The sequence below is a fragment of the Balaenoptera ricei genome, chromosome 11, assembly GCF_028023285.1.
Source record: "Balaenoptera ricei isolate mBalRic1 chromosome 11, mBalRic1.hap2, whole genome shotgun sequence".
Taxonomy (NCBI): Eukaryota; Metazoa; Chordata; class Mammalia; order Artiodactyla; family Balaenopteridae; genus Balaenoptera; species Balaenoptera ricei.
In genome coordinates, this window is record NC_082649.1 from 8,622,511 (window position 1) to 9,148,982 (window position 526,472).

General features: G+C 42.0%; 3 protein-coding genes, 1 non-coding gene and 1 pseudogene across 5 annotated transcripts; 3 read left to right on the plus strand and 2 right to left on the minus strand.

The window, feature by feature from the left end:
* Positions 1-21,086: 21,086 nt before the first annotated feature.
* On the plus strand, positions 21,087-40,594 carry SMIM13 (small integral membrane protein 13). The gene is made up of 2 exons (XM_059940645.1): positions 21,087-21,216; positions 36,346-40,594. Exons 1-2 carry the CDS (start codon positions 21,141-21,143, stop codon positions 36,531-36,533), a joined length of 264 nt encoding a protein of 87 aa, XP_059796628.1. The 5' UTR covers positions 21,087-21,140; the 3' UTR covers positions 36,534-40,594.
* A 35,939-nt stretch (positions 40,595-76,533) lies between these two features.
* NEDD9 (neural precursor cell expressed, developmentally down-regulated 9) lies at positions 76,534-369,328 on the minus strand. Of its 2 annotated transcripts, XM_059937922.1 has the most exons (13): positions 368,999-369,328; positions 317,316-317,421; positions 280,788-280,838; positions 276,114-276,243; positions 259,452-259,806; positions 215,916-216,030; positions 191,982-192,169; positions 103,756-104,202; positions 85,100-85,201; positions 84,513-84,614; positions 82,475-83,716; positions 81,030-81,119; positions 76,534-78,835 (listed from the first exon to the last, which is right to left on the minus strand). In XM_059937922.1, exons 7-13 carry the CDS (start codon positions 191,991-191,993, stop codon positions 78,326-78,328), a joined length of 2,505 nt encoding a protein of 834 aa, XP_059793905.1. In that variant the 5' UTR covers positions 191,994-192,169; positions 215,916-216,030; positions 259,452-259,806; positions 276,114-276,243; positions 280,788-280,838; positions 317,316-317,421; positions 368,999-369,328; the 3' UTR covers positions 76,534-78,325. The 2 variants fall into 2 exon arrangements, with proteins under 2 accessions (XP_059793905.1, XP_059793904.1); XM_059937921.1 differs by lacking the exons at positions 191,982-192,169; positions 215,916-216,030; positions 259,452-259,806; ... (2 more) ...; positions 317,316-317,421; positions 368,999-369,328 and adding an exon at positions 122,848-123,015.
* Positions 309,009-347,951, plus strand: LOC132374260 (52 kDa repressor of the inhibitor of the protein kinase-like; annotated as a pseudogene).
* Positions 369,329-369,496: 168 nt separating the features above from the next.
* Positions 369,497-401,423, plus strand: TMEM170B (transmembrane protein 170B). The gene is made up of 3 exons (XM_059940646.1): positions 369,497-370,163; positions 388,421-388,591; positions 399,480-401,423. Exons 1-3 carry the CDS (start codon positions 369,845-369,847, stop codon positions 399,608-399,610), a joined length of 621 nt encoding a protein of 206 aa, XP_059796629.1. The 5' UTR covers positions 369,497-369,844; the 3' UTR covers positions 399,611-401,423.
* Positions 401,424-425,383: 23,960 nt separating this feature from the next.
* On the minus strand, positions 425,384-425,491 carry LOC132375465 (U6 spliceosomal RNA). Its single transcript, XR_009506015.1, has one exon. It is a non-coding gene; the product is annotated as a U6 spliceosomal RNA (small nuclear RNA).
* Positions 425,492-526,472: the final 100,981 nt, after the last annotated feature.

Here is a 526,472-nt window from a genome sequence, read left to right on the forward strand (position 1 = left end):
AAATACCCGCTATCAGGCAGTCTTGATTAAGGCTATGAAAGATCCAGTCATTGTACTTCGGATGGAATAAATAAGGGTTTTGATTTTTGGACGCTTGTTTGTTTTGCTACTGACCAATGTTTATCATTATTCACGCCCACCTGCTCCCCCAGTTGCTGTGAGCGCTGCTTCAGGTAGCCGAGTGTGTTTCAGGACTCACTCTAGCCTGGAGAGCTTTGCTGACTTGCTGAGAGTCACACCCCCTCTCTTGCCCAGGTTATGCCCATGTCCAGTGAGTGGTCACGTGTGACTAGAAAGGCCCAGTTCCCTCGACCTAATTCAGGATGACTCTGAAGGGCTATCCCACCCCCAGAGCCCCTATAGGACCCAATGAGTCCTTTCCCTATGGCCTCATCCTGCTTCCTTCCCTCCCTCACAGATGTCGATCCCAAGAGCTCTCCCAGAAAATTTTCTCCATCTTCTGCTTCCCAAGGGGAAACTGACCCATGACAAATATATTCAGGTAGCTGAATATTTATGGAAAACTAATTTCAAATGAATGGAATTGCCGTGCACCCACTACCCAGCTTCAGTTATCAACTAACAGCCAATTTCGTTTCACCTAAACCCTCATTTGCTTCCTCCAGTCCCACACTAGCTTATTTTGAAGCAAATCCCAGAAATAGTAAATTATAATCTGTGAATGTATCTCTAAAAGATGACTCTTCTTTTTAAAAACTGTAACTGCAATACCATTGTCACATTTTAAAAAATTAACAGTAATTCCTTAATACCAACAAAGCCAGTATTCAGTTAGTGGACATCAGTAACTATATAAGGTCCCCTAAATTGTAACTGATTGATACATCTTTGAATTTTCTTTTGGTCTATAGGTTCTCTTTCTAGCCCTCATCAGTTTTTTTTTTTTAAATATATATTTTAAAATTTATTTATTTATTATTTTTGGCTGCGTTGGGTCTTCGTTGCTGTGTGCGGGCTTTCTCTAGTTGTGGCGAGCGGGGACTACTCTTCGTTGCAGTGCAAGGGCTTCTCATTGCGGTGGCTTCTCTTGCTGTGGAGCATGGGCTCTAGGAGTGAGGGCTTCAGCAGTTGTGGCACATGGGCTCAGTAGTTTTGGCTCACGAGCTCTAGAGCACAAGCTCAGAAGTTGTGGTGCACAGGCTTAGTTGCTCCGCGACATGTGGCATCTTCCTGGACCAGGGCTTGAACCCGTGTGCCCTGCATTGGCAAGCAGATTCTTAATCACTGTGCCACCAGGGAAGCCCCCTCATCTGTTTTTAAACAGTATACTTTTTGACGTTTAGGATTACCATGCTTGGAGTCACAAGAGCTTGTGGTCACGCTTATGATACTAACAATGGCTGCCTTTTACGGCCTTTTTATGAGCCAGGCACTGTGGCAAGTGCTTTGCATGTATTATCTCATTTAATCCTTACAGCAATCTGCCAAGTTAGGTATTATCAGCCCCAATTTATCAGCCCCTCAGAGGGAAAGCTGAGGGTTAGAGAGATGAAGTAATTTGCCTGGGGACGCACAGTTAATAAGAAACAGCTGAGATCCCAAACCACATTATTCTGATTCCAAAGTCCATGTTCTTAACCTCTAGGCTATATTGCCTGGGGTTTTAAATGCAGTAGGAGAAACTAATGCCACTCTGAGTGTGGGCTTTATTATTCTTGGATTTCTTAGGTTGACAAAGGAAACTGACCATCATAAAATGTCCATGTAGTTGATCTAAACCAACAGACATGTATTGAGTACCTTCCGTGTGCACAGAACTGGAGCTGGGTGGAATCAACAGATCAACAACATTTGATCCCTGCCTTCCAAATGCTCCCAATCCAGAGGCTGGTGTGAAGGGAGGAAGACAGATACACAGGTAGACGCAACGCAAAGGGGACCGTGGTGTGTGTTCTCAGAGAGCTACCGATGAAAAGTAATGCGGAACAGAGAAGAAGAATTCTAAATTGAAAAAGCTTTTGGAGTTGGGGCTTCCCTGGTGGCGCAGTGGTTGAGAGTCTGCCTGCCAATCCAGGGGACACGGGTTCGAGTCCTGGTCTGGGAAGATCCCACATGCCGCGGAGCAACTAGGCCCGTGAGCCACAGTTACTGAGCCTGCGCGTCTGGAGCCTGTGCTCCGCAACAAGAGAGGCCGCGATAGTGAGAGGCCCGCGCACCGCGATGAAGAGTGGCCCCCGCTTGCCACAACTAGAGAAAGCCCTCGCACAGAAACGAAGACCCAACACAGCCATAAATAAATAAATAAATAAATAAAATAAACCCCCCAAAAAAGTAAAAAAAAAAAGCTTTTGGAGAGCATGGGAGCTGTAAGGCTCTTGAATGGAGAGTAGGATATTAGGTTTAGGATAAAGTTTCGGTGCATGGGGAGTGAAGATGACGAGCATTACAATGTAATACCACATCTTGATGACGTTTATTTGGGGCTGCTCTTTCCCCCTGTTGATTTTATGGAAATACACAAAGCGTCCCTCCAGCTTCTCTACAACTCAGCACCTTGCACTACAGGTGGATGGGAACTAACTCCAGGCAGGATCCAGGTTGAGGTGGCAATAGTAGGGGTGTATTGACCATCCATATTAACTGCCGACGATCTCTTTGCTGGTCCCTTTAAAAAAGCCCAGATTGGGCTTCCCTGGTGGCGCAGTGGTTAAGAATCTGCCTGCCAACGCAGGGGACACGGGTTCAAGCCCTGGTCCGGGAAGATCCCACATGCCACGGAGCAGCTAAGCCCGTGCGCCACAACTACTGAGCCTGCGCTCTAGAGCCCGCGAGCCACAACTACTGAGCCCATGTGCCACAACTACTGAAGCCCTCGCACCTAGAGCCCGTGCTCCGCAACGAGAGAAGCCACCGCAATGAGAAGCCTGCGCACCGCAACGAAGAGTAGCCCCCGCTCGCCTCAACTAGAGAAAGCCTGCGTGCAGCAACAAAGACCCAATGCAGCCAAAAATAAATAAATAAATAAATAAATTTATTTAAAAAAAAAAAAAAAAGCCCAGATTGTCTTTGGATTACTAGTGGCCATGGTCCCTGTGACCCTTGCTGCCACTTACCTCATCAGCCTGCTTCTGACCTAAAGCATCCTTGGGCTTTGTTGAGGTCAGGCAACTTGCCAGCTCAACGTTGGCAGGAGAGCCTCAGTGCCCGAGATAACCAGCTTTGGGCCTCTCTGATTACAACCTGATTACAACCCTGGATTGTTCTTGGTGAGGTATGACAGCTATCACTGCCAGAGGCGGTCAGACCCTGTGCTTAGTGGCAGATCCACCTGAGATTCCTTTTAGGTCTGTTCCATTAAGAAAGGAAGCTCTTCTTTCCAGGTTTTGGAAGGACTACTTCATTTTACATCTTTATTAGAGAAATCTGTTTCTCTGGCTTGACGAGGTTAAGCAAAAACGGATTGCTGAGCACCAAATTTTTCATTTCTATTTTGACAAGGCAACATGGAGGAAATTACCCTTGTATTTGATTTAATATTAAAAATTTCACATTTTAAAAACTTTGGTTCTTAAGACCTCCTATGCCCATATTCCACAAGACTAGCCCTTTTTACGAATATTTTCTATAAGAACCTGACAGCCAAGACTGAATAGGCAAATCTATTATTCAAGTAAACAAACTTTTGCTAAGCTTCACTTAGCAGGTGCCGAATTTATATTTTAGCGCCCTCTGCTGGAGAAATTTCATGCATTTCTGATAAATACAGGTGATTCCGGCCGATGTGATCTTTTTGACTCGTGCTTTTCAAATATAGGTTCTGGAGGATGTATTATTTATAGTCTGTACTAAAAGAAGTTTCTCCTTTAAACAAATGCCTCTGACTAACTAGCTACCAGTGGTATTTGTCCCCTGCAAATCCCATAGGGGGAAAAATATAAATGTACATGGAGTCATTAATGTGTATATAATTTACACATTCACAATGTAAAAATACACTTTGTGAAAATCAGAAATTTGTAATATTTAATTTTTGTCATTTAAATTACAATGTGTCTTGGTGCGGTCCTCTTTGGGTTGATCTTGTTTGGATCTCTTGGACCCAGTCTCACAGGATGGGAGGTTTAGACTAGATCCGTAGATATCAAAGTTTTTGTTTGAAATTCACAGTAAGAAATATAGTTTCAGTTACGATCCTGTCCATAAATAAAATTTTCATAAATAAGACAATACCTTTACTCTGTGAAATGTACTCTAATATTTCTTTTTCTATTGCAATCCATCTAGAAAAAAATGCTTTTCACAATTCATGAATTCATGGTGACCTGAAGCTAGAAAAATCTGAACTCAAGGACCCTTTCAGCTTTTTTTCTGTCTTTTAATTTTTCATCGCTATTCATCAACAAAATGTCATGAGATTATGTTGCACTTAGGTTTCTACAGCATGCATTTGTCTTTCTTACTGTGTGAGATGGACTATTAGAAGGTGGGATTCATGGTAGGCTGGATGGCAGAAGTGACCTGCTGCATCTTCCAGAACAATTTATATTATAGGTCACAGTTACTATTTTTTTTTAACATCTTTATTGGAGTATAATTGCTTTACAATGTTGTGTTAGTTTCTGCTGTATAACAAGGTGAATCAGCTGTATGTATACATATATCCCCATATCTCCTCCCTCTTGTGTCTCCCTTCCACTCTCCCTATCCCATCCCTCTAGGTGGTCACAGCACCGAGCTGATCTCCCTGTGCTATGCAGCTGCTTCCCACTAGCTATCTATTTTACATTTGGTAGTGTATATATGTCAATGTTACTCTCTCACTTCGTCCCAGCTTACCCTTCCCCCTCCCCGTGTCCTCAAGTCCATTCTCTACGTCTGTGTCTTTATTCCTGTCCTGCCCCTAGGTTCATCAGAAACTTTTTTTTTTTTTTAGATTCCATATATATGTGTTAGCATACAGTATTTGTTTTTCTCTTTCTGACCTACTTCACTCTGTATGACAGACTCTAGGTCCATCCACTTCACTACAAATAACTCAATTTCTGTTCTTTTTATGGCTGAGTAATATTCCATTGTATATATGTACCACATCTTTACCTATTCATCTGTCGATGGACATTTAGGTTGGTTCCATGTCCTGGCTATTGTAAATAGTGCTGCAATGAACATTATGGTACATGACTCTTTTTGAATTATGGTTTTCTCAGGGTATATGCCCAGTAGTGGGATTGCTGGGTCATATGATAGTTCTATTTTTAATTTTTTAAGGAACCTCCATACTGTTCTCCATAGTGGCTGTATCAATTTACACTCCTACCACCAGTGCAAGAGGGTTCCCTTTTCTCCACACCCTCTCCAGCATTTATTGTTTCTAGATTTTTTGATGATGGCCATTCTGACTGGTGTGAGGTGATACCTCATTGTAGTTTTTCTTTTTTTTTTTTTTAAATAGCATTTGTTTTTTCTTTTTTAAAATACAGTAGGACTGGAGTGTGGAGGACACAACTTTTTTTAAATTAATTAATTAATTAGTTTTTATTTTTGGCTGTATTGGGTCTTTGTTGCTGCTCACTGCCTTTCTCTAGTTGAGGGAAGTGGGGGCTACTCTTCGTTGTGGTGCACTGGCTTCTCATTGTTGTGGCTTCTCTTGTTGCAGAGCACGGGCTCTAGAGCGCGGGCTCAGTAGTTGTGGTGCACGGGCTTAGTTGCTCCGCGGCACATGGGATCTTCCCAGGCCAGGGATTGAACCCATGTCCCCTGCATTGGCAGGTGGATTCTTAACAACTGCGCCAGCAGGGAAGCCCCCTCATTGTAGTTTTGATTTTCATTTCTCTAATGATTAGTGATGTTGAGAATCCTTTCATGTGTTTGTTGGCAATCTGTATATCTTCTTTGGAGAAATGTCTATTTAGGTCTTCTGCCCATTTTTGGATTGGGTTGTTTGTTTTTTTGATATGGAGCTGTCCAGTTTTCCCAGCGTCGCTTATTGAAGAGTCTGTCTTTTCTCCATTATATATTCTTGCCTCCTTTATCAAAGATAAGGTGACCATAGGTGTGTGGGTTTATCTCTGGGCTTTCTATCCTGTTCCATTGACCTATATTCTGTTTTTATGCCAGTACCATACTGTCTTGATTACTGTAGCTTTGTAGTGTAGTCTGAAGTCAGGGAGCCTGATTCCTCCAGCTCCATTTTTCTTTCTCAAGATTGCTTTGGCTATTCAGGGTCTTTTGTGTTTCCATACAAATTGTGAAATTTTTTGTTCTAGTTCTGTGAAAAATGTCATTGGTAGTTTGATAGGAATCGCATTGAATCTGTAGATTGCTTTGGGTAGTATAGTCATTTTCACAGTGTTGATTCTTCCAGTCCAAAAACATGGTATATCTCTCCATCTGTTGGTATCATCTTTAATTTCTTTCATCAGTGTCTTATAGTTTTCTGCATACAGGTCTTTTGTCTTCTTAGGTAGGTCTATTCCTAGGTATATTATTCTTTTTGTTGCATTGGTAAATGGGAGTGTTTCCTTAATTTCTCTTTCAGATTTTTCATCCTTAGTGTATAGGAATGCAAGAGATTTCTGTGCATTAATTTTGTATCCTGCTACTCTACCAAATTCATTGATTAGCTCTAGTAGTTTTCTGGTAGCATCTTTAGGATTCTCTATGTATAGTATCATGTCATCTGCAAACAGTGACAGCTTTACTTCTTCTTTTCCGATTTGGATTCCTTTTATTTCTTTTTCGTCTCTGATTGCTGTGGCTACAACTTCCAAAACTATGTTGAATAATAGTGGTGAGAGTGGACAATCTTGTCTTGTTCCTGATCTTAGAGGAAATGGTTTCAGTTTTTCACCATTGAAAACGATGTTGGCTGTGGGTTTGTCATATATGGCCTTTATTATGTTGAGGTAGGTTCCCTCTATGCCTACTTTCTGGAGAGTTTTTATCATAAATCGGTGTAGAATTTTGTCAAAAGCTTTTTCTGCATCTATTGATATGATCATATGGTTTTTCTCCTTCAATTTGTTAATATGGTGCATCACATTGGTTGATTTGTATATCTTGAAGAATCCTTGCATTCCTGGGATAAACCCCACTTGATCATGGTGTATGATCCTTTTAATGTGCTGTTGGATTCTTTTTGCTAGTATTTTATTGAGGATTTTTGCATCAATGTTCATCAGAGATATTGGCCTGTAGTTTTTTTTGTGTGACATCTTTGTCTGGTTTTGGTATCAGGGTGATGGTGGCCTCACAGAATGAGTTTGGGAGTGTTCCTCCCTCTGCTATATTTTGGAAGAGTTTGAGAAGGATAGGTGTTAGCTCTTCTCTAAATGTTTGATAGAATTCGCCTGTGAAGACTGGGCTTTTGTTTGTTGGAAGATTTTTAATCACAGTTTCAATTTCAGTGCTTGTGATCGGTCTGTTTATATTTTCTATTTCTTCCTGCTTCAGTCTCAGAAGGTTGTGCTTTTCTAAGAATTTGTCCATTTCTTCCAGGTTGTCCATTTTGTTGTCATATAGTTGCTTGTAGTAATCTCTCATGATCCTTTGTATTTCTGCACTGTCAGTTGTTACTTCTCCTTTTTCATTTCTAATTCTGTTGATTTGAGTCTTCTCCCTTTTTTTCTTGATGAGTCTGGCTAATGGTTTATCAATTTTGTTTATCTTCTCAAAGAACCAGCTTTTAGTTTTATTGGTCTTTGCTATTGTTTCCTTCATTTAGGTTTCATTTATTTCTGATCTGATCTTTATGATTTCTTTCCTTCTGCTAACTTTGGGTTTTTTTTTGTTCTTCTTTCTCTAATTGCTTTAGGTGTAAGGTTAGGTTGTTTATTTGAGATTTTTCTTGTGTCTTGAGGTAGGATTGTATTGCTATAAACTTCCCTCTTAGAACTGCTTTTGCTGCATCCCATAGGTTTTGGGTTGTCGTGTTTTCATTGTCATTTGTTTCTAGGTATTTTTTGATTTCCTCTTTGAGTTCTTCAGTGATCTCTTGGTTATTTAGTAGCATATTGTTTAGCCTCCATGTGTTTGTAATTTTTACAGTTTTTTTCCTGTAATTGATAGCTAGTCTCATAGTGTTGTGGAAAAGATACTTGATACGATGTCAATTTTCTTAAATTTACCAAGGCTTGATTTGTGACCCAAGATATGGTCTATCCTGGAGAATGTTCCATGAGCACTTGAGAAGAAAGTGTATTCTGTTGTTTTTGGGTGGAATGTCCTATAAATATCAATTAAGTCCATCTTGTTTAATGTGTCATTTAAAGCTTGTGTTTCCTTATTTATTTTCATTTTGGATGATCTGCCCATTGGTGAAAGTGGGGTGTTAAAGTCCCCTACTATTATTGTGTGACTGTCAATTTCCCCTTTTATGGCTGTTAGCATTTGCCTTATGTATTGAGGTGCTCCTATGGTGGGTGCATAAATATTTCCAATTGTTATATCTTCTTCTTGGATTGATTCCATGATCATTAGGTAGTGTCCTTCTTTGTCTCTTGTAATAGTCTTTATTTCAAAGTCTATTTCTTCTGCTATGAGGATTGCTACTCCAGCTTTCTTTTGATTTCCATTTGCATGGAATATCTTTTTCCATCCCCTCACTTTCAGTCTGTATGTGTCCCTAGGTCTGAAGTGGGTCTCTTGTAGACAGCATATATAGGGGTCTTGTTTTTGTATCCATTCAGCCAGTCTACGTCTTTTGGTTGGAGCATTTAATCCATTTACATTTAAGGTAATTATCGATATGTATGTTCCTGTTACCATTTTCTTAATTGTTCTGGATTTGTGTTTGTAGGTCTTTTCCTTCTCTTGTGTTTCCTGCCTAGAGAAGTTCCTTTAGCATTTGTTGTAGAGCTGGTTTGGTGGTGCTGAATTCTCTTAGATTTTGCTTCTCTGTAAAGGTTTTAATTTCTGTGTTGAATCTGAATGAGATCCTTGCTGGGTAGAGTAATCTTGGTTGTAGGTTTTTCCCTTTCATCACTTTAAATATGTCCTGCCACTCCCTTCTGGCTTGCAGAGTTTCTGCTGAAAAATCAGCTGTTAACCTTATGGAGATTCCCTTGTATGTTATTGCTTTTCCCTTGCTGCTTTTAGTATTTTTTTCTTTGTATTTAATTTTTGATACTTTGATTAATATGTGTCTCAGCGTGTTTCTCTTTGGGTTTATCCTGTATTGTACTCTCTGTGCGTGTTTCTCTTTGGGTTTATCCTGTATTGTACTCTCTGTGCTTCCTGGACTTGATTGACTATTTCCTTTCCCATGTTAGGGACGTTTTTGACTATAATCTCTTCAAATGTTTTCTCAGACCCTTTCTTTTTCTCTCCTTCTTCTGGGACTCCTATAATTTGAATGTTAATGTGTTTAATGTTGTCCCAGAGAGAACAAACGTATGGACACCAAGGGGGGAAAGTGGTGGGGGGTGGGGTGGTGGGATGAATTGGAAGATTGGGATTGACATATATACACTAATATGTGTAAAATGGGTAACTAATAAGAACCTGCTGTATAAAAAAATAAATAAAATAAAATTCAAAAAAACAAAAAAAACAACAAAAAAACAACAATGAATCAACAAGGTAAAACAGAACCCCGATCTAAGAGAGGAAAAAAAAAAAAAAAAAAAAAAGCCTTGGCTATGGGAGTGGAGTTTAGGCGGGGGTGGAACTTATGGAGGGATGGGGTTTAGGGTGGTGTGGGGCCTAGGCGGGGTGCCGTTCAAGCGTGGTGGGGGGGGGGCTTAGGCTTAGGACCTAAGCAGAAGGGGAAAGGCAGCAGGTGGAAAGGAGGGCCTGGAGTGTGGAGTTCCGGAGTTTGGAGGTAAGGCCTGCGAGGGTGTGTGGGTGGGGTTTAGGCCCAGTTGGAGGGGGTCTCAGAGGGGGTCTCCGAGGGTAGAGGAGGGGCCCTGGGTGGGGGTGTAGGGGCGGGGCTTGGGCTCTGCGCGGCAGGAGGGGGGCTCCGAGGGCAGAGGATTAGGCCCGGGAGCCCAACAGGCTCTCTGGTGCCCAAGTGGCCAGGGAGAGCACTGGCCGTGCTCCTTTCTGTTCCTCTGCCCCCCAAAGTTCTCCCCCCATCACTGCTGGACCCCTAACCGGGGTGGGTCCTGCTGCTGTAGGAACTCCTCCCCTCCCCCAGCCGCCCCTCAGGGGTGCTGGTCCCAGAGGTCCGGCCTTTACTTTTGCTCCCCCTTCCCTCCCTCCCACTCCCTGAGGACCCGCCCGGCTGGAGGGGGCCTCGGTGGGCAGAGGATCAGGCCCGGGATCTCAGCAGGTTCCCGGGGGCCCAAGTGGGCAGGGGAAACCTGGCCACGCTCCCTTTTGATCCTCTGCCCTCCCAGTGGTTCCCCAATTTCCCCCTTCGGGTGTGGGATCCCTTCTCCTCCCCCAGCCGCCCCTCAGGGGCGCCAGCCCCATCCCGCCTCCACTTCTCCTCCCCCGTCACTCCCCCCATGCCCCACGTCCTACCCGGTAACTGGATGTCCTCCCATCCCCTTAGGTGTCTGTGGTCCCCCACTGGTGCCTGGTAGCTGCCCAACAGTGAGGAGAGGTGAATTCTGCATCCTCCTAGTACGCCATCTTGACTCTGCCCCCCTAAGTTACTTTATTTTTCTCCCAATCTACTACATAACTGCATGATTTATTCTTAGAATTTTATGGAGGCAAGTGGAAGTATTTTTTTCCCCTGTAAGCACTTAACTCTCACTTAAAAAGCCAGCATAAGCGTAGTGGTTAAGAGCGTGGACTTGGGGCTGACTGTCTGGGCCTGCATCCTGGTTCTCCCATTACTAGCTATGTAACTTTGGTCTGGTTACTTAACCTCTTGTGCCTCAGCTTCCTCATTTATAAAATGGGAATAATAATAGTTCCTACCTAATAGAACTGAGGTGAAGATTAAATGAGTTAATACAGTAGACAAGCACAACAGGAGTGTTACTAGCTACTGTTAGCCAGACTTCAACTAAGTGACAGTGTAACATTTGAGCCTAACTTTACATTTTCGTGATAATGTAGAAAGGTACTGTATTGATAAGTACTTTTAAAACAGTGGCTTTAAAGTAGTGGCTTGAGCTACAATATTAAGTCCAATAAAAGTGTTTTTAGTAATCCCCAAATGCATTTTGCCGTAGTCCTGATTCAGATAGACCTGCAATAACTTATTCAACTGATTTAACATCCTAAAACTATACCAGGGGGAAAAAATTCTAACAGAAATTAAAATTTTGTACTAGAATATAAAGATCCAGCAAAATACCACATTTCTCTAGAAATGTAAGAATCAGGGCTTTATTGTTCAAACTGAAGGATGTAGACTTCATTCTGTGTATCATCAAGGAAAGCATGACATGATTTAGGAATTTCTTTTCTCTTAGAGAATTTTTCCCCCCTCTCTGATATTACCCAGTTTTTTGGTAGGCAGAAGAAATAAGATAGGTTGGGCTGTTAAAGGAAAGAAACATGATATCTGTTATGGACTAAATGATTGTGTTCCATATGTTGAAACCCTATCTCCCAGTATGATGGTATTAGGAGATGGGCCCTTTGGAAGGTAATTAGGTCATGAGGGTAGAGCTCTCATCAGTGGGATTAGTGGCCTTGTAAAAGGGACCCCAGAGAGCTCTCTTTCTTTTTCTGCTATGTGAGGACAAAACAAGAGGGTGAACCAGGAAGTGTTTCTTCACCAGACACTGAATCTATTGGTGCCTTGATCTTGGACTTCCCCGCCTCCAGAACTGTGGGAAATAAATGTTTGTTGTTTAAGCCACTCAGTCTACTGTGTTTTTGTTATAGCAGCCCAAATGAACTAAGACCACATCCATTATAAATGTTCAACCTTTTAAATTGTGAAAATAATAGTATAGCTATCTTTTACAGTTCTAAACTGTTTAGCCTTTCTTTAAAAAAAAAAAACTAGCTAATTAGCCTAAACAGCTACAACATAAACTTTTATACATATGGTCTAAAAGCAAATATTCTATCTGTCATGGGAATAATTAGACCAAGAAATGAAATGAGTATCAGCCATGTGTGCCTTCTTGCTCATGACAAGCTGTTGCTATCTGGGTAGATAAAAATCTATTGCTATAGTTAGCTGTTTAATTTGCCATAGGGAAACTGGCGTGTATTCAGTGCCTAACTGTAATTGAACTAAACCACTTCTAAGACTTACACCATATTTATGTGGGTTTCCATGAGGTCAGAATGAGAACAGAGGACAGTGTATTTGGAACACAGATATTTTTCCAGGGCCTTCACTGGCTACCCAGTGCTTAAGACTCCGCGCTTCCACTGCAGGGGTTGTGGGTTTGATCCTTGGTTGGGGAACTAAGACTTTGCATGCTGCCGGGCACGGCCAAAGAAAAAGATATTTTTCCAAATAAGGTCCAAAAGGAACAGTTGAATTCTTTCTTTTCCCTGGCTTCTCACATAAAGCTGGTTAGTCACAAAGCTTGCCCTTCTTAGTGACGTCTCTTGAACCCCTCCTCTCCTATCCATCCATCTGTCCTCCCCATGCCCTTGCCTATGGACTTCATTTGCCCACGTCTGTATCCCCGCAGCCTCCTCTAGGTGGCCTTGAGACTCGTAAGTGAAGCAAAACTTCTCCTCTGCTCTCTTAGGTCTCTGGCTGGGCCTAAGAATTAAATGGACGTAAGACAGATGAACAGGAGAAAAAGCATACAAATCTTATTTAGTGATTTTTACATGTACATGGGAGCCTTCACAAGAGTAACAGAGACCCAAAGAAGCAGTTAAGGTCCAAGCTTATACACTAGGTTGGACAAAGAGTAGTGAATTGTGAATACGTGACAAGACAAAGGGGTTTGAACTAGGGCAGTTAATCGTAGAGAAGTGGCTGGGAAGATAGGGGTTATTCTGACCAAGTTTTTTTTGCACGGATTTCTCTCGGCCATGACTTCCTGTCTCCAGTGATGAGAAGGCGTTTTTCCTCTGGTGCAGGGAGGGCACCTATCACAGGACAATTTTATTTCCTGCTTTCAGGAAGAAAAAGGAAGGTCAAAGTCACCTTTTTACATGTGCTGTTTCTCAAATGCCTTTAACTCAAAATATCAATATGCCAATGTGGCAACTTTTGGGGTGATGCAGTCAGAACCCCTATAAGACCTAAGGTTTTTCCAGCAGATCTTCAACTCCACTGCTAGGCCTAACTTTTTTTTTTCAAAGTCTGTTCTTTTTTTTCAAGCCCAGTCTTTTTTTTTTTTTTTCCATTAATTTATGCATTTGGAAGCAATTACTGAGAGACTAACATGTAAGTATCTACATGCAGGGAACACAAATGTCAAGGCTTTTGCCTTGAAAAAAAACAATTTAGTGGGAGAGAAAAAATTGAGAGAGTACTGAATGATGAATACATAATCAATGTGAATACATGATCTAGGTATACCATCATAGAGAGGTTGATAAATCACCCCTGTGCAATAAAGATGTCACAGAAGCAATACATTCAAGCAGTTTTAAATAATGAGTTTGTCAGGAAGACAATTTTTCAACAAATGTGCATCACACTCAAAATCAGAAAAAAAGAGATAAAGAGTCATTATTTCAAGATCAAGCCCAATCTTTTAAAAATACTTTTCTGATCTCGTCATCCTCTCTTCTTAGACGTTCCTCAATCCTTCAGCTTTCACTTTCCCAAATTTGCAGATGGCTACTTGAGTCCTGACTGCTCTCGTGAACAACTTCCAGCCACCCAGCAAGATCTTCCTGCTGAACATCTTTATACAGGTGTCCAACCATCATCATCCAAATCCAGCAAGGCAGACATTACCTTATTCCCCAAGTCAAAAATTTCTGTCCAGGGCCCTGACTTTCATTCAGTCACTTAGGCTAATGATTTGGACGTTGTCATTGGTTCTTTCCACGTCCTCCTCAGCACAGACAACTCGTGTGTCTGTGTCCATCATGCTCTCCCTCCTGCCCTTCCTTTGTCACACCCTAGGTTCCTTTCTTGTGGCTTTTGGCCCAGATGAGTGGAATATGTGATCTGATACACTGAGAACACAAAAAGACAATATGAGAAAGCATATATGTTTATTTTAAAAGGCAAAAGTGTAAACTTTCGTAATATTCACTGGGATCCTCATTTGGTCCTTATGTTATGTGATCACGTATCAAATAGAATAATAGGAAATATCCTGAGGCCATAGTCGGAGCCCCACTTTCCGAGTATCTCTATGCATTGCTCTTTCCTTGCTATGACTTGTTTTTGATGGGCTTCATTTTGTAAAAACAAGACTTTAAAATAATAGGCCATCATTACAATGGCCAGGCATACCTTTTGTACCACACATAAGTTTTCTGGTTTTCTCTTGGCAAAGATTGTAAAGACAAGTTATGTATTTTTTTTTTTTTTCTCGTAAATGATGATGTCACAGTTTGGGTCCCTGGGAAGAAAATTCTGAGACACAGCCTGCAGGACGATTAGGAGTGCAAGCCTCTGGTTTCCACAAGAGTAGAAGGAAGGGGGAGAAGGAAGCAGGTCTGAGCACAGGGCGAAGCTGAGCTGCATTGCAAGCAGAAGACCCCTCGGCTGGAATAGTCCTTCTGAGTTGTCCTGAGTTGGGCTCAGACAGCCAGATCTTTATGTTCCTGTGTGGGTCATTCCCTTGGATGGGGGTCGCCCCAGGCAATCCCTGAAGTGCCACCAGCACTTCCTACAGCCGAAGCCACTGTCCCACATCCGGGGAGGATGCTTATGGGTGGTGGATCACAGTGTCCACCTAGAGGACAACTATACAAAGTTTGCTGGACTTTTCTGCAGCAAAATGATGGAGTCACTGTCATGTAGTACGTAGCAGACAGTTTGGAAAAATAGCCACATTTAATCTGTTTCCTCAAAATAAATGTCTTAACAATAAACAAGAAAGTTGTTGCTTTTAAAAGAGACATCTTATAGAGAGAATATTTTGAAAACATGTCCACTGTTATACAACTTAATTGTCCAAAACTACACAATTCTGTCTCCTATCTGCACACAAACTTGGAACCAGAATTATTTCACTTGTTTAAAAATTTCCCACACAAAGAGTTCCTATGGATTTTTAACCTATTCATAAAAATAACAAAAATGCAACATCTTCCAATTAGTGTTCAAGAAAACTAACATCAAAAAGATGGTATTAATAATTCACTAGATGAAGATCAACACCAATCTTTGGATAGTAAGTGGATGGGATTAAAAAATGTGTATCACAACTCAGTCAGTTGGAGATGCTCTGCTTTCATTTGGATCTCAGATTTTTTGAAGCATCTTTTACAATTATGACAAACATTAAAATTAATTATGGGACTTCCTTAGTGGTCCAGTGGTTAAGACTCCGTGCTTCCACTGCAGGGGGCGTGGGTTCAATCCCTGGTCAGGGAACCAAGATCCTGCATGCCATGAGGCACGGCCCCAAAAAATAAAGTAAAATTAATTATTGAGATAAACCAAACAGACTGTGGGGCTGCTGACTCTCAAAGTGTTCATCATTTTTAAAAGGTTTTTTTTTTTTAAATAATGAAGACTATTCGGTAATTACTATGGGTTGAATTGTGTCCCATGAAAAGTTGAAATCCTCATCTCCAGTACCTCAACACGAAGTTATCTGGAAATAGGGTCGTTGCAGATATAATTAGTTAAATTAATGACTGGTATCCTTATGAGAAGAGAAGGCAGAGATAGGATTTATGCTGCCACATAAATAAAAGCTGGAAGAGAATCCTCCCCTTGAAGCTTCAGAGGAGCCATGGCCCTGCCAACATTTTGACTTTGCATTTCTGACCGCCACGACTGTCAGAGAATGTATTTCAGTCATTTCAAGCTACCCAGTTTGTGATACTTCATTATAGCAGCTGTAGAAAGCTAAAGTGTTGTTAAAACTTTTTTCCTACCGTTAAAAATAAAATTTTAGGGGCTTCCCTGGTGGCGCAGTGGTTGAGAATCTGCCTGCCAATGCAGGGGACACGGGTTCGAGCCCTGGTCTGGGAAGATCCCACATGCCGCGGAGCAACTAGGCCCGTGAGCCACAATTACTGAGCCTGCGTGTCTGGAGCCTGTGCTCCGCAACAAGAGAGGCAGCGATAATGAGAGGCCCGCGCACCGCGATGAAGAGTGGCCCCCACTTGCCACAACTAGAGAAAGCCCTCACACAGAAACGAAGACCCAACACAGCCATAAATAAATAAATAAATAAATAAATAAATAAATCCAAAGTTTAAAAAAATAAAATAAAATAAAATTGTAAAAACTCAAATATTTTATTTCATCTCTATCTCATTTTTGTAGGCGAACAAATATGTATTAAAGGTGTGTGCTCAATTTTATTTTTAAAACTAAGAATGGCAAGCAATAAAAAATGTTTGCGTATGTGCTGGAAATTGTGTTTGAAAAGTTATTTGTAGAAATAATTTGAGGCCTTGGACGTTGAGTTTCTTAATTTGTTTCTGCCAGGCCTCAGGGCTGTAGTAATCCAGGATTCCCCTAATCCAATTTCAGGATTTGCGCTTTTTCTGGGTCAGCAAGATCAGACAAAGCTGACCTAGCCTGCAGGTTTATTTTTCATTCCCTCCCTCTCCTGTGATGCAAACTTTTGGTGTGTCAGCCCCATGTGCCTGGTTGTCTCCCAGGGTCCTGAGCCAGAAGCCCCCAGAGCTTGGGAGGCACTTCTCGGCCTGCTGGCCAAGGTGGGCGGTTTTGGTCAACGGGTCCCTAACATAAAGACTGGAGTTCTTAAAGCATTCTGGGAAGGTGGTTACACAGACTTCCCCATTTCAGGAAATAGCACTGCCATTCACCTAGAAGCTCAGGTTACAAACCTGGGAGTCATTTTTTGATTTCTTTTCCTTACCTGTCCCCATGGCTAATCCATTGGCTCACCTGATGATTTTTCTTCCAAAACATATCCCAAATCTCTCCACTTCTCACTTACTGCATTGTTCCCTTAAGATCATTAACTACTGAAACCTATTCAAGGGCAAGCATTGCAGCCAGGCTTAGATCACCAAATGGCTTAGACCAAAAATGGCTTCTCTTATGTCAAGAAAGCTATGCCTGGTTTTGTTTCTCTAGGGACTTACATTAGGTGATTCAGAATGTGCATCTAGGGTTGAGAAACACTACCAAGGCTTAAAGGAACAGGAAAATTTGTTTGCTCCCTGTGGCTTTTGTAAGAACAAAAGAATGCAGAAACACAGGACTGTTATCAGGCAAGAGAAGTAACAATAGCAAAGATAATAAATCAGTTGTAAACTCCCAGTTCTGTTACAATGGTAAAGGTTAGCCTGAAACACTTTCTTGAGCTGTTTTGAAGAATTTAAACCCCCTCTGGTGCTCAACCACAGATCAACTGGAGCCTAAGGGAGGATGAGGTTGACCTTTTCTGACCCTTGTGACTTCAGTCAACTAAAGCTTGAACTCTGTTGACCTTCCAAGCCCTTCGTGAATATGCATGTGACCTTAGTTTAAAACTTCCCCAATTTTGCTATTCCGGGAGACACTGCTTTGGGAAAGACCCCCAGTGCTCTCCTTTCTTGCTGCAAGTAATAAATCCTTCCTTCTCCTGCTCTTTGGCTTAGTTGTGTCTTTTGGCTCAATACCCACCACGAGGTGACTCCAGTTTTCGGGTAACAGCTTCTGAACTAGCTGCTCCCATTACCTGGTACACTCTTCCTCTAGATCTTTCCATGGCTGGATCCTTCTTGTCATTATTCAGGTCTCAGACTAAATGTCACTTTCTCAGGTAGGCTTTTCCTGATCCCCCCCCCCCCCAATCTAAAATGACACCTCTATCGGACTTCCCTGGTGGCACAGTGGTTAAGAATCCGCCTGCGAATGCAGGGGACACAGGTTCGAGCACTGGTCCGGGAAGATCCCACATGCTGCAGAGCAACTAAGCCCGTGTGCCACAACTACTGAGCCTGCGCTCTACAGCCTGCGAGCCACAACTACTGAGCCCATGTGCCACAACTACTGAAGCCCACGCACCTAGAGTCTGTGCTCCGCAACAAGAGAAGCCACTGCAATGAGAAGCCCGCGCACCGCAACGAAGAGTAGCCCCCGCTCGCCACAACTAGAGAAAGCCGGCTGCAGCAATGAAGACCCAACGCAGCCAAAATAAACAAACAAACAAACAAATAAATAAAATAACACCCCTATCTATATCACATTGTCCTGCTTGTTTTCATTATAGAAATTAGCAGTTTATGAGGTTTCCCTATTTAAGCTTATTGTATCTTCCAACTCTAACATAAACACCTTGAGTGTAAACACCTTTGTCGTACTCACTGCTGTATCCTCAGCACTTAGAACAGTGCATGGCGTATTCAATATTTGTGAATGAAAGAAGATACAAAGGTTTAAGATAAACTCTTCCAGTTCTCTGTTCTTTTCAACTGTTTAACTGGATTTTAATAAAATGTGCTTATTTATGCAATAGAATTGAACTATCTCTGAAAAAAGCGTCAATGGATTTTTTTGTAAATGTATCATAATAGCACGAGATTCATTCTCTCTTCATAGGAACCCTGAATTAAACCTTCTGCAAAGTCATTATCCCTTAATGTATTTTGATATACAGTATTTGTTCATAATACTGCTGCTTAGGGAATACAGCTCACAGAATGGAGCAGCTGGGTATGGCCAGGGTCTATTTATTAAATCAAGGCATTGCTGCTCAGATTTTGTTTGCTTGTTTTTGGAGACATAGTGTTACCCCCAAAATGTTATTTGAGCCAAATTTCAGGATTATAACCCAGGAAGAGCATCTCTGCACAATTATAGAAGTTTTTTGAGACAGAGGGCTGTACATTAAGTGACGTATTATTGACAAGTTTACACAATCCAGATCTGAGCGGCATCGTGGTGGGTCATGTGACCCCTTACAAGATCAAGAAGGAGTTGTCTTGATGCAAGGAGAATGTTGCTCTTCATGGTTGAGTAGGCATTTCTGCCAATGGGGAAGGTCGGGCATGATGCAGATACACAGCGCACAGTAGTGGGAGGAGAGAAGGTCAAAGAGCAGAGAAAAACTTTTGTTTAAATTTTTCCTGTCTTGCCATAAAACATTTTTTTTTTTTTTGCCATATCGAGTGGCAGGCGGGATCCTAGTTCCCCGACCAGGGATCGAACCCGTGCCCCCTGCAGCGGGGGCACGCAGTCCTAACCACTGGACTGCCAGTAAAGTCCCAATAAAATATGAATTTTATTTCACACTGGGTTGGCCTCTTGGTGGGTACTGAGCCAAAAGACACAACCAAGCCAAAGAGCGGGAGAAGGAAGGATTTATTACTTGCAGCAAGGAAGGAGATCACTGGGGATCTTTCCCAAAGCAGTGTCTTCCTGAACAGCAAAACTGGGGAAGTTTTTAGCTAAGGGTACATGCATATTCATGAAGGGGCTTGGGAGGTCAACAGAGTCCAGGCTTAAGTTGACTTAAGTCACAAGGGTCAGAAGAGGTCAACCTCATCCTCCCTTAGGCTCCAGTTGATCTAGTGGTTGAGCACCCGAGGGCGTTTAAATTCTTCAAAACAGCTCAAGAAAGTGCTTCAGGCTAATCTTTACCATTGTTAACACAACTGGGAGTTTACACCTGATTTATTATCTTTGCTATTGTTACTTCTCTTGCCTGGTAAGTCTTTTGTTCTTTTGTTCCCTTAAGATTGTGACTGTTCTAGGGCAGGCAAGCATTGCGGCCAGGCTTGCATCACAAAATGGCTCAGGCCAAAAATGGCTTCTTACATTCTCTTTCTCTGAAGACGCTTTACCTTACCTGCTTACGAGAGGACAGGGGAAAGGAATCAGTAGAAGAATGGAAAGGTACGGCAGGGAGCCACAGACTCACAGGAAAACATGAAGGCTAGAGCTGGTTCCTTCTAAAAGTGGGATACACGGTTATCCTCTTTTCTTCGGGGGACACCTCTTTAACGAATGAGTGTAATCTGGCGGAATTGAGGAGTTTTAATTTCAGAGTGCTTGAGATTACGACATCGTCCTGTTTCGCAGGGGTTTGTTCAAGCCAGTGCGGCGAAATCTTCACTTGTGGGTCATCTGCCACTTGGTCTCAAGGAAGCAGCTGAATTAAATTCGTAACTTAGGCGAATTAAGGGCAAAGATGATGTCCTTAAGTCCCTCGCGGGCCATTTCCGAAATACATTAGCTATGAAAACACAGAACAACATCTATTACACGGGAAATAGGGAGATTCCGTGCCTCTGGCCCCTTTCTTTGGCAGGGACGTTGGTATTTCCTCAAAAGTCCCAAGTATCCAACCTCCACCCCCAGCAATAGGGCTAGGTTCACAGGCAACCAGTTTTTGAGGCAGCTGCCTCCCCTTTCTTTCCTCTTCGTGCTTCGTCGGTCACGGCTTTAAACAAAACGACTGTGCGTTTGAAATCACTCTGGCGCTTTGGCACAGCGCAGGAGGGGCAGCCAAGGGCACGGGTTCCGAGAACAGCAGTCAGTAGACAGAGATTCTGGCTTGAGAAAAACCAAAGGAACAGGGGTGAGAGGGAGGGAGAAGCAAAGCAGCTGAATGGGAGGTGCATTCTGGGAGTTGTAGTCCCCTTGGGGGCGGCCTCCTCAAGGCTCCACCGGGCTCTGCACTTCATCTCCCAGCAGCCCCCGCGACGCAGGGGCGGCGAGCGGTGGGGGCGCTGGGTGATGAGCTGCCGCAGGGGGAGAGGGCCTGGGGCGGGTAAGCGCCGCAGACGTCGCGGGGAGACGTTATCTGCTGTCCGTGGGGGCCGAGGGACCCTCGGGCGGGCGACGACGAGGGCCGGGTGGCCGCCACGCGTTCCAGTGCTCGCCCTCTGTCCCCTCCACGGGCGCGCGGCGTCCGCCATGGAAGCACATCCGGCTGCCGCCGGGGTCTCCGGGCGCCGCGTCCCCGGTTCCCCGGAGCGATGAGGCGGTAGGGGCGCCCCGCGTTCCGCCTCCCGCCCGCGCTCCTTCGGCCGGACCGACAAGGACTGTGGGTCGGCCGGCCGGCCGCGGTGCCGCCCCCGCGCCGCCCCGCCCCGCCTCGCCTCCTGGGGGCGCTGCCGGGCGTCCGCGGCTCATGCCGCCCCGGCGCCCTGCCGCGCCCGGCGCCGGCCGCTGAAGCCCCGGCCGCGCCGCCCGCCCGTCCGCCGGCCCGCCCGCGCCCACCGCCCAGCCGCCCGGAGCCGGCCGCCCTCCTGCCCCCAAGATGTGGCACAGCGTCGGGCTGACCCTGCTAGTGTTCGTGGCCACGCTGCTGATCGTGCTGCTGCTGATGGTGTGCGGTGAGTGCGGCGTCGCGCGGGGCAGTTAACACTCCGCGGTACGCACGCCGGCTCGATCGTCTGGTCGACTGGCTTGTTTTGTCTGGTTTAAAAGAAAAAAAGAAGGCCTGGGTGGGCAAGTGTCTTCAAATCATCTGTTTTTCACTTACCTCTCGGGAGTGAGCCCTGATCCACGACAGGCCCGCTGTCATCCAGGAGAGGGAAGAACAGCATCCAGGGCTGGGCATCTTGACTCGGGGTTAAAGCAGGTATTGCTTCACCGGCAGCGTCTTGATTGCCGTTCTTACCGCAGTCTGCTCAGATTTTAACCTTGGCCTGTATCCGAAGGTGAAGTGATTGATTACTCCTTTTTCTTTTTTGACACGTTCTGACTCTGATGACAAAGCGAGGTTTCATTACCTTCGTTTAACCAGGGGTAGGGACAGAGTTGGGTTTGAAGCACGCGTGAAATTTTTTGTTTACTTGGAGTTCAGGCTTAAACTAAATTCCGAGCAGAAATGTTGAGACGCGGCAGGACTTAGAAACACCGGCTATATTAAACTTCCAGGGTCAGGTAACCTAACTCTTAGGTCTGTAATAATGGTGCTGTTTTGTCTGGTGTGATTTTTTTTTTTTTCCTTCATGGAATGAGAGGACGTGAAACTTTTTTCTCAAGGTAATATTAGCGCAATTGTAGATTTTTTCTTTTTAACGCACAGTAACTGATAACCACAGCTCTCTTAGCCAAGTGGCTGAGCAGTTGTGAAAATTTGGGAATTGTTTAGAACCAGATGTCAGTGAGTATTTTTTGATAATTACGCTATTGAAGTAGGGGTTCAGGTTGATGCAGTAATTGGTCAGTATTCAAAATACTATAGGGCTTATTCATTGCATGATTAATGTACTAAATGCTCAGTATCAGCCATGTTTGGAGACACTCGTGCATATACATGTATAGACTTATATATTTGTATTTATACACTAGTATGTATATTTTTAATTTTCTTGCTTTTACTAAGGCACTGGAGTTAAAGCTTCTAACTTACAACCTTTCTTTTCTGATGATAAAACAATTGGAAAGCCTTTCTCAGTTTCCTGCTTGTGATGTCAGGATTTGGGGCTAATTGTATGTGTTTAAGATCCTTGAAGTAAGGAAAACCAGATCTATGTGATTTGTTTGGATGTGAGGAAGTAGGTAAGCATATGCTTTCTTTTCTGATTTGAAGATGCAAGCTACCTGGAGATAGGAATGTAACATGTAAACCATGTAACAACACCTTAGATAGAATATTTGCCAAACTTGCCTTTGGGGCCTCAAAATTCCTAATTGCTGCATACATTAGACTTGCTCTCTCCACTCCCAATAGGTATTTGACTTAAAGTTTACTCATTTTTCTAAAAGTACCCTGCCTTTGGTTTCTGAAAACATTATGGAATGAGAGGTGACCTGTGGTAAGTAAAAGAATGCCTTATTTTGATTGGAATGGTCAAGACTAATAGCTCTAAGAAGTAATCCAAGCACTTTTTTGTTGGGAGAGTGAATGATGTGGTAGCTTCATGTTTTGATTAGGAGGGGCCTGGGGCTTAGGAAGAGGAGGGAAGGATCCCACCAGATTTGAGAGAGAAACTAGGGTGTTGTATTAGTGTGCTAGGCCTGCCGTAACAATGTACTACAGACGTGAAACAGCAGAAATTTATTTCCTTGTAGCCTGGAGGCTAGAAGTTCAAGATCCTCGTGTCAGCAGGGTTGATTTCCTCTGAGGCTTCTCTCCTTGGCTTATAGATGGCGGTCTTCTCCCTGTGTCTTCACGGGGACTTTCATCTGTGTGTGTCCATGTCCTAATCTTATGTAATAAGGACACCAGTCATATTGGATTAGGGCCCCACCCTTATAAATTCATTTAACCTTAAATAACCTTTTAAAGGCCTTGTCTCCAAATATAGTCACATTGGGGATTAAAAATTGATGACACGGGTCTGCCCCAAGAAACTCATAACCTAGTTTATTTTAGAACTCTGACTGACTCTTTCACACAGTGAATTATGATTTTCAAATTTCAGGTTCCTTAGGGAGGTCTACCTTCTCCTGTCTCTGTTGATTGTACTTTCTTGCCTCTCATTCATTCTAAAAATATTTTCCACTCCCACTGTTCACTGAAACTGCCCTTGTCAAGATTCATAACAAATGGCCTCCGTATTACCAAGTCCATGGTCCCTTATGAGTTGTAACTGTATTGATACGTAACCTCTCATACTCATTCTATACAGGTGAGCATTCCTTCCATGAAGCGTTTCTCTTGGCTTTTGTACACTATACTTTCATGGTGTTCTTCCTACCATAGTGGTTAATTGTTTATCTTTTCCTGGCTTCTCATCCCCTAGAATTTAACTTTTTTTGATCATAATCTATGATAGGAAATAAATTTTCATTATTCCCAGTACATTCATAAGTATATACAGATAAATTACATATATCAATTAGTTATATCCACATCTATCTACCCATCATCTTTCTTGTTTCTGAAATAAAAATTTTACAGACTAGTACTTGCCATTACTCCATGAGATGCATGCTATTTTCTATTGTATTTTTATGTTACATTACGTTATAATACAAATATATAGTATTTCTATTTTTGCCTTCCTTCTGTTCTCTTACTCATCTTACCCAGTTCTAAAGATTTAAATAGTAACTATAACTGATGACTAAAATTAAATCTACAGCTCTTATTCCTCTCCTGCACCCCAGGTTCGTGCATCAAACTTTTATTCTCGATATCTCCACTTGAGGATATAACAACCATCTCAAACTAAACACATCTAAAACAGAACTTTTGATTTCTACCACCTGTTTCTCCCTCCCTGCTCACATGTTGTCAGCAGCCAAGGACTTGGGTGTCATCCTTGGTTTTGCCCTTTCCTTTCCTTATAAATATCAACTCCATCTGGAAGTCGTGTCAGTTTTGTCTCTTTTTTTCTTCTAGTTTTACTGAGATGTAATTGACATACAGCACTGTATAAATTTAAGGTGTATAACATAATAATTTGATTTATATACATCATGAAATGATTATCATAGTAAGTTTAGTGAACATCCATCATCTCATATAGATACAAAATTAAAGAAATAGAAAAAAAAATTTTTTTTTCCAGTGATGAGAACTCTCGGGACTTACTTTCTTAACAACTTTCACATAGAACACACAGCAGTGTTACTTATATTTATCTTGTTGTACATTACATCCCTAGTACTTACTTTTCTTATAACTGGACGTTTGTACCGTCATCCAATCCCACCCCTCCTCTATCAACCACAAATCTGATCTCATTTTCTGAGTTTGTTTGTTTTTAAGTATAATTGACCTACCACACTGTTAGTTCCTGTTATGGGACATAGTGGTTTGATATTTCTATACATTTCAAAGTGATTACCGTGAAAGTCTAGTTATGTCTGTCACCATACAAAGATATTACGTAAATATTTTTTAATAGATTTATTTTTGTTTATAGTTTTTTTATAGATTTTTATTTATTTATTTATTATTTTTGGCTGTGTTGGGTCTTCGTTGCATGCGGGCTTTCTCTAGTTGCGGCGAGCGAGGGCTACTCTTCTTTGTGGTGCACGGGCTTCTCATCACAGTGGCTTCTCTCGTTGCGGAGCACGGGCTCTAGGTGCACGGGCTTCAGTAGTTGTGGCACATGGGCTCAGTAGTTGTGGCTCACGGGCTCTAGAGCACAGGCTCAGTAGTTGTGGCGCACGGGCTTAGTTGCTCCGTGGCATGTGGTATCTTCCCAGACCAGGGCTCAAACCTGTGTCCCCTGCATTGGCAGGTGGATTCTTAACCACTGTGCCACCAGGGAAGCCCTATTTCATAAATCTTGATGTTATTCCCCACCCTGTACATGTCATACCTGTGACTCATTTATTTTGCAAATGAAGTTTGTACCTCTTAATCTCCCTTACATATTCCCTACCCTTCCCTCCCCCCCACCTCCTCCCCTATGGCAACCACCTGTTTATTTTCTGTATCTATGACTCTGTTTCTGTTTAGTTATGTTTGTTCATTTGTTTTGTTTTTTAAATTCCATGTGTAAGTGAAATCATGGAGTATTTTTCTTTCTCTTTCTGACTTACTGCACTTGCACAATACCCTCTAGATCCATCCAGGGTGTCGCAAATGGCAAGATTTCTCTTTTTTATGGCTGAGTAACATTCCATTGTGTACATACACTTCATTGTCTTTATCCATTTCCATTTGCGTGGAATACCTTTTTCCATCTCCTCAGTCTATGTTTGTCAGTTTTGTCTGTGATGGTTTGAATCGGCAGATGTGGAACACATGGGTACGGAGGGCTGACTGTATTTTATGTGTTTGTTTCTCCCAGTTAGGGCGTAAGCTCAGTGAAGGCAGGGACCTTCTTTGGCTTGTTCACTGCTCTATTCCTGGATCCTAGAGAGTAGAAGCATGTAGAAGGCCTTCATATATTTGAAGAAGAAATGAAGACAGATTCCTCAATATAAATTATTAAATTTCTATTACAAATACAGTCTTAAATGTGGTACAAACCAAGGTTGTCTCAAGGTGGATAACCCTTGTATTACTCAATAAAATACATTTAATGAACTGTTATGTTCAGGTGCTGTGATGGAGGTCATGAGTGTCCAAAAATTAATAAAGCATAATCCCTAGTATACTTTCTTAAATGTTTGGTAGAATTAATTTAGGCCAGGACTTTTGGGGAAAGCTTTTAACTGCAAATTCAGTATCTTTCATTTGGGCTAATATTGGGCTATTCCAGTTACTTGTGTCTTCTTGAGTGAGCTTTTGTAGTAGTTTGTGTCTTTCAAGCACTATGTCTATTTAATCTGAATTAATGTTCTCTCATTATCATTTAATATCTGTAGGATCTGTGGTGATGTCTTCTCTTTCATTCTTGATATTGTTTGTGTTCTTTTCTCTTGTTTATCAGTCTGGCTAGAGGTTTATAAATTTTATTGATCTTCTCAAAGAATCTGGTTTTTAGTTTTATTGATTTTTTTATTTCTTTACTTGTCCATATTTTAGTTCATTGGTTTATGCTTATATCTTTAGTTTCTTCTACTTATTTTGATTTTAGTTTGCACTTCTTCTAGTTTCTTATGGTGGAAGCTTAGATTATTGATTTTAGACCCCTCTTATTAAAAAAAATAGCTATTTAATGATATAAATTTCTTTCCAGGTATTACTTTTGATTTTTTTAAAAAAACTTTATTTGGTTCAAAATATTTTTTAGTTTCACTTGTGATTTCTCCTTTGAACCATGACTTATTTAGGACATTTTCCCCCCGTATATCATTTTATCATTTTCTAGTTTAATTTTGTTATGGTGAGAAAAGTGTATCAAGTTTAGGAAGGTTTACACTTAATGAGATGAAGTAATGGTCTGTTTTTGTGGATGTTCTGCCTATACTTGAAAAGAATGTTTATTCTGCTGTTATTGAGTGGAATGTTCTGTACATGTCAGGTCAACTTGGTTGATAACATTGTTCAATATCAATGTTGTCAATAACATTGTTCAGCAGTTCTTTTTATCAGCTACTCTGTTACATAGTAGAAATCTTAAGAGCTCTGAAATGGATCAGTTGGTGAAAGTCATTAACCCCTTAAATTTATGGTACTTTTGGTGTGTCTTGGGGGTTGGGGTTGGAGGATGGAAGTTGAATGGTTTGTTTGGAATACATTCTCTGTGCCAGATACTCTTCTAAGACATAGAGGACATAGTGGAAACCATAGATAAACCATAAATTTTCTTTCCTTAAGAAACTCATGTCTTGGGGGGATGACAGTTAGTTATTAATAATGACAGTGAAGGATGGAAGTGAGCATGAGATGCTAAAGCAGTCACCCAAGAGAGTACTATACTGAAGAGATAGTATAGTAGAAAGACGTAAGAATTATGTGTTCACGTTGCTTAAAAATCTCAGAGGCAGTGGTAGTAACCTCTTGTCTGTGGAGTTTGCCCTGGAGAGGAAGAGACTGGAGCCTAAGAGATTGTAACAATGGATAACATTTGATGAGTGTTTATTATATGCGGGCATTCTTTTTAGAATGTTACACACATTAATTCTTTTTATTACCGCATTGACTCTGAAAGTGGGTGCTGTTGTCTCTATTTTATAGATGAGGAAACTGAGGCACATAGAGGTTAACTTGCCCAAATTTCTTTTTTTTTTTTTTTTTTTTAATTTTTTTTTTTTTTAACTTTTGGGTTTTATTTATTTATTTATTTATTTATTTATTTATTTATGGCTGTGTTGGGTCTTCGTTTCTGTGCGAGGGCTTTCTCTAGTTGCGGCAAGCGGGGGCCACTCTTCATCGCGGTGCGCAGGCCTCTCATTATCGCGGCCTCTCTTGTTGCGGAGCACAGGCTCCAGACGCGCAGGCTCAGTAATTGTGGCTCACGGGCCCAGTTGCTCCGCGGCATGTGGGATCTTCCCAGACCAGGGCTCGAACCCGTGTCCCCTGCATTGGCAGGCAGATTCCCAACCACTGCGCCACCAGGGAAGCCCAACTTGCCCAAATTTCAACTGAGCTGTTGAGTTAGGATTCATGGCCAAGCAGTGTGGCTCCAGCGTGCCTCTGAGTTATAAGAAGTTGTGGTGGTAATCCAGTTGACAGATAATAAGGATTTGATGTAGGATAGAGAATGGCACTGGGAATATAATGAAGGAAACAGATAGGAGAGGGTTTATTAAGGTAGAATCTATAGCACTGAAGTAAAGCAGGGTAGGGCTGAAATACGCTCTTTCCCACCTGAGAGATGGGGAAAGGATACAATACCCATTACAGAAATGTGAAAATCAGAAGAAGGAGCTGTTGGATGAATATACTTTTTAAAGATGTCTTCAAGCCAGTGAGGTAGAGATTCCTTCCTGGGGTTTAAGAAAGGTAGAAAGTATGGATGAAAAATTTGGTCATCCTCTGTAATAGGGGTAATATTTGGATCTATGGGAGTGTTGTGATCACCAGAAGGAGAGGAAAATAAAAAGAGGAGAGGTTTTAAAGGGAACTTTAAATCTGTCTTCCATTTCCTGGGTAACAGGGTTTTGGGCGTGGAGGTATTTTGGTTCCACCGTTGTGTTGGGTCAGTGATGGTTTCTCCGGGGGCTTGTCTGCTGGGGCCGCCCAGTGTGTCTTTACAGAAGGATGTGCAGTAGAGGGAGCTTGGTGAGAAGGGTCGGGGAGTATGGTTCTGTTTTCACTTTGCCTGTGTCTTGGCCTTGGACATATTACCTTAGCAGCGAACCTTAGCTGCTTTCTGTGTAAACGGAAAATAAGGTTATAGGATTGAAAGTGGAAAAGAGCTTTATACAAATCAAGATCAGTATTAAGCCAGTCAGTTAACCACTTAGATATCATCATGAAGGTGGGATTAACTCCATGGAAAGAGTGATTCCACAAAGCTAAGAATTTTTTGTTCTACTGCACCTGGGCTTTTTGAACTCAAAAGATCTTGGGTAGGAAATCATATTCTCATTCCCTAATTAGTGTTTTGTGTTTTAGCCATACTTTCACTATGAAAATATGAGAAATTTGATACACTTATTGAATTCATTGCTGTTTTGCCGAGCTAGCCCTTTTCAATGGTTATGAGTCACTTTGAGCCTTTGATTTCTTATCTAGAAAATGGGGATAATGATTCCTAGTCTCACTAATTCAGAGGGCTAATGAGAGGATTAAATGAGATGTCGAATGTAAAGCACTTCATGAACTGAGAACTCTGTGATTACTCCTGTCCCCTGGGTTTGTGGTGTGTTGACAGTGATGGTCCATCGTTCAAGTTCATCTGCCATTGCTACCCTTCTGCTGCCAGCACATTTATCTTGCATAGAAAAACAATATACAGTGTGTTTCATGAGCTCCATCCTGTGAACTAATGCTTAGTTACTGGGACACACAAGTTGAGTGCTTATTTGCTTATCCCAGGACACACACCCTTTGTTGCCAGCCAGTTTTTCTGACTCACAGACTTGCCTTTTAAACTATGAAAAACTGCAATACTTGTTTTAATAATTAGTGTAAGTTTTTGACTAAGTACATATAATTGTGGACAGTCCTTCTCCCTGCCCCCTCCACCCCCTCCTTTCTGCTATTCCTCTGTCCCTCCCTCCCATTTTTCTCTTACAATCTCAGGACAAGGTACAAGACCCATGCTCCACAGAATAAGAGTAGGTAAGGAGTTTCTGGTGTCTGCATATCAGGTTTGGGTGGGAGGAATTGTAGGAGCTGTACTTTTATAGGCGGTCCTGTAGGCATGCAAGGTACAAGGGGTAAGTCCCTTTCAGTAAAAGGTAACCTGGGTGATAGTGGTTGTTCTTCCTCCTGTCCTGCTCTTCCCCAAAGATGCAAGCACCACCTGGGAGAAGTTAGTCACTAGGGCCCAGAGTCCAAATTAGGCTGGCCTATTCTTATGGTAAGTCAGAGTTATAAATCTGAACTGGTGGTTCTTTCCCTTGTGTCTGTGGTGCCTTTCCCCCTCCCAATACACACTTGTACACACATGTTCCTCTCTTATTTATTTGATGCTGTCTTACAACCAATAACATGTAGCTAGAGGATGATGCTTCATTTTGCATTATGTAACATTCCATGTGTTTTCTCAATCACTCATGGTGTACTAGAGAATGAACTCTGAATACATACATTGTTATTTATATTAAACTATTCGGTTAACCAGACACAGTTCAATACTACTTGGAGCAAAGATAGAATCATTCTTTATGTCCAACTTCTGACCTTCCATTGCATCATTCCTCACACATCCATTGTCCTCCTGCAGCATGGCCCACTCATCAGCAAAGCCTGGGCAGTGTCTTTATAGCTCCCCCTTACATATTCCCGTTGTCCCACTAGTAAACACGAATGAGCTTTTGTTGCCTTTTCTCAAGTGGGATCTTCTCAGATAGGCAGTCTGGTCAGGTGTTGATCCATCTCTTCCCTGCTCTTCCATTGCTTATCCTTTTCTCCTTTTCCTTGGCCACTTGCCGTAACTGATCTGCAGCAGCACTCATGTTTCTTCTTTACTTCATTTCTCTTTTCCAAACCTACATGTGCATCAGAATCATCTAGAGAGCTTAAAAAAGATGAGTAAGCACAACGCTGGAGATTGATTTGGAGTATGTGGGGTGAGTCGTTGGGAATCTGCAGCTTCTCACAGCTCCCTAGCAGAGCATAATGAGGAGCCAGTTGGAGTGATTCTCCTGGGAATGGCTGCAATGTGGTGATCACATATCTTTAACTAGGGTCATTCCATTGGACAATACATGCTGTTGAAATTGCTTTACATTTACATGTGTTCTTTTCCCTAAAAGGGAGAACGTGACTTCCAACCTCATCAGATCCTACCTCACTTCCACCCCAAGTAGTTCCTCTGCTCGAGGGGTTGAAGACCCCTTGCGTCGCGGACGTTCATCAGAGGTCAGATTGTGTTAAGGTTTTAAAGAAATCGAAGCAGGTCCCAAGCAGATCAAAGGTTTTGTTTAGCCTTCATCCAACAAAAGAATTGCCTGCCCAGCTCAGGGATGGTTTTTAGGGGGTGATCCTGAAGTAAAGACCATCCTCCGGGACCCTGTTGCCTAATAAATGTAGAGCGGACATCTTTATAGGAGCTCCTTCCCCGAGTTGTCCTGTCCGTTCCCTTCCAGCCTTGGAAATCACCCGCAGCTCTCAGGGCTAGGCCGCGCAGCCCTGTTCACAATACCTACCCAGGTAACGCACACTGGTCTTGGGCCTGACAGTTGACCCAAGCTGGGTCAGAGATTCTAGGCTGTTTTTTGAGGATAGCCAAGAAATCATAGAAAGCTGGGAAAAAGCAGCCATGTTCAAGGGAAGCCTAGAAGGACATGAGGCAAGGGTGTAGAGAAAACAGATAATGCTGGAGGATGACCTCAGTTCATGAGCGCCTTCCCCTAGATCTAGTCCCTCTACGTCCCTCTCACGGGCTCTATAAGCTGATAACAAATTCCCCCTTTTTTGGTTAAGCTTAGTTTTAGGACTTTTGTTACTTGAATTAAAAGCTGCTTTATTAAAATAACAGGAGGTGAACTATGTATTTATATGACTTTCGACTTTGTATTTTAAGATCAGTGCAAGTAAAATACTGTAGATGAATAATAGGGGTGAGGCCCTATTAATCACCTGCAGGGAATGTGACATACCAGATGTAAGTGGAAGGACAGTTTATGTTGAATAACAATTTGGCCTTGAAACGATACGTGCAAAACATTTCCTCACAGTACCTTTCCCAAAGTTAAAAAAAAAGTTAGCTATTTTTATTTTCATGTCTAATTAACGTAGCCGGTGACTATTAGCAGCTTTATCTGGCACTGCAGTACCTCTCTTAGTTTCTTCTTCGCTAAGTCACACTTTTCCTGGTATATACCTATTGGGGTTTTAATAATGGTTCTTTTTCCAAAATAAATGTCACATGTAGTTATTTTTCCGTTCACACTGCCTGGCGTTTTTAGTATCATCGTTTCTTCAGAGGATTAACACTCTTTGATGAGCGGTCTGTTGGGGAAGCTTGAGATCTTACCAGTTCCAAGTACCGTGAGATGGACATCCCCTCCCCCGTACCCTCCAACCATCTTCCCACGATTACAGCTGTGTAAGAACTTAGTCATTTTACTCGGGGAATAGCTTGTTGAACATCCCTGAATTTAGCGAATACCACTGCAGTTCTTACCACCACTACAATTTCCCTCTTAACTTTGCTCTCCCACCCTGTCATTACAGTAGCCATTGTGAACAACCCGGCACAGCGGATGTGTGTTGTTTTTGGCTGCTCAGCTAATGAGCTCCATATCTGTGTCGGGGGGAATTCTCTACCTCACGATTTTTTGTGGGAAGCAGTGTCACTACCCACAGGCTCCTCCACCCCCAGCCTTCACACACCTTACACGCAGGCACAATAGGGACAAATAAGCTTCTTTTCAAGTTTGCTTATCTGCAGATTTGGGGGTGGCAATGGAAGAGGTGTGAAGTCTGGTGGTTGAGCTGGTGCGGCGGGGAGGGAGCGGTGAGTGTGGGGCTGGTGGCTGTAACTTGCTGCTCCAGACTCTGGCGTCTCTCTGATTGGCTACCACATTCTGAATTTTGACTTCAGATTGAGTCCCCTGCATTGTTCGATCACTGGCAGTGATTTAAAAGAAAATCTTTTTTTGGGTTTGTTTTATTAAAACTGAGAAAGACAGAGTTCGTGATCTAACTGAATGCTCTTATTTATATCTCCCCAAACTGACTGTTGAAGCAGTCTTCAGTTCCTTATTTTGTCGATTTCTGTGCTGGGAGACTTTACTTTCTCTTAACCACCCCAAGGGCAAGAGTATTTTATGGTGGGAACCCCACTGGTGACAGCCCTTCACCATAGTCTCTTTTCAGTCGGAAGAGTTCCAGTAACCTCCCTTTACTTTTCTAAATTTATGGTCATTTTATACCTAGTAGCCGCTGTTGGTATCTTTGATCTTTATGAGGTCAAGACTATCATCATCTTTGAGCTTGCTTATAATTTCCCTGATGGTAAATGCACGTGCATTATCTTTATTTAGCACAGTACCTTGGGAAAAAGAGGTTTTTTTAACTTTTAGGTTGGGTTCTCAAAACTAACCTAAGAGGAGTTTTCCTTAGTATCTTTAAAATCAACTGGACTTATTAATTTAGGCCAATTAATGGTATTGGGGTATTTAAAACATAAACGTCTACAGAGTAGTTACGATTTACTTAGTTTCTGACTTGTTTTTCTCCTGATTTTTCTGATTAGCAAAACCATGTATGTCCACTCTGGAAAACTTTTGATATGTACAGAGAAATATTATTAAAAAATGTAGGTCCCCACATTGACCTACAGATTTAATACAATCCCTATAAAAATTCTTGCTGCCTTTTTTTTTTTTTTTTCAGAAATTGACAAGATAATTCTAAAATGCACATGGAAATGCAAGGGACTTTAGCCAAAACAGTCTTGAAAAGAACAAAGTTGGTAAACTTACACTCTTGATTTTAAAACAATACAAAGCTACTGTAATCAAGATAATGTGGTATGGCATAAGGATAGACAGATCAATGGAATAGAAATAAACTAACATTTATGATCATTTGATTTTTGACCAAGACAATTTAATGGAGGGAAGAACCGTCTTTTCAACAAATAGTTCTGGAACAGCTTGGTATCCACATGCAAAAGGATTAATTTGGATCTCTCTCTCACACCAAAGTTAACTAAAATCAATCAAAGACCTAGTGTAAGAGCTAAAACTAAAACTCTTAGAAGCGTGCATAGGCATAAATCTTCATAATTTTGGGTTAGTCTCCAGTTCCCTAGATACGACACCAAAAGCACAAGCAACCAAAGAAAACAAGATAAATTGGATTTCCTCAAAGAATAAATGATAAATTAGGCTCCATCACAATTAAAAACTATTGTACTTCAAAGAATATTATCAAGACAGTGAGAAGACAGAACGGGGAAAAAAATGTTTTGGAGATCATATATCTGATAAGCGCCTGGTATCAAGAATATATAAAGAACTCTTACAACTTAATAAAGAGACAAACAACCTGATTAAAAAGTAGGCAGAGGAATTTAATAAACATTTCTCCAAAGAAGATTTACAAATCGCCAATAAAAAGAAAATGATGTTTAACATATTTAGTCATTAGGGAAATGCCATAATAAAAGCCACAATGATAAACCGCTTCACACCCACTAGGATGACTATAATAAAAAAGGCGGACAATAAAAAGTCTTGGTGAGGATGTAGAAAAATTGAGAACCTCTTACAATGCTGATGGGAGTGTAAAATGGCACAGCTGCTTTGGACAAGACTAGCAATTTCACAAATGGTTAAGCATAAGTTACCATATGACGCAGCAATTCTACCCCTAGGTATAGTGGACCATTGAACAACACGGGTTTGAACTGCGTGGGTCCACTTAACATGCAGATTTCTTTCAATAAATACACACTGCAGTCCCCTACATGATATGAGGTTGAATCCTTGGATGTGGAACCGTGGATATGGAGGGCGGATCGTAAAGTTTCTGGTGGATTTTCAACTGTGGGGAGGGTATAACCCCTGTCTTGTTCGAGCGTCAGTTGTATACCCAAGAGAAATGAAAACACGTCAGTGCAAAAACTTGTGCAGTTGGTCATTGCAGCCAAAAAGTGGAAACTGCCCGGGTCTGTTAATTGGTAAATGGTTAAAACTAAATGTGATGTGTCTTTACAATGGAATATTATTCAACAATAAAAAGGAATAATGTGATACATGCAACAACATGTTTGATGAACCTTGAAAATATACGCTTAGTGTAAGAAGCCAGGCACACGAGACCACATACTGTGATTCCTGCTGTATGCCATGCGCAGAATACACAAATCCACAGACAGAAGAGTACATTAATGGTTCCCAGGGGCTGGGGAGGGAGGAACTGGGGAAGGGACTGCTGCTAATGAGTGTGGGGTTTCTTTGGGTGTCGATGAAAATGTTTTGGAGTTTGATAATGGTGATGGTGGCACAACCTTGTTAATATGCTAAAAACCATTGAATTGGACATTTTAAAATGGTGAATTTTATGATAGGTGAATTGTATGTCAATAAAAAAAGGTAATTAGTCAACAGCAAAGGAGAAGTCACCTCAGATCCCACTGCCCGGGGACAGCCACAGCTCCTGTCGATTGAGTAGTTTACCAAATGTGGACTCAGTGCCAGGCACCTAAGCCCTTTATTTATTTATTCCTCACAGTGGCTTTATCAGTCTTCTGTCAGGCCTGAGCCTCCTGACCCCTCCAGAGCTCTTTCCTCTACCTCGCTGCTGTGCCTATTTTTAGAAAGAATTTTGAGTGAACAGAGAGCTTGCTAATTAGGAGTATCGTTAAAATACTATTTTATAGAGTTAGGTGCTTTCCTCACACAGTTGACTAAAATATATTTGTGGTGTGGTTCATTTAGCACTCAGCACTCAAGCTTAAAGGAAAGCAAAAACCTGAGAAAAGGGTTAAATCTCTGAAGTTAGTTTTTTAGTACCAAGGATTTTATGTTCATCTTTCCCCCCAGAGATTATAAGAAAGAAACAAGTAAAATTAGAAACTTCCTTAAGTGGCCATTCATCTCGGCCTTTGTAATGCTGGGGTAGAAAAGCTGGTTGGATTTTGTTTCCATAAATGCTAGTCATCAGAATATGCTATGGTCCGTTGCTTTTCTATGAAACTAGAGAGTTTTAAAGTAGAAGGCATCGAGAAAACATGCTAGCATGGAAAACTGTTAGCAGTGGTTAGTTTTGTTTATGAAATACTCTTTAACATTTAACATAGAGCAACTAGTCATGGGTTCAGGAGTTTCAGCTCCTGTGTTCTCCTTTATTGACTGTTTGTTCTGTATTAGTGGACGTCTAAAAGTTAAAACTCCTTGCAAAAACAAGCAAAACTTGGTTAGTAATTTTTTTTTTTTTAGGAGAGTTATTCAGACTTTTTAATGGCTTTGACATGAAAACACTGTATTTTTTAAAATCTTGAATTTAAGATACTGGTGCTCTGGCTTTTCATCTTTCATTGTGTAATTAAAGAAAATTTATTAATTTTCTGTGAAAGTTTATTATTTCTAGAAACTTACTGAATAGTTTGGTCCTAAGAAGTTTTTACGAAAGTGCAGGTGATTTAGTAAATCCTGCCATTTACTGTCTTGCTTTCTGATTGAAGCAAACTTGTGTTTAGTAAATAATGGCATTGAGGTGTGAACGTCCAGGTAAATAGCGAGGGGTATTCTTTCTTCCCCAGAAAAATGCTCTCAAAAACTTGAGTTTAGTACAATAAACACTCTACTTAGATATCATAATCTCATTATAAATTTGATGTAGATGGACCAAGCTTGGATTCTCAATTCCGTAAGGCAGAAACTGTTTTTGCCATTCTGTAGAATCCCAGAGTTTATATTTATGCCATGTCCATAGTAAATGCTTGATAAATGTTTGTTATATAAATTGTAATCACATATACATTTAAATTACACATACTGTTTCGTGACACACACACCCCACACATAATTAACTGAAATGTTCCCAACTGATAATACTGTGTGTCATAATTTCTCTTAATGTTTTTCTCTCTCTTTAGGTTGGTATTTTGTTTGGCATCTTTTTTTATCAAAATTCAAGTTTCTTCGGGAACTGGTGGGAGACACAGGATCTCAGGAGGGAGATCATGAACCTTCAGGGTCTGAAACAGAGGAAGACGCTTCATCATCTCCACACAGGATCAGATCTGCTCGCCAGAGGAGGGCACCTGTTGATGAAGGCCACTGACCTGAGCCGTGGTCCCCTGATAGCGAATGACGAAGGACACTGGGAGTCTCTCTCTGTAATGACTTGGCTTTGCAATCTGCTAGAAGATTGAAGAACATTCATTCTTGGATCTTAAATCCAATTCAAAAAAAGATTTACATGTAAGCCATATGAAAATAAAGGGAATTACAACCAAATCGGACCATTGCAGATTTCATCGTAAAGATAATTTTTGCTTATATACTTCTACATATATACTTATTCTTTGACTCTTGGGCTTATTTTCTTGCACTGGTGTTAATCTGGTAAATATTACAGGCTTGAAAAACCATATTTTATTAATATTAGTTCTATGTTGTACTTTTTTTCCCTCCACATTATACCTTGTCTGAAATTGGGATGCATTTTACGATTACTGTCAACCAGGCAATAGTCATGATGCAATTATCCTCGCCTGTGCCTGTGTGGACTTAAGGTTTGTCCTGTTGTTGGTATCAAATGTGTCAGGTTTAATTGGCTTTTAAAAATGTCTTCAAAAAGATTACACTATAATTCAGCATTGAAACGAAAAGTTATCGTGTATGCAGAAAAGCATGGAAACAGAGCAGCAGGGCGTACGTTCGATATTAGCGAAGCAAATATCCGTCGCTGGAGGAATGACCGAAATTCCATATTTTCTTGTAAAGCAACAACAAAATGCTTTACGGGACCTAAGAAAGGAAGATACCCACAAGTAGACGAAGCTGTGCTACATTTTGTCTGTGAGACAAGTGCAAAAGGACTGCCTGTCACACACCAGGTGATGCAGCTGAAGGCAGGAGAAATTGCCAAAACCCTTGGAATAGACGAAACAAAATTCAAAGCAACAAGAGGCTGGTGTGATCGATTCATGTATTGAGCAGGACTGTCGTTAAGGCGTCAAACATCGTTTTGTCCAGAGCTTCCTCCTGATATTAAACCGCAGGCAGTGCTGGAGTGCTGTTTTAAGAGATGCTGCATTGCCGGCGCTCTTGATGATGCCAAGGGTGCTGTGGTCTGGGAGAATGCAGACACCGATGGCTGTGATTTGAGTGATTCAGAGGAGTTAGACTCAGACTATGAAGTTATAGTCATAACTTAACCAACTTATTTCATCATACACTTTCTTTACGTATGCACAAGATTGACGCGATAAAGATCTGTTTAACTCTAAAAGCTGTTTGAGTAAATTTAAAAAGTAGACGTTCTACAGGATACAGAAGCATTGTGTCATAGTTTAATTGCCTATGTGTTTTCTTAGAGATACATGTGGTGCGTCTTACAATTGATGGCATCTTAGGTTAGGAAAAAAAATAGTCTGTAAATTTATTTTTCTTTCTAGGATAGCAATTATTTATTGGGGACCTTAATTCTGACTCTTAGAATGTTGTTAAAATAGTTATCCTCTATGAGATACATTTTGGAGCGCCCTATTCAAGATTTTAGAGTAGTAACTTGGGAATCTAGGCCCTATCCTCTACTTTAGGAAGAGTAGGATTAGTTACTCCTTTTGTATGGGAGGACTTCATGCTCAAGGCATGTGTTGTGGAGAAAATACTTCTTCACAAACAGCAATTCGGTGACAAGACCTCAGAGGTACTGGGTATTGAGGAAAAAATAGAGAGTGGGTGAAAATGCCTGCTTTACTGTAAAATGATTCTTGCCAGGTTCCCATGTTTGTCTTCACTGAACTTTGGACTGCGTGTTTCCTGGGGAAGAGAGATATGGATTAAAGAACCTTCCCGCGTTGCCTGCTTTATACAAGAATGAAGTGCGAAGCCAAGTTATTTTATTAATCCAAGTTCTTTTTACGTTTTAAACCTTTGTTTCTCAAGAACTAGTCATTACAGAATATCACCTCTATTTTATGATGGTGTGTGATTTTGTTTGATACCTCATACTTCATGCTGATAGTTCTGTTTGTTTATTAACAGTTCATCTGCTCTGCCCTAAGGCGATGAACACCTCTGCTGTCATTGTAGCCCTTTGGATGTACTAAAAGGGAATTTACAGAGTATAACTTTACTTTTAAATATTTGCTAAGGAGAGGTCCCCAGCAGCTGAGAGTGGGGCAGTCTTTGTCTTTATTTCCTTAGTGGATGCGATTTTCTATTTTTATGTGACTATATTGATTAACAAAAACAGTGACACAAGTTTCAAGCATTAATTTTAATGCTTCATACTAGCTAAATATCACATTAAAATACTCATCAGTTAGAAAGAACTTTAATGCTTCTTGGTGCTGGGAGGATATTTGAATTAGGTCTTTTGCAGTCTGATATTTGGAGCTGTGGATTCCGCTTTGTAGTGGGTACCTTAGGTTTAGGTGATAGTTGCTGACACACTAAGTAGCTGGTAAGCTTCCTCTTGTGTCAGTATTAAGAATGATGGCTGATATAACCCCTAAAATCTGCAAGGGTCATCCACAAATTAATCCCTGAAAGATGTACATGTTGGTATTATTTATTAATATTTATGCTTTTATGGGTGTCTTTTTAAAATAGAATTGTATGAAATGTTCTGCTTAACTTGCTTGGGAAATATAACCAAAGCATATTAATAGCTCACACTCTACCATGTTTTAACTCTTAGGAAAGTGAAATCACTGCTGCCAATATGAGAATTCTACAAACGAATTCCTTTGTTTAAAACGTTTTTTCCCCCTGCACTCCTCTTCCCCCAGTACACTCACCATAGTACATGTTTCTAAGGCCACTGAGAGAGGCAGGAGAAATAGTTGTTAACACAGAATTATTTGTGTGATATAGTGTTTTTGTTCTTTTTCCTGTTTCAGTGCTTTTGTAGCTGAACTTACAGAACTCATCGTAAGTGCATTTTCAGTTTCTTAGTAGGAGACGGAGTAGCCTGTGGTCAGTTTTAAAGTTTAGAGGGTCCTGAGCATTAAAAACACAAGTGTTAGTCTTGTTTGAATTCTCACGGACAGTGATGGTGAGCAAGGACGTCATTGTTTGAGGATTAATTCTAAAATGAGGATTCTGGTGGGTGCTTTTCCTTCCCAACCAACCATTTCCAAATCTTTTTCTTCTTTTGCTTCTGAAACTTTGTGAAAATTGCCTGTATCAAATTTATTGGTAGCATGGCTCTGATTTCAAGGCCAAAAAACGCTAAGTATTTGTGTGACACTGTTAAATAATATTTTTAATATTTACATAAAGCTAAAAATAGAATTCATCCAGTGGATTTTTGTAGTGATGTTTTCATGGTGGAAACATAAATGCGTCGTTTTGTGGTGGATAGCCAATTTATAGACATGCTGACCTATTTCTTCAGATGTTATCAGATTTAAAAACAACTTCGAACTGTTATTTTGCTGAAAGTTGGGAATATGTTAAGTAACGGATTCACAAAATAGGGCATTTTAAACCAAACTCTGTTGCAAGGTTTGAAAGTAGTGCATTTTTACTTTTAAGAGCAACAGTTTTTGAAATTATTTTAAGTCAACAATGCAGTATTTTTTAAAGTCAGTTTTTCTTAAAAGGTATGTTTTAATGTAACATGTAACCAGTGTAACTTTAGCTTTTGACTGGTAAACTTCAAGTGCTTTTATATTTCAGGTTGACTTTAAAAAGCCAATGAGCAGTACTCAGAGGTTATGGATTCTTAAGCAATTAATGAAATAATATTTTGTTATGGAGTCTAGAATTAAAGCACCTTGTATTGTCTGCTTTTAAAGTATTCTATAGTTTTTAACTTAAAGCATAAAGAGTAACATTTTATCTTATATTAATTTAAAAAGTTACATTTTCCATTTGTTAATATACATGTGTCGCCTGTTTTATGACCAGTGTTTACCCCTCTAAGTCAGTTCTATGCATAACCATTCACCAAATACTGCTGCTCTGGTTTCTTAGACGAAACATTCTGTGCTATGCTATGATGTATTGTCATCTTGCTGCTTGACAGATAGGTTTATAAGGAATTAGAACTGTGTGTGTTAATAGTACCTTTGTATAACGAGATGTAAAATTAGAGATGAGGATTCTGTGTAAACGATTATTCACTGTTTTAAAACTGGTCAACACTATAAAGCTTCTGTGGTTTGTGTGATGCTTCACTTTACACAGAATAAATTAAAATGAAAACAAAAGTTGTGTTTGTTTCATTGATAAAGAATAAGAAGTGTGAAGGGTACCTTGGACATGAGGGATTGGAAACCAGCCATTTTTACCAGTGGTTCCCCCTTCACCTCATTTGTCAAACTCTAAACATCTGTAAGAATTAAGACAACATCTCAGTAGTATTCCTAGTGCCATGAAAGTAATTGACTTGGAACCTAAGGGCACATAGCATTAGAGCTAATTTACACTTCATGTTTAGCCTTTTTTCTTCTCATGCTTTATCCAGTACCTTCAAGATTGTTTTGCAAATCTGTTTACCATAGGTCATGTCTCACATTTTGTTAGTATTAACCACCAGGAAGACTGAGTGAGGGAACGGACCAAAGCCAAGTGAAAAGATGGAGGGATGCCTTGGAACCCATTTGCAATAGGAAACCATGAATTTCAGTGGCTGAGTGCCAAGTCCTGATTTTTCTTCAGCAGTGCTCGGCTGCCAAGAATGTAGAATGGAAAAAGTGGACTGTGTCAGGGTCAGGCTTTGTCAGGTAGGAGTGTCCAAAGGGCACAGTCACTTGAGATTGCTGGAGACTGGCTGTGGGGTTTGCGCTGGGTTGCAAGAGAAGTCGGATCAGTAAGGCACTGATAAATGGGGCTAACGGGAAGGGATAGAGATTGAAGATAATAAAATGCATGTGACATATGTATATAGTGGATAGAATAGGAAGTTCGGGGTGGAGACTAGGATTTTAGAGGTGAAGCAACCATAGCAAAGGGGAATCTGAGAACGTGACACGTTCTAGAGTGTCATGCGGGCTGTCAGCGTGGCCACTCATAGTTCTGCATCATGGCTGGAGTTGGGATGGAGAAGATGACCATGACCTGGGGACCAGGTCAGGGACTTGGAAGACTGATCTTAAGGTCTGGGATGTCAGGTGGCCCTTAAAAGGAGGAAGGAGTTTCCTGAAAATGAAAGAGGAGCTGTGAGAACGCTTTCTCTTCATGCTGGCCCCCGGCAACTCTCCAAGCCAGGACATGATTGTTACATTACAATTAAGTACTTTGGTTATAAAAATGATGCTGTTTATGGAGAACTTTGCTGGGGCTGGGGGAGGAGAAAGGAGTTGAGGACAACAAAAGCTTCTCTAAGAATCTTAGGGAGGAGTAGGAGTTTTCCAGGGTTCTGGACAGGAGAAAGGGCAGGTGCCAAGTCAGAGTTGAGGGAAGATGCCTTGTTTGGAGAACCGTAGATAGTTGATTATTCCTGGAATGGAGAGTGATTATGGGGTGCAACGTTTTGAAACTGGAGAAGTAGGAAAGATCTAGGTCATCAAAGACCTTGTATGCAATGTCAATGGCTTTGTTTAACGTACTAAGTGGCTGTTCTTGCAGGCACCTGGACAAAGTACAGATGGCTTAGGAAGCTCATGCTGACTGCACCGAGGAGGTCTCCTTTGGAGACACAATGGAAACAGGGTGATAGAAAGCTAGCGGCAGGCTTGAAAGGAGTGACGGCCATGGGAAGTTTGAGGACATGAAGAATCCACAGGGCTTGAGACTGGGTTGTGAAGGCAAGTGACAGAGAAGTGAAGGATGATTTCAACATTTGAGATGGACAACGTTGAGGGATGTGTATAGAAGTAGGCTTGAGGTTGGTCAAAGGGACATGGAAGATGAGAGTCCAGTTTGGGGCATACATATTTGTATTTGAGGTGCTTACAGGCCACTGGGTGGACAGAAATACTAAACAGTTGTGAAAATGGTAGGAGGGCCATCAGTGATCATCAGCGTGTGAATGCAGTTGAAGCTGTTGGCAAACATAGGATCTGCCAGGGAAGAAGCCAGAATAAGAAGAGACCCAAGGAATGGCCCCTAAGGAGCATCAATATTTCAGAGGCTGGTAAAAGAAAAAGAGGCCACTAAGGACATTGAGAAAGACTGCTAAGAACCAGGAACATACCTGGAAGGCAGTGTGCTTGAGGCCAATGAAGAAAGAACTAGGCAGAAAGAGCAAGTGTTAAATTGATATATATTAAAGAATGATGCCGCTCAGATCTGATTATTAAGAAATTGGGGCAACCTAGTTCCGGCAGAAGTCCGTGCAAAAGAAGATGTGAAATTTCTGCAAGGTGACAGCGGGGACAAATGGAATAGATATTGGCGGGAGTCAGTTGGACAGGGTTTGGTGATTGATTAGCTATGGGAGGTGAAGGGCAAGGATGAATCATTGGTGGAGGGCTGATGGAGGGCATGGGTGGAGCATGTTTGAGGGGATACGTCCAGGTGCATGGAAGACCAATGGAAATGGCCACCCTGAGGATACAGGTCAGAACTGAGTTCCTACCCAGATGCTGTAACTTGATAGTTGGCAATTTATTTAACCTCTCTGTTGCCTGGTCTGCTGAGTGAGAATGAGAACGTGCAGGGCTGTTGTAAGGAGTAAATTTTTAGAAATACCTGTTAAGCACGCTTCTTCTTAAAAAAAAAATTTTTTTTTAAATAAATTTATTTTTGGCTGCATTGGGTCTTCGTTGCTGCGTTCGGGCTTTCTCTAGTTGGGGCAAGCGTGGGCTACTCTTCATTGCGGTGCGCGGGCCTCTCATTGCGATGGCTTCTCTTGTTGCGGAGCACCGGCTCTAGGCGTGCAGGCTTTGGTAGTTGTGGCTCGTCGGCTCAGTAGTTGTGGCTTGCAGGCTCTAGAGTGCAGGCTCAGTCATTGTGGCGCATGGGCTTAGTTGCTCCACGGCATGTGGGATCTTCCTGGACCAGGGCTCGAACCTGTGTCCTCTGCATTGGCAGGCGGACTCTTAACCACTGCGCCACCAGGGAAGTCCCACACTTCTTACTATATCGTAAGCAACCCGTAACTTCACTCCCACCCCACTTTCCTTACTTCTTACCTTTGTAACCGAGGCAGCCTCCTAATGACGGCTTGGTCCAGGAGTTGGTTTCGCTTCACCGAGAAGAGTTGAGATGGGGAGTCACAAAAACACATACATTCATCCTACAGTATTTTGAGGTAAGGCCTAGGCTTTGTCTCACTGAATATAGATCCATTAGAGTTCAATCTCGTTTTCTTTGCAAAAGCCAGACTTATAATTCGGCGATCTCCAGTTTTGTTCTCTTAAAACCGGAACGAGAACGGAGTCTTGCAGAGCAAAGATTTTTACTGTAGTGTTTTTCTGTCTTTGACAGTTGCCTTGCTTGTCCCTAGATGGACAGGATTTTTTGCATCTTGTCTTTATCAAAATTTTCCAAAACATTCAACTAAGTTTTCACAGAAACAGCAACCCTTTACTCACACTCATATTTAGTTGTGACATTTCATTATGTAATTACGATATCAGAGACAACTGATGTAAGCAGGTTTGGGAACCATTTGGGTTAAAAAGAAGTCATCTGGTGAGAAAAATATGTGAGCATACAAGATACTAATCCTCTGTTCTTGATTATGTACCCCACCCAGGCGGGGGCTGTGCATCTCATGTCACAGAGCAAATTGAAGCCTCAGCCCGGAATCTCCTTACCCTTCCACAGAGCCTTCATATCTGTCTATATCTCTTCCGACCCTCTCCTTCCCTCCTACATTAGAGGACAGACCCCTCTGCTATCTGAAACGAATTTCTCCTCCTGTGCTTTGGATCTGTTCCACCTTTTCAGCAAGTTAACACTGTCAGTTCTTTCTTCTATACACTCAATTGCTCTCTGTCATCTGGATCGCTCTCTCCAACATCTAAACATATTCAATAAACATATTCTATCTTGAAAGAAGGAAAGGTCCCACCTACTCTGTCCCCTCAGCTGCCAGTGGCCCCTGCCTTGCCACGTCACACCAGACTTCTCTGAGTAGGTGTCTCCGTGACCCTGACGCAAAATCTGAAGGACATTTTCCAGCCCTCAGCTTTGCCTGACTTCCCAACAGCATTCGTGTGGTTGCTCATCTCTTCCTTGTTCCTTGAAACTTTCTTCTCCTTTGGCTTTAATGATACTAAATTCTGGCTTTACTGGTTTTAATACTTCCTCTCATTTCAGGCTTATCCTGCAGTGAAATGCCAGAGTTCCTCGGGGCTAGGTTCTCACCCCCTTTTCCTTCCTGTCTCCAGGAAGACAGGAAGCTGCCACTTCTTGACCAGTGGAGCCACATTCCCGTCTCTTGAGCCAGTGATCTTCCCAGTATCCGCTCTTGGTTGTCTTAAACACTGGTCTCACCCAGCATCTGCAGCCGCTTCTGATACTGGGGTCATACCAGCCTCCCTGTCGACCGTTGTAAAGTTGACAAACTAGGTGTCACTGTTGACCTTTCTTTTTTTTCTTTGTTTTTGTTTTTGTTTGTTTCTTTTACTTTTCGGCTGTGCCCTGTGGCATGTGGATCTTAGTTCCCCCATCAGGGATCAAACCCTCGCCCCCTGCATTGGAAGCACGGAGTCATAGCCACTGGACCACCAGGGAAGTCCCTCTTGACCTGTCTTTCGGGTCCCTTATTTAACACATCAAGTCTGGTTGACTTTACTTCTGAAATAGCTCTTGGAACCTTCTCTACTCTCCTCCATTTTCCTATTACCCCCTGTAGGCAATGAAGTGTAGTAGTCATGAGGGTGGCCTCTGGAATTGCGACCTCTGCGTGCCTCATTTTTCATCTGTAAAATGGGTGTAGTAGTAGTACCTATCTCATAGGGCTTCTGTAAGGATTGCATAAGTGAACACACACAAACATGTAGAATAGCGCCCCGTCCCCACCGCTCTGATGCCCACCTGGATCCTGCGACAGTGGCTGTCTCAAATCCACAACAGCCCCTCTCCAGCCTTCTCTCCTCCTTGTCGCCAGAGTGATCTTTCTGAAACTCAAATATGGCCCTGTCGGCTCCTTGCTTATATCGTGGGAATGGCTTCCCACTGTCCTAGAGAAAAGGTGGAAAATCCTCAACACGCCCAGGACACGCTGCAGGGTTTCATTCACCAGCTTGTCAGGCACCTTCTCCCACCACTGGCCTCCCCACCACCTACACTTACAGCAGGTGAGCCTCCTCTCAGCTACACAGATACTCGGAGATCACCAGCACCCCTGTCCCTGGGTCCCTGGGTCCCTGCACTGGCTCCTCCCCCCCCCGCCCCCCTTTCTCCTAGTCATTTGTCAGATTTCAGCTCAAAGTCACTTTCTCAGGGAAGCGTCTTTGAACACTACCTGACCCCTTTCCAGGCAGTTCCTTTGTTACATAGACTGGTCCTCCTCTCCTCCAGACAAGAGTTAAACACTTCTTGGTGCATTTATTTGATTAAGTGCCATCATCCCCTCTGTTGAATTAATCAATATATATATATATATATATAAGGTAGAACTTACATCAAAATGACATTGTAACCCGCAAGCTGCATATATTCAATCTTTTAGTCAGAATCTGAGTCTAATCTGAGAGGCTTAATTCTGCCTTATCAGCATCTCCTGACAATGGTTACCCTTTTCTTTAATCAACAAACACAAAAATGTATGTTAATGAGATGCTTATTTTGCAAGCCCCTGATTCTTTCTGTTATTCTGTGTCCATTACTCTTCCATCCCTTCTGAAAAGGTCCAAATAGCCTGTCAAACAGCAGCTTTTAACCACAAGATGGCGACAGACTTCAAGAATTAGCCAGTGAGTCTAGTTGCTCTTCCTCTCAGGGGTGTGTTCCTTTAAAAGGATGTTGACGGGTTTGGTAATTATATGGCACCCTGTTTTGCATCATAAGTATTTAACCTAATCCTCTTTACTTAAAGCAGTTAAGTGAGCGTATAAATCATTGATCAAACTGGAAGGGGATGGGGGATTATTCATCACTGGGCCAGGACAGATATAAACCAGGACTGTTCGGCCACCCAGGACATCTTTCCACTCCATCTAAAGCTGAGGCGGGCCAGACGACAATATTTACAGTCCCTCTGATGAGGGCTTGTAGTCAGAGAAACAGGAGCACTCGCAAACAGCATCTGAACTCCACCTCCCAGTGTGTGACTCTAAAAGCTAGTCAGTTTCATGAGCGGCAGATGAAAAGATGGTTGGTCCAAAGGCCCACGTGTTTACCTGTGGGAGCAGGACCCCTACCTTGGGTGAGATGCCATGGAAGCATAAGGCTCTGTGTCGCTAGAAAGTGCCTTTGATTTGCAAAGTCCTTTTTCATATATTGCCTTCCTAAGCTTTGTGAGAGTGAGAAGGGCAAGGAAAACGTTATCTTTGCTTTACAGGTAAAGAAATTGAGGTTTAAGGAGGTAAAGCAGCTTGGCCATGGACATGATAGTGCCAAATCGTGGACCCCCCGCCTTGTTGCTTAGAGAAGGGAAACAATTTCTTTTTTGCTTAAAGCATCCAAATCACCTTACATCATTCAGCACAAAGGGAAATAAGTACATGTTCAAATACAAACACAAGGTGCAGCCCTGACTTATATGAGCATATGTGGTGGGATAAACTAATGGAGAAAGGGTTAGCCGGCCTCTGTGTCCTGTAGCGCTGGCCCTGCCTCACCCCAGGAGGGGCTCAGCAAGTTGGGCTCACTGGGGTTCTGATTGTCCAATAGGGAGAAGGACTTGCAACAGGTTGGGAGGGAGGGGACATTTGGGGAAAGTGAGCCAGTGACCCGCGGGGCATGCAGCTGGATTCCCAAGGACTGAAAGCAGAGCCCTCATCCTGTTCTTACACAGCCCTGGGAGGTGGCAGGCCCCTGATGGGGGTGACCTGCGGTACTGGGGATCTGAAGGCTGAGCTCTGGCTTTGCAAAGTGCAGCCAGGTTTTCTGTGCGCACAGTGGGCCCGGGGAGCGATGCTGGGAGTGGATCTCACGGGGCTGAATGGTGAGCATCTCGAAGGCAGCCCTGATGGACTGAAGAGCAAAGACTTTCGCTCAGGTCCCTGGGTTGTGGAGGACCCTTTGGGAGAGAGAGAGGGAGACAGGTTGGCCTGCAGTGACTAAGACTGAACGTCTCACCAACCGTGGTGGAGAGGCTCAGAGTCACTGCTCATTTGGTTTAGGCAAAACAATGCAAAGCAAAACACGCAGCAAGTCTTACGCTGGGTGTTGTCAAGTTATTCCACGCTCGCTAATGATGACATCTAAAAGCAAGCTCTTAGAGCTCCTCCCCAGACCAAAAACAGAAACACAGGAAGAAACCCAAGGCCTTGGCCTTTCTCGCCCTCTTCCTCCCCATCTCGTATCTTGGGTCCACTGGGGGAGCTGAGCTCCGGGCTCTGTACTGCTGCAAATGCGCATCACCTTGCCTGGTCGCCTCCTCTTGCCTTTAATTCCCCCTCAGGAGCCACGTGTCTCCCCGCCCCACCCCACTGGCCCCCAGCAGAGCACTTCGGGTTATCTGGTGATCTGTCCTCCTAAGTCAGTGCACGCAGAGTCACTGGGGTGCTAAATGCAGACTTGGGGCCCTTCCTTATTTCAGTCGACTTGACTCAGAATCTCAGGCAGGTCAGAACTAAGAATCTGTGTTTTTAACGTGTCCCCCCAGGTGATTATGATCCTTTTTGTTTAACCCCCCAGTACTGGGTTGAACAGTGTCCCTCCAAAATTCGTGTCCACCTGGAACCTGTAAATAAAGCCTTCTTTGGAAATAGGCTCCTTGCAGGTTAAAGCGAGGTCATTCTGGATTAGGTTGGGCCCTAATCCAGTGACTGGTGTCCTTGTAAGAAGGGGAGATTCAGACACACGGAGACACAGAGGCAGGCCGGTGACGGTTGAGGCAGGGGTTGGAGGGATGTGTGTACAAGCCGAGGAGTGCCAAGGATTGTCGGCCACAGCCAGAGGCCAGGAGAGAGGCCGATTCTCCCTCGGAGCCTCCAAAAAGGGATCTCTGTCTTGCAGCCTCCAGACCATGAGAGAACAGCTACGTTTCTGCTGTTTTCAGCCTCTGAGTGTGTGGAACCTTGTTCCTGCAGCCCGAGGAAACAAATAACCCCCATCCCCTTTTTTCTACCTTCTATTGTCTTAAGTTATTTTTATTTCCTCCTTTCTCTCTGCAGGAAGTTATACTTCCTATTCAAATAATTTTCCTGTTATGGTGCACATATGTACATTTTTTTTTTAGCGGTCCAGTGGATGCATAGAGGACCAAATTCCTTGTTTCCTTCTTGCGCCTGTGTGCAGAAATTTCTGGTCCCCACTTCATAAACGAGACTCAGAGATTCTCGCCTGGGCTTGGTTCCAATTCCTCTGCCCCCTGGAACCGGGAGGCCGTGTCTCCTGTGCGGGTGAGACTTTCCAACTCCAGGCCCTAGGGCCCTTGCCAGGGCCCCATCTTTTTAGTGGGCCACCATACCCAGTGCTGCCACAGCTCACTTACTGCTCTAGCTTTGATTTCTATCTTTGTTCTTGGCCCCTGGTCATCTCCCATTCTTTCTTTTTCAGTTGGATTATGAAATACTGCATTAAAAAAAACTATTACATCCAACTCTTCCGTATGTTTGCAGTAGATAGGAAGGCCTGTGTGCATCACCTTAGTCTGTTGTGTTTCCGGAAGAGATTTCTCATAATCGATATGTAGTTTCGAATATTGGAAACCACATATACAGCACCTTGGGCCCAGCATGAAATGGGTCCACCTCTCCATCGCTCCCGAGATCCCCTACAGTTGTCACCTTCAGGTGCTGTTTTAGCCCTGCCAATTCCCATTAAATGTCAGATCCTGTTCCAAATATATTAGTCAACCTCCTGCCCAGGTACTCAAAATCTGGGTAGTTGCTTTTTAAGCTCTAACAAAAGTAGTTGGTTCGAATTCTTAAGTACCGTTGTTAAACCCATGAGGCATGCTTTTGAATGGCCATGCAAGAAATTGGATTGAGAAAGCTGGGGACAGAGTCCCAAAGAAGTGTGTGGTTCAGTGAAGAGATCTCACATCATGGTGTGTTTGGTGGGACGATAAAGGAGTACCAAGCATTTCCTGTAAGTCAGAAAGGTAGAAGCGGCTTTTGCTTTTTTTTTTTTTTTTTTTTTTGGTTTTTTCTTTTGTTTGTTTATTTTTTTGCTTGTTGTGTATGTGAGGAGAGTGACTCCCCCGGAAAAATGTGCATAAGCAGCAGATAAGTATCAAGGAATAGCTTAGTGTTTTCTCAGAAGAGAATAACATCTGCTGTGCCATAAGTTAAGGCTAGGAGAGCTTAGACGATACATAAATCGGGTAAAATGTAAGGCGTGACTATAAAGTTATGCTCCTTGGGGGGTCATGTTATGGAAATTGTATTATTTTTATTACTTTTTAGTCACAAAAAGTTTATGTTCTTGGGCTTCCCTGGTGGCGCAGTGGTTAAGAATCCGCCTGCCAATGCAGGGGACACGGGTTCGAGCCCTGGTCCGGGAAGATCCCACATGCTGCAGAGCAACTAAGCCCGTGAGCCACAACTACTGAGCCTGTGCTCTAGAGCCCGTGAGCCACAACTACTGAGCCCACGTGCCACAGCTACTGAAGTCCGTGCGCCTAGAGCCCGTGCTCTGCAACTAGGGAAGCCACCGCAATGAGAAGCCCACACACCGCAATGAAGAGTAGCCCCCGCTCGCCACAACTAGGGAAAGCCCGCGCACAGCAATGAAGACCCAACACAGCCAAAGATAAATAAATAAAATAATAAATAAATTTATTTTAAAAAAGTCTATGTTCTTATCTCTTTGTGGAGAAGTACCTGTTTCTAAATGGTAGTTCAGACACATCTGGAAATCTTTCACACACTGAAAAATGTGACTTCAAAAATCTGTTTCCTCTCTTTTTCCTCTTTATTGCTTTTAAAACTTATTTTTAATTTGTTGGCATCAAGTAGGAGTGCTGCTTTTGGTAACAGAAGATGAGGGGATTCAGACCAACCGTCTTGCTAAAGATAAAGCTAAAGTAAAGCTAGAGAAAACATAAAATGCAGTTTAAAAATCATCAAAGAATTAACAAGGTAGAAGAAATTATCAACCAACATCTGGAAGAAGACAGAACTCAAGAAAGTGAGCCTAGTATTGGGGGCTACTCTTGGTCTAGAGCAAGATATGTCATCAAACTATTTCTATAAATAATTTTTCAAATACAAAAGTCTAGGGAATTCCCTGGTAGTCCAGTGGTTAGGACTCCACGCCTCCACTGCAGGGGACCTGGGTTCGATCCCTGGTCGGGGAACTAGGATCCCACAAGCCATGCAGTGCAGCTGAAAAAGTAAAAAAAAAAAAAAAAAAAAAAAAGTTTACCATACACAGAAAAATAGCATGGAAACACTTTTTTTTTAAACCTAATAAAATGTGTGTGTGTGTGTGTGTGTGTGTGTGTGTATCTGTCCAAAAGTCAGCTTCTTATTTGACTGTCAGATGTCAAACACCTTTAGGGAGTCAAGTCAAGAGGAAGAAAAGGATGCCTGCTACCTCTACAATGATTTAACATTGCACTGGAATGTTAGCTAATGCAATTAAGCAAGAGAAAACAATTAGACTTGTAAGAACTGGAAAGGAAGAGGCAAACTCTTTGTTTATAATTGCATATCTGGAAAAAACAGAAGAATCAATGGAAAAGTACTACAAACCATGAGATAATAAAGTAGCAGGACATAAAATTAGCATAGTAAAATTACTAGCCTTTGTAAAAATAAATTATAAGCCATTTGAAGATATAAGGGAAGGGAAGACCCTGTATACAATAACAAAATTTTAAATACCTAGACAGAAACCTAGTATGTGCAAAAATAATAGGAAAACTGCAAAACACTCACGAAAGAGATAAAAATAGCTTTGAACAAACTGAAAAAAACCCCACCCTAATATTGAATAGGAAAACTTAACATCATAAAGATGTTATTTCTCTCTAAATTAGTTTTATAAATTTAATGCAATCTCAATAAAAATTTCCTCAGGTTTTTTTCTGGAAGTAGACAAGTTGATTATAAAGTTTATATGGAAGAATAAACAACTGAGAATAGCCAGGAAATATTTGAAAAGAATACTTAATGCATGGCTAATCCTATTAGAGTTAGTAAAACATTTAACATCCTCTAAATTAAAGCAATGAGGTATTGGCTCAGGAAAAGACTTATAAACAAATGGATCAGAATAGAATGTCCAGGAAAATTTAGTATATGACAAAAGAGGCACTGAAATCAGAGGGGAAAATTAACTTTAAACAGTGTTGGGCACAATGGATAGCTATGAAGAAAAAGGAAGAAATTGGATCTTTTTCTCACAATGTATTCCAGGAGAAATTATAAATGTATTAGAGATCTAAATGAAAATTAAACACAAACAGAAAAACATACAATACTAGAAGAAAACATGGGTAAATCTTATATTTATAACCCCAAAGTGGGAATTTCTAACTAATTTTAAAAATCTAGACAAAGAAATTTGACAACATTGCCAACAACAAAATAAGTAAAGTCACAAGATAATTACAAATTGGGAAGAATTTTGCAACTTGTATCACAAAGTACTCACATAATTAATGTAATAAGGATTTCCTAAAAATTGAAAAAGAAAATATCCACAACCTGATTTTTTAAAAAATAAGCAAAGGTATGAATAGAGAGTTCACAGAAAAGGTATACTGATAGCCCTCACTCACAATAAGAGCAATGCATGTCAAAACTACTGAGATTCCATCTCTCATCAATCAGATTGAAAAAAGAAACTCCAAGTCTGACAATGTAAATTTTGGCAAGACTATGTGAAAATAGGCACTTTTATACACTGCAGGTGGGACCCCAAAATGGTACGATTTCTATGAAGTGAAATTGGCAATATCTAGCAAAATTGCATATGCATTTACTCTTTGATCCAGCAATCGTACTTCTAGGATTCTATCTCAACTATTCAATTGCAAATGTATGAAGACATATGCAGAAGGCTATTCACCATGACCTTATTTGTTATAGCAAAAGTCTGGAACAACCCAAATGTCTCTTAGTAGGGAGTCAGTTAAATAAGCTATAGTACATCCATGAAGGGAAGTACTATGAAGTTGTAAAAAGAAATAAGGAGACAGCTCCCACTTCCTGTGATGGAGTATTTAGTAGAAAACTGCTGCTTCCACTGAGAACAACTGAAAAAGATGGATACAATTAAAATTGATCTGTTTGAAGTTTTCAGAGAGCCACTGCAACAGCCTGAGTTGAAGGGTCAAGATACCAGAGAGAGGACTTCCTTGGCAGTCCAGTGGTTAGGGCTCTGCGATTCCACTGCAGGGAGCATGGGTTCGATCCCTGGTGGGGGAACTAAGATCCCTCATGCCGCGCGGTGCGGCCAGAGAGAAGGGAAGCTCACTGTAGTGAGCCCAACATTCTGAAAGCTGCTTTTCTCCTCTTGGCGTCTGGTGACTCTCAGCATTGACAAAGAGGATGAGACACTCATAGAAGCAGAAAAGTATCACAGCTCTCGGCAGGCTTATAGGTCGGAGGAAATAAAACTTGGTCTGTGGGGCTCCCAGATCAGCCAGGATTCCAGAAGCCAAGGTTCCAGAAAAAAAAGAGGTACAGAGAAGTGAGCCTGACAGTTGATGGTTTTCTCTTTGAAGTACTTGGTGAATCTTAGTCATATAAAATGAAAGGCTAAGAAGCCAAGAAAAGCAGCTGGAAAATAGAGTGGAATTTTTGGCAGTCTTACGTTATTGTGGAGATGAAAACTGGAAATCAGGAACTGACCAGGAGTCTGCCCTCTGTAAATGCTGTAGGCTTTCAGTTGGGATCTTTAAGAGCGGGTGCATTAGGGTCGATCAAGCCTCACTACAACTCAACCTTGAATCACCTGAGTCCTTGATTGGATTAAGACAAACTGCCCCTACTCTAGCTGCCTGCTGGACCATAGAGTGAATCCTCTCTGGAGGAAAATAACTTCATCCAGATCCCTCTTTCAGGCACAGGGATGAGCATCCCATCCAAAATTACTAGGATCCAAGAAAGAGAGCCAAGGGAAAAAAGCATAATAGAAATATACTCACAGGTGTCCCAGATTATTGCAGTTATCAGACACAGATTTAAAAATAATTGTAATTAATATGATCAAGAAAATAAATGAAAAAAAAATGAACACTTCAGTAGAGAACTGGAATCAATAATGTCAAAAAGCAAATAGAAATTCTAGAACTGAAGAAGATATAGTAATCAAAATTTGAACTAAAAGATGGGGTTTAACAGCAGATTGGACACAGCTGAAGAGAGGACTGGTGAGCTGGAGAGGGGGCAGTAGAAAATATCCTGACGGAAGCACAAAGAACAGGAAGGATGGAAAATACAGAAAAGTGTCAGAGACGTGTGACATGGTCTATCATGAAACATTCTAGCAAACGTAATTGGGGTTCAAGAAGGGAAGAAGAGAAGATGTAGCAGAAGCAATATTTGAAGAGATAATAACCAATAATTTTCCAAAAGGGATAAAAAAATCCAAGTCACAGAATCAAAAATTACTAAGAACCCCAAGCAGGATAAAGACAACAAATACTACACTTTGGTACATCATCATCAAATCAAGAGAGAAAAATCATAACAGCAAGTAGAGAAAAAAGATGCATTACTTTCAAAGGAGCAACAATAATACTAAAAGCTACCTTCTCAGCAGAAATGATGGAAATCAAGCGATGAAATGACAGCTTTAAAAGGCTGAAAGGAGATAACAGACGTTTAGAATTCTATACCCAGTGAAAATATCCTTCTAAAGTGGAGGCAAAATAAAGATATTTCCAGAAAAAAACCCCAGAGGTTATAGATCACATATGTTGCAAGTAAACTTCTATTAGGAGAAATATTAAATGGCGTTTTCATGTTTTGCCTCATGATTGTGGTAGATTCTCTTAATGCACTGAGGTATGTTATTCTTTTAATCTACTAATATCCTGTTTAGACTCTTTACATCTGTTTCATTAGGTTAGACTATAATTCTGTTTTCTTTTTTTTTTCTTTTGTTTTGGTATCAAGATTATGCAATCCTTGTAAGATAAATTAGAAACTCTTCATCTGAAAAAAACCACATTCACAGAAGTATAGACAAGATGAAAAGGCAGAGGGCTATGTACCAGATGAAGGAACAAGATAAAACCCCAGAAAAACAACTAAATGAAGTGGAGATACGCAACCTTCCAGAAAAAGAATTCAGAATAATGATAATGAAGATGATCCAGGACCTCGGAAAAAGAATGGAGGCAAAGATCGAGAAGATGCAAGAAATGTTTAACAAAGACCTAGGAGAATTAAAGAACAAACAAACAGAGATGAACAATACAATAACTGAAATGAAAACTACACTAGAAGGAATCAATAGCATAATAACTGAGGCAGAAGAACGGATAAGTGACCTGGAAGACAGGATGGTGGAATTCACTGCTGCGGAACAGAATAAAGAAAAAAGAATGAAAAGAAATGAAGACAGCCTAAGAGACCTCTGGGACAACATTAAACACAACAACATTCGCATTATAGGGGTCCCAGAAGGAGAAGAGAGAGAGAAAGGACCAGAGAAAATATTTGAAGAGATTATAGTTGAAAACTTCCTTAACATGGGAAAGGAAATAGCCACCCAAGTCCAGGAAGCACAGAGAGTCCCATACAGGATAAACCCAAGGAGAAACACTCTGAGATACATAGTAATCAAATTGGCAAAAATTAAAGACAAAGAAAAATTATTGAAAGCAGCAAGGGGAAAACAACAAATAACATACAAGGGAACTCCCATAAGGTTAACAGCTGATTTCTCAGCAGAAACTCTACAAGTCAGAAGGGAGTGGCATGATATACTTAAAGTGATGAAAGGGAAGAACCTACAACCAAGATTACTCTACCCAACAAGGATCTCATTCAGATTTGATGGAGAAATCAAAAGCTTTACAGACAAGCAAAAGCTAAGAGAATTCAGCACCACCAAACCAGCTCTACAACAAATGCTAAAGGAACTTCTCTAAGTGGGAAACACAAGAGAAGAAAAGGACCTACAAAAACAAACCCAAAACAATTTTAAAAATGGTACTAGGAACATACATATCGATAATTACCTTAAACGTGAATGGATTAAATGCTCCAACCAAAAGACACAGGCTTGCTGAATGGATACAAAAACAAGACCCATATATATTCTGTCTACAAGAGACACACTTCAAACCTAGGGACACATTCAGACTGAAAGTGAGGGGATGGAAAAAGATATTCCATGCAAATGGAAATCAAAAGAAAGCTGGAGTAGCAATACTCACATCAGATAAAATAGACTTTAAAATAAAGAATGTTACAAGAGACAGGGAAGGACACTACACAATGATCAAGGGATCAATCCAAGAAGAAGATATAACAATTATAAATCTATATGCATAGACTGTATCCAACATAGGAGCGCCTCAATACATAAGGCAACTGCTAACAGCTATAAAAGAGGAAATCGACAGTAACACAATCATAGTGGAGGACTTTAACACCTCACTTACACCAATGGACAGATCACCCAAAATGAAAATAAATAAGGAAACAGAAGCTTTAAATGACACAATAGACCAGATAGATTTAATTGATATTTATAGGACATTCCATCCAAAAACAGCAGATTACACTTTCTTCTCAAGTGCGCATGGAACATTCTCCAGGATAGATCACATCTTGGGTCACAAATCAAGCCTCAGTAAATTTAAGAAAATTGAAATCATATCAAGCATCTTTCCTGACTACAACGCTATCAGATTAGAAATGAATTACAGGGAAAAAAACATAAAAAACACAAACACATGGAGGCTAAACAATACATTACTAAATAACCAAGAGATCACTGAAGAAATCAAAGAGGAAATCAAAAAATACCTAGAGACAAATAACAACAAAAACACGATGATCCAAAACCTATGGGATGTGGCAAAAGCAGTTTTAAGAGTGAAGTTTATAGCAATACAAGCCTACCTCAAGAAACAAGAAAAATCTCAAATAAACAATCTAACCTGACACCTAAAGGAACTAGAGAAAGAAGAACAAACAAAACCCAAAGTTAACAGAAGGAAAGAAATCATAAAGATCAGAGCAGATATAATGAAATAGAAACAAAGAAAACAATAGCAAAGATCAATAAAACTAAAAGCTGGTTCTTTGAGAAGATAAACAAAATTGATAAACCATTAGCCAGACTCATCAAGAAAAAGAGGGAGAGGACTCAAATCAATAAAATTAGAAATGAAAAGGAGATGTTACAACAGACACCGCAGAAATACAAAGCATCCCAAGACACTACTACAAGCAACTCTGTGCCAATAAAATGGACAACCTGGAAGAAATGGACAAATTCTTAGAAAGGTATAACCTTCCAAGACTGAACCAGGAAGAAATAGAAAATATGAACAGACCAATCACAAGTAATGAAATTGAAACTGTGATTAAAAATCTTCCAACAAACAAAAGTCCAGGACCAGATGGCTTCACAGGTGAAGTCTATCAAACATTTAGAGAAGAGCTAACACACATCCTTCTCAAACTCTTCCAAAAAACTGCAGAGGAAGGAACACTCCCAAACTCATTCTATGAGGCCACCATCACCCTGATATCAAAACCAGACAAAGATACTACAGAAAAAGAAAATTACAGACCAATATCACTGATGAATATAGATGCAAAAATCCTCAACAAAATACTAGCAAACAGAATCCAACAACACATTAAAAGGATCATACACCATGATCAAGTGGGATTTATCCCAGGGATGCAAGGATTGTTCAATATACACAAATCAATCAATGTGATACACCATATTAACAAATTGAAGAATAAAAACCATATGATCATCTCAGTAGATGCAGAAAAAGCTTTTGACAAAATTCAACACCCATTTATGATAAAAACTCTCCAGAAAGTGGGCATCGAGGGAACCTACCTCAACATAATAAAGGCCATATACGACAAACCCACAGCAAACATCATTCTCAATGGTGAAAAACCGGAAGCATTTCCTCTAAGATCAGGAACAAGACAAGGATGTCCACTCTCACCACTACTATTCAACATAGTTTTGGAAGTCCTAGCCACAGCAATCAGAGAAGAAAAAGAAATAAAAGGAATACAAATTGGAAAAGAAGAAGTAAAACTGTCACTGTTTGCAGATGACATGATACTATACATAGAGAATCCTAAAGATGCCACCAGAAAACTACTAGATCTAATCAATGAATCTGGTAAAGCTGCAGGATACAAAATTAATGCACAGAAATCTCTTGCATTCCTATACACTAATGATGAAAAATCTGAAAGAGAAATTAAGGAAACACTCCCATTTACCACTGTAACAAAAAGAATAAAATACCTAGGAATAAACCTACCTAGGGAGACAAAAGACCTGTATGCAGAAAACTATAAGACACTGATGAAAGAAATTAAAGATGATACCAACAGATGGAGAGATATACCATGTTCTTGGACTGGAAGAATCAACATTGTGAAAATGACTATACTACCCAAAGCAATCTACAGATTCAATGCAATCCCTATCAAATTACCAATGGCATTTTTTACAGAACTAGAACAAAAAATCTTAAAATTTGTATGGAGACACAAAAGACCCCGAATAGCCAAAGCAGTCTTGAGGGAATAAAACAGAGCTGGAGGAATCAGACTCCCTGACTTCAGACTACACTATAAAGCTACATTAATCAAGACAATATGGTACTGGCACAAAAACAGAAACATAGATCAATGGAACAAGATAGAAGCCCAGAGATAAACCCACGCACCTATGGTTAACTAATCTATGACAAAGGAGGCAAGGATATACAATGGAGAAAAGACAGTCTCTTCAATAAGTGGTGCTGGGAAAACTGGACAGCTACATATAAAAGAATGAAATTAGAACACTCCCTAACACCATACACAAAAATAAACTCAAAATGGATTAGAGACCTAAATGTAAGACTGGACACTATAAAACTCTTAGAGGAAAACATAGGAAGAACACTCTATGACATAAACCACAGCAAGATCTTTTCTGATCCACCTCCTAGAGTAATGGAAATAAAAACAATAATAAACAAATGGGACCTAATGAAACTTCAAAGCTTATGCACAGCAAAGGAAACCATAAACAAGACGAAAAGACAACCCTCAGAATGGGAGAAAATATTTGCAAATGAATCAGCAGACAAAGGATTAATCTCCAAAATATATAAACAGCTCATGCAGCTCAATATTAAAAAAACAAACAACCCAATCCAAAAATGGGAAGAAAACCTAAATAGACATTTCTCCGAAGAAGACATACAGATGGCCAAGAAGCACATGAAAAGCTGCTCAACATCACTAATTATTAGAGAAATGCAAATCAAAACTCCAATGAGTTATTACCTCACACCAGTTAGAATGGGCATCATCAGAAAATCTACAAACAACAAGTGCTGGAGAGGGTGTGGAGAAAAGGGAACCCTCTTGCACTGTTGGTGGGAATGTAAATTGATACAGCCACTATGGAGAACAGTATGGAAGTTCCTTAAAAAACTAAAAATTGAACTACCATATGACCCAGCAATCCCACTACTGGGCATATACCCAGAGAAAACCATAATTCAAAAAGACACATTCACCCCAATGTTCATTGCAGCACTATTTACAATAGCCAGGTCATGGAAGCAACCTAAATGCCCATCTAGAGACGAATGGATAAAGAAGATGTGGTACATACATACAATGGAATATTACTCAGCCATAGAAAGGAACGAAACTGGGTCATTTGTTGAGATGTGGATGGATCTAGAGACTGTCATACAGAGTGAAGTAAGTCAGAAGGAGAAAAACAAATATCATATAATAATGCATATATGTGGAACCTAGAAAAATGGTACAGATGAACAGGTTTGCAGGGCAGAAATAGAGACACAGATGTAGAGAACAAACATATGGACACCAAGGGGGGAAAGCGGTGGGAGGGTGGGGATGGTGGTGTGATGAATTGGGCGATTGGGATTGACATGTATACACTGATGTGTATAAAATGGATGACTAATAAGAACCTGCTGTATAAAAAAATAAATAAAATTAAATTAAAAAATTTTAAAAAAAAGAAACTCTTCATCTTTCTCTGCATTCTGGAGTAGTTTAACTCACGTAAGGATTATTTATATCTTCCTTGATAGGACTCTTTAAAATCCATCTGAATCTCGTGTCATATTTTGGGGGTAGTTCTTTGTAACTTTTTCAGTTTTTCCCCTAATGATTATTTCCCATGCAGGTTTCTACGTCTTCCTGATTTTACTGTGATGATTTAAACTTTCTAGGAACTGTCCTCTTCATCCAGGTTTTCAAACACATTAACAGAATTGTATATAGTAGTCTTTATTCTGTAATAATTTCTCTTTTCATTTCTTATGTTACAGATTCATGTATTTTTTTTTCTTTTCTTTCCTGCACACAGCTGCCAGGGATTTACTTTTTTTGTTGGACTTTTAAAAGCAAAAATCTTGATTTTACTGATTAATTCTACTTTTTGTTTGTTTTCTAATTTATTACTTTTTGCTTTTATCTGTACTGAGGCTTTTTTTGCACTTCATTTTGATTTATTTTGTTTTTTTTTTTAATTTTTGAGTGAAAATTAGTTTGTTTAGTTTAGTTCCTTAGTTTCCAATATTTTTTTGATGTTCTTTATTTAAATGTGAATTTGTAGATAGATGCCTTCTCAAGAGAATTGAAAGCATTATTTCCAAATTCCAACTATGGTACTGTATGAATTGTGATCTCTTATTTAAGGAATCAATCTGAGAGATTTCACATGAAGATATGAAGTTAGATATACAAGTGAGAAAAGAAGATTGTAGTTAGTCTTGTAAATTAAAAAGATATCTCTCTATGAAGACATTAAGAAATGTGAATGACCGTATTTCTCTTCTTGTATTCCTACTTGAACCAAGGATAATCCAAATTCCCATTTCCTAAAGCTGCTATTCAAAAAAGGAACACTGTTTTTGTTCCTTTTTGAACAAGGAACATCTTTCCTTTAAAAATGTCACCCTACTTACCCAAAATCTTTATTATTAATATTATTTGACAGGTCTCATTCCTTTTTGACCACCCATTTCTCCAAGTTCAACCAACTCTGTTTAGAAACATTTAAAATTTTTTATAATGTGGAAAAGTGATTAATTTTAATTGAAGAGAGCCTGTTCAGAATTTCCGAAATGAAATTTGAGCTTACACAAAGAAAGCCTCAGACAGAAAGGGTAATTTTTCATACACTACTGAAAACGGGATACAGAATGGATGTCTGTGACCTTAGCGTTTGTGGTTCCTGCCATGGAACTGAACGGCCATTCTTTGTTGTTCTGTGACTCAGCCCTCATGCATGAAGACTTGTATAAAACAGAGGCACACAGCAGGGCAATTCTTCACCAGTTTAAATTGTTTATAGTTTCTTTGTACCTATAATTCACAATTTAAACATCCCTCTAAGTGCATTTGTTTATATGTTACTTGAGCTTAACACTGGAGCTTTGAGAAGTTCCTACATACTGTTTCGCTGTGAAATGTCTACTTAGCATGGAAGAGAAGGCGGTGAGGGGATGGAGAGTATGACCTTATGCCCTGTGAACATGACCAAGGAACCCAGAATGCCCGTGAGAATCTGGGGAAAGAAACGATTCCTCGAAACGCTAAATGAAGACTGTGAAGCAGGGGCTTCAGTGCTGGGAGGCTGCACAGGAGGACAGAGCCTGGGTTTAGGAGTTGGACAGAGGCCCGAGGTAATTCCTGGGTGATGAAGAAGAATTAGGCCAGTGAAGAAACGTGGTGATTGTGTGCCAGGCAGGAGAGGCAGCGTGAGAAAGTTGGGAAGGTGTGAGTTGGCTGGTGTGTGCAGAGGGGCTTCACGAGTGGCGGAAGCAAGTGTGGGCAGGATGCAGGTGCTGAGGCTCCCGTCAAGGAGGGCCTTGAATGCCGCCAAGAGGGGCATTGGAGCGCCCCCTAGGGTGGCATAATCACACTGGAATTGGATGGAGAATGGGTGGGAAAGAGCCAGATGAGCAGTTAGAAGGCCCTTGCAGTGATCTCGCTGATACTATGGTAACTGGCATTAAGGAACTAGCCATGGGAGTAATGAAAATTGAACAGATTTGTGATATTAGAGGCAAAATTCGATTAGTGTCTCAGTCGCTGGTTGGACATGGGGCCTGGAGGAATAGAATGACTGTTGATACCTGGTAGCAGAAGTGTTCCATCCGACGATAGCCAGGAGGCTGTCTGGCTGTCCACCGATGGATGACTGGATAAACAAAACATGGTATATGCCTACAACGGAGTATTATTCAGCCTTTAAAAAGAAACATAGCCTGTCGTGTGTGACAACACGGATGAACCTTGGGGACATTATGCTAAGTGAAAAAAACCAGTCACAAAAGGACTAGTATGTGTGATTCCACTTATGTGAGTTATCTAAAGTGGGCAAATGAATAGAAACAGGAAGTAGAGTGGGGGTGGCCAGGGGCTGCGAGGTGGGGGAAATGGGGAGCCATTGTTTAATGGGTGTCGAATCTCAGAAAGAGGAGGCGAAAAGGTTCCGGAGAGCTGTGACACAACAGTGCGGACATGTTTCACACTACTGAACTGAACAGTTAGAAATGGTTAAGACTGTAAATTTTATGTTACGTGTTTTTTTAAAGCCACAATTAAAAAGAAAGACATACTATAAGCAATAAGATGTTTAGTTTGATTTACAATTTTAAAACAAAGGTGTCCCTTCTGCAGAAGGGACGAGCTGAGCAGGCTTGTCCCGCACTTTCCTCTCGCCCTGCTCACCTCCGCTGGTCCTGGGGCCCCCAGCCGGGTGTCTGCTGTACCGACACCCGGTAACGGATGTTGGCCGTGACGTGAGGATTTGATTTTTCCTGTTGCCCCCGCCCTCCCCAGCGCTGACTCACGGGGAGGGCTTCGGGTTTTGCTCTCACCAACCTCTGGTTGGTAAATCACGCAAGGGGCTGATTCCTCGAGCTCATAATGTTTAGCAGAAGGCCACCTGTAGGATTTCTTTACACACCACCACATGTTAGTAAGGGTTGAGGAAAGCTTAGCGGTCCACTGGGCCCTTTATAACTACTTTTTAAGATGAGCAGATCAGGGTAAGAGGAAAATTAGGTGAGAAACATGAGAAAGCCCAGAGTAAAGCATGCTGCCCTGAGATGCATGTCGTGAGGTCTGAGGCGAGTAGAAGTGAGTCTCGCCTTTGACCCTGAAGGTCCTGGGATCATAGCAGTGAGAGGAACCCTGATGGTGGCAAAGTCTGCGAGATCCTTAAGACCCGTTCAGTACCTGCTTGGTGGCTTATGGCTATTCCAGGTACTACTTTTGCCTCTGAGGTCTCAACAGTGGATGAGACAGAAAGGATTTCTTTTCGCCCAGGATCACAGTTTAGGTGGAAGTAGCAGAATAAAAAAAGCGGAAAGTATAAAAGCTATTAATCAGGATTCTGCGAAGATTAAGAGAAGTGAACGTGCTAGGAGATGGCTGGGAGGTGACCCTAGACTGGGAGGTTAAAGCTGCTGAGTCTGGGTGACAATGGAGAGCCTGATCCTGACCATCTGGGAGGGGGGCCTCAGGGCACAGGGGCAGCTGGGCAGCTGGTGCAAAGGAATGACTTCGGCTTATTCGAGAAACAGAAGGGAGGCCTCTGTGGTTGGAACGTGAGGGGTCAGGGCGAGCACGGTCTGAGCTGAGGTCGGAGGTCAGCAGTGATCACGACGGGCTTGGCAAGTCCAGGTTGGAGTCAAAGGGCAGAGAGGAGGGCTGGAGGGCGCTGGGCAGGCGGGTACCAGGATGTGATTCGTGTTTTTAAAAGGTTGTCTTCTGTGTGGTCGCTGCACAGTAGCTGAGCCAGTGTGGAAACGGGGAGCCAGTTCAGAGAGAGACGACTGTAGCTTGGATGAGGTTGATGGGACCCGGTGAGACCCCGTGGTGAGAAGAGAAGGGGACAGGGACCAAGCCCCGGGTCCTCCAACAACCAGAATAGCCGTACGGGGAAGCTCAGCTTTTCTAGATCTGAGACAAAAGAGACATTCTCAGGGTGTCTTCGTGCAGGGGCGCTCGTGGAACATAGACTACTCCCTGAGGGCATTGCTACTGTCCCATCTCCTCCTACCCGCCTGTGCAGCTGGTGTGTTGGGTGCAGACCCGGCCCCTCTTCAGTGATGCAGCAGCTGAGGGGTCTCAAGCACTCACGTGGCTGATGCAAACCCCCAGGAAGGGTCAAGACAGGGACATGGAGCAAATTAATTTGAAGGAAGTCAAGTGGGTGATTCTGCTGAAGATGAAGAGGAATCCAGCGCTCGTGGATGAATGAAAACCTGGTGTGAGTGACAGGGCTTGTCACTGAGGCAGATTAGATTCCAGTTTGATGGGCAGATGATCAATGAAATAGATGCACTTGCACAGTTGGAAATAAAGGATGAAAATACAGACGATGTGCTACTTCACCCCGGAGCTCATAGGCAGGAAAACGTGCCAAGAAAAGTACAGTTTGATTCTGCACATCCTGACTTGTATTTACTGTTTTTCTCTGCTCTGTCATTCCCCTCTCCCTTTCTTTTGTTGTGCATAAAGTAACTGGCATATGTTAAATGTTATCTATTATACTATTATTATTACTTTTTACTAAATGGTCAGTGATATATTCTATTGACATCAAAAGGAAATAGAGTGGAAAAAAGACTTTCTGTAAGAAGACCCACTAGCAGTATACTCATTCAACTTTTATTTTTCTATGTCATTAAGTTATTTTGCTCTCATTGCCTGACAAACAATAACAACGACAAAATCCTTTGCCTACTTTATTTGATTGGAGAATTTCAGCATATTTTATTTATCATTGTAAAACAAAGGACAATTTTATAATTTTTTTACAATCATCATTACATGTAGGGCAGTCTGTTTTTAAGTTGGAATAAATTTCTCTAAAGGAAATGAATCCTAAATAGATTTCCTTTCAAGTCAATGTCTTGTTATTTAATGAACTTCTTGTTTAAAAGAATAATATAAAAAAGTCCATCACTGCTTCAACAGAGCAGTGAGGCTGTTTCTTGTAGCATGGCCATCGGGGCAGGGCTGTGCGTTATCAAGTCAGAGGCTAATAGTACTTCTGTGTGAGATATGAGGGGCCTGTGTGTTCTAGGAGCACGTGGAATGACTTGATGGGGATACAGTTTAGCACAGCTGGAGGTATTGCTGGGGTAACCCAAGGTGAATATGCATTACTTCACCAAAGTAAATATTCATTACTGCCCCCAGGCTGCTGCCACCTGACCTGCTGGGTCAGAGGCACTGCCACCCCCTGGATGCTATAGGTGGTCATTTTCCTGGAACCTCTGGGACCAACCAGGTGGCCTCCTGAGAAGCCTGCAGCCCTGGGATGGTTGGAGATGGCGCTCCCTCGCGCCCTGCGGACATGAGGGCCCTCCTGGCAAGAGTCTTCAGGATCTTTGCAAATAAGTCTCTGAGTTGCCCCAACCCTGCTGTCTTCCAGGAAAAATTATAGCAGAGGCTCCAAATGGGAGAATTTTCCCTTTCCTTCTGCAGGGTTTTGGTGTGTAATAAGACATTCTCCTATGAAGGCTGAACAAGTCATGGCTGTGAGAAGACAGTTTCTGATTTTCTAATTACGTTGCATCCTAAAACAAGACTGGGCCATCCGGGATATTATCATATGTTCCCCCCTTATTTCTTGGAAACTCAATATAATATTCAAATGTATGTTCAGACAAGTAATGAGTACTTATTTTTCTGTGTTTAAGTCAACATCTGATTTATAGTATATTCCGCTGCTTTTACAAAAGCAGTTACACAAGTTACTTAAGCCTTCCCACATTTCTAACCCTGCTCGATGAAGCATACTTGTCTGGTTGGTAACCCAACAATGAACACATAGGTCATGCTAAATCTATGAAAACATTGACATATTAATTGAGTCAGTCCGTGGATCCCAAGAGAGAATTTTTAGGCTTGGAGAAAATTGTTTCGTGTATTTGTTGTGTTTTTAATTTCAGAATTGTAGCAGTTTATTTACCAAAGAGTCGTATGGTGCCGACTTTGTGCCAGGACGTGTTCTAAGTGCGTTACAAACATTCATTTGTGATATTAAGTCTTGTGAAGAGCCTACGACACAGCTGCTATCATTAGACCCATTTTATTGATGGGGAAATCAAGGCTTGCAGAGAGTAATAGCTCAAGACCACACAGCTAAGAGGCAGTGATGAGATTTAAACCCAAGTTACCTCAATAATAACTGAGGCCAAGCTTTTATAGGTAAGATTGAAGTGTTATTGTTGTTGTTTTTAAAAACTTTTTATTTGAAAATAATTCCAAATTTACAGAAAAGTTCTAAGAAGGAGGATAGCACATTTTACTGAGAATCACTTGCTATTGAGACGTTTAAAATTCTTTTTGTGAAACACAGTGCCTACATTGTGGCCCTTTACCCTAGAATACATCAATGCCTGTCTGCTAGGAATGAGAATATTCTCTTACAGAACCAGAGTACTGATCAACCTTGGTCAGTTTAGCATGGATTTGGTACTTCTATTTAAGGTACTGTCTGTGTTTCAGTGTCGACAATTAACCCAACAATAATGTCCTCGATTCTTTCCTCCAGGATGGGGTCTGGGCCAGTAGTGCCACGTATTCCACCAGTTATTGGACACTTGCAATCCTGCCCTTTGGAGAGATTTCAGTGTTTATTATCTTTAAGGATCCTGCAAAGTCCTTTTGTTTCAAAGGGCTCCTCCAATGTGGGATTAGTGGGGGGTATCTGGGGAGTTAGATTCATTCATTTGGTCAGTTAGTCAGTCAACAAACCTGAATTTAGCTCCTCGTGTGAACCAGGCCATGAGATGGAGAAGATGAACTCAAGAGGCCCTAAGGTCTGAAACGTACAATAGAACGGGGAGATGTGCAGGCAAAGAAGTCGTAGTACTGCTGCGTGTTTGTAGAGCACTTAGGAATTATTTTATTCCACCAGTTATTGCCTCCCTTAATCTGAAGATCTTTCACAGTCTTCCTTTGTCTTGTGTAACACTGACAGTTTTGCAGAGTAGGTTTCCTCCGCCTTTAAAAACTAGGACAGGCTGTCTCCATTTTGTGCTTGCTGCCGTTTCGTCGTGGTCAGGTGAGGAACTCAGTGTTACCTCCGTGATGTGACAGCCGGCTCAGGGTCTCCCTCCTGGAGAAGGTACCCCATCCATCTGCCCCTCACTGGTGGTGTTGACTGTGACCACCCCACTCCATCAAGGGGCTGTCTGATTTCTCCACCGCATAACTACTATTTTTCCCTTGCAGCTAACGTGCAGTCTGTGAGGAGATTCAGATGTTTCTCTGCCACTAGGAAGCCCCAGTCACAAGGCGGAAGGCAGTTCTTCCCTCCCATGGGATTTGCGATCCATCCACCTGTAACTGGAGACTCTGCCCGCCTCTGATTGTGAGGCTTGCAGGTGTCACAGGGTGATCTGTGAGGGCTGAGGCTCTCAGGTAGAGCACAGGGCTTGGATGTTTCCAGGCACTGATGACTCAACTTGCATCTGTGAAATGATAAAGTGGCCGGCGTGCCTCCTGAAAGAAACAGGAATGGGTTCTAACCCTTAAAGCTACATTTAAGGGTCAAATATATTAATAAGTGTCTGAGACCAGATTTCAGGAAAGGGCTTTAGTTCCCTGAGGGGAAACTGACAGTAGGAGAAATGGACATCCAGTCGGGGTTCATACCCAAGCCTGGGAGAAGTTGCAATGAAAGATAGATTTGGGGTGTGAGAAATAGCCAATAGAAGAACTTGCCCAGCCAGCCCCCCGGCAGTGGGCTTCTGTAGGAGAGAACTGGCTACAAGCCCAGTAGGACTGGCCCTGTCCATCTTACTGGGGAACATCTTGACCTCACAGAAGGAGAAGCAGAATCTATGCTTTGGTACACACCCCATAAGCATCCAAGCTCTTACATGCTCAAAATATTTCACATGAACCCGTGTAATATTAGAGACAGTGGCTAAAAAGAGAGGACAGGGAATAATTTAAGTAGAAAGGATTAGATGAAGAGAAAATTTAGAACCCAGATAGTCAAGCCTTAGGTTACTGGCTACTGCGTTTGTCTTTGACCTTCTTGGTAGTAAAGGCAAAAAGGAAAACATCAGTTAGTTACAAAAAATCTCATTTCCATGAGAAAAACGTGTCTGTTACTCAGGAGAAACAGAACACTCCCCAATGCTTAAATGTGAATACATCTGCCTGTAATTTGCTTACTGGTAATAAAGCTTTTCTTCCATTTAGCCTTTTGTTGATTTTCTCTGTAATTGATTTTTACTTGTAGGTGCCATAGTTGAAAGGTCCATAAATGCTGGGATGTGCTAAAGATCTGAGTATCAGGATGGGGAAGTAACAAAAATGTTGAGCCGTCTTGAGAGAGCACATGGGGTGAGGTAACATCGCAGTTATCCAAAACCATGGGTTCGCAATCCAGGGACTGAGGGTTTGGTTAGGTCTGGTGACACCAGCTTTGCAAGGGAGTGCACTGGAGCTGGGCCCAAGTGGAACTATGAAACGCAGTCTCCAACCTCAGGAACTTGCAACGGAGAAATCACAGACATCCAACGGCAACAAAAAAAGGCACTAAAGTAAGTGATGGGAAAGTACTTATATAATGTGAAACAATACAACAGTAACTTATGGACACTTGCAATCCTGCCCTTTGGAGGGATTTCAGTGTTTATTATCTTTAAGGATCCTGCAAAGTCCTTTTGTTTCAAAGGGCTCCTCCAATGTGGGATTAGTGGGGGGTATCTGGGGAGTTAGGTTCATTCATTTGGTCAGTTAGTCAGTCAACAAACCTGAATTGAGCTCCTCGTGTGAACCAGGCCATGAGATGGAGAAGATGAACTCAAGAGACCCTAAGGTCTGAAACGTACAATAGAACGGGGAGATGTGCAGACAAAGAAGTCGTAGTACTGCTGCGTGTTTGTAGAGCACTTAGGAATTATTTTAAAAGCTTACGTTCACAACACTGAGCAACGTTGGCTTAGTATCCCCATTTCACAGGCAGGTTGGTGGCGGAATCTGGCAGAAAAACCGAATTGTCCTCCTAGGGTTTTTGTTTCCCCACTGGCCCACAAGGGGGTGATGTGTGAGGCCATCCGAGGGGTCCCAAGTGAACTCGCTTTAGATCCGCAAAATGCTGGACACTTAAAAGCTTCAAAACCATCCTAGGTGGTGCCCAGATTAAGACGTTGTTACCTGGAGTGACGGCGTGCTGGCCATTTGCCCCTGCGGGGAAATAAAGGACTCTTGGAGGGCCCCTTCCAAAAAGGGCAGCGGCCTGGGACCCTCACGAGTCCACTCCTTTTGGGTAACTTTTCTCTAGAAAACTTTCCTGTGCACAGCAGGCCCCGACAGGCCCTCTTCTTAATGATCCTTGCACTCCTTTTGTTTTCTTGTTTATCGATTTTCCTTTTGCAAACAAGATAGGGGTACCCATTATTCAACGATAACCTTCTTTCGTCAAATCTTAGGCCTTTTCCAGTGTTGACTGGATGTCTAGACAGATAGGTAGGAATAATTGCCCAAGGGCAAGGGCAACCTTAGCTACATTGTCCATTTACATTTTTACATCCTCGTAAAAATACACCTGCACACTCCTTTGTCTTGGTGTTTCGAACTCGGGCAAGACCCAGGAATATGCAGCTTCTCCTACAGATGTCTAAAATGTCCCCTTCACAACCATCCTCCTTAGAGAATTCAACTTCTTTAATAGGGATTTAGGTCACAAAGGGCCCAGGCAGTTCTGAAAAACCCCCGTTATGCTCTCTGGGTCATAAAGGAGACTCATAAATGGCTTTTGGATGAAACGCTGGGGAGGGCTGCGTGGTGTCTGGTGTCTGATGGTGTCCTGACCGATGGGCTGGCCAGAGAAAATTATGGGTATGTTTTCATTTAACATCGTTTCTTGCTGACTCTTGTCTCCCTGGAAAATTGTCTGTGAGGAGACAAAATAAGGTGCCCTTTCTGTTTACTCAGTGTTCTTAATTATAGTTGTTGGGAGATGCCTTAGATCATGTTGTGAGAGCTACGGGTTCTTCCTCTGCAGCTCTCCCCCACCCCCCTGCCCCCGCTGCAGAGGAATTTGTTTTAGAGGCCAGGGTAATAGTCAACACTGAGATAAAAGTCAGTGCTCGGTGTCTTCAGTTGCCCCTTTTTAGAGCTTTCTCCCCTGCACGTTGGCCTCTACTCATTAAAACACTTTCAAGGTTGTTTTTCTTTCTTTTTTTTTTCAGCCGCAAAATAAATCTGTGCCTACTTGTTCGGGAACTGGGAAGAAGTAAGGTGAGCTTAACGTAGCCCTCCTCCCGGTACAGTTTGGGGTTTCTTGGCTGGCGTTGCTCCTTTGTTCTTGTCCTTTACGAAGCCCCGCATCCAGTGCCTGGCGGGGATGGTGCAGTAAGTGTGTAGTTCACACAGGCTGGTTCCATGGAGATGTCGAGACCTTGGTGCTTCCTTGGCGTCACAATGGATCCACATCCATCGAGATGCCCGCACCAGGAACCCTCAGCCCGGCTCCGTCTCCATCAGACGCCACGTCCAATTCTTTACCGATCATGTTGACTCCCCTCCTGCGCACCTGGGGTCTGTCCACTTCGGCATCCACTCCTCTTCCTGAATTCAGGCTACCTTTGCCCTGTCTCCCAGGACCGACAAACGAGTTTCCAAACTGAGCTGTTAGGATCTACAAGGCTCCTCCTCACTTTCCACAATTCAGAGTGCTGCTTTCAGAACAAAGTAGGTATTTGTCTGTATCATTATTGGCCACTTTTCAGGAAGCTTTCCCATGTATTAAGCACCTCTTAATCTGTCTCTGACTGGATTTCTCTTCCCATCTGTATGTATTTTATTTTTCTTTCACTTTTTTGTTTTCCATCTGAAAAGTACTTTTACCGTATTTTTAAACTCCTTATATAAGATTGACCTTCACAAAGCATTTCTACAAAAAAACCAAAAAAACCAAAAAAACTCATCCAAAGGAGTTGATTATCTGGGGGAAGTTCATCCAAATGAATCATTGATTTACTTTCTCCTTTTTTATTCTGGGACATTCAGATGATGAGAAACGGATTGAGGAAACAATGAAGTGTGTTTGTGTGTTTCTCTAGGTGCCGTGTGTAAGTTCAGGGCTATGGGTGGCAGAAGTCAAGATGCTGCCTCTTAGCCTGCTGGTTCTAAAGCGCTATCATCGGGGGAGGTCTTGACTTTGACGAGTAGGGGCGAGACCGACACTGACTCTGCGAGTCTTGTTAGCAGGCCTCGGCCTTTTGAGAGGGGAGGAAAACAAAGACGAACTATCTGAATGTCCTCGACCAGGTTTTCATAAGTGTTAAGAGAGAAAGCAGATCTTAGGGTCAAAAAAGTTTTGGGAAACAGTAGACAAGACAGGTTTCTCTATTGCGAGATTCCATCAAGGCTTTACTCTACTCCCGTGTATTACCACGTACTCTGCGGTATTTTCCAAAATGACGACAGCATATCCGCCAACAATTTATTTCTCAAAATATCTTGAGAACCTGGACTATCAAAGAGCCTAAAATATTGCTTTAGAATATGCATCTCTTGAAGCTGATGTTTGTTCCACTGACACTTTTTTTTTAATTGAATTTTTATTTTATATTGGAGTACAGTTGATTTACAATGTTATGTTCGTTTCGGGCGTGCAGCAAAGTGATTCAGTTATGCACACACATATATCCACTCTTTCAGATTCTTTTCCCGTATGGGTCATTACAGAGTACTGAGTAGAGTCTTTCTCGACTCTTTGCCTCTCCCCACCCCTCTTGCTGCCCCTAGTCTCCCCTCCTCTCTCCATTCTCCTCCTTCCATCCGTCCATAGTCTTCATTGTCTTTCTCATCTCTTTTGTCTCCTCTTGACCCCTTCTCCTGCTACTTCTCCTTTCTCTTGTGTGAAAGGATGTGGTATCCGCCTATGCTGAGCTCAGCAGTTCTCTGGAGGTGCCCCGCGCAAAGCCCCTGTCCCTGTGCGCTGGAGCCCCAGGCGGTCCCGCAGGCCCCCTGCCCACCTCTGCCCTGCTCCTTCCCGAAGGCCAGCCTCAGCCAGGCTCCCCGCCCTTGGTGTGTGCTTTCTACCCAGCCTAGATCACTTTGATTTTTCTCTCTCGCTGTACTCCTAAGTCTTTTCCTGAAGCTTTCAGTTGGGCATGTGTCCATCACCTGACTTGAGTTGTTTAAGAGGCATGTTTACTTTTGGTCCCAAACGAAGAAAAGCAGAGAGCAGGGCTGCCCCTTCTTTCCTGCCCTTTGGTGCACAGCACGATGCTGAGGAGAGGCGCAGGCTGTGAGGCTGGTGGCACCTCGGGCTGGGGCAGCTGCTGCTTATTGACGGACGGGACGGATTTGCCAACTCTGTCCAGCCAAGCAGGAAACTTTCAATGAATAAACGAATCCTTGTTTTTCATGTCCTCTGGTGAAGAGCAACATTTCTTTTGTCATAATTCCTCAAACACTATGAAGAATGTAGATGTGGTTTATGGGGAAACATCTGAAGCCCAGATCAACTTTTACTGACTAGGGGAGGAGAAAACCGTGTTTGTCTCTCGGGTGGGTCATGACCTAGCCCAGGATGGACTCTTGAGAAAGCTGAACTTTCTGATTGGATCTTTCTCTATGGGCCCTCAAGGGTTTCTGTGAGTTGGTGGATGATAATAACTGATTTGAAAAAATGTCAATATTATTAATATCAATATTAATATTGATTTGAAAACAATGGAACATTAGAGTTGGGAAATATTTTTACGTCTTTTAAAAATCAACTTTATTGAGGTATGACTCACATACAATACAATGCGCCCACTTTAAGTGTATATTATGCAGATATTTGCATTCACACAATTACCTTAGGAATCTAGATATAGACATAGTTCCAAAACAGTGGCCACTCACCACATGTGGCTATTTAAATTAAAATTAACTAAAATTAAAAACAGTTCCTCAGTTGTACTCATCACATTTCAAAAGCTTAATAGCCACATGTGATTATTGTCTACTGTATCGGACAGTGAAAATCACAAATACACACACACACACACACACACACACACGACACTGATATAAAACATACATATCACACTGAGATAAAACATATCCATCACACCCAAAAGTTCCTTTGTGTTCTTTTCCAGATAATTCCTAACTCCCAATCCTGATTTCAGTAAATCACTGATTTGATTTGTTACTACACATTAGATTTGTGTTTTCTAGAGCTTCATATATATATACTCTTTATTTACCTGGCTTCTTCTCAGCATAATGTTTGTAAGGTTGATCCATTCATGCTGTTACATATGTAACTAGTTCCCTCCTTTTTAGTGCTGAACAGTATTCCACTGTATGAAGAGACCACAATTTATTTATCCACTCACCTGCTGATGCCATTTGGGACTATGCTAAATAAAGCAGTTAGTTTTGTAGACATATATTTTATTAAAAAAAATTTTTTTAATTGAAGTATAGTTGATTTACAATGTTGTGTTAGTTTCAGGTGTACAGCAAAGCGATTCAGTTATATATATATATATATTCTTTTTCAGATTCTTTTCAGGTTATTACAAGATATTGAATATAGCTCCCTGTGCTATGCAGTAGGTCCTTGTTGTTAATGGACATACATTTTCATTTCTCTTGCCTAAACACCTTTGGAATTGCTGGGTTATATGCTAAGTGTATACTTAACTTTATAAGAAATTGCCAAACTGTCTTCCAAAATGGTTGTACCATTTTACATTCCTACCAGCAATGTAGGGGAGTTCTAGAGAACTCCAATTATTACCAATTATTGCCATTTTTTGTTTACTTGTTCTATTAAGTACTGAGAGATAGTATCTAAATCTCCACCTGTAATTACAGATTTTCCGTTTCTCCTTTCAGTTCTATCAGTTTTTGCTTCATAATATTTTGAACCTTGTGACTAGGTACATTCGAATTTAAGAATGTTTTGTCTTCTTTATGAACTGACCCTTTCACGACGACGTGCCCCTCTTTGTCCAAGTTCTGAATTCTACTTTGTCAGCTGATATAGTCACTCCAGCTTTTCTTTTTAAAAATTAGAATGTGCGTGGTATATTTCTCTCTCTTTGCTTTTAACTTATCTATTTTTACTTAAATTGGGCATCTTTTAAATAGCATATAATTTAATCTTGCTTTTAAAAAAAAATCCAGTCTGAGAATCTCTGACTTTTAATTGTCCTGTTCAGACCATTTACATAAAAAAATAATAATCGACAAAGAATAAACTGTATGCATTTCAAGTGTACAATTTGATGAGTTTTGACATGCATATACCTGTGAAGCCATCACCACGATCAAGAAAATGGGCATTTTCATCATTCCCCAAAGTTTTCCTGAGCTACTTGGTAATGTACTCCTCCCCCCACTCCTCTTCCCTGGCAACCACTGATCTGCTTTCTGTCACTGTGGTTTGCATTTTCTAGAATTCTGTATAAATGGAACATACTATATGTCCTCTTTTTTGTCTAGCTTCTTGTACACATCATGATTTTGAGGTTCATTCATGTTGTTTTTTGTTTCACTTTTTTTTTCCCTTTTTGTTTCTGGATAGTATTCCATTGTGTGAACATGTAACAGTGGTTATTCATTCACATAGACATTTGGGTTGTTTCTAGCTTTTGGCTCTTACAAATAGAGCTGCTATAAACATTCTTATACAAGTCTTATATGGACATATGCTTTTATTTCTCTTGGGTAAATACCTAGGAGATGAATTCCTAGGTCCTATGGTAGGCATACATTTAATTTCTTTTTTAAAACTGCCAACCTATTTTCCAAAGTGTTTGTACTGTTTTGCATTCTCCCCAGCAGTGTATGAGAGCTCTGTTTGCTCCCCTTTCTCATCAACAGTTGGTATGGCTTATCTTTTTAACTTTAATGATTCTTTTTTTTTTTAAAGAATCAATTTTATTTATTTATTTATTTATTTTGGTTGCATCGGGTCTTCGTTGCTGCACATGGGCCCTCTGTAGTTGTGGCAAGTGGGGCCCACTCTTTGTTGCGGTGCACAGGGTTCTCCTTACGGTGGCCTCTCTTGTTGCGGAGCACAGGCTCCAGATGCGCAGGCTCAGTAGTTAGTTGTGGCTCACGGGCCCAGCCGCTCCAAGGCATGTGGGATCCTCCCGGACCAGGGATCGAACCCGTGTCTCCTGCATTGGCAGGCGGATTCTTAACCACTGCGCCACTAGGGAAGTCCCAACTTTAATGATTCTGTTTGGTGGGTTTGTATTTCATTTACTTGTGGTCTATTCACATGTTTTTTTAAAAAAATTTTTACCTGTTCCTTTTTATTTTATTTTTTTTAAATTTTATATATTTTTTGCCTGTGTTGGTTCTTCGTTGCTGCATGTGGGCTTTCTCTAGTTGTGGTGAGCGGGGGCTACTCTTCGTTGCAGTGTGCAGGCTTCTCATTGTGGTGGCTTCTCTTCTTGCGGGGCACTGGCTCTAGGCGCATGGGCTTCAGTAGCTGCGGTGCGTGGGCTCAGTAGTTGTGGCTCACGGGCTCAGTAGTTGTGTCTCGCAGGCTCTAGAGCGCAGGCTCAGTAGTTGTGGTGCACGGGCTTAGCTGTTCCACGGCATGTGGGATCTTCCCGGACCAGGGATTGAACCCATGATCCCTGCATTAGCAGGTGGACTCTTATCCACTGCACCACTAGGGAAGTCCCCTCACATGTTTTCTTTTGTGAGGTTTCTGTTCAAAATTTTTGCCCAGTTAAAAAATTTAGTTATTGTGACTTCCCTGGTGGCACAGTGGTTAAGAATCCGTCTGCCAATGCAGGGGACACGGGTTTGAGCCCTGGTCTGGGAAGATCCCACATGCTGCGGAGCAACTAAGCCCATGCACCACAACTACTGAGCCTGTGCGCCTAGAGCCCGTGCTCCGCAACAAGAGAAGCCACTGCAATGAGAAGCCCACGCAGCAACGAAGGCCCAACACAGGCAAAAATAAATAAATAAATTTATATTTAAAAAAATTTAGTTATTTGTCTCGTTATTCTGATACATGTCCTTGGCTGAGGTATGTGGTACAAATATTTTCTCCTGGTTTGTTGGCTAACTTCTTGTTTTCTTAGTGGTCTTCTTAGAAAAGTTTTAAATTTTGATGAAGCCCAATTTATCAATTTTTTTTATTATTTATGCTTTTTTGTTCTACCTAAGGAACCCTTGTCTTCCTAAGATCACAAAGATTTTTCTCCTGTTTTCTTCTAGAAGTATGAGAGTTTTAAGTTTCACGTTTAGGGCTATGATCCATGTGAGTTAATTTTTCTGTAAGATGTAAGGTAAATATTCATTTTTTTTCCATGGAGAGATCTAGTTGTTCTAGTGCCATTTTTTCAAAAGACTTTCCATTTCCCAAGAAGTGCCTTGACACTTTCTTTGAAAATGTATATAGATGTGGGAAAAAGGTATATGCAAGGTATATTCAGATACTTTATCTGTAACTCTCAGTAGGATACCAGAGTGAAAGAGTGGGCCAAGCATTAAAAATAATTTATGTGGTTACGAATCTCTTATTTTCATCAAATATAGTTTTCTTTTAAATATTTCTTGATGTCCATTCCAGAATGAATCGAGCAGTTACCTTTGATTCTAAAACCATGTGAATAGTAACATCCATATTATGATAGCAGAAATCATTCCACCCATCATTTAAATATATAGGCTTTCTGGTGAAGAGCAGCTTTGTTCCAGATATTTGGGTTTGGTAATGTTCACAAATTCCAGAATTTTCTTTAAATGATGCAAAATGACATGATGCAACATGAAAAACTAGCACTCAATTTTACTCAAAAATCCAGATCTATAATATTGATAAAATCACCATAATTTAACTTTCTATATTAGGAGTGCCAAAATAAGCTAATATTTAATTTTGAGACAAGGAAAGAAATAGAGAAAAAGAAAACCCAATACCTATGAAAACAGACATCTAAAATTTTAATGATTTAAAAATAGCCTGTATATACAATGTGGGAAAGAGAGTAATACAGATTGAACATTTTGGTTTGGAAAACGTGAAATGTCACCACTTTGCTCAAGTCTGTCATCTCCTAAGAAACGCACATTATACAATGAAATCTACAAGGACACTTTTCAACCTCTTCTTCGTTGATTTTCAGCAACCTGCTTCTTCCTTCGCACACTCTTTCTTGTAACAATACAGCTTCTTCTGGCAGAGCAGAACGTCAAGAACTACAAGAGCGGTGGTTCTGAAAAGCACCTTCTAGGGTAAGTTTCACTGATTATTTTGTATCCCACTTAGATCATGCATCCTTCTCTCCTAAATCCTTTCCTGTTCCAATGATTTGGTTGTTTAAAACAAGGAAGCTCAATTAAGTCAAGGCATATATTGCAAACCAAAACATTTTCCAATCGGCTGGAATAGCGTCATTGAATAAAAACTGGACTGATAAACCGTAATTTGCTTCTTGACTTGGTAATACGTGACTACATTTACCCCCCGGGTAAGAAGTGTGATGAAGCTGACGGCTTGTGGTGTGTTTGTGCTGTGCCAACCCCAGCAGGGATGAGAGGACAGACTATGGAATGGACGGCTGCTGTGCCGAGCTGGGAGACGGTGGTGGGCGGTGTGCACAGGGTCAATGGCCAGACAGAGCTGAAACGCCTAGATGGGCTCCATACAGCTGCTCTGAGTGCCGGCTCTGCATGTGCGTGTTTTAGGGAGGGTACAGGATCAAGCATCGGATTCTCTTACAGTGGGATGTGGCCTGGTGGCTCTAATGTTTAGGTGATCAAGGAACTGGCCAGTTTCCCTCAGGTAATGGGGTAGTAGCACCTAAGGGAATGTTGAGAGTCAGAAAGGCCCCTACTTACAACTGGCAGATGAGACCATCCTTCCTTTTGTGGATGATCATAGTCTGATGTGTCTTTATGAATTCCTGCTGCAAATAATATATTTTTTGCAAATCTAAAAACATCCTTTGGAAAATCGCATGGCCAAGTCACTCATAAATGCCAATAATCAAAAAGCCCTGCAGAAACACATCCTCTCCGTGCTGAAACACCCCTAAGTGGGGACATGGCCCCTAAGTACACGTGTCACTCTTCCAGCACCTAACATGTCAGAGTTTGGATTAACATATACTTTCTGAAACTTTCTCTCTAAGAGGGCTTTTTCAACCAGAAGTGAGGCATCTTGCGATAACATGCCCAAGACAGCCAGTTTTGGAAGGGGTTTCAAAAACAAAAACAAGGCATAGCGTGCCTCCTTATTGGAAGGTGCACACCTGCAAATACCCTATGCTTCCCAGACTTGGGAGTGACAGACTCAGCATAATCGCTAGTATATGTAGAGCAATATTACAACCAGCTGGTATGTTTTCTAAAAAAACAAATGCAGCATTAGGAGGTGCTTACTAAGGTGCTTCTTAATTCATGGTTTTCAATGGAATGTATCAGACAAACATCTACGAACGAACATGAACACAGAGTCATACACACACACACGGACAGGATTCTGTACAGTTTACGTCTTAGATGCTCAGGTGTGTACACAAGAACCACGCAGGAAAAAAAAAGTTCCCCTAGAGTTCCCTGAATTTCTGAATGTCGTCTAACCCATCAAATGTTAAAATATTTCATTTTCATATAAAATATCTACAAAAATAGATAAGATTTACAAAAACCAGAGAGTATTTCCAGTTTTCCTCAGTAATCCAAGTCGGTCCCTCTTTTGCTGGTCTTCTTCTCAGAATGTCGCCATCTCCAGCAGAGAGCGCTTGAAGAGCTGCGCGTTCCTGGACAGGTCCGTCACCTGGTGGACCATCTCCTGCAGCGCGGAGGTGCTGGGGTAATGGAGCGCGGCCGTCTTGGTCGCCAGAACTATAGTCTTGAGCTGCTCGCAGAGCTGGTTGCTGGAGTTCATCACTTTGTTGCGAACGTCCTGGGCGGCCACCTGCCTTGTCAGCGTGTCTCCGATGAACACCAGTTTGTGGGCACTGAGGATGACGAACTTGCTGTGCGCCACGAAGATCCGCGGGGGCTGGGCCGAGCTGAGGCAGCTGAAGAGAGCGTCGATGGCGTTGAGGAGGGAGATGTAATGGGTCTCGCACTGGTCGTAGTAGAAGCACAGCAGCTGCCTGTCCTGAGCGCCCACGCCGCTGCTGGTGCTTGGGAGGCTCTGGGAGGGCTTCCACTTGGAGATGTCGTTCTCCACGGGCTTTGTGATTTCTTGTTCCAGCAACTGGAACTGACTCAGCTGCAGGGAAGGAAAAAGCCGAGTTTGTTAAGGATGAGGCGGTGTGCCGAAATGGAAATTAACCAGGGCTTGCAGTTAAAACGCGGGGATCTTCATCCCAGTGTGAGGTGCTTATTAGATGCCAAGACTCGTCCAGTTGCCTGGCTTTCCTAAGTTGTGAAATGTAGAGGCTGACAAAGAGGATCCCTAAGGAATCCTCCAGCTCTGACTCCTGTGATGGGACACGATTGGTCTTTTCTGTCCTAAGGCTGGAAGGCAGCATAGGGTTTAAACCCAGCTCTGTTACCTACACCTTTACGAAGGTTAAATGAGTTAATATTTGCAAAGTGCTTAGAATAGTGTTTGGTATAATGGAGACTAGGTAAATGTTTATTAAATGTTGAGTGGTGGTCAGGGAAAAGCAAACGTAGGGATCTCTTTGTCAAGTCAGTCACTGACAGTTTGCTCCTTCTGGGGGAAAGCCTTGACTTTGTCCCTTCAAGGCACTTAGATAAATGACAATTCATGACCCTTTTCTATTTCTCCTACTCTTTCTGTCCAGATTTATAAACGTTATTATCCAGCACTACAGGGTAGACCACTGCATATAAATACACGTGCACTGTGGAGGAGAACTTCTCTAAGGGAATCTGAACGCAGGCTGTGCATCGTAACACTTAGACCCCCAGAGCGGTCGAAAGGAAGGGGCCTCACACAAGGTCAGACTGTGTTAGCTTTCTCCCTTCTCTCCTCACTGCCCCCAGCTGGTGTATTATTTGAACTGCAATGATAAGAATTTCCAGCTATTGCACCAAGTGTCAGGAGAGGCTCTCTTTTACAGGCAAGGACTATCTATCTGTGACCGGAGTTTAGGACTCAGTCTTCTGCCCTGAAATAGGGCTGAGTCTGAGCAGGGTCAACCTCACGCAGCTTCTCCCCTGAGAAGTGCACAGCGAGCTTTCCTTTTCTGTAGACCCTGTTTTCTTCTTAGGAATTACTATGATTTCAACAAGTTCCCCAAAGCCCTGCAGTCTTACTTGGCCAAATGCCAAAGCAAACATAAACAGATACAGGGCGATGCTTCAAGATATTCAGCTTATGCTTTTCCAAGTATGTTCATAAATATATCATCTCATTAGGTCGGAGGGGAGAGGGACTTTCTCATTTTATAGAGAAATAATCGAAGTTCAGGGAGGTTAAGTGACTTGCCTGAGGTCATATGATTGGTTGGCCAGAAAGCACAGATCAGAACTCTGGTTTCCTGAGTTCAGTGCGCCATTTCATGTCCCTACACGCCATTTCAGTTCATCCTAAAAGGCCTATAAATCCTCGATCCATTTCTCGTTATTTTTGTGCCCTTGTATTAGCAATACCCATTATTATTTGCCCCACTCATGCCCAACTTTTGAATGAAACTGCCTTGCCCAAAGCCCTTAGTAAACGGACTTGGATATATTTTGAAAACACTGGATCCTGCCCTCCTCCCCTTAGATTGGACCAAGAACAGCCAAGCCATAGGCTTGGGTAATAGGGGAGAGATAGAGATAGAGATGATAGAGACAGAGAGACAGAGGGGAGATAGATAGATAGACAGATAATGGCCCAGACTCTTTTTTAAGGAATTTGATAAACCACAGAAGGGACTGACTATTAGCGAGGAAGCTGAGATGAAAAACTATATATAGGAAAGGCTCTGAGTGTCCAGCTGTGGGTTCAGTAAAGTTACAGGGGAGCCAAATGAGTAGATAATCAGAGGAAACTGCCAGAAAATAGAGGCCAAGGAAGTCAATTTAGAGAGACACAAAGTTAGTATAAGAAGGAGAGGAAATTGACAGTCCTAGTTCTTTAAGACATGGCGAAATCTTCATTTTCTGTTCTTGAATTCCCCTATTATGGCTTTACTATAAAACACGTTTGCTGGGGCCAGCTTGAGAGGGTCTTGCTCCTTGAGACCAACCGCCTTAACCCAATAGTCTTAATAGGTTAGATGTACAGGCTTAGCCTGGAAAAACTGCTATTTGGACCAGGTACACCCAGCTAGATTACTAAGGCCACAGACCTTCTCTTTGTTCTTATACCCTATTATGTGCCTTGGAGCTTGTTTATGCCAAAGTGTACTGGGAGGATCAAAACCATGACCTTCTGAAGTTATACTTTCCTTACTAAGTGGGAAATCTTTTCAATACCAAGTAGTTTTTGTTCTGATTGAACGTACCTGATGATGTTCCAGCTGCATCTTGTTCTGTTTGATGATATTTTCTTTTTCCAGGAGCTCCTTCTGTTGCCTCTCAAACTCCTCCTTACCCTATTATTTTTCAACATAAAGAAAACATGATGTCACCACTATGATTCACTTATGCTAACAATTTCATTGACAAACACATAAATACTCTTCCATTTTCCACTGCCTTGGCAATTTCCCGCATGCCCAGTTAGGCCCTGTGAACCCCAGGCAGGGGTTCTCGGCCAGACTTCCAGAGTCACTGTGTAGATGAGAAATGAAAACTAAAACCCATTTGCATGTGGGGTGCCATGCTGTCCGCTCCACTTCACCATTTTTGGAGGGCTAACCATGGTCCCCTTCAAACCTCCTTAAGCGGTACTTTTTCTCAGGGCTCTTTTCTAATAGATTATATGCAAACCCATTAACCTCTTAACGTGGGTCTAAACATGGCCCACACTGTATTTCTAGTTTCTTTCAATCATCTACAGCTCTACACCAAATTAGCATTTCCCAAGAGGCAGAGTTGGACAACCAGCCAGGTAGATGTTTAATGCCTCGGTCTGCTCTCTCCCCATACTTTTCTTCAGCACAAGGTGTGGCTCTGCTCTCCCCTCCCCAGTTGTACGCAAAGGAACTGTGTGTAATAATCCTCAGGATGCTTCGCGGCTGTCAGTCAAATGAAAAGAATGGCAGAATAAGATAGTAAAGCAAATTCTAAATAATGGATCTTGTAGGATGTTTTAATCCCCCGAAGGGTAGGGGCAAGCTGTCAGGATCCCGAGTCAACCTGGTGGACTTTCCACCTGTAGGACGCAGACTGTGATGGCCCGATTTCCATACGCCGTTAAGTTCTAGGTCAATTGGCAAATGCCCAGGGCTCTTCAAGCTAAGCCTATGGTGGGGTTAAGTTTCTCTGTGAGTAATTCTACACACATACACATACACAGGATAGAGCTGAAGGGACCTTAGAAATTAAGAGGTTTTCAAATCTTTTTCCTTAACCGTGAAACACCCCTCGCCCTACTTTTTTTTTCAAATAAAGTATCGTGCAGAACCATATCATGAAATGCAAACAGAAGTGGAGCTGGTATGTTTATTTGCGGGCCCACTAACCTACTTGGGGGGTCTCCTCCTGCTTGCCTGAGGCATATCCATCAGATCTAATCCAAGCCTGTGCTTCATTCATTTTGCAAATGAGGCAATGAGATGAGGTTACATAAGTTGGTGACACAGTGTCACGGAAAAGTCTAGAGGACTCAGGACTCTCAGGCCAGTATTCTTCCTACCGGACAACATTGCCTCCAATCTGTGAACCATTCATCATGTCTGAACATTAATCTTGGTCTCCGCTCTGGTAGTCTAGCTACCAGCCTTACAGGCATGAGCCCCAGGCCCCTGCGTGTGAATGTAGGTGCCTTAGGAGTCCGGTTCTTTACCTGGAGGTGGACGTAGTCGTAATCATCCATCCAGCTCCGTTCAGAGCCGTCACTGCTACTACAGTCAGGGGGCTGGTCCTTGCCCAGGCTTGGGGGCAGCGGCTTGTTGAGGGCTGGAGCCTTGTGGTCCCCGGGATGCAGCAGCTGTACCTGGGAGCCGGCGTGTGGGCACTCAGCGGAGTTCGTGGTGCTCTCAGGCCCGCCCTTCCCATGCGAGCTGCCAGGGCCCGGCTTGAAGAGGGCCTCCGCGTTGGTGTTGATGGTCGTGGTCAGCTGCTTGGCATCGTCTGGCACCGTCTTTGCCACCATCACGAACCGGTCCAGGTCATCCCATTTGTTCTGGGGCTTGTTGACGGCCAGCACGTTCAGGGACCAGCTGCACTCGTTTAAGTCGTGGCTGGTCTGGCTCAGGATCTGGTGGGAGTCCTCCAGCCGCTGGAGCTCCCGCCTCACCTTGTGGTGGAGCAGCGGCTCCGGCAGGCAGGAGGCGTTGGCCGCGGCGCCCCTGGCGAAGCGCAGGTAGTCCCTCAGGGCCAGCTCCACGCTGTCGACGGCGGCGCGCACCTCGTTGACGTGCCGCTCCATGTACCCGTAGCCCCGCCAGTCGGTGGTGACCAGCGCCCTCAGGCCCGAGACGCCCGTCTCCAGGGCCTGCTGCAGCCGGTGGAGCCTCTCGATGGCCGTGTCTGGGTCCAGGAAGAGCCTTTTGTCCTGGGCCGGCGAGGCGGACAGCGCAGAGTCCTTGGAGGTGGTGGAGGACGTGGACATGGTGCTCCGGGTGCTGCCGGTGCTGGAGAAGGACAGCCGGTTGATGCCGTCCACCACGTCCGCGGGGCCTTTGGCGTCCGGCGGGCTGTGCAGCGGCACGTCGTAAACCCCGTCCCTTTCCTCGAGGTTTGCTTTCTCGCTGGTTTCTGCTGGCGGTGCCAGAAACTGGACCCCCCGGGGGACATCGTAGGCGTCGTTCTGGGAGCCCCCGGGCTGGCCCAGCTGCGGGGCCGGGTGGCTCAGGGAAACGCTCTGGTGCCTCCGCGGCGCCAGCTCCGCTGCCCCTGCAGCGTCGCCGTTACATTTAGCGTGAAGATCCTTCCCCAGGGGCTTGGTGCCGGCTGGGGGGATGTCATAAACGCCCTCGGGTCTGCCGTCGGGCCGGCCGGCGTGTCTCATGGGAGAGGGGAAGTCGTACTCCTTCTCCCTAAGCCCGGCCTCATCTCTGCAGGCAGAGGGTGGAATGGCGTATCCCTGAAAAGCAAGTGGAGAGCGAAGCTGTTACTTGCTCAGTTGGCTCATGTGACGGTGCGGAAGCTGAGCGGTACATCAGGATGAGGGCCAGGTGCTGCCTCCCCCTCGCTCGCCGTCCACCCCTCAGTGTCTCCCAAGGCCCGGCCCTGCCCTCACCTCCCCCGCCCTTTGACAAGTGCATCCTTCCCTGGCCTCCACGCCGCCTTGCGTGGACCCCTCCTGCCTGCGCTGCTCTCCTGGGCTCGCACTGCTGACCACCTCCTGGGTCTCCTTCCTCAGTGCTGCAGGCCGGGAGGGCAGATGATGCCTTAACAGCCCGGGCCAGGCGTCGGGAGGCCTAGGGTCTCTCCCGGACCTGTCAGCTGTGTGCTGCCCAGTAAGCTGCTTCAATGTTCTGAGACACAGTTCCCTCATCTGTAGAATCAGGATAACTGTACTTCCTGGGCAGAATGAGTCCAATGCGTTAACCCATATATATACGGCCTGAGTAAGCTGTGACACCCTATATAAACGTGAGCTATATGGGATACAGGGGTTGCTTGCCAAATGGAATTGATTACCTTCTTATTGGCTCTCCTTACTGACTCCCCATTTTTTTAGTGGGGGCCCCTAAATATGGAATTCCTAGAATTATCTTTATTGCCGTTTCTTCCTCCCTCCCCCCTTCTCTTCCCTCCCTGTACTCTTACAAAGGCTAGCTTCTCCTCTTTGGTTTGTTTATCCCAGTACACACACACACACACACACACACACACACACACACACGTTTTTTGCTGCTCTGTAGTAGCTCACTTACCCCTTTGGTAGGAGGGATGTCATAGACCCCTTGAGGTTTTATCTCTCCCACTGGAACTGAGAACACAGGGCCTTTCACAGATGACGGTGGGATGTCGTACACCTGAAGAGAAACACCCCACCAGAGTTACCCAGCACGGAAATGTCTTATGCTTGTCATTTTTTATGTACTAAGCTTTTAATGACGGATTTATTTACCAGGTTGTGTGTTCCCTTGCCCTTCGGCTGAATTCTATGTAATAAAGTGTTGATGGAATTTTTCTTCTTCAATTTTGTATTCTTTGACTTAGATTGAATATAAAAATGATCTTAGGTGAACTGTCTACACTGTACTTTAAATTGTAGCTTCAATTTTACGCTGCCTGATAAACTGATAAGCAATAAAAGCTTTGTTAGATCAAAGCCTCGATTTCCTAATAAAGCAAATCCAGAAAACATAACTTAAATAACATTGGCTAAAATGGCCCCTGGATAGACAACCTAAATAAAGCGTCACAGGACATGTACATATTTTGTGAACTTCCCTTTCCTCTGTAGCCCTGAAGGAAAGCTGCCCTCTCCCCCAGTGACCACATTTCTGGTACGCACCCCGTGAGCGGTCTGGGAAGGAGGAACATCGTAGACGTCCTTTTGGTATCTGGATGGGTACTCGTACACGTAGCCATGGCCTGTCCTCATCGGCGTGATCACCTGTGGCAGGAAGACACAGGGGTAAAATTCCAAGCCGAGTCCTGAGGGCACCTCCCAGCCTCCTGATGAGACACTCCACCCTCATCTTTCACCCGACTAAAAAGAAAGAAAGAAAGAAAAAAACAAAACACACACACACAAAGAAAGAGGGAAGAGACAAAAGGAAGGAGACACCAGGCCGGTAAACTTTTAAATCCCTCTTGAATCCCAGCGAAGAACCATCCCCTGAAATATCTCTGTCCCCATTCCTCATGGTAACAAAATCACCTCAAAGTTAGTCAGATAAAGTCTCCATTCCCAAAAGGTACTTGAAAGGAGAATCATGTTTGAATTATGAAAGTCCTAGATCAACCCTTTGGAGCATCAAAAGCACAGCATTTTTTTTTTTTTTTTTTTTAATTTTTTTTTTAAAATTTTTATTTATTTGTTTATTTATTTATGGCTTGTGTTGGGTCTTCGTTTCTGTGCGAGGACTTTCTCTAGTTGTGGCGAGCGGGGGCCACTCTTCATCGCGGTGCGCGGGCCTCTCACTATCGCGGCCTCTCTTGTTGCGGAGCACAGGCTCCAGACGCGCGGGCTCAGTAATTGTGGCTCACGGGCCCAGCTGCTCCGCGGCATGTGGGATCTTCCCAGACCAGGGCTCGAACCCGTGTCCCCTGCATCGGCAGGCAGACTCTCAACCACTGCGCCACCAGGGAAGCCCCAAAAGCACAGCATTAAAAAAAAAAAAAAAAGGCTCTGAAACTATTTGTAAATAGAGTTCAGCCACTTAAAATTCCTCTCATACCTTCCCCAGGAAGCCTCTTCATCTGACGTTATTATGATTATGACTAAAATTCCATAGGCCACTAGAGTACTTTTATGAAGCTAAGGCTCACACAGCGCTGCCCTTAGAAGCCTCCAGGAGCTTTCATTTTAACGAATGAAACACATGAAATACTGAGTCTGGGAGCCGACCAGGAAGAGAGTTGAGGTCTAATCATTTTCCCATTTCCACCGGGGAAGCAAACATCCAGACGGTACCTACGTCCAAGTGATGTCAAAAGTAAAGTACACTCATCGCAGCTCGAGCATCTGGAACCAATGTCAATGACACAAATCTCACCCGACAGGCTCGCATTTTCATATCTACACACTTCATTCTGTCCTAAGCACAGGTAGAGAAACGACTGGAATTTAAACTCCTCTGAAAATATATTTAATCCCCCCAAAGCTTCTAAATGACTAGGGTCTTGTTTCTGCCTAACCCCTGTCCCCCGAATGCTAACAGCACCCACCTAAGTATTGCTCATGACATTTGCGAGAACAGACACTGCAAATTAGGAAGAGTTTGTTGTTCCCTAAGAAACCATCATCTTTTATCCTTTCTCTAATGTGAAAACTCTGGCGTCAGGCTGCCTGCAAAACTATGCGAAAAATGCTCATATCCATCTTACCCCGAAATGGGTGGAACTCAGCCAAATGCACAATGCCCTTCTCCCTGGGGGCTCTAAATGCCCGGGATCAATTTGCTTTTAAATCCCTGGTGCTTGTAGCTGATTATGTCTTGCAATGAAGGTAAAAGAGATTAGCATGCAGCCACCATCCCATCCAATCTCTCCACTGCCTCTGTTTTCAAAAAGGAATCTCTTGCTTTAAGGTTTGTTGGCATGCAACATACAGAACCACTTTACAAAGTGGCTACTGTACTGTGCAGAGCAAATCTTCCTTTTTAAAGCAGGATGCTCTTCGCTCAAGAAAGATACACCGTGTTCCCAATGCCCTTATATAATTTTTTTCTTCACTCACTATTGTCCAGGAGAGAAATGAAGTTATCTTCTCTTGGTCTATCTCATCAGCTCCTCTATTTATAGCTCTCTGTTTTGGCTGTTTAATAGAACCTGCTCACAGTGCCGCTTTTGTTCAGTCTACAAGTTTCTAAGAGTGGATTCTATCCAAGGTTGCCAAGTTAGTAATAACGCTAATGGAAAACCAAGGCTGGTAATGCTGAAGGCCAGCAGACGGGTTTCATCTTTAGTTTAAAAAAGGGAGCGGGGCTGGGAGATAGATGGGGTGGTGCTAGTATCTGAAAATAGTGCTTGGTGACATGTAAACGTAAGGGACAACCTCAGGAAGGCGGGTCGCCAGTGAGGCTCTGCCTTGCCTTTGCAGATCGTCCCTGGCAGGGAGCATTAATGCTTCCCAGTATTTAAGGTCTCACTTCCTGACAAATGTCACAGAACCCCCCGCGTGCTCTCTCCTTCTCATTTAGAGGATGCCTGTGGTCATCTGGTTTTTTAAAAACTTTGCATTCCAAACCAGTCATTTTCCTTGTTTATGCATTAAAAGAAACAGATGGTGAAAAACCACAGGGGGAAAAAGCCAACAAAATACAACCTTCCCCGATGCCAGCATCCTGATGTTACTATCCAATTCCCACCGGTCCACGAATGTCATGGAAATGGGACCGGGGTTGTGCGTTTGGTCAGACACAGGCAGGGCACAGAGTGAGCCCCTTTGTGACGCCTGAGAGAACAAGGAGCTGGACGTCCTCTACTTTTGGACCTTCTCCTCCTCACCCCATGGCTTGGGTCACTTTCATGCCAATTGTGTGTTCTCTCCTCAGAGGAAAGTGCTGACTGTTCTGTACCTTACAAAGTATCCAGTTTTGTGGTTCATAAGGCCTTTTCTTCCTGCTTGACATAGTACACAAAAACCTTTCTACTTTCCCAGGATTACTGAACCTCAGCCTATGAGGAACACCAAGGTCTAGCTAAGGGGATTGTACATTTGGGAAGAAATCTCCTGGGCATTTGCACAGCAAGGCACTGATGTAATTGCTACACAAAGGGCATCTTAAAAACTAATTTTCTCAATGAAATCAAGTCACGTTTTTCATTTCCTTTTTCCCTCCATTTGTTTTTCTTTCCTGCATTCCTTTCATTCTGCGTATTTATTTATAGTTATAAGGGCTTAGCCTTAGGAATTACCAAACTGACCTCTTAGTTCTTCAGCGTCGCCACAAAGGGGGCTGAGCCGTGGACTCCCCAGGGCTCTATGACCGACTACTCTCCCGGCTCCCCTGCGGAGGATTTGCATTTTCCAAATATGGATTTTCTGTCCAGATGAGGAATCCGACCTTCCTTGGATGTTAGTATACTGTTCTTGTCAACTAATGGAAAAGTCTGAAGGTGGACACTTTGAGAAGAGCTATGAAGCAGAGAAGGGCAGACTAGAGACGTTTAGAAAGGGAAGAGTCCATGGAATACATCTCAGAGGCCGAACCCCAGCAGGGGAGGATCTAAAGCCTGGAGATTGGGGTCACGTTAGCTCTCTACTAATTCCACTTGTAGAAAAAAACAAGCAAACATACATGACTTACCCCAGCCCACACTCTGATTCACACCATTTTGAGCCTCAGATTCTGGGCAGCACGAGCTTTTTAGAAATGTTATTAAGACTTCCGCGTCTCATAATTTTGAGAGCCGAGCATGCTGATATTTGAAAGGGGAGTCTGTGTCCGGGGTAGCAGCGAGGGCTAGGGAACATTGAAAACCACCAGGTGTGAGAGTCAGTGGGCTGGAACAGAGCCCTGAGGTCTGTCATTCGTGTCTCCACATTCAGTTGGCTTGAGTTCGCACCTGTAGCAGAGCCAGGGCTTTATGCTTAGATGCCTGTGGGCTGAGCAGGCTGGGTGAAGGGAGAGATAAGCCGGGATCCTGTGTTGGGGACACAGAATTCATACTCTTTTGAAAGGTGGCAGCCAGTCCTCAGCTCCAGCCAACCACCATCCTGAAAAAATACTCCCTGTGTTGCCAGGTCTTTCCAATTTTCATGAGAAGTCGAGGGGGGGGGTCCTTAAAAAACTAAAAATAGAATTACCATATGACCCAGCAATCCCACTACTGGGCACATACCCAGAGAAAACCATAATTCAAAAAGACACATGCACCCCAGTGTTCATTGCAGCACTATTTACAATAGCCAGGTCATGGAAGCAACCTAAATGCCCATCGACAGACGAATGGATAAAGAAGATGTGGCACATATATATACAATGGAATATTACTCAGCCATAAAAAGGAACGAAATTGGGTCATTTGGAGAGATGTGGATGGATCTAGAGACTGTCATACAGAGTGAAGTAAGTCAGAAAGAGAAAAACAAATATCGTATATTAATGCATATATGTGGAACCTAGAAAAATGGTACAGATGAACTGGTTTGCAGGGCAGAAATAGAGACACGGATGTAGAGAAGAAACGTATGGACACCAAGGGGGAAATTTGGAGCGGGGGTGGGGTGGTAGTGGGATGAATTGGGAGATTGGGATTGACATATATACACTAATACGTATAAAATAGATAGCTAATAAGAACCTGCTGTGTAAAAAATAAATAAAATTTAAATGATAAAAAAAAAAGAAATCTGGATTTTTATGTGATACCTGATTTTGGAAATTGGCTCAAATATTTCAAACAGCATCTTGGCCAAATGACACGTCTCTGGCCCCCAGGGTGCCCGGTCCTTGCTTTCATCTGTGTATTTCTTCCTTCCTCCTCAGTCCGAGGGCAGGACCTGAAAGCTCTTCACCAGTTCTGTGCTTTGGCAAGACTGAACCACTCCATTTTTCATAGATGCCCTGCGTGCCACACCTCTGCGTCTTCACTCACAGTGTCTTTGTCTAAGATGCTCATCTTTCTTTCCTCGTGTGCAAACTTCATTCAATTTTCAGGGCCAACCTGAGTGCCTCTCTCCCACAAAGCCTTTCTCAGACAGATACAATATCTCCGTCCTTGGAACCTTCTGCGTGTGCATATACATCTCTAACACTGCTTAACCCTTGAGGTTTCACTGTTTCAGACCATCTCTTCTCTTCTCTTAGCATTGTGGAGACAGAGACCATTTCTCCTCCATTTGTATATAAACAGCAGGGCCTAGCACAGTGCCTTGAATATAGTAGATCTTGGATAAGCGTATTGACGGAATATATTAATGAACTAAAGGAAAACTCAAGGCTTTTCTTAAGCAAACTGGTGTGGATCTGGAGAGGACACTAAACAGGTCTGCCTATAGAGGATGAGGTTGGTTTCCAGGTAAGTCAGCTCTAGGATGAGTGGGAACCATGGGATAAGGGGCATGTCTGATCAGCCATGCATGGTAGTGCTGGGCAAGTGGGGTGGCCAAGAAAGCAGGGTGAATGTTAGGTAAAGTTGAGAAATCAGACACCATGGAAGAATTATCACCTGCACCACTATTTGGTGCAAACCATGGTTGGATGGCGGCCAAGAAGGGCCACTAGATGGTTTCCTTTTTCCCAATCTAGAGCTTGCATGTGACCCAAACACCTGCATTCTTCTCAGCCACAAGCCAGAAACATATGGGGGAGTTTTACAAAAAGAACTGAAAACTAACTCTGCTTTATACCTTAACATCAGAAAAAAAATACAATAGAAAGGAACAGGAGTCATGCTTTCTCTAGTTCTGAAAATATGTGACAGGCCTGTGTTGCATGAAGTCTTCTACCAAAGGCCAAGGCCACATTGGGTCTTTGGCTCATTGAAAGGATTAGGTCTGATGAGGGGAGTGATTGAGAACGTAAGCTGGACCCAGGCAGAGCTGGATCTAGATCCTGGCTCTACCACTTAGTAGCTGTGACGACATGACCAAGCTATTTCCTGGCCTGTTTCCTCATTAGTAAAACAGAAGTAATAATAGTTAGAGGCTATTAGGAGTATTAAATGAGATCAAGTACATAAAGTACCTGGCAAAGCATAAACCCGTAATCCTCAGCTATTTTTATCATAATTGTTACCTAGGTTAAGCAGATTTTACTTTTGGGCTTAAACTGTGGACTAGGTAATTCAGATCAATCACCCTAATGAAGACAGCTTTAAAAAAGTGAGGAGAATATATGAAAAAGCTTCTTGATAACATCAAAAGTTAAAAGATAGTAAAGAATTACCAGGTCAAAACTGAAAAGTGGAGAAGGAATTCATAGAGGGAAGCCCAAATTTTGAGGCTGCTTTTTCTCTGGGGGCATTTGCTGATCTAAAACAGGTCTGAGGGGCTACATTGTGTTTTTTCAGCTTCTATGGGGGAAGGGAAACATTGGACTCTAGGGCTCACCAAGGTTGGGGTCCTGATAACCATCCTGCAGTTTGGGTTGGGACCCTAAGGGCTGCATGCGAAAGTAAGGAGTAGCTGGAAGTGAACCTACCCTTGTACAGGCTGAAGCTAGGTTTTAAGTCATCAGGCTTGGCAAGAACATCTCAAAGCCTGAAATTAGATTTATGTGTGCCTGTGAGGCTGGCAGAGGAAGTAAAATCCTCTCTGGATTTTTACTCTCTCGGAACAGCTTTATAGGCCTTGTATTATGTCTACAAATATTTTTAAAAAACCACAATGTCCAACACACAATCAAAGATAACTAGGAATTCAGGAGACAAGACAACAGAAACAAGAACAAAACAGCCAATTCCTGCTTCCTTCCAAACAGGATGAGGATGGTTCTGTCTTGGTGATCACAGATCTCAGGGCTGTTTGCTTTCAAAATGTTTCATGATTAAACCGTAGGAGAATACAAAATTTAATCATTCCTAGATTTAAGTCATGTAAAAAGAAATCTTCACAAACGTACACAGTGTTCCCAGTGAGGTCTACGAGGCAATGGGAATTTCAAATTAAAGTGGTACATGACAAGACACTTTTGCCCTTGGTGATCATCAGTGTATTTACTTGGGTTACTATTTTACTCTGGTCATATCAGTGTTGCCATTGTCACAGTTATCACCATAACAGCACAAGACACACCAGTGGAAAACCCCAGGAGAAAACGTGCTTTATAATCTGAGAGATAAAGATATTTATCCAAGAGAAAGACAGCAAAGTCCCAAACCCAAGAGACTTTATTGAATTTCTCCTCTGCATTTCTTTTCAGTGGAAGAGCACATGCTGGGTTTGTCAAGAGGCTCTCACCAAGAAGTAGGACGCATACCCATGAGGAATGTCTAGAAGCAAAACACTTTCTATAAAGACAACTTCTGTTCACACGGTATCACTTGTACCAAGGTCTCAGCAAGTCTACTTGGGGGCGCTGCTTCCCTTGGGCATCTAGTTTGTCTCCTTAAAGCTGAGCTGGTGGGAGCCTGGGATGGGGCATAGCAGAAACAGAGGCCCCGTGGTTAGGAGAGCTTCAGCAAGATGCTGCCCGTTCAGGGGTGCGCTGGGGGAAGTGGGAAGGGAGCAGGCTGTGCCATTCATGAAGGCAGATCCTCCTTGACCACCCACGGACCCTGTGAAAGCCGATTAATAGGGTCTCAGGTCCCGCCATGTTCTGTGCTCCCTCGCACCAGCCCTACTGCTCACATACTTATCACAAATTCTCATTTCTCTCCTCCAACACTCGCCCGTGTTTTGACTCTTTCCCTCCTTCCATGCTATCAGCAACTCGAAAGAAGAACAAAACAGTAAAAAGGATGCAGAAAAATCCTCCTGTTTGACTGAAAGAATTGGGTAGAGTGGATGAGACCAAGACGGGAAGGGGAGAAGCCCGGGGAACTTCAGCAGCATTGGTCCTGTTCTAGTGTATTATTATCATTCATAGTTCTACACTGGATGTATGTACGTATCAAAAAAAAATTCAAAATCGTAAAAATAGAATTTTTTATAATTTTAACAAAATTTTAAAAAGTAATAAGAAATCCCACTTGGAGGGGTAGGGAGGAATCTTTTGTCACTCTTTTCAGTTTCTGTATCCCATGATTTAATTGTGTGCAAGTCTCTACAATCCAAAGCAACATTAGGAATGGTGTGAATTACACAATCCTTTGCTTCTGATATCTAGGTAATGCCTCGATAATGGCCCAGTGGAGTTTACCCATGAATCCGGCAGAGCAGGAATGTGTGTAACCAGCTCCTGGTGTTCTGCCCTAAGGCCTACTCAAGAACTGGGCAACCCAGGTGGTGCTCAGGAAATGTAATGGGTAATTGTTGAGAAGTTAAAAAGTGCCACTGTGCCATAATGATTACAGTACAGATTTATAACCTCGCCATTAACAGCACCTAAGATCATCTGAATTCAAAAGTAGGCCTCACTGATTAGCAGCCATCTTTTGCATTTTTCTAGACATAATGTGGAAAGTAAAATTACATTGCTTCCTGTCTTTCTTTAATTCCTTGACACCCAGTTTTATTTATACTATCTCTGGGACCTGTACATTAACAAGAGTATTTTGATTTCTAAAACTGCCTGTTGGAAAGGACTTATTTCACTTAAATGCCCTTAAAAAGCATTAACAGAGCCACCACAGTATTTATTCGATCTTATAAGAACCTCTTTGTCTTAAAGCCCATGAACTGTGTGACCCTTTCCCTTTAAAGAAAACCCTAGGAAAAGAAACATCAGAATTATCAGCGACTGCTCATTAGAACTTGGATCCCATTTCCAGAAACTGCAAAGTTATCGAGGTTTGTCTGTTTCAAATCCAAGATTACTTGTTGCTTTTCTCTGACTGGATTTATTAATTCTCTATAAATTCTTTCTGCCGCACTTGGGTGTAGCAGTGAGCCCATTTATTTACTTGTTATAGCAACAATGTAACAAAAACTGAGCCCGGCCTTAAAAATACACCCTCATGGGCCCCGAGCACAGTTAACCCTTCCTACTGCTTCTCTCGTGCTCATCAAGATTTCTTCCCCTGTATTTTGGGAGGTGATTTACTTTCCTTCAAAGACATTTTGATGTCTGATTTTATGCTAGAATGTAGCCTTTTGCTAGCCACGTCTAAATCACTGCCAGGCTCTTTTTTCAAATGAGGAAAAAGTCACAGCTGAAAGCTCAGAGGTGGAATGGCGCTCCTGGGTCACTTTCCTTTGACACAGCGTTTGGACGGCAAACCACTCCATACAAACAGTGCCCCGATTGTCAGGCCTCCAGCATGCCTCCCCTGCTGCTTTCAGGAAGCTCTTTGTGTAGCAAGTGCTAAAGCAATATTTAGTTATGGAGTGACCAAGCGCCAAAGAGCAGCTAGAAGCGTTTAAACATGAAAGAACATGATGGGAAATGACTTCTGGATTCTGCAAGTGTTTGAGGTGTTTCTCTGGACGAAGCTGAATACAGCCCGGGACAGAGGTGGGCACAGCACAGCCATTTTTTTATATCTCATGGACCGAAATGTTCTTTGAGTGAAAACTATAAAAGGCACGAGCATTTTGGTTCTTTTTTTGTCCAAATAAATTCAACAAACCACTAAGCACTAAATCTAGATTTTTGAATTGGGTTTTACAGAGGTGCCCACAGACAGCCTTAAAGGGATGCGATTATGGAAAGAGGAAAGGGATGAGAATTTCTGCACCCAGATGCCTATGGGTATCGTCTCCTCCTAAATAGGTACAGGAAAGACGCTGTGACTTAACTGGGAGAAACGACATGATGGAGGATGGAGCAAATAGCTCACACGGCAGAACTTGGTGCCAGCTCTGAATGGCGCTGACCCAAGGCTGCGGCAGGGCTGTCGCTTAAAGAGGCATCAGACCCATCAAGGGTCTCACCCAAGCCGAGAGGGTGAAACAGAGGAAAATGGGCAGAAAACGAGTTCCAGGATGACACACTGTCTTAGCTCTTGGTAACAAAGCAGGGAGGAGAGTTTTTTTTTTTTTTTTTTTTTTTTTTTTTTTAATTATTTATTTATTTTATTTTTTTTGGCTGTGTTGGGTCTTCGTTTCTGTGCGAGGGCTTTCTCTAGTTGCGGCAAGCGGGGGCCACTCTTCATCGCGGTGCGCGTGTCTCTCACTGTCGCGGCCTCTCTTGTTGCGGAGCACAGGCTCCAGACGCGCAGGCTCAGTAGTTGGGGCTCATGGGCCTAGTTGCTCCGCGGCATGTGGGATCTTCCCGGACCAGGGCTCGAACCCGTGTCCCCTGCATTGGCAGGCAGATTCTCAACCACTGCGCCACCACGGAAGCCCGGGAGGAGAGTTTTTAACGAGGCGCTCCCCGGAAGGGTTCTCATGTATGGGACCAAGTCCGCGAACTCTGCGGCCCCCCGCTCAGCACCCCTGACCCCCCTCTCCCGTGCTCCTGCCTGCTCCTTGCTTTCTAAGACATGGTTCTATCCTCTAAAGGAGACTGCGGTTTCCAGATAGAAAGGTGGACAGGACCCTAAAGGAAGGTAAAAGAAGGATATGCCAAAACGTAGGGGTCAACTGAAATTTACATCAACGCCTGAGTGTCTTTTCTTCTTTCTTAAGAATCTTGAGGCCAAGTCGTTTTACTAAACTTTTCAAGTGACTCTGGGAAAGAATCAGATAAGGATGTCTGGGTCATAAAATTTTAGCCAAGATCATTAAGCGATAATCCAACCCTACTCTCCATTTCACAGTTGAGGGGACTAAAGTTTCAGAGGTTATTCAGCTCGATGACCACAGGGGTGTGAAGGAGCACCTCGGTTAGTGGGGTCCAGCAGCCCATCAGGGCCCCCCCTTCCAGTGCCATGTTGGCTACACAGTGTTTATAGGCTACACAGTGAGACAGATTAACTTCACAAATAAATACTCCTAAAGAAAGTTACTTCCTTATTTGAGAGGCAAAACTTGAAATCTGGGTATCTTATGCTTTGGGGGTGTCCCTTTCACACTGGCAAGCCAGTTCTGGGAGATTTGACTGTATCTGGTTAAATGAAGCTATTCACTTGGAGCAATGTGAAGTCATTTGAAAAGACGGTGTTTCCAATGGCAGAGAAAGCCACCGTAGCAGTACGTTGGTACCACGGTCTTCACAGCACCTCGATGACCCGTTCAGGCCTTCTGAGGGTCAGCCTGCCCTGGAGCAAGTGACTGCAGCCGGGTGGCGGGCATCTCCTTGGTCGTTAGCTCAGACTCCCTCAGCATTGAGGCTATGCTCTGGATCTGAGGTGGGAGCCTTTGGCAGTGCCTTTCATTCTTTCTGACCAACAGGATGCTTTTTAGCATGCAGGGTTCTGGTGAGCTGGAATTGCTCATGAAGTGTTTAAATATGCCCTCTTATTTTAGGGCTTGGCAACATCAACCATTAGCTGGGATGTAAAAGTCATTAGTTTCAGAGTCAGACAGACGTGGGCTCAAATATCAATCCTGCCTCTTCCTAGAGGTATGTCCCTCAGCAAGTTCACTTCTCAGACCTCAGATTCCTCCCCTGTAAAGTGGAGGCTGTGACGAACACCTTATGAGACTGTTGGGAGGATTAGATGAGATTATGCACGTAACGCCCCTAACGTGCAACCAAGCTCAAAGGCACCTGCAAGTCACCCCACTTTAGCTCTAAAACGATTCTTAAAAGAAGTGAGTAGCTTAATAACATGCTGAAACATGAAAACGCATAACTATTCTGAGAAATAACTGGTTTAAGCACACCATGCTTTAAGAAAAGCAAGTATTGGGCTTCCCTGGTGGCGCAGTGGTTAAGAATCCACCTGCTAATGCAGGGGACACGAGTTTGAGCCCTGGTCCGGGAAGATCCCACATGCCACGGAGCAACTAAGCCCATGTGCCACAGCTACTGAGCTTGCGCTCTAGAGCCCATGAGCCACAACTACTGAGCCCACATGCCTAGAGCCCATGCTCCGCAACAAGAGAAGCCACTGCAATGAGAAGCCCGCGCACTGCAACGAAGAGTAGACCCCGCTCACCACAACTAGAGAGAGCCCACGCGCAGCAACGAAGACCCAACGCAGCGAAAAATAAATAAATAAAATAAATAAATTTAAAATGGATTTCTATTTATAAAAAAAAAAAAAAGAAAAGCAAGTATTATAAAAATTATTCAAATAAATCAGATGTGATTATGGCCTTGCTAAGGGATTTGTTTTGGCTTCAAAAATTGATCTACTGTGGGGTCCCTTTAAAGATGGGACTCCTTGGTGCTCTTCACACGTTGCTGGAATCACAGCTTTGAAGGGAGACATACACGTCCCGAGTGAGTCACACCTGTGCCCCTTAGACAGGAGCAGGGTGCCTCTCTGGATGGGAACCTGGACAAAGAGGCTCACGGCACAGCTATTTAAGAAGGCGCCCAGCTCTGCATTTTGCACAAGGGACTCAGACAAGTCTGCTTCTAAAAATGCGTTCAACCAATAGTAAGTCTCAGTTTTACAGTCAAATCACCAAAATTCCGTATTCTTTTCTCTCCCTCACAAATAGAGCATTATCTACTGAGCCAGCCAACATACTATGTATGATGCTGACCTAGTCTCTCTGATAAGCACAGTCACTTAGCATGAAATCATTCAGGGAGGAAGGAAGATTACCTCTGTTCGCTTCGTTTTGAGCTTGTAAGAAGTTACTAAATCGCTCCTAGAAATACGCATTATCTATGAGCTTTATAAGCAATTGCCACCAAGTTTGAAGGCCTTGGCATTGACCAAACAAAAAAGACCTTTGTTCATTTCTAAGGAGGTGTTATGGTTTGCTCATTCCACTGGCCTGGGTGACTTAACTGGGAAGAGATACTTTTCCTTTTTAAAGTGAGGTCATAGAGCCCTTGAAATGCTCAAGGACCTCGAATTTTGTGTATTTAAATTTTATCTTGACTCTTGAGGGTGGAGATTTTAGGAGAACATTCACTTCTCTGCATACACTAAAGAGCCATGGTACTGAGGAAAAAAATTCATTTAAATCAGGATTATCTTTATATAGGAATGCATAATTCTGGAACAGGGTCATATTTTATTGAGTTTATAAGTGAAGAAACTGGAGGTACCCTCTGCCCTGTCAAACTCTGATTCTCCGCAGTATTTTTGAGGGTGTGTGTGTATGATTTTGTGTGTGTGTGTGTGTGTGTGTGTGTGTAGGAAGGGAACAAAGGAATGTGAGGTGAAGTCAGAGTTTATCTTCTCTGGGAGCTTTCATTTCCTCTTAATCTATTTTTACTTGTTGGTAGACAAATCATACTGCTAATATATAGCAGTTGGTTTGCTGGTATATGAGTGTTGTTCTGGGCAACCAGATTTCACAATGCTTCACATCCCAATAAAGGAAGTCCTCAGTTCCCTAACCAATGGCTTTGGGTGTGTGTGTGCCTGCGTGTGTGTGTAATTTATGATGACTCAGTGTCTAAGAAGGCACAAACATTGTAGCATAAACTATTTATGGTTCTTATATTACCTTTCAAGGAATGGGCCTGGAAGACCTGGTTAAAATCTTTGAATCATTTCCTGCCAATATTTGGCTATGTCTCACCTTGGAAGGTAGGAAATGGTCTTTAAAGATGATGTCATGGGGTTTAGATAAATCTTACTGTTACTTGAGTTTACTGAGTGCTACCCCCGAAGCAGTACTTGCCCAGTCCATCATACACACTATAAATGTGGGCCATTGAAGTTTTAATGAGCCTGTGAGCTCCCTTGAGATTAAGTGAAATTACAACATATTTTGGGACCACAGAGGCAGGAGAAACTGTTGGGGTGCAGAGAAAGCTTCACAGAGGAGATGAACATTGAAATGGGTTTTAAAGTATGAATAGGAGTTCACAGGTAGCACAGATGAGGAAAGGCAGTAGATACATAATAGCATAGGTAAAGGAAGCACTGTTCCTCAGTGGGAAAAGTGTGGTTCTCCTTTTTAGATGACTATAGACGTGTTAACTAATCTTGTTGTCTAAATTTGGCAAAATGCATAAAAGTTAGGCCCTCAGAAATGTTGAACGTGACATCATGCTTTGGATGCTCATTTGTTGTGAACAGAGAGTTAACATTTCAGAAAACAGATGGTGACACTCTCCAAGACCCTTCTGGGGGAAAATGACCATGTAAAATCTGACATATGTCATAACAGACTAATGAGCTGGACACGGGATTTGACTCGTGTGTGATGGTGAAGGGGTGATAAGATCAGAACCACTTTTCAGCTTATTTAAAGGTCAACTCAAATTAAATGCTTCGTTTCTCGCTTCCGCCTGTGCGTTCACTCGTTGGCTGTTATCTGTGTGCTGATGGTTTGCTCTGAGCTTGGCCTATAGCAGTAAAGAGACAGCCATGGCCTCTGCCTGCCTGAATGGAATTCATAATTTAGCCCCAAACTGATCTTCAGAAGGACGCAAAGCAAATCTAATTCCGCCAGTTAGAATAAAAGCGACAAGTCCAAAGAATAATCGGAGAAACACACATAATTCCCTGTGAAGATCAGGCACAAAATGGATGAAGTCAGGGGGCAGGTTTTGATCTTTGAAGTAGAGAAATTAAGCTCTTTCAGACCTTTGTAGGCCTTATGCTTTTGAAGTTTGGGTCTAAATCGTCCCCTCCAAACCACAGTCCCATATTAACTACAATTTTGCCTTTAAAAAATCGAGGACACTTCTTAAAAATATAATTCAGCTTTTCAAATTATTGGACTATGAGTAACTCATTTAATTTAGAAATGCCTGTGAGTTCTTGGCAATCACAGGCATATTTAGAAGTCTTTGCAAAGTGAGAAAAATCTAACCTACAAATTGTTTTCACATGTAATGAAATAGTTATGACATCTAAATGTAACAATTAATGAGGTTGACATCGTGTTGTTTCCGGCACGTTTGTCTAAACGTTTATTAATTTCTATTTTGCACTTTTTGTGTTTCATATTTCGGAGCCAAGACTTTTTATTCAGTGCTCCAATGTTCTCGTAGACCTCCGGCATTCTGCCCACAATGCCTAATGGATAAAACGGCCCTGCACACAAAACCCAGAGTGAAAAAGACCAATGAAATTAAGTCAAGGTGTCAGTGTATATGGTTTCCAGATAACTTTGAGAGTTCTTTCCACCCTGTACAAAATTTCTGGAGAACCAAAGAGAGAGCCACACACTCAAAGAGAACAGCATATATGCTAGCAATAAAGTAGTTGCCTATTCAGTGCAGCGTATGAAACACAAACAGGGCTGATCAGTTCCAAATAAACTCTGAGAAAGGAAAGAAAAACAAAGCAAGGGGCACTAATTTTTTTAAGCCCCTGCTTTGCAAAACTCTGTGCCAGGTCCTTTCTATACAGTGTTTCATTGAATTCTCACAGCAACCCTAGGAGATAGCTATGATTATTCCCATTTGACAGATGAGGAAACTGAAGTCTAAAGAAGTTCAGTTACTTGCCAAGGGATTAACAGCTACCAAAGAAACAGAACCAGGAGTCGACCTCACCCCAGAGCCCAGGCTCTTTTCACAATCCTCATGCTGTCTTCTTGTTTCAGGAAAGGGTGGAGATTATATGATTTTCTTTCTCTCTCTAACCACTGATTTAATAAGTGATGAATCTCATTTTACGTGGATGGGATGCAAGAAGGTGGGTGGGGGCTGGAGTTTCCCAGACAGCAAAGTTGGAGTGATACAAGGCAGAATTCACTGTCTTTTTTCCCCCTATGTGATTCATTAGTAGAAAAAACTGTGGTGGATAAAACTTCTGAAGCCCACAGTCTGTAGCAACATCAAGGGAATCTTTAACTGTGGAAAGTCCCGAATCACAGATTGGAACATATCCAACCCCCTTCATGGCCCTGTAACAATGCTTCTCAAAGTGCAGTGCTGGACCATCTCCCCCAGAACCATCCCAGGAGCTTACTAAAATGCAGATTCCCCGGCCCTGGGGCTAGAATCTGGGGGAGGCCTGGGAATCTGCATCTCAACTCACCTTCTCTAGCTCTCTGGGTGATTCTTATGTTCCCTAAAATTTTAGAACCACACTTTAGTGATTCAGAACAAGATTCTACCGCCTCCTCTTTCTCTCCTTTAATAATAGCTTTTAAGGACTATGACGTAAGCTACCAGGAATGTCCAGTTCTGGGTTCACCATCATTTTACAGATGGGAAATTAAAAGAGAAAAATGGGTATGGGGCTATTTAGTAAGTCAGCAAAACTACTACAATGAGAACTCAAAAAAAACCCTGCCGGATCCCCCCTGTACTGAGATTAACCCTTGGAGCCTTGGCTTAAGTCATTAGTATGATTCTCACCCATTGAGAAGGTCTTGAGTCAGAAACCTCACAGAGGGAGACGTTGATGGAAGTTTTTAAAGCAGCTGTTTTTACTCAGAAGGTTAAAATCACCTGTCAGCAGCCAAGCCATCTCCACTACAAAGGAAGGAAGGAAGGAAGGAGGGAAGAAAGAAAGGGGGAGAGAGAAAGAAAGCAAAAAAGGGTGTGGGAGAGAGAGAGAAAGGAAGGAAAGAAGGAAGAGAGGGAGAGGAAAGGAAAGAAGAGGGCACGCCCACTCCCATGGGGCATGAGCCAATGGTCCAGTGGACAGGATAGAGGCGGCAGCCTGAGACCCAGGGGCACTGAGATGACTCAGGGTGAGGTCAGGTGTCCTAGAGAACACGGTGTTTGGCAGGGAAGAGCCAGGACCGTCCCCTCCTGCCTCACCACGTTACCACCTTAGACCCCGACGGCTCGAACCTCAGCACTTGGGGCGCTGCCTACCCCTGAGCTCTGGTCAAGCCTCCCCCAGGTCTGTGGCATCCCCTGGAAGGGCTGGCAGAGCGCCCTTCTGGAAGCTGGCTTCCCCCTACAGGAACCACCTACCTCTTGCTAAACATAAAACCTTCCACTGATTTTAGAATTAAAAACAAAAACAAAAACACTGAGTTCAAGTGCCCAGTGGTAACCCCGGCACTCCAACCTCCATCCAAGGGAAGGTGTGTCAAACTCTCTCCCCTCTAAATGGATCAAGGGTCCAGGAACAAACCTGCAGTACAGTTATAGCAAATGACATGGGAAGAAGTCCGAAGTTTTAGACTTTTCAGACTTGGAACTAAAAAGGTAGAGTCTAAAAAGAAAAACATGTCACCTTCCTGCCAAAATAAACTGTGATGAAAGCTCAGACCCCACCACCTTTCAGCCAAGCACTTCCTGTGCTGGCCTCCCCTGTCTGCCTCACACCAGCTCCGATGAGGGAGGGCTATTTTTAAGATGCACACAACCAGGGCTAAGAATGAGAGAAGTTATTTATTTATAGTCACACCTTTCAACTGTTCTTTTTCGCTCTGGAGATAGAGGCCTGGTTTGACTCTCCCTTTGAATCTAAAATCCCTGGGGTAAGAAGGACTTTGAAAGGTCACGGGCGCAGTCTATGACCCCCAGACAGGGATCACTGTTCCAGGCAATACAAGTCGGAAAACTGTTAACTTCTTGAGGAATCCCTCCTAATGTTTATACACTCAGCTTATGTAACACCTGTGCTCTTGAGCAGTGTTTTGTAAAACACAGGTTTTGTATAAAAGGTGATTTGAAAATACATTCGTGGCTTTGTTATTTAAGGAATCCGACAGTAACTCACCTCCTCCTTTTTTTTTTTTCCAACAGAGGATTCCATTATCACGCAAATAGATATTCCATAATCTACTTGGGACTGTAAATTCAAACTCTGTATTAGGTTTTCGCAAGGCAGGGCACATGTATACGTCATGTTCTAAGCATCAACAAGCTCTTTCTGGCGTCCAACTGTATCTTTCCTCTTGTGATTCAGGGATCTTTTCTTACTCTGTTAAATTAGCCCCTTCTTAATAGCAAACCTCACTGGACCCATTGTAGGCCCTTGGAATTTGCCAGCAAACTGAAGAGAAAAGCCCTCCCTTGCAATGCTTCCAAGAGCATCACCTTTGTGTTGGCTATTACCCTCCACAAGTTCACTGGTATCATTTTCTTCACAGCACAATTCCCCACCTGACATTCAGTGTCTGCTTATGTCTCCTTACTACAGCCTAAGTATCATGGAGGCTAGATTCACTCTTGAAGTCATCACTGTATCACAAGCATTGAAAATATACTAGATGCTTGAAATTAAATCGGTTTTCTACTTATCTCAAATTGTTATGGCATGTGGAATTATATAGAGTGCTGAAGAGGGCCTTCCTTTTTTTTTTTTTTTGACATGATGCCTTCCTAAATACCCTAGCCCCACTATATTCACCCACGACCTCAGGTATTATTATAGGAATGACTCGAAGGACAAGAGGATGGCTCTTTTCTAAATTCACTAGTCTATGTGTTTTAAATGAGTCACCCTTGAAGCTGACAACTCTCCAGAACAAGTTGGTTGGCATGACCCACTCCCACCTTCCTTGCTGCCTCTGCTTCTGGTGGGTTCTTTGTGCAGCCAGGCCAGTGGGGTCATGATTCAGCTTTTGGTGAAAGGAGAGTCCTTGCTGCCTCATTGTGCTTGTGCAAAATGTGGTGCCTTGTACCACTCAAGGGAGAAAGAGAAAAGACTGGAAACTGAGTGCAGAGTCCAGGTCTAGAAGCAGGTCTATCAGAAATTTGGAGACAAACACTTGATGATGCACTATGGCCTGGCATGGCTCGGGAACCCATAATGGCGACGGATCAACATTACCTGGCACAGGGTGGGCGTTTTGCTGACCAATGAATGGAAAAATAATACCCAAGCTAGGGTACTTAGATATTCTTACTTCTTGGAAGATATACTTACTTCTCTGATGTACTTCTTGGAAGCTCCAAGTTCTTATTTTAGGAGCGCGAACACACACACACACACACACACACACACACACACACACACGCTTTGAGTACAGTGGAAAAAATTAAGAAAGAACAAAAATCCAGTCTGTTGTTCACTCACCTTTTTACTTAAGTGGGGACCATTAGCCCCCGCCATGCCTCTCTGCACTGATGGTGGGACTTGATACACATCTTGTTCCTGGGCACCGTGGCCAGTGGGTACCTGGTAAATTCCCTGATTTTGGTAGGAAGGTGGCACTTGGTAGATGGTGTCTCGAGGGGCGCCCTGGGGGTTTGGCATTTGATAGAGCTTCTGTTGGCCAAAGGGCTGGTGCATCAGTCCAGAAGTCGGCGGGTCCTGACTGGAGGAGGTCTCCTGCACGGGGCCAATCAGAAGCTTCACCCGGTTGCCTGGGACAATGCCTTGCCGACCGTGTAAGGAGCAGAGCCACCACCCTTCCAGTCCTCCTGTGTTCTGCTCTATGACAGTCAGGATGTCTCCCTTGCGAAAGGCCAGCTCCTCAGCACACTCTGGGACATTGTCGTATAAGGCCCTTGCCATAAGATTCTAGGAAGGAAAGAACAGAGGGAACTCACATTAGAATAGTAGCTCAGTCCCTTTAACACCTAAAGCCCATGCTCTTATGGAGAGGCACACTTCCTGGAGAGAAGAGAAGAATCTGAACAATAGCCTGTAAGGAGAAAAACAGATGGTGCAGACAGAAGACAGATCCATACATACTGTGTCTGCCACCAATGACATCAGACCGCCTCCCTGGAAAAGCTCAGAACGCCGCGGAGAGCTTTCTTCCAGCAGTACATGCTGTGCCCAGGGAGTTACGAGTAGCATGGCTAAGGGTTAGAGAACGGTTCATTCTACAAAACATTCCTCTTTCTTTCTTAAACCCAGTCGAAGGAATAAAAAATTCCAAGATATTCAGATGCACTACAACAGACATCTCTTATTTTGGTAATATATTGGAGGTAAAACGAGTCAAAGAAAATCCCCAATAACAAACAGCACAAATGGCATTGATATTCAGTGTTAAAATGGAAACAGAGGTACACTGATCTCTGCCTTGGCAGGGCTTAAAAATTCTTATTCTCAGTTGATCAAGAGGTCCTTGGATACGGGGAGAATCTACAAGCAAGTGATCTTTCCATGATAATCAAGCACGGAATGTAGTGTGATGGTAGTCTACATCTCCAGATTTGATCGTGGGGAGCTACAAAGAAGTTACCCCGCGTAGGTAGATAGATACGTAATCTCTTCCTCTTTGGTCTTTTATTCCTACCTTTCCTGAGGGCCCCTCCTCACCCTGCCACTTTATTTCCTACTTCTTGAATCTCACCATTCACATCGGAAAGGCTCTGCTTTCCCCTTTCATGGGCCCCAAACACTTTCTCTCTTTGTGTGAAGGCCTGTCTGGCACTTTCAGTACTAAGCAGACAGCCAAAGTAGGCATTCAGCAGAGAGCGGGCAGGCAGTACATGCTGACATTCTTGGAAGCCTTTCAAAGGCTCCAAAGATTTCATTTCTTGGCATCAGTCACGTTTCGCAGCACGATGGCAGCCATCACCCCATGCCTGCTCCTTCCCGGCACACAGAGGAGTTGGGGAATGTTGTAAATTCATAGCAAGCCGTCCGAAAACTCAAAGTGATCTCTCTAGTGCCTCGCTAGAAAGTTGGGGCACACTAGGTGTCACTGTGATGATGGTCACTTGTGGGAGAAAAGACCGCTGACTGGACGCAGTGTGCTGTGACTCCACATTCGTGGCACTCGGGGCTGTTGTTGTTTGGACTTCTGCCCCCTGTTTTCTTCTCTGAAAATGTGCATTCGATCTTTCAGCTTCATGCTTTTCATTCCTTTATCACTGACATCCGTTAATCATCTCCCCCTGTACTCCGCCCCGTAACCGCAGGGCTCGCACGGTGGGCTGGTTCTCTGCTGTGCAGGCGCTGTGCCATGGGAGGGTCTGCTCCCAGTCAGCAGCTGGGGGGGGGCTCCTACTTTTACTGTTAGCCACAGTCCTCTTAGTGAGTGAGGAAAGGAGATAAAGCCCTAGAGCTCAGCGCCCAGGAAGCCTGGTGATGCTCCTTAAGAATAAGGTTGACGTCCTTGTTCTTGACAGTTTTCTGATCCAGGAAGTCTATGATGTGGACAGGTGAGCAGTAACAGAAGCTAAAGGGATACTGAGGGCCTCATGTTCCAGGTGAACGTATTACTTAGTATCTATATTCTAGGAAGCTTTGTGTTCCTTCTAACAATTAAGAGTCCACATACTGAAAGATAAAACCATACAGCACTGTATCCTGGTTTGAGGAACCAGTTAAGGATGTGTCCTAATCCTAAAATCCCTTGTTTCTCTTCTTCCATCGTTTGGGTGTTCCGTTATTGAAAGAAAAGTCATCGAGTTGAAGAAGACAAGATGCTGGTCCTTTGTACCTAAATGATCAGAAGGAAATTACTCCACCCAAGTTGTACTGTGATGATAGAGCAGGAGGAGAGCTGACGGCTCTGGTCTCCATCCCTTTCTCTGGGGCCCATTCAACAACTGGGAATGGCTGGTAAGGAGGCCCTGAGGTGAAATCAGAAGTGATGGGGGTGGGACCAGTCCTGTGGGAGCCGAGGGTGGAGAGCTGTGCGATTATATTGGCTACCAAGAAGGGAAAGATAAGAAACAGAAAACAGTAGAAGATGAAGGACCACAGACCTCATCAGCATACATGAGCTCCAGGCATTCGGAGCTGGGTCACATCCACGGAGCTCCATCAAGCACTGAAGTAGAGCCCCAGACCATGCCCAACTCGAGGCAGATAGAAATCCCTGTACGAAGGCTGTTCTGGATGTTCTTTATCTCCTGTCCCAGTGACCTTCCCACCACCAGCTAAGCAGCACACTGTTTCTAGACAGGCCTCCAGAGCTGCTTCTCCAGGAAAACCTGGAGAGCCTCTTGTGGAGGCACAAGATGATCACAAGGTGATTTCTGACTAGCTGTCCTCCCCACCACTCCCAGAGATTGGGATTCAGAGAGCTTGGCATGGCTGCTAGTGGAAGCACCCGGTGCCAGCTTGACACCTCACATGCTGAGAGTTATTCTCAGCCTCGGGTGAATGGGAATAAGTTATTTAATATCTGTGCCAGCTACAGGGGGCCAATGTCTACAGCCAGCCACTCTCCCACACAGGAGGTTACGGATCCTGAGACCTTCAGAGAACACCTGGGCCTGACCTCCCTGTTTTACAGATGAGGAAACAGATCTGGGGTGGGGGGCGGTTTATCATCTGCCCAAGGCCACACCGGTGGAGTCAGAGATGGGAAGAGAACTGTGGTCTCTTGGCTCAGTTCTCTTTCCAGAACTCTAAGCCACCTTAGCTCTGCTACACAATGTCCTCCTAACTGGGCTCCGTTCCATTTTACAGTAAAGCTCTGAAGGTGACAATTCTTTTTGTCATGTCTATGGAATAAATCAGTTCCTGGGGTTTGGGGTCCTGGCTGTGTGACGTGGGCAGGTTACTTCTCCCTTGGCACCTTAACTTCCTCATCTGTAAAATGAGAATGAGGAAAGCATACCTATGCCATGGGTTTGCACTGAGGATTCAGGGAGTTAATTCAAGTCAAGTACTTTAACATCGCGGGAGACTTGGGAAGATATGACTATTTATTTAATGTGCTGATGGCGCTTTGATCTTAAGCTCCCTAGCAGATTACCTCCACAGTTCTCAGTCAAAGGTTGGTCCTATTCTAATGTTGTTATTATACATATTTTTATACACATCTGATATTTCTCTTGCTCACAATTACACTTGAGGGGAACTGTATCTTGAAGCAGTACTTCTCTGAATTGATAATGAGTTCTGGTCACTGCAACCTCTGGTTGAGTATTTGCCTATAAACAACAATAAGGAAACTATTGGTTGCATTCAAGAGACATTGAGACAAAATAATAATAATAATAATAATAAATTACTAATGTAATTAATAATATTATTATATATTATATTAATATAACCAGCAATTATATTAATATAATTATATAATAATATAAGTATTATTATATAATTATATTATTTTTAATGATATATCATTATATTAATATCATCACAATATTATTAATATTATATCATTATAACATTATTAATATATTATTATTATTATTACTGGACAAATTATGGATAAATCTCATTAGATTCCAGAAGAGTACAATCCATCAGAAAGTACGGAATAACACGGGTAAAGAGCTTGGCTTTTGAAAATACTTGGTGTGTTGAGGCAAGAGCTTAGTAAGGAGCTAACAGCAAAATTAACTTCAACCAGAACACAAACCGTCTCATTCAGAAGTGCACAGGCAGATGAAGAGTTAATTTCTCTGGCTAGGACTAGGTGGAGGGACCCTTTCCTTCAGGGCAGAGTTGTGATTCCTTAAGGCCACAAAGTCAGAAGGTGATTATCTGAACATCTTACGAAAACCCAGGAGAGGCAGTTTGTCTATTCAAGACCTACTCCTTCTCCCACCCTCCCTGGGATATTTATCTCCAGGGCAGGAAAGGTCAACACAGAAACACGTCAAGGAAAGATAAGAGAGCTATGTAATTCTATATCCAGCTGGATGGTGAGCCTCCAGAGGCTGGCAGTTAGAAATGCAGCTAGAGCTTGGCAAAGCACCAAAACAGTTGGGTCATAGAACTTGAAAGCCAGAGGCACTTCAAACAATTACAGTTCAACTCGTTCACTTTACAAATGAGAAAAATGAGGCCCAAGAAGTTAATGATTTGCCAAGTCAGCTGGCTAGAAGGTCACAGAGCTAAGAACACGGGGCTCTTGTCTCCAGCTCCAGAATTAGGACGGTACTGAATAAAGTCAGAGGCATGTGCTACAAAAGCTGTGGTTCTAATTAGGATGGGAAATCTGCATTTAGAGTCGCAAATCCTATTTGAGGGATCCTAATTGTAGCAGCCTCTAGCATTGACCCCACCCCGATCTTTGAGAAGAAACTGTCCTCGGCTTCCATGATTCCACGTCCGGTCCTCCCTCTTCCCTTGTTCTCATGACCGCTCATCTTCCTCCTCCTTCACAGACTAATTTCTTTTCCTGTCCCTTTAGTGGTCACGTTCCAAAGGGATCTCTCGTCTCTCTGAGTTTGCTCTCTACAGGACATCTCATCCATGCCGATGGCATTTAACACGCAGGTAACACTCAGATCCACAGCTCCAGCCTCGATATTTCCTCTGCTCTCCAGTCCCATATTTCCAGTTGTCTAATGAGTATCATCTTCACCTCTCACTCAACAAGTGCAAAACCCTTTTCTCCTGATCTCTCTCAGTTAACAGCACGCATAAGGCCGCCCAAGATCAGAGCCTCAGAGGTTTGCTGAGTCACTTCACAACCTGAACCTCGGTCAGCTGGGACCTGGCTTTTCTTCCTCACGGCCACTCCTCGCTCAGGTCCTCAGCAACTTTTTTTGGGGGGTCGGGGGGAAGGTATGACAATTGCTACCCAACTGGTTTTCCTGCGTTCAGCCTCTTCCCACCTCCAAACTCATCTTCCACATCACCAGAAGAGTTCTCTTCCCAAAATCTATCTCATTGTTTTCCTTTCTAGTTCTCTGTGATAGTATTTCTTATAGTACAACTTGTACCGTCCCATTCAAGACTGGGAACTCCTTAAGTTCAGGGAAGCTGTTCTTTCTTTGGCATTTTCAGAACCAGTGTGTGAAACAAAATATACACTCATTAAGTGTTTGCTAAATTGAAATGGATTCTGGACTCTGATTTCCTGGTTCTCTACAGAGAGGGTGAAATGGTTTTCTAGAGATGTCAGCAAGATATTCGGTTGAAATTTTCAAATGGACATGGGAAGATCAACTAACAGAACCAGAAAGATAAATGGCATGTCCAAGTCACCTAAGCCTCACGGCCAGAGAACGTGGGAGACGGCGAGCAGGAAAGGGCCCGTCCCTCCCTGTTAAAACAGGATGATGACGTAGATGGGGAGCTGCATCTAGTGCCACAACCACTGAGCAAACAGGAAGGCCAAGAGGAGCCAGCCATCCCCGTCTGATTAAATACAATGGTCTCTGTAAGAGCCTTTTCTCCCTTTCGTGTAGCAACCTACATCTGGCGATAGATGACCGAGCACCATTCATGCTTTGCCAGAACGTTTGGGTTCTGCAGTTCCTGGTTCCCAGGCTATGCCCAAGGACTGGGAAGAAAATGCTGTGCAGTATTACAGCAAGTAAAGAGAGCTCCAGGTCACATGATCGTTTCCACACCACCCTGCTCTTCCCTGCCCTTTTTTTTTCCCCCCACTACTATCAAAATGTCAAGAAAGCTTATTACTCCTATTGCCAGGGAAACTATCTGCTATTCCAAATACAGAGAGGTGTGTGACATAATTTCCATGACCATTCATGCTGCTGTTTGAAGAAAAATGAGACACAATGTCTGGTGTGTCACCCCCCCCCTCCCCCACCGGACTGATAGCATCATCAATGGCCCAGCTTCCTCTTATTATTTTACTTCATTCTATATTTATCATGCAGGAACTCCTGCCAAGCCTCAGGGCTGCCACATTCTCAACAATGTGGCTTTCCTGTACCCAACCCCCCAAACTTTAGCCCTGGACTCTGGCAGGGACACACACGGACACACACACAGTAAAGAAGGAAATGGCCATTGTCAAGAAAATCGGTCCCAAAGGAAGTGGCTGAGGGATGAGCGTCAGCAGGGTCAGTCTCAGGACACACTGGGGAAGAGAAAGAAATGAGCCTGTGTTTTTACATTTGTCTGCCGACAAAAATCAGCTTAGGTCTTTTCCATTATAGTTTATTACAAGATCTTGAATATAGTGTCTTGTAATAAACTATAATGGAAAAGAATCAAAAAAAAAGAATATAGATATATACATATATATATGTATGACCGAATCACTTTGCTGTACGTCTGAAACTAACACAATATTGCAAATCAAATCTACTTCAATTAAAACAAAATCAGCTTCCGTCTGAGGGCCATCCAACCCCTTTGGCTTCCTCCTACCCTCATCTTTAGGATACAGGGGGATGCGGGATTTCCCCAGAGAAGGACACAGCCATAGTCAGAAAACACGGATATCTACAAGTGTCTGGATTTTGATTCTTGGAATACTTGGTTTACACTGGATATCTGGAATGGTGAATTTTTTTAAGAGTTGAATCCTCTGGAGATTGTTAAGTAGTAGACACTAGGCTTTTAGGTTTAGGAGTTAGAAGATATGATGCAGAGCACATCCAAGTTTTTTCTCAGCAATATTTGTCCATTGCAATCTGACACACTTTTCATTATGTGATCTGAACCAGCCACAGAAAGGCAGTGTGACATCCTGTGAGGTTCCCAGGCATACTTCCTGACCCCTGGGGAGGTGTGTCCAACACGTGCCACCAAAGGGCCCTTTAGCACCTGGACCACATTTCAGCCAATGATTTTCATTTTCTGGAAAGTGCTTCTAAACCCCTATGGTGGTTAGAAAGCTTACATGAGTATCTTGGACTCTGTCTAAATATTCATGTCATTTACTTTGCCCCAAGTCCTCACATCCTCTAAGATGGTCCAGCTTTGTGAACATTAGCCATGGCATCCTCTTTATGTGCGTGTACACACGTATGTGTGACCTCACAGCCAACTTCTATTGCTTCTTGGCCGTTTGCGGAGGATGGATTTGATTGCTAATAGTATGTGAGAAAAATAAATTAGTTTTTCCTCACAACTCTGATGATCATAAATAATACATATGTCTTTAAGAAATCAATTCTCCACTCTTCTGTGGTCTTTGGGGTTTTCTTGAGTAACTCCTGAGGGTCTGAAAGAAGGTGGGAGAACACCTAGGTTTCTGTGGATACTTAGAACCAGAAGTCACCCATGGTTTGACCAGACCGACTAGGCTAGAATATTACACTACGAAGGGATCCCAGGGATCACTCTCACCCAGTCTTCTTGTTCTACAGCCCAGAGGGTCTCTTATTACATCAGCAGCAGAGCCAGAACTAGCATCTGGTTCCCTTCTTAATCTAGGATTTTTTTCCACTGAACTAGGGTATGCTTCCTGAGAACCTTCTCCATCTTAGAATTTAGTAATGCTGCTATTAAGCCCCAGAATTTATAAGCATTTGTCCCAGGTTGCCTGGTTTTGATAGATTTAAGCATAGTGTATTGGCAAAGGATCAAAAACACGGGGCAGGCACAAACGCTTTTCAGGGTCTGTCCCTAGATAAATCTGACAGGCGCCATATAATGATGAAGGCCTGACACCCACTCACCCAAAAGATAGGTTTATTAATGGTAAAACAACCATCTGGATTTCAGCCAACATTACAGTATTAGCATCAAATCACTTCTATTTGCCTGTCTAGACAAATCCCTCTAACATCCAGGTACTTGGGGAAGTGAAATGAGAATTAAGTTATAAAGGAGTAGGAGACTCTAGCTCACAAATATTACAGTATATTCCAAAAACTGTATTATTTCTCAATAGTCAAAACACACAAGTTCTAACATCTAATAAAGTATCTGAAAGAAGGGAAAGATCTTCCTATTTTTACATTCCCATGTATCTTATCTTTCTACATCAAGGTATGCAACCCCCAAGGTATGAAGTTATATCTAAACCCACGAATGCCAATATGTACACATACTAGCAACCCTCATCTGCCTCCCAGCCAGAACCCAGCTGATGTAACTTGGACGTCACCCCTCACTGGAACTCTTTTAGATGACCCCTCAACTAGGTTCGGTGCCTGATTGCTATTATCCTACTTAACTTGTGAGGTCCTCAAAGAGTTTTAAAAAATGGATTCGCACACTTGGCTGAGAGGGTGTGTACAATCATATACTGTCAGCACTGCAGTTGCAGAGTTGCCTCAAGAAAGAATTTTTAATATTTATTTATTTATTTGGTTGCGCCGGGTCTTAGTTGCAGCATGCGAACTCTTAGCTGTGGCATGCATGTGGGATCTAGTTCCCTGACCAGGGATCGAACCCAGGCCCCCTGCATTGGGAGCATGGAGTCCTATCCACTGCACCACCAGGGAAGTCCCAAGAAAGAATTTTTAGAAGCTGCAGCTTCTCAGCTAGAAGAGAGAGGAAAGATGGCAGAAGCAAATGGAGGAGAAGAAAACCTCAAAATGAAACTGATGAAATTGTTTAGTGGCTGGGGATACAGACAAGCTCCTACAGGTACATATGCTACAGCAGTTTATGAGAATAAAAGAGTTTTCTTCAAGGCCCATTATTAATGGAACATGCATTTAGAACTGGGCCCTGAAGAAAGCTATTTTATATATTTATATATTTTATATAAAATAGGAGGACTATTAGGAAAATAAAGCCAAAGGAAGACTTCAGAGAATTCAGGTTGCCTTCGCGATGGTCTGATGGTTTACATGTGACCTAGTGAGACACTATGCTTCTTAGTATTTTGTGGTATTCACTTGAACAAATTCGCGCTAAGCGTAGAAGAGGAAGCTTCCTTTTGGTTAGGAACTGTTAACATTAAGTCCAACCTCGGTCATGATAAAATTATGGCAAGTAGCTTTATGATTGTATTTTTGTGCTTCTATTACATAAAACCAGTAAGGTAATTATTTTTAAGCAGAAGGAAGTAGGGGAGATTATACCAGTGATTCTTCACTAGGGGGGATTTTGTCCCCCCAGGTGATATTTGGCAATGTTCAGAGACATTTATGGTTGTCACACTGTGTGTGTGTGTGTTACTGGCATCTAGTGGGTAGAGGCCAGGGACGCTGCTAAACATCCTGCAATGCAAGGGACAGTCCCCACTACCAAGAATTATCCAGTCCTAGATGTCAATAGTGCTGAGGTGGAGAAACCCCGGATAGAGGGATGGACATGACACTGTTAAATTAATAGAGTCTAATCTTGGTCCTCATCTTGTAAGACTAATGACAATGAAAGCACTGCCTTTTACGCCTCTGTTTCCCCATTTGCAAAATGGGGAAGAAAGGGTCTCTGTAAAATCAAAGCACAGTTATGATTACTGCGCTATTATGAGCTCATGAAGTTGTGTCTTAAGAACTGTACTCCTCCCCCTCAAAAAAAAAAAAATTCCTCCGGGGAAAGAAAACAAACCAGAAATGATCTCATCATGATTACACCTGCCACACCAAAAAACAGACACAGTTCAGAGAAACTAAATTCTTTCCCTCCAGCAATGAAGTAAGCTGCATCTGTAATTAAGATCTTAATAAGGGAGGTAGGAGGCTTGATACAGATGCTGCAGGCTGTGAGGCACGGAGCTATCCTGCCAGGTTTCAACAAGAGCAATTGAAACACAATCCCCCGTCGCTGCCTAGCGCCCTCAGGTGTTCTCTGCACAGTCCGTATTTCAAAATGGGCTTTCCTTCATTGCTAAAGATTCCTACTCCTGCAAGGAGAAAGAAAAGGACTGCCTCATTATTTACAAGCAAATGTCGTGTGGTAAATATTTTTTACAGGTAAATATGAAAAATTTGCCGGAATCCACTTTAAAAAAGCCTCTTAGATAATTTCCTGACAAGAAGCTGAAAACAAGTTAGATAAAAGGCTGGCATAAGGCAAAAGGGATAATGCCTTTGACGGCTGATTGATCTCTGAAGCAGCTCGTGTTGACTGTCTAGAACGACCATGTGTTCCTAAACTTTCCAAGACGGTCCCCGTTTCAAATATCCTTCCCATTGTCAGACCATCTGTCCCATTTTTGGGTCTGTGAAACATGGATACATACCTACAGAAATGATATATATTTTAAACTAAAAATAAAAGGTAGGCATCCAAGTACATATCTTGCTAATGGATCTGCCTTGGCTGAATTTAGGATTTGGGAGAAAAAAAGGTAAGTACTGATAAGAATCTTAGGTTTAGTCAATGGACTGTTCTCTCATTGACAAGACGATCTTCATAAGGAAACGAGATCTATTCCAAGGGCATCCTGGCCTCTGTGAGACTGTCGAGCAGTCCAGCTTCACGGTGAATGCCATTGGGCTGACTGTGTTCCCATCACCCCCTTCCTTTACCCTCCCCCCCATTTAAGGGGATGCTCATGGAACTTAGCTCTGAGTGGAAAAGATTGGAGAATCAGAGAATAACATGGAAGTTCTAACCCAGAGGAGCACTCAAGGGAAAAAAGACTTCAAAATTTTGCTCTACCAATGCTGTTGTGATGGCTCTGCAGCACTTGCTGGTCCATTCAAGCCATTTCCTGCTAACTCTAAGTCATACCCTGGATGATTAATGACGACAAACAAAAAACAGTAACAACAAACTCATGGACAGATCACTGACATGTCCTGTTAGAAGGCTGGAGTGTCTACAAGTCCACTTTCCTGACTTCCCAGTGGCTGGCGTTGCTTGTTATGGTTACTGGGGGCTGGGGTTGGAATCCCAGCTCAGTCTTTCAGTAGAGCACAGAGCCTGGGGACAGAGAAGGCTGAGTCCTGAGTCAGCCCCATCTTCTGTGGGAGTGAGGTGCTAAATTAAGGGCAACAAACTGACTACCACAAATCAATGAGATTAAGGCTAATTCATACAAGAGACAGCATAACTAACATAAATTAGGAAAAATATTAATGACATATCATACTGTCTAAATAAATATTGCTTTAATTAAATAGAAAGATCTGGTTCAAATCATAACCATTTATGCCTTTTGGTGGTTGCAACTTTCTACTGAGTTTCACAAATAACACCCTCCCACACACACCCCCGCCCAGCCCACACACAAAGAGTAAAGAAAGGAATTAAATTCAAAATGAGCTATCAAACGTTTTTGTGCAGTGCTTGCACTTTACATATTCATGGTTGATCAGTCTTTATTTCTGGTAATCATAAACATCAACATTCCACATAAGGAACATTTTTGGTAACATCTTATAACTATTACCTTGACATATTAGAACTACCAGGAGGAATTCTCGTTTGCAACATACACACCAAGATCTGCAAAGAAATAAGATGCCTCCATATGAATGACAGCCTTTGAATAAGGCTCATGCACCACCTACCTAAATACCATTTAGCACAATTAATGTGCTAAACTAATTGGGGAAGAGATTGAGGGAAACGGACTAGCCTTTTTCTTTTTAAAAGAATAAACCTGTATCTAGTAGTCCATGATGAGGCCCAAGTATATGTATTTGAAAACATTCCACTGGCAATTTCATTATCTCCATGATCAGCTGTCCCACCCTCCATCTCAACCATGAAAAATCACGGTCACACACCATCACTACTCGTATTTTCTGGAGTGCCTGTTCCATCTTCCTCAAAGCACATGCCTCAATTCACCTAGATCACATTGTCTACCTTCTGAATCACTCTTTCCAGTGGAGGGTGGAAAAGGTCACCAATAAGGCATTTATCTTAAAATGAAGATTCCTCAGGAAGACAGTCTTTTGCAGCTAAGCTGTAATGTTCCCCAGGCCTGCGGAGTCCTCATTAACTAGTAAGAATTCCCTCAGGGGGATGATTGGAATGTTCAAAGTAAATAAGACGGAGGGGGTGTTGCTGACAAAGTATAAACAGGGTTTTTTTTGTGTTTTTTTCGTCCCTTTTCCATGCCCATACTCTTTGCAGTCATCCATTGCCTAGGTAACTGGTAGCTATTCTCTTCATTTTAAGTTGGAAATAGAGGATTTCTTCCCAGTGGCCCCGTTTTGTTTATCTTGGCAAGGAGCCTTGGTAATTAAGTCTATATGTTACTGCAGAGTAATTCCATGGTCCCAGGGGCTGGGATTTCAAACCAATTTGTTTAAGTTTCTTTCTAACCCTAAAATGATCTAAAAATATATCACCAACACCTCTTACTTTACATCTCCATCACTCTTAACTGATGGCAGTAGGCTAGGGATATGGTTTCCCTGAGCCCCACTCACCTCCTGGGCATGTCACCTTTGATTTTTTACAGTCATGACTTTCTCTTTCCCTGGGTACTATTTTTGTTGTGGATAAACAATTGCAGCAAAGGTTTCCTCTTACATTTTTATGTATATAATGCTTCTGCACCTATGTATCTGAGTATATATATTATATGTATCTTATGGTGCATCATATAATACCTGCCATTTAAAAATGCCTATTATGTACTAGAAACAGATGATTTTCATATATTATATCCTTACAACTATCTGATGAGACAGGTACTATTACTGCCATTTTATAAATGAGGAAATGGAGACCTGAAGTAGCTTGCCTAAAATTATACTGTTAGGAAGTAACAAAAGTGGGATTTGAAACAAAATCCACTATGCCATACAGCGAGACTCTTTTAACGGCTATTTGTGTAAGTATTATAGGTAATTCAACATTCAATTCAATGTTTGTTGAGTACCTACTGTGAGCAAGGTCCTATAATTTCAGGAATATCAAATCTTATTAATAACAATGAAGATGCCAAGTCATTAAAATATTAGCAAGTGGGGACAGAGGTGTACTGGTAAATCCCTATGTCTTCCATCTGCATTTCTGCAAGACATCTCCAGGCCCATGGAATATTCAATAATACTCGATTATCTTAACCTAGTGACTGGGGTTTTGACATAATCCTGTCACCAAGTCTTGAGTCCACACTATCCTTTCAACATCTATTGGGCACCTACTTATATAAGGAGAGCTGGGGCCGACTAGCATTGTCTACTTCCATTATGCAGGAGCCATGGTAAATACCTTACCATGGAAAATGTCTTGCTTAGGCTTTAGAACAATCCTATGAGGCAGTTATTATCCCTATTTTACAGATAAGAAAACTGAGGCTCAGAGAGCTTAACTTGCCCAAGGTTACAGAGCATCAAGTCACAGGAAACAGAAATGCCTTTCCCCAAACCTCATATTCTATCTTGTCTCTACTGCAAGAACACAGAAGACCAAGTCCCTACCTCCGCCTCCCACCCCCAAGGCCACAACAGATCCTGGATCATACTTTTTATTCAAGGAACTCGTCTGTCAATCTGCTTCTACATACAAATAGAGGGTGAGTCTCTCGTATTCAGTGGGGCTTACCTAAAACTGGACAGCCCCAGTGGGCAACCTATGTGAGTTCCAAATATCATTTAGATAGTGATTTGATTGAAAGAGGTTAATGAGTAAGGTAGTGCTAACAGAGTGGGGCAGAGGTGAGAAACAGAAAGCCTATTGTAGGGATTATAGGACAGTCAGGGAGACAAAGGTTTAGGCTTCTGATTCTTTTATACTGTGGATGGATGAGGAGGCTTGACTCGTGGGAAGTGACAGACGAACCAAGTCACGTAGGCACAAAGAGACAGGGGCAAATGAACGGGAGCAGCAAGGGACCAAGATTTCCCATAGCAGAGTCCAAAGAGAGGAGGGAGGTAGGGGGTACAGAATGTGCTTTAAGTGTGTCACGTCTGTGTAGGTGGGGAGGCAAGCCCTACAGAAGTCGGTATTAGAGAAGCATAAAGAATGCTTGAATGAAAAAAATGAGAGATGATGAGGTCATAAGGGCATGAAAGGGGACGGAATTGGCAAAGAGGCTTGAAAAGTGGAGAGGAAGTTTTTTTAGAAGTGGGGGGCACAGAGTAGAAGCCACTGATGAATTCTCAGAAGAGGACTGATGTATATTCCAGCAAGGAAAAGATGCTGAAGGAATCTTCGTTACTGTGCAACCTGCTAGATCGGTGTTCTCAGAACATCTTCAGCTCTACAAAGACTCTGATCTCTGTATAGGTAAATCGTTTAGCTCTGAAAATGGGTTTGCTCAGTTAAGAAATAAATACGTAACCAAATAATTTTTTCAAAGCATCTTTTGGTGCTTTTAAATGCATAGATCTCACATAAGATTTAAAAAGGAGGCAGGGGGCAGGAGTCCCTCATTTGGAGGGTGTGCAACACATCATTTAGAAGAGAATAAAAAATTTAAAACCAAAATGTTGAAGCCAGGAAAGAATCAGAAATTATATAGATTATAAATGACCATGCTGACTAAATCAAAGACACTCGATCACATGTTCTCAAGCCACCTTGAGAAAATAAAAGTATTTTCCAAGCCCCCTAGAAAGCTTTTCATAGTACACACTTTCTGGTTTCCCTAACCTACTTTACCATGTTCATTCACGACGCACGAATCTGAATTTCAGAATGCAGTTTTCTTACTTGTGTTCTAAGCTCTACCTGCTCTAACGTTCAATTGGAACATTCATGAATGAGTTTGCTGAATGGCAGACTAGATAAGTAATTTAGCATTTTAATGTAGGCACACAGGGTACAGAAATTTGGCCTAGCCACAGAAGCTGCTCAGCTATTAGAGATCAAACAGGCGGGGCCCGTGGGGCACTGACCAGGCCTGGGCCTGCACAAAGTGGGTGGGGCCTCGGGCCTCTGCTCAAACACAGCTGTGCACCCACCCTCCAATTACCCTCCTGGCAGACAGCAGCGATAACCCACCCCCAGACCCTCAGGAGGGAAGCCTTCCCCGAGCAAGCCACGGCCACCGAGGCATAGCCCCCAACCCCAGTAGCCAGAACATGCTGTGTATGTTCCGAGGAGCTTGGGGAAAATTCTTGATAAATGAAGTCCCCCGCAATTTACTGTCAGAGAACCTCAGACGGAATCCTTTAAAAAGAAATGGAACTTTACGTGCATATGAGAGTGACTGCACCCTTTCTGTGAACAAATAGAAATACATACAGTGCAATCAAAATAGACTAGATATATGGGCTTCCCTGGTGGCGCAGTGGTTGAGAGTCTGCCTGCTAAGGCAGGGGACACGGGTTCGAGCCTTGGTCTGGGAAGATCCCACATGCCGCAGAGCAACTAGGCCCGTGAGCTACAACTACTGAGCCTGCGCGTCTGGAGCCTGTGTTCCGCAACAAGAGAGGCCGCGATAGTGAGAGGCCCGCGCACCGCGATGAAGAGTGGCCCCCGCTTACTGCAACTAGAGAAAGACCTCGCACAGAAACGAAGACCCAACACAGCCAAAAATAAAAATAAATAAATAAATAGATAATATCCTTTAAAAAAAAAAAAAATAGACTAGATATAGGCTAACCAAAAAAAAATTCACCAGAGTAATAGCTTGCATTCCACAGTGCTCAAGATTACCGTAAGTATAAGCTGGCTGAGCTGGAGCTGCGTGTAAAAGCTCAAAATGAGTGGAGGCTTGGTTGTTCTCTAGTTATGGTCCCTGAAGTAGCCAAACCAGATAATCTGGTTAAAAAAAAAAAATCTTAGGGACTTCCCTGGTGGCTCAGTGGTTAAGAATCTGCCTGCCAATGCAGGGGACACGGGTTCGAGCCCTGGTCCGGGAAGATCCCACATGCCCGTGGAGCAACTAAGCCCGTGAGCCACAACTACTGAGCCTGTGCTCTAGAGCCCGTGCGCCACAACTACTGTAGCCTGTGTGCCTAGAGCCCGTGCTCAGCAACAAGAGAAGCCACTGCAATGAGAAGCCCGCGCACCGTAACGAAGAGTAGCCCCCACCTCGTCGCAACTAGAGAAAGCCTGAGCACAGCAACAATGACCCAACGCAGCCAAAAATAATAAATAAATAAATTTATATAAAAAAAATCTTAAGAGTGGCTGGATTATAAATCTCCCAGTGAGCATTTTTAAGTCTGACTGTGCTAAATTTATAGTGTTTAGAGCAATATAGTGTCTAAAAGGTAATTCCTGACTCCAGGATTTTATAATCTAATAATTATCTGGTTTTACTACCTAAGTGGCTCGAATTAAACAACACTACCAAACATGCATTTCACTTTGCTTTGTAGAGTTACTGTCTTAAAAAACAAAAAAAAAGAATCTATTCTGCAGGAGTACTTTTTTTTGAGTTCTTATGATTTATTCAATAAGCACAAAAGGTCTTTTATATAATTGTTACCTTGATGTGCAGGAATACTCTAGATGACATAGAGTCTTAAACTTCCTGGGAGAAGAAAACACCAGTCACACAGCACATTTTAGGGAGGTCACAGAGAGTTCTTTCTTTAACAGTGGTTTAAAGTCACAAGTTCTGGAGCCAGATCACCTTGGTTCAAATCCCAGCTCCGCCACTTTTTAGCTGTGTGGCTTTGGATAAATTACTTAGCCTCTCTTTGCCACAATTTCCACATTTGAAAATGAGTATAAAGTATTAACACCACCTCATGGTGTTAATTGGAGATTTAAATATGGAATCCTGTATTGTCGTGGTGAGTCTTAAGAACTGTTATTTATCACTCTTCTACCTTTGTGCCACCTCCTCTACTTAAAATTACAAAATCCTCTCCTGAAATAAAGTCCATTATTAACTTGAGAGAAAATAGGCTTTATAAGAAAGGGAAAGTAGATTGCTTCAGCTATTGGTTCCTTTTATAGTCACCACAAGGTGTCAATCTGTCATTTGGTTAGTTGGGGAAGTCAGTAGTTTTGATGGTGAAGATGTGCACAAGCTAATAAAAATCATACATTTACAACACTTGGCAGGGTGTTTGACACTGGTAAGACCCGGCAGAGAGGCAGGTTTTCCCATGAATGGCAACCACAGTTCACAGCGTCAGCTGCCATGATGTTTTCTTTCCACAAAAGTAAAACTAAACATGATGAGGTCACTGAATAAAAGTGACTTTAGACTTTGTCACTTTTGTCACTCTCCAGATTGCAGCACTCAACGTTAAAAACAGCCATTTATACTTTCCAATAATAAATGTAGGAACGTATTTTCTCTTTTTTTCCCCTTCAAGCTGGTTTTTATGAAACTAAAGGCATTCACAATAGGCAGAAGAGGGGCAAAGATTCACTGAAGGCTAAGTAATATCTGGTGATAGGACATTATGATATCCTATCACTGTTCTAAATAAGGGAACTGTGGAAATACAGGTGAACCATTTCAAGAAAGAGAGCTTTCCTGCCAGGTAGAAGGATTTGTTTCTGGGTGCATCCTAAAGTCAAAAATATTAAGAATCTTCAGGATTATCCATTCCCCTGATCTCTCCTATTGAGGTAGAAAATGGAAAGCTGATAGTACAGTGATAACTGATACCTCTGCCTTCAGAGAGTTCTAACCTTTCCAAGGAGAACTATAACTCATGCATCACAATAGAGACTTTCAACAGTTAGATTTAGAGCTACTGAACAAGATTTATAGCTTTTGAATAACAGGTTTATCACTGAGGTTAGCCAGTGGCTATTAGCCAGAACTGAGTATTTACAACCTCACATTAAAAAAGGATGAGCCAGAACTTAGGTAATTTGGAAAGAAAGCAAAGTAGCTCTCAGCTAGCACAATCTTGAAGGTCAGACAGGTAATTCAAATTGCCAATCCCAAAGCATAACCACCTTGCCTAAACGCGTTTTAATAACAGCATGTTTGTTTAAACGCACTGGGACTGTATCTATTCTAAAACACATGTATTCATCCTCCAAGCAAAATTCATATCCAATCCCTTGCAGTCTGCTCTGAATAGGGCCTCTGGAAGCTGCTTGCCTGGTTAGATGGGGGCAACTTAGACAAAAGGGGATATTCTAAATAAGTTATAATCCTTTTGCCGAGAATAAACACACAAAGGTGCGAAATGCATGGGAAAATATGCTGCTGAGTGTCTGACACTACTATGAGTTTCAGGGACAATAAGCTCGCTGGAGCCTTCAGACCCTCAGTCCATTCAAACGCCAATGAAAGTGTTTTCAAGAAATGGCAAGTACTCATTGGTTCTGAATCCAATGTCATTTATGGATGTCAAAATTCTCCATCATCAGCTGTATTAAGGGTACCTGGGGCTTTGAACTTCTCCCACTAAAAGTACATATGGCAAACTGCTTCCCGAAGCAAACGCTTTAAAGCAAAGGCTGAAAACTGCTTGAAGAGCCAGGCTGAGAGGCTCAGCAGTTCTGATTCCTCTCTTACTACGTCTCCCGGGACAGTGGCGGCCAGGCCCGGGCGCGGAGTGCTGAGCTAAGGCGCGCTCCGCTCGGAGTCAGACACCCTCTGATCTACAGTGGCCACTGCAGCTCCGCCAGACTTCCAGGGGAGGTGGACCGGGTGTGCTGTGAGCTCCCGGCGTGGGTCTTAGAGGCTGGATCTCTGCCTGCCTGCTTGTATGCCAACCCCAGTGACTGAGACCCATCTCAGAACAGAACACAATCGGGCACAGTAGGGGTCCCTGCAGAGGAGCTGTCCTGCAGAGGACACACACACACACACACACACACACACACACACACGGAAACCTTCTGTAAAAGGCACTCTCTTACCTTATACTTCATCTCGGCAGCGGTGAATTGAGGCGTTTTCCTACACTAGTTAGACTGCATTAAGCACTGGCGTGTCCGCCCCTCCATCGAGCGCTGGGCTAAATGAAAGTGAGAACGGCCCGGCTGCAGCCAGTTGTCAGCGCAGCGCGGAGCTCCGGCACCGCTACGCCCGCCGAGCCTCTGAGCTCACTGTTGTGATTGAGGCAGGCCGAGCACGGAGCTCATTTGCATACCGCCCCGCCATTGGCTAGTGGGCCAAGGTAATACGGACGCTCCGCCCACCCTTAACTCCTGAAAACTGACAAAGAACTTGTAATGTGATCATTTCTTTTTACATTGTCAGAAAGGGTGGAAAATAAAGTCAGGAACCTTCCCGAACCTTACTCCACCCCCACCCCCAAAACCCCTGGAAAAGGAGATAAATTCTTTTTAAGCTTAACCCAAATTTTAAAGAAATGGAATTCAGAAAGCAGTCTGACAGTCGCGCTTCCTGTGACCTAGCAACTCCTTCATAAACCCATTTCATTTCAAAGCCGTTCACCTCACAATCTCTACATGAAACAAACTCGGGGAACAAAAGGTTTTCTGTCTCCGGGCCCCTTTTTACTAACTACCCCTGCTGATATCTCTCTCTCTTTCTCTCCTCCCTCCCCTCCCCTTTCTTGCGGCTGTTTGCTTTTTTTGTTCTTTTCAATGTTCAAAGTACTTGCAATGTCAGTCTGCAAGGAGCCAGAATACAATTCTCCCTCAGTGAAAAGGAACTTGGTAGCTCAGGCACCAGGGGTTCCCTGGCCGGCTTCTCACGAGGGCCTCACAGAGTTGAGTGTCAGCCACATTCAGAGACCTTCTCTGGTTTTGCTGAGGATAAAGGTTAGCTGTGACCTCTTAGATGGGGCTGGCCAGTGCACGCCCTATACATCATCACTGTTCACCAAGTACTGTGTTCTTTGATGGCTGGCATTTCTAGCTCCAGCTTTGAACACTGCAGTTTTTCCTTCTGACCTCTCTCTTGAAGATGACCCATTAACCCACCAACACTTATTATCCAGGGAACAAAAAATGCCCACTGTTTGACGAGCCTAATTTAAAAAACTCAGTCTTTTCCCAGTGAAGCACAGAACATTTGGTTCAACTTCATGCTTTCTATAGAGAGAGAGGATCACCCCGGAGAGAACAGAAATGGTCACCTTCAGCAACTCTTCTGAGGGATGGAGCAGTGAAGGGAAAATTCCGTTTCATGGGACCTCAGGATTGAGACTCGGTGAGTGCAGACAATAGCTGTCCCCGAATGGGAAGGACTCCTACCAGACTACACGACTTGGATGGAAAAATCAGCCTTTTTCTCCTGACTGGGTTGGGTCAGAATCAGTATGATTTTTTTTTCCTTCCCAATTCCCAATGGATTAAAATTCTACTTTTATGGGGCTTCCCTGGTGGCGCAGTGGTTAAGAATCCACCTGCCAATGCAGAGGACACGGGTTCGAGCCCTGGTCTGGGAAGATCCCACATGCCGCGGAGCAACGCAGCCCGTGCGCCACAACTACTGAGCCTGCGCTCTAGAGCCCGTGAGCCACAACTACTGAAGCCCACGCACCTAGAGCCCGTGCTCCGCAACAAGAGAAGCCACGGCAATGAGAAGCCCGCGCACAGCAACGAAGACCCAATGCAGCCAAAAATATTTTAAAAAAAGCAAAACAAAAAATAAATAAATTTATTTAAAAAAAATTCTACTTTTATGATCTAAGCAAAAAGAACAGGAGAGCAACTGTCCTACAAAAGTGGTTTCCGGGTACAGGGCTCAGAGTTTAGATCACAGTTTAATGTGGCACCTATTCCCTGGACAGGACCCTGCCGCCCCGACCAAGGTGGTCATAGTGAGGTTGACACAAGGTTTGGGACCTCCACTCTACCTCTTTCCCTCATTTAGCCTTAGAGTGAAAATGAGCCTGAGTGATTTTGCAAGGTCCTTCTGAATACACGTTAAGCATGCGACATATTACACTGCAAGGATCTTCCTAAGGGTCCCACAGACTTATGTGAGAGTCTAGCTGGCAGGAAATTGTTTTTGGTGTCTGCCTGGATAAGTCAAAGGCCTTCTCATCTGTAAGATGAGTCTTGTGGCCTCCAGGAGATCTAGATAACATTCCTTTGGCTTCCTAAGCAGTAAAGCTGAATCCGCCTTCTGTTTTGTTTGATGAGTACCACTGAATAGTGAACAATAGCTCACCCCTTTTTAATGCTTTCAAAGAGTTTCCCAAAGCATATGCTAGGGCTTTTTCTTTCTCTAGGTAAAAGCTTAATTCACACCACGTGGCTCTCCTACTTTCCTGTTTCTGTCCTGTACAGAATATACCTGAAAACCTACCTGAAGTTTATTTCAAGGTGGTTTGGGTCGTTGTAATTGTTAGTAATATAGAGAAAAGCATGAGGGTGTTGGAGTCAGGTAAACGTGTGTTAGAATCTCAACAAATTTCTAACTTCCTAATTTTGGTGTCCTGAAGTGTAAAATAGACAATAATATCAACCTGCTAGCGTTATAATGAGGATTAAATGAGCTAATGTGGATAGAAGTTAATAGTATTTGGCACATAGTAAGACCTTAGTAAATGATGGCTTATTAGTATTATTACATTATTATTATTTTAATATTAAATTTATTATACATTATTTTATTACTATATCATATAACATTAACATCCTATATCATTATAATATTGTTATATGATATAAATTAATTTTAAATTATCATGTTAATCATAACTATTATCACTATTAGACTATTATTGATATTATAAGTGTGGTGGGCATTCAGAAAAAGATGGAGGAATCCCCCCATCTCTGTGCCATCCTCTCACCGGGCAGCTTTCTAATTTAACAAATATCAATTCAGAACCAACCACGTGCCACGGCTGTTCTAGGTAGGGAGAATACAACAACAGCCCAGTTAAAGGTCTTACCCTCACAAAGCTTACAGTCTAGTAGGAGTGGAGGACAATAATTAAAGGAATATATAGTACAGTTTTGGTGTGGTAGATGCTATGAAGAAAAATTAAGCAGGAAAAATTGCTAGAGGAAAACAGACCAAGGTGGGTGAGGAGAGTCTTATTTTAGAGCGAGTGGTCATGTAAGCCCCTCTAAGGAGGTAATATTGAAGCAGGAATCTGAACAACATGAGGGAACCACTCAAAGATCTGGGGAAAGAACGTTCCAGACAGAGGAAGTGACCCATGGGAAGGGCCCGAGATACAAGTGAGCTTGGTGTATTTAAGAACAGGATGCCCAGAGAGGGGTACCCAGGGGAGGGAGGGAGAGAGGGGTACCCAGGGGACGGAGGGAGAGAGGGGTACCCAGGGGACGGAGGGAGAGAGGGAGGTGGCAGCCATTTGGATTTGCTCCTGAGTGTGACAGGAAGTCATGGGAACGTTTTGAGCAGGGAATGATATGATCTATTTCTCTGTTTTTACCCTTGGTTTGTTTAAACACTCAGGGACAGTAGACTACTAGTTAAAAAATATTGAGCTCTTTCTTAATGAAGCTGACATAATGCTGATAGCTGTTACTGTATTAGTGTCATCTGCTGTGTTTCCTTCAGAACCCTTTGGGGAAACACAAATGCTCTCCATGAATACAGAAGCAGCATCCCCCCCCCCCCGCCCCATCTATCACCTGACCTTCCGGATGAAAAGATACTGTTTAAACTGTGCTATATAAACACCGTCGATTGGTTTATGTAGCCACCCTAATGCTCCCATGGGTGGCCTCATAAAACGGGTCAGGACCCCAGGGCTCGGACACTAGCCTGTGCTCAGCAGCACTCTCTCGGCCTCCCCAGACGCCCGTGCAGGCCGGAGGAAGGGAAATGGCACAGAGGCCATCCAAACCATTTTCCAGCTGCCACTGGGCACTGGTGTGGATACAGCAAAAAATCAGAGAGGATGCTAGAGGGAAGAGATTCTTCCATCCACAACTTAGGAGGAGCCCATGTGGCCGCTCGCTGAGAGTGAAGGGGAAAGTCAGAGCCTGCGAGGGTAGGAAGCAACCTTGGGAATCATCCAGTCCAGCCCCTGGTAGAGAGGACGGAGCTGCTGCTCTGGGGGTGCCCTGCCCAGGGGCCACCAGGTTAGATCCTAACCACAGACAGTGCTTTAGGTCAGTCCTCTGTATCTCCTGTCTGATTTATTCCAGCCATTCCTTTTAGTTACCCTGCTTGAAATCTCTCCTTGTTCTGGTCTATGTTCCACATTGCTACCTGCTTAGTTTCTGGAATACAGAGCTGATCACGTTACTACTATGTTTAAAGACCTCCAGGAACACTCCAATGCCTTAAAAACAGGATCCACATGCTTTGGGCTGGACTATAATCGGATCCCACCCTCGCTTTCTGGCCTCATCTCACCTCCCCTCACAGCAACCCACATCCCACACTGTAGCCACACATTGGGGCGCGGTGGAGGGGCGAACTCACTGAATCCAAGACGCTTGTACAGTCCTGACTTTGCACGGACGGGTCCTTCTGCCCAGAATGTCCTCCTTTCACTCTTCTGTTATCAAGCCCAGTGCCAACACTCACTCTTTTGTGCTTCCTTGTCTACACCCCCAACCCTGCCCACCTCGTCTTTTCAGAACGAATCCCTCCTTCCCTGTACTATGCCCCTATTGTACTTGGACCAGGGCCCTAGCATAAGGCTCACCACATTGTATCATGATGATTTGTTGATGTCTGTTTCCCCAGCCTCCAGGTGAGCTGGTATCTTGTTCAACTCTGTGTGCCCTGCAGGCTTATACCTTATAGAAGCTTAAATGCTTTCTGAATGAATGAGTAAGAGGACCCGCGCATCTTCAAAGGACTTGTGTAATCTTGAGGTTCTGTCGGTTGCTTAGGAAGGCAGTGGGGAAACTCGTGGTTGAGGGCGGGAGTGCTGTTTACATTTATTAGACCTGGAGCTAGGATGGACCTCTTCAGAACCAGCTCAAGGCCTGTTGCCAGTCCTGGCTCTTGGACACAGGTCAGTCAGATAACTACGGCTTGTGGGCCGCCTGTTTTTACATGACCTACGAGCTAAGAATAGCTTTTACATTTTTAAATGGTTGGAACAAAATCTAAAGAAGGATAATATTTCATGAGATGTCTATAAATAAAGTTTTATTGGAACAGGCGCACCCATTCATTTACACGTTGTCTGTGAGCTGCACCAGCAGACTTGAGCAGCTGCGACAGAGGTGGTTAAACACTGAAAAGCCGAAAAAATGTATTATCTGGTCCTCCATGGAACAAGTTTGCTGACTCATGCTCCAAAAGAGTGCAAGATATATCCATCCCTGAGTTCAGATAAGTATAGATTCTGCCACATCCACAGAGAAACACCATAGAAATACCCACTCTAGAGCCATGTTTTACCATTTTTAGTTCGATACCAATTTCAAAAAAAAAATCTTCATTATAACAAAGTTATTGCAAAAAAATAATCCGAGGCAGCAACTTTTCAATTCTACAGGTCTCCAGAAACGTCCCCAAACAAAGATGAGCCATGGAGAGTTTTCTCCTTCAGTCCACTGGCTCATTCAGGTACCAGGCCCTGTGCTGGGCCGTCACAAACATCATTTCTCTTAATATATTCATCTAACAAGCCTAACGAGGCGGGTCGTAGTGCTCTCGTTTTACACGTCACAAAACTGAGACTCGGAGAGGTTTCCACAAGTTGCACAAAGGTCCCGGCCAGGGCGTGGCAGGTCTGGCATGTGAACCCAGGCTTTCTGGCTCCCGGGTCTGTGTGCTACATGGCTGCCAGGCTTCCTCTGGGTGCCTTCATTATCTGAGCCCCCATCTGTCAGTTCGATAAATTAGCATCTCTACCCTAGTGGGACTAAGCCTACCTGAGGAACACGTATGGCTCTGGAGTCGTGACTAAGGCTAATAGTGCGCGCGCACACACACACACATCTTACTCACTCATACTTTCAAGCCTGTGTGTGTGTGTGTGTGTGTGTGTGTGTGCGTGTGGTCCCTCTTGCCTAGACTGCCTTCCTTTCATCTTCTGCTTACCTAAATCTCGTTTTCCCCCCAGTTTGCGCCGCATCTCCTGCGTGGATCCTTTTCTAGAAAATCTCTCCATTGTTGATTCCTCCACTGCCCACCCCCGCACCCCGTGTGTCTTTCATCACCTATGGCCTAGGTCAGGGCTTCCCAAATCTGAGCTCCTTTAAAAACCAGTTGTGGATGCTTCGGCTTCTCCCCTTTAAGTTGGATTCCGCAGGCCTTGGAATCTACACATGAGAAAAGATCCTCATAGGATTCTGCATACAGCGTTTTGTGTGTGGTATATCATTTAGTGCTTGGTTATTGCCTTGTACGGTTTCACCCGTGAGGGTGCCTCCCCCAGAGTGAGATTTAAAGCAACTTGTAGGAGAGGATCCTGTCTTTCCTTCTGTCATATCCCCTTCTGCACCTGTGTAGGTAACCGCCTCACATCTATGTCTTCTCAAAGCCTTCTGCCTTGTCCACACGCCCAGCCTTCATCGATGTCAATATGAAAGAAATAAGCCACTTTTCAGCAGGCAGGGGAAGAACACCTCTCACTCTAGGCAATCGCCCTCGTGTATCTGTTGAGCGGGTCGAGCTCTTGGAATGAATGAAAGTCTGTTATTAGAGAGACGCTCAGAACAGTCTCCAGGCTTCTTCATGTGTGTGGGGTGGAGCTTTCATTCACTTTCCCTCCACTCCTATTTTGGCACAAGAGACCTCATGAAGGCCACCCAAAGCCCACCCATCTTCCCCGCTTTTCACAGCAGTGTCCTAGGAAGAATATCTGTTTTCTGAAAGAGTTGTTAAAAGCACTGTTTTAACGTTAAGTTTCTGCAGATGGAGGGTGGTGTTTACTAAAAAGGCTGTTGACTCATGATCCTTGAATTACTTCTGCTTTGGTTCCTCCCTGACTTATTTCTTGTTTTCGCTGAATGACGAGCCACCTGGGGTGAGGTGGGGCTCTAAAGAGATTAGCAGTGGTTCCTCCAGACCTCTCTTCACCCTCACACATGACATGTGGATTCCCACACTGTGAAGCCTTTACAAGGTCTGACTGCCCCTTTTCACTCAGTCACGTTTGTACGTGTGTCACTGTCACCATCCTTTTAAAAGTCCACCACCCTCTCCCCCTTCCCACTGCCCTCTGCCATCCATCCCAGACTCTACGAGGTGGCTTTTAATTTTATCAAGGGTGAAGTGCTAACGTTGAGTGTCTTAGGGCCCTCTGAGTCCTTGGTAAACCATGCAAGAATACATGTAATACCGTGTCACTAACATGCTACAAAGACTCCTGTAAATGGGGCGATTGTTGGCAATACCTTGACTTGATTTTTGAAAAACTTGTGCAGCTGTAAAGTTTCTGATGATATATATATACACCTACATACTACTGATATTATAACTTTAGAATACTTAATTACTACCTTTCCCCCCCACAAAGGACTTAAAAAACGTAACCGATTAAATTATATGTCGAGTAAATCCACTCAAATCTAGTGAAATATGACAAGCATTTGTGAGGCGCCATCTTAGCATTTAGTGTTTTCTTTACATGAAGGATTTGGGGACGTTAACTTAGGGGTGAAATAATAAGAAAAGTTAGAAACACGTAATAAAGATTTATGTTTATTCATCATCATAAATGTGCAAAGGCTTAGACTGCTACTATTTATATGTAACCAGCTGGGCAAAGGAATGAAGTTCAGTAGAACAGAAGGAGTTTTTAACAGTAAAATTGTGCAGGCTGCTGGCAAACGCTCCCTCCTGTTTTCTCCACCCTGAGGTGTTCTATTGTTGCACACTTTAGTTTGTCCAAATAAACAATTTGTTATATGAAACTGTCATGGAAATCTCTTCTGCTGGTAGAAAGTTGGACTGTGGGTTTTTACAAAGGTCAAGGTGATCTGCCAAGACCAACTAAGCAGGAGCGCCGTGACTGGACGGAAGACGGGCTCCACTCTTCTGAAGGCAGGGTCCAGCACAGTGATGTTGCTACACGATACGTATTAAATAAGCAGTGACAAAGGCGCCATGGTTTCCTTCTTGGTAACTTCTGTTCTTCCTTTGTGTATTCTTAAATTTGAAAAGTCTTCCTGACCCCTCCTCGCATACGTAGCACATCACCCTCTAGACGTGAGATCACGGCGCGTTACGCTAGAGCTTTGCCATCCCCTTCGCACTCTCCACTCTTTGCTACCATCTAGGTGGAATGAGCAGAGACATTTATGGACTGCGTGCCCTAAATTCCCGGATGGGGCTAGATGTTCTGTTTCCAATCCGCTCCTGAGCTTTACCATTCTCCAGACACACGGGCCGCTAAAAGTCACCCTCCCCATCTGGCATCCAGCGTGACTCCAGGGTGGAGGTGGGTGGGGAAGAAAAGGGGGGGCGGTGTTTCAAACCCCCAATAGTCACTTAACTGGAGGCACAGGGTAAACCATTTCTTTAGGGTTTGGAGATGCATTTTCCCGCCTGGGGCCCAACGAGAGCCCGCTGACCCAGTCCTTCAAGAGCCCCTGCCTTCTGTCCCCCACCGCCCTCATCAGTGAATGTCCAGCAGGCCCTGTCCCAGGGCATCCGGCCCGGCTGAGCAGCCCAGGCGGCCGCCAGCTGGCGCTGATGAGGGAGTCGAAGGAATCTGAGTAATGCAGGGCCTGGGGTCGGAGTGGGGAGGGCAAGACGGTAGGAATGTGATGTGGGAACGCAGCACACCCGGCGCTGCTGAATCCAAGCTTTTGAAGAGTTTGATTCATTTTAGAAAGCAAACAAAGCACTCCAGCTATCAGCAATCTTTTATTTTGTCTGCCGGAGGAATGCCTTTCCAGCGTGGGCCGGAGACTGGGCGGCTGTGGAGACACCAGCGTCCACCCTTGGCTTGCCGAGCGCGTGTGGACGGCGCATTCCTTCCTGCCCACTGAAGCTGGGAAATAAAGAGCAGCTCTCTCCTCTGTAAGGAGAGCCGAAGAGGAGCCCAGCTAACGAGCAAGCACAGGACTTAAAGGCTCACTCACACACAGCACTGAGGTTTACAGATGTTAAGTATGAGTTCCCTTAATTTGCTTAAGTCCTGGCACCCTGTGATTTAGACCAGAAGATGTAGACAAGGGTGGGGAGGCTTTCTTGAACTTTGATGCCTGCGGTTCTCATGACTCATGCTGTAACCAGCCTGTGGAGCTTCTGGTCATAGGAAGGGTCGAGGGTCGGGAGAAGCAGCAAGGCCACGGTCCTCCTGTGCCTAGAAGGTGGAGGCTACGTGCTCCTCACCTTTAGATTTTCCCATCTCAGACTCGCTCTCTATCTTCTAAAGCCAACCCCTGTGCGGTCAGCTCACCAGGAAAAAAAATCTTCCCTCCTTACCCGACAGCTCTGTGCTTTTTAGCGTCTCCTCTCAAACCCACCCCGGGACTTAGCTCCCCACCTCTCCCTTCTCCCATTCCCACCCCTGATATTTCCCATCCTGCTCTCTAAAAGAACGTTTCGGCCTTCCTCATCCTAAACACAGATCCACGGTTCTTTGTTCAAAAACCTGGAGGCCAGACGAGTTGTGGAATTCAGAATATTTCAGCCTTTAGAAACAGATTTCGTGTCTATATGGCATGCTACAAAACTCCCAGTGGGACCTGGGCCAGCATCCCGCACGCAGACTCATTCAGATTTCAGCAGATGTGTGCATATTCATACCACGGTGGGTAAATGAAGACTATGCATCACCTTGGGCCAATCCAGTCAGGTTTTGCTGCCAAATGAGTCATGAAAGAACTCTAGATTTTTATGCTTTGTAATCGTGGGTGGACGAGCCTGGACCACTACCACACTCTCCAGTTCCTCAGGACTCCCCTCTGACAGCTCTCCTTCCCCCAGCACCACACCAAGCGCTCTGCTCTCTCTTTTCCTTGCCACCATCTGCCAGCGAGCTGCCCAGTCCTGGCCGGCCCCTCCTCTGCCGTCCTCTCCAGCCACCTCCATCCCGGGCAGCGCAGCCCAAGCTCTCCACTGTAAAGGACCAGCGTTTTCCATTCCCGAGCCATCACGCACCACTTAAAAATACATTACTAGGGGCTTCCCTGGTGGCGCAGTGGTTGAGAATCTGCCTGCCAATGCAGGGGACACGGGTTCGAGCCCTGGTCTGGGAAGATCCCACATGCCGCGGAGCAACTGGGCCCCTGAGCCACAACTACTGAGCCTGTGCGTCTGGAGCCTGTGCTCCGCCACAAGAGAGGCCGCGATAGTGAGAGGCCCGCGCACCGCGATGAAGAGTGGCCCCCGCTTGCCGCAACTAGAGAATGCCCTCGCATAGAAACGAAGACCCAACACAGCCAAAAATAAATTAAAAAAAATAAAAAATAAAAAAAAGAATACCGCTAGAGGCTTCTATGCCCCTAGTAAAAAAAAAAAAACAACAACAAAAAAACAAACATTACTAGGAAAATGCATTGAAAAAGACTTAGGAAATACAAGCCTTGCTTGTTGTTGTTATTATTGAATTCATCTGGTATAAAATGACCCCTAATTGCTGTCAGACTGCAAAGTGCTCACTCTCAGTTTCACTCCCGCTGTGGGCCTGGGCAGCGTGCAGCCCGGGGCGGGTCTGCAGATGGCGTTTTGAGGAGCGCGGCTTGAGATCCTCGTCTTCCTTTGCCCAAGTTGGGGGCTTTCCTCGGTCCTTTGCATCCCCTTGCTCACGACATTCTCCCCCACCCCCTGTCCTGAAACGGCCTCCTCCTTCGGCTTCCACAGCGGTGGGCTCTTCTTACTCCTCAGCCTCTCTCACCGATAGGTGCAGTTGGCCCCCCTGCCCTCGGTATTCGCGGGTTCCGAATCCACGATTCAACCACCCGCAGATGGTGTAGTATTTTCTGTCCAGTGCTGGTTGAATCCACAGATGCAGAGCCCATGGATGGAGCATCCTCAGATTCTGGTATCCGTGGGAGGGTCCTGCTGAGGATCCCGAGGGACCACTGCGTTTTAGTCTTCTTTTCAGGCTGGCTTTCCCCAGGGTTGCATCCTTAGCCCTTTTTCTTCTGCATTTTCTCCTTTATCTATCTTATCCTCTCCAATGACTTCTACTCTCGTTTCTGTGTTGATGACAATCACATCCCCTGATCTGTGCTCTGCGTTCCAAACCCTCATTTCCTCCTGCACCCAAATATTCCAAAGGCTTCTCATCAACTCCTCATATTCACAGATTGTGACGGTTCATTTTATGTGTCAACCTGGCTAGGCCACAGTACCCAGTTATTTGGTCAAATACTAGTCTCGACTTGCTGTGCAGATATTTTTTAGATGAGAATAACATTTAAATCTGTAGACTCTGAGTAAAGCAGATAAGCCTCCATCATGTGGGTGGGTCTATCTAATCAGTTAAAGGCCTTAAGAGAAAAAAGACTAACGCCCCTCTAGGGAGAAGGAATTCTGCTCCAGATGGCCTTTAGACTGAGCTGCACCATCACCTCTTCTCTGGGTCTACAGCCTGCCAGCCTGCCCTGCAGATTTTGGACTCATCAGCCTCCACAATTACGTGAGCCAATTCCTTAAATCAGTCTCTCTCTGGGCATACACACACACACACACTCACACACACATCCTATTGGCCTGTTGGTTCTGTTTCTTTGGAGAAACATGACTAATTGGCATATGAACTTCCCATTGAAACTGTGGCTACTTCTAACTATTCTATTTCTATTTATGATGCCACCATTGTCCCAGGTGCCTGGAATCAAAAGTTCAAATTGATCTTTTGTTTCTTTTTCCCTCCTCTTCCCACATCCAATCAGCCATGTCAGTATTTATGGCATAAATACCCTACTTTCCATTCATCCATGAATGGAGATCCCTAACCACCAGACAGGCCTGGTTTGTCATAGAATGTATCCCCACATTGTCCACAGTGATTGGTCCAAGAAATTGGCATGTGACCCAGAGAGAGTGACTCTGAGATCTTCTTTGGGATTTTTTTTTTAAGTGACAATTTTTTTTTAATATCTTTATTGGAGTATAATTGCTTTACATTGTTGTGTTAGTTGCTGCTGTATAACAAAGTGAATCAGCTATATGTATACATACATCCCCATATCCCCTCCCTCTTGTGTCTCCCTCCCACCCTCCCTATCCCACCCCTCTAGGTGGTCACAAGGCACCGAGCTGATCTCCCTGTGCTATGTGGCTGCTTCCCACTAGCCATCCATTTTACATTTGGTAGTGTATATATGTCCATGACACTCTCTCACTTTGTCTCAGCTTACCCTTCCCCCTCCCCATGTCCTCAAGTGCATTCTCTACGTCTGCATCTTTATTCCTGTCCTGCCCCTACGTTCTTCAGAACTTTATTTTTTTTCTTAGATTCCATATATATGTGTTAGCATACGGTATTTGTTTTTCTCTTTCTGACTTACTTCACTCTGTATGACAGACTCTAGTTCCATCCACCTCACTACAAATAACTCAATTTCGTTTCTTTTTATGGCTGAGTAATATTCCATTGTATGTATGTGCCACATCTTCTGTATCCATTCATCTGTTGATGGACACTTAGGTTGCTTCCAGGTCCTGGCTATTGTAAACGGTGTTGCAATGAACATTGTGGTACATGACTCTTTTTGAATTATGGTTTTCTCAGGGTATATGCCCAGTAGTGGGATTGCTGGGTCGTATGGTAATTCTATTTTTCATTTTTTAAGGAAACTCCATACTGTTCTCCATAGTGGCTGTATTAATTTACATTCCCACCAACAGTGCAAGAGTGTTCCCTTTTCTCCACACCCTCTCCAGCATTTATTGTTTGTAGATTTTTGGATGATGGCCATTCTGACTGGTGTGAGGTGATACCTCCTTGTAGTTTTGATTTTCATTTCTCTAAAGATTAGTGATGTTGAGCATCCTTTCATGTGTTTGTTGGCAATCTGTATATCTTCTTTGGAGAAATGTCTATTTAGGTCTTCTGCCCATTTTTGGACTGGGTTGTTTATTTTTTTGATATTGAGCTGCATGAGCTGCTTATATATTTTGGAGATTAATCCTCTGTTAGTTGCTTCATTTGCAAATATTTTCTCCCATTCTGAGGGTTGTCTTTTCATCTTGCTTACAGTTTGCTTTGCTGTGCAAAAGCTTTTAAGTTTCATTAGGTCCCATTTGTTTATTTTTGTTTTTATTTCCATTTCTCTAGGAGGTGGGTCAAAAGGATCTTGCTGTGATTTATGTCATAGAGTGTTCTGCCTATGTTTTCCTCGAAGATTTTTATACTGTCTGGCCTTACATTTAGGTCTTTAATCCATTTTAAGTTTATTTTTGTGTATGGTGTTAGGGAGTGTTCTAATTTCATTCCTTTACAGGTAGCTGTCCAGTTTTCCCAGCACTGCTTATTGAAGAGTCTGTCTTTTCTCCATTGTATATTCTTGCCTCCTTTATCAAAGATAAGGTGACCATATGTGTGTGAGTTTATCTCTGGGCTTTCTATCCTGTTCCATTGATCTATATTTCTGTTTTTGTGCCAGTACTATACTGTCTTGATTACTGTAGCTTTGTAGTATAGTTTGAAGTCAGGGAGCCTGATTCCTCCAGCTCCGTTTTTCTTTCACAAGATTGCTTTGGCTATTTGGGGCCTTTTGTGTTTCCATACAAATTGTGAAATTTCTTGTTCTAGTCCTGTGAAAAATGCCACTGGTAGTTTGATAGGGATTGCATTGAATCTGTAGATTGCTTTGGGTAGTATGGTCATTTTCACAATGTTGATTCTTCCAATCCAAGAACATGGTATATCTCTCCATCTGTTTGTATCATCTTTAATTTCTTTCATCAGTGTCTTATAGTTTTCTGCATACAGGTCTTTTGTCTCCTTAGGAAGGTTTATTCCTAGGTATTTTATTCTTTTTGTTGCAATGGTAAATGTGAGTGCTTCCTTAATTTGTCTTTCAGATTTTTCATCCTTAGTGTATAGGAATGCAAGAGATTTCTGTGCATTAATTTTGTATCCTGCTATTTAACCAAATTCATTGATTAGTTCTAGTAGTTTTCTGGTAGCATCTTTAGGATTCTCTACATATAGTATCATGTCATCTGCAAACAGTGACAGTTTTACTTCTTCTTTTCCGATTTGGATTCCTTTTATTTCTTTTTCGTCTCTGATTGCTGTGGCTACAACTTCCAAAACTATGTTGAATAATAGTGGTGAGAGTGGACAACCTTGTCTTGTTCCTGATCTTAGTGGAAATGGTTTCAGTTTTTCACCATTGAGAACGATGTTGGCTGTGGGTTTGTCATATATGGCCTTTATTATGTTGAGGTAGGTTCCCTCTATGCCTACTTTCTGGAGAGTTTTTATCATAAATCGGTGTAGAATTTTGTCAAAAGCTTTTTCTGCATCTATTGATATGATCATATGGTTTTTCTCCTTCAATTTGTTAATATGGTGTATCATGTTGATTGATTTGCATATATTGAAGAATCCTTGCATTCCTGGGATAAACCCCACTTGATCATCGTGTATGATCCTTTTAATGTGCTGCTGGATTCTGTTTGCTAGTATTTCGTTGAGGATTTTTGCATCTATGTTCATCAGTGATATTGGCCTGTAGTTTTCTTTCTTTGTGACATCCTTGTCTGGTTTTGGTATCAGGGTGATGGTGGCCTCGTAGAATGAGTTTGGGAGTGTTCCCCCTTCTGCTATATTTTGGCAGAGTTTGAGAAGGATAGGTGTTAACTCTTTCTAAATGTTTGATAGAATTCGCCTGTGAAGCCATCTGGTCCTGTGCTTTTGTTTGTTGGAAGATTTTTAATCACAGTTTCAATTTCTGTGCTTGTGATTGGTCTGTTTATATTTTCTATTTCTTCCTGGTTCAGTCTCGGAAGGTTGTGCTTTTCTAAGAATTTGTCCATTTCTTCCAGGTTGTCCATTTTATTGGCATATAGTTGCTTGTAGTAATCTCTCATGATCCTTTGTATTTCTGCACTGTCAGTTGTTACTTCTCCTTTTTCATTTCTAATTCTGTTGATTTGAGTCTTCTCCCTTTTTTTCTTGATGAGTCTGGCTAATGGTTTATCAACTTTGTTTATCTTCTCAAAGAACCAGCTTTTAGTTTTATTGATCTTTGTTATCGTTTCCTTCATTTCTTTTTCATTTATTTCTGATCTGATCTTTATGATTTCTTTCCTTCTGCTAACTTTGGGGTTTTTTTGTTTTTCTTTCTCTAATTGCTTCAGGTTGTTTATTTGAGATTTTTCTTGTTTCTTGAGGTAATATTGTATTACTATAAACTTCCCTGTTAGAACTGCTTTTGCTGTATCCCATAGCTTTTGGGCCATCATGTTTTCATTGTCATTTGTTTCTAGGTATTTTTTGATTTCCTCTTTGATTTCTTCAGTGATCGTTTGGTTATTTAGTAGCATATTGTTTAGCCTCCATGTGTTTGTATTTTTTAAAGTTTTTTTCATGTAATTGATATCTAGTCTCATAGCGTTGTGGTCGGAAAAGATATTTGATACGATTTCAATTTTCTTAAATTTACCAAGGCTTGATTTGTGACCCAAGATATGATCTATCCTGGAGAACGTACCATGAGCACTTGAGAAGAAAGTGTTTTCTGTTGTTTTTGGATGGAATGTCCTATAAATATCAATTAAGTCCATCTTGTTTAATGTATCATTTAAAGCTTGTGTTTCCTTATTTATTTTCATTTTGGTTGATCTGTCCATTGGTGAAAGTGGGGTGTTAAAGTCCCCTACTCTTATTGTGTTACTGTCGATTTCCCCTTTTATGGCTGTTAGCATTTGCCTTATGTATTGAGGTACTCCTCTGTTGGGTGCATAAATATTTACAACTGTTAAATCTTCTTCTTGGATTGATCCCTTGATCATTATGTAGTGTCCTTCTTTGTCTCTTGTAATAGTCTTTATTTCAAAGTCTATTTTGTCCGATATGAGAATTCCTACTCCAGCTTTCTTTTGATTTCCATTTGCATGGAATATCTTTTTCCATCCCCTCATTTTCAGTCTGTATGTGTCCCTAGGTCTGAAGTGGGTCTCTTGTAGACAGCACATATAGGGGTCTTGTTTTTGTATCCTTTCAGCCAGTCTGTGTCTTTTGGTTGGAGCATTTAATCCATTTACATTTCAGGTAATTATTGATATGTATGTTCCTGTTACCATTTTCTTATTGTTCTGGATTTGTGTTTGTAGGTCTTTTCCTTCTCTTGTGTTTCCTGCCTAGAGAAGTTCCTTTAGCATTTGTTGTAAAGCGGGTTTGGTGGTGCTAAATTCTCTTAGCTTTTGCTTGTCTGTAAAGGTTTTAATTTCTCTGTTGAATCTGAATGAGATCCTTGCTGGGTAGAGTAATCTTGGATGTAGGTTTTTCCCTTTCATCACTTTAAATATGTCATGCCACTCACTTCTGGCTGGCAGAGTTTCTGCTGAAAGATCACCTGTTAACCTTATGGGGATTCCCTTGTATGTTATTTGTTGCTTTTCCCTTGCTGCTTTTAATAGTTTTTTTAAAAAATAAATTTATTTATTTATTTATTTTTGGCTGCGTTGCGTCTTCACTGCTGTGCATGGGCTTTCTCTAGTTGCGGTGAGCAGGGGCTACTCTTCCTTGCGGTGTGCAGGCTTCTCATTGAGGTGGCTTCTCTTGTTGTGGAGCACGGACTCTAGGCATGCAGGCTTCACTAGTTGTGGCAGGCGGGCTCAGTAGTTGTGGTTCGCGAGCTCTAGAGTGCAGGCTCAGTAGTTGTGGTGCATGGGCTCAGTTGCTCCGCGGCATGTGGGATCCTCCTGGACCAGGGCTCGAACCCATGTTCCCTGCATTGGCAGGCGGATTGTTAACTACTGCGCCACCAGGGAAGTCCCTGTATTTAATTTTTGATAGTTTGATTAATATGTGTCTTGGCATGTTTCTCCTTGGATTTATCCTGTATGGGACTCTCTGCACTTCCTGGACTTGACTATTTCCTTTCCCATGTTAGGGAAGTTTTCAACTATAATGTCTTCAAATATTTTCTCAGTCCCTTTCTTTTTCTCTTCTTCTTCTGGGACCCTTATAATTCGAATGTTCGTGCATTTAATGTTGTCCCAGAAGTCTCTGAGACAGTCCTCAATTCTTTTCATTCTTTTTTGTTTATTCTGCTCTGTGGTAGTTATTTACACTATTTTATCTTCCAGGTCACTTATCTGTTCTTCTGCCTCAGTTATCCTGCTATTGATTCCTTCTAGAGAATTTTTAATTTCATTTACTGTGTTGTTCATCATTGTTTGTTTGCTCTTTAGTTCTTCTAGGTCCTTGTTACACGTTTCTTGTATTTTCTCCATTCTATTTCCAAGATTTTGGATCATCTTTACTATCATTACTCTGAATTCTTTTTCAGGTAGGCTGCCTATTTCCTCTTCATTTGTTTGGTCTGGTGGGTTTTTACCTTGCTCCTTCATCTGCTGCATATTTCTCTGTCTTCTCATTTTGCTTAACTTACTGTGTTTGGGGTCTCCTTTTCGCAGGCTGCAGGTTCGTAGTTCCCATTGTTTTTGGTGTCTGCCTCCAGTGGGTAAGGTTGGTTCAGTGGCTTGTGTAGGCTTCCTGGTGGAGGGGACTGGTGCCTGTGTTCTGGTGGATGAGGCTGGATCTTGTCTTTCTGGTGGGCAGGACCGCGTCCGATGGTGTGTTTTGGGGTGTCTGTGAACTTAGTATGATTTTAGGCAACCTCTCTGCTAATGGGTGGGGTTGTGTTCCTGTCTTGCTAGTTGTTTGGCATAGGGTGTCCAGCACTCGAGCTTGCTGGTCGTTCAGTGGAGCTGGGTCTTAGCATTGAGATGGAGATCTCTGGGAGAGCTTTCACCGATTGATATTACATGGGGCCAGGAGGTCTCTGGTGGTCCAATGTCCTGAACTCGGTTCTCCCACCTCAGAGGCTCAGGTCTGACACCCGGCCAGAGCACGGAGACACTGTCAGCCACATGGCTGGAGTGCCTTCAGAGTTGGAGAAGCTGGCCTGCAGTGGCTGTCTTTCTTCGCTGCACATTAGAATCACCTACTTCTTCCTTGTTTTGCCCCAAAGGCAGTGTTCCACAGAGAACAACAGTAGCCTTGAAAATAGTCACAGCTCTGAGATGGTTTCTTTTTTTCCTTTGTGCTTAGTTGGGTTTCACTTGCTCACAGTGGGCTACATGTGGAGGCTTTGCACCCGGCTCTTCTGACCAGAGTTCCTAGTGCGGAATCTTCTTTGAGATTTTATAAATGAAACTTGGGAAAGAGAGGACACTTCTTTCCTTGGATAATAAATGCAAATGTCTGCATGACAGCGAACATCTCTTCCTCATTGTAGAGAGTGTCCACAGCAAGAGAGAATGAGTCCACACACAAAAGAAGCAAAGATATTTGGAGTGGAGGAATGGCGACAACTCTGATCCTGTTGTGTGTGTCTCTGGATCCAGCCATGCCTGAACTGTGATCTTAACCCAATTTCTAAAGCAATAAGCACACTTTTCTGCTTAACCTAGTGGGGTTGAGCTTCTTTCACTTGCAACCACAGTGTCCTGACTAAGCCTCTGCCAAAAAGTACTCTCCTAAAGGGCATGGACTATACCTTATTCATCTGTATCCCCTGTGGTACCACATTTAGGATCTTCTCAGTCTATGTGTTGCACTGAATTCCCAGCTTGTCCTTAAGCTACCAGCTACCTTGTGAAATTGTGTGTGAATGAGAGGAGAGAGAGAAATGAAAGGAAGGAGCATTATTCCTTGGCTCCTATGAAGGCAGAAATAAAATGGAGACTTATGTATTAGGAAAATTCCATTTGGGAATTTGGTGACCCAAATGAGAAGCAGATCTACCCTTTTATTTTAAATTCGTTGATTTAGATACACAGATTTAACAGTGAAAGGAAAAGCAAGGCATAGTTTTACTGCTAAGTGCAGGGTTGCAGTGTTTTGTCTACCTGGAGATCCGTATAAATATTTATATTACATTTCCTTTGCCAATTAACTTGTACTCGTTAATCACTGCTGAGATCTCATTCATCCCTCCACCAATACTTAACTAATTGCCCAACAGAATGCCAGGCACCATGGGAATTACAAAGATGTATAACACCCAGATGCTGCTCTTACTTCTTAAATACCTATTACGGTAGCAGCCAAAGGGACTTCATGAAGATAAACTTGTGTAGAAAAAAAAAAGCATGCCGTAAAGTTACGTAAGTTTCTATTTTAAAATCATCTGGTTCTAATTTACTAAATTTAATACTTTAGCATCAATGCCAAAGTGCTACGTTTGATTTATGGAAATACTTTAGCACATTTTCTATCACACGCTTGTACAATATATTTACTGCTCTTTTGTTATGGTTAGAAAGATTATGGACCTTAAAAAAAGCCCTCTTTACGAGCTTGCTGATATTTTATTATAAAATGCCATTAGATGGAATAAGAAGTCTAGTAAACAATAATATTCACTTAGGAGCATTCCACATGGTTTAGCTTTTGGGGTATATATATATAAATTTAACAGAGAGGTCCATCTGGAAAATGGATGTTTAAAAACTTTCACTTTAGGCCAAACCACTTCTTTCATGGCAGACAAGTACTTGGGGACGGGATGGGGGAGAGATATTTAAATAGCAGTCATACTACACTGCTAACAAAATAATAATAACGTTAATACCAAAGGATAAAAGGATGCCAGAGACGCAGACTTCCATCACCCCAAAGAGGGAACTTGCAAAATATTTCAGTGAAATGGAATATAAGAATATGGCCATCTGTACCTCTGTATGGCTTTCCAGGCCCTGAGCTCGACCAGCTTACCTGGCATGGTAGTTTGGCGACTACCCCACGGCATTTTACAGAAAAATCAAGGTCTCGAACCAACCTCTTCACTGAAACCTCCCAGACGTGCTGTGGTTTAGCCAATGAAGTCTGCCCTGAATTTTCAAAGTGGTATTTAAGCCCGTGCATACTCATTTTGCTCCTGCCTTACCCCGGTTTTGCTCGGCTTACAAAGCATGAGAGGTTTTTCACTACACACCCACATAAAATAAGATGGCTGCCTAGGAATTCCCCCTGTGCCTGGCAGCACTGTGCTTGCTTCAGACAAAGAAACCTCATTTCCCTCAGACTTTAGACAACTCTTACAACGAACAACTGCAAAGGCCAGGCCAGTCAAAATGTTTTCATCCCAACAGGCCATCTTCACGTCAGGTTAGAGGACCTCGGATGCAGGTGTTCAAAAGCATCTGAAAGAGTTTTCATCCCAACAGGCCATCTTCACGTCGGGTTAGAGGACCTCGGATGCAGGTGTTCAAAAGCATCTGAAAGAGTTTTCATCCCAACAGGTCATCTTCACGTCAGGTTAGAGGACCTCGGATGCAGGTGTTCAAAAGCATCTGAAAGAGTTTTCATCCCAACAGGCCATCTTCACGTCAGGTTAGAGGACCTCGGATGCAGGTGTTCAAAAGCATCTGAAAGAGTTTTCATCCCAACAGGTCATCTTCACGTCAGGTTAGAGGACCTCGGATGCAGGTGTTCAAAGGCATCTGAAAGAGTTTTCATCCCAACAGGTCATCTTCACGTCAGGTTAGAGGACCTCGGATGCAGGTATTCAAAAGCATCTGAAAGAGTTTTCATCCCAACAGGCCATCTTCACGTCGGGTTAGAGGACCTCGGATGCAGGTATTCAAAAGCATCTGAAAGAGTTTTCATCCCAACAGGCCATCTTCACGTCAGGTTAGAGGACCTCGGATGCAGGTGTTCGAAGGCATCTGAAAGACTGATAAGTGACTGCCTGGGTGCAGGGCCCCAGACGCCGACATCTGGGGTCCTCCCACGTCAAGACAAGGCTGAATTAGTATCAGAGTAGACGCGTCTACTCTGCCCTGTCCTGCCAGGATTTGCTCTCCCAACTCCTCTGCCCTGGAGGCCAGCCTTCCTATCTCCCCTTGAAAACACCGTAATAAGAAATGAAATTAAAAAGACAACAACAGCAAAGTCATGACAACACCATGAGCTCTTACTCCTTCTGGGTTCTTCTTTGGAATGTCTCTTATTTCACCTCTTCAAGTTCATCCATTCCTCCCTCATCCTCAGCTTAAGTCTCACCTTCTCCTTGAAACGTACTCCAGTCTCTATGGATGAGTCCTTTTTCTGAATTCGTGCTATGCTCACTGTCTGTGCCACCTCATCTAACACGGGCGTCCTGGCACCGTTGCGTTTGACTTGTGATCTCTAATGGTGGTGGGAGTGCCTCTCGTTTGCGTAACAGTTGGTCTTGGAAGTAGGCATCCCTTATCTGACTCAGGCAATTTATTGAGATGCAATTCACATACATGCAATGCACCATTTTAGTGTGTGCTATTCAGTGGTTTTTAGTAGAGTCACAGAATTGTACCACCATCGTCACTAGTTCACTCCAGAACATTTCCGTCACCCTGAAAAGAAACCCCATGCCCATCAGCAGTCATTCTCCAACTCTCCTCCCCCACCCCTCCCCCCAAATCCCTGGCAACTATAACCCCCATTCTAATTTCTGTCTAGCAATAACAATTTATAACTGACTTCATGCATGTCTTTCTAGTGAAATTCCAAAGGCTAATACAAACATGAGATTGGCTATGACATTTTTTGTATGCATCTAAAAGGATGGCGTCAGTTGTATGAACACAAGGATACATTTAGTACTTGTGAGAGAATGTAGAGTGATAACAACCAAAAAATGGTATTTCAATATAGAAAGGAAAAGCAGAAGTTAGGGAGTGTTAGAGAGTGAAGTCTTTAGAGAGAGAGGAGAAATAAGTTCTCCCAGAGACATGGAGATTATTCTCTTTGTAATTTACCACAAAGAGGTCTTATCACATGCAAGATACAGCTATGCGTATCATCTGATCTCCATAACAACCAGTCAGGTAGGGGTTAGGAATCCTATACCAGAGGTGAGGAACCTGATGCCCAGAGAGGTGAACGCCTTGCCCAGGGTCACACAGCAAGCGTTTAACCGAGGCTCATCAGGCTTCAAATCTCATGCTCTTAGTAACTTTGTTATTCCCTTTCAACATCGTGCTTACATAGATCCTCAAACTGGTGCCAGAAAAGTACCCTGATGAAGAAATTGCTGTTCTATGGAAAACAGGCAGAATACAGAGATAGGTATTACAAACACTCTCCCAGTCTGGACAGGAAAGGGTCTGGGCTGCTCTGTTAGGCTTCAGGGCTACTTGAGGGCTTCATAAAGTCTGCAGAGATTCAAGTTTCTCCTGTCTTGTGCTTTGCTATCTTCAGTACAAGGTCCAGGGCTGCTCATTCCAGCCAGCAGGAAGAGGGGGTGAAAAAAATGTGCCTTTTCCCTGAAAGGTGCCCATGGACCCTCTGCTCTCATTCCATCAGCCAGACTTGGTCACACGGCCACAGTCAGCTGCAAGGAAACGTAGTCTCTATTCTGGGTGGTCATTCCATGACTAGGGAAGGGGAGAATGGGCATCAGAGGATGACAGCGTCAGCCATGCGTACCTACAAGGTAAACAGCGTAACTGTGTATAGTAGGTGCTCGAAATGGCTGAATGTATACACCTCAGGCTTTGTCTGCTTGTCAGGCTAGCTCTCTGCTCACGGCAGATACTCAGACTGGGTCGGCAGGTTATACACTGCATTTCCCTCCCCCTGCCCAGAGGTTACGCTCTGTCTGCTGGCCTGGGCTTCCTCCCAGCCTCTGCCGCTGGTCTGCCCTCCTGGGGCACGATGAGGTAGGTGTAGAGGTCCTGGTGAAGGGGCTCCGAGAGGCTCCTGCCAGGACCAGGTCTTTCCCAGCCTTCCCCAACCCACAGAGGTGCCCGGGTCCCGAGCCCTCCCTGTTCCCGACACTCCACGGGGAGAGGTGTGCAAATGGATGGGTATGGCCAAAGCAGAGCCAGACCACCGCCCAGCTTGTGTTTCAGAGAGGACAGGAGGGAGGGAAAACTGGGACCAGGAGGGGAGAGAGCCCCCGCTGCTCTTTCTCCCAACTGGCCATTGTCCCTAGAGGTCAAAGACGGTGTAAAGTCATAAAATTTGTGAAATGCTGGCTCTGGATGAGTTAGAGCCCCGTGACAAGCATAGTAGCCAAAGCCTAAATTTAATCTGACACACCATGAAAATGAGACCATTGTACACTAGCCATGCTGGAATCCCCACATGTCACCCTCCACGGGCTTCCTCCTCAGCGTGGCTTCCCAACATCGCTCCTTTTCCTCAGCATCACAGATGGGAAGGGAAAGCATCCCTTGGTGTCCTTAACCACCGAAGAGCAGAGAGGCTGCTTGGTGCCCAGAATCACATTCTGAATCTACCGGGGAGGTTTTAGCTGACAGTCCTGTGACCCTCCCCACGTGCTTCACCCAGCAGAGGGATCCTTCCTCCCCAGATCCCAGAGGGACCTGTTAGCTGAGTCCAGCGACCCGTCTTTCAGCTTGACTACCATTGTTTCCTTGGGATAAAGGATTTGGGGAATGTACTGTGACTTCAGCTCTGAGATTCCAGAACTGGGCACAGCAACCCCGTCCCATTCCTCTGAGCACTGAGGTTCCTTTAAACTTCACCCTCCTGCCCAGTTTCAAAGTTCTCATTTGCAAATCAATTTAACAAGGCCCCAGGCGGAACCCCCTGGTTAACACCATTAAAATGGTTCTTCTGACTAGACGGAGGGGGTGGGGGGAATAAACCACACACCTGCAAATTCCTTACTACCTTTCACTGTAATCTTTAACCGCGGGTCAGTGTACCATATTTTAATTTCTCTAGGCACTGTGCCTGGATTTTCCACCTGTGGAGATGTCTCCAGAATTTCACTCCTATGAGGAGACATACGGAAACGATGGAGTATGGGATAAGTGGCCTTTTAATTTGGGTTTTCAAGAAATATAACCTACAATGGAAAGAATACATGCAATCCTATAAAAAATAAAGCCCTATAAAAACTGGTTGCCTATTATTTCATTCTCTTGATCTTAAGTATCTCAACATGGAAACATTAATTCAAATTGAACTAATATAGTTAGCCCCATTCTAACATTTCAGGCAAGATAAAGGTTTTGGGGAACAAAAAAGACGTTTTGCTGTGGTGGCTGTGGTTTTGTTTAAGTCACCTTTCTGGGTCTCTTGTCCTTTATTAACAGGGCACCTATGATAGGGACGTCTCAGAGGGTTTGGTGTTAACCAGGTGGGTATATTGGAGTCTCGGCAGTTAAGTAAGGAGCTCAATCCATACTGCAGAGGAAAATAACAGCCTTCCTTGTGGAGAAGTTACGTCCAGGAGCATCGTCAGTTCTCATGGCTCTGTCTCTCCCCTCCAAGGTGGGCAGGACCCATGTTAGGGCCCCAGTTTTGGAAGGAGAAGGCTGAGGCCTGCCCATTTTCTGTGGCAGTGATTTGCCCAGGCAGCAGAGCCAGTTCAGCCTGACTCCAGGCTTCCCGGTTCGAATCCAGGTCCCTCCCACTGACGGGTTTCTTTCCAGTGACCCATGAAAGTCTCAGTGACAGACACTCAACCACTTTGGGGATTTGGGAACAGTTACAAGGGGAAAACAAAGCAAAACTGGGAATAGGCAAGGTTTAACTGAAGAATACAGTTCTTTTCTCTGTGGATCAATTCCAGGGTATGTTTGCCATGGGCTCTGCTGCTTGACACCTCAGCCTGAGTTTGTGTGTGTGTGTGTGAGTCTGTGTGTGTGTGTTGGGGGGTGAAGGGCAGAATTCTCCCCTTACCTCCTGCTTAGACTTCACATAAATACCTCCCCACAGACTCGTGTGCTTCTGCTCTGCCCACGGTTTGAGGTTATGTTATTTGACCCGTGTCAGTCACAGGCTGTATTTTGCTCTCCCCATGTGAACCATGTGAATTAGAGCCTAATCTTCAGTCCTGGGTGTTGTAGCTCTACCCCTGCTAGATCTTCATTTCAAGTCTGTCCTTGGACTCTCAGCTGTGGCAGTGGAAGCCTCTCCAGAAACAACTGGTATTCTCATTTTCTACCAGCCTGAGCGTGTCATGAACTTTTTGGCCCACTGGCAGCTGAAAATACAGATGAATGCAAAAATCAAAAAAGGGTTTTGGAGCCTCTAAGAAGGTGCCAATCAAGTGAAGGAGTAGTAGGTTCCCACTGAAATATCCAAACCAGCTCTCGTGTCCCTACCTTGTGCTAACTCATTTATCTCTGCTTGCTTTGAGTGCCTCCGCAAATCTGTGCTAATATAGCTTTCTGTGGGTCCGACGGGGCTCTTCCTTTCCTTTAAAGAGAGCAAAACAAATTAACACATGCACACAGACACCCCCCACTCCCCAACCCCTCCGTATACACACACACACACAGATACACACTAAAACATGATTCATGGAGACTGACGTTAAAGACCCTGGAAGTTATGGCTGACCTTTTCCCAGGCTTCCTGAAAGCATCCCCTTCCATGGTCAAAGAAACATTACAGAGATCAGAAAGGAGCCGCTAGGAAATCGACATCTTTGTTCCATGTCACTTCCACTGTTTGGTTTATAGAGCCTTTTCCACAGGCAAAGCATCACTATCTTAATATGCAAAGTCAGAAATGGTGACTATTGGAGAGAAACTCATTCCTAGCCTGGTGTAGTTCTATTTTCCCAGAAAAAGCTCTGTCTCTCAAATACATGGTTTGTTTTTGTGTGTAAATTGATTTTGCATCCTATGGTCAACATAGCCTTTTTTAAAAAAAGAAATAAAAGTTAGAACAGAGAGAGATGATAGGAATGCATTCCCCCTGCTCCATTTCAACACAGAAATCGTTCTTTTGGAAAACTGGGCTTGAGCAGATGTTTTTGACGCTTCCTGATGGTTGCCTAGGAATAAAACATTATCTTCTGAGGAAATTGTAGGGACACAAGACTGTTTGTCTTAATAATCTAAGATTCTTGCAAACAGCTGAGTCCCAAGGAGGTCAGGACATATTCTTGCAAAAACCTCTAGACAAGGATCCGATTATGGTCAAAAGAAAATGCATAGACTTTAGTCCTAATAGGTTCTCAAGGCAAAGTCCTATGTTGGTTTTGCAACTTTCACATGTGCACATGGTCCCTTAACTCAAAAAAACTTGTCAAATCAAAATGAGTTTTAATTCTTGTTAATAATAATAAAAAAGTCTTGCCTTGAAGGATTGTACGGGAGGAAAAGATATAATGAAATCAAACAAAGCCTCCCCGGTTGTGGGCATCTGGCCACCTCCATCGAGGTTACAGGGAGCAAATGTACTGTAGCAGTCAGTATTTCTGAAGGGAAAATTTGATCAGAGTCTCTGTCTCATTCTTCACTTTTATTTCCTCCTCCTTGAAAAGTCATATGTCTCCAGGAAAATTGCAGGAAATGTACGCTTTTGCTTCTCCCTGTACAACCCTATGCCCTAGGACAAACTCACATTTGATTGTGAATTAAATCCTGAACTTTCAGGTTAACTTATTTAAAATATTCAAAATTGATTGCTGCTTTTCTATTTTTTTTTAACGTATAATTTTATGTACGGGAAACTACGGTATTATTTTGGAATTTAACTCTAAATCTGTGAGAATGTTATAAAAACTATCAAGAAAGTCCATTCCTTCTTCCCGAACATAATAGGCAGCAAGACAAGTATGCATTAACTTAACGGCACGTATGACTGCAACATCACCCTAAGGACTGTAAACAGATGATAAAATAGATCCAGCACCCGCCCTTTAAGACAGTGATGATTCAGTCAGTGATATGACAGCCTTAGAGACAAACCAGTAAACACTGAGACGGAATTACATTCATGTGATCATTTTGTATTGGCATTCCTGTGTGTGTGTGTGTGTGTGTGTGTGTGTGTGTGTGTGTGTCCACACGCATATTGTTATTTGGAACTACCAGTTAATATCACAGCATCTCCAGCCATATGGTAAAAGCATGTGGTTAAGACTGTTAGAGAAAATACAGGATAAGTTCCATTTGAATTTCAGATAAACAATGAATAACTTTTTAGTATAAGTATATCCCATGAAATATTGGGGACATATTTCTGCAAGAAAATATTTGTTTCTCTGAAATTCGAATTAAGCTGGGAGTCCTGTATTTTTATTTGCTAAACCTGATAACCTTACATGCAGAGAAATAGTGTTACTGCCCTGACAGCCATCTGGAACAAGAGGAGAAATCCCAAAGATGACAGTAACTTACTGTTAATTAGAAGATGTTCACAATATACCTAGTTTCTCACCCTCTGCGAAGAAAGCACTTCTTCCCATCTGCATTCTGTATCATCTCTTAGAAGCTCAAGTGGGTAGAATGTCACTGGTATTAGTGTTATCTGAGAGTGGCTACTTGAGATTATCCCTATCACCGGAGCTTTAACGAGTGGCATTTCAGTTCAACAAATATTTATTAAGCACATACAACTTTGCAGAACAGTAATGTAGGCTGAGTCTCTTTTCTCCAGGAGTTCAGAATTCAAAGGGGGATACTAACATGTCTACAATGGATGTTAATTAAACCGTATATTTGATAATTAAATATATATTTTACATATTTAATTTAATAAGAATTAAATTGAAAGATACAAATAAAGAGCTACAGGATCACAGAGAGGGACAAATAAATTTTGTGAGCGCTGGGAGATGAGAGAATTTCACAGAGGAAAGAGTGGGTGAACTGGGCTTGGCAGGAAAGGAAAACTCTCAGTGGGGAGAGTCAAGCCAACAGCTTCCCATGCTAAAAGGATGGAAACACTAAAGAGATGGAAATAAGAATGTGTGTTCAGAGAGAGTATTCTACCCAGGAGGGAACGATTCTTTTGCTTGCTTGTTCAGTAGGTGCTTATTGAACATCTATGCACACATCAATGTATAATGGCAATTGAGTAAAGAGCAATGAAGATGAGGCACATGGTGCCATGACCTAGTGAGGGAGGTGGGACAAGGCCTTTGTGATGGAGGCAGTGATTGAGTTGAGCCCTCAAGGGAGAATAGAATTAACCAGGCGACAAGGGGTGATGAGGGCCTGGGAGGAGGAGGACATAAGGCAGATGAAACAGTATGTGAAAAGGCCCTGTGGCAGAAGTAAACAGGAAGCCTTTAAAGAACTGAAAGAAAGCCAGTGTGTTTGGAGCACAGAGAACATGGTGGGATATTATGTTTGAGAGGCAGGATGCAGTTGGATCCATGCCAGGCCTTTTGGGATCTGTTAAGGAATTCCATCTTAATCTCCAGAGCACTATAGAGCCATTCTATGTGTTTAAGTAGGAGTATAACATAATTCGCTTTGAGTTTGAAAGAATCACTGACTACACTGGTGAGAAGAGATTGGAGGGGAACCGGATAGCTGTGAGGAGACCAGTCAGGACGCGACTTCAGTAATTTGGGCAGGAATTGAAGGGACACCTGTATTCTCCATCTTCTCTGATGATTTTTTTGCTACATTTTCAGAGGGATCTGGGAAGAGCACCACTAGGCCTCTAATCAGCATATCACAGAGCATCTGGGTCCTGATGGCCCAGCAAAGTGAGAAGAATTTCACATGTCACTATGTGTGGTTATTGCTAAAGTGTAGTAAGGCGTGTGGTCTCATACCTGTTCAGCAGAGTGCTAAGGGGATATTTTAGGCCTCAGATGGGTAGTGGAATGCAGGCAGACTGACAAGCCTACTGGCCTTGGCAGTTGGGAACCTCCTTTCCTGTGCCAGGCACCTGACAAGGCAGAGCCCCAACTGTTCGAGCAGAGGTCTTCCTGTGGCATCTTCAGGGAACTAACATTTTTCTTCTTCCATTGGTTCCTTTCCTGCCAGGTGTACCGGGGGCAGGAGGGCAGAAAGGTTCTATGACTCTTGGCAAACTCTAGACCCTCTCCAGCCCACTCTAAAACCACAGGGGCACCTCTGCTCTTAAGAGTTGGCTGTACTCACCAAACAATGGCCAAGAAGGGTTGGTGGCATCTCTTTCATAGTATTCTCTTTTTTTTTAAAAAAATTATTAGCACCTTTAATTATTATTTATTTATTTATTTGGCTGTGTTGGGTCTTCGTTTCTGTGCGAGGGCTTTCTCTAGTTGCGGCGAGCGGGGGCCACTCTTAATCGCGGTGCGCGGACCTCTCACTATCGCGGCCTCTCTTGTTGCGGAGCACAGGCTCCAGACGCGCAGGCTCAGTAGTTGTGGCTCACGGGCCCAGCCGCTCCGCGGCATGTGGGATCCTCCCAGACCAGGGCTCGAACCCGTGTCCCCTGCATCAGCAGGCAGATTCTCAACCACTGCGCCACCAGGGAAGCCCCATAGTATTCTCTTATACTTAATTTCTATATTATATATATATACGTGTTACAAACTCTGTGGATTCAAAAGGACCTTTGCAGGAGCCTTTTAGGATCGGCAAGTATGAGCTGATTTGGGTGAAGCTGTACGTTGTGCACACTCAGAGCAGTCTCCACGTGGATGGCACATTTCCTGACTGGTCCACGTTCATGCACCTTCCAACTTTTCCGCAGGCCGAACCTCCCTTTGAGTAGCAGTCATCAACTTCTGAGTACGTTGGACACATGCTCATGAATGCCAGGAAACAAGGCAAAATTTCTAAGTATAATGGGTCATGTTGGTTCTCAGGACCTGGGAAAATGCAAAGGATGGCCCCTGGACTCCTGGTTCTAGACCAATCCTCTTCTGAGGGGCCATAAGCCACATGGATCTTAATAGACCCTTCAAATGAGGCAGCCCGGAGTGTTTCACCGTTGCCACAGTCGACATGCTGGGCGGGACAGCCCTCTGTTTTGAGGCTGTTCTGTGTACTGCGGAATGTTGAGCAGCGTCCGTGGCCTCTATACACTGGATGCCGGAAGCACCCTCTCTCTCCAGTTTTTTTTTTTTTTTTTTTTAATTAATTAATTAATTTATTTATTTATTTGGCTGTGTTGGGTCTTCGTTTCTGTGTGAGGGCTTTCTCTAGTTGTGGCAAGCGGGGGCCACTCTTCATCGCGGTGCGCGGGCCTCTCACTATCGCGGCCTCTCTTGTTACGGAGCACAGGCTCCAGACGCGCAGGCTCAGTAGTTGTGGCTCACGGGCCTAGTTGCTCCGCGGCATGTGGGATCTTCCCAGACCAGGGCTCGAACCCGTGTCCCCTGCATTAGCAGGCGGACTCTCAACCACTGCACCACCAGGGAAGCCCTTTTTTTTTTTTTTTTTTAAACTCCGAACGCTTTTATTCTTTTCCTTCCATCTTCTTTGGTTATAGAATTTTTATTTGCCATGGTGTATAAAATTTACATTTTGTTTTAAAGTTTTACAAAAGCTTAACATGGAATCCCTTATTTGTTAAATAGCTTTGTTGGTCACCAGACATACTCTTGCTTATTTTTCCTTTTTATTTTTATATATTATTTTTTCTTTCTTATTCATTTCTTCCTTGCCTGGAAACCATTTTTAGAAGAATGTTTGTTGATTTGAAAATATTGTCTTTACATTCCAGTGTCATATTTGCAGTTTAATTATTTCCTGGATCATACTTTTCTTCCCCTGAAGACATTACAGGCATGATTTTAATGTCACTTAGAGAAGCCTATGTTGTGCAGAAGCCTCTGGTCAGCCTGACTGTTTAGATGACAAAGGATTATTTCTTTTCCTTTGTCCTCCAGGATTTTAATTAGGATAGAGCTTGCTGTTGACAATAATTCTGTCAACTTATCCATAGACATCATACAACTTTTCAGTATTTTGAAGCACTTTTTTTTCTGGAAGGTTTTAAAAAATTATACGTTTGTATAGTTTTCTTTTTCCATTTTCTCATTCTCTTCATCGGAAACACTAATTAAGAAATATTGACAAATACCCCCGAGGGGGCAGAATGGCCCTTAGTTGAGAACCCCTGGTAGAGTCTACCCTCCTCATTTATCTAATGGGAAAACTAGGACCTGGAGAGGGAAGGATGCCTCCTGAGGGCCCACGATTCCACGGGGACAACGTGGAACTAGCCCTTGGGTCTCTGGACTCCTAGTCTGGGTCTGTCTCCCAAACAGACCATTTTTCTGAACTTTGCTTTGTTTCTGTCGCTGCCCCCACTCTAGACACTGCTCCTTCCCCTTCTTTTCTGTTCTAATTTCTCCTTTTATTGGGTCCTCTTGCTCCTGAGGTCTGCCTAGAAGCACGAGGAGATGTGCAAAGTCAAATTCCAAGCTAACAGACGAGCTGGTCTCAGGCAAAACTCTAAACAGGATGAGAACTGAGGCTTTTCATTTCTGCCTTCCCCAGCCCGCAGGGCTCCAGGCACAACGTAGATGCTTCGTGTGTGTGTGTGTGTGTGTGTGTGTGTGTGTGTGTGTGTGTGTTTTAACTGAGGAGCATGAAGGTTATCTTTTTTATTCCTTGTCTCCTGTTCCAGTGATTAGTCTCTTGCTCATAGACAAGTGTCCTATGTCCATCTGCTGCTTTAAAAACAGAATCTTACAGCCTTCATTCACACCAAGATATGAATAACTGATAACAACCACAAATGATAAGTTTCTGCAGAGTTGGCATAACCTGAAGGAGGCAAAGTGCAGACGCAAGAGGCTCTGTTGCAACTATGTAACTGGTGACACTTCTGTAGCACCTAAGTAGGGACCTCTTTCTAAATGAATCATCTAAAACCAAAGTCCAAAGTGAGTGCGGACGAACTCAGATTTCATCCCAGCATCTTGTAGCATACACAATTTCCTGGCATAAGTACATGTTTACAAGACTTGGACCTTTCAGCTATGGAATGCTCTGAGACTTGTATGTGCCCACCAGGGAGGCTCAGGGGCTTAGTCCGGCCCCCACTGCTTGCGTATCAGCATTTTCCTCGCAGGAGAACAGTGTGAGAGCTGGGGCCCAGCACCCAGATGCGTTCTGTAGTAAAAGGTGTGAATGCTCTTCTCTGAACTTGGCTTACTTAATGATCTAACATGATTGCTATCAAGAATGTGAAGGGAAGTGGTTTTGTGGGTTTTAATGCATTTTTTACATTTAACTTTTGGGTCACTCACTTTTTGGTCTGAAGCCACTTTTTTGCTATCTGACCTGCTTTGAAAGCCAGTTTGCCATCTGTGCCCTTCACCTGGAATCTGGACTGGAGTTTGCAGGTTCTGAACCACCCGAAGCCACGCAAGTGGTGACAGCCCCTGGGTGACCGTGCCCACACTTCCCTCCTAGAGTGAGGTCATTACACCCTCCGAAGGGGTGATGTCGCTCCAGGTGGAAGGGCACAAAATCATAAGCTGTTCAGGGCTGGTTGTGTCTCTAAGCAAAGTAAAGCTGGTAAGCGTCTGGGGGAAAGGTTATTTATTACTTCATAGGTCTCTGGCGTTGCAGATGCTATTCTGTCGTAAGAGGAGCTGCCATGTGAAACCAGAAAACACACATATCATGTCTCTCTGTTGGCGCTTGGTGCTGCTGTTTTTCTTGGGGGTCCAGGGAGTCTCTTCGTGCAGGATTGCGGGGGACTTGGAAACATGACCCAGCTCTGGGCAGTTCACGTGATGGACCCGGACGTGGCTTCCAGGTCCGGAGGGAAACATGCTTGGCCTTTGTGCTACACGAAGTGGGAGTCCCAGCCTCTCCTCACCCGGTGACCCCAGGCCAGCTGAGAAGGCTTATGAAATAAGACCCTCTGGTGGGATGAGGACTCCTCCCATCGCCTTTACTCTGATAGCCTTGCAGGGAGGGCTGTGTCTGCCAGTGAAGGTATTCCTGGAAAGCACTCCCCACCTGGAACCTGGTTATTCAGAGCATTTTCCAGTTAACCTAAGCTTAAAGACCTTCCACCTCCAAAGGCCAACTTGAAAGAGGGGCAGAAATGGTGAATCCCAAGTTTTTTAAGAGGCAAATCATTGTTTAGATTTCTATAAATTAAGCATGTGATCATATCCTTGGAAAGAGCAGGGCCCTAAGAAAACTTGATGTAAAAGGCAGATTTTGAAGATGAGTATTAGTCCTCTCTCCCCAAACCAGCCTTACAAAGGGGTGCCTCCACGAACAATTTTATGAGTATGTATAAACATCCAATCTTAGAGCTCTCGGCATGTGTTATTATTAGCAAAACTGACTGCTTGTACAATGGAATTCTGTTTGTATCCTCTTATTCTAAGCCAAAAAGTGACACCCTGCAAAAATAATACACAGACATGAGTGGTCTGAAACGTACTCCTTCTCCATCCCTGGAGTTAGAAAAACAAGTCAGATCTTTAGAATATTGTTTTAAGATAGACTGACCAAATATGAATGTCAGTAATAGCCACTTTTACATCTAGGATAAAGACATTTAGAGCCACACGAATAAGATCAGAACTATGAGAGATCAGGTGAGATGGCTGACTGAATGGTACGGTGGCAGGAGTTCAGTGGTTGCCTTTTAAAGCAAACACACACACACACACACACACATCATATTTATCTTGATTTTCATCAGCTTAGTTGGTTTTCAGTTCATTCATTCAACATATACAGAGCCCTTTTTATTTGCCATGTGTCATATAAGGCATTAGGAATCTATAGATAAATATGTCACAGTCATTGCCCTCAGGGAGCAGTTAAACTGTATCCTGTCATTTATAAACTGTACCTAGTTTATAATTTTAATTTTCCTAATTAGAAACGGAGACATACTACCTGGCAAGTATGACTACTTTTATGGGAACAACCGGAGACATGATATGAACACAGGTGATGGAAAATCCAGGATATATGGTGGTTGTTGATAACTTCTGCCATGTTTTTACCTCATTTTCTCTGCTTCCCCTTATTCTTGCTCCACCAAAACCCCAAATGGGTGAAATCTGGGCGGTGAAATCTCACACCGGCCCGGTGGCGAAGCTTGCAGACCACCACATGGTCATTGTTGGGATCTGTTAGATTCTTGTCTTACCCTGAGGATGTCAACTTTGGAACTGATCTTCTTGGAAGAAACCTCCTTCTTAATCACCTCCCAAATTCCTCAACTTCATCTGACTTTGAAGCATTATCTTTTTAAAGAAATAGACAAATCAAAAGCCTCAAGTGTTCTGGAATATTCCCCAATGTGGAAGTTTGGTGCTGAACATGTGTCCAGACTAGATTTGCAAAGGGCTGTGGTTTTACTGAAGGCTTTTGTCTTGCAGCCCCCTGGACCAGGTTCTCTTTGCTGTGAGTTGCTAGTGCAGAAGCTCCGGCTTTCAGATGGCCAGAAAAGGAAATTAGCAAGTAAGTTGCAAAAAGAAAGCACCAAAGAAGCTTTGCTTTAAAGATTTACTTTTTTCTGCACTTTGAAAAATTCTGGCGGCTATCTTGGTGACAGGTTTGTGGCAACATTCTTCTGGCCTAGGCAAATGTTTGCTCTTTTTTTTCCCTCCCAGACTGTGCAATCAAGAGCATATGGGTCTTGAGTCCCTCCCTGCCCTAAGGTGGAAACATGCCACCTGACCTTCTGAGTGTAGAAGAAGGAACACATAGACTTTGTTCACTTCCCGGATTCGCTGCTTGAAGCAAGTTTAGGAATTTATGTGTGGTTGGAATGGGGATTTGATGATTCTGGAACCTGCATACCACTCCACATTTCCAATTTGGCTTCAATTGTTATCCCAGGATAGGGTTCTTAGAGAAAAGCATTTCCATCCACAGAGCCCAGAAAACTGAAATAGAAAACTCTGAGTTAAACATAATATAGATTTGCTAAAAGACTAAAATAAGTGAAAGCCCAGCAAATACATGGAAAATATGTTTGTGGAGGCGCAGGGAGGAGGGATGTTCCTGGATTTCAGATAGGTTTGGTTTTGTAAATCATGGCACCTGCTTTATGTAAAGGTCACAAATAAAATCAGGTGACATTGCAACATACAGAATCCTACATTAAAGTGTAAACTCTGGGCCACATTCTCACCTAAGAAAATTAGATCGAAATAAGTTATTCCATTTTTTTCATAGCATTTCTATGAAATCTAGGATAGCCAATGTTTTAACAGAAGATCTAAAGGAAATGAACAATAAGTCTGTGGCTAATTGTTAATTCTCATGATTTCATGATATGCATGGCAATTGCATTTTTGGTTTTGTTTGAGTCCATTTCAAAGCTATTAAGCATATGTTCCAGGTTGGGTATGTATTCCAGGTAAACCATTGTTTAAATATTTAAAATCATTTAAATCAAATAACCAGGCAGGATTTTGTAGCTTTTTTGCGGGGAGCAGGGGTCGGGGGAGGGGGTGGGTTGCGATTCTGATTAAATGTAAAACAGTTCAAAGAAGTTCAAGAGTCTGGTCGGCACGATTAATAGTCTGCAGTAGATATTAGAAATCCAGACAGACTAAAGGCAAAATGCCTTCCCCTTGTAGACAGACTGTATTCTAACCTCCAAGGACTCTGCTTATTTAGTCACTCTCTCAATTCATCTGCCTTTGCCAGCCCAGGCTTCATTGGATTAGAGAGTAGTGGAAAAACCCCCTCCCAGGAGTAATTGTATCAAATTCCCCACGTGGTTAATCTGTCTGGCACACGGATGGCCCTCTTGAGCTGTAGAGAGCACACGGCAGGGAGAGCCGTCTTGGGCTGGCAGTGCTTGCGCTTGGAAAGTGAAAGCAAGCTGTTATTTTCTCCTCGTCAACCCACATTCCTGGCCTTCGACAGCATGAGGTCATCGTTTGGTTGGAATGGAAGAGTGTGTGTTAAGGTCACACATGGAAAGGTGTCATTTTTGTCTGGGACACTTACACAGGGAGCTTGTAACCTCTTGGGGATGGAGCCCCATTGTTTTCACAGGAAGGAAGTTCATTAGTCCTAAGCAAAATTTTAATTCATGGTTCGATAAGCCTATATCTTTGCAAACCAAAGTGAAGATGGAGGACAGTCTATTTCCCTCACAGTAATCCCTGTAGAGCATCTCTTAGTCCTCCTGGGTTCAGGTTCAGACTTCCCCACTTACTAGCTGTATGATGTGTGCAAATTCCTTACCTCCTCTATGTCTCAGTTTCCTTGTTTTTAAAACAGGGACACTAATAGTACCTTTCTCCTAGGGTCGTTGTAAAGATGGAACAAGATCACTTCTGTAAACAACTTAAAGCAGCGCCATGTACATGGGAAGCACTCTGTTAACTATTATTATGGTTAAATTCTATATCCTGATGTTTCACTTATTTTGCTATTCCCTCATGCATCCTTTTTTCCTGAGCCCTGGAGCACGTTAATAGAATTCTTAAGACATCATCTTTATCAGCAAATGTTTAAGAGGCTTTTTGACACAATCTAAAAAGATAACTATTCATACAGTCTGGACTTTCCATGTGCTAAGATTAAAAATGCAGTCCAAATGCAGCAGGGAGAGAGTAGGTGATAGTGAACTGAGTGACACTTGAAGAAGCTGGAGATTTACCTGTCTTGAAAGATAGATAAGTACTTAATACCAGAATGTCGCCGTGGAATCACGGGATGATTAGTCTTTGGTTATTTCATATGTACCATTTTGGAATGAATGGGAATATTAAGAGTATATAAGAAGACCTCTTTGGTACCCACTAGGGTACTAGAAGAACTAAAATAACAAGGTGTGCCCAAAGGGCAGAACTCAACTGCAGATCTTAAGTGGGAAAATTAAGCAGAAAGAAGACTGGAGGAGAGAGAAACGGTGGCTTATTCAGGGAAAGGGGAGGGAGCGATGGCTCTGTGCATTCTAGATCCAATGGGAAGAGAGAGGGAAGAAGGGAAAGAGGAGCCACCAGAGTTCCCTTCACGTGGAAGGCGGGCAGTGGGAGAGGAGGGAGGGTCTGCTCCTGTCCTTGTGAGAGAGGAAGAGGTGGCTCTGAGCACAGCACAGGGTGGGGAGGCCAGAAGAGACTTGCCCAGAGCTAGCAGTCCACCATCTCTGCTTTCTGAAGGGCAGCAATGGCCTTCAGGTGACTGGAGCAGGCCAAGGTGTGGCCTCAGTAAGTGACGTCCTGGAGAGGAGGAACCAGGGAGCCCTGTGGAGCCACAGCGTCCAGTATCCAGTGGGCTCAGAGGTCACCGCAGTGGGAACTGGCCGTCGACTCCAGCAACGATCCTGGAGTGGCATCTGTGAAGCTTGAGGGCAAGAAACGGTCACTCAAGAATTGAATCTCGGGGCTTCCCTGGTGGCGCAGTGGTTGAGAATCCACCTGCCAATGCAGGGGACACAGGTTCGAGCCCTGGTCTGGGAAGATCCCACATGCCGCGGAGCAACTGGGCCCGTGAGCCACAATTACTGAGCCTGCGCGTCTGGAGCCTGTGGTCCGCAACAAGAGAGGCCGCGATAGTGAGAGGCCCGCACACCGCGATGAAGAGTGGCCCCTGCTTGCCACAACTAGAGAAAGCCCTCACACAGAAACAAAGACACAACACAGCCATAAATAAATTAATTAATTAATTAAAAAAAAAAAAGAATTGAATCTCCAGCCAAGTTGTCTTTGGAGTATGAAAGTGGCAGACAGCTGTCATCAAGGATTCAAAAGCTCAAGAAATACAGCCTCGATGGGTCCTTTTTGCAAATAAGAACTGTCTTGAAAACCAATCCAGCCATAAAGAAGATGTGATATATATATACACAATGGAATATTACTCAGCCATAAAAAAGAATGAAATAATGCCGTTTTCAGCAATATGGATGGACCTAGAGATTATCACAGTTGTAGAGAACAGACTTATGGTTGCCAAGGAGGAGGAGGTGTGGAGGAGGGGAGGATTGGGAGTTTGGGACGAGCAGGTGCAAACTATTATACATATAGGATGGATAAACAACAGGTCCTACTGTATAGCACAGGGAACTATGTTTAATATCCTGTGATAAACTGTAATGGAAAAGAATATGAAAAATAATATATATATTTATAACGGAATCATTTTGCTGTACAGCAGAAATAAACACATTATAAATCAACTATATTTCAATAAAGAAAACAATCCAGCCAATTAAAAAAAATGAGTCAAAATAAAGAATTCAGGAACTGAGAGGCTGTGGATTCATTTAAAATGGAACTGAGACCAAAGAACTGTAGGAAGTATGGCTGAGGAAGAGAACTTAAAGGTCACATGTAAATATAACAAATCAAATTGGGGATGGGAGGAACAGGGGTAGGAGAAAAATATAAGTTAGCTAACTTCCTCATCTTTCCTGTTAGAGAGTCAGTACATACCATTTAATGTTGAAAGAGAAGTTTAAAAATAACAATGACTTCAGCTCTTAAAATCTTGCATAAACATTTTCTTAATTTAGGGAGACCTTTTAAGAACCCATCTCTCTAGCAGTTGAAGAAACATTTATTTGAAAATCGTCAGTTTCTTCAGTTTTCAGTTTCTTTCTCATCTGAAAATTAAATATAATTCTTTTAATTTAAAACTGCACGAGTATAAACTCATTTTTGTAAATTTCAATATGGAATCGTGGGATAATTAACCCTGGACTATTTTGTAGAACTTCTATATAGATTCAGGCTTTACACCTGTCTGTGTTCACGGAGAGTATTCTGGAAGAACATGCACAAAATATCAGTAATGGTTATTTCTGCATGGTGAGATTTTAGGTGATTTTTAAATGTTGTTTTTCAAAATTTTCTCTATCACTTGAATTTTTCGAGCGTATTTGCTGGGGTTTAACTTATTTTATTCGTTCAACAAATCTGCACTTAGAGTTTTCAATTTTAGTTCTCCAGGATGTGTGGATGGAAACACGTTTCTCTAAGAGCTCCATCCTGGGAAAACAATTGAATCGATTCATGTATTGTCCTTGTGATCCAGAAATATTGGTAGGAAAGCTGTATAAACTAAAGCTGGTCATCTTTCTACAGAACAAGAGGCAATTCTTTTACAGGGCTTGGGAGTGAGGAGTTGGGGGAGAGGTGTCATGGGTACAGAGGGAATGTGTTTATTAAATAGTGGCCTAAACCAGTGGTTCTCAACTGGGGGTGATTTTGCAACCCCTGCTCCCCTGCCCCCTCCCCCCCAGGGAACATTTGGCCATGTCTGGGGACATTTTTGATTTTCACAACTGGGGTGGGCAAGTGCTACTGGCGTCTAGTGGGTAGGGTCTAAGGATGTTGCTAAACATATGAAATGCAGAGGACAGCACCCACACCAAAGAACTACCTGGCCCGAAATGTTAATAGTGCCACGGCTGAGAAACCCTGCCCTAAAGTCTTGGAAAAGAAACCATTGTAGAGACAATTAATTCGCTCACCAGAGTGAGCCCGGAGGCAGAGGAGCCTATTTTGGAGATGAAAGCTCCCTAAGAAGCTGAGTTTATTCTTTCTGGACACAAGGGTTTTTAGCCAAATACGTTTATTAAAAACAAGTTTTCGGTTTTGTGTTGGTCTCTAATTAGTCTTCGACTACAGTATTGATTCATTTGTCACTGACAGATGAAAAACTGCCATTGGAATCAGTGGTCTAAGTCTAACCGAGGGCAGATGTAGTTTGCAGTAGTGCTTTGACTGAGCTGGTCTCTGGTCTCAGTGCTTCAAGCCCAGCCAGGCTATCTGAAGTCTCTGTGAAACCGGGTGATGGTCCGGATCAGCCGCATTAAGCAGGAAGTTAATGCAGGAACACTGGACCCGTCTTGGTGTATAAGCATGTAGGGAACAAACTACCCTCCCCTCACTCACCATAAGGACCATCCATCACTGTGAATCAGGAGCAAAGCATCAACAGATGGGAGCGGAGATGGCTTCAGCGGAGTAGAGATTTTGCTGTCAGCCCAACAGCTTTTACAGCACGCATATGCCAAAGAGAATCTGCACATGCTGGAATTACCTGTCTGGCTTATGATTATAAACGGCCCTCATATGAAAATGTCAGCATCTCTGGCTGCTGCTTTCAGCAGCTCTTTCTGAAGTCAGTATTCCTTGATGTCAATTATTTTATTTCAGGCACAGTCATTTCTCTGGCAGCACTTCCTGCAAATGTGTCTTTTCAAGAAAACTCAACCTGGAAATGGCTTGTGACATGCCATCTGACTTTATCATGCCAAGAACAAATGACTCTTGGGCTTATTAGATGCCACATGAACTGATGAGCTGAATTCTTGGTCTGAAGTTTTGATGAGGTCAGACGTCTCTACAAAATAAAGAGCTACCACTTCCTTGGTTGCAGGGGTGTAGTTTCCAAATATCTTTTTATAATGCCTTAAGACTTGTACTTTGACTTGGCTCTAATGTATATATCTTAAGAGATGTAGAATTGGCTTTACGGTAGTAGAGAATCTTTTGGTACTGGAGAGCAAGGTAGGCATCCAGGGCCGTTAGAGGCTTTGGCTTTCAGCTAAATACGCTGATTGCTGCATATATTATTAATTTATAGCCGAGATCCTAGGCGGAAGGGGGCAGTGTAGATGTAGCACTAATGAGATAGTATGAAAAGAAAAAACAAAGCTATTATCATGTCTATTGAGATAAGGATCTTATCTGGGGGAGAAGAGTCGACTTTCTTCAATTTTCCGTAAACTCATTATATTTGAATATTATATCTAAGGCTTATAATAAGGTTTATTTCTAAGCATATTCCATAAAAATAGATTGAATTTAAGTAGAGAAACGTAAAAAGGGAAGCAACTGACCTCTGAGGCCTCTCCCAACAATGCCTTTGTCCACAGCAGTCGGGCCTTAGCAAGTCTAAGGTGGGAATTTTGCATACAATTTTTAGGAACAAGTTATATTACATGTGCGAGAATCTTAGAGCTTTCTTGGATCTAAAATAAAGCCCCATCTCCCTGCAAGTTTCCCCCTTACTTGGAAAGTTTTAAAACCACGAGGATAGTGTTCTCCAGTCATATTTCAGAGAAGAAACTTAAGACAAATCCTTAGGGCTCAGTGTATGCCCCTTGCCCATACGTGGACTTGGACACATTCTTTTTTTTTTTTTTGGCTTGCGGGATCTTAGTTTCCCAACCAGGGATGGAACCCCATGCCCCCTGCAGTGTAAGTGCAGAGTCTTAACCACGGGACTGCCAGGGAAGTCCCTGGACACATTCTTCGGCTCCCTTTCTCTAGACCCCATGTGGTCTACCAGCCTTTTTGCAAACAAGCCTTTCCCCATGCACTTTGCAATGTAATTGAAAATTATTGCAAAATGATACTTCCTTGACAGGGACCTATGTATTTCCTAAATCTCCCTTAGCACACATTTACAAAGCACCTCAAAGATGACTATTCCTGGTCATGGATAAATCTGGGCATTTTGTGTTGATTTTCACTAGATTTTCTAAGGGATCAACGTCCTGATTTTATCCTTGATTTGGATTCATTTATCATCATCCTCTATGGCCTTGACTAGCTCTCAAAGAAATGTTAGTTTAACATTAAAGGTATAAAGCATTTGTAATATTTGGAACCTTAGGTATTTTGTATTAGCAACAATAAAGACTTCTGTTACCATTAACATATTACATTTAAATAGCACTGTGTTGTTTATGAATCATTTCCACAGGCAAGCCATTTTGTTATCTGATTTTGTAACAGGTACAAGGAAATCAGGAGAGGAGGTATGACAATCCTCTCATTTCCTCCATCAGCCCTGGTGTGTGTACCAGGCAAACGCACCTGCCCTGGGATCAGCCAGTCGCACCCTCACCCCCATTTTAGCTCCTTTCCCTGGCAGCTGGGGAGAAAGGCAATCTTACACGGCATTTTCGAACAATTCTTGTGAGTCTCGGGAGAACACAGAAATAAGCATACTTCGAAGTATTCTATACATTGAGCTTACAATTTAACTCTCAAGTGGAAATCTTATTTTTTCAATTTTCCAGTTACTCTAAGGCACCTTTCAGGAGCTCCCACATACTCAAGACATGAGCCAATATGTCAATTTACTAATGTACTATGTCCTTCTCAGTGACTTGTCTACTGTTTGGGACACCCCCTTTACAGAGCAGGGCATGTGAGCGGCAGAATCAGGTATCAGGAATATGTACAGAATTAGGGAAAATGAACTGAGGTTTGGAGAGATACTTGGCCTAAACCTTTGAAAAATGTGATGAAAACCTCCTGAGCTGACAATATATCCGCGTCCAATGTCCCCTTCTGGTTATTACTTGGCTTTCTCTGTAAGTTTTCAGGTAGGGATCACACGAAATGCCAGCATTCTGTTTCTTATGAGAATAATTTCAAAAAGTGAACCAACCGAGTGGCTCCAGATTAGGACAGAGCTTCCCGTACGACCTGAGAACTGGGAGGGAATCACGCCCACACGATTGCTTGGTCTGGTCCACGGTATTTTGAATAGATTAGGCATTCTAGAGGATTCCCTAAGCACATCTGCATTTTGGTTGATGTCACCCCTGGACACAGATAAGAGCAAGTTTCTGGGATTCCAAAGCAGAGCACGAACTTCTAGAATATAACTATTTGGGCTGGCCAAAAAGTTCGTTCGGGGTTTTCCGTACCGTCTTATGGAAAAACCCAAACGAACTTTTTGGCCGACCCAATACCTTCTAGAAGTACCAACCTGTGGGGTGCTGCCTAGCCTGGGCTCCACCTGACTTTCCCACCTATTCTTTCTCATCTGATTTCTATAGGTTATACATCAATTTCTTACCCATTAGATTAATCTGTAAATTCCCAGAGAGTCTGATTAGTTCCGGGACAAAGAGAATATTTATTTATGTGTTTATTTACTTATTTATTTATTTTGGCTTCTAGGAGCAAATCCTGGAATGCAGTGTTATCTGGGAACAGGAGGCAAGTGGCTTAGTTGCCTGGCTATTCTCTCCTTTTTAGCAGCTCTATTTCCTCGACCTCTAACTGAAACGCAGCAAATGGAAAAAACAAAAGGACGTATTTTCTGGGAAATTCATAACAATAGAAGTGTTGCTATTTTGTTTGCTGTAACATGGTAGAAAATGAAAATAGATCTTCAATTAATTTACATCGAGTTATTCTCTGATTTATAAACTATAAGGTAGCGATTTTAATATTGGACGTCTATCAATCAAGGTTAACAATAAAACCACTATACTTGTAAAAGGCATTCACTTTCTAACACAAGAGGAATAAAAGAGCAGATATAGGAAATAAAATAAGACTAAGTTAAAGTTGTTGGCTTTTAATGATAATAAAGAATTTTCCAGTGTTTGGAAAAAAGGGACTAAATTTATTTTTATTTTCATTTCATCTTAGTTCCTTAACCTAGTTTCAGAGATAGTTAAATCTGCTTGAAATTAGGAAGAGAAATTTTACTCGTTTATAAGAAAGTTCAGCGAAGTTGAAAGTTGAAATTAGAATTTGTGAACTTAAAGAAAAGGCTCAAATTCCCGAGATTCCTTATCATGCAAAAGTGCTGTTCTCTTCTAGTTTTAGATTATCTAATGTAAGCCCAAGGGTCTGAATTTAACTGTAGTCAGTGACTCTAACCCGTTCACTACAAACTGGGTATCTGGTGAAGGTTTTGGGCTGGGGGAGGGCTGGTGATAGCAGCATAGGCCTCTGGAACCTCTGCCCCCATGGTTCTGTCCTGTTCTCTGTTTGATTAGGTCATGGGGCATTCTCGCTGCTGGGAACTACTTGAACAATTAGTTTCTGACGTTCTCTCATGTCTTAGGCTATTTAGTAAGCCGGTGAGACCTTTGGGAAGAAGATTGAGAGAATGGTAGCTGTCCCACTTGTTTTGGTTTGTTTTTATTCCCAGGGGTACATATATTATGATGACAAAATGGATCACTTATTATTGGTTTGTGCTGGGCTAAATACTGAGGTGGTGCTCACGACAAATAACTGGACTCTTCCCTCAAGGATCTTCCTGAGAATAATCTCTTTACTTCCTCCGGTGCAAGCCTACAGTAAGCCATAAAAAGTAAACAAACACTCCCTATCGATAAACAAAGAGAAAATACTCCCCTGATATAAGAGGTGTGCCATAAGGCTCCTTCTAGCCTTCTGTCAACTTCAATTAACAAGCAAAGCTACAGTGTTCATTACCCTGAGGTTACTACATAGTAGGTAGTTATTAGCTGCTCTTAAGGGAAGCTATAATTACAGCATCGTCAAATGCAGGGTATGTGCTGTCTCCCCGCCCCCTCCCCCCCAACTTTTAATGTGCCAGGGATGCCAACATATCTTCACACTGTTCTAATTTAAAAAGTCTCCAAAAAAAAAGTCTCCAGTGGTCTCCAGCCCCCGGCATTTCCTACCCTCCCAGGAATAATAGCAACACTTATCTACCTAAAATAAACAAGCAGACACTTTCTGGACAGCCGGAGACCTTGAATGGTCTCGGCCACAGCTTATCAGCCTCCAGTGACGCAGCCGCAAAGCCAGGAAAGTCTTGAGCACTTAACGTTACCCTGAACAGCAACATCCCTAGCAATGTCACGTCTGCGTTCACGAGCTGAAACTCCAGGAGGCTAAGTGGCTACAGATATATATTAGTGTGACTCATTTATTCACTAGCTGAGTGCCTACCATGGTGATTGGTTTTAGGAACACAAAGATGAAAAGAACATTGCTCCTGCCTCCGAAGGGTTTTCAGTCTAGCTGGACAGACAAACCCAAAGAGATAGTTAGGAATCCAAAGGGGGGAATCAATGAAAGAGAATTGCTTGAGGATTTCAGGGTAGGCTTCTAGGAGAAGGTAACACCTTAGCTGAGTATTGGGGGAAAAAAAGAGGAATTAGCTGACAGAAGGGAATTGGAGGTGGGTGGGGCATGGGAGAGAGAGTTCCAAGCCAAGGTGATGGTAGAAGCCAAGAGAAGCTGCTGAGAAACAGCAATTGATTAGTGCTCGCGGTTGACACATTCCTAGGACTTTAGAATCCTTTGCTGATGTGTTTTCCCTGCTTTTGAGTCTTCGGCAGGGCAGAAAGCCCTGCTCGGGCAGTGTGGGCTTGTCCCGGGTTGCAGCGTGATTTGGCTGCAGAGCTGAATCTGGATCTTAACAGTTAGCAGGTGCAATCTGAGCTCTTGGGAGACACCAGCGCCCCAAGAGAAGGGCCGATAGGTGCATTCCAAGCAGTTAAAATATTGCACCTGCAAAAAAAGGGGCCCAGTGTAGAGAGGGGGTAAATACACCCTGGAATTGTAAGAAGTAAAGGTAGAACATCATCTGCTTTATTTTTAGTCCTGTTTTATGTCCACCCTTACTCCTTCTGTGTTTGGAAGGAAAAACGCAGAGTCATGACACTTTGACACCAATTACATTACAACTGAATCTGGAGCTTCATTCATCAGGGAAGTTGTAGGTCATCTGTTCTGATGTTTTAATTCTCCCTCTGTCTTCCTTCCCTCCTCCCCAACCTCACTGAGCCGTTTTCTCCAGCTGTCATTGGTAAGGAAATAGTAAACATGCACATAGTTTAAGTATGACAATACTATACAGAGCTGCATCTGTACCGCTGCTGTGTAAACCAGGCTCGTGTATCGTAAAACCACAACGAGCAACAAGACGCATCCCTTCCCTTAAAGCATATTTCTGTCTGGTTCTTGTATTGAGACATTTCCCCAAGCTCATCTTAGGTGGTCCCACTGCAGAAGATAGCTGTCGTATCAAAGGACAGCCCAGTGAAGACCTGGCAAACCAGAGCAGGACGTGCTCCCCCTCTGCTTCCTCCACTGGCCCTGAGCCTGGGGACTCAGTTTCCCCTCCTCTACCGAAGCTGAAGACATGGCATCCCCATGTCTCACGGATCGCTCCTCATGCGAAGATAAGAAATCTAGTCACTCTTTCCATCCTCACTGGTCACAATCTGTGGCTCCTCCCACCTGCCCAAGCCCCGTGGAAGGAAGCAGGGACTGATGCGATATGTCCTTTTAACATTCAGCACTTCCCAAAAGCTATGATTGTTTTTTCAATAAAAGGAAACAAAGCGATCACCTCCTACTTTTCAGGTTTCTTGCTACAAGTACAATTGACAGCAGGTTGACCTAGATGTGTCTTCTTGGCTTGCAATGTGTTAAATTAAGGTAGGATGTGTGAGCACCAGGTAAAAAAATGGAGAATACCACTGTCTGATGGATTTTCTTCGAGATCATGAACTGGGAAGATTCCATTTTTCACCAGTGGCAGAAGGTATGTTTCCTTCCTCTTTCCCTAACCACAGCCTGGATCCTTGCCTCCCCCTTGCACAGGCCTTGGCTTCCACAGACCCTGGAGGTATGTGATCTAGGTGTAGAGCTCTAGGAATGAGGCCTTGGGGGGGGGTGTTCTCCAAGTTAAGGAAAGAAAAGCCATGCTTGGGAACTGCAGTTGAAAGCACCATTTCTTTCCTTCTGGCCTTATCCTAGTCCCACTTCATTGCACATTCTGCACTGCGCAGAGGAGAGCATTGTTGATCCGCACAGATACTGGATTGTTGTGCTTCTTATCTGGTCTTCATAACTGTCTGCTTGATTTTCATTTCTCTTCCCTCCCGGTTTGATTAATCACTTCTCTCTTGACCCTGAAACCTTTGGTGTGTCCAAAGTGAATGGATCTGCCACACAGCTTTGTGCGGGGGTGTGAAAGATATCCCTGTTGCTTAATTGTTGCCTAATTTAACTCAGTCAAGGAAGTGGTTTCTTCAGGGTAGGCAAGGTGAAGGCTTGTTGAAAGGGGTGTCTGAGATTATGGTGTTGTGAATTAAACAGCCATATGATTACCTATTTACCTTTCCTTACAGGAGTGTATATTTTATAATAGCTATGTTCATTTTTTAAAATTATAAATTTATTTATTTATTTATTTTTGGCTGCGTTGGGTCTTTGTTGCTGCACACAGGCTTTCCTTAGTTGCGGCGAGCGGGGGCTACTCTTCATTATGGTGCACGGTCTTCTCATTGCGGTGGCTTCTCTTTGTTGAGGAGCACGGGCTCTAGGTGCGCAGCCTTCAGTAGTTGTGGTACGCGGGCTCAGTAGCTGTGGTGCACGGGCTTAGTTGCTCCACAGCATGTGGGATCTTCCCGGACCAGGGATCGAACCCGTGTTCCCTGCATTGGCCGGCGGATTCTTAACCACTACACCACCAGGGAAGTCCCAATAGCTATGTTCTTGAAAATGGGTATTGATGTTGAAATTTTAAAAAATTATTATAAGTACTAGTGCAGAGGTATTATTTAAGACTCTGGTGAAATGAAAAAGTACTTAATAAATGAATAATCCTTCTCTAATTTGGTTTCCATAAAAAAGAGTACACCAAAGGTTGAATTGAATTTGCTTAAAGCGAGGGCAAGCGGCATCGTGCCACGTGTCACACAGAGCCACCGAGGCTGAGGCATGCATACCCATCTCTGTCTGCCCACTTGAACTGCCTTTGACGCGGTGCCCGTCAGCCATCAACTCGCTGCTCCTTTCCTGCTGGCAAATTCCATTCTGCCAGTGACTCAGTATGACGTCATTGTTATCAAGGAATTGATCCCACAGCTGGAGGCAGGACTGACATCCGTAACCTGTAGAGCACCTGTTAAGCAGTTCTCAGCACGTTCAATGGGTGGTTGTTCCCTGGAAAATGACTCTGTCCGTCTGGACCAGCTGACCTCCATGGATGTGATTCCTGCACTCAAGGGCTCTGACCACTTGTTCTGGGTCTGTTCCTTCCTCAGTAGCATTTCCCCAAATTGAGCCAAGAGAAGAGGCTGCCTGCATTAGTGGTTAATGACACTTCCTCCCTGTGTAATAATGTCATTCAGCCACAAGCTCCAGTTAAATCGCAGAACACTACGGGGCTTATGGTCCTTAATAATTTTCTTGAAATGTTTTCAAACCAAATCTAAATGTCCTTTTGAGACCACATTCTTCAACTCTTTCTATGTCAAACCTGAGAACTAGGTTAGAATTTGAATTATTACTTGTTAGGAGCCTTTCGAATGTACCTTAGTTTTACACATAATCTGGTCTTCAAGTTTTATGGGAGTAATGATAGAATGATAATCATGATAATCGTGGTATCAGGGACTAAGTAATCTGGTCCTTGTCTAGGCTGCCCAATCATCATGGAGCGTCTTTGCCATGTGTCTGAAGGGGGATGAAGGTCTTGCCCCTAAGATCTTTTCCCAGCCCAGGAAGAGACTCCCCAGTCCCCAGTCACTGGCTCAGTTAACCCCTCGGTGCAAATGGGGCTACGGCTGGTGCCACACTCTGGGCCTCTTTGCCAGGGAAGGTTATGGACACCTCCTCCCTTTCCCACAATTACTCCTAAACCTATTCCTGCTCTCCAGGAGCTTGAATGCCTATGTTTTCCCATTTTCCATTAGTCAGTTATTTGATCAATTCATTCATCCACCACTCCCTGGCCTGCTGGACACAAAGCACACAAAGTATTCCATGTTGGGAAGGCCAAGCTGAATAAGACCCACTGCATGTTCCCCAAGAGCTCACGGTGCAGGGAGAAGGCCACCACGCGCATGGCGAGCAAGCACAGCATCTTGTGAGAGGTGCTGTGATAAAAATGCAGACAGAGCATCAAAACAAACGGAGCAGGGACTTCCCTGGTGGCGCAGTGGTTAAGAATCCACCTGCCAATGCAGGGGACACGGGTTCGATCCCTGGTCCGGGAAGATCCCACATACCACGGAGCAACTAAGCCTGTGCGCCACAACTGCTGAAGCCCGCGCACCTAGAGCCTGTGCTCTGCAACAAGAGAAGCCACCACAATGAGAAGTCCGTGCACCACAACAAAGACCCAATGCAGCCAAAAATAAATAAATAAATAAATAAATTTATGAAAAAAAAACAAACAAACAGAGCAGATGTCACCATGACAAGTTCATCATTTACTTCTAATAACGTTCATCACTATGACCCGAAAGCTGAGACATTCTTCAAAATCACTCATATTACTCAGTATTGGACCTTGTCTTTTCTAGTGACACAGGTGGACAAATGAGGGGTAGTGCTCTTGGAGATATTGGCTTTGCTAAAATAGAGCCCACCTTGAAAAAAAATGAGAACTGAAGATATAAAATGCATACTTCAACTTAAACAGGGAGTTATCTTTGGATAATTTCTACTTTAAAGTATTCTTGTCGTGACATCATCTTAAGACAAGTCTTCAGATACTGATGGATACTGATCTTGAGTAAATTCGTGGATGTGACATGAATTCAAAATTTCAATCAATAAACTAGATTTGGAAATGGGAGACATCTTTCAGCCACTGAAATCATGCATATAAAAACAGAGATGGATTAAGAAGTATAGTGAAAATCCCACCTATACCATTTGAAATGGAAATTACCTGGGTAGAAAACCAACCTTGAGTAAGGGAAATGCTTACATTACAGATTTTTAAAATGCAATTCAATCACTATTATTTACATACTATTTAATTGGCATTCATCCTATGCTAGCCTGCATTATTAGTAGTGTGTGTGTGCGTGTGTGTGTGTGTGTGTGTGTGTGTGTGCTGTATCCTCCCTCCTTATCTAAAATGTAAGCTCCTTAAGGGTCAGGATCTATTGAATCCCTAGGGCCTATGTGTCTATAAGTGCTGCTATTTCTGCTATTAATGTTTCTGGCTCACTCTGACCCCGAATCAGCAGTCAAAATCCTGCCAACTCAAATCTCACCAGGCCTCTCTTAACTTCAATCCAGCTCTTTCTTGGGGCATTGGCACCACCCCTGTGATGCTTTTGCTTACGGGCACCTCTGTCCTGGGAGAGGGACAGGAGGGGTTTCATCTTCTCTCTTTATTCAGAAGAGCCCAGTAGTCACATTTGCCAGGCTCCCGAGGGGGAACAGAGCCAAACAGTGGCTGTTATGATAGCACAGTGTGTATGTGATGGAAAGCATGAGTCCAAAGGAATTTGGAATGAACATAATGGAGTAATGAGGATGAATAGTTCAATTAAATCTGGTCAAGGAATATCTAGTTATAGGATCTGGAGAAAACATGATGATGGAAATGAGGACAGGGTCATGGCAGGGTCTCCAGTGCAACCGAGCCTGTGTATCAGCACAGAATCTGAACGTTCCAGATGCACCCAGGCGTGAATCTACAAGTTAATCATTTTCATTTGCAATATGGGGCAGTGGCAAAACATGGAGAGGAACCTGTCACACTGCGTAGATGTCTACGGGGAAAGCCACCCTGAGGCCTCTGCCTAGAAGCCGCTGGCAGATAGGGGCTTCTGCTTCTATTTAAGCAGCTCAGTACTCGTAGGTAGTGAGACTCCAAGGGCTGATTTGTAGGTCAAATGTAAACACATTGGAGAATGGCTACTTAAGTAGAACGTGGGCGGTTGGAAGACTGGAGTCTTTATTGGACAAAAGGTCAACATTCATGAGTGAGAAGAAAGAGGTGGTGTTTGGGGTGGGGAAGAGATGGAGGAAGACATTCCAAAGTATGCTGCCAGTCAGGCTCAGGAATGTGTTTCAATGTGTAGCAAACGGAGGGAGCCAGGAGCTCTGTTTTCTGAAGCACAGGTGCAGGGGATGGGAAACAGACCAGGGTGAGCAAGTGGGAAAAGGGCTCAGACAGGAGCAGGAGCTAGTCCGTAGGGAGGAGGGGCTCTGCTCTGAGCCCTGAAACACCCAAAGAGCTTAGGATACTTTTTAGAAATTGGACTTCTGCCCACAGCCATGTGTAGCCATCTCAGTTTGGCACGGAAGGTCTGTGGTGATGGCACCTTTCTCCCTGAATGAGTGTGGTTTGAGGGGCAATTCTCTGTCTGATTCTACAGTGGATGCCATGTCAAGTTCATCCACGCTAGGGCAACAGGGACTTTCTCTGGTGACTTTGCAGCTCAGGTAATAATTCATAACAGATACGTGTGCTGGTTTTTCTCCGTTTGCCTCCTTACCCACTCAGATTCATTCTCCCCTCTTTTCTGCTCAGCTCTGTGCCCTGGGAGGGTGACGCCTGAGGGCTGCTTCCCCTCTGCCCCCTGGCTTCTCCCTGGGTTCAGAGGTTGGAAGGAGAGAGAGGTCATGGCATTTCTTCCGTGCTCCGTCCCTGCTTCTGTGTCTCCTCTTTGACAGTTGCCATGTCTCTCTACAGCCTCAGCTTCCACTGGATTCTGTTAACGCTACTGCTGCCCTTCCCCTTCCAGCCTAGGCTAGTTACAACTTCCCACCGCGGCCAGTCTCTGGATGCCATGGCACCCCAGGTTTGCTCCCTTAACCCTGCCCACATCTCCATCTCAACTCCTTGACCATCTGAAGTGTTTAAAATTTGTTTCTTGCCAAACCCTGAACTGATAACACTAACTTTGTTGAGTGTTATTATGTGCCAGGCTCTATTCTCAGTCCTCTGTGTGCACTGACCCACTTAATCCTTAAACTTTATTGATGAGGCCGAGGCACAGAAAGGTTAAGACATTTGCCCAAGGTCACACAGTAAGTGGCAGAGTCAACTTTGAACCCAGGTATTTGAACTCTAGACTCTGAGTACTTAACCACTGAATCATCCTACCTTTCTCTAGCTTGAGTCACTTCCCTGGAGCACAGCTAAAAACGAGAAAGTGAGACCCAAAGACCTCTAAAATACATGCCCCAAAGGTTCACTTACTAAAGCTTATTCATAGGCAGATGTCTCAGATCACAATTCACTCTCGTTTGATGCCTAATTATGACAGGATAAGCTATCAAATTTCCCATCGCAGTGGTTCTTAGCTTTGGTTGTACAACAGAATCATCTGGGGAGTTTTCATCTATCCCTATGCCCAGGCCATGCCCGAGACTAATGCTTTCACAACTCTGGAGGTGGAACCCAGGCTGGAAAATTTCTTAAGCTCCCAGGAGATTTCAGAATGCTGCCCAAATCTGAGCATCTGAGAACTGTCCTAACCCACAGCAGCAGTTACTGGAAGGCAGGGGTGATGAGTGAACAGGCCTGGTGATATAAGTAAAGGGTAACAGCTGGCAGCTATCCGAATGGAGGGTGAAGAGGAGCCATGGAGAGTCTGCCCAAGAACCAAAGAAATAAATAAAAAATAAAGCACGATCTGGGTTCATTTAGTGCCTGGGAAAACTGCTCCGAAGTCTGAAGACATTTTATTTTTTTCTTATTACTACATTATAGTAATTGTCCCGAGTCACTTTAAAAGGTAGAATTATTGTCAATATACTTTGTTTCTTGAAGCAAAGGACATGTATACCTTTTAGAAAACTCTTTACCCCCAAAGATTACATCAGTAACGTTATTCTTAAATAAGGTAGAGTCAGGTACCTGGAAGATACAGTTACAATACAATGTTTCTGATTGATCTATAGATGCCAGATAAAGGAGGAATTGCTGTTTGACAGCAAATGTTTATCAAAATACACGTGCTGACCTTTAGCAGAAGCTAAGCTCACCTGCTCTTGCTTCATGGTCACAGTGGACATTTTTATATTTTTCAGTCTGCGCATGGGTGCTAGGCCTTTGTAAAAACAGAGGGTGCTGCCAGCGGCTGGTCCTCTTGGAAATGGTCGGCACGAGGAAAACGCAGGCTTCGTGTATCTGAATGTCGGATGCGGTCTCCTAGTTGTTATTGTTGCTTGTTCCTTTTGGACTGGGGTTGGAATATTCCAACAATCTGTTCCTGGCGGCAGACCAAACAACTTTTATTCCTTTCTTATGTTTCTTGTGGCTGGTCTTCTTGTTTACATGCTTGCCTGCACAAAGCTAACGTGGGATGTGATGACGGTTTGCACGCTGCCCCGCGGCTGGCGCTGGTCCACTCACCGCACCCCCTCCCCACCCACCAGGAGCTCAGAAGCAGGGGCGCTGACCGAGGGGAAACTCAACAATGGCCATTCCAACGCAAGCAAGGGCCCCTCTTCTCCTTTCACCCGCCTCACCCCTGCTCCTCTACTCCCACTAATGCCTCTCCCCCCTCCCTGCTCTCACAGGGCCCTAGTGCTCTTTTTTTATTATGGTTTTATTATGGTTTTTTTATTATGGTTTTTTTATTATGGTTTTTTCATGGTTATTTCACCATGAAAATAAAGCTTCAGCCCAGGTACTCTGGGGGAACTTCAGGGTGTGGCTCCTGGGGACCGTCTTACAGTGACAGTCTTGCACAGACAGTTCCTGCTGAGTGTCTCATCCTCGGCACTGGTGACACTTGGGGTCGCATCGTCTCGTGGGGGACTGTCCTGTGTGTTGTAGGACGTTTCGCAGCATCCCTGGCCTCTACCCACTAGGTGCCAGTAGCAGCCCTTCCCCCAGGTCGCGACAATGAAAGATGTCTCTGGACATTGCCTGGGGGGCAATATCACCCCTGGTTGAGAACCACAGATGTAGACCCTGACTTTCAACTTCCACTGGATGCTGGGGTCAAGGACTAAGCTAAAGTCTCAGTGACTTTCGTGCCAGCACTTGGCTGTGAGATGGGTGGGCTGCTGTCCTCTAACTAAAGCATCGTCATGGAGACAAAGAGTTAGACCTGTTTTGTACGGACCCCCAGGTTGATGGGGAACTTTCCAGCAGTCAGAGTTGTCCCAAGGTGAAATGAGTGGCTTCAGAGTGGCTGGTCTTCCCTTACAGGGCAGGCCAGATATCCTCTCTTCGCCCTTCCAGAACCGTCTCCACACTTCTCTCCCCGTCTCTGTGGCCCAGACTCTCACCTGTAGGGACTCCGTGGATGGGCTTCCTTGCCCTCCGGCTTCTAGCTGGAGGGAGGGAGGAGGTGAGGTCAGGGTGTTGATTCCCTGTCTTCCCTCATCCTGCAAGGTTGCTACGGGCTGGCTGGGCCCCCGACAAAGGTTGAGCTCCAGTTGGGTGGCCGCCCTTCAGTGCGCTTGGCCTCTTCCCAGGGAGGCCTCAGGTACCAGCCCTGGTGGCCGTACCACCCTGTGGTTTTGCTCTGCCCAGCCCTCTCTCGTAGCTGGCTCTGGCATCAAATCCTCTGAGTTCCTGTTAAATTAGGATAATTTGGATATATCATATATTTCTAGCTGGGACCTTGTCTAATACGCAAAGTCGTGGCGACTTTATATTGAGGATACACAGACCTTCAAGGCCTCTTCTGATCCCCGGATCTATGATGCTATGGTAGGCAAAGGTGAGTGTTTCAATAGTTGCTTGAACGGTACTCCGAGGAGAAAAATCTCTTCAGCTTGGCTGAGAGATAACGCATATTTATTCATAAATATTTGTGTCATCGCTGTGGAGGAAAGACGGGCATGTTGGGAACGCCAAGCACTTGCGTTGCAGATGGTATCAGTCATCGGACAAAGAACCCCTCTTACAAGCCCTTCTTTCTCACAGAATTCTGTTTTCACCCTCAGAGTAGCCATGTCCTTCAAGAGACTCTGGGCTGTTCCTCAGCCCCAAGATGTGAATATTGATTTATTTCATTCTTCCTGCTAAGATGAGCTTAGGCACAAGTGTGTGACGCGTTCTGCATTAGCTGGAAAGGGAGTTCATCAGAGGGGTTGCTAGTAAAATTTCCTCACTCATAAAAGAAGAGACACAATAAAAGGCTCTTCCCTTTACCCCACCTCTGGACACTGTGAGGGCTGTGATATCCAGAGCTGCAGCAACCCTCTTGCTACCATAAGGAAAGTGGAGCCCAAAGATGAAGGGATCTTGGGCCTTGATGCCATCTTTGAGTCAATGAATTGACCAAACTTAGAACTACTCTTCTTCCAGAGTTATATCATGTGACATAATAAATGTTCTGATTGTTCAAGCTACTTTTACGTGAGATTTCTGGTACTTGGCCAGCAGCCCAAAGTACCCTAATACACTGTTCCAGCTGTTCATCTCATTTAATCCAGTAATGAACCGTAGAGATTAAAAATGTCATCTTAAGCCTCTCAGCAGCTTTTGCTCACTCCCTCCTTGAAAATCTTTTAAAATCGGGCTTCCGTGTTACTGTGCTCTCCAGCTTTTTCCTCTGCCCCATTGGCTATCCCATTTCACTCTTTTTCTAGATTCTCCTCTTCTTTTTGGGACTCTTCTCTTTTCCAGCAATAGTCACCATGTGGGTTCCCTCACCCGGTGCCATAAATTTCATTACCAGGCAGACGCCGATGGCCCCACAAGTAAATCTCTAGCCCTGATTGCTCCCCTGCTGCCCAGCCTTGTATATCCAGCCACCTACTTGACCGGCCCCTTGGCCATCTAATGGGCAACCACAACTTCACGCGTCCGAAACAAAATCTTGGGGTGCCCCCTCAAAACATCTTCTTCTCCAGGTTTCTATATCTCAGTAAATGGCATCCTCTTTTTGCACAGGCCAAAGTATCGAAATCATCCTATATTCCTTTCTTATTCCACAACATGCAACCCACACCCTACACCTGTTTAACAAATGTTCCAAACATTCATTTCTTACCTCTTCTCACCACTGCTAGTCTAAGCCACAGAGCTCTCTGTCCTGCACCATGGAAACAGCTCCTTCTGGCTCCTCCTGCTTCTCTGGCCACCCTACAGTCTGCACTCGGCACATCAGCCCCAGTGATTTTTCTAGAATAAGTCAGATCTTGTTATTCCCCTGCTCAAACCCCCCGTGATTTCCCATCTCACTCCGAATACACTCAAAAGTCACTATGCTGGCCTATGATGCCCCATATGATTTGGCCCCTAGACCCCCCTCCAACTATCTCTTTACTGCAACCATATGGGACTCTTTTATTTTCCTTGAACACGTTTTCTTTTCCTCGAGCCCATGTCTACCTTATGACCTTTGCGTTGACCACTCCCCATGTCTGGGATGTTCTTCTACCAGCTAGCCCCATGTCACATAACTCACTAAATTTTTTATTAAAGTATAGTTGATTTACAATATTATATTAGTTTCAGGTGTACAACATAGTGATTCAAAATTTTTATAGATTATACTCATTTAAAGTTATTACGAAATATTGGCTCTGTTCCCCGTGCTGTACAAGATATCCTTGTAGCTTATTTATTTTATACATAGTAACTTGTGCCTCTGAATCCCCTACTCCTATCTTGCCCCTCTCCGCTTCCCTCTTCCCATTTGCAACCACTAGTTTTTTCTCTATAACTGACACCACTCACTTTCTTCAGGTCTCGACTGGACTGCCACTGCCTCAGAAAGAACTTTAACACTCTACCAAAACTTAACACTTTAAAACTTTAGAACTTAACTTTAACACTCTGCCAGAACTTTAACACTCTTTAACTTTAACACTCTACCAAACTAGCATGTCTTTTCATTTTCCATTTCTTTACCCTGCTTTATTTTTATGCTTATAATGTCCCACTCCTTGACAGTCAATTACGTATGTGTTTGCTTATTATCTGTCTCTCTGACTTGAATATAAGCTCTGTGGGAGCAGGAATTTTGTTTTGTTCGCTGCTACATCTCCACTTTAAACAACACCTGGCTGTGTAAGATTTGCTGAATGAATGAATGGCTCAAATCCATTATCCCTTTATTGTATAGCAGAGAGCTTAAGTGGAATCTTAGGTTACAGAGAGAGGGAAAAAGGCAGCTAGGATTAGGACCCAAACCTTTACTCTTCTGGTCCAGGGCTCTTTCTGTTACTTTATACTGTCACATACCTGAATAAGTTAATGATTATTTTTCCTTCAAAGGTAATTTGTGATTTTATAGGGAACAAAGTCATCAAGCACAGAAATGGGTTTCCAATTGGGCAGTTTGTGTCAGCAAGCCAGGAGGGAGATTATGTGTGTGTGTGTGTGTGTGTGTGTGTGTGTGTGTGTGCGCGCATGCGCGTGTGCGCGTGTGCAGTGGTGGAGGGTAGGAGTGCTGGGTGACAATAGGTGCAAAAAGTCTCCCTGGACTTGGATATCATATCACACCTCAAAACCAGTCTAGTATGTAACCTGGACCCTTCTTTACCCTATAGCAAGTAGATGCGTCTTCATGAAGGAGTTAGCTTTCTAAGGATTTTAAAAACAATGAGAGAAAAAGAAATGCAACATCCAGATCGTAGAATGGGGGGTCTGTGTTCAGTATCAGGGTCAGGTCTTTTAAGAATAAACCTCCTTCCAGAAAACAGTTCAGTCTGCGATATTCAAATCAGAAGGGAGGCATACCTGAAGGTGTTAACCAAGTAGCCTAGTTTAGCTGTATAAGCTAATAATAAAATCTACCCTTTATCGGGTGCTTACTATGTTTCAGATGCTGTTTAAGTGCTATTAATGATAAAATCAACACCCATTGCTAACATTTATTTGTGGCTTACTACATGACAAGAATATATAATTTTAAGTGTTTAACAAGCTCATTTGACCCTCATGAGAACACTTATAAGGAAGGTGCTAGTATTTTCTGCATTTTGCTGATCAGAAAACTGAGTTCTAGATGGATCGTGAATTTCCTAAGATCGTTCAGCTGTAAGTGAGGGATTTGAACCCAGGCAGTTTGATCCATAGCCTGTGCTATATTAAACTGCATACTTGTGCCCTCTCATTTAATGATCACAATTCTAGGAAATAGGTACTATCATCCCCTCTTTACAGTCCCTGCGTTGAATTGCCATAAACCGATACAGGGGCTTAAGCCTCTGGTGCTTTTAAGTTAGTCTTGAAGATATTGGTCATCCTTCCTTATGGTTTGTGATTGAGAAATGCTCACAGTTCTCTGCACACTGAAAACTACAAAACATTGCTGAGAAAATTAAGGAAGACCTAAAGAAGTGGAGAGATATGAGGTCTTCATGGATCAAAACATTCATTATTGGTAAGATGTGAACGCTCCCTAAATTGTTTATAGACTCAGCACCATCTCAGTCAAAAGCTCAGTGGGTTTTTTTTTGTAGAAATTGACAAACTGATTCTAAAGCTCATATGGAAATACAAAGGGCCTAGAATAACAAAAACAAAATAAAACAAACAAAATTTTAAAAACAAAACAAAAAAATGATAAAAGAGGAACAAAGTTGGAGGACTTATGCTACTTGATGTCAAGGCTTATAAGGTACACTATTCAAGCTTCAAGATAGACCAATAGATCAATGGAACAAATACATATATAGGCAACTGATTTTTGATAAAGGTGCAAAGAAAATTTAGTGGGGAAACATGGTCTTTCCAACAAATGGTGTTGGTACAATTAGATATCCACATAAAAAAATGAACTTCAATCTATACCTTCCATCATATAAATATTAACTCAAAATGGATCAGAGAGACATGTAAAGCCAAAAACTATAAAACTTCTGGAAGAAAATGTAGGAGAAAATGTTTGTGACCTTGGGTTACGTAAAGATTTCTTAGACACCACACCAAAAGCACAATCCAATAAAGAACAAATGAATAAATAAGACTTCATCAAAATTAAAAATGTCTGCTCTTCCAAAGACAATGTTAACAGAATGAAAAGACAAGCCAAAGCCTGGAAGAAAATGTTCACAATACAGATATCTGACAAAACAATTACATCTAGAATTGATAAGAAACCCTAAAAACTCAATAATAAGAAAACAACCTGTTAAAAATTGACAAAATATATGAACAGACATTTTATTAAAGAAGACATATAGATGACAAATAAGCACATGAAAAGATGTTGAACATCATTAGTCATTAGGGAAATGCTAAGTAAAACCGTGGTAAGATACCACTACACATCTATTTGAATGGCTAAAATTAAAAGAAAAATATGACCATACCAAATGTTGGCAAGTGTTGTAGGAACTGGAATCCTCATATACTGCTGATGGGACTGTAAAATGGTACAACCACTTTGGAATCCAGTTTGTCAGTTTCTTAGAAAGTTAAGCATAGACTTACCATATGACCTATTCATTCCTTCCTAGGTATTTATTTAACCAAAAGAGAAGAAAACACATACTTATGCAAAGATTTTAATTTTGCTGAGTAAAGGGAGCCAGAAAAAAGGGTATGCTTCATTTATATAAATTTCTAGGAATTGCAAACTAATGTGCAATGGCAGATAGGAGATCAATGGTTTTCTGGGATGGGAGTAGGAAGGGGCAGAAGGTGGGATTATAAAGAAGCATGAGGAAATTGGGGGAGGGGTGATGGATATGTTCATTATCTTGGTTGTAGTGATGGTTTTACAGCTGTACGTGTAGGTCAACATTATCAAAACTTACAGTTTAACTATGTGTAGTTTATTGTATGCCAATTATACTTCAATAAAGCTATTTAGAAAAACCAAGGAGTTAACATCTGTGGAGATAGCTTTATACGTGTGTGACAAGCTGGCATGAGGTCACAGAGTATACAAACCCTTCTCCCTAGACACACAGGAAGACAGACAGGCAGACAGACAGAAACACGTACACACACTAATAAAACACCTGTAGAGACTAGGGATAATGCTCTTGAGTTTTCAGGCCATATTCTTTATCCCCTGCATCTCTGCCCTTTATGTACTGTCCTATATATCCCAGAGGTTCGGTAGTAGAGCCTTTTGACTTTATTTTCACTTCAACAGGTTTGTGTGAAATCTAAAGCCTCGAGTGCACAAGATTTCAGACAGAGTTGTGGGGTGGAGAATGGAGAAGGACCTACTGTATAGCAGTAGGGAGAAGGGACAGGGGTTAGATGCTAACCCACCAGCCAGCAGGTGAGAGGTGCCACTTAACCTTTCAGCTTCTGGAAGCTGAAATTTGTAATGAGCTGTCACTCTATTTATCACCTAACAGTTACTGCGATTGGATAAGGTGTGAAAAAACCTGGAGAACATTACCTGTCAATGACCTTAGTATCTTTGATGAAGCTGTCTCTGGTGGGGTCCCAGATGTAATTGAAAGTCAGCACGTAGCCTGTTAAAATGGTTTAGGTTCTTTCCATCCCTCCATTCTGTGGACTGTTTCTGGCTTACAATATGGCAATTGTTTTGTCAGATCACTAAAGACAGTCATATTATTAGAACATCTTGATCTTGACTTTATCTATGTTTCAGTCAAAATTGCACGAGGCTGGTTCAGCTGCAGTTCCAGAAGCGTGTAGAGTGAACCTGAGCTGTTGCTGGGTAACAGTACTGCCTGCCCAGGTGCACCCATCAGGTGATGTTTACCTTGACGTATATACCATGGTCTAAGGTCAGTTAGGTTCATAAAACTGATTTTGTTGGCATGCTCAAGGTGGAACTGGCTCACAGCATCAGCTATAGTTAGAGTGATTTAAAATAAAAAATACAACTGGCAAGTAGACTAGAAAGTTTTGAGGCAGCTCTGTAGGCTCAGGTAGACTCACTACATGAGGAGCCAAATTATGACAAGGTTGCTTGGTGCCCACAGAATCATAAAAAAAAGGCTCTTAATTGGTCTTAGAATGTTACCGTCAATGGTTTGAGGCACTTTTGCCCACAATAGGGATGGTTTCATCAAGAGAACCATAATGCTTTGGTCAACACCGCCAAGACTGTGTCTTCCCTAGATGCTTCACGTTGATGGGCTCTGCCATCCAGAGGGCTTCTGTGACACTCTGATTCTTTTTACTGCTTCCTTGGCTAACCAACTCCTGTTTACATAGCCTTCATCCAAACAGGCAAGATGCAGCCAATTAGTTTTCTACTCACTAACTTAAAATCACGTGCACATCCTGCCCATTACTGTACCCCGGGATCTGTGGGGCTGAAGTTTGAGATGCTCCCATACACTTCTATTTTATATATAGCTGGATAGTTTCTTGGCTTATTTCCACAGCTGGCTAATTATATCCTTCCTGTTTTTGCCAGTTTGTATGCATTTTATCCGTGCATTTTACTAGTTTCACTCTGAAAGCGACCTTACTTCCAGGTTCCTTAAAGACACCTAACTAGCCTGCCTCCACCTTTCCTGCTCCCCATACTGACCACTGATTTGAGTTCAAGTTTTGCCAACAAACCTAATCCCCTCACTGTCTTAATAAGATGGCCATGATATTTCCCCAACTCACAAGAATAATTTTTTTTAAAGAAGGGGAGCAGTGAGCATGGAAAATAGAGAATGAGGGACTTCCCTGGTGGCTCAGTGATTAAGAATCCGCCTGCCAATGCCGGGCACATGGGTTCGAGCCCTGGTCCGGGAACATCCCACATGCTGCAGAGAAACTAACCCCGTGTGCCACAACTGCTGAGCCCGTGTGCTGCAACTATTGAAGCCCACATGCCTAGTGGCTGTGCTCTGCAACAAGAGAAGCCACTGCAATGAGAAGCCCATGCACCGCAACGAGGAGTAGCCCCCGCTCGCCACAACTAGAGAAAGCCCACGCACAGCAAAGGAGACCCAATGCAGCCAAAAAAAAAGAAAATAGAGAATGAGGTAGAAAGATTGTAAAATAAAGGCACATGTAATTAAATTTTGTACTATTTTTAGTATCTGATCTGTAAACCTGGAAATGTGATTGTATTTTGGCTAAATAAATATAATTGGCACTGGCATAAATCTAATTCCTATTATTATTGTTACTTGATTTTATGTGATAATGTTTAGAGTAAATCAGCACCATAATTTCCAGCCAAGTGGCAGCTATTATTTTTATTTCTTTTCCCTCCCTTGCTGTTATGGTGGTGGAGGGGAGACCTCAGAATGTTAAATAGTTTGACTAAGATTCTTAGAGAAACTAAGAGAACTAATGTGCAGCCTTTAACTACTCAATGTCAGATCTCCAGATGAGAATGTTAAAATTCAGGCAAAAAAATCCAGATATAGAACCTGTGTGAAGGTAAAGTCAGAATTTTAAACAGTTATATAAATAACTGAGTGTTCCATAGACATGCAGGTGGTCAGAGGTGCGGCCAAAGTTTACCCAGATTTCCACATGGGAGTTCTTTCCACGAGTGAAGCACTGCTCTCCAGACAACTTTCAGAACCTGACAAGGAGACCAACCTTCCCTGGGCCCACTCTCTCATTCTTTTCCAGGTATTTTTTGGAAGGCTCTGTGTCTTCTCATGTTCGATTTCAACTGAAAGGAGGACATCAAGGCATCTTTTCCGTGAGACAATGTGATGGTTGTAAACCAGGCTGGCACCATCCGGAATTTCTCTTCCTATAAACTCCGTCTCCACCCTTTAAGTTCTCTTGACAGAATCAAGCACAAAACACAAGCCCTAATAGGTGACTTTGGCCTCCGAATAAAGCATTACATGGTATTCTGCTTCTATTTTTCTTGACTTTCCGCAAAGTAATTTAATATCCCTAAGGAGCCAAGAGGCATTTCCTGTAATTAGGGTTTGCTACTGGCACTTGCTGCCTGAAACAGTCATCTGTCCAGCTCTCAGACTGAGGGGACTGTGCTGGAATTGTGGGTTCAGGGCAGGGTGGTCATAGTCTTCCTCACCCTGGAGTCCTGGATAGAAGGTTCTAGAAACGATGCTCCAGCTGTATCTTGAGATTTTATGAGCCCTTTTATACATTAATTGGAAGCAACAGGAATGGGTAGGAGGCCTCTTGGCCAGCACTGAACTGAGCTGTCACTGATTAGCTGTGTGTAGCTTATGTTCTCTGGGTCTTTGTTGCCTCAACTAAAAAAAAACTTGAAAGGATTGAAAGCAAGGGGCATTTAAGGACTCTCTGAGGCAAACACTACTATCATCTTTGCACTTCTTAGTTCTCAGCCTTCTTTGGGCCAGTAGCATGCTGGTAGAAGCAATTTACTCCACTTTCCTGGTCTGCTCCCTAAAAGGTCCCACACCCTCTCTCTTCTTATCTATGCTGCTGGAAGGGAGAGACCCTGAGATGTGGGGGCCACATGGTGGAAAACCCAGATTCCCAGAGGAGAGCTGCCCAAGAAAGCCACAGACTATCACAGGAGTGAGGGCTGAACTGTATTGTGCTAAACCACTGAAATTATAGGGATTACTTGTTACGGCAGCTCGCTGCAACACTACGCTGACTAGTGTTTTCTTCCAGCTCTGTTGTGTCTGAGGAATGGCAAGTATAGGACAGAGGCAGAAAGAGATGTGAACACAGGAAGGAAGCACTAGATGTAAACCTACTGTTTGCTTGGATGTCATTCTCAAGGATGCTTCTCTCAAAGAGCCAGTGAAAAGACAGAGAGGGCTGTGGATAATACTTAAAGCATAGGGGATGCATGGTTCTTTATGGTGTAACGGCGACTCTGTGTGTGTTACAAGGCCCTGGTCAAACCCGGAGAAATATTTTTAAAAAGAGAATAAAGGACAATTGTGAGAAAATGATGACAGAAACCTCCTTCGTCAATAAGAGAACTCAGAATAGGTCTAAGGACAAAAAGCTCACTGATTCCCACACTCGTGATGTTTGTGTGGAGATGGCGAATATAGAGTCACCTCAGACTTCTTAGTGATTGTGATATTTTTGTTGTGCTCTTCTAGAATTTTTTTTTTTTTTTTTTGTCATATGGAAAGTGATTAGGTCTGGGTGGCTGCTGATCATTTGGGGAAAACAGACTGTTCTTTCCATGTTCTTTTTTTTTTTTTTTTTTAAAGATTTATTTATTGATTGATTGATTGATTGCTATGTTGGGTCTTCGTTTCTGTGCTAGGGCTTTCTCTAGTTGTGGCAAGCGGGGGCCACTCTTCATCGCGGTGCACGGGCCTCTCACTATCGCGGCCTCTCTTGTTGCGGAGCACGGGCTCCAGATGCGCAGGCTCAGTAGTTGTGGCTCATGGGCCTAGTTGCTCCGCGGCATGTGGGATCTTCCCAGACCAGGGCTCGAACCCGTGTCCCCTGCATTGGCAGGCAGATTCTCAACCACTGCGCCACGAGGGAAGCCCCTCTTTCCATGTTCTTAGTTTAATATCTTTTCAGAATGGATCCCCACAGATAGCGTTTTCATCTTGATTTATTTTTACTGAGCGAAAGTACCATTTTCAAGAAACCCCCAAAGCTTCATATTTTCGAATAAATGGGGCCTCTCTGTGGGAAAAGAAAGCCACAGAAGACAGTGGGAAACCACGTGGCCCCGTGTTAAATCAGGGGAAACGTCTGGTAGGGATAAGAAAGCTGGTCCAAGCTCAGGGGTCACTTTCTGTGTTCCGGCTCCTGTTTACTTTCTGGACCTAAGTCAGGTGTCTCTTTGACAGTGTAATTTCTGCAGTGCCTCTGGGCTTTGCGATCCATAATCAAACACAGTAAACCTTCAGCAATCCCATCCAGGGGAGCTCAATTTGACTTGATTTAGATGAGAAAGTTAAATCTCTGTCCAGACATGCTTCTTTGCAGGCACAGCGACTCTTACACCTGCAGGACACTTCATCTTGGAATATGCTTCCCATTTCCCAGACAAGCTCAGGGGATCTGCGTCCCCCAATAAAATTCCTGTCTGCACTAAATTGCCTTATAGTAGAAATTTATACCTCAATAAAATTACATCTTGAAAAGGAGAATTGGTTTGATTGTATAACTGACATAATTTATGCATGTTTTAGTTTTGGAATAGACTTGGTATTTATGCAAGGGGGAGAGGTCTTTGTGATGTGATGTGTATTTCCACATCGACAGAACTGGTGACAGTCAGGACAGCGGGAAGAAGTATCCTCAGGCACCTTTAGATCACACCAGAATTTGAGAAACACCCTCCTTCAAGTTAGGAGATCAAACCTCTCTTCCTGACTTGTAATCAGTTACCACCCACTGACTATCTGCTGAAAGAAAGGGAAGGGAGCAAATGCTTTTTGGATGACTTCTTTGTATGAAACATTATGCTACATGCTCTAAGTATATATGTTTTATTTAAGTCTTTCAACAGTCTAACAAAGTTGGCAGTATTATCCTCATTTTGCAGAGGAGAAATCGGAGGTTGAGAGAGGGTAAGAAATGTTAGTAAATAGTGGGGCAGAGATTTGAACCCAGATCTTTCTGTCTCCAAACAGCATCCATCCTTTTCCCACTAAGCCACTCGCTCACTCACCATCCTGCTCGGCTTCCTCTATGTGTCCAGAACTGGGCTCAATGTTTTAGGGTTCAGAATAGGTCACCTTTCAACCTACTGAGAGACATACTGAGAAATTTCTTAAGAAGATGATGGTAAATTCTCCCATGCACTTAGGGAACTTCTGTTCACGTGTGTGGCTGTGGACACTGCAGTGCCCTGACCAGGAGCCCCACTTGAGACCGAGCAATCATCCCGTCAACGTCTGAAGACTCGGCCACTGGCAGCTCTCAACCGAGCCCTCCTGAGATTGTCCTCAGCCGAAGACAGCCTCTCAGGCAGGTCATGCCTCCTCCCTGGGGCAGCCCACGTCCTGTAACTAGTCTCCACCCCCTTGCCTTGGTTCCGGACAACTCCGAAGGGCCACCCCAGAGGGTCTGTGTGATCAGCTGGGTCCTCTACTGTGACGGCACTGCGGTCCAGCTCTCCCGCTGCCTAATCCTGCTTCCTTTGCCGCTCGTATGTGTTCCTGAGAGTGCTTCCCGTAACCCCCTGCACACCAGTCTCCATCTTTCCAGAGTTTGCTTCTCTGGGAACTCGACCTGCGAGGTTGTCAAATCAAATTTGCCCTGTGGATAAATAATGCTTATGCTTAGTCAGTTAACGGGCTCATGGCCCCCTCCAAATTCATAGGTTGAAGTCCCAACTCCCCATATCTCAGAATGTGACTGTGTCTGGAGATAAGGTCTTTAAAGGGGTGATTCAGGTTAAATGAGGTCGTTAGAGTGGATGCTACTCCAATAAGACTGGTGTGCTTATAAGAAGAGATCAGGACACAGGCACACACAGAGGGGAGACCGTGTGAGGACACGGCGAGAAGACAGCCAACTACCAGCCAAGGAGCGAGGCCTGAGAAGAAACCACACCTGCTGACAGCTTGACCCTGGACTTTCTGCCTTCAGAACGGTGAGAACATACAGTTCTGTTGCATCCCCTGGGCTGCAGAACTCTGTAACGGCAGCCCCAGCAGACTGATAAAGGCAGATTTCGAGGCACTTCTTCATTTCAGTCCCTATTCTTCCATCTTTACTCTTAAGGAACACCCAGAAGTCTGAACAGGTTAAACGGTCTTTTAGATGCAAGGAGGTAAGGTAATAAGTCTCAGTAGACAGTTTTCATAGTCTCGAAAATATGTCAAAATATCATATTTTAAAAGAGGTGCAAAAGGAGTATGTGAACTACCCCATCTCGCTGCACTTTCTGTTTTAGGACAGTCATCACAAGCCTATAGGTCCTCTGTCTGACACCTATGTTGGGCCTGGAGTGAACTTATATTTCATGGGAAAAGGATGCCATCTTCAAGTTCCGTCAGTCAGCACTTTTCTGGCCCTCTGTGAAGCAAGAGGTCAGCGTGGCTTTTCTTCTTTAGGTACACCCTAACAGACCATGTCCAACTGCCAGCTTCCTGCCTTCGTACAGAGGGGAAGAGTAAGAAACGCCAAAGAAAAAGCTTTGTAGTTTAAGACATTTTTCTTTCAGTTTTTCCGAGCCAGCCTTTGTATCTTCCCCAGCAGTGCGTCGGGGAACGTTTAACTACCAGCTTTCTAAAAATGAAACAAAAAGAAGCTGCAGATTCCTGTGGTGTAAACACCCCCATTATGGCTGGCATCAGGCTACCGAGGTGGGAGTGCACAGTGGGTCTGCGGGCCGGACCAGCTGCCTTCACACGTGCCGATTCCCGCTGTGCGGCAGAAGAAGGTCGTCCGCTGGCGACCCTCAGCTGGCCCTCCACGTGGCCCTCCAGGTGGGGCCTGTGCTCTCCACTTTCTCCTCAGGGCTTGACATTTTCACGGTTACCTCAGGGCTTGCTGTTATTTGCGGAGCTTTTTGGTAAGGGGCTTTCTTTTAAGAGTATCTATGAACGTAGCACAGGTTTCCCCAGACGATGTTTCTGGCCATGCATGCACTCACGGTGTCTCCACTGCTTCTCCTAGAACCAGAAAACCGCAGCCCGAGGGGGCTCAGGAGCACAGCCACGTCAGCCTAAGTTCGACTCTTAAAGGCCCATTCTCTCTCCAGGCCTTTCCTTACACTCTGCTTCTCCCATCTTCCCCCTCTAGTGGTTTCCTTTAAGCTGCAGAGACTTCTTTTTCTTCTGTGCTCTGGAACTCCAGGTCTCATTGGGGGGTTTGGTATGTGCCAAACACAACTCTTAAGCTATTTACATACTTCATCACCAAAACATCCCCTCAAGGTAGGTGCTATTCTCACTCCCATTTTATAGATGAAGAAACTGAGGCACAGAGAGGTAAAGTAACCTGTTCAAGGTCCTACTACTGTCAGTGGCAGGGCTGGGATTCAAATCTGGCAGGATGGCTTCACGGCCATATGTTTAACCAGCACACTGCCCTGCAAAGAGCAGTAGGCATGTAGCCTTAGGAAGCACTGACAACAGGGAATAAATGCTCCTTTTTAATAGGAGACGCTAGCAATTGCCAAATAGTTACATTCTACGTAGTCTAGTATAAAGTTACATGTAAGTGTGTGTGTGAATGTTTGTGTGTGTGTATGGAATATTTAAATAAAGTTCAATAATGAGGGAAAAACTACCCAGAAGAGATGGAATTAATGATCTTAAAGGACCCTTGGACTCTGAACATAGATAATTCCAAAGCAAATTGAGGATTCCAGGTGGTAGGACTGTTCAGTTTTCAGGTTTAGGGCACCAAAAGTTGAGAAGCAACATGTATTTGAAATACCACGGAGCTAATATTCACTGCAGGGACTCAAATGAAATGAAATACTGGCTTGCTTTAGAGAATGCTATCTCCCCTCCCTCTCTCTCCCTCTCTCTCTCCCTCTTCCTTCCTCCCTCCCTCCCTCCCTCCTTCCTTCCTTCCTTCCCTCCCTCTCTCCCTCCCTCCTTCCTTCCTTTCCTTCCTTCCATCCTTCCTCCCTCCCTCCCTCCCTCTTTCCTTCCTTCCCTCCTTCCTTCCTTCTTTCCTTCCTCTGCTTTTGTCTCAGTTTAGTAAAACTGGCTGAGTAGGTATAAAAAAATGAGAAGAGGTGATTTTTGTTTCACTCTTCATTAAGAAGTTCACACTGGGGCTTCCCTGGTGGCGCAGTGGTTGAGAGTCTGCCTGCCAATGCAGGGGACACGGGCTCGAGCCCTGGTCTGGGAGGATCCCACATGCCGCGGAGTAACTAAGCCCGTGAGCCATAACTACTGAGTCTGCGCATCTGGAGCCTGTGCTCCGCAACAAGAGAGGCCGCGATAGTGAGAGACCCGCGCACCGCGATGAAGAGTGGCCCCCGCTTGCCACAACTAGAGAAAGCCCTCGCACAGAAACGAAGACCCAACACAGCCAAAAATAAATAAATAAATAAATAAATTTATTAAAAAAAAAAAAAAAAAAAAAAGAAGTTCACACTGAATGACTTGAGGAATCACAAATAAATGTAATCTGCTCCAGTTTGAATTCATACTTTGGTTTGGTTGAAGCCTCAAAATGTCCAATTCTGTGACAGATTTTTGTCATAGAATCCGAAGACTAGGAGGAGTTTTTAAGGGATCATTACTTTAAAACACTACAGTGATATGACAATCTTACTGGTTTTTAAAGGCTTCCAGGAAAGTCCTTTTATTACTTACCAAAATGTTTTAAGAAAACACTTGTCATTTTGCTTAACTTACAGCCTTTCTCTGTAAATGAAATAGGGCCCTGTTTGGATTGACGCGGCTGCCTGGTGCTTCCTGATTTATGTTGATGGTTAGTTCTCCACGTGACACACACAACGGATTACTGATCTCAACACATAAGGGAATTAACTTTCTTTCTGTCGAGCACAAGTTACTTTATGTGCACTTTCTCATTTCATCCTCAAGACAATCCTCCTATCACCATTTTATAAATTTGAAAACAGAGATTCAAAAGCCTCCAGTAAGTGGCTCACATTCACATAGGAGTGAGGCTAAAGCCAGTTCTGACCCCAAGGGCACCGCGCGAGGCCCCGCCGCCCGTCTCCAATAAAAGTCAATTAATAGGTGCAATTACACATCACTTCTCCTACTTAGCTTCCATAAAACCTTTAGGAAGCCTTGGTCCGATAGGAGAGTTGACTCTTTTAACCCTAACCTCCACCCCAGGCCAAGGTGGTTTTCTTGGGGAATGGCTGAGCGGAAAAGGAATGGTTCAGAGATGACTGGCAGACAGAGAAAGGAGGCACCAGAGAACTGGCTAATCGGTAACCTAGGTGATCAGTTTCTGGAGGTTCAGAACTGTAACCTCCAGACTTGGGCACTAGTTACACTAGGTGGAATATTCTACCTCTTTCCCACAAGACTGCTTCCCCTGAGATTTCTGAATGGAAGAGGATTTCCTGTGGGCATCAGCATGCCCGTGTAAAAAGATACCCATGTAACAGAGCAAAATCTGGTGGCCTAAAATCAACCTTTCAATTTCAAGTGTTAGTGGCAGTCCTGGGTGGGAAAGGAATGCCATTTGTGTTACTGTTTCAAAGGAATTTGTCCCAGTTGAGTTGGACGAAAGAGACGCACACGAAATGCCTGGTTTTTTCATCGCTACTCACCCTTGCCCACATTTTCCCAGGTGCTTCTGTCTGTTAAGCCAAGGAATGTTGGAGCTCTGGGTCTTGAAAAGGACAATTCCAGTGTTGTAGTCGGCTGACCAGGTTCTTCGTTCTCATAACTCTGCTTAAAGAATACACGATGTTCTCAGGCCAGTGTATGACATTAAGGAATTCACAGCTTCCTGAGCCTGAAAAGAGAAGTTAAAAACAGTGGGTAGGGACTTCCCTCGTGGTGCAGTGGTTAAGAATCCACCTGCCAATGCAGGGGACACGAGTTTGAACCCTGGTCCAGGGAGATCCCACATGCCGCGGAGCAACTAAGCCCGTGCGCCACAACTACTGAGCTCGCGTGCCACAACTACTGAAGCCCACGTGCCTAGAGCCTATGCTCCGCAACAAGAGAAGCCACCACAATGAGAAGCCCGCGCACTGCAGAGCAGCCTCCGCTCGCCGCAACTGGAGAAAGCCCACGCGCAGCAATGAAGACCCAACGCAGACAAAACAAAACAAAAACAACAAAAAAAACAGTGGGTAAACTCTGGCAGAGGCTGAGATGCTTTTCATCACTTAAGGGTGGCATCATAGCAGCTGGAAAAGCCAAATCTATATTAATGGAATCCATCAGTTATTCATGCAGTTGAGGATAACATTTATGGAGCTCATACTATGCATTAGCTGGAACTTTGAAGATGCATAAAGTATGGTCCCGTCCTCAAGGAGCCCACAGTCTAGGAAGGCAAACCAAACAGTACAGTCCTGTAAAACGTTACAGCAACTCTGGTAGAATACTAAGTGGGTCTGGTGAAGGCATGAAGGAGGGAGAAGGTAAACTTTGGGTGGAGTCTTAAGTGATGGGTAGATGTTTGTCAGGTGTTTGTTTCTTACTGGGGCAAAATGGTAGAAATGAGTGATCTTTCATTGTCTGTAATCTACAACTTTAGTCCTGTTATTGATTTAACTTGTTTTTCTACCTCACTGCCTCATCATCCTCTTTTAAACTAATCTAATATGTTGCTACTTTGATAATCTTGAAGCCACCAAATGTGCCCGGCTCCACTTCTCAGCAGCAGTTTGTGAAGGTCCCTGGAGCCATATGCTTTTCTTGTTTCCCCAAAATGAGGAAAACTTGTACTTTGGCAATGTGGCCTTTAAACAGCTTACATGCAAAGCCCAGAAATTAGATTTTTTGGGAAAAAAAAATTGCCTGGGCTTTTGGTTGGTTAGTACTGGCCAGTTTTTCACTTCCCCTTCATCATCTCTCAGCCATAAGGTTCAGTTTTGGGGGGAGGTGTGTGTGTATCTTTATGGACCGTAGTTGAAATATATATTCTTAGAGAAACCCTGATACTTAAACCATGTGGGGCACTTGGAAATCTTTTTGAGAATCAGAAATCTGAATCTTTGTAAAAGGAAAATGTTTTTCCTATCAAGAATGAAAAAAATAAAAGCTAAATGAATGTTTTAAAATGTGGAGCTGAAAAATAAGGGTTGCGTCTAGGACATAGTAGAAGCTCGGCAAACTGTGTAATGAACCCATCCAGCTGCCTTGATGGAGAGAAGTCTTCCTAGCACTGCTTTCCAAACAGAGGATAATTGGGAGTTGGTCTTCTTTCACTTCTGCTAGGATAGGAACAGCCTTCTATAATTTCGGTTTGATAAACACAGTATCTGTAATCTTGTTTAAGAGGGAGGAAAAGGAATTTCCCTCGGAGGCACTTGCAGTGGTTAGGCAGGAGGACACGGGCCCAGGACTCATCGTTCTGCCTGAATCTGTCCGTGTCACTCAAGGATCTCGGTCTGGACAGTGGAGAGAACCAGCAGTGAGAGTTATTGTGTTTCCAGCATCTGTCCATTTCCCCCTTAGGGCTTCACACCTTGAGGCATTTTAACGGCCCAAGGTGTCTGAGCTTAAATGCAAACACTCTGAGCTGATTTGTCTGTGGGGATCCCATAAACTGCAGCACCAGCAATAGAACATATAGAGATTTCATTAATTCTTTATTGTGAAATATAACACACGTACAGAAAGCTGTATAAAACAAATGTAGAGCTTAATAAATTATTGTAAATGTAAACCCCCCCCAGGTCAAGATGTAGAATACTGCCGGGACCCCAGAAGTTTTCCAGTGCCTTTCCTAATACAACCCTCTTTTTCCTTTAAAAGTGGTACTGCCCTTCAGAACTCTAATGGAAAACTGATGAATTCATAAAAGTGCTAACAAAAGATCAAGATGAAAAAAAAAATTAATTACATGGGACTGAGTGAACTGATGAGGATGAGTATAATTTTTGTGACTTTCTGTTTGAATAATAAAAAAAAATCCCACAAGGACTCAAGGGCAAAAAATATACAAATCAATTTTCACTGCAAAGTAAAGGAGCTGTTACAGTGGAGGATTACTGGACTGAATGTCAATATTATGACATAGTATGAGTGTGTTGCATGTTTGGTAATTGCAATCACTGTTGCTTTTGTTGTGGTCATCCATTTACAATGCTTGGTGTCAGTTTATTGATCTCTTGTAAAAATAAAATACAGTGTGTGTGTGTGTGTGTGAAAAAAAAAAAAAAAAGAATATGCCTGCCAATGCAGGGGACACGGGTTCGAGCTCGAGCCCTGGTCCGGGAAGATCCCACATGCCACGGAGCAACTAAGCCCGTGCACCACAACTACTGAGCCGGCGCTCTAGAGCCTGCGAGTCACAACTACTGAAGCCTGTGTGCCACAACTACTGAAGTCCATGCACCTAGAGCCCGTGCTCCGCAACAAGAGAAGCCACCACAATGAGAAGCCCGCGCACCGCAAAGAAGAGTAGCCCCTGCTCACCTCAACTAGAGAAAGCCCGCGTGTAGCAACGAAGACCCAACGCAGCCAAAAATAAAAAAATAAATACATTTATTAAAAAAAAAAAAAAAGAAGTGGTACTGCCCTAAGCCGCACACAGGGGCTCTCTGCTGGGCCTGTGCTTTGGGGCTTCAGCTCTCCTCCAGCCATGCCCCTTTCCAACGGGACAGGGGCGTCTGTGAGGCCAAGAGGCCATGTCCACTTGGAACCCATGTCTCCCTTTCCAGACAAGGCAGCAAGCACGGGGGCATTGGAATTCCCTGTCCAAATGATTCCAGGCCCACTCCCAGGTCTTCTCGGGGCTCTTCCTCAGTTCCACCTTCCTGACGGGTGGCCCAGGGGCAGATATTTGTAGGATGCTGTGGATGAAAGTTAGGCAGTACACATACTTGAGCACAAGGTCCTTGAGGTATGGGATGGAGCAGGGGTGGGAGGAGAAGGCGGATGGCCCGAGGGTCTGGGGGCTGGCTCTTCTTGTGTCACGCGTTCCAGCAAGAAGCTTTAAGCCATCCAAGAATTCTCAGGTCCAACCTGGTCTTGCAGGTTGCAATGAAGATACATTTGTCAAGGTAGGAGGTTAGAACAGCTGTTATTTAATAGCTTATTAGTTTAATTTACAACTTTTAAATACTAAGGGCTATGGTATGCAGTTCTCCATTTAAGCCCCACAGATGTTAGCGGTAAGCCTGTCTAGAGGCAGCTATCCTGACTATGATGGTAATCCCTCCTTGCTTTTCTTTATACTTTACCCACTGAAGTCTGCATTCCTATGTATTAGTCACTCTTCCCTGTTTTTGAACTCTGAATAGACAGATCATACAGTATGTATTTATGTTGGCTTCTTCCACTTGACATTATGTTAGTGAAATTCATCAACGCTGTTGCCTATAGCTGTAGCTTGCCAATTTCATTGCTGTATAGTGTTCTATTGTATGGATATCCTTCCATTTTAATGCTGATGGACAACTGAGTTGTCTCCGGTATTAGACCATTATGAACAATTCATGCTATGCAGATCTTTATCTATTTCTGTTGTTCATATACCTAGGAATGGAACTGTTGGATGATGGATATGCATATCTTCAATTTTAATGGAAAATACCAAAATTTCTAAAGTGGTTGCACCAATTTATAGTCTTAGCAGCAGGGTATGAGAGTTTCCATTGCTCCTGACAAAGTTTGGTACTGGTTTTTAGTTTTAATCATTCTGTACTAGGAGCATTTTTAGTATGCCACTAAAAAGTTTCTTTCCCCCCTCCCCCCCAGTTATTTCGTACTGGAAGATACTAAAGTGATTCTAGTAACTTGGAGTTCTGAGTTGACTGCTAATAATGTCAGTAGATGTATATTAAGAGAAGATCTGTGGCCTTGGAAGATTCACAGTCATAAGATCCAAATAAACAGGGTTGGCTCATGTAGCATTAAAAATAACACAGAGATTAGCAAACTGATGTAGGGTTGAACCGACACACCAGATATGCAGCTGGTGTCGATCTCATCCTTTCATAGGGATATGTGTGTCCCCAGAGCGTGCTCTGACCCTTGTGGCTAGGTACAAATTGCTGAATTACCCAGCTTGGGCCAGTCAGGACCACCTTAGAGGAGGAAGATCAGCTGAGGAGCCCATTGGCCGCAGCTCACTAGCATGCCACATCTGGCAGCATCTGTCCCTCTGGGAGGCAGCAATGACCGTGTGCTCTGGTCAACAGCAAGCAAGGGGCATGTGTAAGGCTCGTCTGCAGAAACAGGCACAGCCTGCTCACTGCCCACTTCCTTCTCTACCTACCTGGGCCCCTGAGCTTCCTCACTTCACCCTCCTCTTGCTAACATCCTCAGCCTCCTTGCCCCTCTGTCCTTTTAATGTACCCTCCTGGGCAAAGCCCAGCTCTGGATCAACTCAACTGTTTACTTTCTCTACATCAGTCTCCCAGCTGTTGAGCATTGCTGGAAAAACCTCACACCCTGCAGATGGTGCCACTATAAACTTTGGTCACCAACACCATCTGGACCCTTGTTACGGTCACGCAGCCCTTCTCTGTTCCCCTGGTCAGCTCACCTCTCATTCTTCCATTTTTCTGATACAGCGATAACAGACCCTCTTCTGTAACGATGTATTGGGTGCCTACTCAAGACAAAGCTTGCTATCGTCCACTATACACAGGGCTATTTCAAACCTTCTCCACCCTCCTCAAGTCTCTGGTTCTATTTCCTGTCCATCTACTGAGCCCCAACCCCAAACTCCACTGTCAGCCTCAATAGGCAGGCTCTCCTGCTTCACGAAGAAAGCGGGGCCATTTGAAGCAACTCCCTTGACTTCCCTCCTCCATATTTGTATATCATTTTGCATCCAAACTCATCCCTTTCTCCTTCCCACCTCCTTGTGATAATACAGGAAGTGTCTCCCCTCCTACTTAAGCTAATCCCTCTACCTGGCCTCGGGGCCATCCTCTCTTATCTTCCCAGGGACATCTCTCTATGCACCCGTTCTCTCCCCTGACTTCTTCCCAGCAATGGTCAAGTATGCTCACGTCTCTCCCTTAAGGACCTGGTATCAGGGACTTCCTTGGCTTGACAAAGATCTTCATCCAGACGAGGCAGGAGGCAGTGCTATGGACTGAATTGTGTCCCCTCACCCCTGCCCCGACTCCCCAGTTCATATGTTGAAGTCCTCAAGCCCAGAATCTCAGAATGTGACCTTGTTGGAAAACAGGGTTGGTGCAGATGTAATTCATTAAAATGAGGTCATACTCTCTTTGGATCTCAGTGTCCCCATTTGGGACATGAGGGGTAGTTGGATAGTACTTTTTGTGGAGTGCAGTTCCAAAATCTGTGGGAACAGAGGTGGTGGGATGGGAGAGGGAGTTTAGGAGAGAGGGCTCTGAGCTCTCCATCTCTCCTTTGACCAAAGCAGGTCCAGTTTTAACTGTTTTATGTCTGGGAACTTTTGGTAATATTTGGCTTAAAAAGTGTTTCATGGTTTAAAAAATAAAATTAAAAAATTCAAATCTACTGGCTTAGGTGATATCTCAGATCCTTTCCAACTGCAATAGCCTATGATTACAAGGTTTTACAAGTTAACACATATGGGTTTGATGAACACATAGCACAGATTTTTCTCAAAAAAAGCCTGATTTAATAAAATTTATTTCTTTTCAGTAAAGGAAATTTGTTAAAGAACTTATGAAAGCAATTTAATTTTTAAGCCTTTTAAAGACCTTCATATAGAACAGTCGTAAATTAGAAAAGCAATCTTTTTTTGGACCAGATGTTGGGATTTGGGGTTTAGAAATATGCCTGCTGTCCACATGGAGCTATTAGACCCATGTGCAAGCAAGCACTTGTACACAAATAGGACCTTCAGATGATGAGCTCTTGAGAAGAATAACTGTGTCTGTTCCATCTTTGTTGCCCCAGGACCCAGCTCAGTATCTGGTACACAGTAGGTGCTTAATAAAAGTTTGTTGAATGAGAACATATGATGAAGTAGACTCTTTCCCTGGAGCTCGGTGAGAACTCTCGGTGGTAGGAAAGAAAAAGAACTTCTTTCTAAAGGAAGGGGAGGGTGGAGTGGAATCCAGAAGAGGGGCAGGCATGGGTAAAAGTGGCAGGGCTCTTGGCCTAGGCATGGGTAAAAGTGGCAGGGCTTCTGTGTGAAGAATGGTTATTTCTGTGGGACGGGATATTCAGAGTTGAGAAAGGCAGCTCTCATGGCTCCCTCAGGACAGTCTAAGTTCCTGGTTTCCTGGCAACCTATTTTATTTCCCACACTGAGGCCAGTGGACCACTGAGTCTACATTTTCCCCATTTCTCACTGGGTGTTTCCCTAGTCTGGTATCTGATCCTTATGTTTAAGTCCTTGATGGGAAGAGACCTGGGTTGCTACTAAGATAAGCCAGGTTCTGCAACCTTCATCTTCCATCTGGCCATACGCAACTGGCAATGCGGTAGGATGTTCATGGCAGGAAGACCAGTGGCCTGAAATCAGGAGACCTGGGCTCTAGTCCCAGGTGTGCGGCTTTGGGCCACTCAGCCATTTCTAAGCCCCAGTTTCCTCATGTGTAAGATGAAGGACTCAGACAAAAATGTGTCCTCAATTCTGTGTCTTATTTAGGTTATTGCTTGGATATATAATCGGTGGGATACAACGAAAGGTATTATTAACCAAAGACAGTATCTCTCTTTCTCTCTGTCTCTGACCCTGTCACACTGTGTGATGTTTCCACCTTGCTGCGCCTTTGAGATAAGGCCTTGAAGGTGATGGTGAAAATGCAGTGCTATTTAATTAAAAGGCACAGAAGCTAAGCATTTATCAGTAGTGAACATCATAAATTGAGTGTATTTATCTGGTCCCCCTTTCACCACCTGGGTAGTGTCCTAAGGGAATGGGGCTTGCCCTGGGTCAGATTTATGGGTAAAGGTGTCAGAAAGACCCTCATCAGGGGACCAGGTAATGTTCTGTAGAGGAGGACACCAAGAGGAGGAGGAGCAGGGCCCAGGGGCAGAAACCAGCTGGGTCCCCCTTATGGCTCTGAGGACAACTCTGGGCCCAGGACTAATGCAGCCAGCAGAGCACACTGGATGTTACTGTCCGGCCACTGACAATGCCTGAAACAGAGGCCTCTTGAAACTGCATACTTATTGACTTGTCCTCCTTAGTAATTTCATTCCCCTAGGCTGTGGAGCCCTACTGAGATGCCGGCCAGCTGATGATAGAGTCCTTCTATCATGTTGGGATTCGTGCAGTTTATTTTGGTAGGTAACTAAGACAGAAAGACAGAGTTAATCAAACCCTTCATAAAACAGTCCATCAGCCACCTGCTTGCAGAGCAGAAAGTCAGATATTTTTGCTGCTCTTTGGCAGAAAGATCAGCCTTCCCTTGATTCCCATTCAGAATTCTAACCAGGTTACCTGTGAAAACTTCTTCTTAATTATGGTATGTATATATTTTCCATTTGTGTAAAAACAATAAATAAATAGCACTTATCTCATCTGGCCACGCCAAAGAAGAATTTGTTGAGGATTTAATACCTTAATGCACTGGACATACTTGAATTTGACTAAACAGTCAACTTGGGTGATTTGGCTCAATTTAACCAGTTTAAATATCATTGGTGTATAGATTTTCCAATGACCTTGGTTCTTTAAGAGTGATCCCTGAGGGGATCTTTTAAGTGAATTGGCTTTTAAGTGAATTGGAAATGCTCAGGTATGGTTCAGAGATCTATAAAATAAGCCTTTCTTTTGTTTTAAATTGGTAAGACTCAGTAAAGAGAGTGAGGTGAAAAGAGCTGTCTATTAGTTCATCCATGTGCACATCTAAATGTGCACCCCGGAGGCAGAGCAACTAGATAATTCATGTTTAAAAATTTTCTGCAAACAGCAATATATTCCAAACTACAGCCAAAACCCTGACCAAGAAAAAGGGAATGGCAGTGCTCATGAAATAAATGAGAATGGCAGTCAGAGTTCTAAGTCCTTTAAACCCCTTTGCACTTAGGTAATGTCTTGCTGAGCGCACGGCCGTGGTTCTTTTCCTGGTCTTTGCCAGCAAACTTTTAGGAACCTCCTGGCAGAAGAAGCCTCTGTTTCAGGCACTGTTTGCTGCACCTTCCACTCCTGTCGAGTTCTTAGATGCTGACTATTTATAGGGACTTTCAACTGCCTCCTTCTCCCATCTGGTATTAATCTTTATTTCTTCTTCTTTACTAGGTTCTGACTCATCTCTGCCCAGACTGACAGGTTTCCTGAGGCCTTGTTTCCCCAGACGTGGTGCCCCACCCAGGTAACTCAACTTGCTGCTGAGGAAAGGAAGGTCTTGATTCCCAGGCTCAGAGAACGAGGCCATGATCACTCAATTTTCCAAGTCAGAATTGGAGAGTTTTCCTTAGCGCTTCTGTTATTCCCACTCCCCACATCTAATCAGTAATGGGATCTTGTCCTTTCTAGCTCCTTAGGACCTCCATACCCCTCCCTTTCCCCCCATCTCTCCATCTCAGTTGCCACTGTCTTAGCTCATTGCTTCTCTCCTGGACTGTTGAATTGTCTCCACACTTCATCCTCAAAACAGTGGGGAAGACTTTGAAGAGTTTTAACTGAGAAGTAACGTGATCACATTTCCTTGTCACAAAAATCACACTGAATCTAGTGGATGAATTGAAAAGGCGTCTGGAAGGGTGGTGGAGAGAAATCCATTACAAAGCTCTGCTAGGGTCTAGATGAGAAATGAGGAGGGTCCGGTTTAACCCCATGACAGAGACAATGGAGAGGTGAGGAGGTGGGTATTAAGCAAGTAGAATGGATAGAGCATAGTAACTGGTTGGAATTAGAAGGCAAGGGAGAGGGAGTGTCTGTTATAAATGTCTCCCAGGTAGAAGCTTAGGAGATTGGGTGGATGATAGTATCATTATGAAAAAGAGGCAATTAAGAATTAAATCTGTGAGAAAATGATGAATTTAATGACATGTTAAGTTCCAGTTTCATGTGGGGAATGTCATATGGAGAGAGAACCCGTGAGCAGTGACACACAAGTCTGGGATTCAGAGTGAGGTTAATGTTGAAGACACAGATTTTGAGTCTGCGCTTATAGCTGGTAGTTAAAGCCAGGGAAAGTATGACAGTAGTGGACGGAGCTTATAAAGTAGGAAAGGAAGACAGTGGGCCCCCAGGGAATGCCACAGAGGGGAAGGGGCTGGAGAGGTAGGAGGAAATTCAGGATGCTATGCTGTTACAGAAAGCAAGAGAGGAAAGAATTCGACAATTGGATTATGGACGTTCTTAAGAAAATCAATTTCAATGGAGAGTTGGGGACAGATGACAAATGCCATTGGGATGAATAGTGAGAGGTGAGACATTTCAGACAGTGAGTCTAGATTTCCCTTTCTAGAAACTTTACCATAAAAACAAGTGGAGAAATGGGACACAGAAAAGATGACATACAAGATCCCTGTCTTAGGAGCATGTAGCAGTGGCCTGTGCACAAGAGAATAGAAAGGCAACTGTGATGTTTAATTTTATGTGTCACCTTGGCTGGGCCACAGGATGCCCAGATATTTGGTCAAACACTATTCTGGGTGTTCCTGTGAGAATGTTTTTGGATGAGATTAACATTTAAGTATTATAATTTAAATGATTTAAGTAAGTAGACTGAGTAAAGCAGATTGCCCTCCCTAATGTGGTGGGCCCTATCCAATCACTTGAAGGCCTAAATAGAGCAAAAAGACTGACTCTCCCTGAGTCTGAGAGAATTCCTCCTGCCTGAATGTCTTTGAACTGGGACATTGGTGTTTTTCTGTTTTTTGACTCAAGACACTGGCTCTTCCTGGGCCTGTCAGCTTTTGGACCTGCTTCAGACTCCACCGTCAGTTTTCCTCATTCACAGGCCATCATACTTGTACTGGAACTAGATCACTGGCTCTTCTGGGCCTCCAGCTTGCCTATCCACCCTGCAGATATTAGGACCTGCCCATCTCTCTAATTACATGAGCCACTTCCTTATAGTAAATCATATACACATGTCTTCAGGTTATTGCTTCTGTTTCTATGGAGAACTCTGACTAATACAGCATAGAATGGAAAATAAAAGGGAAAACAAAAGGAAATAAGGAAGGAAGGGAGAGTGAAGGGAAGGTGTCGGGTGGATGAAGTCCATGAGAGCCTATGTGCTTCAAAACTGTAAGGAGAGAGCCGGTGACCGTTTAGCTGTCTGTAATCTCTGATAGCATTGAGGACTCATTCCTGTTATGTAACTAGAATTAACCTTCAGACTTTGCTGTCTTGGAGTCTCTTGTCTTGCAGAAGCGAGACTTCCTAGCTTGGCTTGTTTTCTTGTTACTTAGGAGCTGTTGCTAGCATAAGGTCATACTTAGAAAATTGAACCCTCAATAAGATTAGTCAGAGACTTGGCTGCTTTCTCCCTGGCCATTTTGTCTTTAGGTTGAAAAAAGAAACAGCTCACTTTCCTAAAGTGACATCACACATCACTTTGAAATATGCTCTACAGGCCAGCCCTGAAATCTATGGGGTTTTTTGTTTTGTTTTGTTTTGTTTTTTGGAAGCTCATGAAAGAGAAATTTTTGTTTTAAAAAATGTTAAAAGATTTTTTTTTTTTACTCTAAAAAGCTTCTCTGATGACCCAGTTATTAGGAAACTGTGTACTGAATAGAAACAGTAGCAGAGGTGAGAATTTGTCCACTTCATACCTGACTCATTTCTGCCATATGATAACCTCAGAAATGACTGGGGTGATTTACATGAGAGATTCATTGGGCACTCAGAATTCATTTCATGTCTGCTCTATTTTTGTAATCCTTTTTGTTATACTATTGAAGTGACTAAGATAAATCACTTTATTTGTGGTTGCAGCCGATGCCATTTGGAGTATCTGCCCAGTCTCTCCGCTCGCTCAGGGTAGTAGGTTCCAGATTTCAGTTTGGACAACATGATGCTTTAGTGTTCACAGCTGCCTGGACCTGGGGTGGGTGCCTGACCCAAGTTCAGAGTCAAAGTCCTTCACACACACACTGAGTCGCTCACGCAGACCCTTTCCCAGTGCAAACTTGGGTGCACGGCTGCATTTCTGCCTCTGGTACCATGAGCTATATGCTTGTCCTTACGATGACCACCTCCCTTCCTTTCTCACTATCCTATTCCCCACCGAGCTGAGTTGAACTGTATTTTATTACTTGCAGCCAAAAGAGTCCTAATTTATTTAGCCATAATTTAAAAAATAAAAATACTCCCTTCTTGAGTTGAAATAAGAATTTCAACGGTAACTGCTGGGAACAGTGCGTTGGGGAACACAATGTTCTAATTAAATAACTACCCATCCTCTCTAGGCTCTTCCTCATCCCAAGAAGGCCTCAGGAACTAGTCACAACAGGCAATGCCACACCCTTGGAGGAGGTGTGGTCAGTGCAATATCTATGACAGGTGACTTGTCTGACTCCATCAGGAGTACACATGCATACACCTGTGGACCCAGCAAAAGCATTTGTGGGAATTTATGTTACAGATAATTTATTGTATGGGTGCAGAAAAAAAAAGTATATACATATAATCACACAGGTGCAAAAAAGACACAGTAGAACGTCACTTGGTAAAGCATTGTTGGGAAGAGCAAAATATCAGAAACAATCTACATTTCTATTAATATAGAATTGGTTAAATAAATTATACAAATCCATACAATTGGAGTACTATGATGCTGTAGAAAGGAATGAATAAGGTCTTTCTGTATGGAAAGATTGCTAAGTGAGAAGAGCAGAGTGCATAAATGAGAGGAACCCACAGCTCCATGAAGCGTTGTAGGAATGAGACTGGAAATTCCTTCCCTGGGGACAAAATCTCCTATTCCTCATATTCCACGATAGAAACCGTGCTTAAAATTTTACCATGTCTGAGAGAGAGAGAAAACAGTGACTCAAAACCCACACTAAGGTAAGTAACCTTAAATTGCTCTTTTCCTCGAAAATGAGGATTCCTCATCTTCATTATCGATGATAAAGTCTGAAGAAACAACTTCCGAGCTTACTTGGGACTGCCCAAGGTGGTGCTGACAGATAGGAAACAGGCGTCCTAGTTAAATGTGAATTCCAGATAAACAACAAATACTTTGCATACTAAAGTGATACGCTAAAAACTATATTAAAACTTATTTGCCGCTTATCTGAAATTCAGACTTAACCGGTGGCCTGTATTTATATTTTGCTGAATCCGTCAACCCAGGCCCCACGGACTAGCCTGCCCGAGTGGAAGCTCCAGCCTCCATGGCTTGAGACACAAGTGGGAAGGCCCATTGGTCTCCGTCATTCCAAGGAAATGACAACCAGACACCCACTCATCTAAGGACCAACCAGATGCCCCGATGGGCATGACAACCGCTGCTAATTTCTCTGCCACCTCCTGCCCCAGCAAATGGCCACCCTCCAGGCCTCTGCTACCGCTCCAGGTCCCACAGAGAAGCACGAATACCCGCTTCACTCGGACGGGTGAAGCTCACAACCATCACATTTGATGGACTTTGTGTTTCTAATAGGAAATATGGATTTGTGCTGCTTTCCCAAATTTTCTCACCTGGCCTGCCCACTCTCATGACTTAAAAAGACAGACTGACTGTGTATTCTGTCAAGAAACCCCCTTCTAGCAACCAGACTATGGTCCAAGGCAGCCCCTTCTAGGTGCCAAGGTATCTGGCAAGCCTCGAAGGTGGTAACCCATCATCTCAGCTGCTTCATCTGAGAGGAGGAGGGTGGCTCTGATGAAACATCACTCCCACAGCAGAGACCATCTTTCCAGTTATGAGGGGGCCTGCTCAAGTCTTGACTGTGACCCCCCCATCAGAGAAGGGGAGCAAGCCTGTCCTCAGGGATGTCAGCTCGTATAGGCCCTTCATTGGTTCAAGGCACAGATCGTGCTCATGGAACACTGCACAGCTTTCCTCCTCCATCAAAGAGAAGAATCTCCTGCATGGGAAGACCTCTTGGAACATACGCCTTGGGTTACCCGCAGTCTACATGTGAGGCCAGCTCTGCAATTACAACACACACGATGACAGTGAACACAGGTCCCAGCAGCCCTCCTCCCAGGGACAGAGGAGATGTGTAAACCCCACAAGTGGTAGGCCTGTCTTCTCTGAACCTCGGTCCCCCCAGGTTCCAGCTTGGTGAGCTGACAACCTGTCTTCTGAACAGTCCATAGGATTGGAGGCTAAGCTTCCAGCTTAGCTTTCTGGAAAAGGCGGGCCCACAGAGGAACAATTAAAGACAATAGCTGTGCTAGATCGGTGCCACAGAAGAGGACTGGCTCTTCCCTGAAGCTGCAGCTCACTGAATAAAGGCCAAGCCACCAGCAGCCACAGTTCAAACAGAGAAGTGCAGCCACTGCCGTCATGATGCAGAGACACTGAACCCTGCACGAAGTGTGGGCGAATAGTCGGGTGTGTTACATCATGGAGACTGATTTCAAAGTGTGGTGAACCCAGTGGGGTTTTTAGGGCAGACACACAACTGCTTGCAAACAAGTAGCAGGTACAATGAGCAGCGTTTTGTGTTTCTCTGTAGGTTTTCTCTTTGGTCTCTCGAGGGGGCTGGAAGAAACCCAATTCTGAAACTCAAACCTGCATCGGCCATTATTTTCCCTTAAACTAGATCTGAACTTAGGAGATCTTCTGACTTTATTTGCCAAATTCTAATGGGAACTGAGCCCCCCAAATATTATTCTTATTATGTTGTGCTAATATTTTTTGCTGGAAACACATCATACCAAGATGTCTTGGACCCCTTCCTTTACCAGACTATTTGAAAGCTCAAATGAGCAGACATCCAACTTCCGGGCTGATCCAGGTTTTTCATGATCAAGCCAGGGCAGGCAAAGATTCCAGGAAAAGTCTCCTGGGAAGGCCAAGGATTTCTGAAAGTATCCGTGGACAAACAGATGCAATATTACTGGGCTAATTCCCATAACTCAGCTAAACTGATGAAAGTGCTTTGTGGATTACTGGCAGGTAGACTGACTGTGGCCTGGGCCCTGGCACCTGAGGCCTGAGCTGGGGGAAACCGCCTGCCGTTCAAATGCTCCTTGGTTGCAGAGAAGCGGGCGGAGTCAAGGGGCATCCAGTGGGGACTGGGGTTTTGGACACAGAATTGTCAGGCAGTCACCTGGCCAAGCCTGTGGGGATGTGGGAGGGGACCCAGATACTTTTAATCGCTCCCAACCCTTCTCCTGTATGTCCCTCTTTCTTCTTCTCCCCTCCCCAGCAGCTCACCAGAAATCATGGCCTAACGGAGCAGGATGGAGTTCAGTGTTTCTCAGGTGAGATGCACAGACCACCTGCATCAGAATCTGTGGAGTCACTGGTTTAACATCCGGATTCTTGGGGCCTGCTCTAGACCTACCTACTGAGTCTCTGTGGGGAGGCCTGGGAAGCTGCACTGTTCACAAACTCCCCTGGGTGATTCTTACAGGCACTAAAGTTGAGAAGCATCACTAGAAGTAAAAGGGTCTCCAATTAGCAGCCAAAACACCCAAGTTCAACTTACTACCTAGATGGTCTTGGGCAAGTTGTTTATTACTTTCCAGCCTCATTTCCCCACCTGTAAACATGGGTATGCCATTTTATGGGACTGATTTTTCTTCTCCTTGAGGATTCAATGCAATAAGACACAGGACTAGGCTGAGCTCTTGCTAGATTTTAGTACCCAGGACCCCAGGAGAGATAGAAAAGGGATGGTGAGCTAATGAAAATCTTTGTAGGCCTCAGGGTGTATATATTTTACAGCAATCTTCAAAGGCTCAACTTTTTCTGGATGGACACAGAGCACGGAGGTTTAACACCAAGTGGCTTGACTACCCACTAAAGCCTTACTAACATAGCCAGGAGTGGAGGATATGGTGCCACAAGGAAGAAAATGTGACAAAGAGATGCTTTCAGACAAGCAGACACAGGCTAATATAAAAGTGGAATAATACACCTAGCTAAGAGCATAGGGTAAAAACCCCACATGCCCTCAGTCACTGATTCTCACCAAGGGCAATGGTGTCCCCCAGGGAACAGGGGGCCAAGTCTGGAGACGTTTTTGATCGTCATAACCGGGGGGCGCTGTGGCATCTAGCGGGCGGAGGCCAGGGGTGCTGCCACACATCGTCCAGTGCAGAGGCCAGCCTCCCATTATGGAGAATTCACTGGCTCAAAACGTTAACAGAGCCGAGGTCGAGAAACCTTGCTCTAAGCTAACGCAGAAGACTGAGTCACGGGGTGATGGCAGGAGGTCTCCAGGTGGCTAAACACCTCCCAAGTCACAGGGTTCTGCTGCTGGATTGCAAAGTCTCACAGATGGACCGTGCGACCCGGGGTCCTGCAAGCTGGAGGGTCACCACTAACCTCTTTCCGTATCACGTGTTCAGCGTAGCCAGTTTCCTGCTTGTTTCCACCATGAAACAATCGGGGAAAGCGTTCCTAGAGCTTTGGCAAAGCAGAAGTGTTGTTCTCTGCAGGGGAGGAAGGAGGCCGTCTCACTCCTAGCAATTGCCTCTATTTTTACCAAGAGGGTAGAACAAGAAGAAGGAACCGGGAAGCCCGGCCGTCCAACGGGGTTTGCCCCTCTAAGGAGCCACGCCCAGGCTCGCGGAGCGGAGCTCACAGGCTTAGGGGGTGCCGGGGAGGGCACCAGGTTTGGGACCAGGTCCAAATGGCGGTTGTGTTATGACAATCCTTTGCCAGCACCTTGCTTCCATGATCCTCGGCTGCCTTTCGTGGATCTTCCCCGGTTCTTTCAGGTTAGTGCTCGTTAACCAGCTCCCTGGCTTTTCTCCCTCTGCTTGGTCTCCTGTCTCTTGCTGTCGCCTCTTTCCTGGCACGGCTTGTGTTCTGGGGCTATAGCTCCAGAAACAAATCTCTTTGTGTGCCCCAGACTCCTTCTGCACAAACTCCCCGTGGGCAGGGCTGGCCCACCGGTTTGGTTTCTTTCTCAGGACTCCGTCCACATCCCCTGGGATCCCTGGACCATTTTCACACATGTGGCCTTCCTGCCTGCAGGGCCAGCGTCATGGGGGTGTGTGACCCGTGTGGTCACCGGGACTTCATGTTCAGAAGGACCCTACGCTGAGTTTGATGCTCTACTGTCATTTTGAAATTCTTAAATGTTTTTCCTTTGAACTTGCATTTTGTAAGTGAATTCTGATGGGGCAACAGAGCATGCACACGAACAGAGGAGATACACACAGTCCGTGTGTCTGTCCCTTCTTGCTGCCCCACTCTCACAGACGTCCCCATGAGCACCGAATTCCAGTGGACCTTCAATGTGTGGGAGTTCACAGAGACTCAAGGCGAGTACAAGGAAAGTGTGTTTTGTCTCCAACTGAGTTAGCTGGGGAGCGGGAGGGATGCTGATAGCCCCAAGGGGCCACATTTTCCATCTGAACCAAGACTTGCTTCTAACCCAGAAAGAAGGCAGTCGTTTCTAAGAAACATGGATGAGCAAAGAGCCCTCTCATGTTCTTTCTTCCTCACACTACTTTCCTGCACTAGCGAACGACTTGACTGATGCTAAAAATGATGACAGAAAAGGAAAGGGAAAGGTCAGGCCACCCATAGTCCCTTTCCTTTCAGTCCTTCTTTACCCATCAGTAAGCTGAAGGTAGAGACTGTTACTAAAACGTGCATGCATCAAGAAATGAAATAAAAGCAGATGAGTTGGTTTTGCGCAGCTTTTCCACTGTTACAGTAAGAATGAAATATGCAAATTGTGTAATTTTGGTGATTAGCATACTCGTTAAATGCTCTTATATTTGCATGTAAAACAGGCATCGCACAATATTGAAATGAAAGGGGTAAAATTTATGCTAATGATTTAAAATTTAAATTTTCCTTCACTTAGAGTGGCATTCAATAGTGGCATTAAAAAAAAAACAACAACAACAAAAGAAACGATGACAGGCCAAGAGAGAGACTCTGGAAGAAAGGAAAAAGCTTTTATTTTAGTACCTTTTATTTGGCACCTTTTCCCTGCTTTTTAAAAAAGGGCTCCCAGATTTTCATTTTGCACCGGGTCCTGCCTGTATGGTCTTCTTCCTACAGCCACAGTGGATTGTTGTGAGGCTATAGGAATCTATTAGCCTGTGTGCACAGGCAGTGCCCAGGAAGTGAAGTCCCCTGGGAGCAGCACTGAACCAATGACCGATGGAATGGGAGGTATAAAAACCCCAGCTCCTGTGTTGTCCCTTCAAGACAGCCTTGTCACGTGGCCTGGACCAGCTCCAAGCTCCCCTGTGGGTTTGATCCAAGTCACCTTCTATCCAACTTCGCTCTTGGCAGTGTGCCTTTCCTTTCCTGCTCTTGGCAGTGTGCCTTTCCATGGTCCCACTTCCTCACTCCTTACCAGTTTTTCCTGGGGAGAGTTCTGAAACGACCACTTTCATTTGACCTGAAACGCCATGTCCATACCTCCGGAAATCTGGGCCCCAGCCAGCTGAAGCATTCAAGGGTCTGTGGACGAACTCACCCGTCCTCCTCAGTTCTGTGATCTGTCTCTGCCAGGGCCACTTTTTGTGAGGTGTCAATGGTAGATGGCAGGAAGCCCAACGCCATGGACATTCCCAAAGGAGTCTTCTAGAAACGTTGAGTTTGAAGGTTTACAGTGAAACGTTTTATTCAAACATCTTTCCATGCAGGTCAGAGGGAATTTGGAGAGTACTTTGGAGGGCGGGCTCCACCATGGGTCACTCTACTGCAGGCAATGTTCTGGGCAGGTCTGGGCCAAGACCCCAGTGAGAGAAGAGCGGACGGCTCCGACCTCAGGGAAATGTGCTCTATTTACCTAACAAGCCTCCTGACGTCACAGTGTCCCCAGCTCTGCTTGCTTTGCTGGGGGAAAAGAGAATAAAATGTACAAACAGAAGGCTTTGTTTTACCTGTTTAAATGAGTCATAATCTATTCTGTAAAAAATTGGTCTGGAACCAAAACAAAAGTCGTACCATCTTTTTCCACTCATCCAGGTACATGGTTACTTATCCTGAACAATCCTGGAAAGCCCTTTCACCTTCTCTGCCCGGAGAATTTTTATCCATGCTTCAAAGCTCAACACAACGTCAACAGGCTCTCTTGCCCATTGCCGCCTCAGAGCCCCACGTAAGTATTTGCACGTATGGGTGCCATGGCCCCTTAGAATGTAAGGGCTTCAAGTCAGAATCTTTATCTTATTCTTTTTTAAAAAATTTATTTATTTTTAAATTAAAAAATTAATTAATTAATTTATTGGCTGCGTTGGGTCTTCATTGCTGTGAGCAGGCTGTCTCTAGTTGCGGCGAGAGGGGGCTACTCTCTGCTGCAGTGCGTGGGCTTCTCATTGCGGTGGCTTCTCTTGCTGCGGATCATGGGCTCTAGGCACGCGGGCTCTAGAGCGCAGGCTCAGTAGTTGTGGTGCACAGGCTTAGTTGCTCCGCAGCACGTGGGATCCTCCCGGACCAGGGCTCGAACCCGTGTCCCCTGCATTGGCAGGCAGAACCTTAACCACGGCGCCACCAGGGAAGCCCCATATCTTATTCATTTTTGAAGCCTCACAACCTGGTGCAACACTTGTTATATTACTGATCTCAGAAGCATTTGATTAAATAACCATAATGGCAGCTATATGAACCAGGCCCTACACTGAGCACTTCACATGCATTATTGTCTTCCCTCTTCACAGCAACATGATTAGGATCTATAAGGTGGGCATTAGTATCCTTGTTTTACCGTTGGGGGAACTGAGGCCAAGGAAGGTTAAGTAAGATCTTGCCTAAGATCACACAGCCTCCCTAGCCATAGGACAGAGTCAAATAGCACCAGAGCCTGTGCTGTTCACCACGGAATAAATGAAGTTGGTGAATAGATATTTCCAAGGTGGTCAGGAAGAGAGCTCATTAGAAGGCAGACTTGTCTGTACAACGGCCTCTTAATTAAACAGAACAGCACAACCTTCCGAGACTGAACCAGGAAGAAATAGAAAATATAAACAGACCAATCTCAAGCATTGAAATTGAGACTGTGATTAAAAATCTTCCAACAAACAAAAGCCCAGGACCAGATGGCTTCACAGGAGAATTCTACCAAACATTTAGAGAAGAGCTAACACCCATCCTTCTCAAACTCTTCCAAAATATAGCAGAGGGAGGGAACACTCCCAAGCTCATTCTACGAGGCCACCATCACCCTGATACCAAAACCAGACAAAGATGTCTCAAAGAAAGAAAACTACAGACCAGTATCACTGATGAACATAGATGCAAAAATCCTCAACAAAATACTAGCAAACAGAATCCAACAGCACATTAAAAGGATCATACACCATGATCAAGTGGGGTTTATCCCAGGAATGTAAGGATTTTTCCATATATGCAAATCAATCAATGTGATAAACCATATTAACAAATTGAAGGAGAAAAACCATATGATCATCTCAATAGATGCAGAAAAAGCTTTTGACAAAATTCAACACCCATTTATGATTAAAAACCCTCCAGAAAGTAGGCACAGAGGGAACTTAACTCAACATAATAAAGGCCATATATGACAAACCCACAGCCAACATTGTTCTCAATGGTGAAAAACTGAAACCATTTCCTCTAAGATCAGGAATAAGACAAGGTTGTCCACTCCCACCACTATTATTCAACATAGTTTTGGAAGTTTTAGCCACAGCAATCAGAGACAAAAAAGAAATAAAAGGAATCCAAATCGGAAAAGAAGAAGTAAAACTGTCACTGTTTGCAGATGACATGATACTATACATAGAGAATCCTAAAGATGCTACCAGAAAACTACTAGAGCTAATCAATGAATTTGGTAAAGTAGCAGGATACAAAATTAATGCACAGAAGTCTCTTGCATTCCTATACACTAATGATGGAAAATCTGAAAGAGAAATTAAGGAAACAATCCCATTTACCATTGCAACAAAAAGAATAAAATACCTAGGAATAAACCTACCTAAGGAGACAAAAGACCTGTATGCAGAAAACTATAAGACACTGATGAAAGAAATTAAAGAAGATACCAACAGATGGAGAGATATACCATGTTCTTGGATTGGAAGAATCAACATTGTGAAAATGACCATACTACCCAAAGCAATCTACAGATTCAGTGCAATCCCTATCAAACTACCAGTGGCATTTTTCACAGAACTAGAACAAAAATTTTCACAATTTTTATGGAAACACAAAAGACCCCTAACAGACAAAGCAATCTTGAGAAAGAAAAACGGAGCTGGAGGAATCAGGCTCCCTGACTTTGGACTATACTACAAAGCTGCAGTAATCAAGACAGTATGGTACTGGCACAAAAACAGAAATATAGATCAATGGAACAGGATAGAAAGCCCAGAGATAAACCCGATAAACCCACACACATATGGTCACCTTATCTTTGATAAAGGAGGCAAGAATATACAATGGGGAAAAGACAGACTCTTCAATAAGTGGTGCTGGGAAAACTGGACAGCTACATGTAAAAGAATGAAATTAGAACACTTCCTAACACCATACACAAAAATAAACTCAAAATGGATTAAAGACCTAAATGTAAGGCCAGATACTATAAAACTCTTAGAGGAAAACACAGGCAGACACTCTATGACATAAATCACAGCAAGATCCTTTTTGACCCACCTCCTAGAGAAATGGAAATAAAAACAAAAATAAACAAATGGGTCCTAATGAAACTTAAAAGCTTTTGCACAGCAAAGGAAACCATAAACAAGACCAAAAGACAACCCTCAGAATGGGAGAAAATATTTGCAAACGAATCAACGGACAAAGGATTAATCTCCAAAATATATAAACAGCTCATTCAGCTCAATATTAAAGAAACAAACACCCCAATCCAAAAATGGGCAGAAGACCTAAATAGACATTTCTCCAAAGAAGACATACAGACGGCCACGAAGCACATGAAAAGCTGCTCAACATCACTAATTATTAGAGAAATGCAAATCAAAACTACAATGAGGTACCACCTCACACCAGTTAGAATGGGCATCATCAGAAAATCTACAAACAATAAATGCTGGAGAGGGTGTGGAGAAAAGGGAACCCTCTTGCACTGTTGGTGGGAATGTAAATTGATACAGCCACTATGGAGAACAGTATGGAGGTTCCTTAAAAACCTGAAAATAGAAATACCATATGACCCAGCAATCCCACTACTGGGCATATACCCTGAGAAAACCATAATTCAAAAAGAGTCATGTACCACAATGTTCATTGCAGCTCTATTTACAACAGCTAGGACGTGGAAGCAACCTAAGTGTCCATCAACAGATGAATGCATAAAAAAGATGTGGCACATATATACAATGGAATATTACTCAGCCATAAAAAGAAACGAAATTGAGTTATTTATAGTGAGGTGGATGGACCTAGAGTCTGTCATACAGAGTGAAGTAAGTCAGAAAGAGAAAAATAAATACCGTATGCTAACGCATATATATGGAAACTAAAAAAAAAATGGTTCTGAAGGACTTAGGGGCAGGACAGGACTAAAGATGCAGACGTAGAGAATGGACTTGAGGACACAGGGAGGGGGAAGGGGAAGCCGGGACCAAGTGAGAGAGTGGCATGGACTTATATACACTACCAAATGTAAAATAGATAGCTAGTGGGAAGCAGCTGCATAGCACAGGGAGATCAGCTCGGTGCCTTGTGACCACCTAGAGGGGTGGGATAGGGAGGTGGGGAGGGAGACGCAAGAGGGAGGAGATATGGGGATATATGTATATGTATAGCTGATTCACTTTGTTATAAAGCAGAAATTAACACACCATTGGAAAGCAATTATACTCAAATAAAGGTGTTAAAAAAAATCAGAATAGCAAAATTCCTTACGGTAAAAAGAAGCCATTTTACTCTCCCAACTCTATATGGAACCAATTTTCATTTTAACCAGTTTTTCCCAAGTCCACTGAGCGTTGGTATCAGAAGGTCTCGTTACACAGGTATTTAGTTCTGTTGCAAATTAACAGCAATAAAGAAACCAAGCACAGCCACAGAACCAGCCTCCTCCCAGCTCATGATTATAGCTTGCTGGGGGACTCTACCAAAATTGCATTGTGTGTTTACGACACAAAGAAATTCTTGAGGGTGGTACTGATATACCCATTAACGACACTGGTATTTTTCACCCCATGGGACAGACAAGGAAAAGGGATTTTATTTTGTTATGAGAAGCACTTTCTTGCTTATAGTTAACTTTTATTGTTCACAAAGGATTTCAAAGTATTACCAAAGAATATGAACACCATACTTGAATCATCTGGGCATACTGGACTTTCATAGCCTAATGGGTGGTGTTTCACACTGCATTTCTTTTCAATTCATCTTGGATTCATTAAAAATAAAATCACAGATGTTCACCAGATTCCTCGTCCCCCACCCACCTCCAGCCTTGGGCACTGAGGATGTGGGGCACTTGGGTGGCTTTCTAAGGCTTGGTCAAGGCTGAGGACTTGCCTGCGGCCCAAGTGATCCTGTTTCTGGGGTGTCTTGCTTCCTCGTCCACTTAGGAACCAACGGCCCCATAGTTCAGGCAATCTGGACTTGGAGTTGTCATTTATAGCCACCCAAACTTTGAGGATGACGAAGTTATGAAAACATGAGAAATGGACTCAACTAGGAGGAAAAGTTTTGAGAACCACAAAAAAAGAGAAAGAGGAAGGGTTGTATAGTGGGAAAAGTGATGAACTGATGGTTAGAGAGACTTAGGTTTTAGGTAGGGTGATCATAAAATTTATTATCCAAATTGCGACTCCTGTGAGGTTGAGAGAGATTACTGCTGATAATTCTGCTGGGACAGCAGGCACTAGTGGGGACTGTCCTGGTATGGCATGGTCACCGTAGTTCCAGGACACTAACTAGCTGTCTAAGCTTTAGCAAGTCACTTAGCATCTCTGAGCCTCAACTTCTTTTCACGAAAGAGACAACCTACAATCTTCCCAGCCTTTTTCCATGAAGGACCCCCTCTTCAACTTCAATCTCCATGTTTTCCTCATGTTTCCTCCCAACTTAAGGCCTCTTGCTCCACACCCAGGGGAGTTCTCCTAGAGTGTATTTACAACCTTAGGAGATCAACAGGGAGCAGGCATGGAATAACTGAGCAGCTGGTCATTCTCTTCTCCTGTCTCCCCCACCCCTACCCCATACTATCTCACTCTAGGGGAAGAAATGCAATGGTCAAAACCCCTCTGTAGATCGGGCAAAGTGGATCTCAGTTCTGAGGTCTGCAGAATCAGCTGGCGAAATAAATAAAGGATACGTTGGCTACCTAAATGCTCCATGGGTAGTGCAAACATTCTAGATTCTACAGCAGCACACTTGCAACGTGCTCAGTGGGGCAGTGCTGCCCACCAAGTGCTATTGGGAAATGAGCGTTAGGGGATGGTTGGTTGTGACAATGACGGAAGGTAGACACCACTAGCATTTTGTGCCCAGAAGTTGGGGGTGCTAAATGCCCTGCGATAAGCCAGAGACACTCGCATAGCAAAGAGTCATTCCACCCCAAATGTTAAAAGCATCCCCACCAAGAAACACTGAATAAAAGAATGGGCTTTTAAGTCTTACCTGTAAAGAATAACTTAGACCCTCTTAAGAGGGCTCAGATCACACTGGACGGCTTGCTATGGTGCCGGAGCATTGGGCAGAACTTCCAGAGGGAGCCACTTGGTTCTGACAGGCCCTGAATAAAAGGAAAGAGCAGAGGTGACACCGAAGGCACCGTGTAACTCATCCCCACCCTAGTCTGAAGTACACAAAGTATTTTGTGGGGCGGTTTCTTTTTTCTCTCAATGTTTACAGAATTGTTGAATCATTGTTTTCATTTGCTTATGAGATGATTGACATCGTCCCTGAAAACAGAAAAAACAACTTGAGCTAAATCTAAAATGCATGTATGCAGGCAACAGGGCGGTCCCTGGTCTCTGCTTTGCCTTCTGTGGTAAACTTGGACTTCTCCTGAGTTTGGTTTCATTCATTGCAGCTAGAAGTGTGTGGCGAATGAACTTTTCACCAGTCTTCCCATGGAACGGTTGACTCAGCTTTGCCGTGAGTTAGTGGCCCCAGGGGGAGAAGGCCAGGCCTCCTTCTCCATAAGATGCCTCCTGAAAGGGAAGAAGTCACTGACGACCCACAAAGGACGCTGTGGCCATAAATATTTCAGAATTTGGCTTCCTTAACATCTTAAATAATGGAAAACATTTGCTTGTTTAAGGCTTTTAAGTCCTCCGGTCTTTGGATTCAATCTCCAATGGCGAGGTACAAGCATGACGTCATGGTCAGGAGGAATGCACAGCACATAAAGCCTCGCCTGGGTCAGAGGGAAGCGCTAAGCTCTTGAGAGGGCCCTCAGACAAATATACAAATGTGGCCTAGCACACGTCAAAGACCTGTGCAAGGGCAAACACCCTCATGACTTTGGTCCTGGGAAGAGAGACCCGGCCTGGGATTAGAATTTACAGCTGACAAGCTGCTGATGAGGCAGTTATGGCCATTTAGTGCACGAATGGCCACTTTGGGAACAGGGGGCTTAGCACATCAGGCTGGAAATCTCAGAGTGAAGTGGAGGCAACCCCGTTCACCCGTGCTGGGATAAGTTTACTCACCCCACAATCTGCCCCCTGGGCCTTTTCTCTGCCTTCCTTTGATTTACAGCCCTCCCTGCAGTTCTGTAGAGCTTTGACATACATGACAATTTAGCATCAAGGGAATTCTCAAGACCAGGGGAAGAATATCTTTCTGGGCTATAAATGTCACTCTGAAATTCTTCTCATCTGTAATGTTTCAAGAGCATGTGAAATGTGCATGGCTTGCCCCCTGCAGTGTCCCTGTGCTCTAAGCGCTCACAACTCCCTGAGCCTATCTTGCTCACAAGTGTGCTTACACATGTCCTCTATGACCCCCAAAGTGTCAGCCAGCTTTACTGCAGTGGTTCTCAACTGGGAGCAGTTTTGTCCTGTGGGGGACGTTTGGTAATGTCTAGAGACATTTTTTTCTTTTTTGGGCCACGCTACGTGGCATGTGGGATCTTAGTTCTGCAACCAGGGATCGAGCCCGTGCCCTCTGCAGTGGAAGCGTGGAGTCTTAACCACTGGACCGCCAGGGAGGTCCCTAGAGACATTTCTAAACCCCTGGACCGCCAGGGAGGTCCCTAGAGACATTTCTGATGATCACAGCTGGATGGGAGGTGTTACCAGCACATAGGGGATGGATGTCAGATATGCTTCCAAACATCCTACAATGCACAAGACAATCCCCCACAACAAAGAAGGATGCAGTCCAAAACGTCAGTAGTGCCCACACTGAGAAACCCTGCGCTGGGGTAAGGGTGGACCACCTCTGCATAGGCCAAGAAAGTAATTATCTGAACTTGCACTGTGATGGAACTTTCTGTGATAATGGAAATGTTTAGTATCTGTGCTGGCCAGTACATTAGCTGGGAGACACATGAGGCTCTTCAGCACTTGAAATGTGGTCAGTGTGACTAAGGAACCAAATTTTTTATGTTATTTACTTTTAATTAATTAAATGTTAATCATCCCATTCAGCTAGTGACTACTGTTTTGGACAATGCAGGTCCATATAATGGGAGCTTAGAAGCAGTGGAATAGCCTGCCCTGGCGGGTTATCTACTCCACCGGCTTATAATTAGAATTCCACAGCTAGACACTCCTTCTTTAGCTAAGACTTTGACCCCTATTGGCATATTACCCTGGGAGGGAGAGGACCTTTAATTTATCAAGAACCGATACTAATTTAATATGACTAATGGATCTGAAAAATGTTTGGGGGGCCCTGAAGTGAAGGAGAGGCCACCATGAGATGGGGGGCTTGGGGGCGGCATCTAGAGGAAAGCTGAGGGGGTGGTGACATGTGCTAGAGGTAGCAAAGGCCACCTGTGCCTAATTTCATCACATAAGCTCTGCTGAGAACAGAAGCCAAATACAGTCGCCCCTTAGTATCCGCTGGGCGTGGGTTCTAGGATCCTCCACGAATACTGAAATCCACAGATGATCAAGTCCCTTATGTAAAATAGTGTAATAGGGTTGGTCTGTGGAACTGGAGGAAGAGGATGCCAGGGAAACTGGAACACGGTTGGCGGGGAGGGGGGGAACCCGTGGAAGAGAAACCGGAAGCAGAACCCATGGAAGCAGAACCACTGTACTCACAATTCCCACTCAGATATATGTTCTGTGAAGACTAGAGCCAAAGGGAGGCAGAAGAGACCAAGTGTGTCACAAAGGCGAACCTGTTTCCAGCTCCTTCTCCGCCTGCCTTTGGCTTTTAGGCCAAGTCTCCAACCACTAAGGTATTATGGGGCTCCCTCCCTTATGTAGCCCAAATAAAAGCAGTAATAAACCACAAAACACAAAATGGTTTTTCCCTTTGATCTGATTATGAAATTTTGGATAAGCTCGTCAAAGCTGTATGGTTGTGATTTCTGCTGGTGCCCTAAGCACATAAGTGCCTCCTTCTTAATCTAGCTCTGCTTTAGGGTCTTCTAAGCACATAAGTGCCTCCTTCTTAATCTAGCTCTGCTTTAGGGTCTTAGTTGTAGGGCTTACAGTCTTTGTAGTTCATTGAATAGCTAGCGTATTGTACAAATTTTCCTCAATGAAATATTGTGTACTCAACTTTAAAATTTTCTAGAGAAGGACGTCACCAACCTCACTTGGTAAGCTACATCTACCCATGTTTCTTGAGATGGGGAAAGAATAATAACTAAACCAAACCAAACACAAGTCCTCTCTTCCTAAATGTTCTATAGGGCTCAAACTGGAGGTCCTGGGGGCATAGATTTTGGTCATTCCCCAGGGGAACAATGGAGATTGAACAGAAAGAGTAAGTCCACCAAAATTATGACAGGGACTGGGAACTGTGATACAAGGAGAGCTAAAAAGATGAGAATTCTTCTGTCTAGAAAGACACAAGGTGAGAGAGATACATGATGAAAGAAGACAGAATTGCAAACTTTGACTTTTTCACAGATCGCTAGTTTGTCTGAACATGGCAGGGGTGAGAGGGGAGCAGAGGGGAAGGTAGGTAAATTTAGGACAGTAAAAGGAAGTATTTCTGTCTTAGTCCATTCAGGTTACTATAAACAAAATACCATGGACTGCGTGTTTATAAACAGCAGAAATTTATTTCTCATAGTTCCAGAGGCTGGGAAGTCCAAGATCAAGGCACCAGCAGATCTGGTGTCTGAGGGCTCACTTCCTGGTTTATAGACATCCTATATCCACATGTCTCACATGGAGGAAGGGACAAGAGAGCTCTCTGGGCTGTCTCTTACAAGGGCGTTAATCACATTCATGAGGGCTCCACTCTCATGACCTAACAACTTTCCAAAGGCCCTACCTCCAAACACCATCACACTGGGGATTAGGTTTCAATGTATGAATGTTGTGGGGACACAAACACTCAGCCTACAGCATTCTGTCCCTGTCCCCCTGAAATTCATATCCTTTTTGCATACAAAATGCCTTCATTCCATCCCAATCGCTCTCAAAGTCTTAATTTCTTTCAGCAGCAGTTCAAAAGTCTAAAGTCCAAGGTCTCATCTAAATATCATCTAAATCGGATATGGGCAAGATTCAAAGTGTGAGTCGTCCCGTGGCACATTCCTCTCCAACTGTGAATCCCTGAAACCAGACAAGCTATGTGCTTCTAAAATACAAAGGTAGGACAGGCATAGGATAGACCTTCCCATTCCTATGGAGAAATAGGAAACAAGAAAGGGATGTCAGGTTCCAAGTAAGTCCAAAACCTAACAGGATAAACAGCATTAAAACTCAAGGCTTGAGAACACTCCTCTTTGGCTTAGTGCTCTCCCTTCCAGGCCCACTGGGGTGGCAATGTCACCGCATGTGTCAGTGGGACAGCCCGTTAGTGGCTCTCTGCTAGGGCTCTGCCACACCGTGGTTCTCTTCTGGGCCCTTGTGGCTCCCCCAGGGGGCCCTATCCATGCCATGGTTCCACTGGATGCAGCCCAAGCTGGAGAACCTCCTTGCAGGGACCCACACCTGAAGCACTGCAGGGGCATCTTGCCTCACCTGACCCAGAAAGCTGGTCCCACCCTTTGAAATTACTCTGCTCCCTAGGCCCTTGCACTCTGGCCTGTGATAGGAGTGGTGTGTGATGGCCTCTGAATTGCCTTCAGGGTCATTCTTCCATAGCCTTGAAGAACAACACTTGGCTTGAGATGGCTGAGTCATATTCAGCTCCTTAGTAAATAGTTGCTTGGCCATACTCTTCATGATCTCATTTTTTGCCATATGGACAGGCTGAGAATCTTCCAGATCTTGAAGCTCTGCTTTCTTTTTGCTTAATTCCATCTTTAAGTTTTTTCTCTCCCCTCAAATTTTGCTATAAGCGGTTGGGAAGAGCCAAGCTGTACCTTCTGCACTTTTCTTAGAAATAGCTTCAGTTACATATCCAATTTCATCACCCACTAGTTCCACCTTCCACTAAACACTAAAGCACAAACACAATTCAGCCAAGTCCTTTGCCAGTTTGTTACAAGGATGGTCTTTCCTCCAGTTTCCAATAGCATGTTCCTCATTTTCCTCTGAGACCTCTCAGAATGGCTTTTCTGTCCATACTTCTACCAACATTCTTTTCATGATTACTTAGGTATTCTCTAAGAAGACTGAGGCCGTCTCTACAGTTCTCTTTGCTTTCTGAGCTCTCACCAGAATCACCCTTAATGGTCCATTTATCTCAATGTAGGATTTTTCTAGCATAGTAAAAATTCTTCCAGCCCCTACCCATTATCCTCACTACCCAATGCCTCCACGTTTTACAGTATTTGTTACAGCCGCACCCCACTTCTCAGTAGCAATTTCTGTCTTAGTCTGTTCAGGCTGCTACAATAAAAACACCATAGACTGGGTGGCTTATAAACAGACATTGATTTCTCACGGCCCCGGAGGCTGGAAATTCCAAGATCCAGGCATCAGGAGATTTGTTATCTGCTGAGAGCCCTCTTCCTGTTTCCTAGACAGCCATCTTCTTGCTGTGTCCTCACGTGGCATAAGGAACAAGGGGGCTCTCTGGGCTCTCTTAAAGGAGCACTAATCCCATGCATGAGGGCTCCACCCTCATGACCTAATCACCTCTCAAAGGCACACTTCCTAACACCATCACGTTGAGGATTAGGTTTCAATATATGAATGGGGGGTGGGGGACAAACATTCATTCTATGGCAATTATTTAATACAGTGTAGTAGTTGGTGGGGAGGAGTGATTTAAGAGCCTTTAATCTCAATGCCAAGGGCTGCAGAAATAAAGAGCTCAAAGATGTTTAAATAAAAAATGACAGTTCCATAATGAATTCTTGACTGGAGAAAACTACGGGGTTTAAAGCTAATCTCTTGAGATAAGCACAGAGAGGGGCTCCATCTCCTTCCCATAAGGACCCCTGTGCCGTTCTCCAAAACGGGACACTAGACCCGTCTTGCCATAAGTCTTTGGGGTTTATCTCATTTGGCCACTCCCGCTGTGGAATAGAGGTGAGCTAATCTCCTAAGTGAGTTTGCCATTTACCCATGTTTGACACAAGCAGCTTTTACATGTTAGTGCTAAACAGGCTGAGAAACACAGTACCCCCCTGGGAAGAAGTGGGAGTTTCCCTGTGGCAGCAGCAAGCCCAGGCTTATGGGGTTGGGAGCTGTAGTTCAGATGCACTGATAGCTGTTTTTAAACTGATCCACTCTAAGTCTTTGAGTGCAATGGCTGATTATTGGGTCAACAAACATGAAAAGCTTTGTCACTGGCCCAAGTTTGAACCAAAAGCAACATGTCTTTCATGAGCATTTAGGATGAAAGATGTAAGATTAAAACAGAAAATCTTGGTAGCAGTGAGCACCATTTGAGGGTCTTTTTTACGTGTGCTTTGCCCTAAGAGAAAAAGTAAAGTAATAAGATCTATGAAATGTCCTTGATCTTTTTTCAGCCCAGGGTTGGAAGCCCTGAGTTACCTTCATGTTTCCATTACAAGAACTGTAGGGTAGGGTTTCCAATGGGACTTTCAGCTTTTAGCTTAATAAGACGATGACACTCATATATAGTGGTGCAGTGAACAAAGGTTCAAAGAAACACTTTACTGAGTGCACATTTGACCATATCATGCCTCTTCTTAAAATCCTTAAAATTTATCGGAAGCTCTCCATTACCTGCAGGATGGGGCCAGGGGTCTCCTGGTGAGTACCTATACCTCTCGTCTTTGCTCCCATCTCATTGAGGTACTTCCAGTTCTCCAAATGCTTCACATTCTCTCGTAACCCCACGCCCTTGCACGTGCTCTGCCCTCACAGTCATATGCACCTTCCCTGCAAAACCAAGCTCAACGACCCTTGAACTATCCATAGATTCTCCTTTGCGCTCTGTGCTTCACTTCATTATAGCCCCCGTCACATCCTACTGAAATTACCTCCTAACTCAACTGTGAGATTCCTGAGGCTGGGACTGGGTGTTATGTTGCAGCCATCCCCACTTTCCGAATGCCTAGCATGAGGCCAGGCACAAAAGTAGTAGCAGGTCCATAAATGCTTAATGAGGGAAATGAGTGAGTTTCAGTGAACTGCAAATGATGGAGAGCTTTTTGACCAAGGTGCATCCCATATTTTCTCTCTGGCAGAATAACTGCTAAGAGAACAGTTAAAGAAGAGCAATAAATGCTAATATGAGAGTACCTTCCTATCAGCTCCACATAAAGATATACTCTAAACCCCGCAGTTTCCCTTAAAGTAAGAACAGAAATAGTTCATACACTTCAGAAAAAGAAAAAGGAAGGAGGGAAGAAAGGAAGGTAAGAAGGAAGGAAGGGAGGGAGGGAGGGAAGGAGGAAGGAAAGTCCTTTGCTTTTGAAAGTCTACCTCAGGCACAAGAGAAGAGATTATTTATATTTTGTGCTGAGGCTTGGTCCATGAACATAAAGAAGAAAGCCACTGAAATTTATTACTTTCCATTCATAAGATTAAAAGAGGGATGTCTTTCAGTTCCTGACTGGTCAAAAGACACAAGTTATATTTCAACCATAAACCTTTTCTGAAGAAGCTCAGAAGTGTAGGAGTTGCGTTAGACAATGGAAACCAAGCTGCACCTAACATGAAGCGCCTGATTAATTAGTCTGTTTGCCAATACCTCCCCTTTTCATTTCTTTGGAAATGAATAAGCTTTGTTATTCGCCTCCACTGGACTTATTGTGCCTCTCAGGGACTGAGGCCCCTCTTGGAAAGAGCCGCTCCATCTCCTCCCCCTCTCGCTGTGGAAAGGGAGTGCCAGGACAAGCGTGCCCTCCCAGGACGCGGGGAAGATGTCAGGTGAGTGACAGGTGCAGAGGCCGGGCAGGGCCGCAGCGCCTGGAGAGGCTCGGCCTCCTGGCAGAGAAGGCCGTCTCAGCTTGCTTCCCTCTGCGATGGCTCATCAGGTGCAGCTGGGATTTGGGCGGCCCGCAGCTGTGTTTAGGAGGGCATTTGTTTTATCTACCATATCCTTTGAGGATTTCAGGGCAGGCCATTTAATCTATTTTAATGAATGCTCTGGCAGTTTCTGAACACGGGGCTGTGTCTGCGTGCCCCGAGGAGTGGTTATTTTCACTGTTGCGGAGATTGACTAGAACATGTATTCACGGATCCTTTCGGATGTCTGTTTCCTCTGACGTTCCTCCAGTTCAGGCCTAAACAGGAAGACAGCTGCAGGGAGAGAGGCTTCAGCTCGGAAGCTGGGGTTCCCTGGTTTTCTCCCTTTTCCACATACTCATCAGCTCATCGATCACCTCTTCATACGATTTATAACCCTTTAACAGTTTGCAAATCTGCCCCCTAGATTGGCTAAAGAAATATGGCACATCAATTAAAATCAAGTTGTACAAAGTCGCTTAATGGAATAGGGAAATGTGATCTACGCAGGGGAGAGATCGGCTTACAAAAATAGTTTTTGAGTAAATGACTACATATGTTCATATATATGATTTTGAAAAGAAATAGGAGCCACACAAAAATAATAATGCTTATTCCTGGAGTGCAATTAAGGATCATTTTGATTTATTCCACACACATTGAAAATTTTTTTCCAGTGAGCTTGCATTGACTTTTACAATCTGAAAAATAATACAGAATTTTAAGGAAATGAAATGAATGCATGCAAATAAGAGAAAACAATTATTTCCTATCTCCTCTAGTCCTGTCATCACCGCCATAGTTTATTGCTCATTTTTTCCCCTCACCTACAAAAATCTCCTTGTATGTCACCTTCTCTTTAATCTGTCCCATCTTTATTCATTCTCTCTCAGAAAGGTCTTCCTGTAAAGGAAATCTGACCAAGTAGCTCCCCTAAATCCTCCAGGGTTTCCTATAGAATAAGGCAGTCCAAAACCCTCAGTCTGAAGCTTAAAATGCTTCAGAAGCTCATCAGCACCTGAGGTTCAATGCCAACTCTTATGTCCCCATCCCAGGTCACTGGAAGGCTGTCTGGGTCTCTCCTTCTTTGAAAACGGCATCCCCTGGGACCCCCTTCTCCTTCTTGCCTCTCCCTGTCCTCACGTACCTCATTTATCTCTGACTCCACCCTCAAGAGTCAACCCCAGGGACTTCCCTGGTGGCGCAGTGGTTAAGAATCCGCCTGCCAATGCAGGGGACACGGGTTTGAACCCTGATCCAGGAAGATCCTACATGCAGAGGAGCAACTAAGCCCATGTACCACAATTACTGAGCCTGCGCTCTAGAGCCCGTGAGCCACAACTACGGAGCCCACGTGCCACAACTACTGAGCCTGCACTCTAGAGCCCACGAGCCACAACTACTGAAGCCCACGCGCCTAGAGCCCGTGCTCCGCAAGAAGAGAAGCCACTGCAATGAGAAGCCCGCACACCACAACGAAGAGTAGCCCCCGCTCACCGCAACTAGAGGAAGCCCGCGCACAGCAACGAAGACCCAACGCAGCCAAAAAAAAAAACAAAAAGTCAACCCCAGCGTCACCTCTCACAGGAAGCCTTCCTTGCCTGCAGTTAGGGGTACTCTTTTCTTGTTCATATCTCTGTATGAGCACTTACAACATCACATAATTGCTACTTTGTGTGTCTCTTTTCTCCACCTGAAGGGAAGGCAGATGCTCTGTCCTACTCTGTGCTCAGCTCCCAGAGCAGCGTCAGGCACTAGGAGGTGCTTAATAGACCTTAGTGAAAGACTATACCCTTAGCGGGCATTGACGGGAGGAGGGGGCTGAGGGAATCAATTCTATTGATTTATTGCTGTGACTGTAGAAACTGCTAATTCTTCGTTAACCAAGTTTAGGGTCTCTCTTTCCTCAGAGGATGGTAATGCACTTGAAAATTTTAAGATATTCAACTATGCCAGCATTTATCTACTTTATACACTTGGGACATGAGATGCATCCCATTAGCTGTGCTTTATAAACACACTTCAATATACTTCCCCTTTGTAGCAAGGTAACTCTGGATAAGTGAATGTTACTTGGTGTTATGGGTTGAATTGTGTCCCCCTTAAATTCATATGTTGAAGTCCTAACTCCTAGCACCTCAGAATGTGACCTTATTTGGAAATCAGGTTGTTGCAGATGTAATTAGTTGAGTTAAAATGAGGTTGTTAGGGTGGGCCCCCTGATATAATATGACTATTGTCCTTATAGAAGGGGGAAATTTGGACAGACAGACAGACAGACACACACAGAGGGAGAACGCCATGTGAAAATGAAGGCAAAGATGGGGGTGATGCTTCTACAAGGCAAGAAATGCCAAGAATTGTCAGAAGACCACTAGAAGTTAGGGGAGAGATATAGATTTTCCTCAGAGCTCTCAGTAGAAACCAAACTGCTGACACCTTGATGTCAGACTTTAAGCCTCCAGAACTGTGAGATCATAAATTTCTGTTGTTTAAGCCACTCAATTTATGGTACTTTTTTTACAGCAATCCTAGCAAACGAATACACTCAGGGACCCTTGAGTGAAATATCAGAGCGGAGCACTTTATCCTAAATCTCCACTATTGAACTCTCATTTTGGTCCCAGCGTCCAGCATGATTATGGTTCATTTCGCAAATGGGAAAGGGAAAGACCTATTCTACCTCTTTTGAAAATTTCATTATGGGTGTTATTTTTTTTTTTCCTAAACTTTTAAATATTTTCAACTGAGAAAAACAACATATCTGAATTTAAGTACATACAGAAATAAATTCAAGAGGTAAAAGGATAAATAAGTCCCCTGCTTACTCTCAGCTACTCAACTCCCCTCCCCAGAGGCAACCTCTTTTATGTCTGTGCATATGTATATTTCATTTTTTACATAATGATCATATACTCTAAACATCATTCTGTCTGTACCTTGATTTGATCGCTGAGTTTCCAATGTTGGAGATAATTCTCTATTAGAATACACAAACATGCCTCATTCTTTTTGAGGACTGCATTGTGTTTCTTTGACAGATATTTTCTGCCTGTTCTTAATAACTTCTCGGCTGGCTTTTCTTAAAACAAACAGAAAGCATTCCCAAAGTTCTCTTTGCAGCCTGCACAGGGCTGAGCCTGCCCACGGTTCTTATCCCTTTAAAGAGATGGATATTTTCTTTGTCACCAGAGGTTGTTAGATAAGCTTTAAATTCCGTGAAAGCTGGCTTTCCTCATGTTTTATGCAGGTATCTCCAAAGCACAGCAGCTTATGTCTGGTGTACGGCTGGCCCATCTTGGCTCACTAGATCTTGTTTCAACAAGTTTTTCTTCTCCCATGGGCTCTGCTAGAAATGACCAATTAGTTACATGTTGGGCCAGATGAAATGTGAGACCACATGCGTTAATCAAAACCTTTGAGTAATGTATCCATTACCTTCCTGTGGCTCATGGGGCCATCATTCACTTCCCAAATGCTACTGCACTGGGATTTCAGGACTCACCTGACTTCTCTCTGCTTGCATTTCTTGAACCTTTCCTACATTTTTACAGAGACGATCGGTAAATGCTTCTGGTTCAACAAGATTGTACTTGCATTCGTTATCTAATTTCCCAAAATAAGTTAATGAAGCCATTCAGCTGTAATATAAATAACTACATGCTACTTCATATGGTTGATTCTGAATGTGAGCTTAAGGAGCTAATGGCTATGTGTAACTCATTAATTTTCACCTCGAATCTAAGAAGCTGTTTAAACATTAGCCATGGCCACAAATTCAGATGATCTTCACAAGCCATATTTGCATGGAACATCGTCCCTAGTGGGTCTGTGATTTTTGAATAGGCCAAGCAGCCCATGTGCAGGATATAAATTTCCTTCTTTTTCAAAAAGTATCTGTATCTCATTCATCCTTCAGTGTCTGATTACACCCCAGGAGTCTTCCAAAACCTGCCCTGTCTTAATAAATAGCTTTCCCTCCTTATTTAAGAGCAAACTGTGCACCTCTACTTAGCTCTTGTTTCTTTCAGGGTTGCTTAAGATATTGTTTCCCTGCTGGCTTCCTTTCCTAAGCTGCCCACATGCCTGGAGGATAAAAGCTGTCTGTCTGTGCCCCTCAGACAGAGAAGATCAGTCAGTATCCATTGGTGAAGAGATGACCATCACACATTCAGATTATCAGAGAGCAATAGTGAACATTTATAGAGCACTCACTGTATACACATAAGGCATCATTTAAATAATTTTACACAAATTATCTCATTTAATTGTCATAATATCCTTTATGTGATATTATTATTATTATCTCCAGTTTATAGAAACAAAGAGAGACATTTTAAGCTCCTTGCCTAAAATCACACAGCTACTTTTTGACTTTAGATGATGTATTCTTAGACACTAAGATGCCTGTGTCTTAGCGAGCCCTAAAATCTACAAAATTGATAAAAATCTAGCCATCAAATTTGTATAATATAGAGGTTTAATTAATTTGAAAGTTCTGTCAACCAGTTATTTCATGGCCTTCTAATTCAGCTCCTTGCTTTTGTCCTAGAGGTCTCTTCTCGACAGACAGTGTGATCCAGTTATAACTCAAATCAGTTCTTGGCCCCCAAACTTTCCAATGCCTTTCCATTTCACTAGAGTAAAAGCCAGAGTCCTTATAATGGCCTATGAAGCTAAACAACAGCTGTTCCCACCACCACCCCTCCCCTGCCCACAACCTCTCTGACCTCATTTCCTACTCTCTCTCCTTTGCTCACATACTCCAGCCGTGTGGCTTCTGTGCTGTTCTACTAACAAGTCAGGCTTCTGCCTCACAGCCCTTTCCACTGAAGTTTCCTCTCTGAAATTCTCTTCCCCCAAATATTCCTCACCTTCTTCGAATTGTTACTTAAAAGGAAACTCCTTGGGCTGATGACTGATGGAGTAACTGGTTCCAGACTAGCTCATCCCCTGTAAATATAGGAAACTGGACAAGATAAGCACGGTAAGATACTTTTCAGGCAATGGAAAATAACCAGCACAAGACGTCAGTGCCTGGGAGAGGGGAGCGTGAGGGGAGCCCCACTGTTGTCCAGCTCTCTGCCTGGAGATCTGAACTTGCACAGAGCAGAGTAGTGCTGTGGAGTTGAAAAGGCAGGGATCAGGGTTCAAGGCAACTGAAATGGCTGGGATCTGTGCAGAAAGAAAGTCCTAAAATTCTATGCAGATGTGTGGGGCGGTCCCTCATGAGTTCATGGCTGAGGGCTGGAGTGTGCACGTGCCAGGCAGAACCATCCAAGCCTTACCAAATATCAGCTGCTATGGGGTTGAGACTGAAACAAATATAATAAAGGTTGAGCAGTTCTGGGGGTAAACATGTGAGTATTTAAGCTTAAATTAACAAAAATTTAATGAAATTTAAAATTCAGTTCCTCAGTCATGTTCAAGTGTTTAATAGCTGCTATACTGCATGGTGCAGACACAGAGTATTTTCCTCAATGCAGGAAGTTCTATTGAACAGTGCTGATCTCGAGTCTCTATGATGCACAATTCACAATGTCCAGCAGTCAGTCAGAAATCACTAGATGTCCAAAAACACAAATAAGCAAAAATCAGGATTGTGTAATTCACAGTAGACAATAAAAGAAGTAAAAAGAAACCTGATTCTAAGATGGACCAAATGTTGAACTCAGAAGATAAAGACTTTAAGACATATGTGTTTTACAGTATATATTCAAAGAATTAAAATTAGAAATATACTTATTAATTTTTTAAAAAGGTCCTACTGAGTGAATAGGTAAGGATCTTAGTAGAGAACTGGATATCATAAAAAGAATCCCATGGAAATTCTATAATTGTGCAATACCCGAAGTGAGTCATTCACTGGAGGGGCTTGGAGTGAAGATGGTAGAAGACTCAGTGAAGCTGGAAACACATCAGTAGAAATTATCAAAGAGAGAAAAAATATTAAGGAAAAATGAACAGAGGGTCAGGGACCCATAGAACAGTATCAAACAGTTTAACACATGTGTGATTGGTGTCCCAGAAAGAGAAGAGAGTGAGGACAGAAAAAAAAATCTGAAGTAACAGTTGCCAAGAAGTTCCGAATTTTTTAAAAAATGACTTACAAATCCAAGCTCAAGAATAAAGATAAAGAAAATCCTACATAGGAACATCATAGTCAAACAACTGAACACTGAACATAAAGACAAAATTTTGAAAGCAGCCAGAGAAAAAAGACAAATTAAATACAGGGGAACAAAGTTAAAAATGATTGCTAATTTTTCATCAGAAACAATAGCGGCTAGAAGACAATGAAACAACATTTTTCGAGTATTGCATGAAAAATTCTGTCCACCCAGAATTCTATATGAAACAAAAATATTCTTCAAAATTGAAGGTGAAATAAAGACATTCTTAGATAAACAACATCTGAGAAAATTCATCACCAGCAGACCATGCCAAAGGACGTCCTCCAGTCCAAAGGGAAATAATACCAGATGGAAATTACAGAAAGGATGAAAAGGAGGAGAAATGATAAATAATCGAATACACAAATTGTGGTATATTCATCCAATGGATTAATACTCTAATAAAGAGCAGTAACTATTAATAAATGCAATAACATGGATTAAGCTGACAAAAAGAAGCCACATACAAAAGACTTTGTGCTATATGTTCCATTTATATGACATTGTAAAACAGGAAAAACTAATCTATCGTGATATAAATAAAATCCGTGGTATCTTGGGGTGGGGCTAAGAGAATGACTATAAAAGAGTGAGGCGAAACTTTCTGGGGAGATGGGAATTTTCTACAGCTTGATTAGGGTAGTGGGTGTATATGTTGGTCAAAAGTCATCAATCTGTGCACTAAAATGTGTGAATTTTACAGCAGATAAATTAATAAGGTGGGTTAAAGTTTTTTTAAGGTACCGTCTCAGGGAGGCTTTCCCTCCTATTTAAAGCTGCACCCCAATACTACTTATTTTCAGTTTTCTCCCTAGTACATATCACTGTCTAACACACTGTATATTTTATTTATCTTGTTTTATCTTCCCTTCTAGAATGTAACTTCCATGTGGGCAAGGACTTTTGCCCATTTCTTTCATTTCTGTGAACAGTGCCAAGAACAGTAGTTGGCACATTATACTTAATAAATGTTGAATGAATGAATGAATGGATGAATGGATGAATAAATGAGTGAATGAATTACTGAATCCTTTACTGTTATCAAATGTAAGATTGAGTAGACAGGCTAAAATAAAGATACACTGAAATATCATGGAACTCGAGACACTGTATTTTAGTCTAACTCAAAGTTAAAAGGCAAGAAACCTGAGTAAGAAAGTAATATGGACTAAATACATAAACAAACGGTTGGCACGTCATGTGAGATACTTTACCCAGGCTCTCAGGTGAACTATGGATGTTTACAATAAATATTACCTCAGCTTTTTTTTTTGTACTTCACCCACTAGAAAATAGAGGTGTAACTTGGGAGTTAGGATAATAAGGGGGAGGGAAGTGGGGTTGTAGTTGGCAAGAGATAGAGGTGGGTAGGCTGCTATTTATCTTCCTGAGAAGGAAGGTAAATAGCATCTGGAGGCCCCTTTTTGGCTCTTTTAGAAAATTAGTAAGAATAAACTCTCTTGGGAATTCCCTGGTGGTCCAGTGGTTAGCACTCTGCGTTTCCACTGCAGGGGGTATGGGTTTGATCCCTGGTCAGGGAACTAAGATCCCGCATGCCCGTGGTGCAGCCAGAAAAAAAAAAAAGAATAAACTCTCTTAAAGGTATAGACATTGTGACACCTAGGCCTGGCACATCTCTGGTTACAGAAAGTACTGATAAGCACTTGTGATGGACATAATATTAGAATTTGTGTGGCCTCAATTCCTAAGAGTTAGGCCCCTCATTTAGCATCAAATTCCAGACAATTGAGAAAAATACACCTAGTCCATCCTACGGGAAGGTCCACCCTATTGAAGATATTTACCTTGAAGAGAGGGAAGTCATTCAAAGTAGGAGAACGTTTAGAAGGGGCGTGTGTGCAAAATATCCAACAGCATCATTTGTGCTCCTGTCCTAAGTGTCACACCCTTCCCATGAAAAGAGCAAACTGGATTCCAAGTTTCAGGTAAGGGCATGTTGATTCCAGGTCATAGTTGATAAAATAAGATTTGTACCTGCAGAGCCATCTGGATGGCTCTGAAGTACGTGCCCTCATTGCCGCTGCCTCCAAGGCAGACGGCAACCTCACTTCGACCTCTACTGCACTTAGATTACATAGCACACATTCCAGGGACCACATTCTGCTGGGTATCGTCCCTGGTTCTCAGCCAGCTTGACCGCTCCCCACCCTCCCTCATGACCATCAGCCTCTCCAGCTCCAAAGTTCAGAAAACAGGTACCTTTATTTATTCTTATCATTAAACAACAACAACAACTTTCTTCTCTTCTTTTTCATCCCTCTCCTTTCCCCGACTCCTGTCCCCAAACCCCATTAGAGAGTTAGTATTTAAAGAAACTGGAGACTGAGACTCAAGGATGGGGGAGAGGAGGGGAGAACTCATACTTCCCATTCCATGACCTTCTGAGTGTTAGAGTTATAAATGCCAGGAGTCAGCCCTTCCAGTGGTAAGAAAAGGAATCTGGGAGCATTCCTGTAAAAGTAGAGAAGATATCAAAACAGAAAGACGTTGTGTAAAAGATCTTCTTGTCTGGAATAAGGTGACTGGAAAGAGGGACCAGGGTGAGGCAGGATGGAGAGGGGATGGGAGTGAGAATGAAGTAAACTTAAAGGTTCTGAGAGAAGAAAGAGGGACAAGAAATCCACCCAAGGGAATATCTAAGATCTAACAGGGAGTTGCTGGGAGTGGAGGATGGGAGATGGAGAAGATGTGTTGATTGGTGCTTTGAACCAAGTCGAGGAAACTTGACTTTAGTAACAAGACACCATGACATTTATGACTTATTTCAACAGTTTGGGGCAGTGTGAAGGAATCTGGGGGCTTCAAGTTACTTGTGATGTTATCTTGGTTATCTTGGTGTGCTGGACAGCAGTGGAAAAGTGAACACCAAAGTAGCAGGTGTGAGTGTGTGTGTGTGTGAGTGTGTGTGTGTGTGCGAGTGTGTGTGAGTGTGTGAGAGCATGTGGGTGTGTGTGTGAGAGTGTGTGAGTGTGTGAGCATGTGTGTGAGAGCGTGTGTGAGTGTGAGAGCATGTGAGTGTGAGTGTGTGTGTGTGTGTGTGTGTGTGCTGCACTTTAGCTCAGTATGTGAAGCAAGAACCTGCCTCCTCCCCTGCTGTCACGGCTTCATTTCCAGGGGAACCTCAGATTGACCAAGACTGAATCTGCCCTTAGTCCCCTGTCCCCTACCCCAAGTTTCCAAAGAGACTTTCTGGAGGACGGATGATCTTCTTTTCAACCCCATAAACACCTGTAGAGGACTTACCTCCGAGTTGAAAGTACACAACATCATGCATTGGTTGTAAATACCAATATATAGAAGTCAGCATAACAGCATTAGTGAAAGGTATTTTAGGCTCAGATCAAAAGGCCGACTCAGTGTGATAGAAGGGGGTGTAAACAATTCCCAAGCTCACCTCGTGCTATTTTCTCCAGCTCAGGCCCTCCAGCCCACAGGCCTCTTGCTGCTCCTTAAACACGACCTCTGCCCCCGCTCTCTTTGCCGAAGGCTCTGACCCCTGACCTCCAGGGTCACAGCTCCTGAGACCTCTCTATCTGAAGGGTCTCCTATGCCACATCGCCCACTTTTGCTTCTTGGCGGCACTTAGCACTCTCTGGGACAGTCCAGGGTCTCTATTTATTTACTTGGTTTATCTGTGTCCCCACCTTTGGAATATAAGCTCCCTGAGCACAGGCACTTTGTCTATCCTCTCCTGCACTGAGGACAGCGTCTGGCACACAGAAGTACTCAGTAAGTGCTCACTGAATGAGTAAACATGCCCGTTGATATAGTATTTGTATCTTTTATGTTACGTAGAAGGCATTTTTCTGCACTAGGTACTGATTCAGCAGTCCCTCCCAGCCCTATCATTTCATACAATGATGAGGACGGTCCTTAAAAGACAAGAGACCAGTGTTAGGTGTTAAAGACTCACCCCGAAGAGCAACGCTCTTTACTGAGGCAGCAAATATCTGTAGTTCACTTTGGTTATGTGGTCACGAGAAGGCTCAGAGGCCCCCAGGTGAGTTCAAAGTGCCCTCTGTTTGCTGGGTAGAACAAATCTTATTATGAGGCACACACCAGAATTCGCAGGCAGGGAGGGCCTGGCCCTGTCTTGGACTCCTCTCCAGAGTCTCCGTCTGAGGCCGGCGTGGACCCTTGCCGGGGAGGAGTTCAGGGCTGGGGAGCACTGCCATTGCGGAGAGGATCCAGGCTGGCTGCTGACGGAGCAGTCGCCGGTTCAGCTTTTCAAGGCTCCCCACCTTGCTTTGATCACTCAACCAGTAACTGCTGCAGCCCTGAGTCTGTGCTCAGGGCCCCCCTGGGAGAGGGTGTGAAAACCCCTTCTGTCTGTGGGATCCCGAACAGCCAGCTTCGGCCCAGAGCTACCCAGTCAGGGCTGCCCTGAAGCTCCGTTGTGAGGGGTGAGCCAGTCCTCCCAGTTGCCCCTCCTCACCTCTGCCTTTCCAGCGCCAGCCCCTTCTCCTTTGCCCTTCACGGGTCTCCGTTTGGGCAAAGGGGCTGCTGTGGCCACAGCGTAGCCAGCCTGCTTTGCCCAGCCCTCACGCCACCTCTCCGCCAAAGAAGCAGAGCCAGGAGGTGCACGTGAAGAGGGTCACCGGGGCATGAAGACTGGGGTGCCCGGCCACTTCTTTTCCTCTTTATGAGCTGCAACTTTGGGCAAGTCACTTCACTCTGAGACTCAGTTTCTTTCCTTGTAAATCTGTGATAAAAATGCCCAATCTATCTGGCTCAGAGTATATCTTTAGGTTCAAAAGAGATGACGGATGGTGTACAGAGTCTTATCCAACCTTCTAAACTGAGAAGTTCACAGTTCACAGTTTTTCAGGAGCTAGCCTGGGCAATACAGTTTGATCTAGTAAAAAATAAACTAATTTACAATTGGCCCTTAATGGCCAAAAGTGGCTTCAAGGGTTATACCATTTGGGTAACATATTTTCATTTCTGTCCAATCTCTTCCTGTCTATCCAGCCTTAAGGAGAAATCATTTAAGGTGAGGATTTCAGGTTTCAGGCTGACCTCTAGAGGCAATGCCTTGAGAGAGAAGGGGCTTTGAAACACTCAGATCATAGTTTTGACGATTGTCCTTTTGGCTCATACACAAAGCCGACCCCCACAGAGCCTCATATAATCTGGACAGGGCCACAGCTGCTTTAGATGCCACCGTCACTAATAAACAACCAGTTATTTTGCAACTCTTGCCTCATCAAAACCATGTTTTTTCTCTTGGTTCAGTTTCTCTTTTAAAAGCACTGACTACAAATGGCAAAGACCAAGCAGACCTGGGCAACCCCAAACAGACGTCTTATCATCTGGCTTTGGCAACTTCCTGTCCTCTGTGACAAACCGTGGGAGCAGAAATAGAGACTCACAGACTCTCAGAGTAGATGGGAACTCAGATGTCAGCAGGCCTGACCGCCCTCAATGTCACCAGAAAGTGAACGTGCTTATTGGACACCTACTCTGTGCCAGATGCTATAGTGAGGGCTGGAGGGGATACAACCGAGATGCTGAACAAGACCAACTGCTAACCCCGAGGGAGGGCGGCAGGCAAGGAGACAAGCAGTTGGGATGCTCGGATAAACAGAGTGTAGTTGTACCCTCGGGGGCTCGTGGAGGGGATGGGATGTCAGCCAGGCTTGGGAGAATCAGAAAAGGTTTTGGGGGGGCTTCCCTGGTGGTGCAGTGGTTAAGAATCTGCCTGCCAATGCAGGGGACATGGGTTCAAGCCCTGGTCCGGGAAGATCCCACATGCCGCGGAGCAACTAAGCCCGTGCGCCACAACTACTGAGCCTGCACTCTAGAGCCCGTGAGCCACAACTACTGAGCCCACGTGCCACAACTACTGAAGCCCGCGCACCTAGAGCCTGTGCTCCGCAACAAGAGAAGCCACCGCAATGAGAAGCCCGTGCACCGCAATGAAGAGTAGGCCTCGCTCGCCGCAACTAGAGAAAGCCTGCGTGCAGCAACAAAGACCCAACACAGCCAAAAATAAATAAATAAAATTAATTAATTAATTAAAAAAAAAAAAAGAAAAGGTTTTGGGGGAGAGGTGGAGTCTTGAAGGAAGGAGAGCAGTGAGCCCGAAGATGATCAAAGGGGTGGATGGAAAGACATTCCAAGTGGAGTTTACAGCCTGTGCAGGGCACAGAGGCCAGAAAGGAAAAGAGGTGGGAAGAGAGCAAGGGAGACCGAGAGGGCGAAGTGAAGGGGTGAGGGAGGACCAGGGTCGGGGGATGTTGCTGAGCTCTTGCACGTCTGGGGAGCTGCCAGTTCAAGGTCAGGGGCAGAGGGAGATGAGGCGAGGAGTCCGGGCTTTCCTCTTCCGCAGCGTTAACAAGCCCAGTCCCTTCCGCTACTTCTCATAGGACACAGGAGGCTTTCTCCCCAGAAGTATGGGGCTTGAAAACCCCAGCTTTCCTCCTCTTATCTCTCCTCTAGCGAAGTGAGTTGTCTACACCAGGGGTCCCCAACCCCCAGACCGCAGACCGGTATCAGTCTGCGGCCTGTTAGGACCTGGGCCGCACAGCAGGAGGTGAGCGGCGGGCGAGCGAGTGACGCTTCACTTGCCGCTCCCCATCCACTCCTCATTGCTCCCCATCAACCCCATTGCTGGCATTACCGCCTGAATCATTCCCCCAATGGCCCCATCTGAGGAAAAACTGTATTCCTCGAAACCGGTCCCTGGTGCCAAAAAGGTTGGGGACTGCAGGTCTACACCACAGCCATCCAAGCACAGATGGAGCAGATGAATCCTCTCCAGGTCGGCAGTATAGACATTTACACAGCATTGAGCCCAGTTTGCTGTGCTTTATAACAATCAACGTCTGGCATTTGTTTCGTGGAGTAACTAATGCTGCCACCGACCACTTCCTCTTCACTCTTGCCTGTTCCCCAGGAACATGATCTTTTTATGTTGCTTTGTTTCCTTATGCCTCAAGTATAACTACTCAGCTTCTTCCTGCAGCTTCATTCTCTGAACCTAGGTCAATGTTAATTCAGAGTCTTAACGTCCCCCTTCCCCCAGGCAACATGGCACAATGGTAAGAAGAGTCTTCAGAGTCAGAGAGATCTGAGTTTGAATCTTGGCTCAGCTAGTTATTAACTGTGTGAATTCAGGCAAGTGACTTAACCTGTCTGAGCTTCAATTTCCTCATCTGTGTAATGCGGACAGTATCTATTCTTTAGAGCTGTGAAGAGCTTAGCTAATTTAGGTAATGTCCTTGGTACATAGTAGACATGGGAGTATGGATGGCTCTTAATAATAAAAACAACAGTAGTACTAATGATGATGACCTGGTACTTCTACTCACAGCCCTGGATCTACTGACTTAGAATTTCAGTTTTCCCATCTATTAAGTGAGGATAATAGCAATTATTTGGTAGAGTTATTTGGGGATCCAATGTGATAAAAATGTGTAAAACACACAGTGGGCTCTTGGAGCATGGGTATATCACCGTCTCCTCGCCCTCCAGGGCATTCTTCCCCTTTTAGCTGTCACATCCATCACTAGGCCCTTTCCCTCCATCTTGAGATGCTCCGGGCAGGGGTCTCAAGCGCTTTCTAGGCAAACGGCCTCCGAGATGAGGTTCTCCTATTTGGGTTGCCCAAGATCAAAGAGTCATTTTTTCTGTCCCTTGTTTCTCTCTTGTTCTCTCTTGCCTGTTATAGGTTGAATTGTATCCCTCACTCTCTCCCCCAAAAAGGAACCTTACATTCCTAAGGCCCAGTACCTGTGAATGTGACCTTATTTGGAAATAGGGTCTGCAGATTTAATCAAGTTAAGATGAGGTCATCAGGGTGGGCTCTAGTCCAATATGACTGTTGTCCTGACAAGAAGACAAGAGAAGCCACGTGGAGCTAGAGGCACGCAGCGAGGAGACAGCAGTGTGAAGACGGAGGGAGATTGGAGTTTTGTCACCACAAGGCAAGGAACACCTGGGGCTGCCAGAAGCTGGAAGAGACAAGCAAGCCTCCTCCCCTAGAGGCTTCAGAGAGCTCATGGCCTCACCAACACCTTGATTTCAGACTTCTGGTCTCCAGAACTGTGAGAGAATACATTTTGGTAATTTCGAGGCAATCAGTGTGTGGTACTTCGTTACGCAGCCCTAGGAAACTAACACATTGGCTACGTTACTAGTTTGAATCCACATGACTGAGAGGTTTATTCATTTGTGAAACAAACATTCCTAAGCCCACCTTTAGGATTAACTAGTTGTTTATCCAAATTAGGGATGTATTATGCAGTTATGTATAACATAAAATAGATCAAATGGAGTAAGGTTAGGCTGATGAGGAAGGGGAAAAAAACTGCTTAAGAAGACTCAAAACCCTACCTTACTGATGGACAAGAGACAGCAACTTTCTGTAAGAGCTGAAAGGGTCTTACGTGAATGTCAGGGCGGGAAGGGTAACAGGAGGTCATGATTCAGATGTCTCTGGGGAGCTGGCATTTTCGTGCTGATTTGATCTAAGATTCCAGCTTATGAAGAGATGAGGTTTACAGACTAAAAATTAGCCACAAGGTACAACTTTACTCCTGGCTTAACAGAAGACTGAAAGAATAAAGCAAGCAGCTTGTCAGAACTTGCAGGCCAGCGTGAGATGCCGTGGTTTGAACAAAACTGAGTTGGCCTGCGTATGAATTACAGGAAGAAAGGAAGGAAGAAACTGAGCTCTAAGGCTATTTGTTCCTTTTCTGTGGGACACGCTGAAGAAAAGATCGAGTCTCGTGTCACAGACCCAGCGGGAAAACATGGGGCCAGATGGGGCTGAAGGGGTGTGAGTCACCAGCGTCCCGCTTTCAGGAGCTCCATATTTGGGAGCCCAGCAAAGGCTCATCATGATTCTAATGGAGCCGTCTTGGTTCTGGGGCTGCTGTGAGCTTCAGCCAAATGTGTGTAGGTCTTAAAAGTTAGAATGGATGGTAATGGCCTTGGACTCACACAGCCTCATGTTTCAGGGAAAAATACTTAGAGCTCAGCTGGGTGGGGACGGAGGAGGAAACTGGGGTACACACTGTTGAAGGCATGATCAGATCTGATGGGGATGGGCATGTGCCCACCACCAGCCAATCAGAACTCTCCATTGTCCTGGCCACAGAATTGGCTTAGGAATGGGCACAGGGCACGTGTCAGCCCAAAGAGAGTCAATCTAGGGACTTTTGCACAGACTATGTCGGGAATGAGATGCAGTCAGATGGGTGGCTGAGAGAACAGTATGTTCCCGGAGCTGCTGGGGGCACCTTGTTACTGTTGGAAGAGTCAGCTTGAGTGAGTTCAGGGATGGAGAGAGAGACTCAGTCCCGATGAGACTGAGCCCCTGTATCCAGCTGTGCCCAAAGCTCTTTTCTGTTACATGAGCCAATATGCTCCATCCTTTTATTTTCTTAAGCCATTAGCAGTTAGGTTTCTTTTACCGGCAACCTAAAGAGTTCTGACTGATACGCAGACCTCAGCAAGACAACAATAGGACCACAGCACATACCACAAAAGTATATAGAAGCCAGACAGAAGATTCAACCTGTATGCACACGGCATATTGCACCTGAGGGCTTGTAAAATAGAGAGGGTATAAACACAGGAATGGTTACAAGAGTATTTTAGAGTATTTTAAAACACAAAATGATGGTGTTATTTCTTTAAATCCTTCTGGAATTAGGGAATAAAGACAAAGTTCAAAAAAACATGATAATCTGAATCCTTGCAGTAATATGGCATCATCACCCCCACCACCGCCATCATCATCATTTCATCCCAAAGGCAAGAAGTGTGGGTTTTGTCTAGGCTCTGACTTAGGGCAACCGACTCGCCCAGGTTTGTCCAGTGGGACTGTCCCGTTTGAAAACTGGAAGTCCCCCATCCTCTGGACTCCCTTAGTCCCTGGACGGTGAGTCATGCCATGTTTTGGGGAGCTCCATGTTTTTATAAAGCGTCACAGCGGCCCCTGCAGAAGGGGGAGGGGTGCCAAGTGACCTCTTCTGCTTTGGTCATCGGGGTTTCTCTTCTGTATGTTTTAAAAGTCGGAGATTTCATTCGGGGGCAGGGAGACCTGCTCTCCGAGGGACCTCCCTCTAGAATTCCATGACTTAATTATTTTTGTTACAGGACAAATTGGCTCTTATAGACCAGTGGTTCCTGCACCCGGCTGATCCTAAGAGTCACCTGGGAAACTTTAAAACGATATAGGTTCCTGGCTGCCACACCTGGAGGTTCTGACTCAGGTGGAATCGGGTGGAGCCAGAGGTCTGTATTTTTAAAAATCTTTGCAAGTGACATATACATATAAATTATTCACAAATGTCGGTATGTTAACAACCATTAGTAGTAAATCACTTTCCAAACACCTCACCAATGGCTAAGACATACCATTGTTTGAGACACCATGTTCCAGTTCAGCTTAAACTTTCCGGGCACTGGGAGGGCTTGTGAAAACACAGCTCACTGGTCCCCACCCTCAGGCTTTCTGCTTCTGTGGGGCTGGGGTGACAGGGAATTTGCCCTTCCAAGACGCTCCCAGGAGGCCATCAACTACCTTGAGTAGCACCGTTGCAGACTGTAAGCTCAGCTGAGTGTCTAGTCGGGTCCCCTTAATCTTTGTTATTATTATTACTCTCTCATCTCCCCCTAGGATGGTAGTCTGTAAATTGTTGATAAATGAACACGTGGATAAATGTTTTATGGGCCTCAACGACAGTGACTTTTCCACCAACTTTCTGAAGAATATTGTGTCCTACACCCCTTAGCATGTCAGAAAGGTTTCTGCTGGTTATCTAAGGAATATTGATTGTATTATAGGACCTCAGCTGAGGACATGAGTGGGAACAACAGGATTTCCGGCTCTCGGCTTTAGGGGCTTTGTGATGAATACAATAAAGTAAGGGCTGCCTCTATCCTGGGGCCTCCAGCCACGCCCACTGGACTCTCTCAAAGACTCCATTTTGCTTGTTTGTCACTTTCTAAGGCTGGTAGGTTTATTTTTCACCCACTAACTCCTTTCTGGCTTTCTTTAGCTTGTCGTCACATTTACGTTTTTAAATTGATTTGCTGGGACATTACCCAAGCATATTCTGGTTGCAATGATTTTTTATTCCTGTGGGTAAACTTGTCATTATCTCTCTGGAAGCCTAAGATTGGCTATTCCAACCTCTGCTCAGGCTGTGCAGGACCCCTAACGATCCCCTCATCCTCTGGCCTGTTTGTTCTCTGTTGGTGCCGGCACAGCTGTGGGCACCTTGGCACTGTCTTCCCACGCATCTTCACTAGTTAAAGGAATGTTTCTTGGACTACAGAGATCTATGCATGGCTGCAACCCAGACCTCAACCCAGACACACCGCAAACAAAGTTAGAAAGGAAGAGAAAGCCGCTGACCATTATTAGCCGCTAAATAGGGGAGCTTCCTGTCCAAGTCCTGCAGGAACATTCAGATGGTGTTTAAGTGGCTTTGCAACTTTTATGTAAGTGCTTGAAATAAGAAGCAGCACCCAGAAAAACACTAATAATACTAATAATAGAATTTAAAGATTTCCTATTTATTTCAGATTCCTGCTACCATAATGATATTACAAACAGCTGCTTAGTTGGTATACTGTCTCGTTACCCTCGAGAAAATGAGTGTCCAAACGAGCAGGAAACAGAGAGCCTTCCTAACTTTCCTCCCTGATAAGAGGGTTTGGTTCTGATCAGAGTCCGTACATGGGAGAAATAATCCCTTCTAGATCAGTTCTACATCAGCCTAGCTGAATGGCCAAGTCTGTGGCAATGAGCAAAAGCCATTCATTACCCAGTCACTGTGGGTCCCGCCTCCAGAGCTAACTAGTCAACAACTCAAGGAGCAACCACTCTGCTATTTCATAATGTCAGCAGCATGACAGGGGCAATGCCTGTCTGATGCCGTCCGTGGCAGAAATGCCAGCCAGTGAAGAACTGTCCTCTAGTGCAAACTGGTCTGGGAGGTTTGGAAGGTTCCAGAACTTTTTGATGTTGTGTTCATGACGTTTGTGTTTCAGGAAACGTCTCTCCCTGGCTGACAGGAAAATATCATGTTAGATAATAAGTAAAACTGAGGATTTTTTTTTTAAGTTTTAACTCTCCATTTGGAGAATTAAGTTACTCTAGGGGGAAAATGGGTATTTCTCTTGTAGATATATGTTTGTGTGTGTGTGTGTGAGTGTGTGTGTGTGTGTATAAAATCTAAATGTGACCCTGGTACATGGGCAGGAGGAGAAATTAGACCGAACAATGGCAGAGGCACAGATACTCAAGGAATATTTGGGAAATTGCATAGGAAAAAAATAAAGTCTTAATGAATGGTGTTATGCTAGCTTTCTTCCCTTTTCGCCTTTCTCTTTTTCTCCCTCCCTCTTTTGGATGTTCTGCCTCTTGCTTCTCCTCTGCATGTCTTAAGCCTTTCAGTAGCACCCTTGGGCCCAGCTACTAGCAACAAGAGCCACAACGAATACTTTGACCTCCATATTCTATGAGCTTCATTTCTTATTTTTTTTCTAGACTCCATTATTTATTCCTCAAATTAAAATATTAAACAACCCCGGTCACATTATTCTTTCATTTAATTCCCTTCTCAGTTTGCTTTTCTCACTGGAGGAAAAGATTTGTGTAGGTGCAAAAATCTGGCACTGGGTTGACTATAGCCATGCAGGAAATACCCACCTACACACGTGGGCTAAGTGATAAACCACCAAGCCCAAAGGTGAATCTCTTATTCAATGGCAATACATTAGGAATTGAACGTTAAAGGAACAGACCTTTACTGACCAGTTACCATGTGTAAATTCCATACGAGGCTCTATGGGGGACAGAAATGACTAAGAAGTTTACAAAAAGCTTCATTTATTAGAAGAGGCAGATGCATGACAATGAACTAAGCTAATGTGGAAATAACTTATTGCTCCGAGACTCTTCCTTTCATCATACTGTATGACCATATTGCAATAGCCATGGATAATGCATTATTTTTTAACTTAAATTTCTTTCCTTGCAAAGTTTCTCTTTTAGAATCAAACTATTGATGCAACATTCAAAGGATTCTGCTAGGCCTATTCCATTTCTAAATCTTTTTTTTTTTTTTTAACTAAAAGATCCCTCTCAGTCAGCTGCAGTCAAGGACTCCAACTCAATGCAGAGATTCCTTTGGTTCAGCCTAATAAAGTTGTGCCACAATTGTCTACAGCACCTTCACAGCTAGCTGATGGATACATCTGCTACCCATCCCACTGACAAAGCCAAAGACACAAAAACCTGGCGAAAGATGAAGTAGAGGGAATTCTGTGATTTAAGGAGATTGATTAACTGGTTTGCAGTGGGAGGAGGTGGGCAGGAGAAATGCCTTAGTCAGAATTTTTTGAAGCCTAAAAATGATTTACAATTGGATGATTTCAAGTATCAAGTGAAAATTCACTATCTAGATCTTATAAAATAAAATTCTTAGGGCATTTAGATACGTATTCTGAAAAATGAGAGACATCAACAAAGCATGCCTAACTGCGTAGGAGGAAAAGATTGTGGTAAATCCAAAATATGCTCATTTAGGGCATTAAAGTACTAGACCATGTCTACACTCTAGAAGTAGGTTTAATCAATGAGGGTTCTGCACCATAGTGTGATATTACTTGTAGCTGGAGGAAGCTATGTCTTCAAAACAGCTACATTTAAAGGCTCCATCAGCTACAAGTCTGAGAAGGGAGGGACCTCCCTTCCTAGCAGAGGTCTGAAGAATACTCTTTTGTTTCTACTTGCATGAAGTGAATAAACGCATGGATGTTTTTAAGTCAGGTAGATGTGAATTTAGATTCTTAGCTCTGTAGTCATTCTAAACCTCAGTAATTTTTTTCCATTTAATAATAATGGCTAAAAATATTTTAGGGCTTCCTAAGTGTAAAGCACTGTTGTAGGCAGTGGATATATTTTACTTCATCTAATTTCACAATAATCCAATGAGGTGATGTGCAAAAAAGAGTTAACACAGCTGGCCTGAGGCTGCTCTCCTTAAAAAGCCTTGCTTACATGGTTGACCCTGAGCAGGCATCTGGGAACTTGGGCTTCAAGAGGGTTCCCACCATTCCCTGAGAAGAACTACTCACTGTATGTAACCATTTGTACAAACAATGGGGTTTACGCTGAACACCTGCTCCCTCCTGGGAGTCTGGAATTTTGGTATGTGCCACACACACAGAGGGTGCCCGAGTGACCGGCCCTCAGTCAAAACTCTAACACTGAGTCTCCAGTGAGCTTCCCTGGTAGACAATACCTCACACCAGTCATAACTCGTTGCAGGAGGAATCCAGCATGTCTTGTGTGACTCCCTGGGACATGAACCTTGGCAGCTTCTGCCTGGTTTCCTCCGGACTTTGCCCTGTGTACTTTTCCTTCTGCTGATTTTTTTTTTTTAACGTCTTTATTGGAGTATAATTGCTTTACAATGGTGTGTTAATTTCTGCTGTATAACAAAGTGAATCAGCTATATGCATAAATATATCCCCATATCCCCTCCCTCTTGCGTCTCCCTCCCACCTTCCTTATCCCACCCCTCCAGGTGGTCACAAAGCACCGAGCTGATCTCCCTGTGCTATGCGGCTGCTTCCCACTAGCTATCCATTTTACATTTGGTAGTGTATATATGTCCATGCCACTCTCTCACTTCATCCCAGCTTACCCTTCCCCCTCCCCGTGTCCTCAAGTCCATTCTCTACATCTGTGTCTTTATTCCTGTCCTGCCCCTAGGTTCTTCAGAACCTTTTTATTTTTAGCTTCCATATATATGTGTTAGCATTCGGTGTTTGTTTTTCTCTTTCTGACTTACTTCACTCTGTATGACAGACTCTAGGTCCATCCAGCTTTACAACAAATGCTAAAGGAACTTCTCTAGGCAGGAAACACAAGAGAAGGAAAAGACCTACAAAAACAAACCCAAAACAATTAAGAAAATGGTAACGGGAACATACATATCGACAATTACCTTTTGCTGATCTTAATTTGTATCCATTTGATGTAATAGATCTTAGCTGTGGGTATGATTGTATGCTGGGTCCTGTGAATCATCCTAGTGAGACACTGAACCCGGGGGTGGGCTTGGGGACCCTGACACAGATGTGTGACATTGTTATTACCTCAGTTTTAAAGGTGAGGAAGCTGATTCATGGAGAGGTTAAGTACCTGTCTTAAGGTCACACAGCAGGCACATGGCACAACCAGGATTTGAACTCAGGCAGTCTGGTTCCAGAGCCCTTGCTTCTAACCCCTATGGAGACTCTAGAATTATAGTAGCAATACCTCCTTCGTTGGATGATTGTGAGTCAAAGGAGGAGTGTTTGCTTAGCACATACTAAATGCTCAATAAAACTACTATTATTTTGTTATGCAACAGCCATCTATCCCTTCCACCTGCTAATCAGGAAATCTACCATACATTTCCCACAGCTCAATGACAAGTAGAATGTCTTCAAGAAGTTGAAACATCTATGAGGAGGAAAAAGGGAGGGGAATGGTATGGCACTCATCCCACTATTTTTTTAACAATAATATTTATTATAATACTTGTTCCTTACGAGCTAATTGGAACCTCGACACCTTGCCTCCTCTTTCTTCACCTCTTCTGTGGTCTCCTTGGGTCCACTGGAGACTGGACACTGGACACTGTGGTGACAGTGATGGAATCAGTACAGCAGCCTGAGTGTTTAGAAGAACTGGGGCAGAGTTGGACAGGGATGGGTGGTTTTAGCTGAGCCCCTTTCATTATGGTAACCGTATTTTCTACCAACCGTTCCCCAAATGGAACACATTGTCTTACAACAGAATACTTAACATTCTGTTTGCTGAAATTATTTCTCAATCGCCCTCACTCTTTCCTACCTTTCAAACCTTCTAATTAACGCAGGAACATCCTGTTTATTTCCATTGAGGAAACTAAATGACCCCAGCATTCCACAGACCTATTCTTGCACTGCTTTCAAAGAGAAACAACTTTCTGCTAAATGCCTGTTTTCTCTGCATCACAGCAAATGAATGGCAAGTTTCTATGATGGCTTAGTTGGTGGACCAAGATGTCCTAGTTAGCGTTGGAGTTGGCTAAAGCACAGTATATCTACATGGTAGAATTTGGAGGGTAAAGGAAGATGCCCCTGTTTTAAAACCTCATCTCCATCTACTCCCCAAAATCCCCTTTACTAGAGAAGCAAACGTCTTATTTCATAGTAAGGAATATGACTTAAAATGTAACTAGCAGGAGAGTAATGGCTTGGCGTTCCACCAAATGAAATCAATGAGATCAAATCCTTCCTTACAAGCACATTTTGATAAAAGTAAAATTGGAAGGAGACCATGGATATCAGGTATTTGAAAAGAGGACTTTGTCATAACAATTGCCAGAAAAAGGAAATGGGATTTAGGAAGAAAAACTGGTGGTACCCAAGGATCACTTCACGAATACAGCAGATTTTTCCATGGGAAATCTTGGGTTTTGGTGGTTAGCATTTTAAAAGCAATAGAGGAGAGATGGAAATAAAATTAAAAGCCTCCTATTTTCAAGTAAATGCATTTTTCAACTAAGAAAAATCAACGTCTTCACACCAAAGGCATCTATGCTGTAAGGATCCACCACAAGGAGTTTCTTAGTCATTAGATGAATGTCTTTAAGCAAATGACTTAGTTAAAAGACCAGGGTTTCAGTTCTAGCAGTTGTCATATGATCACTTGCCTGACTTCACATGGTCTCCTCAGTTTCATTATCTGTAGAGTGGAGGAGATAATAATACTCCCCAGTACTGTTGTGAACATTAAATAAGTTGGTTGATGTGGGTCAACGTTCTGACGGAATTGTAAGTTAGTACCTAAATGTTAACTATTAACATTTTGATCCAATGATGTTAACTAGCACCAAGATTGAAGAGGAAAACCAAACATAAGACAATGACCTAGTTTTCACTGTACTGGACGTCAAGAAAGGAGGGTCACCTCAGGAGGAGAGCGTTATAGAGCTAAATTACAAATAGAAAGGGTGCTGCAGTAAACTCACTACATGACTGGTCAAAATATTAGCCTTTCCCCATCGCAACCACCTTAATCCTTCCTCCTGGGTCTGTCTGGTTGAAATCACACACAGTGGTCTAAACAGGCAATGGCATCAATTAAGATTTAGGTCAGAGCCTCTGAAGTAGCCAGTGATTTAGTTTCTGGGATTAAGGAAGACAAAAATCTTACCAATGGCTGGATAAGAATAACATTCTTTTCTATTGTGATCATCCTACATCAAGGAAATGTTTGAAATTTAGGCAGTGTAGTATGATGTGCCTGCTAAAGTTATTATATGGTTGAACTTTTGAAAAACACAGCGGCACAAATGTGTTTTATCAATCTTTCCTGTTGGTAAGAATCTTGGAGAAAGCAAATTTGACTCATCTCCCAGTGCAGTTCACTCTAAAACGGATCATTGTTCTAAAGGACTCATTTTGCCCTGTTGGATTCCGGTCCATCTGCTTGGGGTCCCCCCTCCCGTCACCATCATTGTAACATCCTGTGCTTGCTCCCAGAATGCTGCTGACCGTCATTAGGCTCAGAGTAAGCTGCAATTAGCAAGTCTCTCAGCTTGTCTCCCAAGGAACTTATTTTTCAGTGGAAATTTTTGTAATGTTCCTGTCTGATTTTTTAACTCTTCCCTGGAGACCAAACTCCCCAGCTCAGTCCTTGGCACTGCGATTCTAAGAGTGAATGATACCATACCCTTTGGGACCAACTAATTACTGTAATTTCTTAAATTTAGCTAGTAGCTGTTTTGGCATCTTCTACGCAGTATCGCTTGCAAATTAATCCTGCCGAACTGTGAAATGTCTGGCTTTTCTGTTTGAACAATCAGAGATTTACAAGACAGGATCTTGGCTCTCACAAGGCCTCTTCAGTGTGGTCAGGGGTAGTAAGCAAAAGCCTCAGTGTTTCAGGGACCCACTTGCACTTATGTACTGGGAGAAAGTGATAAGGTGTTTGCCAAGGTCACCCCGCTCAGTGACCTAGGGGCTGCTTAAAACTTACCGTGGATAACCACAGCTGCTTTTCCCGTCTCCCCCTGGGCCCACATGGCCATTTGCAAATTGAGAAGGAGAGATGGGGATGGAGGATAATCAGAAATCCAAACAGATGCCGGAAGGCTTTGAACTTAAAAGGCAAACAATGATGATTTATTTAACTTATAGGTAAAATAAACATAATTTAATCTATCAACTATATTTATTCCTGTGATTTCTCATTAGCACAGAAAATCAAGAGTCGTCTATGCTTTAAAGGTTAATACAGGGAATTCCCTGGTGGTCCAGTGATTTGAACTCCAGGCTTTCACTGCAGAGGGTGTGGGTTCAATCCCTGGTCAAGGAACTAAGATCCTGCAAGCCACGCGGTGTGGCCAAAAAAAAAAAGGCAATACAATGATTTTTTTTTTTTTCTATTTATTAATGAGTCACTCTGAGGTAACTACTCTAACACTTGGGCACCTTACAAATCAACGCAAATGAAACAAAGGATCCCAGTAGTTTTCCGACTTTAAACTCTCTTGAAAAAAAGTTTCACGTTGGCAGGGACTGTTGGTCTTGTTCCCCTCAGTGCCCAGCACCCTGTAGGGACTCCATCAATATTTGCTGACTGATGACTGAGACGCAGGTTGGTCGACACGATAACAAAGGAAAGCTAACTTTAAAAAATCCTTCTTATATTTCCTTTCAGTAATGGTACCTCTGTGATCCTGTTTATCACCTAGATAATGAGATATATACCATTTTGACTTTCTTTTCGGAGGTTGAATTGAATTAAATTGGATTGTTCCATTCATCCTAGAAGACTTTTCTATATATATATTTCCATACTCTCCTCTTCTGGAATTCTCTTTTCTTGTCAAACCCTACTCATTCTTTAGGTTCTGTTTCATTTTTGAAAACGTATTCTCTCTCCTCTTCCTCCTACCAGCTAATAAGTATCGAGTATTTAATGTGTCAAATACTGCTTTAGATACTTGGTGTATATTGAACACTCAAAGCCATGTATTGACTCAGAACCTTCAAAACCAACCAGTGAGGTAGGACTGTTATTACCTCCTTTCTGCAGATGAGACACTGAGAAACAGAAAGGTAAAGTAAATTGCTCAAGAGCACACAGCGGCTGGGTAGTAGAGGAGGAATTCTAACCCAAGCGGTTGGCTCCAGAGCTGCCCTCTTAAAGACTCCACCAGTTACTTCAGCCCTCCTGGATCTGCCCATTTTCTGAATTCCAATGATCACTTTTTTTTTTTTTTTTTTACGAGATAGATAATAATGACCATTTCATTAAAAATGGGCTTATACTATACATTCCATTGTATTTGTTGTTTTGAATTTAGTTCACATCTTTTCATGTCTTGGTGTGTAGATCATCTTTATTCTTTTTTTAACAGTAACATAGTATTTCAAAGTGCGGATTGCCAAATTATAATAAGGACGTCACTGATGGACATTCTGATTGTGTTCACATTTTCAGTAACACGCACACTTTCATCTCAGCCTGAAAAGAAAAGAATCCTGGGCTAGGTTGAGCTCAAGTAGGGAGTGTTAGGCCAAGAAGATCACCTATGCTATTAAGAAATAAGTTATTCATCAGAGAGAAAATATGACACAGAACAGACCAACACTTCTCTAACTGGGTATTCAAGGAATGCTATTGTTGGGGATGTTAATTGGTGTATGTGAAACAATCTTTTCCCTCTGCAATACTTTGTTTAACTATGAAATAGACGTATCTCTCTGCTAAATCATCCTGGCAGGAACCCAGGAGGGCCAATCCCTGCATCAGAGGCCTGCTTAGAGTAAGATATTACACAAAAGCATGACTGAAGTTTTCCTATAGCTAAAGCAAACAGCCAGCAACATTTTCTCTGAAAAAATGCTCAGGGCAAAAGTATTCTTTGCTCTGCTACGTTAAGTGGAACTCTGTTTTTCAATCAAGCTGTGATTAAAATACTAGAGCAGATTCAAATTTGCTTTCCTGCGGAAAGTCTGTTTTGCCTACGACGTGTGCAGCCCAGGAGGGTGGGCTTCTTGCTTTCACAAAGGATTGCCAGGCCTGCTGCCCACTCGTCTGGTGGCAGCTCCCACCGGGGCTTGGGAGGGGATGGGATGACTTCCCCTTCTGCCCTCCCATGACCTGCACTTGGGTCAAAGGGATCAGCTCGCAGGTCCCCGGAAGCGCATTGGTGCCCGGATGCCTTGCTTCTTTGCTCGGGCCACTTTTTCTTCCCGTCACAATCTCCTCATGCTTTTCTATATCCTTCCTATTCTACAAAGACCATCCTGAGTCCGCCTCTCCTGAGGAGGCTTCCTGGCTTGAATGGTTCTTCTTCCCCTACACACTAGGCTCATTCCTAACACTCACTAGGTCATTCATCCATTCATTCAACAGATATTTACTGAGCACCTACCAAGTGCTAGAGATATAACAGTGAACAAAACAAGTCCTGCACCCATGGAGCAGGCATTTCGGGGCAGGAAACAGACAATAAGCAAACACACAGGTACTCCTATGTTAGGTGATAATAAGTGCAGGTAGTGGAGTGGGTGTGTGAGATGGGGATGGGGCTATTTTATAAAGCATGGAAGGGGAGGGTGGCATGATAAGGTGACATGTGACTCAAGAGCTGAATGAAGAAAGGGAGGGGCCTGATGAGAAAAGAGAGGAACCTTGCACATATCTCCTGGAAGGTCCTTCTAGTTCAAAAGTCCTGAGTTGGGCACATGCTTGGCCTTTGGGGGAACATCAAGGAGGTCATTTAGCTACTTGTTAAACATGATTTTTGCTTTACAAATGTATGCTCTCTCCTCAACTCAAATGTAAGATTCTTGAGAATGGGGCTTTATGTTGGAGATAATAGGTGACACATTTTGACGATGCTTTCTTCAGTAAAATTCCACTCTTTGAGGTACACCACTTTGTAGTATACATCCTTGGGCCCTCTCCAGCCCTTACCTAAAACTTTGATTGGATTACTACTCCTAGCTTTTGGCAGCTCAAATATCCTAATAAAATACCGATGTTCTTAGGGTGGAGGTCAGGTGTGTGAGACTCCTTTGCCTGCGGCCACGTACAGCACTTAGCAAGCCAGCACAGGTAATCTCATCATTTTAAGAAAATGGATTCTCAGTTCTAGACAATATGAAGTAATGCCTTATTTAATGCCTCTCTTTGCCTCAGGAAAAAAACCAAAAATGCAAGGAAAAAAGAAACCAAGAAAGTAAACAACTTAAAGCAACCAAAGAAACAAACAAATACCATCTAGTGGTCTTAAGTCTTCCCAAATCAATCCTTCCAAAATCATAACACTTTCATTCAGTGGTTCTTTTATCTGTCTTGCCATAAAAATGAAGAAATTATGAGAAAATTAAATAACTATGTACTAAATACCTTGGTTATTTTATTTTAAATACAATTGTATGCAATTTGTTAATCCTCACTGTCATTCATAACTGAATTATATGTGCTTTTGAAAGCTGTATAATGGAGAGCATGTGGTGTACAATTGTTGAAATGTGTTTATGGTCGTCATATAATTCACAGCTGAGGTCCCTTGTCAACCATAAAGTCCATGAAGACACAACCTCACTAAATCCAATGCCATATTATAAGGAAAACTGGATTTGATTGACTCGAGTCATATTTGCAGTGCTTCCTGAAGGCATGAAACCTACTGTAAGTCGTTTTAATTCCTTGACCACTTCCCACATATGAGCTCCTTGAGGATGGGGACTTTATCTGCTTGGCTTCACTATAAGATCCTCAACACCATGCACAGTGCCTGGCCCAAACGGGGCTCTTAACAATTGTTGAATAAATAACTGTTAAATTATTTTCTAAAAGGAGATATGTTATCTGTGATGGTTAATTTCATGCGTTACCTTGGTCAGCCCAAGATACCCGGATAAGCAGCACTATTCACAATAGCCAAAACATGGAAACAACCTAAATGTCCATCAACAGATGAATGGATAAAGAAGATGTGGTATGTATATACAGTGGAATATTACTCAGCCATAAAAAAGGACGAAATAATGCCATTTGAAGCAACATGGATGCAACTAGAGATTGTCATACCAAGTGAAGTAAGTCAGAAAGAGAAAGACAAATATAATACCATACGGTATCACTTATATGTGGAATCTAAAATATGGCACAAATGAACCTATCTACAAAACAGAAACAGACTCACAGACATAGAGAACAACAGACTTGTGGTTGCCAAGGGGGAGGGGGTCAGGAGAGGGAAGGACTGGGATGACCAGATGTAAACTATCATATACAGGATGGATAAACAACAAGGTCCTACTGCAGAGCACAGGGAATTATATTCAATATCCTGTGGTAAACCATAATGGAAAAGAAAGTAAAAAAAAAAGAATGTCTATATGTGTATAACTGAGTCACTTTGCTGTACAGCAGAATTTGGAACAACATTGTAAATCAACTATACTTCAGTTTAAAAAAAAAAATCAAGTTAAAAAAACATACCTGGATATTTGGTCAAACATTATTTCAGATGTTGCTGTGAAGTTATTTTTTTAAGTAGGATTAGCATTGAAGTCAGTAGACTCTGAGCAAAGTGGTAACCCTCCATACTCTGGGTGGGCCTCATCTAATCAGATGAAGGCCTTAAGAGAAAAAAGACCGACTTGCGCTTCGAGCAAGAGTTCTGCCAGCAGACTGACTCTGCACTCAACTGCAACATCACATCTTCCCTGGGCCTCCAGCCTGCCAGTCTACTCTGTAGATTTTGAACTTGCCAGCTTCCATGAATGCATGAGTCATTTCCTTAAAATAAATCTCTCTTTATATGTACATATATACACACATCCTAATGGTTCTGTTTCTCTGCAGTATCCCTTAGTCTTTTACTCTTTCAGTGAACTAGTCAATATATAAATGTAATGTACCAGTAAGTATCCTCACCCACCAAGACCCTACAGTCACCGAAGCCAGACCAGTGACACAACCCCTGACACTAGCAATTGACCTCAACTTCTTCACTCTGGTGGAAGGACAGAGAGCATTACCTCCTCAACGTTCTCTCTTGTGATGTAAAGCCCCTGCACATTTTCCCTCTAGAGAAACAGGTGCTAAGAGAACACGGAACTTGCTACAGCCATGCTGCGATGCTGTTCTGTGAGAAGGCACAGGCTTACTACTGTGCTTTTCGGGGAAAATACTTGCCACGGTGATGCTGAGCCACTGATAGTATCACTTCCTCTAAATATTTCCACTCTTTATAAGTGAAGCTGTGGGTGGGGAATTTCAGAGTCACGGAACTAGTCCAAAGGTTACGAAAGGTTCACGGACACGGTACCATTTGATGACTATGTGCTAATTAGTCCCATATACTCTAAGGAAAAGATGAATCTAAAAATACATCAGTGGGAAGGCGCCAGGGGAGTTTTGTATGAAATGTGGACTCTTCAGGCTCTAGCAATGTGGTTAGTACTCATGGTGGCCACTTGCTGATTGGGCGGAGGATGCTTCTGAAAACTAAGTTCCACATAGATCCTTGCCCCAGGGTTTTATGCGGTAGGGGAAGTGCACAGCGTGAGTGAAAGCGTTCCTTAATGTGCCCACAACCAGCACAGTTCTCCACCCAGGAGTCATTTTTATTTCTTCTTTCCCTCCGTTTAAGGCCCCTTTCCTCCTTTGATGACTTTTTCCTTTTGGCTCTCAAGTGCCTAATTCATTCACCTTTTATCCCCAGTTAAAACCTGTTTCTAACATGAGGCAAAGCTTCACGCCTCTGCTGGCGGGATTTTGTGCATGAGAGACGGAGAAATTTGGGAAGCATTGTGCCTTCCTGCAATCATACTCCGAGTCTTCACCTTTGGCAGTGACCTAGCACTGTCAATCGATAGAGACGATAAATACATTGTCACTTGTTTACACAACAGAATGCTCTATAGCCGTGAAAATGAGTTGTCAGCACGTATTTACATCGACACGGATAACCCTCCAAAACAACGTTGAGCCACAGAGCCAGTTACGGAGGAACGCATATGGTATGATTACACGCGTTTAAAGTTCCCAAACAGGCAGAAATCAACTGCATATACACATAAACGATACATAAATTAATTTATATATAAATTGCACATACACATATGCATATATGTACACATATAGGCACATGAGGCCAATCTGAAAAGTAACGGAATGTGATTAACACAAAACTTAAGACCGCAGTTCCTTTCAAGGGTTGGGAAGGTGGACAGTGGGTACACGTGTATTTGTTTTCTTATTTCTACTATTATTTGGAATGTATGTACACATTATATGTACCTCTTTGTAGTATGAAGTGTTTTGCATTATTTAAAAATTTTTCTAAAATGAAATTTATCTGGATTATCAACCCTCGTTTCCCACCTTCCTTGGAAAGTGGAGGGAGGGCCCTGGGGGAGAACAGCTGCCTATAGAAATTAAATAGAGTGGAGGTATAGACCTCCTTTAATCAAAGCTTCTAATCTGAAGTGAATGTGAAAAGGGATGTGGACGCATTGGCACCTCTGCCTGTCACCTTATTTCACCACTGCTGAGTTACTCTGAACCCCCAGGGTTTGTCCTTAGGGCAGAACTGCCTTGCAGTGGAGCCTGGGGCTGTGTCGATTTCAAGCAGTCTTTCCCATCACTGCCTGGACGTTTGGGAGCCACTGTGGTCACAGTGAAGTTGCTTATTTTGATGACCAAAAAGCCTGCAGCACACAGAGTGGCTTGGACACCCCCTTCCGAGGACGTCCACGCCACTCCTGGCCCTGCAGACTGCGTGGGATGGGACACGGCCGTGCCGTTGAGGGGCACCGCCTCTAGTGGAGCCCTGCCCAGTCTCTCAGGCAAGTCCCACCGGCCAGGGTTTCCATATCAAGTGTGCCGCCAGTACAGTGAGCAACACGATTCTTTTCTTTAAACTGACTCACTTTTAGGGTGGTGGGGGACGGTGAATTGGAGGAAGGTGGTCAAAAGGCACAAACTTCTAGTTATAAATAAGTACTAGGGATGTCATGTGCAACATGATAAATATAATGAACACTGCTCTACGTCATATAGCAAAGTTTTTAAGAGAGTAAATCCTAAGAATTTTTGTCACAAGGAAAACATACTTTTTTTCAATGTCTTTAATGTTGTATCTATATGAGATGATGAATGTCTCCTATGATAATCATTTCATGATGTATGTAAGTCAAATCATTATGTTGTACACCTTAAACTTATTCAGTGCTATATGTCAACCATATCTCAATAAAACTGGAAGAAAACAAAAACAAAAAAAGAAAAATAAATAGACACTTTTTTTTAAACTTAAAGACATGTAAATTAAAAAAAAAAAAAACCTTTCATGCCACTCCTGCAAATAAAAACACATTGCCATTGTTGTTACTAGAAGGTAGTCATTAAAAAAATAAATGCAGGAAAACAAAACCATGATATTAAATTTTAGCTAGCTACCATTGCCTGCTGATGGCTTATAGCCTGAGGTCTACTTTCTCTTTGTGCCAAAGGTAAATGGCCACAGGTTAGAGGGGTCTTTAGATCAGGTCTACAACAGAGGATCAAAAGAGAGAAATGGAAAAAGATTTCTCTGTGTGACAAAGTCTAGTGACTCAATGTGATTAAATGCCATATCTGGGTACCAAGTACCATATCAAATTATCATATTGTGTCCCACACTTTGGAACTTTTGATCAAATGAGTTTATGGGGAGACAGAGAAGCAGAGGGAAAGTGGAGGCGGTTTGCAGTAGGATGTGTCTTCACGTGGTGTAGTTTCGTACAGGACAGGATAAGTCTAAAGGAGCTTCCCCGTGCTGGTACCTGGGTCCTTTCTCCAAGTGGGACCTCACAAGGGAATGAGAAGGACCCTCCCCCCCCGGGCCCTTGAGTGGATATGAGGTGTGTTGCAGGGAGGCAAGGGTGAAAAGAGGAGAGGAAAGCCATTAAGGGCACATTACCAAGCCAGCTACCACTGTGGGCAACTGCAGTACAAGTCCAGGTGGAAATTTTGAGAAAAGGTGAAAGACTGTCTTAGAGTCATTCCACTCGGGCCCAAGGGAGCTGGGATATTTACAGCCCATTAGAGAGTTAATTTCTGGACGTTTTCATTTGTCTTTGGGCAATTACAGTGACCCTACCTGGCCTGGAGAAAGCCCTCAGGTCATGAGAGAAAGATGCAGGCTGTTAGAAGTCTGCCCAGTCCTGCTGAGGCCCGAAGGACGTAGGCAGGACTCTGACTGCTTCTACTACGCCCCTTCCCTGCTAGATACTTTAAAAATTGTTACCACGTTTAATCCTTACCCACAGCCCTTCCCGATAGCGATTAATTTCCCCTTATTTACATGTAAAGGAAGAGGCACCGTGAGTTACGTCATTTGACCAAAGTCATACAGTCTGTGTTCTCCTGCACCTCTGGTTATACCTTTCTAGTCTTCTTTTTCCTTTCTTTTCTTAAAAAATATTGAGGTGAAACTCACATAATGTAAATTAGCCAATGTAAAGGGAACAATTCACTAACATTCAATATATTCACAATGCTGTGCAACCACCCCCTCTATCTAGTTCCAAAACATTTGTATCACCCCAAAAAGAGGCCCCATACCCATTAAGCAGTTGTCCTCCATATTTCCCTGCTCCCAGACCCCAATCTACATTCTGTTTCTATTGATTTACCTATTATGGACATTACATTTAAATGGAATCATACACTTTGGGGGCCTGGTTTTTTGAGGTTCATACACGTCGTAGCATGTATCAGACCTTCATTCTTTTTTTTTTTTTTTTAATTTATTTTTGGCTGCTTTGGGTCTTCGTTGCTGCGTGCAGGCTTTCTCCAGTTGCGGCGAGCGGGAGCTACTCTTCGCGGTGGTGTGCGGGCTTCTCACTGCGGTGGCCTCTCCTGTTGCGGAGCACGGGCTCTAGGTGTGCAGGCTTCAGTAGCTGTGGCATGCAGGCTCAGTAGTTGTGGCTCGCGGGCTCTAGAGCACAGGCTCAGTAGTTGTGGCGCACGGGCTTAGTTGCTCCGCAGCATGTGGGATCCTCCTGGACCAGGCATCGAACCCGTGTCCCCTGCATTGGCAGGTGGACTCCCAACCACTGTGCCACCAGGGAAACCCCAGAACCTTCATTCTTTTTTTGTGGCTGAATAATATTCCATCGTATGGTTATACCAGAATTTATTTATCCATTCATCTGCTGATGGACATTTAAGCTGTTTCTACTTTTTCGCGATTGTGAACAGTGCTGGTATGAAAGCATGAGCCCCTGTTTTCAATTCTTTGGGGTATATAGCTAGGAGTGGAATTGCTGGGTCATGTGGTAATTCTGTGTTTAACTTTTCAAGAAACTACCTAGTCTTCTTAGAGAGCTCATTCTCCTCTCCCTCTATTTGAATGTTAGGATTTCTTGAGGTTCCATCCTAAGCCACCCCCCCTCATTTCTCACTTGATATTCTCTCTCAAGGATGTTTCATCCACACCCATGGCATCAATCAGCGTCTATAGGTTCAGGATCCCCAGGACCCTGCTCTGAGCTCTAGACCAGCATGTCAACTGCCTGGCTGACATCCGCCTTTGGATGTGTTCAAGGCCCTCCAAAATCATCCGTTCCAGAACGGAACTCAGCCCAGGCCTGGTCGTCCACCAGCTACTCTAGTCTCTGTGAGCGGCAAGCAGCATCAACATCCATACGGATGCCCCAACCAGAAAACTGGGGATCGTCTTCAACGCTTCCCCTGGGATCTCCTTTCCTATTTACCCCCAAGTCCTGTTGCTTTTCCTTTCTCGATGACTCTTTATCTGTCTAGTTCTGCCTCTACTGCTACCATCCTTGTCTTGTCTGTACTCCCACTGATATCCTTGCTTGGCTGACTGCATCAGCCTTCTAACGGGTCTCCCTGTCAGCAGGTGTGGCCCATCCCATCCATTCTCCACACAGTAGCAAAAGGGATTTCTTAAAAATGCAGATCAGACCATGACACCCCAAGCTTCTCCACCAGTTTTAGAATAAACAGTATCTTCAACGCTGCCTCTTTCTCCAGTCTCGTCTTGAGCCACTCTTCTCTTCCCTCTGGCCACACTGGCCTTAATTTAGCTGGACAATTCGGGTCTCCCGCCCAGGGAGCACCATAAGCTGCTCCCTGCACCTGGCACTAGCCAGCCCTTTGCCTTGTTCATGCCTGTTCTTCTCCAGTTGTCATGGCCCCTGTGCTATGGAAACCTCGCTGACGCCCAGACAGATCACGCTCCCCTGCGATGTGCTCTGGTCCTCATTGCACTTGGGTAATGATTAATCAACAGACTACAAGCTTTTGGGGGGCAGGGCAATGTCAGTTTTGCTCCATCTTACTTAAGTTTTGACTTAAAAGTGGCTTCCACACTGTGAATACTCACTAGAGACTTGTACAATAATTTAGTGACCTAATTCACAAGAAACGGTGGAGCTCTAACATGAAACTGATTTCACACCCTGCCCTTTCCACTGCTCCCCTTTGCTCCATTCTTAGAACAGAAATGTCCTTAAAAATAAGCAAACTTGGGAGCAAACAGAAACAAGGAGGAAAACCGCTTGGCTGGTTCCCAGGGTTCTGTCGTGGAGGCTAGTTCTTCACACCCACTTCTGGGTGGGAAACCAGCTGCTGGGGGGAAGGGAGGGGCTCTCCAAGCAGGAGCTGAAAAGACCAGAGGCCCCTCCCTCACCTCTGGTCACTGGCTCGGGGACTAGCCTCCTCACCAACCTCCTGGCAGCTTGAGAGAGCATCTGACCCTTTTAGAAGGGCTTTTCCTCTTTAAAGCTGTACGTATTCTTCATTTTGAAGTAATTTCAGCACGATAAAAAGTTGCCTCAAGTCTTTTGCGGAAGAAAGGCAATTGAATGAATGAACACATTAAATGGATTAATATACAGAGAAAAGTAAGGGTGGAGCTGTTCGGGTGGCCCAGTGTGGACACAGAGAACAGTGTAATTTGTCCCCAACCCCTTAGAGGGGATACTAATGACCCATTCTCTGCAGAGCCTGGATACACACAGAGTCTGATTCTCATCACCACTTCTTGCCCCTCCATCATTCCCATAGAGGCTGAAAACGACATTATAAATGACACTAATCCACCATAAATTGTAAGTGACAGCCCACACTTAGAGGTTCTGAAATAATTAGGAGAAGTAAAAGCTCAGGGTCATTTCAGGTAACCTCTCCGAGGCCCGCTAGGAAGGGGGAGGGGCCATGTATTTTACACACCAGGAAGCACCTACCCAGGAAGATATGAAACTAGAATCACATAGGTATTAAGTTGCACCCTGAAGGAGGAGACTCTTTCCTCCTGAGGCCTGCTGAGTCCCTCCCAGCAGCTGCAGATAAGGGTGCCCCCAGCAGGGAACACAGCGGGTTGTCTGACACCAACTCAGGAAGTCAGAGTCTGAGTGAGCACCCTGCCTTCCCCTCAGGCCGCAGCAAGTGTCTGGGAACTCACCCAGGGCAGAAGGCTGTGGGATCCTCTGGTCGCGTCCTTGCCCTCCCTCTGGGCAGGCAGGCGGGAGGTGGCGGCTCAGTCCTGCCTCATGGCCATGCTTCTGTCTTGCTGCAGCCGCTAGACTTGCTTCTGAAGGCAGCTGTGAGCATTTCTCCACGGAGCAACTGCACACGCAGACTGTGATTGGCGACCTTGTGGGTGTTTTTCCTTCCGGTTGCTGTGAAGTGATGTTGTCTCAGTTCATTTCCTCTCTGTGCATCTTTTTTTTTTCCCCTCTGTCAGACCTCCTGACACACTGAGGACCACTGGTTGTTTAGGGACAGGCGAGCCATCTAGTTCGGATCGGCACCGTTTGCTATTTTGAGAAAGAGATCTTTAGATTAGGATCACCATGAAATTCTGTGAGATGTACTTTCTAAGTGGCACAAGCACCTTTCTAGGCTGCACTGAGGCAAAAATTAGGCTTTTCAAGACCAATCAATTTAGGATTTTGTGGTTTTATGAGCTCAGTATGTTCTAAAGAGTTCTACTATAAATTGACATGAAACATCCTTTCATTTGACAAGTATTTATTGAGCCTGTACTCTGTGTGCTGGGGGCTAGGTACCCAAACAGATCATTCCTACGTACAACGTGATATAGAAGCCTAGATTTGATTATGTGAAAGGGAATTTGAAAGTATTTCATCCCAAACCCGTGTCTTCTTCCAGCTGGGCATTTGAGTAGCATACAAGGGGAAGTACTCTGAGACTGACCACCTGGGTTTGGATCATGGCTCTACTCTTTAAATACTTTTGATCCTTCTGTGCCTCAACTTCCTCATCTGTAAAATGGGAATAATAAAAGGGCTGCTGTGAGAATTGAATGAGTTAGTATATGTATTCAAAGAGCACCTGGCACAATAAATAAGTAAACAGCATATGCATGCTTACCATTATTATTAGTGGCAAATTATACATAACTTCAGTCCTTGGTTTTTTTTCCTTTTTTGCCCCGCTTCCCACCCCTTGCTGGTGCCTAGGAAATGACTTGGGGCATAGCGGATTGAGGGAAGAGGGAGATGGTTTGAATGACTGATATTCCGAAATGATGTGGTGGTGCCTGACGTTTCTGCTCCTGCCTGCTCCACCCCCGAGACAAGGACAGGGCTGTCCTTGGCCTTCCCCTCATCTTTACACTCTGCTCATGCTGTCTGTTGCACTCTTGCGACTTCTGTTTTCTTGTTGTTTTGTTTTGTTTAGTTTTAATTTCCTGTAATACTTCTCTGAAACTCAGATCCACGTTATTTAGTTTTAAATGTCGAGCTGGCCTGAATCATGCTAAGAAATGCTCTGTCCGTAAACAGATGCTACCTTTAAACAAAGAAACAAAAACTCAGCTCAATGCCTTGTGCAATTGGGACTTATAAATACATCAACAATAAGAAGATCTATATTAATCTTTATACATGTACATAATTAGCAAACTTCATGGTACAAATACCATTAAGGTACTCCATTTTTTTTCATTCTCTCCCCTTTCCTTAAAAAACTATTCTTGAGTACATGCTATATATCAGGAACTGGTCCAGATTTGAGGTAGAGTTATTCTAAGTTTTTATTTTATAGTGCAGAGTATTTATTCATGATACATAATAGAGGTAGAGGAGAAGTACAGACAGTAAATAATTTTTTCAAAATGCTCCCCTATGCATTTCCCATATCAGTAAAATACCATTATCAGTAAAATATTATTTGCTTCATTAGATGTTTGTGCAGTATAAATTTAAATGCTAAATTTTAGAAAAAATAGTTTACAGTTATATAGTGTAACTTGAAGATTAATGCTATCTAGTTGTTTCCATAAGTCGATGATACCCTAGATATTCTAAAAAAACTAAGCTTGGGCTTCTTTTAAATAAAGTCCTTGAGTTTGGCAACTTGATTATCCTTAACTCTGTTATTTCATCTACATCCTCATGGCTTCTTTCCCCACTTTGAGCTGCCTGGACCTCCCACTGCTGAGCTCTTCAGGATGGAGAGAGGGCACATCTGTGAAGGCAAACTAAGGAGCTCAGACTTTGTCCAAAAACAGATCAGATTTGTTTGCAAAAAACAAGTTAAATATTTTTCCCACTTGGAAAGATGGAAGTTTCCTACGTCTGTTTTCCTACTTACAGTCTTAGATTTCCTTCTTCTTTTTTTTTTTTTTTTTTTGTGGTTTGTTTTCTTCTTTTGATTAGTGGCAGGTTATGCCACATATCAAAATTTTGACAAACCACAGATGGTTCTGACAAAAAACAAACAAGTGTAATTTGTAATCACTGTATCCAATGAAGACTGTGTTTACATTTTCATCTTTATTTACACAGTCTTCTTGACTGCTTTGATTAGCTTCTTCATGCCATCTCAGATTGCTGGAATCTCAGCACCACAGAATGGTTTATAACTACCTGTTAAGCAGTAGCCAACCTCCAGGCAATGGTTTTGAATCTGTCATGAATATTTGGTCCAAGCAGGGCCTGCTGTATGAAGTGGAGGCTGAGGGGTGAAGGAGAAAGAAGTGAGGAGAATTTGAGAAGACAAAAAGTTTAAAAAGTCTATGGTCAAGTTGTGTCCGTGTGTGTGTGTGTGTGTGTGTGTGTGTGTGTGTATTTATGATTCCATTTGCTTGACTCATTTCCCTCCACGACTGAAGACAGTATTAGCCCTGGGGAATCAGCTGCCCACTAAGGAATTTAAATGAATATGCTCAAGAGTTGGTTTGGCACGTTTTACGAGCAGCGTTGTCTAGTATTATAACGTATGCCTCCTCCCTTCTCGGGACTGTGAGTTGGTCTTGTGGTTTTCATTTTTAGATGAAGAAATCAGAGTTCAAAAAGATCCAGCTCATTTGTCCATTCAATAACTACTGTGGACCTGAAAACTCCTCTGAGCTTTCCTGCACATTTTTGATATACCAGTTCACAAGACTCAGGGCCTGCACTCAAGAAACTCATAGCTTAGTTGGTAGATTATCTAGTGAGATCACGATTCCCGTTAATGGGTTCACTCACGATATTAAAAGCATTTATTGAACAAGTGCTATGATAAATAAAAAATGAATGAAAATCAGCTCCTAAGAGAAATTCCAGTCTAGTAGGCATGACAAAAAATGAACCTTATTCACCTTCCTCTTTTGTTCTCTTGCTGCTTACAACCCTTCTGTTCTCTCTCTTGTAACAGGACATCTTTGCCTTCCGTCTCTTCTGTTCTCCCGTCCATCAACCAAGTCCTAGAGTGTTGCGCTCTTACATTGCCAGAACCCCATGGAAAGCTATTTCAGTAACATGTTAATGTCGATTTCCTTGTTCTTGTTCTTCTGGGTGTTCACCCATTCCCAGCCCTAGGTGGAAGTTCAATCTACTTTCTCTCATGCTTCAGAGCAACCCAGACTCACTGGGAAAAAGTTAACAAAGGCCAAATTGTTTCCTGGCATCTCTCTCTCAGTAACCTCAACTGAGGCCCTTCTGCTCCTCAGGAATCTTCTCACTCATTTCCTACTCTCTGTCAGGTCTTCTTTCCAAACTTTCCTCTCTCTCCAGAAGCTCTGAGCCCAGCCCTGAGCTCACACCATGCCGAGGTAAGATGCTGATGTGAGCTCTTTCAGCGTCCCTCATGATCTCTGCAGAATTTCACTCTTTCATCCATCCAGCTCCTCATTCTCTGGTCATTCTTCAATCCTTTGAATTATAGTTTCAAGCATTACCATTGGATTAATAAAAATAGTAATAGCTACCATTTTTGATGTTTATCATTAGGAGGAAAATGACATTTTCATAGATGAAACCATTCTTCTAGCTCACAGAACAGCTGTTTGAAGAAACATGCGTTCCAAGAAGAGCTAAAGGAAGAAAGACTGAATCCTTTTCAGGACAGAACTGATGACAAACATAAAGGGTTCTGATTTATTGGAGGCATTCATTGCATTTAAGCATCTGGCAAACACCAAGCACTGATTTGTCCATTACTTATATCTCGATCACCTATCCCTCTATTAAATGATAACCACCTTTGACTTCCCAAAGAATAATTAGCAAAATCTTGTCAGTGTTGATTTTGCCATAATTTTTAAATTAATTTTTTAAATATACAACTAATAAATTTATATTATAAAAAAACTAACATTGAAGGTAAAATTAAAGTGCTTTCCAACCATCAACCCTAATTTCAGGTCTCGCCTCTGCTTTGCCCAAAGGGAACCCCTGGTACCTGTTTGGTATGTATTCTTCGAAGACGTTTGCTAGGCATTTACACGAATATATGTAACCACCACCGTCAATTTGCAACGTGCACGTGTGCAACCTTGCCCTTGAGCGCGCTCTTGTGCACAAACAGAACACAAGACTGAAACCATCACATTATGCTCGGTTTCTGAGGAAACTGTACAAACTGCTGTTCTGGTTTCACATGAAATAGGAATTTGAAAGCAACATCTTATTCATAAGAATATACAAAATAAAATTACACTGCTGTTTTCGATGGTTGAAGAGATTAGACTCCTCCAACTAACTGACTTTCGACCATTTGTTTTCTAAATATACAAAAATGTGGATTTACATCCAACTGGTTTGCCCCTGAGTAGAGATTCCCAGATCAAATACCAAAGGTTGATTAGTCATTTGATAAGGTGATTTTTCTGGATTTTCCTTTATTGCCTACACAATCACTTAACCAAAAAATCAAGTCAAATCATGCCTCTCCCGAGGTAGGTTTGCTGCCCTGACAGTGACCCAGTCCCAGGGAGGGACTGCCAAGTGTCATGATAATTTACAGCTCCTTTTTGCTCTGCCATGGCTGGTTCTTTAGCTTTCCTTTCCCTTGAGCATGTCCTCCTCCTGATTCTCGGAGCAGCCTCCATTTCACAAGCCCATATTGACAGATTCCTACTCTAAATTAGACTTAGAAATATTTTTTACTGATTCCTGGTACTTAAAACCCCAACACACTTGTTCCCTTTAGTTTTTATATAAGTATTTTACTCTAAGACAATAGAAATTCTAAAAAGAAATCCAACTTATCCCTCCTCTATTTTCACCACAACTTTTCCTATCGTATTAGCGAAAAGCCCTGTGCCCACAGGTTCACGGAAACCCTAATACTTAGTGCCTTAATTCTATCCACTCTTCTTCTTACTCTGCCTCCTTCCTTTCATGCTCAGCTTTCCTGAAAGAGTTGTTTCGTCTACACTGTGTGCTCCCACTGCCACACCTTCCATTCCCTTCTTCCTCGCTGCGTTCCCTCCATCCTGACCTCTGGCTCCCACCCTCAGCTCTGTATGCAGTAGTCCCTGTTAATGTCACCCATGGCATCCTAGATGGTGAAACCAAAAGACATCACAATGGCTTTCCTCTGTTGCATTTAAAATGACCGATCACTTCTTTCCTCTCAGACCCCTCTTTCTTTCTCTGGGGGATCCCGCTCAGCTCAGTTCACTTCCTTCACAGTTCACTACATTCCCCCCGCTTATTGCTACTCCTGTTCCACCAATGGACCTCACATATTTTCACTCTACTTCTCCCTCTGGATGGGCTCCTCTACTTCCATTTAGGTCTGGGGCGAGTCTTCTCCTCCTGACTCTCCACTAATGTCATTATCATCCCTTCAGTCTCTGTCTTAGTCAGTTCTAGCTGCTTTAACAAAATTCCATGGGCTGGATGGTTCAAACAACCAAACATTTATTTTTCACAGTTCCGGAGGCTAGAAGTCTGAAACCAAGGGTGCCAACACAGTTGGGTTTTGGTGAGGGTCCTCTTCCTGGTTTGTAAATGGCTCTCTTCTTGCTGTATCCTCACATGGGGGAGAGAGATGATCCTTCTTTGTCTCTTCCTATAAGGACACTAATCCCATTCATGAGGGCTCCATCCTCATGACCTATTTTACCTCCCCAACGTCAATCTCCTAATGCCATCACATTGGGGATTAGGCTTCAACATAAGAATCTGGGGGGGACATAAACATTTAGTCCATAGCAGTCTCTCTGTCCTAAAACATCACAAACATTTCCTTGCTTCTTAAATCTAACCTGTCACCAAATCCTGATATTTAAAAAATTAAATCTTAAATCTTGTTGACCAATTCAATACATGCCCACTGCTACTACCTTAGTTTAGACTTTCATTGCTTGGGCTGTCACAACAATTTCTAATTGTGACAGGGCACAAGGTGGGTCCTCAGGAGATATTAGTTGAATGAGCATCTCCACAATACTAGATGTTCTCATAGAAAACTTTCAAATCTCCTCATGTCACTGTCTGCTTAAAAACTTCCACCAACTCCCTGTTGCCTACAAAACAAAGTGAAATGACTTAGTTGGTGAATCGAGATCCATGCTCTCTTCTTAGATTCTCTCCTTCTTATCCACACCTAGAGTTCCTCTCACCTTCCCATCACCCTGCACTGCTCACTCTTCCCTAGTATTTCATGTCTTCTCATGATTTGGGGATTGTAAAGGCTGTTCCCCTACCTAGAATGCCATTCCTTCTCTTTTAGGCAACATGCTTCAAGACTGTCCCCTGGACAGAGAATCTTTTCCCCCTTTCACTGTCACCAAAACTTCTATTATTGAGCTCAACACATAGTATCATAATAGTGTGTCTGTTTCCTTGGACTTCAAGGTTCTGGATGGCAAGGAACTGTTGCTTATTCATTTTGTTTAGACCAAACTAAATATTTTACAAAGTGGTCTGTAGAGGTCTTGTATCAAAATCACCCACAAGGTGGTTAAATATAGATCCCCAGGTCCCACCCTTGAATTGCTGAATCAGTTTCTCTGGGGAGTGGAACCCTCCCAGCTAATTCTTATGCACACGAACATTTGGGGACACAGTTACAACATCCAACAAACATTTGATGAATAAAGACATGATGAAAGTGTTAAGATCTCTACTCCTGAAAATCTGCTCTATTTCCTTCATTCCTCTGGGGTGTAGTTTGGCTGGAGACAGGTCCAGGGAATTTGGCTCCGCCGCAGGTCAAAGTGACCTAATGGGAAACAGCTTTGCGTTATTCTCTAATCAGGTCATGCAAAGCACCTATTGTCCTGTCTAAATGCGAAATTAAGTTTAGGGCCATTCAAAGCCCTGAAGATGGTTGGTCGTGATAAGAGCTAACAAATTCTTGCTCAAGTGAGAACTGGTCTTTCGAGCATGCTCTGCAATTTTAACTCACCAAAGCCAAGTTCTTAACCTTAAGTGGTTCAGAAGTACCTTCAAAGGAGTCTCACTGTCTCATTTGCTGTGCTTATCACCAGTATTGGTAACTCTGATATCAGTTAATAGTCCTCCCCTATTGACATTGGGTGAGTTGTGAATGAGCCTAAGAGTTTTTAGACTTTGGGTGAGGCTGATGGACTTGGGAAGCCACAGGGTCTCTAAAATGTCCTTTTAAAATTTCTTCAGTAGATTTTTGAGCTCCATCAACATGACCTTGAGATCTGTCACAATGCACCATACCAGGCCTAACAAAGACTAAAAAACGTGCAGTATCTAAATGACCTCAGGACTACACAAAGTACCTTCAACAAATGTTTGTTGGACTTGTTATTTACCAAATAAATCTTACCAAAAGTACACATAACAACTTCTTTATTACACAAGTAACATATACTCATTGTTGAAACCAGAAAAAGTAAGGAATTCAAAAAGACGACATAACCAATGTTACACTGGAGTGTGTATACATTTAAATGTTTTCCCATATATATGTAGAGTGATATTACGGTGGATTAGTTTACTATTGTTGCTATAACAAGTTACCACAAAATTAATGGCTTAAGACAAAAGACATTTATCATCTTACAGTTCTATATGTTAGAAGTCCCACACAGGTCTCCCGGGCTAGTTAGTGTATAGGCATGGCTGCATTCTTTTGGAGGGGCTAGGGGAGAGTCTGTTTCCTTGCCTTTTTCTCTTCTAGAGGTTGCCCATATTCCTTGGCTCCTGGCCTCTTCTTTCATCTTCAAAGTCAGTAATGTTGAACCTCTATGACTGTTCCTCTATAGTTACATCTCCCCCAACCTCAGCCGGGAAAAGTTCTACTATTTGATTTTAAGGACCCAAGTGACTAGCTTGGACTCTCACGGATAATATAGGAGCCCAATTCAAGGTCTCTAACTTCATCACACTTGCAAAATCCCTTTTGCCATGTAAAGTAACATATTCTTAGATTCCTAGAATTAGGACGTGGACATGCTGGGGTCATTATTCTGCCTATCGCAGGTAGAGACTGAACATCTAATGTTCACGGAGGTTAAGTGACTTACCCAAGATCACAAAGTTTGTAAATATTGAACCTAGTAGTTAAATTCTTTCAGATTGCAAGAGTTTGACACAATCAGATTCTCAGCAAATGAGATTTATGATGAAGGCACGTAAGGAACAACGGTAGGGAGTTCGCATAAACGTAGGACCGAGCCTCCCAGGAACTGGCACTTCATCCTCAGTCCACAGACCCCAGGATCTTGCTGACTCTCAGCAGCGGCCACCCACAGCACCACATGAGGCCACTGCCTGTTTCTTAATACTTCTCATACCCTTTTTAGCTCCCTCCAATGTCCTGCTTAGCTTCTTAATCATCTTAAATTCTACTGATTCATGGCTTTAGCCCACTGTCTCCTCTCCATCAGTCTCTTGGTTTTTGAACCCTTCTGTCACTTGTATTTTTCTCTCTGTATCACCTTCATACTTCTTAAAAGAAAGGATCTGATAGAGTCCATTCGTCACTACAGGGCACTGGACACCCCTGTCCTATAGAGGGGTCCCACTGGATTATCTCATTGGCTGGTGGTCAGCTTACAGATGGCCATCTTCAAAAACAACTGCCCCTTCCTGGTTCCATCAGCCAGGATCAGGGGGGTCAAATGTGATGATCTGTTTGTAAGAAATCACTTAGGGTCCCTTCCCTCAGAATAGGGCCATGAGCAAGTGGGCACAAAGAGACTCTTCTCCAAAGCCTCGGCGAGAATGTCTTCCCCACGCACTCCTGCATACGCTGCAGCTGAACCATATCTGGGAACCACAACTGGAATAATCTAGCTGAATGAAAGAGTATAAGCAGGGGCTGAACAAGAGGAAGAGACAGTGCCCAGAACTAATACTGAATATGGACATTTTGAAAACGATTTAGGTAATTGTTTTCAGTACTTTAAGGCCCTAATTGCTGATCTTCAACAAAGAGGCCACACAGGCTTATGAGAGTTCTAAAATTATATCGTATTTGTCAGTCACCAGGACCTCAACTTGCTTCCACAAACCACATAGGGCCTTGTGAAATGAGGCTTTGGAAAGGGGACCCTGTTGTTTCTAAATTTTCACCCATTTGTCTCCCTATTTGCATTTGCTCTGAAAGGGGAAAGTGGCCTCGTTAATTTGGAAAGAATGAGTCTAAACATGTTTCAGAAGAAGAAAAACTCTCTTGGGCATGCTGAAGCCCGCCCCACCCCCCGCCGCCCCGCCCTTCCTGATGGAAGAATGTTGCCATAAAACTTTCATCTGATATTTCCCACAAAAATGTGAGCTGTGGTCGCAGCTCAAAGATGCCAACACAAATCTCGAACACAGCCACCTCCTGACTGAAAACACAATCTAGGCTGTTCTTTAGTCTGGACCTCGGTCACCAGGGACACAAATTGATTTTAAATTTCAATTAATTACGTGGGAGGAAATGGCCGTCTGATAGACAGAGGTCTTAACATAAATATTTCTCCCTGGTGACAGAGTACTGAGATGCTGCCATGTTACACACAACCAGGGTTTTTTCCATGTGGCGTGCTCTTTTTTTCTCCTCCTCTTGTGCTTTTAGAGAGAACGCCAATGGCATGTTGTCACCTCAATTTTCTATACCCTGTAATAATTCATTGAATTCATTCATCTTTACTCTGAAATACACAACATTCTTCATGCTGGCAATCAAAACATATTTTTTTTTGAGCAATTACCACTACGTTAGGAGCTGGGAATAAACCAGTGGGTAAAAATATACACAGTATGTTGTGTATATTGGATGCTTTGGCTACAAATACTGTAAAAATAGAACTTAAAGTGGCTTGAACAATAAATACCTGTTGCCTCACCATGCAAGAAGTCTGGGGGTAGATCAATAAATATCTTCATGTCAGTTTTATTCTCAGGTGGTTGGTTCCCTCACAGTTGCAAAGTGGCTGCGATAGCTTTAGGTAGTACCTTCTCAACCACATCCAAATGCAAATAAATACATAAATAAATAAAGCCAAAATGAAGACACTCCCCTTTTTGGGTCCCACTCCCCAGCAGAAATGCCCTCACGTCTTAGGAGGCAGAACTGCATCACAAGCCTGTTCCTGAGCTGATCAACAGCAAGACAAATGAAATGGTCATAATTTGCTTAGACTAGTCAAATTTTGGCTCCGGGGATTAGGAAAGGGCTCGGTCTTTGCTGAAGCACAGGGTTACCCCATACAGAAAGAAAATCCAGTTCTGTCAGCAGGAAGATAGGATTAGCTATTGGATAAGAAACCAGCAAGTCTGCCTCTGTGCAACTTCCAGATGACATAGGAGGGACGGGAAAAACACTCCCCAACATACACGTTTTTCATAAGGAGTCCAAAAGACAGAGGTTCCAGTATCCGTTAGTAGTTACAAGATCTTGGGTCAGCCTCCTGGAACCTCAATTTCTGAATATGCAAAATGGGAAATCATATCTATCTCACTGGGTTGCTCTGAGGATCAAATATATTAGCACTTGCAAAATACCTAGCACTGTGCCTGGCCCATAGGAATTGCCCAAAACATGCCATTTCCTTCTTCAAGGTCCTCAGGCTGCTCAAGTCTAAATGGCTGGATAACTGACAAGCCAATGAGCCTGTATTCTGATTGATAAGCACTGGGATATTAGGATTTACAGAGGCTTCCTGGGGGAGGTATTACTATCACAGTTGCCAGGAACCATTAAGGTCCCCAAAATGCTTTTGCTACCTCCAATGGGTCCTTTCCATTTTGTCCTATTACTTTATCTTTCTGCAGCCTTGCTACTCTTGTCAATCCCCTTTCCTTTGGAACTCTATCGTCCCTTGTGTTCTGTGACGATTTTATCTGGGTTTACCGCCTTCCTCTCTAGCATCTTCTTTCCATGCTCCCTTAAAAGGTCCTCTTTATGGCCTTCCCCAGAACTGTGTTCTCCACCCCTGCTGCAATCTCACCTGTCGATCCCCGACATGAGATTTCATCCTTTCTTATAGCCTCAATTCCTAGTTATATATTTACGACACATATTAGACATTCAATACATATTTCTTTCATCCATTTTTAGTCAATCATGTATTCAACAAGTATTTATTGAAGGCCTGGTACTATATGCCCATTACTGTTCTTCATGCTGGAGATATAGCAATAAATAAAACAGACCAAACCCTGCTCTTGCGAACTTACATACTAATGAAGAGACAGATAATGAATAAGCAAACATTTCCTGTTAGAGATGAAGTAAGTGCCATGGAAAATATCATGCTGCATAAGTAGGGAAGGAAGGTCGGGAGGGAGAGACAGCTCCTTTACAGGGTGCCTAGGAATGCTTCTTTGATAAGACATTTACACACGGACCTGAAAGGTGTAAGTGACCAAGACATGAGGCATGGCAGCGGAACAAAGAACACAAGTGCCCTGCAGTGGGATCGAACTTGGCATCGTCAAGAAACCCTCAAGGGGCTAGAATGAAGTGATCCAGGGGAAACAGGAAGGAAACAGATCAGGGGGCAGTGGGGAGGGTTTCACGGGCAATGTCAGGGCTTTGGCCTCGCCTTTGAGGGAAATGGAGAGCCACGGGGTTTTTTTTTGTTTTTTGTTTTTATTTTATTTTTATTTTTTAAATTTATTTCTGGCTGCGTTGGGTCTTTGTTGCTGCACTCGGACTTTCTCTAGTTGCAGTGAGCAGGGACCACTCCTCGTTGTGGTGCGCAGCTTCTCATTGTGGTGGCTTCTCTTGTTGTGGAGCATGGGCTCTAGGGCACACGGGCTTCGGTAGTTGTAGCACGCGAGCTCAGTAGTTGTGGCTCGCGGGCTCTAGAGCACAGGCTCAGTAGTTGTGGCGCACGGGCTTAGTTGCTAAGCGGCATGTGGGATCTTCCCGGACCAGGGCTCGAACCTGTGTCCCCTGCATTGGCAGGTGGATTCTTAACCACCGCGCCACCAGGGAAGCCCGAGACGCTGGGTTTTAAGAAGAGTGATAGGATCTGACTTACACCCTTAGAGGATCATTTTGGTGTCTCTGTTAAGAAGAGACCCTGGAAGCCAGAGCAGAGGCAGGAACTTCTGTTAGGAGACAACTGCAATAATCAAAGCAAGAGACGATGAGGGCTTGGATCAGGGTGGTAGCAATGCAGTGTTGAGAAATGGATGAATTTTGGCTCTAATTTGAGGTGAGATCAATAGGATTTTCTGTTAGATGTGGGAGTGAAGGAAAGAAACCAAGGTTAAGCCCAAAGGTTTGGGCTCTGGCAAGTGGAAGAAGGAGTGGTCATTTTCAGAGATAAGGAAGGCTGTGGGGGACCTGGTGGGGAGGGGACAGAGAGTTAGATTTGGGGCAGGCTAAGTTCTACACGTTTCTTAGACCCTGTGTAGCTGTTGAGAAGGAAGTAGGATATATGAATGTGGACACCAGGGGAGAGGTCTGGAGATAGACCTTTGGGAGTCACCAGCATATAGGGTGACATCTGAAGCAGTGACACTGGGTGAGATCACCAAGGGTGTGTGTTCGAAAAAGGGAAGCAAACTGACGAGTGAGCGTTGGGCGTGCGACATGGAGAGGCCGGGAGAGGACAGTCACCGGCAGAGGAGACTGAGAAGTGGCCTGAGACAAAGGACCACCGCCAGTGGTGCCCTGAAAGGCCAGCAAAGAGGGTCCAGGGGGACATGAAGTGTGTCAACTGCTGAAAGGGGAAGTACAACGGGGGCTGAGAACTGCCCTATGGATTTGGGGATGCGGAGGCCACTGATGACCTTGACAAAGCAGTTTCAGTTGTGGGTGGGAGGGAACGGGAGAAGTTGGAGGCTGCAGTGTAGACAACTTCTCCAAGAGCTTTGCTGTAAAGCAGAAGAATGGGGTGATAGTGGAAAGACGGTAGAGGGTCGAGGGAGGCTTTTTTTTTTGGTTTGTTTTTATGATAGGAGATTTAATATGCTCGAATAATAGACAATCTAATCAGAAAATTTTTATGACACAGGGGAAAGAGGAGTGAATTGTTGGAGTGAGGTCCTTGAAAAGGGTAAGGGGATGGGATATAGGAAATAGTGGAGAGGTTGGCTTCCGTCAAGAGTTTAGTTAAACTACTCCGTGGCATTTCTGCCTCAGCACTCATGTTGTTTGGCCAAGTGACCTGCAGGGGCCTTAAATGGACACCAGCCCCTCATACCAGCCCATGGCCTAAAGAATAGCCCACAGAGTCACAAGCAAATGTAAGTTCCTGATATGACTTCCCCAGCAGCCCTTGTGAACAAACAGGCTCCCCTGTCTCCCAGGGCCTTCCCTTTGTGCGCCCCTTAGATAAGACCCCGTGGAGCTTACCAAAACCACACTCATTTTGGTTTGAATTGACCAATCTGGCCTTAGCCTGGGAAACCCAAGGCACTCCCTCCATGACCCTAATAAAGGCACATGCCCCAGGACCTGTCACTCTCACAGCCTGTACCCTGTCTTGACCTCCCCTCATGGCCCCTGGCGGCCTGCCCTGTACTTCCTCCAGGACCGATGAGTAATGAACCTATTTCAGTGTTTCTTGTGGTGTTTTTGTTGAACGTCATTCACCATCTCACACCCTGTGCTTTCCTTAACAAATGCTAACAAAGTTGTTAACAGCTTCTCCTGAAGAGGAAGGGCAGACTACAGGTATGGGGGTGTGAGTGGGTGCGTGACCTCTGCTGACCCTTCTAGTTTTTCCTGTGAAATAGAAAATAAGGTTATCAGCCAGGACTGAAGTCTGGGGAGGAGGCGATGGAGGTTTAAGGAGAAAGGACAGGATGTGAGATGGTCATCTTGAAGAGTGAATGAACTAGGGAAATGTGGTAGGGTCACTGAATCAACACTGGCTACTGCGTGCTGGCTCCCATATCTAGTTTTGAACACTGGTATTGCTCCTGAGCTCCAAACTCATATATCCAGCTATCTACTGGTATTTGTCCCCTGGCTTTCTCATGGGCAAATTAAAGCCATTCTCTGTCTGCCCACCTCCAGCCAATCCTCCTACGCTCCGTATTTCAGTGACTGTCACTCCCATGCCCCCCACCCCCGTTTCCAAAGCAGAATAATAAAGCCTTTGAATAACTCATAGACTAGAGTAGGAAAATATTTCTTATTTTCTGAGGTTGAGAACACTGGAAGAGAATCATGTTTTGGAAGGACCATTATTAGTTCAGTTTGAACATTATCAACTCAAGATATCAGTGAGAGATCCAACTGGAAGTGGTGAGTAGTTCAGCTGATACACACTGGGTGGCTGACTGATTATTCCTTTAGTAATAAGGAGGTGTGCATAAGGCCACAGTTCACCTGGGGCTCCTATTAAAATGCAGATGGTGATTCAGTAGATTTAATGCTAAGCTTCAGAGTCTGTAGTTCTAACAAATTTCCAGATGATGCCAACAGTACAGGTTCACAAACCTCACTTTGAGGGGCAAAGGTTAGGAGAAAGAAACCCATGCAGATCATTTCAATTTAATGTGTTCAGAGTTATAATAAAAAGGGAACTACATGGACATAGTTCAGCATAAGAATTAGGCAAAACCATGGAGGTTGTTCACTGGCAGGCCAAGGAATGTGTTCTCAGTTCTGAGAAGTATGTAGAACCATGGAAGGATTTGAACAGAGCATAACATCGTTCTATTGCAAAATCCTCATTGAAAGTCAACCATGTGTCAATTGCTACCTCAACAGCGGTGATAACACAGTGAACAGGGAAACCGGGGATCTCGCATCCTGGAGGGGTTAGGGAGCTCACAGTAAGCAAACAAACAAATAAACAAGGACATTTTAGATTGCAGAAGTGCTGTAAAGAAAATAAAAAGGATTCACGTGATTGAGCCTGGGGGGACTGCTCTAGTGGGAGTAGTTGTTGAGCCAAGAGGTAACCACGCAGTGGAACCGGTCAGTCCTGCAAGGATCTGGGGGAAAAGCATTCTGGGCAGAAGGAACAGCAAGGGGGTGGCCTTCAGGCGGGAGTGAGCACTGAGGCAGGAGGACCAATCACGTCAGAGTGACCGGAGCCTAGCGAACAAAGGGAAGTGGTATGAGATGGGGTAGGGAAGATGAGCAGGGGCCAGGCCATATGAGGGCTTTGAAAGCTGCGCTAAAGAGTTTGCATTTCATTTTAATGTGGGAATGAAATAATCCAATTTTTAAAAGATAATTTTTGCTACTCTGTGAAGATTGTATTGTCCGTATGTTTGTTAGGTCCGGTGGAACATGGATTCCTTGGACATGTTCAGAACTGTACTTTAGAAAGATGAATCTGTCAACAACTTATAAAATAGCTCAGAGAAGAGAAGCTCTTCAGAAATGTGTACAATTGAGAGTTAAGAACAGCATGAACTGGGGAAATCAGACTCACACTTCCAAATGAGGCTACAGGAAGCGAGATGAGAGATTCAAATAGTACTCAACGCTCTTAAGTTAGGACTTTCTCATTAACTCCCTCGTTTAATCCTCTATACAACCCCACAATGCTGGTTACGAAAATCAGTTTCTGAGGTTTTAACCCAGACCTATTGAAATAGAGACCCAAGGGCATTTGGTTGTCAGTACATAAATGCTTCAGGTGATTTTAAATTGAGGGGAGGTTGATTTGCTGCGTCTCCACCTCCTTCTGTCAAAAGAATGAAGGTGGTTACCATTTCGTAAGTACCAATCGCTCTCTCTAACCCTTCCTGCTTTTCTTTAAACTCTGCTGATTAATTTACAACCTAAGTGGTGAGATTTCAGGATTCCAGGATGAATCCACAATGAAAATACCAACGAGTAAGCTTCTGGAGCTTGCTAAAGAAGTCTCTGCTCCTTGCTGGGGTTGGTGTGAATCTTTGCTGGGGTTTTAAGGTAAAGGGAAACCTTGATGTAATGCTCTCAGATGCAGTCCTCATTTGTATTTTAATGTAAATGAGTTTCAGATCCTTCTTGAGAGAAAATTTTGGCTGGGAAACTATGGACAGTTCTGTGCCCAGAGTTGGGGGCGAAAGGCTTGGGGAGTAGAATGGGGAAGGGGAAAGGGGAAGGAGGTGGCACAGGGCACTCAACTTCACTTCCTTCCCGCGTTTGCGTGGAGCCAGGAAACAACCACCCATCTCCTTCCTGAGCCTGAGGGCTCTTAAAATGTTTGCTGAAGAAGAAAAAATAATCTGGTTTTATAACTTTGCATTAGCTGTGCTTGTTTAGATTCTCATGTGAACCGTGCATCTGGATGGTTACCTTAAAATATGCATTTCTTTAAAAAGAAAACTCTGATCTGCATTTTGACCACTTTCCCTTGGTGTTGCTGCTGGGCTGTGTTCAGCCATCTCCAAACCAGAAAAGGTCTCACGGGCACAGGGAAGCTACAAGGTAGGGCAGGGCGAACTGCACACTTGACATTCAACTTCATAGAAACAGGGAGATGACAAAAGTGGAAGGAAGGAAAGTCATCACTTACTGAGTGCCAACTGTGTGCCCGGGTCTGCTTGGACACATCTCGCGAAGGTTCTCTCAGGGCCTCCTCATTTCCTCTGGTTCTCCTCGGAATCTCCAGTATTAGAGATGAGCCCAAATGGTGAACACACCTCCTGCCAAGTCATTTATATGAGTATTAGTAGTAACTAATATTTATCAAGCATATAATGCACGCCAGGTGCTTTACAGGGATTCCTTCATTTAGTACTCTCAACATCTTAGGATATGGTTCTCATTCATATATTCATTTCCAGATAAAATAACTGAACCCTAGAGATTCTAAGTGACTTGTCCACAATCAACGGTGCTGTGATTCAAACCCAGGCCACCAGATTCTTGAGATCACATGTTTAGTTGTTATGGGAGATCACCTTTCACTGAGACAGTAAAGTCATAAAATTATACCTGCTCTGGGTATAACTTGCCCGTAGGTTTATCTTTGAGGTCTTTAGGTCCCTTAATTTTTGTCTCCTTTTTCTCCCTAAAGGCATCCTCTCTTCACTTAAGGTACCTACAGCCCTCCTATATTGTATACCTCACTACAGTACCACCTCTTTTCTGAAAAAATTACCTAGTATAATTCACTCATTCACACTGATGCTATCTATGCCTTCTAGGCATAAGTGCATTTAAAAATTTTTTATCTCTAACTATAAAGAGGGTTTTTTTTTTTTCTGAGAATTTTCAGCTATCAACTCAGGGATAAAGGATCCGTTTGTCTCTACTATGGTCTGGGGATGTCTTCGGCTGGTGACTGGTTGGAATATCTAGGTGTAAGAACTTCCTCTCAAGGGTTTCCTGCTTATCTGGAGAGGGTGAGCTCCAGAACCAGTCACAGGAAGTGTGTTCTCTGAGTGATGTGAGTTATAGGAACAGGTGTCCTGGCCTCATTAGCTCCGGGACCTGTGATTCTGAGACACTGAGCTTACTCTGCCTGAGCATTCATTTATTCATTCATTCATCATGTAAGCATGGTCACTTCGAATGGCATCGGGGATGCTCTGATAACCCAGACAGACATTGTTCCTGTTGCCACAGAGTTCACAATGCAGAGTAGGAGACAGACATTAAGTAAGAAACTTCAATGAAAAATGGGCATATTTTGTCTCCCATTGGTCCTTTTCCTTCCTCTTCCTTTCTTACTCCATTGACATTATAATTTTTCTCCCATCCTTTTGCCCCAAGGCTCCCAGATGCCATGTATCTAGCACCTTCCTTCCACTCTTGTGGCAATATCCCATCTTGGACTTTTCTATCTCACTTTTGCCTAGTGGGTGATTATTACATTTGGTCCGCTCACTGCCAGCCAGAAAACCCATGGCTTGTGACCCATTTTTATCTGCCATGAGTCTTTTGGTCATTTTAAACACACAGAATTAGGAACAGTATCAAGAACAGGGAGTAGTTGATGATCAACTTCAGAGTCCATTAATTAATTCATTTATTCATTCAGCAAGCATTACATAGCTGGTATCTGCCAGGAATTGAGGTATATGGATGGAAAGGAAAAACACAGTTTCTGCATAGTAAAAAAATATATAAATTTCCAAAGGAAACGACCCCCATCTATCTTCTTCATGACCCTGTCCCCAATATTTAACTCCTTAGCACAAGGTGGGAACTCAATAAATATTTGCAAAATAAAAGAATGAATTCATATTTTGGCTGAAAAGACAGATATATAAAGAACCGTAATAAGGTAGGATGACCATTCATTCAATAAATATTGATTGAATATCTCTAACTGTTACATAATATGTCAAATAAGACAGATGCTGTCCTTGCCCTTATGAACCTTACAGTTAAAAATTTGCACAAATAAGTATTGGAGTTATGATAAGTAATGTGAAGAAGTGTAGGGTCTAGAGAGCATAAAACATGAAATGTTTACCCGGCACATGAGAAAGCCCTATAACTCGATAAAGCTCAGATTACTTTTGAAAAACTGAAATATTAATATGGTTGAAACAGTTTGAGTGGGGGAAAGGAGAGAGTGGAAAGAGCGAGGTTAGGAAGAAAAGCAGAGATTGGATCCCCACGGTGTTAAGGCAAGATCCCCAGATGTGAGGGCAAGTTAAGCGTTCAGTGCTTATCTCGAGAGCAGTGAGAAGCTTTTCTAAGATTTTAAGAGCAAGATATGATGGGTTTTAATTTTTAGAAAATCACTCTGCTTTGAAGATAAAGAATGGGAAGAGATCAAGAATGGACAGTAGGAGACCAATTAGGAGGCTATTGCAGTAATCTAGGTATGAGGTGACATTGACTTGAACTAGGAGGGTGATATTGGAGACAGAAAAAAGTGGATGGATCCAAAATATATCTTGGCTGTAAAATCAATACGACATGATCATTGGATTGTGGGTGGGTTCTGGTGACAGTAAAGGAGAGAGGTTGTCAAGCATAACTCTCGTCAATCCCATAAATGTTGGTGTCATTTTCTGAGATTGAAAATACTGGAGGAGAATCACGTGTTTTGGAGGAACATTAGGTTCCTAACCTAGTTAGGTTTTGGATACTATCACCTTGAGATACCTGTGAGAGATCCAAATGGAAATTTCGAACAGTTTAATGGATACATACTGTGTGACTGCCTGGCCCAGCATTCTTCCTCTAGTATAATTATGAGGTGTGCATGTGACCCAATCTAAGGCAATCGTAATATCTTGACTCCCAGCCCACAGGGACTGATTTCATAGAGAAGTCATGTGAACATCAATGGACCAATCAAATTCCTTCTCTTAGTCTGAGTGGACAGAAGAGAGATTTTTACACTCTGGTTGCAGAGCTGTGAGGATGTATGTTCAGAGCTCTTAATGATTATGGGGATTACATTGGCTTAGAAAAATGAAAATAATGTGCAGAGAGACAGGAGTCGGAGAGAAAGGATCCTGAGAATAACAGAGTCCTCTTGCTTCTGCCCCTGGTTCGGTTACATGAATTAAGAGTCAGCATGTGTCTATTAATCTCACACTCTCTCTCTGACTCTTTCTGTTTCTCTGTCTCTCTTTCCTTTTTTTTTTTTGTTTGTTTGTTTGTTTGTCTGTTTTTTATCTTAAGCTAGTTTTGGGTGCGATTTTATCACTTATAATCATGACAATGCTAGCAATATATACAGTTGGATTTATTAGCTAGAACTCATACAGTGAGATCTTGGCTGTAGATATATTGTTGAGACTTGTTGATATATCATTTGAGACAGGGAGTGGACAAGGTCACCAAGAAAGAAAGGAAAGAGACAGAGTACTGAGGTCGAAGCTCTGAGGAACTCTAACACTAAAGATCCAGGAGAGGAGGATGAATTCCCAAGGAGGTTGAGAGAAATGTCCTAAGTCATTGGAGGAAAACCAGCAGAATGTGGTGTCCCAGATACTAAGGGTGTTTTAAAGAGGTGGCGATCGACTACATAGAATGTTCCAGAGAGGGCAAATATGATAAGAACTGAAAGGCAGCCATGGGATTGGGCAGCACAGATGTCATTGGTGCCTTTACCAAGAAAAATTTAGTGAAGTGAGAGGTCAGAAGCCAGGTGGAGTGGATTGAGGAGGAGATGGGGGGTGAAGAAGTAAATAAAGCCTGAGTTTGGAAATAATTCTTTTGAGAATCCTAGCTGTAAAGGGGAGGAATGGGTAGGATGGCACTGGAGAGGGAGATCAAAGAGGGATATTATTTATTTTATTTATTTTTTTTAAAGATGAGAGGTACTAAAACCAAATTATATTTAAAGATCTATTAGAGCACAGAGAAAAAGCAGGTAACTCTGCTTGGGTGAGTAGAAGAAGGTGTCCCTGAGGAGATAACGGTGAGCTGGGTTTTGAAGAAAGAGTAAAACTTTTCCAGAGGAAGACGGCATCGCACGCAAAAGGGGATTGTAAGCCAACACACAATGCTGCGTTTCAAGAATGGTCAACAGCTTAGAGCATGGAAAATTTTAGTCCTGGACCCTGTTAGAAGAAAGGAAAACCCATCCAAGACTTTTTCTACCTTTTATCTTTGTTCTCAATTTCATCTTTAAAATAATTGGTTAGACCAGATTATCTTTAAAGTCTGTACCAATATTAAAATCCACAGCTAATGGTGATCTGTCTTGAATGTTTTGTTAGACTGATAGCAATACTCCCCCAAATGAATATGCCACCACAGCTGTTTTCTGAAATTATGCTTTATATTGTGAGGCTCCCAGGAGGTTGGAGGATCAGCTTAAAGTGGTCCCCTTAGAAAAAAAATAATCGTGAAATATCTTTGAAGTTTACTGTGTTTTACCTTAAAGGTTCCTGTGCATCCTATTCCTTAATATATTTGCCATGAGTACTATTAAATTGTTTTATTATTCACTGATGCCCCAGGAAGATAGGCCAGCTATACCCTTTAGATTTAAATATTTCCACATAGTTATATGCATAAGCTCTGAACAAGGCTGAGCGTCCCTGGCTGGCTTCTATTTCCTAGTCTTTCCTCACTTGCCCACTCACTACCAGCTTCACAGAGGCAGAGAGTCTGAGTGTCAGCTCTCTGCACAAGTGAAATATGGTAGAACCTGGGATGGAGAGGAAGGGAGCTTTAAGAGTAGCTTAAACTGAGTTAGTTGATCTTTATAAATGTCCTGTGCCAGCGGGAATCAAGTAATTGCATTATGAGCCTTAGAATCTTAGTTACTCACATATCATAGGATTCACATCAACTTGGGTGTATAAAAGCCACATAAAATTGCCTGAAAGAAAAAAACAACACACATTAATTGGATTCTTTGCAAAAGACTGAAAAAAATGTCCTAGACTGATGAAGCAAGTTATTTTTGGACAATTTTGCCCTAAAATATGTTGGTGCCTCTGTGAATGAGTTCATAACACATGCTAAAAACTCCTTTGGCTTGATCCTTTAAAAAAATCTCCATTTTTTCCTTTTTATTACATAATAAAATAAAATGAGCTATCTCCCAGTGCCGTCTCTTAGAAGCATTCCTCAGCTGAAATGTCTTTTTTCTGCTTCCATCTTCATGTTTACCTTCCTACGAGCCCCCTTCCTTTTTTTTTCATATGCCCTACTTTTGTACCCTAAAGACATTGATAGAAATTTAAGTCCTTTCCACCATTCATTTAGTATTTTAGTCGTCCCCGTCTTTAACCCATGAGCTCATCCTTACGATTCATCAGATTTCCTACATTTCAGCCCTCTGTCCTTTTTCTAATGAAAAAGTGGAGGACTACCACTTTACATGGCATTGCAAGGCAAGGATTAAGCCACTGGTAGCTACAGAGATCTGGCTTTGTGATAAGAGATCTGCCAATGATTAGAAGACTTCACCTACTTGGTCTTAAGATGGAATTAGTCCAGATGGTGCCAATGGGAATTAAGGGACTGTATGGTCCCGGAGCAAACACAATGCCTGTCTTTTGGATGCTCTTAATCTCAGAGGTAAATGAGGGAAATAGGGCTTTCTGAGGCCTTGGCCACACATTCCCCGGTGATTATAGTACCAAATACTCATGATTCAAAGTGACTGGTTATCAGATACTAGACACATCTTCTAAATCATTAAAGGGTTTAAAGGTCTGCTTGATGGTCCCATGTTACTAAAATTAATGAGTTTTAAAGTCATTTATTATATTTCTGAAGCTGCATCTACAGAGGTATTCAATAATCTTGGTCATATATATCATTGGAAGGAAAGACAAATTTAATTCTTCAAGAAAGCATGACATGGATATAGATATGTTTCCTTAGTGTGTCCTGTTTACTTTGCTTACAGAACCTCTACTGTGTATATCCGGGACAAACTTCATGAACTCTATGCCAACAGGCATACTTATAGTGCTTCCTTCTTTATGTTTCTAGCAACCTAGAATTTGACATCACAGTTAAAGTAGGTTCTTAGTATATGTATTGCTTTCAGGGGCTAGGAACATCCAGAGGCCCTCTGTACTCACATGATCTTGCCCTTTAAATTATTCCCTAAAAAATTGTCTGATGACAGAAACATTCAATTTCCAGTCTTCATGTGTAAGCTCAAATCTCTGATAAAATGCACATTGTCTGATTGAAACATTCTTTATATTGTTATCATTCATTTCGACTTTAATGTAAATGAAGATCCTGAGAAGTTGTGACTTAGAGTGGAGGGGAGAGCTGGGGTTACTGGGTGCTATTGGGTGATAATGAGGAAAGATTCGCTGAGGGTGGAAATGAATCAATCCTGACTTTGCTTAATTCAACAGTTGTGCATGAGATGAACTTGCTCTCAGTCAGGAAACTAGCACAATTCCTCCAAAAGGAGGAGCTTCCAAACTTTTCTGTAACTAGGAATGGAATCTAAGGCCAGCTCCCATCTCTGGAGGCCCCATCCGTGGGCATCACCATCTATGTCAATGTGGGCAAATCAAAACGACTTCTTTGCAGAAATCTTAGGCATTTATATCCATCGCACATTCTTTATGGTTAACTTTCTTGCTTCTGATTACAGATTTGACTCTTGAAAAGGAGTGATGCAAAAACTTCCTGTCAAGTCATAGAGTTTGCACGTAGAGTTTTCTTTTCTTGTGATGTCTTTGTCTGGTTTTGCTAACAGGATACTACTAGCTTTAGTATAATGAGTTGGAAAGTGTCCCCTTACCTTTTCTTTTTTGGGAAAGTTTATGAAGGATCAGTATTTTTCTTTAAACATTTGATAGAATGCACCAGTGATACCATTGGATCTGGGCTTTTCCTTCTGGAAAGTTCTTTAATTACTACATTGTAGAGGAAAAGAAAGTAGATTAGTGGTTTTCTGATGACCACCTGGTAGTGGTTGATTGCCTAGTAACTGCTGAGGGGCTAAGGGTTTCTTTTTTGAGGGTGACGAAAATATTCTAAAATTAGTTTGTGGTGATGGTTGCACAACTATGTGAATATACTAAAAACACTGAATTGTTCACTTTGAGTGAATGAACTCTATGGTATGTGAATTACATTTTGGTAAAACTGTTTAAAAAACAGGTATTGATTCTGTTCATCATCTCTACTATTCCTGTTTTCAGTATATTATTAATTTCTGCTTTTTTTCTTCTTTTAAATTTCTCTAGGTTTGCCCTTTTTTTCTAGCTTAAGTTGCAAATTTAATTCATTCATTTTCAATTTTTAATTAGTTTACTTAAAGTTATATATTAACCTTTAAAAACATTTTAGCTACATCTAACAATTTTTAAAGTAATACTTTTATTCTGTTGTAAATATTTTGTAATTGCCATACACTTCTATGCCCCTAAAATTATAGCTTCCAAATACATAAAATGTATGAATATTTTGCAATGTCTACTGTGATTTCTGTTTTTCCCCCATGAGTTATTCAGGAGCACATGTAAAAGTTTTAAAAATGTGTCTGTGTTTACTATCTCTTAATGGACTTTTATTTTCATTATTATGTAGTACCTAAATTTCTTTTTTAATAAAAAAATATGTGTGATGTGCCTGAAATTCTATTTTGTCTAATATTGATATTGTTACACAAAATTTCTTTGGTTATAAATTGAATGACACCACTTTTCCCATAACTTTCGATCTTTCTGTGTGATCACGCAATTTTGCTTAGTGTTTCTTATAAACAGCAAATAACTGTATTAAAATATTCAATCTGTTTATCTCTGTCATTTATCAGACAAATTCATTCCATTTTCATTGTTACAATCACTGATATATTTGCACTCATTTCTACCACCTTATTTTTTTTTACTATCTATTTTTATTGGATTTAAATATATATATATATGTGTGTATATATATATATATATATTTCCATGCTCTTTTTGGATAAAGTTGCTGTGTTTTATTTTTTATTTTTTTAGACAGGTCTTTTTAAAAAATATTTATTTATTTTATTTATTTATTTTTGACTGCATTGGGTCTTTGTTGCTGTGCGTGGGCTTTCTCTAGTTGCAGCGAGTGGGGGTTACTCTTTGTTGCGGTGCGTGGGCTTCTCATTGCAGTGGCTTCTCTTGTGGCGGAGCACGGGCTCTAGGCACGCAGGCTTCAGTAGTTGTGGCACGCAGGCTCAGTAGCTGTGGCTCACGGGCTCTAGAGCACAGGCTCAGTAGTTGTGGTGCATGGGCTTAGTTGTTCTGAGGCATGTGGGATCTTCCTGGAAGAGGGATCGAACCCATGTCCCCTGCATTGGCAGGTGGATTCTTAACCACTGCGCCACCAGGGAAGTCCCAGTTGCTGTGTTTTTGTTTTTGTTATTGTTGCTGTTGTTTTAAATACTCTCCACACATCTTTTCTCTCTACTCTTTTGATTTGGAAGTATTCTATTATTTTATTATTTCTATTATTTTAATTACCATCTCCAATCTTTGACCATGATATTTTTTCCAAAGTCTAAATTTATTCAAGAAATTTTGGAATGTTACAAACTCTCTGGGCATATTTAACTACTCATTAAACAACTACTTCCTGGAGTTTTCAAACTTTCCCCCCAAATTGCTAAAATAGCTTTTAAAATTGTTGATATTTTATTAAATTAATCAACATGTTTTGTTAATATTATGTTTATCACCATTTCTTGTATCCCATGTCCTCCCTCTGGGTCCATTTTTTTTTTAAACTTAAATAAATCCTTTAATATTTGTGCTCATAAGCATCAATTGGTGGTAAACTCTCTTGCTCTTTCTTTATGAATCTAAAAACACCTTTATTTCTCTTCTTTTTGTTTTTTTTTAATGATAGTTTGTCTGGGTATGAAACTCTAGACTGAGATAATTTCACTTAGTATTTTGAGGATATTATTCTTTTATCGCCTCGTATCTACTCTTGCTGTCAATTTGTCAGTCCTTTGTAAGTAATCTGTCTTTTTACTCTAGTCATTTTAAAGATTTTTTTTCCCTCCCTTTGTTCTCAGTGATTTGTAGTCTCACTACATTTGTTACCTTGTAGTAATTAATATTTATTTATCCCTCTGGGTCCTTAGATTTAATTTTGAATCTGAGGACTCATGTCTTTTTTCAGTTCTGTAAAAACATTAGCAAATCTCTCTTCAAATATTGCTTTTCTACCTTTCTGGGAAATTCTATTAAATAAATTGGACATTTCCATTTATCCTCTAAGACCTTTAACTGTTTTGTCATATTTTTCTTTCTTTATCTTTTTGTGATGCAGTCTAGTAAAACCCTCAGGGCTATCTTCCAATTCCCTGGTTCTGTACTGTCTAGCTGTTTATCAAAATTTTTTTCAATAAATACTTTTTTCATGTCTAAATTTTTTACATTGTTTCTTTTAGATTTACCTATTTTAATTTCTTCCTGATTTTGCTTGCCAATTATGTGTTCTATTTTTAGTGGATGTTATTCTTTCACTTATCTCCTTTATCATCCTGAAAGTCTCTGTCAGGCTATTCTTGTACTTTAATTTTGTTTGGCTAAACGTATACCCTTTTTTATATTGATTTATATTGGCTATGTCTTAGCATTCTTTTCTTTGTTTTTGGTATCATGGTTTCTAGGCTCATTTTGAGAAGGAATTAAGTTTTCTTTTTGTTGTTTTCCTTCTCTGCTTATCCTTCTCTCTCTAGTTTTTATGATTGCCTCCATCTGGCTTCTTGGGGCTTGCCGACCAAACAAGTCTTATGTTAACAGGTTTGGAGCTCACATACCTTAAGGATTATGGCCTCAAGGATTAAGGTTTATGGGCAATCTGGTCATAGAGCCAGAAGTTAGCTCCTTTTGGTTCCTGGAAATGAGGCTGTTTTTATGTCCTACCAATTCAAAGAGGCAATATTCCCAGGCAACAATTAGCAGAGCTTTTCTCAACCTTTATTATTACTACTACTAATACTACTGTTGTTTTTTTTTTTTTTTTAATAAGGGGACGTTCCACCCCAGTCTCCAGCTTGAGTCCTGTTGCCACTTCATACTGAGTAATTTTAATTACTATAATCTCAGATGAACAAAACTCCCAGGTATCTTTGCTTGCTTCCTGCCCCAGAAGCAGGCCCAGATCTTTGTGCCATATGCTACTGATTGCTTTGCTTTTCTGGTACGCATACCTAGTCCAGGTAGGTGCTTATTGTGTTTTGAACCTACTTATATCATTTTACTTTTTTATTTATACTTCACCTATCATTGTACTTATTTGAAGGGGGGATTGAGTATAAAAAGCATATACTTACTAATATAATCTTAATACCTGCTTAGGGTGATTCTTGCTTAAATACAATTTCCAAATTGCTTTAAAAATAATTTGAGCCCAACTGAAATAAACACTTTCTTAATGCTTTCTTAAACTTTAGAGCAGTGTTGTCCAATAGCAATGAAATGCAAGCCATGCCACATACATACTTTTACATTTTCTAGCAGCTACAGTAAAAATATTTTTAAAAAACAGGTGAAATGAACTCTCATAATATATTTTAGTTAACCCAATATATCCAACATATTATCATTTAAAATAAAATCAATATGAAATTATTAATGAGATAGCGTTATTCTTCTTTTCACACTAATTCTATGAAATCTAGCATGTATTTTGTACTTACGGCACATCTCAATTCAGAAGAGCCATGTTTCAAATGCTCAATAGCCACATGTGGCTCATGGCTTCCATATTGGATGGTGCAAATTTATAGTATTTATCAAATAATAGTAAATCTAATCACCATCATCACCAGTTTGGACTTTTTAAACTTCTTTTGTTCCAAGAATTTCATTAAGTAATTAAGACACACAGAGCAAAATTTAGATGGCCGCAAAAGCTGTATGGTCCTCGATATTATACTTGTCATCACATTGCTAGTATATTTGGAGAACTTTCCTTAGCTGCTTTTTCTGAACTCAGGAAAGATAGTGAAAGTCTTGTGTGTACAAATTTACGACAGAAATAAGACCATTTAGGCTTTCAATCTTGAAAAACTGGTTTCTGAAAAATCAAAGTTTCCGTTTTTTTCTGAGTGACAGGAAATGAGAATATATAGGGTTTGAAATGGTCATTACGTTAATTACTTAATGAATTAATTAAGAAGTTAAACTCCATTTACTACCGAAAAGCATTTGAAGGTGCTAGTAAGAATTAGAAAGGAGTCAGAAGTGTAAAGTATGATGGAGTTTTATGAGTTTATATGGATTTTCTTTCAGTTAGGATTAATTTTCAATTCCCCCTAGACATAGGATATTTGGTTTTTCTGAGTGTTCTAACAATGATTTTGAAAGGCTGTTTACAGTCTAACCTCAGGTATCTCAGACACCTAGGTAGATCTGTTGGGTACAAGAACTCCTTGCCCCTGTGTGGTATTAACAAACCTTGTTACTTCCGGGGAAAGTAATCCTTTCAAAATACTTGGTTATATTGTTAAATCACTTGTTTTCTAAACCATGGGACTACTTTCTCTCAAGATCTCGAAATCACACTCCTTTATAAAATTGTTTATTTCTACAGCTTAGAAACATTGATAGTTCATCAACCTCTTGATTTTATGGCCAATCTTTAGACATGCTAATTTGTCACATCTTTTGAAACCCCTTCCTTCATGGGGAGTGGTTTTCCCCAGTAATTCCCAATCATGTTATATTTAATGAGAACAACACCAGTAATCACATTGGTACATAGCCCTTTTCTCTTTGGAATCTCTAAATGGTTTCCAGATTGGTGAGGGGTTGGTTTTCAAAAGCTCCTTGTGAAGAAAGAAGGGGAGGGGATGAGTTCCTAAGCAAGGTAGTGGGGATGAGGCTCCGGACAAAACTGAATCGTTACCCATGTTGTTCAGTCCATCTGTGCTGTAACATTTCCATCCTGACTGAATGTTCCAATGAGCTGAGATGCACCTATTTGGCAGGGACTCCTCTTATGCTGGCTGGGGAACCATCATGCTGTCATCACAGCTGGATATGACAGGTTCCAGGAACTCAGAAATTGTTCTTGACATGATGGGAAACATATTTCTGTCTGAGCATCAGGAATGCGTCATTTCCTATGTAAGGAGTAATAGTACTGCTGCACCCCCAGCTCTTTCTATCTCAGTTGCCATGGCTTATTGTTCCCTATGGCACTTATCACCACATAACATGTTACATACTTGTTAATTTTCTGCCTCTACCCACTAGCAAGTAACCTCCATGAAATCCCTAGCTTTGTCTGTTTTGTTCACAGGTGTGTTTCCTGCCTCAGACGCTTAGTAGGAGCCCAGTAAATCTTTATTGAATGAAAGAATGAATTTACACGCACGAATCCTGCCTTCTTTCAAATAGTTAAGTGGAGTTAGGGAAGCCTAGATTGAGATCACAGCGCTCTGGTTTGTGAGCTGTGAGATCTTGAGCAAGTTCTCTGGCTTTCAGGTGTCTCAGGTATGAAATGGAGCAATAATATGTACCTTGTAGGTCAATTGAGGATTAGATGATGTCAAATTCTCAGGCAAGCTCAGGACCTGGCCTGCAGTAAGCACTCAATAAAGGGCGACTATTTGGAAAAAATGCATCACTATTCCAGTGGTTCCTCACCCAGAAAGTTGTTAGCACTCAGAACCAGCTGTTAGAATTCAGAACCTTCACTTCAATCACAGAGGTTTAAGCCTCAGGGCTAAGTCACATTCCTTCAAGGATCTGGGCAAAGACCTGGGCCTGTCACGGGTCCCAGAGTCTTTAAGGCAGCAGAATGTGCTTAGGGGTTTTCCAGCAAATTTCAACACAGTCTTCAGGAATACCTTGTTCCGCACACTGGGGCCATCGGTTGGCTTTGTACCCCAGCCCAGTGGGGACAGCTGCCGAGAAGGGGAGGGGCTCATGATGCCCCACAGCATGTAGCTTTCAACAAACAGAAGGGTAAAAATTTGGTTCAGCCCCCTCTGGCTGGGGGTTATCAAGCTGGCTTTGCTAAAGGGTGCTTTGTCCTTATTTGGATGGGGTGAGAAGTGGTGATGGGAGGCAAGAAAGTCTGGGGTGGGGTCCCTCCTAGACCCCGGATTACCAGCCGTAGCTGTTAGCTAGTGCTGAAACAGCAGCGTCAGCGTGGCGACAGCTGACTCACAGCCCAAACCCTCATCTTTGGAAAGAGAGATACCTGGGCGGTCCTGCTCCTCCTCCTGGGCTCTCCTGGAGGAGGCGTACCTCTGAAAGCAAGTGAGTGTTAAGTGCATAATCTTATCTGCTTCTCAGAGCACAGAAGGAATACTTTACCAATCATTTGAAATAAGTGGCATTGCAAAAATGCAATATTAAGCTGATAAGCATTCCTGAAAGCTCCAGGAGTGGGTAGATGTAGGATCACTTCAAGCAAGCTAATAATACAGTGTAATAAGTGAGACAGAAATGTGAAAAGCCACTTTGGAGTTGTTTGCACTTTTACGCATGTGAGCTATTGTTATCATTACTAATACGCAGACTATATGTTTCAGATGAAGAAAAGGGAGGTAAAAGGATTTAAGAAACAGGGTGTGCAAATAAAGATTTCTATTAAAACACATATGTGCATGCATGGGTGTGCTTGTACACATGCACACGCACACATGTGCACGTACACTGTCTTTGCAAGGTACTCGTTCTCTCTGACTTCTGGACAGAAAGTGGTCATGCGGAGCCCTGACCCTACACACTGTGCCCACTCCCAGCTCCCACCTCAGCTGACTCCCCGCAGGAATGCTAGGAACGCCCTCCCTCCCCCTCCCTGCCCCCCCTGCCATCCCACCTACCAAAATCATGGGCTCCAATCCCAGAGCCTGGAGAATCCTTCCCTAGGCCTTTCACGGTGATCCACATTCTACTTTCTCTAAATGTCTGTCACATGTTTGTGTTGTCCCGTTTCTGTAACTGGAAATTTGTTTTTGTAACTGGAAGAGGGGAATAAACCAATCCCTTCACTCCATTCCCCATACTGTCGACCACCCTGAACAAGGTAGGGGCTACGGGGCTTCTTGCTCAGAGGGTCATAAATCTTCACACTCCCTCTTCCTCTGATGGAAGGTCTCTGAGAGGCCTCCCTAGGACAGGGAGGTGACCCAGCGGACAGAAAAGTAGCATTTCAGAGCTTTTGCAGGGCTTCCTGCAGCCGTCTATGATTAGTGGGTCCTGACTTATCTGGGGTTTCTTAAGCAGGGGTCAGGGGTCCAGGGGCAGCCTGGAGTCCCTCTGAGGGTGAGCAGAGCCGGGGGTGGGGAGGGGGGGGCGACGACACTTGACACTTTCCAGTACATTGATATAAAGTATGAATTCCACAGGCTAGAATTACACTGTATTAGTGTGGAATGGGTTATGCTGTATTCAAAAAACATGCTTGTTCCTAGATATTGAAGTACATCCCATGATGTTAAAAAGTAGTGGTTATTTCTGGAGGTGGTGAGTGTGCATGGTGTGTGTGTAATCAGCAGGCCCTCCTTCAGTGGCCCGCCCTGGAGACCCCCAAGGAGACTGTACTTCAAAGCCCCTCCCAGATCCCATGCAGTCAAAAACTTCATTGAGCACCTACTCTGTGCCAAGTAATGTTCTATGTAAATTAACCAGTTCCCACCCCCAGGAGGTCACAGCCTGCCAGGAGGCCAGAGGAGACAAAGGCAGAGGGTACACAGAGCGGTGGCAGGGGGAGGCTGATAGCCCAATTTAGATGAGTAAGATGATTAAACACTGATGTGAAGCGAATTCTAGAAAGAATTCCTCTCTCCTGGAGTAGAAACAATTTCCTGTAATTCTTTTATGGAGAAATCTAATCTCATGAGGGTTTTTTTTTTTTTTTTTTGTCCTTTCCTGACTAATTTGTTTTTCTGGGGTGTGTGTGTGTGTGTTTAACTGTCACTGAGATTGCCATACACAGGGCCTTGGCATAGCCTGAACCCCATGTCACTTTTACTCTTCCTTAAACCCTTTCAGTGCCCCCCACACCACTATACACACCATACACACACCCCACACGACACCACACACACCCCTTCGTGTTGGGATGTCCTAAAATGCAGTGACCTGGGCTTACCAGGTGCCTTGCAGTCTTCCATCGCATAACATGGCCGTGGGGAGAGGGGACACTGGGCAGGTCTTTCTCCCCCTAAGACAGTTTATGGCTAAGAGCAGCCTCCGGGGAGTTTCTGGGATCTGTTCTTATTCCTATTCATACCTTTACATCAAAACTGACTAGGAACATAATAATCCTTATGACTTGCTTGAAAGGACATAGGAAGTCAGGTTTTTTTTTTTTAATTTACTTTTTCTAAAAGGTTAAAATTAAGGCAGGAAGGAGCAGAGCATCACTCCACTGGGCTCGGCTGGGACGGGTCGTCTGCGTATCTTTCCCATTTTATGCACGGTTCACCTTCCTCAACTACATGGGGAGTCACCTCGGAGGTGATTTCAGATGCCCTCCTCACCCGCACGCTTAACCCATCCTTCTCAGGCTGTTCTTCCACTGCCCGGCCTCTGCGCTTCAGTCATTTCCCCTCCTGAAAATGCTCTGGGCCTCCCAGTCTCCTGGCTTGACTCATCTTTGCCCCCTGACCTGAAAGAGTAACCTCTTCCTGTCACCCCTCCATCCACTGCATTGAGTCCTACCCCTTCCGGAAAGCATTGCTGAAATTCCACCTTCTTCATGAAGCCTGCCCGAATCCACTGAGCCAGGACAGCTCACTTCTCAACTTGGAGAGGATTCTCTGTGCTCACGTGGTGCTGATCTCATTCATTTATTTGACAAATATTTGTTAAACAGCTAGTATGCACTAAATAAACATCACGCTCCTTGTGGGAGATACAGCGATGGATGAAACACAAAGCTTTCTGTCCTATTGTTGGTCCCCAGACTGCTTGTAGCTTCTTTGTACAGGAAGACTGGGTGTAACACTTCCTTGTACCCCCCAGAAGGTAGTAAGAATTCAGTCGAATTTACTGAACTGATTAACCAATGAAGTCATTCTTTCTTTCGTGCAATGCCATACAGAGTTTGAGTCAACACTGTAAATAACCCTTCTGAATAACCAAAGCTGAGTGTGGAAAGAAGAGGAATACATTTCACTCTTATTAAAAACAGCATGTGATTGTTTTCTGTATCAAATGTAGAATCCCGGTTTTATCAAACATATCTCAGAGAAACACCCCAGCCCCCAAGACGGACAGCGGGTGTAAACATCTCCCCTTCCTGCTCAGAGACTGGAATTCCAGAGCCTGACATGTGAAATACCAGTTCTCTTCTCCCTCCCAAGGATGGAAGCTAAGCCCCGAGGGTATTTGCGTGTTTAGACCCTCTGGGTGATGCCTACTACAGGACTGGGAGTTAGCTCAGCCCACAGACCACTAGCAGAGGGGCTGAGAAAAGACAGACGGGGCTCAGAGGAAAGGAACACAATTGCTCAGTGACCCACAATCTGGATCCTAGAAGCCTCATTATGGTTAGACACATTGCTTCACTATTAACCTTGTTCTTTGATACATACATTCTCATGTGTACACTGTGTCTTTTTCTAACCAGTTCCTCCTTCCCACCAACACCAACATACTAAAAGATGGCAAATGGCACGTATACTGGCATTCTTCTACAGCTTAAGACCCAGTCAAGACTCTTGATGCCTTAAAAGAAAAACAAATGACATCAACTATTTCCTTCCTGATAACTACACTACTTTAAAGGAACACTGAAGTTTTGTTTATAAAAATACACTGATGATTACATAACCACTGAGATCTACATTCTCACCATATTTTGTTTATTACAGACTCAATTAAAAATTTCAGCCCTTGTGTAATCTTCCGTAAGTTTTGTGGTTTATTTGACAATCTGATGAACCTTCACACTTACCTGAGGGTTGGTTGTGCGTTTTAAGGTGTCAGAGCATGAGGAGTTCTATGCTGAGGTGAAGGAGGCTAAATGGAATAGGCTTCCTGTCTTAAATTAGCCATTAGGTCATAGGCTTCTGGGGGCCCCATGACATCAGGTGACCAGAGTGGTGGAGCAACAGGAGTCCATGAGTCACATGATGGCTGGGGAGGAAACTGAACAATTCTCCTGTCTAGCTGAGATTGTTAACGCCCAGGCTGGGGAAGAGCTGTGTCACCCTTCTGTGGCCCTGAGCTGGGCAAACCTGTGGGTTTCTGGAGAAGCCTCTGTTTGTATGGCTAAATAATAAAAGACTGTCTTAGATGGGCCTATGCTTATACTGAGTGATGAACCATTATTAGAGTCCTGCTAACTGATCATACTTTTGACTGACTAATGAGGAGTCTTATGGTTTTCAGCAGTCAAGTCCATGGGCGTTGGGAGTGGGCCAGAGGAACTCGTCCGTCAGTCCTTCTGCACCATGCCTTCTTTCCTCCTCTTAATATCAGCAAACGCTATGCTCTGAACTCAACGTGTGCCTCCAAATTTATACATTGAATCTCTGATCCCCAAAGAGACGGTATTTGGAGGTGGGGTCTTAAGAGGTAGTGTGGTTTGGATGAGGTCCTGAGGGTGGAGCTCCCATGATGGGATGAGTGCCCTTACAAGAAGAGACAGCTTCTCCATCACATGAGGACACAGCGAGATGGCAGCCATCTGCAAGCCAGAAAGAGAGCCCCGCTAGACACCAAATATGCCAGCAACTTGATCTTGAACTTCCTAGCCTCCAGAACTGTAAGAAATAAATGTCTATTGCCTAAGCTGCCCAGTCTATGGTATTTTGTTATAGCAACCCAAGCTGACCAAGACAAGCTGTTTGTACTTGTTGAAAAGAAAATTGCTCACACCCAACTCTTTTAAGCACACTACCCTCTTTTCTCTTTATTCACCTAATAATTGTAGTATTTAATTAGCATCTTTTTATGTACTCTCCTTTATCTTTTTATCTGTCCCAATATCCTTTTCCACCTCACTGCTTATCTCTTCTGCTTTTACATAATTACCTGGATAAATCCTAGTGCATGTATGTCAAGACTCAGCTCAGGTGTCCCCTCCGACATGAAGCCTTCCCTGCTCTCTTCTCCTTCACCCCAGCCTGGATTCAGCACTCCCATAGCACCCCGCTGTGGCTCCTACCAAAACCTCTATTCCTCTGTGTTCTACTCTTTAATGTCCTTCACTAGACTGAGTTTCTCATTGAAGGCAAGAGTGTGTGCTGAGTTCCAGGAGCAGAGCCTAGAGCAATAGGCGTAGAAAATGCTTATTGAGTGAAAGATGTTTTTCAGTGAAATCCTTGGAACAGAGAGTTAAGTCGTGGATACAAATTAGGGTCAGTGTGCAGGGAAGGACATGGGGGAGATGTGCTGGGCAAAGACTAGGGAGCCGCCTGGGGTTAGGTAGGAACTTTCAAGTTAAAATGGGGCCTCAAATGTTGCTGAAATTGTTGAGACAAAAGCAGTGAAGTAACAGAGGAGTCTGTAATGGAACCGGGTTGTAGAAGACCATAATGCGGTATCTCAGGAAGTGATGAAGTTCAATATGGAGTGTCAGAGACCCTAGAATTTTTACCCATTTGAACAACTGTCATGGGTTAAATTGTTCAAAAGATGTTGAAGTCCTAACCCCTAGTACCTGTGAATGTGACCTTATTTGGAAATAGGGTCTTTGCAGATGATCAAGTTAAGATGAGGTCACTAGGTTGGGCCCTACTCCAGTATGAATGGTGTCCTCATAAAAAGGGAAAATTTGGACACAGAAACAGAAACACATGAAGGGAGATGATGTCAAGACATAGGAGAATGCTATCAGTAAGCCAAGGAATGCATGGGGCTGCCAGAGGCAGGAGAAAATAATGGAACAGGTTCTCTCTCCCAGCCCTCAGGAGGAACCAACCCTGCAGACACCTTGATCTCAGTGTTCCAGCCTCCAGAACTGTGAGGAAATAAATTTCTGTCATTGAAGCCACCCTGTTTGTGGTACTTTGTTAACGACAGCCCTAGAAAACTAGTATAAACTTCTCCACCAGACTCTGAATGGGGGTAATTTATCCTGGAATCTCTAGCACCTGGCATATTCACGAGATGTTTGCAGGAATCTGAGGAGTAATTCGCCGTGACAGAGGCTTGAAGTGCCTCTAAGGCAAGCTTTCCTCAGACTTTAAGTTGCAGGACAAGAGGCTAAAAAGGGTAGACAAATGAGAGGCTGGAATTGGTACACACCAGAATTTTGCCCAAGCTTTTACTGTCACCACCCACCCTCCACCCCCAAATCATGACACCTTCTCGATACAGAGACCCCAGCAAGACTCCAAGATCCAAGAAGGCCGTTTGTGTTTAAAGCCATCACTGACTAACGAGGATGAGTGAGAACACGATGTCCTCACCCTGGGTCCTGCCCCCATTCCTACCCTGGGGTTTAGCTACCCCACAATTGCATAGGAAACTCTTGTTTCTTATTATTTAAAGGTTAACTTGAAATTCATTTCTGATGAGAAAAGTAAGAAAACTCTGGAAAGCTGTGCTTGAGTAAATGTTTTACCTTAGGTTAGCTTCCAATTCCAGAAACTTTGAAAACTATAAAGCTGGAGTGATGGATTTATGTGGTTCCCTGACCAATATAGATATTTGTAATAATAATAATAATAGAGCAAAAGATAGCACAACCTCAGAGTTTTTTCCCTTTACTCAGCTGAAAATTAAACCAGACAGGCAATTACCAAGGTTTTGCCATAATATATAATATGTATACACCGCATTTATGGCATATTTCATATTACATGGTTATTATTCTGCATTTTCATCCAATCATCTTATTTTTATGTGGTGAATGCCTACAAGCTAAAAGTCAAGTGAGAAAGGCACTGGTGGAGAAATAAAACACAGACTCAGTAAAATAGGGCCCGTTAAAGAATGTGACCACCATTACAATGGACCACAATTGGGGGTGTTGACAATGAACTCTTGAAGACTGGGAAAATACTAAGGTACTAAGGTGAGAAGCACCATCTCTAATACCATTTTTACTGCTCCAGTTCTGTAATTCATCCTACTATCATACACAATCATTCCTCATTTGTCTTTCTCAAGCATCATGGTTAGATAGCTTTGTGAGTACTTTTGTAATGTTCTACTCACTTAACTAAAAAAAAAAAAAAATTAAACGAGGAGAGTACCATGTTAAAATAGAATTGACGATGTCTTTAAATATGTTTTTTAGACCCTAGAGAATGCCATTGTATATTCTGACATGTTATTAGAGGAAAACGAAACTGCTCTATTAAATTCTAAAAATAAACTTGGATCCATTTTTATAGCTCATTCAACCGATTTTCTAAGTTATGAGTCATTTGTTTGGTGCTTTTGGTGTTTGATGTCATTTACTTGAAGCTAAGTTGAATCCTATTTTGGGTATGTAAGCAAAGAAATGAAGGATTATAGTAAATTGGCCTGCTATTCAGAGTTAAAAAAAATGTTTTTCCTAACAGTGTTTGGTCTATCTTTTCTTTTGCCTTCTTTCCTCTTTCTAAATTCCTGAACTTCCTCTGTCTCTTCTTCTGGAGCTAAAGTTTTGTTTTCTTTTGTTTATTTCTTTCTCACTTGCTCTAACTTTTCCCTTTTTTCTTCTGGAGTTAATGTAAACCATCACCACTGGGAAGTCCGGAGTTTTCCATCCTGAGGATAAATGCCGCTCAGCCAAGTAGGTCTGAGGGTAAAATTCAACTTCTTAATCATATTCTAAAAAGTAGGATTGGTAGAGAGAAGCTCTTTCTTTTTCCTCCAATGTAGGAGAAAGTGGTCACGTGAAGTATATTAAAACTGAAGGATGTAGATACCACTTACTGGCACCGTAACTTATATGTAAGTTATCATCTGTTATAATTACATATTGGACCATATATTCTGACTTTGAGAACCAAAAATCAGCATGCATATGTTATGAGCAATTCTATTCTGACCCACCAAAGAGCAGTAAATGACAAAGCAATCTGTCAAAATATGTAACTTCTTTTCTGTAATCACTAGGTATAGTGAGCTAGTTAAACGCAGGATGTGGGACCATTTATTTCTGCTCTGTAGCTTAACGTCTAGCTCACAGTAAGGCTTCAAAGGTCAAAGTGAATCAAACTAAAGGAGTAAACCCTTGATGAGAATCAAATCTGTAGCTGCCTGTTGGAATAGGCTTTTCTCTCCTTCCCTTAAATTCTGGGGAATTCCTTGTAATCTTTGAGTAACTTGATTCAGAGCCTAAGCACTTGATTCTAGTCTTTCATTTTCTTATCACTGACTGTAAACTTTGAAGAAATTACGGATTCTGTGTTGCCTTAGCAGACAGAGCTTGTAAATGCACTGTATAGTGGGGAATTAACAAAACCAACTCAATTCACAGTGGCTGCTGTGATCAGAACAGCTAATGTGGTCAACCAGAATAAATCTTAGAGGGTTGCTTTCCTTTCGCCAGAAACAGAAATGCATTCTTGGGCATAAATCAATGTATGGCTTAAGGCCATCAAGTGGATTTCTCAACCGTCTTCTCTATGGTGCAGTGCACTGTGTTGGAACCCCATAGCTTGAATTCTTGATCCTCAAGGCATGGCCAGGACACTGAACTCCAGGTCAGTTAGGAATTCCTGGCAGTGCTTAGGCGTCCAGGTAGTCACGTGAGAGGCAGCGGAATTCAAACAGATGTTATGCTGGGGTGTCCAATTCTGTGCAGAGTCAAAGTGATCCCCACGTAATGATCCTGTTTGAACACTCATCCCTGTAGGCTATTTGGAGACATTTAGGTGATAATAGAACCACCTATAGCCTAGTTGGATGGAAAGAACATGGCATTTAGAGGCAGCCCAATGTGGCTAAAAATTCTGGCTCCAACATTTACTGTGTGATCTTGGGTAAATTACTTAAACTCTTTGAGCAGCATAGTTTCCTCATCTACAAATTAGAAACTATTCCTATATTGTAAGTTGTTATTTCAGATTAAATGAGATTATACCAAAAAAAGTTCTTACTACAATTCATGGCATACAGCAAATACCAAATAAAAGATAGCCCTTCTTCCTCTCCGCCTGCTCTTCTTATCCTTCCTATTTTTCTTCTTATTATTTTTATTCTGTCTGTGTAACTGGAGCAAATACTCAGCACAGAAGGCTGCAACCATCGTGCATAGAACCAGGTGTGATTCAGGATGCTGGGCCTCCTCCTGGCCTTGTGTGAGTGTGTGTGTGTGTGTGTGTGTGTGTATGCACGCATGTGCAAGAGCAGGGAAAGGGTTTTGGGTGGAGGGAGAAGGTGACAGACTTTCTAAGGCAAGGGTGTTATCTCATACAGCCCAGTGCCTGAATTCCCCACCCACCTCCTTCACAGCTTAGGCTCCTTGAGCCAGAGCGGATGACGTGCTGTTTTGATATGATTGCTAACTCTGCAGCCTCTCCAATCCCCATGTCCTAGAGGGTGTGTGGAAAGAGAGAGGCGGTATCTTTCTAATGGATGGCTCTGCACCTCACGAAGACTACTCTCAAGTTGACGGGATTCAGAGGGTTGCTGGCCTCCAGTCACCCTTCCCTTCACTCCAGTCGCCTTTTGGTGAAAGCAGGGCTACTCAGAAGCTTTTTCATCAAAACATTATCAAATGCCAGCGTGCACGTGGCCTGAGCGGAATATGGGCTGTTAAAGGCTTGAGTGCTGCCTCTCTTTCATGTTTGCACAGCAGCTGCTGCTCTTCGCTGGGCCAGCCCTATAGGCTGCAAAGGACGGGGGCGAATGGTCCAGAGCAAGAGTCCACTGAACTGGAATGGAGCCAGGGATGAGTGCACAGAGCCAATCCAGCCAGGGACCTGAGAGCCCTTTCTTCCTGTGTCCAGCCTCGTTTGCTCTGAAGACAGACGGGGAACATAAAGGCTCTCTTCTGGCTGTGATGAGGCATTCAGGTGATAGAAAAGAAAGCCAGAGAGAGGCTGGGGAAGCGAGACAGGAATTGCTGTTTATTGACTTGTTAGTGACCCACAAGGTACAAGGCCTTTCACTTGGCTGCTTCGTTATCCCAAACATTGGGACAAGGAACAGTCAAACGGAACACAGTAGGAATCCATGACATAGAATTTGACAGACAAGAAAAACAATGTCTTGGGCAAACCAGCTGTCTGTAACTAGATGACCAAACTTAAGGTGTGAGAAAGAGGGGGATAAACACAAAGCCAGAGAAAGGAGGCACCAATCCAGTCATCTATTTATTTAGTTAAGATTATTTACCAAATACCTATTATGTGCCAGGCATTGAGCTAAAAGCTAAGGTTATAATAGCAAACAAATCAGATATAGATCCCCCCCCCCCCATGCTTGTAGAATCTGGTGTGGGATCTTACAGCCTAGATAAGTGAACATTCATTTATACAATAATGTTTCAGTTACTAGTGCTCTGTAACAAATCATCCCCAAATCTAGCAGCTTAAACCAACCACTTTATTATGCTCATGGTTCTGCAGCTTAGGAATTTGAATAGGGTACAGGATTCCATGATGTCTGGGCCTCAGCTGAGAAGACTCATGGTTGAGGGTGACTCAAGGGCTGGGGGCTAGAATTATCTGAAGATGTCTTCCCTCACTTGGCTGGCAGTCCTTGCTGAGCTGTCATCTGGGAGCTATTGTCTGGAACACCTACATGAGTCATCTCCACCATCACTGTCTTAAGGGAGACCGTCTTAAGGGAGACTTCTCACATGGCAACTAGCCTCCCCCAGAGCAAGTGTCTCAACAAAATCAGACTAAAGCTTCAGAGCCTTTTCTGAACCAGCCTTAGAAATCATGGGCCATCACTTCCACTGTCTTCTACTGGTTACTAAGGCCAGCCTAGATCCCAGGGAAAGAGAATCGGACTCCTCCAACCTCTGTCCCCAACCTCTTGATGAAGGAGAACAAGGTAAGACTGTGTGGGACAGGAGATACAGTTGTGGCCATCTTTAGAAAATAAAATATGCCAAAAATACAGTGAACTAAGCGCTATGGTAGGGAGGACAGGAGAACATATAAGGGGACCTAATCTTGGCTGGTAACGTTAACCAATAATTTTTCAAAGGAAGTGCCTACTAAGCTGAAATGGAGGCTCAGTGGAAGTTAGCTAAAGACTGTCTTAGTTCAGGCTGCTAAAACAAATTATCATAGGCTGGGTGGCTTAAACAATAAACATTTATTTCTCACAGTACTGGGGGCTGGAAGTCTAAGGTCAGGGCACCAGTGTGATCAGGTTCTGATGAGGGTCTTCTTCCCGGTTTACAGACCTTCTCTTTGGATCCTCACACAGCAGAGAGAGAGAGAGATCTACTCTCTTCCACATCTTATGAGGACACTAATTCCAGATGGAAGTTCTACACTCATAACCTAATCACCTTCCAGAGGCCTTGTCTCCTAATATCATCCATTTGGGGGTTAGGGTTTAAACATATGAATCTGGGAGCGTTCAAACATGCAAAGTCCGAAACAAAGACTATGTGTAAAGTAGTATTTTAAGCAAATAAAACAGCATGGGCAAAGGCCCAGAGGCTGGTGGGAACGTAGCCATATATGGAACTGAGATAATTTTCACATGGCTGCTTTGCAGTGTGTGAGTGTGGTGTCCCGTCACGGAGGATGGGATAGAGGTTTTGGAGGGAAGTTAGCATGTGTATATGTGTGTGTTTCTGGAGGATAAAAAATCAAGCTGGAGAGGTAAGCAAGGGCCAGATCATGAAGATTCTGGGGAAACATACAAGGGAGTTTGAACAATAGTTAATGGGAAGCGAAAAGAAACGTTGTCTGTATATAGAAAGGCCACTACAGGCAGCATAAAAATGAGAACAGAATTCAAATGGAGGCAGCCCGTAATTTTCCAAAACCCAGACTCTGGAAAAAATAGGATGTTTATCTTGCCTGTTTGGATGAAAGTGCATGGTGCTTGTCTCCTTTATTATTATTTTAAAAATGTAAATGAGTAGAGTTCCCTGTGTTATACAGTAGGTCCTCTGCTCAGTACTCTGCAATGGCCTATATGGGAAAAGACTCTAAAAAAAGAGTGGATATATGTGTATGTATAACTGATTCACTTTGCTGTACACCTGAAACTAACACAACATTGTAAATCAACTATATCCAATAAAAATTTTTTTAAAATGTAAATGGAAAGTCCTCTTCACTATCCCAAAGAAGCATACTGAAGACTCACAGACCCAGAAACTCCCCCTCCTCAACATATAGCATCTTCATCACACATATAAGACTTTCCTGATTCCTATCAAAAGCAGTTAAGTGCAATGGAAGTATCCACATAAAGCCTAACGTTCAGCATCATTTATTGTTAGTATAATTTTTCACGAACGTGGATAAAAACTTCTCTCCAAGAGAAAATGTAAATCCGCAGTCAGCAATTTATTCTCTAGAAAGAATCAAACTTTCCTCAGGAAGGGAAGATCGAGTAGGAGATGTCATCATTATAAGACATTTTATGACACTGCAGACTACGTGGCAAACGACCATTGATGTGAAACCATTCATTTCCTGCAGTGTGGTTCCCAAGTGTTTGCTTTCTTGGAACAATGATGGGAAATTTCCTAACACAAGAAGGACTATGACGTCAGCTCCACTTATATGTTGCTCTTCCTAGTCTTGGAAAATGTCCCATTATCGTTCATGCATTAGATGGATCTAAAATAAGCAAGTCTAGACAGTGGAAACCATATATAAGATCTATGGTTTCTTTCCCCATTATGTAGTACTGTAGAGTGTTAAGTCACTCAGTAATCTCCCTCTAACTGAAGGAAAACTGGGGAAGTACACAAGGGTATAAAATATATATGTCAGGTAATAAATCTTTGGCTATTTTCCTAGGTAATTAGTAGCTACTTCAAGTCTTTTAAAGAAGTAGCTGGGTCTTGGGCTTCCCTGGTGGTGCAGTGGTTAAGAATCCACCTGCCAATGCAAGGGATATGGGTTTGAGCCCTGGTCCGGGAAGATCCCACATGCTGCGGAGCAACTAAGCCTGTGCACCGCAACCACTGAAGCCCGCGCGCCTAGAGCCCGTGCTCCGCAACAAGAGAAGCCACGGCAGTGAGAAGCCCGCGGACTGCAACAAAGAGTAGCCCCCGCTCGCCGCAACTAGAGAAAGCCCGCGATCAGCAACGAAGACCCAACGCAGTCAAAAATAAATATAAATAAATTTATTAAAAAAATAAAATAGAAGTAGCTGGGTCTTCAATAAATGGTACTGGGAAAACTGGACAGCCACATGCAAAAGAATGAAAGTGGACCCCTATCTTATATCACACACAAAGTGAACTCACAGTGGATTAAAGACATGAATGTAAGACCTGAAACCAGAATTCCTAGAAGAAAACACAAGCGATAAGCTAAGCTCCTTGACATTAGTCTTGGTGATGATATTTTAGGTTTGACATGAAAAGCAAAGGAAATAAAAGTAGAAATAAACAAATGGGTCTACATCAAACTAAAAAGCTTCTGCAGAGAAAAGGAAACCATCAACAAAATGAAAAGGCAGGGCTTCCCTGGTGGCGCAGTGGTTGAGAGTCTGCCTGCCAATGCAGGGGACATGGGTTTGAGCCCTGGTCTGGGAAGATCCCACATGCCACGGAGCGACTAGGCCCGTGAGCCACAATTGCTGAGCCTGCGCATCTGGAGCTTGTGCTCCGCAACAAGAGAGGCCGCAATAATGAGAGGCCCGCGCACCGCGATGAAGAGTGGCCCCCGCTTGCCACAACTAGAGAAAGCCCTTGCACAGAAACGAAGACCCAACACATCCAAAAAATAAAAATAAAAAATAAAAAATAAAAAAAAATTAAAAGGCAACTTGCTAAATGAGAGAAAATATTTGCAATTCATATATCTAATAAGAGGCTAATATCCAAAATATATAAAGAACTCATACAACTCAATAGCAAAGAAGCCCCAAACAAACAAAAAACAATCCAATTAAAATATGGGCAGAGGATCCGAATACACATTTTTTCAAAGAAGATATACAGATGGCCAAAAGGTACATGAAAAGGTGATCAACATCACTAATCATTATGTAAATGCAAATCAGAACTACCGTGAGCTATTACCTCACACCTGTCAGAATGGCTATTATCAAAAAGACAACAGATAACAGGGTTGGCGAGGACGTAGAGAAAAGGGAACTCTTGTGCACTGTTGGAGGGAACGTAAACTGGTGCAGCCACTAAGGAAAACAGTATGGGGTTTCCTCAAAAAATTAAAAATAGAACTACCATATGATCCAGCAATTCCACTTCTGGGTATTTATCCACAGAAAATGAAAACACTGATTTGAGAAGACATATGCACCCCCATGTTCACTGTAGCATTGTTTACAATAGACAAGACATGAAAACAACCTAAGTGTCCACCAACAAATGAATGGGCGCTATTCCTGTGTGAGCTCAGGTACTGTTTCCTCTAATCATTTTGGGTGGTTCTTCCTCTAGCTTCAGATAGTTTCCTCATACACATACACTGATGATTACTCAGCTGATTCCTGATGGAGACCCTGCTGCAGATCTCCGGGTTTTTCTCTCCGTGCAGCTCTCCTCTTTTCAGGATTCTGTCCTGTGAACTCTATCTGTCTTGCTCTTCTGAGACTCTCAGCTCCATCTCCGCAACTCAAGGAGATCAGCAGGCTCCACTTGTGTTCCCTCTCCTAGTGACACAGACTGCAAATGAAGGGCAGCAAGCTTGAGCAATTACAGGACTTATTTGTTTCTCATTAGGATCACTATCCTCTGTTACTTGATGTCCAGTGTCTTAAAAACTGTTGCTTCTTATATTTGTTCTTTTTTTTTTTTTCCTCATATAGGAGGAGAAATCCAGGCCCTGTTACTCCATCTTGACTGAAAAATGAATTTCTCCTTTTTTTTTTTAAAGCCATGGCTATATTGGGTTTTTCTATTCCTTTACAGGAACTTAATCCTAACAATCACAGAAAATTATTAGCAACTTGATAAACAGAGAAATAGTAAACTAGAAAAATTTGAATAAATTATTCAGAATGCAACACAGAGAAAAAAAAGAAATAGAAAATATGAAAAGTTATAAGAGACATAGGGATAGAATGAGAAACTGCAAAATACTTCTTGTGTGCCAGTCCTTCCTACTGGGTTTAATTTTCTTCCTGCTGATGTACATCCTCTTGTAGTTTTTTTCAATGATGGAAAGACCATGAGTTATAAATTCTCTCAGGCTCAATTTGTTTGAAATTGTCTTTTTAAAAAAAAAAAAATTTATTTATTTCATTTACATATTTTTGGCTGTGTTGGGTCTTCGTTGCTGTGCGCAGGCCTTCTCTAGTTGCGGCGAGCGGGGGCTACTCTTTGTTGCAATGTGTGGGCTTTTCATTGCAGTGGCTTCTCTTGTTGTGGAGCGCGGGCTCTAGGCACGCGGGCTTCAGTAGTTGCGGCACGCGGGCTCTAGAGCACAGGTTCAGTAGTTGTGGCGCACGGGCTTAGTTGCTCTGCAGCATGTGGGATCTTCCCGGACCAGGGATTGAACCCTTGTGCCCTGCACTGGCAGGCGGATTCTCAACCACTGTGCCACGAGGGAAGCCCCTGTTTGAAATTGTCTTTATTTCACTTTTACTCTTGAATAATAATTTAGCTAGACAGAACCTTCCACATTGACAACTATGTTCTCCCAATACTCTATTGTTTTCTGGCCTCTAGTAATGCTAATGAGAATTTTGCTGTTTGTTAGTCTAATTATTGTTCCTTTGTAAGTAGTTTACTTTTTATTCTGATTGTTTTAAAATTTTTCTTTTGTCTTTAGTATCCTGCTGCTTGCTAGTGACCATGTCTCAGAATTTCCTTCATTTTTAAGACTAATATTCCATTGTAAGTGTATACCACAGTCTGTTGAACTTCTTAATAAATTTTGAACAAGGGTTCCTGCATTTTCATTTTGCACTTGCCCTGCAATTATGTGGCTAGTTCTGCTTTTATTCTATCACAGAAAACTTTTATCAAAAAGCTGTAAAAGAATATAGGAGGAGAAATTAATAGTGTGTCCTTCACAAAACTATTCCAATAGTGCAACAGAAAAATCACTCAGAAAGTTAAACCCTTCACAGATATACAGAGTACCCAGTCCTGGCTCCTGATCCTCGGGTTTTACCTCTCTGCAAGGAGGGCTTCCTTCTTCAAACCAATAGAACGTGAATCTTCATCTCCCCTTGGAGAAACCTGTCCCCTACTTGCTGGTAGCAGTTACGTCCTAGAATTCCCTTCCTACTCATTTCTATACCTCAACCAGTGCAATTCCTAGGACAACCACTTGCAGCAAAACATTTCTCAAGTTAAGCCAGACTCTCACTGGGAGGTAGGGGGCTTCCTGAAGACAGGCCAGGATAAAAGTTGGCTCTCCAAGTTCAGTGCTCTTTGAGATTTCCCTGGTAGTATAATGTGCAAATATGCCTTATTATTTCTGAGTCATCTCAGAAGTAACTCTTGTCTCAGAAGAGACATTAAGTTTCAGAAACATCACAATCAAGATCCATATTGAGGATAAGAAACATTTTTCTCATTACGGAAACTGTGCTCAGACTGCTCCCCAAGGGGATGGCAATACACATCATGATGTGCTGAAGTGACAGGTTGGCCTCTGTCTCCTTCCTAATTCCACAACTTGACCAGAGGCCCACAGCACATTAAAAATGAGCCCTAGCATATATAACTTTTTCAAATAACAGAACTATTTGCTTCTTGATGTCCTTCCTCTGGCCACATAAAAACCTAGATGAAGCTTTGACATAAGGGTTTTTCTGTACCTTAGGCAGAACACATTTTTAAACAAAACACACTGACGCTGCTTTTTTGTACTAAAAAGCAAATCAGAATTAAAGTACTTTCCTAATTTAAAGCGATTCCCAAGGGTTGGAGGATAGGATACTGCAGGGTTATATGTGTGGCGGAGGGGTGCTGCTCAAAACATGTGTTTCGGGTGAATGAGAGTATGTGAAATTGATGACAAAATAATGACAAAATATTTTGGATGACAAAATAATCCTTAGTGAAAAGTCTCTTAGGTAGCTGGAGTTCTAAGTATAAATGAAAGAGGTCAGACCTCACGCTAATAAGAATAAAGTTTGGCTTCATGATTTCAGCTAGTGCTTTTCATCTGGTTCTTAAAGATCCTGCAAGTATTTTAGAAGTAATCTGGTTCATATTGTCTGGACTTGGGCTGACCAGCACAGTGGCAACTAGTCACAGGTGGCTTTGGGACCCTTGAAATGTGCTGTGAAGGTAACATTCACACTTGATTTTGAAGACTTAGTATGAAAAAAGCACTTACATATCTCACCAGCCTTAAGAATGATAGCATTTTGTACATATTGGGTTAAAAATATACTATTTAAATGAACTTTGTTTCTTTCTACTTTTTTAATGGGGCTACAGACCACTTAGAATCGCTTTCGTGGCTCTGTCTCTATTAGACAGCACTGGTCCAGAACCCAGTTAGTTTTTGATACCAACCCATTTGGCTTTGGACCTTTGGTGTTCACAGATATGTTCTCATCCCAAAGACCCATCACAGTTTGCACTCTTCTTAACTCTAATCTCAGAAGTGAGTCCTTTGCTGGTGAGTGGGCCCAGCCTACCCCCAGCAGACGTACCTTGATCCCTCTACAAGTTACTTCCTACACAGACTTCGGGGAAAGGGGAAATCATTTTATTTCTTTGAAGAAAATACCCCCCTCCTCAATCCAAACTGACATTCCACACTGTGGGGTTTTTCAAGCTGAAATTTGGATCAGAGTGAGGAGTTGAACTGCCAAATTTGGCAGGACGTTTCTTTCTAACACCAATGAGCCTGTCAACTGTACTATAAATAAATACATGATTTAAAGCCAGGGATGTCTTCCTCAGTGTCTTGGCCGGAGCAGCAGCTACTCATAAAGAGAAAGAGAAGACGTCAGCAAAAGCAGGATTTCACTAGACTTTATTCTAAAGAAGGCAGCTAATTCGTAGTGTGAGGAAGTGCACAGAAAACACCGTGTTCAGTGGATTCAGGTGAGACTTATTTAATAGATACAAAATTGATTTTGCTGCTGGAAGCTAAAGGGCAGAGAGAAGGGAGGCAGAGGGGAGAGAAGGAGGCATAAGAATATATGCCGTAGGATTTCATTACTTAAGAATGTTAAGAATATACTCCATGCGTTAATTTTTTATTTTCTAAATGAAAGGTTTATCTATTTTGTACTTGGTTAATAAATAATAAGTGTAATTTTACAGTATTTTAAAATTCATTTGGTGTTGTATTGAGCAAAACATGTAGAACAGGATATATAGCTCATTCATTTTTATTGTAAATTTTATTTAATGAAGTTCATGTTGAACTTGTAATTGGAGCTCATAATTAATACATCCTGTGAGGAACAAAAATTTTGGATTCCCACCTTTCTATAACCCTATTATTTAAACATTAAAATCTTATTTAGGATTTTTGTTTAAGTTTGATGTTTCTAAGAGGTTACTGTTCTAATTTTTTTCCAAGCTGATTTAGAAACTTCTGATGCATCTTGAATTTTTCCTTGTGTGATATGAAATACCCTAATACCCCCTTAAAATGCAAGTGATGGGTAACAGAACTAACATTTTCCTTGAAATCGCTTTATTGTAGTTACTTTATTGTGTCTGGGAGCAGTGATGGATTTTTCTGGATGTCATCCAAATGTCTTTACCGTGTTTAACATTATAATAGGAGTCTCTTTTTTTTTTTCCCCCACTATAATTTCAGCTCTTGAACGAACTCCAGAATATGTATGGTGCACTGTTTGACACTGCAGTGAAGAACACTGGTTGCCTGCCTCCCAACCCCTCCTGAGGGTTAATACTAGGAATTATAATAAGTAAATGAAATATGGAGCCCGTTTCCTGACCTCCCTCATGGCCTACTTGAGAGAGCCTGAAATAACTACTGAGAAAAAACTATATATATATTTATTTTAGTGCTTCTAAAGTTAATTGTGATAATGGTATTTCTCTGCTAGTTAAATTAACTAACTACTTTATTTAGAATAAAAGTCCAGATGAAATCCTATTATTTCAATCTACCTAATGTACCGTTAACATTGAATCAGTATTACAGTCGTGTAGTTATTATTATTGCAATTCAATCTCAATTTTAATATCATATTTATATGTAGCTGAATCATAGCTGAACTTATTATAGCTGTATGTGCCAAGAGCTGCTTACTGCTAATACCTTTAATTTTATGTCTGAGGACTTTCTTTCTGGCCACTGGAGCCTGATTGTTCCAACAATACAAAGGTTAAGCCAGAAGTGCCAGAGAATTAATACCCTCAGAAATGGCCCAAAACCAGTATCAAATGGGGAAGCTGAGGGATAAATGTCACAACTTTCTTACCCCTTCGTTAGTTTAACTTTGAGACATTTTCTGCTCCAGTACTCTATAAACTTTATCACTAGGGGATACTGTTAAAAATTCACATTCTGATTCAGTAGATTTGGGGTGGAGCTTGAGATAATAGTGATAATCCACTTTGAGTAGAAGTTTTACAGTCCCCCAGAATCCCCCAGAGGAATTAAGTTCCATTTGCCTTCAATGGGAAGTTGTTTGATTATTCTCCTTTAGTTTTCTTCTCTTCCCTGTTTCTCACATCTTTATTCTCCTACTAGTGTTTCCTACCTGCATGTGGATCCTTATCTCAGGGTCTGCTTCTGGGGGAACCCAAATCAATAATATACATACACATACAATACTTATCCATACCCTGTTCTATCTATTTAGATCCTAACTATCTATCGATCTATCATCTATCATCTTGAACACAGCAACACAGTGCAGCTTCTTAAAGAATGCAGACAATTGAAGAGCTAGAAGAGAAAGGATAAAGAAATCCAGGAGACAGCAGAAAGAGTAAGCTGATGATCACCAGCTAAAAAACTGACTTTGCCTCCTTTGTATGTAGCTGTCAAGAGGATGTGATATTTGGGAACTCTGGTTAAAGAGGAGACTGGGTGGTTAGCTCTGCCTGCACAGACGGTGCCTCTTGAGAAGTCCACAGAGGGACAGCAATTCTGCTAGGAAAGATGGGTGAGGACTTTTCACCTGAGTCTATTATTCAGGACATGCTGTTGGGAGGGTTGGCCATCGGGGTCATGGAAAGAAGGTAGGTCCAATGTTAATACTGGAAAGGAATGAAATCAGCATAAGCAGAGGGACACTGGCCGAGGTGGCAGGGGAGGCAATGCCACACTTCGTGCTTGTGGGTCAGCTCTGCAAAGGAGAGGAAGATTAGTGAATGGGCTTTGCAGATGTTCACCTGGGGTTCTTTAGTGACTTTGTGCAGCTGATACAACGTGTGCTACTTATCTTGTGGGAGCAGGATTGAGAGCAAAGCTCTGGACTTCCTCAGCTCAGATCCCACCTCTGCCACTTCCTGGCTATGCCACCTCAGCATGTTCTTCAACCTCTTTAAGCATCAGTTTTCCCATCTAGATAGTGGAGACATAATGCCTATCTCATAGCATGGTAATGAAAATCAAAGGAGATGTTGTGAATAAAGTACCTGTGTTAATAGTTAATAACCAGAGGATAAGAGAGCTGCCCTAATATTGCAAATATGCCCAAGAATGCTGGGGAAATGGCGGGTGGTGGTGTTACCTGATTCAGGCATTGTGTACACACACACACACACACACACACACACACACACACACACACACACGTACATGTTTAATATCATATGCGTAGAAAGCCACTGGAGTGATAATGCCCTGATGACGTCAGTCAGTCCCAGCTATGACAGCCGAAATATCCTCCTACTGCTCTGTGCTATGCATGAAATCACTCTGTGAAATCTCTCTTTGAGCAAAGCAAACACCTGTCCTTGGCGGAACGCAAAGGGAAACTTGGTTTAAAGCTCTTGCTTCCCCTTCTTTTAAAAGTCTGTGGTCCCTGCTAAGATAGCTCCTGCCAAGGCCACTTTTGGTTTCTGAGTCGGGCCATCCATGTGCCCTCAGGGCACAGGCTCAGTCCTGACAGTGTCCCACTGTACCTGAGAGTCTGTGGGCTGAAAGAGAGGAAGAGTCACTTTGTTTTTACCACCAAGACCCATTGATCACACCCAGTGGTCTCACCATTTGCTGTGGCTTCTCTCCACGGTCCTGACAGGTTGATATTCTGGAAGGTCAAGGACGGGTCAGTTCTTAGGACTGTGCAGAAGAGAATCAGTCATTGTTATAATCATTTGATCCCAGCAGTTCTTTCATCTCCGTCTTTTGAAAGCAACCTCTGCTCCTTAACCAAGTTCTGCCCCAGTCTCTTCATGGGCCAAAGACGGTGGATGCTGATGGAAATCACAGATGTGGCCAAAGCTCCCTGGCAGCAGTCTGGTCGGAGGTCATATGGCCTCCTTCCAGTAACAGGTGGCACTTGGCCTCTACTTTTCAAGAGAGTTTGAATCAAGAGACATTCAGGGTAAAACACTGTCACGTTGCTTTTAATTTTCTGTAAAGCTTATTTTCTGTAAGCTATTTGACAGCTGGCTTTTTGACATAAGCTTGTAGGAGTGTCGTAGGTCTCAGAAACAAAGTCTCTGCTCTTTCAATAGTATGAGTTGACCTTGTTTCAAATTTCAGGATGCCACATAATAGATATACCACACACACACACTTCGTCTCACACAGCCTTACACACACATGTGGAAGTGTGGAAGCAGTCAGAGAAGGAAGCATAAAGAATTTATTATAATTATGAGTAAAATAAGTAGAATCTTATTTACACTATACTACTATTATGAAGGATAATCATCTGTTAGTTAATTAATATGCTGGACTTGAAAGTGGCTCTAACTTGTGCTGAAACATGAAATGTTTGTCCTCCCCCCTCCTCCTTTCCAACTGGGAATAATAAAAGATCCAAGATTCACACATACTTGTGAAATTCAAACACATTTTAAAAGAATCGATAGGCAGCAAATCTAATCTAAAATACTCACATTGAAACCACTGATCAGAGAAATCTAAGTGGTCCTAATTAATGAAGGGACTCAAGCATTCCCTGCTTGGGGGGAATAGCCCAAGTTCCAAGTGCAGACTTGATGTTCATATAATGTGCAAAGACACAGAGTTCAAACACAGAGACCATGGGATGTTGCCTAGAGCTCCACCGATGGCATCAGAAACACAAACATTACATCCGACAGCCGTGTGATATAACACAGCTGACCTATATGGAAGATTTTAACGCTGCCCCTTATTCTCCCTTATGTAAAGGGGTTCAACAGGGTGACCACCCAGGGATACACGCGTGCATTTTCCTTTTAACTTAAGAGTCATATTTGTAGCTCCCCTAGGAAAGAATCAAAGGCCAAGAGTGGGTGACCTGGACTCTTGTTTGGACTGGAGAGCACAGACAGCAGCTGCGGCCTATCACTGAGATTGGCTGCTGACAGGAAAAAGAATTAACAATTTCATCAGATCTTATAGATCAGTAACAACGGAACACCCTTCCCCTAACTGGTGGCCACTGTGGTAGCTACAGTTGGTCTGATTGAAATCAGTATTTAAAAAAAATTTTTAAATGTGGTAAAATACATGGAACATAAAATTTACCGTCTTAATCATTTTTAAGTATACATTTCAGTAGTTTTAAGTACACTCATATTGTTGTGCACGCAATCTCCAGAACTCTCTTCATTTGCAAACCTGAAACTCTGTACCCATTAAATAATAACTCCCCATTTCCTCTCTCCCCCAGCCCCTGGAAACCACCATTCTATTTTCTGTCTCTGAAGGTGACTACTCTAGGTATCTTACATAAGTGGAATCATACAGTATTTGTCCTTTTGTGATTGGCTTATTCAACTTAGCATAATGTCCTCAAGGTTCATCTATGTTATAGTATGTGTTAGAATTTCCTTCCTTGTAAAGGCTGAATAGTATTCCATTTATGCATATACCACATCTTGATTATCCATTGATCTGCCAAAGAACACCTGGATTGCTTCTATCTTTCGGCTGTTGTGAATAATGCTGCTATAAACATTGGCCTATGAAATCAGCATTTTTAATTACAATGGTAAAAGGCTCAAATTCCATTTCATGACTAACTTACTGTCTGATCCTCAAGAAATGGTGTTTTGTAGAGAGTGTAAAATCACTCTATTTCAGGAAGCCCTTTTGGCCCATGATCCTCACTGATATGGCTGAGGGGGTGTTAGGAAATCTATGGGCATGGAGCAGAAATGAAACTAATTGGTCTATAAATCTATCTCAGTTTTAATCTTCAGCTCCTTAGCACTGAATTTCATTGTTCCAGCAAGATGCACTGAATGAGAAATATTACTCAAGAGTTCTACCCTTGTTGATACAACAGTATTGGCTAATACTTGCAAAGTGCTTAAAATGTTCCAAACACCATTCTTAACTATTACACTATCAGTATCCCTGTTGTACAAATAGGAAATGAGTCAGAGAGTGGCAAGGCACCTGGCCCAGAGGTACACAGCTAGTCAGGTATTTAAACCCCAGTAGTTTTGCTCCAGAATTCATGCACTTTACCACCACATTACACTGTATCTCATTTTTTCACATATATGAATAGGTGTGTGTGGGTGTATGTCTGTAATTGTTACTTTTTTGACAACCAGCAATGAAAGAAGGCCCCTTAGAACTCCAAAATGATAATTCTAGAAAATGGTGCAACAACATGTGATAGAAAATACTCTGCTTTTGTAACTGAACACAACTTTGAATCCTAGCTCTCCCATCAACTGTCTGGTAACATTGACCAAGTGTTTTATCCTCTTGACTTTAGTTTCCTCACCCGGAAATGGGAGCAATATAATATCTACTTGGCTTAGTTGTCAACATTTAAGGAAATAATGTCTATAAAATACTTAGCTCCTGGTAGGTACTCAATAAATGCTAGTTCTCTTAACTTTTATGAGGCAAGAGAAGAATGTGATCTCAAAAAAGTGATATGTGTTTTCATAACAACCTACACTGCATAAACACATTAATTACCACTTTATTTTTCTATGTACAAGGTACTTAATTAGATGGCCTCTTCTCTCTTTTGCATTCTGCCAGAGTCTGTTCAGAAATACAAGAGACACGCTATGTTGGATACCTAACGGTAGGTCCTGATAAAAATCAACCCCGTATTTTCTTCAAGTGGGGAAGGAACTCCAAATGCCAGGATCAGGGGCACAGCTAATGGGCTGTACCTGTATCCTCCTTCCCTTTGTTCCAGAATACCATGACTTTGAGCACTCATCATAAATCAGCCTTCACTGCCAGCACAGAAAGAACTGCCTCCCAGCCTTGACCCAAGGCCATCATTGTGTAATCATGTCTTGACAGCCTTATAATCAAATTCTTGCCTCTTCCCTTGATTTGATTTTTTTTAATGGTGTAACAATTTGGTTAGTAGAAAATGCTATAAAATCCACTATTTTATTGATAAAACAATACTCACATGGAAGCTAAGATATTATCTGTCCACTTAGCTCAGTTGATTCAAGAATGATCATACTTGGTAGGATAGTGCTGCACAAGGAAAGATTTCTTCAAATTGCCCCAAGACGCTTTGCTTTGAAGACATGCAGTGAGGCACTAAGGGGACCAACGAGATGCACACACATCCAGGCCTGCCCCTCTCAAAAGAAGACTTTCCAGACAGCAGAGAAGGAGTTTCTTCATAGAGACTGAAAGATAGTGTATGTCCCCATGTGGACATACTTGCATCTTTACACATGTATATGAAACAAATATATGTCTCATGTAGTTTCTCACTATCTCTATTATTTTAGAGCAGTTTAAGGTTCACAGCAAAACTGAGAGGAAGATATGGAGGCATCCCCTATAACCCACACGTGCTCAGACTCCCCCACTATCAGCCTCCTCCACCAGAGAGCTACATTTGTTACTGCTGATGAACCTACACTGACACATCATTATCACCCAAAGACCAAGGTTTGCATTAGGGTTCACCTTTGGTGTTGTATATTCTATGGGTTTGAACAGCTGTATAATGATGTGAATGTATAATGTCTAATGACAATGGAAGTGTGGGTTGTCTTTCCTCATTGCTCTCTCTTGTTTATTACCTGAGATGAAAAGTTGAAAGGCCAGTATCCAGTTAAGCTGTATGGAGGGGCTGGTGCTTTCCTGAATGGAAGAACTAACTGGAAAAACTACCATTTTCCAGAGTTGGATCATCATTTCTGACTTTTAAGATGTGGCCACCAGCTCTGTTTTTGTGTGCTGTGGTAGTTCATGATTTCTGATGTCTTTTCTCGAACAAGTAGGTCCCTCCTTGGGAGTGAGTAGAATGTCTCCTGCCAACACTTAAGTCAGATCATGTTTTTCCCTTAGGCCAACTCTGCTTACAACTGTTCTTGAACTATTCAGTTATTGCTATAAAGCACTATTCACACATTTTAAAGGGTAATCACTGAGCATTTGCATTTTTTAAGTTCTCAGGACCACTTTTCTTAGTTATCTGCACTGTCTGCTATTAGGGCATATTCTCATTGCAGAGATGAAACCAAGCATGAGATAGGGTAGTGACTGGCTCAGAGGTTAAGGTGAATTTTGGTTCAAGGTGAGAATTCACAGGCTTTGGTCCATTGAGCCATGTTTCCCATGCTTACATATCTGTGAAACAGCAGCTATGAGGTGAAACTCTGAGAAACATTTTCAGTAAAGTTGAAGATTTTAAAAGATCCAACCTCCCCCTTCCCCCTCTTCTTTTGATATAGCATCTGTTACACTCCTAGTAGCATCTGTCACCTGTCTTCCTTGGCTTGAATACCTTGTGACGGGGTGCTCGCTGTCTCAAAGCAACTCATCTCAGATCCAAGTATCTCTTCTTGACAAAAGGTGTTCCTTCTTTAGGTAGAACCCTGTGTCCCTGAGAGTCTGCTTCTTGGTCCTTGAAACTTGGCCAGCATTTTGGGACAAAGAGTTTCAGAAATAATTTTTAAAAGGGAAATGGTTGCACGCCTGAGTAGCTAGATCACTGCATTTGAAGTTCATGAGCTTTATTCGTATAATTGATAAATCAGGTTAGTTCTCTGTTTCTCAGGGTATCATCTCTTTTCTTTTTACCTCTGTCATTTTCTTCTATTTTCTGCCTGGTGTCTTCCTTCTCTTGTAGATGTTTCTATCGTGTTCTCTGTCTCTCAGGTTTATATTTCTCCCTGTGGTGTTTTTCTATTTTTCTCTTTTTGCTTCTTTTCCTTTTCCCCTATTTGCCTTTTCCGTCAATTTTAATGAATATTTATTAGATACCTATTTCAGACTAAGGAGTGTGCTAAGTGCATAAGGAAATATAGGGAAAGCCTTTGCCTTTCAAGAAAATAAGCTCTTCTGTAGAATCTGGTATCTCTCCTTTAATTAACCACAATAAAAAACAATTATTTTTCCTGGCTTTGTCTTTTGTTCCTCATAGTTAACTGGAAAAAAAGGCAAATTGAACATGTTCTATTTCTTATTGGAAGGAACAAAAAGATAATCTAAGTGGGTTTATTTTTTGTACGTTTATGTGACACTAAATTAATTTTTTCACTTTTTACATCAATGGGACTTGGTTGAAAAACATGTTTTTTCTTCATCCCTGCATTACTCCCTTTTCTTTGACATGAGAAAAATGTTAGGAATAAGGCTCAAGTGCTCTAGAGACCCTATTGGTTTCTCTATGTTATCAGTAAGCAATGGCATATGGTTGGCTTATATTCAACACCAGTTGGTTTTTCACAGAGTGAATTGTATGAATCCAGTAGTCCTCAACTTGAGCCTGCATCAGAATCACCTAGAAGGCCGGTTAAAGCACCCATTTCTGGGTCCTACACACCAGAGTTTCTAATTCAGCAAGTCTGGGGTGGGGTCTGAGAATCTGTTTCTCTAACAAGTTCTGGAGTGATGCTACAGGTTTGGGGACTGCATTTTGAGACCCACTGTATTCAACTGAACTTCGAATAGTAAAGAGACGGTTTTGGCAGTAGGAGATTGGTGGCAGGTCTATTCACCTATGCTCATTTTTAGGGTTCAGAACAGTGAAACTTAAAATAAAAATATTATTTCAGGGGCTTCCTTGGTGGCGCAGTGGTTGAGAATCTGTCTGCCAATGCAGGGGACACGGGTTCGAGCCCTGGTCTGGGAAGATCCCACATGCCACGGCGCGACTAGGCCCGTGAGCCACAACTACTGAGCCTGCGCGTCTGGAGCCTGTGCTCCGCAACAAGAGAGGCCGCGATAGTGAGAGGCCCGCGCACCACGATGAAGAGTGGCCCCGCTTGCCGCAACTAGAGAAAGCCCTCGCACAGAAACGAAGACCCAACACAGCCATAAATAAATAAATAAATAAATAAATAAACAAATAAACAAATACTGCTGGTTAGAAAACGAAAAAAAAAAAACCTGCAGGAAAGAAGTGTGGACTTCTTAGTAAAAAAAAAAAAAATATATTATTTCATACACTGTTCTTATATAAATGTTTTTCTCTGAGTGAAGAAAAGGATTCTTCTCCAGAGTCTCAGAACCTCAGCCTGGCACAGATCCAAAGGGCAGGAGCAGCCTTCCTCGGATGCTACTTAGTGTTTGCACACTTCTCTCCAACTGTGCCACGCCCTGCTAGCCAGTTTTAGGTCAACTCTGCGATACTGTTTTTCTAAGCAAAGGAGCAAAAACATGAGCATGATTCAGGTTATAAAATTGTTGATTTTAAGGACCTCCTGCTCTCACTGTTTTGGTAATTTAAAGAAATCTAATCTCCGTAAACTACCCTGCTGTGACTTTCCCTGATATCATGTTTGTTTGAGTTTTGGATTCAACAGTAAGATCATGATTTAAAAGAAAAAAAACAGCAACCTTAAAAGTCAGGTTTCTTCTAGACCCAGGCTGTAGACAGGCCAGCTGTTGTGGGCGTGGACATCCGTCCCTGTACACGCGTGTGTGGTGTGTGCACATCCTTGCAAAGGGCAGGTGTGCAGGGGAGGAGTGGAGAGCTCTGGCACTACCCAACTCACGAAACATACAAATACTTTATCGTTTAACATCCCTGAGGATCAGGACGATGGCTGGGCTCGGTGACACAGGAAAGAATTTTAGAATTTAAAATTTCCTGCAAATCATAGTTAAATGTTATTTAATAAATTTAAACTTCCAAGAAAACATTTCTATTAACTTGCTGATTTCCTGTCCATCCCAGTAATAGCAAACTTACTGCAGTGGTTCTCAAATGAGAACCTTTTTGATTTTCCGAGACAAACTGTAAGTTATTACACTACTTCCCATCTGAACCATAAAAAAATTCATTGTGAGTATTGAGAATATTTCACTTACAAATGTTACACTATCTTTTTTTTTTAACGTATTCAGCAGACTTACCTTCAGACCCCAGTTTAGTGGTGCAGAGAACACTTCATTTCAATTCATTTAGTCTTGTCTGTAGGTACGTTGGTAGAACTGGAGAGATTCTGACACATACACTTGCCTGGGAGAGAGGAGATTTAAAATGTTACAACCAAAGAACAGCAGGATGGGATGTCCGAACTCTATTCCAAAGTACCTTTGTAATTTTCTCAAGACGCGAATACCACAGCAGATCACTTCGCCCATTGTCTTCTTTGGTCTTTCAAAGAACCTCAGTTTCTGGGACAAGGACAGAGACCCTGGAGACAATCTAATTAATCAGGAAGGTAATTTCTTGTTCCAGAACCAGGCTATCCCAGAATAAAGTGAGTCTTGTTCTCTTTGATGACTATTCGTAATCTGTGCATTGAATCATGAATAAATATCTGAACTTACCAAATTCTGAGCACCTCAGATCTGATCTCAAAAATTACAAATGCACAGAGCTTACCCTGAAATATTCTGGTGTAACATATGAGGTAAGGCTCAGGCATCAGGATCTTTTAAAAGTTGATTCTAGTGGTTTGGGAACCACTCTGGTATGAGAACACAGAGGGGAAAGCCACTGATTTTCCAGGGGGCAGGAGAAAACAAGGTCTGGGAAGACTTCACAGAGAAGATGGCATTTAAGCTGGGCTTAGAAGCATGAATATGATTTCGACAAATGCATGAGGCTTTTCTAGGTAGAGGGGAAACCACAGTAGGTCCTGGGAGGTGTAAGAATTCACGGCATGTTTGGGGAAGCAGGGCAGCATGCAGTAATCACATGGGGCTACATCAGAGGATGTATGGGGACTGAGTAGGAAAGAAGGGAGGGTGGGAAAAGTAGACTGGGGGCCAAGGACACACTCTCTTGAGTGTTATGTAAGAAATTTGAATTTTGGTGCAGGCAGTGGACAATCATCAACAATTTTTATTTTAAGGAATGCTTTTTAAAATTACTTAATTAATTCTTTTTTAAGGAATGATTTTTAAAAAAAGAATCTGTATTCTAGAAATGTAATTTGTGAAATAGCATGGAAGAAAAAGTGTAGTAAAAAGAAATGGAAAACAGAGTCTTCATTAGTGAGGCTATCCAATAGACCAGATAAGAAATAGTCAGGGTCTGATTTTAAAAAGTGGCAGCGAGAATGAGCAATGGATTTGAGACACACTTGCAGGAAGAGTTTACGTGCCTAAGTAAGAAGGAAGAAATGAAGATGGTGTCCATTTTCCTGACACAGTGGATGAAGTAGGAGGTAATACTTTTGACCAAGCTAAGAAATAAGAAGAGGAATCCAGTTGGTAACTGTTGAGTTGGAGATGCCAGGGTAAGGATGCCCAGTAGTAAGGTACCAGTGGGGCTGAGTTTCAGGCAAGAAGTCTAGGGTGGGCACACAGGTCTGGAAGTACTCAGTGACTATGTGACGTCATAGCAGGGGGTCCCAGGAGAGTCTGGAGTGAGGGATGAGAAACTGACAGTGGTGAGACCCTGGAACCGCCAGTCTTTAAAGGGTAGGCAGAGGGAGAGGAACTAATATGGAGATGGAGAAGGGAAGAGTTATCAGAGAAGAAGGGGAAAAAAACCAAAATAACTTCAAAAATGGACAACTAAGGTAGTCAAGGGAGAAAAGTTGCAGAAAGAAGGAAGGGATCAACAAGAAAAGTGACTTGATCTCCTTAACGGGTCATTGAAGAATCTGCAAGAACAGTCTAGCTCTAGCTCAGCTAAGGAAGTGATTTGGCTTCCAGTGTTGCAGGATGGGTGAGATTTAAGTGAGTAGGGAAGTGAATGGGACTTTCCAATGGGAAAGACAGTCAAGGTGTAGAATTGGAAGGAGTCGGGTCCCAGAGGAGGGGGTAGAGGAATGGAGATGGCTACAGGGGGATGATTATACCTATTTAAATGTGCAGGGACTTCCCTGGTGGTGCAGTGGTTAAGAATCCGCCTGCCAATGCAGGGGACATGGGTTTGTGCCCTGGTCCGGAAGGATCCCACATGCCGTGGAGCAACTAAGCCAGTGCACCACAGCTACCGCGCCTGTGCTCTAGAGCCCACAAGCCACAATTATGGAGCCCGAGTGCCATAACTACTGAAGCCTGAGAGCCTCGGGCCTGTGCTCCACAACAAAGCGAAGCCACCGCAATGAGAAGCCTGCGCATAGCAACGAAGAGTAGCCCCCTCCCACCATAACTAGAGAAAGCCCGCACATAGCAACAAAGACCCAATGCAGCCAAAAATAAAAATAAAATAAAATTTATTAAAAAAATGTGCATAGGACGAGAAAGGAGATTAAAATACACAAGTGAATGATGGCAGCAATGTTAAGGAACTGGCTGGGTTATGGGAGATATTTTCTCTTTCTTAATTTTTCTATGTTGCTGTTTTACATATTTTTGCAGTTCTTTTACCTCACTTTTATATTGGGAGATGAACTATATTTTTAAGAGCCATTTGAAGGAACAGCCTTAGAAAAGAGTAGACACCTCTTCTAAGATAGGAAGAAAGATGGTAAGAATATCTGTAGCTATAGATGACTTGGGAAGCAGAGGGAAGGGAATTTAGGAAGTTCATCCCAGATGGTCTTTGTGATGCTTGTCCTGCTTTCTAAGTGGAATTAATGACTCTTCCCCTACTCTCCCTTTGCCCTATACATCTATGCATTAATTCACCTACATGGTTTGACTGCCCTTACTTGTTTTCCTGTCTGTTTATCTCCCTCTACCCAGCTATAAGCCCCTCCAGGGTAGAGATCACAACTTATTTGTCTTTATGTTCCAAAAACTTAGCATAATTCCTGCCTCATAGCAGGTACCAAATGAATTCTTATTGAAAATACTCCCTTTTCTTAAGAAAAGAACTTAGCTCACCCTCTGAGAGTAAAGGGGGTAAGAATAGGGTGAGAACTTAAGAAAAGAAGTTACGTTCAGAAACAACCGTGCTGGAGAAGGGCAAAGTGACTGGCGAAGGATCCGTATAAGGATTCTTGGGTAAAAGTCTGCTCTAGAGGAGACAGGGGTGTTTCATCACATTCGTTTCAGAGCAGCATTAGCAGCAGTAAGGGAATGACGCAGGCACTACCTTGTAAGAGCAAAAATCCAAGTTGAGGCTTTCAGAGACACTTGATAGTTACCAAGAAGTCTCCTAAGACTTCCTCTCACACTCTGGTGAGTGCAGAGCCCTGAAGTCAGGACATCCACAGCCCCCCTCATCCTAAGAGGCACTCTTCAGAGTGTCAAGGCACGTGATGCGTGTGCTGTGACCGCCCCCTCGCAGCCACTGGGCACAGGAACAATCAGAACCCCCCCTCTGCTCGGAGAAGGTCACAGTCCAAGAAGACAGGTAAACCAAAAGTTGGAAGCACACACAGCTCTCAAGGATGCCAACTGGCTTTGCCGTGTCGGGTGATTTCTCACATTCCCTCGGCCGAGTCTCCTGTTTTGTAACAAATTCAGTCAAGGGTTTTACTGGAGTAGACAAGCATGAAATGAATTTTCCAGAGAAGTTTCCGAAGTGGGGGAAAGTTCATGGCTCGAAAGCACCGGTGGGTAATGAAACGAGACTGTGAACTTCTGTTTTTCTTTATAAAAAAGAAAAAAGAGAGTTTTCCAGGTTTTAAAATCTGAATCTAAAACTTGTGCTGTGTCCTCAGCTCTCAGCCCATCTTATTCTCTAACCCTGGTGTTGCAAGCTTATTTTATGCTGCTTCAAAGCTGCCCAAGTGGGTGACCTGGTCCCACTGAGCACCAGGATATGGGGTGGAAGACACGCAGGCTAGCCTCCCTTTGCCAGGGACCTCTGCTTTGTGACTCCTCGGTCACAGCTACCCAAAGGAACTCACTGAGGGCAAACCTATTGAAGGCTGCTTGCCTTAACCAGCTGGTAATCCCTCATTATAAGTCTTTATTAGACCATTGTTTATTATTAGGAACTCATCTTTCACTCACCTAAAACCAAATGCTAGTTTTAAGGATGAAGAAGCAAAACTAAAACCAATCTGGCCATCACTCTCTGCTTTGGGCATTACCAACTCAGCCCTTGTCTTTGATATACAATCAAATACAAATGAATGTTAGGCTCCCAGACTTAGGAGAAAAAAATAAAATAAAGTAGAAATACAGCTTTATAAAACAAACAAATGAAAATGCTTTGATTCATCCTAGGTCCACCACCCATCCAATCTGCTGGTTCTCAAACCTGGTTTCACTGTCTGACCTTGAGTAAGTTATTTAATAAGTTACTGGAACTCAACCTATTATAATAATACTTATTTGGAAGGGTTGTTGTGAGAATTAAGTTAAGTATAGAGCACGTAACCCTTGATAAATGTCTGTTTCCGTTACCTTCAAACTGCCTCTTGGAATTACTCCTATATCTCTATTAAAATTGCCATATGATCCAGCAATCCCACTCCTGGGCATATATCCAGACAAAACTATAATTCCAAAAGCTATATACACCCCTATGTTCATAGCAGCAGTATTTACAATAGCCAAGACATGGAAACAACCTAAATGTCCATTGACAGATGAATGGCTAAAGATAATGTGCTGTATATATGTGTATATACACACACATATATACATACAGTGGAATATTACTCAGCCATAAAAAAGAATGAAATAATACAATTTGCAGCAACATGGATGGGCCTAGAGATGATCATACTAAGTGAAGTAAGTCAGAAAGAAAAAGACAAATACCATACTTATCTGTGGAATTTAAAATACGACACAAATGAACATATCTACAAAATAGAAACAGACTCACAGATTATAGAGAAAAGACTTGCGGTTGCCAAGTGGGAGGGAGTGTGGGGAGGTAAGGACTGGGAGTTTGAGATTAGCAGATGCAGACTAGTTGTATAGGATGGATAAACAACAAGGTCCTACTGTTTAGCACAGGGAACTATATTCAATATCCTGTGATAAACCATAATGGAAAAGAATAGGAAAAAGAATATATATATGTATAACTGAATCACTTTGCTGTACAGGAGAAATTAACACAACATTGTAAATCAACTATACTTCAATAAAATAAAAATAAAATAAAATTACCATCATCAGAATGCAGATCTTTAATTTATTACATTTTACATCCTTATCGCAGAAATGGCATCATGATAAGAACTCGAGCTTACCTCCTTGCAACCCACCTTGCCTTATGCCATCAATCCTTTCCCTTCCTAAAACATCACTTCCTTCATGTCGCCCTTGCTTGAGGTTTTCTCCAGCTTCTTACTGCCTTCTCACCCTGCAGCCTGGAGTTTAAAACCCACAGCCGCTTCATGCCATTCATTTCCTATGACTATTCTAAATGTTTCCGTTTCAATCAGGGTACCCTTTAAAACTTTTTCCTAGGGATAGGGAAGTCTAACTTATTTTTTCTACCTATTTGTTTTGTTTTTGTGCATGTGTCTCTCTTCACACTTTCTCCTCAGTGCTCACATCTGTCTCTATCAAAATCCACTGCATCCAACAAGATTTAGCTGAAGTCCAGCTCAGTCCATAGAGTAATTCCTGCTTCTCCAGCCCACACCGACCCTCAGCCTCTTGCTGAACTCTGACCGCCCTGAGAGTCCTCATCACGGTCTCACGCTTTCCACAGCAGAGGCACACTGCAGAACATGGAAATCCCGAGTACACGCAGGTAAATACTGACCATCATTTTCTTGATCGCACAGCCCAAGAGACCGAGCTTAAGTGGTTAAACTAACTCAGGAATGGCCCCTCTTCAGCAAACTCTGCCTTCCTTTCCTTGCCCTTCCTTCTTCCCTCTTTTGCTTCTTTTCTTCCAGTAAAAAAGTATTTTAGGGCTTCCCTGGTGGCGCAGTGGTTGAGAGTCTGCCTGCCAATGCAGGGGACACGGGTTCGAGCCTTGGTCTGGGAAGATCCCACATGCCGCGGAGCAGCTGTGCCTGTGAGCCACAACTACTGAGCCTGCGCATGTGGAGCCTGTGCTCCGCAACAAGAGAGGCCGCGATAGTGAGAGGCCCACGCACCGCGATGAAGAGTGGCCCCCGCTTGCCACAACTAGAGAAAGCCCTCACACAGAAACGAAGACCCAACACAGCCATAAATAAACATAAAAAAATTTTTAAAAAAGTATTTTATATTGACTCTTTTATCCTGATCCGCAACATCTTACATTTAATTTACCATTTTTTCCCTACGTTTTAGAGGTACTTCTTTGACATTTTCAAGAGTGTTAAATGTAATATCTTCACCTGACCTTCAGCTTTTCAGGCATTGTTTCAAGTTGGGATTTAGAATTGCTGAGTTGTATGTTTGAAGCAACACACCTGTTAGTTGAAAATTTGTTTTATTTTTTACTTTAGAATTATACACAAAATTTTTTTGATGATACAGTGTGTCACAAAACACAGATGGTTTAGCATCCATTTATATTATGAGCTCATAGCATTACATCAGTGTTTCATAGATACAAGATCATATCCCGAGGTATTGTTGCAATGAGTTCCATATCAGCATCTTTATTTTGTAATTCTTGAGAAGAAGAAGAGTTAGTATCACATAGTCTTGGGGTCAATGTATTTGAAATAAAAATGTTAATTTTGTAGCATTTTTAGAATTCCAGTGATTGAAAATCACGTACAAGCAACCCTAAACCTTCCACAGCATTGTTCACATTCTAAATTCAGATAAAATAAAATTCACAAAACAGACAGAAAATAGAAAAAACTAAATTTTGCTAGTGAAACTCTGATAGGTCTCATAACTTAATCTTTGATTTTTTGCCATCGTTAAGGGATATACTGTTGAAAAGCTAAGACTTAAAAGCTTAGGATCTCCCTCTAATCTATTAAAATTCCATATTCTCTTTGAACAGAAGTTGCAAATGAAACATGCTCCTTACTCTAATGCTCAGATACTTTACCAAGGAGTAGACTGGCAAACAATCAAGGAAAACCAAATGGCTTGAATAATCTAAAAACTGATTTATTCACTCAACAAATACTTATTGAACATCTATTGTGGACAGTCATTGTTCTAGACAGCAGTGATGCAGGTATGAATAAGACAGAGCAAGTCCTTACTCTTATGGAGCTCACATTCTTGTGGGAGGTGAATGACAGCAAATGAGAAAACAAGCCTATAATTACAACCTGTAGTAAGGGCTTTAATGGGAAGGAACTGGGTGTGCTGATGAGAGAGAGCACTTCCTTTGAACAGAGTCGTCAGGGAGGTTTGATCTAAGGAGCTAACAGTAACATATAAACCGAGACAAATAAGAAGGTGCCAGATAAGCAACGGGATAGAGGGAGAGCATCTTGGCATATTGAAGGAGCAAGAAGACAGCCAACATGGCTGGGAGAGAGGAAGAAGTGAGGGAGAAAAATGGTTTAAGGTGACAAGGAGTTAGGTAGGGGCCAAGTTAACTGGAGTCTTGCAAACTGGGGAACAGAGGTGCATTTTATTCTAAGTGCTTTTGGAAGGGAAATACCTGGTTGGTTTAAACCATGGAAATGACATGCTCTGATTTATATTTTTAAAAAATCTCTCTGGTTGCTGTGTGGAAGTGGATTGTTCGTGGGGAGAAGCGGAAGTAGGGAGACATTCAGAGGCAATTGCAGTCGTCAAAGTGACGATCATGGTTTGGATTAGCATGATAGCAATGAAGATAAGGTGAGGTGGATGGATTTGAGATCTATTTTGAAGATGAAGCTACCAGACTCACTGATGGATTAGAAAAAAAAAAGAAAAATCAGGGCTTGAACTCCCGAGTGGGTAGTGAGGCCATTATCGAAGACTGGGAGGACTGGGAAGGAAGAGGACAGAGGGTAGGAGAAAGTTAACTAAATTTGCCATTCCTCTTAGTGAGCCAAATGGAGGTAATGAATACAAAATTGGATATCCAAGTCTGGAGCTCAGAGGAGAGTTCAGGAATGAATGAGAACCTGGGAGTCATGGCATATCAATGACATCTCAAGCCTTAGGATAGGAAGGATTATTTCCCTAGAAAGACAATGTAGGTAGAGAAGAGGGCCTGGAACTCTGCCCTGGGGGCCCTCCAACATATTAGAGCCTAAGGTGAAAAGGAGGCTTCACCAGAGAAGATGCAAAGAACTGCCAGAGAGGTATGAGGAAAACCAGGTAAATACAGACTAAGAGACATGAGAGGTTCCAGTAGAGGAAGTGGTCAGCTGTGGTAAAAGATACTGAGGGATTGGGTCAGAGAAGGACCTTGAAAAGAGTCTTGGATTTGGCAACATGGAAGTTTTCCGGGATGTGACCAAGAATATCTTAGGAAAATCCGCAGGGGTGAGGAAGTGGATACAGAAACCATTGATGACTCTGTTGAGAATTCTGCTACAAAAGGGAGAAGAGAAAAAAGGCAGAAGCTGGAAGGGGATGTGGGGTTAAAGGACGTTTTTGTTTGTTTGTATGTTTTGCTTTGTTTTGTTTTAAGATGAGAGATAGACAAGTGATTAGTATTCCAGAGGGAATGATCTAGAAGGGCTGCAAGCCTGCTGATGCAGGAAGGAGGGTACTTACAGGAGTGAAGCCAGCCCTCAATGGCGGAGCTAATTATACTACGCAAGTGAAAGCAGACACTACCACACCTAGGAAATGTTCAGGCCTCAAACACGTATTCTAAGACAAATCTTTTGCCTTCTGTAATAAAAATATAAAGTCTGAGTAAAAGGGTTGCAATTTGTTTTCTATAATTACTCAAATCACAGAGCAGGGATATAAAGAAGCATCTTTAACACTCCTATTCATACCTATCTACCTTCTGTTTTTGTTTCTTCCACTTATTATTTGTAGCAGCTTTTAATCAGACAAGAATCCAAAACTTGCTAAAGTGTTTTCAAAGCTTCCTCCAGCTTAAAGGTGGAAACACATTCCCCAGACCCCAGACCCCCTGCCACCTTGGGAAATGTCAGAAAATAAAAGGACTTTATTTTCTCAAATGAAATGGCTCTAAGTTTAGAGAGCGATTAAATATGAACTTAGCTGAGGAAACAAACAAAAAAGAAAAAGTGAATAAAATGGAAGGCAGAAGGAGTACAGTTTTAGAAAAATTATTGAAAAACTTCTGACAAATTAATAGTGTACTCTTAAATCATGATTCCACCATATAAATAAGAGTGAGACCTGAATCTGGAAAAATCCCATTAAGCCATCAGGACAATATACAAAAGGAAATGTGTTGTTTGGGGACTAAAGGGTACACAGAAAATTGTATGTTTATGGTGCAGCTTGGATACAGTGAATATGAAACTTGGCACTTTCTTTAAGTGTAATTAGGAGATTGGAATGGATTCAAAGATTAGACACTGCTACCAAAAAATAAATGGATAAACAGTCACACTAAGTTTCCATTTCCCTCTCTGATCTCTCTCCAACCTTCCACCAACACCAGAATATCCCTGTTCTCAATCTTATGATCTGAACCCCATTTTCTAACCTACGATATATGTTCCCACCAGTTCCTAAAGACCAGTGCTTGGGGTGAGGGTGGTGGGCTAGAGAGATACAAATTTTAAAGACAGCTTCAAATTTCTAATTTCATATTTTCATTTGAGGAAGCAATACCATTGCTTTTTCCTTCATGAAATCTTTCGCAATCTTTCCAGCAGGAAGTAATCTCTCTCTTCCCTAAACTTCCATAGCACCACCATATCTGTGCCACTTTTTACATGTTCTCATGTATATATGGTTATTTTTAGTTATTTTTAGTTTACCCTATTGGGTAAACCCTGGATGGAAGGGTTCAGGCTTTTAGATCTTAATATTTCCTATTGCACTTAACACAATGCCTCGTATTCAGTAAGTATTGAATAAATATTTAAATATTGGCTGAAAAGTTTTACGAGATTTTTATGAGATGAAGGTGTCTGATTCAGGGTAAAACTACAGTGTGTTTGGATTGGAAGATTGCTGTTCAGCTCTTTACTAGCAGAGCCATCGCTCTGCACGACCTCGGGGCACTGCTGGCACTGAGCTCTGTGTGAGTGGAGGCCCCAGATCTTTGTAACAAAGTGTCCCCTTTTCCTACTGAGGCCTTTCATTGCTACAGGGTTACATCCTTCACCGCACACCCTCAAGGTATGAGGAGGGCAGCATAACAGAATGAGTACAAGCATGGACTCTGGGGCCAGACAGCTTGGGTTCCATAGTCTCCCACTCAGACCTCCCTTCAAGAGAGAGGGGCAGAGCCCCCAGTGGCTGCTTTGGACCCCCTGCAGCATTGGTGGCAGACCACACTTCTCTTAGACTCCGCCCAGCTGTGACTGAGCAACATGAGGCTATGAAACTCGACCATTCATGCTATATGAGGGAATCTCCCACTTTGACCCAGGGACTCCCCATCCATCAGTCCGTCTGAGGCTTTCCCAGATCTGCACAGGAGTCTGAGGCTCTCGCTACCCAGTCCTTCCTTCCTTCTTGCCTTTCACAAATATCACACCCGCATCTTGGTCTGAAGCGGGTCCCTGCCCACTCCTCCTGCCTCTTTATCTGTCATAGATGTTTGTCCCAGTAAACCTCATCTGTGTCTACTCTCACCCTGGTATTTGTTCTCAGAGAACCTAGAAGGATACAAGTTCAAATCTTGGCTCTTTTATTTTATAACCTCAAGATGTGACTTCGGGCAAATAATTAATTTTTATTTTTGCCTCTGTTTCCTCACTTGCAAAAATAGGAAAAGAATAGCACCAACTTCATACGGCTGTTGTGAAAATTAAATTAATTCCTGTGTGCAAAGCACTTTAAACAGTGCCCATAGACCAAGCCTTCTGCAAGTGTTAGCTATGATGAATTTTTCAGTGCCGGAGGCCTAATAGGTCTTTAATTAATGTGTGATGAATGTTAAATTCCTGTTGGAAGTAAACATCACTATTATTTCAATTATCAGTGGAAAGTATTTCTGACTCTGTTATGTGAATAACATTAATTCTCCACTCCTCTTGGTGGGTATTGCTATGTTCTTAATCTCCAGATTGATCTGTGGAATAGTATTCTGAAATGATTCTAGGATAATTTCCTGAGTCCCTAAGCACTCCGTTATTATTTTTTTAAAAATTAAAATAAATTATGTTAGTTAAATCCTTTGCTCCTGCCTATATTCACTTGTTCTTGCTAACTCTTTGGTGAAAAAGAACGACCCTCGTCCTGTTTATGACAGTTAGGAAAAGTACGACTCTACTCCTTCTTCTTTTCTCTAGACTAAACATTCCCAGTTCTCCCAATGCTTTCTTTTTGATCTTCATTTCCAAACTATTTATCACTTGTGCTCTCTTTCCTTGAAAGTCCTCCAGAGTTCCAAATAGTTGAGCCATGCACTGAAGAAATTTCTCCAAGGAGGTTTAAGTGATTGCAAATAGAAGCAATAAGAACTTTGCTTGTCTTCCCCCAAAAACCTGTGATTAATAAAATCCAAGGAAGACAGTTTCTTTCTTTAATTTATAACTTCACTTTATTGGGGGGAAAGCAGTAGATTAATAAGGAATTAAGTGGAAGCAATTGGTTTTGCATCTGGACCTAGTTACTATAAAAGAAATTCAGTATGAAGAGTTTCTATTTTTAATTAGAATAAAATGCATTTGTTTATCATTGTTAAAAAGTTAATTTGAAAGGCTTAATATTAATTAGTTCACATATGATTTGCTGGTAACCACATAACTAAGAAAAATTTTCAGGGACCAGAACTTAAAAGGTGCGCTAAAGTTTTGTTTAAAATAAACAAACAAAACAAAACAAAACACCAATTAAAACTAGAATTTTGTTTCCTAATACATCTTTTTTGGCAGTTCAACTACCTTATGGTGCCAAAGTCAAATCCTTGATTAGAATGTTTGTTTTGAATCCTATTTTTAAGTAAGCACTACCTTTTGTATCCCTTACTAGTCCTTATGAATCAGGCCTGTTTTTACTTCCTCTCCATTTGCTGAATATGAACGTGAAGCACAGTTTCCATGGCCCCCTGGCTTCTGATCTGGAGTATCCATGAGCAGAATAATCGCAGACAGTCTGTGCAGACTTGATCAGTAGTCTCAGCTTCATATGTTGGTGTTTGTGACAGGCAATCCGGGCCACCAGCCACCAGGCTCACAGTACAATGCCTGGCATTGCGTCAATCACACCAATCAGTGGAAACAGGTGGGGAAGCTTGTATTTCACCTATAGAAGTGTGGAGAAAACGATGGGTTTTCTGAGAAATAGCCTGTAGGCATTTCCCCCTTTTTTAACATCAGGATTATCCACAGATACCAACAAACTAAGCTCAGTTAGCCATGCTTTATTCAGATTCAAAAGCCTTGCCTCATCTGTAAATAAAATAAGTGGGAGACAAGCACTCAAAGAGGGAAATCAGAGATTTAGAACACCTTGGGATGTGGTCACAACAAGAGTGTAGCAGGGGACAGGAAGGCGACACGACAATGAGTCTTAAGCTTCCCTAAAACTAACAAGAGCTGTGCTTTTAAAAGCTTGTCATCTGAAACCAACATGGGGTTGAGAGAGAAAATTAGTTGGCATTCTGAGGCCCTTGCCTTAAAAAAAACTGAAAAGTCCACGTGCTTAAGAAAAACAACAACAGATACTAAAACTAAAATAAAATTGAATTACAAATTACTTCAACTCTCCCACCACAAATCCCCCAGCTGTCCCAGATTTTTCTCATCAAAGGAGGTTCTGTAATACTATCAACAAATCAGAGATGTAAACATCGAAGAAAATAAGATCTCCTTGGTTACGTGTAGGCCCATTAGTCCAACATGGTTTCATGTATCTAAAAATCATGCTGAAGTCACTTTGTAATGTCTACAACCAATCATTTTTCCCAGTTAGGAACAAAGCTAAGAATGGGAATAAGAATACAAAACAACAAAAAGTCATCAGTAAGGTAGCCCAAGAGTCATAGGATTTTATAAGACGCTATTAAACCAGCGAATCATTTTCCCACCCATTCCTTTCATATAATGGACTAGACGTCAGCTCTGGCCATTGCTCTTTCCATCATCCTTCTCCCTCCTTTCTGGAAACGTGCACAAGTCAGATTCAGGCGTGTGGCTGGTGCAAGTCCTCTGGGCTGAGAATGAGGACCCCCAGAGCCTGGACCTACCACTGATACGAGCTGTGTGACGCTGGACCTCAGATTCTTCAGAAGTCAAGAGAAAGAGTTAGACCAGACGGTTTGATAGGGCTGCCATAACAAAGTACAACAGATGGAGTGGCTTAAACCAGTGGTCCCCAACCTTTTTGGCATCAGGGACCAGTTTCGTGGAAGACAGTTTTTCCACAGACCAGGGGGGCTGGTTCAGGCAGTAATGTGAGCGATGGGGAGCGGCAGATGAAGCTCCGCTCGCTCGCCCGCCCCTCACCTCCTGCTGTGCGGCCTGCGTCCTAACAGGCCGCGCACAAGTACCGGTCCGTGGCCCGGGGGTTGGGGACCCCTGGCTTAAACAACAGAGTGTATGCTCTCACAGTTCTAGAGCCTGGAAGTCCAAGAGCTAGGCGTTGGCAGGTTTGGTTTCTTCTGAAATCTCTCTCCTTGGCTTGCAGGTGGCTGTCTTCTCCCCGTGTCCTCACGTCATGTCTGTGTCCTAATCTTCTCTTCTTATAAGGACACCAGTCAGAGTGGATCAGGGCCAACCCATATGAGTTCATAATCACCTCTTTAAAGGTCCTGTCTCCAAATACGGTTACGTTCTGAGGTACTGGCAGTTGCAACATATGAATTTTGGGGGAACACAATTCAGCTCATAACAGTCTCCAGGGTACCTTTCAATTCCAGAGTTCTCTGATTTCTTTTCTCTCTCAAATACTGACTTTTCATTAGCTTATCTTCCCTTTTCTAACATGGAGAGATCAGCCTGCTATCTTTATAGACTGCAAGGGACTGAGGTTGCACTTTTAGGCTGTCTGCAGTCTTGGTCCGTTTAAGTTAAAGCTACTCAGTAGGGTAGGGGGCACCATTCCAGACGGTAGGAGGGTCAACATGAATTTTCTGCACTTTTTCTAAAGACAGGACCATTGAGCCTATGGCCATTGGAGATTCTTCGTTAAGGACCTGGCACTGTCAGAATTTTCTAGAATTATTTTTTGCAAGGACGCCAACACTTCCACCTTACTCTGCCTTCCAGACTTATGTGTTGTTTATGTTCTTTCAGATTGCAAGAAACAGAATTGTGCTTGGCTTTTTAAAAATCATTTGTTGAGTTGTTTTATTTTTCCATAAGGATACAAGGGCAAGTAAGGAAGACAGAATCTCAGCAAGGCTGTGTGGAGAATGAAACACTTAAAAATACTATGAAATTCCAAGGCTCTAGACAGCTCATTTCTTCAGGGAAGATATCCGTTGTTCTTTACTCAGAGTGACTTCGGGTGACAAAGTGATCATTCTATCTCTACCTCTACTGCTCCCTGAGTCTCCCTGATGTCTTTGAGTTCTACCTCCTTGACACAGAGGATGAGTGGCTGGCCAGTCAGCAGTCAGTATGCATGCACTGCCTCTGTTGGATAGAGCTCTTCTACCAAACCACCCCATTGGATATTGGTTAGCTTAGCAATGGCTGGCTCCTGTCAGCTGTCTATGTCTGGTCCTATCAACCTCATGATGAGATCCCACGGCTCTAAGTAAGGTGACTAATGGCCGAGGACTTCCTTTGAGAAGACATTAGGTGTTTTAGGTACTCTAAGATTTCAAAAAAGTAGAAAGTAGAGCCAGCAGTCAACTCGCTAACTATTCGCAGTATATCTCACCATTTTCCTTCCATTTACCAAGAAGCTAAAGAGTAGTTTGTATTCATTGCCTTTACTCTCTCACCTTCATCCACTACTATCCTAATCCTTGAAATTCTTGCATGCTGACTTCTGAGCCCACCTTCCTTAACTCTAACTGAAATTACCTTCCAATTTTAACATCAATTTGTCATTTTCTCCTCAAACTTGCTGCCGCACTTAAAACTGTTGATTGACCACCCCTACTTGCAAAGCCTCTTGCCTTGGCTTCTGTGACTGCACTATTCAGGGGATGGAAAGTGGACCACAAGCTGTAGGGAAAGCCTTGGAGTCAATGGCCCTGGATATGCATGCTGATTCTCCCCACTCAACATCTATGCAGCATTGTGTGTGTTAATTCTATTCCATTCAATACATTTCTATTTGTATACCTATTATATTTGCGATGATTGAGTAATGGGGAGGAATTCCAGATAACACCAATGTTTGGACTTAGATGAATGAAAAAATAGATGTGCAGATACTTAAGCCTTACTTCTTATACCCAAGTAGACACTAAGATCTATTGATTCCACCTCCGTAATATTGCTCACATTTATTCCTCTTCTTTATCCTTATTACCCTGGTAGAATTCCCCACTACCTTTGACCTGGCTTAGTGGTTAATAAACTGAGTTCTGAGCAGCTCCTAGAAATCCCAGGGAGATTCCTCAAGGACTTCTGTAGGTGTCCGACAGAAGGCAAGAAAGTGGTGTGGCCCCTCACAGGGACCATTCCTGCCTCCTCATTTAAACAGGATCAGTTATGTGTTTTGTTTTGTTTGTTCTTGGAAAAAACCTTTTTTATTTTACTTTTTTAAAAAACCCCACTGGCCCACGTATTGATTCTGTCACATCATAAGACTCTATCTTCAGAGTACCTCCCTTACAATCCACTTTATAGTTGGCTTTCAGGTCATTTAAAGCGAAGCACCTTTCTGATCATGTCCTTTCTCCACTGTCTGGAAATGCACTACTAGATACGGTAGCCATTAGCCATATATTACTATTAAGAATCTATAAAAGAATGGATATATGTATATGTAAAACTGATTCACTTTGCTGTACAGCGGAAACTAACACAACATTGAAAATCAACTATACTCCATTAACATTTTAAAAAAGAATGAACCCTAATGTAAAAAAATAAAAATTAAAAAAATAAATTAATTTAAACTAAATTAAAAATTCAGTTCATTAGTTGACTAGCCTATTTCAAGTGTTTGATAGCCACATGCATCTAGGGGCCACCATATTGCACAGCTCATATTTGGAACATTTTCATCATTGCACAAGTTTCTATTGGATAGAGCTGGCCTAGCTCACTAGATAAAAATTTCTGACTTTGATTTAGGACTTAAATCTATCCTTTCTAGGCCCTTCTGCTGCTGCTTTCCTTCATATAATGCTCCAGTTAGACTGAACTGTTCCTAAATATACCTACTCACTTCTGCCTTCATGCCTCAGCTTACCCAGCCCTGCCCAGAGTACCCTTCACTCCATCACTGTATGCCCAACCCTACTCCTCATTGGGGGGCTGTCCTCCATGAAGTCCTTTAAAGTTTCCCAACTCAAAGTTATTCCCTTGTCCTGCGAATTCTCGTAGGATTTTAAATGATGCACCCTAATGTCATCTACCACCATTTCTTCAGGGTCAGAATCAGTGACCTGGGGACCCAGCCACACAGCCTCTAGAGAGTACACTGGGTGTGTCACATCTGCTACTTCGGGTCTACAAGGTGGTTTTGGGGAGCTTTAGGGCTTCTTAGGAGTGCATGTATGAAACACTCTAGAAATTTCCATTACTAGCTGAGAGACTGGAGGTACTCTGAGGTTCTCATAGTCCACAATTTGTGGTTAAGCCAAAGAGGGCAGCGTTTGCTATTATTAGTGTGTTATAGATAAGTATGTTACATATACATCCTCTGAACACCAAGTGATGAGACATTGCCATAAGTTATACCTGAAAAGCAATCCCATCATTTACAGACACATGTTAGGTAGAAACATCATTCTACTACCTTTACCATACATTTGTGTTTGTTTTGGCTTTGTTTTAATCCCTATGGTGGGGATCAAAACAAAACAACAGGATCTGAGTTGATCAGATCTCTTGTGGTTGATCATCAAGATGGTAGGTCAGCTAGAGCTGGGGTTGAGTCAGTTACAGGACACCCTCAAAGAATCAGCTCTTCAGAGTTCAGTTCTCTCCCACTCTAGTCCCCTTTGATTTATACTCTACCAGCCTGCAGAGTCCTGACCTCACAGCGTAAGGCTCTAATCAGATAAGCTCACCATAAACCTTTCTTTATTCTCAAAACCCCTGCTCCATTCAAGCCCCAGCTATACTTGAGCCACCTCAGGGGAGGGCCAGCCTTCAAGAGGTACTTCGAGACAGGCAGACCGTCATCATCGGTGCAGGCTGCCAACCTTCTCAGGTTACTGTGAATGATTATGGGTAAAGTCTGCTTTGAATTTGTTGGAAAAGGGGGAGACTTACAATGTATTTGGTTCAGGAAATTCATTTTAAGGGTTTGGGTTCCCCAATTTCCTGCAATCATAATCATGGCCCATTTTCACAGTTACTAGACTATCAAATCCTGTGTATATAAAATAAAGACCTAGAAAAAAAATGGGAACTTTAAAATCTGTAAGTTGAAGCAGTGGTACAAATATTATTTGGGACACTGTGAAACAGTATTCAGAATTACCCTCTCGCCATCAGAAGCTAACTGCGGCAGAGAGACTGCTTTTGCCACGTTTCTAGATGTGGTAAAGATTAGGTACAACATTGTTTAGAAATCATAGGTTTGCAGATCCCTTCTCCTCTTCAGGGATTAAGGAAAAGGCAACCTGCTCTACCACATTTAAAATGGAAAAAAAAGAAGTGTGGGTGGGGATTTTCTTCTCCTTTGTCTGCACATACAGTCCGGGGGCAGCGTTATTCATCAGAAATAAGCTTTCTTGTTTTTTAGACTGTGTTTACGACGGTTTTCCAAAACGTCTTCCTTATGTATGCTAATTCGTTGGTTCTGAAGCCTTTTTCCATTCCGTCAAGCTCACCTTCCGAAAGGGATAGTGAAAAATTAGGGGCTGGCTCCCCCTGGTGCCTTGGTTGGAGAACCTCAGCTGCATGTCTGAGACCATCTGCCAACGGATAAGAGTGCCCTCTAGTGCACAGAGGCAGAGTAAAGCTACAAATTAAATGCTAATTACTAATTAAATACTCATGAAAAAATTAAAACTACAAAATACTAACACTACAGGAAAAAAGTGACCAATTATGCCCGAACTACAAGCCAAGCACTGCGCTAAGGGCCGGATGAGCATTGGTGCTTTGGCTGTCCACTGCAGCGGGACACATCGTCCCCTCACACGGCGGCTTAAAATAATGATCGTTTATTATCTCCCACGGTTTCTGTAAGCCAGGAATTCCACAGCAGCTCCGTTGGATGGCTCTGGCTGGAGGTTCCTCAGGAGACTGCAGTCAGATGGTGACTGGGGCATCTCCAAGACTCGTTGGTTCACATGTCTGGTGGCTGAGCTGGGGAGACTGCAAGAGCTGGGGCTGCATCCAGCACCTCTCCCTGGCTCTCCATGACGGCCGTACCTGCCCTTCGGAAAGAATTCTCTCTCTGCTTTCTACCAAGATGCTGGTGTGTGTGTCTGTGCAACTCGCACAGATTTACTTAGTGCATTAAAGAAGGAACTGGCACGGTGACAACGATAGTTCAAAGAAGGAGAGGAAGAACTATTATATCTAGTCAGTGGATGAAAAGAATGCTGAAATAAGATTACAGATTAGATGGAAACCGATCAATGTCCTGTAAAACAATATAAGTACAATCTGTAGGATTTATTTTTTTCTACTGGACAGGAATAAATTGCAATATATAGATCTTCTATAAGTGAACATTAACTTTACAGAGCCCTGTCTCTCTGTAGACCCTCCTCTGATTCCCCAGAATAGCCAGACTTCTTTCAGGTTGGATCCCAATGAAGAGGGCCAGGAGGAAGCTGCACTACTTTCTATGACCCAGCCTCGGAAGTCATGCAGTATCACCTCTGCTGTGCCCCACTGAAAGAGGCAGTTACAGAGGGCCACCCAGGCTCAAGGAGAGGGAACGTAAACCCCACCCGGGATGGGATATATATTTGGTGGCCATTTGTGTAAAAATACAATCAACAATTGTTTTACTTAATTCTCCCCCAAACTACATGAGGTTGCTACTATCATTATCCCAATTTTACAGTTAAGGGAATGAGGTCAAGAGACATGAAAACTGTGCTTCATATGTCCTTTCTATGTCATACTGGAGCATTGTCTAATAAGCCATGTGAAGTGTTATCTGTACATGGTTTTCAGTCTGGGCACTACTGACATTTTGGGCCAGGTAATCGTTTGTTGTAAGAGCTGTCCTGGGTATTGTAGGCTGTTTAGCAGCGTCCCTGGCCTCTACCCACTTGATGCCAATAGCATCCCCTCCCTCCCTCCCCTCGGTTGTAACAACTAAAAATGTCTCCAGACATTGTCAAATATCTCGGTGGGGGAGTGCAACTTTGGCCCCATTAAGAACCACTGTTTTAGGGGAAGGTAAGTTTGTTTGATTATTTACTACTGATTAGGCCAGGCTCTGTAAAGTTAACGTTCACTTATAGAAGATCTATATATTGCAGTTTATTCCTGTCCAGTAGAAAAAGTAAATCCTACAGATTGTGGTTTTATTGTTTTATAGGACATTGATCAGTTTCCATCTAATTTGTAATTTTATTTCAGCATTCTTTTCATTCACTGACTAGATATAATAGTTCTTCCTCTCCTTCTTTAAACTATCATTGTCATCATGCTAGTTCCTTCTTTAACGTGTTAAATAAATCTTTGCCAGTTGCACGAGCGTGCAGACACACACACACACACACACACAGACACACACACCAGCATCTTGGTAGAAAGCAGAGAGAGAATTCTTTCCAAAGGGCAGGTATGGCCATCACGCAGAGGTGTTACTCGGGTCTCCCTTCAACAAAGAACTAGCAGATGAGCTGTGAGAGGTACAATTAGCTCATAGCCTTGACTGAAGTGCCTCTGGGATCCACCACAGCAGTTGAGCTGAGGCTGTGCTTTTACGAGGCAGTCTTGAGCCAGTTTATGAGCCCAGTAGAGGTACCAGGGCCTGTCCATTTCTGATCAATGTGGAAACCCTCCACCAGGCAATCTTTGCTCTCGAGCTCCCGTTGGGCTGGCTGAGACTTTTGCACGGCAACACTGCAATTTGAGACCCTTCCTAACATATTCTTCTGCCTCCTGACTAACCTTTCACAGATAACAGGCCTGCATCCTGGTCTGCATCTACTGCAGAGTCCTTTCCTGCTTCAGGCACCACTCAAAGCTGGTAGCCATCATGCCACCCAATGTGTTCTTAGCTGTGGAAAGAATTGCCTCCAGAACTCAAAGAGGCCTACGAGGTACCGTGCTTCCTTCTCTGAGATGGGGCTTCAAGATGCAGCAATTCGTCTTCGGCTTTGGAGGGGATATCCAGTGTGCACCTGACAACTGCACTTCTGAAAGCTTCCCTGAAGTGGCAGTTCTCTGAATCTATGTGGAATTCTGAGTTGGTAGGTTTTTCTTTTTTCTTTCAGTATTTTAAAGATGTCACTCCATTATCTTCTGGGTTGTATATATTCTAATGAGAAATCTGCTGTAATTTTATTTGGACTGCCTTCAAGATTTTCTCTGTATCTTTGGTTTCCAGCAGTTTAACTGCTATTTGTCTAGGTGGATGTCTTTTTCTCACATTTATGCTGCTTGAGGTTTCCTGTACTTCCTGGATATGCATTTTGAAGTCTTTCTCCTTATGTTATTTTTGTTAGCGCTTCAAATATTGTCTGTCCTATTCTTCCTCTTTTATTTTCCTTATATGGCATCAACTTCTCTTCCTCTCATGCTTTGACCCAGGTGTGACAGTGCTTATATCCTTAGAACGGCCTGTCTTCTTTAAATTTCAGACTTCTTGGCTATCCTGCAAACTTAGTTCTCTGATGGGTTCAAAAAGAGTTATAATTTTATAGTTTATCTTGCATTTTCTTGTTATTATTGTGGAAGTGATGTTTTCTTTCTAAAATATAGCTTTCTATATATTTTTTTTTTAATCTTTTGGCCGTGCTGCACGGCATGTGGGATCTTAGCTCTCAGACCAAGGATGGAACCTGTGCCCCCTGCATTGGCAGCGCAGACTCTTAACCACTGGACCGCCAGGGAAGTCCCTAGTTTTCTATATCTTAAGGATAAGTGAAACTTACCATAATTTTTAATTTTGTTATAATTTAAAATTTAGATAAATGATGCAAAAATAGTAAGAGAAACTCCTAAATAAACTTTATCCAGATTCATCAGTTATCTACATGTGCCTCATTTGCTTTATCATTCTCTGTCTCTCTGCCTTTCTCTCTCTTTATATATATTTATCTACCTATATCTGTATTTATATATCTTATGAATTATTTGAGAACTGGCTGGAGTCATTGTATCTTTTACCCTAAATACTTTAATGATTATTTTTGTGAGGACTTTTCCTTATAAATAACAGTATATTTATCAAAATCAACATGCTTAACATTAAGAACATATTTCTATACCTATATCATTCATATATATAAAAATTAAGCCTACAATACACAGAAGGACTTCTCAGAATTGCCAACCCATACCCCTGTAAAAAGCAATCCTATTAACTAGAGCTCAATATCTCTCTACAGTCTTTTCAGGTCAAATTTAAATAGATTGAAATGCATAAATTATAAGTGTTCAATTTAATGAGCTTTAAAAATTGACATACTCCTAGTATCACACTGAAATTTAACCTCTTTATGAAGACTGCCTAGGCTAGCCTCCACATGCAACTTGAACATCCCTCTACTACAAAATTTACTGCAAATATTTCTCTATATGTTCACTAGACTATGAACTCCTTAAAGAAAGAGACTATGCTTCTTCATTTTGGGGCCCCCAGTTTCAAACAATATCTGGCATATAATGAGATATCAATAAAAGTTTGCTAAATAAGTAAAATGGCAATTGGAACAAATAGCCTGCAGCTTTAAGTAAGGAAGTTGTGTAATTTTCAAGTTAAGATCTGCTTACTACTTCTACTAAATCACCAGTAAGGAATGTATGATAAAAATTGTCAAGACATGAAAGGAAAAAAAAGACAGCAGTTGGAACACTAATAAATCATTATGTTCTTACAACTCTTTACAAAGACATGAAACTCTTTTAATCATTCATGCAGCATTTGCAATTGGTGGGTGGTACAAATTACTACCACTTTTTTTATACAGTAAAACCTTCAGTTTTAACAAGATATTTAAAAGCAAATATATGTTACCTGTCCAAAACCTAATGGAGAAGAACTTTTATGTAGTTCCTGGTTGATATTCTAACACCTGAGATTTACTATTTTTAGTTGTCTAAAAGCAGTGGTAATCAAATCTGTTGACAGACAGCTACTTCCTCAATATCACTAACTATCTTGGCAAAGGGATAGGCTACATGAATTGAAATTTGATTGTGCAGTTGCTTCAGAGTCATGTTTGTAGTTGCTCTTCCTTTTCTTATTAAAAAAAAACAAAATATATACTCTTTTGAATATAATTAACTAAGTAAATGTTTTTAATCCCTGTGAGAAAGTACTACAGAATAGTTTTATGTAGTAAAACTAACCCTAAAATAGATACATAGAGTCAGGAATTTTCTTGTAGTTCCCTTATCTGTTTCAAGTCTTCAGAGCTTATTGATACACTATTTATATTCCCTAGGATGACTGATCAAATCTTTCTAATCAATAAAAATTCAGCTTAAGAATCATTTCCCCTTTGGATCTTTGTAATAACAAGTAAGTAGTATCACCTCTGCTCAACTGTCATAACCTTATATACAACTCTATTCTTATACTTTCTCATGCTATATTTTAGTGATGCATTTTCATATCATTCTCTTCCACTACACCAAGACAGTCCATTAGAACTTTTTGGATGATGGAAATGTTCTATATGTGTTCTAGTCACTACTGTAATAAACAGTATAGCACTAGACTCTGAGTTCTGTGAGGGCAGAGACTGTACCTTATTCACTTTTATGTATCCAGTACCTAGGACATAGCGGATCCTTGATAAATATGTGGGGATAAACAAAACAAATCAATCAAAGAATAAATCAAGGGACTTCCCTGGTGGCGCAGTGGTTAAGAATCCGGCTGCCAATGCAGGGGACACGGGTTCAATCCCTGGTCCAGGAAGATACCACATGCCACGGAGCAACTAAGCCCGTGAGCCACAACTACTGAGCCTGAGCTCTAGAGCCCACAAGCCACAACTACTGAGTCCACGCACCACAACTACTGAAGCCCATGTGCTCTAGGGCCCGTGTGCCACAACTACTGAGCCCACGTGCTGCAGCTACTGAAGTCTGCATGCCTAGAGCCTGTGCTCCACAAGAGAAGCCACCGCAATGAGAAGCCCGCGCACCGCAACAAAGAGTAACCCCCGCTCACCACAACTAGAGAAAGCCCACGTGCAGCGACGAAGACCCAATGCAGGCAAAAATAAAATAAATAAAATAAATAAATTTTAAAAAGAGAGAGAATCTCTTAAAAAAAAAAAAGAATAAACTAAACATTTTTACAGTGGTAGAGTAGAAGAAAATCTTCTTACAACCAACACCAGGCAACTGCTACATGAGGTAATGGGAAAACTAATTAGTAATCTCTGATTTCTCAGTGAATTAAAAAGTAATGCAAATAGGTTTCCAATAGTGGAAAAGTACCTTCTATCAGTCAAATCTCTCAGAGAACAACTATAAACTCTAACTAAAATATAAAATATAATAATTTGAAGGCAGTCAGAGGAACTAAAAGAAATGAAGTAAATCTATATTTGAAAGAAGTAAATGGCACAGGGTAATTTTCCTGTTTTGATACAGATTTTTGTTTGAGGCTAAGCCCTAGTTTCAGCTTGCTGAGTGGCTAAAGTTCTAATAGAAATCCATAGTCTTACTGGCTTGGAAAGCCATAGGTCAGAGTTTGGAGACACCACACAGCTGGAACCTGAGGGGGGTTGGAATCCTGGAAAGGTGAAAGCTATAGACATGGTGGGGAGAGGGGAATTCTGTATATAAACTTGGCCAAAATCTCTGGTTGATCCCTGAACTACATACACATGGGGTAAACTTCAAATAGTCCACTTAAATCTAAAAGAAAGGCAATAAGTGGAAACTGACCTTGAGATGACCCAGATGTTAGAATTAGCAGATAAGGATTTTAAAGCAACTATTGTAACCATCTCATGGATTTAGAGGAAAACACACTTATGATTAACAAATAGAAAATCTTAGCAGAGAAACTGAAACCACAAAAAAGAACCAATTGAAAATTCTAGAAATGGAAAATATAATATTTACAATTAAAAATTCACAAAGTGGCTTGACACAGACCGAAATGAGAAGAGAGTAAGTAAATTTGAAAATAGATCAATAGAAAGTGTCTAAGTTGAAAAATTGAAAGAAAAAGGTTGGAGAAAATAAAGAGTGTCAGTGAGCTATGCAGGCACTGTAGAAAGGGCTAACATTTGTGTACTTGTTGTCTTAGAATAAGAGAGAAAAAAATATATAAGGAAATGATAGTGATAATTTCCCCAAATTTGGTGAAAGGCCTACATTTACACATCTAACAAGTCCAGTAAACCCCAATCAGGAAAAATACAAGGAAAAGCATATCTAGGCACATCAGAGTCAAACTTCTAAAAGCTATAGTTTAAAAGAAACTCTTGAAAGCAACTGCAGACTAGCTACAGATTAATTTATTACATGCAGTGGAATGATATGATTTAACAATGATTTCTTGTCAGAAACACTGGACACAAGAAGATAATGGAATTACATCTCTAAAACGCTGAAAGAAGAAAAAAGTCAATTCAGTGCAGTGAGAATAACCTTCAAGAATGAAAGCAAAATAAAGATAGATGAAAACTAAGAGAACTTTTTATCAGCAGACTTGCAGTACAAAAAACCACAGAAGTTCATCAGGTGAGAAAAACTGATGCCAAAGGGACATTCAAATGTTCAGAGGAAAGTGAAGCACCAAAAATGATAGATGTGTGGCTAAATATAAAAGATTTTTTCTGTAGTTTTTTAGAAATATGTATGACTGTTTAAAGCAAAAATTATAACATTTTATTGTTTGATTTATAATATTTGTAGATGAAATATAGACAACTAAAAAATAAAGGAAGGAGCTTAAAAATCTATATTTTTTGAAAGATCATTACACTTTGTATGAAATGGTCCAATATTAAATGTAAGAAAAATGTGAAAAATTAAGGATGCTGTATATATTGTGGTTCCTAGAGCAACCAGTTGAAATAATGCAAAATGATATAACTGAAAAGCCACAATCCCTTGAAAGGGGATTCTCAAAAAGATTCAATTAAATCAAAAGAAATTAAGAAAGTAGGAACAGAGAATCAAAAAACAAATACAAAAATGATGGGACCAAAGGAAAACAACTAGTAAAATGGTTGGTCCAAACTCAACCATATCAATAATCGGATTAAATGTAAATGGACTAGACATTCCAAATAGTAGTCAGAAATTCTCAGAATAGATAAAAAAAAATAAGACCCAACATAATCTCTCCATAAGAGATGAACTTTAAATATAAAAATACAAACAGGTTGAAAGTAAATGATATTAAAAGATAAATCATGCAAACAGAAAACCTGAGAAGGTTGGAATAGGTAGATTAGCATGAGATATAACAGATGCCAAGGCAAAGAGTATTACCAGAGATAAAGAGAGACACACTAGAACAATAAAAAGGATAAATTTATTAAGACATAAGAATCATACATGTATATGCCTAATAAAAGAGGTTCAAATACATTAGATGAAAAAGTAACATAATTAAAGGAAGAGACAAATCCACAATTACAGTGGAGTCTTCTCTCAGCAACTGACAGAACAAATTGACAAAAGATCTCAGTAACACTATAACTTCCTTCACCTAATTGACATTTATAGAACACTACACCTAACAATTGCAGGATAAACATTCTTTTCAAGTGCACATGGCATATTAACCAAGATAAACTATTTGCTGGACCATAAAACATGTTCTAATGTATTTTAAAGGATTGAAATAATATAGACTATGTTTTCCGATCACAAGGCAATTAGTCAGATATCAACAACAATAAGATATAGGAGGGATAAAACCCAAATATTTGGAAATTAAATATTTGTCAATAATTTATGGGTAAAGGAAAAATGACAAGGTACATTAGAAAACATTTCAAACTGAATTATAATGAAAATATAGCATATCAAAATTTGTGAGCTACAGCTAAAGGAAAATTTATAGCTTTTAAATGCCTAGATAAGGAAAGGATAAAGGTATAAAATCAATGCCCTAAGAGTCTACAGTAAGACCTAGAGAAAGTAGAGCAAAGTACAGACGGTCCCCAACTAACAATGGGTCAACTTATGAATTTTGAACTTTACAATGGTGCAAAAGCAATGTGCATTCAGTAGGATTTGAATTTTCAATTTTGGTCTTTTCCCAGGCTAGCGATATGTAGTATGATACTCCCTTGGGATGCTGGACCGCGGTAGCAAGCTGCAGCTTCCAGTCAGTGCCACAATCACAGGGTACACAGCTGATACACTTACAACCATTCTGTTTTTCACTTTCAGTACAGTATTCAATAAATTACATGAGATATTCAACACTTTATTATAAAATAGGCTTTGTGTTACATGATTTTGCTCAACTGTAGGTTACTGTTAAGTGTTTTGAGCATGTTTAAGGTAGGCCAGGCTAGCCTATGATGTTCGGTAGATTAGATATATTAAATGCATTTTTGACTTAGGGTATTTTCAACTCACAATGGGTTTATTGGGACATAACCCCATTGTAAGTTGAGGAAGATCTATAAATCCAGAGTAAGTAGAATGAAGGAAATAGTAAAGAGGAGAAATCAATGAAATAGAAAATAGATAAATGAAAGAGAAAATTAACACATAAAATTTTTTTCTTTTTGAGAGAATAACAAAGTTGATAAGCCCTACATAGGTTGATAAAGAAAAAAATAAGAAAAATCACCAATATAAGGAATAAATGTGTGAATATACTACAGATGCTACAGATATTGTAAACAACTTTATGTTAATAAATTCAACAACTAGATGAAATTTCTGAATAAAACAACTTACCAAAACAGACACAGAAGAAATAGGAAATTTTACTGGCCCTATATCTATTAAGTAAATTGAATATGTTATCGAAATCTTTTCTCAAATACAACATCGGGGTCAGACAGTTTCACTGGTGAACTCTGCTAAACATTTAGGTAAGAGATCAATCTTACACAAATGCTTTCCAAAACAGAAGAGGAGGAAACACTTTGCAATGTGTTTTATGAGGCTAGCATGACCCTCATACTAAATCTGACACAGGCATTTTAAAAAAAGAAAATTAAAACACCAGTCATGTCAAACTGCCCACCTAATTTAGTTTCCTTCCTCCACTACCAACAGGCAGACAAGCTTCCCTGAATTGGGGGGAGGGGAGGGAAGAGCAGGCTGGCTGGCTGGTGGGCGACAATATCAAACTTTTGCACAGCCCCCAACTGAACATGGAAGATAATGCCGTCCAATCTGACTATCTTTAGGTTCCTGAAAGATCTGGACAGAAGCCAGAAGTGGGTGAAGAAATGTAAGATATGTGACTTAGAAGATAAAACACCTGATCTGCTAAGCAAACATTACTGCCAAATGCTTTAGGAGACCTATGGTTTGTAGAATGAGTACTTAAAAAGGAGTTCTTTGAGATTATGCTATGCCAGCAGTGGTTGATTTCACCAGTCATCTGAACAATCCACATGGAGACACTGAAAATCAATAAAATAACTGAGAGATCATGAAATAAGAACACAAACAGAAAAAGAAATGGTAAAACTTCTGAACAGGAACAAACTCAGAAATAAAGAAACCATAGCAATCCTCACCACTCCAATGCAGAGAAAGAAGGTAAATAACAAGATGAAGGCATTTTTATCCTTAAACTTTGCAGAGAATGAAAACAAGGAGCAGCTAAAATCTTCATCTGAAGTTTGATTTTTATAAAGCACAAGTCTGGATTAACATGAAGCTGACAAAATCTCTAAAGATATCTTTTCTCCTGCTGGAGTGCAGAGGATATTCTGGTGAGGCAGTTCTGAGAAAATGCTTCAAGACAATAGCAGTTAACACATCCATCCTTTTGAAAACACAGCAGAAATAGGTGCTGGACACTGCAAGAGTGCCATTGGAGAGAAAGAGGAACGTGAGAGACTCACCTCTTCCATTATCACTGATAATAAGATGGACATAGTAGGGGAGGAGCAATCACCAGTACTGGTGAGGTTCATCAATGAATCTCAATCCAGACAGAGGAATATAGGCTTTCTATCTTCTGAAGTTGATGCAGAAATTCTGGCTATGAACTTTCACACTGTGATAATGGAAGAGTGGGGGACAAACATGGAGCACTGATGTGGTCTGGCTTAGATTATGTCTAGTGGACTTTCTCCCAAACGCAACTCATGGTAACTAGACTTTTAGAGAAACAACCCCAAAATATCTTCACAGTCTATTCTTCCTCTGCCTTAAATACGTAGTTGTCAAAAGCAGTGTCTGTTGTGGGAGTATCTGTTGCTTTGGGAGAAATTAAAGATGTTTGCTCTGTTTTCTGTTGATCACAACTACTTTAGAACTTAACAATGTAATATCTGTCCCCTTTCAGAACAGTGAAGGATAAAAGGCACATGAACTGAAGGAAATTTGCCAGTCTCAATGAACAGGCGGGTATGATGCTTTTGAAAGTTTTGTAGAACTCCTGTAAATTCTTGTTTTGTGTTTAGATGGTATAAATAATGATACGAATGTTAGATAGAATAACTTTATAGCTGGTTGAGCTTTTGTTCTCTGTAGTGCATTAACAGATTTTGTTTTAATTATTATTGTTGTTCATAAAAGTATCCTATTTTTTTTTTTTTCAAAAACACCCTACATTATCTAGTGCATCTGGCACTTCTTTTTACTGTTGTTGTTGTTCTAATTCTTTTTTTTTAAAATTAATTTATTTATTTATTATTTATTTTTGGCTGTGTTGGGTCTTTCGTTTCTGTGCAAGGGCTTTCTCTAGTTGTGGCAAGCGGGGGCCACTCTTCATCGCCGTGCACGGGCCTCTCACTATCGCGGCCTCTCTTGTTGCGGACCACAGGCTCCAGACGCGCAGGCTCAGTAGTTGTGGCTCACGGGCCTAGCTGCTCCGCAGCATGTGGGATCTTCCCAGACCAGGGCTCGAACCCGTGTCCCCTGCATTAGCAGGCGGACTCTCAACCACTGCGCCACCAGGGAAGCCCCAAAAGTATCCTATTTTTTAAAATAGCCTTTGGAAAAAATTTCCAGGGCCGCATTTCCAATATTTCTTTGCAGCAGAGTTGCACTCTATGAAGAGATGGAAAATATTTATGTTTATCGTAAATTTTGATTTGAGAAAGCCATGATTCAGCACCAAACTTGATATTTAAATGGAATTTCCTGGAACTTCCTCTGGGCTCAGCAAGATAATCTCAACTAACCATTGAGAATTAGTATAAACAAATACTTAGTATCCCAACAATGAAACACATTATTCAGGACGTTAAAGATATTTTCTTACAATAGCACCTCACAAGTTCTTTTTTTTTTTAATTTTCTTAGTTTTTTTTTTTTAATTAATTTTTATTGGAGTATGGTTGCTTTACCATGTTGTGTTAGCCTCCACTGCACAACAGAATGAATCAGCCATACACATACAGATATCCCCTCTCCTCCCTTCTGGACTTCCCTTCCATTTAGGTTACCACAGTGCACTAGGTGAGTTTCCCTGTGTTATACAGCATGTTCCCATCAGTTGTCCATTTTATACATAGTATCAATAATATATATTTGTCAATCCCAGTCTCCGAATTCCGCCCCCCCACCCTTTTCCCCCTTGGTATCCATACATACAGCAATCCCACTACTGGGCATATACCCAGAGAAAACCATAAATCAAAAAAACACATGCACCCCAATGTTCATAGCAGCACTATTTACAACAGCCAGGACATGGAAGCAACCTAAATGCCCATGACAGAGGAATGTATAAAGAAGATGTGGTACATATATACAATGGAATATTACTCAGCCATATAAAGGAATGAAATTGCATCATTTGTAGAGACGTGGATGAACCTAGAGAGTGTCATACAGAGTGAAGTAAGTCAGAAGGAGAAAAGCAAATATCGTATAATAATGCATATATGTGGAATCTAGAAAAATGGTACAGATGATCTTAGTTGCAAAGCAGAAATAGAGACAGACGTAGAGAACAAATGTATGGGCACCTCACAGTTCTTAAATGCTTATCTCTTATAGCACCAGTCATGGAACAGCTCACATTCAACACCATGCCAACATGTACCAAAGTGACTTATCCATTCCCAACACACTCTCTGCCAACCTTCATTGTTGGAGGATCAAACAAAACACAGAGAAAAGGACACAGAGCTTCCATTAACCATGTACAAAGCCCCCTACCTGTCTCACTTCAATTTTTTTCTTAATGTCTATGCATGGCTGAAGGTCCTGTGTATTCTTCCTTGATGAAGTTTGAGAATGAGAGCAATGAAATTAGATGAAAGCATCTTAAGCATAATTAAGAAATATTTCAACAGACCAGAGGTCAAATAACTTTACTTTGTTTAACATAAATCTTGATATAAACTAAGATCTTAATTTAATGGTAGACACATATATCAAACTATGAATTTAAGCCAGAGTTTCCTACAAGTACTTTAAAAAGAACACTGAAAATACCTAAGAGAAGTTTTAAAAATTGGTTTTATCCTTACAGTTGATATTTGGAGGAAAAGCTCTAAGGTGTATGTAGGCCATTTAATCACTGACTATTTGCTTCTGAGCCTTCCATTGAATGCATTAAACATTGATAAACTGCCGGTTAAATGGCGGCTGTTTGAAATTTTATTCTCTGAAGACCTCTCATTTCAGAAGACAGCATTGAAAGAACATTTCATTTCTCTGTGATTTCTCTTGGTGGTACTCCGGGGAAATTTTAGTTGAGTCACTTGAAATAGAACATTATTATTGCCATGAATCAAATTATTAGGTATTAGTTTCCAGGTCTTTGAGGAAATAAATGTCAGAGAGGTGTGGGGAGAAGGAATATATTTCATAAAATACTGCAGTAAAGCTCAGGACTGACCATTGACTAGTAGGTGTTTTAGTATGCGGTTAAAAATCTGTAATGGGCAGTTAAGGAAATTACCAACAAGTAGAATAAACTTTGAGATCACCAAACAGAGACTGCAGTGTAGATTTTGTCTCCATTAAGTAGAAAATTGAAGTTCGAATAGAAAGCAATCCACTGTGGTTCTTCTTCTGGATGTTATTTACAATCATTTGTCAAATTTATACCTTAGCTGAGTATAGTCTTTCTAGCAGGTGTACATTGAACACTTTCGTTTCATGGTCAAGAGAGAATCAGAAGCCAAGGCTACTGACCATCTATTTGACTGTTTTTTCTCTCCATGACCATATCTACTGCCTTGTTTTGATTTATAAAAATTACCTGGGAAAAAGAGGAATTTTTTTTGCCTATATAAAAGTAATACAGAAATTATTGCTGTTATTTTGGTGAGAAAAATTTTGTACAATGTGTTTTAATCTAAATAAAACGTAAATTTTATTTTTTTAAAGAAAATTACAAAAAAATCCTTTATAACCATAGATGCAAAACTCCTTAATGAAATATTCACAAATGGAATCCAGCAATATATTAAAAGAATGATATACCATGACAAAGTAGAGTTTATCCCAGGAATGCAAGGTTGGTTTCACATTTAAAAGTCAATCAATATTACTCATTGTATTGACAGACAAAAGGAACAAAATCATAGGATCTTCTCAATAGATGTGTAAAAAGTACTTGACAAATTTAAAAAACTCTCATGATATTAACAAAAAAATTCTAAGTAAACCAGAAATAGAAGGGAACTTCCTTCACCTGATAAAGGATATTTATGGGGGACTTCCCTGGTGGTCCCGTGGTTAAGACTCCACGCTTCCACTGCAGGGGGCATGGGTTCGATCCCTGGTGGGGAACTAAGATCCCGCATGCTGTGTGGTATAGCCAGAAAAAAAAAAAAAAGGATATATATAAAAACCTTACAGTAAATATAATGCTCAGTGGTGAGAGAATAAGAGTTTTTCCTCTCAGACTGGACACAGGGCAAAGATGTCTCCACTTAATGTTGTAATGGAGGCCCCAGCCAGTGGACTAGGGCAAGAAAATGAAGTAAAGAGTGTAATGTGTTTGTATGAAAATTCTAGGGAACCTATAAGCAACTACTAGAACTAATAAGCAAATTTTAAAATGTTGCAGGATACATTGTCAATATTCTAAAATCAATTGTTCTTTTATAATTTACTGACTTAATGGTAATAAAATTAAAATTTTTCATTTACAATAGCAACTAAAACATAAAAATTTAGAGGTAAATTAAACAAAACATGCAAGACCTCTTCACTAAAAATTACAAAACATTGCTAAGAGAAATTAAGGAAAACCCAAATAAATGGGCATATGTACCATGTTAATGGATTAGAAGACGCAAGTAAATCTGAAAAAGAAGAACAAAGTTGGAGGATTTACACTATCTGAATTCAAAATTTACTAAGGCTACATTAATCAGGACAGTGTGATACTGGCATAAGGACTGAGAAACATCAATGGAACAGGATAGAGAGCCCAGAAATAGACTCACACTCGTAAAATCAATTAATTTCCAACAGAGGTACCAAAGCAATACATTGGGGGGCAAGGAAAATCTTTCCAACGAAAGGTACTGGAATAATTAGATATTCAACTGGGAAATGTTCATTCAAAAGGAACCTGGATGTTCTTCAGCATTACTCTTGTTCAATACACTAATCTGATGTGTTGTTCTTTTCTATTTACACATTAGCCTATCAAAGCACTTTTTCCACTATTATAATAATATTCCTACTGCAAAAATGTTATTTTTCTTTTTATAAAAATAATCTTTTTAAGTTTTAAAAGCAATAGTTCTTCACTTATGACAACTCATATGTTAAAGTATAAAGTAAACAAAATTACCTATGATTATACAAGAAAACCAGAAATCACCCAAGTTGACCTTTTGGGTTGGTCTTTCTAATCTTCTGTATATAGTGTCATAAAATTGTATATTGCATTTTTAACCTAATATTATTTTGCATGTAATTTTCTTTTTCCAAGACTCTGAGATTTTTTGTTTGCATGTAATATGATGATATTAGCTTTCATTTTAACATCTTTTTATGACACTTGTAATTGCATTTCCTGAAGACATAAATTTTAACTGTAAGCTACACCCAAATTGCACTTCCAACAGACATCTATTTCTGGAGTATCTGCCAAACTCATAAATAACTCTTCTTCCATGGCAATTGTCCATTTCACAATCCCCTATCCAAAATGTAACTGTACTATTGAACAAGCATGACTCAGGGAAGCAATCATGGAACAAATTTTATTTTAAATTTAAACTGTTACTTTAAATTTATTTCAAAGGTTTAGTTGTTCTCTTGCCCCTGATGAAATTTAGGGCAGGTCACAAAACTGAGCATTTCAAAATTATTTTTAAGTATCCTGTTACAAGAAAAACCACAGAAGCAATCTCTAGGCAGCCAAATTTACAGTAGATAATCTGTTCTAAGGCCACAAGTGATTGTTAAAGTTCTGGCAACCTGAACTAAATGGGCCAATTACGCTCTCACACAGGAATTCCGAAATAAAGTCCAGAGTAAAGTTTGCCTGCAATTGTAGCGCACACTGTGGACTGAAGGCCAGAGAAGCGGAGTCTTCAAAGAGAAAGAAGACAGGAGGAAATGCAAAAAGGAGAAGCAGATATGGACCAAGAGCATTTCCTGGATTCTGCCAGCTGTTAATTGCCGGTATCACTTCCTTCCAGAACTCCAGTTGCATTCCTGCCTTTGGGTTCTGTGAAACCCCTCAATCATTGTATACCCAACTTCTAACTTTTTTTTTGTTGAATCAAGTTTTTGTTAAAGAGGCCCAAATAATACAGAAATGAATATGGACTATGGGAAGTTTTATCCCTTAAACAACTAACATATTCATCATCAGTATATCCTTTGGCTTTGCCCATGGATGATGGCCTTTCTCTGATCTACTCCCTCCATCTGAGGTCCATGTTAGCTGTAAACTTGTAGTGTTCCCTGCTCACTCACTAAGATGCTGACTGTAGAGTTACCTAGATCATCTTTGCTCTTTTGAAACATCAATGTCAAACTTTTATGTATAGTTTCCTGATTTGAGAGAGCACATTGTCAGAAAATGCATAGGATTTGATATTCAGTGACTCTTGCAGATGTTTTTAATTCTAATCCCTTTGTGTTGTTCTTAGAAAGGAAATCAAGTTTTATTTGTCTTACTATTATTTCCAAGGTAGTCAATAATTTTAATACTGTGAGAATAAAGCACTTGAGTTTTTTTGGCTTCTGAATGTCAATGAGTTCTGTTTTCAGAAATTTGCCTTAGGTGAAGCATAAATTTACATGACATATTTTTAGTGACTGAGGGAAAATTTACTCACATTGCTAATAAAAAAGTCCCAGTATTACCAATATAATTTGTATTGGTTAGTGTAGCTCTAAGGATATGTCTAGAAAACCAAAGATAGCAGAGAATTAACACAACCCTAAAATGTCCTGATATTAGTTTTTCACCACATGATTTAGAAAATTATCTTTACTATTCATATTCATATTGCAGACTCTACCTTGGGTGAAATACTTTTAGCTTAGAAAACCAATCTGTAGGACACATTAAGTTTTAGAAACTTGGTTTCTTCACATTCTCAAACTATTGTGAAACTTTATTAAATTAAGTGAATCAAGCAAAAATTATTCAATAAATATTTAACATTTGCTAGGTGATATGGGTATTAGAGACAAAAAAAAAAAAAAAAAAAAGGCATGTGGCCTTTGCCCTCCTTTACCTGGTAAAGTAGTTGGGAAGAGATACAGAGCAAGAGTAATAAAACAAGACAGTGTAGAGTGATGCGTATGCTGATTTTTAGAAGTTCTGAGATGGGGGAGAGAGAAATGGAAAAAAAAAGTAAACAAAGAAGCTAAGAACAGAGGATACAGAGAGAGAGTATATCTTGCATTTATGACAACTTTTCTGTCATTCCCTCCTTGGGGCTCCACTGAAATGAACTGAAGTTGAAATGGTCAGAGAGAACTTCCTAGAGAGTTGATTTGATTTGGGACCTGAAGGAAGAGACAGGATTTGAAAGGATAAATGGCTAAGTAGACAACATAAGCCAAAGTATGGAGATGAGAACACATTCAGGTTTGCAGAGGAGCAATTAACCTTACTAGCGTTGGAAGCCATAGGAAATAATACTGGGTGAGCATGGTGAAAAAGAGAAGTCAAAGGATTTTAAACATGAAGAACATAGGGAATTACTGAGCAGAGGGGTAACAGGATGAAAATTGGTTTGGGAGGATTAGTTGGGCAAGGTTATGAAAGGTGCTTGGGAAGGGTGCACACTGGCATCTGGCAAGGTAACCAGGGCGTTGCTGTACTGATCCTTCCATGAGGCAATGAGGGCAGTGTCATCGCAAATAGGAAGGACCAATAAGAGCTTTCCAAAAAAGAAAACTATCTGATCTTGAGCAATCTGAGTCAGAGATGATGGTAGAACTTCTTGTCTAAATGAGTTGGGAGGTATGCGGCTGGAACTTAGGGAAGAGGACAGCATGGAGAAGTAGATTGACATAGATTTAGTAGTCAGTGATATAAAAGCGACAGCTGAACCCAAGAGAATGAGGGAGGATTCATCAAAGAAGGAATGTGGAGGAGAGAACAGAGAAATGAAAGTTGGGAACCACCCACATTTAGGGCATAGGACAAATAAAATGAGCCAATGCAAGAGGGAACATGTGGCCTGGGATGTAAGTGAGACTCAGATAGTGTTGCCAGAGAATTAAGGCAGCAGAGTGGTTAAGGAGGAGGACGCTGTCACCAGTGCTGGAAGAAGGTGAAGGAGCGAGAAGATGAGGACTTCAGGAGAAGAGTTAATAGTGATCTGGGACTGGAAACCAGATCACATAGACAAGGGAGGGAAGGAGCTATGAGGTGATGAGCGAGTGGACATGGGCAGAATAATGAAGCAGTTAGGAGGACAGGCTCTGATGGCAACTCTACCTGAATCCTGGCTCCATCCAGACTGGGCAACTTAACACACAGAAGTTGACCTAAGTCTCCATGCACTGGATTGAATAGCATCCCCCCAAATTCATGTCCTTCCCAGAACCTCAGAATGTGACCTTATTTAAAAATAGGGTTGTTGCAGATATAACTAGTAAAGATGAGGTTATACTACAGTAGGGTGGGCCCTTAGTACAATATGACTGATGTCCTTATAAGAAGAGGAAAGGACACAGAAAGAGACACACACAGGGAAGATGACCACGTGAGGATGGAGGCAGACACTGGAGTTAATATGCAACTGCAAGCCAAGGAAAACTCAGGATGCCTGGCCACACCAGAAGTTAGGAGAAAGGCACAGAACAGATTCTCTCCTAGAAACCTGAGAGAGTACAGCCCTGCTAACAGGGCTGATTTTGGACTTCGAGACCCCAGAACTGTGAGAAAATACATTTCTGTTGCTTTAAGCCACCCATTTTGTGGTACTTTGTTATGGCAGCTCCAGTAAACTAATATTCTTGGTAATCTCATCCTTAATGTGAGGATACTAACACTCTCCTTATAGGAAGGGTTAGCAGTATAATATGAAAAATGCTTAGCACAGTGTCTGCCCCATTGGAAGAGCTCAGTTATATGTTGTCATATATTATTTTTTTCTTTGAACAATTTGGTGTGGAAGAAAGGAAAAAGTGGTCCTAGAAAAACCATACATATAGTGAGGTAAATGTTGTTATTGTTTCTTTTAAACATTTTATCAAGAAGGTACCTCTTTTTTTTATACAGCAGGTTCTTATTAGTCATCCATTTTATACACATCATGTCAATCCCAATCGCCCAATTCATCACACCACCATCCCCACGCCCCCGCAGCTTTCCCCCTTTGGTGTCCATACGTTTGTTCTCTACATCTGTGCCTCAATTTCTGCCCTGCAAACCGGTCCATCTGTACTATTTTTCTAGGTTCCACATATATGCGTTAATATACGATATTTGTTTTTCTCTTTCTGACTTACTTCCCTCTGTATGACAGTCTCTAGATTCATCCACGTCTCAACAAATGACCCAATTTCGTTGCTTTTTATGGCTGAGTAATATTCCATTGTGTATATGTACCACATCTTCTTTATCAATTCATCTGTCGATGGGCATTTAGGTTGCTTCCATGACCCGGCTATTGTAAATAGTGCTGCAATGAACATTGGGGTGCATGTGTCTTTTTGAATTATGGTTTTCTCTGGGTATATGCCCAGTAGTGGGATTGCTGGGTCATATGGTAATTCTATTTTTAGTCTTTTAAGGAACCTCCATACTGTTCTCCATAGTGGCTCTATCAATTTACATTCTCACCAACAGTGTAAGAGGGTTCCCTTTTCTCCACACCCTCTCCAGCATTTGCTGTTTGTAGATTTTCTGATGATGACCATTCTAACTGGTGTGAGGTGATACCTCATTGTAGTTTTGATTTGCATTTCACTAATAATTAGTGAGGTTGAGCAGCTTTTCATGTGTTTCTTGGCCATCTGTATGTCTTCTTTGGAGAAATGTCTATTTCGGTCTTCTGCCCATTTTTGGATTGGGTTGTTTGTTTCTTTAATATTGAGCTGCATGAGCTGTTCATATATTTTGGAGATTAATCCTTTGTCCATTGATTTGTTTGCAAATATTTTCTCCCATTCTCAAGGTTGTCTTTTCATCTTGTTTATGGTTTCCTTTGCTGTGCAAAAGCTTTTAAGTTTCATTAGGTCCCATTTGTTTATTTTTGTTTTTATTTCCATTCCTCTAGGAGGTGGATCAAAAAAGATCTTGTGATTTATGTCAAACAGTGTTCTTCCTATGTTTTCCTCTAAGAGTTTTATAGTGTCCGGTCTTACGTTCAGGTCTCTCATCCATTTTGAGTTTATTTTTGCGTTGGTGTTAGGGAGTGTTCTAATTTTATTCTTTTACATGTAGCTGTCCAGTTTTCCCAGCACCACTTATTGAAGAGACTGTCTTTTCTCCATTGTATATCCTTGTCTCTTTTGTCATAGATTAGTTGACCATAGGTGTGTGGGTTTATCTCTGGGCTTTCTATCTTGTTCCATTGATCTATGTTTCTGTTTTTGTGCCAGTACCATATTGTCTTGATTACTGTAGCTTTGTAGTATAGTCTGAAGTCAAGGAGTCTGATTCTTCCAGCTCCGTTTTTGTCCCTCAAGACTGCTTTGGCTATTCTGGGTCTTTTGTGTCTCCATACAAATTTTAAGATTTTTTGTTCTAGTTCCGTAAAAAATGCTGTTAGTAATTTGATAGGGATTGCATTGAATCTGTAGATTGCTTTGGGTAGTATAGTCATTTTCACAATATTGATTCTTCCAATCCAAGAACATGGTATATCTCTCCATCTGTTGGTATCTTCTTTAATTTCTTTCATCAGTGTCTTATAGTTTTCCACATACAGGTCTTTTGTCTCCCTAGGTAGGTTTATTCCTAGGTATTTTATTCTTTTTGTTGCAATGGTAAATGGGAGTGTTTCCTTAATTTCTCTTTCAGATTTTTCATCATTAGTGTATAGGAACGCAAGAGATTTCTGTGTGTTAATTTTGTATCCTGCAACTTTACCAAATTCATTGATTAGCTCTAGTAGTTTTCTGGTGGCATCTTTAGTTTTCTCTATGTATAGTATCATGTCATCTGCAAACAGTGACAGTTTTACTTCTTCTTTTCCAATCTGTATTCCTTTTATTTCTTTTTCTTCTCTGATTGCCGTGGCTAGGACTTCCAAAACTATGTTGAATAATAGTGGTGAGAGTGGACATCCTTGTCTTGTTCCTGATCTTAGAGGAAATGCTTTCAGTTTTTCTCCATTGAGAACGATGTTTGCTGTGGGTTTGTCATATATGGCCTTTATTATGTTGAGGTAGGTTCCCTCTGTGCCCACTTTCTGGAGAGTTTTTATCATAAATGGGTGTTGAATTTTGTCAAAAGCTTTTTCTGCATCTATTGAGATGATCATATGGTTTTTATTCTTCAGTTTGTTAATATAGTGTATCACATTGTTTGATTTGCATATATTGAAGAATCCTTGCATCCCTGGGCTAAATCCCACTTGATCATGGTGTATGATCCTTTTAATGTACTGTTGAATTCTGTTTGCTAGTATTTTGTTGAGGATTTTTGCATCTATATTCATGAGTGATATTGGTCTGTAATTTTCTTTTTCTGTAGTATCTTTGTCTGGTTTTGGTATCAGGGTGATGGTGGCCTCATAGAATGAGTTTGGGAGTGTTCCTTCCTCTGCAATTTTTTGCAAGAGTTTGAGAAGGATGGGTGTTAGCTCTTCTCTAAATGTTTGATAGAATTCACCTGTGAAGCCATCTGGTCCTGGACTTTTGTTTGTTGGAAGATTTTTAATCCCAGTTTCAATTTCATTACTTGTGATTGGTCTGTTAATATTTTCTATTTCTATAGTCTTGGAAGGTTATACCTTTCTAAGAATTTGTCCATTTCTTCCAGGTTGTCCATTTTATTGGCATAGAGTTGCTTGTAGTACTGTCTTGGGATGCTTTGTATTTCTGTGGTGTCTGCTGTAACTTCTCCTTTTTCATTTCTAATTTTATTGATTTGAGTCCTCTCCCTCTTTTTCTTGAGGAGTCTGGCTAATGGTTTATCAACTTTGTTTATCTTCTCAAAGAACCAGCTTTTAGTTTTATTGATCTTTGCTATTGTTTTCTTTGTTTCTATTTCATTTACTTCTGCTCTGATCTTTATGATTTCTTTCCTTCTGCTAACTTTGGGTTTGATTTGTTCTTCTTTCTCTAGTTCCTTTAGGTGTAAGGTTAGATTATTTATTTGAGATTTTTCTTGTTTCTTGAGGTAGGCTTGTATAGCTATAAACTTCCCTCTTAAAACTGCTTTTGCTGCATCCCATAGGTTTTGGATCGTTGTGTTTTCATTGTCATTTGTCTCTAGGTATTTTTTGATTTCCTCTTTGATTTCTTCAGTGATCTTTTGGTTATTTAGTAACGTATTGTTTAGCCTCCAAGTGTTTGTGTTTTTTACTTTTTTCCCCCTGTAATTCATTTCTTATCTCATAGCATTGTGGTCAGAGAAGATGCCTGATATAATTTCAATTTTCTTAAATTTGCTGGGGCTTGATTTCTGACCCAAGATGTGATCTATCCTGGAGAATGTTCCGTGTGCACTTGAGAAGAAAGTGTAATCTGCTGTTTTTGGATGGAATGTCCTATAAATATCAATTAAATCTATCTGGTCTACTGTGTCATTTAAAGTTTCTGTTTCCTTATTAATTTTCTGTCTGAATGATCTGTCCATTGGTGTAAGTGAGGTGTTAATGTCCCCCACTATTATTGTGTTACTGTCAATTTCCTCTTTTATAGCTGTTAGCAGTTGCCTTATGTATTGAGGTGTTCCTATGGTGGGTGCATATATATTTATAATTGTTATATCTTCTTCTTGGATTGACCCCTTGATCATTATGTAGTGTCCTTCCTTGTGTCTTGTAACATTCTTTATTTTAAAGTCTATTTTATCTGATATGAGTATTGCTACTCCAGCTTTCTTTTGATTTCCATTTGCATGGAATATCTTTTTCCATCCCCACATATTCAGTCTGTATGTGTCCCTAGGTCTGAAGTGGGTCTCTTGTAGACAGCATATATATGGGTCTTGTTTTTGCATCCATTCAGCAAGCCTGTGTCGTTTGGTTGGAGCATTTAATCCATTCACATTTAAGGTAATTATTGATATGTATGTTCCTATTACCATTTTCTTAATTGTTTTGGGTTTGTTTTTGTAGGTCCTTTTCTTCTCTCGTGTTTCCCACTTAGAGAAGTTCCTTTAGCATTTGTTGTAGAGCTGGTTTGGTGGTGCTGAATTCTCTTAGCTTTTGCTTGTCTGTAAAGCTTTTGATTTCTCCATCGAATCTGAATGAGATCCTTGCTGGGTAGAGTAATCTTGGTTGTAGGTTCCTCCCTTTCATCACTTTAAGTATATCATGCCACTCTCTTCTGGCTTGTAGAGTTTCTGCTGAGAAATCAGCTTTTAACCTTATGGGAGTTCCCTTGTATATTATTTGTCATTTTTCCGTTACTGCTTTCAATAATTTTTCTTTGTCTTTAATTTTTACCAATTTGATTACTATGTGTCTCGGTGTGTTTCTCCTCGGGTTTATCCTGTATGGGACTCTCTGTGCTTCCTGGATTTGGGTGGCTATATCCTTTCCCATGTTAGGGAAGTTTTTGACTATAATCTCTTTAAATATTTTCTCTGGTCCTTTCTCTCTCTCTTCTCCTTCTGGGACCCCTATAATGCGAATGTTGTCCCAGAGGTCTCTTAGGCTGTCTTCATTTCTTTTCATTCTTTTTTCTTTATTCTGTTCCATGGCAGTGAATTCCACCATTCTGTCTTCCAGGTGACTTATCTGTTCTTCTGCCTCAGTTATTCTGCTATTGATTCCTTCTAGTGTAGTTTTCATTTCAGTTATTGTATTGTTCATCTCTGTTTGTTTGTTCTTTAATTCTTCTAGGTCTTTGTTAAACATTTCTTGCATCTTCTCAATCTTTACCTCCATTCTTTTTCCGAGGTCCTGGATCATCTTCACTATCATTATTCTGAATTCTTTTTCTGGAAGGTTGCCTATCTCCACTTCATTTAGTTGTTTTTCTGGGGTTTTATCTTGTTCCTTCATCTGGTACATAGCCCTCTGCCTTTTTATCTTGTCTATCTTTCTGTGAATGTGGTTTTTGTTCCACAGGCTGCAGGACTGTAGTTCTTCTTGCTTCTGTTGTCTGCCCTCTGGTGGAAGAAGCTAAGAGGCTTGTGCAACTTTCCCGATGGGAGGGACTGGTGGTAGGTAGAGCTCTCGTGGGCAGAGCTCAGTAAAACTTTAATCTGCTTGACTGCTGATGGGTGGGGCTGGGTTCCCTCCCTGTTGGTTGTTTGGCCTGAGGCAACCTAACACTGGAGCCTACCTGGGCTCTTTGGTAGGGCTAATGGCCGACTCTGGCAGGGCTCACGCCAAGAAGTACTTCCCAGAACTTCTGCTGCCAGTGTCCTTGTCCCCTTGGTGAGACACAGCCACCCCCCACCTCTGCAGGAGACCCTCCAACACTAGCAGGTAGGTCTGGTTCAGTCTCCCCTGGGGTTAGTGCTCCTTCCCCTGGGTCCCGATGTGCACACTACTTTGTGTGTGCCCTCCAAGAGTGGAGTCTCTGTTTCCCCCAGTCCTGTCTAAGTCCTGCAATCAAATCCCACTAGCCTTCAAAGTCTGTTTCTCTAGGAATTCCTCCTCCCATTGCCGGACCCCCAGGTTGGGAAGCCTGAGGTGGGGCTCGGAGCCTTCACTCCAGTGGGTGGACTTCTGTGGTATAAGTGTTCTCCAGTCTGTGAGTCATCCACCCAGCAGTTATTGGATTTGATTTTACTGTGATTGGGCCACTCCTATCGTCTCATTGTGGCTTCTCCTTTGTGTTTGGATGTGGGGTATCTTTTTTGGTGAGTTCCAGTGTCTTCCTGTCGATGACTGTCCAGCAGCTAGTTGTGATTCTGGTGTTCTCACAAGAGGGAGTGACAGCATGTCCTTTTACTCCGCCATCTTGGTTCAGGGCCAATTGTTTCTTTTTAAATAATAGTTATGTGTGCATATTTAAATGCAGAAAATAAATAAAATCTCCAGAGAGAGGAATAGCCTAAAGAATTTGGAGATAATATATATCTTCATCAAAGACCAAATCCAGGGCAAATGAAAGATTTCATGAGATGTGACTATAAAGTAATAGACTGCATGTTTTAATGACTTACTACCATTTATAGTTCCAAAATGATATTATTCTTCAGAGAAGACACTCTGGAAGGTAGATTGTTATTCTAATGGCGTTGCCATTACTTCAAATACATTTTAATTTTCTTCCAAACCAGGTAGTTCCAAACTACACAGACAAAGGTTTCACCACTCATGACACACCTCACTTTTACTCAAAAGACGTTTCTTGCCAGGCTGGCCACTCAACTGACATTACACCAAGCAACTTCTGACTATTTCCAAATGCCAAGTCCACCCGTAAATTATAAACATTAGCACCATTGAGGGCATTTTTTAGAAGTGTGCCAAATATTTATCAAAGTAGTCTTAAATACCCAAATGTGAAAGAAAACATTCTGATTTCAAATAGAGTATCAATCTTGTTGGCATATATGCTTGATGACTTCAAACCAGGCAAGGCTTTTGACAAAAGTTTTCTTAAGTACATATTATAGATCAATTTTTTCCCAGATACTTCAACAGTTAAGCCCTAACTGGCTACTCACTGAAGCAATGATGGTATCTTTACTGGTGAATTTCCAACTGAGGTCCACTCAGCAATTTCTAAGTACACTTAAATACATGGCTTAATTTTTTCCTCCTTATTTCTTATACCTCAATATGCATGAGAAGGAAATGGCCTTGTTTTTCAAAGGCTTACAAAGAACAGAAAGGAATAAACTATGATTTCAAAATGCCTAATAATCTATTCACATCATGTTCAGAGTTTCAGAAATGAAGAAGGACAAGCAAAGGGAAAAAGGGTCATCTTTAACTTGCCCCCACTTTAACTTTCCCAGAAATTACAGACAGAAAGAAAAAAAGATCATTAACAAAATATCACTTTGCTTAAAACAGAAACAGACTCATAGACCTAGAGAACGAATTTACGTTTACTGTGGGGAAAGGTTGGGGGAGGGATAGATTGGGAGTTTGGGATTGACATGTACGCACTGCTATATTAAAGATAAAATGCCTTTCCATGAAAAAAAAAGTCACTTTGCTTAAAATGAGATCTTTTTAAATGGGAATCTTAGTTCACATGAAACACAAATTTTTCACTGTCTCATCTTCACCCTGGAGTAAATTAAATTCTTTATTCATCCTTCTATTGCATTCTGTGTCATATTTCACAGTGAAATACTAACCTGCACTTTATTTGAGCTTGGAAATCCACCACAAATATAGGGAGGTTGAAATAAAAGAGGAGGCTCCCTTGGAGGCCAGACTCTGAGAAGCAAGAAATGCACCCTGGTTGCAGAGAGGAAGTTGCATTTTGTTGTACAACTTGTTGGTTACGCAGAACTCTTGGCCTAATCATGAGAGATGACATCTGTTCAACAATTGCACAACTTACTCCTCAGTCAATCAACATCTGTTAATTTGATTTGATTTATTTATTTTTTAATTTACTTTTGGCTGCGTTGGGTCTTCGTTGCTGCGTGCGGGCTTTCTCTAGTTGCAGTGAGTGGGGGCCGCTCTTCGTTGCGGTGCGCGGGCTTCTCATTGCGGTGGCTTCTCTTGTTGTGGAGCACGGGCTCTAGGCTTGCGGGCTCAGTAGTTGTGGCACATGGGCTTAGTTGCTCCACAGCATATAGGATCTTCCTGGACCAGGGCTCGAACCCGTGTCCCCTGCATTGGCAGGCAGACTCTTAACCACTGTGCCACCAGGGAAGCCCGTGTTAATTTGATTTTAAGACACAGTCTTCCATTCCTTTGGTCATCAAGAGTGATGGAGAAACTAAGAGAAGAAGCCGAGTGCCCTACTTGATACAACCTTTTCCCCAACTTAGAACTGGGTCACATGACCTTGGCTATGAAGAAGGCTCTAATTCAGCCTATCTTATTCTTATAATACCCTCAGCACTTATGGAATATATATATATATATATATATATATATATATATGGTGAATATATATGTCTGTAACTGAGTACACACATTGTATTACATATATAAATATATACATATATGTAATATATTTACTGACTACATACATATATTATGTAACATATATAAAATATATAATATATATTATTCCTGCAATATACAATACATATATGTATATTATTATACATATTACTATACGTTACATATAATACATATTAAAATAATATTATTGTATACTATATACAAGTATAATAACACATATTATGCATTACATTCTACATGTATACATAATAAACATACATTTACATATATATAATTATACAATGTTAGTGTATACTCAGTCACAGGTTGTTGTTAACTGTGTTCTATTGTTTCTAATACATGTTTTATTCTCTTAAACCAATGCTAAGGTCTTTAAGGGAAGGAACAGTGTTTTTCTTATCTTTTAACACATATGATTAGTATAATGAAAGAAAAGGGATGAAAATTACTAACTTCAGTTCAAACATACTTTTACAGTGGGCCAGATGTTCTCATTTTATTCCCAGTTACCCCAGATATTTACTATCCAGGTAGATCCCAGGGGAACTGCAACAGGGCTGCAGCTCTCATGCAACACCAGCAAGAAATAAGATTTGTTGTTTAAACCAATGAGATTTTAAGTTTCTTTGTTATGTAGCATGGTCTAGTGAAACCTAAGGTATAGCCTAAAGCAGATCTAGTGGACAAAAATAAGTAAGATTATAGAAGACCTTTAGTAACATAATAAATATGGTAGATCTTATTCATATAGACCACACTATTCCCTAAAAACAGAGAATACACCTTCTTTAATTGTGTACTCACTTCCCCAAATTAACCATATACTGGGCTACAAAGAAAACATCAGTAAATCCCTCAAAGTGGAAATGGTATAAATAACATTCTTTGGCTACACAGTAATTAAACTATGAACTGCTAACAAATATAGAACTGCCTCCCTTTGAAAGTTGAAAGTTAAAAAAGAATCTCTCTTTTAAATAACTTCAAAGTAGAAATCAAAAGTAAGATGGCAGAATTTCTAGAAGATAACAACAGAAAATGTTAATAGAACATCATGTATCAAAAGCTACAGGATACAACCTAAGCAATGCTCAGGGCAAATTCAAAGTTAAATACTTATATTAAGAAACAAGAAAAAATATAAAGAAATGAATCAAGCAGCTAACATAAAATTTACAGAAAATAACAAAACAATCCAAAGAAAAGCAGAAGAAACTAACTGATAATGATAAAAGAAAAAAAGTGAAATAATATACAGAAACACAGAGAACTGATAAATACATCTAAGAGCTGATTAATTGGAAAAAATATAAAATGATTAGCAAATATAATTAAGATAAAATTAGAGAATGTGTAAGTTCGCAAAATAAGCAACGTGTTGGAGAAGTTAAAAGATTTACAAGAGGTATTGATTAACACTGCAAATTACTTTTAAAAATTGTATCAGATAGATAAAAATAGGTCAAATGAAAAAATTACAGAAAGAAATCAGGAAGAGAAAAAATATTGAAATGGATAAATTGCCATAGGAAAACAACACTACCTAGAAAAAAATTGACAAAGAGCTGCTTCCCTAAAGCATCGACAGCAGTTTTACAGTTGAATTTCACCAAACAATGAAGGAAAAGAAAAATCCAAACAATGACAGCTTCTAAATATTTTGTATAAAGCCAACACAACGTTAATTAGTAAAAATAAAAAATAAAAATAAAAACCACAAACTAAATTAAACACAATTCTAAAGAGAAACGTACAGATCAATCTCACTCACAATACTGATGACATAATTCTAATAAAAGATTAAGACATGGAATTAAGTAGCATATTGAAAGAATGAGAGATCATGACTAAGTGGCATTAACTCCAGAAACTCAAAGAAAATGTATTAGGAAAATTTTAATATAATCCTCATATATTTAGGACCAAAGGAAGAATCACATTGTCATATCCATAGATGCTAAAAAGAGACATATTCAACAACTTTTCAAAATCAAATTTCTTAATAAAATAAAACATTAAAATATCTCAACATCCCCTAAATTTATTTATAAATGTAACACGATTTCAGTGAAAATATAACCAGTAATATTTTTAGAATTAGGAAGCTGATTTTAAAGTTCTTCCAGAATAATACACATTCAAGATTAATCAGGAAAAAAATTGAAAAATGAATAGAAAAGGAGGACCTATCTTAGAAGAACCTGAAGCATATTGTACAGTTAAAGAAAATAAAAATAGTGTGGTGCTGACACATGAATAGATAGATAGGACAAAAATGAAAGTCCAGAAATAAATCGAAGTATACATAGAAATTTTGAACATGATATAGCTGGTGTTTTAGGTCAGTGGGAAAATGATGGATTTTTCAATAAATGTTTTGGGACAACTCAGTTGCCATCTGGAAAAACAAAATTAGATCTCTACTAAACGTTTTACATTAAAAAAATTCCAAGTGGACTAAAGGTGTAAACAAAGACACCCATAAAATTTTTAGAAAAGATATGAGACTTAAAAAAACCAAATCTGAGAAGGGAAGACATTTTAAAGCATGGCGGGAGACTTAGATACCATAAAAGAAAAGGCTGACAACATAAGTATCAGAAATTTCTACATGACCAAAGAGTTTTGTTAAAGCTAAAAGGCTACTGACAAACTGAAAAAGATGTATACAGTACATATCACAAATGGTTAATTTGTTAAATATTTAAAAGCTCCTACATGTAAGTTTTTAAAAGATAAATTACCCAAAAGAAAAATGGGCAGAAGTGTCTAGAAAAGGCAATCCATATGTTCCTTCACACACACATAAAATGTGTCACCTCACTTAAAATCAGAAAATCGCTAATAAAATACAGTGAAATACCATTTTCACCATTTTGTTCTTGGCATACAATGTTTTATGATGTTTAGCTCAACAATTAAGTACTTTAAGAATTGGGTTTAGTGTGGATTATGCATCATGAATCTACAAGTGGCATTTACTCAACACATTATTTTATGTGTTTTATATTTGGCCTTCCATCCATAATATGACCCGACTGGATGCAGGGTAATTTCAGACACCGGTTTTTAGGGGGGAAACTGAGTCTCCTGTGTTGCCAAATGCAGGATTTTGTATGCGTGTGATTTTAGCAGAGTCTTTCTTTCCACTCACATTCAGGCCTCAAAGAATGAATTCTTAGAGTTCAAATGTCGTGTATTATCTCTTTTAAAGACTTAGGATAATAAACAAGGAGCTACACGGTGGTGGGGAGTGGGCTGGGCAGCATCTGGCAGAAATTGGAAGGTAGGTGGTTTGTATGCACAGGTGGAGGGAAAACAACCAGGATGAGGTGGAAAATGGAGCTAGAGGCACCGGCAGGTACCTGCCTGTCCTTCCATCTCAGACATGCTCCTAACCCTCCATGACTGTGGGTGGACGTCATTTCCCACTGCCAATATGGGGCATCTCTCTGCTCTTTTCTGAACAGGGCTGGACCCCTCAGCAGCCCCATAATGGTGACCTGGCACCCTAGGTATGCCATATCTTACTGCAGAGACAAAGTAGGACATACCTTGTTTTTCTGATTTACTGTGATGGAAATGTCTCTTGACTCTTAACAGGTGTTCTGAGAAACATTTCAACAAGTAAATTTCAGTGCAGTACCTATTTTAAAATAATATGCACGACCATTTCTTCCTCTTATTTCTGTCATTTCTTCCAACAGAATTTTATATTCTTCTTCAAAAAACCAGCAGTGTTTTCGTTTTGTGTGTGTGTGTGTGTGTGTCCGTATAAGAACAAGATACAAGATTTGGGCAGAAGTGAGGTTTTGTGTATAGATTTTGAAAAAAAAAGTAGTCTAATAGTGTTATAAAATTTAACACTATTAAATTAGTGTTATGAAATTTCAACCCATCCTTGTGAAAATTAAATGAGCTAATATGTTGTACTTGGCACAAGGCCTGGCAGGAGGAAGGAGCTAAGTGTTGATTATTACTATTAGTTAAATGACGCCAAAAATCTGAAGAGGTACCATTATTATTTCCATTTTAAGGCTAGTAAGTGATGCAGCCAGTGTTCAAACCATATTTTCCAGATAATGAATCTTTTAAACCTGCACCATCACTCAGAGTTTGGAGCTGCTGAAATGTGTCGCGAGATGAAATTAGGTTGCCTATGTAATGTGACTCTGTGATGTAGTACTGTACAGCGAGAAAGGAAGATAATAAAGGAGAAAGATGTCCTCATAGTTAATGTTTTTCCCAAAGAATCAATATCATTTTATATTCTAATTGACTTTAAAAGCTTTCTTCTGGGCCCTCTCTGGACAATTAATAGGATTCCTAAGACTTATGGGTGTTCCCTTACTTGTGTGTAAGAAATAAACCAGGAACTCTTTGTGAATTGTTATTTATTTCACATGCAAGGGCACGGGGCTAAAAGAGACCTCTAGGATTTATTTGGGGTGTTCCCTGATTTCTGGCAGGAATGTGACTAAACCATTCCTTGACTGGTGTATTAACTCAATACTGAAAATCTGCAAGGAAAGAAACTACACAACTTCCACCTGCATTAATTCAGTTTTGGGTTTCATAACCTTGGCCATTGGGAAATGTTCAATTCACTTAAGAGTATATGCTTCCAACATATCATTATGTTTATCATTAGCTTTATCAAGGCAAACACAAGTTGAATGCAAGGTATTAGCCTAGAGAGCTGAGACCTTATGAATCTTCAAATCCTATAGATAATGCCTAGCACAGAACATTATTATGGATAACAGATGCCAAATAAATGCTTACTGAATTGAGCTGAATAGCAAGGGAAACGTTGTCTGGTTATCAAAGTGCATTATCGATTTGAGCCTTCCTTGCTGTGTCTTACTTTCTCATTTCCAGAAATGAACACTTAGGTTCCATTAAAAAAATTATGTGAAACAAGAAAAATGCTGACTTTTCTATGAAGTTTATTCAATTATTCATTCAACAAATATTTGATGAACACCATGTGCTAGGCACTGTCCCAGGTTCTGAATATTTTAAATGCATGCTACCATGTTTTAAACAGTAGTGTGTAATAATAAGAACCCCACTGATTCCGTGTAAACTAACTAAAAGTTCCTGATGTGAGAGTTTAATGAGCTGCTGCTTAGAGAGTTTGATATGAACCCTTCATTGAATGTAGTCATATTCTCTAATACCTCTAATCATATAATATCAAATCTCTTACTGGTAATCATTAGGTAACCTGCATCTCCCCATCCAGAACCTTAAAGGTATGGAGTTGATAGTGAGGTAAGGAAGATGGTGTGGCTACTGGAAAGAATGAACAGACTAGGAATTCAGAAACTGGGCTGTGAAGTGGTGTCACCTCTGTAAGGCACTTAATTCTGCAGAATCAGTTTCACCTATCTGTAAAATAAAGTGAATTGGCAAAGTGGTAAAGTCCCTTTTAAGTCTAACTATTTTATAATCTTAAATTAAGATCTCATTAATTCTAAATCCTTAGACGACGATAACTCCACATGATGAGTTTTGGCTCAGTTCTTATTAGTGATGCAGACTGTTCCCTTTCCTCCTGTGTTGTGACATCAAACAGACAATACATATGCCAACTAAAAATGGTTTTCTGCCTTCTGGTTCTGTAAGAATGACGCCAGTAGCCACTGCAGTCGCTAACCTTCCCCACACCCTGAAAGGAGTTCAGGGTGGAGATCAGGAATGAGGCCCTCTGTGCTCCAGGAAAAACTGGCAGAACAGGTCTTCAGTTAGGTATTTTCAGGAGAAGATTTTATGAGCCCAATTTCTTGCATCTTCTCATATCTAGAAAAGCCCTAAAATCATTAACAGAGATACGTGCTCCTCGTGACTAGCACCAACCTTCTTGTGACCAGCAGCAACTTTCTGCCAAAATGTGTGCTTAAGGGCACATACGCCCCCTTCACCAAAGTCACGTATATACTGACCTCCTCCGCACCTCGCCAGAGCAGCTGCTCAGAGCTACCTGAAAGGCTGTATCCCCGGCTACAGTTCTCGTTCTGCCCCAAATAAAACTTAACTCACACCTCTCGCGCTGTACATTTTTTCAGTTGACACATACATACGTATATAAATATACATATGTATATTTTAAGGTGGTCACCAAGAACACCCTTTACAGGTGATCCAACCCTCCTGCGTTTTGCCCAAAGTACTTGATGATTTAGCTACAGCATGAACTTCGGCGTCCTTTGCAGATTTTCTTTTCAGACAGTAAAGAGGCTGAAAAAGGATGGGGAGAGGCGGGCTGACTGGTGCATATGTTGTTATTGCCAAAACTTAATTCTTATTTTTCAAGATAAAAGGTTTCAGACTTCAAGGAGGAGTTCACTTTGTTGTGGTTGAATTTTAGACAGTTTCTCGGGCTAACGGTGGATATGGAGAAAGGCAACAAACCACGGGAAGAGAGGTCTAGTTTAAGTCCTGAGCTGGGCGGGGGGGAGGGGGGGAGATAACGGAGACTTTTACAATTTAGGTAAAGAGAGTACTGCAACGAAAAAAGAGCTAGCCCCGAGGGTGGCCTTGAGGTGTAGGACACCTGCCCAGCCCCGGCACTGCAGGTGATTTCAGATGCCGGAACCACGGGAGGCCCAGGTTCTTGCTGTGGGTAGGACTGGATGAATCGTAAAGTGGGTCTGTTTCTGCTTTAATGGCTTTCGGATATATTCTGCAAGTAGTGACCTACCCAGGTCATCTGCCTCACCCCCCCCCCCAAAAAAAAACCCCAAAACCCCAAACCCACAAACTGACAAATCTAAAATGTTGAGATATTTACACTTGTTAGAAAAAGTTGTACTCAAACCTTTTTATCCAATGTATTTCATTCGAAGCCAAAGATGTGAAGTGTCACAGCATCCACCTGACGGAGTTTGACACCTCGCTCCCCGCCACGTAGGGTCGGGGCTGCAGCTCAGCCTGGAGCTCCAGCGCCGCCCGGATTCTCCCAGGGCGCGCGCCCGGGGCCGGGGGGCCGGGGGGCTGGGGGGCCGGGGGCAGGGAGGGCGTGGAGCTGGTTCCCCTGGAGCGCCCAGTCAGCAGCGAGGCCCGGCGGTGGCGCTAGTGACGTAGGCCGCGCTTCCCTCCGCCCCACTGCGGGCCGAGGCTCAGCCCCGTCAGCCTCGCGAGCTCGCGCGCGCGAGAAGCAGGAGAAGGAGGGCTTTGGGGCCGGCCGGCTGTCGGAGGGCGACGGGTCGCGGGAAGGGGGGAGAGTGAGCATGCGCAGCAGCTCCGTGGAGAGCGGGGGAGGTGGGGACCCGTGCGCGCGCGCACGATCGGTCCGGGGCGGCCGCGGGTGGAGGGGGCGGTTCCTCGAGTGTCGGCGGCAGGAGGGTTGGCAGGCTGGCGGCAGGTGCTGCCGCGGCCGCCGCCGCCGCCGCCGCCTCCGCCTCCTCCGCCTCCTCCGAGTCCTGGGTCTGCTCGTCCTCTCGCGGTGATGAGCTGAGCCCCGTCGGGGGCTGCACCTGCCGGCTGCCCATCACCCCGGACCTCCCGGCGTGACCTCGGCCTCCTCGCGTGCCCGGCCCCCGCGGCGGGCGCCGAGCTGCCCCTGAGAAGGAGCGGCAGCGGCCTCCTCCGACCCGAGTCCTCGCTCGGGGGGCCGCGCGGGGAGAGCGCCCGGCCCCCTCCCCTCCCCAGTCCGCCATCCTCGATGTCTCCCCGGCGGGGAGGGGGCTGCCTGGGAGACGCGCTGAGCGGCCCCCCCCGGAGGCCCGTCGGCGGCAGCAGCAGCAGCGACCAGCCCGGCGACCCGAAGCCTCCCCCGGCGGCGGCGGCCTGGAGGAGCCGCGCACCCGCCGCCGCCCCCGGAGCCTCGCAGCCGCCGCCGCTGCCCGGCGCCCGAGGAGAGGGCGGCGGGCGTCCCCCAGGGAAGATGAAGGCGGAGGGGGGCGACCACTCCATGATCAACCTGTCGGTGCAGCAGGTCCTGAGCCTCTGGGCCCATGGGACGGTGCTGAGAAACCTTACGGGTAATTGATGCGCCCGGGGTGGGGACCGGGATGCGGTGCCGCCCCTCGCCTCCCTTCTCCCTCCCTCGGAGGGGAAGCGCTCCTCGCCGCCCCACCCCCGTGCGCGCCCCGCTCGGGAGCTCGCGGTCCCAAGTCCTGGCGAGGAAGGTGTTAATTGGATCCGCTCCGCTCCTGTTCTGGGGGCGCCGACGCCAGTCCCCCGAGACCCCGGCTCCAGAAGCGCTGGGGGAGAATCCACGACCCCCGCCTCCCCTCCCTTCCTGCATCGGGAGGGCCGGCGACCGCCCTGCCTCTGTAGTACGCGCGGAATTGCTTTAGCGCTGAGACTTGAGTACAGTTAGCCTTTATTTATCTCCCCACCTCCATACACACACACACGCACACACGCACACACACACACACACACACACGCACACGCGCGCGCTTGCTTATTGCTCTTTAGGTCTTTTTCTAGTTTAGCTCTTTTTCTTTCTTGCAAATCTCAAATCGAATGCAGGACTTAAATTCCCTCTCACAATGATCAGTTTGCTTCAACTGTTAATTTGTTTTTGCGATATAAATGACTCATTAAGTAGATTATATTAGGTCACGGGCTGGGTCAAGGTCTAGTGAATTCTAAGCACTTTTTGCTTTAACCGTATATCTCCTCTCTCTCCTATTTCCTTTTGTCTGTCTGTCTCCCTCTGGCGTCAAGCTGCTGCTTCTGTGACATTTGATAATTTTGTGTATTTCCCTTCATACGTCAAGGCTATCAGGAGGGAATTGGACTTAATATATTATAGTAATTAACATCAATTTCTAGTTGTAAAAGTGAGCAATAATACTCATAAACTTTTAAAATCAAATTTGTAGGTCTGGTTTGTGGAGAAACTTCTGGCTTGGTTAATGCAGAAATGCTTGTATTATACCCTGACTTTAAAAAATACTCGCTAAAGATTAGTGTTTACGAGAAAGTGATTTCAGTTGCAGTTTGATGACTCCTCAGTGCGTGCTTCTCAGGGAAAAATCTTAAAAACATACTCAGGATTTAATTTTTGAAAATGTATAAGACAGCTAATTTTGATAGAGCATTAGTATTTCAAAATGCATTATGTTAAACTGGTTAAGAGTATGGAGAGTATTTTACAAATATAACCTATCTTGATAGGATACAAGATATTATAAAATCTAGCATTACATGGAATTCAGATATTCATAGAGAAAAGTTGGGATTATTTACCACCAGGTTGAGTTTAAAGACGCTGGGTGCCTTGAATGTGGAAACTGCTCTATAAAATTAACATGGATTCTGGATTGATTTATGGTGCCCTCACTTTTAATCTGTGGTTATTTAACTTGGAGCACACTGACCTTACATGATGGTTGCAGGACAGGAACATGTTTTTAGTTCTGAAAACCTACACTGACATAAGCACCATTTCATAATTCAATTGAATTTTGAGATAGACCACTTTATCTTACTTACGGCTTTCCTTGTGTTTATCCACTGTTAATATTTCAGATGTTGTATGAATTATGTTCATTGGAGTAAAATGAAAAATAAGGATTTAAGAATATGTATTTGTATATGTTAATGACTGGCTTAGCTCATCAGTGGGTATTTAGAGAAAATTAGCTTTGGGAACCACAGAGTAAATGTAAATGTAACTTACCTCTTGGACAGATTTAACAATATTTTAAAATATTTAACATTCTGAATCATTATAGTGGCTTCCAGTTCCCATAGGTCAACCGTTAGGCTAACAATAGTAGTTTCAGCCCAGGGTTAGCTCTAATTATCTCCTAATCGTAATAATCAGCTGTTGCTCATTGGACTTTGCCATTTTATAAGGGATATGGGATATGCTGAACATCCAAAACCAGGACTGAGGTGGGACTGAGGAGCATGGGAACCTCTCCTAGGAAATTTAAATCGAGTCTGAGTACACAAAATTCTGTCAAAATGGAGAAAATAGATTCGGAATAGGCTTCACCAGCAGGTGAATGTACCACGTTAGGAACCACGTCACTGCTAAAAAGTAGACTCCGTAAGTGGTAACATTCTGATGTGGTTCATTATGGCCTTCTCCATGCTTGTGACCTTCGCGATCCCATATGCAGCTTGATCATTAGTTAAGTGATGCCTCCTACAGTGCCATTTTTTTTTTCAGCTTCATAATTAAGATGTAAGTTAAAATTGTTTGTTTTTTATTTTTTTTAACATTTTTATTGCAGTATAATTGCTTTACAATGATGTGTTAGTTTCTGCTGTATAACACAGTGAATCAGCTTTATGTATACATATATCCTCATATCCCCTCCCTCTTGCATCTACAGTGCCATTTAGAACTTAGTCTATTAGAAACAAACACACAACTTCTAAAACAAGATGACTCCTATTTATTGAATGCCTGCTATGTATCAGGCAATTTACATATATTATTTCTAATCTTCAGAGTAACTCTCCAAAGCAGATTTACAAAGAAGCTCAGAGAGGTAAAGTTGGCCCACATCAAATAGCTTGAAATGGCTGAGCTAGGCTTGAAACCCTTCTCTGCCTACAGAACTACTCTCTCCCCCTTTCCAAGCTGCTTTAGCTACTTCTTCTCTGTTCTCTATAAACAGAATCAATTAAGTGCTTCATCTTGTTCCTTCAGCTCCTTATACATGCTTTTGTTGTTATATTTGTCAATTACATTATAATCTTTATTTGTCTCTTCTAGACTGTGAGCTTTTTGAGGGTGGGGTCATTGTTGTAATCATGGAATTCTGGAATCCTAGTGTATTGTATCTGGCACGTAGTATATGCTCAATGCATGTTTATTGAATTGAGCTTTTAAAACAATACTTAACAGTTGCATGATTAAAACATTCTAGTTGCCTTATTTTTCAGCTACATCTGTTTGAGTGAATATGCTTTTAACTAGGATATAAGGTGTTTAAGCAATTCATATAGATAATTGTCATACTTTTAAAACACACAAATGCTTTTTTTGTGCTAGTTACCGTTCTTTCATGGATTTTATTTAATCTTTTCAACCATCTTGAGAGAGATTAGTGTTTATCCTTATTTTACAGGTTCAGACATTGAAGCAAAGAGTAACTTGATTAGATCTGGTAGCTAATAAGTGAAAAATTATTACCTTTTTTCAGATTATGATAACACATTAAGTCAGAAGGCATTTTTGTCATCATCATAAACTTGGAAATGAAACAGGTAATAGAAAGGAGCATAGTGTAGAACCAGACTGATTTAGATTTAAGAAATGACTGTGAAGGATTTGCAGAAATCTCGTTAATAGGAGTTCTGGTTAATTAAAAAGTAAATAAAAGGGTAATGTACTCTCATCTTTTATTTTTTTCAGTTAACAGGTATGATTTATTCCTCTGTCTGTATCTTATCCCATAGGTGAAGCAGAATTATTGACCTTTTTATCTCAGAGACCAATCTTTTGAAAGTAGTCTTGTGTATGTATTACTTTGATAGAAATAGATTTTTTAAAAGTGATGACAACTAGAAATTAGAATTAGCCTAACATTTTAGAGCTAGAAGTTATGTAGTTTGATTACTTCCTTTCAGAAATATTGGGATATACATGGCTGGGATCAAACAGTTATTTAATGACAGAGCCAGGACTAGAACTGCTGTTCACTGACTCTCAGTTCTGTGCCTTTTGCTTTTATTTCACATCTGATTTTAACTCAGACAGGTCTGATAGATGATAAATCTTAAGGCACTTAAGAACAGCTTTGTAAGTATTTGCCCCAAATGAGCCCAAGAATGGGTGAATGGAACTAATTTTTGTCCAGAAATAAAAGATACTGTACAATGTAAGATATTACCGAATAGTGATAATAATAGTAATAATCTTTCTAAACTTTTAAGTTGCCATAGCCTATGTAAATGTTAGTGACCCATATTTACTATGTATCTGGTTTTAGAAATTCTGCCAAGTTCAATCTCTTTTTTCTCCTTCCTGGAAGACAGTAGTACTATGGGGATTTCATATAGAGATTAGCACCTGGAGACCCCCATCTTTGTCACTTCATAACTATTGCCAGAGTTCTCTTCTGTATGTCACTTCCCACAGTGTGTGACTCTCAGGATTCCTAAATTGTTTGTTAACTGTGTATAGGTTATATGCTTATTCAGCTCACTCAAGTAGAGAGATAAGTGGCTTCCTTCCTTCTCATATAGTTTTTCTTTCTCTGAATATGTCCTAAATTCCTCTTCCCCACCACAACCTAAAATTAGAGTCAGAATGTATATACTCTTTCAGTTTTATGGGTAACCTAACTTCAAAAAAACGATCTACAGTGAAATGTATCCTTTTGCTTTACTTTTATTTTCTTCAACTATTTTGGCTCCCAACTTTGTGTTCCCACCCAAATTTGGTTGCTAAGAGTTTAGAGAAGAATTTTTTACTTAGAAGGAGGCAGGATCCCTAACCCCCCGGATAAACACAGAGCCGGGCTCGGGTTGGGAAAGGAATAATTGGTTCCTCGGAAAAAAGGCGAAGTCTGGCCTCAGGCTCATCCCCTCTCTCGGTGTCAGCAGCAAGTGTGGGCGCAGGTGCTCCTTTCTCTTTATTGGTATAAACATCGGGAAGCTGGGAATTCAAACTGGAATGAAGGTCAAGTGTGTGTGTGTGTGTGTGTGTGTGTGTGTGTGTGTCTACAAAATATATATGTGCTTATTTATTTTTACTATATACATACACAATTATGTTTCCCTTTTAGATTTTTTAGTTGCTAAGCCACTTTAGTGTTAATAGTGATTATCAGAAAAAAAAAGAAAGGGGGAAAAACTTGGGTACCTAGTATACATACTTGTAATTGTTCACACCTCATATTAGTATAGCCAGCAACTTTCTTTGGTGGTGCTCCCAAACAGGTATGCTTCTCTCAGTACCTGCACGTATTCTAGTGTCCCATTAGGTTAAGTTCCTCCTCCTAAATGTTCTATTATAGGAGGTGAGTTTATGCAGATAAAATTATTTCAGATGTCCAATTATAGAAATTTATGTTTTGTAAATGTAGCCCTAAAGACAATGTGCTACTCTTCAATATTTGTGCCAGACCCCAAAATTTACTTTTTCTGAAATACATGTGAAAAATCCCTTACTCTTTTGTGGTACTGAGCCAATTAATAAGTGCTGGTATGATTTGTACTTTATAGGACTTTGCCATTTGGAAGAATTACCTGTGTTATCGAGAATGAAGCCACTGTAATTTTTCAAAAATTAGAATTGCCATCTTCAGGTTTTTACTTTCCTAATACCCATCTCATTATCTTTGAATCATATATCAGTATCCTCTGGCAGTACCACATCCAAGGTCCAGATGATATTTCTTAAACCTAAAGCAATTTCCAGATAAGTCTTGGGACTGTGTAAGCTATGATTTTGATTCTTAAATGGTTAACTATCAGAATATAAATATATTTATCTTTGCTTTGTTTAGTGATTGGAATAAAGGACCAGAAAAGTAAGATAATTCAGGAAGAGAAGTTAGAATAACTAGGGATATTTTTCCTGTAGAAAGGAATTCTAAACAGAAGAGGAAGGATGAGGCAGAGGTGGGGAGGAGGAATTGGAACCAGGGAAGGAAACTGGAATTAAGAATGGTCAGATGTAAGAGGAGAGCCCAGAGAATTCAGCGCATTGAACTTACCTTAGAATCAGATGAATAACTCTAATAATGGCTATATTTATTGAACCCCTACTATATGTCAGGTACTGTACAAAGCATTTTGCATGCATTTTACTTACTATAATTGAAGTGGCCATAGAATGTATTGTTTTATTAAATGTATATAGAAGAATTATACTAAAAAGCAGCATCTAGCATTTTCAAGGATCAATCTTGTTGGATATTTCTTGATCATGAGCATTTGCCAGTCTCTGTGGTAAACACTGATAAACAAAAATGAAAATGTCAATCATTGTCCATAAGGGGTTCATGGTGTAGAGAGGCGAACTAACCTTCAGGTTAAGTCGTACTTCGGTGGCTTGCTGAGTTCAGGGAGAGCCAGGTAATGGGACTTTGAAGACAACAAAAGAGGTAGAGAGCAGAGAAAGAACCTGTTTAAGGGATGATGGAGAGAGAGGAGAGGTGATCTGTTTTGAGGATGGTTCAGGAATACCACCAGGACTTGATTAAATTTAAAAGTATTTTATTGCTCTTGGATAACTGTGTAGCCAATATGTTTTCTTTTATTAATTAATAATTAATTAATTAATTAATTTTGGGGCTGCATTGGGTCTTAGTTGCTGCACACAGGGTTTCTCTAGTTGCGGCGAGCAGGGGCTACTCTTCGTTGTGGTGCGTGGGCTCTAGGCACACGGGCTTCATTAGTTGTGGCGCGTGGGCTCAGTAGTTGTGGCACACGGGCTTAGTTGCTCTGCAGCATGTATGATCTTCCTAGACCAGGGCTCGAACCCGTGTCCCCTGCATTGGCAGGCAGATCCTTAATCACTGCACCACCAGGGAAGTCCCGCTAATATGTTTTCATTATAAAATTCTCTCTCCAGTCCCTACCATGAATTACTTTAATCCAATCTTGCTACATATCAGAATTACCTGGGGCTGGTTGAGGGTACAGTCCATAGACCCAGTCCACAGCTATGGAATTAGAATCTTTGAGACCAGGGCCTAGGAAGGTACATTTTAAACTAGCTCTTAAGGTGATTTTATTACTGAGAGCTCAAGGATTGGGAACACTGGATTTTTAAAAAATGAAGCTTTTTTGTGATCAATTTGTAACTGTGTTGTGATATATAATGCAAGTGAATGTGGAGTGTTTAGTACAGCTAAAGACTTATTAAAATTTCAAGATCAATGACTCATTTCCAAGAGGATGCTATAACCCAGTTTTTTTAGGTGACTGTCTTTTAACATTAGAGGTTAATATTAGAATTTATCTTTTAAAAATGTTTTCTTTACTTATATGAGCTATTAGCTATAGAGAAAAATTCTTATTAAATGTTAGTACTTTAAAAATTCTAAACAGTTCAGTTATATTTAATCTGAAGTATATGGGAGAACTAAACATTAACAATGTTTATGTAAATACTTACATAATGTGCAGTTATTGGAACTTCCCCCACTAGGATAAATTGGGTTCTGCTATATTTTTGTATGCAAATAAAGAGTCTAAAGAAGCAATAGGATCCTTGAATTCATGAGTCAGTAAACAGTTTTATCCTTGAATGCTATTAATTGTCTCTCGTACTTTAGAAAAGCCACATTTTTTTTTAATATCTTTATTGGAGTATAATTGCTTTACAATGGTGTGTTAGTTTCTGCTTTATAACAAAGTGAATCAGCTATACATATACATATATCCCCATATCTCCTCCCTCTTGCGTCTCCCTCCCACCCTCCCTAGTCCACCCCTCTAGGCGGTCACAAAGCACTGAGCTGATCTTCCTGTGCTATGTGGCTGCTTCCCACTAGCTATCTAGTTTACATTTGGTAGTGTATATATGTCCATGCCACTCTCTCACTTCATCCCAGCTTACCCTTCCCCACTCCCCATGTCCTCAAGTCCATTCTCTATGTCTGCATCTTTATTCCTGTCCTGCCCCTATGTTCTTCATGACCATTTTTTTCTTAAATTACATATATATGTGTTAGCATACGGTATTTGTTTTTCTCTTTCTGACTTCAGTCTGTATGACAGACTCTAGCTCCATCCACCTCACTATAAATAACTCAATTTTGTTTCTTTTTATGGCTGAGTAATATTCCATTTTATATATGTGCCACATCTTCTTTATCCATTCATCTGTCGATGGACACTTAGGTTGCTTCCATGTCCTGGGAAAAGCCACATATTTAACCAGACCTTGGTTTCCTCATCTATAAGACAATCCAATGACAACAATTTTCACATTGATGTTAAAGGAAAGATGATCTAAAAATTTTAATGAGTTAAGAAAAAAGTTGAGAGATTTTACTGTGAGTTAAGAAAAACATTTACCCGTTTGCGTATAAATTTGTTTTTTTAGTCTTTAAAATTAAGAAGCTTTCTTTTTTAAGTGGGGCTTCAGACCTTTAATATGCTAATTTGTAGAGTGAGGTTTAAGACCTAGAAAATCTTTGTTCTCTGAATACCATTTAATAGTTCTTAGAATTAGGCCTTCTTAAGACTTGGTTTAGGAAACTCTGGATTCAATATTTGATGATCCCTTCCAGTTCTGAAATTATCTGTGTTTTTGTTTTTTAACCCCAGTATGGCATAACTGCTTCCTGAGGATTACTGTCATCATATCAAAGGTGTGACTGTTCTGACCGTGCTTGTGCATTACTTGTTTTCCTAGTTGTGCTTTTATTTTCTGATCTGTCATTCATTTGGTCTCTTATTTAGATTTAATTTTAAGAATTTGTTACATTGGGAGTTTCATTATAAGTTATGCTCATTGATGTGAAAAGTTCATTTTTGAGTGTTCAGTGTAAAGATCCTTTGGAAATACTGTATTATGAGATTGTAACATTTTATCAGTCACTGAAAAGATTATTTTTTAGGTCAGTGACTGATTCAAACAAATATGTTGTTACTGACATTTTTTTGGTAGGACATGTATAATTTAAGATGCTTAAGGGCATATAAGTAATAACAATTGAAACTATTGTATATTGCTCTGTTATAACTTCATAATAGATTCGGATTTTGCCATTTAATCCTTATACTTTTATAACTGAGTAACTAATCGATTATGAGAAGAACAAACTGAATGGCATCTTTTAGGAAGGTAGTGCTATGGCTTAAATGTAAAGCAAATTTTGAACTATTTTAAATAGCCTTAACCTGATTTTTTTTTTTACAGCAAATGATATTCTGATTGTTTTAAATTAAAAATTTATTTTTCTAAGAATTTTTTTTCTATTCAATGATGACTACTGTAATTTACAGTTTAAAATTATATAATTAGCTGGTAAAAGGGTAATTTAGTTTAAGTGGGTAATAAACAGTATTGCCGTAAGCTTTGAGAGAGGCAGTATATTCAAGCAGCTCTTGAAGATGTCACAATTAAATTTAAAAACTAATGTTTTTGCTCTCTTTTAAGAAGTGGAAGCAGACAGCTATTAAATATCTACAGTAGCTTTAACTTTGATGTTAAATGAGGCTTCAAGTGAAAAAACGCAACAACTTATTTTTAAATCTGGTTAAAATATTAGAATGATTAAAAATAAGAAAACATATCTTTTTTTAAAAATTAATTAATTTTTGGCTGCGTTGGGTCTTCGTTGCTGCACGCGGGCTTTCTCTAGTTGCGGTGGCTTCTCTTGTTGCGGAGCACAGGCTCTAGGCGCGTGGGCTTCAGTAGTTGTGGCACACGGGCTCAGTAGTTGTGGTTCGCGGGCTCTAGAGCTCAGGCTCAATAGTTGTGGTGCACAGGCTTAGTTGCTCCACAGCATGAGATCTTCCCCAACCAGGGCTCGAACCCATGTCCCCTGTACTGGCAGGCGGATTTTTAACCACTGTGCCACCAGGGAAGCCCAGAAAACATATCTTTTATGTTTACCTTCATTTTAATTTTCTTTGTTGCTCACTTCTTTGTGGAGCGTTAAGTTTCCATCTAGTATTACACTCCTGTTTGAAGAGCTTCCTTTAATATGCCATGTAGCACAGGTCTACTGGCAGTTAATTTCTCCAGTTTCTTTTTTTTTTTTTTTCTGGAAAAAAGTCTTCATTTCACCTCCAAATTTGAAAAATGTTTCTCCTGAATATAGGTTCTGGCTTTGCATTTTTTTCCCTTTTAGTCTTTTAAAGTGTTATTGTATTTTGTCATCTGGTTTGGTTGCTTCTGATGAGAAGTTTGCTATACTTTTTATCTTTGTCCCTCTCTGTGTAATGTGTCTTTTTTTCTCTTTCTTTTTTCCTTATTTCTTCTTCAATACTTCCCCTTTATCTTTGGTTTTTTAGTCATTTCACTGTGGTGAATCTAGGTATGTGTGTGTGCTTTATTTTTGTTTTGTTATTTTTTAGTTCTTTTGGGAGGTCTTTATCTTGCTTAGGATTCTCTGGGAGTCTTAGATTTGTGGTTCGATATCTTTTATTATTTTTAGAAATTTTTGGCCACTATTTCTTTAAATATTTTTCTTCTCCATTATCTCTTTCTTCTCCATCTGGGACTCCAATTACATGTATGTTAAACCATTTGAAATTGTTCCATAGCTTTTGGATGGTTCCTTTTTTCCCTCCTACTACTTCTTTTTTTTTCCCCCACTCTTTTTTCTCTTATATTTCAATTTGAATAATTTCTATTTGTCCACTTTTACATTCACTGATTCTTTTTTTAAAATTTTTTATTGAAATGTAGTTGATTTATGATGTGTTAATTTCAGGTGTATAGCAAAGTGATTCAGTTATATAAATAGATAGGTAAATAGATTCTTTTTTAGATTCTTTTCCATTATAAGTTATTACAAGATATTGAGTATAGTTCCCTGTGCTATACAGTAGGTCCTTGTTGGTTATCAATTTTATGTATAGTAGTGTGTATATTTTAATCCCAAACTCCTAATTTATCCCTCCCCAACTTTCCCCTTTGGTAACCATAAGTCTGTTTTCTATGTCTTTGAGTCTATTTCTGTTTTGTAAATAAGCCCACTTGTATCATTTTTTAGATTCCACATATAAGCAATATTATATGCCAGGGGTCCCCAACCCCCAGGCCATGGACAGGTACCGGTCCGCGGCCTGTTAGGAACCGGGCCGCACAGCAGGAGGTGAGCGGCGGGCGAGTGAGCGAAGCTTCATCTGCCGCTCCCCATTGCTTGCATTACTGCCTGACCCATCCACCCCCGCCCCGGTCCATGGAAGAATTGTCTACCACAAAACCAGTCCCTGGTGCCAAAAAAGGTTGGGGACCGCTGTCATTTGCTATTTGTTTTTCTCTGACTTAATTTCACTTCATATGATGATCTCTGGGTACATCCATGTTGCTGCAAATGGCATTATTTCATTCTTTTCTATGGCTAATATTCCACTGTGTCTATATTACCACATCTTCTTTATCCATTCATCTGTGGATGGACACTTAGGTAGCTTCCACGTCTTGGCTCTTGTAAATAGTGCTGCTATGATAAGTTCACTGATTCTTTGCTTAACTATGTCAGGTCTACTGGTGAGCCCATTAAAGGAAGTCTTCATCTCTGATATCATGGTTTTTTTTTTTTGTTTTTGCCTTTTCTTGTTTTTTTTTTTAAGCATTTTCATTTGACTTTCCCTTGGACTTTCCACCTCTCTGCTGAAATTCCCCATCTGTTCATGTGAGTTGTCTACCTTTTCCATGAGAGTCTCTAACATGTTAATTATAAAGTCCCTGTCGGGTTGTTTTAAAATCTGGATCATCTCTAAGTCTGATCACTTTATTTCTTGACAATGAATTGGTTTTCCTGTTTTTGAGGGTGTCTTAATTCAATATTTTTTTATTGAATTAAGGACTTTGCATGTATAACAGTAGTGACTGAGGTATATAATATCAATATTTATGCCTGGAAATGGGCTTCTTCTGCTAGACCAGTAGGGTGAAGGTTGATTTAATTTAGTCAGGAGTGAGCCGAGTTTGAGCTTTCTTGTTATGGTTACCTTCAGCGCACCCCAGGCTTCAAATTCCCCAGAAGGTGCTGTTGTTGCCTTGTACTCAGGGTGGGGGCTGGGTGCTGCAGGGTTGGTATCAGTGTTAGTGCTGTATTGTCAGCCTTTAGCCATCTCTGCAAGCCTGCACCATGGAAGAGGTGTCTCTCCACACCCTTGCCTTCCCCCAGCCACAGCCTTGTGTTGCTCATTACCTGGGGCAGGGGAAATTTCTCTCTTGTCCTGTCCAGTTTTAGTCTCAGGCAAGCGCTGTGTAATGGGATATCTGGGGGGAGGCTGTCCACGGTCCTGCCTTTCTGAACCGTGGTAGCCACACTCTCCCTAGTATCTGTGATTGGTCTTGGGCAGGAGTCTTCTGTCCTTCCCTCAGCAGTAACTGACTCTGCTTAGAATAGGATCCTGGGTCCTGGATGGTTTTCTGCCCCTCCCCCAGGGGTAAAGGATTTTTCCTTCTACTCTTCCCCAAGCTGGAGCTGCAGTGGGTCTTTGCTTGTCCCCTGAGGGTGACAGGATTTGCTGCCTTCCAGCAATGGCTAAGGCTTGTTTTGAATAGGAAAAAGGTTTCCAAGAAGCACGCCAGGTTGTCTATGTTTCCCTTAGCAGCCACTGATCACCTCCTGTAGGCCAACATACATCACTGGGGTGGCTCTCTCCAGTCTCCGTCTTTCTAGGGAGTGCTCGGTAGAGACCCGTGGAAAAGAGCTTGTAGGTGACTGTGCACTTTCCTTGTGTCACTTACTCCAAGCTGACAGGTTAATCGCACACTTGGACTTTAACTGTTGGTTAAAATTTTAGCTGATTTCTTTTTACCCACTTGTATGGTACCCACTTCCTGTTCCTGTGCTTTGCCACAGGAAACATAGTATGTCAGCTGTCTCCTTGGAGGGTCTTGTCCCTCTTTGAAATTCAGGTTACTTCATTATCTTGTAGCGTCACCTGACTGATGGGCTAAAGAAGAGCTATGATTTTGTAGTTTATCTTTGTCTCATTGTTAGGGTGAGAGTGACATTCTTTATAGCTTTCTATAGCCTAAATTTGATTCAAATTTATATCTAATAACAGAATTGTGTTAGTAATCATAGATTTAAAATTTGACAAATCATGAACTTAGGAAGATTGCAGACACAACAAACTTGAGATTTACTGCTTTTTAAAACGTGGCCCATAATATACATGTATAGGTAGTCTTCACATTTTTCTACTTGACATATTCTTGCCTTTAGCTTCTCTACTCCTTGCTTCTCACCAACATTTGAATAGTATTGCTTATGTATGAAACACATTTTCCCACGTTTCCAAACCTGACAGCACTGTCGTCTATTCAGCTGTCCATAGCAGAAATCTGGGAGGCCAGACATCACATCTTCCTCACCTCCATCGTCCAGGCCATCAGCAAATCCTAAATATTTCAAATTCTTTTCAATCCTAAGGCCAGTGCCTAAGTCCAGGCCTGAGTTTCTCTTGGGACTCTTGAAATATTCTGATAGTCTCTCATCTCTTTCTAGTCCCCCTTTCCCATACTTGCCAGGATAATTAATTTTTTAAAAGGTAAATTGTGATTGTATCACTTCCTTATTTAAAGTCTTTCATTGGCTACTCATAACCTTCAAGCTTCAGGATAAAGTCCACATCTTTAGGGTCTGTAAGCACCCTCCCTTCCCCACAAAAGCTGCTCCAGCACACCTCTATGATCTGCAGCCAATTCTCTCCATATTCCTTGGCTTTAGCCAAACCGGAGGTTTTGCAATTGCATATTCTCAGTTGTACATAATTTCATGCTTAGATCATCTTGTCTTAGCGCAGTTTTTCACTCTTGGCTGTGCATAAGAATCAAAACTTTAAAAAATTCTGAAGCCCAATTAAGTCAGAATTTCTGAGGGTGATATTTCCTTTAGGCTCTCCCAAGTAACTCCAACCCCTAGCCAAGGCTGAGAACCGTTAGCTTCGAGTGCCCCACTCCCCATTCCTCACCCTCATTCCATCTCCAGTGTGTTTATCGTTTGGTTCAGTCCTGTTTATTTTAAAAATTCAGGTGGCAACGAATTCTCTTGGGATCTTTCTTGACATTTCTCCCTCTTGTTCTGTGTAACTATGGGTGTATGTACCCCATAGCGTCAGCTGCATACTGTGCCCTGAAGAACCTGTGGTATTAGAATATATGCCATTGACAGACCATTAGTTCAACACCCAAAGTGTCAGGTCTCGATAATATATGAAAGTACTGTGACTAATTTTCAGTGGGGTGTGGGGTGACAACCCAACCCCCTGGAGTATGTGTCAAAATCATCTAGACCAGGAGTCAGCAAGCTTTTTCTATAAAGGACCAGTATTTAACATACTCAGCATATATATAGTAACTGCAGTAAATACTTTCAGCTTTGTGGGCCATGTGGCCTCTGTCATAACTACTCAGTTCTGCCATCGTAGCATGAAAGTAGCCATCGACAATATGAATGAGTATGACTGTGTTCCAGGAAAACTTTATAGACACTGAAATTTGAATTCTGTGTACTTTCTGTGTGTCATGAAATACTGTTCTTCTGGTTTTTCTTCAACCATTTCAAAATGTAAAAACCATTCTTAGCTCGCAGACTGTACAGAAACAGTTGGTGGTCAGATAGGACTCATGGTCCATACTTTGCCAACCCCTGATCTAGGGGATTTTTTCAAATTATAAATGCATCATCTCCCTGAGAGTTTAATAAGCTGCTTATGTGGGACACATCCCCAAACTGAGAAGTCACTGGTGTCAGAAAGTAAGGGGGGGCAATTGCCACACCTTAGATTTGCTGGAATGAAAAAAAAAAAACTTGAGGTAACCAAATTTGAACACATTATTTAAACATATAACGAGGACCATTTCTATAAAGAAGATAGAAATTATGAACAGCTCCCAAATTTAGTCTTACTGGTATGTTATTTTCACCTTGAGGCTTAGAGTATGTTGAATACATATAAATGTTCAGTATCTACTTGCTAATGATTTTGTTAGAAGGGTTAGATATGCTATAGAGGATTAAAAATTATGTTTAGTGTTTGTCTATTGAGATAGGTTTTGTTGTTTTTATGACTTTTGGATTTTTTTAGTAAGTACCTCTTATGTAACCTTAGCCTAGAGTGGTGATTTCTGTCTTTATTGCATGTCATGATTATCTGGTTGAATTGATGAAAATATAATTGTTTAGGTCCCCCCTCAAGTGATAGTTTTAGTTGCTCTGTGGGTAATTCTTGTGAGCAGTCTGGGTTGAGAAGCATTGGCTTCATAGAGCATGTTCTCCTTTGATGAATTCTAGAATGAAAAACTATCTTTTAAAGACAGTGTATCTGCAGTAAAGTAAAAAAAACAAACAAACAAAACCAGGCTGGTTGCTAAAAAATAATCAGTAAAGAATAAAATAATATAACCCATCTCCTCTCTTATCTTTAAAAGATAGCCATTGTTAGAATCTGTTTATGTGTTTCTCTGTACCTATAATTTTTGAACAAATAGGATCATACAATATGTACCATTCTTTGACTTGTTTTTACTTAGTTAATATATTCTAGATATCTAGAGAAATTCATTTCTCATAAATAATTTTGTCCAAAGATTAAAATCTAAAGCACAGAAGATAATTTTTAGTGACTTGGCAACCAGGGCTGAGAGAGATACAGATTGGGATCAGGGCTATTTCCAGAATTGTTTGGAGACTGGAACAAATCACTACTCCTCTGCCGCTTATCCCACTAAAAGTAAACAAACACACTGCAACAATTCAGTTTAAGATGAAGATTATGGACAGCCTTGAATAGGGAAAAATAATGAAAGGGCTTTAATGAAGACGGAACATCTCCTTTCAGTGAATTACGGTAATTGTATGGACGGCATGCTTCAAGGTTTCTGTTTTGTAGAGTGTATTTTGTTCGGCACCAGCAAAGTCTCCCTCTGGCTTCATCCTTTTATTGTCGCTCAGTTGCTAGAAGCTTGGATTAGGTGGGATATGGGTGGAAAGAGAAAGCTGGGCCTCTGGGTGTTCACATTAGCCGTACAAGCCTGCACAGGTTAAGAAAAGGTGGTCGTACTCCTCTCCCGTTCTTAGCACCTGTTCTTTCTCTAGGGCTCTGGGGCATCTGTCCTCGCTCTACTCTTAGGGTCCTGCAGTTCTCCAGGTGTCCTGCGTTTGCCAATAGTGAGTCAGACCTTAGACAGACTTGTTTATCTGGAGTAGATCCAGGTCTTCAGAGGCCCTGTTCACTGACATGGTTGTATTGATCTATCAGGTAATTTAAAATAGTAGTAACAACATGAAATCTAAATTAATTGTAGATATTCTCAGCAGCATTCGGGTTTTTTTTCCATGATAAATAGTGTGATTAAGAAAAACAAAGAAACATAAAAATAAATTTGAGTTTGGGCAGTTTGTGCTCAGTCTGCTTGAGGGATAATCCTGGATTGGTCATTAGAGGACCATCTGAGATTCTGTTTCAGTTGTATAGTTCTTTGATATCTTGGGGATTTATAAGACATTAGACTTAATTTTCCTAATTATTAGGTAAACTGACTATAGCTATATAGTCAGTAGGCAAACAACATTACTTATAATGTCAGATAATCCCTGTTCATAGTGTTACATATAGTCAAGAAAATTTTCACTCTACCTGTTTTATAAGGACAACAAATAAAAGTGCTTTTGGGGGTAGCCCTGGTAAGAAGCAGGATTGGGGATCAAGGCAAATGGCTGCTCTTATTAAGAGTAGGTGCCTGTTCCAGCGCCTGTCTCATCTCAGAACCGCCTTGATGAGCATCCCTCCCCACCCTGTTGTTGCTGTATTATAGCCTCGCTTTGTTAGGGTCACTCTGGAAAATTATATCTTTTAAAATATAAATATTCTTCAGGGCAAGTTAAGCAATTTTGTCTTTATTTTTTATAAATTGAAGCTATTTGTTTGGGAATGACAGTGTGAAAGCATTACTTCTCTGAAAGCTGGAAGAGAAAAACCTCTAAAAGGCAAGCTTTGTCTGTTTTTCCTTAATCACCAGCATCTCTCTCTTATGCCACAGAGAAGCATGCATGGTACTTTAACACTGAAAAATATATCAGATGTCTCTTCCTTGAAATGATTTCAAATTATAAGTCCATTCTAAGTGTCAATTCCTTAGAATTTAGCAGGCTGAAACTGATTTTTTAAAAAAATCTGTTTTCTATATATCCTCTCTTCTTAAAAATTAAACTTTTAATTTTGAGATAATTGTAGATTCACATGCAGTTGTAAGAAATAATACAGAGAGAACCCACGTGCCCTTTACCCCATTTACCCAATGGGAACATCTTGGAAAACTGTTGCATAATATCAGAACCAGGATATTGACATTGATACAACCCACCAAACTTTTTCAGATTCCACAAGTGTTGCTTGTATACCTGTACTCATTTGTGTGTGTGTGTGTATTTAGTTCTGTACAGTGTTATCACTTGTATATGTATCCACCACCACAGTCAAAATACAGAGCAGTTCCATTGCCACAAAGATCCCTTGTGTTTGTAGCCATTTTAAAATAAGTCCCCCATTTCCCTCTCCCCCAAGTCCTTGGCAACCACCATTCAGCCAGAAAGAGAGAGAATGAAAGGCATGCTCATCAACTGTCTGTAAACCAGGCTTCAATGAACAGTAACTGAGGCTACATTGAAGAAAGGGTGATAGAGCTTGAGGAGCTCCTGCTGAGGACTAGCATATGACCTGAGACAAAGAATTAAAAAAATTCTGATTCTTTAGTATGTAAAGGTGAGAGCCAAGAGGGAGATGGCCTGAAATTCTTAAAATCATAAAAGATAAAAATCACTGACTTATTTCTGAATTCTGAAGGTAAAGATCAGTTCATTTATTTATTTATTTATTTATTTATTTATTTTTTAAAAGGAAGCAAGTTTTTTTTTTTTAATTTATTTATTTTTTATTTATTTTTATGGCTGCGTTGGGTCTTCATTTCTGTGTGAGGGCTTTCTCTAGTTGCGGCAAGCGGGGTCCACTCTTCATCGCGGTGCGCGGGCCTCTCACTATCGCGGCCTCTCTTGTTGCGGAGCACAGGCTCCAGACGCGCAGGCTCAGTAATTGTGGCTCACGGGCCCAGTTGCTCCGCGGCATGTGGGATCTTCCCGGACCAGGGCTCGAACCCAGGTCCCCTGCATTGGCAGGCAGATTCTCGACCACTGCGCCACCAGGGAAGCCCCATTTATTTATTGAACAGATAATTTTTGTACTTATTTTACTTATTATTTGAATTAAGTGGTAGTTTTTAAAAATGTCTGGGCACTTAGTATAGAAGATAGAAAATTATATATCAAACAGCAGTTAAATTAACTTATACAATTTATTGCAAGAGATTTGCAGACATGAGGGTTTATTAGAGAAATTAATAGATTATAGCTATATGATGGGCACATTTAGAGGAAATTAGAGGCGTTGACCTTCTGAAGTCATGGAGGGAATGATTTCCCCATCAAGCATTAGTGACGATGATAACGGTTAAAATTTATTTAGTACTACTATGTATCAAGTACTGTACTAGGCATGTTTTTAATCTGTTATCTCATTTAACCTACTTCCAGATCATGGGTGCTCACTATTTGTTAAACTGGATTTTCTAAGATGTTTTTCAACAGAATTATTAACACTTTGCTTTTCCTTTCAGAGATGTGGTACTGGATCTTCCTCTGGGCTCTCTTCTCCTCTCTGTTTGTCCATGGTGCTGCAGGAGTGTTGATGTTCGTGATGCTACAGAGGCATCGGCAGGGGAGAGTAATCTCTGTCATTGCAGTCAGCATCGGATTTCTGGCTTCCGTGACTGGGGCAATGATTACTAGTAAGTTGATTTAGTTTTAAGCACATAATTTTATATGCACTTACAGTTTTGGTAACTTTATTCTTATTGTAAATGCAACAGTGTAATCTTTCATGTAGAATATTTCTCAGCACTAACCACACTTCATCTAGAAGGTAAAGATCAGTTCACTTAATTACTGAACAGATAGTTTTGGTACTTCTGCTGTATGAATACTCATTATGGAAGGTTTTGGGGAATTGGAAAAACTTGTAGAAATTGGCAAGAGGTAAAGCAGTTCGTGGGAAAATTTATCTTATAGTGGATGTAGTTTCTGCTTTAAAGGAGCTCACTATGTGGTAAGGGAGAGAGGTAGGCACACAAATATGCCAGTGATAATTGTCATTTAAAAAAAGTGAAGATATAGCTCTTAGGTCCTTGATGTCATCTGCCTGTGACTGCAAAATAAAAGTGCACTTCCTTCTTTTTTTAAAAGTATATTCTAAATATATTACAGGTAATTTGCCTTCTTTAAAACCAGGAAATTAAAATTGGAATAAATTCTAATTTTGACATACTTAAAATATTTTTTAAGCTTTAGTTATTATTATTTCACATAGTCTTAATTTTTAATCATTTAAATAAATTTCAGGACAAATTGGTTTATTTATATTTTAAGAACAGTTGGAAGTTTAGAAGTAGCAATTACATGTTTTTTTCCTTTTAAATTCTTGGGTTTTAAAGTTTTTAATTTTTTTATTGATGTATAGTTGATTTACAATGTTTCAGGTATACAGCAAAGTGATTCAGTTATACATATATATGTATTCTTTTTCAAATTCTTTTCCATTGTAGGTTATTACAAGATATTGAATATAGTTCCCTGTGCCATACAGTAGGTCCTTGTTGTTTAACTATTTTATATATAGTAGTGTGTATCTGTTAATACCAAATTCCAAATTTATCCCTTCCCCCCCTTTCCCCTTTGGTAAGCATAACTTTACTTTCTACATCTGTGAGTGCGTTTCTGTTTTGTAAATAAGTCTATTTGTATCATTTTTTTTTAGATTCCACATATAAGTGATATCATATGACATTTGTCTTTTTCTGTCTGACTTCACTTAGTATGATGATTGCTAGGTTCATCCATGTTGCTGCACGTGGCATTATTTCATTCTTTTTTATTCTGAGTAATATTCCATTGTGTATATATACCACATCTTTATCCATTCATCTGTCCATGGACACTTAGGTTGCTTCTATGTGTTGGCTCTTGTAAATAGTGCTGTAATGAACATTGGGGTACATGTATCATTTTATTTTATTTATTTATTTATTTTTTATTTTTATTTTTTTAAATTTACTTATTTTTATTATTTATTTATTTATTTTTGGCTGTGTTGGGTCTTCGTTTCTGTGCGAGGGCTTTCTCTAGTTGTGGCAAGCGGGGGCCACTCTTCATTGCGGTGTGCGGGCCTCTCACTGTCACGGTGTCTCTTGTTGTGGAGCACAGGCTCCAGACGCGCAGGCTCAGTAGTTGTGGCTCACGGGCCTAGTTGCTCCGCGGCATGTGGGATCTTCCCAGACCAGGGCTCGAACCCGTGTCCCCTGCATTAGCAGGCAGATTCTCAACCACTGTGCCACCAGGGAAGCCCTATCATTTTTTTTTTTTTAAAGGTTTTTTTTTTTTTTTTTTTAAGGAACTCCTTTATTTATTTATTTATTTATGGCTGTGTTGGGTCTTCCTTTCTGTGTGAGGGCTTTCTCTAGTTGCGGCAAGCGGGGGCCACTCTTCATTGCGGTGCGCGGGCCTCTCACTATCGCGGCCTCTCTTGTTGCGGAGCACAGGCTCCAGACGCACAGGCTCAGTAGTTGTGGCTCACGGGCCTAGTTGCTCCGCGGCATGTGGGATCTTCCCAGACCAGGGCTCAAACCCGTGTCCCCTGCATTAGCAGGCAGATTCTCAACCACTGTGCCACCAGGGAAGCCCTATCATTTTAAATTAGAGTTTCCTCTGGATATATGCTCAGGAATGGAATTGCTGAGTCATATGGTAACTCTATTTTTAGCGTTTTAAAGAACCTCCATACTGTTCTCCATAATGGCTGTACCAATGGACATTCCCACCAACACTGTAGGAGAGTTTCCTTTTCTCCACACCCTCTCTAGCATTTATTATTTGTAGACTTTTTGGTGATGGCCATTCTGACTGGTGTGAGGTGATACCTCATTATAGTTTTGATTTGCATTTCTCTAATAATTAGCAATGTTGAGCATCTTTTCATATGCCTAATTGGCCATCTGTATGTCTTCTTTGGAAAAATACCTATTTAGGTCTTCTGCCCAGTTTTTGATTGGGTGGTTTGTTTTTTTGTTGTTGAGCTGTTTGTATATTTTGGAAATCAATCCTTGTCGGTCGCATCGTTTGCAGATATTTTCTCCCATTCCATAGGTTGTTGTTTCATTTTGTTTATGGTTTCTTTTGCTCTGCAAAAGCTTTTAAGTTTAATTAGTTCCCATTTGTTTGTTTTTGCTTTTGCTTCCATTACTTCAGGAGATAGATCCAAAAAACTCTTGCTGCGATTTATGTCAAAGAGTGTTCTGCCTATGTTTTCCTGTAGGAGTTTTATAGTATCCAGTGTTACATTTAGGTCTTTAATCTATTTTGAGTTTATTTTTGTATATGGTGCCAGAGAAGGTTCTAATTTCATTGTTTTACATGTAGCTGTCCAGTTTTCCCAGCACCACTTTTTGAATTTCTCCATTTTATATTCTTGCCTCCTCTGTCGTATGCAGATTAATTGACCATAATAGTGCACTTCCTTCTTAAACACAAATTATTATGACATAAATCTCCCCTGGCCTACTAGAAATTAGCCACTTTACGTCCTCCAGCTGTTTGCAAGTTTTCTACTGTGCTGCCTCATGTGCATGTCCTACAGTCCTCAGGTTCACTCCCTCTGACCTTCTCCTCTTAGCGCTGTACTTAGGCCCCAACTCCAGACTTGGGTTCTGCTGTGCTAGTTGAGCCAGAACTTAGATGCATCCTGTTGAGCCTGGAGGGGCCTCAGCCGCTTGCTTCGTGTGGTTCTGCCAGACACTGGTGCTTCTCTCTGCTGTGTGGTCTCGTCACTGCAGGTGAACAGCAGAGCTTCTGTTGCCGTTCACTCTGTCCGGCTTCTGGGAGGCTAGGGCAGCTGGCTGTCGCTGCTGGATCTGCTTCAAGACTCGCCAACGAGGGTGTCTTCCTTTCTAAGTTTGTTCTTAGCCCCAGAGATGAGAGAAAGTCCTTTTCTTCCATGGCATCAAGGCCTCCCTCCTTCTGTGTCCCACAGTCACCTTTTCCCAGAGTGATCAGCACACCTTGCCTGGAGGGGAGAGCCCTGTTCCCATGTCTCTGGGTTTGTCCTGTGGCACAAATGAGACAGTCATAAAACAGTTGCGGGAAATAGGGAGTAGTCTATTTTCTCATCCTGTCTTCATTTACTATTTGGTTTTTGTGTGTTATCTTGCGTTAGGTTTTTGTTGTTGCTGCATTCAACCTGTAGATTTCTCACATGGTACTTCATTCATTTTGCCATAGGTAGAGTTTAAAACAAGCAATCGGATTTAGCTGAAGCACCGAATGTGCAGAGTGGAGTAGTAGGAAATTCCAGTAGGAAAGAGCCAGATCCTCAAGGATCTTGGACGGCCAGCCAGAGTCTGGACTTTATTCTGTGGGTCATGGAAAACAATTAGGTATTTTAGAATGGGGTTGGAAAGGGGCAAAGCAATTCAATAGGAAAATTTATTTTATGGCTGAATGTAGAATATATGTGAAGAAAGGACCAAGAAGAAACTCTGAAAGAACAGGGACCTTGTCTGTCTTCATCACTGCTGAATCTCCAACAATAAAACAGTACCTGGAATGGAACAGATACTCAGAAAATACTGGTTGGATAGATGGATGTAGTGAGGGAGGAAGCACAGAGGAAAGGAAGGAAGAAAGTGGGGGGAGGGAAGAAGGGAGGAAAAAGGGGAAAGAAGAAGAGTTGAGGCATTAACTGTGATCTGAATTTGAGGCTAGATCTGAACTAGACTAGTGGCAGTGGGTTGGAAAAGGAGTTGGTGTCAGGACTGTGGCAAAGGGAAAAATCCAAATTGGTTGTTATTCACTGTGGTGGCATACAAAGAGACATGAAAGGGACTGCTGACGTTCTTGATGTGGGCCACTGCTATAATTGTGGCACCGTAAACAGAGGAGGAAGGAAGAAGGAACAGCTTGTTCCAAAGTCGAAAGTAGTATGTGTATTATATGTGTGTTTATTGGTGTAAATTATTGTGAAATTTTAAAGAGAACATGATTCTACTTCCCTAGTGATGTGTATGTATATATTACCTGCTTTCAATTCAGTCAAGAATAAAATAAGCTAATGAATTTGGAAACTGCAGTGTTATATTTAAAAATCCTTACAAATATGTCTGACACAATTTCAAGTAAAAATTTGTATCCAGGTTAACAATAAAACATATAAATTTCTTCTGGCTAATTTTTTGACCTGCAAACACTTGAATTAAGAAAACTAGCCAATGTGAATATTTAACTGCATTTATTTTCTTAATGTATTTTGTGAGTGTTAGCACAATCATAGCTGTATATTCAATTCAGCAAATGATGGCTAAATATCTGTATTCAGCAAATGATGGCTGACTGAATATAGATACATATCTATTATATTTTACTACCTCTTAGATTTTTATTTCCAGAATAGAGTGATTTTTCATTTTAGTTAGTGCTGATAGTTAATACCAGAATTGGGAGGAAATGGGTTTCTCTATAATGCCATTGCTTGGCATTGTATTGCTGTCTAATTTTAGCAAGTCTGAGGGCTAAAGTGACACCTCTTTGTTGATTTAATTTGCATTTCTCTGATTACTAATGAATTTGAACATCTCTTTTTATTCTTATCATATATTTAGACTTCTTCTCCTACAAATTGCTTCTTTAAATTCTGTGCTTTTCTTTTGGGGTTCTTGTTTTTTATTAAATGATAGATGTTTCTTAGATGTATTGGTGTCTTATTGGTTTTGAACTTTGCAAATAACTTCTCTGTCTTTTATCAGTACCTTCATCCATGATGTTGTTTATTGAGCAGAAATCCTTATTGTATATAATCAGCTTAAAGAGTCTTTTTGCCTATGGTTTATAATTTAGAATTTTATTTAAGAAGTTCTCCTCCACACCAAGGTCAAAAGATATTCTGATATATTTTCTTTTGTTAATTTTATAGTTTTACCTTTGTATTAAAGTCTTTAATTTATCTATAGCAGGACTGAGCAAACATTTTCTTAAAAGGCCAGATACTAACTATTTTAAACGTTGCAGGCCAGAGGGTCTGTGTCACTACTATTCTGCTCTGCCATTAGGGCATAAAAGCAGCCATAGACATTGATAAATGAATAGGCATGGCTTTTTCCAATAAAACTTTATTTACAAAAACAGATGTCTGACATTCAGGTCATAATTTGCCTTCTGGTCTAGAGTCTGTCTTTGTGTTTGGAACTAGATAGGATTCCAGGTATATTTTTTTTCCTCCCATGTAGTAAGTCAATTTTTACCACACCAGTAAAAAAATCTATCCATTGATTCATCTTTTTTTGTGTACTGTGTTCTCAAGGTACATGGACCTGTCTTCAAATTCTGTTCTGGTTTATTAGTCTTTTTATCTGTTCTTGCAGCAAGGCCTCATTTTTTTGTCTCTATTGTTTTGTAGTATTTCTTAATATCTGGTAGGGCTGGTCCCTCTCATTTCTTTTCTTTCTCAAAGTTAACATAACTATTCATGGACCTTTATTGTTTCATATACATTTTAGAATATGTCTACTGAGTTCCTCAAAAAGTATAACTGTGATTTTTATGGGGATTTAATTGATTGTAGAGGTTAATTTGGGAAGAATTGACATATTAAATTAAATCCCACCCAAGAACATGTAATGTATCTCCATTTGTTCAGATCATTTTCTGCGTCTTTTGTTAGAGTTTAAAAGTGTTTTTTTCAATAGGAGGGTTGTATATTTTGATTAAGTTAATCCCTAAACTCTTATTATGTTATGGTTGTTGTGCATGGTATCTTTTTTAATTATGTTGTTTAGTTTTATTATATATATATATATTTTTTATTTATAGAGAAATGCATTTAAGTTTTTTAAGTTGAGGTTATGAGAGATTAATAACAAAGCAAAAAACTGGTTTTCTGGAAAGATAATAAGGTGAATAGATTGCTGCCGTAACTCAAATAGTTAAGACAGAAAAGTAAAATATGGAACAGCATAGAAGAAATAACTACAGACTCAATAATAAAGGTAGAATAAAGAACTATAAAAATGACAGTTTTGTAAACAGCTATATATTCCTAAATATAAGTTGCTAAAATTGGCATAAGAAGAAATAGAAAATATGAATATTACAATAAGTATTTTTAAACAATTGAAATGTTGAAGACCCCTCCTCCTAAAAGAAGTCCAGACTCAAATGAGGTTTACAGATGAGATCTACCAAATTTTCAGGGAACAGTTCCTATTTTTTCCAAATTATTGCAGGAAATGGAAAGATTAAAAACTGTGCACAGCATATTTGCTGGAGCAAAGTAATCTTGTTGCTAAACAAGATGAAGACTACAGGATGGAAAAGTATAGGTTCATTTACTTTAAGAATGTTATCCTAGGAATGCAAAGATAGTTCAGTATCAGAAATGACTATGGCTGTATGCCAATAAAACATTATTTATGGACACTAAAGTTTGAATTTCATACACTTTTCATGTATCATGAAATATTATTATTCTTTTGATTTTTTTTAAACCATTTAAAAATGTAAAAACCATTCTTAGCTCACATGCTGTACAAAAACAGGTGGTGAGTCAGACTGGACCTGTGGATCATAGTTTGCTGACCCCTGATCTGATTACACAAACTGAGAATCAACACCATTAGAACCAAATCTGCCTTAACCTTTATATTTGCATTCTCTCAGGAATGTGGAGGGCAGATCAAATCACTTTTCAGTGGTCCACCTCTCTGCAGACACTTTATGTTGCTGTATATTGACATCTCTGTCCACTGGTGACTCTTCTCCTAGTCACCCTTGTCCTTGCAAGTTTACATCTGTTATTTACCTTCAGCTCAGCTCAGCAGAATTGCTTTCTCCACTTCATCTTTGCTATGCCAGTCTTCTCTAGCCCCTTAGTACTTTTGGGATCTTTACATATTTCTAATTGATACCTTCTGCTGTTGTTCACGGTGGCAGTTCCGAACATGTTTCATCTATTTCAGGCACCCTATTACACTTCTGCCTTCTTCATTCTTGCATACATTTCACCAGGAAAATAAGGATCACAACATTTGTACTCTTTCAACTGGCTATTGTTCAGTAAAATACATCTTAACAGGAGTGAAAACTAAAGCACAAATTGGGGGAAGACATTTGTTAGCTTATATAAATGTAAAAAGATTAATATCCAAACTGTATTTTACAAAACCCTATGAATCAAATAAGAAAATGACAATCCAATAGAAAAATCGACAAAAGATTTGACGAACATTTCATAGAAGTAGAAACCCTAACGGCCAAATGTGAAGAATATGTGAGGAAAAGCTCAATGACATTAAAAATCAGGGAAACCCAAATTAATTGCAGAGATAACATCTCTTACCTGCCAGACTGACAAAAAATTTTTTTAAAGATATCAACTGCTTCTGAGGATATGGAGTAACTGGGATATAAATTGGTACAATTACTTTGGAAAACAAGTTGGCATTACCTAGTAAAGTTGAAAATGCCCATAACATAGGACTGAGCAATTCTACTTTTACCCACGTGGTAGAGAAACTCTCGATTGCATATGTGTGCCAGAGGTCATGTTACAAGGATGTTTACAGAAGCAGGGTTTGTCATTGTTAAGGACTAGAAACAATGTCATCCACAGTAGAATGGATAAATAAGTTGTGGTATATTCATACTTGGAATTCTATACAACAGTGTAAATGTATGAATTACTGCTATATACAACAAGATGGATAATTTTCTGAATATAACATTGAGCCAAAAATTCCAAAATACTTACAGTATCAATTTATATAGAATTCATTTATTTAAAAAACTAAATAATAGACATCTTAGGATATAGGCAGGCGGTAAAGCTGAAGAAAAGCAAAGGAATGATAAAAACCAAATTTGGGAGGGAATGGGATGTGATTGAGGAGAGTCCACTGGAACCTCAAATGAAATAGTAATGTTCTTTTCTTCAGTTGGATGGTGGTACTTGGGAATTTGTTGTGTGGTTTTTTTTTTTAACAGTCTACATGTATTTTATAAATACTCCTTCATATCTGCTCAATATTTAATAGCAGTGTTTCCAAAATCATTTAATAGGCACACAGAATTGTTTTCTTTCAGATCTTTTCCATTAAGAGTTCCACTGGAACAGTCTTTTCTGACTAGTGCTTCTGGGTTGTGAAATGATATAGTGCAATGGGAGCTAGTGTAAATCTGCTTCTTATGAAGGGAAGTTGTAACTTACAAATTGGTTCCTGATTATCTACTGGGAGGAAAACGGTAGTTCGTTTTATTTTCTGTATAACGCTATAAATATCTCTCTTGATTTTGGAAACTGGAGTTTTACAGTGGTTTTTCTCCCTTTACATTATAGGGTTGAAGATCTTATCCTCTGTTTCTTGAAAGAGTATAAAGAAAAGTGGGTTATTTGTGGTTTTGTAAGTTATTCCTCAAACAGCAAGCCTTCCAAAGTGAAATTCATTTTATTTATTTGCTTTTAAGATCTAGTTTTATAACCCATCTGAATTTACTCTGGGGAGTGGTGTGAAGTAGGGACCTAAATTTATTTCTTCCAAGTGGCTATCAGTTGTTCCACACCATTTATTGAATGATGAATCACTGATTGGAAATTCCTTTATCATTTACTACTGCAACAACTACTAACCAAAATTTGGAGTACATACTAGGACCAGACACTATTTTAAGCCCTTTCCAAGTATTATCTTCAAACCCACCCATTTTACAGTTGAAGAAATAAGTCACAGGGAGGTTAAGTGATTGCTCAGTGTAACACAGCTACTCATTAGTGGAGCTTGGATTTTAACCCACAAGTCTAGCTCCAAAATCCATGCTCTTAACTTTATATAAGCATGAGATGTTTGAATGAACAAATTGGCACTTCCCAGGCAGCCTGAGCTAGTAATTGCTATGTTTTTCACCTTTTGGATCATTTTTGAAAATTTAGTGCTGGAGAAATGGAGGCCAAATTGTGGTTTTTAAAATTGAAGATAGTCATGGAAATCTAGGGTGAACCCAAAGTAAAGACAGTATTTCTCAGGCTTATTTTAACATAATTTCTGATAACAAACAAGGCTAAGATCTTTAAAATATTTTCAGAATGTTATCCAATTCTAAAATTTGAGGATATGACTAATTATACTAGTGAAGTTTATTACTTGATTAAGTAAATGTTGGTGCTACTAGGAGTTTTATTTAGTATTGAGATAATTATCAGTTACTTTATTATTTTCTGAATTCCTTATTCTCTTTTTCACTTGGTGTAAATGTGAAATGATAGAATGATTTGGAAATTTATAGCCAGACTAACCTGGATTGAAATTCCAGCTCTGTACTTACTGTATTTCCTTGGGCTAGTAATTGAAACTCTCTGAACCTCTGTTTTTTTCATCTTTAAATTAAGTAATAATACTCAGGAGTGATATGATATTTAAGATGATAAAGTTCCTGTCAAGATACATAGTATGCTGTAAATATACTATAAATTTTAATTTCCTTCTTTAAAATATGTATATGAAAGCCCTTGGCTTAAATTAATAATTTGCTTTTCCTATTTATATCTTCTATAGAGGAATATAATATTTTGAACTATGGAGTTAATTCTCAGCTAATTTTTATGAGTAGAATTTCTATCTCAAATAATTATAATTCAGTGTCTTCAAATAATTTATTTCTGTTCTTTTTGTTTGATCATTCTAGGATACATAGACAGTTTTTTCTAGAGAAGAGTTTTAAGGCCATCTCAACCTGTGAGATGGCATAACCATAGTTTAAATGTTTCCTCATTTTATGATTTCTGAATGTACTTTTAAAATCAGCCTCTTAGATACCACATCACTATACATACTATAGCAATAAGATGAAGTGTTGAACCAGAGCCTCGGGGCTTTGAAGCTCCTGAGATTCTCTCATTCTCAGAAATGCATGTTATCTAAAAAATTTTCCTGGAACAGATGGATGTCAGGTTCATATTCCACTTTTATTAGATGTCAAGATACTCGTCTCCAAATAACTTTACAGTTGTATGCTTTATTAAAACACTTAAACCATTTTATATGGTAGATTGTGAAGTAAGTACATTAGTCAAAATTCTGATATTTTATGTGACATTTAAGAATTAATTCATTTTACTGAAAGAAATTTAAATTCCTTTAATATTAACTTTTTTCTTGAATAATTTAGAAATTATATTAAATTGTATGGTTTTCTGTATTATTATTTATAATTACCAATATATTGTGTCATATGTTTATAAGAGTGCTGATGAGGTCTGGCCGATTTAACACCCAGCTGAGAGATTACGATAATGAATTACTCATTTTTTATGAACATATTTTGTGTCAAGTAAGCAGCATATACCATAAATACATATTTTGCAGTTGAATAGAAAAGCCTGTTATTCAATTTTGTGGGTAAATGTGATATGGTAGAGTGTAACTTTTACCAATCACATGGAAACTCTTTCATAGAAAATTATAAAATGAGAATGATTGATGACTTGCTGTTTGGCTCAAATGAAAAGAGATCTTAAGTTACAGCCAGGTAGCGTGTCTCAGAATGAATGAAGGTGTTATTTGTCTCTCCCTCTTTCTCATCTAGGTGCAGCAGTTGCCGGCATTTACAGAGTGGCAGGGAAGAACATGGCCCCCTTGGAAGCACTGGTGTGGGGCGTTGGACAGACCGTACTGACATTAATCATCTCCTTTTCAAGGATCCTCGCCACACTCTGAGGTTTCTGTGGGCATGTCTTACTTCACATAAGGAAGCAGATGTACAGATTCTCTGAAAATGGCATTGTTAACAAGTGGGAATGAAATTGTACAAGAATGTGGAAGGAGCAGGTCAAAACATAAGGCCTTGAGCTGTGTGGGAAGATTGCCCTCTGGTGTTCAAGTGATTGCACTACCGCACTGCACCTTACGTGCCTCCGTCCCAGGCAAGGCGCATGACACTACGTGAAGCTACAAGAAAAAGCACCTTGTTTAGCTGCCAATCAGGTTAACACTGGCATTGAATCATCGTTCTTAACAGTGTTGTGTTAAGTTACAGGGACGTTTTGAAGAATTGACATATGTGCCAAACTCTTTTCTTTTTTTTAACATTGATCATGTGAAATTTGCAAGTGTAGATGTAGATGAGTGCTGTGAACATATTTGACATGAATTCAGGTGGTGTAGTGAGATTTTTGTTTTGTAATGCTAAATCCCGTATGAGTGCTGAATACTGAATCATTTAATATGAGACAAATTATTTGATTTTTTATGTTGAACGTTTCTGGGATTTAGGGCTTTCATATAAATTAGGCATTATTGTTATTTACGTGAAAAATAATACTTAATGGAAAACTGCTGAACTCTTTTAACGACTCAAAGTAGATCTATAGGGTGCACCCTTTTCACTCACTTAAGTAACACTCTTTTAATAGTTTCCCTCATACATAAACATTCTATTGATATGAAATTAAAAACTTTATGGGTCATACACATTGATTGTAGCTTGTGTGTCACAAAAGTATAATTTGAAAATTTTCTTATAAATTTTGTAAGAAATCTGAAATGCACGTTGCATTCTTGACCCTTCTAAAGAAAGTTTTTGCCATGTATCTCATGGAGAAAACATCTTTACAACTAGTATCTCAGTGGGATTATATTACTTGTTGCATATATCTTGATTTTTGACAAAACATAAGCAGTCTTTCATTCTGGAGTATTAACTATATTTAAAGAGTGGCCTAAATTAGGCTATGAAAGCAGGAAGCCTCATTTGTAGATAAGAAACATATAGGAAGAGTAATAAACTATCTTACTTTGGGTATGTGGTAGCATCATAATTTCTCTAAGTAAAAATTGGGGAATATAGTAAATAATTATAAAATTTGGCAACAAATCTCAGCATATCAATACAGTATTGAATGCATATTTGAGTTATTCATTTCAGTTGTTCAGCGCTTGTTTTATGCTGTTATTTAAGTTTACTAGAATCTGTGATGACATTTATTAGAATGAAAAAATCCTTAAGAGGTTTTGGCAATATGCAATTGTATTTAAGAGTACAAGAAGTAAGGGCAGCACAGAACCTGGTGGAATTTGTCTCCTACTGAGATTTTTTTAATACCAGATACAATTATATATATGCTAACTCAAAGGAAGAGCCAGCTGCAGAAAATATGAAGTAAAGGACAATCCAAAAAATAATCTGCATACTCTAGCCTCACTGTTTTATAATCTAATTTGGAAAACCATAAGTTTCTATTAGGTCCCATTCAAATATAAGACCTTTGTTTACCCACGGCACCTTTTCTCCACCAAAAAGCAGAATAGTGTCAACAACTCACCGATGAGGAGTTGGGGGTATTTTACCAGTATGGAAGCCAGTTTGGGGCGGTGGGGGAGTTTAGTAACACTGTGGCTTGGAAATTTGTTTTTAAAAAACCCAAGAAGCAACTATGCATTCTTAGAGATCTTTAAAGTAAATCTTAAAATTGATTCTTTTTATTATGTTCAAGCCTGAAATTGTTTTCATGTGTTCTTTATATTCCTGACATTATCCTAAATTAAATTTAGGCCTAAATCTTCCAAGTCAATTTGATTTTTCCTTTTCTGTTAGACTTGAATTGTGTTCTTCCTTTACTTTGGTTATTCTTTAAATTCTTTAAATTATTTGGTCAATAATTTTAAGTGTTCGTATTCTTTGGGAGGAATTACCAGTAACATGTTGAAATGGTTTGAGAGCTATAGAAATGAATATTTATTTTAACACACGGTTATTTCATGTTTCAGAAAGTTACCATGGTAAGGTAACATGGAACACATGGTTCAGAATCTGAAATTAGCCAGAAAATAACTTGGACACATTAAGTGTATGGCTGCGTGGACCAAAGAGAATGAAACTCCTGTTTCTGCTCTAGAATGGCAGTATGAGAAGGTGCATCAGTTTGTCGAGTGTCCTGCAGTTATCTCATCATCAAGTTGCTTGACGTTATGAGGAGTGTGTGTGTGTGTGTGTGTGTGTGTGTGTGTGCGGTTAACTTTGGGGGGAATTTTTGGTTTCTTTGTTGTTTTTAGTTGCTTCCATTGGGATTTTGTGCAACTGTTACTATTTCGATGTTTTGAAATGCAGTTGATAGTGTGAATTGATGAAATGTCTTAATAGCGATTTCTGTGATGAGATTTTTTTAAATGTTATTGGTTTTCCTATAGAGACAAGAAACATTTAATGATATATATCTACATACACATATATATCATTATATACACATATATATAAAGCTGCTATATATGAATACAGTCTAATTGGAAAGCTTTTGTTCAGTGAACACTGACATTATTGTGCAGAATTTGATACATTTGCTCAGTTGAATGATCTTTTAAATAGGTTTAAGGAACTTTGAGATTTCTGAATTTGGGGAAAGTTTTCTTGGTTTAATAGTGCTAGAGATCCTTGTTTGTGATGTGACAAAAGCCCTTATTGATGTATTCGGGTTAAATCTTCTTAAAACTTAGATGTGATTTAGCAGTAAATTTTCTTTGTGAAAAATGCAGGCGGGAAGGGGAAAATCCTCTGCAGTTTACACTTCGTTGTTTTCAAAAATGCTTAATAAAATACTGCTGACAGTGAAATCAGTTCCTCAGAGAAGAGACTCCTATATGCCTAAACTAATTAGTAATTAGTTAACACAGGGAGTTAACATAAGGAGAGTCCTAAGTGGTGGCCATATTCAGTGTTTGCAGGTTAATTATTCTTACTTTAGATCTTAGTGTTTACTAAACAGTGTTATAGTTTGTAACCCAATGTACTTTCTTAGTATTTGCAGCATACATTTCTACTGCCCCCCAAAAATATGAGGGTTTTGTTTGTACTTTAAGTGAGAAATAAAGAAATGAGCTGCCCTGTGTATCATATATTTGTGATGTAAGGAACAGGAATAGTTTTTAAAATGTTCTTGGAAAACGTCTTTAGAGAACCTCTAACTAAGATGAGGAGAGTGGGGCTGCCACGTCAGTGTGCCCAAGCTGGCACTTACATGCCAACGAATTCAATTTTGTAAACATTTTTGGTGGATCTACTACGTACAAAGTGCTGAACCTGGTATTTTCTGTAGTAAGTACAAGGATGACCAAGATAGGGTTCCTGCCCTTGAGTCCCCAAGAGCTACCAAGATGACTTAAATCCTAAAACAGTTGGGAGAACATCTTGCTTCTAGCTGAGAGCTTAAGTCCTGTTTTTTCCCCCAATTCTGATTTTTCTCAGTTTATTGACCAAATGGAATACCGTGACATAGATTTGAATCCAGGCCCTCCCACTTGTTGACTTTTTGTTTATGATGGCGAAGCAGTACAGTCAACTCTCCATATCTGCGGTTCCGCATTCAGGGATTCAACCAACCTTGGATTGAAATATTCAGAAAAAATTTCCAGAAAGTTCCAAAAAGCAAAACGTACATTTGCCCCACGCAGGCAACTATTCACATAGCATTTACACTCTTTTTACACCATTTACATAGCATTTACATTGTATAAGGTATTATAAGTAATCAATAGATGATTTAAAGTATGTGGGAGAATATGCATAGGTTATATGCAAATACTATGCCATTTTCTATAATGGCCATTTTCTATAAGCATCCTCGAATTTTGGTATCCATGCGGGTCCTGGAATCAATCCGCTATGGATACTAAGAGACGACTCAGTATTTAACAGTAAATGATCAATAGTCATTATAATTTTTTTTAAAATACACTTTGAAATACCAATTGAATATATTGTTTTTCTTCCATTTCCACATTTTCCCTACGTATATTTTAAGACGGAAACTAAAAAAGTTCTCCTATAATGTTGCTTCTCCTCTCCACCTCTTTATTTTTTAAATCAGCAGATAGTTTTCTAAGAGCACTTTTGGGAATTGGTGGCGATGGAAATGGCCAGGGCAAGCAGGATTCAATATCAGGCTGTGTTTATTCCTAGTTAAAACAGGAAAAGGGAGAAGTAGCCGGGATTTAGCCCTTACCTTATCCTGCTTGCTTCTTTTGGATTTACTCAGCCAATATTCATTGAATCTCCACTACATGCAACTTACTCTCCTTGCTTTCGGGGTGGAGAGGTGTCCCCTCCCTCTGTGTACCTCCCGCCACCCCAGCCTGTGGCTTCACCGTGTGGGGCGAGAACAGAACTGGGCTGCAGTGTCTGCCACATCCCTCTTGCCGTGGACCAAAGGTGCTTAAGCCCTACTTGTTTGTTTGTTTTTAACTTAAAAGGAAATACTTTTATTTTTAACTTATGTCCATTTTATAATTCAAGAAGTAACAAGATGTTAAGAGGACTTTCTGAAATGTTCTCAAACTACTTCACTCTCACTATTACAAACGTTTCTCTCAGAAAGTCTTAATCAGAACTCTTCAAAGAGTTGCCATTTGTTTTTAAGATGGAAGAATGTGGAAAGTTACTGAAGAAATTCTAGTGACCTAGACTGCAGAGAAGTTTGGCAACACTTGGGTAACTGGGTCAATGGTTGTTTCTTTTAATAATAAGGGGTGAGAATCTCAGTGGTTAAAATTGACTAGTAATTTCCCTTATCTTCCTGTCCTTTTTATAACATCGTGGAGGAAGCCTCTACGGCATAAAAAGGACATTATTTGATTAAAAAATGATAAACTTTTTCTAACATGTGGTAGCATTTATAGCAGAGGGAAGTTTAAAGACAGGAAGAAATGTTGGAGGGGTAACGCACACAGACACGCTTGATGAAGCACCCTGCGTTATGTGAACACAGTTTCCCCCTCTGTTAAGACTATAAACTACACTGTATGAGTACATTTAGTGCATGTTTGCATAATGCAGTGTTTCTTTATATGTGAGACTAAACTTACCACAAAGCATTTTGAAATCATACTACATTTTTGTGCTTGTGGTGGTAGGTTTGCCTACTAACTTAAGGATCTCTGTTCAGTGTAGGCAATGCAGTGTGTTTGAGGAGGTTGCTGAAATTGTTATCTAAAAATGTATCTATGAATTTGTTTAGAGGAAGTAATGCTTAATATATAAAGTATTTTCAGTAAATGTGGAGATACACCAGTTAATACATTATTAGATTAGTGGAAACACCCAAATTTCCAAGAGCGCTAAGCTATCAACTGTGACCATCTCCCCTGAGCTTACGGGACTCATTTTCACATTCTTTACATTCATCGCACATATGTGGAACTTATGTAATAACCCTTTCTTGATTTTGAGAACTAATTTAGCAGTTTCTTAAAAATATTCCTCCCCCTTCCATACAGATGTCATATGGTAAAGTTTAAACATATGTACAGTTTGTTGATAGACTCAAAAGTGCTGGTTTAGAAGAGAATGTTCTTAACACCTTACGGTTACGCAGCTATAATCTTGCTGAAAATTAAGTACTATAAGCAAGTCAAGAGAGCATGGACCTCCTACATGTTTTTTTAAATTATATCCTGTGCCCGTATATACCTCCCCTCAGTGGTGACATGACTGTCCCCATTTGGGAACTGTATTTACGTATGGAACTGAAACTGGAAAGCAGTGTTACATAAATAGCTAGGAAGAGGAGCTATAATGCATAATCACCATAACTATAACACTTTTTCTCCTAAACATATAACATATTGATAATTTCTAAAAAGCATCATTTTTTTATAGCCCTGTATAAATGAACGATAACTTGAGAGTACTGTTGGTGGTGAAAAGTTTCCTTTGTTTTTAAATTAAAGTATTTATACATCATCACTGAGTATCTTTGGGAGGGAACATTTTAAAGTTTTCTCCATAGAAGGCAAAATAGAGGCACTTGTTTGAAAAGTAATCAGAAATGATTTACTTTAATACTGGATGAGTTGATAGTCTAATTGTTGACACTTTCTTGGTATTTGTGATATCGGATGCATTTACGACGGAGGAATTTTCAAAGCTCTGTACGTCTCTCAAACACACACGCGCACACACGAGCTCTACCATTTAGATGAACAATATAAAATTCCACAGTATTTTTCATTTCAGTCATATAACTAGGTAAAATTCATAGGATCCTACTGTAACGTATTAACTCCCAACTCTAGTCATTCTAGAACGAGGGGATCAACTTTATCTTAAAGTTAATCAACGAAAATGTTTTTATTCACATAGCAAAAATATAGTTTACCTGATAGGTATTAAAAACTCACTTTCAAATTGTGTTAACTCTCAGACCACTGATGAATCATTTAGTAAACCACAGTGCAGTTTTTAAAAGCTAAATGATGCCTTAGTGCCTTGGAAGTTAAGATACTTTCGCAAAATGAATTTAACAAGATTCAGGATTGGTACACCTATGGCTGGGGATTCAGAGCTGAGGAATGGTATAATTGAATTAGGTCCTTGTGGTTTAGTAAAAATCAGTTATTTCACCATTGACTATGACAGATGACAACTGCTTTCATTACATTTTCATGATGTGGTATTTGTCTGTTTTTTTCTTTTTCCAAGTAAGTTTGAAATGAGAAAACGTCAAGACAATTAAATGTGGAATTTTAAAATTTGGTTTTGTTGTAAATCAGAGAGTCCAGCGTGAACTGTGAGCTTTATATTGTAGTACAAGGGCAGACACTTCATGTAACTTTTAGGAATATGTTTACCATCAGGGATTTTTTTTTTTTTTTTACTATAGAAATACTTAACGTACTGTGAAGCTTAAAGACAGGAAGAAGAAACCTTGGAGGGGTAACGCATAAAAACAAAGGCGTATGTGATGAAGTATCCTACATTATGTGAACACAGTTTTCCCCCTTCTGTTAAGACTATAAGCCACACTGTATGAGTATGTGTACTGCATGTTTACATAATACAGTTTAATTTTGAAGGGTTATTTTAAAAGTATGTTTATTTATAATACCTAACAAGCTGTAAATATTGTATACTATTGATTTTTAATTTTATATAAGCAATTTTTTATTTCCAATTCATGTACAAATCTCATTGTGTATATAGCATAATTTCCTGGAGAACACAAATTTTGCAGTGAATTTTAATTATTTTAATTGTGGTAAGCATCAGGTTTAATTGTGGTAAGCATAGAAATGTTGATCTTTATTTTAAATTATTTTTCACCACTCTTTTCTTCAAAGGGCAGCAATAAATATATGCAAGTTATTTTTAATTATAGAAAGTTGGTCTGCAAAGACAAGATCTAGATTCCAATTCATTGCTTTAAAGAAAAGATGCACAATTAACATCATCCACTGTCTAATCTCAGGACCATTTCTGAGGTCCACATGTGTCTCTCCTCTTTGTAATATACAGGGTGAACTCTTTACTGATACACACAAAACAACTGTTAAAAGTGAATCCAGCACTTAAATGTCATTACACAGAATTTATTGGATTAAAAATTTGTAATATACAGTATTTTAATAAAGTTTCTGTATTCAGTTTCATGCGCTTATATATAAATAAACCTGTCTTCAAAAGCTTTATGGGGTGTTTGAGTCTTTACGACATATCTTTTTAACTCATTCACTGTAGACTCAAGTGTTTCCTCTTACCCTTTTGTCAGGTTTTCTGGGCCAGTTTTACACCGGATTTGGAAGGTAGCATTGAAAAGGTGAGCAAGGAGTTTAAAAGACAAACTTGGCCTAGTTCATAGTTTTACCAAGGACCAGTGCTAGGCCACATAAGCATCTACTTCTAAGAATTAACTGTTTTAAAGAGCCTACTGTCACGTTTATTAATAAATGACTACCCTTTATTGAGTGCTTAGTATCTGTTAGACACCTCATAAGCATTCTTTAACACTTATGGTAACCTTTAGGTTAAAGGGATTACTAAGAATTATGAAGGTGATCCTTCACTTTACTAATGAAACATTTGAGGTTCAGAGAAGATGATGAACTTCTCAAGGTCACACAGCTAATAATGCTCAACTGGGGTTTTCTTACTCTACTACCTATGTTTTTTCCCCACCGTGCTATGTTGGTTTCTATAGAGTATTCCGGGAGCTCTTATAATGAGATAAGATCTCATTTTTGACAAAGACCAGACAGCATTATGGGGACTTGCAAAATTATCAACTCAGGATTTGTATCGCCAAAGCTATGCATATTTTGAATTTTTGTTAGGGATTCCTAAGGGAAGGTACTAGGTACCCAACTAGCTTCCACTAATTCTCCTGCCTGAGAAGAAATTGGGGCCAACAGAGCCAGTCACTGAAATTGTTACAAACCCTGCTAGAATAAAAACTTGCTAAACTTTAAAAATTGTGCAAGGAAAGTGGAAGTAAACATTTTTTTCACACATACTGACATATTTTATGTAATTACTACATTGAAATGTATTTTCTTTTTTCTAGGCAACTTCTTCATTCACCTGTAAGAATTATAAAGTTATTAAATATATTTCCTTCCTGACCATGAGTCTTAAAAAGTTCTTGAACAAAATATAAATCTTGAGATTAAAAAGAAATTTTTTCTTTTGATTTTATTCTTTTTGGCTCTTGAAGTGATATTTTTATAATATGTGTAATAGGAAAGCTATCTTTGGGTATTTTGATATTCACTGAGCATTGAAAGCAAGCATTGAATTTCAGATTTATTGCCACCTGTTTAGAACAAGACCAGAGGGAAAGGTAACCTAGAAGAAAGATGCTCAGTTCTTACATTGAGCTTGCTTTCTGATGGAGAATGAGTTCTTGTGGAGGAAGAATATCTCAGACTTATCAAATGGATACATAATGTCATCTATGTTTTGAAGTTGAACCCTTGTTAATTCATAAAATGGTACCTAAAGTTTTAAAGTACAAAGAAAAAGGTAAACAGGATCTATGGCAGATCTTTGAGGAGCAGAATTGGGGTTCACCTCCAGCTTCCAATAGAATCTTAACAGAAGAGTCTGTCCCATTTCACTATTCCTGTTTATCTGCTTTTAATTTTCCATTATTCATTGTTACCGTTTTTCTTTTGGCCAATTTTATAAGCATTCAGGCTCAGAGTTCTGGGGATTGAATTGCAAAATGGAATTGCATTAGGTGGTTTTCTGGCAAAGAAAGAGTTTCATCACTAGGTGGTGCAGTAGTTCTATTTTATTTTTCCCTTGCTTTTGTCTTGGTCATTCTTATCTATGAACCAACCCGAATTAAATCAGTCTGTACTTCTGGACTCATTTCCGTAAGATACATTCATTTTATTTTTTTCGGATAAAAATACACGTGAGGAAATTAAATACAAGAAAAACCAAGAGTTTCCATGCTATCACTAATTTTCCAAAGAAGGTTAAGATACAGTGTTCAGGGGTTATTTACAAATTAGAAAACCACATTAATTTTGTGATTTTGGCAAATCATTAATCTGGACCTTGATTTATGTATTCTTCATAAATTTGTATTCCAGCTCAATGCATAATGGTCTTTAATAGTCTATGCTTTAATGACTTTTAATTGCATAGTTGGTCAACTTGTTGGGATAAAAGGAATATACCAACGTATCACAATCAGTCTTATACCATGAGACTTGGTTTTGAAGTCTTGGTCTGCCACTTAGGATATTAACTTGGGCCGAGTTATTTTACTTCTGTGATCTTCAGTTTTCTCATCAGTAAATGAGGATAATACCTCCTGGGGGCTCAGCAAACACTCTGTCCCGTGGGCTTCCTCCTCTCGTGTGTCATGTGCCCATAGAAAGATGATGTTGTTCTGGACATTGCCATATGCGTTTTGATAATACGTTCAGGTACCTCTATGTCAAAGTCTCTTTCCATACAGTGCACACTGGGATTTTAGAGACGATTTGTTTCAGGTTTAAACTGTTCCACTGAACCGTGGGGCTGCTTTGGCAGCAAAGTTGGCTGAGGGAATTTTTCAGAAACAGACCTCAGTGAAAAAGAGCCTGGTTAGAGAACAGAGTGGATAAACTTGCTCAGCTAGCACATTCCTTGCATTCTCTAAACCAAATATGTACAAGATGAGGAAGCCAAAGCAGCCAACGTAAATCCCCCGAAAGACGGTCGTGACTCGCCTGTCAGCTGTGCACACGGTCATCCTCCACCTCAGATCCTGTTGCAAGTGGGCTTCTTGGCTTTGTTTATTGTTCTGCAGAGACAGCCAATGGTTCCAACACAGGGAAGTGTTGGTCTCTTCAGCTCCAGAGTGTCTGACCTTAAAAGCTCAAGTCTCAGTACACGGCGTGGTCTGTAATAGCCTCGGAGACAAACATGCACTCCAGGTCTTAAAGCAGTCAGAACGGCACTTAGGAGACCAGAGAAGGGACCCAACAGATTTTCATAAAATGACACCTCTCCTGTCCCTTTTGCTTATTTTTTTGTGGGAATTGGTAGTGGTGGGTGACTCCAGGACGTGCTACAAGAAGACACTTGTGTTGTTTTTGATGTGGAAAATAAGAGAAGGTACAGAGATGGGTGGGAAGCATTGTAGGGCTGAGGGAACAACAATTTTGAGAGACTTCAGACTTTTGAAGGCCCTGTGCATGTTGACTGAGTGGGAGGGTATCAGACCTGGGTCTTCTCCCTGGTTATGACCCCTTGTGCACAGGAGAGCTCATGTTAGACTTAATCTCTCTATGACAATTTCTTCTGCAATAAACATGGAAATAGATTAGCTTCTTTTGTCTTCTCTTAAATGCAGGTTGAAACTTTCTATGGGACAACATCAGTATAGGTCTGTTGTTCTTGGAACTTTTTTAGACCTGGACGGGTTTGACACCTTGAACTTGACATTTGCCATATCTACTATAGTTTTAAGCTTTAATCCATCTTTAGATTTATTTGAAGATTGTCTAACTTGGAGACTTTTTGCAAGGTGAATTAGAAGGGATGAACATTTCAAATCTAAAGTATAACTTCTGTTGTATTTTTTAACAAGTATCTGGATAAACTATGTAAGGTCTATATTATTGATAAGGTAGTCCTTGTAATAATGTTGGCATTCAACTTTCACTCTCAAACCATTTTCACATCTATAATCTCATTTTACCCTCACAATTTGTTCTTACTTGGAGGAAAAGAAAAAAAAATTTTTTTTTTTTTTAAATCAAAGTAATTTACCTGGTTAAACACAGGTCTTTCATGAGAACTGGGCAGCTGTTTGGACAAATGCCAATAATAAGAGCAGACCTGAAGTGGCCACAGCAGCCTAGAGGCCTGAAGAGATCCCCGTGGAAGCTGATCACTTCCTGGGTAACCCATGATTGGCTCATTCTCCTGCCACAATGCTTTGGCTTAAGAGTTTTTAACTCTTAAGGATGCAGAAAGGCCCAAATGTGTTCACACAAGATCTTATTGGGGCATTAACCTGTTTTCTTCTATCAGAAATATCTTACTTGTGATGGACATCTTCAGACGTAAGAGTTACATGACAGTGTTGACAGAATGCTCATTATCAGTAGAGGTGCCACCAAATTTAATTGTTTTCCAAGATTTCGCTTAACTGAGCAGATATTTTCTTTCATAAATAAAACAGCATGATTTTCAGAGACCCTTGTGTCACCTTAACTGGTTTATCCATACCACCAATTATCTGGACAGGAAAAGTTGCCAAGTCAAAGCAAAACATTTAAGTCTTCCTGGACATTTTGAATCCAAAACAGACCAAAAGAAAAAAGTGTAATTTTGGTATCACAGAAATGGGAGGCAGTGTTTTACATCTGTAGACTGAGGCCTGCAGTATGTCAGCAGCAGGTTTGTTGGCTATGATGGAAAAAATGAACAGCATGCTGATTAACCTCAGAATCAGGATCAAGAAAAAACACATACACCCATGACATCAGGAATCTGTTTGTGGTACCTGAAACTGTATTGGGAAACTATTAAAAGCTTGAACAGAAATTTAGATTACAACAGTGCCCATAAACAAAGACCAGCTCAACGTTACGACAGCCCATCTACAATGGAAGGACAAGAGGCAGAGATAATAAGCTGACAAGTAACCCTAAAAGAATTTTTGCCTGACATTGAAATTTGTACCACTTTGCAAATATCTCTTTATATTTTAAAGCGTTTCTTTCTCAAATGGATATAAACCTTGTATTCACTCACCATGTCCAGAAGGGGGCAGAGGTGGTCGAGAGTCAGAGGGTTTCTTTACACGCACAGTAGATGGAGAATTAAGAGGGCAGGTAGACAAGATTTTTTTCAAAAGAACGGTCCCCAAAGTTAACAAGATAAGCCCTTCAAATAGGTTCTGTCACTAAAGCAGGGCTTTTTCCATAAGCTAAAATGAGGACAATCAAGCTAATACCTTTAATATTGGAAAATATCAAATATCAACCTGAGAAATGTATCAAATCATCTGGTGAGGTTCCAGTTTTATGACGTATACCTCAAAAAATTCGACGGTTATCTTAGCTGTTACTAATCCAGTCTGGGGTCATCCTTTTGTCCAAAGCTACCAATAAATATGGCTTTTTATACAATGATAAGTTTGGTAAAATAAGGCCCAATCTCTTTAAAACTTCCCAGGCTTATCTGTTTTTTAAACCACAGTGGAACATGGGTCAGACTAAATGTAAATAGCGCGTGTTAAGTGTGTGCTGCAGAGCCTTCACTGGGAGAGGCTCCTGAGAAAAAGAATTAGCTGGACAAGTGAGTTCGATAAAACTTGTCTTCAACATCCCTGTCTTAGAGATTCACAATTCACACAAGCATGTTAAAGACTTTGAAAAGCTTTGAGTGAGGAACCCTATTTGGCTTTGTTTCATTGCCATGAATTCTTTGAAGAATGTCTATCGCAATAAGAGAAATCTCTCACTTGCTGATTCTGTGGACTCCTAGAAAGCATGTCCAAGCATGTTCTAAAAGTTCTACCTGGCATCCCCAGGTAGATCTCCAGCTCAGTCACACTAAATCTGATGCAGGGTTTTAATATCTAAGTTTTAACCTGAGTTTTTGATTCCCAGTGCTGCTCCTCTCTGGCCTCCAATGTCTGCTGACCTCTGGTTCCTCATCCTTTGCTTGGACTCTGCATAGCGGTTCCTTCCCAGCCCTGTGGTGTCATGTTCGGCAGGTCTGTGCCAGGCGCTTCCTAATTTACACGTCCTTTGGGGACTTCCCGGGCCCAAGCTCCCTGGATGGCATTTGCTATGCATGGCCCAGGCTCAAGTTGGTCATATTAAATGGGACCCTCATATAAAATCCAAGGTTGCATCTGGCAAGTGTCCAATGAGAGGTGCTGGCTAAATGTCACAGCATTTCAGCAAAGGAAGAGACCCCTGGCGACTGGGAAGTTCAGGGGCAGCTCCACAGATGATTTGGCAACAAGGACAGGCCTTGAAGGATGTTTTTAAAGGCAGAAGTGGTGGCCCATAATGAAGAGGAAAAGGGTGGACATGGATAGATCAGGTGGGAGAACAACGGAAACCCAGGTGGGGGGATCAGGATATGTGAAGTGAGTTACAGACAGGTGAGGCTGAAGTGGGAGACAGTGGAAGGTAAGACTGAAACGTAAACACACACCAGATACCAGGCACATAAATTTGAATGTTATCCTACAGGCAGAGGAAAACCACTGAAACTTTTTGAGAAGGAAAAGTGCACCTCCGTCTGAAATTCACGGAAGGCGCGTGTGGGGTAGTGTGGCTGCTTTTACATCATCGTGTCAGCTTCCTAGATACTAGTGGGAAAGAACGAGGGCTTTTGAGTCAGAATCCTCCATCTGTTCCCACCTATTATTGCCACTTATGAGCCTGAGAAAGTTGCATGATCTCTCGGAACCTTAGTCTCCTCTCACGTATGACATGATTTCAAAAGCCACTTCAGGTTGTTGTGAGGCTTCCACAGGGCAGTACTTGTAAAGTGACGGTGCTGTTGGAATAAAACACAGCTGCAGACGTGCTCAATAAAGCCGTGCACTTGGGGATCATTCTGATCTGTAGTTCTCCAGCAACATGACCGGCACGCTGCGTGTGCCTCGCAGGACCCCTGAGTCCGCACTGCCCTGATTGCCCACAACGGAGAGAACCATACTGCTACCCTATTTTTCCTTCTTAACTTGAGTTGTTGCGTTATTTGGTCGCTGGTGAGGCCCTTCTCTCTCCATTCTCCTCATCAGCATTAGTGTCTGCTGTCATCAACAGACGGCGGCAGCCACCTGGACTGGCTCTGAGAGTATGACTTTTTGAAACCCAATCTGCCCAGTTACCTCCCAAGCAAAGAAGACGGTCAGAGGGAGGTGAAACCAATTGACCCCAACCCGGCAGTTTTTGCCTAGAGCTGGAAAACTAAAATTCCCTTTGTAGCTTCTCCCTTTCTTCTTTTTAAAGCTAGTTAATTGGGGGAAGGAATGCTGGATGGGAATTCTCTGTAATGTCTCTTATCAGGACACTACCTGGGCTCAAGGCACTACAAATAAGTAAAAGTAAACTCTTATTCGTGAGAGTCTATTTTAGACAATAAGACATTTAGCAAATAGCTATTAGTAGCCAGAAATGTATTTATGTCCTTTGATGTATTGTTTCTCTCCGTACACTGTCTCTACGTGGGGGATTTTATAAAGTTAATTTTAACTTCCTCCCATCAACCCAGGCTCTCTCCTTCTGGACTGAAGGCCTCACTTTCTCCTCACGTGGTAGCTCCTTCCTCATGTGTCCATTCGGTCCCTTGTCTCTGACCCTGCACGGTCCAGTTCCACCTCCCCCCAGGCACGACACCCACCGCTCCAGCCTGCTCCAGGTGAGGTGTACCTGGATTTGGCCCCCGGGGAAAGACTTGAGTAGGCTCCAGGTCATAAGGAAAAAAGCCAATGGAGAGGGAGGGAAAGGTGACAGAGGGAGAGGGGGAGAAAGAGGAGGAGAGAGAGAGAGTGATTGATTGTTGGGGGGAAGCCTTGACTTGGTAAGACATCTCTGAAGAAAGGGAGGTAAGATCCAGTGTGCCTGAGGGTAAATAGGTGGTATTGCTACAATTCTGTGTTACATTATTATGAAATGACTACAAACACACACACACACACACACACCCTCCCAGTGGAAAACATCACTTTCCCCTTCGCTTTAAGAGGGAAGAACATTGCAACAAGATGGTGCTGTACCCTGGTTAGCGACTCTTGCTGTTGGGTTCTGGTGCGGCTGTTAACCGTGCATTTCCTAGCCTTATGGGCACTGGGGTAACTTTCATAAAGAACATTCCTAGTCCACATTTTCATTCTTGTGTACCCCAGAAGCCCAAATCCTGCTAAAACTTTAAAGCCTATATTTTACCTTTTTAACTTCCTATTGATTAATTGCATTTATAATAAAATATCACATCTTTCAAATCAACTTGATACCAGCAGGATTGTCAGAATATCTTCCTGGATTTATAAACAGGTATTTAGAAGCTTTCAGTGCTAGGTGATAAACAAACTAAAAATAGCTAGATCAATAAATAATTTATGGAGAAAATGGTTTGTTTTTAGTATAAGTCGGTAGGAAGGTTCTCATGAATGGTATCTGCAGTGAGGAGAACATTTTTCCTTTTATTAAAACATTAAATAGCTTAAAGCTGCACTAAGACTTTTGGGATACACTATAGCCATATTTTATGAACTGTAGATTAGATAACAATATCACATCACTGTTAAATGTCTTGAATGTCATAACTATACTGTGGTTACATAAGAGGGTATCTTTGTTCTCAGGCAAACACTGGTACATTCAGGGGTAAAGAGGAATAATGTATGTAACCCACTCATTATATTAATATTAATGTTATATAAATTATATTAATATTTATAAATTATAATAATAATTACATATAAAGAGAGAATGAATGATAAAGCACATGTAGATCAATGTTAAAATCTGGTTTATCTGGGTAAAGAGAGTATGAGAGTTCTTCGTACTATTTTAGCAACTTTTCTGTAACGCTGAAATTATTTCAAATAAAAAGTTAAGATATATATATATATATTTACAATACACATATATAGTATGGCCATATATTATATACAGTTGTCCTTTGGATCCTTGGGGTCTGGCTCCAGGACTCCCACGGATACCAAAATCTGAGAATGCTCAAGTCCCTTATGTAAAATGGCATAGTGTTTGCATATAACCTATGCACATCCTCCCATATACTTCATTTTTTTAATTTTAATTAATTAATTAATTAATTAATATATTTATACAGCAGGTTCTTATTAGTTGTCTATTTTATACGTATTAGTGTATTATGTCAATCCCAGTCTCCCAGTTCATCCCACCACCACCCACCCACCCCCTCAACCCCCGCTTTCCCCCCTGGGTGTCCATACGTTTGTTCTCTACATCTGTGTCTCTATTTCTGCCCTGCAAACCGGTTCATCTGTACCATTTTTCTAGATTCCACAAAAATGCGTTAGTACACAATATTTGTTTTTCTCTTTCTGACTTACTTCACTCTGTATGACAGTCTCTAGGTCCATCCACATCTCTACAAATGACCTAATTTCGTTCCTTTTTATGGTTGATACTCCATTGTATATATGCACCACATCTTCTTTAACCATTTGTCTGTCGATGGGCATTTAGGTTGCTTCCACGTCCTGGCTATTGTAAATAATGCTGCAATGAACATTGGGGTGCATGTGTCTTTTTGAATTATGGTTTTCTCTGGGTATATGCCCAGTAGTGGGATTGCTGGGTTATATGGTAATTCTATTTTTAGTTTAAGGAACCTCCATACTGTTCTCCACAGTGGCTGTATCAGTTTACATTCCCACCAAGAGTGCAAGAGGGTTCCCTTTTCTCCACACCCTCTCCAGCATTTGTTGTTTGTAGATTTTCTGAGGATGCCTATTCTAATCGGTGTGAGGTGATAGCTCATTGTAGTTTTATTTTTTATTTTTTTGCTGCATTGGGTCTTTGTTGCTGCACGCAGGCTTTCTCTAGTTGCAGCGAGTGGGGGCTACTCTTCGTTGTGGTGCACGGGCTTCTCATCACAGTGGCTTCTCTTGTTGCAGAGCACGGGCTCTAGGTGCACGGGCCTCAGTAGTTGTGGCATGCGGGCTCAGTAGTTATGGCTCGCAGGCTCTAGAGAGCAGGCTCAGTAGTTGTAGCACACGGGCTTTGCTGCTCAGCGGCATGTGGGATCTTCCTGGACCAGGGCTCAAACCCATGTCCCCTGCATTGGCAGGCAGATTCTTAACCACTGCACCACCAGGGAAGCCCTCATTGTAGTTTTGATTTGCATGTCTCTACTAATTAGTGATGTTCAGCAGTTTTTCATGTGCCTCTTGGCCATCTGTATGTCTTCTTTGGAGACATTTCTCCAAATGTCTATTTAGGTCTTCTGCCCATTTTTGGATTGGGTTGTTTGTTTTTTTAATGTTGAGCTGCATGAGCTGTTTATATATTTTGGAGATTAATCCTTTGTCCATTGATTCGTTTGCAAATATTTTCTCCCATTCTGAGGGTTGTCTTTTCATCTTGTTTATAGTTTCCTTTGCTGTGCAAAAGCTTTTTAAGTTTCATTAGGTCCCATTTGTTTATTTTTGTTTTTATTTCCATTACTCTGGGAGGTGGGTCAGAAAAGATCTTGCTGTGATTTATGTCAAAGAGGGTTCTTCCTATGTTTTCCTCTAAGAGTTTTATAGTGTCCGGTCTTACATTTAGTTCTTTAATCCATTTTGAGTTTCTTTTTGTGTATGGTGTTAGGGAGTGTTCTAATTTCTTTCTTGTACATATAGCTGTCCAGTTTTCCCAGCACCACTTGTTGAAGAGACTGTCTTTTCTCCATTGTATATCCTTGCCTCCTTTGTCATAGATTAGTTGACCATAGGTGCGTGGGTTTATCTCTGGGCTTTCTATCTTGTTCCATTGATCTATATTTCTGTTTTTGTGCCAGTACCATATTGTCCTTATTACTGTAGCTTTGTAGTATAGTCTGAAGTCAAGGAGTCTGATTCCTCCAGCTCTGTTTTTTTCCCTCAAGATTGCTTTGGCTATTCAGGGTCTTTTGTGTCTCCATACAAATTTTAAGATTTTTTGTTCCAGTTTTGTAAAATATGCCATTGGTAATTTGACAGGGATTGCAATGAATCTGTAGATTGCTTTGGGTAGTATAGTCATTTTCACAATGTTAATTCTTCCAATCCAAGAACATGGTATATCTCTCCATCTGTTTGTGTCATCTTTGATTTCTTTCATCAATGTCTTATAGTTTTCTGAGTACAGGTCTTTTACCTCCTTAGGTAGGTTTATTCCTAGGTATTTTATTCTTTTTGTTGCAAAGGTGAATGGGATTGTTTCCTTAATTTCTCTTTCTGATTTTTCGTTGTTAGTGTATAGGAATGCAAGAGATTTCTGTGCATTAATTTTGTATCCTGCAACTTTACCAAATTCATTGATGATCTCTAGTAGTTTTCTGGTGGCATCTTTAGGATTATCTATGCATAGTATCATGTCATCTGCAAACAGTGACAGCTTTACTTCTTCTTTTCCAATTTGGATTCATTTTATTTCTTTTTCTTCTCTGACTGCCATGGCTAGGACCTCCAAAACTATGGTGAATAATAGTGGCGAGAGTGGACATCCTTGTTTTGTTCCTGATCTTAGAGGAAATGCTTTCAGTTTTTCACCATTGAGAATGATGTTTACTGTGGGTTTGTCAAATATGGCCTTTATTATGTTGAGGTAGCTTCCCTCTATGCCCATTTTCTGGAGAGTTTTTATCATAAATGGGTGTTGAATTTTGTCAAAAGTTTTTTCTGCATCTATTGAGATGATCATATGGTTTTTATTCTTCAGTTTGTTAATATGGTGTATCACATTGATTGATTTGCGTATATTGAACAATCCTTGCATCCCTGGGATAAATCCCACTTGATTATGGTGTATGATCCTTTTAATGTGGTGTTGGATTCTGTTTGCCAGTATTTTGTTGAGGATTTTTGCATCTATATTCACCAGTGATATTGGCCTGTAATTTTCTTTTTTTGTAGTATCTTTGTCAGGTTTTGGTATCAGGGTGATGGTGGCCTCCTAGAATGAGTTTGGGAGTGTTCTTTCCACTGCAATTTTTTGGAAGAGTTTGAGAAGGATGGGTGTTAGCTTTTCTGTAAATGTTTGATAGAATTCACCTGTGAAGCCATCTGGTCCTGGAAATTGTTTGTTGGAAGATTTCTTTCTTTTTTTCTTTTAATAAATTTATTTATTTATTTAGTTTTGGCAGTGTTGGGTCTTCATTGCTGCACGCAGGTTTTCTCTAGTTGCGGCAAGTGGGGGCTACTCTTCATTGCAGTGCATGGGCTTCTCATTGCGGTGGCTTCTCTTGTTGCAGAGCTCGGGCTCTAGGAGCGCGGGCTTCAGTAGTTGTGGCACGTGGGCTCAGTAGTTGTGGCTCGTGGGCTCTAGAGCACAGGCTCAGTAGTTGTGGCGTATGGGCTTAGTTGCTCTGCGGCATGTGGGATCTTCCCGGACCAGGGCTTGAACCCGTGTCCTCTGCATTGGCAGGCGTATTCTTAACCACTGCGCCACCAGGGAAGTCCTGTTGGAAGATTTTAATCACAGTTTCAATTTCATTATTTGTGATTGGTCTGTTTATATTTTTTGTTTCTTCCTGGTTCAGTCTTGGAAGGTTATACCTTCTTAAGAATTTGTCCATTTCTTCCAGGTTGTCCATTATTTTGGCATAGAGTTGCTTGTAGTAGTCTCTTATGATACTCTGTATTTCTGCGGTGTCCGTTGTAACTTCTCCTTTTTCATTTCTAATTTTATTGATTTGAGTCCTCTCCCTCTTTTCCTTTTTTAATTAATTATTTTTTTGCTGCATTGGGTCTTTGTGCTGCACACATGATTTCTCCAGTTGCAGCAAGCGGGGGTTACTCTTCGTTGCGGCGCGCGGGCTTCTCACTGTGGTGGCTTCTCTTATTGTAGGACACTGACTCTAGGTGTGCAGGCTTCAGTAGTTGTGGCACGCAGGCTCAGCAGTTGTCACTTCTGGACTCTAGAGCGCAGGCTCATAGTTGTGGCACAAGGGCTTAACTGCTCTGCAGCATGTGGGATCTTCCCAGACCAGGGCTCGAACCCACGTCCCCTGCATTGGCAGGTGGATTCTCAACCACTGTGCCACCAAGGGAGTCCCTCCCTCTTTTTCTTGATGAGTCTGGCTAAAGGTTTATCAATTTTGTTTATCTTCTCAAAGAACCAGCTTTTAGTTTTATTGATCTTTGCTATTGTTTTCTTTGTTTCTATTTCATTTATTTCTGCTCTGATCTTTATGATTTCTTTCCTTCTACTAACATTGGGTTTTGTTTGTTCTTCTTTCTCTCATTGCTTTAGTTGTAAGTTTAGATTGTTTATTTGAAATTTGTCTTGTTTCTTGAGGTAGGATTGTATTGCTATAAACTTCCCTCTTAAAACAGCTTTTGCTGCATCCCATAGGTTTTGGATCATCGTGTTTTCATTGTCATTTGTCTCTAGGTATTTTTTTGATTTCCTCTTTGATTTCTTCAGTGATCTCTTGGTTACTTAGTAACGTACTGTTTAGCCTCCATGTGTTTGTGCTTTTCACGTTTTTTTTCCATGTAGTTTAATTCTAATCTCATAGCGTTGTGGTCAGAAGAGATGCTTGATATGATTTCAATTTTCTTAAATTTACTGAGGCTTGATTTGTGACCCAAGATATGATCTATCCTGGAGAATGTTCCGTATGCACTTGAGAAAAGTGTAATCTGCTGTTTTTGGATGGAATGTCCTATAAATATCAATTAAATCTATCTGGTCTATTGTGTCATTTAAAGCTTGTGTTTCCTTATTAATTTTCTGTCTGGATAATCTGTCCATTGGTGTAAGTGAGGTGTTAAAGTCCCCCACTATTATTGTGTTACTGTCAATTTCCTCTTTTACCGTTGTTAGCATTTGCCTTATATATTGAGGTGCTCCTATGGTGGGTGCATATATATTTATAATTGTTATATCTTCTTCTTGGATTGATCCCTTGATCATTATGTAGTGTCCTTCCTCGTCTCTTGTAACATTCTTTATTTTAAAGTCTATTTTATCTGATATGAGTATTGCTATTCCAGCTTTCTTTTGATGTCCATTTGCATAGAATGTCTTTTTCCAACCCCTCACTTTCAGTCTGTATGTGTCCCTAGGTCTGAAGTAGGTCTCTTGTAGACAGCATATACATGGGTCTTGTTTTTGTATCCATTCAGCCAGTCTGTGTCTTTTGGTTGGAGCATTTATCCACTCACATTTAAGGTAATTATTGATATGTATGTTCCTATTCCCATTTTCTTAATTGTTTTGGGTTTGTTCTTGTAGGTCCTTTTCTTCTCTTGTGTTTCCCACTTAGAGAAGTTCCTTTAGCATTTGTTGTAGAGCTGGTTTGGTGGTGCTGAATTCTCTTAGCTTTTGCTTGTCTGTAAAGCTTTTGATTTCTCCATCAAATCTGAATGAGATGCTTGCCGGGTAGAGTAATCTTGGTTGTAGGTTCTTCCCTTTCATCACTTTAAATATATCGTGCCACTCCCTTCTGGCTTGCAGAGTTTCTGCTGAGAAATCAGCTGTTAACCTTATGGGAGTTCCCTTTTATGTTATTTGTCATTTTTCCCTTGTTGTTTTTAATACTTTGTCTTTAATTTTTGTCAGTTTGATTACTATGTGTCTTGGCGTGTTTCTCCTTGGGTTTATCCTGCCTGGGACTCTCTGAGCTTCCTGGACTTGGGTGGCTATTTCCTTTCCCATGTTAGGGAAGTTTTTGACTATAATCTCTTCAGATATTTTCTCGGGTCCTTTCTCTCTCTCTCTTCTCCTTCTGGGACCCCTATAACGTGAATGTTGTTGTGTTTAATGTTGTCCCAGAGGTCTCTTAGGCTGTCTTCATTTCTTTTCATTCTTTTTTCTTTATTCTGTTCTGTGGCAGTGAATTCCACCATTCTGTCTTCCAGGTCACTTATCTGTTCTTCTGCCTCAGTTATTCTGCTATTGATTCCTTCTAGTGTAGTTTTCATTTCAGTTATTGTATTGTTCATCTCTGTTTGTTTGTTCTTTAATTCTTCTAGGTCTTTGTTAAACACTTCTTTCATCTTCTCAATCTTTGCCTCCATTCTTTTTCTGAGGTCCTGGATCATCTTCACTACCATTATTCTGAATTCTTTTTCTGGAAGGTTGCCTATCTCCACTTCATTTAGTTGTTTTTCTGGGGTTTTATCTTGTTCCTTCATCTGGTACATAGTCCTCTGCCTTTTCATTTTGTCTATCTTTCTGTGAATGTGGTTTTCGTTCCAATCCAGGTTACAGGATTGTAGTTCCTCTTGCTTCCTCTGTCTGCCCTCTGGTGGATGATGCTCCTCCCATATACTTTAAATCCTCTCCAGATTACTTGCAATACCTAATAAAATGTAAATGCTGTGTAAATAGTTGTAAATACCATGTAAGTGGTATGTATATAGTTGTCAATGTGCAGCAAATTCAAGTTTTGCGTTTTGGAACTTTCTGGAATTTTTTTCTTGAATATTTCCCATCCACTGTTGGTTGAATCCCAGGATGCAGAGCCTGAGGACACAGAGGGACGACTGTATATATATGTATATATTTATATTACACATATATAATATATCCACATTTTGAATTTTACCTTTAGACTGAGATGGTTCCAGCTGATATTTTCATGAAATAAGCTGAGTCAGGTGATTCTGGTTTAGGGTGTATTTGCAAACTGCAGTGTCTATTCGGTGGCTACCTCCACATCAGGCATGCCAGTAAAGTGCAGGAGTCCTGAGAGTGAGTTCCCTGCGTTTCCTGTTGTGAGCTGACGTTTGGTTTCCCCGGCTTACTGTGTTCCCTGATTATCACAGAGAGAGAAGTAGCAGGAGCTCCTTTCCCAGCAGCTATAAAATGCCAGTTAAGTGGCTTATTTGCAAATTGCCAAATACAACTACTAGGTTATTTCTACACAAAAATTCCTGTGTAAGCAAATCTTCAGAATGTCAGGACTCAAATGAGGTGAACTAATGAAAAAGTCCAGGGATTAACAGATAAAACTACTGTACATAAAATAGATAAGCAATAAGGATTTACTGTATAGCACAGGGAACTGTATTCAATATCTTGTAATAACCTATAATGAAATATTATCTGAAAAAAATAACTGAATCACTATGCTGTACATCTGAAACTAACACAATATTGTAAATCAACTATACTTCGGCTTAAAAAAAAAGTCCTTGGCATCCAGACAGCCAAAAAGCACATGAAAAGATGCTCAACATCACTAATTATTAGAGAAATGCAAATCAAAACTAAAATGAGGTATTACCTCACACCAGTCAGAATGGCCATCATCAAAAAGTCTACAAACAATAAATGCTGGAGAAAAGGGAACCCTCCTACACTGTTGGTGGGAATGTAAATTGGTACAACCACTACGGAGAACAGTATGGAGGTTCCTTAAAAAACTAAAACTAGAAGTACCATATGATCCAGCAATCCCACTCTTGTGCATATATCTGGAGAAAACCATAAGTCGAAAAGATACATGCATCCCAATGTTCGTTGCAGCACTATTTACAATAGCCAAGACATGGAAGCAACGTAAATGTCCATTGACAGAGGAATGGATGAAGTAGATGCAGTATATGTATACAATGGAATACTATTCAGCCAAAAAAAAAAGAATGAAATAATGCCATTTGCAGCAACATAGATGGACCTAGAGATTATCATACTAAGTGAAGTGTCAGACAGAGAAAGACAAATACCATATGATATCACTTATATGTGGAATCTAATAAAATGATACAAATAAACTTACAAAACAGAAATAGAGTCCCAGATATAGAAAATAAACTATGGTTACCGGGGGGAAAGGGGATTGGAGGGATAAATTGGGAGACTGGGATTGACATATACACACTACTATATATAAAATAGATAACTAATAAGGACCTATTGTATAGCACAGGGAACTCTTCTCAATACTCTGTAATGGCCTATATGGGAAAAGAATCTAAAAAAGAGTGGATATATGTATATGTATAACTGATTCACTTTGCTGTACACCTGAAACTAACCCAACATTGTAAATCAACTATACTCGAATAAAAAATTTTTTTTAATTATAAAAAAACAAATAAATAAAATAAAGAACTCTTTGAAAATGTCCTTGGACAAGTTAACAGCTTCTTTTAAGTCAGAGCGCTGTGCTCTGCTCCGCTGAGCTCTGCCAGGAGCTGAGAGTTAAGACCTGGAGATTCCCATCCTGATCCTGTTCCTGGAAAGTGTTGGGACTTTCAGCAAGTACTTTCACCTCTATCTCAGCCTCTGTGGCCTTTTTTCTTCTTGCTTGTAAAGAGCATTGGTGTGTCCGGGATAGATCAGATGATCTTTACCCAGTTCTAAAAACTCAGGAGAGTATTGTGCTAAAAGGAAGCTCCTTATGGGAGGAGATGATCCTGAGGGGAAAAGGCTAAAAACTAATAGAACTCATCTTTTACTTTCACCCTCCCCTGGGCACCTCTACTTTCTACTGTTCACTCCTGGCCTCCTAAGTTCCTGAGTCTTACAAGAATTTCCCATGAGGACTGTTTTTGGCCTGAAAGATACCCTCAAAACATCAAAAATCTTGAACCAAAAAAAGGCAGACTACTTTTCATACTTAAACTGAAAAATTTTTAATGGCAGAAAAAAAAAAACACCACCAAAACCAAAAACCCTCCTTGACTGGGAAGTAGTAACAGGTTGAAAGTTTAATAGGACATGAGGAGAATCTGACACCTTGAGGGCAAGAGTTTGCTGCAGGCACACCTGGGATGGAGGTGAACATGGTATTTAGGGACCCCAACCTCCCCTCAGGGCCCGTGGCCTCGGGTTGCCTGGCCAGAGCACCCCAGCCAGGTCCCTGCCCCCAGCCCCCTGTCAGTGCCCTGGGTCTGGTGAAAGAATGTGTTAATGAAAAATTACTCATGACACTGGTGAAAAACGTTAGGCTGACTCTGTTCAGGAGGGAACCAGCACCATGGTGTAGGGATGACTACACTGGAGAAGGAAGTCTAGTGGCAGCATTTTTCCAACAGCATCTGCTTGCTTCATGTCTTTGTGTCACATTTTGCTAATTCTCACACTATTTCAAACTTTTGCACTATTATATTTGCCATGGTGATCTGTGATCAGTGATCTTTGATGTTACTGCTACGACTCACTGAAAGATGATGGTTAGTATTTTTTTTTTTTTTTTAACTTTTTAGGTTTATTTATTTATTTATTTATTTATGGCTGTGTTGGGTCTTCGTTTCTGTGCGAGGGCTTTCTCTAGTTGTGGCAAGCGGAAACCACTCTTCATCGCGGTGCGCGGGCCTCTCATTATCGCGGCCTCTCTTGTTGCGGAGCACAGGCTCCAGACGCGCAGGCTCAGTAGCTGTGGCTCACGGGCCCAGTTGCTCCGCGGCATGTGGGATCTTCCCAGACCAGGGCTCGAACCCGTGTCCCCTGCATTGGCAGGCAGATTCTCAACCACTGCGCCACCAGGGAAGCCCGATGGTTAGTATTTTTTAGCAAGAAAGTATTTAAAAAATTTTTTTACTGCTCAAAGGATTAAATTTTTTTTTCAAAAATATGGACTGCTTCATGAATTTGTGTGTTATCCTTTGTGCAGAAGCCGTGCGAATTTTCTCTCTATCGTCCCAATTTTAGTATATGTGCTGCTGAAGCAAGCACTGCAATACACTTTTTTGGGTTTTTTTGGTTGCATTGGGTCTCCGCTGCTGCGCATGGGCTTTCTCTAGTTGTGGCGAGCGGGGGCTACTCTTTGTTGCGGTGCACGGGCTTCTCATTGCGGTGGCTTCTCTTGTTGTGGAGCACGGGCTCTAGGCACGTGGGCTTCAGTAGTTGCAGCACCCGTGCCCCCTGCATTGGCAGGCAGATTCTTAACCACTGCGCCACCAGGAAGTCCCAAGAAAGTATTATTAAATTAAGGTATGCACATTGTTTTTTAGACATAATGCTATTGCACACTTAATAGACTAGACTATGTATAGTGTAAACATTACTTTTACATGCACTGGAAAACCAAAAATACCATGTGACTTGCTTTATTGTGATGGTCTGGAACTGAACCTAGAATATCTCTGAGATATGCCTGTACCTGTTTTCGCAAACTGAAAGAAATTTGAAGACGATTTTTAATTTTAAGAATAAAGGCAAAAAGCAAAAATAACATTGATGCTTTATCTCGATTTATTTTGTGCATCTATTTGCAAGATGTGTCTTAAGGTCATTTCTTCTTTGCTTTATGCCATTTCAGCTTACGAAAGGTTTCATAAGAACGCTCTACTTGTGGATTGCAGGGGAAACCTGCACCTCTCAAAGCTCTCTATCTGGCGCACAGCTGCTGAGCTGTCCACAGGTAGGTGCTCCGTGGCACCTGGAGGGCCTGCCCCAAGGAAAACTCTCATTTCAATAACTCACGCGCAACTGCACCCTGCCTTTGCTTTTGTAAAGGGATTTACTAAAAAGGAATGCAGGGCCTTTGCCTTTAAATGTCAAAGCAATGTTTCTCTCTTTAAAAATAAAATCTTTCTTTCGGTTCTTCTGAAAGTTACTGATAAGACCAAAGGGGGTAAAGCAGGGAAGGAACAAGGAGAAGAGAAACCATGGCACCAGTGCCTGGAAAACGGCTCTCTGTGGGTGGAAAATGTTCCAGTTGTTTCTCCCAGGCAAGACTTGAAGCAAAGAAGTCATGCAGAAAAGCTCATGGAAAATCAGAGCAAAGTATTTTTAGGTGGTTGACCTTTTAGTAAGAGTAGTATCTCCTTTAAAAGGAAAAATTATCAAAGAATGTTATGTTACTAATACTTGGAAGGGAGGCAAGAAGGTGGGGGGGGATAAGCCAGGGGTAAAAATATCCAAGTCTGTGGTGTACACTTTGGGGGCCTGCGTGCCCAGAAGCTCATCTTTCTGGACCAGTTGGTACTGGAGCTTTGCTCTTGCATCTGGTGTAACTGCATCCCTTGCCTATTGGAATGTGTCTGCAGAACCATTTCTCAATTCTCAAAATGTTCCCATACAGCCTCCCTCCTTCCCCCTCCTTCCTCCTTCCTTCCTTGCTCCTTTCTTCCTTCTTATTTTCCTTACTGTCTCCAGGAAAAGGCAGCACCTGGGAGGTGATGAAGCTTCCACTTAAGAGCACAGACTTCAGTCATATTGGCCTGAATCTGAGTCTGGACTCTGCTACTTACTCTATGAGTGACCCTGGACAAGTTACTAAATTTCTCTGGGCCTCAGTTTCCGCATCTCTGTGATGGGAGGAACAACAGTACCTGCTTCGCAGGGTGGTTGGGATAATTAAATGAGAGAGCACATGTAATGTGCTCAATAAAACTGAGCTCTCAGGAGAAAGGCAGGGGCTTGCAGAAACCTGCTGACTGTCTGCCCAAGGGGACATGAGTGCAGGATAAACCAGCAGGTCTGCATGCCCAATCCAGATCTCCTTTGATTTTTGTATTTCCTGTTTTCACTCCAGTACTCCCTGACTTTATTCCGTTGTACCTGCATGGATTATTTTGACAGAAGAAACTGAGTTAATCCCACTCTGTGTTCTGCAAAATTCTCTGATAATAGGTTTTTTTTTCTCAAAATACTCCACTGCCCCCCAAAGAGTCAACTCCAAGTAAAATTACGGAGCATACAGGGTTTTGTTTTGCTTTTGTTCCAGTCTACCTCTCTTTCTGTAGGCTCTGCATCTCCATTTCCTTCCCTTCACCCTAAAATCCCAAGGGGTCTTGCTGTCTAGTTCACTGCAGCACCTGTCCACTTCTGCCCTCTTTCTTATCTTCCGAAATAGCCTGTCCCAGTGACCTTGCGCCACTCTCATTTCCTGGGATAGCTGATATCGGCTAATTTTTAGGAGTCAGCATGAGTCTAAGCCAGTCCACAGGTGACCACAATGAATGGCCTCTCTCTTTACTGTGTTTGTCTCCTCACTGTGATTTCAAAGGCTCATCTCCAACAGTGAAATAGGCAGCAATTCCAAAGTAGTAAGGTATTTCCAGGGCACACCCAGTTGTGCCTTCCTACAGGGAGTTCCCTGCTCTTTCTTGCGGTTGGGCTGGCCCCAGATGCGACCGGGGTCATGACTCCCAGGGTGCTCACTGCTGGATAGAGGGAGCAGCTGCAGGGGCGAAAACTAGGCAGGTCACCAGGCGGAGGTGGCAGAGCGGGCCGGCCACCCCTGCGGGCAGCGACTTGGTCATCCCAGCTGCTCTACTAGTCTGACGTCACTGCTCGGCACCATTCCTGGAATGGATGCAAAGCCTTTTCCTTCTCCCGGAAAATCTTGTTGAGCTCACTCTCCCCTGGACACCTGAGGGCTGCTGGAAAGGAGCGCACCTCCAGAGCCTGCGTGCTGCTGGAAAGGAGCGCACCCCCAGAGCCTGCGTGCTGCTGGAAAGGAGCGCACCCCCAGAGCCTGCGTGCTGCTGGAAAGGAGCGCACCCCCAGAGCCTGCGTGCTGCTGGAAAGGAGCGCACCCCCAGAGCCTGCGTGCTGCTGGAAAGGAGCGCACCCCCAGAGCCTGCGTGCTGCTGGAAAGGAGCGCACCCCCAGAGCCTGCGTGCTGCTGGAAAGGAGCGCACCCCCAGAGCCTGCGTGCTGCTGGAAAGGAGCGCACCCCCAGAGCCTGCGTGCTGCTGGAAAGGAGCGCACCCCCAGAGCCTGCGTGCTGCTGGAAAGGAGCGCACCCCCAGAGCCTGCGTGCTGCTGGAAAGGAGCGCACCCCCAGAGCCTGCGTGCTGCTGGAAAGGAGCGCACCCCCAGAGCCTGCGTGCTGCTGGAAAGGAGCGCACCCCCAGAGCCTGCGTGCTGCTGGAAAGGAGCGCACCCCCAGAGCCTGCGTGCTGCTGGAAAGGAGCGCACCCCCAGAGCCTGCGTGCTGCTGGAAAGGAGCGCACCCCCAGAGCCTGCGTGCTGCTGGAAAGGAGCGCACCCCCAGAGCCTGCGTGCTGCTGGAAAGGAGCGCACCCCCAGAGCCTGCGTGCTGCTGGAAAGGAGCGCACCTCCAGAGCCTGCGTGCTGCTGGAAAGGAGCGCACCTCCAGAGCCTGCGTGCTGCTGGAAAGGAGCGCACCTCCAGAGCCTGCGTGCTGCTATTTTAAGGGCTCTGTGGGGTCCAGGCCTCCTGCGCATCAACATTCTTTCCTATTTAGCCAGAGAGGGATTTCCACACCGTTTTCACTCCTGCCAAGACCCAGTCCCACCTCTGCTGCCCCTCCTACCTGACTCCCTCAGTCAGCAAACGACCTTGGCTCAGCCGAGGGGGGCCCTCCGCTTCTCTCACCTGCCTGTCCTTCCCTCCTTCCTGCCCCCTCTTCCTCTTCAAGGCCAATGCCCTTTGTCTCTGACCTTGACTTGGAGTCCTCCTACAAACCCACTGGCTTTCTTCTACCATGTGTCTTCTCTTTCTGGTCCAGCGGCTCTCTCCCCATAGGTTATGAACAGTCCCCAGTCTCCTCGAGTGGAAACGAGGTCTGTGCCCCGTTCTCCTCTGAGCTGCCGTCACATCCTCCTCCCCCCCCGCCGGTGCCTCCTCTTTGAACCTTCACTCTCAGCCCGGCTGTGCATGGGTCCATCCTCACTGTCTCCCCGACTCCCACTGCAGGCCTCCTGGAGGTCGAGTCCAAAACCCTCTCTCCCTGTGGTCACTATGCGCAACCTCCATGCTCCACTTAACGCCCCCGGCCGAGGCCTGAGGCCTCCTGTTTCCCCCTCGCAGTGGCCCTTCGCCGTCCTGATTCTTCTCTAACCCTTGAAATCACCGTGTTTCCTTTACTGTGTGTGTCTCTCCTCCTTTCGTCCTCTCTCCCCATCCTCCTCCTTTCCAAATGTACAGGTTCTGTCCTGGCTTAGAGTCCATTTTCTACACATACACTCTTTTGTCTTTTTTCCCCTTTATTCTGACTTCATCTGTGAATAACATGTAAGTTGGCACTTTTAGGAGTTACCTCTTTTCTGAACTTCAGATTTTCCTCCCTCCCTCCCATCCTCCCTCCCTCCCTTCCTTCCTTCCTCCTGCCCTTCCTCCCTCCCTCTCTCACTCCCTCCCGCCCTCCCTCCATCCCTCCCTCCTCCCTCCCTCCCACCCTCCCTCCATACCTCCCTCCCACCCTCCCTCCATACCTCCCTCCTTCCATCCCTCCTCCCTCCCTCCCACCCTTCCTTCCTTCCTCCTCTCTCCCTCCCTTCTTTCCTCTCATCTATTCAGTAGATATTTACCAAGCATCTTCTGTGGGCCAAGTTCTGTACCATAAAATTAAAACAGCGATCACAATAAAACGTGGTAAGTGCTGTGAGGTGGGAGGTACAGGATATTATGGGATCACCCAGCAGAGACACCTAAATCAGAATTCGAGTAGGGATGGTGAGGAAAGGCTTTCCCTAAGGAAGTTGTGTTTAGGAGGAGATGTGAGGAGGGGGAGCCTGAAGGGCAGGGCGAGTTTTGGGGGAAAGTCCGGTGACTTCTGCCGCCTCTCCCCTCTCATTCCTTCTTGCAATCATATCCCCACCTTACTAGGCATCCCCTGGTGACAGACACTTCATACTGGACAGGTTTCAAACTGAACGGATTATCTCTTCCTGTTCTTTCAGTGCTGCTGTGTCAGCAAAAGCCACGCCAGTATTGTTTCCCTAAGTTTCCGTAATGTCACACCTGACTCCTCTAGTTTGCTCCCCCCTCACATCGGCTCCACCATCTGTCCCTTCTTCTCCTTCTGTCATTCTCATTCAAAAATCCCTTGCTCTTGTGTACTTCCCTGGTGGTCCAGTGGTAAAGAATCTGCCTTACAATGCAGGGAATGCAGATCTGATCCCTGGTCAGGGAACTAGGATCCCAAATGCTGTGGGGCAACTAAGCCCGTGCGCCACAACTACTGAGCTTGCGCGCCTCAACGAGAGACCCCACGTGCCTCAAACTACAGAGCCAGTGTGCGCCTGGAACCCGCACCACAACTACAGAGAAGCCTGCACACCACAACGAAGATCCCGCGTGTCGCAACTAAGACTTGATGCAGCCAAAAAAAAATAAAATGAAAATAAATAAATTTTTAAAAAAAATCCTTTGTTCTTATAGCCCTTCTTTTTCTTAGCCGAGACCTCCAGTCTCACCCTCATTCAATCAATCCACAGACTTCCACTTCTGGATATTTTCCTGAAGTATTTTGAATATCACTCTTTCCTCAAAAACTGTCAAATCACCATAAAATAACATATGCAACTCTGGTGTCATGAACTTCTACCATTTGACTCAACCAGGGGAAACAGCTACCCTGAAGGACTTTTTATTGGTCTCACTCGGTAAGAATCCTTTCAAGATGCTGCCTGCAAGGCCCTGATGAAGGAAGCCTCGCTCCTCTCCCTCTTCTTACTTCCCCCGCCCAGTGGAAGTCACCGCTTCCTTCTTTGCGCTCCCACAGCACTTTATTGGGGTCTGTAATCACACACTCTTATTCCTAAACACTCTGCTTTTTATTATAGTTATTTGTGTATGGTATCAATCTTCATTACTGGAACAGTTGGTTTTTCACTCCCTTTAGGGATGGCCAAACCATCTTGCCTGTAACAGGCATCAGATAGATGCTGCCACATGCAACTGCGTCAGGACTGTAGCTGTGGGAGACCTTGACCACGTCACTGCTGCATTTATCTGAACACACGCGCAGTGCTGAGCTCCTCTGGGGACTCCTGTGTGAGTTCCACTAGCAATGGCCAGGCAGCTAACGATGTCTTTGCCAGTGCCAGAGAGGCTGATGGGACCCTGAGTCTGGACCGCGGTTTAGAAATGACACCAAGGGCTGATTCTTGGGGTCTCTCTGCCACCTGGGACTGACCCTTCCTGCGAGGGAGCCCGCGGAGTCAGGGTTGGGGAGAAGCTCTCATGCCAGGAGAGAAAATGACATTGGTTCCCTCCTGAGACCATTCTCGTCAAGCTCCATCCCAAAGGCCTCACGCAGGCTGAGGCTCAAGAATCCTGGCTGAAATTCAAAGTCCTGAGGACGTTCCAGCCCAGGACCACTCACCCACAGTGACACTCGGGTTGTTTGGGGCCAGGCTGTGAATCTCCCAAACTCTTGGGCTGCCCCCATCCAAGCTGGGAGTTGTCTAAGAGACATAGAGATAAGGGTCACCCCTGGATCCTACCCGGGAGAGCTGGGCCAGAGCACATTATCAGCTAATCAAGATTGCAGAGCATGAAGTGACAGAGAAAAGCAACAGAATAATCAAGAATTTGCCCTCCTGGATGAAGACAGTGGCCAGACGAACGACCTGTCACGTATGTTGGTAGAACTGAATGTGTAGGACACTGTCTGGAGGTGAGCAGACTGCCTACAAGAGACAGGGGATGGCTCAGCTTCAGGACGGTGCTCAGGTGGTGGGGAGTGGCCTTCGGTTGAAGCGATACTTTCTCACAGGGTAGCTGTGGTGTGAGTGCCAGACAATCAGTGTTTTTATTGTTTCGTAAGTGCATGACATTAACCTTTTGATTACGGAGGCACCCATTTCAAAGACATTCATCTGGAATAAACACTTTGCCAGCTACACAGCTAGATCAGAGCCAGGCCACACCCCCCATGAAGTTCCCCTGGTAGAAAGCTCTGGGTGACCTACATTGCTGGCCATTTGAGTCACCATGCTTCCCCCTTCCTGTGCTTTAATTCCCACTCATGTTTTAAATTCACCAATAAAGAGTGAACCCACGAAACCCTAGGCACCCCACCCTCGACCCCGATAAAGGCAGAACCCCAGGTTGTGTTCTCTCTCTCTCTCTCTGTCCCCACGACCTCGCTGTTGGCCCCAAGGACTCGTGAGTTAGGTACCTTGGCTTTTCAAAGTTCCCTGATGGTTGTCAGTGAGGTGTGCCCTGCAATCATAACAAGAACCACAAGGGCTGGTCCAGTCTCAACTGCTGCTTCAGTGGGGAAATGTCTGCGGGGGCTCCTAGCAGTAGCAGGGGCCCAGGTGAGCACTCCCAGGCGTTCCTAGCTGATAGCATCTCGACTGATAGGCTGAGACCAACCCAAAACAGTGGCCCTGAGAGAGAGACCTTAACCCCTGGAGACAGCAATAACACCGGGATGATTTAAGTTGGCTGGGAAAGTGGGAAAGAGAGGGAAAGGAGGTGTCGGGAGGGGAGGACAACTGGCTGAGCATCAGTGCTTTGGTTCTTCATTTGATTTCTGTTGTGGTTAGAGTGGTTCAAGGCAGGAGGGCCCCAGCATCTTTCACAACTACACTACCTAGACTGTGCCTTGCCTTTTAAAATTTCATCATGTCTATGTAAAAGGCCCTGTGGAAGAATACAACAGCATAAAACCCCATTCTTCCGCAGAGCCTAAAGCAGCCCACTTTTGTCAGCTTCCAGAAGTTTCCTTTTGGAATCATCTGTTAATCACCTTTATTTTAGGAACTTGGAATGGGTAGCATAACTACAAGGGACTCATCGGAAGCCAGATAGTACTTCCAGATCTACACAAACCACCACCTCCAGGAACTCCAGGGCAGAACCTTCAGGAGTCTCATTTGGAGCCTTCCACTGGAGAATCCACTCCTGTTCTTGGCCTGGCTGCCCTGGGGGTGGGTGCAGGAGCTCTGGGAAAGGAAGAAATCCTGATTGCAACACCACTTGTCTTGTTTCTCCTAACACCCGCCTTTTCCCACTTGAGTGTGGGCACTCCTGGGCACCATTTGTTCTCATACAAAGGAAAAAATAGATTTGTTGTGAGTTCCCTGTGTGCCTGACTCGGTTACCTGATGTTGGGATGGTTTGTTTTCTGGGATGTTTAGCGCTGTACACGTTCTTTTTTGGGGCGAGTGCTTTGTAGAGACATAAACAGCCAAGTAGGCTTCAGGGAATCAACGCGTAGCTGACTTTTCTTTCTTCGGAGCTACATGCCTGCAGAGATAAATATACAGAAAGACAGACATTATAAAGGAGAAAGGACGCCGTGTCAGCATGACAGCTCCGAACAGAACAAAAGAGTTATCTGTGTGCAGAGGCTGAAAATAGAATATAAAGCAATCAGAACTGGGGAAACAGTGGAGGCCTCCTGGGGAATCATCTGCAAAGAAATCCTGAGCCTCCCAGGAAAACAAACCGTGGGTAGAATCGGTGCGAAAGTGAAACTTGAAAATCCACGTTGCACGTTGAGTAACGCCATCGGATGGAGTGGAGTGAAGCCACCGCTTTGGAGTTTTTGCTCTGAGCAAGGCACCCCGGCCTCGGGCAATGGGCTTATTGGGAAGCTGCCCCGGTTGAATGCAGTGTAGCCGGACCAGTGGAAGGGTGGGGTAGGCCTTTGACATGAGCCACACTAACAGTTCAAATAGAAATATGGCAGCAGAGCTGCTGCAGCGTGTGTGTTTCTAAAACAAGATATGGTACGTTAATTTTATATTTAAGACTCTTTTTAAAAAGCAGATGCTCTCCCCAACCCCCTTCAGCTTTTTGGCAAGCTTGCTAGAACCCAGTGAACCAAGGCAGGCTGTCCCCAGCCCTTATCTTGTACAGTATCTCTATTCCTTTGCAGATCAAGCAGCTAATGAAAACCTGCTGAAGAAAGGGCAGGGCTCGGTTTAGACTGCATTTCAATGGGTAGTTAACCTCGGAGTTAACGACTCTGCACCCGTGGTCGGCTTCCTCCCCCTGGCAGGCACTTCCACCAACCCTCCTTCAATTCCAGGACATCTTGTTTACCGGCTGGTTTAAGATCCAGTTGGCCACTTGCCCTGTCAGGACAGAGGCAGCCACTGAACTGCGCTGAGAACCCTCAGCTATGAGTGCAGCCAGTTGGGACAAAAAATGAAGGAAAGGAAGAGGCCTTTTAAGAAACCTCAGCCTTCTGATTAAAGTAAGAATTAAGCCATTAGGTCTGTAGGAGGGTCTTTGGGCTGCTGCTAACTTTTTCAAACAAAAGTCCCCCTCAGCTACTGACCCAAGCTCAGTGCCTCGTCATCAGTTGCCAGGGCTGAATGAGGGGATCAAAACGGTTTAAGATCAAAACGGTTTAAATTTTAAACAACTGTCATCTACCTGCTTAATGTTCACTTTCGAGGTGGAAAGTGCCCCCAACAGGAAGTGGGACTGCCTCATTCTGAGTTTGCCTTGAAAGCCAGAAATGACCCTCCTCCCCAAATTCAATTCCAAGTTTAATTCCAAGCTATCTCTGCCTATAAGGCGATTTGTATTGAGTTTTGTTGCTGTTGGTGGGATGGTGATTTATGATTTAATTAAGAATGGTCCTCATTCTTAACAAGACTACTGTCTCAAAGACATGAAATATATAGCATGCTCTGCTCCGCTCAGCCATGCCAAAAGAGGCCCTCACGTGTGTCTTTGTGACACGAAACGAATCCACATCCACAACCCCACAGAGGTACATCTTATTCAGAGAACCCCAAGGCAGTTTAAGGTAGTCACTGGCCTTATTAAAATAGACACCTAAGGAATGCAGAGAAGAGAGACTAGATAACACAGTTTGCATCAGTTATGGGCTGGGCAGCTGGACGAGCGGTAGAGGGCTTTAGTAAAATGGATGGAATTAAGGTGTCAACCCGAAAGACACCTTGTTTTACTCCTCTGGGACTCAACCTCATGACCTGGCTCCAGCTCCTGAGCCCTGCGGCTCCCCAAGACCTCCATCCCCACATCCCAGTCTGCGGAAGGCGCTGTAAAATGCATTGTGTTGATTTCAGAGATAATCTGAGTGCTGCCAGGGCAAGACTTGCTGAAAGCCCGGCAGAATTAATGTGCGTCTGGTAGAATCCAGAGCAAGTGAGCAGAGCAAAAGCCAGCCCTCCCCCAGCTCTTTCCCCAAACTGTTCGGCTTGGTTTCTGACCTCAACCTCACCCTCTTCTATCTCTCCTTGATCCAAGCCTGGAGTCCCTTTCACACCCCTCGTGTTGCCAGCATTGTCAGGGGGTTTGATGTGGTGTGAATTCCTGCCACTGGGATGGACTGAGAAATTCACAGAATCTCAGAAAAAGAGAGCATGGGAAGCTTAGAAAGACTTTCTGTGCAGCCTGTGTCCTACAAGCAGGCACTCTGGAAACTGACCCCTTCAGATAACTGGTTTCAAAGATATCTGAGAGTGGGGCTCCCACAGGCTTTCTGGGGGCTCATTTCTGTGTTTTGTTCCAGGTGGTCTCAGGTTCTTGCATTGGTCCTTTTAAAATCTATCCTGTTTGTTCTATACCCACCCGGACACCTCTTTTGTCACATCTTAATTATGTGCCTGTGAGTTTGAGTCATCCATCCTCCAGAGTGTACCCTCCACCCCAATACCTACCCAGCCTTCCATTTAGATTCACACTGAGCAGAAGTGTTTCTTGGTTCTGCGTAAATATCCGATGCTTTTGATTTTTGGAGGTAAGGCAGATGTAGTCATTCACTCATTCATTCATTCAAAAATTAATTTTGAGTGTCTTGTGTATGCCAATCACTGTTCTGTGTACTTGGGATACATAAGGAAACAACAACAAAAATGGTTGTCTTGAAAGCTTACGTTATAAGGGTGGGAAAGAAGTGTGGAAGCAGATGGTAAACAATAAACAATAAATTGCGTGGTATATTAGAAGTTATAAATACTGTAGAAAAAATAGAGCAGGTAAAGGGACATCTGGTGTGCAGGTGGAGTGGGGAAGGGAAGATTGTAATAACATTTTCAAGTGCAACTTTACTGAACGAGTGAGAAAAATGACCATTCCTTCTTGTGAAGAATTGGTCTTGCCAATAAACAAATATATATCGCTATCTGTGGAATCACATTTTATTTTCTGCAAATATTTTCATTTATTTATAAAATAATATTCAGAATATAAATTATGAAATAATATTCAGAATATTATTTTATAATTATATATAATATATATAATCATATGTACATTACAATTTAATTGAAAAATATGTACCTTCAAGGAGCTTTGATAACTCTTTCAAGTCAGGTAGATATATATATATAGGAAATTTCTAGTTCTCCAAATAGCCTGTTCGTTTATTCAGGAAGAACTTTCAAAGCTGACCAATTTACATCTCGTGGTAACATGAACCACAGAAGCATCTCCCTGCCTTTTGACCCTGTCCTGCTGATCAGGCTTAAAGCTGCTTCATGCTGGCCTTCAGCCCAAGGTGGCTACTGGGAGCAGAAGGGATTCCGGACAACAGGGCTGGCACAGTGGGCGAGGCTCACGCTCTCCTGAAAGGAGGGATGACACTGGGGAGCACGGCCATTGCCAGCACATTTCTCGCACACTTCATTCCTGCTCCAAAACCCAAGTCAGGACTCCAGTTTCTGGTTTATTTGAAAGTACCTGGTGCACAAATAAGCAAATGGGGGATAAGGAATGTCCAGTCATTGTTTGAGGATTTTCTGGAATTTGGAGCATTGTGATTTTTGTTGTTTAGAAAAGGCTTTGGTTGCCTGTTTATCATACAGTGCAGGCTCATGAATAACTTCCTGGGGGACTGGCCCACATTCTTGGTCCTGTTGGCGTCTCTTGCCCAGCAAGGCTCATTCAGGGCGTCTTCCCAACATCCTGTCTGAGAATGACCTTCTTTTCTCCGTTTACTAAGCTCCGAGTCCTTACTGAAATGACCTCCTGCACAGGAAGGCCCGCTGTGGCGCCTGGCAAGAGAAAACAGCCCTGGTTTCTAGGAAGTTAGACACACACGCACATACACACACTCACTGGAAGTCTCGTTCAGAAAAGGAGAAATGTTTATGTTCTTCCACAGAGCTGATATGGAAAAACCAGCAACGTGCAGAACAGAGGTGAAGGCAGGCCCAGGGAACACAGCTGGAAACCAGGGAACACGACAGGCCGCAGGTCCAGGGGCACAGCAGCCTTAGTGACCACACCATGCTGATGTGGGTGCTGAGATGAAGCCAAAGGCGTGTGTGTCCATGGCTACACTCAGGCTTAAAACCCACTCTATGGAAAGCCTGCAAAACCTTTAGCATTTAAGAGAAAAATAGGCGTGGAATTTATCTTAATGTCTAGAAAGAATTCTGCTGTTGCCAAATATGTTCTAAAGCTGTGGGGTTTTTTTTCACTTTTCTAAGTGGCACCAGTGGGAGCAGGGGAACCCCAAAGAAAGGGGCAGGCGTGTCCTTTAAATTCTTTCTAGGTCTTCAGTAAGGCCTGCTCAAACGCGGTAAAAAACGTTAAGGAGCCCCTCTCACTCTGGTAGGATGATACCATTTTAGAAATAAGACCTTTGTAAATATCATATACAAGACACTCGTTTCATAAGGACTCTGATGGCCAAAGAGTTCAGAGCCTTGCCCCTGGTCATCCCATTGGGTAAAGCATGGTTGTGATGCAGAATTGTGATTCCCACCTCACGGTACTCAGTGTGCCTGCATTCCCCTCTCTCTGTCGCCTGGGGATGAGGGCTAGCCGGTGAGCTGTGCAGTTGACAGAAGGGACCCACACTTGGTTTAACAGTCTGCTGTCGCCATTCGGAAAACCTTAATAATGTTATCTTTGAACTCATGTTTTGTAAATGAAGTCCATTGGGTCAGCAGAGCATGCATGTGACCTGAGTAGTTAGGAGAAATACGGGTGTCCACTGGTCCTTGCTGCCCATTCACGTGTAGCATTCATGATGCCCCGTGAGCACAGAATTCCACAGGACCCATGATGTAACAGAGTGTAGGGAAGACTCCAAGCAAACACAAGGTAAGCATGTCTATTACTGAGTAAGGTGGGGGTGGGGAAGGAGGAGGGGCACTTCCTTCCCAGGAGAGCACACTTCCCACTGGAACCAGAATGCACTTGGAATGCAGAAGGAAGGCAGTGATTTTTTAAGAAACACAAATGACCAAGGAACCCTATCATGCCCTCTCAAGTACAATCTATAAATTTTAGAAGATAGAAGAAATCATAAACATATTGAGGGAAAACATGGAATCTAGTTTAAAATAAAAAGACCTGAGTCAACTATTTTGATATGAAAATACAATGTCTGAGATAAAATTACACTGGATGGCACTGACAGCAGATTAGACATTGTGGAGGAAAATATTGGTGAATTTGAGGACTTTAGCAATAGAAACTGTTCAAAATGAAACACACAGAGGAAAAAAGACTAACAGACTTCAACAGAGTATCAGTGAACTGTGGGACAATCGTCAGTGGCCCTATTTGCGTGTAAATGGAGTTGTAAAAGGTGGGGACAGAAAAAAATATTTGAAGAAGTAATAGCTGAAAATTTCCTAAAATTGTAGAAAACTATAAACTCACAGATCCAAGAAACTCAACAAAAATCAAGCAGACAAAATGTAAAGAAAATGACTCCAAGGCATATCATAATCAGATTCAACCTGGGGTAAAAATGGTGGTGGGGATAAAGTCCATGAAAAAAAAAAATTAGACTTAAATTTTAAAAAGTCATTATAAGGAGAAAAATCTTAAAAATAACCAGAGGAAAAAATACACACTATATACAAAGGAACAAAGATAAGAATTTTAGAAGACTTCTCTTTGGAAACAATGCAAGTTAAAAGACAGTGGAGCAACATTTTAAAGTGCTGAAAGAAAAAACAAACAACTATCAACCTAAATTCTATACCCAGCAAAATTAACTTTCAAAAACAAAGGTAAAATAGAGACTCTTTCAGACATCTGAGAGTTGAAAAAATTTGTCACTGGAAGACCTGCTCCATTAGAAATATTAAAGGAAATTCTGCAAGCAGAAGGAAAATGATACCAGATAAAAAGCTGGGTCTACACAAAGGAATGAAGAGCATCAGCAATGTCCCCTCACCCATGACATCAGTTCCTCCCAATAGCTCCTCTCCAGATTCCAGTCTCCACATAGAAAAAAAATGCCCAGGAAAGCACTTGATCCTCAGCACCATGATGTGAGCAAGAAATACATTTTATTTGTGCTGTAGGACCAAAGGAAGAAGAAAGATACTAGTGATGGTGGTGGGATTTGGAGACAAGGATGCTAAGGAAGTGAGACTCTAGAGGAAGGCAGCCCTTCCTTTTTGGCCAGTGGCAGAGGATTAAAGCTCCTTTGTGTGCTTGCTTCTGAGAGACTCTTACAGTTCCTTCCTTTATTGAGATTCTAAATAACAGAAGAAAGTGATAATGAATGGGAGGAATTTAACAACATACAGAGTTTAGAGTTTATTTAAAAATTTGACTTGGCATATTAGGGGTCAGCAGGAGAAAAGGAAGAATCTTAGAGGTATGGGGAAGCACAGATAGGAATCTAAATTCTAGACCCTCAAGTTGAAACCTCCACTGCCATTCCTGGCTGGCCCAGGTTTACCTTCCTAAAAATAAATTTATGCAAATTTCTCTCTCTCTTTGAGTAACTGTTTTAGGAGTTATTAAACACCCAAAGATGTAAAGGAAGAGGAATCTGCCGTCAAAGATACACTTAAAGAGATCAAATACTCCCCCTCCCTCTTACCCCACTTGTTCCCTTTCTGTCTTTATCTGTCTCTCTCCGTACCCACAGACAGGGAAGAAATTCTAGCACTGAGCCACAAATGATGAATGTTAAAGGTGAAAAATGTGTTTTTTTGTGTCAAGAAAAAGATCCCACTCTTAGGAAGATGCAGTCCTGTGTCCCCTGCCTTGGAAAGGGGACTCAGGGCTGGATTCAGCCATCATTCATCCTTGACCCAAGCATCTTTGGGCAGAGCACAACCTATGGAGTGGGTACATGATGGTGCTGAGCAGAGACAAATAGTATAAAGTGCGTATGCATGGTGTGGGGAGTGATGAAGTAGTAAAATCATTCAAGGAGGTAGAAGGGGTTATAGAAAGGTATTGAAAGAGAAATCTGTGTTCTTTCTAAGCAGAGACTAGACCCCCTGCTTCTCCCACCCCTCACCTTTGTCCATCATTTCTACACCATGGATTTCAGGAGCTAAGAGGAGACACATGTGTGATGCTAATCATGGTGTTATAGGCTGAATTGTGTCCACCCAAAATTCATATGTTGAAGTCCTAACCCCCAGCATCACAGAACGTATTTGGAGCGAGGGTCTTTAAAGAGGTAAATAAATTAAAATGAGGTCTCTAGGGTGGGCCTTAATCCCATATGACCAGTGTCCTTATAAGAAGAGGAGATTAGGACACAGAAAATTCAGACTGAAGGAGGACCATGTGAGGACACAGCAAGAAGACAGCCATCTACAAGCCAAGGAGAGAGGCCTCAGGAGAAACTAAACCTGCCAACACTTTGATCTTGGACTTCAGCCTCCAGGACTAAGAGGGAGTGAATTTCTGCTGTTCAAGCCACCAAGTCTGTGGTACTTTGTTATGGCGGCTTGGGCAAACAACTACACATGGTTAGAAAAAAATTCCATAAGAAAACTGTGAAACACAGTTCCTTGCTAGAGTGGACCCTGGAAGAAATGATGTGGGATCAGAGTCTGAGGGCATGAAAGGTGGCAAGTCTATGCACCTGGCTCCAGGTGGGAAGAGTTCTCAAGGTCAGCTCCGTCACTCAGTAGATTTGTGATCTTGGGTAAAATAATCTCTTGGGGCCTACGTATCTGCAAGTGTAAAATGAGCTTCGTGATAGTATGTGTGTTATAGAGATACGACAGGATTAAATGAAAGAACTCATGCAAAGTACTTAGCACGTTACATGCTCGACATGTTAGCTCATCTTCCTGTTTTTTCTGCAGACAGTAAAAGCTCCTCAAGGGCCAGCATCATGTTCTCTTCTGCTTTTGAAGTGAACTGAAAGCATTTATGGAATGTCTCCTATGTGTCAGCCTTTCACTTCAACGAACCAAATCTGTGGGGAAGTCGAAGTCTCATTAAGGAAAACCAGATACACAACGACGATGATGAGGGAGAAGTAGTAAGTTGCATCTTTGAATGCTTACTATGTTTCAGGCACTGTGTAATGCACTCGATGTAATGTCTATCTCATTTTATTCCTCCACAAAGTTATGAGATAAAAGTCTTCACCTCATTTTTAAAGATGTGAAAACTGATGGCTAGAGTAGTTAAAGAACTTGTTCAAAGCCTGCTGGCAGTAAGCAAGAATCCAACTCAGGTATGTGGACATCAAACCTAACTATGCAATGATGGTTAGAATAATGCCTCCTCCCAATGACCTTTCTAATAACCTTGGGAATCAGAAGAGGACCTGGGAACTACTGAATCATCCATGAACGTACTCAATGTTAGAAGTAAACTCAGTTTTTGGACCCCATGAGGGTTTTTTTTTTAGACTGTTAATCTGATAATTAGATACTGTTTAGATATTCAGATTCTTAGTTAGTGACTCTGGAGATGGTGTCCATGCACTGTGGGTGGATTTGACTTTGAAGGAGGTTTTGGGATGTGTGGGGTGGGAGACCCCCTCAGTGTCAGCCATGATCTGAGGGCAGTGGGAGGGCAGTGGACTCATGGATTTGGGGTCAGAAGACAGAGTTCTGGATCTGGCTCTGCCACGAACTGGCTAGATGACCTTGGGCACTTCACTCCTTTTGGCCCTGGGTTTCTCATCTTTAAATTGAAGAGATTATGCTTGATGATTTCCGAAATTTGTTAAAAATCGGATTCTATGATTCTGAATCCGAATGGCCCTAAGAGACTGGTAAGGAAGCCAGAGACATGTGGAGGCAAAGATTGGCCCCCTGTCCTCTCAGCAAGAAGGGAAACCCCCACTGTGGGCAATGCCTTTTTATGGCTGGAACTGCAGAGAAGCAATGGCACAGACAATGTCAGGCAGCCATGTCCTTATTAATGTCTTGGTTATAGGAAAAAGCCTACTGGGGCTTAAAGGAATCCAATTTGCACTCCAAGGACCTGCCAGTAGAAGTCCTTCATGAACTCCTCAGCCACAGAACAGAGAGTCCTAGAACAAAGCCTGTTTTGATCTTTTGTTGGTTAGCGGTTATACCGTATCTCCCACATAAACTACAATGCTTGTATTGCTTGCGTGCCAGCAACAAAAAAGGAAAACACCACCAAGTGTTTTGGTTAGTTTTGGCATGTGCAATTCAGGGTGGGAAATTCCCTCAGATCCTGGCTGATCACCTAGTATTTAATTTTTTTCATAAGTGTGTCAGTTTCCAAATACCAGAGGTTCTCGTTGCAGGGTAATCACAAAGAACTCGACATCCTGGCGTTCGGAACAAACATTCCAGCGTATCGCCATCACAGTCCTTACTATAACATTGGCGATAACAACAGTGCCCACACTGCAGCCTAAGATCCCTGGGGAGCTCCCAGGGAAAGCCTTTCCATTTACGGTAAAAGTCAGTGAAGAAATGGAGAGCTGACGTTTAAACCTAGACAGTTTGTGCTATGGCAGTGCTTCCTAGGCGTCCAGTGTTGAGATCAGTGGGCCTCAAGCAACTGCCTCCAGCCACCAGTTACCTACCTGGCTTTGGAATCCACTGTCTGATCTTGGGCATTCCTTGGTCCGAGCTTTGGGAAGCTTCTCACTTGCTGGTTTGCTCTGTGTTCTGATCCCTAAATCAGAACACATGACTTGACACTTGGTCTGACAATGGTCTGGGCCCTCGCAACACACAGTTGGTTCACGGACCAGCAGCATCAGCATCCCCTGGGAGCGGGTTAGAAATGCAGAATCTCAGCCCCACCTTGGAATTACCGCATCAGACCTGCACTTTAATAAGATCCTGGGGTGATTCACTTGCACATTTCAGGTTGAGAAGCTCTGTGCTAGAATTCCTGAAATAGAGGCTATTGTCTATACGTCCACTGTCCTATATGTCCATGAGACAGGTCAGCCATTCACTGCACTAGTCCAGGATAGTCCTGTTTTAAGAAGAAAGGACTGAATTCAGGAAACTCAGTGGGCACAATCAGAACTTTACCTGTTTTCTGCTCTGTTGTGTTACCACTTTTCAGCCAAAAGGAAAATTTTATTCTCTGTTAAAAGAAATGTATTTGGGGAAAAAAAGCTGAAATGAAACCAAAAAAAAGGAAAAACACCCTTAATATCACCATTTAACAACATGGACAAATAAATGGAAGTCCCCCTACTGCTTTTCTAATCCCACCCACAAAAGTACATACTGTTAACCCATTTCACTTGTATCCTACCCAAGATACTCCTGTGCTTCTATGTTTGACAATATATATATAATGAACATCTTTCTTAATGATTCCTTTTCCATATGCTTTCTGAGCTAGCACAATGAAAACATATTAGATGGAACCCACTGAAAAGCCTTCCATTTAAAGTAGCAGCTCTGTGTGAAAAGCATTTTGCTGAAAGAGAAAACAGCAGGGGCCTTCTGCAAAGTAGGACAATGCAAACCAAATGGTAGTCCAGGGTGTCAGCCAGATGGCCAGCAACCTCTGCCTTCCTTTCTGTTTTCTTCAGGTCTCTCTGCCAAGCCCACAGAATACGTAGGACACTCGCCAATGACCTGTGTCCTTCTGGAGTTTACAATTGTGGCTCACAGTCAGTGGATGGGGCCAGCAAAGACTAGCGACTCAGGCTACACTCCCCATGAGGTCATGAAAGAGCTCCAGGACTCCTGCAAGGAGGGGATTGTTTCTTAACAAATAGTTTCCAATTGCTTTACAACATCCTTAATCTGTTCTAAGCTGGAGCTTTTATTCCTTCGTGGAAGACTAGGCCATAATCCAGTTGAGGTCATCATTTTCCAATTCTCCTCAAATATTTACTTGGAAAATCTTTCACTTAGTTTCCTTGATCCACTTACAATGTCATTGCTCTGAACCTTTCTAAAATTAAAAAAAAACCAAACATATATACTCATACCACCTGAGTTCAACAATCCTGATGGCTTATAACTTTTTTACACACTACACCTCTAACTGCTTGCCTTCTTCATTTTATATTCCCTGACTTAAGTTATATTTCTTTTATGTTCTTGGAGGGTTCAGGGCCTGTTGGTGACCAGTACTTTCCTGCTCTGAAGAAATCTCATCTGAGAAAGTGACACAGTCATATGTCAAGGAGACTGTATCTTTTCTTCTTACATGTGGGGTTTGGAGAGAAAATATTGTTCCCCTTCTGGGACTCATGACCCATGTTTCTTAGTTTGTCTATGTATTTGTTTCCTCTTGCTGCTGTAACAAATTAACACAAATGTAGAGACTTAGAGCAACAATTTGTTATCTTATAGTTCTGGAGATCAGAAGTCCAAATATGTCTCACTGGGCTGAAGTCCAAGTGTCAGCAGGGCTGGTCCCTCCTGGACTTCCTAGGGGAGAATCCATTCCTTGCTTCTTCCAGCTTCTAGGGGCTGCCAGCATTCCTTGGCTCACAACTGCATCACTCTAACCTCTGCTTCCATCATTACATCTCCTCTGATTCTGACCTCCTGTCTCTCTCTCATAAGAACCTTGGTGACTACAACCTTAACTTAATCACATCTGCAAAGTCCCTTTTGCCATGGGTAAGATCACATAGTCATGGTTCTGAAGATTAGGATGTGGACATCTTTAGGGGGCCTTTATTCTGTCTACCACAGCCTAAAAGACAAAAATACTGAAATTGTGACCTTTCAGCATGTTCCACCAGCTAAGGTGGAATTTTACTTATTGCCTATACCTCGAGCTGCTTGGAGTCATACCACGTAACAATGCCTCAGAGAGGGGGAGGCAGAACCATACTTTTGATAGACCTTAGGGATGTGTTTTTACTGGGATAAAGTCAATATGAAAAACTAAGAAAGCATAAAAAAGGGTTGTGGAGGCTTAAAAGAATGTAATAATCATCAAACATACTTACTGAACTTCTAGCATATTCTAGGCATTCTGCACGTATTATCTCATTTAATCTGCACAACTGGTCAGAAAAGCAAGCATTGGTGCCTGCTTTAAAGAGGAAAAAACTGACTGTACAAGTATTATGGGCTATTTGCACATCTTCCATTTTAGGTCGGTGTTCAGGAACTTGTTAGTAGAGATGCTATTTCTGCATGCGGTTTTTAATAACTAGAGTTACATTCCCTGAAGAAAGTGTATTTATAGATTTTCCAGAAACTCTCTGCTGTTGGTAAACTTGGTCTAGCCTAGAGCATCAGCAGAATAAGTCCAGGCATCATTAGAGAGAACAGTGTTTATCTTGCTTTCTGGTGTATCACTCATTACTTTCTTTCCCCACTTAACTGGCCAACAGCCTGTTGTATCTGCTTAAGTTTGATGAAAACAGAAATTGTAAAGTGTCCTAATGGTTGTAATTCAAGACCCTGTTATAGAATACATTCATATTTGATTTACTTTTATTGAATATCTTTCGTGGGCCATGGGTTGAGCTGGGTTCCTGGCACATAGCTCAGTAAGAGTTTGATGGAAATGGAGCTGCGGCCAGCTGAAGACCCAGTTTGCCAGCACATCACTCACCAACACATACATTTTGTGTGTTTACCAGAGTCAGTTAAAATAGGTAATCAATTAATTATATGAATAAATGTTAATATGTGTTAGCATTAGTTTAATAATGCTTAAGAGAGCAATATTTTAAAATCATAGATCTGTGTGCTGGAAGAGGTCCTACACCAGCCAGAATATTTTTCCATTTGCCAGACGAGGAAACAGAATTGACCCAATAAGAAGAGCTCTGAATCCTTCTTTTTGGATGATCCAAGCCAGATCCTCCTGGAGATGCCTTTCTGTGTGTTTCCCTCAAAGCTTCAGCTCTTAGGGTATCCACAGAGACAGGGTGGTCAAAGCTTTGTTGGGGGGAGGGCAGGGGAGGCAGAGTGAGGCAGTAAATCCAGGATTCAGGGATTTTGGTGGACATATCAGGGATGATTGGCCTCCGCCTAAACTTCTCACAACTAACAAGAAAAACAATTCCTGTTTTTCACAAGTCCTTTATTAATTCCAAACCACCTCTGCATGTCAAGCATGGAGATCCTAGGCCCAGAGCTGGGGTCAGCCATGGGCCATTATGGGACTCTCAGCTACAGAAACTTCAGTGACACATGCAGGAACGTGGTCTCAGGAAAAATTCAGAACAGAGGCAGGTGTTTTAATTGTGTCAGTGTTCAGGAAGTCATCCTTCCATGGCTAACCAAACCAAATGGATTGATTTGTTATAAAAATTTACATAAGTAGAAAATTTACCACGAAACAGCCTGTAGGAGGATAGGCTTTCGGTAATTAGCATCCAGAGAACATATGAATGTTTCTTCTGTCAACATTCCCCTGCTCTGTACTTCCTGCTCTGTTTGCTGGCCTCAGCCCCACACTGAGCCTGCTGAAGCATGAAGCTGGGGAGGTCAAGCATCTCATATGGACTCCATCACAGATGTCATTTTCCTTCTTCCAGCCCACAAGCCACTGAACCATGTAGGGCGAAGGTTAGAATTATAGTTCTTGGCGATTACTCTGTGTTCCTGGGAGCAGTCTTCTCTCCCCGTGTCCCTCTGGCCTCCACATGCCACCTCCCAACCCCTAACTCCGCCCCATCGTATAACAATTCTTGCAAAAATAAACAAACAGGAAAGATCGTATAATTAAGTTTGCATATGAACTCTGGTAGGTTGTAAAAGCTGAGTTCTTGTATCCAACAACCTAAGGTGAATCTGGTTATGTGCATTTTATATAGTAGCCTCTGGAAATGGGGTTTCTGATTCCAGGACACCCCACAGCAATGGTTGTAGATTAGTGTAGCAGATATTTCCAGCAATTTTACTAGCCTCCCACTCCCCACTTCTTCAAACTTCTTAGCTACTGCTGCCAGGCATAAAATGACTAGGATTAACCTTCTTTACTGTCTATCCAGGGCCCCTTGAAAGAGTTTCTGAGGCTTGACAAAGGTGAGTCTGGCCACAGAACACATCATGCAATGGCGTGCAAGGGGGATCAGTGAGGATTCCCCTGCCACAAGGCGTGGGCTGGGCTATGATGGTGATGAGCCTGGAGAGGGAGAGATAGGAGAGGCAAGTGAAAGGCAAAAATGGAAAAGATTTTGTTCCTGATGGGATTTAGAGCTTCAAGCATTAGGAAGAATCAACTCTGACTCCAAGGGCTTGAGTCTGAGCCATGGGAGAATGGGGATACCATTGACAGATGGGGGGAGGAATCAAATGGGATCAGTCCTGGAGCAATGTGTACATAAGGGAAAAATTCTTAGATAGCACTAGTATTAGTAAACATGGATTTTGTGGTACCAGCCCATGGGACAATACTATCAAAAGCAATACTAATTAAGCACTGACCTGCCTAAGGCAGTTGTGCTGAGGGCTGAAGAGAGCAAACTACAAAGGGTTAGCCTCTCCTCTCCCCAGAGGGTTGTTATCCTTGACAGGTCACTACTGCTATGCATTTACAGCCTCTTGGGACACAGCAAGATTCCTGGCAGCCACTCAGATATAACTCGCTTGCCAAGTGAGACCACCTGGAAAGTTTCAATTCCAGAGAAGTTTATCCTGAGTCATTCATTTATTCCACAAACACTGAGTGAGTATCCTGTAGGACAAGCACTGGGCTTGGCCCTGGGAAGACACGGTAAGCCAGATAGATGTGGTCCCACCACCGTGAGCACACTCAGGTGTGTCTTAAAACTTTGGTCTTGAGATGGTGTATTAGTCTGCTAGTGCTCCATAACAAAGTACCACAGACTGGGTGGCTTACACAACAGAAATTTATTTTCTTCACGGTTCTGGAGGCTGGAAGTCCAAGATTAGGGTGTCGGCAGTATTGGCTTCTCCTGAGGCCTCCCTCCTTGTTTTGTAGAAGGCTGTCTTCTCCCTGTGTCCTCGCATCATCTTACATGTGTCTGTGTCCTAATCTCCTCTTCTTATGAGGATACCAGTCATACTCAAGTAAGGCTCACTGTATGACCTCATTTTACCTTACACACCTTTTTAAAGGCCCTATGTCCAAATGCAGTCACATTCTGAGATGCTGGGGGTTAGGACTTCACCATATGAATTTTAGGGGGACACAATTCAGCTTATAACAGGTTGTTCCCGGAATGCCTGCCTTGCCAAGGATTATTCTGTAAGATTCTGTATAATCAACAGCCCCAGCCTGCCTGCTAGTTTTGGGGAAGGCCACCTCATGGGCATGGGGAAGCCAGCATGTCTGAGCTAGCTCTGATCAAAAAGAAAAAGCATCTGTGGCATGGACAGGCCCATCCCTCTGCACAGGGATCTGTGCTCCCTGTCTCTTGAAATCTGTGGACAGAACTGGGCTTTTTGTTCACACCAATGGAGTGATTTGTGTGATGTGGTGATGTGTGTGAAAGGGAAGAACCACTGACATCAGGTAGGCCAGGACATCTATCCCTCTGGCCCTCTCTCCAACTCCAGGGACACTTGGAGGAGCGATCCCCACCTGGGGTCTTAAGGGCTTCTCTGCCTCTGCCCAGGTGCCTGAGGCCTTGCTCTTTCCCGCCTGCCACTGCCATACCACTTGCCCACTGTGTCCACTTCAGCCAAGACACTCTGCTATTCAACGTAACATGAGGTAAATCTCAAGACTGGCTAGAAAATCTAACTTTCATAGCTGTTTCCAGTTCTCTTTATTATGACAACAAAATCTTTCTGAGACCTTTTCTACACTCCATTCTGAGACCAAGAACTTTCTTGTAGATTGCCTTCTCTGTGTTGCAGTTGCCCAAACTGAAACTCAGTGACTTCTTAGGACTTAGCTCATGAAATTTCCCTGAACCAAACTCAGTCCTCCTCTGATCATTTCCAATGCTCAGGTCCTTTGTACTGAACTCACTATACAGTTTTCTCCAAGCCACAGTTCTCTGTAAAATTCTTAAGTATCTTTACAATTCTTTCCTACGACTAGCCCACCTGGGTGGCATGGAATTCAAATTCATGGCTCCATAACTCAGACAGATGTTGGCACAAAGTCATGTTATCTAAATTATACATGATTACTCCAGTCCTACAGAATGCATCTGGTCACAAATACACCTATGATTGCAGAAGGGTGAGCACACATGGCTTTGTAGGAGGAGAGTTTTTATACATGGGAACTATTTTAAGTGTAAGTCCCATGAGCTTACTAGATCTTTTTTATTTGTTTTCAAATTCTAATATTCATGCCTGAATTGCTGACAAAACCAGATCTTTTCCAGGAGGGTTGGCAGCAGTGTTTAAAAGTCCATAAAAATCAGACAATAGGTTGTTAACATTTATGCCAAGTGTTAAAAAGTTAAAAGAACCCATGGTAAGCTAAGAAGTCACTTCAGGCCCTTGTTAAGCCAGTATGGGATGCTACATAAGACCTGGCTTGGTGTTAACGCTATTTTTACAAAACTGTTTTGTAACGTGATTGTTTAAAAGGGAAAAACGTTATTTTCTTGTAAAAATGAGGATGCCTTAATGCAAGCACTTTAGACTGCTAAGTGCAGGCTGAGATTTCTCCTTCTTACATCTTGTAATTAGGACAACTCTGCCCGTTGGCTTGCAGGGAAGCAGGCTCTGCGATGGAGATTTGCCTGTAGGGATTTGACCGGGGAGTGCTCTCAGGATCGAGGCCTGTGGGGGCAGAGGCAGAAGCTGGGCAACAGTGCAGCCTCATCACAAGGTCTCAGCCGACCCCAAGGGTGGGAGGGGCTCTGAAGCAGGGATGGCCCTTCAGGGATGTCCTGAGCTGGCGAGAGGGACCAGGCATTTATACGGAGTCAGCCACCTACTGGAGGTGGCTGTTCCAGGAGGAGGAGTGACCTCTGGTGGGTGACTCCCTTAGCAAAGTTAATTCCCAAAGGGGACCAAGAGCACTGGGCACTAAAGTCTTCATTTTCAAAGCCGGGATCTCGGACTCCCCTTTCTGCAAGAATGTGGGCCAGTTACCCAGGACCCATTTAGGTGACACTACTGCAGTTTATATTGTGGCCCCCAAAAGACATGCCCAGTGGAACTTTACAAAGTGACCTCATTTGGAATAAGTATCTTACGGTAATTAAGATAATTAAGGTAATGTAATTAAGGTAAAGAACTCAAAATGAGATCATATTGATTTAGGGTGGTCCCTAAATCCAATGCAGAGTGTTATTACAAGAGTTGGAAAAGAAGGAGACATAGAAACACAGAGAGGAGAACACCAAGAGACTGGAATAATGCAACTTACAAATCAAGGATTGCTGGAAGCCACCAGAAACTGGGAGAGAGGCGTGAAACGGATTCTCCCTTGGAGCCTTCGGAAGCAAACGACTCTGCTAGACACTTTGGTTGCAGACATCTGGCCTCCAGAGCTACGTGAGAAATAAATTTCTGTTGGCTTAAGCTACGCAATTTGCAGTAATTTGTTGCAGAAGCTCCAGCAAGCTAATGCAGGCTTGTACCTGAAAAATCCTGGTCATCCATGCGTCTGTGCTGCTTCTGGCATTGCTAATGGGGCACTATGACCCCCGCTCTAATTTTTATTGCTGGTTTCTATAGGTCTTATTAGCTGATCCTTTACTCTCTCCAGTGCAGCAATAGAAGACTTACAAAACAGGTCTCTTGTTCGTTGACCCTAAAACCCTATGGGAGGCAGGCTCCCAAACGAGGCTCCTAGCATGGTGCCTGCTACAGTTAATGCTGTACAATGAACACTTTTCATAGTGTTCTCACATACAAGCATACCTGGTTTTATTCTGCTTCGCTTCTCTGTGCTTCTTGGATACTGCTTTTTTTTTTTTTTTTTTAATAAATTGAAGGTTTACGTGGCAACACTGCTTTGAGCGAGTCTTCAGTGTCGTTTTTCCAACAGCACTTGCTCACTTCGTGTCTCTGTGCCACATGTTGGTAATTCATGCAATATTGCAAACCTTTTCATTATTGTTGTATTTGTGATGGTGATCTGTGATCAGTGATCTCTGATGTTACTATTGCAAAAAATTACGACTTGCTGAAGGCTCAGATGATGGTCAGCATTTTTTAACAATAAAGTACTTTTTAAATTAAGGTATGTATATTTTTTTAGACATAATGCTATTGCACACTTAATGGACTACAGTACAGTGTAAACCAATACACTATAGTGTAAACCAATGCCAGTGATATTGGTTTTATATACACTGGGAAACCAAAAAATTTGTGACTCACTTTATTGTGGTAGTCTGGAACGGAACCTGCAATATCTCCAAGGTCTGCCTGTATATTATTTTGCCCTCAGAGGAGCTCAGCGAGGATGGAGGCCAAGGATAGTTACCTATTTTACCCCGGAGAAGACTAAAGCCTAGAGAACACAGAACTATTATATTTATTCTATTATCTGCTAATACATTTACGATGGAATCAGAGGGGACCAGGTCACTTCTTTCTACTGCATCAATTAGAAATGTATTTGGCAACAAGTATCAAAAATATTGACTAGTGGTGGCTTCGAGAGATGAGGATTTGCTCATCTTACAAAATAATAATAATAGTCTGAGGAGGCCAGGCCAGGGCTGATGGGTGGCTCCCCACGCCCCAGGGGCTGGGACCTTCGTCTTTCCACTGTGTTATGCTTAGCACATAGGGCCCTTCGTCATACTTGCCATCCCTTGTCTTCCAGCATGGCAGCTGCACCCCCAGGCTGTACCGCAGGGAGATGAAGAGGGAGCACAGGAAGGTAAAGGGGCCCACAGAATGAAGAGCTTCCTCTTAGCAGCCTCTTCCTCCCCAGTGGCTTCTGCCTGCATGTCACCAGCCAGGACTGTGTCACATGGCAGATGGCTTCCTTAAGGAGGAAAGTTGGGGAAGGAGGGATGGATTTTGCTAAAGAGTTAGCCTGCTGCCTTGGCCCTATCCCAAGCGTTGGGCCGAATTTAGAAGAGGAAGGGTGCTTCAAGGCCTGGAATATCATGGGAGGCCTCATGGGTGGGGATCTGAAGTGAAAAACTCAACTGGGCCAGCATTTCCACTACTCTTCGTTTCCTAAACTCTGCTTAGGTGGGTATTTGATGATTCCATTCATTATTCATTTCACTTGTGAACTCCTAGGGAAAGAGCCAGTTACTGTTATTAGCTAGTATTAGTAATAGGCACGGTAACAGTAATAAAGATGAAGATAAGAGTTATCAATATCCACCTGCTCAGGAGACTCCTTTTTCTTAATCTTAAGCAATGCCGTCCGTTAGAGGAAAACAAACAAGTATGGTGCTGCCATTAATACAAGGTGTTTGAACCGCTGACCTTTTTAATCTCCAAGAAAAAAAAAAAGAAAGAAAGAAAAGGAATAAGGGCAAATATTTTTGATATGTTGTTTAAAAATTAGTATCTCTGTCCTTGGCTCATTAGAATAACAACAACAAAAAGCAATATGAAAGCTATTTTGTTTCCACCCAGTCCTTTAATTTGCTTTGCTGTGAAAATTTCAAGAGGCCAAACTGAAAGGCTGAAGAACGTTTGGGCTCCAAAAAGAGCGTGGCGTCTTTCTAGAGACCCGTGGGAACCGGCACAGGGAGTGCTCTCACTGTCCTACACAACCTGCCGCTCTGCCTTTGCAGTTCAATGAGGGTTAAGTTATTGGAGGTGGGGTGGATCCCAATTCTTTCCTCTGGAGAAAGACCATGTCTTGGCTTCTGAGCAAAGGTGGTTTTGCCATGAAGTCCATGAAGCTTGAGCTCTGGGGTCCCTCATTTGCAAAGGTGCTCCTTCCTGCAAAGGACCCAGGCAATGTGTTCGTAAGTAATAGGCTTTTGACAATTTGTGGAAGGAATCTTTTCAAATTCTTTTTCTTAAAGAGGTCCCCTAAACTGTCTGAACTTCAGGATCCACAAAACCTGGGTCTGCCCGATGACACTGTTGACAAGCATTTCCTGAGATTCAGCAAACGTTTGCTTTTTCTACCCCTTACACCTCTGGCCCACGACACGTGGCACCCCTCCCCCTCACGGGTCTGAAGCTTGCGGGCCAGGCAGGATAGGCAGTTAGTCCTCCATGGCTGAACTGGGGTGCTTTCCAGCTAGAGGTGTTTGACGCACAGACAGCTGCTCTATGAAGAGTACTGATGGAGGAGAGCCGGGGGGGGGGGGGGTGGGGAATCTCCAGCATTAAATGATCGGGAACCAAGCCAAACATGTATCTTTTAATGTGAGTGAAGTCTCTCTGGGGAAACTTTTTTGAAATCCCAGGCTAGGGGTGGGTTATCTGTCCATGTGTTCCCTGATCCTATTGGTTTCACAAGACCTGGTACATGATGTTGACAGTATCTGCTTATATTTCATGAGCTCCTTGACGGCATTAATCTTTTATCTTCTCTGCGCCCAGGACCAGGGCTAGCAGAGTGGCTGGTAAACAGCAGGTCTTGAAACTATTTGCTGAACACCTCTCTCTTTCTCCTTCTCCCTCTCTCTCTTCTCCTCAAACAGATGGTTTATAAAAAATGATGCTGACACAGCCCGGTATCTCTCAGGTGAGGCTGTTATAATGGGGACCTCCTTGGACACAGACCTTTGCAAAGTGTGGGCAGCAGCAGCAGCCTTTTGAATAGCTGTTCCCAGTAATAACTGCCGGTGTATGATTTTTAGGGGAATCAGGCAAGGATTCCTGCCCTCACCTATCCCATCCTCACTGATTACCTCATCAGGACTGTCTTCCTTTGGGTGTGAGAGTTTCCCAATATGAGTCTGCTTTTAAAATGTAAATATTCTACCTTAGTTATCAATTAATGCTTTAGTGGGATATTTAGAGGAATGGGAGACTGGACACCAAGAAGATTAGGAACAGAGAGGAGAGCAGGCAGCAGCAAAGACAAAGGCTTGCTCCACGAATGTCCAGGACCAGTCCTGAGTGGCTTCTCAGCTTTGGGGGGCCCTGAAAGCCTCCAACCCTGGCAAAAAAACCCTTCAATCCTGCATGCCTGAGATCAGGCCTGGGGGTGGGAAAAGCCAGTAGAGGTCAGCACATAGACCCACACGCACCGTGCTTGGCTTTTCTGGTGGACCCAGCTGGAGATGTCAGTTTGGCAATAATCTGACATCCACAGCACCATGGGTCTCTTTGAAGAAGCCCAACTCAGGACCACAGTGGGGTGGAGTGGGGCCGCTCTCACTTGGCCAATAAAAGTTTCTGGCAAAGAGTCAGTAATTCAGCAAGTATTTGTTGAGCATCTATTACGTGTGAGGCATAAGCTAGGTCCTAGTTAATTGGACTGTAAATATCACTTTCTTTTGGTCTTACAACTTTCTAGATCACGGGATGCCTCAGAGTCAGCCTGAGGCAGGCCAGACTCAGAGAAGCCAACATTGGGAAGCTGGGCTGGAAAGTGAGATGCTGGAGGCCAGAAGGGGCCAGCGTTTAAGTAGGGGAAGTTTACGTGTGGCTACTCCCTTCCTATACAGTTCACACTCAAGTACCTTGCCGCCAAGCTCTGGCCGTGACTGGCTTCACGTGTCAGATTAACCTGGTTTCTGAAGTTTATCTGATCACGACTGTATACTCTGTGCCTGCACAGGTCTTATTTTCTGCTCAGGTGGCATTATTGTCTTTCAACTATCACAACACAGAGAAAAAACGATTCCCAGGGAACTCTGAAAAATAACCTGTAACAATATGCAACAGTCACATTGGTAACACCATCATGTTGTGGATTTGTTACTCTATTTGGGGTGTCACCTACACACCTTATTTTTATTTCTATAAAATTGGAATAAACCTCATTCCATAGCATTTCTGTGAGGATTAGATGAGATAATTGACTTTAAGCACAGGGCTAGTCATATTGTAAACCATTAATAGGATTAGGCAATAATGTAATTAATAATTTTATTTGGTCTGATTACTAATAAAAATTATAATATGCCCAAAGGAGGGCTCAGTGGAGGAGAGGGTCACTCAGGGAACTTCTGAGCCCATGTAAGATTTCCTTGATGGAGCCAGATAGGACCGGCTTGCTCATTCCAGGGATTTCCTGGGGTACAAAAGTCAGCTGGCTACTGGATGACGTACTTACAGGCCATTGTTTTATTTTAAGGTGTTTGCAATTTGAATGGAGGGGGGGAAAATGCATTCCTTTTTCATGTTCTGGGGAAACTGAAATATAGTGGTGGATCTCGATTGCCTGGACAAAGCTCAGCCTCTTATCCATTCCCAGCACTCTTGACTCCATCCCAGGGAGGGATATCTTGTGAAACACCTTTTCTTTTAGAGAAAAAGTCAGAAAGAGCTGTTGGCTCCTGCTGGCCCTGGCCGGTAGCCCCAAGCCTGGAGAGCTAAATTCATGGACTGTTAGGCAGGAGCAAAATGGGGCCCCTCCGCAGACCGGTGGCTCCCGGGAGGGCAGGGCACCGTGACCTGGCTGTCACTGTCTGACACCACCCCAAAACCTGAGGGAGGGGCAGGCATGAAAGGCATGGCCAGCAAGGCCTCCAGCCACGGCAAGCGGCTGTCTGGACCTGTGGGCATTTTGGCCTGAGTGTGAAATGTCTGGTTTTGAACCTGTCTGACTTTGGCTATTAAGACAATGCTGACATTCCTTAGCCTCTGTGTCAAACATGTGGTTCTGAACGTTGAGACTGAGAACATCTTTAGTTAAAGCCTGACGCTGTGCCTTCTTTAGAAATGAAGATGAAAAGAGGAGAATTTTCCTTTGAATTTCAATAGTGGCGGCCCATCTCCACAGGGAGGAGTCCTGGCTGGTCCAGACACCTGGTGAGCACGGCATATTGGGATTGCCAATTTGACCATAATATTGTCATCATGCTGCCTCATTTCTTCCTGCCTTTACTTTTTTTCTTTCGAGCTGTATCTACTAATTTCCAACTGTCTGCCAGGCACTGTGCGAGGCACCAGGGGAGGCCCTGCGGCTGCCCTCAGAGAGCTCACGGTCTGGGCTGTTTTCTCCATTACATTTGGCATCTTGTGTGTCCTGATTCCCCCAGTGACACTCCCGACACCTTTTCTCCCTGCTTTCTTTTAATATGAATTCTAAAGCAGACCACAGAAAAAGTAACCACTTTCCTGGCTGATAAACTGGTTATAAACAAGGATGCAAAAGAACAGCTCCAAAAATAATCTGAGCAGCAACAACATGGTTAGAATGAGGGCACAGCTTTCCATGGTGATTACTTTGAAGGACAGCATTTATTTGGAGACAGCAGTTCTGGTGGGCTGGTGAGCAAACAGAAGCTGAGCCTCCTTACCTAAAGAGTCACACAGTCAAACCCCATTATCTTTGTGCCCTGAGGGACTCTTTGGTTGAGCTGGAAACTTTTTTTGGGAGATAATGTTCCACACTGATCACTGATGCTAAGAAATCTTTTGTGATCATATTTTAATATCAGGGTTGAGTTTACACAATTTATTTCACCCATGTCTTCAATGTATCTTTCTTTCCTTGATAAGTGATAGATTGAGAACAGAAATAACCTCTGAATTCCCTTCTAATCCTTAGCATTAAGTGCAAACGAGGTAAAAACCAATGTTTGTTGAATGAATGAATGAAGCATAATGCAGGAGAGACTGTGCCTATTTAACTCATTTTTCATAGGAGTTTTATAAATAACATATTTATTTTTGTTATTAGGTATTTAAATTGAATTAGTAATTCAAAAGAACTCGAGAAAAATTTAGGAAGAGACATAAACCAAGAGAAGAAACTACAGCAGCCAAAAAAACACACAAAGCAATCCTTCCCTGCTGTTCTCTAGTTTTCTCTGTGATGTCTTTGTACGTGTGTGAGCTTGTGGCCCGGCCTGTGTCTGTGTCTATTTTTCTGGGGCCTCAGGTTGAGTTTAAGAGGAATTGGCTGAGCTAGGTGAGAGGGGTTTACCAGATGCCTGTTTGCATGAGGAACAAAACAGGTCTGGGCCGAGTGCTCATCAGGGGGAGGACCGGCCCAGACGTGATCTGACTCACTCATACTGAGGTGGGTGCTGCCGGGCCTCGTGTCCACCCACCCGTGCTCGGTTTGCCTCTTACCCTGCCCTCACTGTTCTCACGCTGCTTAGACCTCACTGAAGCAGGGCAGAACCGGCGCCGAGACATAGGGATGAGCCAGATGAAAGATACCTGCAAGGGACTCCAGAACCACTTGGAGGTGCCTTCAGAGGGCTGGGAGTTCCGTATTAGCAAAGGGAGCACAAGGTCAGAAATTTCAGTAACTGTCATGAAAGTGACTCCATTTCTTCCCAGAGGCCCAGGTGGTTTAGGGAAATGTGGGTGTTTTGTGTGCGTGTATGTGTGCATGTGTGTGTGTGAGTGTATATGTGTGCTTACTTTTAACAAAATGGGTTCATGCTGTACTTATTACTTTATAATAAACTATTTGTATTGTACTGATTATTACTTTGTAATAAGTACAAAGCCCAATGCACTGTGAACCTTCCACGTCGTTCTCTCTTCTATGTCGCATGCAGTCCAGTGTGCTATCCGAGGGAAGCATGGCTGCCTTTGCTGGCGCTGCCCTCTGAGACTGGGCCGCACCGGGCAGTCACCCGCGTCAGGCTTCATCTTGGCGCTGGACTCCGTGGCCCCCTGGACAACATGCTCGCCAGTGTCCCTTGTCAGGGCTGTCTGCTCCCAGCACACAAATTACTTCATTCCTTCCCTTCCCGTGTCTTTAGTTTTATGCAGTCATGCTTTCTAAATTCTTCTTTCTAAATTTCCAGACCTCAAGTCACCTTTCTATTCTCTGGGGAAATTGCAGAGGCTCTCACTGGCTTCCGTCTCTTTATTACCCAGTTATGAACTTACTGTGTCAACTAAACCCATGTGACAAAGTCCTTCTTTCTCCTCCCCTGGACCCTCTCTGCCCACTGCTCTGCCTCCTTCAGTCTCTTCCTCTTGGAGCGCTTCGGGTGCAGCAGTTCCGGCCCTGTAGCCTGAGGGAACATGTCCTGCTGCCTTCCCTCAGCAGGCCTACGCTGGGCACGCGTCCCAGGCCGGAGGCCGTGGGGGAACAGAACCTCTGGGCAGTGCACAGGGAACGGTGCTTGTATGTCCCGGTAATTTAAGACTCACAAATGAGTGTATGAGAGATTATGTTCAAAATCACACGTGTGAAACACGGTAGGCTTAAGCACGTGGAGGGGAGGAGACCATGGGAGAAGAGCGGGGAGCCGTCTGCTGTGCCGGTGAACCCCCTTCTCTACATGAGGGGGTTCCCCATCTCCTTCTGCCCTGGACCTGGTGCCATGGAGACCCCGAGCACCCTGGCAGAGAGAGCTGAGGAAGAGCCAGCAGGAACATGTGGCTGTATCTACGAAAGGGGCCTCACCAGCTAAAGGCCTTATATGTTGAGACATGAACTGTAGCTTCCAGAAAAATCTGGACCCTGCTGCTCCATATTTCACTTGGAAAAGTACAAAAAGTTCAGATCACCACCTAAGCCAACAAAGGACAGTCTCAGTTTCAACCCTGCCCCAGCTTTGATAGGTTGATGTATGCCAAGACCTCCCCATGGCAACCTTGTGAGCTGCTTCACCTCGCTAGGTCTCAGCTTTCCTATCTGTGAAATGGGGATTGGAATAAACGTTCTCTGAGCCCTTTCTCCCCTGTAATGTTACGTTCTCCCTCTGTGCCTCCTCCCTAACCCCCTCCCCCTCATCTAAGCCTCATTCTTCTCACAGCTGTCCCAGGCGCCCTCAGCTGATCGGCTGATCCCCTGGGATCTCGGTCAAACAGAGAGTTGCCAAAAGCTTGGAGGCCTGCCACCCCCACCAAGAATGAGAATGTGTGTTGTTTGGAAAGAAAGAGAAGAGGAGGGTCATTAAAGCTAATTATGGAAATAACGAGTTAGCAAGATATCCTAAGAAGAGAAAAATCCAGGTCCCATTGCTTGGTGGTGATGAAGTCATTCTGGGTTGGAAGCCCAGCTTCTCTAGAAATGTTTGGGGGGGACTAGTGAGGGCCAGAGAGCAGGCAAGAGCTGGTCATCTTAAGCCACAGTTGTATCCCCAACTGTTTGAAGAACTGGAGAACAGGGTAGAATAATATGTATAAAGCAAGCTGGGCAAACCCCATGATGGCAGCCTCATTCCTCCTAAACCAGGCTATTTCTAGAAATCCTTTTCCCCCAAATGTGAGGGAAGAGAGCTGGTTTTTATTTGTCATCACTGAATTAAAAATATGTTAACCATGACTTGCTAGAGGACACTGAGCACGGGCAATCAGTTCATTGAGGTCTGGCTGCTGCATAGGATCCGAAGGGTATTTTAGGAAGGGGAGGATTTCAGCAATCACCTAGTCTTACTGTGGAGACTTTTCTTGAAATCAGAGAAGATACAGCCAGCCACAGGAGCACAGATGAAGCTGCTCTGCTGGGCCCCAGCACACCTTTCCCTGCCGCAGGTCCCATAACTTCTCTGGGAAAACCTGAGGCCTTGGTAAAGACCAGTTTGAAAACCGCTTGTGTAGTCGAACCTTCTTATTCACTCAAAAGGCATTTATTGAGCACCAATAATATGCCATGATTGGGGCTTAAAAGAAAAAGTAAATATGGGAAGTCAGCCATCCTTCTTGATGTCTCGTTAACTGTGCTTCCCTGTTTGAAGGCTGCTGCGGATGGTGAGGGCTCTGTGTGGATGAAGTGAGGGCGTGTGACTTTCACCATGCACCTTCCTCTTCTGAATCTGCCTTCAGAAGTTTGATGAACCGCAACCCTACCTCATGCTCATTCTCGCAGAAGCCTCCCTCGTCCCCATTGCCGCCCCATTTCTAATTGTGGGACAACCTGTCTGGGTATCTTCTCATCTGTTCATAACTGGGTCACCTTGTTGGAAACTGTGAATTGACAGTGTTCAAGGCGAGGGAGATCCTGGTGTGTAATGACAGAGTTACAAAAAAGTATGTTCGCGTCTCATCCTCAGTACTAAGCTGCTTCTGATAACCCAGGAAACGGATTCTTTATTTTTCAAACTGATTTCAAAGGTGAGTCAAACTGCCAGCTTTATCCTCATAATGAGCCAGATTGAAGGTTGTTTGTGAGAAGGACGCCCGCGTTCCCCATGCTCTGAAGCTGGCAGGAGTTCTGATCCTATGAGGGGCCTGAGTGAAAGTAAGAGCTGGGTGCTTCCGCCCCCCTGCAATGGGGCTTGGCAGCTGTTCCTAGAAGCGTCATGGAGGACGCTGCAGTCACGGGGCTGCCAAGAACAGATGTCCCCAGGAGAGATGAATCTAGGAGACGAAGGACACAGGATGGTCTGGCTCATTCCCGGCCTACATCTATGAATCCTCGTCTCTCTTCCCACTTTCCAACTCAGGGCTTCTTCCATCAGCTCTTTACAAGGAGTATTGCAATAGCCTCCTAACTAACTTCCCTGTCTTACCTACCTCCTGAGCTTTCTTCTCACTATGGCCAAAGTTATCCAACAGCAGCAAAAATCTCACCAAATCCCTAAATTAACAGTGATGCTTGTCAGGGGTGGAAGAGAGAGAGGGAGAGAGACAGACAGACAGAAAGAGAGGGAAAGAGGATCCCTTTATGCTGCCATATTGCTTATGCTATAAAGCTAAAATCTCTTAGCGTGGTGGTCAGTGACTTTCAAAATCTGAATCACCTCATAAAGTGCAACCACGTGGGATCTCCTGCTGTCTACTGAACACTCCACACTCCTTCTCTCCTCTTGTTACCCATGCTCTCCCCTTTGCTCATCATGCCCTTCCTGCTTCCTTAGTGAGACCCTCCTCATTCTCCTAGACTCAGCACAAATGTTTCTCTACACAGAGTTAGTCAATCCTTTATCTGTGTTTTCACATGTGGTGTATACACTCCTTCACACCAAACATTTTTATTCTAATTATCTCTTTTTGCGACCATCTCACTCACCAGACAGAAGTGCCCTAAGTCAAGGCCAATGTTCTAGGATGCATAGTGCCTACAGTATGGTAGAGGTTCACCACAAAATATATTTGTTGAGTAAATGAATAGTCATCTCTGGTAGAAAGCCAAAAGAGATACAGTCAGGAGTTACTATGCTTTTAAAAAACAACTACAGAGTCATTGTTTCACCTTTACAGAGCTCTGTGTCTGTAGCAGAATTTACAATTTACTGGTTTATCATGGACAAAGCACAAAAGAAGCCCATGAAACATGAGCATAGTTGCACCCACCCACTGGGTCCAGATCTATGTGTATAAGTGTGTGTTTATGTGCCCATATATATATGTGTATATGTGTGTGTCTGTGTATGCACGTGTGCCTTTGCTACCTGGGAATGCTTTCCCTTTGAGATGTTCTTGTCACCTGGTTTCTTGCAGGGCCCTTTCTCTATTCTGGTAGAGGAAGCTTCCATTTTTCCTCTTTGCTTGGTCTTATTTTTCTCCATATGGAATGTTTCCCTAGACCTTTATAAACTGAATCATTGGCAGTGAATATTTTCCCTGACCTCTCTGAACCCACAGTTGGTAGAAAGGATTCTAAAACATAACAGCAAATATTTTTAAAGAAATATGAAATCTTGAACATAATATACCTCTTCCAAGCCATTCCCCTTACACATAACCATGTGCTTAATAGAAAGAAATGAAAAGCTATATTTTTGTTCACAGAAAACAATAAACAAAATGAAGATGCAGCTAGTTGTGTATGTGTATTTTTTCCCCCCAGACTGTTTTTCATTAGAAAAGAGGTATGTGGAGGAGTGGAGGTTGAAGACTGAATTGTGAGCCAAAAATATTCCTATGTGACTGTAACTCTGTAAGAGGACAGGGCTAAAATTGGCAATTTGTTTTGATTGGTGCACGGAACTGACACCTTAGATCTCCATTTAGTACTTGTTCATAGAAACACAGCCTGTGGGTTTGAATAAGAGCCCAAAGGAACAGCAGAGTGACAGACACAGTATCCAGGGAATTAGGGGAGAGAAAAGGCCAAATAACCTCCAGGAAACAGGCCAAGTTTCTGTAGCTAACTACTTTATAGCTCACCCCTCGGCCTTTATTAGACTCATGATGCAGTTAAAGTGATCAGGGACATTTTCGCTGAGTTGCCCTTTCCTATGCAGAGACATTTTAGAAACGTGCTGGGAAGTCAGGGGCTGTAGGAACAAAGTGGCAGTTGTAGCTCTGTTAATCAACTAACAGCCTGGCTCAGGAGAAATCATCAGATGACTGACTGTGTCTCCCCCACTCGCCTACATCCTCACATTAAGAACTTAAGGGGCCCAGTGCAGCCCTGACTCAATGAACAAATGATTGGGGGGACACATGTCAAAGGTAGCTGCAACAGATCATGGATTTTCTCTTCTACTTTTGATTCCAGAAGGGGGAAGCTTGCCTTGTCAGTGAAACAAACAAGGAATGAATAAGGCGAGCTAGGGTCTTTCTCACATTTGTCCCATTTATGAAAACATGTGTTCGTATTCATTTCATTTGACATTGAGATGGATCCAACTGAGATAGCTGCTGCTGGATCTGCCTGGTGAGAGGAACTGGTATCAATAGTTTTTGAACTTTGGAATCTAAAGGCAGGAGAATGAACCCTGCTGTCCTAGAGGCCCATCACATCTTTACCCTTCAAGGCCATTTCCAATGACTCACTGAAAGAGTACAGCAGGAGCAAATGGAAATGCATGTTGTTAGCAAACGGAGATTGATGTCATCTTAAACTCTATTTGTAGATTCGTAATATTCTCCTGAAAATCCCTGTGCCCAGAATAAAATTATAGTTTCCTTTGCCTATGACCTATTTTGATAGAATCATAGAAGGTCATGGCTGGAAGAAACCTTGAAAATCAAACAAATCCCCCATTTACAAATGAGGAAACCAAGGCCTGGAGAGGTTAAGCGTGAGGTCACTAACCTAATTAGTGGGGCTTGAGAGAAAATGAAGCATTGCCTTTTCTTTTTAAGAGGGTCCTGATAGCTCCACTTTGTGAGTGCATGTTATAAGAGCTTTTGTGTGGTGCTACCAAAACTTTCTAGTAGAAAAGGGATTCTTTGAAATATGAAGCCAGTTCTCTCCCTGCCAAGATACTTAACAACAGCAATGAGCTAGGACATCTGTCTGTCATTTGGAATTTGGGAGGCAAATATTTTTACAGAACCTAAGTGTTCAAACAAACATGAGGAGCAAATATGGCCTCAACTCCAGCTAAGCCATTAAAACTTGGACAGAGAAGCAACAGAAGATGGAAATAGAAGGTGGATAGGAAATACAGGGTCCAGGATTCTTGTATGGATTACATGAAAAAATGAAGTTAATGAAGACTCAGGTTTTCTTTAAATGACATGATTGCATTAGAAGACTCTGCACCATCATCACTGGTTTCTAGGAAAGCATATGAACTTACAAGTTTCTCCTTTGGAATGTAAGTTTCTGGTTAAAAACTGGCAGAGCTGGTTGTATGCTTAGAGGATTGGGCAACCCGAGCCAGGGAGAGCCTTGTTTCTGCCCTGCAGGACTGGGGTGGCCTAGAATTGTTAAGGGGCATGAGTTGGACCTAGAGGCTCTCAAATAGATTCAAGCCAGGACTTGATTAGGCAAGCAGGATCCTGGGCAGGGAGAGGTCATGGATGGGGAAAATGCAGTATGGGAGGAAGAACAGCAAGGGCCGGGATGTTGGTTTGACGTAAGACAAAATAATTGAGTAGGGCAAGAACTGTCACAGAGGGGTCTATGCCCAGATTTGCTCCTGGTGGGAAAGGGCCAGGTGGGAGCAGGTAAATGGGGCTCTTGACCTTGAATCTTCAAGTGCTTTTGAGGTAAGAGGTGGGGTGAGGGCGTGGGTCTTCCATCCCAGAGCAGTCCCTTAGTGATCCTCCTACACCTACCCAGAACACATGCCATGAGCTCAAGGGGGCCAGGAGTGCTAGCTTACCCCAGGACTAGTGGAAATGGAAGCTCTTGCGATAACCAATGTCATCCAACTTGGGTTCTGATACCACAAATATTGACATAGACCTGATTCTCCCCTTCCTTTTAGGGAAAAGCTGTGCTCTTACAGAAAAGTGAGTCGAACTCTTCACTATCTCTTTTGAAATACTCCTGCCTAGATACAGGAGGATCTTATCTCCCTAAAAATTTCAAGCAAATGGCAAACTTAGTCTTTCAGCTTATGAGGAATATGTGATAGCCTACATGATTGACTTAAAAACTAGTTACCCCAGACCAGTGCAATAGCTATTGGAATTCCAATATTAGAGAGTCATTCTTTAGCATTGACTGTAACCCTAACAGTGCAGCTTGCCTTTAAAATGCGAAATACTGTTGGGGTAAACACTGCACATGACTTCAGTGTGAATTAACTCAGCAGTTCAGGGCCCTGTGTCAGCTCTGAGTGACGATGGGTGAGGAAGGAAAACTGAGAGGTTAAAAGCACGGGGCAATGTTTTGAGAGGGAAGAAGAAACCCAAGGTAAGGTTTACTTACTGCAGAGGGCAGTCCTGGAAAACAGTGTTGCTTGTCTGCTTCTGATAAAACACAGAAGAGCATGAGCAGACTTGGTGCCAGGTAATATCCTACATGTCCAGGGAAAGGCACAGAGGACTAAAGCCTATCCTCACTGTGGGTTGTACTTTCATTAAGAGAATCACCATGTATTTACACAGTAATCTGCAGTTCCAGTGTGCTTCCATAATTGATACTTCACTTCCTCCTCAGAGTATTGTGATGGAGTAGGATGAAGCACTGTGACAGAAGATTATGGAGAAGATGAAACTCAGAGGCTCAGGGAGGTTAACTGGTTTTCCTGATGTCATAATACCAGAGGTGATCTATTGAAAACCTTAGTGGGATTCCTGGAAAATTGGAGGATGAAGCTGGTGTTGTTGTTGTTGGTGGTGGTGGTGATGGTGATGATGGTGGTGATTGTGGTGATGATGATGGTGATGATGATGATGGTGATGGTGGAGACTGTGGTGGTGGTGGTGGTGATGATGGTAATGATCATGGTGATGGTGGTGACTGTGGTGGTGGTGATGATGATGGTGATGATGGTGGTGATGATGGTGGTGGTGGTGGTGGTGGTGATGGTGATGGTGATGATGATGGTGGTGATGATGGTGATGGTGATGGTGGTGATTGTGGTGGTGGTGATGGTGGTGACTGTGGTGGTGGTGATGGTGATGATGGTGATGATGGTGCTGATGGTCTTCCAACATTGCTTAAAAGACCTTTCCTTGGGCAGCAGGCAATGTCACTAGGTGGGCATTCATCTTCCATCTTCATTACTTATTCAGAAGACCCTCCAAATGCTCACAGGTACAGTGATCCTGGTATAGTACCAGCATTTTGTCACATGTAAGAGAGGTTCAATTTATAAAATGTTAATTTATAGGCTTGTTGTGATACCTACACGTTTCTTAGAAATACTTGGCAACTGTGTGTGTTACTTTTGGTCAATCTCAGGTGCTAATCAAGAAGGCCTAGTTAGGAGGTGGCCAGCCAGGGTTAAATCAGAAAGGCCATTCCCATCTTTTACAAAGCCTCCTTGTTCAATTACCATTGCTTTGATAATTCTTATATGAGGTATCAACAATGGGTTTTCACTGATGAAACTAGAGTCTTGTTAATTACTTCTCATTGGTGAATTTAAAGGGATTCAAAATGTGTAAATTAGAGCTCAGAGGTGCTCGTTCTCTGTGAATGAACAGTACTTAAGAATTGACTCAACAATGGACCCAGTCCCCTTGGGGATATTTTCTTAGCTTGAGCCCTATTTGGTGCTACATCCAGTCATTGGTTTAAGAGATGAGATGGTGTCAATTACAATGTTTTGACTCTTACCTAGGAATACTGCTGTATCTGCTATGAGCAAACATTTTACAGGACATGTTTAGAGTACCTAAAGGAACAGAGAGTTGGGATTTGGTCAAATTTAGAGAACCAGCTAATGAACTGTTCTGAGCCTGCTTTATTAATGAATGTTTATCAAATAGGTGTCTGTTTGTGTATGAGATCTGGCCTGAGACTTGCTCTCATAATGACTTGTTAATGAGGTTGCAGAGGAAAGTTAATTATTGCCCATTCAAATATTTTTGAAGGCTACTGTGATCTACCAAACCAAAGCAAACTAAACCCAACTCCAAAAGTTGTCCATGAGCCAAGTGAATTAAGTTATTTCCAATAATTCTATTTTTCAGAGGGTTGCAAATTGTATATGTAATGTAGAGTTTACCTACACAGATTTGGAATATTTTTATTACTCCAAAAATAGTGTGAGGAAAAAAGGCTACTGTTGAAGAGGATTTAGTGAGATGAGGAAGAAGGTGTAAAAAGGCAAGTATAAGAAGACAGCTTAGGGGAGGTCTTCAGAGTATAGGTGAAGATCTGCTCTAAGCACCAGGGAAGACAGGTGGAGACATGGAGGGATGGAGACCTCATCTCTGGATGGAATGAATGGAAACAATGAGCAGAAGCACCGCCTCTCTCCCTGATCCCGACAGAAAAGTTAGAGAAGGAAAATGATGACTTTGCTGTTTCTAGAAAATGCTTAAATGTACCTCGAGAAAAGTTCTAACTGGATTATAAGTAGGGCACGACCATAGCATTTCTGAAAACTTCCTACTTCCGTTTTCAGAAATCTGTGAACTGTGAGTGTTTTATTTGTCTCACGATGTTGGCATGGACCACATCTTTGTAGGTGTTCCGAGTTCCATGTTTAGCAAAATGAATTAAATGTTTACTTAATGTCTATTATGACTATGTAGGCACTGAGGGGGACAGTGGTGAAACACTAGACTCAGTTCTGGCCTCAAGAGCTGGTTGAAGATGCCCATTTCACAGGCATTAAATAACTAGCGACCTATTCTGTGCATTTTGTGCTCACGGTCATTACTGCAATGGAATTTAGCGAAAGGAGATCAGTGTAGGTAGACAAGAAGGCTCTAAAAAGAAGACAGGATTTGAAATGAAGCTGTAGTTTAAAAACATTTGTTTTGATGGGGAATATGGAATCTTTGGAACAGAGCCAAGGGGCTGGGCATGGGGACGAGGGAAAGCAAACAGTCCTCTACATCAGTGCAGCCGAGGCACCCGTAAACCCGAGGGCTTGGGAGACAAGGGCCCCGTCCCCTCCTCTATGCAGCCAGTCTCGGCTGAATTACACTGTGTCAAGCAGGCATCTGGCCAGTGATTTATGTGGCAGCTTAGCAGACAGAGCACCCTGTGCCACCACCGTTAAGTAAAAAAAAAAAAAAGGCAAAACTATAACAAAACTCATGTCCAAAAAATGTTAGACCATGATATGATTCACCCACAGGCAAGGATTAATCTGCAGGTCTATGTGTTGCTGGGCTAGCAACCTAATAGTCTCAAAACCATACAGGAAAGGCCCTGAGACATAAGAATGAGCATGGGAGAAACAAGAAGGACTCGTGGGTCCTACTTAGAGTGAGCACGAAGGGGCCTCCCAGGTCCTCAGCTGGGTGCCCCAGAGCCTGGTTCTAAGTAAGCAGATTTTGCTAGTTCACCCCCAGCCCAGCACACAGAAAAAGGCTGTTATCAGCATGTAAACAAATCATGCTAATTTAAAACGCTTTGCTTTCATTGAAATCAAACACAATTAACTTACTATTTTTAACTACCCAATGGAGTTCTTGGTGGAATTTTAAAAACCAAGGAAAAGAATATTATAACTTTAGAGAGTTCAAAGAACAGTCAGACCATTTTATCGGCACAATTGTTTGAGATGTCACTGTTTTTGGAAAGAATTAGAAGTGAGATGGTCCTCAGAAAGCATTTGTTCACCTCACCTCAAAGGTGAGGACACAGGTCGGAGACTAACGGGACATGCCTGGTTACTTAGCTGTTTAGAGTAGGGTCAATGTTAGGACAAGACAGCAAAGATTCATGCTCTTTCAATGAAATTTGTCGGCAAATTATGAGTATTTAGAAAGCTCACAGTTGTTATTTTTAATATTGTGTTGAAATACAATTCACCTAACACACTCATTTAAACTGTACAGATTGCCTTTAATATATTCACTGGGTTGTGCATCCATCACCACAATCAATTTTAGAATGTTTTCATTACGCTAAAAAGAAACCCCACGCCTCTTAGCTGTCAGTCCCAGATACCCTTATTTGGCCATTTCTGCATTTTCTTCGGAGAAATTTCTATTCAGATATGTTGCCCCCTCAGCCCTGCACAACTACTAATCTACTTTCTATCTCTATTGCTGGTCAGTTCTGGACATTTCATAAAATGAAGTCATAAAATATGTGGTCTTTTGCAGATGGCTTCTTTCACTTAGTATGTTTTCAAGGTTCACCTGTGTTGCTGCATGTACCCGCGCTTCATTTCGTTTTATTGCTGAATAATATTCCGTAGTATGGCTTTATTGCAATTTATTTATCCATTCATCAATTGTTGGACACTGGGCTGTTTCCACTTTTGGGCTACTATGAATAATGCTGTTATACACATTAATGTACAAGTTTTTGTGTGGATATATGTTTTTATTTCTCTTTGGTATATACCTGGGAGTAGAATTGCTGAATCATATGGTAACTCTACATTTAACTGCTTAAGGAACCGCCAGATTGTTTTCCAAAGTATCAGCACCATTTTACATTCCCACTAGCAGTGTCTGAGGCTTCCAAGTTCTCCACATTCTCACCAACATTTGTTATCTGTCTTCTTTATTATAGGCATCTTAGAGGATGTGCAGTAGTTTTGATTTGTGTTTCTCTGATGGCTAGCAATATTAAGCATCTTTTATGTGCTTTTTGGCCATTTGTATATCTTCTTTGGAGAAATATCTATTCAGATTCTTTCCCACTTTTAATTGTGTTATTTGTCTTGAGTCCTAACAGCTCCCTGTACTGTATATTCTAGATCCAAATCCCTTATCAGATATATGATGTACAAAACTTTTCTCCCATTCTGTGGGTTGATTTTTCACTCTCTTGATGGTGTCTTTTAAGGCACATAAGTTTCAAAATTTGATAACTTCATAGGCTTTTAAATGGTGAATTATATTTTCTCTGTCTTTGGGTCATTTACATATAGACTTTATTATACATGTGGTAATTAAATATGTGCTAAAGAACATACAGTGTATTGATCTATATGAGGTAGTTTCAGCTAGATATAAGGGACAATGATTTTTTTTTTTAATTTGGCCATGCCACATGGCTTGTGGGATCTTCAGGGATCAAACTTGGGCCCTGGCAGTGATAGCGCCAAGTCCTAACCACTGGACCACCAGGGAATTTCCTAAAGGACAATAAAATTGATAGCTGCTTCAATATTAGAGAAAACAGCAAAAAAGTAGGGTGTGGTGTCTGAAAGTGTTTTGTGGAGAAGGGCCCTTGCAGTCTTGTATAACTAGGAATCACTCCAGTTGCATAATACCAAAGGCCCCCTAATCAGTGTCATCATGAGAAGAAATAATATCTTTAGGGAACAGAACTCATGTAGAAAAGGACAATCATAAGAGATTATAGTTTATAATTTTCTGCATTCTGTTTAAAATAAACAGAGCCCCGCAGCAATAACTGTTTATTAATGAAGCCAGGTGTGCTTGCTCATGCGCAGTCCGGTTACTTTATTGCACACATATAACACAGGGTTTTTGATAGATGTATGTGTATTTATGTATGGGTGAGCACTTTTATTACACTCGTGGATGAAGCCAGAGTTCCAGGTTGTTATCATTATAGCATGAATAGAATGAAGTTGTTTTTTTTCTTGTTATTTTTCTTGTCTTTCTCCCTTCACTTCCCCCAGTCCTACCACTTCCCGTCTAAACACAGGAATATACTAATCAGGGAAATATGCACTGCTGTTTAGTAAAGGGGTCAAATCCATTTGGATGGAATTCCAGGCTCAATGTGCTAACAATGGCAGGAAACCGGGTCCTCGAGCTGGCTGCAGCATGGAGCTGTTGAGCGATAGATTGTTGAAAGAGTCGGCCCTGGGGTATGCTACTTTGGCTTGCTTTGTGTTTGGAATGTTGTGATTGTTCCAGACACAATGAGGGATCTGTCTGTCCACACAGGAGAAGTTGTAATTACAGGAACAGAAGCTAAATTACTGCTCTTAATTGCAAATGGTCTATATACAAGGCTGCTAATTTGGACTTTGTAGGGACAGGCGGGATTTTTAATTTAATGATTTTGGTGATTAGGGGAGTAGATCATATATCTTAAATCCACTTCATCCTACTGCAGGTGTTGCCAGGATCCCTTCTGACTACCTGTCTTGTTGATTTTGATGACTCAGGCCAGTACGTGATACTGTCTCTGGGGAAAAGACAGGGTGTTGAAAGTCTCTCTGTCTTTGGTGTCCTAAAACCTTGATTTGTTGTGACCATAACATCCTGTAGAGAGGTCTCCTTGTGTGTATCACTTAGGAACCATTTCCTAATTAGGAAAGAAGGTTGAAATCTGGCCTGGCATCATGTTCTAGCAAACAGCTACAACAGGTTAGAGTTTGTAGCCAAACAGAATCACCAAGTGGATACATTTTTTTTTATTGTGAACGAGGATCTTTGTCTCTTTATCTATTTAGGGCCTACTATATGCCAGATATTGCATTAGGAACGGACTGAAAAGTAGCATAAGAAAAGGTCTACTCCATGTGCTTATAGTCTCTGGGGGGACCAAAACATGTCAATGAATAAGGCAGGGGGATTGTATCACGACAGAGTTATGAATGTTTCATGGCCTACAGATAAGAGTGATGACGAACATTTCAAGGAACAGCCAAAATCCTTTCTTCACGTATCACTGCTCAGAATTGAGATGTGGACCAATACTAAACCATTTGCTACGGCAAAGAGTCTGACTCTTAGACCAATCAGGCACACTTAAGGAGATGGAGGGAGGGACAGCTTTCCTCTACACAAGGCGGTAAAGGGAGTTATGGATCCCTGAATAAAATCCAGGCTTTGTTTGAAAGGAGATAGCGAAATGATGCTGGGAGATAACTAAGAACATCCAATGCCTTCAGCTGACATGTCAGAGAGCTCACTCTGGCAGCAGCGTGGAGAATGGGGTGGTGGAGGCAGACTGAAGGCAGGGAGACAGGGAGGACGTGCTGCAGTATCTGGAGAGAAATGAAGAGGCCTCGAACTGAAGTGATGACAGTTACCAACAAGAAGAGGGAACAGTTCTGGGAGCTCCGAGGAAGAACTTATAGTAGTGATTCTTAAATGCCTGGGGGGAAATGCACCCTTTTGAGAATCTGATGTAAGCACTTCTGTAGTAAACATCAAGCTTGCTGGTTTGCTCCATTTTAGCATCAGTGGCAGGGAAGCTGGGCTGGTATGCTCTTTGTACGGCCGTGGTCCTTTGTTCGGGTGGGCACCAGCAATTTCTAACCGTACCATGGGAGTTGGAGAGATAAAGAATGAGAAGCAGCATTTATCGGGGACTGACTACCTGTATCATGCTCTGAGGCCCACCAAGCAGATGGGAAAACTGAGACGTTATAATATGCTGTTCAATGTCCTACCCTGAAAAATCACAGCTGTACGGTTTAAGCTTGAGTTTGTCTGAATCACAATACCAAGCAGCCTCCTTCTGGTGCTGCCATATTTGGTCCAAATGTGAATTACTATGACTACCAGCTTTTTTCTTTCCTGAAATCCTTTGGTGGTCCCTGTTTGTACAGCTGAAGGAGATACTACCTCATTCCTGACAGTTTTGGGAGCTGACAGCAGAACATTCAAAGAATGACATCAAGCGACTTTCCTCAAGGTCATTTCCTGCCCATGATCTCCACAAAAACCACATTCCTTAAGGATGTGTAGGGGTCGGAAACAGCCCCTGCTCTGTCAGGAGAGAGATGTCTGGGGCAGCTGCAATAGGCAGATGAGTGTATGTGTGTGTCTACATCCTCTGTGACAGGCTTTGCTGGTGAACACACACACCCGACACTTGGCTAAAAACAAACCAGGTCTCCTAGGCTGCATGACTCATGCCTGAACTGAAGTCTTCACCCAGAGTCAATAATTCTCATTTTAAAGGCAAATGCTGAGCTCAACAGCTACTGAGGTTACACTGCCTGGGGTAGCTCTCTGTATTAATTTCGCTTATTAGAAACAGCACCTCCTTAGGTTCTTGAAGCAGGACATTATTCAGTATAATCACGCTATACTGGAGAGTGTTTATGAGACTTGAAGACAATGTGTGAAAAGTACCTGGGCACACAGTAGATGCTTAACAACATGGGCAGCAGCATTTGCTTTGCTGTATGCCCTCTGCCTAGCTGGGACAGGGTTTTCTCCCTTCCCCCTTTACTTTACATTAAGAGCTTTATTTCTTTCTTTGAAGGAGAAAGACATTCAGTCTAAGTGATGTATATTATTATATTCCAGAGTGGCTTTTGCCACCTCTCCCATCACCTCTGTATTTTGCATCACCCGAAAGGAGGACATTGGTTAGAACAAGCATTACGGGGAGGGAGAAGCAGAAAGCGCAGAATCAGGAGACCTCACGTCCATCTCTGGCTCTTCTCTAACTTGATAAGGGCCCAAGGAAAGTCACCTAAACTCTTGGGACCTCCATTTATTTGTCTGTAAAAAGAGAGGCTTGAACTAAAAGATCCTTCAGAGACTTCAGGCTCTTGCTGGGCTGCTTCTGGGGGCTGTTCTCTCTCAAGCAGTGACTTAAATTCTGGTGATGAGCCACCCATTGCACGAGACACTACCACTCTGCTAAGTCTCGTAGGTGTTTTTCTGTACTGGCTGATACTTGGGACCAAATTTCCTACGCCCGGCACACTAAATAATGCCTTTACCACAAATGTTCCTCTAGAGTACGAGGCAGACAGGGCTTGTCTCTGCTAATCAACCTACACATTTCCAGGAAAATTATTTTTTTCTCCTTGTTATTCAAATATATGGCTTGTGCAGATGGAGATTTTAAAACACAGTTGATTTATAAGGGGGTGAATTTCCCTGAAACAGAATTTGTGTTAATTATGTCAGCTAGCTAAAATTGGTAACCTGGCATGGGTTTGTTAAGACATTAAATATCACTCTTCTTGTTTTTCTCATACTCAGGAATGAATGGTAGGTTAAGAAGTACACTTCCAGTTCATAAAACATCAGAGGGACTAATTGGGTCTATTTATGTTTTACTCGAGGGTGTGGAATGTAAACCTTTTCTCCAAGTTAAAGGGTGAGTTTGCTTGGGCCAAGTGTTAGTATCAGAAACATTCTCAAACCTTTTGGAATCCTAGCATGTTAGAGATTGGAAGGGCCTAAAGAATTTCTGGGCAATTCCTTCTCCTTCTCTCACTTTTCCTTCTTTTAGCTCAAAAATGAACTCTGCATAAAATATATTACTTTAAAGAACATTTTCACTTAGAGAAGGACACCTCTGCAGGAACACAAATTGCCCCAAGTGGTGAGGTATCTCAGATGGGAATTTTTTTCAGTAAGAAACGTAAATTCTCTATATTCTTAGAAGTTTACCAAATAAGTTGTATCAGGGTTTTTCATATCTAGTTCATTTGAGAGAATGAACGCATTTACATTCTGTGAATGCTAAGAAGTCAGCGTGGATTTTGCCAGCAGGTGGCACCAAATGTTTTCATTAGAAAAATAACACTGTGAAGGAAAACCTCGTTTGCATCCTCCCTGCTAGTAAAAAAGCCTTTTAGGTGAGTGTTGTGGTTCATTCATTCAAATTCAGGAAACATGTGCATTTCTTATTTGGTAGCTCTTTGGCAGTACACTGTTGTAGTTCAGGGTGAGTTATTTCCTTGAAGTTTGTTAAAAGGGAAGTATGGTGAAATTAAAGACGTGAAAAAAGCTTTATTAGAGTTTTGCCGACCAATTAAAGTCCAATCTCTCAGCCTGCAAACCCTTCCACCAGCCCTTTCTAGGCCTGCAAGCACACAGGATGCTGACACAAAGGACAGTGAGATGGTGGGTGGTTCAATTTTCCCTTTTTATCACAATCTTAGTTTTTTCAGACCCCAACCCAGCTTTTAGAGTCTGGTTAAAATTCTGTCCTATTTAGAAAAGAGTATCATAAAGTGACGTTACTGATCCAGGCCCTGTTTTGGAGGGACACACTTACACTTTCAGGTGTGTGTGCTGAGGGGGATGATATTTTTCTTCCTCTGTTCAGAGTCACCAGAAGAAAGTTCTGCCATACTAAGGATCCTGAACAATACTGGGCAATTTGTGCCAAATTTTCATTCTTATAAGACTTTACTTTAAAAATAAAAAGGCATGTGCATGCATTTACCATTTATTTATTTGAAAAATATTTATTGAGTGTCCACCATGCTGGACATTGTACTAAAGAGCCAGGGATACAGCGATGAAGAAAAACATGTGGTTTCTGCTCTTGTGGTGCTTATTGTTTAGTGGAAGAACCAGATACTAATCAAGTCACCCACATGAATGTATAGAAACAAACTGAGGAAAGTGCTTTGAGGGAAAGGAACGCTATCGCATGGTATTGTTGAACCAAGGAAGTTGACTGAGATTCGAGGGGAAATGAAAGCAGTCAAGGTTTCTTAGGGAAGTGACCCTGCCTGGAGCTGAGATTTGAAGGATAAGGAGGAATTAGTTAGGTGAAGGGGTGGGAGGAGCTGGGAAGAATGTTCAAACCAGAGAGTAGTGACCTCAAAGACCTTGGGATGGGAGGGAGAAGGGAGAGTTTAAGACACGGAGCTGCAGGTCGGGAAAGAACTCAGCGATGGAAGGGGAGAATGGATGTTCTTACAGGAGTGAAAACTCATCATGATTTTTGCACTCTTCTCCGAGTTTATTATATTTTCCCTCCATTAAATAAAAAAGGCCAACACCCACACTCCAAAAGTCTATTAATCACCTGATCCCCACTAATTCCCTGCTTTTATAGTATTGTTGGTTTGAAGTCAATGACCTAATATTTCTGAAAAGTCTGGGCATTTTCCATTCCCCATTACAGTGAATTATATAAATAGACACAAGTGCCTTTGGGGAAGGCAAGGAGGAAAATTTACAGAATACACCTGCAATATTAGTACAGCATGATTCCTTAGGCATTCTCTTTCCCCCATGATTAGAGGATGTGGCTCTGTGAACTGACTGGGATTTAGAGCTACCATATGATCCAGCAAGCCCACTCCTGGACATATATCTGGAGAAAAACACAATTAGTAAAGACACATGCACCACAATGTGCACTGCAGCACTATTTACAAAAGCCAGCATGGAAGCAACCAAAGTGTCCATCGACAAAGGAATGGGTAAAGAAAATGTGGTATATATATGTAACAGAATATTACTCAACCATAAAAAAGAATGAAGTAATGCCATTTGCAACAACATGGATGGACCTAGAGATTGTCATACTGAGTGAAGTAAGTCAGACAGAGAAAAACAAGTATCATATGATATTGCTTATATGTGGAATCTAAAAAAAATGGTACAAATGAACTTATTTATAAAACAGAAATAGAGTCACAGATGTAGAAAACAAACTTATGGCTACCAGGAGGGGAAGGGGAGGAGGGATAAATTGGGAGATTGGGACTGACATATACACACTACTATATATAAAATACATAACTAATAAGGACCTACTGTATAGCACAGGGAACTCTACTCAATACTTTGTAATGGCCTATATGCGAAAAGAATCTAAAAAAGAGTGGATATATGTATACGTATAACTGATTCACTTTGCTGTACACCTGAACCTAACAAAACATTGTAAATCAACTATACTCCAATAAAAATTAAAGAAAAATGAAATGGCCCCAACTTTCAGATAAAGTGGTAGCCTTGATTCAAAAGACTTGAAATTTTTTCAGTTACATACATCAAGCTGGGCCAGAATCTCCATGACCAATCTACCATACCCTAAAATCTCAACAGGTCTGTCTATTCTAATGAGCCCTAATGTCTATTAAAGTAACCATACCCATTTCTATCTGACTGTTCTACTGTAACTACTTGCCCTTTGCCATCTTGGGACTTTTTCACATTCACTGTAATCAAGGAGTCCTGTTTCTACCAGTCCCCCAAACCCACAGAGAATAGCCACTACACTGCTTTTCAAAGATGCTGGCATTTCCCTTATCGGTGTCTATCTCAGGCCTTGATGATGAGATCATCTATAGGGCTAAATCTACAGCCACATTCCTATCTCTTGACATCTTTGAATTCCTTTCTCTAATTGAACGCCACCATTTCCGGCATCTCAACTTTCCCTAGGCTACACTCCCAACTGATTTCAAGTCTTCTTTAGCCAGCAAGCAAACTATCAGAACCTCTCTCAGCTGCTCTAACTAGCATCACTACACCCAGAGTTATTGCTAAGTGCATCCAAATTTACCTTGATCAAAATGATGTTCCTTCCTCCGTGATCAGTAGCCCTAGGGATCCCTTTCCTCACACATTTTCAGAACGTTGCCAATATAGCTGAGTAAAGTCCTGTAAATCTTTTGGTGGGTAAATCTCCTACTGGGTTTGACATTGTAAATATCCTTCCTCCCTTGGAAAATGCTGGACTCTGACTCCAGCTACAGGTCTCAGAATATCAAGAATCACTGTATATGGGGTGGAGATAGAGCATGAAGAGAATCCGCTCCCTCTTCCAAGGTAACTAATGGCCTCTGGAGAAGGCAGCAGTGTTCTCAGGCCAGACATGAAGAGTCTAATCAAAGCAGGGAAGAGGAGGATGCTAAGGGAGGCAGGAAGGGCTAAGAGTGGGCTGAGGGTTGGGAAAACTGGAGGTCTCTATATCCTCCCACACATCCCCATTCCAGCTCTCTTCTGATCAGTGTCCTTACACATGCAAAACAAACAAACAAAAAGCCATCATGAAGATACGGGCTCAGCTGATGAGGTAATTCAGTAAGCTCAGATCAAACTTCACCTTTGGTTTCCAGCTATTCTGGCCCCATCCTTTTGGCACAGTCATTGAAATCCTTGGTTAAAGTCCATGACTTCATGCTTTTCATCTGTCTTTCAATGTCAGTGCCCTGACCATGTCCCTTTGACCCTTTTCACTTCAGTGCACACATGCCAGACTTCTAGCTGCCAGCATTTACATTCTTTACATCAAGCCTTTCTCTGGCCTCCAGAACTCCTCTGCCCGTGCACAGCACACTAGAAGGGCAGGGAAGGAGCAACCGTGGCAGCAGCACTCGACCAATGACTGGTGGGAACTGGTGTACAAACACTCCAGCTGCCGTGTCCCTTGGGTGGGACGCTTCTGGCATACGCTTTACTTTCGCACCTAGAGCACCCCGTGGGCTTGAGCTCCAGTTGCCCACGGTGGTAACTGGCTTGGTAATGAACCCAATTGCTTGGCTTCCTTTTCCCTGTCTCCCTCCTAGCTCTCCTGCTGGTGTTCCTGGGCTCACCTTCCAAATAAACTATTTGTACTAGAATTCTTACCTCAGGATCTGCTTCCAGGCAAATCCAAACCAAGATAGGACCTTACTGGAAAAATCCCAGGTAACTCACAGATGGATGAAGATGAGTGAGGGACAGAGATGCCAGGGAATAAGATACACTGCCATTATTGATTCATGGCAACATCTGGTTGGGATGCCCCTGCTGGACACCGTATCTTCTAGACCATGCATTCTCAACAGGAGTGATATCACCCCTGAAGGGGCAAAATACATAAATTCTACTCTTTATGTATAATGCATGGATATATATATATACAGTATGTAAGCAGATATACTGAATATCTGTTGTCTTAAAATTACATGGTGGGGGAAATTTGGAAAAAAATGTCCAAAAAATCTCCTTATGAGAGCAATAATGAAAAAAAGATTGAGAAACACAGCTCTAGACACAGTAGTGAATACATGAATGCTGTATTGCTGCCCCTGATGGTGCTGCCTTGAATTCTAATCATAGCATCACTCTCTTAAGGATCATGGTCTGATGGGAACATCTGATTGACAGAGTATATATCATGTGACCGAGTTCTAGTTGTAGGGGTGGAAAGAAGGAACATCTGCCCCCTTGTCCTTCTGTTGCAGCTGTCAGAGTCCAGATTTCCCCTAAGACTCACAAAATAATGGAGTTCTCCTCCCAAAGACTGAAGGAGGTCTAGGTCTTCTGAACAGTTGTAGACCTTGAGGCGTTTGAGGGCTCCATCTTAGGAACTCCTGGTACTGCCTCCTTCCAGAAAGTAGAATTTACTCAGCAGTGCTTGTGGGGAGACATCAACTATATCTTGAGTTATAAAAGTCTACCAGAGGTTTATTCATCAGAGCAGCTTTTAAAATAGGCAACGGTCTAGTTCAGGGTTCTTGAGTGAAAAGCGTGAGATAAGAGAGCTATCCTTTTTGATATCCCCTTGGATTTGGACCTTTAAGTTCATGCACGTATACATTTTGGAAATTGGGATTTAGAATTTCTAATTCAGCTACATGTGCCCTCCACCGCAAATGGCATAGTGGAAAGATCACACTATATTCAGGAGATCTCAGCCTTGCCAATGGCCAATGGTGGGACACATGCGAGTCTCTTGCTTCTCTTACCTGTATGAGGAGGGTGCTGCAGTAAAGGATTTTAGGGTCTTTTCTATCTCTACCATTTTATATATCGAGGGAGGTAGGAAGAGGGGATGGAGGAAAGGAAGAAAGGGAGGAACAAAAATAGGCATTGTGGCTTTTTCACGTGTCATGGCCCTTTAATTCTTCTAATAATACCAAGAAGACTTTATTATTTTCACTGCATAGTGAGGAAGTGGAAGTTCAAAGAGGTTAAGTCACCTGCTCAAGTTCACTCAGAAACTAAACAGCACTCAACCAAGATTTGTCTGGTTTTGAAAGTCATGTACTTTCCACCAAACTGCACTGTCCCATGCTCTAAGGGAAACATTAGAGTCAGCAACTGCATGCGTTAGGTGTTTTTCTTTCCCCTGATTTTGGGTGCATTCTCTTAGATGACTCGGTGTCTCCCATGTTGCTCAGATCCTAAACTATCTCATCCTGGCATGCATGTCTTTGCCAGTACCCTACATTCACTCTCTTTCCTTCTTTATTTTCAGCTTTCCTTGCTCTCACTGAAATGCACAGTCAGGAGACTGTAAAATGCACTGAATGAACTACACAGGCTCTCAGGACTGAGTGCTGATAGCCTGCTAATCTGGTTAATATATATGTTAATGGGAGAAGGGTAAAGCAGCAGCAGGTCTTTCTGCCTTCAGGCTGTGGAGTAAATTAGATGTCTACTTCAGTCCAATACCTCTAAAGCGTACATCCAGGGCTTCCCTGGTGGCACAGTGGTTAAGAATCCGCCTGCCAATGCAGGGGACACGGTTTCGAACCCTGGTCTGGGAAGATCCCATATGCCGCGGAGCAACTAAGGCTGTGCGTCACAACTGCTGAGCCTGTGGTCTGGAGCCCGCGAGCCACAACTACTGAGCCCGCGTGCCACAGCTACTGAAGCCTGCACGCCTAGAGCCTGTGCTCCGCAACAAGAGAAGCCGCCGCAATGAGAGGCCCGCGCACCACAACGAACGGTGGCCCCCGCTCACTGCAACTAGAGAAAGCCCGCACACAGCAGTGAAGACCCAACACAGCCAAAAATAAATAAAAATAAAATAAATAAATTTAAAGCATACATCCATATAAACTGTGAGTATAGGGCTGAACACCACTAATTCACAGTAGATATTGCTTCTAGTGTAGCAGCAAAAGCCTTGGACCATGAACTGGGAGAGCAGAGTCCTAGCTCCAGCTCTGGCAGGAAGGAGAGGACTGTGGTGCAGAGCAACGAGAGGCAAAGGAGAGGTTCTGAGCGCGCTCCTTACTTAGTCACAAATCACTCCCATGGGCAGCCATCAGGTCTACCCCAGCCTAGGCTCACTCACCAGGTTCATGCGTGTGTTACCCTGAGCAGAGATCAGAATGCAGACTGAATTAAAATTTTGGAAATTTGATTAGATGATGAGTGGCAATTTCTGAAAAGATGTGATTACTTTTTCTCATCTCAAAGAGCGTAATGATTAAATTTCCCCCATGGTAATCCCAAGGCAATGTGCTCCGGTGGGGAAAGCTGTGTACTGGCAATAGAGGACCCTGGTTTGGGACCTGGTCTTCAGTAAATCGAGTAAATCCTCTGAGTTTCCTCCCTCCCTTCCCTCCTTTTAAATCAACTTTATTGAAGTATAATTTACATACAATAAGTGTACCCATTTTACGTGTACAGTTGATAAGGTTTGATAAATGGATATGTTCACCATAATCAAGATATATGATTTTCCATCAGCCCCAACTTCTTTATTAGATATAAAGCTATAATGACTATTTAATTCTTCTTGAGTGAGTTTTGACAATTTATGTTTTTCAAGAAATTTGTCTATGTCACCTCTGCTATTAAATTTATTGGCATAAAATCATTCATAATGATTTCCTTTTATGCTATCAATGTCCGTAGATCTTTAGTGATGCCTGCTTTTGCATTCTTTACATTGGTAATTCGTATCTTCTCTCTTTAGGTAGAGATTATCCATTTTATTTTGAAATAGTTCTTTTGAAAGAACTAGCTTTTGGTTTTTATGGATTTTTTTCTATTGCTTATCCATTTTTTGTTATTTCTGCTTTTCTTTACTATTCATTCCTTCTACTTACTTTGAGTTTAATTTGCTCTTATTTTTCTAAGTTATTAATGTTGAAGTAGAGAGCATCGATTTCAGATCTTTTTCTACTCTAAGCATTCAAACCTATATATGTCCCTTTAAGTACTGCTTCAGCTGCATCCCACAAGCTTTGACATTTGTGTTTTCATTATAATTCAGCTAAAATATTTTCTAACTTCCCTTTTCAGTTATTGGAAATTTTGTAATTTGTTGTTTGATGACCAAATATGTGGATATTTTCCAGATATCTTTTGTTACTAATATCTAATTTAATCAAACATTATTAGTGTGGTTTCTACCCTTTCAAATTCATTGAGATATGCATTATGGTCCAGTATATTGTGTGGCTTGGTGGATGTTCAACACGCACTAGAAAAGAATGTGCATTCTGTAGTTGTTAGGTGTAGTGCTCTATAACTGTTAATTAAGTCAGAAGGGTTGATTATGGTTTCCAATACTGATTTTTATGTGTATGTGTTTTCATAGTATATATTTTTCTCTTCCTACTTTTACCCTATCTGTATCTTTATAGTAAAGTGATTTTCTGTAAATTGTTGGATCTTGCTTTGTTACCCACTGTGACAATCCCTGTCTTTCAGTTGGAGTGCTTAGACTTATACACATTTAATGTAATTATCAATAGAGTTAGGTTTAAGTCTATCATCTTGGTATTTGTTTTCTGTATGTCTCATGTGTTCTTTGTTCCTTTTCCTCTTTTTCTGACTTCTTCTCCATCAATTACTTTTTAGTTTTCCATTTCATTTCCTCTATTGGTTTATTAGCTGTATCTCTTTGCTTTCCTTTTTTAGTGATTTCTCTAAGATTTACAAAATGAATCTTAAAATCATCACAGAATATATTCAAATAATATTGTTATTTCACTTATAAAACATAAGTTTTACCCACATTTACTTACATGTTTACCATCTGTGACATTTTTCGTATCCTTGTACAGAGATGAGTTTCCATTTGTTAGTATTTTGCTTCTGCCTGAAGAACTTTAACATTTCTTATTGTACAGATTTGCTGGTGAGAAATTCTCTCAGTTTTTGTTTTACTGAAAAAAAAATTTACCTTCATATTTGAAGGATATTTCTTCTGGATATAAAATTCTATGTTGACAGTTTTTTCTTTATTTCAATACTTCAAAGATTTTCTTCCAATATCTTCTAGCTCACGTTGTTTCAGATAAGAAGTCTTTGGGAATACTTATTTTTGTTCTCCGTGTATAATGAGTCATATTTTTCCCTCTGGCTGCTGTTAAGATTTTCTTTTTCTCACTGGCTTTTGAGCAATTCAATTATGATGTACCTTGGTATGGTTGTCGTTGTGTTCATCCTGCTTGGGGTTTACTGAACTTCCTGTATCTGTGAGTTTACGGTTTCCATCAAGCTTAGAAATGTTTTATCCATTATGAGTTTATTATTTCCATTTCCCCTTTTTATTTTCTGGGACTCCATTTATACTATGTTAGATTTCCTAATATTATCCCACATGCCACTAAGGCTCTATTCATTTTTTTTTCAATCTTTTTCTCAGTGCTTTAGTTTGGATAATTTCTGCACCTATGTCTTCAAGGGCACTGACCTTTTCTTCTGTGCTGTTTAATTTGTTGTTATTCCCATCAAGTGGATTTAACATTTTTTTAGACATAAGAATAGAACTTTTTGAGACCAGCTGGAAGTACTCTATCCTACACAAATACCAATATGACTTCCTCTACCCTAGGGCTTCTACGCAGAACCACTTTAACAAGTGCTAGCTGAATTACAAGTTAGTGTTAAGCCAATCTTGATCTTGATAGTTCTAGACCTGGCCCAAGTCTTATATTAGAGATAATAGCTGACCCCAGGAATGTGAATTCTCTAGATGCTTATCCTATTTTAGCTTTTCATCAGTTTTGGTTCCTGCTCTATACACACACACCTTTTTTTTTTTTTTTTTTGAATAAAATGTCACTTTAATTGAAATAGGCTATTTTCTAAAATCTTACATTTTATTAGTTTGCTTAAAATCTTAATGAAATAATAAATAAAAATAGTATTTTCAATCATATAGTTTTCGTATTTAAAAGCCCAAGAGGCAATTACATCAGAAATTTACATATAACACCAATGCTTGCTTGCTTTATTTATTTTAAAATTTTTATTGGAGTATAGCTGCTTTACAATGTTGTATTAGTTTCTACTACAGCATAGTCAATCAGCTGTACATATACATATATTCACTCTTTTTTGGATTTCCTTCCCATTTAGGTCACCACACAGCACTGAGTAGAGTTCCCTGTGCTGTACAGTAGGTTCTCACTAGTTATCTATTGGGATTGACATATATACACTATTGATACTATGTACTGAAGAATTCATAACTTGAAAAATTGCATTATGTTTAATCATTTGCATTATATTTAGACAATGTTGAACGTTCAGTGGCCTGACTTATTTAAATAGTATCTCATCCTTTCACAGTTTTCTAGATTTGGTTGTTGGAGGACTTAAGTGAAAGATGTATTATCTTGTTAAATAAAACTATGCATATAATCTTGTTAAATAAAATAAAAATGTATAAAATCATCTTATTTCCTTAAATAAATTTGAGATACTTGAAAGTTGTTTTAGTGACAAACATATTAAGCCATCACTTGCTTTAGAGAAGAAGGTGTTTTTTAACTACTCTACACACTACTTCTTAACATCGAAAAAATTTATAATTTATCATGATAGATGTTAATATTTATACAGGTATCTCACACTTTTCAGAAGTTCGTTTTATGCCACTTTGCTATTATGAAAGACTTACATTAGTACCTGTTTACACTAAGTGAACGATATCCAAGAGGATTTTCAGTTTTATGAAAAAAAGACAAAAAGTGAAAATAGCGTTTGATACTTGTTTTGCAGCAAGCCATTATAGGGGCAGCACACCTCCCAAGCAGGGAGAGTGGATCACCAAGCTCCTTCCCTGGGAACTGCATTCAACATCTCATCATCAAGCCACCATAGCTTTGAACTGTATCCGTGAGCATCTGTACTTTATCTTGACTTATTCTGGGTACTCATTAGCAAGATCTGTTCTGAGGTAACTGTTTCTTGCTTTACACCATTTTGGCTTATGAAAGGTTTCTTAGGAATGCTCTACTTTTGGATAGGAGGGGAAACCTGTATTTATATATTTATACATATATACATATCATCATATCTAAGATTAGCTTTTTATATATATATATTTTTAAGATTTATTTATTATTTATTTGTTTAATTTATTTTTGGCTGCGTCGGGTCTCAGTTGCAGCAGGCGGGATCTTTGTTGAGGCATGAGGCCTCTTTGTTGCAGCATCCAGGCTTCTCTCTAGTTGTGGTGTGCAGGCTCCTGGGCACATGGGTTCTGTAGTTGTGGCGCACGAGCTTAGTTGCCCTGCGGCCTGTGGGATCTTAGTTGCCTGACCAGGGATCAAACCCACATCTCCTGCATTGGAAGGTGGATTCTTTACCACCGGACCACCAGGGAAGCCCCGAATAGCTTTTTAATAAATTAATTAATTTATTTATTTTTGGCTGTGTTGGGTCTTCGTTTCTGTGCGAGGGCTTTCTCTAGTTGCGGCAAGTGGGGGCCACTCTTCATCACGGTGCGCGGGCCTCTCATTATCGCGGCCTCTCTTGTTGCGGAGCACAGGTTCCAGATGCGCAGGCTCAGTAATTGTGGCTCACGGGCCTAGTTGCTCCGCGGCATGTGGCATCTTCCCAGACCAGGGCTCGAACCTGTGTCCCTTGCATTGGCAGGCAGATTCTCAACCACTGCGCCACCAGGGAAGCCCCGAATAGCTTTTTAAATTGTGACCAAAAATCTTGTTTGTGTGCATAAGGGTTTTATTATGCCCAGAAATAGATGAAATCTGACACCTAAAATAACATTAAAGACAAAACAGTACAGAACTCCTAAAATGTGGAGTTTTTAACTTTATAAACCACCAAACATGCAAATTCCTCTCAACTTTGTATAGAAGAGCTCTAAAAACAACTGTCTTTATAATAAAGCCAAAAGTCCTCCTCTCTATGACCAGGATAAAACACTGAATTAAGACAGGGTTAATGCATTACAATTTGATCAATACCATCTAGATCTAATGTCACTCAATTTTGAGGCGGGTCTGTATGAGATGACAGGCAAGAGGCATGAAGAGGCGGGCAAGAAGGGCATGAAGCCTGGAACTGTGTCGCCATTTAAGTGAGTGTTGCTAGAAGGTGGAGAGTGATATATGTGGAACCTAGAAAATGGTACAGATGAACCGGTCTGCAGGGCAGAAATTGAGACACAGATGTAGAGAACAAACGTATGGACACCAAGGGGGGAAAGTGATGGGGGGTGGTGGTGGTATGAATTGGGAGATTGGGATTGACATGTATACACTAATATGTGTAAAATGGATGACTAATAAGAACCTGCTGTATAAAAATATAAAGGAAAGAAAAAAAAAAGTGTTGCCCAGATACTTAAGATTCTCCTTGTTCCTCTGAGTCCTGGGTCTAGCTAACATGGGACTTGATAAATGATAAAAAAGTTGTCATCATTTCCTTTTCAGAACCTACGTGCTCTTTCTCATCAACATTTAAAATACTTAAGACTTTCCTGTACTTTAGGAAGAAAAGCCCTTGACTACAAAATTCCCTTGAACTCTTTCCTCGCAGGCAAACTTTTTGAAAAAGTTTTCTGTATTTCCTATTCTCATTTTCCATTTTTCAGTAACTCTTCCAATACTGCTTCCACCACTCCAATGAAACTGCTCAAGTCAACAATGACCTTTTTACCAAATATAATACATGGTCTCATTCCTTATCTTTTAATCACATTTGATCCTGTTGACCACACTGTACTGAATTCCTGAATTCCACGAGACCACTCTCTCCTGTCTGTTTCTTTTCTCACTAGCTTCTCCATAAGTTCTTCTCCCTTTGATAATTTCCTAAACATTGGTGATCTTTAACTTGCTTGGGCCTCATCTTTTCTCATTTTTTGAACTCTACCAGGGAAGTTCATTAAAAAAAAAAAAAAAAAGGTGGAAAGAGTGGAGAGGAGAAAGCCCAGGACAAGGTGACAGAGAGCCGATATGGAGGAGAAGGCTAAGTACTCACGTGGGTTAACGTCCAGCCAGGATGCCTGGATCTCTCCAGAAGGAAGGAGATCCCGCATTTGATAGACAGTCCAAACAGAGCCCTCCAGCTCCGGCCACTTGCCCGGGATCACGATGCTGTGACCAGCCTGTATGCCTCCAATGTCGGGCAGGCCTGGAGGGCTGGGGGCGACCCCATCCAGGGTCCGCATCCACGACACTGCCGCCACCTCCTACTTCCGGGATGACGCCTAGCACCTGGTGGTCCTGAAGACAGCGCAGGACCGGGGCATTTCCCCCAGACAGAGTCTGCAGCCGCAAAGTTCCAGAGGCTCCACCACGGGCGCCCCCCGAGCTGAGCGGGGCCTGGGGACACGGGCTGCCTGGTGACGCCGGCACGGAGAAGCGGGTCTTCCTGCTTGTGGACGCGCAGGCCCCGTTTGACGTGCTGGACAGAGACATACTCGACGGGCCCTCCACACCCGCCCTCCGCTGGGCCTTCATAAAGGGACCGTGTCTCCACAGAAGCGGACACAGGCACCGCGCGAGCCGAGGCGGGCGTGTCCTCTGCCGGGTGTGCGCGCGCAGCCGCGTCTCGCCCGGGCCCCGCGCGCCCCGCACCCCACGTCGGCGCCGCCACCCGCGCGCCTATAACTGAGCTGGGGCCTAAACGCGGGCGGACGCCGCGCCCGAGCTGTGGCCGCAGCGCTCCAGACGTTCGCGCGCTGCGGCCCGAGGACCATGGGCCCGCCTCTGACTACGAGTTCATTAAGTTCTTTGTCCACTGGCGGCGGCGGCTCTGTGGGCACAGCCGCGAGTTCCCGTCGCTGGGCCTGGGGCCCCTCGTCCTGAGGAGATTAGCCGGCGCGTTGAGACCTTCCTGGAGGCCTTCGGGTGAAGGACGGCGCGGCCTTCTCACGGTAAGGACAGGCCTGAGCGCCTCACGGGCGTCACTGCCTGTGCCGTCCTGCTCTCTTGGGAAGAGACTCCCGGGGCCCCTCGCTTCCGCTTCCGGCTGCCCTTCCCGTCAGTGCGCTGGGGGCTGGGCTAGGGGCTCGGCTAGGGGTTCAGGGCGCCGGTGGCCCAGGTGGCCCTCTGCTGCCCAGGCGCGCCCGTATATCAGCAATTTATCAAGCAACGTAACATGCTAACTCGTTTTATCAGCCAAAAAATAAAAAATTTTAGATTTTAAATTTTGCATCTCTAGAAGTCCCACTTGGTTCTTCTTAATATTTTCTGTCTCTCCCCAAGACATTTGTGTTTTTCTTTATACACTTGAACATATTTATAATAACTGTATTAACATTATTTTCTGATAATTTCATCATCTTTGTCATTTCTGTGTCTGTCTTGATTTACTGATTTTCCCCTTGATAGTTTGTCCCATTTCCCTGCTTCTTTGTCCAGGGATTATTGGTGGGATGATGGAGGGTGTGAATTGATTGGGAGCTGGATTTTTCCTTTTTCGTCTTTTAATGAGTTTGAATTTTGTTTTGGCAGGTATTTAAGTAATTTGTGGATCAGTTTGGTTCTTTTTAGGCTGTTTTTAAGTTTTGTTAAGGCAGCCCGAGGGTAACCGTTATTTTAGGGTTAATTTAGCTCCACTTCTAAAGTATGGCTCTTCTGGGGCCCATACTAGTGTCCTGGTGTTCAGTGTGTTCTCTTCGGTGTAGCTGGTTGGAATGCAAATGCTCCTACCGCTACGATGAACTCTAGAAATTGTTCAGCTTTATAATCTATGATAGTTGTTCTAGGCCTGACTTTGTGGAAATTCACTATATATATATACCACTTAATATTCAGCAAAAATTCAAGGGTAGCCCTATTCAGATCTCTGAAGCATTTTCTCTTTGTAGCTCTGATTTCTCCAATACTTTGTCCCATATGTTCTAACCACTTTAGCCTCCCTGGATTCAGATGTCTGTATTCGCAATTCATTGAGACTGCCATGCTCTGCTTGGGTTCCCTTGTCCTGTGTCAAGGTCCAGAAACTGCCTGCAGGAAGAAAGCTGGCCAAATTGTCGTGCTCGCCATACTTGCTTTTGTTCTTTGAGTGATTACAGTTTTGCACTGCCTATTTTCCAGTAACTAAAAACACTTGTTTCATACATTTTTGTCTAGGTTTATATTTGTTTACAGTGGAAGAACAAGTGTAGTACTAGATAATTAAACTTGGATGGAAGTGAAAGTCCTCTGAGTCTATTTCTTATTCAGTAAATTATAGGTTCTAACAATATTTGCCTGGCCTATTTCACTAGATGGTTGTGAAGATAAACTGAGATAATGTACATGAAATTGCTTTGTACACTGTAAAGTATTATACAAGCCGGAGGTATAATGATAACAATAACAACAACAATAACAATCATGATTAAATAAATCAGGAAGCACTTCAGTAAGACACAGCTCTTGGTGATTAAAGAATTACAAAGAAATACCTCCAATCTAGGGAGTTACGATATATACCTTGAAAGTCCACAACAAAACAAGATGGCAAATAGTATGTGCCATATAATAACATTATAGCTACTCTACATTGAATACTTAAGACATGCTAGCTAAGTTGTTTATAAACATTACTTCATGTAACCCTTGAGAATCTTGAGAGGTAGATATTAGTATCTCTTCTCCACAGATCAGGAAACAAGGTTCAGGAAGGTTAAGTAACTGAGAAAGTTTACGTAGAATGTGCTAGAGCTGGAATTTAGACATATAGTTGTATCTTGACTCTCCATTAGGAGATTAGACCATGAGTTTTATGAATTTGGAAGATAAAAAGAGATGTGTTGGCTTGAAGGCTGCGTGAATGCTTTATACAGGAAGTGGGAGTTTAGATGGATCATCGAAGAAAATTTAAATAAGAGTAAATAGGAATCCAATTTTAGAAGAAAGGGATTACAGAAGCAAAGAAATAAAGATAATGTGTTTCAGAGACAGTAACTAGAGTAATTTTACTAGTTTGTAGGAGTAGGAGTAGGAGCTAAGGTTGCAGCCACATTGAGTAAGATGGTGATAAATTAAGTTTAAGATATTAATCCATTACTTCGATCTTAACATATCTTCAAATGTAATGCAAGTGTTGGTTGTTATTCTTGTTACTTAAAAAAATAGTAACCAGTGCCAACATATTTGACTATTAAGTGCTTTCCACAGACATTATTCCATAATCTCGTAGTCTTACATAATATCCATTCGTTTTTTAATATCTATGACTGTCTACTCTGTAGTACGTGTTGCACTAGGCATGGAGGATATAAAATTAAATCTGATATTGCTCCTGCTTTCAAGGAATTCACAGTTAATTTTCAAGTGGGAAGGTCTGTCAAGCAGATAGAAATTTAGGGGTAGAATTCTGGAGAGAAGTCAAGGCTGAAAATGTAAATTTTGGAGTTGCTGACATGTGCATAGGGAACCTGTGCATCTAGAAAGAAAAACAGTGGTGAGATTTAAGGGAGCAAACAAGAGCAGCTGGAACCTTTAAAAAAGTCTCTGAGTCATACACACACACACACACACACACACACACACACACACACACACCTATTTTAGATAATCTTGCACTAAGGAGGTAGTGAGAAATGTTACTTTGCGGTCACAGAGTAATTATTACAATATGCACATTTCCTTGAATCGGTGGAGTAGGGAAATGTGAATCATTTTCTCAGGACTCTCACTCTTGGGGTAGAAGAAGATAGCTCATTTCCAGAGGTAGAGCTGAACTGTACTCAGTGTATTTGGGACTCATCTCCATTTCTTCAGGAAAAGATTTTATGGGGAATTAATAGCAATAAAATCTTACCATCCACATATGACATACCCAGGGATTTCTTTATCCAACCCTATATTACGATGGAGCAGACTGTGGGAGGGTTCTGAATAAAAGGACTTGGGAGATCCAGGGGCCCTGAAACCCGCTGCAGAACTTGGCCCCTAGCCAGGGATCCTGGAGGTCATAATCATTAAGAGTAGCCAGTGAGGGAGTTATCCCCACAGGGATGCTGGGTGAAGAGATGTTCAGTCTGGGACAGAAAAAGTGAGGCGAGGCAAAGGTGAGGGCCAGAACACTGGGGAAGGCCTGTGATTAGGATGTGGGAAAGACAAAGGGATGGAGTGAAACAGAAGATGGGAGCAGTTTCAGGAAAGTGTTGAATCAGAAGATGAGGAAAAGAGATTTCATCAGAATCAAATACGGCTAAGTGAAAGAACACAACAGGTTTATAAAGATCTTAGATCCGGCTTTTCAAAGTCATTAGCAAAATTTTGGAATATAGTTTCTGATCTTAACTTTCTGAGATCACCAAGGTGTTTTGTTAGCTGCCTTTTTGTTTCAGAAAGCTGATCCTACAGATCAAATCAATTTATATATATATATACATATAAACTAGTAATAAGCATATTTGCTACTTAAAGATCATCTTACAGAGATCAATATGGGAGAAAAGAGGTTAAATATTAATGCATATGTAAGTTTATAACAATTGATAAAAGCAAGTTCAGGTGCCTTCTGTGTCCAGAAGCCAGTGGCTCCCCTTTGTCTGTAAGCCAGAGCACTCCTTCTTCCATCTGAAAATCAAAACCCTGCCATTTGAGCTTTGTCTCCCAGGACAATGACCCTGAACCCACTTATTCTTCCCACATGTGTACCTTTGCTTACCCCTCCGCTTAGACTTTCTTTGACACGTTCATTCAACAAGTATTTAGATGCCTTCTGTTTACCAGGTAAGGGGATTACTATGGAAACTAAGATGGCAGTGGTCTCTGTCCGTGTGAAGCTTGACATCTTGTGGGAGAGGAAGACATTAAATAACACATATAAGCTGTGTACAGAGGAAATTGATATAAAACTATGAAGGTTAAATAAAAAGAGCTGGACTCAATTTGGAGTAGAGGGGGAACCCTAAGCTGAGATCTGAAGGGTATGTAGTAGTTAATTTGGTAAAAGGTGGGGGAGATGTTGGAGGTAGAGAGAACAGTGTGAAGGGGCACAGAAGAAAAGAAGAAAACAGCACAAGATGAGATAGTGAGGAAGGCAGGGGCCAGGTTTTGCCACAACCTGGGCCAGAATGAGGCTTTGATCTTTTTCCAGCTGGTAATTGGAAGTAACTCAAGGATATAAGCAGAGTGATTACACAGTCATATTTATGTTTTAAAAGATCATTCTGGGGCAGTATGCATGAATAATAAAATTACTTTTGTATAACAGCAATGGTAAATGAAATTTAGAAGAATTATATACCATGACCAACAGGGGTTTGTTCTGTGATGAAAGCCTGGTTCAATATGAAAACTAGTCAGTGTAATCCACCATGTTAACAGGTTAAAGGAGAAAAGTCTCATGATCATATCAATCAATGGAGGATAAGTACTTGCCAAAATCCGATACCCATTCATGATAAAAACTATCAGCAAAATAGGGAAAGAGGGGAACTTCCTCAATCTAGTAAAGAATGTTCATAAAAAAGCCTATAGCTAACATCAGACAATGGTGAGAAGCTGAATATTTTCCTTCTAGGATGGGGGACAAGCAAGGATATCCACTCTGACAACTGCTGTTCAACATAGAACTGGAAGCTCTAGCCAGCGCAGTAAGGAAGAAAAGGAACTAAAAGGCGTATGGATTGGAAAGGAAGAAATAAAACTGTCCCTATTTTCAGATTACATGTTGTTCCACATGGAAATCCCAAGGAACGTACAGAATAACTCCTGCAGCTATTTAGTGAGTTCAGTATAGATACAAGGTCAACATAAGAAACCTATTGTATTTCTATATACTAGCAATTAACACGTGGAACCTGAAATTAAAAATACAATACTATTTACAATTTCTAAAAAAAATAAATAAATTACTTAGATGTAAATCTAACAAGGCATGTACAAGATTCATATGCTCAAAACTACCAGACAGTGATGAAAGAAATCAAAGGAAATCTAGATAAATGGAGAGATATTCCATGTTAATGAATTGAAAGACTCAACATAGTAAAGATGTGAATTCTCTCCAAATTGATATACAGATTAAATACAATTCCTATCAAAATTACAGCAAGAATTTTTGTAGATAGAGACAATATTTTTCTAAAATGTTCATGGAAAGGCAAAGGAACTAGAACGTGTAAGACAACTCTAAAGAGAAAAAATAGGCTTATACCCAACAGGCCCCATAAGAATTAGGGCTTCCAGGCCCCTATCTGCAGGGCAGCCCGAGGCAACAGGTCAGGCGTCTGTTCTGTGCTACTGTTATGGCATCTAGTGAGACCAGTGGTGGTGGCTCTAAAGAAGAACTGAGTTTTCTTGAGGAGCTGTAGGCTCAAGAGAATCAGTTCTGTTTTTCCCTTCATCTTGGATTTGTGCTTTGAAATCTGCCTGAAATTTTAAATATTTATAACATTCTTTGCATAGAAATTGTCTCTCTCTTTGGATGTAGTAATCTGTTTGTGTTTTTTGTTTATTAATTCATTTGGGGTATGTTTTAAACACTTTACCATGAAATAATTTTAGTCCTATAACCAAATTGTAAAAATAGTCCCAAAAGTTTTCACATGCTCTTCTTCTAGCTTCCACAAATGTAACCATAGTACAATGACCAAAACCAGGAAAATTAAAACAGTACACACAATATCTTTGATTAGTTGACAGACCTTATTCAAACTTTACGAGTTGTCACACTAATGTTCTTTCTAAGATCTCGGATCCAAGACAGCATCAACAATTGTGTTTAGTTGTTATGGCTCCAGTCTGGAACAGTTCATCAGTGTCTTTTTGTCTTTCATGACCTTGATACTTTTGAGACCTGTCTCTCAATTTGAGTTTTATCTGATTTTTACTCATGGCTAAATTCAGTTTTGCATGCTTCTCCCTTTTAGGCACTGGGTCTTACAAGCTTGGGAACAGGAATGTATATACTATTCAGTCATTATGAGCCTGTGTTCTTAGTGAAGGGCACATTCATTTAGAGGAAGAAGAATCTGCTTCTGGTTCCACCTCTAGAGCTATGAAATTAATTCTCAATGCAACTAATACAACACTTATAGTTCACCTCCTGGGTTTTCATAAAATATTTTTTAAGGCACATGAACTTTAAGTGTTATATTGTTTAATGTGCTATTTAAAACAGCTAAATACCTGGGGTGTCAGTTCTAAATCCCTATCATTAGTCAACATTAATTCACAAAGAACACAGCTAAATCATCAAAAACTAATGCTTAGACCAATTATTGGATCCACTGAAATTCCTAAAGACTAGAGTCACCCATAAATAACCTCAGAGCATAACAGTTCTTTAGGCCAAATGCACCAGCAACTAATCATGGGACATGGAAGGACTGACTCTTTAAGAGATTTACAGGCTGGGTATCATTACTGACATCTCCAAAACAGATACGAGAGGCTGACAGCAGTTAAGAAGTTCTTTCAAGCTTTTAATTTAAATGCCACATGAAACCTATAACTGGGCCAGGAATCAGAAGCCCAATTCCAGTTTCCCAACTTATTGCCATGTCACCGTAGTCAAGGAACTTAACCTAGCTCATTCATTTATTCATTTTTGGAAAATATGGAGTGTCTTCTGTGTGCTCAACTCTATGCCAGGTGCTGGGTATCTTATGTTGAGTCAAAATAGATAAAGAATCGCCCCAAAGGGGTAAGGAATAGTGCTCTAGGTGGGGGGAACAGCGTGAATAAGAGCCTTTGGCAGAAGAGAGCAAGGGTTCTGAAAAAAGTCTACTGTAGCTGGATGGCAGAGAAAGAGGCAAGCAGGGTTGAAGCTGGGTGGGGAAGGGCAAGGCCTTGGGGAGCACTGCAGGCATTTTAAGGAGTTTTGTCTCACCTATCTACCTATCTATCTATCTATCTATCCAAACTTACACTATTACTATTAAAAAGATGTTTAAGTGATAAAACTGACAGGACCAGGAAATAAATTGAGTATATGAGATAAGCAAGAGGTACATGTGTATGTGTTTGAATTCTTATTTGCGAACAATAGATAGTGCCTCTGTCATATTTAAGTTGAAAGGAATTGACAAGAAGGGTATTGGCAGAATGAAGTTCTCCTTGGAGCCAAAATGGAGTAATAGCGACAAGATTTCCCCTCCTGCCTGAAACAACTAAGAAATTAGAAAAAATATATGAAGCAATGGATTTCAAGATGTTGGACATTAAGCAATGAAGGACAGTTATCCCTGAAAGATGATAAAAAGAAAATAGGAGATAAGCCTTACAAATGCCCCACCTTGCTGCCTTGAGAGTTTCTAGGCTACAGCGCAAGGAGGAGGAGCCACCTGGACACCCTGAGTTGAGGAGGTGGAGCTTCTAGGGAGTCCAAGGTAGCTAGAGTTTTCAGGTTGCAGTACCAGAACGGAGAGAGCTGTACAGAAAGATAACTCTGGAGGTATGCATAAGGGCCCCTTGAGTATTCAGATGAGTACTGAGCAGCACTCATGGTTACAAACATTACCTGAGGCCAGAGAATGAACTCCTCAAAGGTTAAAGGGTGGTTAGAGGAAACAATATCTAGAGCTCATAGAATGCCGCAAATAGTTCCTGTGTTCAGCCTGACTGGAAAATGGGTCATTGAATAGATTGCTTAGAAGGGTCTTACCTCAGTAGGAGGGAAAATAATTAGCCCTAGACTAAATTACTAAAAAGTAGACTGTGATAAGTTTAAGATGTATACTGTATACTATAAATGCCAAAGTACTGCTAAAATAACAAAACAAAGAGATCTAGCTAAGATGCCAACACAGGAGATAATGTAGAATTATAAAAATGTTCAATTAATTCAAAAGAACACAGAAAAATAGGAGCTATGTAACAAAGAATAGGTAGAAAACAAATAGCAAGATGATGGCTTTAAACCTAATCATATCAGTCATCACATTAACTGTCTGAATACCTCAATTTAAAAACAGAAATTGTCCAATTGTCTGCTGCCTACAAATATAATGATACAAATAGATTAAAAATAAAATCATGGAAAAAGATATACCATACTAACATTAATTAAAAGAAAGCTAGAGTGATAATGTTAAATAAAGTAGATTTCACAGCAAAGAATAATCAAGAAATAAAAAGTCATTTTCTAATGAAAAAATGTCAATTTATGAAGAGAACATAATAATCCTAAACTTTTATGCCAATAGTAACAGATTTTCAAAATGCAAAAGCAAGGAGAAATAGACAAATCCACATTTTTAGTTGCAGATTTCAATACCCAACTCTCAATATTTGACAGAACAAGAAGAGAGATAATCAGTAAAGGTATAGAAAGTGAGAAAGCCACTATCAACCCACTTGACATATTTAACGTTGATAGAAGACCCACTATACAACAGTAGAATAGACATTCTTTTAAAATGCATGTGGAATCTACCAAGATAGGCAATATTCTGGGCAATAAAACAAGTGTCAATTTTCAAAGGATTCAGGTAATGCAGAGTATGTTATTTTGCTCAAAAGAGTTAAATTAGAAATCAATAAGAGAAAGAAATCTGAAAACTGTGCAAATATTTGGAAATAAAGTAGTACTTCTAAGTAAACCATGAGTCAAAGAAAAATTAAAAAATGTGTTAAACTAAATGAAAATGAAAACACAATATATCAAAATTAGTAGGATGCCACTGTAGTAGTACTTGAAGGGAAAGTTATGGTACTAAATGCCTTTATAAGTAAAGAGAAAGGTCTTTACTTACTTTAAAGCTAGAGTGATAAAAATTGTCATGAAGATAGATAAAAGTGTCAGTGAAGCAGAATAGAGTCCAGAAATGGACCTACACATATTTAGACACCTGATTTTTTATCAAGGTACAAAGGAGAAAGAATAGTGTTTTCAGCAAATGCTACTAGAACAGTCAAATACCCAAATACTTGTGTGCACACACACACTCACAAGAACTTCATATCTCACACCATATACAAAAATTTACTCCAAAAGGATCATAGAGCTAAATGTAACACCTTAGATTATAAAACTTTTAGAAGTTAATATAGGAGAAAATCTTTGAGACCTTGAGTTAGGCAAAGATTTCTTGGATGTGATACTAAAAGCAATTTATAATGGAAAAAATTATAAAGTAAATTTCATCAAAATTAAAAACTTCTGATTTTTAAAAGAAATTCTTAAGATAATAAAATGGCAAGTCACAGGCTGGAGAAAATGTGAAAATATTTGTATCCTGAATATGTAAAGAGCTCTCAAAACTCAATCATAAGGAAGCAGACAACTCAATTAAAAATGGGCAAATATTGGAACAGATACTTCAGCAAAGAATATATATGGATAGTAAATAAGCACATGAAAAGATACTCAACATCATTAGTCATTAGGGAAGTACAAATTAAACCACAATGAGATATCATTTAATACCTATTAGAAAGGCTAAAATTTAAGAAGACTTATCATACCAAATGTTGCAGAGAATATGAAGAAACTGGAACTCTCTTATTGCTGGCGGGAATGTAAAATGGTACAGTCACTTTGGAAAGTTCTTTGCAGTTTCTTAAGGTAAATATTATCTACCATATTATCCAGCCATTCCACCCTAGGTATGTACTCAGAGGAAACAAAAGCATATGCTCCTATAAAGACTTATATGTGAGTCTTCATAGAAGCTTTATTTATAATAGCCGAAACCTGGAAACAACCCAAATGCCCGTCAGCAGATGAATAGATGAATTGTGGTCTCTCTTTACAATGGAATACTACTCGGCAATAAGAAGGAATTAATTATTGATACCTGCAACAAGCTGAATCACAGAATAATTATGCTGGGTGAAAAAAGCCAGACAAAAAGTGTGTACTTTGAAACAGAGGCTGGGAACAGAGACATACTTACCTTATAAGATGGAGGATTCTCCACATGCTACAAGGGTAATCAGATGCTGCGTAGACAAGAGGAAGAATGGCCAACATCAAGAGTCAGGAAAAAAAAAAAAAGAGTCAGGGATGCCCTTCAGTTTACCCTCAATGTCCTAGTTTCCTTAGCCAATAAAGGAGTATTTAAGATTTCTGTAACAATCAAACGAGGTCATATATATGGAAATACTTGGCAATTTTCAGTATAATGTAAAATGTTATTTTTAAAAAACCCAAAAACTTTGGAACTGAACCTTTCTGGGGGCCAACTAAAGCCTTTTTTTTAAAGGAATAAGCGAGAGTTAAATGGCTGAGGGAGGCGGCCCAGTGAACAAATAGCAGGAGACTCCAGGAGATAGAGGAAGGCCTAGATAACAGGGTGTGGTAAGAAAATCACAGAGGTAAAGTGCCATTTTCATCACATCATATCAAGCACACATGTTATCAACATGAGTTATCACAGTTGATATGAACCTTGGTCACCCAAGTTAGATATGTTCTGTAATTTGTGTTGTTTACTCTGTGCTATAGCCATTCTGTCTGCCATTTATTTTTTCATTGTTTTCCAATATTTTGAGAATTTGAAAACATACAGAAAAGTTGAAGTTTTAAGTTTTTAAAATAGTTTTTTACATACACCCCCAACCTAGATTCTACTGTTGGTCTTTTACCACACTCACTTTATCACATACTTGTCTGTTCATTCTGCCATCTATCACATCAATCCACCTTGTTTTTCTGATGCTGTCATTTATTTTAGATTCTGCCAGTTTTGCCCTTTAACATAATAGGGAATAGAATCAGCCTTGTTGCAAAGAAACAAAGGAAGAGAATCATGCTGGATTTTAAAATCCAAGTTTTATAGATGAGAGGGAAGGGGCACATTTAAAAGAATGTGAAGGATAAAAATTAGCCTGCAATTTAAGAACTGGTAGAAGTCCTTTGACATTGTGAAGGGTGTCAGAAATATCACTGCAACCGCAAAGATTGCCAAACATTTGCATGGAAAGAAGCTAAAGGAAACTGTGGTCCAAAGCATGCATGCCCTTAGGACATTTGAAAAGAATGGAAGAGCAGTTGCCAGTTTTAGATACCCAGGAGCATGTCTCCAAAGGGATAATGCCAGGGAGACCTGGATTTGCATTCCCATTTCCAGGAAACCATTCCCGGCACTAAACAGGGAATGCTGGGATACTGCATTTTAATTATCCATTCCCCTAATGCAAAGAATGAAGCAGTAATGTCCCTTTATATTTCTCCTTGTCTACAAGTGAGAGAGTTTCTCCAGGAGAGTGGTCTTTGTATATGGTTTGCTAGGGCTGCTATAAGAAAGTATCACAGACTGGAAGGCTTATACAACAGAAATTTATTTCTCACAGTTTTGGAGGGTAGAAGCCAAAATCAAGGTGTTAGCAAGGATGGTTCCTTCTCAGGGTTATTAGGGAAAATCTGTTCTAGGCCTTTCTCCTCGGCTTGTTGATGGCTGTTTTATCCCTGTGTCTCTTCATATTGTCATTCCTGTCTATCTCTGTGTCCAAATTTTCCTTTTTATAAGGACACCAGTCATATTGGATTTGGGCCCACCCTAATGACCTCATTTTAACTTGATTGCCTCTATAAAGGCCTTATCTTCAAATAAGGTCACATTCTGAAGTACTGGGATTAGGATTTAAATGCATGAATTTGGTGGGGTGACACAATTCAACCTATAAGTCTGCAAATTTATTTTTTGTATAACCCTTAAAAGAATTTAGAAAAACTATGTGCCCCTCACACAGTTTAACATTGACATTTAAGGATTTAAATCATAGGTTTAAAAAGTTCCAAAGAATAAAGTTTCTGGCATTTTGTAAATATTAACACTTTAAAATAAAACGGTTACCTGTTTAAGTGTATCTAAAGGAATCTGAATACCATAACAATTTGACTCAGTAACCATAATTCATTATGAAAAATGCATGCGTAATTTCCTGTGGAAAGTTTCTTTCTTTCCATTTTCTCCTTTCTATTCCAATTCTCCCACAGAACTTTATCTGCATGTAATATATTTTCATGCCAGAAAGTCTCTTTTTGAACCACCCTATCATACTTCTCCTTGACAAAATTGTAGATAGAAACTGAAATTTTAAAATATGTTTTATTTCCTGGATCATAAGGCTGTGTTTAAACTTTCTTGTAGATTGAGTTGTTGCAATTGTTATTGTTACACAATTGATCAAGATAAAATTTTTTTACAATATTGTAATTTGTTAAACAGAAAAAATAAAATATCATTGAAAATGCTTCTCTTGAAATGGTGCTCCTCTCTCTAATTAGTTCTTGTATCCATTGTTGAGTGGCATAATGCTAGAACAATACAGATTTCTGCACTGATTTTATTTCTGCCCCAACCCCATTTTTATAGCTGAGAATTGGAAAGACTTGGGCCCTTTGCACTAGAAGGTGAAGTGAACTCACAGGTGGGCCATTAGGATACACAGCGGGATATCAGTAATTCCTGAACTAGCTGAAAAATAAAAAAGTTAACTTTATTACTGATAAAAATATTTCTCTTACTATGTTTTAAAATATATTTTCATCAAACCTGAAGCTGCAGATTTATCTAATTTAATTTACAAAACAGTATCCTCCCCATGTAAACAAAACCAATACCCTTTTTAAACCTATCATCAAAATAAGGCTTATTTTCTGACGGAAATAGTTTAACTTCATTTTTAATTCAAATGTTAATACTGGATTCAAAATCTCATTAAGTATTCCTTGAATTTAATTTGCATCTAATATTGAATAAATATTAAATGCTACTAAAACTACTAAGAAATAAATTTCAAAATGCGTATTGTAAAGAGATTTAAGTGATGCAGATGTACTATAATTAATTTATTTACCTTATAGTAAGTTATACAAACAAGAAAATGTATTGAGATATTATTTCTCATTATTTAATTTATAATAATGTAACATACTATTTAGCAAAAATCATAAGTTATTTTTGAAGTGAGGTATATGATAAAAAGCATGGTGTTTCTTTAACAGACGTGTTCGTGTGCATATATTGATTGTTGGTATTCTGCTATGAGAATAATTAAATTAGAACCAACTATAAATATCATAAATAATGCTATTAATTTCTAGACCTCAGGATAAAACTTTTCCTAGTATTTAAAGGAAGAGAAAGCTACCTACTGCTAAAACTCATTGGTCTAGAAGCAAACATATAATTTTATTATTTTTTGTTACAGGAGTAGAAAGCATTAAGTGTTTTATAAGTAAAATTAGATGAGAATTAACTTCAACTGGAATACATGTTTAATGATACGCTTTTATCATGTGAATTTTAACTGCTTTATTGAAGCACACACAGCAGATAAGAAATTATGAACATGTTTCATATGTGAATTTTATTCAGTTTACTTTGGGCAGTTTGGTAGTTCCAGGAAAACATTTCAAGTGCATTTAAAAAAATCAGAGTCACTAACATATACTCCTTTGGCTAGTCAAAGCTGCTTTTCTTTCCAGCTGAGGATACATTTTAGACATAAATATTGAGGATAGCCTAAAGGAATTGCCTACCCCTGAAATTGCCTATACATGAAAAAGTTAGAGTATTAAAAATATCTTACCCATTATTTGTTCTTATGAACTGCCCCTACCCCACCACTGCCAATAGTGTTGCAATTTTTGACATTAGTCTAGGAATAATAGAGGCAAAATAATAGAGGTAAAAAAGAATAGAAGTTATCACTTCCATGCCTCTCTACTACGTAAGAGAGTATCCCATTTTAATTCCAAACTTCACTCTTAACAGAAATGTGTGTTACATAGGAAAGACTGGAAGACCGAAGGCTTTATGGTGCTCTTAAGTAATCATTAAAGGAGGCTTCTCTTTTGTTTAGTTAACAAAAGGTTTTGGAACTCAGGAGCAGTGCACTGAAGATTTGGGATGGATGTGGAAAGGGCTTTTGCGAACATTTGCAGGCTCTTAGGCCAATTCAGTAAAACTCTCTATATTTGTGAACTCTTTGAATAGCTCTGGTGTGAAGACCACCAAATTCTTGGATATGCACATGCTCAATTTTAATAAATATTGCCAAATTGCCCTGCAAGGTGTTTGGCCAATTTACACTTCCACCACCTGTGTATGGGCATTCCCATCACCCTAGATGCTTGCCAACATTTGATATCATCAGACTGAAATTTTTGCCACCTTAATAGGTGAGAAATGTTATTTCATGGATTTTGCTTTACATTTTCCAAATTATTAATAAGCTTGGGTTTAAACATTTGTTGGCTATTTGAGTTTCTACTGCAATGAATTGCCTTTTATTTCTTTTCCTCATTTTTTGATATTATTTTTTAAAATTGAAGTTTGAAGTTCTTTATGTATATATATTTTATATGCTATTCCTTTGTTTCATATGTTGCAACTATTGTATTCCAGTATGTCACTGTCTTATAACTTCAGTTAGAGTCATTGTCATCATCATCATTATCACATCATCATCAGCATCATTTTAATGCTATTAATAATAACCATATAGTTAAAATATATTGAGTGCTTACCTTGTGCCGGGCCCGCTTAAGTACTGTATGTGTATTACCTCATTTAATTTTCACAGTAGCCCTATGAAATTCATGCTTATTATATATCACCATCTTAATAGATACAAAAACTGAGGTATGAAAAGGCCTAAGGAAATTGATCAAGGTTGTTCAGCCAGTAAGTGGCAGAAGCAGGATTAGCACCAAGGCCGACTCATTCCAGAGCACTCATCCTTAATCACGATACTGTCTCATGTAACTTCACCTCAATACAATACAAATAGTATTGCAGTCTTCAAGTAACTTCATTTTGTTATAGTATAAATGTTGTTAAAAGCTATTGTCCACTTCATTTTGAGAGTTGACATGAAGTTCCCACAATGGGTTATATATTATGCTAGACATGTGGATTACAAATAAAAAGAAAAAAGACAGTTCCCACCCTCAGAGAATTTACAGTGTACTAGGGAAGATAGACAATTGCAGTACTGTGTGATGAGCATTGTAATAGGGTTCAGCCCAAAGCACTGAGAGAACCCATAGCAGGGGTCCCTAACATGCAATCATGTGTGATCATATAAATAACCATGTCATATGAATGATTCATATTGACTCTTCAGTCAATAAAACTGCCTCATCTGTATCACATGTGCCCACCTTCCTTTATTTTACACATTAGTTTGGACCTGAATGTCCTAATTAATCTTGTTGATCTGCTCGTTGAGATCTTTTTGGACTCTCATTTGCCCATGGAAAGTTTTAGCTAGCATTTCTACCAATTGCCATTTACAGGTGCTTAGAACATTATTGACATCCTTATTCAAGTCATTTAACCCTGAAAAATTGATAAGAGCCCTAGGGTAGATTTCTCAGACAACTCTGGGGGCAACAACCAGGCTGCTGATCCGCATTCTGAAGGTTGTTCATCAGTTTTCCATCTACTTCTAGAGCACAGAAAGGTGGTGAGGGGGAGGGGAGCACAGCGCAAGGCGGAGCTCACCTGGTAAGCAACTCAGGCAGCAGTGTCAGTCGCTGCTGCTGCTTTTATTTTTCCTTTTTCTTTACACACCGCCCCCCCCCAAAAGCTGCATAATCTCTTCAAGAAATTAATGAAGCTTTAAGTTTTCATTTGAGCTGAAAATTATGAGATTTACACTAAAACTGCTGGCACCTCAGTGTATTCCTCTTTCAAATGGAATAAGTAATGCTGGACACTAAGTGAAAAATTTTAATTGCTCAGTGTGTTTTGGAGAGAAGGAAGATTAAGGAATGCAGGAGATTATTTTTGCTTTTAAATATTTGTGGTACCATCAGGAAAAAGTGCATCCAGCAGTAAAGTTACTTGTGACTTCATAGCAGGGCAATTGTTGTTTTATCTGGATTTTTCCAATTATGTCATTCCAGATTGGTTATTTTTAAGCACACAAGCACAAATATTTAGTTCTTGGCTGCTAGTTTTTCGTCTCACCTCAGTTGCTGTTTTAGCGATTGTTCTATACACAGACAGTGCTGTGATCTCACAGTGCTGAAAAAGGGAGAGAAGAAAGGGAAGAGGCAAGCATGATGACATGACTGGAAGGAGAGCAGGGTGTTTGCCGTGAGTGCTGTTAGCGAGCAAAAGTGAACAGGAGAGCAAGCGATGAAGATGCTGCCCCACGGGGATGGGCTCTTTGCCATTTATGGGAGAGTTAGGTTCTTTAGAATTACCAAGAAGTGAGGCTGGGTGACACTGACACCAATGGTAAACAAACAAGGAGCAAGTCCCTTGTTATTCTATTATGCCCTAATGGAAGAGGCAGACTTGAAGGGAATGGCAAAGCAGAAATGGAGTTTGCAGAGTCAGTGCCAGAATCACAAAGCCAAGTATGGAAGGATGGATTTGACGTAGAGAGAGAGTAGCTTAAGCACTGGCTCACTAGCAAAGTGCACTAGGATGAAATCCTAGCCATTTATCATTAGTACACTTATAGACATGATGAGAGTCAGGACAGTAATTAGGCAAGTAGGAGAGGACATATACCTTCCCTAGGAAGGAAAATATTATTAGTTTCCCTGTGAAAATTGTTTATTTCTGAAATAGCCTCCATGAGATTACTCACTTATACTATGAACATTATTTATTAGCTCATGCATTTATTTAACACATGTCAAGATGTACCTTCTAGGTTTATGGTGTTGCTTCCTGGGGATTGTCTCCCGAAAAGAAGGCTCATTTAAAGTTGAGATTTCCACTGTGGCAGTAGCAAATTTGTGTGAAGCCAAGCAGTTTGTTTTGTTTTTTTACCATGGCCCATTCTTTATCATCAGAAGGGGTGTGTGTGTGTGTGTTTGTGTGTGTGTGTGTGTGTGTGTGTATGAGAGAGAGAGAGAGATTGATTTTAAAATATTAAAAAATAGAAACACTACCTAATCCCTGCTACTTAATCCATTTTTGCAATCTCTCAGGAAATTTGAGAGAGGGAAGGAAGTTTGAGTCTCTCTCTTTAGGCACTGATTATATAGGGTGAGATTAATTCTCCCATATGGCGCGTGGAATCCAGCTCATTGCTTTGCAGTCATACTTCTGCCTCACTTAAGTCTGTTTGCATCTAGCTAAGCACACAGAATAGGGTGTAGCTTAGAATAGAAAAAAGGTGTTGGGAAGGTAAAAGGAGAAAGAAATGTGTGGAGGGCAAAGAGGGAGATAGTGGGTAATTTATTTCTAAGCTTATCTTTCAGAATGAGTTCAACCTATTCGGGTCCAGTCATTCATTCAGGCATGTACCGTTTATTAAACATTTACATGCCAAGTGTTGCAGGATACAAAGTCTGTAGACACCAGGCATACAAAGACAAATAAAACATGACCCTTACCCTCAAGAAGCTTTCTGTCCAGTGGAGAAGCTGCATGAGTGAAATAAGCCACAGTACGATGTGTCAAGAGCCCTGTAGAGGGTTGCACAGGGCACTGAGAAGAAGAAAGGGTTCAAAATCACGCTAAAAGTCTGGAAGCCTTCCTGGAGGAAATAGTGCTTTTAGCTGGTTGAAAACAAAGGAAATAAGATTTGGGGTAGAGAGACTAGCATCTTTCAAGGCACAGGGGCAGGAAATAGTTCAGTACAACTGGAGCATAGGACAAGAGATAGAACAAGAGACAGGAGGAGGTAGGGCTATCAAAAAGTGAAGGATATGGAATTTCCCCCTATTTGCAAGCTAATAAGTTAGCTTGGTACAGACTTGTGGATGCTGGCAGATGACACAAGGCTACTGGCTCAGAGACAAAGGACTTCATTATTAATGGTATAGCAAGCATATCATGAGCATCAGCATATTTGCATTGGTTTCCCTTCCCCTCAATGTCCCACACGGGTGATGTGATGGACCTAGGTGGTTGCTACATATTCAGTGGGTTTGCATAGCAGCTGAGAAACCCAGAGCCAGGGGCACAGCACTTTTTATGCAAGCAGCCAGCTGTCCAGTCCCCCTCTCCAAGGGAGTGAGCAGTTACACACTAGTCATGCTGTGGTTGCCTTATGCGAAGACTAGCTATAGGAGCTGCTCAGGACCAGGAGATGGCTGAGTCTTGCAGTTTGGCATCCTCAGCAGAGGGCAGAGACACTTAGCACCCATGGTAGACTGTCTCTTCCAACAGGGGCTAGAGAGTTAAGCACGGGCTATACCATGAAGGGAATTTTAGGCAATGCTAAGGAATTTGAACGATGTTCGAAAGCATGAGGTGCCACTGAAGACTTCTGACCAGAGAACTGTGATGATGATAAGCAAAATTTGAAAAGATTACTCACATAGCTATGTGTGGAAAGGATTAGATAGATAGCTGAGAGAATGCAGAAAAACTAGTTAGGAGGCAATTCCAGTATACCGTGTGTGCAGTGAACTGCCCAAAACCAAGGTAGTAGAGATAGACTAGGGCTGGGGAAAGTTTGCAAGTCAAAGAATATTATGTAAGGTAAGATCTCAAACATTTTTGTGGGGTTAGTAAAAAGAAGAAATTTAAGAAAAAGTGTGATAGGCAACATTACCGATAACTTACTTTGTGTCCTGTATTTTATTAGCATTTTACATGTATTGACTTATTTAATCTCATTCTCTGTGAAGTCGATACTGTTAATATCCTTAGTTTACAGGTGAGAAAACAGGCTTGGAGAACCTAGAAGGTGGCCCCCGGTTACCAGTTAGGCAACTGGGTGGGTGATGCTGTCCTGCATGGAGATGAGGCACAGCAGAGGCGGAGCATATGTAAGAGGGAAGGGTAAGGCATTTGGTTTTGGCCCATGTTATGGACTGAACGTTTGTGTCCCCTCCAAATTCATATGTTGAAGCCATCATCCCCAATGTGATGGTATTTAGAGATGGGGCCTCTGGGATGTGATTAGGGTTACATGAGGTCATGAGGGTGTGATGAGATCAGCGCTCTTGAAAGAAGAGGAAGACAAAAAATCTCTCTCTCTTTCTCCACACACACACACACACACACACACACACACACACACACACACACCCAAGTAAAGGCCGTGTGAGCTTACAGCAAGAGGTGCCATCTACCAGCCAGGAAGAGGGCCCTCACTAGGAACTGAATCAGGTGGCAGTTGGATCTTAGACTTTCCAGCCTCCAGAACTGTGAGAAATAAATTTCTGTTGTTTAAGCCACCCATTCTGTGGTATTTTGTTATGACAGCCTGAGCACACTAAAACAGCCCAGTTGAGTGTGAGGTATCTGGGGAATATCTTAATGGTGATTTCTAGTAGGTATTTCAGTACATAATTGTGGACTCCAGAAGGGAGGTCTTTGTTGGAGAAATACATTTAGAAGCAGTCATTGAGTGGGTGGTAAGTGAAACCATGAGTTTGGATGTAATCCTGAAGAGTGTGAAGAATGAGAGGAGCAGAGGGCCATGGGATGGAGCTCTGAAGAATGCCTACATTTTCAGGGCAGGCGGAGGAAGAAAACCCCCCAAAAGACAGAAAAGGAGTGGTCAGGGTGGTAGAAGGGAAGAGAAGGAGAAGGCACCGAATCCAAAGGAGGAGAGAATTTCACAAAGGAGGCAGTGCTTAACAGTGACTTGACCTCAGACTGGGTAGTGAAAGCACATGTCCACTGAGTAAGGCAATTTGTAGGTAATTTCCGGCTGTGAAGAGAATAGTGTAAGATAGTACACAAGTAGGGCGTCATTGAAATTTGAATTATAGATCAAGTTGAAATACCATTTGTTAAGTGAGGAAGTTACCTCAATGAAAAAGACTTTACAGGATGTTCTGTCTGTGTTGGTTGGAGGAATATGTGAAGCAGAAATGACAACAAAATGGAAAGTCTATTTTTCTTTTCCTAAAAAATGTGTTTCCATATCTCTTTGGAAAAGAATACAGTTGGCTTTTAAGAAGGTCTTAGCAAGAATATGCATTCCTCTTGCATAGTTTGGAAAAACAAAATGGGCACAAATCCCAGATACTCCACTTATGTTTCAGACAGAGTTTGGACGCTGGTCTAGCATTCCTGTGCCTTGTTCTTCTGCAATAAAAATTGAACACGAGGGGTTAAGAGAAGAGAAGAGAGCTGGCTATCTTGTTGGTTATGCTAAAATGTACCACTGTTCATAAACGTGTTGGGAGTCTTTTAAGATAGTAGAGAGCAGACAGGCCAAAAAGACCATGTGATGGAGATCTTTAATCTTTCACTGCAGTTAATTAACAGCCTAAAGGAGGAAAGAAATGCTAAAAAAAAGTAAGTAAAACATAGGCATAGGGTCAAACAGTATACTTGTTGTAGAAGGAGATGATTGTTATAATTAATGGTGATGCATATGGATAATGTCAATTTTTGAAAGCTGTGTACTATTTCTTCTATTTTTCTCTCCTTCTGCAGATCTCTGCTAACTCAGCTACTCCTCTCTTCTACTCTGTTAACCTGGTCACTAACTGTCTTTATATTTCTGGTGTGTGTTGGCGTGGGGGGAATCCAGATAGCTAGATATATGGCTATGATAAGTATTTCTACAGTAGACAAATATCCCAAAATGATGAAAGGGACTGGAAAATGTTCTTAGCTGAATATAATTCAAAATGTAACCAAGTTCATGGTCACCTGTGATTAAAGTGAACTAACATCCTTCCATCTAAAGATGGTCTTCCCCAAATGTTGACTATTCCACATTATCTAGCCAATTGAAGAATTACCAAATTTTAAAGGTGGAAGGGCTTTTAGGAATCAAATTTTCTAACTTCTTATTTTTACAGTAGAAAATTGAGGCCTAGATAGGTGAAATTATATCTCCAAGATCACACAGCTGGATGGTGGCAGGGTCCAAATTAGCACAGAGGTTTTCCAGTAACTTTATTGTTACTCATTGCATGTGGTATACATGTAACTAGAAGAGGTTAAATATGTTACGTGTTCAGACACATTTGAATATTTTTTTAAAACTGCTCTCTCTACACTTAGGTTTTTCATACAGAGACATGGGTTCAAAGACCTATTAAACTTCTACTTATATATCCTTAGACAACAAAATGTTGTTATTTGTAGAATATCAAACTAAATCATTGAGAACCTTACCCCTTGTATCCTTCTAAATCCTGCCTTTCAAAAGCTTCTTTGGTAACCTTTCACTATGATGATAAAGGAAATAACATCGTTAGCTTGACATAAACTCAAGTTCTCTTTGATAATCCTGCCCAAGGAGGGTTCCTTGGAACACAGAGTGGTCTCTGAACTGTAAAGGGGAGAACAGGAAGCAAAGAACACACAGAGGGGTAGAGCTGGTGAAAACTACAGGGCCTTGGCAGTGATCTCTCTAGCTCCTGCTTGGTCTTTTCTGGAGACTTTTGTCACCTTGAATATTCACTTTTGAAACTTGCTCTCAATTGCTGCTTATAAAAATAGCAGTCATGTCACAGATGCATGTCATTCTCTCTAACATCAGACAGACAGCTTATGTTCTTTGTTGGCATTGTTTCCCGTAGCTGAAGGACGGCCTCCCCTAGCAGGCCATGGGCTCGTTAGTCATAATTCTCCATTTTTATTCTTCCTTTCTTATTTCCATCAGAACTTGTAGCATCAATTGTCAAATCATTTATTTTCATGAATGTTTATATTTACTGCTATTGTTTCCATTTGTCTTTGAAGAACGCACTGTCAAAAGTTTGGATGTCACGTTCCAGTTTAGCTACTTCTTAATAGCTCCGTGGCTACAACCAAATCACCTGACTTCTCAGAGTCTTATTTTTTTCCTCTATAAAATTAGAAAATTTATGCCTGACTTGCTGCTCCAATGAAATGAAGTGGGATAGTTCTTGTCATTTTCTGGTAACTATGATAAACAGAATGCAAAGATGGACCCCGAGATTCCAACCCCTGGTATACACACCCTGTGTAACCCCCTCTTCTTGAGTGTGGGTGACCACCTGTGAATATGATGGGATTTCACTCCTATGAATGGGTTAATAATCAGTTGACTATGAGTTAATCGAAAGGGAGATTATCCTGGGTGGCCTTGCCCTAATCAAGTGAACTCTTAAAAGAGGAACTGGGGCCTTCCTGAAGGGAGATATGAAGCCTGAGATACCCTGATGGCCCAGACGAAGCAAGCAGCCTTGCTGTGAACTTCCCATGAGGGATGGACCTGTGGACATGGCAAGAACCTGAGTGTGGCATCTAGGAGCTGAGAATGGTCCCCACCTGACAGTTGGCAAGAAATCAGGGACCTCAGACACACAGCTGCAAATGAATGAATTGTGCCTCCACCTGAGGGAGCTAGGAAACAGATTCTTCTCCAGTTGACCCTCCAGATAAGAATGCAGCCTAGCTGACACCTTGATTACAGCCTTATGAGACCCTGAGTGGAAAGCCCAGCTGAGGCTATGCCAGAATTCCTGGCCCACAGAAACTGTGAGATAATCAATTTGTGTCGTTTTACTAACTGCTAAGTCTGTGGTAATTTACTATGCAGCAATAGAAACTAACATACTCAGTACCAAACACCAAGAGGTGAGGGGTGAAGGAAGTGCGTATTGTCTTTTCTTACCCCCCTAACAGCTAGGGCACAGGCTTGGCCAATCAGACATGCCCACCTGGAACTTTGAATCTGGAGGGAAGAATACAAAGACTCAGGTGCTATAAGAGGTCAGCCCCAGGGAATGGCAGCAGTGGTGGCAGATTCCCAGTGGTGGCAGAGTCTGGGGCAGCTTTCAGACCAGAAGTGACTGTGGCATGACTTCGGTTGTGCTACAAAGTCCCTTAAGTTCCTGACTGTTCTCCATGCTTTGGTGTTTATGTAAATTCTGTGAACTAGTCTTTATCCTTCTAATACATTTATTTCCACTGCAATTAGCCAGAAATAGCTTCTGTTACTTGCCACCAAGTATTTGGATTATTATACATCATATATGTAAAAGTGCTTTGTAAACTTTGACAAATAATATAAGTATAACTATCATTTTAATTATTTCTCTGCTTTCACTTTCCTTCAGGCTCATATGTTTGACTTTTGGCTCTCTTTGAGCTATTATAATTCTTGGTGTCAATCTGCATGCTGATATTCCAATAAATAAAGGTGCCTTTACTCCAAAAAAAAATGGAAGTAATATGTAAGTCTGTGTGAAAATGAGACTATTAGCAAAAAAAAAAAAAAGAGTCAACATTTAGGAGCTCATAAGAGGGACTGTTTTCTGGGAATTTGTAGGGCTTATTTCGGCTTAAGTCACACTGAAGGGTCAGACGGAGCAATCTCTGCCTGCCTTAAACCATTTAGAAAACATGTGTCTGCTACTGTGAGGATCTCCAGGCAAGATGCTTCCTTGACCGTTCTTCTGAATGGGTTTGAGTCTTGGAAGCATATGTTGCAATTGATTCAGATTGACATCTTCACTTGCAGTGAACCACAAATCTGTACATATCTTCACAGACTTCCTGTATCCCTGCCACTGAAAGGTGCAGATTGGGGAATAAATGCAATGGAAAAAATCATCTGTGAAAATAAATGATTGAAAAGCATGGCTTTAAAAAAGCACTGCATTTATCAGAGCCACCTCAGGGGGGATAGGAGTTTGGGCAGCTAATTACACGCAGTCCTTGCAGCTATGCTCTTAGATTTACACGTTAGGGTTTTGAGGCTGTGAAAGTTTGAGAGCACCTGATGGCTGATCTATTTGTTTTGACTGTCTAAACCCAGGACCATTAGGTTAGTTCACATATGGCCACTGGGGCTCCAGGAACCCTTTATGCAAAAAGGCCCCTGTATTTTAAGGGAAAAGACTATAACCCTGACTTTCTCCACTTAAGACATTTGCATTTAGTCTTCAGCAAAGGGAAATGAGGTTTTTGCCTCTGAGCCGTGGTCAGAGAGCTCTGGTGAAGTACAAGGCCAACTTGGGGCTGGAGGCAGTCAGAGAACAAGAGTTCTCTTTAGAGCACAGAGAACGTGGTAGGAGGAAGAGGAGTTGGGCTGTTGCGTGGAGCTTTTGCTGAATAGCTTCCCCTGTAAAACAAGCAGAGGACTTCATTGAAGAAGAGAAAAAGCTACCAACATGACCTCAATAGAGAAAGCTGGAAAAGTGAATAAACATAGCAACCTCGGGTAGCAGTTCACCTGTAGCAGTTGGAACAGAAATGATGATTGTATCAGAAAGCCAGCAACCAAGTGATAATCATTGGGGGTACCGAGTGCATTGGTGGTAAAAGCAGCAGCTGCAGGAAAAGCAGAGCAAGGGCAGGAGCCCTGCCCTCTGACCTCACTGGCATCAGACCCAAACTGAGGTGGGTGACAGGTTTAGAAGAGCAGTCTAGAGGCAGTCCCAGGCCTGGCCATATCTGTCCTGGAGGAACCTGTTACCCTGAGGTGCCTTATGTTGACTCGACATTAATGGTACATCCCCCAGCATGGGAGAAGACAGGGGGTGGCCAGGGGACTTGGCAGTGTTTAGAGTCCCATGGCATCTGTGTGGTCGCTTTATTTTGCAGGCGTAGGCTTTGCTGCGAATAACGGTTGTGTGCCAATTGATGCAGCAGAATCAACCTGGCAGTCAACCCCTCTGGTTGATGTGAGGTCAGGAGCTCTGTCTCTGTCCCTTCAGTTTGCGTTTATGAACATGGCCTGTGCTTTAGTGAGACTTGTAGCTTTTAAATTTCCTATGAAAATGATGCTTCCAGTTAAGGATAATATAATTTCAGTATTTCAAGGCTCAAAAGTTAACAAACAGCTAAACAAAGTTTAAATTATATTCCTTGGTTTATATAAAAATGAATGTGTCTATATGTGAGGCACTTTATGTTTAGAAAAATTGATCACTGATTTATACACACAGTTCACTTTATTCGCATTAGTGAAAAATCAGAACTGCAGTCTTTAAATTAAAGGTAATGAGAGAACAAAGGGCACTGATATTTGCGAATACTTTGATTATTGCTGGAACCTGATGTGATTGATAACAGACGCTTTTCTAACGGGTATTCTGATTGGTTGCTTTGGTCAAAGCTTTAGTATGGCTGAGAGAGGGAGAATCATGCAGCCTGATGAGGAGCCCTCCTACCTACCAGGGAGTGACGAGTTGGCCAGGAACGAAAATATGAACAAGAACCATGGTGTGAACAAGCCAAGGCGGGCATCAGCAACAGCTCTGTATTGAGCAGTTATTCAGTGCCAGCTACTGCACTGTGCTTCATGCATGTTACATCTTCTAATCGTCATGATGCGATGTAGGCGTTATTATCCCCTTTTTGTAAGCTAACAGTAACATATCTAAGGACACGCGGTTGGTAAGTGGTCAAAAGATGATGATGATGATGGCGACGATGACGACGACAATGAAGATGAGAATTTATCTGTTTATCATGCTTTTCTGTTTAGAGAATGAATTACTACTAAATAAATGACCTCATTGGATCCCTGTAGTACATAGGTGATGCAGTTTTATTATTATCATTCCAGTTTTTGTGTAGAAAAACTTGGACTGAAACTGTTTTCAAAAGTAATACTTACTAACATAATAAGACAAAACTTCTTCATATTCATTGCAGATCCGCCAATTTTTAGCTGTGTGACGTTAAGCAAGTTACTTAATTTCTGTAAGCCTTGGTTCCTTGTACCTACTTTTTGGAGCACAAGGAATGAATGTGATGATTATTGTAAATTGTTTAGTATTGTTAGGGGTCAGTAAATATTAGTCATTTAAAAATAGTTATCACTACAAGTTCAAAATTCCTTGGGCCTTTTTCATGGGATTTATTTTACAAAATTGTCAAAAGGACTTTTTTTTCTTTTTCTTTAATTTATTTTATTGAAGTATAGTTGATTTACAATGTTGTGTTAATTTCTACTGTGCAGCAAAATGATTCAGTTACAATAAGGTGTTCATATCCTTGAAACAGTACCAAGGTGTAACCAAGACAAGCTGGATTGAAGATATATTGTCTGCTTATATTTTTTGTGTTTTTAAATACTTTTTCCTCAATATGTTGACTCAAGAGCTACATGGTTAATGCCTCTTGTGTGCCCTTTACAGTGCAAGACATTGGAGATAAGCCAATGCACCAAACCTGGTCCTACTTTCAAAGAGCTTGCAGTTCAGTGGGGCAGCCATTTATGTGGATAATTACAATACGGTGGGGTGAGTGCATTTTGACCCAGAAGTTGCACTTCTAAGTATTTCCCTAAGAGAAAGGAGAACATATGTCCACAAGAGTACTTGTACGGGACTGTTCATAGCAAATTTATAATGGTTCAAACTGAAGTTCACCCAAATGTCTACAGTAGGAAAATGGATAAACAGATTATGATATATGCATACATACTAAAGGCAATAAAAAGAATGAAACACGGACGCAAAGACATGGATAACCTCAAAAACATCATGCCCATGCTGAGGGAAAGAAGCCAGACACAAAAGAATACATACCATCTGATATAATTTCTATGAAATTCTGTAGTAGACAACACTATGGTGAAAGGAGTCAGAAACGTGGTTGCCTGGAGTTGGAGGTGGAGCACAGGTTGACTGGGAGGGGCAGGAGGGAGCTTTCTGCAGTGAGAAAAATGTTTTGTATCTTGACTGGGGACAGGAGTTGTGGGATAACATATGCAGGTGTATGCATTTGTCAGAACTCATCAAACTGAACACTTAAATGCATTTCACTGTATATAAATCCTACCTTAATTTTAAAAAATTCTAAATACTTTGTTTTTATACTACTGTAAATAATATTTTTGAACATTTTATTTTCTGAATTTTGCTATTATTAAATAGCAAGATAATTTATCAATATTTCTAATATTGATAAATTCATTAATTAGTTCTGGTAGTGGGTTTTTTATATAATTTCCTCTGGGTTCTACATATGGTAGATCTCCTTTAATCTTCCATTTCCCTTAACTGCTGCCTTATGTTTTCCAATTTTGTCTCTCCATGCTACAGTTGGGATAATTTCTTTTGATCTGTAGTCTGTTTCTCTCTAGCTTTGTCGATTCTGCTCTCAAACCTATCAGTTGAGTTTTTAATTTATGTTTTTGTATTTTTCATTTCTAGATGTTCTATTTGATTCTTTTTCAAATCTGCTAGGTGATTTTTTCAAGTTCCTATTTGCTGCAGATTTTACGTTTTTATTTTTTTAAACATAGATATTTTATAACTTGCCTCTGATTATTCCAGGATCTGAAGTCTTTCAGGGTCTGTTTATACAGTTTTGTATTTTTCTTTTGCTGCTGTTTCTTTCTCATCATAACTTTTTTCCTGTGACTTGGTTGCCATTGACTTCTCACCGCTCACTCTCCATGAGACATCGTTTTTGGTGATTCCTGTGGCTTGGGTGAGGAGCCCTTCTCCAGACAGTCTTGCATTTGCCTCTCCAGACATTTAGGATTCAATTCAAACTAAAGTAATAGCTTGAAGTTTTCTGAACCACTCCTGGGTTTTGAATTTATGCTATAAATTCTCAGAGGGCTGGTCACTGGGTAGAACTATGCGAGGACAGATTTTGTGTGTGTGTGTGTGTGTGTGTGTGTGTGTGTGTGTGTGTTTCCCTTCTTTGCTCTATTAAGACATCTCTGTCTTTGGACTGTTGGGTTTTTTTGGGAAATGGGGAGTGAGGGGTAGGTAGTTTTACTTCTGGTTTACCTTTCTCCTGTAGGGTCTCCCTTTGGGATTCTAGGTTAACATAAGAGGTGGTGTCTAATATTAACTTTTCACCCTGGGTGGACCCTGAGCTTTGACTTGTCTCTCTTATTCTGTGAGATCTTCAAAACAGTAACACAAGTCCCCCAGCATATGTCCTCAGAGCAAAAGGTTTAGGTTGTTTTTCTTGCCTTTCTGGGTTCTTGGAGTCTCTTAGAACTTGGTCTCGTAATTCCTCATTATCTTGTCCTTCCTTTGATGCTTTTAAGGAGATTGGAAAATTATCTTATAAATTTTTAGGAAAATTATCTGACACATTTTTAGCAGGAGGGTTGGTGCAAATGGCCCAGCTCTTTATTATTGGAAAAGGGGGAAAAGGAAATTTGGAACATTTTTTAATGGTCTCTTTTTCACCATTTCTGAGTATAAAAGTATTCCCCTAAATTGGTAAATTTCACTATGTTTACATATGTCTACATAGTGAATTTTAAAAATTGTGCATGGCAGGAAAGAAAAGAAATAAAAAAGAAATCACAAAGAAGACCAGGAATAAACATTCAACAAATGGAGAGAAGTATTTGAAACTCATATAAATAAGCTCAAACTCAAAGGAAAGAAAGGACTGGTTTTTAAAAATATATTTAGAGCTCTACATTATTATTGATTGAAGTATAATAAATTACTTCAAAACTTAACAGCTTAGAACAACAAACATTTATTATCTCTCAGTTCCTGAGGATCAGGAATCTGGGAGCAGCTAGCTTAGCTGGGTGGCTCAGGCTCAGTGTTTCTCATGATGGGATTGCAGTCAAGCTGTTGGCTGGGGCTACAGTCTCATCTAAAAGCTCAGCTGGGGCTAGAGGACCCACTTCTAAGGTCATTCATGTGACTCTTGGCAGGAAACCTCAGTTCCTCACTGGCCACTTGCTGGAGGCCTAGGTTCCTCGGCACTGGCCTTCTCCATCAGCAGCTAGCTGAGATGGCAGCTTGTTTCCTTCAGAGTAAGGAACTCAAAAGAGGCGCACCTCCAAGAGAGAAGTACAGCATCTTTTACAAGCTCATCTTGAAAATGACATACCATCACTTCTGCCATATTGTATTGGTTCACTCAGACCAACCCTGGTACAGCACGAGCGGGGACTGCACAAGGATGTGAATATCAGGACGTGGGGGTCATCTGGGGCTATCTTGGAGGCTGCCTGCTACAAGTGCCTACAGTTCAATAAGGAAAAAAAACCCCTCAAAACAGAAAAATGGAAAAGAGATATAAAGTCTGTTCATAGAAATATATATAAATTATACATACTAAAATATCTTAAACATAAAAAGATGCTCATCCTCACTCAAAATAAGAATAATGTAAATTAAAACTATATTGAGATACTGTTTCTACCCATGAGATTGTATAACCCACTGTATTGTTGAGGATTTGGGGAAACAGGGTCTCATATCTTGTCAGTGAGTGTAGATATTGGTAAAACCTCTATGAAGAGTGATTTGGCAATAACTATCAATAGTAAAAAAAAAACCACATTTCCTTTGATCCAACAATTCCACTTCTAGGAATTTATCCTAAATATATGCTGGCACATATGCAAAATGTTGTCTGTATGAAGATCTTTATTGCAGCATCCACTTATAATAGCAAAAGATTGGAAATCATCTGAATTTCCATCAATAGGGAACTGATTACATAAATTATGGTAGTATACATGTAATAGAATTCTTTTAATCTCTTAAAAAAGAATGAGGCAGCCCTCTTTACACACATTTATGATTTTCTCCAACATGAACTGAAAGATGTGAAAACAAGGTGCAGAACAGCATGTCACTACTGTGAAAAAAATATGTATATGCTTGCACATGAATATAGTATCTCTAGAAGCATACGCAAGAGATTGGAATTGTAGTTTGCTTTTGTAGAGGGGAACCAGGTGGCTAGGGAATTAAGGGTATGAGAGAGACTGACTTTCTATGCATTCCTGTTGTACTTTTTGAATTTTATAATATGTGCATGCATTAACCACTCAAAAATAATTAAAATATTTTAAAAAGTATATTGTAATAACCTGAAATGATGGTGCCCTAAGCTAAACTGGTGTCAGTAGAGACAAAGAGAAGTAGAATTGGCAGGACGTGGTGAGTAATTGGAGTGGTGAGTAGGAGAAGGAAGTGTCCAGAAAGGTGCTCAGATTCCTGCTACAGGCACCCAAGAGGATAGAAAGGTAGAGAACCTAAGGCTATAACTCTTAGAAGAAAAAATGTATATTTTATAAGACAATTAAGTTTTATAGAAAAACCGCATTTTAAAAAGCTAAAGGCTCTTGTTTTCTGTACTGTTCAATAAGCTTCTTGTAATTAGAGATTATATTTTAAATTTCCTTGTATCTCTTACAGTACATAGTATGGTCTTTGACTTGTTATAGATGCCCAATAGATATTTGTTAGATAAATGTCTGAAAATTAATTTTTAAAAATGTGTTTTAACTTTTCAGAAGGATTTATCTGCCCAAATATTTGCAGAGTGTGAGCATCAAATAAATTGAAAATAAAATATCTCATCTTCTCTTTATCCGAGGGTGAGGGGTCACAGGTGGAGAAAAGGTGAAGTTCATGCAGCAAGTTGCTCATGAGAACAATGCATAGGGCTTTCAAAACATAAGATAATTTGTTTTAATATCTCTAAGAAAAGGGAAGAGTAAATTTAGCCAGCAGAGGGCTCTCATCATTGCATTTAATTGTAGGCCTAGAACTATTCATGAGATAGAGAAAAGTGCAGTTGAAGACCAGAAGAGGGTATATATCCTTTCCCACTCCATTAACTTTATACACTGCCATTGTAAGGACATCCTGCCAAGTCATCTTATTACAAGATGAGAGAATTGAAACTAGCAAACTTGTTTTAAATACTCCATCTCCAAATGGCAAGGAGGGGCTCCTTGTCTTTTGTTAATTGAAAAATGAATTTATCTCTCATGCCCTATAATAAGGCAAGGACTGCTTGGGAGGTATTCCCATATGTCAGGTGGAAAGAAGTGGGGAGTTACAGTGAGGCCTAATGTAAGCCTACCTGAAGTGGTGATGTTTGCTGAAATTTTAGTGCTTTGTGAAGACTTAGAGGGTTCTAAAACCTAGGATTGCTGGAGTCTATGGCATTTACGATTTTTCATTGCCTTCTCTCATTTTTATATTGTTGGGTCATTTGTAATGGTCTTCTGTTTGTATTTTAAGTTAGGGAATGATTGGGACCCTTTTGTGGATTTTGTGAAGTCATGCAGACAATAAGTTAGATTTCCCATTAAAATCTTCTGACTCCTGGTACCCCCATTGACTGCTTTGTGCTCTGTGATTTGACACTGAATCCACCAAGGTCACAAGTGACAACCTATAAATATATCCCTCGTTGGATTAATAGAGCCTTTGAGTTAAGAGAGCAGAGAAGGAAATGGATGTTTGTTGAGTGCCACACACTGGGCTGTGTTCTAGGTTCATTATTATAGTCCATCCCTAAAGTAACTCTAACACAAGGTAAGTATTGCTCCCCCAACTTACATAGGAGGAAACCCAGACCCGAAAGGTGGAATGAGTCACCCAAGATGGTAAATGCTGTGGGCGAACTGAATTTTGCCTACCCGTGAAGCTCATCTTCTTTCTGACATTGCAGTAGCCCTCATAGTATGAGCTTATACCTTGGGTTTTCTTTATCCTCTGGCTGCCCAAGGATTCCTCTCCCCAGGCCATTCAGGGGTCTTTGGAAGTGTGCTCATTGGTTGGGCAGCGTGTTCCATAGCCTCTGCAGTGTGTGCCGAGCGTGTGGTTTAAGGGTGATTGCAGCAACATCACAAGGCCCCTCCACACAGGTGGTGGGAAAGGGAGGGGTAGTGTCCCCCAGTGCTCCGTCATCCGGAGTGCAGGGGGCAGTGACAATGCCCTTGCAGGTCTCTTGCAGTAACCGCCATGGTCTGGCCATGGCTATTCTCATCCCAGACACTAACGTTCTCTGACCATGGGATGGTCTGCAGGTAAACACAGGCAGGGTTGATGAGCCACCAGAATGATTGCACGTATTGATCATTTGTGTTGAGCTTGTGTAAGAATGGGCTTTGCCCCCAGGAGGAAGGCAAGAGGACATATGCTTATGGATTTGTCCTGACCCCTTTACACCTTCTCACCCAGTTCATCTGGTAAATAGTGTCACATGAGCAGGAGGGTAATGTGAGGTTGGTTGTAAAATCTGTAGCCATGGAGGGCAGTGGCCTTCAGCACCTCAGTCCGGAAGCCACACCCAAGACCATGGCCTCGTGAGCATCATTAGCACGTGTGAAGATGTGCCAAAGACAAACCTCTGCAGTGCAGACCCAGCCTCTTGCAGCCTGGCCCCTAAAGCAGAGAATTTTGAAACACCAAGTCCCCTTATGGTCATGTGTGCAACAGTCTCAGAATTTAATTTTCAAAGCAAAACTCATACTATTAGATTTTTTTCAGAAATCTGTTCCACTGAATGGACTCATCTGAGGGAGGACAGACTGTTGTTTCCTTGATTGGATGATGTGGGATTTTGGGAGACTCTTGAATGAAGAGACGGGGGAGAGAGTTTGTCACACGGAAGCTGAGGGCTTATTACAGGCCTGTGAGTCACAGGGGCTGCAGGCAGGTGATGGGGAGAGGGGTGAGTGAGTGCGGGCCAGCGTGGAGCAGAGCCTGGGAAGGGTGGGGTGCAGACAGGGAGGGAGGGAGCGAGGCCAGGGAAGAGGAAAGGCAGAGGAGTGAATGAGGCTAGCCAGGATGCTCCAGAGAAGCAGAACCAAGAGGGCTCTGTGTGTGTGTGGAGAGAAGGAGGGAGGGAGATCGAGAGGGAGAGGTTTCAGGGAGGTTGGTTCACGCTGTTGTGGAGGTTGGCAAGACCTAAATCTGCAGGGAGGGCCGCCGGGCTGGAGACCCAGGAGAGCCCGTGCAGCAGTCAAGGCCAAAGGCGGACTGCTGGCGGAGTTCCCCGCAGGAGCGGCGGCTGCGGCTGTGTTCTAGCAGTCTGGAGTTTGTCACCGCTAGGGAGCTGCGCTGAGATCGACGGATAGACGGATAGACGTGAGAAAGCCCAACCAGGACGCTCCGGAGAGGACTGTGAACCATCCTCAGAGCCTGGCCACACTCTGCCTCGGGGTCACCTCTGATGCTGCGTGCGAAGCGAGCAGACAGTCAATTATGCCACCAGGTCTGCCGAGCACTAGGATGGCGGGGTTTCAGAAGGCAGCTAGGGTAGAAGGCGGTGGCTCTCCCAGGCGATGTGTAAAGCAACTGCAACTTCTTATATTCAATCAGACCTCAGCTGCTGCCATTTCCAAATAATATTCGATCAGAGTTCCCATATATCAGTGCTTCCAACTTTGGCTGCACGTTGGAATGACCTAGAAGTGTTTTTAAAACTCCCAATGCCTAATCCATAGCCTAGAACAATTCAGAATTTCTGGAGGAGGGATCTGGGCATAAGTACTTTTATAAGCTCCCCAGGTGACTCCAGATATACAGGCAAGGCTGAATAGCTCTGCCATATACAGCTCCAGCAGCTTTGTTCTACGGTTGACCCTGCGTAACACAGATTTGAACTGCACATGTCCACGTTTATATGGATGTTTTTCTGTAGTAAATACTACAGTACTACATGATCTGCTGTTGGTTGAATCTGTGGATGTGGAATAGTGAATACAGAGGAACCTTGGATACAGAGTGCTGACTATAAGTGATATACAGATTTTCCACTGTGTGGAGTGTCGGCGCCCCTAATCCCTGCATTGTTCAAGGGTCAGCTGCATTTCCTTTCCCACCTCCCCTATGTGAGGCTCCCCCAATGTCCATTTAACCCGTTTCCATGGCCATTCGAGCTGCTAGGGCTCTGGAAAGGGAGTTTTCCACAATAATGTGATTTTCTTGGGGCCTGCACTTTCTCACATTGTATCAGAGGGTTTAAAATGAAAATGTTTAACGTTTTGACCTTGAGGAGCCAGCAGGAAGGGTTGATCTTGTAGACATCATGAAGGAACCAGAAGCAAAATTTGGTAGAAGTTACGTGGTATAAAGAAAAGGGGGCATCTGAACTGACCAGACTGGGCTTGGGCTCCATTTTTCTGGGGTAATTCTTCCTTGGGCAAATTCATCAGCCTCACTGAGCCTGTTTCTTTATCCTTAACATTGGGATGATAATGTCTGCTTTTCAGATAGGGAAGGACTAGAGATAATGAATAAGTAAATGGCTATCCTGTAGTGGGCGTTCAATAGATGGTATAAACTGTTGGTGACTGCTTGACTTAAGACAGACAAGACAGAGGAATTAAAAGCCAAAATTTGATGTCCAATGACCTCTGACCCTCAGTTCTCTCATTTGTAAAACTGGGATAATGTGTTGGGTTGAATAGCATCCCCCCAGTATTAATGTCCACTTGGAACCTCAGAATGTGACCTTATTAGGAAATGGGGTCTTTGCAGGTGTGATTAGTGAAGGATCTCGAAATGGAATCATCCTAGATTTAGGGTGGGCCCTAAAACCAATGACTGATGTCTTTATACGAGAAAGGAGAGGGGAATTTGGACACAGATTCCAGATTTCCTCTAAGGTAAGAGACACAAAGACATACAAAGTAGAATGCCATATGAAGATGGAAGCAGAGGAGTGATGTGGCCACAGGTCAAGGATTATCAGAAGCCACCAGAAGGAAGGATTCTTCCCTAGAGCTTTCAGAGGGCACATGGTGCTGCTGACACCTTAATTTCAGACTGTTAGCCTCTGGAACTGTGAGAGGATAAACTTCTGGGGTTTTTAATCCACCTGGTTTGTGGTCCTTTGTTATGGTAGCTCTAGGAAACCAATTCAGGTAGTAATATAGTACTTCTGGGCTATTGCAACTATACCTGAATTTATACTGTAAATATTAAATTTAGAAATGGTAAAGTTTTAGCTAACTGTTAATTAGGATTATTTAGATATTGGATAAACAGCCTAGTCTGATGATATTCTGTGCTAGGAGCCAAGGCCGCTGGTGCTTGGAGGGTCTTTCAAGGGTGACCGTTTGAGAGATGGAGTGAAATAACGAGTGTTGCATGTAGCAGGGGGCCATGTGAGAGGCAGTAAGGCAATAAGTAAAAATCAAATTGCGGCCTGCCCTGGGCACATCCACCCACCAATCAGGGGAAAAGGGCTCCCTGCCCTTTGATCTCAGGAGCACAAGCACAGCCCCTTGTGACGCACACATAAACACACGCACGCTCAACTAGTTTAGACTTTGCTGGCTCTCATCCTTGGACACCCGCTCCTGGAGTTGTGATTTCAATCTCTGTCCCAATAAGCAGCCACAGAACAGAGATTCATGTGCACATGACATTTTTGTTAAACCCACTGGAATGTACAGCAGAGTCTCCCTTTATCATTGTTGATACAATCACACAAGTAAGCCCTGCAAATACTCCATGCCTAGGGTCTAATGTGGCGCCCAGGTGGGCCCAGGAGAGGTTCATCTGTATGTTGGAAGAATATTTTGCAACAGGTCTTTTCTTTCTCTTGACGTGAAGCTTACCCGGAAATCCACTTTGCTGGGCGTGGAGACTGTGACTGAATTGGTTGCAGGTAGATATCTTGGCCTCTTCCTCTGAGTTGGGTGATATAAGGGCACTAAAAGGTCACGATGGCAGGAAGTCTAGCAGAGGAAAATATAGGCAGTGCCAATGCAATTTATTTTACAGTAAAAAGAATATTATTTAACCCCATGACTTTAAAAATTGGCAAAGTTGAGTTAATGCATGTACATAAAATGTCAACACGAGTGCATTTTAGAATTTAGTTAGAAAATTTTTCAAATGGAATAAAACGTGCCTAGATTGAGAGTTTTCAGAACACTGTACCAGATTCCTGGCAAAGTAGAAGTCGTATAGCATTTGTTTCCCTAACTCTACGTCATCTAACTTCATAATTTGAATCTTAATAAAATTAAGTGTTGAGTGAAAACAAATCCCAAAAGTATAACCAAATATATTGGCTCAGGCCGGATTAAGCCTCAGCGGAAGGTTTTGTAAGCTCTTGTAGTGGAAGTGTTTTTTCTCTTCTTCCTGTCAGCATCTCAGAGGAGCTGAGTCTGGCAGAGCAGCTGCTAACAGAATGAGCTGGAAAAACAAGGCTTGGTTCTGCATTCCCAAAGGTGCTGCACGATGAAAGGATACAAATCCCAAACCCTAATGCAAGTGGCCTGGCTGATGGCCACCATGTTCCTGTCCTCAGGCCATGACGTGCATATGGCCAGGGCCATACACGTAGTAGGCACTTTACCATTACTTGTTCAGTGAGTGAATGAATCCTACAGTACGGTGGAGTACAGTGTTGATCAACTTATTGGTTGCAACCCTATTGTTGTTGTATTAAGAAATCAGTTTAAAGGACTTCCCTGGTGGCGCAGTGGTTAAGAATCCGCCTGCCAATGCAGGGGACACGGGTTCAAGCCCTGGTCCGGGAAGATCCCACATGCCGTGGAGTAACTAAGCCTGTGCGCCACAACTACTGAGCCTGCGTGCTGCAACTACTGAAGCCCGTGCACCTAGAGCCCGTGCTCCACAACAAGAGAAGCCGCCGCAATGAGAAGCCCGTGCACCGCAACAAAGAGTAGCCCCGGCTCACCGCAACTAGAGAAAGCCCACACGCAGCAATGAAGACCCAACGCAGCCAAAAAAAAAAAAATCAATTTAATGGTCACAATATCTTTCTTTTTAAAAATTTTTATTTATTTATTTATTTTTGGCTGCGTTGGGTCTTTGTTGCTGCACGCGGGCTTTCTCTAGCTGCGGTGAGCCAGGGCTACTCTTTGTTGCAGTGCACGGGCTTCCCATTGCGGCAGCTTCTCTATTGCGGAGCACGGGCTCTAGACGCACGGGCTTCAGTAGTTGTGGCACATGGGCTCAGTAGGTGTGGCTCACGGGCTCTAGAGCGCAGGCTCAGTAGTTGTGGCTCACGGGCTTAGTTGCTCCACGGCATGTGGGATCTTCCTGGACCAGGGCTCGAACCCGTTTTCCCCTGCATTGGCAGACGGATTCTTAACCAGTGCGCCACCAGGGAAGTCCCACAATATCTTTCAAACAATAGGATAGAAAATAATAGGATAGAAAATAAAATGGTCTATCACACGTGTTAAAAGTGTGTGTGTGTGTGTGTGTGTGTGTGTTTCTACTAAGCCATGATGTAAAATGTATTTCTGAAGGCATCAGAAGCTCTTCAGGAGCCAATGGAATCTATTTTTCTCTTTGCTGTCTTCTCTCTTCTTAGGTATGGTGACAACCCAACAGTAACTTCTCTCCCCAGCCATAAAGCAGGTTTAAATTCTTGTAGTGCCAGCTAGTTAGTCAAGACTGGAATCATAAAGTGTGGCATGTCACAGCTGTGCCTCCTCTTTCCACTCCTTCAAAGGGATGCAGAATTTTGCTGACCCATCAGTGGCTAAGATCACTGTCTACTCTATATTGCGGTACTCTAACCATAGATTAGCTCTCTTAGGGAGGAGTGAGAGTCAAGACACACATACCTAGCCATTTCTTGGCAGCCACGTGGTAAAACACTGTGAACTCGGTAAGGTTTGTCCTCCAAGTCTGCAGCTGACCCTTTCTATACCGTTCCTTTTCTCACAATATCCCCATTTTTATTCTTCCAAGCATGCTTCCTCCCATGTTAAAACTTGCTTTTAAATAATCAAATAACAGGTATCATCTGTGAGGAAGGGGTTAGCAGGCACCTAAAGGAAAATAAATTCAGATCTAAACGAGATTTTAAAGATCAATCTCCCTGATTTTGGACCCTTGTGCCCTATAGGCTCTCCTTGGGGTAATCAGGGTCATTCTAATAGTCCAATCTGGAGTGTCACCTGCATGCAATCTTTATTCTGCAGGCCTTCCCTCATCTTTTTTTCTTTATCAAAATTTATTTGTCCTGTGTCTCATTCTATCAGTATGCTTTCCACTGCTGGATCACATGAAATTATAATTTGATCATCATTGTCAATAGGATTCTGGGATTTAAGATGGAGAGAGTATCTTAAATGAAACAGTGAGTCTCATGTTGGGAATCTCAGCTTCTGGGAAAGAAGGAAGGTATTTGGTGATTAAGCCTGTAAAATTAATAAGTTCTTAGTAATTCTCAAGTCAGTCTGTATGTATTTTCAGTGCTTCCTAATGGCACGGAGTTAGGCCTTATTGGGGAAACAGACAACTACCTGGCCTCAAGGAGTTTGCAGTTAAGCGAGTGGAATGGGGAATCTTGGATCCCAAGCACTTGGATCCGTCCCTTTAAATAATATTTAATCGCAGTAGGGATTATCTTATGACTTTAAGGAACCAAGGCTGAGAAAAATGAACTGCTTTCCCCAGGTTCTATATAAATAGTGAGTGGTGGAGTCAGGATTTAAATTCAGATCTGGTCTGGTTCTGATGCCTATGTTCTTTTCAGCATTCCATATTGTTATGGACACAGAAGCCGAGAGGGAGAGGTGAAGAGAGCTATAGAAGGCTGTATGGGGCGGATGTGGCCTGCTGTGGGAGTTTAGAGGAGGAAGCGCCCAATGCCCTGGACCAGTAAGAGAAAACTTTCTAGGAGAACTGGGAAGTGGCACTCAAATAGGGTCAGAAGCCATGAAGGACAACTTATTTGATAGTAGCTGGAAGAAGAGAGGTCTTTCCAGGTAGGATGACCAATAAAGGAAAGGCTTGGGAGTAAGAATAAAAATGTGCTGAAGGACAAAAGGGGGGAGATCTGATTAAGGGAATGAAAATTATTCCTGTGGGCTGCCTTCTCTTTTACTGCATCTTAATTCAGTTGAGAGAGGGGGAGTCATCGCAGGAGATGGTTTCCCTCTAAGGGACAAGAGCTCAGGAAGCTCAGCCTTCCACACAGTCTTACCTGGAACCACTGCCTCTGAGAGGATGTTCAGGGTCCCCAAGGAGAGGGGCCTTTCTCAAAAGTCCCTGATGATGTAAGTGGTGAGCTTCCAGGGAGCTAGGGCAAGGGAGCCAGGTGTTTCTCCCTTCCCTTTTTGGAATCCAGGCCAGTTTCAATTTACATTACACAGCTTAATCCACAGAAACAGGAGCCAGAGGCTGGTTCTTTCTCTCTTTTTTTTTTTTTTTTTTTCTCTCCAAGACACAGAAACCTTTATTTTCTCCCTACACCACAAACCAGTGCTGTTAAATAATATTGGATAATTGCACCTGTCGTACTCCCCATATTGTGCTGAAGAAAAATAATTGCCGGTTTTCTGCTTTGCAGTTTAGCTGTGACTCCGTCATTTGACTTGGAGCATGTCATTTTCTCCCATTTTAGACTGTGTACAGTCAAACTGTGTGAAAGGACTCATAGATAGCGGCCCTGGGTGTGTGAGTGGGCGCGGGCCTCATTCAGCAATGATTTCTAATTTATACAGCATTGAAAATCCACAGCTATAAATAAACAGTTCTGACTGGCTTTGCTGCCTACTCAAATGCTTTATTAAAAAAAAAAAAAAAAAAGGAACCACCAACTGCATGAGAATGGAAAATAAGATCTGGCTATGGATTCTGGTTGCTGACACTTGTGCCCGCGGAGGGGGGGGTACCCAGACTTGGGATGGGTTCAGTGCTCATCCAGGCAGCCTTCTGGGAGGCCCAGCCTCCCCACTCTTTCCTTGCCCCGCCTCACACTCCCCATGTGCAGGCGCAGCGTGTTTGGGGATTACGGTATATGAAACTGA

Bases quoted from the DNA above. Each gene is read 5' to 3' on its own strand.
- NEDD9 (XM_059937922.1), bottom strand. The intron at 83,717-84,512 runs GTAAGTGAGCTA...CTTGCTTTTCAG, and splicing joins ACATCCCTCCTACCAAAGGG to GGATACGCCATTCCACCCTC. The intron at 81,120-82,474 runs GTAAAGAACCGG...GAAAAATAATAG, and splicing joins ACGACTACGTCCACCTCCAG to GGTAAGGAGGAGTTTGAGAG.
- TMEM170B (XM_059940646.1), top strand. From the start codon at position 369,845: ATGTCTCCCCGGCGGGGAGGGGGCTGCCTGGGAGACGCGCTGAGCGGC. The intron at 370,164-388,420 runs GTAATTGATGCG...TTTTCCTTTCAG, and splicing joins GGTGCTGAGAAACCTTACGG to AGATGTGGTACTGGATCTTC. The intron at 388,592-399,479 runs GTAAGTTGATTT...TTTCTCATCTAG, and splicing joins GACTGGGGCAATGATTACTA to GTGCAGCAGTTGCCGGCATT.
- SMIM13 (XM_059940645.1), top strand. From the start codon at position 21,141: ATGTGGCACAGCGTCGGGCTGACCCTGCTAGTGTTCGTGGCCACGCTG. The intron at 21,217-36,345 runs GTGAGTGCGGCG...CTCTCTCTTTAG, and splicing joins GCTGCTGCTGATGGTGTGCG to GTTGGTATTTTGTTTGGCAT.